Source organism: Mesoplodon mirus, assembly GCF_964341445.2.
Source record: "Mesoplodon mirus genome assembly, chromosome: 8".
Taxonomy (NCBI): domain Eukaryota; kingdom Metazoa; phylum Chordata; class Mammalia; order Artiodactyla; family Ziphiidae; genus Mesoplodon; species Mesoplodon mirus.
Genome location: NC_138984.1, coordinates 83,391,279 through 83,902,337, shown reverse-complemented (window position 1 = coordinate 83,902,337; position 511,059 = coordinate 83,391,279). Strand labels below are relative to the sequence as shown.

The following is a 511,059-nucleotide window of genomic DNA, read 5'->3' as shown; positions in this document are numbered from 1 at the left end:
GCCTTTTACTGTACATATCCCATTAGTATCTCTTCCAGCAAGAAGAATTTCTTCTTTATGATGTTAAGGAAGGGGAAATGCAGCTGGTGATTTAGTGACAGGATTTCTTTTGTTAAGATACTCGAGCAGGAAGTCTGTGAATACTTTCATATGAATAACTTTGCCCTCTAAGATCAGTTACATTATTTCACGTCTCCATGCATCTCCTTTCATAGCGATACAATTCAGATACTAATAGGAATAGGATGTCTTAAAGACTAAAATGTATTACATAAATCTAAAATTGTTTATTAAAGTAGCAAATTACAAAATGGAGTACACTTTAGAATTTACAGCCTTGTTCATTTGCATGTAAGTGAAATTTAATGTACTCTGGCTCTTCTTCCAGTTTTATTGAATGAGATCCTCAGAGTTGCAGAATGTCAGAGCTGGAAGGAACCTTTCATTCTAAGCCCATTTTAAGCCCCTCATTTTAGAAACTGGTCAACTGAATCCACTAACATTAAATGGACTCCCAGCATCCCAGTGGTTAGACGCAGAGACAGGTTAGAACCCAGTCTAAGGACTCCATCACGGGTGCTTGCTACCAAACTCCAAGAAGTCTTTTGTACATCTATCTGTGAATTCTCTAGCACCTGCCCCCTTGAGTTCTGACACCTTTTGGGATCCATATAGGGATGTGCGGCACCGTCTCTTGATTGGCCAGCATGAGCAGGGCACCAATACTCCAATGCTAAAAGGATAAGATACACACAAAAATCTCACGAACTCGGACAGGAACATTTACTTTCCCCTTGTTAAGTCAATGCAGTCTTCAAATAGAAAGACAGCAGGGACTCTACAATTTCTTTCACTCAAAAAAATTATAAAAAGGCGGAGTTTGGAATGATTCTGTAGAAAAAGAGATCTCGAGGATCAGATGCTTTCAATGAAGAATTACTGAGTTTGAGGGCAAGGGTGGCATCTAAGAAAGGCAGTGATGGGTGAACTCAACCCCCACCTTTAGAAAACCCCTTCCATTAATGGCAGTGCATGTGAGCAGGGATGACAGTCTGGCCAGTACTGTTCCCAAGACTGAATTCAAGAAGAAGTCAAGTCTTTGAACAGAAGTTGGGGCGTGATTGGCCCAACTGATATGGAAGGCAGCGGGGAGCTAGAGGAGGAGGAAGCGCTTCATCTTAATCAGCTCTGGGTTACTTTCCCAGGCACATATGTGGCCTGCTCCTTCTGCAGAGTGCCCAGATTGTCCCAGGGCAGCGGTTTCTGCTCTCACTTGGGCCAGCACTGGAAATGGGCCAAGGTGGGTGAGAGCGATCGCTCCTGTTGGCAGCCCCCAGTCTGTGCCACAAATCCCGCTCAGCAGGACCACAGCTGCCACTCTTCTCATTATCTTCCCTGGGTCCCAGCAGCTTCTTCAGAACATAGTGTTTTGGGGGGAAATATCACAGTTTTTGAGCAGAAGATAGATTCAGAAATCACCTGGCAAAATGTTCGAAGAAAAGATTCTAAGAAATTAAAAACCAAATAATTAATCAGCTTTGTGTTAACCTTTATAACCTCAACCTTTGAATTTCTTCCCTCCTTGAGTGCAATCACATCTGTGCTACCAAAAGAAACGAGATGTGATTTCTTCCAAGTCATTACTGTGATCTCCATCAAAGAATAGCAAAGACAGTAATTAGTACTCCACACCAAATCAGCCTCACAGTTGACATAAATTGCATTTGTCCTCTGCAGAGCTAAAAGGAAGTGTTTCTAATGCTTAGAATTTTTTCATGAGTTGCTGTCATTGGGCAGAAGTTTCTGGAGTAATGCTTCTTACAGACCTTTCTTGTTGTTAACTGTTTTTTTTTTTTTTTTTAAGAAGAACAAAATGAAGACAAAAAAATAAACAAGTAGCACCACTTTACCTTCAGTGTGGAATCACCATCAGGAAGCCTGAAAGGTAAGGGGAAGGAAAAATTAGGAACACCACCTTAGTTTCTTGGCAGCGTTGAGGTCCATTCTTCCAGAAGGCTGTTTGCAATTTCCAGAGAGGCTAGGACAGTCAGTCAACAAGGGCCAAATCCTCGGGTGCAACTAGATACCAGCGATCCTTTTTGAATAGATTTTGAATATCTTCAGAAAGTACTGATATCCAGCATATGGGTATGAGAGACCCGGACAAGCAGGAAAACTTGGTCAGAAAGTCATCCAGCCATGTGAATACTGGATAAAGCCCCACTCAGTTTTGTGACCCTTCAAGGGTTTCTGGGGCACAGTGCAGGGAGGGGGAACTCAGACTCCCTGATCTGAGGTGACAGAGCTAAGAGTCCTGGGACACCAAGGCAGTTAGAGCTCACAGGACAGAATAAGACAAGAGAGCTGCACAGAGAGAGACTCCCAGATCTGCAGAGGATTTCTCTCCAAAACCTAGCAGAGTTTACTATTAACTTTTTATGGTCACTTTAATCCTTCGAGCCCTAGAAATGTTTCGTATCAGTTACCACACATGTTAAAATTTCTTTTTAAATGTGTGAAGATCACAATGGGATTTACTTATCACCATGCATGTTTTGAACCTGTTGACAGTAACTATTATTGTTTTCATCTGGAAAGTAACATCCATGGGCTAATCAAAAGATCTCCTGGTTGGAATAAACATACCTTGTTCATGTTCCACCAACAAACCACTGATACCTCAGTTTCTCCATATAGAATAAAGCAGTTAATATCGATTCATGCTGTCTCACAGGAATGTGGTACAGGTGACAACATAAAAAAAATTTTTTTTCAGGGAAAGCACTTTGGGACCTGATCTGTGTTATCAAATTCAGTAGCCACAGACACATATGAATATTTAACTTTAAATTAATTAAAAGTAAATAAAATTTTTAAATGCAATTCCTCAGTTGCGTCAGCTGTGTTTCAGGAGTTTAATAGCCATATGTAGCTGTGGCTACCATACAGATACAGAACATTTCCATCATTGCAGAAAGTTCCATTGAAGTGCTGGAATATACAGTCTTCATATCCTTAAGGAATGACTCACATTTTAAATACCAAATCTTTTGACTTTCTCTTATACTAAGTTTTTTTTGTATGTATATGTACCAGTTTGATCTTGAATTTATTTACAGGGTGTGAATAAATATAAAGCACTTAGAGATATAACCTTGAGTTTAAAGGGCACCTTATAAAAATTTTTTAAATCACCCTTCTGTTGTACTGAAATAGGCATAGAGAAGGCACCAACTTAACCCGCTAAGGCAGATATCCATTCAAAATGTTGTCAAAGGGAAGGGATTCCACACTCTTCTTGTTAATTTGCCTATCTTTTCAAATGTACATTTCTCAAGTCACTTGTCTAGATTTTCTCGTCTTGAAAGCTCATGATATTGACATTTTTCTTCTGAATATGTAGATATGTGGACATTATGAAAATATGGTTATAGTTACAGTTAAGTCAAATAAGCTCAATTCCACTTACTTTTGGCAAATAAATTGGAAGCAGAAGGGTCTTTTCCATCATTATTAAAGGCAGGCATTTTCTCCAAGACTGTGAGAAGCTCTTCTTCTTGCTGCCTAAGCGGTTTCTTTCTTTCTTTTTTTAAATTTATTTTATTATTTATTTATTTATTTATTTATTTTTGGCTGCATTGGGTCTTCGTTGCTGCGTGTGGACTTTCTCTAGTCGCGGCGAGCGGGGGCTGCTCTTCACTGTGGTGCGCATGCTTCTTGTTGCAGTGGCTTCTCTTGTCGCTCAGCACAGGCTCTAGGTACGTGGGCTTCAGTAGTTGTGGCACAGGGGTTCAGTTGTTGTGGCTCGCGGGTTCTAGAGCGCAGGCTCAGTAGTTGTGATGCACGGGCTTTGTTGCTCCATGGCATATGGGATCTTCCCGGACCAGGGATTGAACCCGTGATCCCTGCATTGGCAGGCGGATTCTTAACCAGTGCGCTGCCAGGGAATTCCCTAGTTATCAACTTAAAGTCCAGAATTACTAGGTCCAATGAGGGGAAAAATACTTTACTGAAAAATTTTTAGTATATTAATATTCCATCAATAATAATTTTCTGAAATAAACCTGTGGCTTTTCATCACAGTTCAGTACACACAGAACCCAGCTAATAGATATAAGCATTTCATAGTTTTCCTGGGTTAGAGCATGACCTTGAGAAAGGCACTTGATTTCCCTGGTTTTGAAAGATTAGCTCCTAAAAATAAAGTATAAAGATGTCATAGTGAAGAGATAAACCTTTGGGGGGTAAATAATGTTCTAAGCCGAACATCTTCAGCAGAATTTATTAAAATATTGGAAAGCACTACCATAAAACAGAGACCAGGAGTTAAGCAGAGATTCAAGTCCAGACAGTAACCTGGCCCGTTTCCTTCCCTGTGGATATGTAACCATAACTAGAGCTACTGCTGGCCCCATCAAGACCCTACTTGCATGGTCTAAGTCAAACAGCATATGGTATTTTAATGTCATTTCTGAAAAAATAGCTGATTTACATGGCAAACATCATAGAACTTATGTAAAAGCATTCATTCTTACAGATTTTTACCTCTTGAAGAAACAAAACATAGTGTCATGGAAATACATGTCAGAAGATTGGGTTCTAATTCCTATTCTGACGGTGGTGTGATAACGGTGAGTTCTTTCACCTGAATAAACCTCCATTTCCTTATCTGAACACTGAGGGGATCAGGTCTGATTGCCGTTAAAATGCCCACAGGAGCCAGAAGCAGCCTGACTTTAAGAAGATAAAGTTATCTGATACTCGGGGTCCTGTAGGGTACTGAAAACTGTGATAGCCTGCGAAGAGCATGTCTCCTACTGGGGACAGTCAGCAACAGTGGATTGTCTCCAGGTGGGAATGCAGGCCCTGTGTTACCATATTGTCAGATTTTTTGGGAAAATACAGAAATTCAGGTTTTTGTGTCAAATATCCTTGTTTTAAATGTTGGCAACTAATCTAAAATAGGAAAAAAAAAAAAAAAAAAGACCACCCCGAAGGCGAAACTAATCATACATGTGAATGGATTGGGTCCTATGGCCGCCATTTTGTGACCTCCGAGTGGAAGCTTCCAGTCTCTGCCTGCCCTGTGGTCCTACTGGAGGATGGAGGAGGAGGGTCATCCTGAGGCCACACGGCACTAACCCTCCGCACAACTCTAATTAATCTTTCTTTCACTTGGTTTCATTAACATATGAATACAGTAGGGAATCAGAGCAACCACAGTCAGTGGGATGGACGCACTTTTACAGAAAGACAGCACGTAAAATAAATACTCCATGTGAGTCGGGATCTTGATGAAATGGTAGAGCTGCAGTGTGGTCAACGAGGCCAGGGTGCAGAGCAGCCGGAAGCTCAGCCTATAGCCGTTTTCCCCTCGGCAGCTCCTAAGGAACATCTCCGAGTTGATTGCAAAGCCCAAGCCAAAGAGGACCCCAAGGTTTCTCACGAGTCCAGCAAAAGGCGTGGTGTCAATGTGGATCCAGTCAGGGTTGGCACACCACTTCTTGGCTATGGGCACAGACCACAGCAGGTCAATGTCAAGCAGTCTGAGAAGCAGGTAAAAGCCAAGTGCAAACAGGAAGAGGAAGAGGTTGGTCTTCAAGTATGTGCTCAGGCTGGCCGTTTGGATCCTTGGAGTGTGTTCAAAGGCCTCTGCCACAAGCATACCTGGGGATTGGAAAGAGACACTGAAGATAACTGTCTGCCTTTGAGCCTCTCAGGAATTATTCCTCTCTGCATTAAAGAATTTAGCCATAGTTTTCAATGATAAAGGGCTGTAGAAACCTAGGTTCTATCCATTTTCCAAAGCCTTTTTTTAAGGCAATAACTAAAACCACACTTGCCCCATGGTCTTTTCACCATCCACATTAGTGCAGGGGGATGGGTCAGGAGTCCAGGGCACTGAGTGACAACCACCTCATAGGCAGAGCACTGATCTAGGTGCTTGCAATTAATTTTTCAATTGCCACAGCCAATTAACATAGAGAGCCTTCAAAAGGTACATGGGGCTGAACAGTGTAAACTCAGTCATGGTGAATGCTGCCTTGGAAATACAAAGCAGCTGCTGAATGAAGTCCACAGTCAGGTAATAATCACTGCAGGTGTTTCAGAGAGAATGGCATGGTGTGCAGGTTGGAAGGCCTTATTAAGTCCCCCAAACTGAGACACAAGCACGCTGTCCTAAGTGGTGGTTTGGGACTTGGACTCAGCTCTAGCCACACTTCAGAGAAGCCCATCTCACGAAGAGGTAATGGGTTTATCCTACTGAGTGAGAATGTACCATTGTGTCCATGGAGAATTTGAGAGGTGTGTGAAACCACTTAAGCTCCCAGGGTAGCATTAAGTATCAGTGGCTTGATAGGATTACCTGAGATTGGGGAACATTAGCAGAGAGAGTCAACATAAAACAAATGACACTAAAGCGTTCAATGACACAACTAAAGGTAAGTGATCATATTTACCACCAATTACTCCAAGAATAACTTGATGAGGAAAATGTGTTGCTATGAATACTCTGGAGATGCAGACACTGATTTGAATCAACCAAAAAAGACTCCAAAGAAATGACCAGGTCAGTCTACGATGGAAGAATAGATACAAGCATAAAAGGCAAAGAAATTGTATCATTCATAAAAATGCGGGTGGGGGGTGGGGGGAGGTGACACCAGATGATCTTTCTCAGAGGAATCTTCTAGCTGTGATATAATATCATGATTCTAGAGTTTTTTCTTCCAAAAATTTTTTCTATGTACTCCATAGGATTTGAAAAGCTTTAACAGATGTTTCTACATTTATCAATGCATTAATTTAACCAGTGCTATATCCTGAGATTTTAATAAATGCTATAAAAGGAAGCCAACTTGGCATCCTGATAATTATTTTAATGAAGTAGGGGAAATTCAAGTTTGGGGGAATTATTAATGTCCACAATGATCAAGAATGAAATATATATATTTTTTACTCCTTGTCATATGTGCTTCCTCTTTCCTTTCTCAGCCTCTCTTTGCTTGAAGAAAACTCACAGGAGAGGCACCTGCCATGCTGATGAAAACACATGAGCACTCCATCAAGGGCAAGTTTTCACTGGGTTTAATTTCACAGACTCTCAAGAGTCCTGGCTCCTTGTTTTTTGACATGTAGAAAATAAGGAACAGAAAACTGACCTATGGGTTATATGTCTTGGATTAGAAGCAGCAGTGTGCAGAAAACTTATAAAAATATTTAAATCCAAGCAATGCTCATCATTTTAATTAAAAAAAGAATTAGCAATAATGAGTTCTAGGAATCCTTGAGTGTTCTGAATGATTTGTTCCTGATAATTGGACCAAACTTTGATTACTGAAAAATTAAGGAATAGAGAGAAACAAGACTTTCAAAGAGAAAGTAAGCAGGAGTTATCCATATGGAAGAAGAATCAATAAGGGTGTGCTAATGCTTAGGTAAGGTGTAGGCACTCAGTACATTTTGATGGATGAAGGAAATGTTGCAGTTGTAAGAATCAAAGAGGAGTCAAGAGAATTTCTTTTTAGAAGAAACAAATGATTTTCCAGGTTTGGGAACTGGAGGAGAAAATGAACTACAGAGAAAAGGTGAGGCTTAGCTAGATTCCTACTTTGAAAAACTGTCTACGGATAGAAAATGCTAATTTCTTTAAATTACAACTTTCTATTGTTGTTGTTTGGGATAATGAATACCTTAAGGCATACAGGTCACAGTCTCATTAGGATAAACTTTAAAGATACCCAAATTCCTTTGGTTACTTGTTTTGTATATTACCCAATATTACTCTAAAAAGTAGAATATGAGATGGATCTTGGAAATCTTTTATTATAAAGAACTTATATAATGGTGTACATTTCAGTATTTTTTATGCAATTAACTGACAAATCTTATCTCAGGTAGCCTAATAATTTATGATTAAAGTGGTGCTCAGAATTGTTTTAATGATAAAGTATATCAGGAAAGAAAAGAAGGAAAAAGTCTAATTTCTACAAAAATTTTGAATAATCTTAAAGGTCTAGGCCTTTCGGAATGTTATGAATGTACTAACATTAAATCTACTAACATTCAAATTTAAGTTTGTCTCTAGAATGTTTTTAATTAAAAACGTTGCATAGTCTTTAAAGCTAGAATATATTTTATTGATGTCAAAATCATTGGCTGTTCAAAGAAGAAAGCATAATTATACGAAAGTAACGGATACATTCAAGGGGAATGATGCTTCTCAAAATGTCTAGTTAATCTTAAAGCAAGGGAATGTGCATGCAAAAATACATCATTATATAATTTTAGATGACCTATTTGTGAGCTACCAAAGTGATTATTGTATTATGGAAACCCAAAGGCACATTTAGAAAGTCATTAATCAATTAAACATATCCAACCCTATAATGTAATTGCTGTGAACTAATTAAGGTATTATATTAAAGCAGAATATTAATTTTCTATTCATTTTGCTATTTTGGATATGATAGAATTGAATAAGCACATTTCAATAACTAAAAATACACTAAACTGAATTTTTCAAAAGACATTCTGTGTTTGAAAATGTCATGTTCCAGGGCTACAGGGACTGGAGCAAAGCTGACCTGTGCAGAGTGGTGAATGACTTATCCATCCAACTGGTGGTGTGGCCCAGGGCAGCTGTCACCATGACATACCAGACACATGATGAGCCCATTGCATGGCCAGATGGACTTCCTGCAACAAGAAAGTGGCAATCCATTTGAAAGGTGGTTAATAGAGTATCACTATCAGAAATGGACAATAGAATAGCACATTAGCCATGAATATTACAAATAACTCAGAAAAAAAAAGCCACAGGGCACAGGCTCTATGTAATGTTTAGAAATAGGTAGAAATACAGAAAACTGTGTCAAATTGAGCCTCAAAATACTATTTCAACATTTTTCCCCAGGTTATTCAAGTTCATCAAAGTCCAGAAGTCAAAATGTTCGAGGGTAAGTAAGAACTCAGGCTGTTGCATCAGAAAATCTGCCACATCCTTAGTCATTCTTCGTATATAATTGTTTTTAATTGATGAGAAAACTGAAGTACTTGGATTGGATCTTGAATCAGCTTATTTTCCTTGGGTTGAAAAGTCAAACATCTAAAGGCTATCATTGCTATGTCTGATTTACCAACTGACTACTGGGTACCAACAGCTACTCCCATGCCTATCTTGTGGCTGGCCGCTGCAGAAGGAGTCTTTGTCATTAAAAGGATGAGGGAAGCTATAAAGGGGTATTAATCCTGGCAGAAGAAATCAGCAGACAGGTAGCCTTTCTATTCCCAGAATGTCTTTCCCATGTTGCTTGATCTTTTTTAAAAAATCACTTTACTTTGATGTCCTCCCTGAGTTTTTACCAAGGGGAGATTCATTCAGGTTAAACACCAGTCTCTTTTTGAAAAAAACTATGTTAAATAAAGACTAATCTATTTCTTATAGATGTTTCTTTCAAGTCTATTTCTTAAACAGGAATTTTCAGAGCCTTTTATATGCTTCATGACTTGTGAATCTTCAAGGAATGAATGTAAAATGTAATATTTCTTTTCTTTTCTTTTCTTTTCTTTTTTTTTCAGAAAATGTCTCATAAGACAGAACACATGCTGGGAATTTCTGGGGTAAACCAAAGTAGCATTTCAATTGTCTGAAAGGCTATCTATTCATCCATCCATCCATCCATCCATTCATCCATCCATCCCACACTGCTTTCACAAAGATAAAATACACACCATCCCTGACATGATGGAATGCACAGTCTATTGGAGGAGCCAGATATTGAAGAATTAACTATAATATAGTTTGATAAGTACTATAACAGATGGATGTCTACTCTTATGAGAGCAAAAAATAAAGATATTCAGAAAACTTATTAGGAAATTACACATTGACTGTATTCAGGGTTAGTCTCAGGATGTCAAATGCCAAGAATTTTAGGCTATGTAACAAACTGTGGTGAGGTACAATATAACACAGTCTTAGAAATTAAAACAACGTGTAGTTTACCTTTATATATATATATTTTTAAAACCTTTTTTAAAATCTTAAACTCAACTCCCATAGTAAAGATTTTACACTCATACAAAATCTTACTTATAATAAAAAAGAAAATGGATCAAGAAGTCTACTTATATACTGTATACACAAGAGAAGAAAGAAATTTGAAAGAAATAATTATAAGCTTAGAGAGAATTTCTATAGGCAATAGTAATACCAGGAAGGCCTTATCTTTCTTACGGCAACTGTGTCTATTGTCTCCTCATTCATGTGATTCTCAGAAGATCTATAATAACTTTGAAAATTGCACAGCAGCAGATAAAGCAACATTTCTAGGATTTTAATATAGTTTTGGGGGAATGTGTTCTAGCTAATTGTTTTTTGTTTGTTTCAGTATCAAACCATGACATTTTTCTAAAAAATGCCAACTATAAAATCATTTGGGGCTTCCCTGGTGGCGCACTGGTTGGGAGTCCGCCTGCCGATGCAGGGGACACGGGTTCATGCCCCGGTCCGGGAAGATCCCACATGCCACGGAGCAGCTGGGCCCGTGAGCCATGGCCGCTGAGCCTGCGCATCCGGAGCCTGTGCTCCGCAACGGGAGAGGCCACAACAGTGAGAGGCCCGCATACCGCAAAAAAAAAAAAAAAAATCATTTGGGGGAATATTCTCTTAATTAACCCTTTTACAAATAAAAAAATGAAATTTTCTTACTGATAAAACTTTTGTCCTTTTCATTAGCAATTTTTGTTTATGAACTTTTAGCATCCTCATGCATGACATTTTCTTTAGTATGCTTTATGATATGTACAGTTATTAGTTGATAATCATGCACAATGGCTCTCTATTGGAATATCTTTAGTTAACCTGCGGCTGCTATAATTGCTTACCTGGACCTGTTTCACACGTAGTGGGGAACTGTTCAAGGCATGGACTTGAGTGATTTGGGCAAATCTGAGTTTCTTGGACCCACCAGTAAGGCCGATGACCAAATAATATCCTGTATTTAAAGAAATATAAATATGCATATATATTTAAATATACAACGATTACTTAATTGGAGACTAACGATTCTCTCCTATAAAAATGAGTCAAGCAGAACATTGATGGGAAAAACTCATGATTAAAAGATTTTGAAAGAACTTGCTTTCTGGCCTGTGTCTCAATACAGAGGATGACAGTCATTTGGAGTTTGGGCATCCTAGGTTCCAATAAAAACAGGGACTTTTTTCCTTGCAGGGGACGTCCTTGGGTGCTTTGGATACTTAGACTGGAAATATCAAAGTGGTTCCTGGAATTATCAATCTGTTCATTATGGTGCTGCTCGTTTAACTCACTTCTTGGTTAATCACGTCATATATGTAACAGGCTTTTGGAATTTTCTTCTAAGTCAGATAAAGCATACATTTCTATGCCTTTATGTAAGTTCTATTTAGAAATAGGTGTTTCAAGTTAACTGGTATGTTTGAAAGATTTTCCAAGTAAAACTATACACATCTGAAATGTGATCATTAAGACCAAGCTACAAATTTAAGAATAAGCTTTAGGAAAAATGAAACAAAACAGAAGGCTTACCATTTAAAAATAAGATTGAACCAATCCCCAACGACTGCTACCCATATCATCTTGGTTCCAACTGCCTGATTAAGTTGAAACCAAAGTGGAAAATAAATAGAAAAGATATTCCGGGGATCTCCAACACTGGACATAAAATTTAGAAAACTGTAGTAAGCTCGGTAGTCCTTCTGCAAATGCTGAATAATGAGCACTCCGTTCCTATGAAGGAAATCCATCTTGAAAGAGAGGCAATTCTAAACATAGAGCAAGTGGAGCCGAAGTGCTCTGAGTCCCACCGTTTTTATATGGTACCTTCATGGCGTGTCCAGCCATTACTGCAACATGTGATACTGACCATCTGTGGAGAGGGCATGTCTGCCCTCCTCTACTGAAAAGCTCATCTGCTTATAATTTTAACTGGTGCCAAAGAGGTGAAGCACATGCTGATCTGTGACAAGTAGGGGAGAAATTTGGGTAGAGACACAATGCATTTCTTATGCAATCTCTCTTTTGTGTGAACAGTTGGATCATGTTTGCTTGAAATTTTTTGCACAGTTCATTTCCTTCAAGGGCAGAGACATTAGCAATTCTACGCTTGGCTAGAAGACTATGTAAATAATTACTGCATGTCAAATAGCCCTTAAAGCCATGCATTTTAATTTAAAATAGACTGTGGCTCTTTGACTATTTTATTGGGTCTTTCAGGAAAATGGATGAGTAAATATCTGGGCATGAAAAATTTGTATGACATGACAGATTGTTTTCTGATTGCAGACTTTTAAATAAAAAATATTTTGAGATTTCTTTAGCAAAGAGAATAATATGATGGATATGGAACAGAGAAGGAAATACATGGAATATATGAAATCTGGAAGTAAATGTGTTGCTTTTTGACCACGAAGCCAGAAAGCAGAGCTGGAGATCACTGGGTAGTAGATCTCCTGGCTAGTGGAACCGTTAGGAATGAGGCATATTTTTATTGACTAGAGAATACAATTGAGAGCATGGGAGAGTTGCTCACGTGACAGATTTCAAAGGGTTTTTGACCAATCAGGAAACTGGTTTGCTGAAAACAGAGCGTGCAGTACAAGTACATTGGAAGCATGAAAACAAACATGTAGATTGGGAATAAACAGAAGGGCAGCTCAAAAGGAACTATGAATCCAAGTCAGAAATGAGATGCTGGATTGCAGAGAGCGAAGTTTTGTCTGCGAGGATGCCTGTGAAAGCTATCAAGCCCCACCAGGTGGTGGAGGGTGGAGGTAGGTAACCTGACTTATTTTACCGTTCAGAGTGTTGTCTTTGCTACTCCCAGCCATTTAGGTATCTTCTTCACAGGCTGTTAAGTATCACTCTGAGCTTCTCTTGGAGCCCTGCCCCATCATTTAACGGCACCTTGTTATGGGGATCCAGTGTCTACAGGTACCTCCCCAGGCTCTGTGGCTTCTCCTAGAGGAAATGTCTTGATTGGCCATTAATCAAGGGGTCGATTTGGGGTGCTTCCAAACATCTCACGTCTTTGTCCTACCCCAGATAAATTAAATTTCTGGTGATGGGACCTAGGCATTGGCATTTAAAAAATACTTTCCAGGGCTTCCTTGGTGGCACAGTGGTTGAGAGTCCGCCTGTCGATGCAAGGGACACGGGTTTGTGCCCTGGTCCGGGAAGATCCCACATGCCGCGGAGCGGCTGGGCCCGTGAGCCATGGCTGCTGAGCCTGCGCGTCCAGAGCCTGTGCTCCGCAACGGGAGAGGCCACAGCAGTGAGAGGCCTGCATACCGCAAAAAAAAAAAAAAAAAAAAAAAAAAATCACTGGGATAAAGCAATTCATATATAACCTGTTCTCCTTTTGGTCTTAAGCCCCTCTCTACACCAAAAGTCAACCTGAAAGAAACTTCAGTGACATTTAATATGTCAGCTATTGGGTGTAGCTGGATTTCCTGACAAATTCGATTTTTGCACTAAGTGATTTATCTTGTTATCAAGACTTCAGAGAATCTATCTCTAGAATTTAAAAAAACAAAACAAAAAAACCCCTAATTTCCAGAAGAGGTGAAGCAATGGTGGCAGTTGAAATGCACTCCTCATAAAACAGGACGTAGTGATGGCAACTTTGCTCACTGAGTTTCCTGGGCTGCTCACCTGGAAGGAGCTTAAAATACAGCCTGGTTTCTGTGGATGAGAACTCGGGTCTGATAGTCACTAAGTGGGATGGCAAATGACACCAGGTCATTTTTCAGAAAGTGACTTTACAAGGCTTCCAGGAAATGAATATTAATCTCTGTCCACAGTGAGAGCCTTACCAGTCTCCTTTATCATTCTTATTGCAGTGGGAGGAGAACCAGGAAGTAGTCAGCCATCCCTGGCTCTCCCCACATTTTGCTCTTCCCTCAGGCAGCCCATGAATGACACTCACCCTCCTTCTGCCGGTAGTGTGCTAATCTGAATCCGAAGGATGTAAACGCTGGGATAAAATCAATTGTGCTGAAAACTCAGTTGTGCTTTAGAATGTCTTGCATTTATGCTCTACCAATTATTTACATTTAAAAATAGTCCACCTTTTTTTTTTTTTTTTTTTTTTTTTTTTTTTTTTTTTTGCGGTACGCGGGCATCTCACTGCTGCGGCCTCTTCCGTTGTGGAGCACAGGCTCCGGATGCGCAGGCTCAGCGGCCGTGGCTCACGGGCGCAGCCGCTCCGCGGCATGTGGGATCTTCCCGGACCGGGGCACGAACCCGTGTGCCCTGCATCGGCAGGTGGACTCTCAACCACTGCGCCACCAGGGAAGCCCAGTACTCCATCTTACTATCCAATTTTAACTTCACAGAGGTCTAGTAATCCTCATTTTAGGGATGAGGAAATGAACAAGTAACCTGCCCGAGGTCATTTCTTTAGTGCAGGAGCCCTGTTTGGAGATGAAATTTTGTTTCCAGAGCAATGTTTCTTCTTAGTCTAAGCCTTGGCTGGGTTGCTCAAGGCCAACATTGGTGATATTTTTAAACAGCTGCAAAATGAGTAAAAGCTGATGCTATAACCAGCTTGTTTCAAATGCTTTCAACCACCCAGAACTCCAGTTTACCTGTATCATGACTGGTTGACACTGGAGCACACCTGGCCAGCTGCTTGATCACTAAGAACTTCACAGATACATTCACCACTTGGAATTGTTGGCTGGCTTATCCCATTATTTGACAGCAGGGACACAGTGGGGATTCAGTGGCTATTATTACCTTCCCAGTCACTGACATCTTCCCTGAAGGAAATATCAAGCGGCATGAAGATGGGCACCTCAGGGCTTGAAGGTGGCTCTGATTCCCATCCTCTACTGATGGCCCTGGGACCCAGCACACATTTTCTTCTCTGGGAACCGTCATGTATAGAAATAAATTAAAGCCACCCAAATGAGAGCAAACAGAGGTTATTTACTATTCTGCTCACTATAGCAAGAGTCAGCCACCATCTCATGCATCTGACACAAGCTCAAAAATGGGCAGAGGAGTGGAAACACTTTATAGTGAAAAGAAGGAAGGCCTCAGGTATGTTCTGATAAGAGGTTGTTGGCATGGGCAAGCTAGAGAGGAGTTTACAAGAAGCAGAGCATCTTAGGTGATTGGTTTGGGAAACATATTTTGCTTTCTCTGGTTGGTCCTGAGTTGAAGCCAGGGTCAAAAAATAGGGAAGCTAGCAGTCACTGACCAAGTCCTGACCATTCTTGGCATTTTGCTTCAGAGGCTGTGGTCAAAGTTCTGTTGTCATATTTGGTCCAGCCATTGTCCGTTTGTATATTCAGTCTTTCACAAGACAAATTGAATAAGCTTATGTCAGAAGTAGTTTATGTGGCATCCCACCAAGAAATAAGGGACTCCCATGTCTATCCTGTGATTCTATAATTCTTATTATTCATTGAGTTAAAATGAAGACATACACTTGCTTGCCAAGGACAAATCAATTTATTCAAGTATATCACTACTCTGTGAGGCATTAGCCTTGACTAATCAGAGTCTGTGCTCCTGGCTTTTTTGTTTTTGCATATTCAGGTTCTATAATTTCCATAATCTCTTTAATGCAACATAAGGAAGGACATTGTTTTATTCTTTTTCTAAGAAGAGCTACATATTTCATCATATGCATTTTCTTCAGAAACATCCTTAAATCAAGGTGTGAATGATATCAATACATTGTGTCTTATAATTAAAAATTCAACTTCTTGTTCATTCAGTCCTTCAGAGTCTGTGGACTGTATGGAAGTTGGCTGAACATTAGCGTTTCATCTTAGGTGGATAATTTAGAAAGACTGTCGCCTGAGGACCATCTGGTTCTGTAGACTGTGGGATAATTAACCAAAGAAAAGCACCTTGATTTCTTTTGCCTTTTAACAGGATCTGCAAAATTGGCTTCTTCTCCATAGTTCATCTTTTTTCGTCTTTTCACATCTTAGCTTATATGAACTTTCTCAGAGTTGCCTTCTCTGATCAGCTTCCTCACCATTCCTGTAATAGTGTTTCTCTCCAACACTCTTTTCTTTTAGGGGTTGTATTAGTCTGCCAGGACTAATATATGCAGTACTAGACTGGGTGTTTTGTTTTTGTTTTTGTTTTTAATTAATTTATTTATTTTTGGCTGCATTGGGTCTTCGTTGCTGCACGGAGGCTTTCTCTAGTTGCGGTGAGCGGGGTCTACTCTTCGTGGCGGTGCACGGGCTTCTCATTGCGGTGGCTTCTCTTGTTGCGGAGCACGGGCTCTAGGCACACGGGCTTCAGTAGTTGTGGCTCATGGGCTCAGTAGTTGTGGCTCGCAGGCTTAGTTGCTCTGCGGCATGCAGGATCTTCCCAGACAAGGGGTTGAACCCGTGTCCCCTGTACTGGCAGGCAGATTCTTAACCACTGTGCCACCAGGGAAGTCCAGACTGGGTGGTTTAGATAACAGAAATTAGAGCCTACAAGTCTGAGATCAAGGTGTCAGCAGGGTTGATTTCTTCAGAGGCCTCCGTCCTTGGCTTGCAGGTGGCATCTTCTCCCTGTGTCCTCACGTGGTCTTCCTTCTGTACAAACGTGTCCTAACCTCTTTTTCTAAGGACAACAGTTGTACTGCATTAAGGCCCACCCTAATGACTCCGTTTTAACTTAATTACTTCTTTAAATACCCTAACTCCAAATAGTCACATTCGGTAGTACTGTGGGTTAAGACTTTGACATATGAATTTGGGGGGATGCAATTCAGCGCATAACAGGAATTTAATTATCATTTGTAATTGTATATTTGTCTTGAGCTTATGTGTTTAATCCCTTCCTCCTGCACCACAGTACAAGCTCCACAAAATAAGGGATCATGTTTGCTGTGTATACGAACCACCAGTACAGTCCCTAGCACAAACCCATGCAGGGGCTGATTTCCCATGACGCTGGAGAATCTTGCATGGGACCCTGCCAGGGCAGGTTATTGCTGAGAGCTGCTGCAAGTTGTAATACTAATTTTATAGTCTTTTTCTTAAGGAGAGGACCCAATATTAGAGAAGCTTTAGATCCCACAAGTTCTGGAACTAACCCTAGGCCTGTTATAGTTATTTAGTAAATGTTTCTTGAATGAATGGATTATTGAACAAAACTTGATGTGACTGCTAACTTATAAAGAGGCAGTTAATCTAAACTCGAATGCATTTTTCCACAGAGATGCTGTTATAAGGTGTCCAGATCAAGAAAGCTTCTTTAAGGTAGAGAAAATTATGTAAAATGTTTATCTAAGAAAAGAGTAATATTTGTATGCATCTGCTTATGTTTAAAGATAATAGAAGAATAAACAATTTTAAATGTTTTAAGGTTATCTATAAAGGAAAGAAGGGAATAGAGTATAGGGAATGGGAAAAACTAAATTTCTTCAAATACACTTAGTTTTTAGATTTGAATTTGAAGCCATGTAAATAGTTTACATAATTATAAAATTAAATTAAAATTTAAAAGCAATTCCTAAAAAATTTTAAAATGGAACACATGAAGAAAAGGAAAACAGTGCTTACTTGACCCATTGTACCTGTAAACTATTCACTTCCAGCTCTACAGCACTTATACGTGTTTATGATTTTGTTCCTGTGGGAACCCTCTTTTAAAGCATTTCCTTAGTCCTCCTCAGTTTGCCATCTGCCACCAGTTGCTTGGGGTGGAGGTACTCCCCAGAACTTATCCTATGTGGGTCACAGCAGGAGGGAGATTCAGGAGGTTGGCTCTTTTTGGTACTAATAATCTTCGAGTGGATATTTCCCACCAATAACAGAGCCTGCCTGATAAGCTGGGTCATTTCGAAGTCAAGGTTGGTAGAGTTCAAGGTTTCTCCCAAATTGATTCACCAAGTGATGGAGCAAAGCCATTTCTAAGCTCTGTAGATCAAGATCCAAAAATGGATAGTTTCCTCATTTTTCATTTTGAGGTTGTCTTTCTCAAAGTGTGGTCTATGGACGACCTGCATGCAGATTACCAGGCCCAGTCCAGATCACCTAATCAGACTCTTTGGGAACATGGTCCAGATATGTGCATTTTGGTAAGCTTCCTAAGTGGTTCTTATGCACATTAAATTTTAGAAGCTCCATCTTAATTCACCTCTCCCTTGATACAAGGCATCATACTCTTCCTGTGCATCCTATGTGTAGTTTACCCTTCTTTATAGAACTTTCTCACTTCTACCCTAAGGCATTTTCTCTCAATTACCTTATTTGGGGCCTATACTATCCCACTCTTTCCCATGGATGTAGGCTTAGTGTGTTCTGGCATTCATCCTTTTATAGTCTCCTTTCCTTTCTTTTTTTATCTAAGGCCCATGGTAGACACCCCAAAAATCTTACCTATAATTAACATTAGTTCTTCTTATTTTGCCAAATAATGTGTATAAATGGAGTTGACTTCCAATTGTGAGATTCTTGATCAGAGTAGAGTAGAAGTAGGGCAAAGTGATAAAATTTCAGTCTTCCACTCAATTCTTCTGTTGCTTCTCCTTTGCACTGTGACATCTCTGCCTCTTCCTCCCTCTCTCCCTTTTCTCTCTCCTTCTTCCTCTCTCTCTCTCCTTGCCTCTGTCCCACCCTCACACTAAATACGTATTGAGCTCACTCTTTGAATCGGTCACAAACGTCAACCTTCTCCTATAGCCTGAGAGCAAAGACAACTCAAAGGGAGCAGACCCAGATCCGTACTGTTCACCGTTGTATCAGAATCAAGCCAGGTGGGCTCCACATAATGAGGGGCTTCAGAAAATTGTACAGCCAGCCACCATCCCCTTTAGGATCAATACCTTTTCTTCCTGCTGTGGTAGAACGCTGCATTTAACATGTTCTGTTCATGTTTTGTATGATGACTAGAACTCTGCTGTGCCAGTAACAGCATGTCTGAATAAAAGAAATCTTTAGGAGTGTGTGCTTTGGGGTCTAATATTAGCCAAATCTGGTCACTAGGCTAGGAGTCCCTTACCTGAATTTGATTTATTTAGAGGTCATTGAACTTCTTGAAATCGTATGCAAAATATTAGTGCATGTGCACATTTCTTTGAAGAAAGCCATAGCTTTCACAAGATTCTCAATGGCATCCCTGACTCAGACAAGTTAAGTAGAGCGTAAGTTTCACTGGGATCCCATCCACTCACTGTCCATGGTGCTTATGCCCGGGATCCCCTCATTTTCTCAGTCTCTTCAGAATTATCTTCAGTCCTCCAGTCTCCTCAGCACAATTTGTTTGTCTTGATGCCTTTTTTCCTCTTAATGACTAGATTAAAAAAATCTTTCGTTTGGGGGGCAGAGATAAATTAGGAGCTTGGGATTAACATATACACACTACTATACATAAAATAGGTAAACAACAAGGACCTACTGTATAGCCCAGGGAACTATACTCAATAGCTTGTAATAACCTATAATGGAAAAGAATCTGAAAAAGACTATAGCACTGTGCTGTACACTTGAAACTAACACAACGTTTTAAATAAACTATATTTCAATTTAAAAAAATCTTTTAACCCGATAGCCAGTCTCAAAACCCTGTACTGTTGCCTTATTTTTAGTTAATTCCAGTAGTTGAATGATTCCAGTTCTTCCCAGAACATTCTTATTCTGATTCATTTAGATTTTCCTGAGGTTTTGATTTGCAGTAAATCTTGCCTGTTTTACTTAGATTGCAACCTGTAGGACAGAGGCTAGAATTTCTTCAATATGCTTTGCCATGCCAAATATTATATAATCACAAGATATATTCTTATAACATGAACGATTCCTCTATGAGTTTTAGCACTCACTGCAATTCAACATCATTCAGAGATATTTGATTTTAGCTTGTGTCACTGGTGCAGTGGCAATAAACAAAAATTTCTTTTGGAGGCCTTTAATGTCTCTGTGCATGGTCCTTATCCTTTTACCACAAGCTTATCTGCCTTCTGCAAGATAAATTGTATTTAAGATCTCTCCAGTGTCACCTTGCAATTTAAAATGGATTTATTTCAGACCGAGTTTATACCCTAGTGACTTTCAGAAAATAATTACCTCCACTCTGGCTAGCATCCCAGGAATATTGGCATTCCATAATGACACTATTATAAGTGACCCAGCTACAGCTGTTCCAGGTACCCCCTCCATGAGTCTCATTATGTATTCTTCCCTAGAAATGATCATGAACTATACATGTATAAACTTTTTCCTGGATCACCAAAGGACCCAGTGGAGTTACCCTTGGACAATACTACTCATTTTCTTCACAGTAGAGTTAAGATACTTTATAGCTGGGTTCATATTTTGTAGATGGTCTAAAGAATTCCTACTATGTGTATTCTCAAACTTCAGTGTGCATTAGAATTACCTGGATGACTTGCTAAAGCACTAATTACTGGGACCCACATCCAGAGTTTTCAATTCAGTGGGAATGGAGATCAGTCTGAGAATTTGCATTTCCAACAAATTCCTAGATGAGGGTGATATTGTTGGGTGAGTGCGGAACATCACTTTTTTTTTTTTCTGGTACATGGGCCTCTCACTGTTGTGGCCTCTTCCGTTGTGGAGCACAGGCTCCGGAAGCGCATGCCCAGCGGCCATGGCTCACCACGGGCCCAGCCGCTCCGCGGCATGTGGGATCTTCCCGGACCGGGGCACGAACCCGTGTCCCCTGCATCGGCAGGCGGACTCTCAACCACTGCGCCACCAGGGAGGCCCACGGAACATCACTTTTGAGCAGCACTAGCGTGCAAGACATAATTCTTACATGTACTGGTCAGGACAGGGATAACTCATACCTCAAGGAGCTTGTGGTCTCGTAGGGAAGATATTTATGTAAATAACATGCTGCTGTGTCCTTAGGGGCTAACAGATAGAGTAAGTGGACAAGAGGAAAAGCAGATTTAACTTTCAGCTTATGAGATCAAGGAAGCCTTTGTGGAGGAGGTGGCAAGTGACTAAGCCTTGACTGATGGGTAGAATTTAGAAATGCAAGACAGCAGGATGAAATGGAGAAATACATTCCATTTGAAATATATTGCATTAAAAACTGTAAAAAAAATCCCCATTTTTTTTGATATTTACGAGACAATTCAAAATTTGAAATTGTTAAAATTTTCAATTGTCTCATATGTCAAAATTGTGTTTTTAAAACAGACTTTTAATGCAATATGCTAATCAATTAATGTTAATGTTTTTAGTGTTCTAATGGTGTTGTGGTTATGTCAAAATGAGTCCCTAACTTTTGGAAAGGCATACTGAGATATTTGTGGGTGATATGACGTGTTGTCTGGGAAAGTGGATGGGGTCTGGATAGAGCAGTGTTGGCCAGTGGTTGATGGTAGCTGGGGCCTTGTGACGAGTACATGAGAGATTCATTATACTATTTTATTCACTTTTGTGTATGTTAGAAATTCTTCATAATAAAATTTTTCAAAAACAGGAACTATATGAGCAAAATTAAACTAAAGAAGTTCAGGGCTCACTGTTTATTTCTATCAGAATATAAAGTAAACAATTGAACAATAAGGGTAAAATAGTAACTTGAGACCAAGTCAATCAATGATTTGACTTGAATGCCACTAAGGAGTATGGACTATATTTTTAAGATAATGAAGGAACACTGAAAGTGTTTTGAACAGGGAAATAATATGAAAAAAGTGCACTTTGAGAATATTATTGCGGCAGTGGTAGGCAAAACTGATTGGGAGGGCAAGTGTCTGAAGGTAAGGACCAGGTAGTAAGGGCCTGAATAGAGATCTAGAGAATTGAAAAAAGGGAAGGTGGGGGGTGGGGGTGGAATATAGGTGAATCTGTAGGTGTTGGCAACCAGTTAACTATAAAGAAGTCATGGAAGATACCAAGATTCTGAACTGGAGGACTGGGAGAACTCCAGTGCCATTAAAAGAAAGGGAATATTGGGGGCTTCCCTGGTGGTGCAGTGGTTAAGAATCCACCAGCCAATGCAGGAGACTCGGGTTCGACCCCTGGTCCGGGAAGATCCCACATGCTGCGGAGCAACTAAGCCCATGAGCCACAACTACTGAGCCCGTGTGCCACAGCTACTGAAGCCCTAGTGTCTAGAGGCTGTGCTCCGCAGCAAGAGAAGCCACCGCAATGAGAAGCCCATGCACCACAACCAAGAGTAGCCCCCGCTCGCCGCAACTAGAGAAAGCCCGCACGCAGCAACAAGGCCAAACGCAGCCAAAAATAAAATAAATAATTTTTTTAAAAAGGGCATATTTACCAAGAAAATGATAAAATTTGTTTTTGAAATGTTACTAGTGAGGAATCTTTGTGATATGACCAGAAGATAGCTAGAAATATGTGACTGGAATGCAGAAAAGTGGGCAAAACAAGCTGAATCTGAGAGACAACTATATGAGATGGGATGATATTGCCCTGGGAAATAAGCTGGTAGGAAAAGAGGGTCAAAGACTTTGGGAAGCATCTAAATTTAGGGATTAAGGAAGAGAAGAAGAACCAGAGAAGGGACTCGTAGAGAGGTAGAAGGTATAAAACTTCACATTCATGTAGGCACTTTAGCTTAGTGGCATCAACTATTCTGCCCATAACAATTAGACCAAAATTAAATTACGAGAAATAAAAACTGAATATTCTTTGTACACCCATGTTCATAGCAGCATTATTCTAAATAACCAAAAAGTGGAAACAACCCAAATGTCCATCAATGGATGAATGGAGAAACAAAATATATATGCATATGTATTAGTCAGCGTGCTACAGAGAAACAGAACCAAGAGGATGTGTATACATGTGTAATAAGGAATTTGCTTCTGTGAGGATCTTTTGGATGTTTCTGCCCACTCATACTAGAAGTCAACCTAACAAAAATAGTCCACTAAAGAGGGCAAAAAAATGTCAGGTACAAGATGTTCACCTTAGTCTAAGAGATGTAGTTGCAGCCTGTGTCAGTCTTGATGATCTCAAAGCCTTGCTAATGAGCAGTTTTTCCATTTTGCTCACGGATCAGTCATGCGCATCCAGATTCCATCAAAAATACATTAGAGAGATGCTACAAGCATTATTCTAAGCTGAAGAAACAATTTATTATCTTGAACTAGTAATGGCCTAAAGAAATTGCTGAAAATGTTTTCTGATTATTGTTAAAAATTTAGTATTCATTATGCTGAAACTAAAATTGTATTTGTGAGACACTGGCAAATTATTAAATGGATAATGCTTAATAACCACACCTAACTGATTAATTAATTCAACTTGGATTGGGGTGGAAGGGTTGCATTCTGTATTTATCCAGACATAGCAGAATGCATGTTTCCTTAAAAGAAGAATTGTACAAGTAGTGTGATTGTCTTGTTTTGGGAGCTATATGGATTGCCTTAGCTAAAGCTAGTAATGAATTGCAACAATTTCTCTATTTCTTTGCTAACTTAGATGTTGTTCTATTTAAAGTCTTATTTATATGTGTTTTAATATGACAACCTATTGCATAGGAAGTAAGTAGGGTATAAATCATAAAAACAAGAAGCCATTTTGAGTACTTACCTTATAAGGACCTAGTCCAAGGTATTTGCATTTACTTTCTCTTTTAGTCTTCACATTGGGTATAGGAAGAAGATACTACTCTTACTGTTATTATTATTATTACCCTCACTTTACAGATAAAGAAACTGAGGTTCAAGAGACCAAGTAACTTGCCCACCATCACACTTATCACATGATGGAGCCTGGATGTCAAACTCAGGCAGTCTTACTACAGAGTTGAAGCTGTTACCCACTGTGTAATTAATTGAAGAAGTAAATTGACTACAGGACATTAGCACTTGGTTAATATGTACAACAATATCCTCTGAAACTGAACAGATTAAAATTATAACTCATGATGCTTCTGCCTCTCCACAACACCCCTCCCCCAACACACCAAACCTAATGTGAAGGCAATTTCAATTTTGCCAGCAATATTACCATTGTCTCAAACCTTAAATTACCTCTGACTTACTTCTCTCCTTGCACTTTTATATACAATACAGCCAATCAGAGACAGCAGGTAGCAAGAATCTTAGTTATTAAAAGTTTTTTTTAATCTATTATTTTTTATAGTATTGAACAATACTATATTAGTTTCAGGTATACAATGTAATGATTCAATATTTTTATAGAGTATATTCCATTTAAAGGTATTTATAGGGCTTCCCTGGTGGCTCAGTGGTTAAGAATCCACCTGCCAATACAGGGGACATGGGTTCGAGCTCTGGTCCTGGAAGATCCCACATACTGTGGAGCAACTAAGCCCGTGTGCCACAACTACTGAAGCCCACGCGCCTAGAGCCCGTGTTCTGCAACAAGAGAAGCCACCTCAATGAGAAGCCCGCGCACGGCAACGAAGAGTAGCCCCCGCTCACTGCAACTGGAGAAAGCCCGCGTGCAGCAACGAACACCCAACGCAGCCAAAAATAAATAAATAAAACAAATTTATTTTTAAAAGGTATTATAAAATATTGGCTATATTCCCTGAGCTGTACAACACATCCTTGTTGCATATTTATTTTATACATAGTAGTGTGTACCTCTTAATCCCCTACCCCTATCTTGCCCCTCTCCTGGCTATTAAAAGTTTTGTGTAATTGAATTTCTACTGGGTTAGGGACTACCAGTACTAGGTGCTGCCTTTTAATGTCTCTGCTTTAATTTACAGGTTCAAAAACAGAGAATGAAGAAATTTTGGAATTTGTTATTATAAGAAGCCAGTAAACAGTAATATTTCAGTCACTTCCTAATGGAGAGTTATTAAATCATGAGACAGATTATGCAATGGTATTTTTAGTAGTTTTATTAGTTTTATTTAAGCTACGGGTAGTATCAAAGAAGAGGCTATATACTTGGCAACAGAATACAATTAAAGTCCAATATTTATATTTGTTGCATAAACTTTTATTTGAAATGGATGAATGGTCCGTCAGGCCAGTCCTCCAGGAACTACTGATACTTTTCCCAAGGAGAGCGGAGAGTCCAGCCGCTCTCAGAAAGAACTACCTATCCCAGAATGCCCTTTTCTCCATCTTTCCCGCGAGAATCCCGGAGGGCTAGCTCAACCAATCCCTTCATGAAGAGCCTATACTATCAGCCAATCAGAAAGCGAAAGGGTGCCCAAAGGCGGGAGGCGGAAGGCGCCCTAGGTTTGAAATAGGAAAGTTGGCGCGGCTGCGGCATCCGATTCTGGAGACCCGCTGTTGGTTGGTATCGGTTCGTGTCTTTGTGGGGCAGGTGGTCGGGCTCAGGCCTGCCGGAGAAGGTGGTAATTGAGCTGGACTCCGAAGCCCGCCTGTCGCGATTGGGGAAAGTGGGTTTGGAGGCGGAATGCGTGTTTCGGGGGCGGAGTCTGAAATGCACGTCTTGTTGCTGTTTGGGCGTCTGGGCGTTGCAGGGTGGACAGCGACGAGGCAGAGGCCTTTGGGGTTTCACCAAGACATGTCTGTGACCTTCCTGGAAAGATTTGATGTCACTGGGAAGGTTTTAGCGTTACAGAGAACTGGTGGGTCCTGGAGTCTTACAGGACATCCTTTTACAGAGGAGGACACTGAGGCCCAGAGAGTCGAGGTCAAGTACTAGTCCTGGACTAAGCCCACTAAACTCCCCTCCAGTCTCCGTTTTACTGGTATCTTTCCCGGTCTGGGGGTGGGGGAGGGAGAGGGAGTGTAGATGTGTGGGATCTTATTCTATGATAGGGGGCCCTGTCATTTGGGACCTGACAATCCAGGCTGGAATCAGAAAGGTCAGAGTTGGAAGGGGCCTTAGAAGTCACCAATTTTACTTGTGAAAAAAGGAGGCAGTCATTTTCCCAAGGTCAGAGAGTGTGCAAGTGTTATGTGCGGTCACACTACTAACGAATTCCTGGGAGGTAGAGTGTCCTGATTTCCTGCTGCACCTTGACCGTAGTTAAGTCTAGGAGGCTTGATCTGCCCTGGAATATCTAGAGTTAAAAGTAAGTTGTTATGTAGGGGATTAACAGATGCACATTATCCTATATAAAATAAACAACAGAGGTTTACTGTATAGCACAGGGAATTATATTCAATATGTTGCAATAAACTATAATGGAATAGAATTGAAAAATATAGATATATACATATATATCACTGAATCTCTTTGCTGTACACCCGAAACTAATACGATACTGTAAATCAACTGTACTTCAATAGGAAAAAAAAAAAAAAATAAGTTGCTAACCATTTTCTAGCAAAGATCAAACTGCCAAAATATACTTGATTGGAATATGTGGCTGATATGGTTTCAGTAACTTAAAAAATATAATGTGTGTCCTATTTGTTTTCTAGCATTGTCTTACAAGATGGTAGAGGACGAACTGGCACTATTTGATAAAAGCATAAATGAATTTTGGCATAAATTCAGAAGCACTGTCAATGACACCTCCTGTCAGATGGTGGGCCTAAGAGATACCTACAAGGATTCCATTAAAGCATTTGCAGGTACCTAAGTTTAACTTATAACATGCTGTTTTTGTTTGTTTTTTAGTGTAATTTCAGCTGAATTGAAACTTCAACTCCCAATTTCTCTTTCAGAAAAGCTGTCTGTGAAATTAAAGGAAGAAGAACGAATGGTTGAGATGTTTCTGGAATATCAAAATCGTATGTGACAATCTATAGAAATGGATCACAGAGGGTTTTTTTCTAAATTAAACATTTTCATGAAATCCCTCATACAAGTAAAACAATGTATTTATAGATATACAGTGTATACACATATAAAAATAATGAACATATGTGTACCCATAATGCAGCTTAATAAATGGAACACCCCATGTTATACCTTCCTCTTCTCTCACCTTCTAGAACTAATCTGTCAATATTTTAATTTAGTATTGAGTTTTTGAATGTTATATAAATGGCATCATTTTGTATGTATTCTGTCCCTTTGTTCACTCAGCATTATGCTTGTGAGATTCATCTATACTGATGTGTAAATGCCTGAATTTTTTAAAAATGAGTTTCACAGACTAGGGTTTGAAAAGCTGGAGTTCCCTCAGCTCTTTGGGTGTAGGGTTAATACTCTGACAGTTTTTCTTTCCATATTTTTACCACTGTTCTTCCCTTCTCTTTACTACACCTCTGCAGATTGTCCAGAGTGGATCGGCAGCTTTTACTGAGTTCTCACACACAGATCACAGACATGTAGCCACAGTCCGAAATCCACTGGAGATACTAAATTTAGCTGCACCATTTTTTTTTTTTTTTTCCTGCACCATGTTTTGAACACTATTAAATCAGAGTGCCTTTATGTGGGACACATGTGGTTAATATGCCACAGTCCCTGATTGTTTCTTCTGCTTTGCTTTGAGCACTTACTTTACTCATTATCTGGACCCTGAAGGCATTTGATCTTGGAAACCCTGGTAGGCTGTTATGGTAGACTTCTACCCATGTTTATTTTCTAAGCTGCCCTGAAGCCTCCATGCCCTTTTACTGCTTCTCATTCCCTCTGTAACCAGTAGCTGGAAGGAAAACTCTGTGTGTGTGTGTGTGTGTGTGTGTTTGTAAGAGTGATATTGAGTTTAGGTCCTTTAAACACTCTTGGTTTGTAGAATCCCTGAGGATTAGAAAATTAAGTTTGAAACTATCAATTTTCACTACAATTCATCTCAAAGTGTGCTCTGAATGATTATCTGTAGTGTGAAGATGTGTTCTAAATAGTTTAAAATCTAAAAGCATTATCAATTATTTTTCTTTAAAAAAATCAGTTTATACTTGAACAGAAATATTTACATAAGTTTGATGAATTTGTTGAACATTTAACTGCTATTTGCCAAGCACCAAGGAGGCCACAATTCGTAAGATGTAATCTATACACTGCTCACAATTTAGTGGAAGACATAGGTAGGAAAACTACAATTAAAATACATTGTAATAGTTGCTATAATGATGGGATGGGAATTTAGTGACATAGAATCTGGAGAGCTTGAATTTTCCAGTGAGGATTACAAAATATTTAGCCGCTAACCCTTACCTTATACACCACATGCCAGGCCCTATACTAAGCTCTTTACATATAGTGATTCACTGAATCCTCACAACAACCCTTGGAGGTATATTTATTGTTTTTAATCCTACCTTATGGATGAGGAAATAAGCACAGAGAGGTTAAGTAAGTTGCTCAACGTCAGACAGCTGGTGATCAACAGAAACATGATTTGAATGTGCACAGTCTGTCACACTGCCCTGGAGAAGGTCACATAGAAGAGGGATGGGGAAGTTCATCAGAGTCAGTGCCCCTATTCTAGAGGAGGGAAGAGCATATGGAATGTGGTGGAAACATGAGAGCTTGTTGAGTTGTGGGATGGCTAGAGTACAGTGTGAATGGGGAGTGGCAGAGAAGTGGCTGGTCAGACGATGAAGTACATTATGTGTTGGGCAAAGGAGATTTATTTTGCAGATGAAGAACTTAAAAGCTCACTGAGGTTAGGAAACTTGCCTAAGATCATATATTTTGTAGACAGAGGGTCTAGGATTGCAGCTGAACTGTCTGTGCTCTTTCCAGTGTACCATCTCACCTTTCCACATAGAAGGGAAAGTGTAAGGGCGGGTTCCCATGGTGAGTAGTGAAAGTTTGAAATATTGGCCCTGGCGAATAAAAGAGCTGACTATAAACATATAAAATAATAGTCATGCAATACTGAGGGCCCTTACATTTGTATTGGCACAAATCCACACGATTGTTCAGATGTTAGAATAAAAACACTCACATTTATGGTATTTATGTACCACTTAATAGTTTAAAACTTTTCACATTATCATTGGATACCCTAACCCTGTAGGGTAAGTAAATGGGCAGCCATTATTATTCTCATTTTACAAATGAGGAAGAGAGGCCCCAAAGTTGTGATTTGATCAAGGTCCTTGGGTAACAGCTGAGAAGCCAGATGGGACCTGAGAACTTTTGACTTTAAAACTGTATCTCTTTTGCAGTACAGTTCTACTTAATTATCCTTAAAAAGTAGCATTTTTCTTTCTGGTAATTCTGATAAGATGTTTATTTTTAAATTACACCTGATATAATGTGATCATGTCCTAATTCTTGGAAAATACAGAAAAATAAAAAAATATCTGTAATGTTGAGAACCACACTTAACAGAAGACTTTGTAGGTTTTAGTTTTCATATGCTATCTAGGTTTTTTTAAGATAATTGTGTTCATGGTATCTATATAACTTTGTATCATTTTTTTTTCTTTTATCTACTATGGCAGGATTTTCCCACATTACTGAATTCTTTGAAAATGTATTACACCTTATTGATATACTGTGTTTAATAATTTACTTATTAGTTATATACAATGTTTTCAGTTTTTCAATATTATAAATAACACTGAAAATAATTTTTTGTATATGAATACTTGCACACATCTTGTTTTCTTAGAGGAACTTTGTAAAAATGAAATTACTGGATCAAAGGACATGAATATCCTTAAGACTTTTATTTTGCAATGTCAAAAATATTTTCCAAAAAAAAAATTTTTTTCCACATGGACTCTAGTATTTTTCATTCTTCTCAACACTAGCTATTATTTTTGTAAACATTGTTACAATAAATGAAAATTAGTGTGTTATTGCTTTATTTGCATTTCTATGATTACTGAGGTTAAATCATCTTTTGTATTTGATAACCATCTGCATTCTGTGTTTCCTCTGTTCATTCCTTTGCTGGTCTTTTTCTTAGGAATTTATATTTCTTAGGAATTTATATTATATGTCTTCTTTAGATTAATAATTACCTTTGTTGGGAGAGGATAGTTTAATGGTCAAAAGCATGACCTTTGAAATTAAGACCTGAGTTTGAATCCAGGTCTTACTGTTCATTGCATTCTAGCAGGTAAAGCTGTGAGCAAGTTATTGAACTGCTGAGTCTTTTCCTTCTTCTTCTTCTTTTTTTTTTTTTTTAATAAATTTATTTATTATTTATTTTTTGGCTGTGTTGGGTCTTCATTTCTGTGCGAGGGCCTTCTCCAGTTGCGGCGAGTGGGGGCCACTCTTCATCGCGGTGCGCGGGCCTCTCACTGTCACAGCCTCTCCCGTTGTGGAGCACAGGCTCCAGACTCGCAGGCTCAGTAGTTGTGGCTCATGGGCTTAGTTGCTCCGTGGCATGTGGGATCTTCCCAGACCAGAGCTCGAACCCATGTCCCCTGCATTGGCAGGCAGATTCTTAACCACTGCGCCACCAGGGAAGCCCTTTTTTTTTTTTTTTAATCGAAGTTATAGTTGGTTTACAATGTGTTAGTTTCGGGTGTACAGCAAAGCGATTCAGTTATATATATGTATGTATCTATTCTTTTTCGGATTCTTTTCCCTCATAGGTTATTACAAAATATTGAGTAGAGTTCCCTGTGCTATACAGTAGGTCCTTGTTGGTTATCTATTTTATGTATAGTATTTTCTTTTTCTTTTAAAAAAGAGTAAGATGTACATGATAATTGTATTACTGTGAAAGTTAAGTAAATTTATATAAATATAAGAACACAGTATCTAGTATATAGTAGAGTTTTTATGCTTATTTGAATCAAATATGAGTTTGTCTGCTTGCCTGCCTTTCTCTTTGATTTCTTTTTGCCTTTGAGTAAAACAATCTTTCCCCATATAGTTAATTTTATATTCACAGGTACTGCCTTTTAGGTTTCATAAGATTTCATTTTACATTTAAATATTTAATAAATTTGTTTGGGGAACAATCTACTTCTTGACTTACGATATTTATCATATTAATTTGCTAAGTATACCAACATTTGTTTTCGATTTTTTTTTTGTTTAACTGAGCTGTAGGTCTGTTCTTCCTCCCTACCTCCCTCTCTTCCTCTTTCGTTTCTTCTTTTTGGTATATTCCAGAATTATTTATGTAACATTAAAATTAGCTATTTCTTCAAAGCATCTGCAAAGCCATCTTCTAGAGTTTGGTTGCCTTTGGTGGTAGGTTTTATTCATGTATTTATTTGGAGGGGGGAGCTGCAAAGGTCATGATCTTCTGATTTTGTATTTCGTGGTCTAATTTAGTATTCTCATTTTAATAAGCATTTTTGTCTCTTCATTTTTGTTTTCAAAGACAAACAGGAAAGACTAGATAAGGCTTTTGTTGTTCTTTTATAATTTTTACAATCATTGGGAAATGCTTATCAATTAAAACATTATTAATTTTATGAAAGTATTTTGCTCTTATCTTAGATACATGTTGACAAGCAAAGCATATAGATTCTAGCTAATACTTTGTGCTTCTTACAGAGATCTGCAGGCAGAATAAGCTCATTCAAGAAAAGAAAGAGAATTTGTTGAAGTTGATTGCTGAAGTAAAAGACAAAAAGCAGGAATTGGACGCACTGACTGCAAATATCCAGGATCTTAAGGAAGAATATGCTAGGAAGAGGGAAAGTAAGTTTCCAGTTGTACATGTATTTAAAACAACCTAAATTTCAAAGTGGTGATGGTTCACAGTGTGGACATCTTGCCTTCTCCCCAGCTCACCGCCACAGGTGGCTAACATACACCAGGGTCACAGCCAGCCACTCACCTCTCTCTGCAAGGTGTCTGTGAAGTTTGCTAAGTGCATTTCATTTTCCTTCTTTTGCTTAAACATCCTTTTGATTTCTAATAGAATCAGAGAATAATGAAATTGATATGGGAGTTTAATTAAGCAAAGTGGGAGACAGTTTCACTAAATAAGATTTGCCTGGGAGAAACCATAGTGTAATTTATGCAACAAATTTATTGATCATACATTCTCTGTCAGGAACTACTAAGCATGCTTTTCACACTGCAAAGCCTCTTTGTCTAAGACTTTCACATTTTTTAAAAAGGGTGCTTCTTTTGGATAGGGGCCTTATTTGCCCACAAACGAAATAATCAATTCTAAAATCTCTTGAAAATAGCAAAGTTTGTTTTGTGACTGCTTTTTCTTATAGAGTTTGTGTACCAGTCAACATTATTTTTCTCATCTGCTAAGTATTACGTAGGGAATATTGCACTAAATTAAAAAAAAAAATTCTAAACTAGCGTGAAATAAGGCTGACTTCTTGTGAGAAGTAGTTATGTTTAAAGAATAGAATATTTTTCCAGTGAAGCAATTGATATATCTTTGGCTAACCAGGAAAAGCAAAATAGTGTACAAGAAGTCTTTCTATTTCTGTGCTAGTCATGCAAGCCCTTGGCCTATTTATTCATGCTACTTCATAATAAAATAGAACAAAACTTATTCCTCATACTACCTGTATGTATTTTCTCATGCATTTTTTCCTTCTAACTTGAATGAACAGAAGCCCCTTTTTGCAAATTGGTAGAGATAGAAACTGTAACAAATGTAAATGTAAGCTGATTCATTTGCCTGGTATCATTTTTATAGTTGTTTTTAAGTTTGTTTTCATTAATTAACATTAATTGAATGTTATTTAAAATATTCGATACTCCGTGTCTGTGTTTTTAATCATAGCTATTTCCACTGCTAACAAAGCTAATGAAGAGAGGTTGAAAAGGCTACAGAAATCTGCAGACCTGTATACAGATCGACTTGGACTAGAAATTCGAAAAATTTATGGTAAGTATATTAATGTAAGTAAAACATAGGATATTAGAAGAGTCTGTCTTAAGTAGAAAAGAATTTTAAAAATATTTTCAAGTAAAATAATGGCCACATTATTAACTTTTTAGATAGTAGGGAAAAATTACAAAATTTTTATCACCCTAATGTAATTATTCATCCTTGGTCGTTTATCATCCAGTATTTTAATAAATGTATTTTAGGCATGGTTGCCAACATGCAAATAATTTTTGTTCCTTGTTCTTACTAGCATTGTATGATTAGTATTTCTCTAATTGCTATAGCCTTCATAATGGTAATTTTAAAATGGTGGTGTAATAATTCATTCCATAAGTGTAGCATAGCTTATTCAATCTTTTATCCATTGTTTAACCCATATTACTCTGTTAACATTTGGATTTTACATTTTTCAGTTTTAGAAGTACTATAGTGAACATAGGTAGACTTCTCCATTTTTCTGACACAATTTCCATGGAATTCCCAGAGATGAATTACTGAGTTAAAGCATATGAATATTTTTGTGGCCATTATGTAAATATGTGCCAATTTACAGAAATATTTATTGTGTTGGGAGTTCCCAAGATTACATTCAGTTTTGGCAATTCACTGGAAAGTTTACAGGACTCAGCAGGGCTCAGACTTCTTGCGGTGAAAGGATGCAAAACAAAATCAGCCCAAAGAAAAAAGGCACATGGGGCAAAATCTAGAGAAAACGAGCTTTTCAGACACAAGTTTTTAAGAGTCCTAACCCAGTGGAGTCACACAGGTCGTACTTAATCCCTTCAGCATCGAATTGTGACAGTACATGTGAAGTGTTGTCTACTGGTGAAGCTCATTAGAGACTCTGGAAGCTTGTGCCTGGTTTTCCATGGCCTTCACCCCAGGTATCTTTTCCTGTTGCTGATTTTGCTGTATTGTTTCACTGTAATCATAGCACTGTGTATAACCATATGATGAGCCCTATGAGTCCTCCTAGTGAATTTTCAAACCTGTGGTGGTCTTGGGGATCTCTGACACACCAGGCAAGGACCAACCTTGCAAGCAGGCCTTTTCTGGGGATAGCAGTCTCAGGCCTGCTATGTTAACTCTTCTATGCAATCTGTCTACAACGTAAAGAGTACCCATTGCATTGTATTTGTGCCAGAATTGTAGTTTGTGTTTTTTTTGTTTGTTTTTGGGTTTTTTCGCGGTACGCAGGCCTCTCACTGCTGTGGCCTCTCCCGTTGCGGAGCACAGGCTCCAGACGTGCAGGCTCAGCGGCCATGGCTCACAAGCCTAGCCGCTCCGCGGCACGTGGGATCTTCCCAGACTGGGGCACGAAACCACGTCCCCTGCATCGGCAGGCGGACTCTCAACCACTGCGCCACCAGGGAAGCCCCAGAATTGTAGTTTTCTTTAGTTTTTTGGTTTGTTTATTTTGGTTTTTTAGCAGTTGACTAGATATAATAGAAACTATTTTTTAATGCATTTCTTTAATTATTAATGAAAATGTGACCATTTTTTCCCATTGTTTACTAATTACACTTCTTTCTGAGATTGATTGGGCCCTTTATTCATATATCTATTTGCCTTGGTTTTTGTTTTTCTTCCTATCTGTCGGAATGAGTTTTTAATCAAAATATTAACCTTTGCTTAGAGGAGAACATAAGGTCCAGCTCTGAACTTTTGATCCATTGGTCTCTAAGTTTATATTCACTGTTATCCTGAGGTGCTTTTTTGTGTTTTGTTTCAAAACCAGTTGTAAAGCTTTAAAATTATTTTTATATTTAAAGTAGAAGTTTCTCATAGTCCTCAAAATCAGGAAATAATGTTTTAAAGAAGAGACAGCACAAATTAAACTCTTCATTTTGCCTAACTGAATATCTTATGAAATCTTTTCTTTGGCATGCATACCTCCCATTACTGTTAACAGTTTAAAAAATCTGGTATACTGACATAATTACTTCACTTTGAATTTAAATGCAAGACAGATTTTTTTCAGTGTTTCTGAAGATTTCTTTTTATAATTAAAAGCATTTTTTATGCTGTAGAGTAAAACTGAAATGCATGTGAATTTCTACTTTGTGGCTGCCAGTTGGAATTTCTAGTGAGTATTTACTCCTTAGTAAGCATTTGGACGTCTTTTGAAAAACAGGCTTTAAGTCCAGATAACTGTGTAGAAAAAGTCAAATTAAATTTATTGTCAAATTATTAAACGACAATAAAAATTTTTTATAGCGGTTACATATATATAACAGAATTTGCCATTTTAACTCTATTTTATTGTAAAATTCAGTGGCATTAATTACATTCACAGTGTTGTACAATCATTACCACCATCTGTTTCCAGAATTTTTCATCATCACAAACAGAAACTCTGTACCCATTAAATAATTCCCATTCCTCTCTCCCCTCAGCCCCTAATAACGTCTCATTTACTTTCTGTCTGTACAAATTTGCCTATTCTAGGTATTTCATATAAGTGGAATCATATAATATTTGTCCTTCTGTGTCTGGCTTATTTCACTAAGCATAATGTTTTCAAGGTTCATCTATGTTGTAGCAAGTATCAAAACATCATTCCTTTTTATGAGTGAATAATATCGTGTATATATACACCATATTTTGCCTATGTGTTCATCTGTTGGTGGACACAGGATTACTCTCATCTTTTGGCTGCTGTGAGTAATGCTGCTGTGAACATTGCATGCAGTTATCTGTTTGAGTCTCTATTTTCAGTTCTTTTGAGTATATACCGCAGAATGGAATTGCTGGGTCATGTAATTCTTTGTTTAAATTTTTTGAGGAAATGCCACAGTATTTTCTACAGCACCTGCACCATTTTACATTCCCACCAGCAATGTACAAGGGCTCCAATTTCTCCACATCTTTGCCCACATTGTTATTTATTTATTTTATTATAGTCATCCTGGTAGGTGTGAAATGGTATCTCATTGTAGTTTTGGTTTATATTTTCTCAGTGATTAGTGGTAAGGAGTATCTTTTCATGTGCTTATTGGCCATTTGTATATATTCTATGGAGAAATACCTATTCAAGTCCCTTTGTCCATTTTCGAATTGGGTTTTTCTTTTTGTTGTTCAGTTGTAGGAGTTTTTTCATATATCTGGTGTATTAAACCCATATCAGATCTATGATTTGCAGATATTTTCTCCCATTCCATGGGTTGTATTTTCACTCTCTTGATAGTGTCCTTTAAAGGGCCAAGTTTTTATTTTTTAAATTTTGATGAAGTCCAATTTATCTATTTTTGTTGTCGTTGCTGCTTGTGCTTTTGGTCATATTTAAACTACACTGCATTTCAAAGCTAATTTTTAACTTGTACGTTTGGAGACATTGGTTAAGTGAATATACGTACTTAGCAATGTAGATACTGATCAGAGATGGGGGTAAGAAAGCTCATCTCCATTGAGAGCTTTGGCACAATATAATAATTCTCATACTAAATAATTTAATCCCCCTTTTCAGGTGATAAGTTGCAGTTTATATTCACTAATATTGACCCTAAGCATCCTGAGAGCCCATTTATGTTTTCCCTGAGCCTAAATGAAGCAAGGGACTATGAAGGTATGTACTCCTGTCTCTTAACTGGTACTTAAGATTGGCATCCCAGAATGTTATTTGACTGAGAATATAAAGTAATGTGAAGGCAAGTAATATTCCCACAAGCTGTTGCTTTTTTCCCAGTCTTGCTTCTTGGGATATTGTCTTCTAAAGGCAATGAGTATAGTTTTGTTATAGATATTATCCAGGAGCCTTAATAAGTAACTTTTCTCCAGGATGACACAGTGCCACAGTGACTAAAAGACTTAAAAGACCAAAGATCACTGCATTTCATATGCAAGTATGAATTATCCTCTTAGAGAATTTAAAACAAAGCTAAAGCTATAAAGGTTTTGACTGCCTAAATGTGGATATTGTAAGTTATCTAAGTAGGTGGTTTTAAAATTGAATGTAAAGTCAGAATGTGATCCTTTAACACCTCCGCTCCCCCTAAATTATCCTATCCTAAAAATCCCAAATGTTGATAATTTAGCTTAGTTACTGATTCTGCAGCAGGCCAGAAGGACTTTGATGCATGGGAAATATATATGTTTGGCAATAGTGTGAACAAGAAGAGAATGGAAATATATTTATCTCTTTTTATTATTCTAAGGCCCCGTTTAAAGTAGTCCTTAACTTACTGGAATTCAGAAAAATGGTTCTTAGCTCTTTATACCTATGTTCTCATCCTAAATCATGTATAGCAGACAGAGGCTCAGGTCAACTGCTGAGTTGGCTCCCTCATGTGCCCTAGTGACTCAATTCCTATTCTAATGAAATTTATATTTTAGGAATCTAGTTCAGGTACAAGTGTTTGATTTTTTACTCTATAGGTAAATATCTTCTAATCTGATAATGGGTGCTAAATTTTAAAAAGCAAACCCCCAAACCTCCTACCTAGCTTCTCCGTTTTCACCAACTTGGATAGCCTCTATTGCTAGGTAGTGTCACAGTATTTGATAATGTATTAAAATAGAATCTACAGTATCAATTTTGAACCAAGCCCTCTTTGCTATTCTTTCTCTGCTTTGGTCATGGGCATTGTTTCCTAAGCAGTCTCTACCAAAGAGCTGGAAATCTGATATGGTTGAATTTCTTCTCCTTGGACAAAGGACAAGATTGACGGTAGAGAAAGTTGGATCATTCCTTTCCTTTGACCACCTTTACTGGAGACTTGCTCCCAGTGTGTACCAGCTGGTGCAACTGCATTCGAGGGTCATATTGTTCTTTGTCTTTTGAGTCTCATTTGATTACTAGGCCATGTAAATACCACTTTAGGAATAGCAGCCACATTTTCTAATGACCCCCATTTCACTTGTAAAACTTCAGATATTTCTTTCCACAGCTGTAAGTTATTAAGGGTTGGCATTGAAAGTTGTTCTCTTTTTTTTTTTTTTTTTTTTTTTTGCGGTACGCAGGCCTCTCGCTGTTGTGACCTCTCCCGTTGTGGAGCACAGGCTCCAGACGCGCAGGCTTAGCAGCCATGGCTCATGGGCCCAGCCGCTCCGCGGCATGTGGGGTCTTCCCGGACCGGGGCACAAACCCGTGTCCCCTGCATTGGCAGGCGGACTCTCAACCACTGCGCCACCAGGGAAGCCTGAAAGTTGTTTTTTTGATCCAGTGACCAGAAATTAGAATTGAGGCCAAATTTTGCAGAGAAAACTGACAACAGTTCAAAAAAAAAATTGTTAAAATATTTTAAATAGTTAAAACAAAATGTATGGGAAATGGCATGCTGTTCTGTATCTCTAAGCTCTTCAATCCCTTGGTTACCTTCTGTTTAAACTTAAAGCAAGATTGTGGTACTTAACATTTGAATATTTAGAGATTAAACAAAGGAAAGGCCTGAAAGATAGGATACGAAAATCAAGTGTATCTATCATTCTATGCTGAAAGCGTTTCAATAAAATGCAATTGAAATGACTTGAATCAGATTAGAGCATCTAAGTTAGAAATATTTCTCTTCTATTAAAAAACTCATTCAAATTTCTTTTTTTTCCCCCCTTCTAGTGTCAGATAGTGCTCCTCATCTTGAGTGCCTAGCAGAATTTCAAGAAAATGTAAGGAAGACCAACAATTTTTCGGCTTTTCTTGCCAATGTTCGGAAAGCTTTTACTGCTATTGTTTATAATTAATGTATAAATAGTATATAAAAACCGTTATCCCTATTGTGTTTCTCTTTTTTAAAAAGGTCTCATTATTCGTTGTTTGTCTATAATCCGTTTGTATTTTTGTAACATTTCTGTGTGCTGATTTCTGTAAATTATTTGAATTAAAATCTTAGGAAAGAAGATTTATAAAGTCAAGCTTTTGGAGGTCATGGACCAGTAATAATAAAAAATAAGGGGGTGTGGACCCAACCTAAGGTTCGCAATTTTTAAAATGTACTTCACAAAATAAATATTATTATCCTAATATCATAAAGGAAAGAATATTTTTATCTTAAACCAAGTGGGCTCTACAGTTAAAATAAAGGACAAATCTTTACATCAGAAGAAGATTGGCAGTATTCTAAAATGTCTTTTAGAAAAGGATCTAGTTTTGAAAATCCAAATATAGAAAATTTATAACCAATTTTCATTTTATAATATTTATACTGGTTGTGGTCTGGATATAAATTTGCCATCTTTGGAGTCTATTCAATACAAACTAGAACTCTATCAACTTCTGCTAAGATTTCACCATTCTTTCTTTATAAATTTGGTTGTATTTAGGTCTGCTGGCTTTAGTGGAAGCCACATACTACACCTCTCAGGGTATCTGGGGCACACCTAAAAGCCATGGAGCAGTGGCCTTCGTGCTTCCAGCTAATGCTGTCTTCTCCCTGCAGTTTAGGGGAAAAGTTTAGGCCAGTTGTCTAGTTAGGGTTGGAGGGAGTTTCAGAGCACTCTCCCTCAGTGGCCTGTCATGCCTAGGAAACCCAGGTCTGGAGGTAGATTAACCTCGGAAACTGAGCTAAGAGTAGGGATGTTGTAGTTCTCTAAATGGAAATAGACACTACATGTTTAACAGAAAAAAATAGCAGATGACTACTATAGTGAGTACATATTTACTGCTTGAAATATATTCTCAAGGAACAAACAGAATTTAAGAAAAGATTTTCATTCACTGAAACTAGAGGAATACCATGTCTCATACCACAAATTCTTGATACGTTTTGAACCATACCGCGAGAAGCCACGAGGCATTGATTCTGAAAGATCCTCTTCACCTGCAAGTTAGAGAAATGAAGACGGGGGATGAGAGACTAAATGGGTAGCTCCACACTTTGGTCCATTTCTCCTCAAGGACCACCATTCTTCATTTCTTCTAACTGGGGTGTGGAGGTGGGACAAGACCTTTGAATGAGACCACGTAGCAGGAAAGTCACAAAAGGATAGCATAGGAGCCAGCTTTGCAGCTGGGATCCAAGGTCAGATGTATGAATAAAGTGCACTCTCATACCAAACAAAGGGCCTTAAGCCATGGAAATTTATATCAATTTGTTTTCTCACCTGGAAAGTTGATTAATTCTAAAATTGGAATTGGGAATTGGTTAGGGCTGGCCACCTTAGAATAATAGTTAGTACTTTCTTAACTCTTCTTATGTGCCCAGCACTGTTCTAAGCCCTTTACAGATGTCACCTCTTTTATATTCCCTCAACAACCTGTGAGGTAGGTACTATCCATAACCTAGTTCTACAGATAAGGAGTCCAAGGCACAGAGAGTGTAAGTAACTTCAGATAGCTGGGAAGTGTTAAGAGTTGGGATTCAAACCCAGGTGGCAGTCTGGCACCTAACCCATGAACTTCACCTAGACTCTACCTTATGCCTTTCTATGCTATATTGCAGAGAAAGTATGTGAAAACAGAGTTCTTAACAAAGATTCTATATAAATTTGAATTTTTTTTTGTTTTTTTTTACAAATTTGAATTTTTATAATATAATTTTGCTTTTTTGTTTCTATAGAAGTATAATGATTAAGAAAAAAAAAAGCAGGGGAATATGTTTTGTCTGGATCCTTAGTACCTGGCCCTCAGAACCCAAGTGACTCACTGAGAACCATCTCTAGGTATTCAGACGGCACTTATCACCCCAGGTCTTTATGGAAATGGCGGATGGAGGGCTGTTGACTTGTGCGTAAGTCTTTATCTGTTCAATCAAATATAAACACCCTAATTTTTGAGGATTGCTCTGTGCCAACCTAGGAATATTCTGGAGCCAACATTATTAGTATATTAGCTTAAATTTTAAAGTTTGATACATTATGAAAATTGCGCTTTGAATACATGTGAAAGGTAAACCAAGCTATTCCATTAAGTTTGCTCTATCCATTTTATTTCGGGTGCTATGTTGTAAATAAGAAATAATACTTTTAAGCATTTACAGTCTTCCTGATATGGAAATAAAGCACAAGATACATAGATAAGAGATTTTCTTAAATAGGAAACAAATGCACACAAGTAGTAAAACTGAACTGGAATCCAAATTGGGTGGACTAACCTATTCCACATTTTGTAATAAAATGGAACAAAAAGCCCTCTAAAATTAAACTCAATCACTAATTAAGTTAAAAAAACAATCAGCACAAAATCTGCTAAAATGTAATGCTAGTGGATTTAAAGTTTCGATTTCCCAGCTAATGAGGATTAGAATGTGTTGCTTCTCTTCCACTTCAGAGGATTCTTGTAGAGACAATTAGTTATATTTTAATTTGTGTACCATGACAGTGAAGTGCCTGGTATCACCTTAGCATAGTATCTAACACATAGTAGAAGCTTAGTAAGTATTTGTTAACGTCGAACACATTTCTAGACTTAATATAGGATTATTTAATGGGAAATTAAAATTACATCTTTGAAAAGGAGCTGACTTGTTCAGTAATACCTACAGGCATGTTGCTGAGATGTCCAGAAATTCTTAGAAGGTAAAGATATTTCTACAGGCAATTCTTGACTAAATGACAAAGCTAATTGAGAATAAGACTCTTTCTGAATAAAGACAAGGGTTTCATCTAAGTAGAAAAAGAGTGTCAGTTAAGTAAGTAAACTGGAGAGTATATGAGCTGTTTAAATCAGCTCCTTTCTTGGTATTGTTAAACATATTGTAGTGTGAAGTATGAACAATGTATGGTGAAATATGTGAAGAATGTTTGGAGTTTAGACACATGTTATCGTTTTCCCTTAGCAACCAAGCAAGCTGGAGGTAGCTGCTGAAGCTAAGGTCCAACAAAGGGAAAAACTTCAAGGATGAAGTTATTTTACTCAGTTGGATAGATTTTTACAAAAATCCAGAAAGGGGCAATATTTGAGATCAAATAAATGTGATCTGTATAATGGTAAATCTTGAATACTCTTTTTTTGTGAAAAATTATGCTTTCCGGCCCCAACATTGGTAATGTAGAAAGATTTGAGGATTAAGATATGGTCCAGTCTTTGCACTGCTATTAAAATTGATACATGATGTTAGGCAAGTCATTTAATCTTCTGAGCATCAATTTTCTATCAGGCCAGACTGCACTATGTGTAGTTTCCCAAACTTGCTGTTTTCTTTTTTGTTGACCAGGCCAAGAAAGTTTTCTTCTATTTTCAGTTAACTAAAAGTAATTATCATGAATGTTTGTTGAATTTTATAATGTTTTTCTGTATCTTTATAGATTTTCATCTTGTATCTGCTAATGAGGTGATTTATATTAATAGGCTTAAAAAAGAAGTTGAATTAAACTTGCCTTCCTAGAATAAATCCAACTTAGTCATGGTGTGCAATCTTTTTTGTTTTGTTTTGTTTTGAATAATGTTGGATTCAGTTTGTGAAACTTTTGTTTTAAATTTTTACATCTATAGCCATGAATTAGATTGGCTTTTAATTTTCCTTTGTATAAACTTCATGGGATGTTGGAGTCACAGTTATCCTAGGTCCTAAACCCTTGAAAATAGTTGAGATGTGTTCCTTTTTTTCTATTTCCTGAAAAAGTTTGAATAAGACTTTCTGTTTTTGAACTCACATATAAAACTATGTGGGCCTGTGTCTTCTTTGTAGGAAGATGTTTTTAGAAAAATGCTCGTTAATTTTTTTTATAGTTACTGAATTATTCAGTTATTCTATTTCTTCCTGAGTTTTGATAAGGCATACGTTTTTGAGAAATTTATCTCTTTTGCTGACATTTTTTGCAAATTAATTGGTATAAAGTTGTTGATAATATTTTAGTTTTTGATATCTACTGTATCTGTAGTATGTCTACTTTTTTCTTAGAAGTAATATTTATTTATGCCTTTCTTAATTTTGCTAGAGGTTTGCTCAGTTGATTAATCCTTTCAAAGAACCAATGGATAGCTTTGTTCAACCCCTTATTTTGTTTTATAGTTCATTAATTTCTGATCTTTTCATTTCTTTTATTTGCTTTAGGTTGTTTCTGATGTTTTCATAAATTCATAATTAGGATGCTTAATTCATTAATTTTAGCCTTTCTCCTTTTTCTTATAGTACTTTTTTTAAGCTGCTTTCCTGAAACTACAGGTTTTAATATGTAGTAACTTTCTTATTTTTTATTTCTAACATTTAAAATTTTCCATTAAGATTTATTCTTTGTCCATGTGTTATTTAGAAGTGTGTTTGTGTGCACATGTGCATTTATATGTGTGCAGGGACACATACATATGTGTTCTCCAAACACACAGGGTTTTTTCACTTAACCTTTTCTTAATGATTTCTAACTTACATTGTGGTCACACAGTTTCTAGAGTCTTACTTTTTGGCCTCGTATGTAATCAGTTTTTTACGTGTGTATTTTCCAGGGGTTACGTGCAGCACTTTATCTGCCCACACGTTCAGCTCACCCTTCCCACTTGCCTGACTCCTGCTCAGTTTGGACTTCCCCGACTTCCTTGATCCTAATTAATGCCCCTCCTAAATGTTCTCATAACCTTCTTGCTATACTCCTATTATAGCATTTATCACAGTGTATTGTGTTTACTGGTCTGTTTCCCTTTCAGAAGAGAGACTAAGGGCTCTTTGAGGAAAAGGGCTCATTGTCTTTTTAGTACTGAAGTGACAGAGTGATAGTGCCCCAACCACTCTGTATGGTAACTTCTCTTCACCCTTCAAAATCCCACCTTCTCATGATCCCCTGCCCCCAGGCCCATCTTCCCTGGGTTAGACATTTTTCCTACTAACATTGCCACAGGCAATGGGATGTGTTGTTATTTTGATTCTCCAAATTAGCCTGATTAGCCCCAAGGCCGTCAAGACTTTGGGGGAGGAGAGACTTTTTCTTGGAAGCCGGAACAAAGTTACATTCTGCTCGAATTACTAATCAGTTAAAGCCTTATGATACTGTACAGTGAAATTTATTTTAACCCAAACTGAATATCGTATTACTTTTTGATGAATATTAATTATTATGAGTAATTGAAAATGCAAAAAAAAAGAAATTAATCTTTCCGGTTGACAGGATAATAGATAGTAAGCTTTTACTCTACCTGAAAGAAGACAGAGTAATAATGCTTTTGATATTTTTAGTGAAAATCTGGCTCAGACCTCCCTCTGCTGCCTGTATTTCAGGTTGTTAATGTTGCTAAAAACTTCCTGACATACGAAAACTGCCTAGTGGAGTATAATTATGAAAGCCCAATTAAAAGTTTAAAAGTATTCATATTAAAAATTATTTTATTCTCTGTGGAAGACTTGGGCACATCATTAGTCTTCCCAATATGCACTTAATTTTTACCTAAATCTAAGGAGTATCATCCGTACCTGTCCTGCCAGAAAGTTCTTGCCCTTCTAAAAAGATATCCAAGTCTGTTATCCCCAAAAATATTTGTATTTTTATTTGGTTTAAGACTATAGTATTTCTTTGAAGTTTAAAAACTACATATCACAGATGCAAAAAGGATTTGCAGCAACATTTTAAACCAGGAAAACCATTTATGTCTTTACAAAGTAAAACTGCTTTATGAAGAAAGAGAGGCCCCTTTCTTTGAAAATTACTTCCAGAGAGTTTCAGGGCCCAACCACCATTATCATCACTTTCTCTATACAAATGATCGAGTGTACACTACAGTCAATTGCTATACAATTTTTTATCCATCAAGGCTTAATGGAAAGAAGTCAGATGAAGAGGAAATGTAAATTCAAAGTCTCAGTTCATGGTCTAATGGCCTATTATTCAGCCTACTTTCTACGTGTGGAAAGTCTTCACTAATACACCATTAAGGATGACGTTAAAACTTCTGATCTGTTCTAGGCTGTAAGTTATGTCTCACATAACAAATTTTACTTGAGCTCCTTCGGGTCTGATATCTGTATCTATAAATATCTCTATGTGTTAGTTATATCCTGCTATAGGAGTGTAATGGTGCAGGGTCTAAAAAAATATAGGTACCTTGGTTTGAAAATTTCCTTTGTGAAAATATAAAATTTGACAAGTTAAATAAAAATAAACAGAGGTAGGGGGCAGGAGAGTAATAGAATGGGTTTTAATTACTCCTTTAATGCCAGACTGTCTATTTGGCACAAAAGTAAATCTGCCCAGATGTATTATCAATACCTTGACCTTCCATTCAATGGAGAGTGTGGTCTCCAGACTGACTTAGGTTATTTTCTGAAAGATGCTGCTGTACCACTTCTCTTCATTCTAAAATGTTCCCCTCGGGAAGAGTTTGGGGTCTGCTCTCTCTCATTCTCAACCTTTTCCCGTTACAGGGCATTTGAGGAAGCAGCATAAATCTCTCTAAATTTTCCATTTTGACAGTAAATGCTAGTTTCTAGAACTTTCCATCCAAACTAGAGACTCATTAGCACTTAAAGTGTCTTTCACTAGGAAGTTGCTTAGGGTATTCCTTTCATCATGACCTGGAAGGGAAGTGCAGAATTCCTGGTTTCTGAATTGGCGTATGAAGTTTCCAACTGGGCAAGGAGGCATGAAATTTCTGGCACTGTCTCCTTCCTAACCTTCTCCTATCTGCCTTGCTCTTATCCTCTGATCCCCAGCCATCTCTGGCTCACACTTGACCTCACTCTAAGAGCAGTTCTGGTTGTGGGTAGAGGGTACCTCAGAAGGTCATTGGCTCAGGATGGTACTCCATTCTACCCTGAAATCCTCTGCCTGGTATATGGTCCTCGTCTACCACCCTCTCTTCCGACCACGCCGCCTCTTTGCCTTGGCTCCTGATCCTTTATGCTAACGTCCTTAACCTGGGTCTATTCACTGGTGTCTTGCCTGCCTGTCTCTGCTAAGCTCTTCTTCTTGGACTTGATCTGTGTTCTTCCCCATCTCCCTGACACTGCTTGGCCTCTTGTGGGCCTGCTGTGGCTATTTCCACCCAAGAGCCCAGGAAAAAAGACATCTGTGTCCTAATCTCTGTTGTGCTACCAGAAGACTATCTGACTTCAGGCTGAACTGCCCTGGACTCAGTTTTCTCTCTCTCTGTGAGCAGAGGCTGTATTAGGTTATCTCTAGGGTCTCTTAGAATTAGAAAACTCTAGGAGCCAACAGGCCTCTTTCCCACCTCCCTTTACTCTCAATCTTCTGACTCTGTTTCAAAGAACTAAGTGCAAAGCACTGTGACATGCAGGTAGGACCCCATCACCCAGTTAGAAAGACAGAAGATCACAACATTTGTCTTTATTTGCACCACATTGTATAATTTACAGAGTGTAAGGCGATGCCTTCAGAATCTTGCTTATGCTTGTGAAGATGTGTCCCCGGCATATGAAGGGAGTTCCTCCACATAAGCAGCAGGAAAATGGCCTTTTTTCCCCTTTAAAGAACCAAACCACCATCCTTCATCTTTCTTCTTGTGTATAGTCACAATGTCACCTGTGAAAATGCACATACATATAGTTAGACAAGTGGGTTTCTGCACTTAAGCATGTGCCCGAGTCTGATCAGTAAGACAGTTTTTAAGGAGATCCTGCTTTCAAGGAGTTACTTGGTAGCATCATTTTTCTGCATGTGATTCAGATGAAGCAAAATTTATTGACCACCTCTGCACGAAGCAGGCAGAATGCAGAGAATATTAAAAAGAGTAAGGTAATGGACAAAAAGTTGTGCCATAAAATAGTTTGATTAAAAACAAAATCGCGGGCTTCCCTGGTGGCGCAGTGGTTGAGAGTCCGCCTGCCGATGCAGGGGACACGGGTTCGTGCCCCGGTCCGGGAGGATCCCACATGCCGCAGAGCGGCTGGGCCCGTGAGCCATGGCCGCTGAGCCTATGTGTCCAGAACCTGTGCTCCGCAACGGGAGAGGCCACAACAGTGAGAGGCCCGCGTACCACAAAAAAAAAACGCTTTGGATCCTATGTCCTCGTGCTGCCTGGCTCACTTTGGATAGAGGTGATGGGTCATCCCCAAACTCTTTCTTGGTGTCTGTGCTTTAAGGGTTCCTCATGTTGGTGGCCAAAATAGTTTGCTATGTTGACTACTAAGAGTATGTCTCAGCTTCCAGACTTTTCTTTAGATCGAGGCAGCTTCTCTCCATTATATGAGCCAGCTTCAGAGTCCAAAGTTCCAACTCACAGCTTTGCATGACAATATAACTCCCCATTCAACAATGTAGATAATTTGAATAAAATATCAATTTGAGGACAATACTCCTTTAAAGCAACGATTCAAATAAACAGAATTCCTAGGAAACCCATGGCTCTTCTCTAATTCTCTATTAAAAAGAAAAAAAGCACATTATTCCCTGTCTTGTAAGAGAGAGTCCTTTCTCTCTGGCTGCTTCCTGTACATCAAAGTGGAAATATCCACTTCCTTAAGGATCCAAGAGCTACTTGATCTTTAAGCATCATCATGAGGTCATTTTCAGTCTTTCTTTCTTTCATTCTTCTCCCCAGTAATTTTCTTTCTAAGGCAAAGGAGACCACTGATCCCCCTTCTATCTCTCCTTAGTCACATCACTATTTATTCTTGCAGGAGATCATTCTCAGTCTAAGGTCTCCGTCTAATGAGTTCTCTCAGGTCAGTAGATTGACACAGCCTACTATCGGAATTCAAACGAATAACTTAAAATTTTATCGCCAGCTTCCCTAAGTCTCCAACGAACGTCTCGTTCCATTTAAAGAACCCACAGGATATAATGTGTAAGTAGGCTTTGCAACCAACAGAACTGAAGACAAGATGATCAGTTTGTGTTAACTATGTAACTCAGACTCAGGACCCTGGGTTCTAGGTGGCATCTGGGAAGTGTGTTTTAATTCATATGGAAAGTGGGACTACTGCATTTGATTTACTCACTGGTGTAGGTAGCCTTAGGATGACATGATGAGTAACAAACTGACTTCTATAACACTTAAGACTTTTAAATTAAAGGCAACATTGATTTAAGATGCATGCAGGAGAGAGTCTACTTTCCTTTTTTCTTGTCTTTACTTATGTCTGAGCTACAAGAAAAAGTAACTGCCTGGAGAACTCTGACTGGCAAACTGAAAAGCAAGCACCTATGAACCAATAGCAAATACGTGGTATCCCTGTTGTTTGGCTGCAAAATCCATCTCAACTTTCTGTTGGTTCTGGGTACCATGTCCTGGTCATGGATTATAAATTTTCTCCTATGACACAATTCTTTCTCACTAACCATTTCATTTCCAGATCCCTGCCTTAGCTTAACATCCAAATGTGGCTGCTAATTGGACACACAGAGAAAGTTGAGGCTGGTGACTTTTTCTTGTTTAATAATCTTGGGGTCTACACCATCCATTATATAATAACCTTTCCATGTTAAACAAAAATCTGTGACACAAAGAAGGGGGTCCAATTCCTTTAATTGGTCATAAAACCCTTTTTTGAGAGAGAAGTGGGAGAAATATTAAGCTGGGAGTCCTTTGACCCGGTTTCTAGAACTGGCACTTAGACTAAGCCATGAGAGGAAGTCACTTCACATTCTTGTATGTGTAACTTTCTGAAAAGGAAAAAGGTGGGGCCACTTCTCTGATAACTTTCCATTACTGACATTCTACCCCAATGGAGCACTGTGATTAAGAGCGTGACTCTGAGTTTCTGAGTCCAAATCCTGTGCCACTACTGCTAGTGACTTTAGCCAAAGTACTTAACCTTTCTGTGCCTCAGTCGCCTCAGTCATAAAATGGGCATAAATAATACCAACCTCAAACGGTTTTTAGGAATATTAAATTGGACAATGTGTTTGCAGCAATGTCTGGCACCTAGTAAACACCAAATATATGTTAGCTATTTTTATCATGTGAGCTTTCTTTTTGATGTGCTTTATCTTTATCTTCTAAGAAGGGTTATTATAAACCTGAACTGCTTTGACCTGGTAATAACTTTTTTTTTTCCATAGAAAACAATTTTATGGTTACCGAAGGGGAAGGGGGTGGGATAAATAAGGAATATGGGATTAACATATACACACTACTATATATAAAAGAGATAAACAACAAGGACCTACTGTATAGCACAGGGAATTATATTCAATATCTTGTAATAGCCTATAATGGAAAAGAATCTGAAAAAGAACATGTATGTGTGTGTATATATATAGATGTATACTTATATTCGTGTGTATATATATCTATACATATATACACACATAAATATATACATATATATGTAACTGAACCACCGTGCCATACACCTGAAAATAACACAACCTTGCAAATCAATTATACTTTGATAAAAAATTAATATATATATATATAAGAGATATTCATTTGGTTAAGAGTAATACATATCCTAGTTTTTAAGACAAACTGCAATTATTTATTTATTTATCTTTGTTCTTCAGCAGACATCTAAGAGGGAAGGAGAAACCAAAGAATAAGTAGTCAGTCAAATAATAGATTTGAACTTAGTCTGATAACAGCCAGGCTATGAATGCATGACCTGGTAATAACTATTAAGGCTAAGACAAGAGTTTTATTCAAGTTAAAAATTTCAACATGGAAAGGCAATTCAACTATTTGAGAATGATTCTTACCTTTTTCCAAATTCAATTCATCATCTTGCCTGGCTTGGAAAGAATATAAGGCCTTGCAAAGACCATTGCCGAGCTGGGTCACACCGGAGGCTGAAAGTTGGATCAAGTTATAATGACTAATGCTGGGTCAGTAGGCAAGATGAACATGGTGGGAAGTGGTCTAGTTTTTCAGCCGTGTAGTGCAGAGCTTAAATATATTGAAATCTTCCCAAAAGGAAAGTTTATAATTGTACATAACATTCATTCTTTGATTCAGTAACCATTTCTGATGTACATACTATGTGGATGAACTGTGTATATTACATAATCAAAAGCTCTAACATAGAAAGTAAGTCTGGACAAGAAGTTACTGTAGTAGTAATAATAATGATAATTTTAAATTGTTTCCCATGTGAACTTAATCAACATCAGTTAGCTAAGCTGTGTGGTAACTGTATTCATGTTTTGGAAAACCAGCACCAGTTTTGCCAATCAGGAATAAATAGGAGACACTTGGAGCAAGTGCTTCCTCCATCATCCCCAGGTACTTAGGGAACTGTTTCTCAAACGATGCAACCACGAGTCTTTAACATACCACGTGGACTACAGTGGCCTGGGTTTGATTGAAACTTTTTTGCCAAGTTCTAATGAAGAATCTAGAGAGTCAATGTTATGGTAACTATAGTTGAACAATGATGGATAATGACAGGTGCTTGCATGTATGTGTGTGTGTATGTATGTATGTGTGTGTACATGTATGTGTGTTTCTGTGTGTGTTGAAAGGTAAAAGGCAGTGGGGTGTGGATGGAAAATGACTAAAGTCAGGTGGCTGAACACAGGGGGTGGGTAGGCCTTGGGATTACCGTGTTTCCTGAAAAGGGGTTGGGATTTGCATGGCAGTTTGGAGGAGGCTGTGGAGACAAAGCTGTAGAGTCCTCCCAATGTTTCCAGGCTGAGTGTGTGGGCAGCAAATTGCAGGCTGTCTGAATAACATGGATGCCAGTGACTGGAGGTACCTTCTCATATTAGACAATTCTTTTCCCAACCCTCCAATCTTCTTGAGTCCTTCCCACCTTTTGGATGATATTTGCACAGAAAGCTACACATTTTAACAAATTAGTCAGTCCTAATTGAAACGTAAATTTCTTTGAGCTGATTTATGTCAATGTGGCTCTGAAAATAAAATATAATTTTGGCAATGTTCTTTACTGATAGGACCCAGCCCCAAATTATTCTGGGCATGAGATTACCTGTAGATGAAGAACTTGGAATTCTCTGCCCACCAGACGATGACCTGCTCACAACATTCTCTAATCTCTTTGTCAGAGAAGGCCGAGATATTTTTACAGAACTATGTGTCTGCTGCTGTTTGAATAGTTAAAAAAAAAAAAAGTCATTTTAAACAACATTGTCATCAAAAGTATTTGCGAAAAGTAACTATTCTGCAGCTGTTTTCCTCAGGAATTTGTTTTTCAATTGGGAGGAGGGTATGAAGAAAAACTTCACTACATTCCTAAACCCTACTCTAGCATGTTCTTGTTTCTGAGACCTTAATATTTTCAGAATTAGACAATTACTATATTTTATAGCCTGTATTTGCAATTCTGACCTGTACCCCTAGGCCAAATAGTAACATTTACAGCATTACTTCTACAAATTCAACTTGGTTTTAAAGCAAGTGAAATGATCATGACTCTGTGACCCTTTTAGAGCTTGAGTCTCTTAGAAGGAAAACTGTCCCTTCATCACAAGGTGGTTACAGCTCCCTCGTCTTGTAGGAAATGGAAAACAGCTACCTGTGTATATTCACACACTCATCAATTCCTAGAGTGTAACACTGGGAAAATTCATGTGTGTGAATTTTTTAAATTGTGCACACGCATTATCTATATTATGTACTATGTTAAATGGATGAGAGTACTGCATATCACAAAATCTTACAATTTAGGTCTGTATGAATACTAAGATTTTGATTTAATAGAAATTTTACTATAACAACACGTTCAAAGGATAAAGTGAGAAGTATGAGAAGGAAGAAAGAACCCAAAGTGTTTTTAACTCATTAATTTATATATGAATACAAAGCATGTATTCATTTGTGTTTAGCTCTTGTTACTGTGCTCAAAAAATAATTAAATAAATTTATCTTAAAATTGTGCAACTGGGGATTTGAGCATATGGCATATATAATTCGTAACAGTTTTTTTGGCCTGTTGCTGCTTTAAGCCATTCCACCCAACAAGCCCAGTCAAGAAATTATAGCCAACCTCTTAAATGCTTACCTTTTCTTTCCACTTGAAGATGGAGTTACTACAGACATGGTTGGGTTGAGGTCTTTGCTCAAGTTCTGCTAAGACGGATGACAGTTTATAGGCGTTTGCTTGCAAAAGGTTTAGTTTCAAGTTATTCTGTGGATACATCATTTGACCATATGAGTAAACTTCTAGAAAATTTTGAGGCACAACTGCGTGGGTAAAGGGATATCAGGATAACTTCCAAAATGACAAAGAGGTCCAGAAAAATACACATTCAACTCATTTGCAACTCATATGCAGAAAATGCTGAAGAGAGAAAAACAATGGACACTTTAAGCAGTCTAGAGGAAAGCCTTAGTCGTTGAGTGTGTTGTATTCTAGACCCTTGTAAATAAGGTAAACCAGAAACCTTGATAGGTATATTACTCAGCATTTTGTGGCAATGAATTGCTTTACTCGAATTTCTGCTGAGGAATGGGGTAGAGAATAATAAGTGTTGATTGCAGAAGGTAGGCTTTCGGAAGGCTTTGAAGAAAGGCAATGGTGCCATGGGTACAACATAAAGAACAGAAGTGAACTCTTATCAATAGAATCAAACTAAAATGATGTGAGTCAGGGTTTTGTTGTTGATGTTATTGTTTCCTGAAGAGGTGAGGTCTTATATTACCCAGAAAGTCTGCAGTAACACTTCTGGAAACTAGAAACCATATTCTGGGGTATTTGAATATAAAAACAAAGACTGAGGGCTTCCCTGGTGGCGCAGTGGTTGAGAGTCCGCCTGCCGATGCAGGGGACACGGGTTCGTGCCCTGGTCCGGGAAGATCCACATGCCGCGGAGCGGCTGGGCCCGTGAGCCATGGCCGCTGAGCCTGCGCGTCCGGAGCCTGTGCTCCGCAACGGGAGAGGCCACAACAGTGAGAGGCCCGTGTACCGCAAAACAAACAAACAAACAAAAGACTGAAACTGAAGCTATTCTCCGAGTCTCTCCTGTTCTGATTTGACCTTGAGCTAGAAACTTTATAATGACTTCCCTGTCAAGTTGTAAATCAAATCATAGAATCTAAATATTGGAAGGGGTCTGCTTATCCAATCTTCTCCTCCCCATTGTCTCTCCCTTTTCCACACCTCCAGCCTGGGGGTTCCTAATCCTAACATCCCAGCCAGGGGGTCACAGCCATGGACCAAACACCTCCAGTCGATGGGGAAGGGCTCTAATCCTTGGAACAATCCACTGCATGGTGGGCAGGCTCAGCTAGGATGAAATCAAAAGCTCCCCCATAGCTTCTAGCCTTAGATCTAGTCTGCACTTGAGAGCATCACAGATCAAGTCTCTCTGCTCTGTGGTGCTCCTTCCGGTATCCAAAGACAATATCTGCTCTAAATACCTCCAGTTTCCACAACAATTTCTCAGAGAATATGGCTTGCCAACATTCTTGCTTCAAATATAGCACTTCAAGGACCAAGAGTCAATGAATTAGGAAGAATTTCTGTGAAACAGAGCTTCTCCCTGCAAGAAACCTTCTCTGCATAACACAAGATCAGTCTACCACTATCACGAGTTTCCTTCCATTAGAGGCAGAGGTGCGTGACCGAATTACATGGATATTTGGCATCCACTATTTGAAGGCTCTTATTTGCTCCATCACTAGATCATAAACACCATAAATTCAGGGGTCAGATCATCTCCCATCTTGCATCCTCCACTGTGTGAATCAGGCCAGTTGTGTACCAAGATAATCTTAATAACGTGTTCTATGTCAATGACAAAATTTTATGCAAGAACCCAAAGAAATAAACTTGAATCTTAATGCCATCATAAAATGCTCCATATGACTTTCTTTTGGTAAATATCATTTACATCGAATTAATTAACTAAACATTTTATGCTGTCACGGAAAATGTCTAACAATCTGTTTTATAATTTTATAAAAATTGTAACCATATGTCACTGCAAGGATATTAGACCTCTGTTCCCAAGTGAACAGAATTCAGGCCTGTCAGGTTTATTTCTGCAACACCACCTCCATTAAAGGAAGCCACTGCTAAAAAACAGATAAACTGTACCTGTCTGCATCTGTCTACTTTTACCAAAGAACTATTGAAATTGCTCATTTGGACAGAATTATTAGGTACCTACTTTTACAAGAGAGTTGTTTAGGCTATGTGCAAGGTAAGGAAAGCTGGTTCAGCTTCCTGGATCCTTCAAAACATTGATAAAATTTTGATCTCTTCCTGAATTCTTCTCAGATTAACCGCAGTCAACTTCCTCTCCAATCACAGCAGAAACCCTGTATCTTGTACACATAGGTCATAGTATCTGTTCATTTTTATTCCTGTTTAAAATTCATGGGCCTTTACTAACTGCCCTTATAATGTGGGTTCTTCTGAAGAGGCTGCATTGCCCACCAATCCCAACAAATGTCTCGGGGCTGCCCAGTCCAGCCTTTCAGCAAAAAGGCCCAGAGGCACCTCTCCCTGCCCTCCACTGACAGTATGTCCCCTTCCTTCAAAACAACCTTGGCCTCTGAAGTTTTTTCCTTGTTTCTCTGGAAGCTCTTGCCTCACACCCCAGTCGGCCATCTTCCTTCTGTGCGGCCACATCTCTCCTTTCCCGTTATACTCAGAAGACCCTGATGTTAGCTCAAGGATGAATGGAAAACAGCATCTCAATGATAATTACCAGGATTTCAATTCTCCTCTGTGCCCTGTGCTAGTGTTTTCTAAATAATGCATCATCTTCACAAAACCCCTTAGGTAGCAACATCCCCACTTTAAAGATGAGAAAACAAAATTTGTCCTAGGTCCCTGTAAAAGGCAGAGCTAGATGCAGGCCTCTCTGAATGCAGATCCTGTGTTTTTGGTCACATCTGTTAACTGGAGTAAAGTACACGTGGTCTTCAGACCTTAATTGAATGATTCTATTTGCGGGAATTCTATTTTAGGCACTTTTTCCCCCCCTGGGAGGACACTAAATCAAACATTTCTAAGTAGCTGGATTTTTCCAGATTCCTCAAACCACTTGTCAAGGAGCTGAGCGTACAAGCTCTCTGACTAGACTGTTCTGTGTCATGAGAAAGGAAAGGCAAACAGAGGTCAAATGGTCCAGAAAACAAGCATTCCCAAAATAGCTCCTTCATCATTAAATCTAGGAAACTGCCCTCTGCAAATGTTTACCTCGTCCATTAAGGCTGCTGTGCTTTTTTGGCTCTCTGTGTCTGAGAAGGAGGAGTGGCTGTAGTATGCTTTCAGCATTCGTTCCAGGCCTGAAAGTGAAATAAGGCTGTCAGTCGCTGTTCCTCTGGTCCTAGTGGGACACAACTGGCAGGTGGTTATACTCAGAGGGACCCTGAGCCCAGAAGTGATGCTGGGAGCATTTCCCAAATGGCCGGGGCTGTTTCTGTGTGTACTTGTTACTAAATTTTACTGAATGGGTGACCTGTACCTTCATTTAATGGGATTCGAGAAATGCTGGTGGTTAAGGAGTCTTGATTGTCATTTTCCAAGACGAGATTTTTGCATCCTCCTTGTTGACCCATTCCATGGTGGATTCCTAACATTTACCCCCATGTTAAGCTCTCCTCTGCTGATATTTACATTTCTAAACATTTTGCTCTCTTGGATTTCCTATCAAGTATTACATTGCAACAGGGTTCTCTGGTCCACATAAAATAAGCTCTACATATCAGAATCATAAAAGTGGAGTTGTTTTTATTACCTGTAACACTTTAGAGCTGCTTCACGTTCTCACATACCTAACGTCTAAGTATAGGATTTAATCTGAATGACTTTCACATCATTCAGGAAGTTAGTTTAAAAAGAAACAAACAAGTGGTGATCATTCTGTAATGTATAGAAATACTGAATCATTATGTTGTGCACCTAGAACTAATATAGTGTTGTACGTCAATTATACTTCAATTAAAAAAAAAATGTAGGGCTTCCCTGGTTGCGCAGTGGTTGAGAGTCTGCCTGCCTCTGCAGGGGACACGGGTTTGTGCCCCGGTCCAGGAGGATCCCACATGCCGCGGAGCGGCTGGGCCCATGAGCCATGGCCGCTGAGCCTGTGCGTCCGGAGCCTGCGCTCCGCAACGGGAGAGGCCACAACAGTGAGAGGTCCGTGTACCGCCAAAAAAAAAAAAAAAAGAAAAAAATTTACATACATTTAAAAAATTTAAAAACAACCTATTAGCACCCCCAAATAGAATGAAATAATATGGGGGAAATAAATAAACACGAGAAAATGAAAAGCCTTGTACATAGGAGGTTTACTATGTTTTAAACCAAACGAATTGTCCCTCATATCAGCCAATTTCAGGAACACTGTAAAATGCTACACTTCTGGAAATGGTGGTATAGTACTTGTATAGATCTCACAGACCAGAATGTCATTTTCAATTTTTTTTTGCTCTTTCCTTGGTTTTTCATTTTTCTTTATTCACACAAATTAGGTTTGATATTTGGTCTTTTAAATGAGATGATCTCTGCACCAGTCAGCAAAAGCAGAATCACCCTAATTGTGGATGAAACCTCCGAGTAGAATACTTTCCCTTACCAGGCCAGTCAAAGAGGTAATTACACACCTTCCTGGTCTCGCGAGGCTTTTTCAATATCTTTTTGCAGTCTCAACAGTTTTGATTTTATTGAAGATGCCTGTCGCTCTTTACTCATTGCATTTTTAGGATCTTCTTCCTTTAAGAAAAAAAAAGGAATTTTAACAATTTAAAGGGAAAAAAAGTAAGAGTTGCTACTCCTAGTTGCACTGAGACTTTCACTGACTGTATTCAATTTTAACTTGATGGAAGAAAAAAGTAAAAAAAAATAAAAGCAGGGTAACCTCTGGTTTTCTACAGATTGGTCTACCTTTTCTAGACCTACTGAATAAGAAGACAGCTCCTTGTTTACAACTTGTAAGTGTATAGCTGAGCACTTTCTTTAATAGATAAAAATTATTCTTGGAGGGTGAACGTTACTATAGCTATTTCACAGGAGCATGTGGCTCACCAAGGGAAGGGGCATGAGAGCTTCAAGGAGACTAGCTGACTTAACCAGCACATTTCAGTTGAGGGGAAGGAGGGCAAAGGGTACTCCTTGCAGGAGAAATGACACAAGCAAAGGACAGAGGGAGGGTTGTGTGAAATGTATGGGGAGCAATAAGTAGACCAGTTGCTTGAGCAAATGTAGTGGAAGAAACAATTGTCTAAATAGCTTAGGTCAGATTTTCAGGCTGAAGTAGGGATTTTATCATGTAGGTTATGAGAACCATAAACAATAGCAGAGCTTTCGTATGTTAGGACACAGTTTAAATGCCTAGTAACAAGTCAAAGAGCAAATATCCTACAGTGATATGCAACTTAAAATGATTAAAACCTTTATGTGAAAAAAAAAAAGGATGTTAGGGTCAGGTCGGGAGGTGGCTGAACGTAAGTGCAGTAGATGGACAGAAACCTTGGAGAAAGAGGGAAAACTGATGACTGAAGATGGAAGTGCAGGAGTCAGGACTTATCTGGTAGGAAGGAGAAAAGCGAGGACCCTGAATATTGGTGGAGAGATTAGCTTTAGATAGACTGTCCTGAAGAAAGAGAAGAGAAGATTTAGAGCAAAGAGAATAATAGCCTTTACAAAAATATAATGTAGAGACTAAAATATTTAATCTACATACTGTAGATTACATACTGTATATTATATTATAAAAATTTTCTCTATATCCTTTATTACATGTGACTCTTTGTGATTCTTATAACAACTCGACGAGATTGGTTTTATTTTCCCCATTTTACCTGTGACACTCAGAAATAAATGAAGGCCCAAGACGAAACAGCCAGTAAGTAATTACTGCTGAAACCCAACTCCTGTGACTCCTAATTCTCCACCAGAGTCCACTCCTTCACATGTCTGCCTGAGGCTGAGGCCCAAGCTGACGTTACCTCCGCAGGTGAGCTCCAAGTGAACTGCAAGGATGCTTCAGTCCAACCCTCAGTCCTTCCTTGCTGGAGGAATGCACCTCATAATCTGGCTCTCATGCCAGTCCAAGACTTCATTTGGTTTCTTTGGGGATGCCTATATTGTTCACAAATATATTTCCACGGATAGATCACTACTGGATCAACTTGAGATAGATTAAACTGCCATCCTTAACTTTCTTAAATTTGTCCTTCTCTTCCAAAAATTTGTCAGAAAGAAGATCAATACCAGAGGAGGCATTTAAACTGCAGATACAATCTTTTGAACATGGCCTTTACAGTAACCTTGCAAATATTTTTCACACTAATCACCAGCCCTCCAATATTCACACTCAGATAGTTCTCCTGTCTTACCCTCATCCATGTAAATTTCATAGCACTCTATAAAAGCCAGTCTACACTTACTGCCAATGACTATAATGTCAGATTTTGGAAGTGTTTTGCTTTAAGAATATTAGGACAATCCTATTCACCCATTTGGAGATACAGTCCATTCTCTTAGACAACAGATACATAGTCGTTAGTTCTGGTGCACTGAAATTTCATAGAAACCAAAAATTCCCATGGGCACATCAAATAAGATAAGCCATTGTGGCTACTTCTTTACATTTCAATAGGAGCTTAGTCAAATTTTCAAGGAGAATGACCCTTATTTTATTGACAGGTTAGCTGATAGAGGCATTTTTACAAGAAAGTAATAGATATATTTTATTGGACATTTTCCCATCTCAGGGATCACCTACACGGTTTGGAAGAAAAAAAAAAAAGGTACTTTCCCCATGTAATCAAATCTTCCTTTCCACTTCCATCTCTACCCTTGTTTCTGCTTTAACAGACATTGCTATTGCTAATTTGCTTTGCCTTTGCCAGGGTCGGAAAAAAAGATTCAATTAAAGAAACAGCCGGCCACTTATTGCTGTTTAGATGGTGGGAAGGAGAAAGCCGGTCAGAGTTCATTATTGTGCCGGATCTAACTGCCTTCCCCTCTCCCCTCATCTCTTGTTCCCTGAGTGGGGGTCCTGGGATGTTGGTTTTGGCTATACTTTTACTCTTATAGGAGGACATGATCAGTGGTCCAGTTTTACACAGAGAGGGAGGTGAGCCTCCCAGACTGGACCTTGGAAGTCTGAGTGAAATACAGCAGAGGGACCAGGAAGGAGCAACTAGGATTTTTTCCTGCAGATTTTGGTAATTAATGATCAGCATCTAGAGCACTACAATTAAAACTAACAAGAGGGGAGTGAAGGACAAAATCTTTGAGGCATGACCTGACCCAAGAAGATAAAGAATTTAGCCCAAGAGAGCAAACAGGCAAGATGTCTGGGCTCTGACCAGGGACACTGATCAGTTTTTAGCAAGGAAGGTCATGTGATAGTAGAATCACTCAAATGTCCTCAAAATAAGCCTCTGTAATGGCAATTAATTTATGACAAAGGAGGAAGAATATACAATGAGAAAAATCCTCTTCACAAAATGGTGTTGGGAAAACTGGACAGCTACATGCAAAAGAATCAAACTGGATTACTTTCTCTCACCATATATAAAAATAAACTCAAAATGGCTTAAGGACTTAAACATAAGACATAACACCATAAAACTCCTAGAAGAGAACATAGGCAAAACATTCTCTGACATAAATTGTACCAATGTTTTCTTAGGTCAGTCTCCCAAGGCAATAGAAATAAAACCAAAAATAAACAAATGAGAACTAGTCAAACTTACAAGCTTTTGCAAAACAGCAAAGGAAACCATAAACAAAATGAAGAAACAACCTACAGAATGGGAGAAAATATTTGCAAAAGTTGCGAACAACAAGGGCTTAATTTCCAAAATGTACAAGCAGCTCATACAACTCAACAACAAGCCAACAAACAACCCAATCCAAAAATGGGCAGAAGACCTAAAGAGACATTTCTCCAAAGAAGACATACAGATGGCCAACAGGCACATGAAAAGATGCTCAACATCACTAATTATCAGAGAAACACAAATCAAAACTAAAATGAGGTATCACCTCACATGAGTCAGAATGGCCATCATTAAAAAGTCTACAAATAACAAATGCTGGAGAGGGTGTGGAGAAAAGGGAACTCTCATACACTGTTGGTGGGAATGTAAGTTGGTGCAGCCACTGTGGAAAACAGTATAGAGGCTCCTCAGAAAACTAAAAATAGAATTACCATATAATCCAGCAATCCCACACCTGGGCATATATCCAGACAAAACTGTAATTCAAAAAGATACATGCGCCCCTATGTTCACAGCAGCACTATTCACAATAGCCAAGACATGGAAACAACCTAAATGTCCACTGACAGACAAATGGATAAAGAATACGTGGTATATATATACAATGTAATACTACTCAGCCATTAAAAAGAACAGAAAAATGCCATTTGCAGCAACATGGATGCAACTAGAGACTATCATACTAAGTGAAGTAAGTCAGAAAGAGAAAGACAAATACCATATGATATCACTTATATGTGGAATCTAAAATATGACACAAATAAACCTATCTACAAAACAGAAACAGAATTATGCACATAGAAAACAGACTGGTGGTTGCCAAGGGGAAGGGGGATGGGGAAGGGATGGAGTGGGAGTTTGGGTTAGCAGATGTCAGCTTTTATATATAGACTAGATAAACAACAAGGTCCTACTGTATAGTGCAGAGGACTATATTCAATATCCTATGATAAACCGTAATGGAAAAGAACATAAAGAAGGAATATATATATATATATATATATATATATATATATATATATATATATGTATAACTGAATCACTTTGCTGTGTAGCAGTAATTAATACAACATTATAAATCAACTATACTTCAATAAAAAATAAATAAAATAAAATAAACTCAAAATGGATTAAAAACTTAAATGTAAGACTTGAAACCATAAAACTTCTAGAAGAAAACACAGGCAGAACATTCTTTGACACTGGACTTAACAATATTTTTTTTGAATATGTCTCAGGCAAGGGAAACAAAAGCAAAAATAAACAAATGAGACTACATCAAACTGAAAACTTTTGCACAGTGGAGGAAACGTCAACAAAACACAAATGAAACTTCCAACAAAACGAAAAGGCTACCTACTGAATGGGAGAAGAAATTTGCAAATGATTTATCTGACAAGGGGTTAATATCCAAAATATACAAGGAACTCATACAACTCAACATCAAAAAAACCAAACAACCCAATTAAAAAATGGGCAGAGGACCTGAATAGACATTTTTCCAGAGAAGACATACAGATGGCCAACAGGCACAGGAAAAGATGCTCAATATCACTAATCATCAGGGAAATGCAAATCAGAACCACAGTGAGCTATCACCTCACACCTGTCAGAATGGCCATCATTAAAAAGACAACAAATAATAAGTGTTGGTGAGGATATGGATAAAAGGGAACTGTGGTACATTGTTGGTGGAAACTACCATACAATCCAGCAGTTCTACTCCTGGGTATATACCCAACGAAAGCAAAAACATTAATTTGAAAAGATATATGCACCCCAGTGTTCATTGCAGCATTATTTACAATAGCCAAGATATTGAAGCAACCTAAGTTCCCATCAATAGATGAATGGATAAAGAAGATTTGTTATATATATAATGGAATATTACTCAGCCACAAAAAAGAATGAAATCTTGTATAATCCTCTAATTAGGATAAAGTTTTTCAAAGGCAAGGACCAGAAAGGATGTTGACAATAATTTGCACCTCCTAAGATTCATGCCTCTGTGTGATCCATTCCCCTTGAGTGTGGGCTGTTTATTGACTTGCTTCTAACAAATTGAATCTGATGAGATGCCACTTCTGAGATTAGCTTATAAAAGACTATGCTTCCATCTTGGACACTCTGGCTCTGTCTCTCCTGCATTGCTAGTTCCGAGAGAAGCAGGCTGATATGCTGTGAGCTCTCCATAGATGGAGAGACCCACACGGCAAGGAACTGGTATCTCCAGCTAAAACCGTTCCCGAGGACCAGAGGCTTGCCATCAGCCACGTGAGTGAGCTTAGAAGCGAATCATCTCCCAGTAGAGCATTGAGATGTCTGCGGTCCCGGCTGACACCTTGATTACAGCCCTGTGTGGGACTCGGGCACCCAGCTAACCCACACCTGGATTTCTGACCCACAGAAACTCTGAGATAATAAATGTTTGCTTCAAGCTGTTGAGTTTGGGGGTAAGTTGTTATGCAGCAATAGACAAACCAATGTGATACACAGTGATTATTTATAGAGTGTGAAGATTCAGTCTTGGGGGGAGGGACAGATCAGGAGTCTGGGATTGACATGTACACACTGCTATATTTAAAATAGGTAACCAACAAGGACCTACTGTATAGCACAGGGAACTCCGCTCACTACTCTGTAATAACCTAAATGGGAAAAGAATTTATAAAGGAATAGATACATGTATATGTATAACTGAATCGCTTTGCTGTACACCTGAAACTAACACAACATTGTTAATCAACTATGTTCCAATATAAAATAAAAATTTTTTTAATTAAAAAGGTAAATGAAATAAAATATTTCCTTCAAAAAAAAAAAAAAAAGATTCAGGCTAAAACCCTGTTTGGAGTTCTTCCCTTGCAGAGAAAGCCAAAGACAGGTTTGCATTGCCCAGTCTGTAAACCACAGAGTTTTTAAATTTATACGGACTGTGAAAAAGTCAATATTTTTGTTTCCTAAACAATACGTTTCCTATACAATTGCTCTCAATTCTTTTCAAAATGAATCCCTCAGTATATGACTGACTAAGGTTTCCCATGAATGAAACTTCCTTCCATCCCATACTTACAAAGTAATCTGTTAATAGGAACTCAGATTTATTTTCTGTAGATAAAGCTGCGGTTTCTTCCACGAGAGCCTGGATATCATTTTCGACATCTATCTTGCTGATGGCACAGTGAATCTGCGTGTGGTACTGCAATGCCGAGGAAAGCAGAACAAGGTTGCAGAGGACATGTTTCCTGCCAGCTCTTACCACGCATACCAGAGATGGCGAATTCTTTACTACTCACTGTGGTCAGGGTTTGGCCAAAAACAGAAATATGTTGGGAGTACTGGTTTAAGTTATTGCACAAGAGTTGAATTCTTTCCTTCTCCAGCTCCAGGGTGCTCTGAGAAGGATGAAAAACGAGATTAGATCAGCCCACTGTTATACAAAACTGAAGTCACCCACTAAGCACTAACACAACGAAGAAAGTCTGAGGGAGCCGTCCTGTTTGTGCCTCTTGATTACATTATATCCACATCGTGGAGGGGGGTAGTTTCCCAGGACAGGAATGTGATTTGATGTCTGTCTTATTTTATTCTCCATTAGGATCAATTTAACTCATACACTTTCTCCAGGCTTTTGTGGGCCAAAAAGCACATAGGTGGATGCCACAGGTTACCTGATGTTCACAAAGAAGGGGAAGAAAGGAATCATTTGAAAAGAACCTGTGGGTTCCAACAAAAGAATGAAGCCCAGTAAAACCCATGTCTGTATCTTGGAAATGCAGTCAGACACTAAGTATTTCTAGAATTGTTTGCAGCACATACAAGGCGTTCTGCCGGTTCCGGCAGGGACAATGATGATGAGATGCAAATTCTCTGCTTAAGGAAATTATGTGATGAGAGCAGAAGCTTAAAGTCTGATCCATTCATCATCCTGGCCTAACATGAGGCCTGGGGGTCAGAGACCACTCTTGGAAGGTGGCAACACAGCCTCCCTGTTTTGTGCGGGATGACAAAAATTCCACTTTTAGAGTTTTATGGCTTTTAGCTAGGAAGAGTAAATAAAGTAAGGGAGGTCCACATTTGCCTTGTCAGCCATTAACATTTTAGAAGAAGTTAGTTATTTGACTCTCACCCCTCACTGCTAGCTGAGCTACAGACTGTTTGTTTTGAGGAAATACAGGGACCCTCAGCGACTAGGCATTGTCCAAGAAGGCTGGGTCAAGTGGAAATGCAGGGGGCATTCCTAAGCCTTGTGAGGGCCATAGGAGGCTGCTGGGTATGTGCCCAGAAGCCCGGAGGCTTTGACAGAGGTGGCAAGTGTCCAAAACAACATGCCTCATCCCGTTTCTGTAAGGACAAGGCCTGGGCTTTCCCCCTTTACCCAGAGGCTAGGTTGGTTCCTTTCATACCCGCCATCCCACCCTGCTTCTTTCCACACAGTAAAGAGTACTCATCAATAGTCCTTCCTGAGAAAGAAAGCCTTCTTGGGCAAATTGGTGGGTGGCATTATCGTGGAAGTAAGAAGGGCGGACTGCGTCTCAAGGCCTTTGGGAGGGTGGAGGTGGGGAGACATCACAAAGGCCACTGGCTTCTCCCATCCTGTCTTTCAGCACACCTGCAGGGGCCACTAGCCTGTCCAGCCTGGTGTTCCTTTATACCCTAGTGTGTAGACTGCATTCACATCCTGCTGTTATTTAATCTATGGTATATAATCATTAAATTTTCAAAAAATTTATTTGTGTAATAGTTACATAAAGTTAACCTGTTAACCATTTTTAAGTGTACAGTTCAGTGGCATTAAGTCCGTTCACATTGTTGTGCAACCATCACCACTACCCATATCCAGAACTTTTTTCATCTTGCAAAACTGAAACTCTGTACCCATTAACAATAATTCCCCATTCTCTCTCCCCTCATCTCCCCTGGCAGCCACCATTCCACTTGTTGTCCTCCATGAATTTGACTACCCTGGGTATCTCTTATAAGAGGGAACATACAATATTTGTCCTTTTGTGTCTGGTTTATTTCACTTAGCATAAAGTCTTCAATATTCATGCACATTGTAGCCTGTGTCAGAATTTCCTTCCTTTTTAAGGCTGAATAATGTTCCATTGTCTGTACTTACCACACTTTGTTTACTAGTATATAGTCATTTTAATGCTGTTATTAAATGCAAGTGGTAAAAAGTTGGCAGTAACTGTGAACATCTATGTCAACCACATGCAGATTTCAATTCTGTACCAAGTGTCCCGACATTTGAACCAGGAAGCCTAGAGCTCTGTTCCCTCATGGCTACCTTTTTTGTCTAGTCAGAAGCTGCACAATTTTTGTAAGTCAATGGGAATGAAATACTTTTGTTTCTGCTCTTGGTCTCCTGAGTTTTTCTCCAAAATCTCAAGTACCAGCCATTTGAATGTGCCCTCTGTCCCCCAGGTACAGGATTAAAGACACAGAAGAGCAGCCTAGTAAATGTAATGCTTCATCAAAGGGCACAAATAATATGCCTCCTCTAACAAATATGTAAAATAAATTCTGCTCAGTGTCTTGGACCTCAAGTGGGACAGTCTTCAAAAAGAAAGAGTATTTATACTATGGGAAAAGATCTAGAAAGTTCTAGTTTAGCACCCTGAGCAAAGGACAGGACAGAAAACAGAAGTCAGGTTTGGGGAATACGCTGCATCCCTGCTGGGCAGCTGTTTCTTTACTGTGACAAGTGCTGAGCCACTATCATCAATCTGAGACTAGAATAACCAGTGTCCCTTGGTGGCGATGGCAATATTTAAAAGATTTTAATTTCATTTCAGGGAAATCATTAAGATGATCTATGTCTGCTCGTGAAGAGAGGCTGAGATAAATTCCACTGTGTGAAGGGGAAATCCATATCTCATTTAATGAATTATTGCTTTCTATTATTCCTTTCTAATTGCTTTCTATTACGTTCTTTTTGTATAAAATAGGTCATTGAGAAGCAAGATACTCTGGAGGACTTCAAATTATCCTCCTGTGCTTTCATAATAACACATGAGAGGCAAGTGGGATCAAAGAGTTATCAAGAAGAGTAGATGGAGAGGCTGTCTGGGGCCCAGGCTTCATGATGATTCACACTCTTCATTCATTCTTTTCACTTCCTGCTGTCCTGACCTTCTGGTTTGTACTACCCGGAGAGATTGGAGTGATTTCATTTTCATCTAAATTGTTTTCATAAAACTGATCAAAGAAGTACCTTGCTTTTTCTAGAGCATGAACTCTCAAACTTTAGTACATCTTGAGATCACCTAGACCCCTTCCTAAAATCATTCAGAAGTTCTGACTTACCCCGTCTAGGAAGGCACTCAGGAATCTGAATTTTAACAAGCACCCTATACATTGTCTTGGGGCCATAAAGGGCTACAAGAAAATAAATTTTAAAATCATTTATAATTCTTCCACCTAGAGATGACCACTGTTAACATTTTGATGTATTTTAGTCTGTTGAGGAATGTGTGTATGTATGATTTTATCTTCCTAGTTATCAACCAAATTATTCAAATTGGTATCCTGTTTTTTCACTTAACATTATACATAAGCAGTTTCCAATGTCACTAGTCTCCAAAACACCATTTTAATTAATAGTGCCTTGTGTAGAGTGTATTGATTTATTTAGTCATCCCCTTAATTTTGGCCATTTGTATTGCTTCTTCCCTTTTACTTTTAATGTAGTTTGAACAGAAATCTGTATTTTGTTGTTTCATCTACTTCCTCAAGATGGATTTATGGAAAGGAAATTAGGTTTTTCAACCGAGGTTCTAGGAGAGAATTAAACCCTAATGTCCTAAGGCATCTGTTATCTGCAATGAGTTACCATTTCTTCTCTGCATCTAGAGGGTATTAGTCACTACCATCCTTGGGGAACTGAGAAAACAGTCACTCAGATTATTTTCTGTGTTCCGTGGTTCAGATGAGGAACACTAGTTGATAATGTGACATTTTTAAGACTGTTTGCATTTATTGCAAAAGCCTTTCTAAAATAATTCCTCTAGTAAATACTAACAGTACCAAACATTTGATTTGTGGTCATTTTTGATAGAGTGGCTATTATTATCATTATTATTATTATTTGGCCACACTGAGCAGCTTGCAGGATCTTAGTTCCCCAACTAGGGACTGAACCTGGGCCCATGGCAGTGACAGCATGGGTCCTAATCACTGGGCCACCGGGGAATTCTCGAGTGGTTATTATTTTTCAAAATATATTATAGGTTATTTTTAACAACTGAATTGTTTCTTCTTGGAAGGTAGGAAATGTGGCTTGAACATAGAATAATTATGAAGTATTAAGACTAATTTTGACCTGTGGTTTGTGCAATTGGTTTCATTACTTAATAATTGCACTTGAGACTTTACAGTATCTAGTAAACTACCTTAAGCATAGTTCAATGAATGTTCTCTGAAGAATTTGTGAATCTAATCTGCAGAGTAAGAAGGGGTAAGAGGACACTTCATAAGACATTAAAATACATTCTTATATTCCATTTTTACAGAAGAATGGTGGGAGAATGGAGAAAAATATGAAATGGAACAACCTTGGTTGACCCATCTCCACTTTCCACACTTCTAATAAAATTCCATTTTAATTGAGTTCAGCCCACTTTTGTTATGTGTCTTCATGAATATCACATTTTACTCCTGTTGTTTGCAAACAATAGAGAATAAGGAATACATAGTGTAATATGTGAGTCAATGACTTGTTGGTATAGACTGAGTATGTACAAGCCAACGAAATACTAAGTCAGGGAATCCTTATTGGTTATGGTGAGGCAAGGATTACTCAACAGGAGTATCTCAAGTGGGTCTAGTAGGGTTTGATTTGGCACTCAGGGGGCAGAGGCTAGCTCTAAGCAAGAGGATAAGCTTAGAACTTAAACTTAGAACTCTTATGGGAGTAAGAGGAATTGTGTGAACTCAGAGGAAGAGGGGGCAGAAATACCAGTGGCCTCCAGCATGGTGGTAGCAATAAACCAGGAAACAAAGAGGATGAAAGGAAACCTTTCTTTTTTTATGGAGATTCTTACTTCTAGTAGATTCTCCACTTGATTTGGATTCTAATTAAAAAACCTAGAGTCTTAAATATTTTTAAAGCTCAGTTGAAAGAAGCTCTTTTGAAATGTAAATGATATACACCTTGTCACCATCACGAAGAATTTATAAGCGAAGAAGGTAATTTCTATACCTTCAACATAAAAGTTGGGACTGCTGAAAGCAGGCTGGGGTGGAAGGAGAAGGTGGAGGAGGACCCTAACAGGAGAAAAGGACACAGAGAAAAAGGAAGGAGAGACCTAGTAAGAGCCTCTGATAAGGGTCCTTAGTAACAGCAATACCTAACACATCTTGAAGGCCAGCTAGATGTCCGCTACACCAGGAATCCTGGCAGCCATACCAGTAAGAATCATAATTATCTCCCGTTGTTGTGATATAGATAGAAAAATGAGATGGATGGAGACATCTAGGTTAAGTGTTTTTCTCATAGCCCTTGAAGGGTGGCTAGAAGATAGAATGGGAGCTGTGATTTCTCTCCCACACAAAGCTCTTTGGAAAAAGAAAGGAAAAAAAACGTGAATGCATAACTTACCTGGAAACAGTTTTCCAGTGTGTTCTCCCATTTCAGTCTGATAGAACAGCTGGCCATGTTTTTTTGGTAGTAATTTTCATCTTCTTTTGACAACTTCTCAGTTGATTTTTTCAGTTTACTGAGGAGCTAGGGTAAAACATCAGTGTCACATAGTCATGAACGCATTTATGAAAGCCCTTTGTAATTCTGGAGAAAGAATTATATGCATCCCAATGATGAGTTTCTCATCTCGCAGCTAAAGTCATAAACAGTGACTATAGATGACAAAATCAAAGACCTTTCTCAGAAAACAGGGATGTCAGAACTGAAAGGAAACCCAAGAGCCTTTCAATAGGATTCCTTCCATTTTTCACATGAGGAAATTGAGGTCCTTAAATATGATGTGATATGCCCACTTTCATCAGATGAAGGAAGAGGCCAAATGACAGGTGTGGAGAAGCAAGTACAGATCAGGAACCTCCAACTCAAGACTCTAATCTACCAATGATTCCCGTTCTCTTATTTTGTAAATCCTTCAGGCCTCCGCATTTCTTACCGGGGCAGGTAGAGATTTGCACAATCAGATAATTTCTAAAACTAGCATTAGGCGTGGAGACCATCCTCTCACTTCACTTTCACTATTTAAACTCTGCAGTATAACTCTGGAATCAGACTTCAAGATTAGAGTCCTGGTTCTGACTACAAGCGGGTTACTTAAACTTCACAAGCCACAGTTTTCTCATCTCTGTGATGGGGACAGCGATGCTCCCACTTCACTGTGTTGCTCTGAGGAATCAAGCAGGTGATACAGGTAAGGAACAGGGCACACTGCCTGACAGTTAGTATAGCATTCAAAGACTAGTGAGTGTTACTATTACTAGTGAAGAAAGAGCCTGAGATACATGCCATTGTTCACTGCAAGTTATGGACAGCTTGACAAATGCTTTCCTGTCATCCTGACCCCCAATGATATGCTCCTTCACAAAGCCCCCCTTCTGGCCAGTCACCAAAATTGGCCATCCTGACTGTGAAAATCAAAGTAATACAAAACTCTCTGGACCAGGGTAGTTTGAATTGAATTCTCAAAATGCTCAGACGCATAATTTCACACCTTTGAGAAAGGAAGAAGTTGTATTACATGAACGATTCTCAGACTTTAATATGCCTAGGAATGACCAGAGATTCTTGGAAAATTGCAGATTTTCAGGGTTCCACCAATAGCAATACTGATTCAGTAGCTCGGTAGTGGGATCAGGAAATCTGAATTTTCACTGCCTCCTCAGATGATTCTGATGCAAATGGTCCTCAAGCCACAGTTCAAGGAGCACCAAGGAGTCCTGTGATTTAAGCAGTTTAGGATTTTCAAGGACAGAGATAAAGGTTTTTAAGAATGCTCCTCTTTATGTTTAAGGACATTTTGACTGACGTTTCAGTAACAAAGAACATTCATCCAAAATGCTGAATATTAATACCACTCACTTTATTATTCCAGTTGATATGCTAGCCATTCAACTGTCCTTCAGCTCTGATGTATGACCTACCCAGGGCACAGTTGGTTTTGTATATCAAGTGTAATGAGCCATTTATCTATAGAGATATGAGCTTGTGAATTTTAGCCTGATAATGATACAGAGAATGGGTTGAATGTGTACCATGGTTATACTTGGCTAAGTCATTGTTCTTTGATTCTTATTGAGTGTGCCCAGCAATGAGAACAGAGTCAGTCTGGAGACTGATTGCACAAATCTCTACCTGTTGTGGTAAGAAATGCCAAGGCCTGAAGGATTTACAGAATAAGAGTACAGGAATCATTGATAGATTACAGTCTTGAGTTGGAGGTTCCTGATCTGTACTTGCTTCTCCTCACCACTCACGTTCATCAGCCTACACTCTATAGCTATTGACTAGAAGTTTCTGCTCAGCAAATTTACAGCAAATAACCCCAAACAGATACAGAAGAAGAATAGAGACTCTTATATTCTTATTTAAGGAACTTCTCAGAAACTTTTCCTAAAATTTGTCAAAGATTAAATACTTTTTCTTTCCTCTTTTCTTTCTCTTGGAACAAACATCGATTCATTTATTCATTAATTCATTCATCAAACATTTCTTGACTGCCACACCATGTCATGTACTAGACACTGGGAATAGATAAAGGAACGAGATAGGCTCCCTCTCTAGTCAAGGACACACACAGGCCATTGTTATCCTGTTTGATAGATCCCAAGATGATAAAAGTATTCAGGTGTCACAGAGTGGGTACTCAACAGAAATGATCCCTGTGTGAATAAACCTAAAATGAAAGTAGGAATTGGTGAGGCAAAATAGCATGACATGATACCAAAAAAGATTTTTGGTGAGGTTGGAGCACACAGTTTGAGAGAAATAATAGCAAGTGAATATGCTGAAAAGTTAAGCAAGGGCCAAGTCAGGGAGGGTCTTGAGGGCCACATAAAAGAGTTTGTGCTTTATCCTGAGGTCACCTGGAAACCTTTGAAGGCTTTTTAAAGGAGAATAATATGCTCAGATTCGAGTTCCAGAAAAGTCAGCTTGGCTTGTGTATGGGGAATAGATAAGGAGAGGAAACACTGAAAGCCAAGACACTAAGTTGTCAGTTGGAGTAACCCAAGCAATGATGATGGTGGCCTAGGAGAGAGTAGTGGCAGCGGGGATAAATATAGGTAGATAAATTCAGGAAGTATTTGGTTTAGGACTTAGAATTGGGAGGATATGGTAGATGGTGATATTCAAATATATAATAAACAGAGGAATAAAAAATATTTTTGGTAGAGGGAAGTGATGGTTCCGATTTTGGATATTGAGTTTGAGATGCCACAGAGCATTTCAGAGACTGGTTTGGGCTGGAGATATACATTTGGGTATTGTCAGCAGAGACGTGGTAGCCAAAGCCTTGAGAGTATATTTGTTGAGTATGTGCTATGTATTGAGCCCTTGATATTGAGAGTACTGTGTGGGACACTGGAAATATGATGCCGAATAAAACAGAATGAGGCCCAGGAGAGAAATCATCAGGCACAACAATATAGAAAGTTCAGGCAGAACGAGGGAAGTCCGTAAAGGAGCTTAAGAAAAAATTGACAGAAAGGAAAACCAAAAGCGTAAGATGTCGTTGTAGTTAAAAGAAGAGAATGCTGCTAGAAGGGGAAACTCAATGATGCTTAATGCTTCCAAGAAGTTAAATAAAGTCAGAACTGGAAAGCACCCATTAGCTTTAGCAACAAGGACCACGTATTCAACGGCAAGAACATTTCTAGCGAACTGGTGGGGAAAGCTTGGCCAGTGGTTTGAGGAGTGAACGGGAGATGAGGAAGTGGAGACAGAGCACAGATAACCCTTTCAATAAATCTTATTGTGAAAAGAAAGAGATGATGATATCTGGAGAGGAGCAGAATAGGAATATCAGGGAGACAAAGGGCGTCTCCCTGATCCTTCCTACTCTCCCAAGATAGAGGGAAGTTGAAAAGGCTGGTGGGAAGCAATCCTTAAGATACAGGAGAGAAGGGAATAGTCCAGGGAAGGGCCTCTGAGAGGAGGCTGGGATGGGAATCAGAGCACAGGATGAAGAATTGGCCTGTCGCATTGCACATAGGACTTCAGTAGGCAGGTGGCTCTACTGACTTCTATTTACTCTGTAACGCTGGAGGCAAGATGGTCTGCTGAGGGTGGGTGGTGAGGATGGAGGAACGAGAAGAATGGAGATGTAGATCAGCTTCTGGTGAGAACAAGGATTGCTGAGCAGGAAAACAGGAAGGATTGCTGAGCAGCACCGAACCAGCCCGGCTCAAGTGGGAGATCATGGGCACGTCTTTGTGAGATGCAAAAATGAACGCCGCCTTAGGCGTTTAGCTTTAGGGCTAAAAAAGAGAAAGCTACCAGATAAAGTGATGACGATGGTAGGGGTCTGTGATGTAATGACAGCCAAGGGCTATGGTGGACAGGACCAGGTGGAGGAGGGCAGGGGAGGATCATGAACTTCCGCCTCCCAGGGAAGCTGCTAATGAGGGAAGGAAGCAAAAATTCACCACTTAGCTGCCCATGCTTTTGCCTTTGTCATTCCTCGACATCAATAAAGAATAGCTTCTAATGAGGGCTCCAAGTGCCTACAACGAGGTCCTGGAGCTTAGGTTTTTAACTTACTTTGGTTTTGCCTCCTCTTCGGAAGCTGTCTCATTATTCAGTACCTGTTATGATCATTTCAAACTGTGAAGATTGACACAAGAGCCTTGTAATATCTTGCTAACAATGAATTTAAGTTATTCAACTGATAGTTTCCTCAGATGAAATAATAGAGTTACTTGGCAACAACAATTCTCTTTTTCTTTTAAGAATGTTTTGGGTTGCAGTGGTGCTGTCTGCACTTCCTTAGGGGGACTCCATCTCTGGGAGAAGATATTGACTATTTCCAAGGTTTCCAATCTGGGGCACATACCATAAGGGGTGTCCAAGATATTCTAATACTCCAATATTAGTTGTGTTCATTTTTGCCTAAAAAGAGTGTTCAAGCTTACTCTTATTCAATATATGAATTGATATTGGTGCCTACGTGTGGATAGTTGAGGATTCTGAAGTGTTCTGGAGGGAGAGTGGGCATTTTATAACATGAGAAGCTGATGTGGGTCCCGCAAATGCTGTCACTCTCAACATCCTGGGACACGTGCCCATCGGCAGGAGTCTGGATCATACGGATTTACAGATTTATTATCCACTTTAATTAGGTTAACACACACAAAATGAACACATGCCTTAAAAAAATTTCTGCTACGAAGCTGTAGATTGATGTTAATACAAACAATGCAAGCACAAGAAAGCCACAGGAAAACGCCAGAGCTGATGCTTTCTCCTGCTCCCAATTACAGGTGCATCATCACCAACGTGAAAAGCCAAAAACTGGGCTTCCCTGGTGGTGCAGTGGTTGAGAGTCCGCCTGCTGATGCAGAGGACACGGGTTTGTGCCCCGGTCCGGGAAGATCCCACATGCCGCGGAGCGGCTGGGCCCGTGAGCCAAGGCCACTGAGCCTGCGCTCCACAACGGGAGAGGCCACAACAGTGAGAGGCCCACGTACCGCAAAAAAAAAAAAAAAAAAAAGGCAAAATCTGGCATGATCTAGTGAGAGCTGATGAGAAGTTGACCAAAAAATTGACATTATCAAGAAGACATACTAGAAATACAAATTTATATTTACTATGAGTAAGGCTGAGCCTTGCCCCACATGTATATTTTGTCTGTATATGTCACTTAATGACTATATGAAGACATCATGATTAGCTAATCACTGAAAATATTATTTCATTTTTACCACATCCTTCAAATATTTCTACTTTTTTATGTTGTATAATGTTCATACATTAGTTTAATATAAAAAGTATTCTATATAATATACAAGATAGGTAAAATACATTATATAATACATTATGCTATGTGTATATATTTTTTTACTTATTTGGGGTGTGAGCTGAGAGATGTTTAATCGGGCTCCTTATCAAAAATATTGGACACCACTGGTTTAATTTGTCATCTGTCAATAATACCTTTTAAAAATATATGGGGGGCTTCCCTGGTGGCGCAGTGGTTGAGGGTCCGCCTGCCGATGCAGCGGACGCGGGTTCGTGTCCCGGTCCGGGAGGATCCCACATGCTGCGGAGTGGCTGGGCCCGTGAGCCATGGCCGCTGAGCCTGCGCATCCGGAGCCTGTGCTCCGCAGCGGGAGAGGCCACAACAGCGAGAAGCCCATGTACCTCAAATAAATAAATAAATAAATAAAATAAAAAAATAAAAATATATGGGGACTGGGACTTCCCTGGTGGTCCAGTGGGTAAAAACTCTGAGCTCCCAATACAGGGGGCCCGGGTTCGATCCCTGGTCAGGGAACTAGATCCCGCATACATACAGCAACTAAGAGTTCACATGCCACAACTAAGAGTTCACATGCCGCAACTAAGAGTCTGCATGCCACAACTAAGAAGCCCACATGCCGCAACTACGAGCCCGCATGCCAACAGGAAGATCCTGCGTACCACAACTAAGACCCAGAGCAGCCAAAATAAATAAATATTTTTTAAAAAGATCTTTAAAAAAATATATATATGGGGACCAGGAATAACTTAGGATCCTTCTCATATTCTGCCACACTACAGCCCTGCAGAGACCCCACACAGAGGGGGAATCAGCCAGTTCTCCTGTGTTCATAGCTAAGGGCAGGAAGCCCATCCATCTCTAAGCCATATGCACTCAGCCGGCCATGAGAGTTTACCTTCTGCTTCTCCTTCTCGGTCGTAATTTGCTTGGAGCTTTCTACAAGATGGAAAAGCGCTTCATGCTTCTTGGTACTAACCATCAATTTCTTCTTGGCCTAGAGTCAAAAACATACAAAAAAAAGCGAAAAAGGATCAGAAACTGATATCAAGAGAAAAACTCTTCTGTTCTGGAACAAGTCACGTTCACGTGCTAGCTTGAATGATCGTGTATTTTTAGGTCTTCATTTCTGCCCTCACCTCAAAATCTGCCTAAAATATCACAGTGGCTAACATTTTGCCCTGAGAACCACTGTATATATTTTTCATTACACTGAGTTCATTCAAGAGGGTCATACATTTTGTTAAATCACCGAAGGCTTGCGAGTTTCCAAAACATTGTTCTAGCTAGCATAATGGAAGGAAATGGCTTTACCACCCCCCGTACCCCTGCCAAAAACATCACAACAAACATGGAAGACTGCTGGCATCATTCTTTTAAATCTGCTTGGCCACAATTGAGGTCATTTTAAGATGCTCTCTTAAAACTTAGAGCAAAAGAAAAATTTTGCTCCCTGATGCCTGGGCTTGAGAGCTGGGCATCTGCCTGGCATCTTGTGAACTACCCTGCATTTGTGGTGGGCAGGCGGAGGGAGGGGTCAGGAAGGAAGCAGCATTCAAAGTCCCCTACTCTGTTGATGCCTCCAGCCTTGGCCTGGGTTATGATGTGGGTGATCCGTCATTGCCTATACAGTCCCAGCTTGGCAGAACAGGATGCTCCAGAGATAAAATCAACAGAATTTGGTTTGAGTTGGATTTAGCCTATTCAGGAACTGGGTTGATTGAAAGATGGTATGGTTTTTCACCTCAAGTTGCAATGACTGTAAAACCAGACAATGAAGGGAAAAGTCCAGGTCTCTCTTTCCCTAAGAAGTCAGAGGCAAAGCCTTCTGAAGGTCTCTAAACATATGAAACCTCTACAAAGTGGAATTCAAGGAACAAGAAGCTCAGAGACCCTCCCCTCCACCTTCTGTCGGTCACATGCCTGCTGATAAATGAGAGTAGGAGCCAAGAGCATTTGGTTCTTTAAGGCTCTTCATTTGAGTCTCCAAAACAGACTACACCGGGCTTCCCTGGTGGTGCAGTGGTTGTGGGTCCGCCTGCCAGTGCAGAGGACACGGGTTTGTGCCCCGGTCTGGAAAGATCCCACATGCCGCGGAGCGGCTGGGCCCGTGAGCCATGGCCGCTGAGCCTGCATGTCCGGAGCCTGTGCTCTGCAGCGGGAGAGGCCACAACAGTGAGAGGCCTGCGTACCGCAAAAAAAAAAAAACAAAACAAAAAAAACAGACTACACCTCATTACTGACATGCTGAATCCCTTGAATTGTAACTGGAGAGAAAACTATTATAGTGCAAGCATTTTATGTTCTCTAATTTCTCTGTCAATCTTCATAAAAAATAAAATCATTCTATTTAGAAAAATTACTTGATGGAAACTGGGAAATAAAAAAAGATTTTTTTTTGTTCCTGAAAGCAGTGGCAGTTACTGAGCATAGTTTCTCTTTTGGTCCATTGTATTGCATTTCCTGTGAAAGCTGAATATTTACAGAATTTTTTTTTTTCTTTGCGATATGCGGGCCTCTCACTATTGTGGCCTCTCCCATTGCGGAGCACGGGCTCCGGACATGCAGGCTCAGCGGCCATGGCTCACGGGCCCAGCCGCTCCGCGGCATGTGGGATCTTCCCGGACTGGGGCACGACCCCATGTCCCCTGCATCGGCAGGTGGACTCTCAACCACTGCACCACCAGGGAAGCCCTACAGAATGTATTTTTAAAAACAAATTCTCTTTAAGAAAGCTCATAAAATCAAGAGCAAAACTGAAAACAAACGACTGGACTCTTGTTTATGGGACCTTTAAATATTCACTATAAAAGTGATTCTTGTGAACATCCCTTTACCAGGACTGTTATTGCGGGCATACAAATTCATTTATCTCAAACATTTCTGATTAAAGTCCTTGTCTTATGGGGTCCTTGGTTCCAGCAGGAGCTTCAGAGGCAACACTGAGGGCTGAGATGCGGCCGCCTGTTTCTAAGGGTGTCTCCACTTATTTTGCACTCATGGCCATCTACTTGGGAAAAAAAGTTCTCTTTGGGCACCAACCCTTTGGGGATGAAAAAGAGAATTTCAACTTTGGTAGCACAAGTCCCCTCAAAGGGAATCATTGGGTTTTCCGAGCAGATTCCCTCTCCACTGGCTTCTAGTCCTTCCTACTCGAAATGAATTCCTCCTAACCTGGATTGTTCTAGAATAATCATATATATATAGGCACCATCTGTGATTATCTCTGTTTAAGACCCTGTGATGATATGCTCTAAATTCTCACACCAGATCATAATTCCTCTCCTTAGAAGTCATTCACTCTTTCCTGCACACGTTATCTAGCCAACTAAATTTTAAATTACATGGAAACAAGAACCATATCTTAGTACAGTGTGGTGCACAAGGAGTGGGCCGTACATACTTGTGAAACCAATACAGGCATCCCCCTTTACACATCTTTACCCACCCGTCACTGTGCTCCTCTCACTGGTGAGACAGAGATCACAAATGCCCTTACAAAAGATAAAACCAAAACTCAGTATTCATATCTTGCCCTAAGTTTCAAATTATACAGAGAGGCAGTCAGTGTAGGTAATGCTTAAGGGCAGTTACCTTGGAGCTCAGTGACTTGGAATAATTCTTGGTTCAACCATTAACCAGCTTTGTAACATTAAGCAATTATTAACCTCTGTGTCTCTGCTTCCCCATCCATCTATAAAATGGGACAGCACAAGGTCATATACCACATTGGTTGGCTTTTGTGATGATTCAACACATAAATATATAGCACTTGACATACAATAAACACCACATGTTAGCTATAAATAAAAGTCATTTTTAGAGTTCTGCTCCTCTATTGATTTAGTTGAAAGATATATCTATATAATAACCCAGACGAGGAAACATTTTGCTTTTCAGTTAGCACTTAGAAATACTGACACTAAAACACACGATCACATTTGTACAAAAGCCAAAAGCTTCAATCCTGAAAATTGGGTTTACACAAATGATATTTGTGTATACTTGCCTTAATTTGATGATTCCAGTTGCTAATGACAAGATTTGCTGTCTTTTCAACTTCATTATCAAGCTGTCGAAGGGAAAAAAAGAAAAAAAAATTTTTTTTGCCGTCTTCTTGTTGAGTCACAGTGCTGGCTTATTAATTCTGGTACAATTAGTAGCACAATTAAGTGGAATTTAAAAATCCTATAGAGGACATAGTTCCTGAGAAAAGTAGTCAACTCTCTTTTCCTCAGGTCAAGAATCTCTTCACAAGATTTACCCTGAATGCATTTGGTAAGATAATTATTTTTAATATATAACTCTGTAGACACAATATAAATGGGTACAACCTGTGTGGAGGAGGATCTTGCATAGTTTGGTATCACTTCCAGTCCCATTACTTCCTCTTCAGCATTATTCCATGTGGCCCAAATTTTAATACCGTGAGAGTCAGTATAAGTCCTAGGAGTGCTAATTTTACTGTCTTATTGATTGAATTCTTAATCATAATTAACTTTTTCTCCTACTTTAAAATAGCCAGTGGGGCAGTAAATGATGAAAATGGAACTAGGCAACCTCCTGAGGAGATCAGACTTAAGTTAGTGCAGAATCTTTTCTCCTGAACCATAGACCTTTCTTCAAAACCCACAGATCAGCCATTACTCAACCACTCTGAGATCTAGCAACACTGTACTTTTTTCTTTTTCAGTTCATTAGATTTGGAATATGTGGTTTAGCACAACAAATACAATTAAAATAATTTTATGCACTATGTCACTTTTGACTCTATGTTGCTGAAATATGGAACAAGTTCACTTTAAAAAATTCGACTTTTTTGTGAGAAAATGTGGCAGGGTGATAGGGGTGCAACAGAGAGGGGCAAATGCTGAAAAGAAGATTATAAACTGGACCAGCATTCTCAGGCGACCATGATATTAATTATCTAAAGTACTGATCATAGCACTGTGCCTAATTTAGTAAGTACTAAGGAAATTCTAGTGATTATCATATTATTATGTGTTATGAAAATATTTTGTAATTAATGAAGCATAGACTAGTGTTTGGCTTTTATTAAGTTGGTTTGCAAAGGCAGAAGATTATATTACTTTCTAGTAATTCCTGTAAACTTCCCCCATCACCCTAGCCCTAAGGAGAACATCCATTCTGGTAAAAATACATGGATGCCCACCAAACATCTATTCCATTTCCTGACTCAGTTTCATACGTTTGAATAAAAATTTTTTGGTATCATTTCTCTTCCATCAGGGCTTTCACAAATCCCCTCATCCTATGGACTTAACCACCTTTAAGACCTGCTTTATCTGGCTGTGATCACTTGAAACTCCCCTTAGCCACTGCCCCTGCCCTTCTCAAATACCTCCTATTACTGCTCTGAACTTCTCACCTGTAGCTGTCATTGACACAGATAATGACCATGACCCCATCCCTATCAGAGCTAAGCAGTGTTTATTAAATACCTCTTCATGTTGCCTGAAAATATATTTTAAAGTGCTTTCTGACTGTATTACACGCAAATGAAAACAGAACACAAATGAAATTGTTCTGGAAGGAAAAGTACACAGACAGACCAGAGAATACGCCATGCAAGAGGACCAGGTGCCCTGAAAGAATTGTTTAGTTATTTTTCTTCAATTTTAAGGCTATTTGATGATTATACCTAGTATTTCTTTTACCTAATTCCAAGGTCATAAGTATAGAGAAGCATTTCCTTTTAAAAATTGCGTTTATAATTCTATTTACAAAAGGTGTATCTATTCAGTGTAAAACAATGTAAATACAAAAAGGTACAAACAAATGAAATAAAAATAGCCTCTAATTCCACTATCTAGAGATAATTCTTATCAACATTCTGGGGAGGTGCTTCCAGGTTTTTTTCTATGCATATATTCACACATTTATTTTACAAAATTGCAGTTATATTGTTAGATTTTCTCATCTTGTTTTTTAATTTAGCATTACATCCCCATGTCATTAAATTCTGCTGCAATAAGATTTTTAATGGTTGCATAGTATTCCATTGCTTGAATTCATTGTAATTTATTTTTGGATGATGAAGAAGTTTCCATTTTTTCACTACTATAAACAATGCTTTATTATTTTTTTCTTTTTTTAAGGCCCATTAAAGTAATTTTATTCAGGGTAAGTCTACATTAAATTACAATGTCAACAATCAAGAGATAATGAACGTAAAGTCTAAGAAGTAGAATCTATCTGGTCTCTTATTACCGACCACCTGTTACTGAACTCACAAATGAAAATTTACAAATATAGAAATAAGGCCGATACTTAAAGAGGATTTTCACATGGAAACCCCTAAGATGGCATATTTTAAACACGTATGTTTCAAAAAGGGAGAATCTTTTAATAATTTAGCACAAAAATCAAATTATATAAACTTGGTATATTCCAGAAAATACTGCTTTCAACACTTACACCATGATCAAAATTCCTTTGGTAGCTTTTAATCAAAATGTAGCATGCTATTATGTAAAATATAAAGCACTTTTAAATGTTCTCAGAAAAGTATCTTTGTTTTAGTTACCACACAAACATCATTGTCTGCTGCTCAGCCTCAGCTGTGCGCACACAACATGAAAGCAGGTGCCACCGAGGTCACCCCAGCTCACAATGTCAAGTCTCCTCCGAAACCTTTTCAGCAGTTACAGCAGAGGACAGCCACCCTGCCCAGGCCGTGAAAACAAACCCAAACTTTACTGTCGCAATCATACAAACAACGCAATTAGAAAAAATCAAACAGCAGTTCCCCAATGCAGAGAACGGGGCTGCTAGACTCAATCTTAGAACAGCAAACACACACACACACTGCCCCCCTCTAAACCCTCAAACAGAAAATCCACAAGGGACGCAGTGGAAGTAAAGTGAAGGCGCCCATGGGCTCGCGGCGTCACACACGTCGGACGTGCTGTCCTCCTGGTGCATCAGAGGTCTCGCCAAGGAGCCCCATCCTGAAAGCCACTCCTCAGGGGTTAACACTTGTTGAAAGACTGGGAACAGATGCTACTATCCAGGCTGCATAATCGACCAGCCAGCTTTAAGAATGACTGTTTCTCCCTAACGTTTACCAGTAAGGTTCTTGTTTGGGGTCTAAGAGCTTGTGTCCCTGCAGCTCAGAAGGGCAGCACGGAGGGTCTCACACACACACCCTGAACACCAGCTTCTGCCACGAGAACACCGCTTACAAAGGAGCCTCTTTTAAGAAACCAGCATCTGCTTGTCCGACCTCAGAGTCACTCTGCAGAGCCACGGAACCACCCAAACGCCTAAAACAACAGGAGGAAGAACTGGAGGGAAGGTACACAAGCCATTTGCAAATCCTTGAGCCTGTGAAGGAGGATCCAAGGATCCCCTCTTTCCTGCTAGTCCCAAAGCAGCCATGCTGCTAAGTACCAGAAAGTCCTGGAAACAGCACAGAAGTGTTTCTGCCCTAAAGATACATTCTAGTGTCTCATGGGAGGAGCCGCCGCGAGCCTCAGGCCACGTAGCGGTACTGGTTGGGGCTGTCCTGGTCTCTCTCCATGCAGTCTCTGTCTATGAGAGATTAGATTCTCTTTTTCAAATCTCCAGGCTTGACGGGAAACTTCAGCTGATTATACAATTCGGAAACGAGCAGGCTGTGGCCCAGCGTCTTTCTCATCTTCATTATCCTGACGATGGCGGCGTCGATCTGGTACTGCCGGTCCTGGAACACGCGCTCTGTGGTGCTGACCTGCTCTTCAACGGTTTCCTTCATCTGAATTTGATTGATCTTGATCCGGAACAACTTGTGCTTGAATTCTCCATTGAAGATGAATCTGTCTCCGTCTTCGACCTCCCTTCCTTTGGGACTTTTGATCAGGACGCGCGCTTTCCCGCAGGCCAGGGACTGCAACGTCCTCCGCAGCTCGCTGTCCTCTATCCCAGTGGCCATCTTTATGTCCTCAAAGCTGAATCCGTCCCCTTCATTGAACATGAGAAGCACCAGCGTCTGGAACAGCAACACCTGGAACTCCTTCTTTCCCTTTTTAAACTCTGCTTTCAACACAGTGTGACCCAGTGTAGTTTGCCACTGAAGCTTTCAACCACTGTGCTTTCCAAGATAAAACGTCTTGAATACTTCCTGAAGTTTAATCATCTCTGGAGTTAGATGTACTTCCATGGGGGTGTACGTCGGCCAGTATCCCATCGTAAGTATGTTCACTGTCAGGTCTATAGAGCCCGGGTCACTTTGATTCTGCATATACTGCTTGAAATGAACCATGATGTCCTTAGAGAGCTCCATGTCCTTGAACATGCCTTCCAACTTGCCGGTGAACGCAGCCCCACACTCGTGCTTCAGCTTCGACAGCATAGACTTTTCAGCATCAACGGAGGCACTTTTTCCAACAAGGAGTCTTTTTGCCAAATCTTTCTTATAAAATGCTTCAAAGACATCTTTACCGTGAATGAACCGGAATAGGATCATGATCTTGTCCAGGATCCTCTCCAGCTCCTCGTCCGTTGCTTCCTTATTACCTGCTCTCAATTTTGAATCAACGTGCTTTGCAATCAGCTCTGCAGGTTTGTTTGGCCTCTTGTTGATGAACGATTCGAAGGACTCCTTCATCAGGTTGATGAACTTCTCGTTCCTCTGGAAGCACACTTCTATCACGTGGTCCACTCGGTCCTTGAAATCCAGCAGGTCCTGCACCATATCTTTATCTTTTTCAGGATTGATAACGATCGTTGTCCCAAACGTCTTGATGTACTCGCTCCAGTGCTGCAGCAGTGCCTGCTGGCCGCCCCGCACGCGGCTGAACAGCTGGTACATCTGAGTGAGGTCGGGCACTCTGTTCTCATCCAACAGGTGGTCCAGCCCTTTCTGCAGAATCGCTGTTAAATGTTCTCCTAACAGCTGCTTCTCCACACAGGCAATCAGTGGTTTCTGTGTGCTGTGGTCTAGATACGTGATCACGCGGTCACCCTCCTCCCCCAGGCGCTTACTCACATGGTTCAGGTACTCCGGAACCTCTCTTTCTTGCATTAACCTTTGGCCTTCTGCAGCATATAAACAATTAGTTTCTTCCAAAAATTTCAGTTCAAATGAATCTTTATACACCTGGAGGTCGGACAGCATGCCCAGCAGGCCCCGCAGCAGGCTCCGGCCCACGGCCTCCCCGCTCCGCTCCCGCTTGATCAGAAGCAGGATGCCATCGATGGTCTTTGTCTGAACCATTTTATCGCTAATAATATGGTTTCTAAATAGTTCTAATCCCATATCCCAGATGGAAGGAAGCATGGAATTCTGAAGCACGTAAGTACGATCCAGAAACAGGAAGATACTTCTGATCATGATCATTTGTTTGCAGTGATCCTGCCAGCATGTGTTAATCTTCTTTAAAAATAAACACTATCTAGCGAGTCTTCTCTAAACTGAAGGATTTGTGCTTGGACGTGGCCTTCACAGACCTGGCGCAGCTGCTGGTACAGCACTGGGGAGACTTTGTGAGAACAAAGGTTTTCAACAGCCTGGTAGAGCTCTTCCAGGTTATATCTGATGGAGGTACTACTCTGTATGGCTTTCACTGCTTCATGAGGTTTCTGCCAGGTGTCCTGAGTGTAGTTATCAGGCAATTTAGGTCTGTCTCGGAAATTCTTGATTACGAGTTTCTTGGAGCCGCCGGCGGCCCCGGGCTTGGAGGTGACGGCGGCCGCGGCGAGAGACGTGGGCTTGGTGAGGCCGTTGGTGTGTCCGACAAGCGCCGAGAAGCTGCCCTTCCGAGGGGTCTCGTCGGCCATGGCCGCGGCCGCAGCGCCCCGCCCGCCGCCCGCCGCCCGCCCGGCCTCCGCCTCGGCCTCCGCCTCGGCCTCGGTCTCGCCCTCGGTCTCCGCCGCCCGGCCTCGCCCTCCCTCCGCTGCGCTCCCTCAGCCCCGCCTGGCCCGGCCCAGTCGCCGCCCAACCCGGCCCAACCAGACCCGGGGCCGCAGGCCTCGGGAGCGCGCCAGACCCCGACCCGACCCGACCCAGCCCCGAGCTCGCGGGCGCCGCAGTCCGCGTCCGCCGCGGTCCGTGTGGAACCCGCAACAGTCGAGGGCCCGGCGGGGCGCCGAGGAGGCGGCCTCGTGTGGGGGGCAGGGAGTCGCAGCGCAGCCCCCGACCTTCCTCAGCCCGGGCGCGCCGCCATGCCGGCCCGGGGCTCGCCAACAATGCTTTAACAAACATCCTCGTACATAAATCTTTTGGTTTGTGTTTATTTTTATGGTAAATTCCTGAAACGTAGGAGCACCTTTAGATCACCTTTTATTTCTTGAGCCAAAGACAGAAATCTTGCTTTAACAGGGAGAAAAGAAAGATTTTGACTCACTGATTTTCTCTTCTTTTCATGTGCACTCAGGACTTGATGAGCTGGTTTTACTGCTTCCAACTCAATTGCTTTGCCAAGTTTTCTGGAAATAGAACATGAAAGACACACAAGCCTAGTATTAGGATTTATATCTACTTTCCGAATTATTTTCTGGGGAAGTAAAATGGTGTGTTAGGCATATCTACTCAGTGCAAGTTTGCAGTGGAGTATTTGTAGCATACCCACTTTAAATATTTATGACTTCCTTTAGGGCTGGAGCAAGGCCAGTGTGTGAGTACTCACTGATGCAGGTCCGCTGCCGACTTCATGCCCTCCGAGACCCAGGCCCAGGCACTGACAACACAGCTGGAGGCAAAAACAAGGGAGCACAAGTGTGGGTGTCATTTTCCCAGGAGTCTGAGAAATAAAGCATCATGTCTGAGCCATTGCATTCAGCAATTGCACTCATATCCCTAATCCTATTTCAGTTTCTCCATGGGATTAAATTCTGCCAACATATTTATTTGCACTATTGTCATTACATAAACTGCGTTTTTTTCCCAATCATTTTTCATCCTGGTTTCCATTTTTCATTTCATGTCTGTAGAAAATCAGGGAAATAAAGTAGCCAAGGGTGAGAAGCCACTTAGAACAGGCAGGAGAGAGCATGCCACCCTTAAAGACAATCTTTTCAGGCTCTTCATTTCACAGATGAATAAACGGAGGCTCAGAAAAGTGAAGTTATGGAGAACTCCAGAGCCCTGGTCATGTCCTGCGTGCTGCTCTTGGGGTTGGGGTCTAGGTCCTGTTCCCTGCGGGCCTTTAGGACAAACACTCAGATGTTCTACTGTCTTGTGAGTACTATCTCAATTTAACAAAAGGGTAACTCTGCCCTGACCCTAGCAGCACAAAGGGAGAATTAGGAAATATGACGCTATTTTCCTCCTACATATAGTTGGCCTTCAAACAGGAAGTCCATTGTATCAGTAAACCTCAGGGACAGAGCCAGTGTAGACTTTGATGGAAGGAAAGGGACAGACCAGCACCCATACTGAGAGCAAGATGGTGCAGAGGTTTGCCTCCACATGACTTAGGCTGCACCTGGCAGCCAGAGAATGGGAGAACTAGATCAAAGGATGTCAGATTTTCTGTGTATCCAAAGCCAGGCACAAAGCCAGGCACAAGAGAGTACCCACTGTATGCTTCCAATTATAGGCAAGTCCAGAAAAGACAAAATAATCTAGATTGAAAAAAAGCAGATCAGTGTTTCCTTGGGACTGTGTTGGGGGAAGGATTGTAGACAGGTATGAGGAGTCTTTTGGTGATGAAAATAGGTATATTTTGATTTTGGTGGTGGATATATGGTGTATACATATGTCAAAATCAATCAAACCTTATACTTAAAATGGGTGCGTCTTATTGCATGTAAACTAAATCTCAATAGAGTTGGCTTTTTTTTAAAAGAAACCCAAGCACACTTTCGGGAAGAGAATCTGACATTTGCCCCTGGGAGGAGCTGGGCGGCAGAGCAGGAAGGAGAAGGCGTTGGCCTCAGAGGTTCTGTGTCTGAATCCACAAGCTCCCCTTTGTTTCCTGCATGACCTTGGAAGAATCACTTGATTTCGCTGATCCTCACTTAACTGGTCTTTTAGAAGAGAAATAATTTGAGTTATTATACAAGTACCTAACAGATTTGGGTATAGATAAAAGTTCAGTTAATGCTTATTATTAAATATTGTTGTACTAACCCTGGTTAACCAAGCATTCTGTTCATGCCAACTCCTTGGGAGCACCATGCTGGATTCTAGGGTTGCCACACAATAAGACACACACCCCTACACCTACACCTCTCATCCTTTAGAAGGTAATCAAAACTAAAATCATAATAAACACTTAGGGAGCTTTGGCTCCAGCCAGGTATTAAACACATTTCTTGTATTATTTCATTTACTACTCACAGGAGTTATATGAGATGTGTTTTATTTCCATTTTAAATACACAATGAGAGGTAAAATAAATTGTCCTAATTTACCTACTTGGTAAGAGGTAGAGCCAGAATTTAAACATGGGTAGTCTAAATAAAGTCTATTTACACTCAACCACTGTGCTCTACTGGTTCCTTTGCAGGCTTCTAAAATACCATCCTAAAAATCAAGCTCAAAGTCAGAGCAATTTCAAAGCCATTATTTGCTGTTATGGATGATGCCTAGGGAGCAGGAATGTGGGCTCCAGAAGCCTTCCTTTTTTCTTTCCCTCTTTCTTTTACCATCAGAAGGGGTCTTTGCAATGGCACTGCCATTGGGTGGCATCTGCAAGCATTAGTCAAAAATCTTTGTAAGAAATTATCACTAATGGACCATTTTTAGAATACTAATACCTTTTTTCTCTCCCTGAAGAGAAGTAATTGACTTCATTCTCAACTGAATTGAAAAAAAATGTGAACCAACATTTTTTCAGCATCTGATGTGCCAATATCTTTACATATATTACCTCGTTTAATATGCACCCCCTGATACACACACACACACACACACACACATACACATATACACAATGGAGCACATCTTGTTACTCCATATAACAGAGGAGGAAATCAAGGGAGGCCAGGTTGCTTGTTGAAGGTCATAAATTTGAGATAAAGCAGGATTCACACTTCCTGATCTCAAGAACTTCCGACTTAACAACACTGCTTCCCAAGTTAATAACCTCACCAAGGCCTTTTATGAATATGAGCTTAGGAGTCAAAAAGACACAGGATGAACCCAGCTCTGAAATTCATTATCTGTGTGACCAGGCAAGGTTCTTAAACTCTCCAAGCCTCAAGTCCTTGTTTGTAAATAGAGATCATAAAAAGACTTCTCAGAGATTGTCGTGAGGATTAAATGTAGAGTATCTATGAAAGCATTTAACACAGTGTCTGGCACACAGTAAGAGCCCAAGAACTGGAAGCCATGCTTGATGCTCTGGACTTGCCACATTTATATGAGGAAGCTGGAATTGAACATATGTCGCTTTTTATTACTTTTAAGAGTGATTTTGCCTTATCTCTTCCATATACTTACTTTTTCTTTGTGCTCTGTAATGTTTTGCTCAGTTTGGTGGCCAGTTTCTGAAGTCCTTTGGCATAACTGATCTCCAAATTTGCCCTGTTAGCAAACGGATAGTTAGATAGGATACAATGGCTGGAAATCAAGCAAAACCACACACACACACACACACACACACACACACACACACAGAGAGAGACACACAAATATATGAAGGAGGACTCAGGCTGATAATGCAATGAATAAAGAGATGATTTGTCTACTATAAGGATTCTCCTGTCCTCGGTGTAATCTTTAAGGATATCCAAGAGAATCCTACAAAAGGAGAGAAGTTTTCATTTAACCTTCTTGTACACTAGTGTTATGGGTTGAACTGTATTCCCCCACAAAGGTGCTTAAGTCCTAACCCTACTGTCTGTGAATGTGGCCTTATTTGGAAATAGGGTCTTTGCAAATAATCAAGTTCAGCTGCAGTCACTAGGATTGGCTAGAACTCAGTATGGATGTGTCCTTATGAAAGGGAGAAATTTGGGCACAGTCACACACACACACACACACACGGAGAATGCTGTGTGAAGGTAAAGGGGCAGAGATTGGGATGATGGATTATAAGCTAAGGGATGCCGAAGGTTAATCGTCAGCAGACCACCAGAAACTAGGAGAGAGACACGGAATAGATTCTCCCTCACAGCTCTCTGAAGGAACCAACCTGACCAAACACATTGATCTCAGACTTCCAGCCTCCAGGAATGTGAGACAATATGTTTTTGTGGTTTAAGCTACAGTAAGAGACTGTGTAAGTTAAGTAACCCAGTCGATAGTACCTTGTTACAGCAGTCCTAGCAAACTAATCCAGCTACTTTCCTAGACACCAGCACCATCAGACTAGCTCTAGATTATAATAGCTGGCAATACAATAATACATTATGGTGGAATTAACCAAACAGAAACTTTCTAATGGGCCAGCACGAGATTTAGAAAATGAATTCCCATTACTTTCCATGCAGGACAAGACTCAGTAGGGAATCTGGGCATACCCTCCCAAAGAAAACTTGGTTCTTTGGATGGATTGAGTCACTCTTATCTTAAGCTGATTTTTCCATGTCCTAATTTAGGCCCATCTATAGCTAAAATGAAGACACATTTTTATTCATTTCACTTTTCAATGAAAATAATAAAAATGTAGGATATTAAGTTCAATTTATGCTACTTTTTTCATCTTAATATGGACCAAAGAGTCTTTGTTGCATATTTTTCAGTCTTTTAATTCTACTTTTATTATAAAACATCATTAGAATTATTTGTGACTCCATTTCATTTGGGGAACAATCCCAGGACTCTCCAGTAATTAACTTAATCCTTGGATGTTTTTACATAAATTAGACTCAGTGTTATAGACCAAAAAAGGAAAGACCTCTTTTATGAATGGAACCCAGAGATCATGGGCTATGGATCTATCGCTAAGTTTCGCTTCATTTTTCCTCTTTAGTACAGCTGTGCTCCAAGTTATTTTTAGCACCTTTTAAAAGAAAGAAAACCATTGTAGGCTGCATGTTAAGGCCTAGGTGCAGAAAATACCCATTTGGCATCAGGCCTTGGCCAAGTATAAGAAAAGGTTAGGGCAAATATTTTTAAATAATGAAGATGGTAAAGAAATATCTCATAGTGTTTTAAAAAAGATTTTTCTGCTCTAGGAATATGTGGTGATTGATGGAGAGAGAAAATCCTGGTCAGCAGCAAGCTGGGAGAGACCGCCACCCTTAATGAACTTGGATGCTCTAGAATCCCAAGAGAACGCTACGGCCCAGTAGGGTGGCTTTGGGCAACATTAAAATGAATTAATCAGACTTACCTCAAGGGGGTTTATGATAATTAAAAAATAAATTTAAAAAATTTTTTAAATAAAAAATTAAATTAAAATTTTTAATTAAATTAATAATTAAAATTTAATTTAATTTTAAAAAATTAAAATTAATTTTAAAAATGTGGTAATCACCCAAACCCAACAGGGGCTCAAAGACTGAAATGATTTTTATTGACTCGCACAACCTGAGCCCTGGATCCCTCTCTGATTTCCCCTCCTACTTGTCATCCCCTTGTTCACGGTACTCTTGCATAGTGGCCAAATGTCATCCTGCTTTAGGGCCTTTGCACTTGCTGTGGCCTCTGCCATGTATTCCTTCTGCTACATAACCCCATGTCATTCTTCTTCATGTCAACCCCAACAAGTCTTGTTCAAACATCACCACCTCAGAGGCTACCCTATCGAAAAGAGCATTCTTGTCACTATCTCCCTACAGCTTTATTTATGCCCTAGCATTTATCACTATCTTACATCACATAATTTTTTACTGTGCTTCTATGAATACCCCTAGAGTGTAAGCTCCATAAGAGTAAAGATTTTGTGTTGCTCATTGCTATATCCCGAGGCCTAGAACAGTGCTTGCCATGTTATTGGTGCTCAGCATGTATTTCTTGAATGAATGAATGAATGAATGGACTTCGCATCAGGTCTTGGTTAGAATTTTTAACCAGTCTCCACTACAAGTCTGTTCTCATTTCACCACTTTTGAAAACTTTAAACTGCTGAACTATTTAAATTCAGTCCTACAAGTTTGAGGTGTGCTCAGCTCTGATGTCAGCTTTCTAGCACTTGCAATAGCTAGATTCATTAAACCCTCTCCTAATCCATCTTTAACCAGAGGATTCCTTAGGACTTTCCTTTCCAACATTCCATTCTTGCTTGGAAGCAGCACACAGAACATTAAATATGATGATGCATTTGTCATGCTCAGCTAGTGCTGGGCACCAAAAATTTCTTAATAAATATTAATTTTTCTAATGTTATTATGAGTATGTATCCAAAAGGATCTCTAAACATTCAGAAATATACAGAGATGGGGAGAAGCGGGGGAAAGAATGCACATTTTTCTCATGCATCAGCTCTAGAACAATCCTGAATGGCTTCCCACAGGAAAGGGAATGCTGTCCGGCACAGCCTCTTCCTCAGAATTCAGTTTCACTTTTACCCTGTTCTTGCAGGTCCTACAAAATGGCTCAGAGGCTAAACAGAAATAAAAAGGACAATGATGAGGGGGAAGTGTGGCCTTCCCTTCATCGCTAACTTAATCTGATTCTAGAAAAAAGTTGGGCTTTGGTGTCAAGAAAGGGAGAGGGTCCTGCTCTCTTTGAATTGATGGGCTCTTGTTTTGAAACTGGCTTTATTCTTGAACCCCCGTATTTCTGCTGGCTTTCTCTCAAGTACAGTAGAAAACCAGCCTAAAGAGAGGCAATTACCACACAGCATTTCTTGCTTCAGAGCAGTAAGAGGATGTGTAGTTTTATAGGTTTGTATACAGCTTAAAAATTCTTGTAATCCTGCCCATGAAGTTCATGTCCAAACCGCTCTCTCTCCCAAAAAATGTGTTGCCATCACCTTTGTGACATGTTGCTGACACTTGACCTTGTGTGTTCTGTCTACACACAAACTAGTGACATCCAACATTTATTGTATACAACGTGCCAGACACCATTCTGAGTGTTTTAAGTACATTTCCTCATTTAACCTGCAATACCTCCCAACAGGAAGGCACACTTACTCTACCCATTTCATGGAGGGGAACACCAAGGCACAGAGTTTAGTCAGTAACTTGCCCGAGGTCATTCATGGAGAAGTGACCTCTGGGATTCAAACCCTCGTCTGGCTCAAGAACATGCCTGCCCAGCACTCCACTCTCCTGCCTCTGAAACTGTGGGGAAGCAGCTGGATAAGGAGAATTGCGGGGGAGTCAAAGGCAAGTGCTTTTTAAAATTGACACCGCCTCTCCCTTTGCCTTTAATTGTGGTGTTCTTAATCACCGCAACTCTGGTGGCTTAGCAGCTAGAAACGGGATCCACAGCAGCCTCTGTGTAGACAGAATGAGCTTCCTGGGGCCTCTTCCAAAAGCATCTTTGCAGTTCCTGGACGTGTTGAGGGTCTAGAAAAGTGGGGAAGAGGGGGCTCTGATATCAAACGTCACCAAGGTAGCCCTCTGAGACCAGACACGGCCTCTCTGAGCAGCATGATGTACCCTTCATCTCTGCCTTCAATACTATATTGGTGACCCTAATATACAAATATTATATATATTATATATTATATATTTCATATTTAAAACCAGCTTTAGAATCAACCAAGCAAAACAGGCTGCAATCATTTCCTCTTGCACTTTCAACCCTAATGACCATTTCAGAATCCTCAGCAGATTACCCCACACATCAGAAAGAAATGAAATGAAAAAGTCGGGAGGATGAGTTTGGATACGTGAGGAATGGAACCCGTCACTAGGCTTCTTTTCTGGTGAGTTTGCCTACAACTGAAAAACTCTCTGGCCTCTGACCCTGAATGGCCTTTATCTTAGCACAGGTTAATGGGTAAATTCCTCCCCAGAGGAAATCGCTCTAAGAAGCCATGTTCCAACTGGCAAGCGTGGAGAGAGCTGTCACTTTTGTAAGTTGGAACAAACACTGCCATGTGGCTCATCCGTGCTTAGGGTCTAATGAAGCAGAATATATAGCCTTTCAGAATTCCTGCTAAACAGAAGTGAAAGGATAGAGTTCAAAAGGGACACCTTTTCCCAAGGCAGAGGTGGCAATTTGCACCTCCAAGCACACTGGTTTCTTCTAAGGGAACTGTTTTATCATGGTTTCTGGCCTAAAAAGCACCACATGCAAAAGAAGTGAAGAAAGGCAGAGCTAATCTCAAACTGAGACATGGAATTTTTCCCCCTCATTAAAATAATCAGAAAAGAGTTTATAAGAACATTGAGCTTAATGTTCTAGCCCTGCAGCTACAACATCTAATAGGAGTTGAGATTCTCTCTCCAAGCAATTGTCTTGGCACATGTGAAATTGATGATGTATATTTCTTTGGATGGGTAACTCAATCTCAGAATATTCCGGTGAGTCTTAAAGATCCCTAACCAGGGAAATGGCATGCACTGACTTTTAATCCATTTATATTCCAATTTCCTCCCAGCATGTGGAGGCAGGTCAATAAATTTTCATTAGTAATAATGAAGACCGACCAATAAATCAAGACTAACATTTGTCTTAGATTTGAAAATAAATTATATTTATATTTTTGAAAGAAAGGAGAGATAGAAAATATCAGATTCAATATTTTAGACAGACCACAAATTAAACTGTAAGACTATAAGTGACCAGGTAATAAATTTTAGAGTACCGTGCTCTAAGAAAATTAAGATGATAAAAAGTGATAGAAAACGAACACTGTAGCTGGCCCCTGTGTCTATGAGGAATTAATTAAAATTGAACTAAAAATGGTACTTGCCATTTGAAAACCTGACCTTAAGTTTCCTTAGAGAGAAAAAATTGACTTTCCCATCAAAGTCTGTTTAAACCTTAGCTGTGAGGGTGCAGGGAACCAAACACTTAAATAGTTTCTGGAAATGTGCCTTTGTCTTTTTGAATCTGATCTGTGATTGTGTTGAAATGAACCTGATGACTTTGGCATTAGGCATCTTAGGAGCTGCTGTGTGTTTCTGGCTAAATCTGAGTTACTACCATAAAAAAAGAAACTGGAGAAACTAATTGGATAAAAGAAGCTAAGCAATACCATGAATTGCAGAATTTCCAGGCAAAATGGTGTTTCAATACCAACACTTTTCTATCACCACCAATTAGAACAAATGCAAGAAGGCAGCTGAGATTGGAAATAAAACATTATCTGGCCTCGAATCTTAATGGGGATGCAGTCCCTTGTAGCCACAAGCTAATACAGAAGTGTTAGGAGAACCACATTCCAATGTATTCTTAAGCAAGGTGTCTGGAATTGTTAATATACAACAATAGTAAAGACCCTGTTCTAATAATGTAGATGTAATAATAAGAAAATAAACCCTTAACTATCTTTATTTATTCATTCAATCTACAAGAATTTACTGAATGCATTTTATGTGGCAGGTATCCTTAAGCCCCATATGCCCCCTCACTAAATCTTTCATTATATTGGCCACTGGATTTGCCTTCATGATTTTCTGTCATGAACCTCAGTGGAAATGCCTGCTATATATATTCCAAGAGAACTCTTTTACTTGTATGATGGAGTTTCCATTAGTTGTCTATTGTCTAAGTAATATGATAGTTTCTTTTCAATAGTACTAGCTTTCTAGGCATTTTTCTAATACAAGGGAAAGGTATCATTGATTCATATGTAATAAGCCCATCTATTTAAGAGGAAAATAAGCCCAGTGCTCATACCCAGATAACTGGTGGGAAACAGCTTTTTATCTTTTGTATATCTGGGGAGCTAATTGCTGATTTTGCAGAATAGGGACAGTGAAGGCCAGTGTAATACCAGCTATGTTGTGGCCATTCTTCCTTTTGATATGGTAATTATGTTCTCAAAGCTCAAACACTTCATAGGAAGAGGTAAGTGACATCAGAATCACACCCCATGGGAAAGAAATGACCCAGTCCTGGCAAGGGAGGTGGCCTCAGCAAAGGCCAGCTGACACGTGGGAATACAGCTGGAAAAATCACAGTGTGCCGCATATTCATAGATGATTAGGGAGTTTGTGTCCATCAGAAAACAGTTCTCCCGAAACACCTAACTCTTTTAGTGTGGATGACATCCTTCAGGTAAACTACATGATCAAACAGCTGAGCAAAGGGAGGAGAGCTTCAAGCTCAAGTGTGAGGAGATATTGCCAAATGCACATTTATCAGGAATAAACATAAAGCAACTCACACAAGGCATCTTGGTTAAGAGGAAATGATTTAATTGTAAAAGGTTAGCTTTATACATTGTTCAGGAAAGCATCTATTATATAAACAACCTAATATCCAGCATAATTTTTTTGGTCTAGGTAAACCATTAGATCCCCTTTTTGTATTTATGCTATGCAGTTTTTATCCCAGAGATATGCATGTAATTTTGCTAACCAGTAGTACTCTTTAGATTCTCAAATTCTAAATTCTGCTCTATGAGGAGGTAAAACCATGAAGGGAGATATCTTTAGCTACCCAAGTGTTTCTCCTTCATTGGAGCTTGTTTGCCATTCTGGAATGTGTGGATGGAGAGTTTTGCATGTGAGTAGGTCCAGGGCGGATGGTAACCTAAGGAAGCAACTTCAAGAGAGACACAGGCAAGAAATGAAGGTTCTGACTGTATATAAAGTAGGTATGTCTGTGGCAAGGCGGAGATACAGAGTTACCTAGACAAGGGAAAAACAAGAGGGCCATTTTGGAGAAGTAATTCCCCCAAATTTATTCAGTCATTTGTTGAGTCTGTTTACCGGGCATTATTTATCACCTGCCTTCCATCTTCACAGCTCTCTACCAGGCATTAGTTTTGAACCTGAAGACACCAAATAATCAAGGTCCAGCCTACTGCAACCCAGGTCACTTGTATGGCTACTCTGTGTACAGATTCTTCTTGATCTGCAGGAGGGAGATGCTTTCTAATTTAGGTAATAGGTTGAACTTGTATAATAGTTAACTGGTTTTATTTTAAATAATTTCCTTTTAGATGGGTAAAAATATTTTCTTACAGAAAAAATTCCCTCCCAGATTGGTCCTCCCTCTTCTTTTCATAGAATTAAAACAATTTGGCTATTAAGATAGAAATAACTTATTAAAATATTTTTTCTTTTTGACTCCATTTGACAAACCTGGTTGTTTTCTTTATAAAAGCACATTTGGGGACGAATAATAACCTGCTGTATACCAAAAAAAATTAAATTAAATTAAAAAAATTAAAAAAAAACAAGGGCTTCACTGGTGGCGCAGTGGTCGAGAGTCCGCCTGCCGATGCAGGGGACACGGGTTCATGCCCCGGTACGGGAAGATCCCACATGCTGCGGAGTGGCTGGGCCCGTGAGCCATGGCCGCTGAGCCTGCACGTCCGGAGCCTGTGCTCCGCAACGGGAGAGGCCGCAGCAGTGGGAGGCCCGCGTACCACAAAAAAAAAAAAAAAAAAAAGCACATTTGGGGACTTCCCTGGTGGTCCAGCAGTTAAGACTTGCACTCCCAATACAGGGGGCCCAGGTTCGATCCCTAGTCAGGGAACTAGATCTCACATGCCACAACTAAAGATCCTGCACATGGCAACGAAGATCCCACACTGGGCAATGAAGATCCCGCGTGCCTGCAACTAAGGCCCGGCGCAGATAAATAAATAAATAAATAAACAAATAAATAAATATTAAAACAAAAAACAAAAGGTAATCCAAATTCTTTACAAGCATTCGTTATATAAATATAATTTTTTTTTAAAAAAAGTACATTTGAACTCTCCTGTATCTTTCCTTGGCCTCATTCATCAGTCCTGATAAAGCTAATGTTCTCCCTTGCTCTTGACCTACTAATACAGGATGCAATCAACTCAGGCATCTTTGTTCTTATGGTAAACACGCAATATTTTAAATTTGAAATGGGTTCCCTTGAAAGAATAAACAATCTTTTTTGAAGGTCTCTTTGGAGTTGTTTATTACAGAGCTTTCTGGACATAGGGAAATGGCCTAAGCACCCTTTATGGCCCCATTCAGTCTTCGTGGACTCTAATTTTAAGCAGGAATTTTTGTAACTTTCTTAACTGAGTTCAGTGTGTTCATTTCACCACAGTGAACAGCTTTACACGTGATCATATCTAGTATTAGGAGAAGATGATACTGTTGGGGATACATGTATATCTATAGCTGATTCACTTTGTTATAAAGCAGAAACTAACACACCATTGTAAAGCAATTGTACTCCAATAATGATGTTTAAAAAAAGCAAATAAAAAAAAGAGAGAGAAGATGATACTGAAAAAGGTGACTTTTCATTCATCCACGCATTCATTCAACAGACACTTACTAAAGAAGTCAAAAGGCCAGACTCTAAGAGCTCAGCATACAAAGATGAGTAAGACACAGCCACTACCCTCGCTAGGGAGACAGAAGTGTAAACGAATAATTGCCATCTGTGTGAGGAGCGCACTAATGGTGGTATACATTGGTACAATGGTGGGCCCCAGGAGAGGGTAGTGATCAGAAGGGACTTGGCTGAGCCTTCCCAAGCAGAATTACTTCCTGTTGTTTCCTGATTTTTACGGTGCCCCGATGATAAATGTGCAATAACAGAGAATCACTCTTCAAACCAATTTCTCAAGTACCAAAATATAACGCTGTGTTCTGGAAAGTAGGACAGCTGTAATCACTCCTCCACTTACATTGCTTGCTGCAATGAAAGAGGAAGAAATGCTTCGTGCAAACATGCATTTTGTACCTTTGCTGAAGAATGGATGTGATCTGCTTGCAGAAATCTTCTCCATTTTGAGAAAACTCCTTTAGGTTCTTGTATACTTTATTATACTGAAAGAGATGCACAGAAGGATTATGAGCACTTCCAAAGACTGAACTCCTATCAATTCAGAACGGCGCTGTAATGATGACTGTCATCGTAAATGATCATGCAGCTACAGGATGCACACCTTTTTTTTTTTTTTTTTTTTTTTGCGGTACGTGGGCCTCTCACTGCTGTGGCCTCTCCCGTTGCGGAGCACAGGCTCTGGACGCGCAGGCTCAGCAGGCATGGCTCACGGGCCCAGCCACTCCGCGGCATGTGGGATCTTCCCGGACCGGGGCACGAACCCGTGTCCCCTGAATCGGCAGGCGGACTCTCAACCACTGCGCCACCAGGGAAGCCCACAGAATGCACACCTTTTGGGTGAGTTCTTAAAATAAAGATGAAGTCTCTTCTGCGTGGATGTGAAAGATCCTGGAGAACTTTTCAAAAATAAAGCTGGTCTACCTGTCTCTTCCTAGGCCAAATGCAAACAATTCAACAGTGGGGTGCACTTGGATTCCTGTCACCCCTATTATTCCCAGGAAGGCTAAAAATACATTCTAAAATACACTGCATATTCCCTGAAAATTCCTAAATACTATCCCTGGACCTCATGACAAACCCTGAACCATTAAAGTGAGTACTTCTTGGCTGAGATAGAAAACGTAAGTGAATACTTTAGTAATAAAATTTCTCCTAGGCCCCTCTATGTCTCATTTAACTCTAGTAATAAGAATGTTATAATAGTGAGTTGAACATTTTGGTTGAACCAAACCTTATAAATTTATCTATATATGAATTTAGCCTGTAGACACAAAAATTCCATTCAAAAGATTTTGTCATGTGACTTAGAACGCCACAATGTTATTCTGAAAATTGTATTGGTAAGGCTAGACATTGATGACAATAGATTTTAAGTGCCCAGATGGAGAGGGCAAGTGTCAATTGATTCTGCTGCTTCCCTGACACAGAGTGGATGAGCGAGGTGATCAAGTCTCAAACACACTGTCTCAACGTTTCCATCTGGGAGATGCGATAGTCCATCACATTTTTCAAAATAAGATTGTGCACAAGAGGACGCAACTTCTGTGTAGACTGAGTGCCGTGTGGTGGCTCTTTGTTCATACAGTGAGCCAGCCTCTTCCAGACCTCAAATGTCTCAGGCATGCTGCTGGTCCCTTGTTGAGAAGGGGAAAGGGAAGGAAACTCATACTTCCTGAGCACCTACTATGGGGCAGGCACGTTCCCATTATATGAATCCTCAGAGCTGAGGCAACCTTTCAGCTATAGCACCTGCAGTAAGCAGCTAGCAGAGTAGTAAAAAGGACATAGGGCACAGAGGTAGAAAGACCTAAAGAAATGACCTAAGCCAGGTCCCTACCTTCAGGGGTGGAACCAACCAATAGGTAGGATGTAGAAACATAATCCTATAGATACCAAATCTTTTTCTCTTTATGCAGGAGTTTAACTTTCCCCTGAATTTAACACAGAAATCCATGGCAGGATTTGGTAGCCACACAATAGGAGCAAACAGCTTCATTGAAACTGTCCGGGATACAAAAACAACTGTGAGAGGTCAAAGCTCTTTAGAAGGACATTGTTAACTCCTGAAGCAAGGTTTGCAAAAATTCGGTGCCTATAGGCACCTGGATGAGGGAGGCGCAGGGTGGGGACAGTGAACTGGAGAGACAGCTTCCACAACAACTCTGGACCATGGACCAGCTTTTTTTGTGCAAAAAAGCTGAAATGAGGATTGGTATCTGAAACATAAGTTTTAAAATTTTGCAGCAAACAATTCACAAACTTTTAAACTCTTTGCCAAGCAAGCAAAACATACCTGTAGTGCAATCCAAATGTAGCCTCCGTCATGAAGAAATGATTCTCCTCTGAGGCATGAGAGTAAAATCACTATTGGGCAACCAAGCTTTCTCATTTTTATTTCCACAAACATAAGTTGTCATCTATGAATGATGTGATACTGTCAGGCCTCCTTCCTCCCCTTACAGGTACAATGGAAGAGTTTGGTAAGCATTTTTAAATTGTTTAGCTTTTTTGTTTATTCTTTTGTTACCTAAACACTTTCACTAAGTTGTCCCTTAAGGCTTTTATTTTCTTCCCATAACACCAAATAACATCCAGTAAAACATACCTAGGTATCATGAGAAGAAAATAGAGACACGTTTAGCAGGCATATGCCCCTGGAATAAAGTCATTTCTCAGCCCCTCTCACCCTTAGGTGTAGTAGCCATGTGACTAAATGCTTCCCAAAGAGGTATGGGTGAAAGTTTTGTGTTGGGTTTTAGTGAAAGTTCCTTCCTCCTTTTTCCTGAAACCTGGACTTAAAATGACAGCTGATGCCGTAAGGTGATCTTGAGGATGGATGCCACATGCTAAGATCTTAGATCAGAAAGCGAGAAAGAGCCTGGGTCCCTGATGCCCTGGGGGCCAGCGCAGAAGCCCCCAACTCTCTATTTTTGGACTTATTTTATGTATGAGAGAAATATAACAGTAGGCTTTTTTTTTTTTTTTTTTTTTTTTGCGTTACGCAGGCCTCTCACTGTTGTGGTCTCTCCCGTTGCGGAGCACAGGCTCCGGACGTGCAGGCTCAGCGGCCATGGCTCACGGGCCCAGCCGCTCCGCAGCATGTGGGATCCTCCCGGACCGGGGCACGAACCCGTGTCCCCTGCACCGGCAGGCGGACTCTCAACCACTGTGCCACCAGGGAAGCCCAGTAGGCTTTTTTAAAAGCCACTTTTATTTTGGGTTTTCTAAATATGCAGGTAAACATAGTTCTAACTCATACAAAGTCTTTTAACTTTTTTTTTTAAATTATGAAACATTTTTATGTTTTATAAATAAGAATGATACAAACAATAATTATGATACACATTATATTCTCACTACCTAAGTTACAGAGATGTTGACACTTTGCTTCTGCTCTTTTTAAATAACAATTTTTCCTTTTAATAATTTCTTTGACTATTATTGCACATTTGTTCTTCCGTATCAACATTTATCTAATTACAATTTTTAAAATCCCTGTTGAGATCCTAAGTGGAATCGCATTACATCTATATATCTCAATTTGAGGAAATTAACTTTTTTATGGTATTTAGACTTCCCACCCACGGGCATAGTAAGTCTTTTCATTTGTTCAAATCTTATTTCATGTTCAATAAAATTTTATGGTTTTCTTTATAGGTCCTGTAGCATTCTTATTTACTTAGAAATATCTCACAGTATTACACACTATTAAGCTATCTTTTAAAATAGTGTCTTACCTGTTTCTCTCTCCAGCTTACACCAAAACAGAAACAAAGACCCAACAAAAACATCAGGGGGCCATGTGCAAGACAGAAAGATTTGGATGCATGCTTGCAAAGTGAATTTTTCTGTTAAACACTGTAAGGCTGGGGCTGGGAGAAGACAAAGCAGAGAGTTGGATGGAAGGATGCCTTCCGAGCAGCAGAGAGAAGAAACTCCCATCAGGAAAACTAGGAGGGGAGGTAAGGGACTCTGAGATGAGCTGTCTTAGGACATGCACCCCCATCAGCCCACCATCACCAGAAGAGGCGATTTGTATCCAATAGTCCTGGGGAAAGAATAGGGTGCCTCAGATACCATGTATGAGGATGAGGACAGGTAGGGGAAAACTTGCCCCTAACCAAAGTGGAAATGAGCAGAACCAGTTGAGAATTTTTCCCTGTCCTGGGGCTGCAGGGGCTACTGCATTTCCCAAACTTATCAAGCCATCAAAACTCTCCAAGACACATTTTTAAAATACTATCTCCACAGGACTAGTTCTAGGAAGCCAGAAAGCCTGGAAAGTTTATAAACCAATGATTCAAAACTCGATTGCTTTTAAAGGAGAGTGGGTGAGCTGTGGCAGTATGGAGACCGCCTGTCTTTCCCTAAGGCATTCAGATTCAACTTTTTAAAGCAAGAATCTGCTCAAACCATCTTATGGCATCAGTTGCCCCTGGGGCTCCCAGTTTTGGATTTTGGAAGGATTTTCCTGTCATTTAATAGGCTAGTACTTCCTAACTTCCTAATTTTTTTTCACATCATGGTATACATGGAAAATGATATTTGTACTGGAACAATGTGATAAATGGACAAAGTTGTTCAAGGTAGAGGCAACTGGCCCATGAGCTCAGCCCCCCAGCTACACCCCGCCTGTAACTCATCCCCCAGACCCTTGGGCACTTGTGTGCCCAGGTACACACAAGTCAGGAAGTTCTTCAATACATTATGTTGTTGTTAACTCAATGATCAGATAAGAATGGGACGTTCTGCTTATTACAGCAATGGGGAGAATCTTTATCGTTGACTCTACATATAATATACTGGACACTCCATGACAAACCCTGATCCAGACTGAGACAAAGGTGACATCAATAAATAAAAGAGTGACTAAAAATAGTTCCATTATTTCAGCATAACCCCTTTTTTTTAGATTCAATGATTCTGTGCCTTTCATCTTGTACCATCTACTCAGACTTGAAGACAAAAGCTGTCTTGCAAAAGCAGACTTGCATAAACGTCAAAGCAGACCCCAGAGACCATCTCATCCAGTGCGTGTGTGTGTGTGTGTGTGTGTGTGCAATCAGAAAATCTTAGAACTTATCTGCTTTGAGGGGATGAAGTCTCTTGACGTTGGCTTTGGCTCTCCTTCTCCTCTCCCATCTTTCTTCCCCACCCCACTCTCACCCAGCACAGGGGTCTCTGAAGGGATTCCATGGAGCACAGTTTGGAAACCACTAAAGTCCAATCCTCTTATTTTATAGTTAAGGCCGAAACAGCAAAAGATAACCTCATTAGTTAGAGACAGAACTGTGATTAGAAATGTTAAGTGAGCAAATCAACTAGAGAATCTATTAGAAATAGATATATTTATAAATAGCTAATGAGTATAATCACACTAAGTGTACTCAGAGTGGTATTACCTTTCAGTATTATGAGCAGTGCAGATCGCTCACCAATGTCATCAACCAGCACAGAAGGCTTTGCTCTACTCAGAGTCATGGAAGATGAATTTTTCCTGTTTTTTTTTCCCACCTACTGAGCTTTTGAATACCCCACCCCCTACCAAATATTCATTCCAGGAAAGAACCTACTGTTGATCTTACATCTACTTTTTTTTTTTTTTTTTGCGGTACGCGGGCCTCTCACTGTTGTGGCCTCTCCCGTTGTGGAGCACAGGCTCCGGACACGCAGGCTCAGCGGCCATGGCTCACGGGCCCAGCCACTCCGTGGCATGTGGGATCTTCCCGGACCGGGACACGAACCCGTGTCCCCTGCATTGGCAGGGGGACTCTCAACCACTGTGCCACCAGGGAAGCCCTTACATCTCCATTTGAATTTATATTAACATGCTGCTTTTCCCTAAGGTCATTAAGTACTAGGAAAAAACGACATGGTTTTTTTTCCCCTGATAAAGGGATTGCAGGCTGGTGGAGAAATATGTGGGATCTTTCTGAGCACCTAAAAATCCCTTCAGGTAGATAACTAATGTACACAGACATGTCCCATTCTGCCATTAAGAAAATGCTTCTGCCCAGCACTTATAAGCAAATTCTGTCAGATAAATATTATCGTTATGAAAAAACTTAGTAACCTAGGCAATTGGCACATGAAATGATTAGACAGATGTCTTGTGAACAACAAAAAATTCACTTTATCAACCTTGGTCTAGCTGCTCTTTCTGACTTTCCATGATTTGAATGATTAAGAAGGTTAAATTCAATTACTCTAGAAAAATCCATTTTCATTCTAGGTGCAAGTATGAAAAGTTTGCTTTTTTTTTTTTTTGGTGGGCGGGGAGTAATGATGATCTTCATAGTGTTAAACAAACCATGATATTCTACTTAAAGTTAATCAAATAAGCTTTTGTTGGATGCCTTTCACATGCCAGGCACTGTGCTACTGATTTCCTGTGGTGTACTATGTCTAAGTACTGCTTTTGTAAACTAAGAAATTGTATTTATTAGGCACCTGGGTAATATGTAGAATCTCCATGGCAGGCTGTCATAGATTGTGAGATACATTACATAGTCTACTTCATCCTCTCCTCCTCTTACTTTACAGATGAGGAAACAGAGGCCCACAAAGTGTGAAATGGCACATCACACATCTCACTGATGCACCCTGGGGATGCTGTGGGCCGACATCCACGCCAGACCCAAGCTGCCTCCTTATCTCTGCAGTGTCCCAGAACCCCTCAGGAGCCATGGACCATTGCCCCAGTATCTTTTATATTAGTGTCAGTTAATATCCTCTGACCCAGGCTGAGCCGCTGAAATGGGATGCTCAGGTTGGCGTCTGAACCAGGCTGAAGGAGCAGCCCCACAGTACTGTTTCAACAGCTGACGAAGTTAAGAGAAGAGGCTGACTATGTGGACCCAGGGAAGCCTGCTTTGACAGGTCCCTACCTGGATACTGAAGGAGTGAGTAAAAGCAAAACCTTGGTTATAGTTAATTATTTGCCCTTGATTTCTATGGCGTTGTTTCTTAGGAAGGTGCTATTTTTTTTTTTTCATGATTAGATTATTTCATTTGGAGATAAGCTGATCCTGTCTCCTTGCACATGGATTTGTAAATGATTTCCTTTGGTATATTTTGAGGATTAGAAGCTAAGCTCACAGGCATTAAGGCATCAAGGCCCAGAGCCAATTCTTCTCTTTTTCAAAAAGAGAACTTTAAAAAATCTCCTTCAAATAAGTTCTGACTTTCTCAAGATTAGTTAAAAGTCCTACACAGCATTCAAGCAATCTGTGTGCTACCCTGGTGACTGATAATTTGTGCATAGACACTAACCCAGCTCTTTGAGGTAGAATGGCCCAGCTATCAGCTTATCTTGCTCATTGGAGCATGACCTAAAAGAAGAGGCTTTTAAATTTTTTCTGGAGTCTGGTGAGACCTATTTTATGCAGAAAAATATTTTCAAATGCATAAAACAAAATAACAGGATTATAAAGGAAACTAATTATATTGATATATGTTTTATAAAATATAATTTTAAATCATATTTTATATGCTTTTTAATTAACATACTAAATAATGAGTCTTAAGAATTACCCAAATTTCTAAGTCACACTGAGTGTGAGTAAATAGTATTTCTAGATATCTTTAAACAAATGTAATGTTATATAAAAATATGTGATTTTTATTAGTTACAAAGTCACAGACACTGCAGTTGTACTAGGACTTGCTGCTTATATTCAAAATTGGAGGAAATTCTAAATTGCAGTTAGAAACTAACACAAATAAATAGGTCATGCTTTTCCCATCGAAGGTCACACAAACCACTGTTTCCATATGTGGATCCACTGGGGTAGACCAAGTTAAGAACTGTAGCTAAGCTAAGGCTTTATGAATTAGTTGTGTTCCATGTAACCCTAGGGACTCATGAAATGGAATATTTTGCAGAAAGTTAAAGCTTTGCGTTCTTTTTGGTTTTTTCATGAAACTACTTGTTTCGTGAAGCATTCTTTTGCAGTCCACTCCCTTGTTTTATTCTGTTGCCAAATTGCAGCCTCATCTTCACACAGCCTTGTTGCCCAAGCGCAAACTAGGACTGCACCAGGAAATCAACTTGAACACTTGCTGAAGATGAAACAATTGCAAATAAATAAAGATTCTGTGACTTCAGAGGATTCAGAAACCCTGGCTGAAGGAATAGCCTCCCGCTCTCGACTACGTTTGGTGGTAGTGGGCCCAGAAGGATGACTTTCAAGTTTGGAGACAAGGACAGGAGTCCTTGGGGCAATAGTTCAGCATAGGGAAAAGTACTCCACATGTCAGGAAGGGAGCATTAAGCTGACATAGAGATATGGTGATGGGTTGTCTTGGGAGCTGCTCAAAGGAAATATTTCTCCTAGTTCCAGGTCTGAAGTCAGCCTTAGAAAGGGATATTAGGCTTTTGGTTTTTAGTTTCTGTTTTTGTTTTAACTTATCCTGGCTTCAGTTTTCCTCTCCACTATCTCACTCTTCCCTTGGTCTTGATTTCTTCTTTGGTGACCGTTGGTGCCTAGGTTTTGCTTCCACTTATCCCATCCCCGTCCCACTCACCCACCTTATACAAAAACATTATTGCTAACCTATCAGGAGAAAGGAGAGGAGTCAACATTTTAGTAAGGGAGCAAATGCAAGGAGTGAAAAATAAACAAACAACAAATCCATAAACGAGAAAAGACTTTTTGAAAAGTTATCTGTTAGCTTACCAATAGAGACAAGATTGGGGCAGAAAAAATCAAAGGGAGGAGGTTTCGCCCTTAAAATTTGTATACAACCATATTGTTGGATTTTTTTTTTTTTACCTTAGACACATGTTACTATTGTGTGCTGTTTTTTTTTTTTTTACGATTTTTAAAAATATTTATTTATTTATTTATTTATTTTGGTTGCACCAGGTCTTAGTTGCGGCAGGCAGACTTTTTTTTTTTTTTACAAGACATAAATAAACTGACACCAAGCATTGTAAATGGATGACCACAACAAAAGCAACAATGATTGCAATTACCAAACACGAAACACACTCCCACTGTGTCATAATATTGACATTCAGTCCAGTAATCCCCCACGGTAACAGCTCCTTTACTTTGCAGTGAAAATTGATTTGTATATTTTTTGCCTCTGAGGCTATTGCGTTTTTAAAAAGTAAAAGTAGGCAGAGCCTGCTACTACACTGTCATTATTAATATCACTAGCCACCATGACTTTATCTCATTTAGCTCGTCTGATTCCTGAACTCATTCTGTGGGATGGTGGATACAGTTTCATCTTTGCTAAGCCTGTGCTTTCCACATCCACTGAATAAACACAAACGAAACCAATAATTCTCTGTTGATCTTTTTCTTTATGGTTTTATGGCAGCCCCTGTTTATCTGCTTCTCCACGTTTTTTTGTTTGTTTGTTTTTTAATAAAATACTTGAAGGGTGAATGCAACCCCTTGCTTCTGATGTCACCAGTTTTAGTTTTTTGGCACCATTTCTTGGGATAACACACTGACAATCTTTGATTACTTTATTTCCTCCCGCCTCCACCCTTTCTTTTAATTGCTCCTCATTTCCTAAATTACATCTCTGCTCTTGCAGCTAACACCTCACAACTTGACCAAACTTCTATTTTTGGTACCGCTCCCAGGATTGAAACAAACACATTGGTAAATGTGTCCGAGGACCACCGCAGGGCAGACAGAGTGCGGAGTCTGTACTTCCTCCCTCGGCCCTTGCAGTTCTGGGCTGTAAATGATATGGGAAAATATGCAAAACCCTTGCATCCTGACTTCATTCCCAGAGCCCCAAACTAGCTGCAGACATTCTGAGCATTTGTGTGTCTACAGCACGCACGATATTGGCACCACTGGCATATATTGGAAGAATGTTTCCCAAACAGCCACCATCTGCTGCAAATACAATGCTACATACACTCAAAGTTTTTTCAAGAATATGAGAATAAAAGATGACAGTTACCTGCCCTGTCATTTGCTAGAAGGAGCTCTGTTTTAAATTGAACCAAAGAAAAACCACAGACTTTTGTACCAGTGCCAATATCTAAACATGTTTGGTTTCTGAGCGTCCCAAATTTCTTAAGTTCAAATCCATTACTACATAAATCTACTCCTCAGCCGCCCTCTCACACACAGGCAAACCACACTGAGCTACTCACCGAACAATCTGTCAGTGGGTCCCTCATGGTGAAATGTTTGCTTCAGTCCTTTTAGCTATGCTCCGGCATTCAGGATGCTGCACCAAAGATTGGGTGTGTCCTGGACTTCCGGGATTCAAAGGGCCTAGAGTACGTCAGTCCTTGTCAAACACCCCAAGGAGGAAGTCCCAGCCCTGGACTTTAATCCCGTTTGTTTTCTGAAGAAGCAAAGAATGGCTCCGGGTCAAGAGAGCTGGAGTGAGATGGTGAAAATGACTCCTGTAAATACTTAGGGGTCAGAATACTGTGTCCTGAACTGCGTGGCCTTGAAAGAAAGCCCAGAGGTTATAAAGCGTTCCTGGTAACTCAGTCACTCAGGGCTGAGAGTAGAGGGATTCTCTCAGCTTGCCATATTCACCTTGTTTTTATTTTCTGTATTTTCAGTTGCTGTGACACACTGGGGTCTTTTGGGTTGGGGAGGAGGGACTGCTCCTTCCAGGGTTAGCTAATTCCTAGAGATAGTAGACAACTAACTTATAAGCATGGCTTTGATATGCAATCCAACCATCCAGAGCTCAGACCCCCAATCACTTCCCTTATCTACCTCTCACACACCAAGCCAATAGTCCACCTGCCCCAAATCACCCCAGGGCCAAGGTACCAAACAATTAAGACCACCCCTATATAACCATGACCATAATGGAAAACGTCCAGAAAAGGCTGTCAGGGAGCAGGCATACATTAACTACCTTGAGGGGCCTAACACAACACAACCCTCACTACTATCCCAAGGGGACCAAGAAGCTAAGCTATCAAGTCAAGCAGGATTGTTCTATGTTCAACCTCATTTTAATTTTATTTTTATTTTATTTTATTTTATTTTATTTTTGTGGTACGCGGGCCTCTCACTGCTGTGGCCTCTCCCCTTGCAGAGCACAGGCTCCGGACACGCAGGCTCAGCGGCCATGGCCCACGGGTCCAGCCGCTCCGCGGCATGTGGGATCCTCCCGGACCGGGGCACGAACCCATGTCCCCTGCACCGGCAGGCGGACTCTCAACCACTGCGCCACCAGGGAAGCCCTCAACCTCATTTTAAAAAATCACTCAAAAGGATAAACAAAACCAGAAATCAGCCATCAGCAACTTATTTTTTATTGCTTTCTCTGCACCTGTGGCCCAGGGGTCCATCCTGAGATTTCCAGCTAATGGCCTGTTGCCTTGTGACAGCTGGTCTGTGGGCAGCTTTGCTCTGACTGGCAGATAGATAGGTTCCCAGCCCAGAAGGAGCTCCATCCACACAGCCCAGGGGAACACTCCAGAGCTGCCCAGGTGACTCAGACTCCACCCATTTGCCCTTGATGTGCAAGTTCCATTCACAGTCCCTGGAAATAACACATGAAGAGGGAGAGACAACGAGGGAGGAGGACTTGCCCTATAATCTCAGAGAGGTCCTTAGTTAGGGACCACCATTCACACACTTAACAAGGTTCTCCCCGAGCTTCTGCAAAGGAGCGTTATCACTGTAGGTTACCACATGGAGCCGTAGCTATCGCAGGGCTAGAATTAGACCAGGCACCCGTCATACTGAAAGAGTTTTAAGACAGATTGTAAAGTGAGGTTAGTAATATGTCACTCCAGATATGTCCCACTGGAGGGCTTCCTTGCCTTCAGAGATGGTAGTTAGACTTGGCTGGTGCCTTGGATCCAGGGCCTGGGGCAGCTCCGTGTCTTCCTCCAATTCCTGCTGCGCTTGGTCTCAGATCAGGCCCAACTCAGTTCAGAATGGGGAGACTGGCCTCCCTTGCCAACCCCACAAGAAATGCCATCACACCAAGCTTACCGTGGTCTCTGTGGCCCTCTGGGAGGTTGGTAGGACATGCTCACACCCATACTCCTCATGTGTGTCTCTCCCAGCAGGCTAACTAACTTTCCCTTAGTCCTCTTGGAGAAATTAAAGTATCTCCATCTTACTACAGTATTCCTCCCACAGACTGTTGTACAGGCAGCAGGGTGTCCTGGCTGAATTTATACTGAGAATCAGAGTTTGGCTATTTGTTGAGCTTCTCAGAAGGGTGTTGGAATCTGCAACAAAACCTTGATTTTGGAGGTTAGAAAGAGGGCTGTATCAGTCATCTCTTGTCACAGTAATGCTGTGTAATAAACAGAAAACTCAGTGGCTTCACATGACTTTATTTAGTTCGCAAGTGTGTGGTTTAGTTGGGTGATTCTTTGGGTCTCCCTGGCCCTACTCTTGCAAAAGCAGGTCATCTACAAATGTCTCTTGATCTTGGCAGGGCAGCTCTTCTGGGCCCTGCTTGTTGGGTGGCTGGCTGTGAGCTGAGGCGAGGCTTCCTCAGCCTGAAATCTAAGCCAGGCTGTTCTAGGGCATGTTGAGGAACCAAGAGAGTGAATGGAAGTGCTCAGGCCTCTCGAGGTGCAGGCGTGGAACCGACACACCATCACCTCGGCCCCATTCAACTGACCAAAGCCAGTCACAGGCCAGCCCAAATTCAAGGGGCTGTGGGAGATTCCAGTCCTTAATGGAAGGGGCTGAGTGTTTCATTGCAAAGGGCCCACACACAGAAAGGGGCAGAGAATTGGGATTTGTTTTACATTCAACCCACCACAATGGTCAGTTAATATTTGTTCTTCAGTGACTCGAGAGATAAAGCAGATAGGACACTGGAGGGGGACGGCTGAAGTATGTCAGCCTTTCCCTTTCTTCAATTCAGCCTCAGGGGACCTGTCTGGAACTTCAGCAGAGATTGAGGTCAGGAAGAGAAATGAGGGGAGTTAAGTTCACGACAGACTCTAGACACAGATTTGGAGATAGGGTCATTCTCCCCTCTGACCCCGCATCCCATCTTACACATACTCTGCCACGCACACCTCCCCCAATGTGGAGGGTAGGGGTGGGACGAAGTAGCAGAGCAGGTTCTCCAAGGCGGCTGCAGCACCTGAGGTTGTGGCTGGTGAGGCACCTTGGCAAGGAGGTTTGTCCTTGAGCATATGAGAATCCCCAATCTCTGACCCCCAGAAATGGCCCAGGGAGACTGGGAGGAGGAAGCTGAGTTCCTGTGTGAGCAAAAGGGGGAAGAGCTTATAGTTCTGGAATTGATATTAACATCACCTCGTTTGTATCTACAGGTTGATGAGAACTATATATAATGAAGCATCTCAAAGAACGTACACTACACTTCTTTCAAAAGGTTGGTGCCCAAGGCATCCTTTTGAGTTCTCTCACTTCAGGTTTGTCTCTGGCCATACGTTCCCGGCTTGCACTCATTCTCTGGCTTCTTTCCAGTCCAGGCCTCCAGCGTGACCTACCGTCCGATCACTCGGATCCTCGTCTTCCTGCTTCCTTTCCCTGTGTGCGCTCAGCATTTGCCTGCTGTCATGGCCTCTCTGCAGAAAGAAAACCTGCAGCAGACTGATCTCGAAGACACTCTACTGCATCCGACCCACCCCTTTGTGTGCTTCCGCCAAAGAGGACGTTCCGCCAAAGAGGACACATCTGCTGAGTGTCTGTAAGCGGATGTTGGCGCCAGTAAGTTAGTAAGAAGGACTCCAAATGTAACAGAGGTTAAGGGCAGTTCAAAACTTGCCTTGAAGTTTCTTTAGTAGCCAAAGCATGCAAAGAATTGGAAATGGCGCAAACATCCACCAGTAGGGACCTGCTTAAATAACTTATGGTAATATGGGCTCACATTTAGAGGACTTACCATGTGTCAATATGTAATATTTGTAAAGATATTCTAAGTGCTTTGCAAATATTAACTTTTAAAATCATCATAGCAATCATTTGAGATACATCTGTATAGATCCTTATAATACTCATAGGAAAACTGAGGCACAAGATGGTTAAGTGACTTACCTAAGGTCACATAGTTAGGAGTGAGAGAGCTGGGATTTATCTAACTCCAGTGCTTCCGTGTTTCATAACTATGCTGCACTGCCACTCAACCTGGATGTTGGGAAAAAACAGATCCAAAAAATGAGGATAGAATATAAAATATTTAGTTGTATATACTTAGAAACAGGCTGCAAAAGAATGAGTATGAGTGTAGTTTGGTACCTATATAAGAAAAAATATCCAGGCAGATATACACCAGGCAGACAATAGTATATCTCTGAAGGATGGGACTCTGGAGGACTCTTCCTTTCTGGGTCATACATTTCTATATAATTTTAACATTTGAAACAAACATGTATTGCTTTAAAAAACAAACAAGACAAATAACACTTTTTTAAAAGGATAACAGTTATGCTAACTTTAATCTTTTAAAAAGTTAGAACTAATAAGTGAAATGGTGACGGCAGGCTTTGTTAGTCCATATCTCCAGGACTTTGCATAACGCTCGTTCCTTCTACCTAGAATTCCTTCTACTTTATGTGGCCTTCGTGGGCTTTCATTCATCTCCAAAGTCCACCTTGTGTCATTTTCCCCAGACACAGTACACTCTTGCCTTTGTACTACTGTTATCCATGGCTTGCCCTTCTTTTGATTCATTTACCCCATTGTGTCGCGATTATTCGTTTCATGGTCTGCCTCCCACTCTACTCAGTGAACTCTTTATATAAAGTATGTGGAGCAAAGTAAATGTCCATTAAATAATTGTTTTCACTTAATTGAATTCAACTCTGAGAAAGTGGCCCGGGTAGCTAGTTCCTCTCATCCACAAGACGGAGAATGTTGCTTATGGGTAGGCCTATATCCTCAGCTCTTGGGAAGTAGAGTTCAAAACACTGAGAGCAAAGATAAGTATGACCGGGCAGGAACTCTAAAATGGGAAATGGTCCAAATGCCCTTGGGAGACTCCACTGCTCTGATTAAAAATGGCCTTGACAAGCAGGAAACTGGGAAGGAATCAGAAGAATCCCAAGGGGCCACTTAGAGAGCCTTCTTGGAGAATTGTCGGTTAAAAATATATAAACATAGGAGATAAGAAGAGTCTTGGGACCAAGGATAAAATCAAAGGGTGGCCTAATGCTAAGAATAAATTTAAGAAAGTTGGAGTCCAAAATAAGCCAAGTTCTGCAAAGTGTGCCAAGAACATCTGAGATAATTTTTACCATATCTACAGCAAGAAGAATGTAAAGGGACAGCATCTGGGCTTGGGGCTGCTGGCCTCTGTTTCTGATGACAGAGTAAGCAGGAGTACTTGGTCAGGTTGCTGGGCTCCAGGGGTTAGAGGGTCAGGCAGAGAGGCTGGCCACCAGCGTGCCACATCTTCACTGTGCCTTCACACATCCTGCTTCTGAATCCTGGACGAAGCCCCCGCTCCCTGGACTGTTTGAGCTGACAGAGGACCAGTACCATCACTGCAGCCATTCTAAGCACGTGAGAGCCACGGACAGTGTTTACAAGACATGACATCACTTCCACCAATCACCCCCAGAGGGAACTATAGAAGCAATCTCATTCTGACTAAACAACGTTTTATTTTTAGTCTCTGGTTGCTGCAGTGATTAGTTTCCTTAATTTCCATATCTCTCTAAACCTGGAAGAAACATTTCTAAAGCCTTGCCTTAATGCATACATTAAAAAAAAAAATGTACCTATGTCCAAAGCCTGAGGATGAGAAAAAAAAAAATCTGTCTAATTTAGAAGCACTAATGAGTGTTTTAAACTATAGCAGGAGTGGAGGAAGGGTAGGGGTGCGGGCACCCGGATATCGTTATTGTTAATAGCCAGCCTAATTTGTAGCATCTAATGTAACTGTTTATGCTCAGTTTGTAATAATTGTCTTGTGGTTTTTAAAACTGCACAAAATAGGGGTTTTTTTTTTAACACTTTCTACTTCATAAAAATTACCTAATTTTTAAATTAAAGTCCAAATGGTCACAATTAACTTACTTTCTAAATACAAACCTGTATTCAGTGTGCTAGGGCTGAATTTTCATTGTTGTGCGTGTCCAAGTTTCATATATATTAATTTAAAATCTCCAGGTGCTAATGGAGAATAAAGGTGAAATCAAATAGATGAATTTGCATAAAACAAATTAGTGTAAATTTACTTTTCCCCAATAAGCCCTAGGAAATGAAAACTTAATTAACAATCAAGTCATCCTACAGCCATGATCTGTGGCTTGACTTCCCCCCAAAAAATCCTGAGAAAAATATTTTACAAATGCAGATTAGTCTAAATTACATTATATCTTCATTGGATCACCTATGTTAATATTCATGTGCTATTACTTACATTTTCCTAAACTCATCTAGGACCAAACTTACGAATTCCAATTAAAATGCACTCTGGAATGTCAAGCAGAGGGTTGCTTTTGTCTCCAGGGCACAGTATGAGTTTGGCATTTTTGCTTATGTAAATAAAGTGCCACCCAGGATTTATTTGCCTTTTTCAGCATGGTTATACTTCTACGTTATAAATCATCGATTTATAGTTATTTCCTATAAATCATTGCCAGGTTATGGAGATAGAATCTTAGAAAACAAAAGCACTCCAAATGGTTATTTACCTTGATTCCTTCTGCAACTGGAACTTAGGAGCTGGGGGATGGGTGTGGAGAGGAGGAGGAGCTTTACTATTTCCCTTTTCACATTTAGAATTTTATATGATGTGCTTGCATTACCTAGTCAGAAGTATAAACTAATTTTTTAAAGCCGTTGCTCATCCCTGGAACTGAGGGCACGCAGTATATAAACCGGTTTACTCAGAACTTAGGTTCAGTCAACCAGCCCTCTGCGTACTTGTTTAAAATCTTCCCCTGTTGTCCTCTTACTCAAATTATTTAACCCCTTATTCAGCTTCTCCCGCAATTCTTCTGAAATGGTTCTCCTGAAAATCACCGTTTCTTTCATTTTTGCCTCTCGGAAGCATCTTGTACGATTGATAATTCATTGATGTCTATTCGTTCTTTCAGTCATTCAGTGAGGTCTGATGTAGCCCCCTCTTTGATCCAGGCACTCTGAGGGACACAAAGACAAATAAACTCCAATCCCTTCTTTCAAGGAGCTCAGTGTGATGAAGGAAGGTTATATTACATTGTGATAGGTTATATGAAAGAGATCTTTACAGAAATGTGATGGGAACTCTAAAGACATACCCTGCTCAGCTTGGTTGGGGAAGGGGAGAATGCCAGAAAATGCTGGCAAGAGACGGTCACTCTTGCTGATGCTCCAAGGGCACATACTAATTACCTGTGCATAAGAGAGTGTGTCAGTGCATTCAGTAGAGTTCCTTGAGTAAACAGTTTGCGTGGGACTTTATATTATAGTTGAGGCTGAAGAGATACTCAGCGACGAGGCATGGGAAGCCTTAGGTGCCAAGTTTTAACTTTAACCCAAAGGTAATTGGAGCCACACAGGGGTCTTTTTCCATGTAGGATTTTAAGCATATTTTTGATATTCAGATGCGCATTTCAGACCAATCACTCTGACAGCAGTATGGAGACTCTAGAAAAGGAAGACATAAGGATCAGGAAGACTGGGAACCTGTTGCCAGGAACCAGGAGAAAAATGGCGAGTCCTTAACTTACATGGAGAGGAAAGGGTAGAGTTTTAAAATGGAACCAGGACTACTCAGTGATGAATTGGATTGGGAGTAAACAATGAAGGAATGGTTGGATCTGGAATGAAGCCTAGGCTTCTGATATCTTCCCTAAGATTCCCTTCTCTATGGCCTCCATGGGAGGCACTAGAGGGCAGGAATTAATAGTATAGGCTTTGGAGTGTGAAAAATATGGTTTTAAAAGTTGGCTGTACTATACATTAATATGCTAATTTGGGGGGAAATTTCTTAACCCCTTTAAGCTTCAATTACCTGATAGGTAAAATGGAAGTAATATACCACATAACTCATAGCAAAGTGTACATAATAAATGTTCAATAAACACTAGCTGTTTACTATTACTGTTCATTATTGTTCTAATTTATTTTTGCCAAATAAAGTAAGGCATTATTAAAGATGACTGTATTATACCATAAAACATTGAAAACTACAACTATTATAATTCAAAAATTGCAAAAAACTAACATGACTATTCTACGTAAACAATTTAGAATTCTCAAGAAGTTTTAGCTAATGTATTTTCTTCTTTCTCTAAACTTCCCTTTCAGTGGTTGAGACAGTTTGTATTGCTTTATTGCTCTTGGAACTCAAAGATGACATTCTCATTTTTAAAAAGTGATCTTGCTGCATCTAAATATCTGAAAATTTCACTTGAGACATTGTTAGGGTTTTGAAAACAAATACATTGATTTTAAAAATTATCTCAAATTTACAGACAAATTGCAAGTTCAGTACACAGAATTTTTTCTTTTTTCCATACCTTAATATCTTAGTGTGTATTTCCTACAAACAAGAACATTCTTCAACAAAACCACAATACAACCACCGAAAGCAGGAAATTAACATTTGGTTCATTACTACCATCTACTCCTCGGTTCCACCCATTGTCCTCATTATGTTCTCCATAGCAACAGGATGCAGTTCAGGATCATGCATTGCGTCCAGTTGTCAAGTCTCTTTCGTCTCCTTCACTCTGAAAGAGTTCTTCAGTCTTTGCTTGACTTTCATGCCATTGAGCTGAAGATTACCAGTTAATTATTCTGTAGAACGCCTTTCCATTTGCATTTATCTGATATTTGCTCATGATGAGATTTAGGTTATGCATCTAATCATATACATGATTCCTCTTGGCAGGAATATCAACAGAAGTGACGCTGCTTTCTTATTGCATCCAATCAAGTGACTCAAGATTCCATTTGTACCATTACTGATGGCATTTACTTAATTAAGATGGTGTCTGCCAGGCTTCTTTGCTATAAAATTACAACTTTTGCCTTTGAGGTTAATAAACATGTTGCAGGGATGTACCTTGAAACTATGCAAACACCTCATTCCTCATCAAACTTTCAGTTTATTCATTTACTAATGTATATGAACTCACAGTTTCCCATTTTATTCAATGCATCATAATCAGTTACTATTATTAATTTTGATGCACAAAATGTCCTAACTTTGGCCAGTGAGAGCCCCATCAACGTGGTTCTGTGCCTTGTACCATTTTCCCATCATTCTTTGAGCATTTCCTTGCTTTCTGGCTTGACACAATGTTCCATTCCAGTCTGTGCTTTCCTGCCCAGCTCTGGATTTAGCCACTTCTTCATGGAGCCCTGGTTCCTGTCAGTGGAGAATGGATTTAGGATGGATTTAGACACCAAGACCTGGGGCACTAGTTGTGTCCACTGGGGAGTCACTTGTTCCAGACCCTGAGGTGGACACCTAAGGAATGTAGAATATAAATACACTCACATATACACAGATATATACTTACATTTATTTTTTTATCTATCTATATTTATTTTGATATTTATCTGTTATCTATTTGATATATTCATTATATATTTATATTTATCTTGCTATCTATCTATATATTGAAAACCATGAATTTACATGGGTACTTATAATTTCTTTTTTTTTTTTTTGAGGCTGGAACAACACAAGCTTTATTCAATGGCCAAAGAATGGAGAAGTGGGCATCCAGTTCACAAATCAACTTCTCCATGTATTTATAATTTTAATCCAATACTACTAAGTTCATTCAGTTTTCTCCCCCTCCATATTTGTAATTCCCTTTTCTGACAGTGGCTCCCATTATCCTTAATATATTATATATTTGATCAATTGCCCTGCATGTAACCAGTCTCCCACTGCAGCCACTCCGACTTTCTATGCCAGGCTGCGCCTCGGCGGGGATGCCCTCATCCTCTTGCTCAGGCTCAATGCCTATGTTAGGCCCCACCTAGTATGGGCACCCTCTTCACCCATCCACCTCCAGTTCTCCATGCAGTGCTGTCCTCCCTCTGCAGAAATGTCCATAAGCCCATTTGGCCTCCAGCACCCAACTCTGGGCCATCATGACTCCCTCACCTGGCACAGACATCACCCTGCTCTGTCCCATCTTAGGCGTTAGGACCGAACAGGTCAGGAAGAGAAGGAAAGGAAGGGAGAAGGAGGCAGAAGGGAAGGTCATCATTATCATTAACATCATTGTATTTCTTTCTATCTTGGTTATCAGTGAGCTCTTTGCCGGCTTATCTTCTTCCTTGCATCCGTCTACTCTGGGCATTTCCCAAAGTTCTGCTTCAGTAGGCAACAGGGGAACAACTTGGAGCTTGGACTAAGTTATCTGCATCACTGCTTTCTGGCTCTGAGACCTTGGCAAGGTTCTTATCCTCTTTGTGCATCTGTCTCTCTATCTGAAAAAGTGGAAATAATAATGGTACCTAGTTATAGACCCATCTTTCCAATTTGGGGCACACATTTCCAGATGAATGGGCTCACATCAGCTCAAATTCAAAATGTAAAAATCAGTTCATTTTTCCCTTACAAAGCATCTTCATCTTCCTGAATTTCCTATTTCTGTAAATATATACATTCATTCTACAAGCATTTATTGAGTGCTTACTATGCAGCAAGCGTGGTGGCTAAGGATCCAGATGTAAAAAGCAAAGTTTTTGCCCCCAAGATGCTTACAATCAAGTGAGGAAGGTAGTGTGATAAGCACCCTGATGGAGTTAAATGGTTGCACCTTTTCTTCTCTAGGAAGAGTACAACGTTCCACCTTTCTAGCAGGAGGACCCTACAAGAGTTAGCTGGATGGAGAAGAGGGAAATGGCCTTCTAGGCAGAGTGAGTAGTATGGCCAAAATGCCAGAGATATAACACAACAGAGCACATTCTGAGGCTATGGACTTGAGAACTAGGTCGAGAGAGAGGCCATGGGGAGGGATGAGGATGGAGTGAGAGGTGACAGGCTTCAGGGGGCACTGCTAAGGGCTTACTCACTGGTTCTCCTATACCCTTTAAGGTCTCAAATGCCCTTCCTCTTCCCACTTGACTCATCCAAATCCTATCCATTCTTTTATTTTTTATTTATTTATTTCTTTGCGGTACGTGGGCCTCTCACTGTCGTGGCCTCTCCCGTTGCGGAGCACAGGCTCTGGACGCGCAGGCTCAGTGGCCATGGCTCATGGGCCCAGCCGCTCCGCGGCATGTGGGATCCTCCCGGACCAGGGCACAAACCCGTGTTCCCTGCATCGGCATGCGGGCTCTCAACCACTGCGCCACCAGGGAAGCCCAAATCCTATCCATTCTTGCTGACTTTCTTCTTGAAACCTTTTGTTATCTGATCCTTAAGCAACTTCCCTTTCCTCTGAACTTTTCTGGCAATGACTATACTACACTGTATTTTATATGATGACGATAATACTGTCTTATATATGTAGAGTCATTACAGTTTTCAAAAACATTTTACCTTTATCATAAAGTTTGATCTGCATACTAGAACAAGTGTTATTTCTTTTACAGCCACCTGACCCATTAAAATAACCACTGCTTGTGCCCTGCCCCTCTAAGTAGATTGAGAACTCGTTCAATTCAGCAGTTTTGCCTTTGTCTTATTTATATCTCTCACAATGCCTACCAGAAAGCCTCATAGAGAATTGGTGCTCAAGACATGTATTGTCTTAATATTGATGTGAATTTTAGTGAATTCATTAGCATTGTAGTGGTTTTAGCTAGCATGGCATAAATTGTCTTATATATTCTCAGAAATGACTTGTAAGTGGTATAACTAAGAAATGGCAGCACTGGAAGTATAGTACATCAGGGCTCTGTTCTATGAACCATCTAGTGCCCTCAACTGACAGAAAAACACACTCATTACTTTTTAAAACTTTAGGGACCCTTTTGAACTCATCTTTGGTGATATGGCTCCAAATGGCCTGGCATCTTACACTTTGCTTGCTGGCTGGCTTACTGGGTAGGTACTAGTAGCCTGGGTCAATAAAACTAATAGGAAACAGGAGTTTAATCCTGATAATCTAATTAATTGCTGCAACTCAAAAAAGGAAGGCTGGTAATAGCCTTTTTATTTCCTATAACCTCCTCTCTCTCTAGCTCCATCCCTACTCACCCTTAGGAGTACTTCCCTATGAGATTTTCAGCCGAGTCTTAAAACCTAGATGTCTGAATAACTAGTCCCACTACCTAGATATCATCTATCCTTCTAACCTGCAATGTGTTGAATTATTGAACTGTTCGAGTTGGTTCCTTTTAAACCTGTGTTCTGTGTTATACGTTTGTGTTATATGTTCTGTGTTATATGTTTGCCCTTACAAGCTCCCAGGGTTAGGTTGGGGAAAGATGTATGTGCCTCGTGAACTGGAAAGATGCAGTGAACTTGGAAAACTGAGTTCAATCACTGATGTATTAGGTTTATTGAGAATCTCCCCTAAGAAGGGCCCCGATGTAGCTGAGAGCACTAAACAATATAACATTGAAAAGAGGGAAAACAGGGATGAAAACTACAGGGGTAAAAATTTGAAATCTGTAAGAAAAATTAAAGGTGGTAATAAGAAAAAGCCAATGGACAATTCAAATGCGGTAGAAAGCTGGGCATCCCAAGTCTTCAAAAACAAAGGCAAATATTGGAAGAAGTGTAATGTACTAGGAAGATATAGGTATAAGTTTTGAAATCACTCAGGTCTAGGGTCAAATCTCACCTCTACTGCTCGATAGCTGGGTGACAGAGATCCATGACTTCTCTGAGTCCTAGTTTCTGCATCTATAAATTGTGGGTGATTGTGGCATGCTGGTAAATATTTAACAACTGGATCATACAAACAAACAAACAAACATCTCAATTTTCAGGTTTTGCCCATTGCCATAGAGTAAATACTTCCACCACAGCTGATTTCAAGCTGCCTATTTAATGTCACTGAACATAGGGTCAGGAAGAAATGCATAATAGCACACCATCATATAGTATTCCCATCTTACTTCAAGAGCATAGGCGATATTAAAATGTAGGCAAATAATTACAAAGGGATGTTTTTGAGTATTACCTATACTTTAAAATATAATTTTAAATTGTAAGTTTATATAATTTTTAATAATGGCTGTTTAATAACCAGTTTGCAAAATTCCAGAATATTTCACAATTAGCTCGTACAAGCTTGGTTCAGGCATATGTTTCGGTGCTTTTAGCTGTGAGTTCAGTGTTGATGAATTTACAATATGTATTACATAAAAGTGTCTTTAAACAAAAGCAAGTGTAAAACAAAGTTACGTATTGATCAGCTGATGGAACTGTTGTGAACAGAGGCTCACAGGAACCCAGCCCTGTGTTTCTCATAGGAGCGATGATTCACACTGAGTTTATAGAACATCACTCCAGTGAGTAACAAGAAGCAAGTGTATCTACATTTTCAGGGATGGTTTGATTGAGATAGTTCTGCACTTAGCATGATGCCTGCACACAGTAGGAAAGCCCTAAGAGGTCCCTTCTCTTCCGCATCTCGCCTTCCCTGTCTGGGGAGTGCTGTGCTAAACCAGGCAGGCTAGCTCAGACGCAACCATCAGTTATGAAATATACAAACAGCAAGTATTGTTATCGTTGGATGCTCGGCTCCTTCAGGGAGGTGTTTTGGAACTTGTGATCATCCGTCAATTCGCAGTCCATGAGATGCCTTTGAACTACACAAAGAAATGTGTTAACATTGACAACACAAAAGAACTACATTCAGTCAGGAAGTTTGCCCTCCCCGCCAGGGTTCTCCCTGGCTGATGGTTGCCAATCTGTCATATTTTTTCAAGCTGTTTTCCTTAAAGGAACCTGGAGGCTTTTCCTGTCCCACAGAAAAATCTTCCACCTCTCATTCTCTGTCCAGACTTACTTTGTCGCCTATGGGTTGAATCCTCAGCAATGCTTAGTCCTTTATTTCTTCCAATGGCCATGTGCCCATCACCCTGCCTTGTCATGTGATGCCCACTACACCCCTGCACACACTGATGACTCGCTCGAAGTTGGAGCAGTTTTTCCAGTAATGGTTAGGATGGGCATTACTTAGCCCATGTTCTTTTTCTCATGAAAAATGACAACATGGGGCTTCCCTGGTGGCGCAGTGGTTGAGAGTCCACTTGCCGATGCAGGGGACACGAGTTCGTGCCCCCGGTCCGGGAGGATCCCACATGCCATGGAGCAGCTGGGCCCGTAAGCCATGGCCGCTGAGCCTGCGCGTCCGGAGCCTGTGCTCCGCAACGGGAGAGGCCACGACAGTGAGAGGCCCGCGTCCCGCAAAAAAAAAAAAAAAAAAAGACAACATGTCAGATTATGCTACTTCTTGCTTAAGTCCTTGAAAGGTTTCCCATTACTCTTATCCTAAAACTTGCCCTCCTTACCCTGGAACACAGACCCTGTATGACCCGTCCCTCCCTAACTTTTGAATGTTGTCACCTGCTCTCTCCTTGTTTGTCTTGCTTCATCACATTGGCCTTCTCGGTGCTCCTTGAACTTCCAAGCCTGTTCCCTCAGCGGCTTGGTGTTTCGAGCTCCTGCTGTCTGGTCTGCAGCTGCCCAAGTTTTTCCTCCATCCACTCCTGTCAGTTACATCTTAGCCCAAATCCCCTGTCTGGAAGTTGTCTGTGACCACCCAGTCTGAAGAGCCCTGGCAGACATGCAATCACTTTGTTTCTTTTTTACTTTTGTCCTGTGTCACTATGTGAAATTATCATGCTTCATGGGCTAAGTTGTGTCCGCCCAAATTTGTGTTGAAGTCCTAACCCCTAATACCTCAGGAGATGACTGTATTTTGAGGTGAGGCCTTTAAAAAAGAGGCCTTAAGATACTTTTCACATTTATGCATTCTATGTACATATCCCTAAAAGCTCCAGAAACAGATTATGTGTCTGAATCAGTGTTCATTGCAGAAGATGGAGGATGTTAACTTTTTGCCAAATTATGATACTCTTGAAACTTTGTTTCCCTTTTGTTGGAAAAAGGAGATTAACATAATAAAAATTTCATTGATGGTTAGAAAAAGAGGTGATTAAGGTAAAACGAGGTCCTTAGGGTGGGCCCTAATTCAGTATGACTGCTGTCCTTAAAAGAAGAGATTAGGACACAGATACACAGAGAACTGACCATGTGAAGATACAGTGAGAAGACAGGCCAAGGAAACAATCAACCCTACTGACACCTTGATCTCCGACTTCTAGCCTCTGTAGAGAACGGGGTTGCAGGGGGGATACATTTCTGTTAAGTCACCCAGTCTGTGATATTTTGTTATGGCAGCCCTAGCAAACTAATGCTCCTCGTTTCTGTGTTTTGTTTTTTCCTTTTCTTACTAGATTGGAAGTTCCATGAAAGCAGGAACCATATCTGTGTTATTCACCCTTCTATTCTTAGTGCCTGCAACAATTCCTGGCACCTAATGGGCTCTCTGTAAGTATTTTTAAATGATTGAATGATGCAGCCAGGAACCTGAGACTTTGGTGTTCAAGTTATCTCTGGCTGGGCCAATAGATTCATTATTCATTAATTAAAAAACAAACAAAACTCTTGCCTAAAGAATTGCTTCGAGACTCAAGTCATGAGTCCCAGTGCTTAGACCTTCTCACCCCATATTTTTCACGATTCCATTTGATTAATTCTCCAGCTCTTTAATACCCTCTCTACTCAGTTCTTCTGTTTGTTTCTAGACACTTCTCTAGCCTGCATCTTTCTCCGCTGATGCCCTGCATGCCTGGGTCTGGGAAGCTGGTACTGCAGGTGGCTTCCCTTACCTGAGTCCTGCCACAAAACCCCTCAGCTTTCGTGTCCCCAGCACCAGTGAGAGGAGGTGGCCCCCACATAGGGAAATGCCGAGTGCAGAAAGACTTGGAGACAAAGTGTGATCTCATGCTCACCTTGTTTCCTAAGAGATGGAATGTTATTGTTGATAGCTCAGATCTCACCAGCAGTCTCCTAAGTGGGTTCTTTCATTCTGCTAACATTCTCTGTGCCCTATTACCTGCCAGGCCCTAGGTGAGGCTCCAGGAACACCACCAGCTTTATGCTGGTTATTCTGTTTGCCCTCCAGCCCCCCCCCCCACCGGATCTCTGCTCTACACATGGCAGGTGGATCTCTGCTCTACATGTGGCAGGTGGACCTCTGCTACCCACATCTCCCTGGGTGCCCACTGGCAGCTTTCTGGCTGAGTTCAGCCAATGGTGGCACGAGAAAGCAGGAAGAGAGAGATGTCAGAGATGTTGACTCCCCATCCAAGTTTCCAGCTCCCACAAGGCAGCTTCTCCATCCACCCCCTCCCACTGGCCTCTGGTTACAGCCCAGGGGGCTAACAGCTTCCCATGCTTGCTGGCCTCTGGGTGCCTTACCATCCAGTTTGACCTTATAGTCCTGCCCAGGCCTCTGAAAATAGTCCTTCAGTTGAAGTTTCTTCCACTCAAACGTCTACTAGTGACTTGTTTCCTCCTTGGACTCTGAAACACACTTTACATAATTCTTAAACTACAGCATTTAGGAATGATGTAACTTTTCTCTCCTCATGCTACAGCGGCTTTGGGGATAATCCAGGATGTGGTCCTCAGGCTTGTCACTGAGGTGATTAGTTCTGAGGGACCACCCTGCACCCTAGTAGGTCCTGGTGCGCGACCCCGCTGTTGGGTTGTCCTGCCATCTTTCACCATTGTGGACATTGCTGCCACTGCTCCAGGTGAAGCAAGTACAGGGTTGGTAGAAACAGAATTAGGGGGCAGAAATCACATGTGCCTTGGATGGATGTGGCCCAGCAATAAGGAAGGGGGCCCAAGAGAAGCTGAGTTGCATCGTGGCTATTTGGTAGAGATGCTTGCAGAGTTAGACTCTGCTGTGTTAACAGAACTGGAAGAGTTCTTGGTTTCCCCAAATGGTGCATTTGCTTATAGTCTATCTTTCTGTACCTCAGAGAAATTCTGGTGGTTTGATTTATTACAATAACTCATGCTTGGAATCAGAATGTTGCTGGGGGTGGTTATAATATTTGTAAGATTTTTAGTAGGCTGTCTGCTTTATTTTTTATAATGCTGGTGGTGGTGGGCATGTCTGGTTGAATGCCGGTGCTATTTTTATGGCTCTTGAGATATGAGATGACATAAGCTTAAGGCAGAAGAGCAGCTGGGGAAGACAGAGTTACACAGGAAGGACAAAGAGGGAGAGAAGGTCTAACAAAGTGGGGCACAGACCCCGAGAAGATGATGTCAGCCAAGCTCCTATGAGTGCACATACCCTGAGGGACAATTTTGTGTGTGTTGTGCTTTGTGTTGTTTATCCTAAGTGCCTCTTTTATAGTTTGGAAAAATTAGTACAGTCTGATATATTTGATCTGATATATATATATATTTTGTGTGTGTGTGTGGTACACGGGCCTCTCACTGTTGTGGCTTCTCCCATTGCGGAGCACAGGCTCTGGATGCGCAGGCTCAGTGGCCATGGCTCACGGGCCCAGCCGCTCCACGGCATGTGGGATCTTCCCAGACTGGGGCACGAACCCGTGTCCCCTGCATTGGCAGGTGGACTCCCAACCTCTGAGCCATCAGGGAAGCCCGATCTGATGTCTTTATAAATTATATTTTTCCAGAATGAAGTACTATATAAAACTTAACTTGAAGCTTTTGTATCTTAATTTGCGAAGAGATACTATAACATAGATATATGTTATATGTGTGTGTGTGTGTGTATGTGTATATATATATATATATATATATATATATATATATATATATATATATATGTTTGTTAAATTAACCTTTGTTAAGTGGAGCACAGGGTGTCGGATGGTGAACCGACAACAGAGTTCAACAGACCACAAGAGAACTTGAAATAGAGAGGTTTATTATTCACAGGTCCTGGGGGGAGTATATGGCACACCTGAAGGGGCCACACAGGGAGGTCAAGGCAGGGTACAGACAGAGAGAAAGAAACAGGACCTGGGGCACATGCTTTTATTAGGGTCCACACGTGGAGTGCTTTGAGGTCCCTGGGCTATGGCCAGATCAGTCAATTCAAGCCAAAAGAGGGAGGTTTTGGTAAGCCCCCTGGGGGAGTCTTATCTAAGGGATGCATAAGGCATACAAGCACTGGGAGGCAGGAGACACTGTTGATCACAAGGGCTGAAGTCATATAGCGGGGACTTACATTTGCTTGTGACTCTGGGCTGCTATTCAGGACATGCACCTGTATAAGGGGCTAGTGTCAAGTTACGGTCCCTGCAGGCTGCGTGGCAAACAAAATGGTTGCTGAGGCAGCACCACCATCAAGTAGCTTAGCTAAATTCTCGACAAAATAACATATAAATAGAACATTATATGGAACGTATAAATATTACATCCTTTTTTGTAATCATAGCGACTACTGGGGTTTGAGGAGGCTTACAAGAAACTCATAGGATGATGTGAGGATAAATCTTGTCCTGGAAGATGTGACATATTACCAACACAAGCTCGGTAGTGCTTACAGAAAAGGGCATTTACACTGTACTCTTAATACTTATCTTTATTATGAAAGTGTTTTCAAAGTAAAATGATCCTCATTACAATGATTGCTTCCAGGGATCAAGAATGAATAATTATATTTTCATATAAAAATCAGCAAAACATAATAACAATACATAAAATAATTCTAATTGGCTAACAGTACATCATTCCATTTCTGACAGAGATGCTCAAGCGCTGAATTATCTTAACAAGTAAAGGTTTTGTCACCTATTCTATTTCTCACGGCAAGTTGAAAAAAATCAAATCCCCAAACTAACCACCTTCCCCTTGCATGACACCAAATGGCTATGGAGGTAACTGATCATGTGGGTAAAGAGGTGATGAAAATCATGAGCTTAGAGGCTTTATGAAATTTTGGGAAATCAAACTTGGAGGGTGTTTTCCATGTTTAAATTAATGAAGCTCTAAGTTCCAGAATCACCACATAACTGTTCCTATTACAGAGCTAATTTCTCTTTGGCAACTAATCTATAAAAACCCCTAATTTTTAAGAGCAATTTTACAATGACAGTTTTAAAAAATTACTGTAGATCCAAAAGAAAAAAAGATGTCTTTATAAAATCTAATTTTTCACTTAACATAGAAATCATACCAACAGCTGTTGTTCCCTAGTTTCCAGGCCATGCAACATATATCGAAATAGGAAGCCAAGCTTTCATGGACTTGTGTTAAGGAAAACAGGCTCACATGGGCACAATATTTTTTAGGAAAAATGGAATCAGGCATAGAAGGAAGTATGGTACACAACTGATCTAAAGGCTACTGGGAAATTGACAGCAGATAAGTGACAATATTCTGGCTTCCTTAATTATTAAGAGTCCCAGGAGACTTAAAGGAATGTGAGTGAAAGATAAACAAGACAGATCTTAGGCTAGTGGTCCCCTCCCATTGCTTCCTGGGCAATCTTGAGACTGTCTAGTCTTGTGGAGACACCATATGATGGGCCGTCTGCCTGCAGAGACTTTGACCGGATGGGGTCTCAGCTTGTGGGCATTTGGTAATTGGCTTCTTTCAAAGGCTTCAGGTTGAACTCAAGTTGGAAAGACTAAAGTTCTCCTTTGGGTGTCTACAGATCTTATTAACAGTTACTTATGATGTTTTACGTTCTCTTACACAATTTTCTCCATAAAAACCAGCATCAGGTATGCTCCCTCTGAGCGCATGTTAGAGGTGTTCCAACAGCATAGAGTGGACCAGTGAACAGGCCTCCTCGGCATCTACTGGGCGCCCCCTAGGGGACGGGAGGGGACCATGCATACAAATGCAAACCACAGGGCCTTTTTCTGGCCTATTACTAATGAAGAATTAAAATGTGGCCACAGCGAACCAGTGCTAATTACTATCTGGTAATTTGATAATGGTACAATTTCATTTAACCAAGAGAAACTTATCCCTACTCTGGGGACAACAATAACTTCATTTAAAAAAATATCTTGCTGCATTTTGCGTGAACTGTTTGTGACTGACAGTACTCCTTCCATGGACAGCACACAAGTGCAGACTTTGATCTCATTTGATCTTTTCTTATGTTAACGTTAGGAACATTTCAGGGCTACTAATATTTATCTACAAAGCAGGAATGAGCCAAAGACAATGTAAAAAAAGTAAGCTAATTAGAACCTTAAGATCTCAAATAGCACACGAAATGTAAACATTTAACCTCTTATTTCCAAAGGATTTCTTGAAACCTCTTTGGACATAATGATATCATCACACATACTGATAAAGAGAATTATTTAATACCTTCAGAATTATTCTGTATACTTTTCATACTTCAAATTAAGAAAAAAATACTCAAATATTCAGGCAACTTTGGCATTAACATCTCCAAGAAGGGGACAAAAATAACTACCAATGCAAAAATCATGAATAGATTGGGAACAATCATGGGTGTCCATAAAGTTCTCTTGGAAGAGCTCTTTTGTAAAGACTCAGGTAACTTGGAATGAAATGTGATTTTTTTACTTTGGCCCAGATAAATGAGGTTGAAAAATACAGAGTGGAAGATTCAGGCCCTTTCTACCCAAGGTGCAAGCATTTAGTTTGCTCAAATTCAAACGCTATCCAATACTCAGAATGGAAAGTTTGGTAATAGAACTGGACATTTTGAGGTTTACCCACCATTTTGGCTAAAGGTGACCTGATTTTATCCCACTAAAGAGTTATTTCTCTCATCCAATTGCTTGTTTTCTTTGGAGAGCCTATCTGTTTTTCATAGTTCATTTTTGTTAGATGCCTGTGTCATTATCTGATGGTACCTCAGGATACCATCTGTCTAGCAGCCTAGCAGGAGTTGGATGTTAATAAAATCCTGGGGTGAAGCAGAAATCATGTGCATTTTTTCCAACACTTAGTTTAATAATCCAAAGTAGTTGCTCCCCCATTCTCAACATTCGTATCACTTAGTTTGGAAATGGGAACTACTTAGATGCTGACTTTAGGGCCTCCATGATCTTAGCTCTGAGACAAAGAGGCTGAAGGCATCTACCACTCTCAGCTGTCAGGGGGCCATGAACAGGAAGTGGAGAAGGAGGTGGGAAGTTTCTATTGCACATGGTAGATGGTTTCCATGAAAAGAATATGGATAAGGACCAGTCAGTGATATTTTGGTTTTATCACGTTTTTTTGAGAAACATACAGGTACATACATAGATCACACATTTTTATATCATTTATTGACCCAAGGCCAAATTCTACTTGATTTTCTACTTTTCTCCCTCTAATCAATCTACAAAAGCTATAGAATTGGAGAATAAGATATTACCTTTTCTAGACTCCTTCCTACATATCTCTTTGTACCTTGGGAAGGTTTGAATATGACCAGGACAGGCTAAGTTAATCAATGGGAAACAACACTCTTACTACCTACAGTTTACTTTATAAAATCCACTTCCAAAGCTATGGCTTGGCACAGGTAGAAGATAGGCTATCTCACATATTTTCCTCTCTCAGCCTTATCAGGCCACCATGGGAGAGCAGTAGACAAGATATATTATTCTTCATCTCAAAAGCCCTACAAACACCATTCTGATTAGTCAAAAAGAACTCTTTGCCTTAAAATGTAAAATGAAATAAAAATCCACAGATACATAGAGGACTGTGTTAAGTTACTGCCATTGGTCAGAGAGGCTCTGAGAATTCTCAATCCTTCTAAGTGACTTTTGGGAAAAACAAAAGATTGTTCAGATGTCTTTGCTAAGGACAGACTTAATTTTCTTCATTTCATGCAAATCTTCTAAACCTTTAATTTACAAGCTGATCTTCTGAAATTATTTTTCTGTGCTAAAAGTGTCAGATGATCCAAAGTTGAACACACTGTGGTTCTCTGGTTTATTTCACCCATCAGGGGACTTGCTCTAGACACTAAAGCAAGGCACGAGTCATTCTTCTGTTCCATATTTTAGCAGATAAGAAACTTTCACCTTCTCAAAAATTTTCAGCTATAACACGCATGCTGTTTACTTTTTATATATCTGCATTTTAGCAGATATTCAGATGACTTTAAAAGTATATTTGGTATTTAATGATCGGTCTTACAAACGTGACCATCCACAAATTACACTCCTAGACATATCCCTGTTCTGTGAAATAAAATAATAAGGCTTTACATGAAGAGTTAGTTATACTGTGTCTTCAATAAACAAGCAGACATATTTCCAAGGCTCTTCAATAATTACTATGGACCATACCAAAAACACACTATTTTATAAATAGGTGGGAAAAGAGTTAACATTACAGTGTGAGGTTTTTGTTTGGAAGTATTAACACTCATGTTGCACACTGTGGGCACAAAGCTTTACTTCAATTTTTTAAAAAATTGAATTGAATATGAATGGTTTTGAGCAGGACATGCATCTCCTAGTATTTTGCTGTTCCCTTCACTAGCCCTGACTTGCACATTGATATCACTGCATTGTGGTTTGGGACTCTTTTTTTTAGAAGACGGTCTTTCTGATTTATGAAATAAGTATTTATAATACCTTTTTATTCCCTCTTACTAAAAGTTGGTTTTAAGAAATGAGATAAAATCTTTGGTTTATGTGTATGGTTTTCTTATCTATACATAAATAACACTGCCCTATAGGAGACTATGGAAACTTATTTTTTCAGTAATCTTTCTCATTGCTGAGTAGAATTTTTATTGGTTTTTTTTTTTTCTGGAAATAGCTCCCTTTGAACAAAAATTCCTGGAAACTGAGCAAGTTCTTCAAAGAAGCAAACAAAAGGACTTAGACTATAACACTGCTCAGTTTCTAGTAACAGGAAATTCTGTCATGTTATGGGTTATGTTTAAGGAGAAAAGACAAAGGGTAAAATGGTCTTTCTCCCATTGGCTTTATTTTGCTCAGAAAAATAAAGACATCAAGATCAAATACTAGATAGGGCGCTTTCTTGAAAGCTGGTTGCGGTAAAGTGCTTTGTATTAGAAGTGACTTTTGCCAACTCTTGGAAGTCTCCTTTTTCTGTCCCAAAATATACTTAGCGTCTTTTTTTCATGACATGGCAAAAGACGGTGCTAATTACAGGGGTAGTGGTAAAACCTGGTTGAAATCTGCTGCTCTGTTTGTATTATTCTCAGATCATGGGACAAATTCTCAGTAGGAAGAGTGACTTCTTTGTTTGTAAACATGACCTTAAGTCTTCCTTCAGAGCCAGAGCACTGACCCCGCAATAGAGAATAAAAAAATCTCTGTCACCTCCAAAGTTAATCCCCAGCTAGCTGCCATTCTCACTGAAGAAATCTTGGCTGTGTGAATAAGAAATGACACCTAATCCAAAGCAATTTAATACAAAACAAATTTTTTAAGTCCTCCAATAACCACACCCTTTAATTGCAACAGCTAATTGACCACGAAGAGTGACAATTACAAAACTGAGCTCATCCTGTTTCAACTTTACACTGGGAGAAAGCTCACTGAGACTGTACAGGCCATTTCGAAACAGGCACTGTAACACAAAGAAAGCAAACCTATTTGGAGCTGTACGAGAATCCTGCGCTGGGATTTGCTTGCTCTAAGTGACCAATTAAGCTAATGCTCCTAGTGGACTGGCTTAGGGGAATAGAAAGGGATAGAAGCAGATGGAGTGTCTCCCTCACTGTCATGAACCCAGAGAGTAAAAGGAGTGAGGAAACCCTCTTTTGTCCACAGATTCACAAATACAAAAAAATAAATAATATTCTAAGACAGTACAAATGCAAATACTGTTCCCTTGTGCCAATTACATAAAGCATGCCTACATATACAGAATGGTAATTCTTCCTCATTCACAGACAGGACATATGGCAGTGCACTATTCAAAATGCTTTGATAATCCTAATTTTTGTTTCTGGTGCTGAGAGATTATGAAAGGAACTGCATTTGCAACTTATTAAATACTTCCAGGAACAAACAGTTCACTTTATTTGGGACTTGTAGTTTTGAGTAATTAATCATCCATGGAGCAAGGGCCAGTGAGGAGATACCCGTTGGTACCACTGGTCCCATTGGTGGTGGTCGCAGCATGGGGGTTATTCCCTGGAGGTTCCGAGTCCTCCTCATCTGAGCTAGACTCAATATCGCTTCGATCGTCCTTGGACACCTGTGGAATACGAGAAGGTGAGTGCAGCCAGCTCCGAAGGAACCGTTAAGGTATGGCATACTCAGAAGTATATGCACAATCATACATGAAGAAAAAAGATCTAAATATTTAAAAAATCAAAGAGGATAGGAACATTGCCATAGTAATAAGTTCCCCTTCTTTGGAGATAAACATTTGGGTGACTAAGTCAGTTATCAAGGAATGTAGGTGGATTTAGGCATCACAGGGGGCTAGCTTTGTTGACTTCCTTAAGGTACCTTTGGATGTTGAGAATGTACTAGACCATGAACCCCACTCTTACTGGCAAAGTGGCATATGTTACTACTGGAATGGCTCTGTAGGAATTTGGTACAAATGGATCCATTTATTCTCTGATGATCACATTCTCTTTGAGAATCATTTAAAGCCAGCTCTTAATTAACTACACTAATGGAGATACTCACTAGCTCTGTTCACTAAAACATCATTTTTATTTGGCTTTTTTTTTTTTTTTTTTTTTTTGCAGTACTCGGGCCTCTCACTGTTGCAGCCTCTCCCGTTGCGGAGCACAGGCTCCGGACACACAGGCTCAGTGGCCATGGCTCACGGGCCCAGCCGCTCTGCGGCATGTGGGATCTTCCCGGACCGGGGCATGAACCCGTGTCCCCTGCATCGGCAGGCGGACTCTCAACCACTGCACCACCAGGGAAGCCCTTATTTGGCTTTTTAATGCATTCTTTGATGATTTAATTTTTCTTTTTTGTCTGCTAGAATTAAGTAGAAATTTTGTTTTGCATACCACATAACAACTAACAGCAGCAGGAGGCATCTGGGGCACTTGCTGGGTGAGGTCTAGTTGAAAATATTTCCCAAGAAAAATCTATTGGCTCGATCATTATGAATTGGCTCCCATCATTCCAGGGTTCTTCCCTCCTCCATTCAGACTCTACAAGTCATGAGTAAGGCACCAGGATATAAATCTATACGTTACCATAAAGGATGAAAGAAAATCATACTGCCTCACAAGGAGGTAATGTAGGAAGAAATTACAGAAATACTCTACTGCTTTTAAAATTGAAAGAGTTTGAACCTCCTACTCTATGTCTACCTCATGGTAAATATTTTTACCCCACAGGCCTTAAGACCTTTGAGTAACTGTGTGCTGTTTACTTATTGTCTAAAGGGGGGTGGTGGTGGTAGCAATAGGGACCTGGTGGTTTGCTTGGCTTCATAGAAAGTTTCCCAGTCTAGTCCCTTATGAGGTGGCTTGGGAAGTTGGCAGAATCTCCTGGGAGGCTTTTCAGAATGAACTGGGCTCCACATCTCATCCTCTCTGTCACTGCTACCCCCCAACCGGAGAACCCTGGAATCCACTGCCCTCCCAATTTGAGCAGCCACCATCACTGCAGGAGAACGTCACCTCCGTCAGGTGGGGTGGGGTGAGGTGGGGGCAGGAGAAAGTCCTGAGCTGAGCACTGCTGCTTCAGCCTAAGCAGAGATGACTGAGTAAATATGTAAAAATGGACCTCACTCCAATGGCCCTTAGGATGAGATGAGAATCACAAGGACCATCTCCAAGAAGGTTTAGATACTGAAACACCAAAATGACTAGATTATAAGGATACTTTAACTTAAAAAAAAATGGGTCACAAAGATAGCATTAGAATAAAAGCTCCACTACGTTTAGAAATCCATTAGTCATAAATTAAGTTGCTAATAGGAAAGAAAACTCCAGTTTCAGAGAGCGATTAATTTACATTTGCATGCTTAGTAAGATTATTTTTAATTGCATTTGGAAAAAAAATCTATACTTATGTTACCTCCAAAGGAAGGAACGATTTAGAATATCTCAAAATAACCCACAGGAAAACAGAGTCCATAACTCATGGCCAAGATGAATCTTACTGCCCTAGGTGAACAGCAAAGGCAGTTAAGATATTTTGAAGCCTGAGATCTGGAATAAAATTGACTGTCTCCTAATAAAGTTGAAGAAGTAAACTAGAGAGAAGACAGTGTATCCGGTGGAAATAGCAATACAATAAGGACACAAATCATCTAATCTACAGCCTCCTCGCATCTTCAGTTACCATTATCATATTGACAGTATTGTGCACATTGATTTAATTTGTATCCAAATGAAGACAGGAGCGTTTTTTAAAATAGAAATACATGCTCATTTTAAAGGGTACGAGGTCACAGAGAAAAAATGAACTTTTGCTTTTAAACAATTCATTGCTCAAAATATTTTGTATTTACATAGGAGCTGATGCCGAGAATTGGCTTCATAGTACGTGACTAGATGTCCCGAGCCCAGGAGGAAGGGGCTCACAAAGCGGTCACGTGCTGCCCCGCTGCCCAGGGCAGCCCTGGGAAAGAGCCGATGCTCTGGCCTCCCTTCCGGACCGTGTTGATCCTCTCCCCAACTTAGTTCTGTTTCTCCTACTTCACTTTGGTCTATTTCTGTTTTTTAGCTGACATGTTGAACACCAATGAAAGAAATCCGTCTCCTCCGTTGGATCATGAAAAATTTAGCAGAATGAAAGCTCACACAAAAGGTCACTAACTGAGCTGTCCCTAGCATCCCTCACGGCTGGTGGGAGCCACACCTCGGTTAGAGCCTCCAGGCAGTGCCAACAGATTAGACAGAACAATATGCATGGAAACAAAAGCATCAGAGTGCCCCTCCAACGGGCTAACGTGGGACCCAGGACTGGCGTAGAGAGAGAGGCGTGAGCAACTTACATGTAAAGGGTTCCACTTCCCAGACTTCCAGGTTGGCAGAAGGAAGAGAACGAACAATGAAAGTAAGAAAATGTCACAGAGAACGTTCCAGAAAAGTCACTGCTCTACACAGAGGGCTTGAGGCCTGGGAAGCTTTATTCAAATCAGCTTCATGAGCCCATTTTTAACCAAAGGGATTTAACTAAATTTTTACTGACAAAGTCATAAATGGTCATCCTGCATCAAGCAACCCTTTCTCATAAAATAAAAGAATGATTAAATTTGTTTGGTATAAGTATAATCAGAGGAGGACCAAGGGAGACAGAGAAAGGGAGAGTAGGAACACAACAAATAATACACCTCCATTGAATCTAAAATTATAAATGCAGATCATTCAGCAAAGCGATGCTACATGTAAAAAAATCAACTAAACAGAAGAAAATGAAAGTCTGTATTGTGTTTCAAAGAGGTTATGCTAAACCTTGAAGGAGAAAAAACAGTTCTGATGAAATTCTAAATAATAAATCATGTTCTTGTTGATTAGAAGAACAGAAAACCACAATTTTCTGGGACATATTAGAAAGGGTGAGTTTTATCTTACCTTGCCTTTTGAAATAGCTTTGCAAGCTATTTTTACGATCAAGTAAGACCAGAAGCAGTTCAAGCCTTGTATTACCAACAGCAGTAGGTTAAAAACCCACCAGGAAGGGTAAGGTCCAACAATCTCCCAACTTTCAAATAATGTGGTATTTAACACCCTAAGAAAAAGGAGAAAGTAATCATTGAACACAGCTTTTCACTTTGCCTTCAAAGGAACTCTAGTTACTGCAAAGAAGCACGAAGTTAATGATATCCACGGACTACTCCCTGCAAGGATGGTCTGAAGGCTGACAAGGTACTTAGAAGAGTCATCACCTGAACGATTCCCCTGGTGGCGTAACATTCCTTTGGATTCTAGCTTGAATACTGTACTTACGCTCCCATTCACTTCTGTTGTCATTTCTTCTGTTAATTTTCATTATGTTTTCAATTGATTCTATTTCTCACTACTGGTTCAAAGGCCTGTATCCTCCTTGAAGTTGCTTTTGGCCTTTAAATAAGTGTGAGGAATACCATTTAATAACATCACATTGCAAGAAAAAAAAGAGTAATTAATTCCAGAAACACTAGTTAAGTTTAAACTATATGCTTAGCACAGTGAGTTAGAATATACTTAAGACCTAATCCCTGTCCTCAAGTGGTTTATAGTCTAGTAGGGGAGCCTGTACTGGGACCTGAATTTTGTAAGCCTTCCCCTGGGAAAGAACTGGCAACTGAAAGATATTATATTGAAGTGATGTCTTGAGATGAGTGTTGGAAGGATTTTTTTTTAATTATTAGAATATAATGAATATACTTAGTTTTTTTTTTTTTTTTTTTTTTGGGGGGGGTACGCGGGCCTCTCACTGTTGTGGCCTCTCCCGTTGTGGAGCACAGGCTCTGGATGCGCAGGCTCAGCGGCCATGGCTCACGGGCCCAGCCGCTCTGCGGCATGTGGGATCTTCCCGGACCAGGGCACGAACCCGTGTCCCCTGCATCGGCAGGCGGACTCTCAACCACTGCGCCACCGGGGAAGCCCTATACTTAGTTTTAAGAGTATGTACTTCAGGCAGGCGAAAGTATTTGAAGTAATTGGTTCCCTCTGTTATCCACCAAGAGGACCAGGATGGAGCCGCCACCTGGGGCAGATACAGGACGGCTGGTTTCAGTGCTTGGCTCTCATCCTTGCTGTACCTGCTCCTAAGCCTCTGGACGTTGATTCATACCTTCTGGACTCATACTGCTGCCACGCTGAAGCACGGTAGCCACAAAAGTTTGGAATTACTGCCACTTCCTTGCTTTCCTCCTTAGCTCAGTGATGGGCTGGTTTGGAGACCTAAGTGGACTGGCAAAACTCATCGAAGTATATTTCCACCAACTGTCCCTGCAGTGCTTTGCAGGGACCCTCAGGAGAGGTTAGGTGGACAACACTCAGTGACTAAGGGGGAGGGATGGAAAACTCTTGAATGTACACAGACCACTCATACAAGAACAGAAGGCACATATACAGAAAATTTTAATATAAGAGTGTGATGAATGCTTTGAGAGAGGTTAAGAAAAGTACTTAGTGAATTCACAAAAGAAAAAAAAAACACGTTTGTTTGAGTTGGGATAAGAGGTAAAGAAAAAAAGGAGAATGAATAATAGACATAAACAGGTTCCCCATGCCCAATTTCAGCAACCTGCATTCACAGACCAGAATGAGACAAACAGAGTGTGTCTCTAACCCTGCCATATTAGTTATCTCTCAAGAACAATGCTCAATACACATGGATTTAAAATCCTAAAATCAATAGTATGGAGCTGAATTTGACAATTCATTAAAAGTATATTACTCTATGATATAGTAGTATTCATTCTGGTGGAGGCGGACCAACATTAGGAAATCTATTAATATAATTATCACACATCCATAGGCCAAATTGGTACAAACCTAATTATTCCACCTGCACTGAAAGACATTTGGCAATGTTCAATTCTCCACTGCTGATGTTTAAAACTTGGAACTTAAAGCACTTAATATGATTTTTATCCAGCTCAACTCAGCAGTGGTCATAATATTTAACAAATACCAGAGTTACTGACTTTATAATTAGGACAACCAGCATCACCATTATTATTTAACCCTATTCTGGTAGTTCTGGCTGTTAAGTATGGTAAAATGTCAGAGTTCATTTCAAATAATAGGCATTAAATCTCTGTAACTATTTCAAAGACAGCAAACAATTAAAATCTCCAATAACAGGTAGTGGTTAAAAAACTATGAAGATATTCCAGAAATTATAAAGTCACTCACAATATTAAACATGTTTCAAGAGTTTCTTATGATAGAGAGAAAAATCATAATATCTCAATTCCATAAAATAAATATATATTTGCACATACACACAGAAAAAGTAAGAGAATTATAATTCATTGGAAGGAATTAAAGCCATTATAGACTTTCTTTCTTTGGTCAATTAGGGAATTTTGTATTTTCTTCTTTATATTCTTCTCTTTTCCAAATCCATGACAAATAATTAGGACAAAATACAAGTTATTTATAAAAAGGAATAAGTTAGGATAATGCCTATATTCCTGCCTTGTTTGCCATGTCTTTATACACAGTTTGCAGGCCACGGGACAACAGGTCTAAACAAAGGTGAACTCCACGACAGTGAGGGAGGACTTACATACCTTATGCTTTTCTATCTCCAGCACCTTGCAAAACACTGCGAAGTAATTTGCTCGCTGGACCTGATGGCTGATTGACTGTGTGTTTGTTCAGTAATCAAATAAATAGATATGCACAAGACAACTCGGGAATAATCACAATAATTTTATTTCAGAACCAGCTCTGCTTCTTGACATGTTGCCCTTCAGAGGGAATTTAGTTTCATTTGAACAGAAGGAGGTCCTGTAGAAATGGCAACCATGACCGCGTGATGTTACGCATTATAAATTAGCCTGTGCTGAATTATAAGTTTGAGAACCTTTCTCACCATTACAGTTTGCTTGGCTTATTATGAACAGAGTGTCATGCAGTCGCTGGTGACATGATATTCACATTGATTTCTGAAACACTGCATCAGAATTCACAGGCTTTGCCATGACAATCAGTGGCACCTCTGAAATGCCACTCAAAAGGAATGGGATTTCTTTGAAAATTGACTTGGCTGCCTGCAGAGACAATTGAGAAAAAACAATCAGTGCACCAAAGAGCTATGTCTCTCAGTGAGAAGCTTGGTAAGGAAAACAATATACGAGGAACTGAGATTGAGGAGAGAGACATTATGCCACTTGGATTCTGAAAAACAGCAAACCCAGGAAATGGCGCCTTTGTTTAGCCACAGAATGTTTCTGATGAGAAAACTGTCCCCTTTTGGGCAAACTATTAAAATGGTGATGACAGGATTTTATCCTTTCCCAGAGGTTAGGGTTAGGAGTACATACTTTAATGACGTCATTACACATCTATGGTGACAGGGCTCTGAAGAGTGGTATCTTTGAGGTAGGATTGAGGGGACAGGCAGGAGGGAGGCTGCTGGCATGCTGGGAACATTCTCTATCTTGATTCAGGTGAGTATGCAGATTATACATATGCAAAATTTTACAAATGTAAAAATGTATCATGAAGATTTGTATACGACACTGTGTGCATTATACCTCAATAAACTAAAATGGAAAAAAGTACTCTGGGGCAAACACTGCCAATATGCAACGTCTGGCTTGCATAATTACTATAATATCAGTGTTTCGACCCCACCCCCCCACTAATTTGGGGTCAATATATGGCTTGTAAGAAAATAGATTTTTTTCTTCCCCCAAAATAGCCTACAGCATCAAACTTCCTGCTGCTCCAATCAAGTGGTGGAGAGTTTGGAAGCATAAGGGGCCAGAAAAGACCATTTTCCTTTTCATTAACGTTAGGGTCACTTAACCACTAGATGGCGCATCACGCATGTACAAAGCGCACTCAAGTAGGTCTATTCTGCCAGAACCTTCTGCCAAAGTCTGGGTCCCAGCACAGAAATCACTCCATCTTCAGGTTACACCTTCCTTTCTAAGAATCTTCCCCAACAATGGAATGAAGAGGCTCCCGTCTGTGCTGCTTTCTTCCTGCGTGATTCCCAATAGAAACGATGCCTGCAGGGCAAAGCTCCAAGCAATTCACTGGTGATGTAAAGATGCACCACTTACCACCCCAATAGCTTAGCCCTGATGGGTTATTTTAACGGCTGTTTAATGAATCATAAGAGTTTAATTCGACTTGCCCTATAGTTACTTTTGCTCAGGCTTACCCTTTATGGATTTTTCATCTTAAATTTGATTATCACAGAAATATGTATATACAGGCTATGTGGGGATAGGAGGAGGGGAATGTATACCTTCATGCAGAAAAGTTTAGCCACTTTTTCTTAAGCAAAGAAAAGTCAGAGTAGTCTCGTTTTAATACTACATTTAAGGCTTTACTCATTCATATTCCAAGCATCAATGTGACTTCTGCTTGCCCCTTAAACCTCAGAAGTCCAGAAGTCTTCTACTGTCATAGAGCAGTGAAAAGATCTCCACTGGTGTCTCATTCAGAAAAGCTATAACCGATGCATTTTTTTTCTTTTTTATCGTGACTGCCAACTCAAAAGTTTATCTTTAGTATGCAAAGTTAGATAAATATCCTTACTTTCCGCTCCATATATCTTACTTTTAAAATATTCCAGTGATTTAGAGGCAGGATCACATAATGGTGGTTGAGTTATTAAAGATGACAGAGGCCTAGGTGCTCTCACTGTGTGAATGAAGTCACAGGTGGACCTTTACGATAAGGCCATGGCAAGTAATCATAAGCTTTGCCTGCGCCCCTTCCTTTTCTAACCCCACCAAAGAGCTCCACCTGAGCCTTGGTTGTCTGTTTCTGGAATGATCTATAGAAAAACCACAATAATTAGATCCATGTCAAATATCCAAAGAGAGCCAGGATTGCTTCTCAGGGAGAGTCAGGTGCAGGGCTTCACGCTGAGGATCGCTGCATGATGCCAGTGAGGGTAGATTAAAAAGGAAAACTTGTTTTACAGTCAAAATTAAGGTGTTCTTTACTTCAGAGCTTTTGAATGGTCTTGACTTTGCTTTCCCAGACAGACCGCAGTATATTTCAGGATGTGTGTGCTTCTCTGGCATTTATTTTCATTTGACCTACACAAACCATAAATGAAAAGTAGATTCTACCTAAAGCTTATCCATAATCTACTGGCATGTTTTGCTCATTTTAAAGTAGATGGTAATAGAAAAGCATTTAAAATGTACTCTCAACAGAAACCATGGACACTTAACATCTGAAAAAGAAAAAGTCAGGTAATTAATTCACTGTTATAAGCAATGCTCTTTGTCCTGATTTTTCTAAAGTAATAAAAGCTCCAGACTTAAGAACAATTTGGTCAAGCGTTGGGTAGTCTGCTAGACAGCAGAAAACCTTGCTCACAATGCCTGGATGCCTAATTATCTCGAATAATAGATTCGCAGCCTGTAGCAGACACAGAAGTAAATTCTCTATCCCGGAAAGGAAGCTGAACTTGAACACGGAGGGACCATCTGTCTTTCCTCTAGCAATGGGCATATCAGTTCTGTCATATTCTTATCTGAGTAAGACATAGGGATCAATTCATTTATTTCTACTTTTAGGTCACAGCCTGGCCAGACTTAGACATTGATCCCTTGTATCACAGGAAGTTTGTCACTAGTAACTTCCTGGCTGGGGTGGATGTTTTTCTCAAAATGAGTCATTGCCCTCTTGGTGCCCCATTTGCTGTCTGTCTGCCTGAGTTCCCAACCCCTCCACTGTCTGGTCTGCCTTTCTATGTTCCTCATCTCCCAACCTGAGTCTCCCTAGAGAAGAATATGTCCTTCAGGCTGTATCCTGATTCCAACATACTTACTTTCAACCCTCCTCTTTGTTGCCTACGTGCCCCTAAAACAGACTTGTCTGGTTCTCAATAACTGCTCTTTTTTTAAAGATTTTTTTTGATGTGGACCATTTTTAAAGACTTTATTGAATTTGTTACAATATTGCTTTTGTTTTTATGTTTTGGTTTTTTGGCTGCAAGGCATGTGGGATCTTAGCTCCCCGACCAGGGATCAAACCCATACCCCCTGCATTGGAAGGCGAAGTCTTAACCACTGGACCGCCAGGGAAGTCCCCATAACTGCTCTTTACTGAGTAATTAGTATGTGTTGAGCACTGGCCCAAACACGTTATATACATTGTTTTACTTAATCCTTTCAACACCTCATACAGAAGAATCCCCATATAGTAAAATTCTTACACTAGGCTAATATTTATTGAGTTTTATGTGTCAGGAACTGGGCTCAGGCTTTAATGTGCTAACGCATAATCCTCATGAAATGAACCCTATGTGATAAATTCTGTTTTTTTTCAAAGTAGGTATTATTATGTCTATTTCACAGATGAAGAAACTGAAGCACAGGTTTGTACTGTATGCCCAACACTGTCCCCACTGTTGGGGACACATATTCGTGGGCCTCAAAAGAACTCATAATCTAGTTGGGGAGCTGGGGATGGAATATAAATTGGCATATTGTATTTAGTGGGTAATGTTACCACATGTATCAAAATGTACATACCTACTGTGTCTATGATTCTATTTCCAACCTTTTGTCCTCAGAAAGAATTTCAGGGATTTGGAAGATTTAGCCATAAGGATGTTCATTTAAATATTATTTATAGTAGCATACTACTTGAAACATCCTAGATGATGTTTACAAATAGGGTACTGATGAATAAACAATGACCTTCGCAGAAGATGGAATATTCTGTAACCGATATAATTATGTTATAGAAGAATACTTAATGAAATGGAAAAATGCTTATAGTACAATGCTAAATGAGAAAAACAAAGCTATAAAACAGTATGTGCAGAATGATCGCATTTTGGTAAAGAAAAATATGTAATTTTAAGCATATAAAATGTTAGAAACAAAGACATCAAATTATGAACAGTGGTTATTTCAGAATTATGGGATTGGGATTTCGTTTTCTTCTTTGCGGTGTTTCATATTCCATACAATTTCTGTAATGAATATTTAAGTATAACAGGTATATAATCCCATAAATAAATATCAGTTTAAGTTAAAATTTGAGGAGACCATAGGAGAATGATAATAGATAGCCAAGTGCTAATAGAAGCCTCTAAAGGTCTTAACTAGGGCAAAGAGGGCAACAGATTTTCGCAGAGCTGGATGCATTTCCCAAAAGCTACCTCACTAAGTCTCAGAGCTGCACAGGGGTGGCCTGGCTTGGCCATATGCGGTTTTCCTCAAAGTCCCAACGTCCTGCTCCAGACAAGAAAGCAGTGACTGACGGAACTTGTCTGTGGTCACACCAGTTGGTGCCCTCTGTTCCCTCAGGCTGGCATGTTTTATGTGAGTGGGGGATGGCTGGCTCCTGGGAGGGCCTAGGAGGAGAGCTGCTCGCAGGGCAGAGCAGGGCGTCCCAGTGGCGGCACAGTCCCTGCCTCTCTGGGATAGGTCTGTTCACAGCGCTGCCTCCAAAGACAGATGCTTTTATTCCCTCTGAACAAAGGAAGCAGCTCTCTAGGTTCATTCGTGGTTATGAGTGTGGAGATTCTGAGACGGTAGAGAGGCCAACTTGAACACACATCATAAGCACATTTGATCGCTTTTGTCCCTGGAATGGGGCTTTGTTGGCATGTTTGGAGCTGTTTTTGTCAGAGTCCCCTGTTTTTGTTAGAGCTTAATAACTGGCCTAAGAACCGTGAAACCTGCCTGATCCCTGCACTCTCCTTCTGTTACCTTCTTATTTCATGATTCTGTGGAAGAAGTGTGTTTTGCAAGATATAAGACAGAGCTTCTGGAAACTATGGGGGCAATACCTGCAAATCTTGTCTTGGGGGCAGGAAGAAACGGAAACGAGGAAGGGGAAAGGAAAGAGAGAGAAGGGGAATGGGCGGATGGGAAACGGGCAGACAGAGGGGACGAGGAGACAGGGGACCTGCTTTCCTGAGGCATTGCTCATGTCTGTAACTTGAATCAGGACCAGGCCTTGCACAAACTGTGCGTGACATTTAATACCACACCATTTCTGGGATTACATGTTACACTAATAAAAAGAGAGCCACAAGACGAATAACTGTGCCCTGGAACTTAGGAGGGGGAAATGGCTGTGCAAAGCTCAGGGCCTGAAACTCAAAAGCTTCTTCCACCTGTAACTGCCAGGCTGGGAATCTGCCAGGTGTGATCTATCTGCTGGCAAACTCAGCGCAGGTACATATTCTAACAATTTACTGAGGAAGAAAGAAATACAAACCCTGCCTTGGAGAGAAGGACGGCTGAAATGCAGCAAACCCAGAGGCCTCCCCCTCCACCCCATCTGACTCAGGTGGTCCCAGGACAGTTGTTCAGCAAGGGTGTGCAGACTCAGGAGCTGGATGGCAAAGAGTTCTTTTGCAGAAATCCCAACTGCAAACATATCAAGATAGTGGCCCTCGAGACAGTGGTTTTATTTGGTAAAACTTATCTTCGAATACAGTATACAGTGTCCTAGGGCAGCGGTCCCCAACCTTTTTGGCACCAGGGACCGGTTTCGTGGAAGACAATTTTCCCACGGACAGGGTTGGAGGGGGTGATAGGGTTTGTTCAGGCGGTAATGCGAGCGATGGGGAGCGGCTGTAAATACAGATCAAGCTTCCCTCGCTCGACCACTGCTCACTGCCTGCTGTGCGGCCCGGTTCCTAACAGGCCGTGGACCAGGGGTTGGGGACCCCTGTCCTAGGGGGCTTCATCTAAACGGCAAAAAACCAATTTAACTGCCAGGACAAGACACTCTCTCTGCTCCTACTAGCTATAGTGTGCTTTACAGTGCTTACCCATTCAACCTCAATCACTTCTTTCCATAGTCCCTGGCCATGAATAGAATGTTTACAGTCAATGAGATGAATATAAGCCTTCTCTTCTCACTGACAGAAATAGCAATAGCCAAGGCCATACCTTAAATCACAAGGGAAATTTCTTACACACCATTGGCTATCCGTGTGTACTGGGCCTAGCACCTTGTTAGGAGGTTTGAGCGGTATTTGGGTAGCATTTGATGCAGCTTTCACTCACATGCATCATAGATGTTGATGATGAAAGTGCTACATCATCAATGGAGAAGTAGGCAAAGGAGATGAACAGACAGTTCACAGAACAAATACAAATACAAATGACTTATGAAAACATGGATGAAATGTTCCACTGTGGTTATAATCCAATGAATACAAAATTAAACAAGAGATATGTATGCCATAGTTTTTGGAATGATGTGTCATGACATCTGCAACCCACTTTCAGATGATTTGACAAATGTAAGAGAAATGCATGTGTGTAAAAGAAATGCAATGGGCACTGCAAGGGGTAACAGTTGATGAGGGCAGGTGGGAGTATATGAGTATTCATTATATATTTTTTTCAAATTCTCTGTGGGTTTGAACATGTTCAAACTAACAAATTAAATTAAAAGAGAAAACGTTTAAACTATCAAATCAAAAGGCATAGAGTGGCTGAATGGATAAAAGAATAAGACCCATCTATATGTTGCCTACAAGAGATTCACTTCAGAAGTAAGTACACACAGAGACTGAAGGTGAAGGGACGAAAAAGGATATTCCACGTAAATGGAAATGAAAAGAAAGCTCAAGTAACTATACTCATATCAGACCAAGCAGACTTTAAAACAAAGAATGCAATAAAATCAAAACGAAAAGGCCACCTACTGAGTGGGAGAAGATGTTTGCAAACCATACACTTGACAAGGCTTAATAGCCAAGCTATATAAAGAACTCATACAACTCAACAACAACAAAACAACTCAATTAAAAAATGGGGAGAGGATCTGAATAGACATTTTTCCAAAGAAGGCATACAGATGGCCAACAGGCACATGAAAAGATGTTCATCATCACTAATCCTCAGGGAAATGCAAATCAAAACCGCAGTGAGATATCACCTCACACCTGTCAGAATGGTTATCAGGAAAAAGACAGGAGTAACAAGTGTTGAAGAGGATGTGGAGGAAAGGAAACCCTTGAACACTGCTGATGGGACTATAAACTGGTGCAGTCACTATGGAAAACAGTATGGAGATTCCTCAAAAACTTACGAATAGAACTACCATATGACCCAGCTATTCCACTTCTGGGTATTTACCTGAAGAACATGAAAACACTATTTTGAAAAGATACATGCAAAATGGAAGCAATCTAAGTGTCCATCAATAGATCAATGGGTAAAGAAGATGTGGTGTGTATACACACACACACACACACAGACACACACAATGGAATATCCCTCAACCATGAAAAAGAGTGAAATCCTACTATTTGGGACAACATGGATGGACCTTTTTTTTTTTTGAAGAGTAAACTATTCGTTTTTTATTAAATGAGTAAACATTTATTATTCAAGTCACATATTATTCGATATTTCTTGCAAGCAAATAACTCCTTAGAAATTCTGTGATTGTGAAAATTAGACTGTTATAACTTACTGTATTTAAGATTGTGTTACTTGCCTCTGACTTCTTTGAACTCAGACACCCCTAACTTCATACACTGTTTCCTACTGAGAATAATCTTCAAACTTTATACTGGTTAGAACATGGACGGACCTTGAAGGTGTGATGCTAAGTGAAATAAGTCAGATAGAGAAAGACTAATGCTGTATGATTTCATTCATATGTGGAATCTAAAAAAAACAACAAACAGACAAAACAAAATAAAAACAAACTCCTTGATATAGAGAACAGATTAGTGGTTATCAGAGGGGAAGGGGGTAGGCGAAGTGGATGAAGGGGGTCAACTATATGGTGATGGATGATAACTAGACTTGTGGTGGTGATCATTTTGTAGTGTATACAGATGTTAAACTATAATGCTGTATACCTGAAGCTTACATAATTAAACTATCAAATATATATAAAAAAGAAGATAAACCACTGTGCTGCCAAAAATACAATAAAAGCAATGCTCTTGTAAGTGGCTGGTCAGAGTGTAAATTGGTGAAATCTTTATAGAAAATTTGGCCATACATATAAATATTTTAAAATGATTGTTTATCCTCATAAATTTACTTTTCCAGTTATCTATCTTTATCTTTAAATAAATACATTGTCAACAAATTAAAAAACATACTGTTTTTAATGGCAAAAAAGAAACAAATGGTTAAAATGTGTATCTGTAAGGTAGAATGTTATTCATACATTAAAATCATCTCTCCTATTTAACAACATGGAAGAATCCTCACAATTTAATGAAAAGTGAAAAAATCATATTAAAATCATATGCAGTATGATCTCCAGTTTTCATATGTATGTGTTAATACATGCATATATAAAATGCGATTAAATTGTGATTAAAAGAAAATATTCTAAAATGTTCACATTGGCTACTTCTGATTCTAGGAATTTAAAATAAAAGATTTTCTACATGTATGTAGTATTCTTAGAGAAAATACTTAAGAACTTTTTTCAAGGATGCTGGTCTAAAAAACTTTAACCCTTTCAAGTTAGTTCAAAAATACCTATTTGTGTTCCACTCTCAGCGGGGGAACAGGTGAAGCTGAATCTTCGGTGTCGGGCCTGAACACCTTTAGGAATGCCCAAAGTGTACACACGGAGGGGAACTCGAATCTGAGCCACACCTGTTGGTTTTAGGATTCACATTTCTATGAACGAGTATCCTTAGCATGGCACTCAGATGGTACTAAAGAAACAAATCCAAGAAGAAAAATCCCAGGAAGTCAGATGGACCTTCCCGATTATTCTGCCCAGCTCTTCCTTTGACTGAGATCTCACCTGGAACATGATGGCAAGACATGGCCTTCCACCTGCATCCCTGTCCTGGGATCCCCAGTGTGAGGGTGAAGAGTCTAGGGTGAAGCATATAGCAGGTGCTCCACAAATACCAATTTTTTGGCAAATATTTTAGGTTAACGAGTAAATATACATGTGATTTCTGGAGTCTGTATAAATATATATATATATATATGTATATAACATGTCCATTGACAATGTTCAGAATCAGTTTTTAATCGGAATGGTGTTTTCCAGTTTTAAACTAATTCCCCTTAACCTGTAGAATTTAGAAACCTGGTTTCTCCGAGTCCCATCCTGTGCCATGTGCTTCAATGAGGCTGTTCTGCAGGGCGGCAGTTCCCAGGCCTGCTGCTCACTGGAATTCCCTGGGGAGCATTAACAGTACTGATGCCTATGACGGCCTCCAGAGACTGTAATTCAGACGGTCTGGGGCATAGCTTGTGTGGTGCAATCTTTAAAAGGTCCCCAGATGACTCTAATGTGCAGACAAGTTTGGAAACTGCCTCTTTTGTTCTCTAATTCCCTTTTGTACTTGTTTATTTATTTATATTTTTAAATCTACAAACAATTCTGAATAACTTTTGATGATCCGTTTCTGCCCTCAGTAGATGTGATGGCTGCAGGTCATTTATGATTGTGTGTGGATGAATGACAGTTACCAGACTGTGCATGAAATGTTTACAATGTTGTCCCCTCGCCCACTTTAATGAGAACAATAGCACCCTGGCATCAGAATCCCCAACTCTGAGGTTTCAAACTGCCCCAACTCAGAGATAGTTGAGGACCCCACTCTTCCCAGCCCCTTGCTTACCCTCCTTTGGGCTACACAAAGCTTATGTTTAACGTCCCAGGATTTTGCAGAAATTGTCCTTCGAAGAAAGGGTCTGAAGCATGAGCTTGTAAACTCATTCAGACAATAAGTAAAGCCCGATGCAAAGGAGGGAGAGTGTCCACAGAACCAGACCAAGAAGCCCAAAGCTGGAAAAGAAGATGGCGCCCTCATCCCTGCCCACATATAATTGATATTAAAAATGATTCCAAACCACAAAACAATAAGAAAATCTCTAAAAATCTTTTTCTCTTTTGGCATGGGGAATTAAGTCAATTCTTGTTGAAATGTAAAAATATTTTAAAAAATTCTTATGGCCCACTTTGCTTGTGTCCTAAGCACACACTTAATTGATCTCTTAAAACACCAGAGGAGACTATATAAAAGACTTTCAAGTTCGTTTTTGAAAAGCAACTCTCACACGGCTCCAGCTAGTAACTCACCGTCTCTTCGACCTTACCTCAAGTTGCCCCTTCCATCAGGATGGCAAATATAAATATGGATACAAATATTACCCTACTTCTCTAACTGGGAGGGTTAGGAATGGCCCCAAGTAGTGTGAAGCCCTGGGGCAAACTATCCCTTCCTCACCTAGGATATTGAGACAAGGGAAAATCAGTCTGCCTGGAAAGGCAACCAAAGTCCCAAATAAGCATCCATCCCAAGGAGAAAGGTGTCGAGGGGCAGCGGGGAGCCATCCTACTGCTCTGCAGCAGTGATGCCGAAAGGCCTCAGGAATAATCATAACTGTTTGAATCACTCTCCTGCTTTGAGCCTTCTAATCACAGCCCACTGCAATAAGAATAAAATCCCAAACACATCCCAAGGCCCATAAAAGTTCCTAATCTGGACCTCTCCTACCTCTCCAACCTCAACTCTGGCCATCTCCCTCTTGTTCATCAAGCTTCTTTCTGTTCCAGAAATAGGCCAACACTGTTCCCACCCCAGGGTGCTGGCACTCGCAGTTTCCTATGCCTGGCCTCTTCCTATGACTTGTCCTTTAATGTGTGTCTGTTTCATTTTAGATATTTTCCCATGATTTCACTGCCTCTCGCTTTAAAGCATAAGCTCTAAGAGTGCAATGATTGTGTGCATTTGACCTGCTTTGGATCTGCCAAGGCACTTTACAGAATATTAGGTACTGAGACTGGGGGATGCTTGATCAGTTCCCTTTCCAAGAAACCTGACAGCAGGCGTGGCCCTCACTTCAGCAGTCCCCAGAGTATTCCTGCTGGATACACCGATTTACAAGTACAGATAGAGCAGGGCTGCTTTTCACACTTGCTTTGTGATATTTATACCCATAGGCATAATTATTCAGTGCATTGTGCCATGATAATTGTTTTGGGCTTGTTTACTGCCAAGATGTTCGTTTTAGCAGCAGCATTAGACACGCCACAGGAAAAAAAAAATGAGAACATTAGGCCCCTGAAAATAAAATTATTAGGATGTTAGACAATAAAGGAGATGATATCTCACATTGAGACTAATACAGAGGGGCTTTGGAAGCCTTTTCAAGTGAACCCTATAACAAGCAGAACCGAAGCAAATTGCAATACCAACAAAATGCTAATGTGCATTTTTATCATTATCCACTGTGATTTGTTTCTTTCTCCGCAGAACAAGACAAATGACAGTGAAGTCAAAGCTCAATTTTTTTGTCCTTAAAGCTCTGACTTTTTCCCTTAAAGCCTGGGTCCTCAACAACCTCGGAGCTGCCAAGAATGTACTCATCCTTTGAAACAAATGTTACGCTGAGATTGAAGTTTTGATGCTAACTGTATAACCCGGGGACTTCTATGTTATTTACATGCCCCTTGTACCAAGGAACCAATACTTAGAATGTTACCCCTGCTGCTCTTGAATGAAGCATTCACATTTATGGTCTTTGGATATGAAGAGTGACACACCTTTAAAGTGTGCCTGCCTAAGCTAGAAGCTGTGGTCCTGAAATAACAATTTTCTTGATTTCTCTGTGAACTTTGATCTCACTACCAGCCTGAGCTCATGAAACAAACGAGCACACGATCAAAATCATGCTTGTGATTCTTTTCTTCAGTTTGGTTTTCCAGCCAAGTCTATCTTCTTTTGTTTTGTTTTGAAACACTCCTAGACACACACACACACACACACACACACACACACACACTTGCCTGCATGGCACCTCCTCTTGGATATTTATGAGGCACCTCCAAAACCAAATTTATATTTTCCCCAAGCCTATTCCTATTAAATGTAACACCACTGCCACTCCTATTATTAACCATCATAACTCCAGGGACATACTATTATGTTCATCCCCAAATTCTGCAGAAGAGTTTAGAGTGAGTAGGTAATTCACCCAGAGTCATACAGTCAGAGTGACAGACCCAGGATCTGAACATATAGCAGGTTTATCCAGAGCTCATTCTGTTAACCACCGTCTCCCTACTTCAGTACATGGCTTTAGCCCTCATTGAGTTACTTAAGTCAAAATTGTGGTGTCACCCTTTACCCATCCTCTCTATAACCAATGTGGCTATACACCCTGTCAATCTCCTGAATTCCTCTGGAATCCATTTACTTCTGTCTACACTGCTACTACTCCTCTCTACCACCATCAACTCGTACCTAGGCAGTTACTGTAACAGGATTCTAACTAGATGAGTCCCCAACCTAGATCTTGTTGCAAGGTGATTACAAACAAAAAGACAATGTGAACATGTCAATCCCACACTCCCAATCTATCCCTCCCCCTTGCCCTTGCCCTCTGTATTTAACCAACAAGGGCTTACTGCATAGCACAGGGAACTCTGCTCAATATTCTGTAATAACCTATGTGGGAAAGAATTTGAAAAAGAATACATGTATATGTATAACTGAATCACTTCGCTGTACACCTGAAACTCACACAACATTGTTAATCAACTATGCTCCAATATAAAATAAAAATTTAAACAAAAAACAAACAAAACTACCAATTCCATAAACTTCACAGAAACCCAAGAAATAAAGTAACACTTTAACAACAAAAACAACAAAAAGACAATGCGAGTAATGAAATCGTGGCAGTATTTGGTCAGGAGGGGGTCATTCAGATAATCCAGATTATATATATTTTAAGAATTCAGATTATCACTGTGAACCATTTCAAAACACTTTTCTCAGTTCTTGAGTAGATCCGTGAGCCCTGAGTGCCCAAGCTGACCCAGACTCATTCCTCAGACGGGGGCTTCAAAGTCGTTCCTTAGGGAATCATCCTCTGACCCTCAGAATAGGTCGGATCCTCACAGCAGCCCGAACGTCAGCACAGTACTCACCACTGCAGCTGTCTGACTGGTATCTGCCTCCCTGGATTGAAAGCTTCATAAGGGCAGGGACTGAAATGTCTACCTTTTCACTGCTGGTCTCAAATACCTAGTAGAGTGTTTGGCAAATAGTAGGATTTGAAATATTTGTAGGATAAATGAAATTTTTCCATAATTAGAATGGCTTTAATATTTTCTCATTCTGAAGGTAATATGTACCACCTAGAAATTTCAGGCTATCTAGAAAAAGTTAAGAAAGTAAAGTCAATTCCTTTCCATTTTTTCTTCAAATTGGGCTAATCAACATTTACTTTCATCTGTTGAGAACCACAGTTTTGTGGGAAGTGTCTTTAAATCATGTATATGTGATTGAAAATCCATGGGATTTTGCCCTCTTTAGGCAACATATATGCACAAATTTTGGAAAAGGACACAAGACTAATCTTTCCCTCGCTCTTTTCGCCATATTGAACTTGTCAACATCAGTTTCTAATTTGACCTGGAGAACTTAAGCCACATCCCCCTAAATGCTGGCTCTTCCAACCTCCTCTCTTTCGCACATGGTTTCCCATCCTCTTTATACCTTGCTAGACAGTAGAATCAGTTGTATTATATAATATAAAACTGAGGATCCAGCTATTGTACTTAGCAAGAATAAAATAAAATAAAATAACAGCATAAAATAACCGAGAACAAAAGAAAAATAATTTAAATATGTACTTAAATAACTTAACCCATCTGTCACTTTCTTAACTCGCTGGAGTTAAGGGATATGAATCCTTTGTACACTTGGACACTCTCAGTTCTTACCTTACTTGCCTTTCAAAATGAGACCATTTTGTTACATGCATCATAAATTTAGGAATATACACTCAATTTTTACCATATGACCTAACCTTGGAACCTAGTCCCTGGGTAACATTCTATTGCATTTCATATTGTGTTCTTCCCTCTCTGCTTTCATTCATGGTGTTACCTTAGGATGGCCTGTCCTTCCTCCCATTTACCACCTATTTATCCCTCAAGGCCCAGCTCAAATATCACTTCCTCAGTGAAACCATCCTTGCATCCCTGATCAGAATTAATCAAAGCTTCTACTGTGTCCCTACCACAAAATTTTATACCTCTCTTTACTACTTTTTGCTGCCAGCAGTCTAATGTCAGAACTGGATCAAAAGCTCCTTGAGCAGAGGCATCATATGTATTTTTGTATCCCTGGTGGGTAGCCCAGAGCCTGAGTAAGCTTTTGATAATTTATACTTGGTAAAGAACAGAACCTCATGAAATTTTCTTTGACTTATAACCTCTTAAAACATCTGTGATACAAATTCTAAGTTACAATGTTCAGTTCCGCGCTTGCTTCAAAGTTCATCCCCTCAATGGATTGTTTAATTTAATATATTCAAGTTTTATTCTGAGGAATGAGAGTTAACATTAAGCCAGAGTTTAAAACTTTCTGAAGTTCAGTATAATCTATAAAAATATTCAATCACTATGTTATACATCGAAAACTAATATAATATTGTAAATCTACTTTAATTAAGAAAAAAAAAGAACATTAGGGAGAAGCAGAAAGTAGGACACAAAACTTTCTGAAGTTCTAAACTTCCATACTTAGCAGAGCACACCAATCACGATGTTAAAATACTGATTATATAACCAAGGACAATTTAGACGCATCACCAGAAACTAAAAGTAGCTCTTTTCTGTTTGGTTCCTGATAAACTGCTATTGTTTATTGTTTAATAATTACCACCATCTGTCATTTGAATTTTTCACACCACCTGTCAATAACTACATGGCAGAGCAAAGCTGATTCACACCGCTTCTATTTGGTCAGATGTAACGAGCCCTGCCCAGATAAATGTTAGCAAAGGGCAACACCTGACTTCCATGCCCAACTTCATTTTTCACAGAGGGAAGCTAACCTTAAGGCAACCAATTCATAATATGAGTCTCTCATCCTGTATATAAAATGGAACTAAGTTTCATATTTTGGTTTTTAACTTCTATTATTGAAAATTTCAAATCCATACATGAGGAGAAATACAATAATATAAACACCCGACACCTCAATACACGTTCAGCATGTATTCAATAATGATCAACTCACGATCAATGTGTTTTCATCCCTATCTCCCTCCCCCTGTTTACCTTCAATTATTTGGAAACTAATCCCCAACACCATATTATTTAATCTATAAATATTTCAAACTCTTGGGAAAAAACCTAACCACAATGCTATCGTCACACCTAAAGACATGAACAATAATTCACATTCACCCATTGAGCCCATTTTGGTTCTGCTGCAGTAATGGATCTCATTAAATATTTCCCTGTAAGCAGCTCAAAAGCCCTTTATAAACTGTACACATGGTGATTAATTATACAATGCTACTTGAAGGGCAAAGGAAAACAGCTTGTTCCCTGAATGCTGCTTAATACTAAACTCAGTTTTTGGGAAGGGGTTGCATATTTTATTCCTCATTATTATAAGGTAAAGAAAACAGTCACTGGCGCCCACAGCCATTCTTTCAACCTTGCCTAGGGTCACAAATGCAGATAATTTCATGCTGGGCTTCAATTGTACACCTGAGCAATTGGTTTTAGACACTGCAACCATTCATTTTATAATCTCACATCTCCCCTAATGAATACTGGTATTAAAGAATCTGAAAGAGGTAGATCTTTAAAAAAACAACAACAACAACAAATGCCATATTTTTCAAAAGGTTGCTGCAGAGTTTTTTCCTTACACATTAGAGAAAAAGGACATTCATGCGGTGAAGTGTCTTACTGTGAGCTCAATATTGAATTTTCCATTGTTGGTGCTCAGTCACTCCTGGGAGGCTCTTAACTGAATCAGTCTTGAAAGGTTTTCATTGTGTTTTTCCTCAGACCCTCTTATGAATTACAGACGCATTCAGAGTGAGTACAGCTCTAATGGAAGATGCTGTCATCCCATTACTCAGTCTGGTCTCTGTCACAGTTGCTCATACCTCTTAAATGGCTGGCATACTATCAGGTCAAAAAGAGGTCAAGGAAGACAGACACAGGAAGCAATAGCTCTCCACAGGGGACAGAAAAATAGCGGTGGAGAGAAAGAGATCGTACAACCATCATTTAATCCCCTTAGCACATATTCTAGACTAATTCACCCAAGCATACAGTCAGATCCACACATTTATCCAATGAGGAAGAGAGGCAAGGGAACATAACAGAATTCTTTAATGGTTTCTGAGGGCAAGGCACAGTGAGAGTCAAGGAGCTTGTGGGGTGGGTTAGCGCTAGTGGCATGGCCTTCATGCTGCCTGCCGTGCCAGGGTTGTTTTCACACATGCGTCATCGCAATCTGAAAACTTGGAAGGGAAAGGTTAGCTATCAGGAGAAAATCCCTGTCTCTGTCTAAATGCTGCTGCTGAATTACTTGCAATTTTCCCTGTTCTATATTGAATAGTCAGACTTTTTCTTGACTCAAGCCTTATTTCCTTAAAGAATCCTCCTCTGCCTCAGTACCCCCATCTAAACTCCCCACCTAAAGCCCCCTGTGTCTGATCATGTCCTCATCAACATATATGAGCCATTATTTTCAAATGAGCTAGAAACAGTGCTATCTAGAGCTTTAAACTTAAGACACTTTTACGTGCACTCTCATTGATGCACATGAAAACTCTTTGCCAAAGAATGCTTTATTACACTCACTTCACTCACTTACAGTGGAAGTAGCAAAAGAAGGGAGAAGGCAAGTGATATGATCAGGTTCACTAAAAGTAAACTAGTATCAAAATGAAAACTTGAACAGGATTCTTTTTTTTTTTTTTTTTTTTTTTTTTGTGGTACGCAGGCCTCTCACTGCTGTGGCCTCTCCCGTTGCAGAGCACAGGCTCCGGACGCGCAGGCTCAGCGGCCATGGCTCACGGGCCCAGCCGCTCTGCGGCATGCGGGATCTTCCCGGACTGGGTCACGAACCCGTGTCCCCTGCATCAGCAGGCGGACTCTCAACCACTGCGCCACCAGGGAAGCCCCCGAACAGCATTCTTAATTCCTAGTCCAGTATTGTTTCCACGTTATCTCACTTAAGAGGCAATTTTGAAAAACAATCTGCCCCTCCAGACTATTGGGAAATAGCTTTCTAATATCCTTGGCTGATGCAAGTTCAATGACACATTCTATACATACACACATACACTCATACATTCATATATGTTGCTTTGTCATTATTATTATAGGTCAGCTCAAGTCATCAGCTAAGGTCCTCCAAATGTCTTCTACTTTCCATGGCAAATAACCTTCAGCTTTGGGAGAAAATTTTCTCACTTCTGATTGTGCTGGCATCCACACGGGTTTGCATGGGGGACATGTCTGCAATCCTAGTCTGTATTCTCAACGGTCACCTGGCACGATGCTGGGCCTAGTGCAGGTGGTCCACACATTCTTACTGTGTTCTATGATATACCTACCAGGTGATGGTAAGCTATCAGTGGGAAATGAATTTATTTAGCCTTTCTACACTTCTTTTCTTTCTGTGCTCTGTTAGCCTAGAAAAAATATTTCCTAAGTGGTGCTGGTGACAAGGTCTCACTAGCATTTCATGCTCTGTACTCAGAAACCATTTCAGTCCAAGGATCACACACTTAGAGGCCTAAAGCAGTCTGATAATAAATGTTTCCACATTTAATCTAAACAGAAGAAACAGATTAGGGTGTCACCCTCCACCCCCAACACGCCTCAGGAGCAAACTGTTCTTGTATACATTTTTAGGAAGCAGAAATGACTAAGGAGGGTACAATAATTTGTAGACCTAAATCTACCATAACATCAATTGAATGAGTTCTTGATTTTATATGCTTTTTGGGGGGTTGGGGGAGAGGGAATAGAGGTGAAATTTGTTAGAAGCGTTAGAGGACATTAAGTTACCTTAACACTGATAGCTCTGAATGAGCTAGACACAGAGCTAACTGGTCCCATACTGACTGAATAATCAAAGTGCTATACTGTTCAACGGAGGAAGGGTGACATGTAAAGATCAGTCTTGTCAACTGAAAAGACACACACTCAGTAAAGAACTGGTCTGTTTGAGCAGAATGAAAGTGTTGCAATACTTTGAGATTTGTGGCCAACTGGTTTTTAATTTTTAGCTCACAGGCCTGATTTTTATTTTTTTAAGATTCTTCCACTCTCTATGCTTAAGGAGCTGAAATTCTACAGTGTCCTTTGCCAGGATGCTGATTATACATAAGTGGGAGATTTTTTTTTATCAACAATAAATGTCTTGCACTGTGAAAAGAGCAGCTTGACTCCCACATTCATTTAGCAGCAGGAGGCATGAAATGGATTGGCCCTTTTGAATTATTCCAGAAACGTGCTCCAGATGCATAGAGACAGACCACTAAACATAAACCTCGTTGTTTCTTTCTTTTGTTTTGCTTCACTGCTAAGCAACTTTTTAAACTAAACTGGTATAGGATAAGTTCTTTATCATTACTGTCCTTCAGAATAAAGTTAAGTTTATCAGAAAGCAAAGCAATGTATGTTCCCCAAATACAATCTGATAAACCCTGTTGACTACTGAAATTTGTAACTGATTGGCTGCCAAACGCTGCCATTTTGATGTGTGAGTCTTTTGTCCCTAAAGGATTTGTTCATTTGAACGGCTTAGTATTCGTTTCCTGTTTATCGTGGCATATGTTATACCAACGAGGTGTGCTGCTTACATCTCCTTTCTTCTTGAAGAACTTACCATTCAGCTGTGAGAAGTGCAGTTAGCTGGCAGGCTCCAGCGGCAGGGCCTGCAGAATCTGCCACAGTGTCTGAGATGAGGCCTGGGCAGTGCTTAGCCAACAAGTGAACATGCAGCAGTAATAGGGGCTACCCATTTCTGCCCAAACCAGGACTCCTCTACTGGGCACTCATTGCTCTGTAGTTCTCTGGGGGACTGGCTGAGACCGTCAGATCAACATCACTGTCTGAAGGTCTGCCTGCCCCACTCCTGCTTCATTCACTTATCTTTGGCAAGGATAACCACTTAATAAACCTCTGGCCCTCCTAACTTCATCTCAGGATCTTTTTTCCAGGGGACCCAACTGATAGACAACATATAGATGTTGTTACCAAAATGGGAAGAGTGAAAAATTCTATGCTGCATTTTGAGCCAGTGGCCAGTGAGCTGCAAACACTTCCTGGGGACCTTGACCACCAATGCCAACAGCTCAGTTCATATATTGTGTTGTGATAGCACAAACTGGTGTATCTGCTCTGATTGGGCAGTAGCAAAATCTCCCTGGTGTCCCTGGGGCCTCAAACCAGTAACCGTAACTAACCATCTCTTGGGACCCTGAGGGTTAGTAAGGTCCACAGCTAGTGAGAATCCCAAAAGAGGGTTAGCTTTATTCTCTTTCAAGTGATGTAGAAATTGGTTAGGAAAAGACTCCTCTGAACAGCAGGATGAGCTGCCTTGAAAGATATTAGTTGCCGTTTCCCCGTCAGATCTGGGGAATTAAGCTGATGAAAGGAAAAGCACTCATATGAACGGGAATCCCTGTCAATGCACTAATTTAAACCCATTGGCTCTTTTCCAATTATGTGTTTCCGTTGCTCTGCCTCCATGGACAAGCAAAATGCTCTGCTTCAAAGTATTTACCCACTCGAAGCCCTTCACTGCCTGCTGAGGGAAGAACAGAATGTATGACACCCTTCCCAGTGGGAGGCGGATGGAAGGACCCATGTTTCCTTCTGCCATAAAGAACGTGCAAACAAAGGTAAACTCAGAAAGGAAAACAAACAAAAAAAAAACCATAAAGAAAATAAAAAACCTGGATTCCTTCCTTTTACCTGGTCCATCCTGGGAATCTCTGAACTTCTCCCATGGTTGAATCCCATGGCCAGTCATGTCAACAGAGTCCCTGATAACACACAGGCTCCCCTGACCCCCTTGGTGGGAGGCTGATCATTAACACGGTTAACAATCCTTACCTGCTCAACCCTGACTCATTTGCTTTCCTTGTCCTATTCCCAGGTTACACAGACTGGATTAGAAAGTCAGAGAAACACTATATCCACTTTAAATTCTGAGTATAGGAGGTCATTCTATTCAGAGGAACATTGCCACCAAGAAAAAGCCATTTAAAGTGAATCCACTTAAAACAGAACATAAATTTCATAGAAAAGAGTGAATAAAAGGGTCCATCAAGACTTTGTTTTTTGAGAGATGAAATAAATTTTTAAGCATTTAAAGTGAATCCACTTAAAACAACAGAAATTTCATAGAAAAGAGTGAATAAAAGGGTCCATTAAGACTTTGTTTTTTGAGAAATGAAATAAAATTCATGAAAATGAATTTATTTTATCTTCCATTTAATCAAATTTAGGTTATAATTGCAATTATGCTGTAATTCTTAGAACAAATTAAAAATGAATGAAGCACTGATTAGGAGGGTTACATAATTTTCTTCAAAATGAAATCATAGTAGTATATGACAGTTTTAAAGAAGATGTAAGAATACCCGATGGCTTTAACATTTTATCAAGTGTCTCTCACAATCCTTTGAAATTCACACCTTTCCTTTTTGAAGTACCTATCATGTCACCATCCTTGTTGATTTTCCTTTTTTCAATTATTGAATGGTCTGCCAACTCCTTTGGCCATGGCTTAGGTATGTTTTGAGCAGAGATCTAATATCACTTTCATTGACTTCAAGAAATCTTGCATATTGTGCATCAGATACAATTTCTCACTTTGCAAGTAACTTGCATTCCTTTGACACTCGTCTTTCATCTCACTAGACTGGTGAGGAAGGCATTAATGGCACTGAGAGCAGAATATATGAGAGGGCACTAATCTTTTAAGTGGTTTAATCATCACTAAATCCTTTCTTGTAATAATGAACTTTCTTCCTTCTATAATCCCCTAACTGCTGGGAGCCAGTTAACAAAATCCCAGGTAGCCAGGACCTTGGTACTTAATTTCAGTTAGTCCTTAAAGTTGCTGTACATTCTTTCAGACCTAGGATGTTAAATTGGAATTTTTTTACCAATAAGGAATATGAGGCCTAGAGATACTAAGGTCAGTGGCAGAGCCAAGGATAAGGCCAAAGTTAGCCTCCTCTAGGGTTTTATTCTTCAGACCACACTGTCTTACTGATCCCCTGTGCAGAATGAACTAAAGCAGAGAACACTAGGAAAGGAAACAGAAGGTGTATTTCTATTCTTGACCATGATGAAAACTCACTGTGGCCCTGGGCAAAGTCACTTAACTTTTCTGGGTTTTGATTTTCTCTGAGGTCTTGTGCAACAGGAGATACTTATGGTTACTTGTTTGGGGCCCCAAGGATACCAGGAAGATTTTGCTACTACCCACTGAGAGAGCAGATACACCAATTTGGGTGGTCACAACACAGTATCTGAATTGAACCATTGGTATTAAATGGTCAAGGTCCCCAGGAAGTGACTGCAGTCCACTGACCATTGGCTCAAAGGGCAATGAGTTCATGTCATTGTTCTGTTATCATTCCCGGGACCTCTCACCCCAATCCCAATGCAATTCCCACATCTTGTCAGGTATGAGCATGGTTTTGTTAAAAAGAAACTATAGACCATCAGATATGCCTTTCTACTACATGCACACCCCTTCCAGTCCAGTCTTTCATTCTCTCTTTTTTTTCCTTGTCTCAAGCTTCAGAAGGACAAGTTTCCTACTTTTAGAGGGCTGCCCTTCCACCTGGCTGTTAACCCTCTGGGACTCTGCTTGCTCAGTGTTCTTTCATCATCAGTATCATCGGTCTCTTCCTTTGCACTGACTCAAGGACTCATGGGTGCTTGAGAAGTCATCTAACTGGAACCAGCACTGGATACTTGCCTCCCTTCCTTCAATTCTCTGGAAAGCAGGAGTCTCTTCTTTAATCATGGGTACTTCAGTGACACCTCCAAGTACTCTTTCTCCTCTGTTTTTATAAAGGAAGCACAGATGTCTAGCATTCTATAAAAATCTTTACTTGATACTATATTCAATCTAATGATCATCTTATTTCTTTCCTTCAACACACCACAAACCTTTTAAACAAGGCATCTATGTCCACTCTCTTCTTGCCTACCACCCCCTTGTCCCCTGCTCAGAATCCCTTGCAGGGATCACTCTATAAATAAATTTCTCACTGGAAGGTTACCAAACCTCTTGAAATTGTGAAATCATAAAATCTAAACATTTTAGAAGACATCTTTGACATTTATCCCAAGTCTCCCATTTTACAGATGAAGAAGAGCACATGCACAGTTTCACCAGTGGTCTCATTTGCCTTGATTCCCCAGGCAGCATTTGATACCGCAGATACTTTCCTTTTTCTGAACAATGTATGTTAAATATAAAATCTTGTCAATCTGATTTTTTTTTTTTTCTGATCAGCTCGAAGAGAAGGCCTGAAAATTTCCTGAGGATAAACTACATCAGGCACAAAGACAAGATGACTATTCACATGTGTTTGTTTCAATCCAGATTCTTGGGTGAGGTTCCTATCACCCCCTACCTACCCCTCTACTATAACCAGATTTCAAGTTACTTTCAAGCTGTTTTCATAATCATCAGAGGCTCTTGTTATTGCTGGAAGAATTTAATAGAAATGTACTTAGTCTCCCTCCTGTGGAGTTGGGCTCCTTATTCCTTAGAAAAAAATAACTATATATTGCTCTTCTACTATAAATGAAGATATTCATTTGGTTAAATGATGACTCTAGGAGCTAACATACCTTACTGTCAAACATTTTTCTCCTTTCTTTGAAAGGAAAATGCATCATTTTTCACTGCCAAGAGGTTCTCAGATGTCAGAACAGTAAGGAGGAGAAGCAGGTCATCATTACCCACCAGAACACGGATAGAGTGTTAATTTGAAGACGAAAAACTAACTTCTCTTCCCTCTTTGCTTGGGGGAAAACAGTCTGGATCTGTTCTCAAGTGGTTTGGGAATCTACTGGCTATTTTTCAAGGCTCTCAAGATAGTGATATATCCTGAGGATGGGTAGAAATGATGGTGTGCATGTTTTAGACATATTTGTAACCTCAAGACTCTCCAGGTACAAAAAGTGCCAGCAAGGTACAGTTTTAATGGAACTGTTAGGTTTTCATGTAAATGCAATGGAACTGCCTTATCAGAAATCTCAAAGCCATTATGGCCAATTTATGTGGAAAATATATCATTCAATTTTATTCCCTTTGCAGCAGGCAGCAATCAATAGCCTCCCTGCTTTTTAATTACTAAGAGAAGCCCCATGAACTCATGGAAGCAGCTGGTGTGATATTTATTTGATGTTGATAAGAGTAAGCAAAAGTTTTACTATAGGATATATTTATATAAAATATATAAATATCTATACAATATATATTTACTTAAGATAAATATCTCACATATATTTATATATGATAAATAATATATATTTATGCACAAATATAGTTTTAAAATATATAAAACAAGAAATATATGATAAATATAAAGTATATATATAAAATATCTTTATCAAATATCTATATCTATCAACTATCTGTATTTATTTATCTGTCCATCTCACATATACACAATAGAGCATCACTTTATTTCACCTCTTTTTTTGTTAGAAAAAAGTAGGCCAGAAGATAAAAATAAGCAATGATCTTAGTTGTGCATGCAGTTATTTTCAGAGTAAGGCAATCTTTCATCATCTTCCCCAGACTTTTGGAGGATGGGTAGAAATCAAGTTAAAAAGAAAAAGAGAACAGTCACATCAGTATGTCTGGTGTGGGCCACCCAAAGTCCAATCCCCCTACACTGTATGCCTGAAAGAGGGCCTGTCCCAAACACTAGCTACAAGGGTAGCATGTTGGGTGGATAAATTATGTAGGGGGATTAGTTAAGACATGTGGGCTCAAGAAAGGAGGGAATTTAAGTAAGCATTACTCTGGCATTATGAATAGTTCTCCTTGATTTTGGGAGAAAGAAAATAAAAAGAATGATACTCTATTATATTGAAATAAGTAAACAAACTACCTGGCTGGGGAGAGCACCTTCATGAAAGTGAATTCTGAATTTAGACCTAGAATAAATCAGAGATCTATTGTGAGATAAATCAGCAAACTTAGAGCATACTGAGTATTGCACACAGTACTGAGCATACAAATGGAGAAGGAAACATGGTCCCAGCCCTGTTGGAACTCACTCCCTCGTGGAGAAGGGCGACAAGGAAATGAATACCAACCAGTAGCACCAGAAGAGCACTTCAGGAGAACGCCACGTGATTGCTACTGAGGGCAGGGGACTCAAACATCTAATTAAATTTTTGAGTGGGGTGAGGGGAGCACAATTTGAAATAAATGCAATCCTATGGCTAGAAGAGCAAAGGGGGATCAAGCTCCATGAATAGCTCACTACTGAGAGAGCCAGTCAAGCTGTTTCTTCTGTACTTCGTCACGGCAACTTTAACCTATTTTTTGAAGCACCTGACTTATTTCTGGAAGATACTGTAGACTTAATGTTTAGGAAAGGGTTTTGACCCTTTTGAATAAAGTGCTGACTTTGCAAATTGTGCTCCTCACATAAGGTAGTGTTCTGGAAAGTGAAGTAATTTAAGAGGCTTGTACACAGAGAAAAATTCTTTCAGTACTTCATGTTAGCCCCTGAATTGGCCGAACAGAGTGTGTTCACACTGTACTTCAATAACAACTTATTCACTGCTGTATCAAGGTGTTTGCCCTTCAGTAGCAGACAAAAGACAGAACATCCAAGTGGTACGTTCATGGGATAAGAACAAGGAAGATGTGGTAGACTAAAATTTTGAGTAATAGAAATACTCTAGTTAACTTAATGATAACCAGAAAAATCTCCTTATTTTGTTTTGTTCATTTATTATGGGTCAAAGCGCATAATAAAAAGTCACTGAAAGTATTTTACTAATTTTTGATGGTTCATAACGATGTATTGTTTCAAGTTAACATCCTTACCACTAACTATGATTACAGAGCACAGGTGAGAAGACAGGAGATCCAGGTCACTCCCTGGAGGCTATTTTGGGAAACAATCCCCAATATTTCCTTATTTGATTTTCATACACTACTGGGCAGTAAGATTACAGTTAATAGACTATTCCATTTCAGTAAATACATTTTATTACATTTACATTTCAATTCAAAGCCAACCTAAAAATGTTAAGTAATTAACATAGCACTTCTTTACCTACGAATTTAAAAACATTCAGAATTGTTTCAGTCTGGCTATTCTTATATGCCATTAAAAAGCAGAATGTATTCAGAATAACTTCTTCAAAATGTTTTAATAAGTATTTCAATGAATGCTTCATGCTACATTTCTTCAAATTACTGAATATATAACTCAAAGATGATAATACAATGTATTAGCAACAAACAAATCAAATGAAATATTTATACCCCAATAACTACTGAAAGGCATAGGTTGGGATTGTGTGGGCTACAAAGTAGTCTAAGACACTAGTGAAAATTAGGTCTGTGTTTATATGCTGTCCATTCAAAAAAAAAAAAAAAAAAAAGGAATCAAGACAGCTAAGTTGGGTTAGTGCAAGCTGCTCTGAGAGACGCAGAGTTTGCTACGATTTTGTGGTTGGGCACCTGACATAAGTCCCCAGTGGTGGCTGGGAACAACTGTCCAGGGTGCTAGGACAGAATTAATTACTACATTAGGATGGTGTTCTGTGTGTTCCTGCTTACTTTCTTTGGTGGTCCCATGGATGTAGGAAAGATGCTCTATTTGTTTTGTTTTGTTTTGCTTTGTTTTGTTGCGGTACGCGGGCCTCTCACTGTTGTGGCCTCTCCCGTTGCGGAGCACAGGCTCCGGACGCGCAGGTTCAGCGGCCATGGCTCACGGGCCCAGCCGCTCCGCGGCATGTGGGATCTTCCCGGACTGGGTCACGAATCCGTGTCCCCTGCATCGGCAGGCAGACTCTCAACCACTGTGCCACCAGGGAAGCCCTCTATTTGTTTTTTCTACCTGTTCTTCTCATGGACAACTGCTCCCTTCCTACCCTGCCCTGGAACCTCTGGACAACGTCCTCTCTTCACGCTGCCCTAATGAGGAGCCACGCCCACCACCAGGCTCCTAGTCAGCCTGCAGTTTCAGTATATCTACATGTTTTATGATTTTCCTTATATATCTTGAACTCTTATATTTCCAACTCTTTGACATTTAGCATTCTAAATTAAGCATTTCTGTCTTATTATCTGCTGCGGACAAAGGCAGCAGTTATTAAATGATTGCACAATTCTGTTTCCATAAATTCTGTCTGAGCAAAATGATTCAGTGGCTGGAATGTCCCCCGGCTTTTAAAAGTTACTGAGTCATTCCCAGCTTTGTCTTCTTGGATTGGCCTCTTCTGTCTTATAAGGAAAGATGGTAGGCTGCAGTGTCTCGGTCATGATTGTGCCAAACCACACGGGAAATTCTAAAATTTCAGTTATTCATTTAACAAATATTTATTGATAGTTTTGCAGTGCTGGATGTTCCTGGGCTCATGACCTAATCACTACCTATGTCCCTAACACCCACATTCTGCCTGAGATATAGCAGGCTCCCAGTGAAGTGCATCAAACAGATCTGTAAAGAATAAATGGCTCCTTGTCTAGGAGGAATTTGCAAAGTTTTTACTCCCTGGCCCTAAAGACATAAAAAGTTAAATAATAATACACGGTAAGATATATCCCCCCAAGGAACAGGATGACTCCAGAGATGCTGGTGATACTGTGGTTCTGTAGTTTTGGCTACACTGCCATCCCAGAGGTGACAGGGGCATGGATGAAGTTCTGAAAATGAAAGGACACAGCCAGGGTGGTGTCCACTGACAGTGCTCTAGAGCCCTGCGAACTGGGATTGTGCAGGGAGGGTTTCTGGGAAGCTCAGGTAATGGTCCAGACTGGGAAGTAGGCAGTGAGCAGTCACAAGCTGGTCCAAGGCTGAGCTCAGGACTGTGACAAGGGGCTTAGCATGAACAGAACAGCCAGTTGACAGAGACCCAGGGACCAGAGTCAGGGAGGTGAGGGTAGCTGGAGGAGAGAATTAGCCTGCTACACAACTGCCCTTTATGGTAACATAAGCAAATGGAAACAGAGCTGATGTGGGTCCTTCATTTGTTACTGCATTTTCCATAAAGCATCACTCTCAAATATGTGAGACCCTTGATCAAATTTTCAAATCTCTGGCCTTGGCATTAGACTTTATTACAATACTCAGGTGTTTTTAAACAGATGAAATGGCCATGTTGAATTTTTTCCATAGATGGTATGTAAACACATTTTATAATACTTAGAGCAAACAAGCTTTTTGTTCTTTTCCTCCTTCCCCCAGCAAGATTCTCTGCAGTGACTGGGAGGGAGGGAACACTTAAGATATTAATTCGGTGGAGAGAGTGTTACTAGGACGCCACATTTTTTTGTTGACTCAAATCACAAAAGCAGAAAAGCTTACTTAATTGAGAGCATATTCTGCATATCCCATACCCACATGTACTACTAAGAATATCTTCATGTTTTTCACCTAAGGTAGACAATACTTCTAGAAAACACCCAAAGGTTGAAAACATTTAATATGCCACTCCCCACATTGCTTCATTTTTACTCATCAGACTAATTCTTTTTTTTTCCTATCTCAGACTTTTAAAAATTAATTAATTAATTATTTTGTTTGTTTTATTGGAGTATAATGGCTTTACAATGTTGTGTTAGTGTCTGCTGTAGAACAAGTGAACCAACTACATGTATACATATATCTCCTTCCTCTTGAGCCTTCCTCCCACTCCCCCCCCCTCCATCCTACCCCTCTAGGTCATCACAGAGCACCGAGCTGAGCTCCCTATGCTATAAAACAGCTTCCCACTAGCTATCTGTTTTGCACATGGTAGTGTATATATGTCAGTGCTACTCTCTCAGTTCGTCCCACCCTCCCCTTCCCCACCTGTGTCCACAAGTCATCAGGCTAATTCTTAATGGTCTTGCCTACGAGTTGGCAAACTTGTTCTGTAAAGGACCAGCTAGTAAATATTTTAGGATTAACGGGTCACATACACTCTGTCCCAACCACTCAAGCCAGTGTAGCAGAAAGCACACAAGGGCAATATGTGACAGATGGACAAGGCTGTGTTCCAGTAAAACCTTATTTATAAAAATAGGCGATGGGCTGATTTGTCTTAAAGGCCATAGTTTGTTGATCCCTGGTCTAGCCCTTCAATATTAAAATCATATTAAAATTATTATGTTTACATGAAAAGAACAAAACATCTCAACACACATTATTTCTATCCAACTCTACCTCACTTTATGAAGGTAGTAACTGATACTAGTATATATACATATTATTAAAAACATGCCAAAATACCTAACAGCCAAAAGACTTAGGTTTCATCCTTTATCTTTCAAATATGTTTAATACAGACCAGTATCAAGGAAAATTTCAGAGAAAATCTGTCAAGAAGAGTCTAGAAAAAAAAAATCCAGCTTTCCAAATTTGTGAACTCCAAGACTAATCTTATCAGATATTCAGAAAAGCATACAAGCCACACTACTTTGGTAAAATATATCTTGAAAAATAAATCAGAGAAGAAGGTGATATTCTCATATGCATCCAGATGAATTTCAAATCTTATTATGGAAAATGGTAAAAGAATGATCTAGGCTCCTCTGTAATATTTTTCTTTTTAATTGCAGAGACTTTCAGAGAGTACAAATCAGCAAATGATTCCACTACTTTATAGGACAGAAATCCACAGAAAGTAACATTCTGAGAAGCCACGTGCTTCTGTTTGAATAGCAGCAGACCACTGAAGGTACATATTTGATTCTAAGTTTCCTGTAGCCAAGGGCTTGGCACTTGGTGGGACATGAATGGGGATGTGTAAAGTCATCATTAGGCCATAGGAGGAGGCTCTGGCAATTGTGGTATGCCCATTCGTGGCTGGACAATGACTTGTGAATCTGTCACTTGCAGTAAAGAACTAGCCTATTAAAGAGGACACAAACAGATGGAGAGCTATATCATTGTTCTTGGATTGGAAGAATCAACATTGTGAAAATGACTCTACTACCCAAAGCAATCTACAGATTAAGTGCAATCCCTATCAAACTACAAATGGCATTTTTCACAGCACTAGAACAAAAAAATTCACAATTTGTATGGAAACACAAAAGACCCTGAATAGCCAAAGCAATCTTGAGAAAGAAAAACAGAGCTGGAGGAATCAGGCTCCTGGACTTCACACTATACTACAAAGCTACAGTAATCAAGACAGTATGGCACTGGCACAAAAACAGAAATATAGATCAATGGAACAGGATAGAAAACCCAGAGATAAACCCACGCACATATGGTCACCTTATTTTTGAAAAAAGGAGGCAAGAATATACAATGGAGAAAAGATAGCCTCTTCAATAAGTGGTGCTGGGAAAACTGGACAGGTACATGTAAAAAATGAAATTAGAACACTCCCTAACACCACACACAAAAATAAACTCAAAATGGATTAAAGACCTAAATGTAAGGCCAGACACTATCAAACTCTTAGAGGAAAACATAGGCAGAACACTCTATGACATACATCACAGCAACCCACCTCCTAGAGTAATGGAAATTAAAACAAAATAAACAAATGGGACCTAATGAAACTTCAAAGCTTTTGCACAGCAAAGGAAACCATAAACAAGATGAAAAGACAACCCTCAGAATGGGAGAAAATATTTGCAAATGAAGCAACTGACAAAGGATTAATCTCTAAAATTTACAAGCAGCTCATGCAGCTCAATATATAAAAAAAAACAAAAACCCAATCCAAAAATGGGCAGAAGACCTAAATAGACATTTCTCCAAAGAAGATATACAGATTGCCAACAAACACATGAAAGAATGCTCAACATCACTAATAATTAGAGAAATGCAAATCAAAACTACAATGAGATATCATCTCACACCGGTCAGAATGGCCATCATCAAAATATCTACAAACAGGGCCTCCCTGGTGGCGCAGTGGTTGAGAGTCCGCCTGCCGGTGCGGGGGGTGCGGGTTCGTGCCCCGGTCTGGGAGGATCCCACATGCCGCGGAGCGGCTGGGCCCGTGAGCCATGGCCGCTGAGCCTGCGCGTCCGGAGCCTGTGCTCCGCAACGGGAGAGGCCACAACAGTGGGAGGCCCGCGTACCGCAAAAAAAAAAAAAAATCTACAAACAGTAAATGCTGGAGAGGGTGTGGAGAAAAGGGAACACTCTTGCACTGTTGGTGGGAATGTAAATTGATACAGCCACTATGCAGAACAGTATGGAGGTTCCTTAAAAAACTAAAAATAGAACTACCATATGACTCAGCAATCCCACTACTGGGCATATACCCTGAGAAAACCATAATTCAGAAAGAGACGTGTACCACAATGTTCATTGCAGCACTATTTACAACAGCCAGGTCCATCAGCAGATGAACGTGTCCATCAACAGATGAATGGATAAAGAAGATGTGGCACATATATACAATGGAATATTACTCAGCCATAAAAAGAAACCTAATCGAGTTATTTGTAGTGAGGTGGATGGACCTAGAGACTGTCATACAGAGTGAAGTAAGTCAGAAAGAGAAAAACAAATACTGTATGCTAACACATATGTAATGGAATCTAAAAAAAGGAAAAAAGGTTCTGATGAACCTATGAGCAGGACAGGAATAAAGACGCAGAGGTAGAGAATGGACTTGAAGACACGGGGAGGTGGAAGGGGAAGCTGGGAAGAAGTGAGAGAGTGGCATGGACATATATACACTACCAAATGTAAAATAGATAGCTAGTGGGAAGCAGCCGCATAGCACAGGGAGATCAGCTCGGTGCTTTGTGACCACCTAGAGGGGTGGGATAGGGAGGGTGGGAGGGAGGGAGATGCAAGAGGGAAGAGATATGGGAACATATGTATATGTATAACTGATTCACTTTGTTATAAAGCAGAAACTAACACACCATTGTAAAGCAATTATACTCCAATAAAGATGTTGAAAAAAAGAACTAGCCTAACATATACTTGCATTTTGTGAAATTCTGTGACATTCTGTGAACAATAATGGTTACTTCTGTTGGCTCAGGATAGGAACAGTCACTTAGGATTGGAGGGACCAAGTCAACCCAGCTCATGTCCATTATTACATGCTCTGAGAACAGAAGTGACTAAAACAAGATATTTTGCCTCTCATAATTGGAGAGAGCACTTAAGAATTTTATTTCAAAAGTATGCTTATGGTTCCTTAATCTAGACTACTTGGAGGTTTTAAAATGCAATAAAAATTTCTGACCACTTGGCCATAATGGGAATTTCCATCTCTAACAGTAACATAACACCTTTTCACAAAATGCTTAATAGCTATAAAGTACTTTATAGTTCTAGAACACTGTTACAAACAGTAGTTCATTTGATCCTTAACATTTCCTGGTAAGGTAGATGGAACAATTACTACTATTCTTCTCTGATGAGTTCACAGATGCAGAGAAGCTACACAGCTGGTTTCCTGACATGCAGTGAGGAGAAGAACCGTGACTCAAAGCAAGCAGTCTCTCTACTGACTGCACCGTGCCCCTTCCCTTTCAGGATCTTTGTGGATTTGCCTCTTTCGATACCAGATGCTAATGTATGGCTGAAAAATGATGATGCTTACAATGCAGTGTCTTGGCTGGGACAGTGACTTAAAAATGACTCTTTTTTTATGTAGCAACTACCAGAAATGTGCCTCATCAACAGCTTTATGGCCTAATTCTTAAATAATACAGTACACTGTATTGTAGGAGAACAATTAGGATTTAGTAAGTACCTGTTGAATTGAACTGATGTCAGGAGACCAGAGTCCAGAGAGACTAGGTAAATCATTGACTAAATGAATTGGTTTTCTCTGTATAATAGGGGAAAAACTGCACCTACCTACTTCACAATGAGTTAAGGAGCCCAACTAAGAAAACAGATGTGAGACAATTTAGGATTAAATAGTACCTAATTCACTCAACAAATATTTACTGAGTAGCTATTGGGAGCTAAGCACTGTGATAGATGCTATAATGGGATTAAGCACAAACCACCCTACGCCAATGGAAACCAAAGCTTCATAAAATATGGAAAACTGTTAGGAACTTCAGGGATCACAGACAAACGGAGTTGAGGAAAGACAGATGCAGATCTATGAACACGGTAACAGCTTACAACGATGGATAGGCTTACTCTCAAAAAGGAACAAATCATTCACTGTCCATTTACAACGTAAAGGCTAAAATACATAGACTTTTGAGTAGATGCAGTAACGTGAACCATATACCTGATTTCAAAGATTTAGTATGCAGTAAAAGAACGAAATATCTCAATTTGTAATCCTGATTACATGTTAAAATCATATGATTTTGGATACACCGAGTTAAATAAAACATTATTTAAACAGATGTCACCTTTTTTTTTTTAACTTTTTAATGTGGCTACTAGAAAATTTTAAATTACTAAGAAGCCTGACTTATCATATTTCTTTTGGGTAGTGCTGTTGTAGAAGACATATTACGGCCAGAAGAAAAGTCCGGGCAGTGTATAGTTCTGAAAAGGCTTATCATGGTGTATGATGACTTTGTGAGGCGTGGACCAAAGATACAAGAGAGAATGAGCCAAGTGTCATCAAACCCACAAATCACAAAAATTCTGATGGCTTACGTGGGGACACAACTATAGTCAGGAGGAACCTGCAAGGTATTGCTGGTGATTCCAAAGTAAATGGGTTGAAAACTAAAAGAAGCGAGGGCACAGGAATCATTTTACTTCTCCTTTCAGCTGAAGCACAAATATTTGAGGGAGAAATAAGTCTATGAAATGCTTGTTAGAACTGAAGTCCAATGTACCTCCAGCACTTTCCCTCCAGCAGTCAGTGACTATTTTACACACATATACTCTACCTAGAATAACGCTTTATTCAGCTGACAGAGCTCCTTGGTACGTGCAACCAAACTAGTTAATACTGACAATCCACTTACATTACTTATCTCCAATACATGTTCAGAAAATAATTTATAGTCTCTACGCCCCACACAATTATCAAACAGAATACTGAAGGGACCCGTAGGGATTCAACTGCAAGTGCCCCACGGGAGGCCCATGTCTCATTGAAGTCTCAACACCCAGCCCGGTACTGGTTACAGAGTAAGTGCCCAATAAATATTCATTAGATACATAAAAAGTGGTAGTATATTAGAAGGTAAAAGTCCACACCTAGACAATATGGAAAAGGCAGAAACCAGAAATTTTAGACTGGTAAGCCTACTGCTGCAGATGGATCATCAAACAGATGGGGGTGAGCACTGAGAAATGAAGAGCCAGGAGCCAGAAAAGGCCTCCTAACACCAAGTCACCCAGATGGGCCATTATTCTTTTTTCACTCCGCCTCTACATGTGCAGAGAATGACTTAAGTAACAGAGTAAATCTTCATGTTCACAAGACCTTTGAGAAAATCTCTTATTACACCTTTTAAAAATATGGACAAATAGCAGGCATAATGACACAGCAGTTCTGAGATAGTAATGAGTAGAAAAATCATAAAGACAGACTGGTGGTTGAGAGATTGAGGTCAACTTAAAGAAATAGTGTACCCGGAGTCCCTCTGGGTCAACGCTCTTCTTCAGTGAGTTGGGAGAAGCATGAAAGGCAAGGCATATTTGCAAGTACCATAAAAGTAGCAGGGATAAGTGTAACACTGGATGTGGTTCAGAAGACCCTAATTGGGCTAGAATATCTGAAAACAGCATGATGAAATCTAACAGGAATAAATGTAGGTGGTATGATTAGGTATACAAATGAATCATAATTAGAAATGAAAATGAAATAAATGTAGGATGAGGGCAATTTGGTCTGGCAACAGCTTAGCTATTTATCAGATCGCCACCAGTGCAAGGTGAAAGCTCCTTAGAACGTCAATGCAAAGGCAAGCTGCATCAGAAGAAATGCAGTTCCGAATACAGCTTTTTGTTAGTGCTCTTATATTTTCTATCAGCCAGGCCACATTTGGAACATCGTGCCAAGAAGAATTCTAAGGAACAAAGGGGAACAACAAGCAGGAATAATTGAAGGGATTAGAGATGCTTTCTGAAGAGAAGGTCTACAGATGATATATTAGAAAGCTTCATGTTCTTAGAAAGCTTCACGTTCTTAAGAGATTTCAATCAGAAGTGGTAGGGTACACTTTGTCTGTTTTCCAGAAGGTACTTGTTTGAGGAGGGGAGGGAGTCACAGATCTTTTGAGAATCTGATAGAGCCAAGGGTCCTGCCCTCCAGGAAAAAGATGTACACACATATGTTTTACAAACAGTTTCAGGGGGTTCTAAACCAGATTAAGAACCCCTAGCTTAGAAGTTATAAAGACCCAGGTTTCTGTTTCATATTAAAAACTTATTTCTCCCTTGACCTCTAAAGCAATACTCCTAATCAGGAAATTGAGAGAATTCCTATCCTGGGCAGAGGTATGGGAGAGCAGTTTGGAGCCGGTCACCTATAGGGTCCCTCCCAATTCTAGGATTCCCTAATCTAAAAGGAATTTTTGAATAATTTCATAGGATTAAGGCAAATATTTAAAACACTATTTGTTACTGTCGTTCACCTTACTATTTTAAATACTCTCTATGCCCATTACACTCCAGAAATAGAAACAGGATCAAAACAAACGTCATCCAAGCACTCACATAATTTATGAGACATATCTGACAAGGATTTCATTCACTGGATGCACAACCACAATGGCAGCAGGTATATAGAAATTATTTCTTGTCTCCCAAACAATAAAATATTTCCCTCCACAGGTTGCTTTTTGAAAAACTTGGCTGCGCTAAGGACCGTGGTAGCAGAAGCCCTACAGCATTTGCAATATCAGCTCTTGTTTTGTATTTGGTTACAAGGATTTTTCTAAGCAGCTGGTTTATATCATCATCACAGGGCATACCCGTGAGTTATTCATTAGCAGCATTATGTAATTTCTATATTCTGAGTTTATGTTCTAGGTAACTCATTGCTGTATAAACCTGAAGAGCTTTTGCACATTAGCTAGAAAGGAGGAGAAGAGATACATCTCAACGTTAATTCTATCCTTAAAGGGAAATAAGCAAATGAAAGTACTTGATAGTGATGCTTACTTCTTTAAAATTCAGGTTCTCAGAAATCCTAAGCAGGAAAAGTTTTCTACTATTCTCTTGAGATATTTTTCCTGGATCTTGCTTGACTTCCTTCTATTTAAATTCCTACCACTAGTTCTGCTAATAATCTTGAAAGAGCTCCAATCCTGAAATAATTATAGATGCACTATATTCCAAATTACTTCAATGTTTGCTACCTACAATCATATAAAACTATAATGACATTTTATATATGCCTGTTGCCAATACACAGCACCGCTGCTGGGATACGATTTTCATAATAAGTAAGTGCGAGAAAGAGCTGCCAGCCTCAAGGAGAAGCTGTGTGTGTGTGTGTGTGTGTGTGTGTGTGAGATTAATTTGTTTACGGAACCTCAGTGACAGATGTTACTCGCTTAAAAGCCCCAAGTTTATTTTTGTAATTTTCCTATTGGACTGAAAAGGCAGCCCTTCATTTCTCCACTTTCTCCAATTTCCGTTGCTGTCATTTCCTATTCAGATCAAGTTCTCAAAATGGAAAAAAATCTGCCATCAATGGTAGACTTTAAGTGATATGGAGGGATCATTTTTTTTCCAGAAGTAATAGCCTTCCATAAAAATTAATGACAGTGGACCTATTTTCTATAGAAAGGATTGTCAAATTCCATCCAAATCTGTCATATCTTTTTCTTAGCTAATGACATCCAGGCATTAAGGGGTCAGAGACAAGTTTAAGGGTTACTTTTTTTTTTTTTTTTTTAATTTTTATTCTTTTGCGGTACGCGGGCCTCTCACTGTTGTGGCCTATCCCGTTGCGGAGCACAGGCACCGGACGCGCAGGCTCAGCAGCCATGGCTCACGGGCCCAGCCGCTCCGCGTCATGTGGGATCTTCCCGGAACGGGGCACGAACCCGTGTCCCCTGCATCGGCAGGTGGACTCTCAACCACTGCGCCACCAGGGAAGCCCTTAAGGGTTACTTTTGAGTTATACTTTCCATTTGCTTTAGTTATAAATGCAGCTGATGAGAATTATACAGGACAGTGGTTCTCAAACTTTAATGTGTAGCAGAATCATCAGGAAGGCGTATCAAAGTCCAGATTGCCAGGCCCCATCTCCAGAGTCTGCGATTCAGTAGGTCTGGGGTGGGTGGGGACCAATAGGTTGCATTTCTAACAAGTTCAGAGGTGATAGCTGCTGCTGCTGGGGGTCCAGGGACAACCCTTGGTGAACCCCTGGTACAGGATGATCCCTGATATCTAACTGATTGCAACACCATATTTCCTTTAATAATTCAAACTTTCATGGCTAAGGTTTTTGAATCATACTCTAGATTGGAGCCTCAAATGGCAGACAGCTTCCTGTGGCTTAAGAACCTACATAAGCCACATCCTTCTCTAACGATCCTGTGGAAAATATCCATAAAGAATGCAACCCCCTTCTGGAAGAAGAAATCAAGCTGTTTCTTGAGTCCCTCCCTCGCTTTCTTTAAACTTCTTACTAAGTATCTGGAGTGAAATTCAACAGGAAAATGGTTCATAAAACCTATCTGGATGGGGCGCGTTTATTGGAAAGAAGACTGGCATACTCACCAGAGAGGAAATATACCCAGTCGTGTGGTGATAAAAACCATGGCAAACATAACAAACAGGAGATCACAAATTTTCTGAAACTTGGCATAATTTGCCATTTTGGCAGCCTATGAAAGGAAGAAATGTGACAGATTAATTTAGTTAAATTGATAAATGAAAAGCTTCTTTCAATATGCATGAGTCTCCTTTAAGATATAACTTACTAGAGGCATAAAATTGCCTGGTGCTTTGAAATGTCATGCATCATGCATCATATTTATACATTACCCATAAGTCGAGTGAAATGTGATATTAACCATAAGTAGAACTACTGACTGTCAGAGATTTAATAAAACATTCAGCAACCTGAAAAATTCAATTATATGGTTGATTTCAGGAAAACAGAAAAATATGAAATTCTTGCATTACAGATGATATTAGCAAGCCAAAGACGCCAAAATAGGAATTTGGCATAAGAGGTCAAAATAGAAAGTGCTACATAATCGTTTAAACTTTTAATGAGTCCCAAACACTAAGGTCACGAACTTTATAGAGAATATTGAGCCTTCCTGCATTTTTCCCCCTTTCTACTTAGAATTATACGTTCTCCTTAAACAGGTATAAGGAGTGCTCTGGGGAGACAGTTTCTTGGCCTATCCCCACAAATTTAGAAATGAAGAATGTGTCAAGATCACATTATTTCAGCGAATCCACTTGGGTATAATTTTCAAATTTACATTAATGGGTCATTTTCTAGATGAAAGTCACTAATGTTCAGAATGTCTGTGAGAAGTACACTAATAATTTATGGTAGTGATTTAAGTGACCACTTTTTATATTATAAATTAGTCAAAGGAAGAAATACATCTCTTTCTCTACCAACTACTTTTTAAAAAAAATATTTATTTATTTATTTGGCTGCACCGGGTCTTAGTTATGGCACTCAGGATCTGCCTGCGGGATCTTTAGTTGCGGCATGTGGGATCTAATTCCCTGCCCAGAGATTGAACTTGTGCCCCCTGCATTGGAAGCGCGGAGCCTTAACCGCTGGACCACCAGGGAAGTCCCTGCCATCTACTTTTTATAGATAATTCTAAGTAAGAATAGGTGACACTGAAAACATAATTGTCCTTGATTACTGCTTTTTACATTTTCACATATAATTCACAGTACCCACACACAGGGTTATAAATTGAAGAGGTCTTTTACATTCATAACATTATTTTCTACTTCTTGTAAAGTTAAATTAGCTGAGTCAAACTTGAAAGGATTGTTGACAGTATCCACAGAAGCTATAATTTAATAGCTTTAAGTAAAATACAAAGCTATGAGAGAAATATATTCCTAAGGGGAAATATCTATTAATTGAGTGGAAGCCAGGATTATGAACTTTTAATTTCATGCATACTTTGGATGTGACACCACAACTTATACTAAGAAAGAAAAAAAGCATCTTCTGCCTCCTTCTGGCTACGTAAACCATGTAGCTTTCTTTTACATTCATTCACCAGCATTCAATAAAAAAGCATTAAACATCCATTTTTCTGAAATGTCTAAGCCATAGATTCCACTTTGAAGAGTCAACATATCTCATTATTTGGATATTCTCAAGCATTATTTTATGATGTCAAAGAGAATCCAAGTGATGAACATTTGCTTTTAAGCCACATGACTGGGATTTCTGGATTATTTTTCTTTTCTAGATAAAAGTGGTGGATGATGATTCAACCCACATTTTCTGAATTATGGCTCTGCCAAGCATTATGCCATCCATTTCCCCAGACATTAGAGTTGGCAGATTATACAGGATTGACTTCAAAACTGTATATTGCTATATAAATTTCTACCTCCAAGCATACTTAGGATTTAACCACATGGTAACTGATTTTCAGGAAATTGCCTTTATACTAGTTTTATTTCTCCTTTAAAAAAAATGTGCTGAGGGCTTCCCTGGTGGCGCAGTGGTTGCGAGTCCGCCTGCCGATGCAGGGGACACAGGTTTGTGCCCCAGTCCGGGAAGATCCCACATGCCACGGAGTGGCTAGGCCCGTGAGCCATGGCTGCTGAGCCTGCGCATCCGGAGCCTGTGCTCCACAATGGGAGAGGCCACAACAGTGAGAGGCCCGCGTACCGCAAAAAATAAACAAACAAAAAAAACGTGCTGAATAGAATCTAGCTTGAATCACTTAAAAACCATAGCGCCAAACTATCATCTGACATATCCAGACCATTAGGACTACTTTTCTGTTTCATAACCTTATAGGGACCAGAGTCTTTAATGAAGTGCTGTATACACTTCAAACCTTGACTAATTGCCTTTATAGCAGATTCAATTTTATGGCCTGGAATTTCTGCTTATATTGGAATAAAAAAAGTTACTTGAGGGCACCTCTGTTCTACATTCACAGTGATAGCACATGCTTCAAAGGGGCAGAACTGTGGGCCAACAGGAATAAAAAAGAAGCATACAGATTCTAAGACCCATTTCTACATGGAATTTGTACTCTGGTAAGTTCATTTTTGACCAGTTATATAAATTTCTTAGGACTAAAATGAAAAAACGATAGTTATATAACCTTATTGAGTATGTCTCTTCATGGAGACCATGATTAAGAGTAAATACCGCATCAAAATTTTACTTGGGATTTTATCTTTTGAAATATGCCAGAAGCATTTTTCTTTTTTTTTTTTTGCTACTTTAGTAATTTTAAGTGATAATGGTTTAGAAAGTTAATCAAAGTGCAACCAATATTTCCTCAGATATTCTTAATACTTGCATGCATAGAAAACATAGTTTTTATATAAAATTTGTAATTCATATATACTTTCACTATAAAAATACTAGGATAATATGTATATTGGTAACAAAAACTATGACTACTCATTAATTTCATCAGGATGTACAACTACTATAACTAACTAAACTGAGTTATATACACTTCCCAGATAAATCAGTGTGAAACCTGTAACACTAGAAACAAAACCTATTCAAATAGTAATTTTCCTATTGTAAGACACTCATTTCTTAAGTGTGGAAGGGCTAAGGTTTTTTATTATTCTATTAATAAAGAATGCTAACTTGGTGAATATTTTTTGCACACCACTTTATATACTAAAGTCTCACTTTCACCAATTTAACCTACAAAGAAACACTCTGCAGTTTCAAAGCAGTCATGTACTAACTTCTCCCAGCACCATCTATCAGACCCTAGAAAAACTGATGATCTGGGGGATTTCCTGAATTCCAGATTTTGTATTCTAATAGATGAAAGAAAACGTTTACCTCTAGAAGAGCGTCGGCTGAATCATGGAGACAGAGGACTAGGGTCCCTACTCGGGCCATGTTGTTGACATATGAAAAGGTAATCAAAAAAATAGATACAAGATGATGCAGGAACATAACGCCAAAGTCCTGAGAAGGAGAAGACACAGGCATGTTAGTTAGGACTTCGCAGCAACGCAGCTTTTCCATTCATCTATTCAACCATTCATCCAATAATTTTAAGGCTCTCTATGGGCCCAGCACTGGGAACACTAATGTGAGTAAGAGATAGTTCTACACTTTTGAGAGTTTACTGAGTCCTGGGAGAGAAACACAGGACACCAGTGACTGTGGAAAATGTGATCAACAACAGGACTAAGGCCAAATCATAAAGGGTGTTTTGTACTCAGCCAAGGAATTTGAAGCTATGGGAGAAACTGCCATAGGATTTGGTGAATGAAAAATATTGCCTGCCATATCAGTAAACAAAGGATGTTGCAGCCATCAAGCCATCACATTACAGCCTCTCCTAGAGTGAACCCCGAGGAAACTCAGGATGGAAACAGGATGCCCCGCATCTAGCAGTCAGCTGCTGCAGCCACCCCTGACAGTGCACCCTGAGGAGACTCAGGATGAGAACGCACAGGATACTGGCCCCAGATAGCTGAGGTGCACATCAAAGGAATGATTCCAGGGAGCCCAGACTCTTGCATCTTCCCATACATAGAAAAGAGCTAAATTCCTTAACTTGGGGTATCTGGTTTTCTTTAATTAACAGTAATCTTTTGATGTTCCGACTACCTGGTGTTTGTTGCAAAAAATCCTATATATTCTGGCTCCCCCTTTGTCTCTTTGGAGCAATCTCTCAGACTGATTGGAGATGCTCTGTCCTCAGCTTAGGGACTCAGTTTTGTCCGTCATTTATTTGACGATTTGAGAATTATGTTTTATTATATAATTCTCAACTTTTAGGTTGTGCATTTTGTTTCAATCGACAGATTTTAAGCAAAGAAAGGTATTACTTGGATTTGTACTTTAGGAAAATCTTTTGGGTAGCAGTGCAGGTCCAACTAGACCACTTCTCTGACTATGAGTGGCTGGGGATTTGGCATCCTTCTCCTGGAATATGCCCAATGGGATGTTAAAATAAGCATCATAATATGTTGGCATTTCTGATGGGTCCTACACAAACAAGCTCTCAATTTTAACCATTATCCATCTACAGTCATTAGAAAAAAATAATTGGCAAAAGTAATGGTAAGCTGGCCATCCTCATTTTGGTCAACTTCAAGGAAGCTGCTTCTTGGCCCATGTGAAAAGATCATCTTTCTCTGGTACTGATTTATCTTCTGGCCACCTGGTTTATTGTAACATGGAATTTCTGTTGCTTAGAAATGTTGTCTCTCTTACTGATATTTTTACTCTTATTTACTCTGAATTTCTCCCAGAGTAAACTTGAACTTCTCTGGGGCTTAAATGCCAGGACTAGCCCTAATGATGATCTACTTGAAACCATGGAGAAAGAGGACTACTCTCTTATGGGCCATTCATGTAGAGATAAATTAGCCAAAAGGAGACACATATTTTGCAACTGAGAGAGAGAGAAAAAGAGAGCAAGTGTGTGCACACATACATATTCTGTTGATGTCAAACAGTTTGGGGTCTGAAAGGTCAACTATGATGACTTTTAAATGGTTTTAAAACATTTAAACAATATTTTCTGTTTAGATCCTGAAAGTAACTAATGATAATCTGTAAGTAATGAAATATTCCTCCTATTAGGTCATTTTTCCATTTATTTCATTGTATAGCTCCCATACTGAAAAAATTTCCAATTATTTGATTTTAATTTATATAACTTAAACCTATAGAGCTATGGATTTTTCTAATGTTTAAATTCCTGTACTACATACAGAACTCTTTAAGAATATCATTTTATATTTTATAAAATCAAGCTTTAAATGACAATGATGAAATAAAGTTAAATGGGGATATTTAAAAACACACACACAATGTTTAAATGGTTCTGTATACACTTTGGTGAACGTGTCCAGAAGTTACTTTTCTGCCTTGGAAAGTGCCAGACATTTACTGATAACCATATAGATTTATTGTTAGGATAAACAATGTATTAGTTTCTTAAATAAGGTCAAATAATTTAAAAAATGAAGTACAACTATTTCTCTTATTTTCAATTAACCTAGTCTCCGTGTTGCCATGATGGTGAATACCATTGTTGGCAGAATCATCTGTCTTGCATTAATTCATTCTAAAGGCCACAGTAGAACTACAGTACCAAGTTGTGCAAACTCCTGCCGCCTGTTGACCTACTACTGTACTCCTTCCTCCAATGGTTTCTTTTTTTTTTTTTTGCGGTACGCGGGCCTCTCACTGTTGCGGCCTCTCCCATTTCAGAGCACAGGCTCCGGACGCACAGGCTCAGCGGCCATGGCTCACGGACCCAGCTGCTCCGCGGCATGTGGGATCTTCCTGGACCAGGGCACGAACCCGTGTACCCTGCATCGGCAGGCAGACTCTCAACCACTGCGCCACCAGGGAAGCCCTCTACTCCTTCCTCCAGACCAACATTTGCATCTAGTTCTCAGCTCACTGGCAGAGAGAAATGAAGACCATGCTCTGAGTTTACTTAATCAGTGATTATGGACAGACTCAACTTACCAGTTTTACCTACTTCTCTTGATTTTCTCTGATGTTTTTGTAGTCTCTAGGATTTTCCTAAAGCATTAGAGTTGAACAATACCAAAATGCCTAAGGCATACAAGAAAAATTGCTTTGATAACCTTTCCCACGGGAAGATGAAGTCTCTTCACTACAGGCTGTTATCAGAAATGTATCACCTGGTGTAGAGTGATCTACCAGACAATAGCTACTTCAAAACAATGGATCAATTAAAGTGGAGCTAACCTATCAACTGATATTTTTATACTGTTTCATAAACATAATTAAATAAAAACACAGAGTGCTAATTCAACAGTTCAGTGAATTTACATTCGCCCATGCTGAATACACAGATTTTAAAGTCTAACTAGCTGAGTACCTAACCAGAACAATACTTTCCACATTTCTCATTGTTTAGCCCTAAATGATTGCTCTTGATTCACTGAAAGAGGTTTTCTCGATTTAATTTTAAAATGAATAAACATAAATTGATTAAAACACTTATGGAGGATTAGGGCCATTTTGTAATTAAGTTTCCTAACATGTATCTGATATATATGTCAATAAATAAAACAATGCCCTTGGCAATATAGCAAGGCTGCCCTAAAAACAAAAGCCTTATTTTTCAGACAAAGTTTGCTTTGTGAAGATGATTTCTGCATATAAATCCCTGGTCCTAGAAAAAATTTATTACTGAGGGGCTCAGAGCTATGCTCATTGCAGAAGACCAATTTTCATTATACTGTCATATCTGTATGAATATGAAAAGCATGAATAATGGATTTTGTCTTTTACACTTCTGCTTCAGGAAGCATTATACGCAATGAAATACCTTTAATAAAATCCCTGCAATCATTATTTTTTGTTACTCTCATTCCCTCACCCTGACACATTTTTTTGAATAGGCAGTGAATCTGGTCCAAATAACAGTTTTTAAATGAATTGTCAATTTAGACTTTATCAGTGCATGGTGGGAAATGCCCATCCTCATGTTTGTTACTGCTGAAAGTGACTGGGTACAGGCAAGCTGCAGGAAACTTAGCATTATAGGCTGAGAATATTTTCTTCCATTTTCAGTAGCATCAGTTAGGTAGAGATTGTGATTTCTTGTTGGCCCTCATATTGAAGACGGATTCCAAAGTCCTTAGACAAAATTGACGACTGGCCTGGCTACCTGCGTCAGTGGTCCCCAACCTCCTGTCATTCTGCCATATTGTTTCTGGATACATTCATAGCTCTAGTCAAGGGGTCCTTCTACATTCCCTTCCTGATATTTACCCTGACCCCAGCCCTCATTCCAGTGGCTTCTCCTATGTTAATTATCAGAGACAAGGGAAAAGAATAGATATGGACTTGATGCAAGCACAATTAGAATAAGCCTAAAATGAAAAGATTCAAGGAAAAGCCATTCATTTTAATATCAGAAGTTGGTAAGAAAATGCTGTTTTTTCCTTATTATATTTCTGAATGACATTTAGAGAACCCAGAACAGAGTCTCAGTCTGTTCTGTGTAGCTTCCACAACAGAAACTCATAGGTGCAAGTAAACCTGTGGCTACTTGGGCTCCATCCCCAACTCTTAGAATGAGACTCGGCATCCTAAACTCAGTTCTCCAGGGGAATTCTCTGCACAATAAAATATCGGCATCAAAGGGCCAGAGAGGTCACCCTCTCATTAAGACATAAGTCTTATGTTCTATATGATGCAACTCCATTTGCAATGGTCAGGCTGAAAGAGGCTTTGAAATAATACTCTGTTTTCAGGAAGCACCAGAAATTCACCTTGATATACCTATTTTTATGAGAGCAAAATTAACTCTATTCTCATTTTTAAAAAACTCACTACAAATAAGAAACTTGTTCTCTAACTTCTCATTTGCTGGATAAAGTATTAACAATTTTATGCAGTTTCTTTTGGGAATAATCTTTGTAACAAATAAAGAAAAGCACTGGCGAACCTTCTCAAAAAGGAGTAAGAAGACCAAGATTTTAAGTGATGGCTGATTTAGATGCTCATGTATGGTGAAAAATATGACATACCACTAAAGTGCAAGACAAAGAAAAGACTCTTCTTTCTTGGATGCAAATGACATGTGCCAGCTTTCCCAAATTTAATAAATATCATAAATAAATATCATTAATAAACATACTCTAACTCATGAATAGAAATCAGGTAATACCAGGTTAAGCATTTAACAGATTTTCAAACTCTCTATGAAACAGAGGGACAGAAACATAATTTGAAACTGATTTCAATTTATGGCAACTATAGCAGTAATAGAAATCTCTCATTTCTGTGTGTTTTGTTTTTTTAAAAAAAGTTTTCTTATTTGAGTCTTCAAGGTACAAAGAAATTAGTAGGACTTTTAACAGAGTAACATGCTCTTTTTTTCTAGAGATCAATAACGCTCTCCCTATTTCTTCCCTTGCGATTGTGCAACCTGGGGGTATAACACAGAATGTTGGGAAGCAATGTGGCTGTGCAGGAAGTGTACTTCAAGCCTGTAACTTGGCAACGTACAGGGGAGAGTGCCCACTCAGGTTCCCCCTCCACTCCGGAACGAACACACGCGGAGGTGGGGAGAACTTCAGATAAAACTTACGTGTGACAAGAATAATCGTAGTTAAATACTTTTCCCACTGAGGGAATATGAAAATATAATAGATTTTCAACCTTTGGCTATGGATAGCTAAAGTCCTGATTAAGAGTAGGAACATATATATATATTCCTCTTAAAAAGCAAAGAAACAAAAGACTACAAAACTGTCCAGGTTGTAAAGACAATGACTGCAATGAAAGTATACTCAGAGTGATTTATAAAAATCAGTTGATTCTGATTTGCCCCATATTAGGCAACTTGAAAATTATACCTTTCTCTTACCAGCGCATGACGCAAGGAGTTCACATAATGTATGTAAATGTAAATGTCAACCTTTGGGTACCTGGTTATTATACTTTTAGCTGGCCTTGAGTTTTGGCTCACTCTAAAGAGAACCAGTTATAAATGTGCCATTTAAAGAAAGGTATTTCAAATAACAAGTTCTTCAAAAATCGTAACTAAAGTTCACTCTCATTCTCATGTATAGCCTATGCACTCTGGTGTAAATACTTATGGGAAAATCTGGAAATGGATGAAAAATTGTGATTTATTTGGGAAACGTTTAATTATAAAGTAGAGGGGTCCTGGCAGGAATGATTCAATTATCTCATCTCTAAAAGCAGTCCATGAATAAAACCTCATTCACACAAAATCTAAAGTCAAATTTATTTTTACACTTTTTTTCCCCAATAGACTAGATTTTTCACCTTTGGGCCTAAATATATACAGATTTAGGTCCTTGAGGGAGATAACTGTCTCCTACAAATATAATTCTAAAAATAGTAAGTGCTAAGAAATTAATTGGTTAAAGACTTTAAACTTGCTACTGTTACTATCAAAATGTTTTAAAAATATATACTGATGTGATGTGAATATCTCTACTAGCCATTCTCAAAGCTGACATCCTCACTGTTCACCAAATTTGCGCATACAGGTGACTCAACTTTAGAGCAGAGAAAGACACACTATGGCCCCCAGGCCAAATCTGGCCCTCATTTGTTTTTGTAAATAATGTTTTATTAGAACACAGCCACATCCATTTGTTTAATTATTGTTTATGGCAGTGTTCTTGCTACAGTGGTAGAGTTAAGTGGTTGCAACAGAGACTATACAGCCTCCAAGTTTAAAATATTTACTAGCAGGCCTTTTACAGAAAAGTTTGACGAGCCCTGCCTTAGAGCCACATCAAAAGGCATAACATGGGAAACTCAGTCATGTAATTTGAGATGTGGCAATTGCATAGGCTCAAGGCTGGCTTCATCACATTTTCTTTAGATACAGAATATGTAAGATGTTTAATTTTCATAGTTATTCAGAAGTAACCCATTAAGTATTACTTTCAAAATTCAGATAAGTCATTAAAAAAAAAAGAGTTTTGGCAGGTAACTCCATCAAAATTCTCGTGATAAACTATAACTACAACTTCAAGATCATTTTAAAATTGAGGAGCTTCTTCAGAAAAAGCTTGAGCTTTTGTAAAAACAAGAGCTGCCTGTCTGGATGCAATATATTACTCTCTCTACTGTACCTGTGTCATTACTTCAGAGCTTCTGGGAACATACATAAATGAAATAAAGAACTTCTGTGTAAGCAGTGTTTACCCCATCTTTCTCCTGTGTAACATTGGTGGCACATTTTAAGATCAAGAAGTCATATAATCTCATCTACTATGAATTATTTAGCTGATATTTAATCTTTAATTGATTTTATTACTGTGGAAAAAGATGCAATAAAATTTTATTTGCACAATAGAACACAGTAAGACAGTGCCCCCAATTCCCTCCCACGGTGCCTGGCCAGAGCTCGGAACTTAATTTGCAACTCCCTGGAGTCCTCCTCTCTGCTTTCCTTTCCTCTTCCCATTGAAAGTACACTCTCCAAATGTACTCTGCTTTCAAATGATGTAGCTATTTTCCTTAATTATACACACGTCTTTTTTCTCATTGAATCTTTGTATTGAGATGTTCTCCATAACTACAAGTCTTGCCAAATTACAAGCTCCAGGAGTCGCAGGCCTTTATATACATCATCTGGGCTTATATACATCATCTAGGCTCTGTTTAAACTACTCCTGGGGCTTCTTTGGTGGTGCAGTGGTTCAGAATCCGCATGCCAATGCAGGGGACATGGGTTTGAGCCCTGGTCCGGAAAGATCCCACATGCCGGGGAGCAACTAAGCCCATGCTCCACAACTACTGAGCCTGTGCTCTAGAGCCCGCGAGCCACAACTTCTGAGCCTGCACGCCAAGAGCCTGTGCTCCGCAACAAGAGAAGCCACTGCAACGAGAAGCCCGCGCAACGCAACAAAGAGTAGCCCCCACTCGCCGAAACTAGAGAAAGCCCGTGCGCAGCAACGAAGACCCAATGCAGCCAAAAATAAATAAATATTTTAAATAAATAAATAAATAAATAAACTACTCTTGGCCCAGCCACACTACTTTGTACAGCTTTTAATGCCAGAAGGGTCACTTCTGAGACATTTAAAATATACTCAACATAACAGTCTTAAGTGATACGCAGGTTAACAAACTTTATTCTCCTTTTTTTTCAGGAGGAAAAAGGCAAGGGCAACACTTGATATCAAGTAAACCCATTCAGGTTGAAAACGTCCGGAATGATCAGCAGGGGGCAGACTGTGCTCAACTAAAATCATAACTATCCCAGGACGCAAAAGCCATCATCCTCATATCTACTGTAACGCCCTTGGGGTCCCAAATGACAATACGCCATCAAGGTCTCAACTTGGTGCTTTAGATGGAAGATGGAAAATGTCTCCTTTAGGTCAGCCAGGTTGGGATTATGTTGTAAGTTGTCAGGAGGGGTGACGGGAAACTCTTATTATTGTCATCAGTCTTCTCTTCTCTCTTCTAATCCCTCTTCCTTCAGCTGCTTGAGCTCCCCACCTCCCTTCCCAGACAGAACTCTACGTGCAGAATTCACTGGCCAACTTTCTTGCCCCCATGCAGGCCTCTGGCCCTTCAGGATTTTTTTGGTTTTGTTTCTGTTTTCCTGGATGGAATTCTTGCGTATTCTCTTCTTTTCTCCAAGCCCCACTCCAACTTGATTACCTGGTGAACTTCTATCTACCCTGAGATTTGCCTACTAATTCTCAGGCTTCAAAGATTCTGACACTGAGATTTATTCCCAACAACCTCCACATAAGGTAAGTACTCTTCGAACGCCATTTATAAAGAAACTGAGGCACAGAAAAGTGACGTAATTTTTTGAGAGTTACACAGTAAGGACAGGCTACAGGCAGGTCTGCATCCAGTTCTGTGTGACTCCAGAGCTCAGGCTCCGATCACAGTGGGCTGCTTCTCAGAAACAAGCACAGGAGGAAAGACAACAATAAGGAGTGGGGCAGTGAAAGAGGACACTTTTTTCTTTTTTTTAACATCTTTATTGGAGTATAATTGCTTTACAATGGTGTGTTAGTTTCTGCTTTATAACAAAGTCAATCAGCTATAAATATACATATGTCCCCATATCTCCTCCCTCTTGTGTCTCCCTCCCACCCTCCCTATTCCATCCCACTAGGTGGACACAAAGCACCGAGCTGAGCTCCCTGTGCTATGGGGTTGCTTACCACTAGCTATCTATTTTACATTTGGTAGTGTATATATGTCCATGCCACTCTCTCACTTTCTGACTTACTTCACTCTGAATGACAGACTCTAGGTCCATCCACCTCACTACCAATAACTCAATTTCGTTGCTTTTTATGGCTGAGTAACATTCTATTGTATATATGTGTCACATCTTCTTTATCCATTCATCTGTCGATGGACACTCAGGTTGCTTCCACGTCCTGGCTATTGTAAATAGAGCTGCAATGAACATTGTGGTACATGTCTTTTTCTGAATTATGGTTTTCTTAGGGTATAGGCCGAGTAGTGGGATTGCTGGGTCGTATGGTGGTTCTATTTTTAGTTTTTTAAGGAACCTCCATACTGTTCTCCATAGTGGCTGTATCCATTTACATTCCCACCAACAGTGCAAGAGGGTTCCCTTTTCTCCACACCCTCTCCAGCATTTACTGTTTGTAGATATTTTGATGATAGCCATTCAGACTGGTGTGAGATGATATCTCATTGTAGTTTTGATTTGCATTTCTCTAATGATTACTGATGTTGAGCATCCTTTCATGTGCTTGTTGGCAATCTGTATATCTTCTCTGGAGAAATGTCTATTTAGGTCTTCAGCCCATTTTTGGATTGGGTTGTTTCTTTTTTTTTTCATATTGAGCTGCATAAGCTGCTTATAAATTTTGGAGATTAATCCTTTGCCAGTTGCTTTGTTTGCAAATATTTTCTCCCACTCTGAGGGTTGTCTTTCTGTCTTGTTTATGGTTTCCTTTGCTGTGCAAAAGCTTTTAAGTTTCATTAGGTCCCATTTATTTATTATTGTTTTTATTTCCATTTCTCTAGGAGGTGGGTCAAAAAGGATCTTGCTGTGATTGATGTCATAGAGTGTTCTGCCTATGTTTTCCTCTATGAGATTTATAGTGTCTGGCCTTACATTTAGGGCTTTAATCCATTTTGAGTTTATTTTTGTGTATGGTGTTAGGGAGTGTTCTAATTTCATTCTTTTACATGTAGCTGTCCAGTTTTCCCAGCACCACTTATTGAAGAGGCTGTCTTTTCCCCATTGCATATTCTTGCCTCCTTTATCAAAGATAAGGTGACCATATGTGCGTGGGTTTACCTCTGGGCTTTCTATCCTGTTCCATTGATCTATTTTTCTTTTTTTGTGCCAGTATCATACTGTCTTAATTACTGTAGCTTTGTAGTAAAGTCTGAAGTCCGGGAGCCTGATTCCTCCAGCTCCGTTTTTCTTTCTCAAGATTGCTTTGGCTATTCAGGGTCTTTTGTGTTTCCATACAAATTGTGAAATTTTTTGTTCTAGTTCTGTGAACAATGTCATTGGTAATTTGATAGGGATTGAACTGAATCTGTAAATTGCTTTGGGTAATATAGTCATTTTCACAATGTTGATTCTTCCAATCCCAAAACATGGTATATCTCTCCATCTGTTTGTATCATCTTTAATTTCTTTCATCAGTGTATTATAGCTTTCTGTATACAGCTCTTTTGTCTCCTTAGGTAGGTTTATTCCTAGGTATTTTATCCTTTTTGCTGCAATGGTAAATGGGAGTGTTTCCTTAATTTCTTTTTGATTTTTCATCATTAGTGTATAGGAATGCAAGAGATTTCTGTCAATTAATTTTGTACCTGCTACTTTACCAAATTCATTGATTAGCTCTAGTAGTTTTCTGGTAGCATCTACAGGATTCTCTATGTATACTATCATGTCATCTGCAAACAGTGACAGTTTTACTTCTTCTTTTCTGATGTGGATTCCTTTTATTTCTTCTTCTTCTCTGATTGCCATGGCTAAATCTTCCAAAACTATGTTGAATAATAATGGTGAGAGTGGGCAAACTTGTCTTGTTCCTGATCTTAGTGGAAATGGTTTCAGTTTTTCACTATTGGGAAAGATACAGGCTGTGGGTTTGTCATATATGGTCTTTATTATGTTGAGGTGAGTTCCCTCTATGCCTACTTTCTGGAGTTTCTATCATAAATGGGTGTTGAATTTTGTCGAAAGATTTTTCTGCATCTATTGATCATATGGTTTTTATCCTTCAATTTGTTAATATGGTGTATCACATTGATTGATTTGCATATATTGAAGAATCCCTGCATTCCTGAGATAAACCCCACTTGATCATGGTGTATGATCCTTTTAATGTGCTGTTGGATTCTGTTTGCTAGTATTTTGTTGAGGATTTTTGCATCAGTGTTCATCAGTGATATTGGCCTGTAGTTTTCTTTTTTTGTGACATCTTTGTCTGGTTTTGGTATCAGGGTGATGGTGGCCTTGTAGAATGAGTTTGGGAGTGTTCCTCCCTCTCCTATATTTTGGAAGAGTTTGAGAAGGATACAGGTTAGCTCTTCTCTAAATGTTTGATAGAATTCACCTGTGAAACCATCTGGTTCTGGGCTTTTGTTTGCTGGAAGGTTTTTAATCACAATTTCAATTTCAGTGTTTGTGATTGGTCTGTCTATGTTTTCTATTTCTTCCTGGTTCAGTCTCAGAAGGTTGTGTTTTTCTAAGAATTTGTCCATTACTTCCAGCTTTTCCATTTTATTGGCATATAGTTGCTTGTAGTAATCTCTCATGATCCTTTGTATTTCTGCAGTGTCAGTTGTTACTTCTCCTTTTTCATTGCTAATTCTGTTGATTTGAGTCTTTTCCCTTTGTTTCTTGATGCGTCTGGCTACTGGTTTATCAATTTTGTTTATCTTCTCAGAGAACCAGTTTTTAGTTTATTGACCTTTGCTATTGTTTCCTTCATTTCTTTTTCATTTATTTCTGATATGATCTTTATGATTACTTTCCTTCTGATAACTTTGGGTTTTTTTGGTTCTTCTTTCTCTAATTGCTTGAGGTGTAAGGTTAAGTTGTTTATTTGAGATGTGTCTTGTTTCTTGAGGTAGAATTGTATTGCTATAAACTTCCCTCTTAGACTGCTTTTGCTGCATCTCATAGGTTTTGGGTCGTGTTTTCATTGTCATTTGTTTCTAGGTATTTTGTGATTTCCTCTTTGATTTCTTCAGTGATCTCTTGGTTATTTAGTAGTGTATTCTTTAGCCTCCATGTATTTGTATTCTTTACAGTTTTTTTTTTTCCTGTAATTGATATCTAGTCTTACACTGCTGTGGTCAGAAAAGATACTTGATATGATTTCAATTTTGTTAAATTTACCAAGGCTTGATTTGTGACCCAAGAGATGATCTATCCTGGAGACTGTTCCATGAGCACTTGAGAAGAAAGTGTAATCTGCTGTTTTTGGATGGAATGTCCTATGAATATCAGTTAAGTCCATCTTGTTTAATGTATCATTTAAAGCTTGTGTTTCCTTATTTACTTTCATATTGGATGATCTGTCCACTGGTGAAAAGGGTGTTAAAGTCCCCTACTATGATTCTATTACTGTCGATTTCCCTTATTATGGCTATTAGCATTTGCCTTATGTATTGAGGTGCTCCTCTGCTGGGTGCATAAATATTTACAATTGTTATATCTTCTTGGATTGACCCCTTGATCATTATGTAGTGTCCTACTTTGTCTCCTATAATAGTCTTTATTTTAAAGCCTATTTTGTCTGATGTGAGAATTATTACTCCAGCTTTCCTTTGATTTCCATATACATGGAATATCTCTTTCCATACCCTCACTTTCAGTTTGTATGTGTCCCTAGGTCCTAAGTGGGTCTCTTGTAGACAGCATATATATGGGTCTTGTTTTTGTATCCATTCAGCCAGTCAATGTCTTTTGGTGGGAGCATTTAGTCCATTTACATTTAAGGTAATTATCGATCTGTATGTTCCTATTACCATTTTCTTAATTGTTTTGGGGTTGTTACTGTAGGTCTTCTCCTTCTCTTGTGTTTCCTGCCTAGAGAAGTTCCTTTAGTATTTGTTGTAAAGCTGGTTTGGTGGTGCTGAATTCTCTTAGCCTTTGCTTGTCTGTAAAGGTTTTAATTTCTCCGTCAAATCTAAATGAGATCCTTGCTGGGTAATCTTGGTTGTAGGTTTTTCCCTTTCATCACTATAAATATGTCCTGCCACTCCCTTCCAGCTTGCAGAGTTTCTGCTAAAAGATCAGCTGTCAACCTTATGGGGATTCCCTCGTACGTTATTTGTTGTTTTTCCCTTGCTGCTTTTAATATGTTTTCTTTGTATTTAATTTTTGATAGTTTGATTAATATGTGTCTTGGTGTGTTTCTCCTTGGATTTATCCTGTATCAGACTCTCTGCACTTCCTGGATGTGACTGACTATCTCCTTTTCCATATTAGGGAAGTTTTCAACTAGAATCTCTTCAAATATTTTCTCAGTCCCTTTCCTTTTCTCTTCTTCTTCTGAGACCCCTATAATTTGAATGTTGGTGCGTTTATTATTGTCCCAGAGGTCTCTGAGACTCTCTTCAATTCTTTTCATTCTTTTTTTCTTTATTCTGCTCTGAGGCAGTTATTTCCACTATTTTATCTTCCAGGTCACTTATCCGTGCTTCTCTCTCAGTTATTCTGCTATTGATTCCTTCTAGAGAATTTTTAATTTCATTTATTGTGTTGTTCATCATTGTTTGTTGGCTCTTTAGTCCTTCTAGGTCCTTGTTAAACATTTCTTGTATTTTCGCTATTCTATTTCCAAGATTTCGGATCATCTTTACTATCATTACTCTGAATTCTCTGTCAGGTAGACTGCCTATTTCTCCTTCATTTGTTTGGTCTGGTGGGTTTTTACCTTGCTCCTTCATCTGCTGTGTGTTTCTCTGTCTTCTCATTTTGCTTAACTTACTGTGTTTGGAGTCTCCTTTTTGCAGGCTGCAGGTTCGTAGTTCCCGTTGTTTTTGGTGTCTGCCCCCAGTGGGTAAGGTTGGTTCAGTGGGTTGTGTAGGCTTCCTGGTGGAGGGGATTGGTGCCTGTGTTCTGGTGGATGAGGCTGGATGTTGTCTTTCTGGTGGCAGGACCGTATGCAGTGGTGTGTTTTGGGGTGTCTGTAAACTTATTATGATTTTAGGCAGCCTCTCTGCTAATGGGTGGGGTTGTGTTCCTGTCTTGCTAGTTGTTTGGCATGGTGTGTCCAGCACTGGAGCTTGCTGGTCGTTGAGTGGAGCTGGGTCTTTGTGTTGAGATGGAGATCTCTGGGAGAGCTCTTGCCGATTGATATTACGAGGGGCTGGAAGGTCTCTGGTGGACCAATGTCCTAAACTTGGCTCTCCCACCTCAGAGGCTCAGGCCTGACACCCGGCCAGAGCACCAAGACCCTGTCAGCCACATGGCTCAGAAGGAAAGGGAGAAAAGAAAAAAATGAAAGAAAGAAAAAAATAATAAAATAAAGTTATTAAAATAATAAATAAAAAAATAATTAAAGAAAAGAGAGCAACCAAGCCAATAAACAAATCCACCAATGATAAGAAGCACTAAAAACTATACTAAAAAAAAAAATGGACAGACAGACCCTAGGAAAAATGGTAAAAGCAAACTTATACAGACAAAATCACACAAAAGCATACACACTCACAAAAAGGAAAAAGAAAAAATATATATATATTAAAAAAAGGAAGAGAGCAACCAAATCAATAAATAAATGTATCAATGATAATAAGCTCTAAATACTAAACTAAGATAACCATAAAACTACAAACAAATTAGATGCAGAAAGCAAACACCAAGTCTACAGTTGCTCCCAAAGTCCACCGCCTCAATTTTGGGATGATTTGTTGTCTATTCAGGTATTCCACAGATGCAGGGTACATCAAGTTGACTGTGAGATTTAATCTGCTGCTCCTGAGGCTGCTGGGAGAGATTCCCTTTCTCTTCTTTGTTCGCACAGATCCTGGGTTCAACTTTGGATTTGGCCCCGCCTCTGCGTGTAGGTTGCCTGAGGGCGTCTGTTCTTCGCTCAGACAGGACGGGGTTAAAGGAACAGCTGATTAGGTGGCTCTGGCTCACTCAGGCCGTGGGGAGGGAGGGGTACGGAATGTGGGGTGAGCCTGCGGCGGCAGAGGCTAACATGACGTTGCAACAGCCTGAGACGTGTCACGTGTTTTCCTGGGTAAGGTGTCCGTGGATCTCGGGACTCTGGCAGTGGTGGGCTGCACAGGCTCCCGGGTGGGGAGGTGTGGACAGTGACCTGTGCTTGCACACAGGCTTCTTGGTGGCTGCAGGAGCAGCCTTAGCGTCTCATGCTCATCTCTGGTGTCCACACTGATAGCTGCAGCTCCTACCCGTCTCTGGAGCTCGTTTAGGCAGTGCTCTGAATCCCCTCTCCTCGCGCACCCTGAAACAATGGTCTCTTGCCTCTTAGGCAGGTCCAGACTTTTTCCTGGACTCCCTCCCGGCTAGCTGTGGCGCACTAGCCCCTTCAGGCTGTGTTCATGCAGCCAATCCCAGTCCTGTCTCTGGGGTCTGACCTCTGAAGCCTGAGCCTCAGCTCCCAGCCCCCGCCTGCCCCAGCGGGTGAGCAGAGAAGCCTCTCAGGCTGGTGAGTGCTGGTTGGCACTGATCCTCTGTGCAGGAATCTCTCCACTTTGCCCTCTGCACCCCTGTTGCTGCGCTTTCCTCCGTGGCTCCGATGCGTCCCCCCCACCCCCCATCTCCGCCAGTGAAGGAGCTTCCTAGTGTGTGGAAACCTTTCCTCCTTCACAGCTCCCTCCCAGAGGTGCAGGTTCCGTCCCTATTCTTTTGTCTCTGTTTTTTCTTTTTTCTTTTGCCCTCCCCTGGTACGTGGGGAGTTTCTTGCCTTTTGGTAGGTCTGAGGTCTTCTGCCAGCATTCAGTAGGTGTTCTGTAGGAGTTGTTCCACATGTAGATGTATTTTTGATGTATTTGTGGGGAGGAAGGTGATCTCCACGTCTTACTCCTCCACCATCTTGAAGGTCCTCTCTCAAAGACACTTTTGAAAACACATGTAAGTGAGAGACTACCAGATAGAACAAGGTCATTTCTAGAGGACAGGAAGAAAAGGGGGATCAAGAGCAAAGGTGAGGATTAGCCACGAGTGGAAGAGCTTCCTCCTCTTGGGAGGCTGAAGAGAACGATATGAGATGGGTCTGTTTATATTTAAGGGGATAGAAATGGAGGGAATTCACCAAGTCAGGGAGTTAAGAGCCATAACAAGCCAAAGTAGGTGTTTTCCCAAGACTCCTAGGATGACTTATGGGAAACCCCCCAAAGGAAGCAGAATGACTAAATCTCCCAATGAAAGTGAGACCTTCCAAGCGTCAGTGGCACCTCCTGAGAGAGGGTGGGATCCCTGAGGCTCCAGACTTAAGGACCCAGAGCCCTGGACCAGCAGCATTGTGTGGGCCTGGAGTAGGTCTCTCTGTAATGTGGTGATGATGTGGCCCCTTGCACCACGCTGGAAGAAGAGGTTCCTGCTGTCACCCTTCATGCCCTGGAGAGCAGTATGTGCCACTGCACTGCCCCAGGGCTGTCCAGGGGCTGGTCATCTAACTGTGAGATCTAAAGACACTTAAGAGCCTCTCTCCTGGCCAGGCACCTGGGAGTTTGATTGCTGGAATAAGCTACTAGTTGAGGCAGCCTTTGAATAAAATCTCATAAAATTGCCCCATACCATATTTTTTCTTTTCCAGACAATGCTGTTCCATTGTTGGCTCACCAGCCTGCACACAGCCCTAGGCTGCAATGCTTTCATCACAAATGGTGGCTTACTAAAATGAACTGCCTCTTCTTCCCTTCTTTGATTCTGAAGTTCACTGTAGTGAGAAAGAAACAGGACAGAGGACCCAGAGTCAGGAATATCTGCCTCGGAAGAAGCCTAAGCTTCGAGGGCAGGATATTGCTACTCCAGTCACAAGTGGACACACAGAACACCTTGGTGCCTCTGTGAAAGAGAGGTTAAGTGGGCTGCCTGCCTGTGTCTGCAAGTAGCAGCACTGGGGTTACACAGAGAGAATTCTACATCATCCTCCATCCCTCTCGGGATGTTCAGATGTCATCTGGAGTGATTTTAGCTTTTCAAGCAAAGAAAGGAGACGCTGATACAATCTGAGGCACTACCCGAGAGTCATCTCCTTAGGAGAGACTTAAAAATAATCTAGATGAGCAGTTCTCAAATGTTTTGGTCTCAGGAGTCTTTTATATTCTTAAAAATTATTGAGGACACCAAAAAGTTTTCGTTTATGTGGGTCATATGTATCAGTATTTACCACATTGGATATGGAAACTGAGAAATTTAAAAAAACATGTAAAACACATTTATTCATTTATTTTAAATGAAGTTCATTATATGTTAATTAACATATTTATGAAAAATATTTTCCAAAATTAAAAAAAAATCATGAGAAGAGTAGCCTTGTTTTACATGATTGCAAATCTCTCTGATGTCTGACTCATGTTGGATTCTCATACTGCATATATATTCAATATGTTTCCCTGTTATTTTGGTTAAAGTATATAAAGAAAATCTGGTATCACACAGTTGGAAAAGGGAGAAGTACCTTAATAGTCTTTTCAGATAGTTATGGATATTCTTTCTTGATACTGTACCAAAACTCGACAAGAGGGATATTCTTAAAGGTTAGTTGCAATGTGGAATTGAAAACTACATCAATAAACTTTTCATATCTATTATATAAAATCCTTTGGTCTGTCTTGACCTTCGAGTGGATCTTTCACTCAGGCATAATTTTGGAGCATCATGCATTAGTCACTTGGAAAATATTGGCTCACAGAGTTAATGAAACAGATTGCCATATATTATTTTAAAAATCACATTTACTAACATCACTATCGATCTCATGAGAAAAGTCTTTAAGTATTGAGACGCTATCAAGGTCTTGCTGGTGGACATAAGCTTTTCTAAAAATCTGATTTTTTTCTTGAAAAATTGAGTTGTATCATTGACAACCAATAATGTCAATGGTTTTACTTGAAACAACCTTGACAAGTTCACTTTGTGCATTTTCAAGAATGTGTCTACCAGACATACAAGTTGGAATAAACATAGTTTGTCATTCTTTCAAGTAAAAATGAGATTCTTTGGGGGAAGAAAGCAGCTAGTACGTCCCTCAATGCAAACCACTAACTACACATGATTTTTCCTGAGCACATTGTACAGTGTTCTGCCACAGAAGCTCTTTATGCCTCCTTCCCATTTCATCACACAAAATAATTTTTAAAATGTATACTCAAGAATAGAGATTTAATCAAATTAACACTTTTTACTGCTTCAACAAGAGCATTCTCAAGTGAAACTGACATTTTTCTTTTCTTCCTGCAAGCACGTGGCAGTGAGGAACACAAAACTACTCATACTGTTTGGTGCCACTGCCAGCAGTTTTGCCGTTACTTTTGCACGATTAGTGCAAATTTCAATGCAGTAAGAAAGGCAAATGACATCCTAGTATTATTATGAAGTCAGTTTTAATGCTGCAGATCTCCTGAAAGGGTCTCAGACTTTGAGAACTGCTATATAGACAAATGATTTCCAAAAATTGTTCTAGGAGATGATCATCAGCCAGATTATTAATAATAGCTGCACAGTCAGGATAAGCTAGGTTATGAGGCAAAAACAAAGCCCTTAAAATCTCAGTGGTTTATATCAAAGGCCTGTTTCTTATTTACTACATGTTACCAATTGGCTGGACAAAGGGCACTCTGTTTATCACCATCACTTAGGGACCCAGACTGATGGAGCAGCCTCCATCTCAAATGTTACCAATCGCTGTACTAGAGGGGAAAAGAGACTCTAGTGGGTCTCACACCAGCAATTACATTACATTACCGACTGGAGTCAGTTCTGTTTACAGCCTACCAGTGACATGGCCCCATCCAACCACAAGAAGGGGCCTGGCTGAGTACAATCCTCCATGTGCCTGAGAGTAGAGAGCTGGCAATATTTGGTGAATCGCATTAATGATTACAGTAACAGCTAACATACATGGTGCATTTGTTATGTGCCAGGCACTGTTTCAACAGCATGTGTCACTTATTTATGCCCTCAACACTCCCATGAGGTCAGTTATATGAACTCTATTCTTTGGATCAGGACACAAAGGCACAGAGAGGTAAAGTAACTTGCTGAAGGTCACACCAAATTAGAAGCGGTGCTGGGCAGGTAGATGGACTCCAGAGCCCATGATTTGAACCTCTAAGAAGCCATATTACCCATAATTTTTCCCCAGTCTAGAACAAAATTAGAGAAATAAAAACTTTTTCATAATGATAAATGGAAAGGATTGTCCTTTATTACAAGGTGCCTTTTCTCCTTTAAAATATTAACATGTTCTTTCTTTTATGAATTGATGGTAGCAAGTGGTAGGTACTTTTAAAATTTCCTTACTAGGAAAAGCAAAAGGTTGGCAACCTTAAGTTAGTCCCTTTTCCTAATTAATTTTGTTCACTTTAATTGACCAAAAATACGAAAATTTGTGATCACTAGTTTGGGAGGTTTTTTGATTTGCTTCTGGTCTTAGCACTATGTTTTGATTCAACCAAATTTTGGTCATTATGTGCTAGGTGCTGCTCTGAGCTCTGTCAAGCACTGTACTAGATGGTTTCATGGACATTGTTTTATTTAATTCTATGCCATACTGCTTCCTTATTAAATGATTAAAACATACTTTTTTTTTTTTTTTTTTTTTTTTTTTTTTTTTTACCCTAAAGCTAATTGAAGCAGGAAAGATCTGGAGCATGGCAGGCCCTCAAAAGGCAGCTGAAGCACTCATAGCAGTGAACACCAGTTATTTTCTATGAAAGTTACTAAAGAGCAAACACAAGCCTGTCAATAAGTTTCTTGCTAAACTTATTCATCATCATCTCTCTCTGTTAGGGATCTTTTATGAGATGTAGATTTTCTCTCAGGTTAAAGACCAAAAGAGCAACAAGCTGATTTCACCAGCTGGGCCCTGGAACTCGGCCATAGATGATTTCCTGCAAAGGACCCCGAACACGAGCAAGGTTCACTGGCCAAGGGCCCAGGCCATCAAACCAAACAGCAGCTTAGTTAAAAGGGACACAGGGCTTGGATACAAGCAAGCTGTTCTGAGCTCCATCACGGTCATATTTATTAGCTTCCATTAGAAAATTTAGATGTACAGGAGAAATACTCATTGTAAACATGTGCGAAAAGACAGAATCTTCATAAATATTAAGCTTTGGGAAATAAAAGGTGATTCAAACAATATTGAATACCAAGAATATACCTATTGTTTTTGAATAAGGTACCTTAATGATTTCTTTTTACAAAAGAAGGAAGGAAGAAAGGAAGGGAAGTAAGGAGAGGAATGGACAGAAAAAAGAAGTAAAAAGTAAGTAAGGAAGGAAAAATCTTCAAAGATATATATATATATACCTTGGTGGCACATAATAGAATACTTAAATTTTAAGTCCATTATATTAAATGACTACATATTGGCTAGTCCCTTCCCTCTGTGGAGATTAACAGTATGTATATCATCACTGACCAAATAAGTACCAACCCTGGAAATGATCAAGAGAGACAGTGCATTCTGTCACCACAGGGATGAAAGTTCTCCAATCATTTTTAAACTCCAGATTCTATTTGGAAACAGAGCAATTAAAAAAAAAAAAAAAAGAAAAGACGGCAATACTAGGACTTTTCTAGAGAGGAAGAGTTTGTGAATATAAAAGCCATTTTTAGAAAGACTCATGAACCAATTAAGTCACTAAGTTATTTCTGAACTTCATATTTTAAGGTACTGATTCCAACAGCTGGAGGCGTGCATTTGGATCAAACATTTATGAATTCTGGTGGCTATTTGAAAATGGCTGTTCAAGTTCATTGTCATTTAATAGGGCAACTGTAGAAATATTTTTATAACCTTTCTATTTAACAACCCTACAGATAGCCTTCAGAAGTTGATTTCCATGCTCTGTTGTCAATGGATGTCTTCAAATATCTCTATTCTATAATTAGGAGGCAGGCTGTTTTTAGAGGGTGAGGGTTTAGTTAACAGTTGCAACATAGAAGGTGGGGATGTATTTGGCAGGAGAATATACCATAAATCCTCGCTGATGGCTGGAATGGCACGTCCTCCGGGTGGGAGGGCAGTGAGGAGGGAACCACCAGGGACCCGCGGTGACAGTCAGCAAGATGCGAAAGAGAAAAGCAAGGGCTACAACTCATTAATGAGAGATGGCAACGGAGGAGAAGGCCTTCCTTATTAAAACCTGTGTGGAGTAATAAGCACGTAAGGTAGTAGCCAAATTCCCATTTTGTGCAAGAAACAAGAATAAGCCAGCCGCACCATGAACCTGCAAAGGTACTCGGACCAAGGGAAGAAGGGAGAGGTGCCAGATGGCTACAATAAGCTATTAGCGTTGACCAGGAAAACGTATGTATAATTAATTTATAAACATTGACAATATGTACAAGTCTAAATCAATTCCATGGACCTCACTGCAAAAATGCCCCTTTTTGAAGGCCTGCTTTACACTGATGCAAGATAAGTTAAAACCATAAAGAATTATACACTTCGACCCTTGAAAATAATCCACTTAAAGTAACTATTAAGAAGATGGTCATTTGGCTTAAAATAACAAAGCCTCTATGAGTCCTCTTGGCTCAGTGAAAAGACATGGTAAATGCATGTTAGGAAGCTCAAGCAAGCAGAAGGGGCTTGGTGACTTTTGGTGCAGCAATGGCTCCCTAGGACTAGGCTCTTGGGGGCCAAGTAACAGTTAGTTTTGCTTTCATTAATCTCTTTGACTTGAGATGGCATCCCTAATTCTCACTAAGCAAAAGAGGAACTAATAAAATGGCAAAGAACTGCAGAAGGCCTACTATCTCTAATGTCAGGAGCATGGCCAGGCAACACAATGCAAGAATTGTGGACAATATCTCATCTATGAGTGAATCATGGAACTTTGCTTGGTAAACTTGAGCTCTAATTGATTCCCACATTGCACAACCTTGAAAATTTTACATAAGTTCATCGTACATCAATTTTCCCAACTACAAGACGAGAAGAATAGTCAAACCTCCTTCTTTGTTATACAACTGTTTTCTATGACTACCTGGAAAAAATGCTCCTCAAAAGAAAATACAATCTGTATTCTTCAGCCTTAAAAAGGAAGGAAATTCTGACACATGCTACAACACGATGAATAAGACATTACGCTAAGTGAAATACATCAGTCATAAAAGGACACATACAGTGTGACTCCACTTAAATAAGGTACGCAGAGTTGTCAGATTCATAGAGACAGAAAGTAGAATGGTGGTTGCCAGGAGTAGAGACTGGGTGAGGAGGGAATGGGGATCTGTTGATTAATGGGTAGAGAGTTTCAGTTTTACAAGATGATAGGGGTTCTGGAAACTGGTTGCACAACAGCACGAATGTGCGTAACACTACGAAACTACACACTTAAAAATGGTTAAGATGGTACATTTTATGTTTTGTATTTTTCCCACTATTAAAGATTTCACAAATAAATAAATAAATAAATAAAATGCACAATGGGCCTGGCACAGTGGAGACCATCAGTCTACAAGTATTGACCACAGGAATGAACAAGGCTCCTCATATAAGAGAGACGAGATCTAATTGGCATATCATCACTAAAGGATCTTTAAACGTTTTGAGAAATGGACCCAGAGCATTTGGTGCAATGAGTAAGGGAACCACAAAGTACGTGTGTCAATGAGTTATCTGCTATGCCTAAGCCTTAGCTCTTGCAGGGACCAACCACTTCTGAGAATCAGGTGACATATACCACATTAAGACCATGCTGTCAGGGAAGACAGCCTTTTGCCAACCAAGTAAGCCACTGCCATAGGAGAGTGGCAGGAGCATACCTGGGGGAGGCGATGCAGGTACTAGGGCTGTAGAGTCCTAAATGCTTTTCAGCTGCCACGTGGATATTTTGCAATTTGGCAGATTACCGATCTAACCAAGAAATGGAATGTTATAGTATTGTGCTCTATCACAATGCACAGTCCTGTTTGCAAAGGAGCCGGGAGATATCCATGAGTAAGGGAGAAGACATTCTGATGAGTCCATTTATTCATTCACCCTAAACTTACTGAGCCCCACCATAAGCAGGTGCATTGACAGTCACAAGAGATACAAAGATGAACATATCCTGCTCTTTGCCCTCCAAGTCTGGTGAAGGGAGAGAGGCAGGTCACCATGCCATTAAAAAGTACAATATGGTGGGGCTTCCCTGGTGGCGCAGTGGTTGAGAGTCTGCCTGCCGATGCAGGGGACACGGGTTCATGCCCCGGTCCGGGAGGATCCCACATGCCACAGAGCGGCTGGGCCCATGAGCCATGGCCGCTGAGCCTGCACGTACGGAGCCTGTGCTCCACAACGTACCGCAAAAAAAAGTACAATATGGTAAGTATTGGGCACTGGTAAACTAAATACAGAGGAAGAAGTGGTCAAAAACCATGGGAATGAAGAAGGCTTCAAAGAAGAGACTGCTTTGGGGCTTGGTCTGGTCTAGGAGGAAGGGGAATAGAGTAGATTCTAGCCACAGGCAAGGTCTTGTAAAAAACAAAGCTGTTATGGGAAAAAAATGTGTTTGAACAATGGTGAGAAGATATCTGTAACTAAGACATATGTGTGTGTCCAAAGAGGGAGAGAAGGGTGGGCAATAAAACTAGAGAGGTGGGTTTGAATCATGGTGACAACCCTGAATATTGCTCCAAGTAGTTTGGCTTTGTCTTTAAGGTTTGAGAAACATAACTCTTAGATGGCAGGAAGACAAGAATGACTATTTAGATAGGAGTGCCATTTAAGAGGCCGTTGTAACAGATTAAGCCAAAGTAAAGAGGACTCTAAACGTGTCAGTGATACTAAGGAAGTAGGTACAAGGGGTGGCAAGAGGAGAGCAAAGGAAAACTTCTAGCTTACATGACTGTCCGTGATAAAGATCACTGGAGGAAGAACAAGACTAGGGCAAGATGATGTGTTTGGTCGGGAGCACTTTGTAAGGTTCAGTCTCCTCATTCATAAAAGGAAAATAAATAATAAGTGATCAGTCTGGATCTTCGGGCGTTTGGGAGGATTGAATGATAAAATAACAAGAAGAACACAATACTATCACTTATGATTAGATCTGTGGAAGTGTGGACCCAGAGAGGATTTGGGACAGGAGAGAACCATTTGGGAGTTACTGGTATAGAAGTTATGGCTAACAGTGCTGGAAGGTATGAACCTGGATCACCCAGGGAGATGACGTCCTGTAATCTAGGACCAGACCCTAGTGCACACAAGTATGCAGAGCACGGGGCACTGGGGTGGAGACCAGCAAAGGTGACTTGAAGGAATGATCCAAATATGGGAACCTGGAGAAAATAGCTTCACGGAAAAAAAAAAAAGTGAATAGCCATAAGTGCCAATTCTGCCCAGAAGCTGGTAGGATGAGAACTAGAATGAGTGGGTCTAACACTTAAGAGGTCAAGAGTACCCTCAGCAAAAGCTATTCCAGTGGAGGGGAGGGGTGAAAACCAGATCACAGTTCGCTTAGGAATGCTGTGTTTTCCTAATGTATTTTGACATTAGGTAACTGTTTAATTGGGGAAATCTTCATTCTGTAGGGCTGGAACACTGAGATTTTACTCTCTCCCCAGGAGCTACAGATACAATTTTTCTTCTTTAATTTGGAGAATAAAGGGACTTGTGAATCAGACTGAGAGGAAATTAATGCTGTTAAGATTCACTGTTATATTTTTTCATGGAGAAAAGAACACTAGGTTTGGTGGGGGGAGAGTGAAGAGACAATAGGAATAAAATATAAAACAGCACAAACAAAAGTAGAGAATTTTCTGTAATAATGCCGAAAGTTGTACTAATGCAGTACTGATGGGAGAACAGAAGTGAGTGCCTTTGAGACTCTACATCCATCTGCCTGGGGCCATGAAAGACACCTGTTTACAAGCCCTTTACAACACACCCACTCTTACCTTTCTTTTGATATCAGTGAACTGGGAAAACATTAAAGACCAATAAAACGACAGCTCCAGGATATAATAGTAGTGAAGGTCAGGCGTGAGTGGCTGAGGATCAAAGAGAAAAAGGCAAGATTAATAATTAATAGGAAACCAAATCTGTGTGTCAAACATCTCAAGCTCAGTACTGAAAAGTGACATTGTCTTACACCTCCACAAATTCTGGCCCCATTCTCTCTGTGGATAAGGGAGCTTTGAAGGACGCCTATAATCCACAGCTTGATGTCATTAGCTTTGTTTCATCTCCAACTAAAAAAGTGTCAATCAGTATGAACATTTGGCATTGGTACCCGATTCACCACTCATTTTAACAATTGCATTTATGGTACTTAGACATGAGTCTCTAAAGATTCCCTTAGGCAACCTGCAAAAAAATTCTAACATATACACAGAAAGAGTAACTCTGGACAACTCCTGTGAGATTCCACAGCACAGGGACCAGGGAAGGTGAAAAACATTGGAGTACTATATGGGTCACTGAGACATAGTTTCAAATTCTGCCTTAATTGGAGCTTTCTTGTCTTTAGGAAATGTTCTGTACGTTGTAAATATTAAGAGAAAAAACAAAGATAATTCAAAACATTTATTAAAAGATCAGGGGGACAAGGAAGCTGCTAAGAGATACCAGACTAGGCGCCCAGCCAGGGAATCTGAGTTTGAGTCCCCACTACACAGCTTAAGTAGGGCCTTCATTTACATATTAGAAAATGGAGGTAACACCTGCTCTACCTGCCTCACAGGTCCAGGAATGGGGAGAAGCTCAGGGAAGCAGTGGAAGTCAGTAATATTTATTTTGCACATAAATCCATAAATACAAAACAGAGTTTTAAAAAAACATTTTTGATGAGTTGTTTTTAATTGTTTCATTGGGTTGTAATGAAACAACTTGCTTTCCCAGAATGAATGAAAGACCTTTGAAACTCATTACACGAACACCTCCACACCGCTGCACACAAGGTGTTGAAACTGAAATGCTTTGTAAACCAATAGCAGCATAATAAGTGACTTTTGCAAGAAGTCGGCAATCACTTAACTACCAGCTCTAAGCATGGACATCAAGAAAAACAGTTGTCCCCCTCATTCATCTTTGTCAACAAAACACACGAGGACAGCATCCTCTCCACTCAGTATACCATTACAGGGCACAAAGAGAGGGGTAAATGACAATATTCCAAGTATTTAAGATAGTAAACAGAAGTTGGGCCTGTGAATTACAATTGTGTACAGTAAGTCATTGCTTTCAACGTTGCTTTAGTCTTGATCAGATAGCCCTGGAATGTTCAGCTCTCTCTGACCATGTCATGTTGCTGGTTTAGTCTTTCTTAATTTGAATACACTACACGAAAGAGATGGAAATGCAAACTGGAATCCCCATTTCAACATGTCCCTAGCCTTGAACCTACCCAAGGGGTAGCCAACACCAGACCCTACCCCCTGTTGCAACACTGTGTGTAATGGAGAAGCTGCAGGGCACACCTGCTCCCATTAACTTTGTTACACCAAATGCCTCTAAAAAGACAACCCAAAGAATCCCAAACTCAAAAATCCAAATTGCTTATCACAATGTCCATCTCTTTATTTTATCACTAAAATACCTGGTTGTATTTGTTTCTCTTAAATAATATATCCCAAATGGACTAGAAATTCTAGAAATGTTTCAGCAAGAAATTTCAAGAACAGTCCCGGCTTTGATATTCAAATAGTAACTGAGCTAGGGATCACAACACATGCTAATATTACTGAATTCATGGACAGAGGCAAAGGTATGTCTGTGGGCAGGGATCTGAAATGCTCCCTGTCTGGGATATGATTTTAATCTCATTTTCAATGATGCTATTTTTGTCTACATGTAATGGGACAAGCCCATTTTTCTGAGTTCAAGGAAACAGTGCTTTATTTACATCTTTAGAGGCCGCTCCTAAGCCACAGAGTGAACCAAACTCAGCACGCCAGCTCCAGCTCCTCCCTTGAGCTCTGCCCGCAAGCTGCCGAGACAGGCCAGGGCTGTTATCCGGTCCTCGGTGACCCAAAGCAGACTGGCTGTTAGAAAAGGAATTATCCGGGCTTCCCTGGTGGCCCAGTGGTTGAGAGTCCGCCTGCCGATGCAGGGGACACGGGTTCGTGCCCCGGTCCGGGAAGATCCCACATGCCGCGGAGCGGCTGGGCCCGTGGGCCATGGCCGCTGAGACTGTGCGTCCAGAGCCTGTGCTCCGCAACGGGAGAGGCCACAACAGTGAGAGGCCTGCGTGCCGCAAAAAAAAAAAAAAAAAGAAAAGGAATTATCCACCTACTGAAGTGATTGTATCTTACTCTCCAGCAAACGCACCTTCCACACTTTCTCCATCTGCTCAAGCTTTGATTCTAACACAAACTACCTCTCTCACTAGGCTGTGTCCACCATCAAGCAGCAGGGGGTACGGTGCGGGGCAAGCAAAGTAGCTGCCCAATCTGCTGGACCTGCCTGAAACCATGGCGCTGACCTAAGAAAGGTACTTTACATGCGTAAAAACCCAGACGGTAATGTGTCCTTACCTGATAGGGGTAGTTGTACCAGCAGTGCCTTGTATTCCACAGCCAGGGGGTCTGAAAAACATGACAAAGAAACACATTTCACATGTTTTGGAAAAGAAGCGGGAGAAGGCATGTTTATGACAGGTTCTGGCCCCCCAGTATTTGGCGATTTCAACAATCTACCTGTGTAAGAACTGAAGGACTCAGTATAATTAGGAATAGGAGAGCAAAGCCATGAGGATTCCATCATACATTCTCTCTGGGTAATCTTCTAAACTCAACCGGCAGTATTTCAGGCCACTTCCGGGATAGAGTGCTAGCTGGTGTTTTTTAATATTTTGCTGGTCCTGTAGACACATCCCTGCTAGGTAACCAGCCTCAACAGCAGAGCCCTTCAAGTGTCTCACCAAGACCAGCTGCAAATGATCAATCTATATCAATAAGCAATGCTGACAGTTGGTGCAAATCTCCTTGAAACTCCTCCAACTCAATGTTTACAAAGCAACATTATTAATCAATTGCTTCACGCATTGAGTGGGGGTCAAGAGCAGGCAGGTACTCTTGTTCCAGTAGGACAGCTCTGACTAATTCCAGGCCTGAGGGAATTAACCCTTACAGTACACCCCACGCTCGGACTCATGGTCAAGGTCTTTCGAAGACAAAACAATCTTTCTTAATTTAACGGCAATCAATTGCCTTACCACCTTGAAAAATCAGAGAGAACATCTAAGTATACACACAGATTCCAAACATCTGTAATAAACAGGGAGGGGTTGGTATGGATTTGAATAGAGACCTGAACCATCCCATAATACCAGCACAAACTTTCTCATATTTCTGTATTAGCTTTATCATTCTTTTTGCATTCCTGATCTATAGCTATCAGTACTTGGTGGTATAGATCTATACACATTTGATACACATCAGTATGTTTCTAACTATTAAGAAACATAATCTATCATTAATACAATCTGTGTTTATATATCTCAAAATGATAATACTGTCATTGAGAGTTTAATGTCAGATATATTTGTACTGACCTAACCTCCGTATCTTGTCCCAGGCCCTGTAAGATCAAAAGTGGCTGCCTCTGCAGCAGGATAATGTAGTTATCTCTCTGAAAGCCACAGAGATATCCTTCTACCCACCATGGTCCTCATCAGCCCTACACCGATGCGGATGAGGATGAGGATGAGGAGGATATTAGCTAGTATTTGTTGAGTCCTCCCTATGACCATACACTTTTTTTTGAGGGTTTTCCTTCATGATCTGTTATTTATTTAACCAATTAAAAAGTTGTTTCTCAGGGCTTCCCTGGTGGCGCAGTGGTTAAGAGTCCACCTGCCAATGCAGGGGACACAGGTTCGTGCCCCGGTCTGGGAGGATCCCACGTGCCGCGGAGTGGCTGGGCCCGTGAGCCATGACCGCTGAGCCTGCACGTCCGGAGCCTGTGCTCCGCAACGGGAGAGGCCACAACAGTGAGAGGCCCGTGTACCGCAAAAAAAAAAAAAAAAAAAATTTGTTTCTCTTAAGATTGTCCCATATACTTTTAAAGGATCTCACATGTATGAACTCATTTAATCCTTCCAGTAACTAGTAGTAGTATTTGCCTCATTTTACAGATGGGTAAACTGAGGCCCTGAGTCCGTAATTAACCATCCAGTTTAATTAGTGAGGCAGGGCCAGAGCTGGAAATCAAACTCAGACTGTCTGGTCTCAAAGCCAATCATAGCCACTGTGACCCTAACTTTGAGTCTGATAAAAACTGAACCAGGCCTGTTTAGGGAGCCAGGTTGAAGTAAAAAGCCATGCCATGCCCTAAACCTAATGATGTCCAGGGATCTTTACAGTCCCCTTTCATTCAAGCACTCCTGATTCTCCCTCCATTTTTCCTGCTTTCGCCATTTGCTACCCGTGCTACGCTGTACGTATCACGTAATCTCTCTGCACTTAACTTCCTTGGTGCCTGAGTTGTCTGTCTGTCTGTGTCCTCCATTTCTCATGTCCATGACACTGAGGTTTATGAGTGACCGACCTCCAGGGTGATGGTGAGGATCAAATGAGAGCATGTATAAAAATGCTGCAGAGGCTTCAGAAGCATAATTGGTTATTGACTTATATAAACAAAACATGTCCGTTGAGGAAGATATAGAAAATATTGAAAAGAATGAAAAGAAAAATAATTTGAATTCTCATCACTATTAACATTTTAATGTACAGCCCATTTGGGGCCTTTTTTCTATATAATATAGATATACATGCACATATGGATAGATTGCTTTTTAAACACACACATATATGCATTATTTTTAAATGTGGGCACAACATAGCAAAATCTACCTTAGAGTACAAATGTTAGTTATTACCTTCCTCTCTGATAAAATTGTTTACTATCCCTACAATTAGCTGAAAGTCCCTGAGGAAAACGTATGTCATATTCTTATGTTTATCCCTCCAGGATGAGACACTCAAGTTGACAGTTCAGCTTTCATTACTGAATGCTAATGAGAAGGAATGCAGAATGAAATGCAACACCTATAAAAAGCCTCGTAGTCTTTTTTTCTGAATGCATCAGTCCCAAGCCCACAGGGCATGTGCGTGCTTGCCTCTAAAGACACAGCAGGAATCTCTTCCAATACAGTCATCCTTCCCGTCACAGGCGGGAGAGCAAAGGTACGCCTCCCAGTGACCCAGGAAAATCCATCATTTAGAGCTTCCCTTCCTCTGTGAGCTTCTTGGCTCCTTGGTTTTCTTCTAACACCTAGGCTTATCCCTGGATGCATCAGATGTGCATCACCTAGACATGCTTGTATCATGTGCAGAAACCCGACTGACCTGCAGAAACAGGGGGTGAGTCTTTGTCTCTCAGTGGGTCCCGCCCACTTGAAGCAGGAGCAAAGAACACTGAGAATTTGATGGGGCTACCAAGGCCATAGCTCAGCCTGCAAGCTTGTTTGCCAAACATTTAAGTAAGCACTTTCACATACTTATTTCACAATGCGTGTTCACATATACGTCCTACTTTGACAATACTAGATATTAATATCATCTTCTATGTGCTACATTTTTCTAGGATCTCATGTTATGGCTCCCAAAACTCTTTGAGACAGAACAAACACTATCTTTCCCAATTTACAGATGAAAAGACAAGTCCATGAAATGGTGATTCTCCTAATTTCTAATAGCTCAACACTACCATATGAATCTGGATTGGCTGCTTATATTTAATGCATTAGGTATAGCATCTTTAGTTTCAACTGGTACCATAAACCTATTGTTTTTTAAATCAGTTTTTCCAGATACCTTTTTAAGAATCATTTCCATGTTCATTTGATATCAAAATCTGTATAGGTAGTAACATAATTAAGAACATAAAAAGCTGCAATATTTAGATGTCAAGAAAGAATAATGGTTATGAAAAAATACACTGAAAACCCTCATTTTAGAAGGATGGGCCTAGCATCTTCCTACATAATTAGAGAAAAGCTCTGTACCTAGGACAGTGCAAGGTGATTCAAGTACGTTTTCTGAAAATAGAAATGCCTCTTTTACATGGCATTACAATATCAGGGGACATTATCAACATTGGAAAACCCAAAAACCCAATGATTCTCAAATCTTGGTATTTCAATAATGTAAGATTCACTTTATTCTCCCTCAGATATATACAGTTAAATAATGACATGAAGCACGTTACAGATTTTACAGTATTTTATACATATTATCTCATTTAATTCTCATAGCAACATTGTAAGTGCTCAAGATAACATAGCGTACAGGTACCATAAAAGACAAAGAATATGCTGCTGCGGAGGCTCCTCAAACTATTAAAATGTAGGATCTGATTCAGTAGGTCTGGCTTGGGGCTGAGAGTCTACATTTTTAACAAGCTTCAAGGTGATGCTTGGAACCTGGACCACATTTTGAGTAGTAAGGTGCTAGAGTAAAGTAAGGAGGGTGATCCAACTTGGTATTTACCAGGTATAAGGCACCTTGCTAGGCACTTTGTTATAATATTTCACAATTCATTGTTAGGTGAATAAATTATTTCTAATCTTTACAATAGCCAAATTTGAAGCAGAAATTGTTAGTAAAACACTATTTAGCTGGAGACAATGCTTCTCAACCAACTTCTGTGCTTGCTAGAACCACACATCTAAGCTCTGGTGGAAGAGATGTGAGCAGAATTGACACATGGATGCTGCCTCTAAAAGTAAATGTGAATGAGCTGTTCTCACCTTTTCTCCATTCCCATTGGAGGGAGATAATAAGAGCTGGAGCTGTCATCTTTCACCCTGGGATGGAAGTTTCTGTTGAAGTTGATGTTGGAGGCCTCCTACTAGCTCTGGTCTGCTTACCTCTGGATTATATGTGTGACACAGATAAATTCCTATCATCCTCTCATATCTAAACTACTGTGTTGTCATATATATATATATATATGCTGTTATATATATATATATATATATATATATACACATACACAGTAGTATAGCCTGTATTCTCATTAATAGAGTCATCCCTAGGTATTCTCGGGGGATTGGTTCCAGGACCCCCCGTGGATTCCAAAATCCAAGGATGCTCAAGTCCCTTATATAAAATGGCATGAACAGTCGGCTATCTATATCCATGGGTTCTTGCACCCATAGATACAGAGGGCCGACTGTATATGCATCAAGGTAAGTATGATTATTTTATAGACAAAAAGCAATCTCAAAGAGGTACCATAACTAACTGAAGCCTACCCAGCTGGTAAGTAGAAAAGCTGGGATACAAACTCAGGCCAGCCAGATTCTTCCATTATAACTTCCCAAGGTACTCTGTGTGTACAAAGAATGCATAGTGAAAGAAAATCATGGATATTTGGAATTGATTTATACATAACTGAGAATCAATAATTGAGCTATTACCTAAAAGTATTGAATTTTCAGGTTAGAAAGGATCTCCAAATCCTGCTTAAGCTACAAAAGAAATCACATGTCCCAGATGGCTAGCCATGCCTCTCACTGCTAAAGAGTTCCATGATTATAGGTCATTCACAAGATCCTTCAGATTTACTTCCTACTTTTTTTTCTTTTTTTTTTTTTTTTTTGGTCAACAGAAATTGCACCAAGTTTTTTTGTTGTTTTAGCATCTGCTATGGACTGAATTCACATATTCAAGCCCTAAACCCTCAACGTGACTGTATTTAGAGACAGGGCCTTTAGGAGATAATTAAGGTTAGATGAGGCCATAAGGATAGGGCCCTAAACTGACAGGATTGGTGGCTTTATAGGAAGAGGAAGTGAGAGACTGCTCTCTGTCCTCACATGCTCAGAGGAAAGGCCATGTGAGGACTGCAGTGATCAGGAAGAGAGGCAAGCTAGGAAGAGAGTTCTCACTGAAAACCGAACCTTGCCAGACCTCGATCTGGAACTTCCAACCTCCTGAATGGTGAGAAGTAAGTTTCTGTTGTTTCAGCCACATAGTCTATGGCATTTTGCTTTGGCAGTCCAAGCTGACTAACACCGCATTGTAAGACAACTCTCCATAAATGGTACGTAATAGCTCTTAAGGTACACATCAACTAATTTCAATTTAACAAGACTTACAAAACATCTGAACAAGACTAAGACAGACAGTAACAGAGTGGATACAAAATGACTTCTAACACTCTCGATTTAAATCAGAATGTATAATGGGATTTTTCATTATACAGTATTATGCACATCTGCTCCCAGACACATCACGTGAGACACAACTTGGCCACAAGCACATCCATCAATAACACAGTGTCCCAGGGGAGGCTTCTGAGGCTCTTCTCACCCTGGTCAAACCGAACCCCAGCACCAGGATAGAGGTCAGATGTGCTGCTGGAGGTCACCGAGCAGTCATCATTCGCCTTTGGACCAAACGCATAAGACTTGAGTGCTATGTATTCTGTGATTTTTTTTTTTTAAAGTAGAGAAGTCTTTTATTTTTTTAAGTGTCAGTAAATGTGTGTTTTTTTTTTTTTTTTAATCAGGTTGCTTCTTTTATCAGTTGTTCTGTAGAGGTTTCATAGTGAACAGAACTAGCAAAAATAGATCAGGTCTGATCATTTCACTTTACCATCTGGAATAAGATAGGCTTGCTCTTATTTTATTGTTTTTAAGTTCCATTTGATATACTTCTTAAAATAATAGTTAAAAAACAAACAAACGTACCTTTCAGTTTCCATGCCACCTATCATGATGATGGATCAATCATCTGACATCAAGGAGGCCTTGTCTGAGCCCATAGGATGTACAATACTAAGGGTGAATCCTATGTAGACTATGGACTTTGGGTGATTATGATATGTCAGCGTAGGTTCATCAGTTGTGACAAATGTACCGCTTTGGTGGTGGATTTGATGGTGGGAGAGAATATGCATGTGTGGGGACAGGGGTATATGGGAAATCTCTGTACCTCAATTTTTCTATGAACATAAAACTGCTCAAAAAAAAATGAAGTCTTAAAAATCAAGGCTAACTCAGATCACTGACATTTATCATGTCACTGTGAACTAAAGGAATAAATGAGTTCGAAGCAAAAGACCAGACAAAAGGATGCTCAGTTAACCAGGCAAGTGTTAAATGATTAAACAGAAATATAAATACATATACACACCTTTTTTCCCCCAAGAATCAGTAGGTACTTACAGCTGAACGAATAGTAGTTTCTTTGAATAAATATTTTGATTTAACAAAATAACATGAATCATATAAAGTGTTCAAAGCATTTCGTTGCCTCATCAAAAATGTGAAAAATGTGTGGGTCTTTATCTGAAGTCAGCATCTTAGAAGCAAACTTTCATCTTTCACTATTTCCATCCAAACTCCTACATGGCTTTCATAAAGCCCAGGTGTGACAACTAACAGTGAAGGAATATAGTCTAAGAGACATACTGGCCTCTGAATAGTTTAGGTATGAAATACATAGAGCCTTGGATTATGTTTTTAAATGCCAGAAAGCTAGATCCCTGACCTACTCTGAAACTTCTTTCACTGAAACTACTCTGAAAACACTTTCACTGAGTTATACTTAAATCTTATACCTTTGGCTTATATTGAAGATTTACTGTAAGAAATAAACATGAGAAAAATGTTCCTTGTCTGCAATGAGTTTATACTGGAAAGGGTACCACTAGGTAACCACTAAATTCAAATACATAAATTCAAATGATATTTTTCCTTTTAAATTTAGCCCGGCGGGTGGGGAAATACTGCCCTTCGTGAATGCTTTGTATGTTTCCTGTTACCCCATTATCTTTTTATTCATTTATTTATTTATTTTGAGGTACGCGGGCCTCTCACTGTTGTGGCCTCTCCCGTTGCAGAGCACAGGCTCCGGACGCGCAGGCTCAGCGGCCATGGCTCACGGGCCCAGCCGCTCCACGGCATGTGGGATCCTCCCAGACCGCGGCACGAACCCGCGTCCCCTGCATCGGCAGGCAGACTCTCAACCACTGTGCCACCCAGGAAGCCCCACATTATCTTTTTACCATGGTTTTGGGAAGCTGAGATCTAATTCTGAAGCTCAGTCACTGCAGTTATGATTGTCTCAACATTTTTGCTTATTTTTCCTTTTGTGTGTAACTTTTTGATGGTAATATCTATATTAATAATTTTATTACATAAACATTGCAAATTCTTTTTAGAAATGTTGAACTGTATGATTTCAATGAATATAAATCAAATCCATTCAAAATGATAATCTACAGTTTTCATTTAATACATATTGCTAAGTAACTCATAATGGAAAGAAATATTTTGTGCTTTGTGAGTTTAAAAACTGATCAATAAATTGTATTTGGTGGTACAGATGAACCGGTTTGCATGGCAGAAGTTGAGACACAGATGTAGAGAACAAACGTATGGACACCAAGCGGGGAAAGCCACAGAGGGGTGGGGGTGGTGGTAGGATGAACTGGGCGATTGGGATTGACATGTATACACTGATGTGTGTAAAATTGATGACTAATAAGGACCTGCTGTATAAAAAAAATAAATAAAATTAAATTTAAAAAATTTAAAAAAAACTAATACTAAACTTTCTTTGGGTTATTTGTATGGAAATATGTTAATATAAATGTAAAAAAAAATTGTATTTGGGATGAAAAGAATGAAGCCAGAAGTCTCTGACCAGCCTGAAGACGCGGCTGGTCAGTGATGAGTAGACTAGAACGCTCCCCAGCATGCAAGGGGTACACTTTCCTCCTTTCCTGGTCAGTAGATATGCGACTGTAAATCTACAAAGCAGAGTGGTGACCCCTCCTAGAGGCCCTTGGCATCTGCATTAGCTTTGAAAGCTCCTGTAATGTGCAAATGTAATTTAGACTTGACCCCATGGCATTATATAAAGATAGCAACTTTTCATATTGATCAGACTTTTAAATAGAAGTTAGTCCTCAGGACCTAGTCAAGTATGTGCCTTCAGCACATTCAGCAATCAATTTAGAAAGTAATTTGCAGATCTGCCAAGCATACAAAAATAGAAGAAGTTCCTCGGAGATGGGCTCTAAGCTCAAAGGGTCTCTCTGTAGGCTTCATCATACAGCCAAAGAGAAAAGAAATCTAAGTGGCATTTCCATGCCTTTTAAAACCTTCCAGCCAGTGGTTCTCAACTTTTTCTGCCTTTGCTCAGCTGAGGGGCTCCACCTATACCTCACAGTAACTATGGCTGTGATTCTCAAGAGTCTGGGGAACAGGAAGCTTAAAAAGGCACTTCTCTTACTGATTCAGATGTGTACTCTCCTCCAGGCCAGTGAGAATCACTGCAAAGCAGAATGGACAGATTAATTCCATGTTTAGAATAGAAATTAGGGATAAAGGAACCAGATGACGAAAAGAGAAGATGAAAGAAAATGAGGTGGAAAGACCTATAGAGAAAGGAAAATGGTGAGAATGTCAACACGGGGAGTGGTTTAGGTGGGGGGAGAGACGTGTAGAGAGGGAGGCCAGTGCAGAATGTGGGAATGAAGCCAATTAGAGTGGCTACTGTGAACAAAGAAGAACAAAAGAGTGTTGCTCACCGCCCACTGAATTGCAACCCACTGCAGTCACCCACCGACACAGTACAACCCTGAGAGGAATTCAGGATGAAAACAAGATGAGGCGCTCTGTGCTTTGAGTAAACAGACCCCGTGGATAGTTAGATGGATATCTCAGAAGAATTTCAATGACCCCAGATTCTTGCATCTTCCCATACATAAACACTAAAATAATTAACTTGAGATGTCTATTCTCTGTGATTAGTAATAATCTTTTATGAAGATGTATGCTTGACAGCATGTATTTCTTAGCCAAAAAAATATCATATATAAACTGGGTCCTCCCACCTCTTTGGAGCAGTTCCTCAGAGCTATCTCCCAGGCTATAGTCCTCAGTGAGGCCCTGAATAAAACTTAACCTCAAAACTCTTATGCTGTGTGTTTTTCTTTAAGTCGACACTATTGAGGAGCACAAAATTAGTCAAAAGATCATTTAAGGAAACAATTTATAACATACGACAAAGAACTAAGATCTCTAATATGTAAAGAGCCCACAAACATTGATTTAAATATTTAAACATCCGATCAGAAAAATGGGGAGAAGATACAAACAGGGAACACATCAAACAAAAGAATATGTGACCAAAAACATATGTAAAAATTACAGGTTAAAACGAGACAGAATTTTTAACCTGGTCTGGCAAATATCTGAAGAGGTTAACACCCAGGGGTTAGCAGTGCATAGGGAAACCAACACTCTGCAAATTGGAATAAGCTTTCTAAAAAGTTATTTGATCTTTCAAATCTGCACATCCTTTAATCCAGCATTTATTGTAAAAAAAAAATTAGACTCAGAGTAAAGACATTTGTATGTGGATTTCCATTGCAATTCCTTTTCTAGTAATGAAAAATTGAAATAAATCTAATTGTTCAACAATATTGAACACTGGCATGTTCTTAGTTGGGATTCTGTGAGAGCAGACTCTGAGACTTGGGTGCTGGCTGGCTATTTGAGAGGTGATTCCAGGAAACAGAAATGGAAAAATGGAGAAAGTGAGATGGATGAAGGAGAAAATCCAATATGGTTTTCAGGAATGAGCTGGTTACTGCACCTCAATTCCGCTGAGGACCTCTGCAGAAGTACAGAGCACGTATCTTATAACCGTCCGAACACAGGACGGGGAGCTGGGGCATTTATCCACCAACTCTCATACCCCACTGGTGAGGTTCCAGTATTAACGCCTCCATATGCCTAGGTTGTACCTTCCTGTGTCTAGGTAGCATTTGCAGCTTTGGAGAAAGCAGAGCAAAGATGTGGCACAGCTTATATCTGATGTGGGACACTGTCAGAAGTGCATGGAACTGTCCACTACAGCCATGCGAATATCAGAGGGGCTAAGGGGACGTAACCAGCATATTCATATTTTCAGTTAAAATCAAGTTACAAGTAGAATATACAGTGTGCCTTATGTTTAAAGTAGATATATATTTAGACACATACACATACACACATACACACATACACACACACGCACACACACAAAATATGCCTGGCAGGATATTTACCAAAAGTTAATTAGTGTTTATCTCTCAGTAATGATTATCTCGGATGCTTTTTACTTTTTAAAAACATGTTTATATTTTAATATTAAATTACACAAAGTAATTGTAGCTATAATTTTCTACAATGAACAGGTCTTATTCGAATAATAAAAAGAAGCTAAGTCCATGTACTTTTAATAGGTCTGATTAAAAAAAACACACATTTGCTCTATATTCACAAATAACATTAATGGTATTAATTATTACAATCCTCAAATTATTCAATAATTCTAATTTTTGTGTGTGTGTGTGTGGTACATGGGCCTCTCACTGTTGTGGCCTCTCCTGTTGCAGAGCACAGGCTCCGGATGCGCAGGCTCAGCGGCCATGGCTCACGGACCCAGCTCTGCAGCATGTGGGATCCTCCCGGACCGGGTCACGAACCCGTGTCCCCTGCATCGGCAGGCCGACTCTCAACCACTGCGCCACCAGGGAAGCCCAATAATTCTAATTAATTTTAAACCAAAGCTAGTACGTGAAATAGCTGCCTTCAGAATATTTACATGTTGACAGTGATATTTCAAGTATAAACGAATCATCAGTAATTTAATTCTAAATTCTCCATTAATTAAAAGTGGAAAGGGGAAAATAATTAGATGAAAAAATAATACAGAATAAACTTTGCACTAATTACAGTGATGATCAATCTTTGCCACCCACCCCACCTACTCTCATTCTGAAGACCCTTATCAGCCTCTTTCTCACCACTTCTAAACCAACTTGCCTACATCCTAACATCTTTGTGCTAATATTATTGCACCTTCCTCATTCACTTGCTCTTTCAAGTACTGAGTGGCTACCATAAATCAGACACTCTGCTAGGCATGAAGATACAATGGACAAGTTCTCCAGCCTCCAGGAGCTTACCATCTCCTGGGTGATCAAAATAATGACAAGTTATAGCAGAGGTAAACACAGGACACAGAGGAGTGGATATAAAAAGACACCCAGCCCAGTCTTGCAGGGAGAGGTGGGAGGGGACAGCTCCACTAGTGGTGCCACAGTAGTTGAGGCCACAAGGACAAGCAGAAGATGGTGCATGAGGAGACGGAAGAAGAACTTGAATTCTTTATCTTTCAGGAACCATGTCATATTTCCAGCATCACTTTTTCCTAATCATCCCTTTCCTTGCATTATTCTCTGGAGGATTAAAAAAAAAAAAAACCTTAAACACCTCTCCTCATTTCCAACTCAGAAGGTAAAATGCCTCTGCCTGGCCGTCCATGTTCCTGTTAGGTTGGCTGTCCACCGTGACCAGGTAAGACTAAGTCCACTCTTCCCAATAAGCAGCGCCTGCTCTCTTCAGACCAAGCACCTTGCTGTGTGTGTTCCATTAATTCCCATCTCCATGCCTTAACTACTCCGGCACCTTGTATCGGGCTTGTCATCCCCACCTCACTGCCTCCTGATCAGTCTTCCAGGTGCTATTTTGTTGGCCTCCTGGGGCCACACAACCTCCTAGAGGCTACTAGCACCACCAGGAATAGAGGGCTGGTGATACAAGTGCACCTGTCCTGTATACAAAGGTCTTCTCACTCCTACCTTTAACATTTATTCAGGATGGAGAGAAACAATAATACGAAGGTGGGGAAAACATGAAAAAACAAAACACTGAACTTAGAAGAGTGAAATGTGAATGAAACTTGGCTGTTTATTTTTCTTCACAATGGCTTTTATTCTGAATTGAGTATTTGCAGACACTTTCTCGAAAATGAACAAAGTGAGCCTGTGACTTCAAGAAACTCAAATGATAGTATTTGCTGCCAGTGATAAAATTCAAGCTTTCAAGCAAAAATTAGTATTTTGGAAAATACATATAGGCTACTATATGCCTAATAACTTCCCATTTGTTAAAAACTTTTCAGAGGAGATGAGTGAAAACAATGACAAATATGCTTCTGTGTTTTTGCTTTTGATATTTATAATAACGTGTCAACACTTGTAAGATCTGTATAACTCAGTGAACCAATACTTTAAATGACAAATGCATGATGTTAAATAATCATACATGGACGAAAGGGAAAGAGTAACCAATGGATGTTAATGTAACCAAGTACAAGAAGTTCACTGACATTGAGTTCTGACATCATATCAAAGAAGAAAATCTACAGTTTTCTGGAAAACACTATTAAGATATTTCTACCTTTTACAATTTCATCTCTTTGTGAGGCCAGATATTCACCATATAAATTAACCACACAGACACACACTCACAGACACACACACACACACACACACACCTGTGACAGACTGAATGCAGAAGCAGGAATGAGAACCCAGCTCTCATCTTCTAAATCATAATTAGAGATTATCACAAAAACCTCTAAATTTTGTTTTAGAAAATACAGTTATTTTTCTTAAAATGTTATTTGTTACCATGCAATGATTTCTTGTTATTTTAATTAAATTCATAATGCTTTAAAAATTTACCAGTTTTAATTTCTAATACATCGATAGATGTGACTAACAAAAACAAAGGCTCTTTAAAGTCCTGTATGATTATTACCACCAGCATAAAGCGGTCCCGAAACCAGAAAGTTTGAAAACCACTGCACCAAGGACGGCAGATCAACAAAACGAAAAGAACCAAGTTCTCTGAAGATGGTGGGGAGCAGGGCTGCCCCGGCCACTGATACTGGGCCTGTCACGTGAAGCAGGAATGCACTTTGTTCTTTAAGCCATTGTGCTGCTGACTCTCTTTGCTACATTATTGCTGTAGCTTAGTCTTCATCCTGACCAATTCAAGGCACATGTGGCAACAGATACACACTGGGAAGAGCCCTGGTCCCAGTAAACGAGTTCCTTTAAATCTATTCCCTGACTAAACAACCACAGTACGTGCAATGTCACATCACCTGTATCTGATACTCAACTTGACGCATTTCTTCCTCCACACTACCCAGCCCTTAACACACCAAAATAAGTCCCAAGAATCCAACGCCACCGAGTCAAATCAGGTGAGTGGGATCACGGAAGTGATATGATATTTAATCAGATAATCCATAGAGGTGGGAAGAGAATAAGGGTTAGCCTTTGAGACAATACAGCTGAAGAGACCTTCAGAATTTTCACAAGTCATCAATTTTTTTTTAATGAATTTACCTTGAGCTAAGGTCTATCTACTTACAAATCATCTTCCTGAGAACACTTTAAAGGAATTACATAAGAGTGAAAAGCCACTGCTTGCTCTCTTTTAAAAGTACTGGGCACTTCAAGTTTGATTTTTCTTATGTATGGTTGACTTGCTTTTTAATATGTTATCTTGTCACCATGTCTGTGTATTATATCTGAAAACCCATAATAGGCTATATTCTATGAATCATGAATCCAAACATATTAAGTAGAAACAGTCCTATGTTTCCTGAACTCCTAAACTGCCAGTAATCTTCTGTCTAGATATGGCCATAAATGGCTATAGAAAACACATATTCTACATGAGAAATATGTTAGAAGAAAAAATTGTATCATGCTATCGTTATTTGAGAAAGCTGCAAGAAAACACAAAATTCAGATACTTGCAAAGCAGCCAAATCCCTGTAACATTCAATTATGTTAAGCGAGAACACCACTTTTTGAAAGGCAGGGGAATCTAGAAATAGAGAAATGAACGTTCCTTAATTTCCCAGCCCCTGCAGTCACTGAAAGAACACGTGATGGGCGGCTAGCCCGGAGGGAGTCCGGGGAAAGGGTCTGGAGCTGCCGAAGAGGCAAGAGGCTTTTTCTTCCCTTTTGTTTCCTGGTGCGCGAGGAGAGGGCATTAAGAGGGCTGCTTTGGGAAGCGCCGGAGACGGGCGCGAGCCGCGGCTAAAGGCGCGGACTCCGGAGACGGGCGTGGGACGCTGGGGCTGCTGCTGCTGCCGCCGCCGCGGGGCCTGTGTGCGAGCGCGGGTCACTGTCCGTCCCGCCTTCCGGGGGGCCTGTGCACCCCGCCACTGCCGGGGTCCCGAGACCCGGGGACGGCTTTCCCGGGAAAGCGCACGGAGCGCCTCGTCTGGTGCAACGTCACGCCGGCCTCTGCCGCCGCAGGCCCGCCCCACTCTGCGCGCCCCTCCCTCCCCTCTGCCTGAGTGAGCCAGAGCCCCCACATCAGCGGCTCCTTTAAACCCGTCCTGTCTGAGCGAAGAACGGACGCCCTCCGGCGACCTACGCGCAGAGGCGGGGCCTGTCCAAGGCTGAGACCCGGGAGCTGTGAGAGCAGAGACGAGACAGGGAAATCTCTCTGTGCAGCCTCGGAGGCAGCGGATTAAAGCTCCACGGTCCACTTGATGTGCCCTGCGTCTGTGGAGTGCATGAATAGACAGCGAATCATCCCAAATTGAGGAAGTGGACTTTGAGGACAAGATTTAAGACTTTCCCCCCTTTTCCTCTTTTTACAACGAATTATCCCAAATTAAGGAGGTGGACTTAGCAAGATTTCAGACTTCTCGCCCTTTCCCTCTTTTTACAACGAAGTAACCCAAATTGAGGAGGTGGACTTGGAGAGCAAGATTTTTGATTTTTCCCCCTGCTCTCTTTTTGTGAATGTGTATGTGTATTCTTCTGTGTAAGATTCTCTCTGTATAGCTTTGCTTCCACCATATGTCCCAGGGTTCTATCGGTCGGTTTTTTTTTCAATAATTACTTTTAAATTTTAATAACGCCACTATATTTCATACTTTATTCTATTTTACTTTACCTGCTCTTTCTTTTTTTCCTACCTTCCCTTCCTCCCTCCCTCCCTCCGCCCCTCCTTTCCTTCTTTCTCTTTCTTTCCTTCCTCCCTCCCTCCCTCCCTCCTGTCTTTCTTTCCTTCCTCCCTCCCTCCCACCCCTCTTCCTTTCACTTTCTTTTTCTTTCCTTCCTCCCTCCCTCCTGTCTTTCTTTATTTCCTTCCTCCCTCCCTCCCTCCCTTCTTCCATTCACTCTTCCTTTTTCTTTCATTCCTCCCTCTCTCCCTCCTTTCCTTCTTTCTTTCCATCCTTCCTCCCTCCCTCCTTTCTTCCTTTCTTCCTTCCTTCCTTTCTTTCCTTCTTCCTTTCTTTCTCTCTCTCTTTCTTTCTTCTACTAATTCTTTCTTTCTACTTTTTCTCCCTTTTATTCTGAGCCGGGTAGATGAAAGGCTCTTGGTGCTGCAGCCAGGAGTCAGTACTGTGCCTCTAAAGTGGGAGAGCCAACTTCAGGACACGGGTCCACAAGAGACCTCCCAGCTCCACATAATATCAAGCTGCGAAATCTCCCAGAGATCTCCATCTCAACACCAGCACCCAGCTTCAGTCAACGACCAGCAAACTACAGTGCTGGTCACCCTATGCCAAAACCCCACCCATTAACAGAGAGGCTGCCTAAAAACATAATAAGGCCACAGGCACCCCAAAACACACCACCAGACGTGGACCTGTCCACCAGAAAGACAAGATCGAGCCTCAACCACCAGAACACAGGCTCTAGTCCCCCCCACCAGGAAGCCTACACGACCTACTGAAACAACCTTGGCCACTGGGGAGAGACACCAAAAACAACAGGAACTACGAATCTGCAGCCTGCAAAAAGGAGACCCCAAACACAGTAACATAAGCAAAATGAGAAGACAGAAAAACACACAGCAGGTGAAGGAGCAAGATAAAAACCTACCAGACCTAACAAATGAAGAGGTAATAGGCAGTCTACCTGAAAAAGAATTCAGAATAATGATAGTAAAGATGATCCAAGATTCTATTTCCAAGATCCAAAATCTTGGAAATAGAATAGACAAAATGCAAGAAACAGTTAACAAGGACCTAGAAGAACTAAAGATGAATCAAGCATCGATTAAAAACACAATAAATGAAATGAAAAATACTCTAGATGGGATCCATAGCAGAATAACTGAGGCAGAAGAACGGATAAGTGAGGTGGAAGATAAAATAGTGGAAATAACTGCTGCAGAGCAAAATAAAGAAAAGAGCATGAAAAGAACAGAGGACAGTCTCAGAGACCTCTGGGACAACATTAAACGCACCAACATTCGAATTATAGGGGTTCCAGAAGAAGAAGAGAAAAAGAAAGGGACTGAGAAAATATTTGAAGAGATTATAGTTGAAAACTTCCCCAATATGGGAAAGGAAATAGTTAATCAAGTCCAGGAGGCACAGAGAGTCCCATACAGAATAAATCCAAGGAGAAATACGCCAAGACACATATGAATCAAACTGTCAAAAATTAAACACAAAGAAATCATATTAAAAGCAGCAAGGCAGGGCCTCCCTGGTGGCGCAGTGGTTGAGAGTCCGCCTGCCGATGCAGGGGATACGGGTTCGTGCCCCGGTCTGGGAGGATCCCATATGCCGCGGAGCGGCTGGGCCCGTGAGCCATGGCCGCTAGGCCTGTGCGTCCGGAGCCTGTGCTCCGCAACGGGAGAGGCCACAACAGTGAGAGGCCCGCGTACGGAAAAAAAAAAAAAAAAAAAAGCAGCAAGGCAAAAACAACAAATAACACACAAGGGAATCCCCATCAGGTTAACAGCTGATCTCTCAGCAGAAACTCTACAAGCCAGAAGGGAGTGGCAGGACATAATTAAAGTGATGAAGGAGAAAAACCTGCAACCAAGATTACTCTACCCAGCAAGGATCTCATTCAGATTTGATGGAGAAATTAAAACATTTACAGACAAGCAAAAGCTGAGAGAGTTCAGCACCACCAAACCAGCTTTACAACAAATGCTAAAGGAACTTCTCTAGGCAAGAAACACAACAGAAGGAATATACCTACAATAACGAACCCAAAGCAGTTAAGGAAATGGGAACAGGAACATACATATCAATAATTACCTTAAATGTAAATGGACTAAATGCTCCCACCAAAAGACACAGACCGGCTGAATGGATACCAAAACAAGACCCATATATATGCTATCTACAAGAGACCCACTTCAGACCTAGAGACACATACAGATTGAAAGTAAGGGGATGGAAAAAGATATTCCATGCAAATGGAAATCAAAAGAAAGCTGGAGTAGCAATTCTTATATCAGACAAAATAGACTTTAAAATAAAGACTATTAGAAGAGACAAAGAAGGACACCACATAATGATAAAGGGATCGATCCAAGAAGAAGATATAACAATTGTAAATATTTATGCACCCAACATAGGAGCACCTCAATACATAAGGCAAATACTAACAGCCATAAAAGGGGAAATCGACAGTAACACAATCATAGTAGGGGACTTTAACACCCCACTTTCACGAATGGACAGATCATCCAAAATGAAAATAAATAAGGAAACACAAGCTTTAAATGATACATTAAACAAGATGGACTTAATTGATATTTATAGGACATTGCATCCAAAAACAACAGAATACATATTTTTCTCAAGTGCTCATGGAATATTCTCCAGGATAGATCGTATCTTGGGTCACAAATCAAGCCTTGGTAAATTTAAGAAAATTGAAATTGTATCAAGTATCTTTTCCAACCACAATGCTATGAGACTAGACATCAATTACAGGAAAAGATCTGTAAAAAATACAAACACATGGAGGCTAAACAATACACTACTCAATAACGAAGTGACCACTGAAGAAATCAAAGAGGAAATTAAAAAATACCTAGAAACAAATGACAATGGAGACACGACGACCCAAAACCTATGGGACGCAGCAAAAGCAGTTCTAAGGGGGAAGTTTATAGCAATACAATCCCACCTTAAGAAATAGGAAACATCTCGAGCAAACAACCTGACCCTGCACCTAAAGCAATTAGAGAAAGAAGAACAGAAAACCCCTACAGCTAGCAGAACGAAAGAAATCATAAAGATCAGAACAGAAATCAATGAAAAAGAAATGAAGGAAACGATAGCAAAGATCAATAAAACTAAAAGCTGGTTCTTTGAGAAGATAAACAAAATTGATAAACCATTAGCCAGACTCATCAAGAAAAAAAAGGGAGAAGACTCAAATCAATAGAATTAGAAATGAAAAAGGAGAAGTAACAACTGACACTGCAGAAATACAAAGGGTCATGAGAGATTACTACAAGCAACTCTATGCCAATAAAATGGACAACCTGGAAGAAATGGACAAATTCTTAGAAATGCACAACCTGCCAAGACTGAAGCAGGAAGAAATAGAAAATATGAATAGACCAATCACAAGCACTGAAATTGAAACTGTGATTAAAAATCTTCCAACAAACAAAAGCCCAGGACCAGATGGCTTCACAGGCGAATTCTATCAAACATTTAGAGAAGAGCTAACACCCATCCTTCTCAAACTCTTCCAAACAATTTCAGAGGAAGGAACACTCCCAAACTCATTCTATGAGGCCACCATCACCTTGATACCAAAACCAGGCAAGGATGTCACAAAGAAAGAAAACTACAGGCCAATATCACTGATGAACATAGATGCAAAAATCCTCAACAAAATACTAGCAAACAGAATCCAACAGCACATTAAAACGATCATACACCATGATCAAGTGGGGTTTATTCCAGGAATGCAAGGATTCTTCAATATACGCAAATCAATCAATGTGATACACCATATTAACAAGTTGAAGGAGAAAAACCATATGATCATCTCAATAGATGCAGAGAAAGCTTTCAACAAAATTCAACACCCATTTATGATAAAAACCCTGCAGAAAGTAGGCATAGAGGGAACTTTCCTCAACATAATAAAGGCCATATATGACAAACCCACAGCCAACATTGTCCTCAATGGTGAAAAACTGAAACCATTTCCACTAAGATCAGGAACAAGACAAGGCTGCTCACTCTCACCACTCTTATTCAACTTAGTTTTGGAAGTTTTAGCCACAGCAATCAGAGAAGAAAAGGAAATAAAAGGAATCCAAATTGGAAAAGAAGAAGTAAAGCTGTCACTGTTTGCAGATGACATGATACTATACATAGAGAATCCTAAAGATGCTACCAGAAAACTACTAGAGCTAATCAATGAATTTGGTAAAGTAGCAGGATACAAAATTAATGCACAGAAATCTCTGGCATTCCTGTACACTAATGATGAAAAATCTGAAAATGAAATCAAGAAAACACTCCCATTTACCATTGCAACAAAAAGAATAAAATATCTAGGAATAAACCTACCTAAGGAGACAAAAGACCTGTATGCAGAAAATTATAAGACACTGATGAAAGAAATTAAAGATGATACAAATAGATGGAGAGATATACCATGCTCCTGGATTGGAAGAATCAATATTGTGAAAATGACTCTACTACCCAAAGCAATCTACAGATTCAATGCAATCCTTATCAAACTACCACTGGCATTTTTCACAGAACTAGAACAAAAAATTTCAAAATTTGTTTGGAGAAACAAAAGACCCTGAATAGCCAAAGCAATCTTGAGAACGAAAAATGGAGCTGGAGGAATCAGGCTCCTTGACTTCAGACTATACTACAAAGCTACAGTAATCAAGACAGTGTGGTACTGGCACAAAAACAGAAAGATAGATCAATGGAACAGGATAGAAAGCCCAGAGATAAACCCACACACATATGGTCAACTTATCTTTGATAAAGGAGGCAGGAATGTACAGTGGAGAAAGGACAGCCTCTTCAATAAGTGGCGCTGGGAAAACTGGACAGGGACATGTAAAAGTATGAGGTTAGATCATTCCCTAACACCATACACAAAAATAAGCTCAAAATGGATTAAAGACCTAAATGTAAGGCCAGAAACTATCAAACTCTTAGAGGAAAACATAGGCAGAACACTCTATGACATAAATCACAGCCAGATCCTTTTTGACCCACCGCCTAGAGAAATGGAAATAAAGACAAAAATAAACAAATGGGACCTAATGAAACTTCAAAGTTTTTGCACAGCAAAGGAAACCATAAAGAAGACCAAAAGACAACCCTCAGAATGGGAAAAAATATTTGCAAATGAAGCAACTGACACAGGATTAATCTCCAAAATTTATAAGCAGCTCATGCAGCTCAATAGCAAAAAAACAAACAACCCAATCCAAAAATGGGCAGAAGACTTAAATAGGCATTTCTCCAAAGAAGATATACAGACTGCCAAGAAACACATGAAAGAATGCTCAACATCATTAATCGTTAGAGAAATGCAAATCAAAACTACAATGAGATATCATCTCACACCAGTCAGAATGGCCATCATCAAGAAATCTAGAAACAATAAATGTTGGAGAGGGTGTGGAGAAAAGGGAACACTCTTGCACTGCTGGTGGGAATGTGAATTGGTACAGCCACTATGGAGAACAGTACGGAGGTTCCTTAAAAAACTAAAAATAGGGCTTCCCTGGTGGCGCAGTGGTTGAGAGTCCGCCTGCCGATGCAGGGGACACGGGTTCGTGCCCCGATCCCGGAAGATCCCACATGCCGCGGAGCGGCTGGGCCCGCGAGCCATGGCCGCGGAGCCTGTGTGTCCGGAGCCTGTGCTCCGCAACGGGAGAGGCCACAGCAGTGAGAGGCCCGCGTACAGCAAAAAAAAAAAAAAAAAAAAAAAAACTAAAAATAGAACTACCATATGATCCAGCAATCCCACTACTAGACATATACCCTGAGAGAACCATAATTCAAAAAGAGACATGTAGCAAAATGTTCATTGCAGCTCTATTCACAATAGCCCAGAGCTGGAAACAACCTAAGTGTCCATCATCGGATGAATGATAAAGAAGATGTGGCACATATATACAATGGAATATTACTCAGCCATAAAAAGAAACGAAACTGAGCTATTTGTAATGAGGTGGATAGACCTAGAGTCTGTCATACAGAGTGAAGTAAGTCAGAAAGAGAAAGACAAATACCGTATGCTAACACATATATATGGAATTAAAAAAAAATGTCATGAAGAACCTAGGGGTAAAACGGGAATAAAGACACAGACCTACTTGAGAATGGACCTGAGGATATGGGGAGGGGGAAGGGTAACCTGTGACAAAGCGAAAGAGAGGCATGGACATATATACACTACCAAACGTAAGGTAGATAGATAGTGGGAAGCAGCCGCAGAGCACAGGGAGATCAGCTCGGTGCTTTGTGACCGCCTGGAGGGGTGGGATGGGGAGGGTGGGAGGGAGGGAGATGCATGAGGGAAGGGATGTGGGAACAGATGTATATGTATGACTGATTCACTTTGTTATAAAGCAGAAACTAATAAAAAAAAAAAAGAACACGTGATGGGGAAGAGAGAATCCGAAAGGACATAGGAACACCCCTGTCTGGCCTGTCTGCCGTTAACCAGCTGAGTGACATTGGGTAAGTCGATTCACCCATCTGGTTGCTCATGTGTGAAATTAGGAGTTGGACTGCATAGTTTTTATGATACCTCAAGCGCTAAATTTCACCATCCTCTTTGCCCCCCCCTTTTTTCCCCCAAAAGACAAAATCCTGGTTTGCTGTCTCTGATCTTGTTGCAGACTCGGACACCCCACAAACGGAAACCCAATATCAGAAGAAAACCCCCTTTTTCTTCTTTGTGAAGAAACTCCAGTTACCCACGGCAATTTAGATTTTTTGAATCACTGACAAAACTCGGTCACTCTTACTAAACACAATCAGAGCAGTATTAGTAATCAATATAATAAAAAGCTCATTTTGCCCAATTTGATGATGTGTGAATAAAAGTTGAAAGTTGAGTAATTGCTTTTCAGTGTGTCCTTCATCTGTGAGGCTCAAGCTTTGTATTATGTTTGGTATTGAAGATTAAAATTTTCTAAATTAAACACTGATGAAAATTTGATGATGATATTTTAATTTAGGCAAATAATTACTCCCTTTCCTTACGGCCACTTTTATATATTAAAATTCAGAAGGGAATTCACAATTCAGCTTACCATTACTCATTACTAATAGGACAAATGATCAGACTATACCCTTTAAATGAGTGGTACATCCTTATAGATTATTTATCTTCTAATTATGACAGAGAAATTATCCTCTGAGTTAATTGCAAAGAAGGAATTGATCCTTATGCAGTTAGGTTTCTGATGTTAATCAAGCCTGTTTTCCTGTCTTCCCAGCTTCTGATCTTCCAAAGATGTGCAATTATTTTGGGGGGAGGGGAAGCTGAAAGATATAAGTTGGATAGATTAATGCAACTGAATTATATCAAGGGGCTGAACCAGCAATTTAGAAGTGGTTTGCTGAATATAAGATAAAGTTTTCCCCTAGATGAATAAAGAGAGCTTTTAAAAATCAATGAGGTGAGGCCTTCCCTGGTGGTGCAGTGGTTGAGAGTCCGCCTCCCAATGCAGGGGACACGGGTTCGTGCCCTGGTCTGGGAGGATCCCACATGCCGCGGAGCGGCTGGGTCCGTGAGCCATGGGGGCTGAGCCTGCGTGTCCGGAGCCTGTGCTCCCCAATGGGAGAGGCTGCAACAGTGAGAGGCCCGAGTACCGCAAAAAAAAAAAAAAAATCAATGAGGTGGAAATGCTGGGTGATTAATGAAATTTGCATGATACTGAAAACGTAATCTTAAATTATCTATTTATCTGGAAGCAAAAACAAGATGGCCAAGTAGTCACAGTATATCACTGACCGACCTTTCTATGGAAAGAGAACCAGGTTCCTTTTTACCTTCTGCTGTACACGCATAACTTGGAGATATTGCAGGTTCAGTTCCAGACCACCGGAACAAAGCAAGTCACATGAATTTTTTGGTTTCCCAGTGCATACAAAAGTTATGTTTACACTATACTGTAGTCTACTAAGTGTGCAATAGCATTATGTCTAAAGAAACTATGTATATACCTTAATTTAAAAATACTTTATGCTAAAACAATGCAAACCATCATCTGAGCCTTCAGTGAGTCATAATCCTTTTACTGTGGGAAGGCCTTGCCTCAAGGCTGATGGCTACTGACTGAGCAGGGCACTGTTTGCTGAAGGTTGGGGTGACTGTAGCAATTTCTTAAAGTAAGACAACAGTGAAATTTGTCCCATCGATTGACTTTTCCTTTCACAAACGACTTCTCTGTAGCGTACAGTGCTGTTCTGATAACATTTTACCCACAGAACTTCTTTTAAAATTGGAGTCAATCCTCTCAAGTTCTGCCACTGCTTTATCAACTAAGTTTAGGTGATATTCTAAATCCTTTATTGTCATTTCAACAATCTTCACAGCATCTTCACCAGGAGTAGATTCCGTCACAAGAAACCACTTTCTCTGCTCATCCATAAAAAGCAACTCTTCATCCATTAAAGTTTTATAGTGAAATTGCAGCAATTTAGTCACATTTTCAAGCTCCATATCTAGTTCTCTTGCTGTTTCCACTATATCTGCAGTGACTTCCTCTACAGAAGTCTTGATCCCCTCAAAGTCATCCATGAGGGATGCAATCAACTTCTTCTGAACTCCTGTAAAGATTTATATTTTGAGCTTTTCCTGTGAATCACAAATGCTCTTGATGGCATCTAGAATGGTGAGTCCTTTCTAGAAGGTTTTCAACTGACTTTGTCCAGATCCATCAGAGGAATCACTATCTATGGCAGCTTATAGCCTTATAAATGTACTTCTTAAATAATAACACTCGAAAGTCGACATTACTCCTTGACCTATGGGCTCCAAAATGGATGCTGTGTTAGCAGGCATGAACACAAAATGAATCTCACTGTACTTCTTCAACAGAGCTCTTGGGTGACCAGGTGCATTGTCAGTGAGCAATAATACTTTGAAAGGAATCTTTTTTTCTGAGCAGTAGGTCTCAACAGTGGGCTTCAAATATGCAGGAAACCATGTTGTAAGCTGGTGTGCTGTCATCCAGATTTTGTTGTTCCATTTATAGCATAGGCAGAGAAGATTTAACACAATTCTTAAGGGCTCTAGGATTTTCACAATGGTAAATGAGCACTGGCTTCAATTTAAAGTGACCAACTGTGTTAACCTCTAACAAAAGAGTCAGGCTGTCCTTTGAAACTTTGAAACCAGGCATTGACTTTTCCTCTCTAGCTATGAAAGTCCTAGGTGGAGTCTTCTTGCAAGAGAAGGCTGTTTTGTTTACACTGAAAATCTGTTGCTTAGTGTAGCCACTTTCATTAACTATCTTAGCTGGATCTTCTGGATAACTTGCTGCAATTTCTACATCAGCACTTGCTGGTTCACCCTGCACTTTGATGTTATGAAGATGGTTTCTCTCCTTAAACCTCATGATCCAACCTCTGTGAGCTTCAGACTCTTCTTCTGCAGCTTCCTCACCTCTCTCAGCCTTCACAGAATTGAAGAGAGTCAGGGCCTTGCTCTGGATTAGACTTTGGTCTATGGGAATGTTGTAGCTGGTGTGATCTTCCCTCCAGATCACTAAAACTTTCTCCATGTCAGCAATAAACTGTTTTGCTTTCTTTTTGTGTATTCACTGGGGTAACACTTTTAATTTCCTTTAAGAATTTTTCCTTTGCATTCACAACCTGGCTAACTGTTTGGTGCAAGAGGCCTAGCCTTTGGCCTGTCTCAGTTTTCGACATGCCTTCCTCACTGGGCTTAATCATTTCTAGCTTTTGATTTAAAGTGAAAGACATGGGGCTTCCCTGGTGGCGCAGCGGTTGAGAGTCTGCCTGCCGATGCAGGGGACACGGGTTCGTGCCCCGGTCCGGGAAGATCCCACATGCCGCGGAGCGGCTGGTCCCATGAGCCATGGCCGCTGAGCCTGTGCGTCCGGAGCCTGTGCTCCGCAACGGGAGAGGCCACAGCAGTGAGAGGCCCGCGTACCACACACACACAAAAAAGTGAAAGACATGCAACTCTTCCTTTCACTTGAACATTTAGAGGCCATTGTAGGGTTATTAATTGGCCAAATCTCAATATTGTCATGTCTCAGGGAATAGGGAGGTCCCAGGAAAGGGAGCGAGATGGGACAGCAGCCTGTCAATGGAGCAGTCAGAACACACACATTTACTGATACCAATTAAGTCAGCTGTCTTATGTGGGCACAGTTCGTGGATCCCCAAAACAATTATATAATAGTAACATCGATGATAACTGATCACAGATCACCATGACAAATATAATAATAATGAAAAAGTTTGAAATATTTAGAAGATTACCAATTTGTGACATAAAATTGTTGAATTTGTGACACAGAGGCACAAAGTGAGCAAATGCATTTGGAAAAATGGTACTGATAGACTTGCTCGAAGTAGGGTTGCCACAAACCTTCAATTTGTAAAAAAGAGAATATCTGCACACAGTAAAACAAGGTATGCCTGCATTTTTGAAGTGCTTCTTTGTTTTGTTTACCTCAGCACCTATGAAGTTCTGAGTTCACTGATGTCTACGTTATTAACCCATCAATGTAGTTTGTTCATGCTCTCATGAGGTTATATTTATTACCTGCCAAACACCTGATTCTTCAAGCACATACACTATCAATTACAGAACTCGCCTGTGTAAACGAGTGAAAAACAAGGCCATTTATTGTACTAGAAATTGGCAATGCAGAAAAAGGCTATGAAGTTGAACCAAGCTGGAGCCATCTGTCTCCAGGCTAAGGTATACAAATGACTTCGTGATTTCAGTCCACAGTTCCAGGGACTACAGCACAGAAAACATGCATGAGGTAATCTTTAAATGGGAAACAGCCACAGACAATGACATTCTACTTGCTGCAATACAAGCAACTTTAGTAACTGAGCTGAGAGCACACACTATTCTGTTATCATTGGGCAGTATTACCTAGAAGACTCACATCAAGCTGAAGTGTAATTATCCTTTAATAAATGCATCACGAGTTAAATGACAATGGTATTTTGGCTCTTCAATTAGAGTTTCCAAGATAGTCTAATTGGAGGGGTTCTGCCACTATAAATATATCTTCTACTCTATAGGGTATCTCATTTTGGAGTGCTTAAATATTACTAGGGCCCAGTTCCATAAATACATGTTTTATATATGAACTGAATGAGAATCCATCAATTTACCTTCTGATTCTAGAATATATACCCTGGGAAAATTGCCCCATTTTTTATATACCATTGGTTACAAATAGAAATAATGTACATCTTTTACCTCTATTAATAATACACCTATTATCTCTATAATACAACAGTATTATAAGAGCATTGTATTATATGTAGTTAGTGTTCCACTGAACAAAATGTAATCTAAGATAGAAACTGTAACATCAAACTGTTTTATAATGGGACTGACTGTAATTTTGTCCCTGGAAAAACTAAGAGGACACCCAAGGAGAGGAAAATTACAGTTAGTTCAAACAGGAAGTAATCACAAACTGTCTAAATATAGGGAAAATGGGCATCTGTAACAAGCTCCAATAGTAACAGGAGGGAACTACAAGGAAAGATCAGCTGTACCATGGATTTCCTTAGTTTAGGATTACACTTATCTAAATGATACCACTTTAATAAGTGGTATAAAAAATAAACTGAATGCTGAGACAATTAAATTCCTAATATATTCTTTATCATGCAACAATATTCACTTAGCCAGCACCTGCTCTGTGCCTGGTCATATTCTAGGCACCAGGGATTTAGGAGTGAACAAAAAACCCCAGAAAATCACTGTTCCTGCAGAAGTTATTTTCTGGTGGAGGAGACTGACAATAAACAAGATAAATAAACAAAAATATGTGTGTTATATATGACGAAGGCTAAGGAGAGAAAATCCAGCAGGAAAAAGGATATGAAACATCAGAGGGTGTGATGGGGAGATGACACTGATAGAGTAGCTAGGGAAGGCTTCACTCAAGTGGGGACTTTTGAGTAAAAACTTGAAGGAAATCATTCTGTCACTGTAACTTTCACTTTTCTGTCTTGACTATGTTACCGTTTAGTTTCTACCTTTAGTTATATGTAAATAAAGTAAGCCAGTCTCACAGAGGGGGAGAAAGCATGAATAAGGAGAGAAGAGAGGGACATCTAGCTTTTAACTGGTAATAGCTTTACCACTGCTTTCTAAATCGATCAGTCTGTGTGTCATTTTTGTGAATATTAAGTTGCATCTTTAATTATATGTAAATAAAGTAAGCCAGTTATATGTAAATAAAGTAAGTTATATGTAAATATGTAAGTTATATGTAAATAAAGTAAGCCAGTCACACAGAGGGGGAGAAAGCATGAATAAGGAGAGAAGAGAGGAACATCTAGCTTTTAACTGGTAATAGCTTTACCACTGCTTTCTAAATCTATCAGTCTGTGTGTCATTTTTGTGAATATTAAGTTGCATCCTCACGGGTGGTCCTGGCTAATTCCATTTACGACTTTGCTGAAAAGAGCACTGAAATGGGGGTGATGTGGTGGGGTGGGGGTGATAGTTACTGAGACCCAGATCTTCAACAAGGCTGGCATTCTCTGCCAAGTTAGAGGATGAAAAGGAAAAAAAAAAAAAAAACCACTGCAGATAAATCCACTGTCCTACTGCATGGAACTGCTTCCTCATTTAAATTGACATGTTGTCAGCTGTCAACTAAAAACAGTGCGATTTTCTGTTTCAATTCTCTGCTGTAAAAAATGGCTACGATGATCACTGTACCAGGTTTTATGAAACTGAATATATAGAGAGGCAAGAATTTTAAAAGAAGAAACATCTTAGGAATGGAAGTAACTGATTTTATTTCTTAGGGGACCCACATCACAACATACTGTGATAACAGAAGACAACAACAAAGGGAGGAATATAAAAGTGAATTCATTGGAGACATCAGACTGGGAGTATAATCAGGATTCTGAAACTGTGTTTTTACACTGAAGATACTACATGATGAATACTTAATTCTTCAATACTGTGTGCTTGACCCTTATATCTAATCATTCAGGTCTTTAAAAAAAATCTGCTGTTCCTATACCACACATTCTCCTCGTACAATCACATATGTTGATCCAGACCCTTTATGACAATTTCCCATTTTATGTTTCAGAATAACCCAGGAGCAGATGACTTCATGCAGTGGTTGTTATTCCTGGGAAATACATAGGGGAATAATCTCTGTTAATCAAATGCTGCAAATACATGAGGGCAATGGTCAGAGTCACTTTTATTTTTAACTTATGGATTCTTGGGATCGACTCCAGACTTAATAAGACAGAACCTTTGGGGGGTTAGTGTACAGTTATATGTACTGTTAGCAAGCTCCCTGGGTGGTTCAGATCTAATGCAAGGTTAGAACTACTGCACCGAGGTAAGCTGCTGAAACCTACAAAACCTACAACACATAATGTGCCAAGTGAGGAATTCTATAGAAAAGCAGTTTGTCACCACCTACTTTAGCTGCTCTGCATGTTCCTACCTTTCTGTGAAGAATGGTGTTTGGGTTCTAAGTATCAATACTTCATGTGACTTGAAACGTAGGGGAGCAGAAAGTGAAACTTGGAAGATGATTTTACCCTTTATTTTAATAAAGATACTTTCTAGAATGGCAACCATATAGCATACGTATCTGAGACATGAAAGAAACACCTGATAGGACCAGTGATAATAGGCTTATTCTGCCCATTACAAAGACAGTTTTGTCTATCCTGAGCAGTTGCCCATACCAACGTTATTTTCCCCTTTCTTCCTTAGTGGTAGAACCCCAATTTTAAGTTGAGCACACTGTCTCCTGGAAAAACAAAGAGTCATGGGCTTCCCTGGTGGCGCAGTGGTTGAGAGTCCGTCTGCCGATGCAGGGGGACACGGGTTCGTTCCCCAGTCCGGGAAGACCCCACATGCCACAGAGCAGCTGGGCCCATGAGCCATGGCCACTAAGCCTGCATGTCCGGAGCCTGTGCTCCGCAACGGGAGAGGCCATAACAGTCAGAGGCCCGCGTACCACAAAAAAAAAGAAAAAAAAAAAAAAAAAGGAGACATTTCTAAGCCTTCTTGCAGCTAAGTATATAGCTCTGTGTCTCAGTTCTGGTCTATGAAGTAGAAATGGTGTGTGAGATGTCCATAGAGCCTCCTTAATGAGAGGTGACTCAGCTGGCAAGCAACTTTTTACCTGTTCACCCTTCCTTCTTCGGGGGAACTGTTTCATTGAAATGATGGCTGGCATTCTAGCAGCCATTTTGTACCAGTAAGTAATCTTGAAGATGGAAGCTGTGTACTAGGGTACTGTAGCAGAAAGACAGACTATCCCTTTATCCTTAATGACATGATGGAGCCATCATATCAGACTGTAACTGCCTCCCTCCAGACTTATTTTATATGAGAAATAAACTTTTTTCTTATGTAAGCCACTATTATTATTAGCTATATGATCCAAAGCTAATCTTAACTAATATAATAAAGAGGAACACCAAGGGACTTACAAAGTCAGAGAGCGATTTCAGTGGTGTATAGTACCCATCCTGTGAATTTTTAATACACTGATATTGTTTCTAATATCCTTAAAAGTCAGGTTGCACATGTATAACTCTAAGCTTATAAAAAGATTTAATAGCATTTCAGCCTCGTGTGGAAGCAATATGGTAAAATAATTTACCTAATCTCTGTATACTGAAGAATAATTAGTGTAAGAAAAGATTAGAGTTGAAAGTGGAGAGCAGGAGATGAACTAGAGCGCCAGGTCCTAGGAAGAGTCATTGACACGTGCTGTCTTGTTGACCATGGCATAGGGGATAAAGAGGAAGTGAAGACGACCCCAAGATCTCTGGCTTGGTTGACTGCTGCAGATGGTGACGCCCATAAATAAGATGGGGAACGCCACAGGAGGAATAAAGGGGAAGGGAAGAAAACGAGTTTGGTTTTGACTTTGAAGAGCTTTTGAGATGCTTATGGGATACAAATGCAAAGTCCAGGAGAAAGTTAGACTAACAGTCTAGAAATCCAGGTTCACTTGTTATTCTGCTTTTAAAAAATATTTGATGATTCCACAGCAATTATTCAATGAAGCCCGAGCTCCCTACCATGATTTCAAGGTAATTTACCACCTGGCTTCAACCTACCTTTTCAGATTTATCTTTTAACATCTCTCTTTGCCCACAAGGCCCCACCAAACACAAACGCAAACCTTATGCTCAGGTCACATAAAACTGTTCATGGTTTTGCCCAAACAAGCTTCACAGAAGTTCATGCATATTTCTTCTGTAACATATATCCAACTTCGCTGCAAATATCTCTTTACCTGTCTGCATCCCACATGGGACAGAAGTATTTGAGGGCCTAGCCAACTATCCTGGATAGAGCACGTCGAAGAGATAAGCACTCTAATACTTGGTTAATTAACAGAGGCTCATGCGCCAAGCTTCCATGTTTTTGCTTACTCTGCTTTCCTTATCTGGGACATGGAAAGGAATCAATGATGATCCCGAGTGGTCAGGGCTGCGTAAATAATACAGTGGTGCCTTTTATCTGGAGAGATCAGATCAGAAAAGGATAGAAAAAAATGTCCAACAGCTAGCAGGAGTAGGGGAGTTTTATATAAAGAAAACAAGAAACAAATGCACTCAAGTCTCATGACTTTTACCTCATGCAGCAAAAGACATCCAGAGTGCGGAATGGATAGCTCATGCTCAGTAAAGGAGGGCAGGAGTACAACAAGGGAGAAAGCACCGGGTTTCTTGAGAGGCAGGAGTGGGCTGGATCCAGAAAAGCGTGACAGGAATCCTTCCCAGGCCACCAGAACACGACAGCCACTTCACTTATAAACTAGCTCCATCAGCAGCAAATGGGTGTGTCACTCTCCTCGCTGGTCCTCAGCTGTGCTTCTAAACTTGACAAAGCTCATTGCTAGAGAAGGTCTCAGTTTTTCCTGCCTAAAGGTTTTCTACCTGCCACTAGGTCATCACAAACTCCACCATTTGTTAGACACAGCCAGTCCCAATCCAGATATATAAATTTCTTAGCTTCTCCAATTTGGAATAAAAAGGAAAAATAAAATAATGGCATGCTACAGTGTAGAAAACAGAGGAGCTTTATATGTCAAATGTGAAAGTTTCTGCCAGCTCTCTGTGACACATACTCTTATTTTTGCTGAGAAATTACAAAAATTATTGAACGTGTGTACATTCCTTTTAATTAGTGGGATGCCATACAATGTAAATGCAAGATTATGTCTTATTAGAACTATGAAGTACTGACCACATGAGAGCTGATTTGAGCTCTTGTGAAATAGTGTATTTATACTTTACACACACCTTTCATGTCTTTTATGCATGGCACTGGAATGTGGTTTTAGGAGACACTTAAAAGAGAAGAATCGGAAAAGAGAAACTCACAGCATCACTCATTCCTCACTCAAACTTAACCTGTGTCAGGGTGTTGGTTCTCAATGCAGCCTCATTATAAAGACACAAAATGAATATTATTTGATCCAGCAATCACCCTCCTTGGTATTTACTCAAATGAATTGAAAACTTACATCCACATAAAACCTGTACATGCAAGTTTATAGCAGCTTTATTCATAACTGCCAAAATGTGGAAGCAACCAAGGTATCAATGGTGAATGGATAAACTGTGGTACATCCATACAATGGAGTATCATTCAGTGATAAAAAAGAAATGAGCTATCAAGCCACAAAATGTGTGGGAGGAACCTTAAATGCATATTGCTAGGTGAAAGAAGCCAGTCTGAAAAGGCTACGTACTATAGTTTCCAACTCTAAGACATTCTGGAAAAGGCAAAACTATGGAGACAGTAAAAAGATGAGTGACGGCCAGGATTTGGGTGGTGGGGGGATGACTAGGCAGAGCACAGAGGACTTGTCAGGCAGGGAAACTCTTTGGTGTGACCCTGTAACAGTGAACACATGCCATCACATGGCTGTCAAAACCCACAGAATGCACAGCGCAAAGAGTGAACCCTGAAGTACACTATGGCTCACCGACTGTAACAAAAGTAACACACTAATGTAAAATGTTAAAAGGGGGGAAACTGGGGGGAGGAATAGGGAGTGGGTACAGGGGAACTCTGTACTTCCTGCTCAACTTTTCTCTAAACCTAAAATTCTTCAAAAAATAGGCAATTAGGGCTTCCCTGGTGGCACAGTGGTTGAGATTCTGCCTGCTGATGCAGGGGACACAGGTTCATGCCCGGGTCCGGGAGGATCCCACATGCCGCGGAGCGGCTGGGCCCGTGAGCCATGGCCGCTGAGCCTGCGCGTCTGGAGCCTGTGCTCCGCAATGGGAGAGGCCACAACAGTGAGAGGACCGCATACCGCAAAAAAAATAAAATAAAAAATAGGCAATTAAATTTCTTTGAAAAGAGAACATTACCTTACAACCTTCAAGTCATTTAATAACTAATTCAGAACAGCACTTTGTCAACAGTTAGAGAAAGCAAGCAGCTTAGAAGATAATCTAGCATAATAATTCAGAGTACATATAACTTCTTGAGCAAGTGGCACGCTCTATTTCATTTCAGTGAGAATTTGTTGAGCAAATACTGTATGTCGGTCACTGTGATAGGTATGTGGCATATGGCAGTGAACACACAAAGATATCTGGCCTTGAAGAACGTAAGTTCTACTGTGTAGAGACAGACGATAAAATATAAACCAACAGAGCAAGTGAGAAGGGGGTGAGTGCTAGAGGAAAAAAGAAAAAGGAGAGGGGATGAGGGGCATCAGGGTTACTAAGGTGGGGCTGGGGAGTAATTTCCTCCTCTGCTGAAGGGGATATAATAGTTCCCACCACCCGTGGGTGCTGTGGGTTCCAGGAGATCTCCCACGTAAGGTGCTTCAGTAGTTCTGGGCACACAGAAAGTGCTCAGTCAGCAAACGTGACCTCTTATTACTATGATTATGGCTAGGAAATGGCAGCAGGTTTTTGAATTACTTTTATCATACCCACCATATTTTATTTCCTGATTTTTTTTCTTGAATTGCTAGAGTAGAAGCAATTATCGTGGAAAGTCCAAAATTCAAACACTTCAGGAGAAATAAGCACTTGTTGAATTTGTGGTTGTTTACTAGTAAAAACCATCTTTTTATTAACCTTTCTTCTCACCTCCGCCAAGAAATATTCTATAATCACATGGACAGATCCTAGAAAAGATATTGGTAACTATATTTGTGCAGACTGGCTGTATATAACGGAGTAAGTCAAAGCAACGGGGATGTATAAAAAGGCAGGCGCTCATTTGTTACATAGAAAGTCTGGAGCTAGGCCATCCAGGACTTGTTTCATGGTTCCACAAAGTCATCAGGGACCTGGATTCCTTGTGGTTCACGGCTCTGCCACTCCTAGGGTGTGGGCCTGGTCTCTCCGGTCCAAGAAAGCTTCCAGAGCCATCACATCTATGTGGCAGGAAGCAGGAAGAGATAAGGAAGGTGCTCGAATTTTCCTTCAAAGAGACTTCCCAGAAGACACTTCCCACAGCACTTCTCACGCATGCTATTAACCAACACGTTGTCCTGGCTCCTGGTTGCAAGGGAGGGCAAGGGTTGTTCGGCTGGCAGCATCGCGTCCAGCTAGGATGCGAGGGGAATGGGGTCTGCGAGGTGACAGTGCCTTTTCAGAGGGGTGAAGCATAAGGGGCACACCACTTCTGTGAATGGCTGGATGGAGCTCCCATGACTCCCACACGAAGGGAGAAGGATCCTTTCTTGCTACAGATTGTGCATTGTTGTAGAGAGCAAGTGCAATTTGGTGGTAATTACTTGTTACTGTAAAGTAGACTTCTTTGTGTTGTGTGTGTGTGTGCGTGTGTGTTTGTGTGTGTGTTTGCTTTTTTTTTTTTTTTCTTCGGTATACAGGCCTCTCACTGTTGTGGCCTCTCCCGTTGCGGAGCACAGGCTCCGGATGCGCAGGCTCAGTGGCCATGGCTCACGGGCCCAGCCGCTCCGTGGCATGTGGGATCCTCCCGGACCGGGGCACGAACCCGTGTCCCCTGCATCGGCAGGCAGACTCTCAACCACTGCGCCACCAGGGAAGCCCTGTTTGCTTTTTTTAAACCGACCCCAAATCTATCAAAGACAAAAAGGTTCCAATAAATTTTAGGACTGAAGACAGATTTAGAGATTTTTTAAAGTTAGCATTATATATGATACTACAAGAATACTTAAGCAAATTATGGTAAATCCACACACACAATGGTTTATTATGCAACTGTTGAAATAACATTGTCAAATATTATCTAAAGACATGGGGAAATACTTGTCATGTAATAAGTGAAAAGGCAACATACAAGATAATGTCAACTATGCGACACACGTATATGAATTACAGTAAAGAAATCAACATAAATTAATTTTATACAGTTTCCAAAATCTCTACTTAGAAAATATGTTGAATTTTAAATTAGAGTTGTTTTCAAAAGTCTGTATTGCAGTAGCAGTTCTGAACTGCCAGACTGCCTTTGCATTTTCCTATGATCTTCTGCATTATTTTAAAACTATAATCCTTAATAGTATAGAATTTCAAAAGTCCAAAGGCTATGAATCACCAACGAACTAATAATGTACTTTAATAAGTACTATCTGGGCTTCCCTGGTGGCGCAGCCGTTGAGAGTCTGCCTGCCGATGCAGGGGACACAGGTTCGTGCCCCGGTCCGGGAAGATCCCACATGCTGCGGAGCAGCTGGGCCCGTGAGCCATGGCCGCTGAGCCTGCGTGTCCGGAGCCTGTGCTCCGCAACGGGAGAGGCCACAACAGTGAGAGGCCCACGTACCACAAAAAAAAAAAAAAAAAGTACTATCACTTTTAACTTTGGGAAGAAGGGGGGAAAATACTCCTTAACTGTTCAGCTGGATGATGTGTGAAAGCATTACTACAAATCAGTAGCTCAAAAGCATTGGGTTTTCAAAGAAGAAAACCACCCAGGGCTAAATAAATGTGAAACAATATCAACTTCCTAAAGATTTGAGCTGAAGCGGGTCCCATCTTTACCAGGAAACTCTAGTCTAACAATATGCTCCTTTTTCATCCAATTTCAGGCTTTCATTTATCACTGGGATAACATATATTTTTTTGGTCCCCAGCCTTATTTTGATAATTTTGTCTATGCCTGACCACTCTAGATGGCATATTTCAATCTTCATTTCAATCACTGTTAAGTATCTACTATGTGTCAGCCACACATTTGACAGGAGGCTCCTGAGACTTGACAACATGTTCCCTGCCGCGTGGGAGCCTGGGCGAGGGGAGCCTGGCTCAGAGTCTAGCTTTCTTTCCAGGGTGTTTGCTCTACAGCTGCCCCTTTCAGGGGCTGCCTTGTAGCCAGCCTTTCACAAACTCTGCTCCTCCTTTTACAGCATCTCCTCCCCACCATTTCATTTACTATTTAACTGTACAACTGTACTGGCCAAAAGAAACCATTGAGTGGAATCCAGGAATCATTTAGCATAATATAAAACATAGCAAAATATGTTAAATGTATTGGCTCCAAAATGATTTTTTAAAGTTGTTAAGAAAAAGTATATTTTAATTAGCAAAAACAGAAACAAACAAACCGAAGTCAGGTTTTTAGGAATATGAGAAATTGTATATAATTTTTAAAAAATAGAGCATTGAATGGTACACCGAGACTCAAAGATCTCAGCCAAAAATAATTATTACTGAGAATTTAGTGATTGTAATGGTCTGTCCCGATGCATTGCCAACTGTTTAACTAGAGAACAGAATATTCTTACTTAAAAGAAACATCAATACAACTGTAAGTCAATCAATTTGCATAAATCTTTTGGTAAAAATAATCTAAAAACTACATCCATTGATCCTTAGCAATATAATACAAAAAGATAGAAAAAAAAGAAGCCCAAAGGCACCGCCAATGTAACATTTTCCATGAAGCACAGCTGCATGTAGCATCCTATGCAGATATTTGTACTGCATCCCAGTGGGAAGCCCACAGTATTGATGCTTCTGTATCTTGTTACTTTCTGTATCTGGCTCTCTGTAGGGATTCTGGTTTTCAAAGGTGCTGGTGATTCTTAGCTAAATATCCCTGGTAACTTTACATTGCTGCCCTAAATGCACGCAAGAAAGACAAAATCTAATTCTAAACATGAGGAGTGAAAGTGTCAGGATTAAATTCGCTCCAGAGAAACAATAACCCTCTGAACTACTAATGAATAACTGGAAATACAAGCAGAAGATAAGAACTGTCAAGTGTCTTCCTGAAACCTTAAATGTGGAGAAAGGTTTTGTCAGAGATAAAAAATGGGGACCACTGTGCTCCTTTGCACTCGTTGCCCATAACTTGTAAATTACAGCCTGTCTACAAATCATGTATTTGGTACTTGGGAAATTATTTATAATTAATAGACTTCACAGTTCTCCAGCTGATAGTCTAGCAGGTAATCTTACATGCTTAACTGAAATGATTTCTTAATCTTCATTTCATTTAAAAACCATAATTAAGCACATCAATGATGGAAATTTCAAATAAGCATTTTTCTAGCATGTTCATTGTTTTGATACAACTATACTTGAATTTAATTTAGTTTCTCCTTTTCCCTTGTTTTCTTGAGTCACACCTGCATCCTCTCAGGACACAGATACCCCAGAACTGCTGATGCTAACAAGCAACCCAGATTGTTCTGACCACACAGGATCCTTGACCCCTACCCTCCATTCCAGATAGGAACCCCCTACAGATTTATTTAAACACACCATTCTTTGTTCTGTTACATGAAAATCAGGAGACATTTCTAATTATTATCCCTCTATGATTCAACATCAAATTTCAAGGGATCAAAGCACAGGACAGAGGTGGTCAATTTTGAAATTGCTTCAGGGTCAAATTTTTTTTTCCACCATGCAACAAAATTACCTATTAAAAAAAAGACAGAGATGAATTTTTCTTTCAAAGGGCTTCAGAACCAAACTGAAGCAAAGAGGAAATAATGAAAAAGATAACGTGACAGTGACAGACTATGTGAAATCTTTAGAGAAAATGGACACCCAAAGATAATGATAGCATTGGTACTGTTTTACTCACAGAGGAGACATGCTATTCAAAGACTTCCTTTTTAATTCCTATGAATGTGTTTAAAAAGTCACAGATAGGGGTCAGGATGTATTATGAACAAATCTTTTCTTACCGTATGTTTGTTTTATATTTCTTTCAGAGGTTAGAACATAGTTTAAAAACATTTAGATAAACATTTTTAAATTTGTTTCAATCACACCTCTCAGAAGAAAAAAGAAAAGAAATGCCTTTAACAAGGCATTACTAGTTATAGGTGAAAACATCACCAGAGACCTTATAAAAAGGCAAGATTGCTAGAAAGTAGAGGGGAAAACTCATTAGATGATAGCTGGTCAAACAAGTGGTAACATAAAGAGGAGGGTCTCTCAAACCTCCTTTATTTGGGGTGGGGTAAGGGGAAGGGAGGAAGCGAGGTTCTAGATTCTCTTATCTGTAGAAGTCTTAGGGGCAGAAATCATAACCTGATTACAGTGTCCTCAGAACCCAACCCAGTGCCTCACACATAGAGGCTGTGCAATAGATGAGTTGAATGTTTTGCTGAGTGAATTTCCCAGCCAGCCATGTACATATATACAGACTTTCAGTTCTAGTCCACAGGTTGTCCACGTGCAGGGATAAGGACCTCCATGCCCTCGCCGTTGTACTGGCAACAGAAAGCGTATGCTCACTTCAAGCAGAGCACTTCCACATTCTTATCCCATAATGGACTTTTCTCCTCCATTAAAATAGAACACAATCTGTTTTCTTGACTTTGTGTCACAATGCAAGACTCAAGTTCCATGTTGGCTCTTTTCTAGAATATTCTATACAAAGAAAATGGCATTCATTTCTTCATCTAAATGTTCTCTCATGTGGGTGATTGTCTTAATTATATGTTGAATGCTCACTCTGTGCTAATCACTGTGCCAGGCACCAGGGACATTATAATGAACAGGCCAGAACCCAGGCAAAGAGTTCACAGCTCAGGTAATTTTTAGAAAAACCAGACAATATAGTAAGATAGTATTAGAATAACATTAGGTACCATGAGGAGTGATAACACTGCATACTTTGAAGAGATGGGAAATGGTGGTTGCGGGTTAGTATTAACCTTTCTTTTATTTCCATATCTTATGATAGTTTCTCTAGTTAAAATAAAAATTTTAAAGTAATGTGATCGATGACATATATTAGCTTGATTCTGTGATTTAAAATAATGCACATATATGTTACTTATGCATAAAATATCTTCCATATACACAAGAAGTACTGAAAAAACTAAGGGTAGGAGTTGGTGGGGTAGAGGGAAGGAGATTTTTCATTTTTATGCTCTTCTATACCATATGAATGTTTTCCATACGGCATGTGTAATTTGAAGTTAAAAATGACTTTTAGGGCTTCCCTGGTGGCGCAGAAGTTGAGAGTCCGCCTGCCAATGCAGGGGATACAGGTTCGTGCCCCGGTCCAGGAAGACCCCACATGCCGCGGAGCGGCTGGGCCCGTGAGCCATGGCCGCTGAGCCTGCACGTCCAGAGCCTGTGCTCCGCAACGGGAGAGGCCACAGCAGTGAGAGGCCCGTGTACCGCAAAAAACAAAAACAAAAACAAAAACAAAAAAATGACTTTTAAACGTGAAATGAAATAAAAAGAAAAGATAGTGAGAGATTGAAGGCAAGGGTGACAAAACCATAATGACAAATCACAGGTGGACTACAAACATGATTATTAGCTTTCTAGTGATCAGCCCAAAAAAGGTAAAGTTTATAATGTCCAGGAAATAAAAGCCAGTAATTTGCTCAGGGAGTTTACCTATTCTCATTATTGAGAACTGAGAGAAATTTCTCCTAGCAGTCCTCATGAGGAAGATACCATGTGACACAGAATATACTGATAATATGCTCATAATATTCACAGTGACAGATTTCATAAAACTTCTGCTTATGATGACCCCCAACAGAAGCTGATGACAACGCACCAAATGTAACTCACAAAAGCATTTCTGAAGGGGGCCAGTTCAGTCTAAAGGCTCTGGAACCAGATGGCCTGAGTTCAAATGACGGTCCCAGCACATAATTTTCTATAAGAACTTAGGCAAATTACTTGACTTTTCTGTGCCTCAGTTTCTTTATCTGCCCCATAGGGTTTTGTGAGGAATAAATGAATGAATACATACATAAATTTTAGCAAACAATCCGCACTAGCTATTTACATACACGTCCTTGAATTTTCTCTCACCTAAACCTTTAATAGGGCATTGAGCATGCCCAGTCCTGGGGACTGTGGTCCTTGCTGGCCATGTACAGGCTCCTTTGCCCCAGTAAAGTGTTCCCTCTTCTGCAGAGGGTCAGGAGCCCAGCACGGAGCAGAAGCCAGAGAGGACCACCTACAACCTGACATGAGTAAGGGAGTAATGGGGAACAAGGTCAGGTTATTTCTTAGAAAATATGATGAATATGTTTCAACACACTAAGATGAAGGCAGTAGAGGCCTCAAGGTTCTACTACATGGGACAGCTCAAATCTACTTCCCTGGGATCCCCTCTAGGACCCTAAAAGAGATAACTTGCTGCACAGAGTTGTGTATATTCTGTTTATATTATTAGTATTATTTATATTGAGTATAAACTATGGACTAGGCATTGCTCATTTAATTCTTATAATAAGGCTCTTAGGTAGGTCCAATTAACATCTGATTTTACAGGTAAGGAAACAGGCACAGAGAAAGTAACTTGCAACATGTCACCCATCTAATAAATGGCAGAACCAAGACTACATTCAGTCCAGCAGATTGGCTCAAGCCTACTCTCTTACCTGTGGCACTGTATTACACCACGCACTACACAGATCAAAGTTACAAAACATCCACCACATATAATATACAGCACAAGGAATATGGCCAATAATACTGTAATAACTTTGTATGGGGACAGATGGTTACTAGGCTTATCATGGTGATCATTTCATAATGTATGCCAATGTCAAATCACTATGTAGTATACGTGAAACTAACATAATAGTGTATGTCAACTACATTTCAATTAAAAACAACCCATAATCTAATCTACAACAAAGTCAAGTTTCACACATTTTTAGTTAGTTCTCCAACATAATAACTACCAATTGTTTTAAAATTCGTCCTATCTTTACAAAAAGATAGGACACAAACAATGAAGGTGCTTTTTATTGTGATAATTTATATCATGGTCTTTTGCAGTGTATGAGGAACTCCTAGTGGGGGAAATAGCTATGGCAGCTCGGATTTTTTTTTTTTTTTTTTGCCAAGCCTTGAACACCTCATCAGACAGATGGTTGTCCCAAAGATATCAGCCATTGGATGAGTCACTGCCTGAGACGTACCCCACACAGCTTACTCTTGAAAGAATGGTCCCAGCAATATGCACAGTATTTCCTATGTACTCACTAACCAAGTCAGAAAACCCCACTATTAGGGATCCATTCCTTAATATCATCCATTTAGTTAAAAAAAAAAAAAAAGAAAGAAAGAAAGAAAGAGAGAGGAAAAGCCAATTGCCCTAGGAAGAGTAATACAAACTATAATCAGCCACCGACACTCTGGTGTCAGAGGCTTCCTTAATGACAGTTGAAAGCAAGACCTTTCAGGAATTTTTTTAAAAAAAAGTATTAATAGAAGATTTAGTGAAGAAATGGGTGTCTACTTGCAGAGGCAATGGGTGCCTACTTGCATTTTTGGTCATCAAAAATTCTGCACTAATATTTTAGAAACAATCAAGATGTCTTCAAAATTCCAACACACTAATATACAAACTGTATTTCCCAGAAAGCCTGTTACTCTTAGAAAAAGCATAAATTTTTTCTTGCTGTTAATTCATGTGTCCTGTTTTTGGTTGGAAACATGTTCAGTGTCCTCAGGAGGCTAGGTATGGAGCCAATACCGAGGAAAATAAAGAAATAAGGGTGCAGAAAAGAGCGGCCAGATGACTCTTAAATTGTTTAATTATTTTTCTCCAGTCAGCCCTGTTAAACATTCAGGAAAGCATTCAGAAGGCAATCCTCCTCTTCTCCAATTGTTTTTCCCCTTTGTCCTCTATTTCACATACAGCAATTTGCTCTTTTTGAACACATCAGACAAACCATACCCTTTTGGGACTTCACGTGGGTTACTGAAGTGATAAAATGAGAAAGTATTTACTCATCAAAAATTCCTTCTCCACTAAACATAAACATTGGTTTATGATACAGCTTGCCCACCATGGTGAAGTTCAGAATAGCCATTCTAGGGAAATTAGCAACCTGCCCAAGCCCCTGCCAATGTCCTGACATTTCCATTTGGAAAGTACATTCAATTGCCTTAAGGATGAAGCATAAACTGAGACGTAGTGAAAGTGGTATAATGAGAATAATCCCAAATTCTCCTTCCATTATCTTAACCTATGAAATATAAATAGTATACAGATTTTTCTAAAAGTTCACAATACTATGATAAGCCATACAAGTATGTACAAATAAGTACTGTTACCTGTCCAGCAGCAAGTAAAACAGGTGACAGGTGAACCAGTTAGCACTGTGTGGTCAGAAGAAACTCTTGGAAATCTAGAAGTTTATCTTGGAATTTTGTCCCTTCAGTCTTATTTTCTGAACTTTGACTTTATGTACTCTTGACTTTTCTTTTGATTCTATATTTTATCAATTCTGAAAACTTAATGTTTATCCAGGTTGAGACAGGCTTTTTTTTTTTTAATGTGTAAATAATCATAGGTCTAGGTCTTTCACCTGCTTCAAAACAAGGAAAAACCCAAAGCCAGAGGAGTTCAGGATCTATCATGCAAACACACTATCCAGAATCCCAAACTCCTGAGAATATTCTTTGTTGGCAACTCCCGAATGTGCATTTATTATACATATTTCTTGTTTTGCTCACAAGTCAATTCAGGATGAGTGCTATCATCACCTTTGGGTCAATGACTGCTTTGGAATAAGAGGCTGCTACCATCAAAGCTCTCTTTCTAACCCTTGAGAATCTATTTAGGAGGAAAGCTCTATCAACCTCGAGAAGACTAACACTCAACATGAAGCCCACAAGCACGTTGGTGCTTTTCTCTTGGAGGCCAAAATGCACACTGTCCTTATGATTAAGGATATGTACGTACATGGTTGTGGTCTAGCAGCATGTAACACCCAACTTAGGACAGGCAGGCTTAGGTTAAAACCCTGGTTGTGCCTAGATGCTTGAAGAAGGGACCTTGGTCATATTAATCTCCCTGGCCCTCAGATGCTTCATCTACCACAGAGTTCTTGAGATTATCAATAAGAATAATTCTCTGTGCTTCATAAAAATAAGTGTGTCCTATAAAAGCATGAGCTAAGCATTGGGATCATTACTTATCTTCAAGTAACAGGACTTGAAATGTCATGACATAAAATAGACTTTCACATGAAATTCCACCACTCACTGATGGCCAGAGCATACTCAGAGCTGATTTTGTACTGGTGTGGCCACCATGATTCATCCATGTGCTTCTATATGTCTTGCCTTCTGAGTTACAGCATACATTTTAAAAATGTGTAGCCAAGTCACAGACCTTCAAGACAAACAGCACCTATAACCATGACTTTGACAACACCTTATTCCAGTGACTAAAAACAAAATTCAATTAAATCATTTTATATGATATTTCATATGATATTATTATATCAACTTGTAATTTCTTTCCCTAGGCTCCAGTGTTTTTGATTCCCGAGATGCATGAAGAATCTGAGTTTATGAGTGTAAATGCTTAGTAATTTAAAACCAAAGGTTTACAACTTTAAAATTCATAGGAAGATATGTTGAGACAGATACATTACATAATGGCTAATACTGAGAATCATCTCTTCCCAGTGACTTTTCTTTCCAGCATTAACACAGTGCCAAAAGGGCCATCTGACAACCATTTCCAAGCAGATGACTTTCTAACTATTTATTAAAGAGAAATCTTTTCCAGGTCCCGAGGCCTATTGCTAGGACAGGGGTTTGTAAGTTCCAATGCGTTTATTGGTTCTGGCAGAATTTTACCGTCACAGTTGTTAGCTTTGCTGGCTGTGACAGCGCTTCTCTGTTGTAGGAGTCCACGGAAGAGATGTCCTGGGTTAGTAATAAAAACTGCGGGAACCAAATAACAGTGATGAAGATTTAAACATGTAACAGATAACTGAAAACAATAACTCACAAATATTTAAGATAATTCAACTAGTGTAGCACACCACAAAAGGTCCTCAGGCCATGTAATTTTAGGACAAGGTTTTTCAGTCTTCTCTTCCAAAGGAGAACTATAATCCTTCTTTGTATTGCAGGGAAAAAATTCCATCTGCATATGAACATCCTTGTTTTATAACTAGCCCCCTGATGCGATCTAGATGGCCATTAACTGTATCAGATCCATCCAGTTGAAAAAGGTCCCCCATCAATAAAAGTGGAGCAGCCATTGGAAATGGTGGCTGTGGTGAGACTGCTGGGGTGCAGCCTGGCACTTAAATCTCTCCCCTTCAGGGTTTCATTAGGAAAACAGTCATTTACAAACAGAATATTTAGTATATTCCATTGTTCTCTCAAGAGACTTGCAAACCTTTAAATAATTTTCTTTAAAAACGTTCTTTCACTTGTTTTTGTTTTTTTTTTTTTTTTTTTTTTTTTTTTTTTTTTTTTTTTTTTTTGCGGTATGCGGGCTTCTCACTGTTGTGGCCTCTCCCGCTGCGGAGCACAGGCTCCGGACGTGCAGGCTCAGCAGCCATGGCTCACGGGCCCAGCCGCTCCGTGGCATGTAGAATCCTCGCAGACCGGGGCACGAACCCGTGTCCCCTGCATCGGCAGGTGGACTCTCAACCACTGCGCCACCAGGGAAGCCCCTCACTTGTTTTATTTTAGATTCCACATAGAAGTGAAATCATATGGTATTTGTCTCTCTCTGTCTGACTTGTTTCCTTTAGCATAATTCCCTCTAGGGCCATACGTGTTGTTGAAAATGGAAAGATTTCATTCTTTTTTATGGCTGAGTAATATTCTCCGTGTGTGTGTGGGTGGGTGTGTGTGCGCATGTGTGCACCACATCTTCTTGATCCATTCATCTATCGATGGGCACTTAGGTTGCTTCTATATCTTGGCTATTGTGAAGAATGCTGCAGTGAACATATGGACATAGGTGTGCATATATCTTTTCAAATTAGTGTTTTAGTTCTCTTTGGGAAAATATCCAGAAGTGGAATTGCTGGATTGTATGGTAAGGTAGTTATAGCTTTAGTTTTTTGAGGAACCTCCATACTGCTTTCCACAGTGGCTCCTCCTATGTATACACCCACCAACAGTGTAAAAGGGTTTCCCTTTCTCCACATCCTTGCCAATACTTGTTATTTGTTGTTTTGATGAAAGCCATTTTGACAGGTATGAGGTGATATCTCATTGTGGTTTTGATTTGCATTTCCCTGGTGATTAGTGATGTTGAGCATCTTTTCATGTGTCTGCCATCTGTATGTCTTCCTTGGAAAAATGTCTATGTAGGTCCTCTGCCCTTTTTTTTTTTTTTTTTTTGCGGTACGCGGGCCTCTCACTGTTCTGGCCTCTCTTGTTGCAGAGCACAGGCTCCGGACGCGCAGGCTCAGCGGCCATGGCTCACGGGCCTAGCCGCTCCACGGCATGTGGGATCTTCCTGGACCGGGGCACAAACCCGTGTCCCCTGCATCGGCAGGCGGACTCCCAACCACTGCGCCACCATGGAAGCCTCTCTGCCCATTTATTAATTGGTCTTTTTTTTTTGATGTTGAGTTGTATGGATTTTTTGTATATTTTGGATATTAACCTCGTATCAGATACATCATTTGCAAATCTCTTCTGCCATTTAGTAGGCAGCCTTTTTGTTTTGTTGATAGTTTCCTTATAGAAACAAAGTCATAGATACAGAGAACAAACAGGTGGTTGCCAGAGAGGAGGGGGATGGGAGAATGAGTGAAATAGGTGAGGAAAATAAAGAGGTACAAATTTGCAGTTACAAAATAAATGAGTCACAGGGATGAAATGTACAATGTGGGGAATATAGTCAATAATAATGTAATACCTTTGTATGGTGACAGATGGTAACTAGACTTATAATGGTGACCATTTTGTAATGTACAGAAATACTGAGTCACTATGTTGTGTACCAAGAACACAGTGTTTGTTGTAAGCCAATTAAACAAATAAAGAAACAAACTCACAGAAAAAGAGATCAGATCTATGGTTACCAGAGGTAGGAGGCAGGGGGAGGGGAAACTGGATGAAGGTGGTCAAAAGGTACAAACTTCCAGTTATAAGGTCAATAAGCACTAGGGATGTGATGTACAACATGATTAATATAATTAATACTGCAGTATGTTTTATATGAACGTTGTTAAGAGAGTAAACCCTAAGAGTTCTCATCACAAGGAAGAAAATATTTTCTTCTTCCTGTATTTTGTATCTATATGAGATGGTGGATGTTCACTGACCTGACTGTAGTGATCATTTCATGATGTATGTAAGTCAAATCATTATGTAGTATGCCTTAAACTTATAGGGTGCTGTATGTCACTTACATCTCAATAGAATTGGAAGAAAAAAACGTTCTTTCATATTTACCTTACTTTCAATGACCTGATTACACTACTGCCTAGTTTACCTTTAAAGAAGCCAGACTTTGTGCTCATGTTATTCACTCCATGTATCTAAATACACTACACATATAAAGGCTGAGGGTTGGACACAGATGTCTATGGATATTGTCAATATCAAATGGAAAAAGAGAACACAGGTAACTGGTCACAGAATTAAAACAGGGATCCAAGTTATCTTTCCCACATGATTTTTCATTTACTCTTGCAAGGAATGAAACTGAATGAATGTGAAACAGTGTGTGTCTGTGTGTTGGTGAGACAGATCAAGAGGAAGATTATGATTCCCTCAAGACAGTCTCAGTTGGCTCCCTAAGTGCTTAATGTGAGGGGATGAGGGAAGAGCCAGAGTTCCCAGGATATTTTTGTCATTGCTTATGTAACAATAAATTGGTTTTTAGTTATTTTATTTATTTATTCACTTATTGGTAGCCTCACATTATTTTACCTATTTGTAAATGTCTGATTAAACTTGAATTACAACTAATACAAGGATGGCTTAAAAAACAAAGAGCAATTCATTATTTTTTTTTCCTTTTTTAAACACCCCACCCTGTTTATTTAGCAGATAAGGACTCAGAACTTAGAGACCATTAACGTATTATGCGGTTTACTGAACATGCTTGAGTTTTCTTTGAAAGCAAAGGATCAGAGCTGAGATAACGACCACATGACTTAATCCGTACGCTCAAGCAATAAATTAGTAACTAAATTAACATTTAGCCCTTGATATTAACTAGTTATTCATAAATTTGCTCCTTTTATTAGCGGGTAGTCCATTTTTAGAGGTAACATTTTGATTATCAATGTGAGCAGAGGCAAAAATTCAGAGGTCAACTGGCCTCCGAGAGTGAAAATTTTCAAATTAATGAAGCTTCTGGCCACAGATCTACCAGCAACCCTAATGACTAGTTTCTATGAACCGAGTTCTCTTATCTGATTAGTATCATTCCTGGCTGTCAGCAAATGCAATCGCAATTTACAGTCACTTAACAACCATTTTTTAACAGGTCTCACTCAAGGGCGAATGATATGAGGATTATCATGAAGCTGCAGAAAAACAAAGTGAGATAACTATGAAAAGGGGATTTGTAAACAATATACTGCACAGAACTGATTTACCAGCTAATAAATTATCAGTCGCTATAGTAGCAGGGCCTTGTTTTATGAACTGCCTGATAACTGGGGTAGCAGCCATTCTTTCAAAAGACCCATATTTGGAAACAGGACCAGGGCTTAGATGTGTTAGACCTGCCTCAAATCGAAGTCACTTTAAAAACCCTAATTAAGTGATTTGCTTCCTTCTTCTCTTTAATTCACAGAACTAATTTATCATTGTTCCAAACGTTATGGAGGCTATAGTTAACATGAGCATAAATGATCACTTTGGAAGAGAAACATTGTTTGGCCCTAACACATTATCCCTAAGAGGAGGAAGAGAAAGTGCTACCTTAATAGGACATGAAAACCTAAGTAAAAATAGGGCTGGGACTGCCATACAAAACTGCATCCCTGTAACAGGCATCACTGTAAAACATCACAAGTCCACTTCTCTTTAGTCATCTCAGTACTGCTATATGTAAGTTAGTTACCAAGTCTAATGATTATCATTTAAGAAAAATTACAGCACAGATGAAGCACTTGCTTCCCAAGAAGACCTCTTCATTCCTTTACAAATAGAAACTTTTTCTCCCCAGTATCCCCATTTCCCTTTCTCTCCCCACCCAATCTCCTCAAGCTACTCCTCACTCCTGCCCACTCCCACTCTGCCTAGTCCACAGGATTGCCACAGTCCTAAAAGCAGAAGGAATATTTTTACCTCTGTGTTGTTCAAGAAGATGATACTGATTAAAAATGAGATATGTGGAAATGCGTAACTGTTGGTGCTTTTACAAAGATGCTTTTATTCGATAGCAGGAAGAACAAAAATGCATATTCACAACTGTACAGAAATCCTGTGAAAAAGACAAAATAATTGAAGGGCCACATTAATGCCCATGTAGTGGCCAACGGCAAGTAGAATCCACAAACTGTGGAAGTCAGATAAAGTAGAGAAAAGCAACCAGATACTGCTTCTGGAATGTCATAAATAGATAAAGGGAAAAAAGGTACTTTAAATCGCCCCAGCATCTCTCTGTGAATTAATTTGGTGGTGATTTAAGTGCTTCAGGAGTCAGGCTATTTCATTCAAAGACGGCATTGATATTTGTTGGTAGGGCCAAAGACGTACAAAGAAACTGATGAGCCATTCTCACTGCTCAGAGCAGGAGGGAAGGCTGTAGGAATCAAGTAATAAACTCTGTTAATGATTTGGTGGTGAATGGACATACACGATGACAGGGTGGAGGGCACGCTTCCCCCTGGCTCTCTACTGGGACTACCACACTTCTTGTCATTTGTGGTTCCTGTCCCTCCCCTGCTCACACCAACTCCAATGCCTGCAGGAAAGAAAATGGAAAATCGCGATATACTGTATCCTACCCAAATGGACAGACATTTCTTTGGCTTTTACCATCTATTCCCCTAATGTCTGAATTAAACCTGGAGCAAGTAAACAACCACAGATAAAATATTAGTATGGAGAACAGCAGCTCCTTTTTTAAAAGTTAAAGAATGTTCACAGTCCTATTTCTTTTTTCCCTTCTCTATTTTTGAAATGTCTCATTTCTCAATAACCTTACTTAACATAGCCATCAGTTTAATCTCATTGACCTCACAGACAAATAGCAGATCTGGTTCAACAACTATTTATTGAGACTGTATTTTCAGAAACTGACCTTTGGTGCTTACAATAAGGTTGGGGAAGGACATTGGTAGCCATGTGACAAGTGCAGCAATCAAGCTCTTCCGAGTCCACTTTGGAGGTGCAGGGTGTTATGGGGCAGGGGAGGTAGGGACTTAGGACAGACAGCCCAGAGGGAGGAGAGGGAGAGGAAGGGGAAGGGGAAGGGGAAAGGAAGGGAAGATGGGTGAAGCTTGAGCAAGGCTTATGTAATCTGTAGGAGGTAGCTAGGTCAAGAAGGGGTGATACCATTGATGTCAACCACTGGCAAACAAACAGAGTTGTCAGCAGGGGGCAAAAGCTGATCTTTCCCATTACAAAATGAAATGTTCTACTTTCTAGCACAGTAAGTTAAAAGCTATATAAAAATAGGATTTCTGGAAACCTTATGCTCATATAAATTTTAGTAGAACTTAAACACTTTTAAAACTAAAAATATTCTTGCATTTTATCATTTCTCTCCCATCTTTCCTGCCATAAAGTATCCGCAGTAAGACATAATGTAATATCAGTGAATAAGGTTGTTTTTAAGGATCTGACTGAACATGGAAATGGAGTATTTTTACTGAGAGGCCATTTAACAGTGATGAACGTGGGCAAAGAATCACAGGACCTGGGGCTGAATGCCAGCTCTGCCACTTAAAGTTACTTAGCCATTTTGAGACTGTTTCTTTTCTCTTTTAAATGGGGGTAATAACATACGCAACAGAAGGTCAGGGAGAAGATCAATTAAATACCACAACACAGGACTTAGCACAGGACAGCACATGGCAGGAGACTGAGGAAGCATGTGGCTGCCAGGGCTGAATACCCTTCTTTCTTATTCCTTCAAAGTCAGCTGCCTTCTCTCCCCTAAATATCACAGAACTAAAAGTATATTTTTAAATTATTTGTATTATGGACTAAGTATAACTTTAAAAAAATAAAGAGAAGTTTTTGTCTCTTAAAAAAAAAGTATTCACTATCTTCATTGAAATGTGGATATCCCTTGGTTTTTTTCTCTTCCTGCTAAGTTAGAGACCCTAAATGGAAAAGAAAAAAAGTGCTTTCTACCCCTGTGAAAACAAATCACAACACAAATAGCTACATTTGGGTGGGGGGGCAGGTTATTAGTAGCCATTCTTCTGGAAAAGAAACAGGAGAAATCTTTTTTAAACTTTCAATTGTTTCCCGCTCCCCCGCCCCGACCCCTTTTAGAAGTAACTTTTAAATGCAACTGCGAACATTCTGTCTCCTCTTTTCTCCTTTTAAAAAAGTCAACACTACCTCTTCAGTGCTGGATAAGCCTTTATAACAAGCAGGAAATGCTTCACCTGTCTGAAACTGACAATTTTGGGGGGCGTACCTGACACAAAAATCTACAGCTGAGACACAAGAGCCCATTTCTCCAACACAGGGGCCAATGTCAGGGACAATGGCTGTCGTGACTGTTACAGTGGCCAACACGTCCCCCTGCCTCCAGTTTTGGCCACTTCTAATTCATTCCTCACACTGCAGCCAGGTGGCCTTTCTCTAGTTCAACTGTCACCTCCTTATTCTTTCTTTCCTAACTAAACAGAAGCTAAATTCTTGACCTGGCAAACACAGCCTTTCCCTGTCTGTCCCATTCGCCTCCCAGCATCATCATGCTTGCTGTGCCCCCTTCTCTTTTGCCCCCAGACACACTCCCCAGTCCCCAAGTTACAGCCTTACCACTTTCTATTCTTCCCCACCACTGTTCTTCCCTTCACTTCTTTGCTCATCACCATCATCAGCGGAAGTCTCCATCTTTCATCCTCAACACCACATCCTAGTGCAGTCTTCCCTGAACACCTTGTCAAAAATTCTCATGTGCTACCTGATGTCATATACTTGTGAGCAGGTCATATCTTCCATTAGCCTGTCAACTCTTTAAGGATAAGGATAAGTGCCTCTTCCACAGAGACACTTGAGATTTTGTGCTATCTCAGTTCTTAATAAAAATCAAAATTGTGTTATAAAATTTAATTAAATTCTCTCTTCATGACTTTTTAAGATAATAGAATAACATGAACATTTATTGCAGAGGCAGATGTGTTACCATCTGCAAATCATCTCCACTTTCATATAAGAAGCAATGAATGCAAAATGACTCCAAATTTAAATGTGCCAAATGACATTTCTTTCTGAATAGATTAGTGACTGCCTTCCAAGAGATCAGGAGAGATGAGTAGAAGATTTTCACAGTGTGATAGGCTGCATAATGGCCTCCAAAGATATCCAAGTCCTAACCCCTGAACTTTGTAAATGTTACCTTATATGGCAAAACCAACTTACAGATATGATTAAGATAAGGATCTTGGGATGGGGAAATTACCCTGGTTTATCTGGATGGGTCCTGACTATAATCACAAATATCCTTATAAGAGGAAGATAGAGGGAGATTTGACTACAGAAAAGGAGAAGGCAATATGACGACAGAAGCAGACTGGAGTGATAAGCTTTGAAGAAGAGGAAGGGGCCACAAGCCAAGGAATACAGGCAGCCAATGGGAGCTGAAAAGGCAAGTAAACAAATTCTCCCCTACAGCTTCCCAAAAGAACCAGCTCTGCATGTACCCTGACTTTTGCCCAGTGAAACTGATTTTGGACTTCCAACCACAGGACAGTAAGAGATTAACTTTGTGTCGTTTTAAGCCACTGAGTTTGTGGTAATCTGTTACAGCAGCAATAGAAAACAAATACACCTGGTAAGTGAGTATTTAGCTTTTTCTGGGTACCACACTGTAACACAGCAGTTCTCAAAGTGAGGTCTCTGGACCAGCATTGCCATCATCACCATTTGGGTACTTGTTGGAAATGCAAATCCTCAGGCCTCATCCAAACCTACTGAATCAGAAGCTCTGGGTTAAGCCTAGCCATCTGTGGTTTATCAAGCCCTCCTGGTGATTCTGAGACATATTCAAGTTTGAGAACCACTCCTGGAACATTTTTTCTTTGAACTGGGTAATTAATATAGGGTGTCCTGTTTTTTAACAGGATGAAATAATCTAATAGAATATCACTTCTTTGAAACAAATGTTATAGGAACACAAAGTGAAAAACAGCAAGCACACCCTAAATACACTGTAGCACAAATAACAAAAAAGTCTTAAAATCCGCAACAAGAGAAGCCATCGCAATGAGAAGCCCGCGCACCACAACGGAGAGTAGCCCCCGCTCGCTGCAAGCAGAGAAACCTGCGCGCAGGAACAAAGACCCAACGCAGCCAAAAATAAATCAATAAAAATAAATTTTAAAAAAAGAAAAATAATAACAACATGAGAAGCTATTACCAATCTAAAGTCTATTTTATCTGTGCTTAAAGGTTTGAACCAGCAGCAGTCGATTATGAGTACAATCACTGGAGTTAGCTACTAAATAAAATACTTTTTCTTAGCAAGCAAAATAGATTTAAAATTAATGGAATCACAAATTAGTACTTTTTCTCACAATTTCTCTATCATTCAGAAGCAGTCCATTCTGTACTTCTATCAATTTCTTGGCCTAGAATCGCCACATTCAACACATGAGGATAAAACCTTCAATGTTGTACTAAGTGTGATTTTTTTTTAAAATTCAAATGTATGTCAGGAGGAACTTATAAAAGGAAAAGAATAGCATTTCCAAACTGATACCTAAAAAGAGCCATTAGGTACAACTTTTGCACAATATTACTACATGACACCTATTTTTTAGAAAGCCAGACTTCATACTATTAATACAAGCATCTATTTATTGAATGACTAATTAATGTGTCACATCTTGATAAAAGATGATCACAATAATCAACCAGAATCAAAATCTAAACTCTATTTTTAATTCCTACACTCTCATCTATGGGGCTACAGAAGTTATGTAAGTAATCTGTAGCACTGTTTTTCTTTGTGGTAGTATCTGGCAATCATAATTTTGCCAATCTCTGTTGATCACACTCCGTGCTTATCAGTACTTCTTGCATTACACAGAAATCAAGTAGAGGAGTCCACTGTCTGAGGTTAAAAGACTGGTTAATAAGGAAGGCTAGTGGGAAATCATTTCCCAGCCTTGGACCTTGTAAATTAGGTCAACAGGTCCCAAATCAAATTGCATCCATAGCATTTAGTAATTTCATTTTTACATGGCCCTTTTTTCACAATTCACATGAAATCAAGAAAATTAGCAAAGCACCACTTTTTCTCAATTTCTTTACAGCTTCAACCATTAGTTTAAGAAAAAAAGCTGAGGTGAGGGTGATAGGAGCCATGATTAAGAACAAAGTGAGAAGAGCTATTTCTTGATTCATACTTCATATACCAATGATGCATGCACACACAGGTGCGCGCCCATGCGCACACTTCATATACCAACGATGCTCAGGTGCACGCACACACACACAGAGCATTGCAGTCTAGGTATTACCTCCATTTGTATTGGAATAGCTGGTGCCAAATATAATTTTTTGGCTTATGCTGAATACCATGCACCCTGTTAAGAATCTCTGTTAGGATATTTTATATTTACTTTTAACTCCCTAATCAAGGATCTGCTATGGAGAAGAACACATCCAAAGGAGAAGCTGACAACTCACAAAAGTGCTATTGCCTGGGAAAACAGACTATGTTTACTTATACTGTGGTTACTAAATGTCCCACTAGTGCCCAAGTCACTGTAGAAACAATTGCTAGAATATTACCAATCTACCTTGAGCAAGATGGGCCTGACTGTATTAAAGACAGGAAGGGAAACTGTAATACGAATGGTTACACTCCACTCTGCCATTTCCTAGTATCACGAGGATACTATGTACCATAAAGGAGAGTGGAGAATACCTGATCTTTCAGTTTGGGGACCTGAGAATTAGTTTGATGCACCTGCATACACTGTTCACACACTGTAGTAATGGAATCCCTTAGACTTCCTGGAGCATCCTTCAGTCAGCTCCTAGCAGTGAGACCCTGGGTATCAGTCACCACAGCTTTACTAACTGGATTGTATACACTCACACACACACACACAGGCTCCTTTAGACATAAGACAAAAATACTGGAAATCCCCAACCAACTACTCAAAACTAACACTCTAAGGGTAGATCTGGTTGGATGTACTAAAAACATAAGAGAGAGAGAGTTTGGCCAGAATTCAAACTACCTACCAGTTCAGGGAAAGAAGTTAATTTTATTAAATTTTACTGCCAACCCTCTGTACATTACTAATGGGAAATAGGGTAGTCACAAATAGTGAAAATTCTCAGCTAATCTCCATATTTGATTTCAGTCATGAATTTTAAGTTCTTTTTCCCAAAACTTTTAAATGAAACTGTTATGAAGGGCTTCCCTGGTGGCGCAGTGGTTGAGAGTCCGCCTGCCGATGCAGGGGACGCAGGTTCGTGTCCCGGCCCAGGAAGATCCCACATGCCGCGGAGCGGCTGGGCCCGTGAGCCGTGGCCGCTGAGCCTGCGCATCCGTAGCCTGTGCTCCGCAACGGGAGAGGCCACAACAGTGAGAGGCCCGCGTACAGCAAAGGAAAAAAAAAAAAAAAAGTCAAGTCCTCCCCAAACACATTACCAGTTTTATTTCCCAATTTCTCCATCATGTAGTCTCAAACAGACCCTGTTTTGTTTTGTTTTTTCCAGTTTTCCCACTCTGTTCTCTCCGCCTAAGAATGCTTTCACTAACCCCCCTGTCAATGGCAACCCATTCATTAGGGCTCAAACTAAATCCTATTTCTCTGTAGTTTTCTTCAATTCCCTTAATTGGATCCCTTTCCCATGCTCAGACAGAACTCTGTACTTCTATCATTTATCACAAAGTCTCATATCGTAAGTATTTAAAGAGAACTCTTAACTCTTCTACCATACTATAACTCCTCTACCATACATATAACATCCTGGAAGGCAGGGATTGATTATTCCTTCCCTCTCCTCTTCCACCTGCCACTATGTCTTGGCAGAGTAGATGTTTAATAAATGTTAGCTAAGTTGAATTAAATTCCTATGTTATTGATGATCCCAGAGAAGGGAAGAACAGTAATAATATTGCTCAGGGGCTCAGACTGTCTTGCTGTTTTATCCATGATGCTTAGCATATTCCTTGTCATAGGTAGGTATTCAAGAGATACTGAATGAAAGAATGAACAAATGGACAGAGATCAGTATCTCCCATCAGTAATAGGCAGAAGCTCTTGGAAGAGCCCTTTAAATAACAGCTTTTGATCCTCAAATGCCTTGTGCCCACATGTGCACTCAGCAACATGCAGCGGCTGCTTTATACGGCAGCTACAGGATGACCAGACACCATTATTAAGTTTTCTTGTTGAAGTGTAACTGACATACAGTTGGAGTGCACAAACCTAAGTGTACAGAAACTTGACATATGGCTATACGTGTATACACTTAACATCATCTGTCTACATAGTCAGGACATAGACACCTATGTCACCACCCCCCAGACCAAGATCTAGAAGATTTTTGCCACTCCAGCAGGCTCTCTCCTGCCCACTCCCATACAACTACCTCTGTCATTACAGATTCATTCTGCCTGAAAAAATTATTTTATTCCTTCCACTGTTCACTGCCTTACAGAAGCCTGAATTCCTTGAGGACAAGATGGCCATCTTCCCTGTGCTCTGGAAAAGTCATTCCGAGGTGACTGGTATCAGCAGACTGCTGCTCAAAAATTCCTAAAACAACGACGGCAATGGCATCTAGCAGAGAGGCCTAGTCTCACGCGCATTAATAAAGGAGAAGGCGGCAAACACCAAACAAAACCCTAAGCCATTTGTCCCACCTTACAGAAAACTGTAGCTGAGCCAGTATCCAGGTGCTCCTTGAGCCAGTTTCTCAGAGCCGCACGTGCAGCTATAATCAGAGCGTGAGCCGGTCAGCTCGGAATGCCTGATGCCCTGCTCCATGTCCTTGTCCTAAGTACCCTCACTCCACCTCTCACAGCCAAGACTGGGTCTTCCCCGAAGAGACACAACGCCAGTTGCAGAAGTAGAACATCTCATTACTTCTCCCAGAAAGCTGTTGTTTCTAAGCAAAGAACATCTGGTTTGTTTCATTACGGTTGATGAGGAAAGTGTTTTATGATGATGACCGTTGTATGTGAAAGCCATTAGCTCTCAAATTTTAGTAAAACAAACCTTAAAAAGAAGAATGCTTTCTTTTTTGAATTCAGTAAAGAATTTTCCTTTTCCTGTCAGTTGATGCTTCAGCTAATGCAGAGTGAATGTGCACATACAGATTTTGAAACATGGATCAATATTTCGTACCAAATTACCTGAACTCTTCTGAGAGTGACTACTAGTTTTCTATTACCCATGGGAACAGGAGAGGAACAGCAATGCAATCCAATTCTCAGCCACTGCCCTCAGCCAAAGGAAGCCTGTAGCACCAGCTTTGTTACAGCATATAAATGAGGACCAATGTTTTTCATAGTCAAGTTCAGCTCTAAGCTTTTTGACAAGTTTAAGTCTATGCCTTTAGGGGACTAATAATGAACGTCATATTTAAATCAGGGTTATTGTAGTAGCCTCTGAACTATAAGTTAGTTTTTCCTTTATTTCTAGAGTTTTTAAAAGTTGATATTTTATTGTGGGAGCTGAAAAGATGAGATTCATGGTTTGATCAAGCACCAAGTCTACAAACCCTTGTATAAATAACTACCTAAGAGCAAGTATCACTTAGTAGGGCAGCAGTCGCCACTGGTACTTGGGAATCCACACAGGCACCTCCTCCTCCTCCTCCCACATCAGCTTCATGAACTCCTGCAAGTCCTGAAATCTTCCTACCTCACTGCCTGAAGAAAGCTTTGGGTGTGAAATGACATTCTCTCAAGACAAAGCCTGAACACAAAGCGAAAACGTGGGTAAAAGGCTTCTTGATGCTCTTTATGGAAAGTTTACACAACCAAAATCAAACTATTGCCATCTCACTAAATTAAAAGCTATAAGCTATTTTAAAAAAAGCTATAAGCTATAACCTCAGGGCTGATGAAATGGTTTTATCACCTGAACAAGTTTTAATTTATTCTAGGCAATGAACAATTTCACATTTCCCAAGCTACAGAAAACACTGAGTTGTCCCAACCAGGTTCTTACTATGAATAGTGTATTAACAGTTTGCTAGTCATATTGCAGAAACTAAGCATCATAGAAGGAGAGAATAAATTGTATTGCATAATTACATTATTTGTTTGTATAAAAAGGGACAACTACACCCAGTTGGAAAATTAGTAGACAGTTTCTAATAAGATCCAAAAATACTAAGGATACAGCAAGCCACCAATTCTCAGCTTTGCCGAAGTGAGTTCATTTGGAAGCAGAAAAATGAAGCAAATATGATGCTTAATTTGGACCTTCTGAATGTAATCGCTAAATTTAACTCTGCTCCGAATATGAATACAGTCCAAAGACGGAGCCTTTGCTTTTCCTTGGTCACTGGTTAATCCTCGTCAACCCAGAAGATCTACTCAGTGAGTAATTAAGCCTGGATACAAGTAGACTATATGGCCAAATGTACCTGGATTTAAATCTCAGCCCTGCCACTGACTAGCTATATGACCTTGGACACATTACTGAACCTTTGTTAGTCTTGGTTTCTTCATGCATAAGGATGAGGAGTTACACTGTATAACACATGAGAAATGAATGCTAAGTGATCAACATAATGCCTGGCCCACAGTGAGTGCTCAGCACAGTATAGTTATCATTATTATGATTATGATTATTATCAGTGATGCAAAATTTCATCCTGGCTATGCACTAAACCAGGAGTGTTCTCAAGGCATTACCCCACTCCAAAGGAGGTGGGACTTTCACAGTGAGAGAAGTTTTTTAAAGTACTATATGGAGAAGAATTCCAGGTTATTATCTAATATAGGCCATGTAAATCTGAAAAAGAGCTTAAACCTTACCAGAACCCCACTGGAGACTAAAAAAGCTCCTTAGAAAGTCTATGCTTGGGCCATTCTGGGGCATTCTGGGCAATAAGATCTCAGGGAACCTCCGAGAGAAAATCCAGGGATTTGGGCTGTGAGGACTAGGCAAATGGGAACAGATGGAGTCTTTCTGATGAAACTTCTGTATGTCTTTGCCATTTAAATGGAATTCAACTTAAACAAAAGTTCTCCTTTTTAAAAGTTACAACTGCAAACTCTCTCATAACCCACAATTTCATAAATTATGCATAATCATTTCCACCCTAATTCCTACATCTTAGGGTTAACTTTTTTAATAAAAAAGAAACTAATAAAGATATTTGAAAAAAATTAACCATCCACAGTTCCTCTCTAAAAGGAATCTTAACATTTTTACCTATTACATTCCATTTGCTATATATATATGATTATCACAGCAAAATGTACAAATGAGTTTGTTACTCATTTTCATGTAAAGTTCTACTAAATATTTTACTAGAACTATAAATAATATAGTAATTTTATAGTTATTATTTTTAAGTAGTTGCGTGCTCTTTTGCCACTTTGATAACAATTTAAACAATTCTAATATTAGACATTAAGATTGTTTTACATTCTGTTTTGGATTTGCTATAATTTGCATGCAAATGTATCTGTATATATATATATATATATGCATTTATTTAAGTTGCAATAATAACTTTATACATGTGTATTTTTTGCTTCCATATAATTTGTTCCTCAGGATAATTCATAGGAGTTGAATTGCTGAGTCACAGTATATGAACATACTTAAGATGATTCTTCTATATCACTATTTTGCTTTCTAAACAGGTACCAGCTTGCCATATGATCAGCTATTTCAAAATCTTCACTGAATTATGGGGTAAGAGTTTTAAAAATGTTACATTATATATATATTAAAAAATAATCAAATGAAAAATAATAAAAAAAAGTTACGTAGTCTACATTACTGATTTTAGAGATGCGGCGATTCAGTCCCAGAGAGACTAAGTAACTTGCCTAAGGTTGCAAAACTGATTAATGCCAGGTCTTCTGGCTCCTTCTTCAGTGTCCTCACTGAATCACATTATCCTCAGTTTCTCCCTGGCCTCAGAATGTTCCCTTCAGATAGGATACCAGACAAGTCAACACAGAAGGGCAAAGGAAAGGTATGAGGGAATCAAAAAATATTCAAGAGGATAGATGTAGGTAGAAGGGGGAAAGGCAGATACAGTAAGGAGAAGCCTTGAAGGACAATTTCCGTGGGTCACGCCAGGCAATTTCCATTCCAGGAAGCTCATTTACTTATTTGCCAGCATCAAAGCATGGTCATGACAAAGGATCTCACTGGACTAGGTGGCACCAGCAGCGCAATATTTAAAAGCTTCATGTCAAAGTACTGCAGGAGACTTAGGCATTCACGGTTCTCAACAGAGCCCCCTCTAAATCAGTACTAATTAGTTTTATGCCTTACATTTCCCAAGTACTGTATAGCTTCACAGCACTCCAACACACAAGTCGAGGAAGCCAGGGCAAGCATCATCTTCCCATTTCACAGATGGAAAAAATGAGGTTTCAGGGAGCAAAGGTCCTATTAAGCACAACTGGCAGAACAGAGACTGTAACTTCAATCCTGACCTCTAACTTAATGTTCTCCCATAGTGATATGACTTGTATTTCTTAGTTAGGTAAATTTACTAATAAAAATTTAAAATATTACTTGAACTGCTAGATTTTTGAAACTTGTTTTCTAATTCTTTTTTTTTTTTAACCGACCTAGAAATTTTAAAGACCACAAGCCTGGCTGCGATTTTTGCCTCAAGCAAGTCAATTCATCCTTTGAAAACTGTTTCTTCTTTTCTGAAATGAGAAATTCTAGACAGTTGATCTTTAGGGTCCTTTCCCAACGTCCATCGTATTCTATGTCATGAGACCTTTTTTTTTTTTTTTTTTAAAACAAAACTACCTGATGGGGCCATTTTCTTAGGTAAAACTCTCAGTATCAAGCATCCTTAAACAAGTGATGTGCTCCAAGCAATTTCAAAATTTTAAAATAACACAAAGAATAAAATTTTAAATGGACACATATTCTAATGACTGGACAATTTTTATTTTCACTATCAAAGTAGGCAAAATGATGTCAATGCTGTTTCCATTTCAGAAAGATTCCAAGCGCACCAATCAGGAAAAGGGAACACCTTGAAGCATGACACCAGAGGAACACTCTAGCTTTCCTTGCTGAACCTTGAAAAGCACACCCAAATGAATAATGAAAAGTTATGCCATAATTCAGGTCAGAATCAAAAAGTTTAAGGGAACAGGCAAACTGCTCAGTCGGCAGGGTACTTTTCAACCATGTGTTTTCACCCCTAGTTAGTTATGAAGTCAACATAATAAGTAGCAATTTGCACAGTTTTAAAATGTAATACAATAAATTACAGTAAGTTGTCAGAGTACATCAAAGAATGCAGCACAATGGGAAGTTTGGGCTAGTTATTAAGATATTGTGGATACATCTCAATAGAAGCAGAAAATGCTTTCGACAAAATTCAACACCCATTTATGATAAAAACCCTCCAGAAAGTAGGCATAGAGGAAACTTACCTCAACATAATAAAGGCCATATATGGCAAACCCACAGCCACCATCGGCCTCAAGGGTGAAAAACTGAAACCATTTCCTCTAAGATCAGGAATAAGAAAAGGTTGTCCACTCTCACCACTATTATTCAACATAGTTTTGGAAGTTTTAGCCATAGCAATCAGAGAAGAAAAAGAAATAAAAGGAATCCAAATCAGGAAAGAAGAAGTAACGCTGTCACTGTTTGCAGATGACATGATACTATACATAGAGAATCCTAATGATGCTACCAGAAAAGTACTAGAGCTAATCAATGAATCTGGTAAAGTAGCAGGATACAAAATTAATGCACAGAAATCTCTTGCATTCCTATACACTAATGATGAGAAATTAAGGAAACACTCCCATTTACCATTGAAACAAAAAGAATAAAATACCTAGGAATATACCTACCTAGGGAGACAAAAGGCCTGTATGCAGAAAACTATAAGACACTGATGAAAGAAATTAAAGATGATACAAACAGATGGAGAGATATACCATGTTTCTGGATTGGAAGAATCAACATTGTGATAATGACTCTACTACCCAAAGCAATCTACAGATTCAGTGCAATCCCCATCAAACTACCAATGGCATTTTTCACACATCTAGAACAAAAAAGTTCACAGGGCTTCCCTGGTGGCACAGTGGTTGAGAGTCCGCCTGCCGATACATGGGACATGGGTTCGTGCCCCGGTCCGGGAGGATCCCACATGTCGCAGAGTGGCTGGACTCGTGAGCCATGGCTGCTGAGCCTGTGCGTCCAGAGCCTGTGCTCTGCAATGGGAGAGGCCCGAGTACCGCCAAAAAAAAAAAAGAAAACAAAAACAAAAAAAAAAACAGTTCACAATATGTATGGAAACACAAAAGACCCCGAATAGCCAAAGCCATCTTGAGAAAGAAAAATGGAGCTGGAGGAATAAGGCTCCCAGACTTCAGACTACACTACAAAGCTACAGTAATCAAGACAGTATGGTACTGGCACAAAAACAGAAATATAGATCAATGGAACAGGATAGAAAACCCAGAGATAAATCACACACATATGGTCACCATATTTTTGAAAAAGGAGGCAAGAATATACAATGGAGAAAAGACAGTCTCTTCAATAAGTCGTGCTCGGAAAACTGGACAGCTACATGTAAAAGAATGAAATTAGAACACTCCCTAACACCATACACAAAAATAAACTCAAAATGGATTAAAGACCTAAATTTAAGGCCAGACACTATAAAACTCTCAGAGGAAAACACAGGCAGAACACTCTATGACATAAATCACAGCAATATCCTTTTTGACCCACCTCCTAGGGAAATGGAAATACAAACAAAAATAAACAAATGGGACCTAATGAAACTTAAAAGCTTTTACATAGTAAAGGAAAACATAAACAAGATGAAAAGACAACCCTCAGAATGGGAGAAAATATTTGCAAATGAAGCAACTGACAAAGGATTAATCTCTAAAATTTACAAGCAGCTCATGCAGCTCAATATCAAAAAAAGCAAACAACCCAATCCAAAAATGGGCAGAAGACCTAAACAGACATTTCTCCAAAGAAGATATACAGATTGCCAACAAACACATGAAAGGATGCTCAACATCACTAATCATTAGAGAAATGCAAATCAAAACTGCAATGAGGTATCACCTCACACCAGTCAGAATGGTCATCATCAAAAAATCTACAAACAATAAATGCTGTAGAGGATGTGGAGAAAAGAGACCCCTCTTGCACTGTTGGTGGGAATGTAAATTGATACAGCCACTATGGAGAACACTATGGAGGTTCCTTAAAAAACTAAAAATAGAACTAACATATGACCCAGCAATCCCACTACTGGGCATATACCCTGAGAAAACCATAATTCAAAAAGAGTCATGTACCAAAATGTTCACTGCAGCTCTATTTACAATAGCCAGAACACAGAAGCAACCTAAGTGTCCACTGACAGATGAATGGATAAAGAAGATGTGGCAAATATATATACAATGGAATATTACTCAGCCATAAAAAGGAACGAAATTGAGTTATTTGTGGTGAGGTGGATGGACCTAGAGTCTGTCATACAGAGTGAAGTAAGTCAGAAAGAGAAAAACAAATACCACATGTTAACACATATATATGGAATCTAAAAAAAAAAAAATGGTTCTGAAGAACCTAAGGGCAGGACAGGAATAAAGACGCAGAGGTAGCGAATGGACTTGAGAACACGGGAATGGGGAAGGGTAAGCTGGGACAAAGTGAGAGAGTGGCATGGACATATATACTCTACCAAACATAAAATAGATAGCTAGTGGGAAGCAGCCGCATAGCACAGGGAGATAAGCTCGGTGCTTTGTGACCACCTAGAGGGGTGGGATAGGGAGGGTGGGAGGGAGGGAGATGCAAGAGGGAGGAGATATGGGGATATATGTATACATTTAGCTGATTCACTTTGTTGTACAGCAGAAACTAACACACCATTGTAAAGCAATTATACTCCAATAAAGATGTTAAAAAAAAAAAAAGATATTGTGGAGACACTTGAGTTGGCTCCAAGGAGCTAGTCCCTTGCTGAGTTCTGACTCCAGGAAGGCAATAGAGGGAGGGGGAAGACTGCAAGAGGAAGCTCGAATGTGCTCCTTTCTGTTTTGCTTCCCATTCTTACCACCACTCCCTCAGCCCCACCCCGACTGGGCCCTCCAGCAATGCATCTGCACCCCAGCAGTGACAGTTCATCCCAGTGGTAGCAGCTGGTTGCCCTTTTTCCTCATTCTCAGAACCAGCCTCATTGTGGTTTCTGATACATACCAGCTGGTCAGCGCTTTCTTGTCCAGCTCCATGGCTCCTCCTTGGAGCATCTAGGTTCCAATAGCTCCAGCCTCTTCCTATAAGCCCCCGTCCTCAGAGCCATAGCCTCTTCCTGCCATTACCGCGTCCATGATACCTCAGTGCAGCGCTGATCAAAATGCTGTGGGCAGGGCTTCCCTGGTGGCGCAGTGGTTGAGAGTCTGCCTACCGATGCAGGGGACACGGGTGCGTGACCCGGTCCGGGAAGATCCCACATGCCGTGGAGCGGCTGGGCCCGTGAGCTATGGCCGCTGAGCCTGCATGTCCGGAGCCTGTGCTCCGCAACGGGAGAGGCCACAACATTGAGAGGCCCGCGTACAGCAAAAAAAAAAAAAAAAAAAAAAAAAAAAGTGCTGTGGGCAGATCAGCGCCAGTCCTTGAAGCGTTTGTTACTGTTTCATAAGAATGTCAATTAACTACATCGTGAAAAGCACTGTTCAGTTCAGCTGACTTTTCTTCAGAGGTAGACTCTCCCAAAAAAGAAGCAGTGAGTTGATTTACATTCAAGTCAAGCTCCTTATCTAATGGCAGACAGGTAGCACACAGCAGATCGATTTCTCTGAGTAACATAGTCTTAGTGGTTCCCTCTTGGTGAATGATTCTTCACATTACAGTCACCCAAAGAATCACTCCTGTAGTTTCTGTCTCCTAACGCAGACCCCGACTGATACAGAGCTTAGGTATAGATATATTTTGAGTAACCTTTATTTTAATCATACACACGCATGTGTACAAAACTGTGATATAAAATGCATCATATGGTCAAAAAGTTGGAAATATATTAGCCTAACGTGTAGATTACATGGAAAAAAATGTTTACCTAAGTCCCAATTGCACATATATCTAATGACCTTCTTGTGACACTATAGTTTTAAAAAATAAGTAAAGGAACTCAAAGAAAAGTATTCAAAGAACTCCACTCAATATAAACTTCCATCTACAAATGAGAAAAAAAGGTAACAGTAAATGAGAAAGAACTTACTCTATTTTTAAAGGCTTGACATATGGCTCCTTTCAAGACCTAGAAAAATGTGTTACTCTGTATGAGTACCCTGTGCTCTGGGACTTCAGAGCACCTGAAGTAATTCTGGGTCTTCTTTTATGAAAGTACTTGTCTCTGCTAATCATATTCATGGGGCTAAGGGTCACTTGTGTCAGCAATTACAGGAGCAGACTATTGAGACAGGCTTATGTCTTTCAACTATTTAAATATTTCCTACTAACCCAACAATAACTTTACTTAATAGTTCAGTGACATGTCTGTAAGGTCAATGCCTTCTAGGGTCTACTTCCAGCATCAGAGTTAACTGCTGTCTGTAAAGGGGGCTCGGAGCTGAGAAAGCAAAGACGACATATATGTACACCTGTTAGCCCCTCACCATAAATGAGGCTCATCCTCTTATCTGTCATCATGAAACTACAGAAAACATTTTGTTGATTTCATATAAATGACACACAAACATGCTTTCTTTACAGGGTGTCTGAAAATATGTGGCCAATTATTTCATCCTTTATTACAGAACTATTCATAGGGTGACCACATATCTTATCACCCAAACTGGATCACTACAAGAGGGAGGTAAGTGCCCGGGACCCTGAGACAACTCATGTGTGAAGTCAGCCTGTGTCTTGCTCCAAAGATACATTCACACATCAACCACAGGAATTATGACATAATGGAGGGGAAATCAATGCACAGTAAGTAAAATGATAAAAAGGCAAGGCAGAAATAGAGACAAAGATGTAGAGAACAAATGTATGGACACCAAGGGGGGAAAGCGGTGGCGGGGCGGGGGATGAATTGGGAGATTGGGATTGACATGTATACACTAATATGTATAAAATAGACAACTAATAAGAACCTGCTGTACTAAAAAATAATAAAATAAAATTTAAAAAAAGGACAATAGATAAATATTTCTCTATGCTTCTTGCATATGAAAACCATTTTTATGTGGTGTAAGCTCTTATTCCATGGTGTATCCTTTCTTCAGAAAAGCTGGAATATTTTTAAAATTAAGCACACATGGCAACCATGAGAATGCACCTGTTAGATCTTGTAGTGGTGGGAGTGTGGCTGACTCAGGGCCCCGCTGCTGTGCAGTAAAATCCACAGCAGTATTTGCATGAAGGCCCTGCTGCCCACAGGCTGCTGGCAGCCTATGACTGAGCACAACAGAAATACTACAGCAAGCCCATTTTTGGGAGACACAGGTCTCCTTTGATGATCAACTGTGGCTCCAGGACTGCCCAGTGGCCTGACTGAATTTTTCTTAGAAAGGCACAGCAAGCAGTCTTAGAGGCTCACCCACACTTTCCTTCTTTCCCTCTCTCCCACACACATGGTCAGACACACACTGTGGTCTGAAGGCTCTTCCAGCCTCCCGGCCAACTCCCTCCCCATTTTCTCTTATAGATACTTCCCCTAATCAATTTCTTACACATTTAATCTCTTCTTGGTGTCTGTTTCTCAGAGGGCTCAGACTAAGACAGCACAAGTGTGTACTGACATAAACCTAGTTTATATGTATTTAAAAACTCTCAACTGCCTTATTTCTCAATACAAAGAATATTTTTAAACTGAGTGCACTTAAATTGGTCATATATATACACTGAAAATCTACGATGACTTGGTAAACCCAGGAAAATATATATGTTCTCCCCACAGGATTAAGCCAATTCAAATGGGAAAGGTTAACAGCATTTAATAAAATTTAAGTATTCAGCCTGAATGTATTTGAGTATGGCAGAGAAAACTCAAGCTATTCTTATACTAGAGATTGATACCTCATAGCCTCATCTATAAAATGAGGTATTTAGATGATAGGAATGACAACTTTTACATCTAAAATTCTATGGTTTTCAAAAATTTTTATTAATTAATTTGTTTTTTATTTTTTAAGAGTCTCTATCATGGGTGCATGGTACTTTGCATTTGGTAAATATCTCTTTAACGGGAGCATAGAATTTCAGGGTAGAAAGGGTACTTAAGGTTACTTAATACACCCTAGAAGATGAGACGTATCAGATTCATTTGACCTAAAAGCAGAAGAAAATTGGACAGTGCAAGTTGCCTAGGTATTTTTCTAACAGCACATGTAATGATCCACATTTTGGATGCTGGGAATAAGAAGCAGCTGTGGCCTTTCATATTTTAAAATTGGTCCACTACCCTGCTATTTTATTTTAAAACATTTAGGGTATTGTGAAAATTGGAATTACCTTGTTTTGACTATTTCTGGTGCTGCCTTCATAATAATTTCTTTTCCTTTTGGTTATATGGGCAAATATATTGTCCATTCCAACAAGTTAACAGAAATATATTTTATTTTATTTTATTTATTTTTATTTTTTTGCGGTATGCGGGCCTCTCACTGTTATGGCCTCTCCCGTTGCAGAGCACAGGCTCTGGACGCACAGTCTCAGCGGCCATGGCTCACGGGCCCAGCTGCTCCGCGGCATGTGGGATCCTCCCGGACCGGGGCACGAACCCGTGTCCCCCCATCGGCAGGTGGACTCTCAACCACTGCGCCACCAGGGAAGCCCCAGAAATATATTTTAAATATCTGTTAAAGTAAGTATTTAAAGTTCTAAACAGAAACAACGACTACATTAGGTTAAGTTTGCTAACTTAACTAAAGGAAGTCACAAGGTTAATGTGGGCTGGTAAAGTGGGGAAAGTACTAGAATAAGAGATAGCAGTGTGCGTTTCACTTCAGATTCAGCCCTTTCATAAACTCACTGTATGACCTGTGGAGTGCCATCTACCCTCTCTGGACTTCTGCTTCCTCAGCTGTGAAATGAAAGAGCTGGACAAGATAGCTTATGAAGTCCTTCACAGTTAGCTCATATGGAGCCTATGTACACTTTTCTATCTCACAGTATGACTAAACGCTAAACTGTACAGCTCATCCAAAAGTGAGTGCTTCTTAGAGAGTATCAAAGGAAGAAACCCCAAATACAAATTAATCCAACAAGAAGAACAACATCTATTTCTCCTTTCATTTTTAAGCATTTGTTATACCTAGAGGCAGCTGAAAGGAAACTGTTATAGTTTAAGGAACAGCAATTTCCAGGCAAACATTCTATTGACAAGCCCTTTTACTGCCTTCTACAGAGCCACTGAGGACTAGGGGATGAAAACTACTCTCATTCCATTCAGTCTGTGTAGGGACGGAATGAAACAGAGCTAAGTGTCAAAGCATTTCCCGTTCTGATGACAGATGGCCAGGCTTGCTGAATGAGAACTTTTAAAAGAGACCACATCCTGCAGATCTAGGGGAAAGGGCAAAGAAGTGCTCCTGGCTCTCACCATCTCTCCTTGCTCACCATCAAAGCCCTCCACCAACAGAACCCGACGGGAATTCCAAACTGTGACCTCAGTTAGCAACTCGACATTCCCATGAAGCCCAGCTCTCCCATGTCAGCTGAAATTCCATCCGAAGCTATTTCCTCTTCCAAGGTAGTCAAGTTGGAAGCATAAAAGCTCTACAGCCATTCTTTCTATTTTTTCCCCTAGATACATAAATCTGAAAACGAGAACAGTAGGGCTCCAAAATAAGCACTTTCCACCACATTTATTTACCCCAGTTGAGAATGTCTTCATACTTAGAAATTTTACAGAGTGAAGTTCATTCTTTTAAATCTATTCAAGGGACCTCTGGGCCATGTAGTCTTATTAAGTGAAAAATAAGTGCAGTTACTAAAGGAAAAGACAACAAGTAAAAAGAATTATTTCCTCTAGGAAAATATGATATTGGGAAACAACTATTAGTTACAATAGAATTTGCCACGGGCAGACAATATCTTACAACTCAGACTTGAAAAATGAAAACGTATTTGCAATTTTCATATCAACATTTACATGAGAATTTACTAGTAAGGCGTGCCACTTGGCCCAATGCCCCAGTTTGGAAAATTTGTTTTGCTAAATAAAGATAACACTGATATCACTTTAAAGGGTAATACCATAAAACATTTTAAAAAATAATTTCCCATTTTCTGCCAACTCACTATTGCATGACTGTGAGAACGTCTTCGTGAGACTTGAAGTTAAGCAGCCTAACTTGTTAGTAGTGCCATTAAGCACTGAAATCAAGAAGAAAAAGACTATGACGGCCTCAAAGAACTGCTTTCATAGGTAAAGGTGCCTTTGTTCATGCAGAAGAGCAAAATAGCAGCCAGGGAACACAATCTATAAAAGGAATTGAATTTTCCACTGGCAGTTGGTGTTACCCTGTTGGTAGCTTTGCAAGACACTAAACTCTAATTTCTACTGATAAAGGCTACAGTGATAACACAAAATGCCACAAGTGATTTTTTCAGGTTGTGTGATGTGGAAACTCTAAATTCTTTCCAAGCCTGAGATGGATTTTATGAGGTTCTAATGCCCATAGGTAGCAAATAACCAACTAGAGCGGTCAATGGACTTAGTAACATCTATCACTGGAAAAACAAATTATTTTCAAAAGTTATTTTCAGCAGATGCCTGAAAGTTGTTTACTACAAAGAATAAACGGCCAATATTTTTAAAAATCAAAGAAAAATGTACAAATAATTCTTACAAGTGTGTTAGGATTGTTTAAAATTCTACTACTGCCACAACATAAAAAATAAGACAGAGGCTTACAGTTACGTAAGAATTGCATAAAGAACTTGACAGAGCCTACCTTTTTCAGGAACCGGACTCCATAGGTAAATATATAAAGGCCAAATGAAAATTTCCACCTGTGGAAAGTTTAAAAAAAATTCTATGATATTCAATTTAAATACTTCACAGCACATTCTGAAATACGTGAGTGAAAAAAGTCCATTAAATGACCTCCCCTCTACACACACCTCTGCCCCAACCAGGGATTAAACTTAAGGAGCAATTTCAGTTCTGGCTAAACACATACACTTAAGTGCATGGCATACTGCAAATATTTTAAAAATTAATAATTATATTCATAAATTTTCTTTCACTCAGTTATTGTATTTGCCCATCTTCTCTTCTACCAATATGTGAATTTCCTCTTGTTCATTGCTCATGAACGAATAGATTTTACAAATATGAAGGTATATAAGATAGCTTTGAATTCTTTGCCTGTTTCAGATATTAAGTAAATGACTTAATTTTTGTTCATATTTGTTTTAAAAATAAAAGGTATAATATTTTTAAATCAGGTAACATATTTTTCCTTCATCTTTTAACAAATTTTTATTGCATCTTTCTGGATATTGCTAAGGGAACCCATTTGGAATCCAAATCATTCATCTGATGTGCAACTGTTAACAACAACCTTATACCATCCCAAACTCTATGTCTAGCTGTTAGACATTCACTTTTTTTTTTTTTTTTTTTTTTTGCGGTACGCGGGCCTCTCACTGTTGTGGCCTCTCCCGTTGCGGAGCACAGGCTCCAGATGCGCAGGCTCAGCGGCCATGGCTCACAGGCCCAGCCGCTCCGCGGCATGTGGGATCCTCCCGGACCGGGGCACGAACCCGTGTCCCCTGCATCGGCAGGCAGACTCTCAACCACTGCGCCACCAGGGAAGCCTTCACTTTTTTACTGAGGAGAAAATTTTAAGTTCTCTTTCAATGACAAATGAATTGAATGTTTAAGTCTTTTAAAATACGAGACTTTATATAAAGACTTTATATAACTTATATACATAGTATGTGTATATATATGGTTACTACGAAAAAACTCTTACCCTGGTACTCAATTCCCGATTTTACTTCTTATATTTTCTGAGTGTGAATAGCTATGCCTTTAAAAACTGATTGATTTCACTAAATAGCATTCCTGAGGTCATGCTGTTCATGGTACCTTGGGTTACAAGTTGTAAATGAACACAAAGGAGAAAGTGACTAGTCAACTTTAATTTGTCAGAAGGCAAATTGCTTTTTGTGTTTGCAAGCCATGTAAAAATTTCAAATAAGATTTTCTTATATTCTTTTTTTTTTTTTTTTTGCGGTACGCGGGCCTTTCACTGTTGTGGACACAGGCTCAGCAGCCATGGCTCACGGGCCTAGCCGCTCCACGGCATGTGGGATCTTCCCGGACCGGGGCACGAACCCGTGTCCCTTGCATCGGCAGGCGGACTCTCAACCACTGCGCCACCAGGGAAGCCCTTTCTTATATTCTTTTTCAGATTCTTTTCCCTTATAGGTTATTACAAAATATTGAGTATAGTTCCCTGTGCTATACAGGTTATATTTATATTTATATTTATATTTATTTATTGGTTATCTATTTTATATATAGTAGTGTAAACATGTTAATTCCATACTTCTAATTTATCCTCCCCCCTTCCCCTTTGGTGACCATAACAAATAAGATTTTTTTGAAAAGTTTATTTTAGGAGATGATTCAGGTTACAGACAAAATTTTCTGGCAGAGATGACAGCTCTTTTGAAGTAAGAACTATGGTAGGGGGCCTCAGAGAGCTGAGTAAGATCCAATGGTAGACACAAGTGCCCCTGAGTTTTATTCCTGGACTGACAGACTCTTCAAACATGCTGGAATTCATGTCAGAACTAACACTGAGAGAAGAGCTTTGAACTTCAGGGTTGAAAATCATCAACCAATCATCCATAAAGCCTGAATTCAGGAAGGAACAAAAAGCAACGATTCTAAAACCTCTTACAAAAGCCCTCTTGTAAGGAAGGGCAATTCATATACTGCAGTATCAAAGTCAAGGACTTAATTTTAACCCCATCTCCATTATCAATTTTTGGTGGTTATGGGTGAAAGTATCTGTGTGCTTCCTTCTGTTGGGATGTACAAATTCTAAATCAGAAGTTAAGACCAGGGATGGCTCCAAGGGTATGTAACTTGTGCAGTTACACAGGGTCCCATGCTTGGTTTAATGTTTTGCTGTCACTATCTCGAAATTCTTAATAATTGTTGAACAAGGGGCCCCATATTTTATTTTGCATTGGGCCCTGCAAATTATATAGCTGGTTCTGGATGAGATACATAGATTCTCCTAACTTCGAGCAAATCTACTAATATCCCTTGACCTCAGTTCCATCTCTATAATGGGAGAGTGGGTTTATATTATACTGTTTTTGATATTTACACTGTTTTGATATATTGATGGCCTAAGGATGTGGTGGAACAAGTAATCTCCACTTCTCTCGAGTCCCTCCCACTCCTGATTGTATTAAACCAACCTACTTCACGCATTTGCAAGTCATTTTTCTGGCCCCTGAAGACAACTGAATTTGCAACTCCTAGATTAAATGATTTATAACAGCTGTTTCAGCTCTAAGACACTCAGATCAGGCAGTTTTTATGGATAACAAGAAACTTCATGGAAGTCACTGAAATCCCTACAATCACTCATGTAACTACATTTTCTTTCATATAATAACCCCGCTTTCATAAGACATAGGTTGTATTACAGGAACATGAATGCTTCCATCATTTGAATAACAACCTGTGATGAATATCTATAAGGCGGACTTTATTTCCACAAAATATCTACAGAAGCAAAATTTTCAAGCATTTTGCCACATTCGGAAAGTCCTTTTTTTATTTGTGTAGTTTCATGTAAGTTACAGTTTTAAATGGTGTCTAGCTACCAGCCGCTGATACAGCCTCTCTCAACCTCCCACTAAAATATCTATGAAAAGAAAGGTAAATAAAGGTGCATGCAACCACAAAAAAGGAAGAAATGACCTTCAACCTACTGCAAGAATCAGAGAATTTTACAGCAGAAAAAAAGAATAAAATTAGATTTTAAAAATGTAATTAGAGGCAACAAGAAACAAGCTATGGGTCTTAAAAAAGGAAGTAGGAAAATCTTAGTATATCTTCCTGTCTCCACTTTCTGCCATTTGTACAGAAATGCAAAAATCTGCCAGTCAGAAACCTAGACAGCTCTCTGTCATGAATGATACTTTTTGAGGCAGCAGGAGAATCCCCCCACCCCATCAATTAGTGACTGTTCAAAAGATGAGTGAGAGGGTTTCCCTGGTGGCGCAGTGGTTGAGAGTCCGCCTGCCAATGCAGCGGACACGGGTTCGTTCCCCGGTCTGGGAAGATCCCACATGCTGTGGAGCGGCTAGGCCTGTGAGCCATGGCCGCTGAGCCTGCACGTCCGGAGCCTGTGCTCCACAATGGGAGGGGCCACAACAGTGAGAGACCCACATACCGCAAAATAAATAAATAAATAAATAAATAAAAGAAAAGATGAGTGAGAAAAAAAGGAAGTACTTAGCATCCTGGGAGTTTCAGTTACAGAAAAGATGACTAAGGGGAGAGATGATCCATGGTGGTGTTACATTCTGGAGGTTGGAGTTCTTATAATCCATATAAATGACAGAGAACAAGAAACAGAGATAGCTGCTCTATATGAGATTCTTCTGGTCCACTGAAAGTGGGCCAAGGCCTACAAACATCAACCTGCTACAACGGCAGAGGTCTAAATGCGGAACTTTACCAGCAAAAAAGAGGACAGAGAGTGAGGTCAAGGTCAATCCATACATCTTCTCTATGAGCAGGTCTAGATGGATATTTCCAAATTCAGGAATGAAAAAACATCTAAATGTCAACGCAGGTCTACAAGGAAGTACTGCATAAATACAGAAAGAAAAGAGCATGCTAAAGATCAAAAGAAAGAATCATCTCCTAAAACTAACTCCCTAGAGGAAGGGATGTAATTTTTATGGAAGTATTTGGTGCTGTTAAGGTATGTCCCCTAAAAAAATACGTCCCCTAGAAACAGAAGTAGAAAGCCATAAATTAGTAAAAGACTACTGGGTAAGATAAAAAGAGTTTATAAGTGAAACAAAGAAGCAATACAAGGATTGTAAAAATGAAGTGACAGAATATTATCCACATGAGGGGGAGGGGGAGAACAATGTAGACACATCCTGCTTAAAATTAAAACATTGATGTAGAGGATAAACACCCCCATAGGGCTGCAGAAAAGAACCAATAGATGAAAGAAGACCCAAGATTTGAGGACCAGAAAAACTAAGTCTAATTATAGGTGCTTCTGAGAAAACACAAGTGACAGACTTAAACAGAACTAATAATCAAACACACAACTGAAAAAGAAAAAACTGACTGAAAAGAAGAAATAAGAACCAAATTGTATCCCAAACAATATCAATTCAAAGCCACATTCTGACAAATTTCTTTTTAATTTTCTTAATTTTTTAACATCTTTATTGGAGTATAATTGCTTTACATTGTTGTGTTGGTTTCTGCTTTATAACAAAGTGAATCAGCTATACATATACATATATCCCCTTATCCCCTCCCTCTTGCGTCTCCCTCCCACCCTCCCTATCCCACCCCTCTAGGTGGTCACAAAGCACCCAGCTGATCTCCCTGTGCTATGCAGCTACTTCCCACTAGCTATCTATTTTACATTTGGTAGTATATATATGTCTGACAAATTTTGAATCTTAGGGTTAAAAAGAAATCCTTCAATATCCATGCATGAAAACAAAAACAAGTCAACATACAAATCAAATGAAATATGTCACCATCAAAGGAACAAATGTCCAGTGGTCTTAAATTCTCCTTTGCATCACTAAATTTACAGAAGAGAGAGAAGGTTCCATCAAAGAAAGCTACTGCTAACCAAACTGCCTTTCATTTGTAAAGAAATATGAAAAATATTCTCACATATTCAAAAGCTCTGAAAATACATTACTCCTTAACTATTACTAAAAAATTACTTTGGTCAATTCTAACCCACCGAGATACAAATAAAAATTAAGAATTCAAAAAGTATAATTTTAGAATAAAAGGGCTATTGTTAACAACATAACAAATTGCCCTAAATTTCATTGCCCAATTGAATGCTCTTGTTCTTAAGGGGCAATTTAATACAAAATATTTAACAACAATAATCAAGGGATGAATTCTCAGATTATATTAATGGAAGCAGGGATTGGAGAAGGGAAGCATTAAATTTATCCTTACAGAGAAATTTTAAAAGACACCATTGTCATTAAAGAAGATGTGGTACAGATATGCAGTGGAATATTACTCAGCCATAAAAAGGAACGAAATTGGGTCATTTGTAGAGACATGGATGAATCTAGAGACTGTCATACAGAGTGAAGTAAGTCAGAAAGAGAAAAACAAATATTGTATATTAATGCATATATGTGGAACCTAGAAAAATGGTACAGATGAACCGGTTTGCAGGGCAGAAATAGAGACAATGATGTAGGGAACAAACGTATGGACACCAAGGGGGTAAAGCCCTGCGGGGCTGGGGGTGGTGGTGTGATGAATTGGGAGATTGGGATTGACATGTATACACTGATGTGTGTAAAATGGATAACTAATAAGAACCTGCTGTATAAATAAATAAATAAAATTCAAAAAAAGACACCACTGTCATGCTAAGAGAAATATAGTTAAAGAATGTTTCTTTAAAAACTTAAAGATGGGGCTTCCCTGGTGGCACAGTGGTTGAGAGTCCGCCTGCTGATGCAGGGGACACGGGTTTGTGCCCTGGGTCAGGAGGATCCCACATGCCGCGGAGCGGCTGGGCCTGTGAGCCATGGCCGCTGAGCCTGCGCGTCCGGAGCCCGTGCTCCGCAACGGGAGAGGCCACAACAGTGAGAGGCCGGCGTACCACAAAAAATAAATAAATAAATAAATAACTTAAAGATGATGCCTGGTTAAAGATGGCAATGTGAATGCATGAATTTACCTGTGTGCCTTTATGAATGTAGCACTAAACAGGCAGAAGAGGAATTTTGTTAAGGAAAGCATAAACTCAAAAGTACATAGAAAACAGGAGTGAGGACAACCACCCCATTTTGGAGCCTGGTTGCAGAACCAGGAGCTGGGTCCCAAGCTGTGGGTGGAGAATACTCAGAATCGCCAGGGAGTCCCAGAAAGATTCCAGACGAGGAAGCAACTCTGTTAGGAACCTCTATTGGGAAGAGAGGCCTTAGGGATTAGCTTGCCCAAGTCCACACTGCTGCTAAGTGGCAAAACCAGGACACAAACCTAGTGCAGCACTGACTCGAAAGCCCCCTCTCAAATTCCACAGAATTCGCGTGCATTTCTCTGCCTAGATGTGTCCCACTACATTTATTTGGACATGGAAATCTTTTATATCCATGAAGCCTGAAAATTAGAATGGAAAGCTAGTAAAAACTACCACCCACTGAATCTGGTTTATTGTCCTTACGCAACAAGGCTGAAAGGGCTCTTTGTTAAAATCAAGACTAATAAAATGTGCCATAAAAGCAGGGAATCAGAGCGTTGAGGTCTTGTGTCTTACTGCCAGGTGTCACCCACATGGCACAGGGGTCCTAATCTATAGAGGAGACAGAAACAGAGAAAGACAGCCAGAGCAGCCCCCTGAGCTCAACTCAGCACACCATCCTAGAGAGAGGAAGGTAGCACATGGGCCATTTTCTTTACAACATTTCTGGAGTGCTTGCTCTGTGCTAGCAGCTGTTCTAAGCACTTTACAAGTAGAAAGTCATTTAGTGAAACTATTCCACACAACAAGGTAGGTCCTATTAACATCATCCCTAGTTTTTTTCAGATGAGGAAACAAGCACAGTGCGGTTTAATGACTTGCCCGAAGGTCACACAGCTAGTGAGGGAGAGCATGGGGACTACGAACCAGGCAGCATGGCTTCAACATCCCAGCTCTTAAGCATTAGGCTCTGCTACCTCTTCCTGATTTTATACACCTGAAAACTGAAGACAGTGTATTCAGCTGAAATGGTGTTTCTGACCAAGGGGCCATTCGTGGACACCACATGATGAGAACGCTCTCTGTCCTGATGAATAGAAACTGGCTGCTTGCAAAACTGGAAACAGGGAAGGACTGCATTGGGGATTCTTTTCAATACCAGGGCACTTAAACAATACTGAGCTTGTCCACTAAAGTCACCAGTTATTATCCGGGGGCCCTTCTCCATCTTATCCACTCATCCTGTCCATGTACTGCAACACTATCCCTCCTTTGGGATCTGTGTCAAATGCTAGTTACACCAAAAAGCCACCTTTTCTCAATGTCGCAACACTGAAAGCATTGTAATTCTCTGACGGTGTGTTTCTTACCTCCTTACCTCGTCTTTGATTACAGCCACAAACCTCTGACTTGCTTGTGAGTTCCAAGTGGGTGCGACTGAATCTTACTTATCTTTGTGTTTCTGACAGCAAACAGAGTGTCTGATGAGAAATAGCTCCTAAATTGACATCTGAATTTTTATTAACAGTGTGAGTACTCCCCTTGACTTCTCTACTTTTAGCTTTATTTTAACCAAAATTGTCCTTAATCAAATAATTTTATCAACTATTTCCATAAACTGTGCAAAATATGTATAGGAAAGGGAAAAGACATGCCAAATGCTGCTAACAATTTTTTACATGACCCAAAACAGTAGGAATTTGGAATCAAAGAAAGTCAACTCTGGAATGGTCTAAATAATAATAAAAAAATACTGTATTGAGTGAAAAACTAAGATACCTTGTTAGGACACAAAAAAAACAGCATATAGTTCCTTTGATTCTGATAGAATTTATTAATTTTGAGACATTTCCATTTTAGCTGTTCCATAATCTAAGGTAAGAAAAAAAATCATTGCTTATCAAATACATAAAGAAGAGTAAAGTAGAGCTTATATCTGTTTTTTCATAAAATTTAATATTTAATATAAACATGCCAGTATATCTTGCAAATTATTACAAACAAAGTGAAACTACAGAGTTTGATAAATGAGAATATATTTTGAAATAAATTAGTATAAACTTTGTATATTGATATAGTCGTCCCTCAGTATCCATGGGGCATTGATTCCAAATATCAATATCAAATAACAAAATCCAAGGATGTTAAAACCCCTTATATAAATGGTGTAGTATTTGCATACAACCTATATACACTCTCCTGTATACTTTAAGTCATTTCTAGAATACCTCATACAATGTAAATGCTATGTAAATAGTTGCTAGTACATGGCAAGTTCAAATTTTGCTTTTTGAAACTTTCTGGAGTTGTTTTTTTTGTTTTTGTTTTTGTTTTTGTTTTTTTTTTTTGCGGTACGCGGGCTTCTCACTGTTGTGGCCTCTCCCGTTGCGGCGCACAGGCTCCGGACGCGCAGGCTCAGCGGCCATGGCTCACGGGCGCAGCCGCTCCGCGGCATGTGGGATCCTCCCAGACTGGGGCACGAACCCGTGTCCCCTGCATCGGCAGGCGGACTCTCAACCACTTGCGCCACCAGGGAAGCCCTGGAGTTGTTTTTGTTTTTTTGTTTTGCGGTACGTGGGCCTCTCACTGTTGTGGTCTCTCCCGTTGCGGGGCACAGGCTCCGGACGCGCAGGCTCAGCAGCCATGGCTCACGGGCCCAGCCGCTCCACGGCATGTGGGATCTTCCCGGACTGGAGCATGAACCCGCGTCCCCTGCATCGGCAGGCAGACTCTCAACCACTGCGCCACCAGGGAAGCCCTGTTTTCCCAAATATTTTCAATCCCTGGTTGGTTGAATTTGTGGAAGTAGAACCCACAAATACAGAGGGCCAACAGTACTTTAAAATACATAAATCTATCCTTTTACCTCTAAGTACAAAAAGATTAAATTCCGATTTTTCTACAAAAACTCAAAGCTGATGACCTCCATAAAGTATGAACAAAGAGACAGTATAAACATATTACACTCATATTACACTCGTATTTCATCACTTCTCCAGTCAAGTACAACAGGACTTATGAAAACCCTTCGAAGGGGTTTCTGTATTATATCGGACACATTCACTTCCACAAAGTTTTGAAGTGAAGTATTTGTGGCTTCAAACTTAATAGCAATAGTCATCTTTATGAAGTGAACAGTACTTCTACTTACTAGGCTCTCTTTGAGGATTATCTATGTTTAAGACAGTAATAGCTGGCATTCCTCAAGTACTTATTTTATGCCTGGTACCATCATAAGAGTTTCGTATGTATTAACTTGTTTGCATCTTATGAGAACCCTATGGGGTAGGTGCTACTATCATTCCCATCTTGCAGACACAGAGAAACTATTTAGGTCACTTGCCTAAAAACACAGTTAGCGGGCTTCCCTGGTGGCGCAGTGGTTGAGAGTCCGCCTGCCGATGCAGGGGACACGGGTTCGTGCCCCGGTCCGGGAGGATCCCACGTGTCGCAGAGCGGCTGGGCTCGTGAGCCAGGGCCGCTGAGCCCGTGCGTCCAGAGCCTGTGCTCCACAACGGAAAAGGCCACAACAGTGAGAGGACCGCGTACCGCCAAACAAACAAACACAGTTAGCAAGTAATGAATTTGCGGATTCAAATCCAGGCAATCTGATTCCAGAGACCACGTTCCTTTCTACTAAATATCGCCTCTTTATTTTAACACAGAAGTTAAAATAGAAGGTTCTTTTTTTTTTTTTTTTTTTTTTTTGCCAAGAACATTACTCTATAGCTCTTTCTCCTATCACATTAGGCAAAACCAGTGGAGCTACTCTGACAGCTGCAGCCTCCACTTTCAAGCTCCTTTTCGATACTAAGGCAGGAGGACAAGTAAGACTTTCTCTGTTGTCTTCTCTTCCTTTCTCCACAAATGTAAAGCACATACTCAAGGTGAAATGACTTGGCTACAGTCCTAGTAGAGCTGGTGTCATGAGTGAATGCTGCATATCCTAGTAGGACAATAGCTCACCGAGGGCAAGGATTTGGTCTTATGGGGGTTTTATTGTAACATCAGTATATTTCTGTATATATAAATCAGAGTTATCCATCTCCCATTTTTTATGTGTTTGAACACGAGCTTTTCTTAACAGTCTTGTTCTACCAAACAGCCTTGTTCTTCAGTGATCCCTGGGAGTCCATCCACACCCTTGTTCTACCGATGAAAACATCAGGTTCAAAGAAATGTGTAACTTCTCTACATTCCCAGGTAACTTGGTGAAAGAAAAGAGGTCTCCCCAGTTTTCACACCAGGTCTCCTTTGTTCACATCTTGTGTCCCTATGGCCTTAAAGTCAAGACTAGAAACAGACAACGACACCATAAGTTTTAGAAAATACTCGGCAGACACCTGATACACTGCCAATTCTCTAAGGAGGTAGTGTAATGTCCATTAGGGCACAGACATCACATTTCACAAATTAAGCCAACACCTAAATTTTTTTTTACAAAGCCACAGGTGTCAGACTTCTATTTGTTTGTTTGGATGGTTGGTGGGTTGGTTGGACTCTTGGTTTGTAGAACAAAATAAGGCCCCTCAATTATATTTTGCATTTAATAAGTCTAACAAAGCCATCAGGCATCATTGAATCATGTTAATGATGCAGACACATATTTCTTTCTTGTTCCACAGGCTTTTAGCCAAAATACCTCCCCCAAAAGATGAGTTTTCTTTACATTTAGAACACAGTATTTTGAAATTAAGACAGACCCAAAGACTTAGTTAAATAACTGGTAGGTTTCAACCGAGAACATTTTTTTAAAGAGGTAATGATTTTTAAGTCAGTATTCTCCTTTGCAAGCTGTTACTGGGACACTAATTGTATTACTTGAGCACAATAGAGATGTTCATCAACTAGGGAGAAAGTAAATCGACTTTAGTTTGAAAAACATCCCATATAGCTTAAAGAATGAAACAAAGGTGAGATTAAAGATTCCTTTTTTGGAAACTCTGGTATACAATCTAATTTCCCAGGATAGCCTTCAAACTTTCATTAGTTTAGGAATCCAAAGAAAAACTCTAGCTAGGGGAAAAGATGTGACTCATCCCATGGACTGATTATGCAGACCTGAGTTTTTGCCATAAAGCAAACATTTCCTGAAATTATTTCTATCTCCATCAATAATTAACTCTGTGACTCCAAATAGTTTTCTTCATTTGCTCAGCTGTTTCTCTGTTTGAGAAGCAACAGTCTTATCAATGTAATCACTGAGGTTGGAGGTAAGTCAAACCTATTCACTTCATTTTCAGGGCAAAGGTGAACTTAATTTGAGCAGAACTGTCTTCACTAAATCACTGATTCAAAGAACAGGTTAAGCACTTACGTAAGTTTGGTAATATGCAAAATAACGCTATATCTTTCATGAATATATATACTTATATACATACACACACACACACATATATATAGCATAAAAATAAAGAAGGAAATATAAACACCAAATTCAGGATAGAGACTGCCTCTGGAGGGTAGAGTAGACAGAGAAGGGGTATACAGGGAGCCTCGGCTGCTTCTGTAATATTTTAATCCTTTAAAACAGGATTGGATAGAGCTCAGAGGGTCTTTGTTATATCAGTCTCTGTATTTAAAAATACTTCATTATAAAAAAAAAAGGTAACATGGGGCTTCCCTAGTGGCGCAGTGGTTGAGAGTCCGCCTGCCGATGCAGGGGACACGGGTTCATGCCCCGGTCTGGGAAGATCCCACATGCCGTGGAGCGGCTGGGCCCGTGAGCCATGGCCGCTGAGCCTGCGCGTCCAGAGCCTGTGCTCTGCAACAGGAGAGGCCACAACAGTGAGAGGCCTGGTACCACAAAACAAACAAACAAACAAACAAAAAGTAACATGAATAAGAAATATGTTCAGTAAAAACATATAAAATGACTTTTTCTTTTCTCACACCTAGAAACTATGAAGGGCTTGTTCTTTATGTACCATCAGCCCAAGCATCCTTTTCTAAGCATTATAACTAATTTTACTCTTTTCCTGTCATTATATTCATGCTTTTAGGGCTAAAATTACCATTGGAAATGTTTCAGGTATTGTCTGCATTCATGCTGACTTCTAAATCTACTGTGCTCCATTTCTTAGACTTAACTATGATTTAGATATTGGTGCTTTTTTTTTAACACTTTGTTTATAAGTTCTATTAGCAGTCAAATTTTACTGATTCTCTCTTCAGTTCTCTATTGAGGTCTATTCTTTTATCTCCAGGTTGACTTCCCTTGTCAAGTGCCCAGCAAGGTGGAACTCAGCATCGCTGGCATTTGTCCCTTCCCATGAGTCTTTCCAACAACACCAGTCCCAGGCCTCTACACTCTACTCAAAACACATCTGCCAAAAACCAGTCTCCACAAATTACACTTCTGTTAGGTCACTCTGCCTATAAAATATTTCTCCTTACTCCTATAATTCCCCTGAATATAGACGAAACATAATTGTGAGCTTAAAGTCCATTCATTTTTAATCAAGTTTGAAAGGCCATGATTTGTGGAAATCAGAACAAGATAAATGAGCATTTTCCAGCTAACACTTGTCTAGAATAAGGATAAAGGAAGGAATAAAACCAAGACTGCTCTCCTGTTGCCAAAAATAAAATTAGTCAATATGACTTTGGAACATGCACTTGCAAATGTCACAATTCTTAAGCATGTGGGTGAGGCAAAAGCAGCCAAATATTTATTACCATCTAGCGTCAAACTAATGTCGTGTGCTCCTTGAACATCAAGTGCTTTCATAGTCTCTACGTAATTTTTTTTCTTTTCTGAAAGCAGACTGAAGACAAGGAGTCATTTGTCCAGATGCTGTGATTGCACAGGAAAGAAGCAAATGGGAACTAATGGTACTTCAGTTTGCAAAAGGTACATACTTTTGAATTTAAGAGAGAAATTAATTTGCCCCTCTCTACTGCCCTGTTTGGTGTCAACTTTCTGCCACGGGCTCTCCTGCACATGTCATAACTGAACGAGAGACTAAGCGCAGACAGTTCACAGGGATCGGGGTGGAGACCCGCCTTACCCTTAAATCCTGCCTACAACTCTAGTATAAAATTTCTTTAGTTTCCTCATCTGAAAATGGGGATAAAAATACCTATTTTTTAGGGCTGTTAGAATTTAATGAGAAGTGAATGAAAAAATTAAAATACAGAGAGAGATGCTCAGGAATGGATCCTAGGATGCTAACTAGGCTCATTCTTAATTCACTTGCCCTGACACACCAGTCTCACCATGCAAACATTAAATATCACAAATCATGTCTCACCTCCTGGAGTTTTTTTTTTTCATCTTTTTTCCACCCATACCCACACCTCTCATCCCCCAGCTCCTTCAGCCTGTTTGCCACCACACTCTCCACCTGGACTTTTAAGTTGTCTGTGAAGAATACCCATGTGTACATGTAGATGTTTATGTATATGTATGTACATGCATAGATACATATATTATGTAAATATAGGTATATGTATGTGTATATACACACATATCTATATATGTGTATATGTATATGTATGTACATATAAAAGTTAAATCCAAGAATGTCAAGGATCTTCCAATAGGAAACAAATACAGGTATATAGGCTTCTGACCTAGTAGCCTCTACTTGGGAGGATGATGTTCTTGCTCCTTCCTCTATTAGAGAAAGAAACATAATCAGACAAACAATTTGTAATCACTGAGGTATTTTCCAAAAAAGTCAGTCAACCTGTACTCCCATTTAAGAAAATAAGCCATTTCACAAAACTGAACCTAGTTACAACACACACAATGAAATTCTTGGCTGACTAGTTGATGCCATGTGAGTTGTATGCTGATTGAAAGGGTAATGAGTTGCCCACACACCAGCTATATTCATACTGTGGCACCTCATGTTTTAAATAACCTGAACCCTCCTTTCACTATGAGCATTGGAAGACAGTGGCACTGAGCTGCCCACTTCAAAGTAGCATCATGCTACCAAAAACTGTTAGCATTCATAAATGAATTCAGTAAAGTTGCAGGATATGAAATCAAGGTACAGAAATCTGTGACATTTCTATATACTAATAAACTATGAGCAAGAGAAATTAAGAAAATAATCTCATTTACAATTGCATCAAAAAGAATAAAATACCTAGAAATAAATGTAACCAAGGATGTGAAAGATCTGTACACTGAAAACTGTAAGACACTGATGAAAGGAATTGAAGAAGACACACACAAAAAAGGAAAAACATTCCAGGCTCATCAACTGGAAGAATTAATAGTTAAAATGTCCATACTACCCAAAGCAACCTACGGATTCAATACAATCCCTACCAAAATGCCAAGGGCATATTTCACAAAACTAGAACAAATAAATCTAAAATTTGTATGGAACTACAAAAGATCCTGAATGGCCAAAACAATATTGAGAAAGAATAACAAAGCTGGAGACAACATGCTCCCTGATTTCAAATTATACTACAAAGCTATAGTAATCAAAACAGTATGGTACTGGCACAAAAATAGACACATAAATCAATGGAACAGAATAGACAGCCCAGAAATAAACTCACACATATATGGGCAACTAATCTACAACAAAGGAGCAAAGAACATAGAATGGAGAAAGGACAGGCTCTTCAATAAATGGTGCTGAGAAAACTGGACAGCTACATGTAAAAGAATGGAACTAGACCATGATCTTACACCACAAACAAAATTAACTCAAAATGGATTAAAAACATGAATGCAAGACCTGAAACCATAAAATTCCTAGAAGAAAACATAGGTGGTAAACTCACCGACATTGGTCTTAGAGGTATTTTTGTGGATCTGACTCCAAAGGCAAGGGAAACAAAAGCAAAAATAATCAAGTGAGACTACATCAAACTAAAAAGCTTCTGCACAGCAAATGAAACCATCATCAAAACAAAAAGGCAACACACTGAATGTGAGAAAATATTTGCAAATCAATACTGAATAAGGGGTTAATTTCCAAAATATATAAAGAACTCATATAACTCAACAACAACAAAACAACCTGATTAAAAAATGGGGAGAGGATCTGAAGACATTTTTTCAATGGCTGACATGTACGTGAAAAGATGCTCAAAGTTGTCAGTAATTATCAGGGAAATGCAAATCAAAACCACAATGAGCTATCACCTCCAACCTATTAGAATGGCTATTATCAAAAAGGTAAGGAATAGGGCTTCCCTGGTGGCGCAGTGGTTGGGAGTCCGCGTGCCGATGCGGGGGACACGGGTTTGTGCCCCGGAGGATCCCACATGCCACGGAGGAGCTGGGCCTGTGGGCCATGGCCGCTGGGTCTGCGCGTCCGGAGCCTGTGCTCCACAGCGGGAGAGGTCACAGCCGTGAGGGGCCCGCGTACCGCAAAAAAAAAAAAAAAAAAAAGGTAAGAAATAACAAATGTTGACAAGGATATGGAGAAAAGGGAACTCTCATATACTGTCAGCAGGGATGTAAATTGGTGCAGTCACTATGGAAAACAGTATGGAGATTCCTCAAAAAACTAAGAATACAACTACCATATGACCCAGCTGTTCCACTTCTGGGTATTTATTCAAAGAATAAGAAAACAGTAATTCGAAAAGATATATGCAACCCCATGTTCTTTGTAGCAATACTGACAATAGCCAAGATACAGAATCAACCTAAGTGTCTATCAATGAATGAATGGATAAAGAAAATGTGATACATACACACACACACACACACACACACACACACACACACAGGAATATTATGCAGCCATAGAAAAGAATGAAACTTGTCATTTTTGACAACATGGATGGATCTTGAGGGCATCATGCCAAGTGTAACAGACAGAGAGAGACAAATACCATATGATCTCACTTACATGTGGAATCTGAAAAACAAACAAAAGCAAGCTCACAGATACAGAGAACGGATCAGTGGTTGCCAGAGGCGGGGGGAGAAATGAGTGAAGGGAGTGAAATGGGCAAAGTGAATCAAAAGGTACAACCTTCCAGTTATAAAATTAATAAGTCATGAGAATGTAAAGTACAGCATGACAACTATAGTTAACAACACTGTGTTGCATGTCTGAAAGTTGTTGAGAGGACGTCTTAATAGTTCTCATCGCAAGAAAAAAAAATCCTGTAACTACGTATGGTGACAGATGTTACCTTACTGTGGTGATCATTTCACAATGTACGTATATAAATACAAATCATTATGTCTGTACACCTGAAACGAATATAGTGTTGTATGTCAATTATAGTTCAATAGGAAATAACTAAAAAATAAACTAGCATCATGATCTCTCGTACTAGCTAGCATTATATGGTATGACATACTGACTGTAAACCTATACTTAGAAAATAATAACCAGAATGAAACAAAGGGATAAGCATGAGATTTCCAATCAGGAGACACTGTAATCATCCTCTGATGCTCTCAAAATGACCTTGGGCAAATTCAAGTCTTTTCTGGGGAAGCAATCAGACCTTTAAGGTCTCTTTGAACTCTTATATGTTGAGTCTTAGCCATATTTTGATCCTGCAGTATTTGACAAAACTGGCCATTTTCCTTTGCCTGAAAAGCTGTTGCGTTGCTCTTTTCCTCTTTTGTCCCAACTCTCCAAAGTCAGAATACCCAGGGTTCCATCCTCAGCCTCCTTTTCACTCCATATGCTCCCGCTAGTGAAATCACCCACTCCCCGTATGCTGTGCGATAGCTGCCTCTAACCGGCTTCATAAGGCTGGATACCCAAACACCAGACCTCTCCACCAATACAGGCATCTTGGACTCAAGATTAAACGTTTCTTATCTCTCTCCCAGAAATCCACTCTGTTTCTGACATATCTTTATCAAAGACATTATTATCCACTAAGTTTCCTCTCCTCCTCCTTCAACCCCTATCTCCCATCAGTCATCAAATCTAAAAGTTCTACTTTGGAAATATTCCTTTCATTTACCCTCTTTGCTCTATTCCCTGGTGCAGCACATGTAGTTTTCATCTCTCTTGAAGGGTGGGCTAGCCTTTGCCGAGCTCCACAGACAGACATTTAAGCCAGGATGTCAACTGATTGATTGAATCATGAGAAAAAGAACAGTCGCACAGTCCAGAAAATTTGCTTTGGCACGAATGGGAGTTTCTCTTCCAACAGGCAAACGTACACAGAAATCCAGAGTGTCATCAGATTGATTGCAAAACAGAACAAGAAGAGTTGATGATCTGAAGATGGGCCTAAGGCACTTGCGCCAAAGAGCATGTCGTCCCATTTCAGAAGCCAACACTCCTTTTCCCCGCTGCTTTAATAAGCTCAGCCAACCTGTACCTCAGAACGTCCCATTATAATGTGCCTGCACCCCTGCCCTCTTCTCAGCTGGGTGAAGCTAATCAAATGTTGCCCTAGCCAGGCCTGGAGCCACTTCTTTAAGGGGACTTGACAAAACTCATTTCTAATCCATCATATGTTGATTCCTTTTTTTTTTTTTAACCTTAACCCTAAATTTGGAAATAATGAACACATACTTGTCTCCATGTATTGCTTACAAATATTATCTCTCAGGTATCAGGGATGCTTTCCATCTTCTGAATAGCCCATTCACCTTTATGCCTCAGCATCTTTGCTCATACCTTTCTCTCCTGGGACTTCTTTTCCTCTTTATCCAGCTCAACTTATCATGACCTTTCTGAAATTTTCCCTGGTCTCTACCGCCCAAGGCAGAAGTGTCTGTCCCCATAATGTACTGTTCTAATGTTAATACTTATTATAGTTATCCTTTAACAGACCACCCACCAGTTGGATTTTCAGTTCTGAGTGAAAGATCTGTGCCTTAATACTGCCCAGGACTAACATTAGGGAGGCTATGTTTGCACTGTCTGGGCTAGAATACTGGATCCATCATTTTCAAACAGTCTTTGTGAGCATGGGCGCTCCCTGTGACTCTAACACCCGGTCTATAAAATGAGGAAAGGAACACCTATTCAAAGGGTTTGAGAGAGGATTAAATGAGACAATACTTGTAATGTGCACAGAATAGCATTTCAATGCATGGCACGTGTTCAATAACTTAACTATCTTTACTATTTTTATATAGCATGTATATGACAGATACCCCGTAAATGATTTCTGAATTAAGTTTTATGATTAACTGTATGGGCCAGTGTCAATGGCTAGACACACCACTAAACTACAACATGACTTTAGGACAGACATTTTGTATGAGATTTGAAGATACAAAGGTAGAGGAGGCCTTCATTCTATTAAAGTTGTTAAGCAGTGGGTCATGTAAATGAGACTCTCTGTTGCATCTTTATTGTTTATGTGTCGTAATTTGGCTGACTTCTTATTCTCCCCTTGTTTTCGGTTTTAAAGTTATTGAATATTTAATGCTACAAAACCACTTGAGATTGCTGCTACACTAAATCTGCACATTGTACAGCAGCTCTGAAAATGTTAAGAGTAAAATTTAGTAGAGCTGGGAAGTGAAAAGTACAGCAGTGAATTTCCATGGCAATGTGGTGTTATAAATAAAATATGATACACAGAGTAATCGATCACCGAACATATACAGATGAAGAGAATGAGTTTATGTTTATTCAGGGTTTTTTTTAACTCCTTTGCTTTGAGATATTTTATTGCCACAAAATTATATATCTGAACTTCAAGGTCATCATCTAAAACCTGTAAACCCACAGCCTCTAAACAAGAAGTTGCAAACTTGAATTCTTCGGGGACCAGGCCTGTCAGAAAAACAAGGAGATGGTTAGGCTAAGCTCTTGGTACCGGATGAATGGCCACTGGCACTCAGTTTCCATGTTGGCAATGGGACAGGAGGTGCTCAGGTCTGTAGCACTTTCAATACCCTATTGAAATAAGGGTCAGTCAAATGTCAAGAAAAATCCAAACTCAATTGTGGCCAGATTTTTCCCATTTTTCAGAGAAAGCGGGCAATCTGATATGTTACATATTTTATATGAAATCTGATTTTTTAAATAAATGCCGCCAATTAACTCGATTGAAAAATAAAACACCAAACAGACCAAACAAAATCCATCTTGAAGGCTGGATTCAACTTGGGGTCACCAGTTCACAACAGTTGCTCTAAGCTTTTTACTTTCATATGTGGCAGAAATGGGTGGGATGTTTTATTTCTAACCCTTACTCTCTAAACTACGTGAATAAGCCAGAATGAAACTCTTTGCTTTCCTGAGGCATGGAATTTTTGTGGGTAAAATTTCACCCTCATTCTCTAGTGACCTAATGAACTCTTGCTCGGTTCTCAGAAAGTGTCCAGCAACCAAAACTGGACAGAAGTCAAATCAAAGAAATTCTATTTTTAATTATGCTCACAAACAGATAGCCATTCATTAAGGAGGATAAATTGAGGAATTATGAAATGCCTAGACATATGGGAGTCTACATATGAATAGGTCACAGTCCCTCTCTCAAGGAGCTGACAATCTACTAAGCTGTTTCTTGAGGGGCTACAGCTGCAAATCTAAGGAAGCATTACGTATTTGAGGTCATCATTCACATCCTCTGTCTGCACTCCCAGCTTGGGACAATACCCGGACAGTAATCCTTATTTCAGGATCATCCTGCCTTGGTGTCACTAGGCAAAAATGCCTGGAAAACTCAGTCCTTTCACATCAGATCTGGAAATCTTGTTAAGATGGAGATGGTGTCATACCCTGTCCCTTCTCTCCATGAGCTGAAGAGAGGGACTGGTGAGTAGAGATGCAGTGGGGAACCAGGCAGAAAACCCAAGAAAAAGTTCCACTGGGCCCAGTGTCCAAATCCTCAATGTTTCCCCAATGTCCAGATCCCCTGAAGACTTCTGTAGTAACACAGAGCAGGAGAAATGGTCAGGAGATCAGTGGCTCCAACACAAGGGAAAAGGGGGCTTTCATTAGGCGTCTGGAAGTCCCTGCCCCATGTTAGTGGAATAATGGAGGAAAAGCTCACGGGGATGGGAGATGAGAGTGACAGGGCCTGTTCTGGTCCCTTTCTGAACCTAAAAAGGAGTTGGGGCTAAAGGATTCTTGACATAATCAAACATTTATCGAATGAGCTATTATATTCTTGTATTTCCTTTCCTTTTCAAATAAAAAGGTTTGTAAAGGTATATTAATGTTCACACTTGGAGAAACAACAATAAAAATAATTATTACAAGAATGTTTATCACACTGTCAAAGTTTTGATCATAGACGTTTTTAAGTCTGAAAAGGTATAATGAAAGGAGGAAGGGCAAGGGGAGTGGGCAGGTGGGGAAGCAGGGAGGCAGTCGGTGAGACATTTACAACTAGAGTTATGATAGCAAATCAGTCACTCATAGATGACGACAAATATTAATGGGAAAACAATTCAAGTTATAAAATAAAATGCATTCACAATTTTCCTAGAACATCTATACTATGTAATTCAAGGCAGAGATATGCAATCACACAGACAAATTGATTTTCAAGTGGTTCCTTGTAATCACTTGTACATATTTGGGATGTAATGGCTAATGTAATAAATATACATTCTTTCTCTGCTCCACTGCATGCTTTAGAGTAACATTATTTCCTGGAGCTGTAAAAGCTCTTTCAAGTAGAATCTCAGGTTAACTGGGGTAGCGCTGTCAAGAAAGGAGACAGATGGAGAAGCAAGCAGGTCCTTAGGGAAAGAATGGCATGCACATTTTCTCAGAACTAAGGACTTCTTTCTAAAGGGGTAAATAATTAAACCCCGTAGTATTCCTGGAAGTGGCCTCTCTGCCTGCAAGATGTTGCCTATTTTTAGCCAGACTGAGGTTCCTAAAAGAGCAATTCTGAAGACACTTTTATGACTTGACTCTGGTCTTCAAGGGTTTCAATAATCAAATCCCACCTTTAGACTCCTACCTTGGTCTCCACTAGCCCAATGTATGTGTCTCCTGATATATCAGATCTGGGCCTGATGCTGCCTTGACCCCCTTCATCATCTGTCCAAAACCACTCTCCTCTACATGGCCCCACTTATCACCTCCTCTGCAAGACTTTCCTTCTTTTTCCAACTCTTGCTCCACAGAAGATTACAGGATTCTTTTGCTCTGTTAATCACCCCCCCCTTAGCATCATAGACAAGCAAGCAAACAAACAAAAACAAAAAATATCCTAGTGATGACCTACTATTTTCTGGCCACATGGCAAACATGGCTTGTCTGAGGTCACACAGTAAATACAGGAGCGGGGGACCAAACTCAAAATGTACTTAGGATGTCTGACACAAAACCCCTATGAGTTTTGTACAACAGCACTCTGCCTATCATTGAACAATAACAACAACAATAATAAAAATAATAGCTAACACTTACTGAGTAATTACCAACGGATACACTTCTAAGCATTTTACATGTTCTAATTCATTAATCCTGACAACAAGTAGGTATTACAATGACTCCCATCTTAGATGTGGAAGGAGACACGGAAAGATGGAGCAAACTTGACTGAGTTCGCATGTCTTGTAAGTGGTAGAGTCCAGGCTCTTAGCCCATATACTAAACTGCCCCATCTACTGGCTAATAGTACCATCTAACTGCTTCCTGAGACTTTTATAGCTAGTTCTTATGTTCAACTGTTCTCACTATATTCCCTATCATTCTTTTTATATCAGAAAGGGAAGTCTTGAGAAAAAAACAAAATGTTAAAAGAGATGAGTGCTGGGAGGAGGTAGGAAGAGGAAAGGAGAGACATGGCAAAGGAGCAGTCTTATTCCTTGGTCTGAAAGGATGAAACCCTTAGGCTATCCTCAAGATGAAACTAACCATCAAGTTGAATCTAACCATCTTCTCCTTTACTGATGTCCTTGAAGCCACCTTTGACAGCCACAAACTAAATGGAAAGGATGGAGTAAACAGATATAGGTACCAGGTCAGCCTGCAGGTACCTAGAGCCCTGGCACAGTGTGGGTATCCAAAACCCCCAAAGGTGTGACACGACCACCAACCCAACCCCTCACTGATTCATTGCAGGAGTTCTACAAGCTCTTACAAACCTCAGTTTTGGAATATAATAATTAAAATATTGGACACTACTTCCATGTCACGAATTCACAATTCATGTTTCAAGGGGCACTGCCCTTCAAAAGACACCATTAAGAAAATAAAAGACACAAGTCACAGACTGGGAAAAAATGTTTGCAAGCCATCTATTTGATAAAGGATTTATATCCAGAATATTTAAAGAACTGTTAAAACTCAGAAAGAAGAAGACAAACCCAATTTAAAAATAGGCAAAAGATCTGAACAGACATTTCACTAAACAAAATATATGGATGGCCAATAATCACATGAAAAGATACTCAACATCATTATTCATGAGAGGGATAAAAAAATTAAAACCACAATGAGATACCACTTTACAGCCACTAGGAAGACTATAATCAGAAAGACAATACCAAGTATTTTCCAGAATGTAGAGAAACTGGAACCCTCATACACTGCTGATGGGAATATAAAACGGTGCAGCCACTCTGGAAAACAGTTTGATAGTTTCTTAGAAAGTTAAACCTAAATTTACCATATGGCCCAGCAATCCTCTTTTAGGTATCTACCCCAGAGAAACAACAACATGTCCACACAAAGACCTGCATGTGAATATTCATAGCAGCATTATTCCTAATAGCCAAAAAAAAAAACCCACAAGTAATCCAAATGTCCACCAAATGGTGAATGGATGAACCAAATGAGGTATATTCATCCAAAGTACTGATACATGCCACAAGATATATGAAACTCAGAAACATTATGAGAAATGAAATGGAACAAGCCACAGAAGAACACACACTGGATGATTTCATTTATATGAAATGTCCAGAAAAACGAAAATCTACTGAAACAGAAAATAGATTAGTGGTTGTGAGTGGCTGGAGAGAATGACAGCAAATGCACACGAGTGTTCTTTCTGGAGTGATGGAAATGTTCTAAAATCGGATGGTGATGCTTGTACAACTCCGTAAATTTACTGTAGAATAACTGAGTGGTACCCTTAAAATGGATGAATTTTACAGTATGCAAATTACACCTCACTAAAGCTGTTAACCACATAACAATGCCTCTGCTCCCTGGTTCCCCGCCAGCAGCTCTCACTGAATGCACAACTGGCTGTCCTGCTCTCTGTCATTATTCTGTGCCCTCCACAGGATAATCAGCTCGCAACTGAGGTTCTCTCTCTGATGCACTCAAAAGCCCAGAGCACTGAAGGAAAAAGGTGCCCAAAGTATTTCATGCTAGAAGCAAACACTTAGGGATTGTTCCGCTCAGTGTGAGCCCTACAACCGACTCCTTCATGTAGGAGGGTACTCTAGAATTCTCTTCTCCTTGTACACTTCCAATTGTGAGGAGTACTGGTTGATTTTTTTTAACATGTGGCACCAAACCTTTTGTGCCCCCCTCCCTGACTCCTGAAAAGATTGCAAAAATATGAGACATTTCTATTAGAAGATACTAGTTTTGATAACTTGGAAGAGGAATTTAAAAGAATGGAACAAAGGGGTATGAATACTTCTTATCGTCAAAATTAGGAGAGATGCCTGTGACATCATTCCCTAGACTAGGGGTTGGCAAACGTTTCCTGGAAGGCCAGAAACTAAATATTTTAGAATTTGTTGGCCAAGAGGCAAAATCAAAGATATTAAGTACTTATATAACCATTTAAAATGTAACCACTTAAAAACGGAAAAACCATTGTTATCTCACAGGACATACAAAAACTGGAGGCAGGCCAGACGCGACTGGCCATAGTTTGCCAACCCCTGCCCTAGACACACAGGCGTATCACACCCCACCCATCTTTGCAGACCTCCTGGCAATGTGGAATCAGACCTCTGTGAAGTCGTGTATTTGAAAGCCACAACCTTTTAAGCAGCCCAAACCTATAAGCATAAGCTGCTGATTGTTTTCAAGGTGGAGGGGAAATGAGGTTAAAGGAAAGGACTAAAACCAAAGGCAAATCTTAATTAAGATTAAGAAGGGTTCCAAGTAATGTAAAAAATTTGTATCTTTGTTTGGTCTTCCCTAAGAGACTGAGGATGACTCCCTTTAACACATTTGATTTCTAACAAGTTTTTTTCACTTTCATTTCAAACCCTATCTAACACAGTCCTCCATAATTCCACTGCACAAATAAACCAAACAGGTTTACTGTTTCACTCCTTATCTCAGGGCCTCGGTCAATAGAATGCTGACATTAAGACCTAGAGACAGACTTGGCTGTAGACTATGGACAGGAGAGAACATAACCAACCCACAGACGAAGCTCACCTGCCTAAACTCCATTTTTTTTTTTTTTTTTTGCTGTACGCGGGCCTCTCACTGCTGTGGCCTCCCCCGTTGCGGAGCACAGGCTCCGGACGCACAGGCTCAGCGGCCATGGCTCACGGGCCCAGCCGCTCCGCGGCATATGGGATCCTCCCAGACCGGGGCACGAACCCGTATCCCCTGCATCGGCAGGCGGACTCTCAACCACTGCGCCACCAGGGAGGCCCTAAACTCCATTTTTTACACTTACCTGGCTCTAGGATTAAAGGCCTTCTGAGGAAGCCCCTCACTCTGAGCCTCTATTGCCTTAGTCTCCTAATGACCATGGTTCTTTGCGGATTAGGCCAACAACTGAAGACTGGCTTTGCGTCTGAAGACATCACATCACAGAAGCTATAGATACAATCAGGTCTCTCAGTGACATCTGTGAGAAAATAGGACCCGAAGAAGCCGAGCTACACCTGTGGCCCAGGTCATAGGTGAAAGATGTTAAAAGGGTACTGCATAGCTGCTGGGAGGGCGGCTGCCAGTGCATGGAGAAATGAGCATCAGTGAAATCCAGTACATCCACAAACATTAAAATCTCTTGTAAAATCAAGGCACTATTTAGCTAAATCATTATTTGATTTTATTGTTCAAAATTAATGCCCAGATGCTAATCTACCTAGGTGCCTATTGATAATCATGCCTTGTGTGTATTTTTCATAGATTTTATAAATATACTCATTGGGGTACCCAGTAGCTCTTTCCAATCCCTCCCTTACCAAGATAACACAAGTAGCCATCTAAATGGGTGATTCAATGGGGCTGAGAAAAGGGAAGCGTTCAAATATGGAGGGAAGGTCTATACTCTCCCCACCCTCTATGTGCCTTTGGGCACACTTTCTCTTTCCCCAAACTGATAAGATACTCAGCAAATACATCACAGTATTACAAACATCACCCGGACATTCAAAGGGCAACCCAGTGAGCCGCAGCTAATAAAGAAGTCAGGAACTCTGAGCTTCTGCTTCTCCTTCCATAGGATGGAAGATCATTGTTACAATATCTCACTACATGGGAATGTTGAAGTGGAGTCCCTCTGAACTATATAGAAGTAGATAATCTATACATTTCACAAAATGTAAGTTCATGGAATAAATTCTCTACAACATGTTTCATGCTGACTTGGAGACTATTCAGTGCCCCAAAGAGTTTCCCTTAAATTATAGCATTATAGGGAGATTTATTCTATTCTATTCTATTCTATTCTATTCTATTCTATTCTATTCTATTCTAGAATGCTGACCTGTTCAGATTTGAGAGGCCAGGGCTGGAAGTCAAGTATTGTCTATATCCCAGAGAGTGACTACTAAGGTCAAACCCCAAACTCCATTCCTTGATGCACACACAAATAACTACAACCCTGAACTTCACTAGATCAGATTTTCCCCTGTCCTTGATGTTAACTCATGAGACGAATGAATGCAATTTAAGTTATATCTATTGACTGCATTGCATGTGTAGATATTTATTACTTATTCTTCTCTGCTCCCTGGGAGCAAACAACACATCTGAGTTCTTAGTATAAACTCTCTCTGCATAATTCTGGGAGCTCAAAAATGTTATTTGACTACACAGTCCTCTGTACAAAAAAGTCTATACATGTAGGTAGGTTGATCTGGGTGATTTTTTTATTTATTAAAGCTCTAAAGACTTGGATTAAACTAAAGCTTCTAGCCATGGGCCAACATCATTTTAGCACTTATACATTTAGCGAAGATACTGAAATTATAGGGAATAAAGTACTATAGCAGGCAGATAATTCATGTATCTTTTCTCTAGTTGCACTCAGAGATATATTTCTACAGAAATGTCATATGTAGAATAAATATATAATATTTCTATGTTCCTTAATTTTTGCTAAACTAATTTTTAATATGCCACTTGATCTGAAAATGGTTGTGAAAATCATCTTCTTATACTTTTTAAATTAAAGAAAATAAAAAGAATGAACTGATGCTTATATTAGTAATATTCTTGGTATTTGTGACCACCACCTTCTTTAATTTCACTATTAGCATCAAAATATGTACATAACATACTGACTGCCTCCCAGACTCCTGTCTAAATCAACTTCACTGACTTGGCATTTCATCTAAAGTATGTTATGACTTTGTGGTTTAGAAGGGCAGTAAATTTTACTTTATCTCTGCTTCCTTTTCTGGAAGTCCTTTAAAATATTCTGTTCCTGTGTTTTCCAGCTGAAACTTGCATGCAAATATAAGGCTTGTGAATTAAATTTGTTCTTAAAAGGTACCAAGATAAGGCCAAGAAATGGCGTCTCCCTGAGAAGCTTTAATTTCCTCCCCTATAAATTGAGATGGCTGGACTATGTGAATGCTAGTGCTAGGAGACTGTTTAATCAGAATTGACCACTGGTCTTCTTCGGAAAGCAGAGGTCAAAGCGGAGGTCAACAAGGCACCAGCAAATGAGCATGCAATACTGCCAATAGATACAAAATAACTTAAAATCATGAGTCAACATCAAGGAAAGAAATAGATCAGATGTACTGAGAACTGGAATTGTACTGGGGGCTCCTTGAAAATTGTTTCCCAGATTAGGCCATGACCTTATGTGGGAGACTGTGCCAATATCTTTTATGGAATTCTAGATGGTAAGAGAGAGCCACCTGTTATGTCAGCTGACAATGGATATTTTTATCCACCTTTGTGAAGGGGAGTAGATCTAGCCAATCTGCCTAGTTGAATCATAGGGCGTAGGCTGAAGTATAATAAGTACTGGGTGGTGAGGGGTATGAAGAAACTGATAGAGAAGCCTTGAATTCCATGGTAATAATTCCACATTTGCTCTGGAGAGCAGAAAGAAATCAATCTATGAGGTCTATTTGGGTGTGATGCTTCTACATTCATTGAAGATAGTTTGTAGTATATTGGTAAATAGACGGGGTGGTGAAAAGTAGGAACTGGACTTGAGTACCAGTTATATGTGAGCATTATAAAGGCATCAGATCAATTTCATTCGATCCTCAAATTTAATGAGTGCAAGGCATTGTATTAGAAGCCATAGGAAATGGAAAGATGCCTTTAAGGAATGTACAGTCTAGAACCTCCAGTCAAGAACTCAGGAAGAGTGGGAATGTGAATTGGTACAGCCACTATGGAGAACAGTATGGAGGTTCCTTAAAAAACTACAAATAGAACTACCATATGACCCAGCAATCCCACTACTGGGCATATACCCTGAGAAAACCATAATTCAAAAAGAGTCATGTACCAAAATGTTCACTGCAGCTCTATTTACAATAGCCCGGAGATGGAAACAACCTAAGTGTCCATCATCGGATGAATGGATAAAGAAGATGTGGCACATATATACAATGGAATATTACTCAGCCATAAAAAGAAATGAAATTGAGCTATTTGTAATGAGGTGGATGGACCTAGAGTCTGTCATACAGAGTGAATGAAGTAAGTCAGAAAGAGAAAGACAAATACCATATGCTAACACATATATATGGAATTTAAGGGAAAAAAATGTCATGAAGAACCTAGGGGTAAGACAGGAATAAAGACACAGACCTACTAGAGAATGGACTTGAGGATATGGGGAGCAGGAAGGGTAAGCTGTGACAAAGCGAGAGAGAGGCATGGACATATATACACTACCAAACGTAAGGTAGATAGCTAGTGGGAAGCAGCCACACAGCACAGGGAGATCAGCTTGGTGCTTTGTGACTGCCTAGAGGGGTGGGATAGGGAGGGTGGGAGGGAGGGAGACGCAAGAGGGAAGAGATATGGGAACATATGTATATGTATAACTGATTCACTTTGTTATAAAGCAGAAACTAACACACCATTGTAAAGCAATTATACGCCAATAAAAAAAAAAAGAACTCAGGAAGACACATGAGAAATTCTATCAAGTTGCCTTCGGGTTTCAAAAGCCAAGTGGCTGAGCAGTAGAAACACTTCAAGGCTGAGAAGACATATGAAGAGGGTCTGGAGCAACAACACGGATCTTGAGGGTCTCTTGCTTGAAGAATACGGTCGTTTCCTAACCACAAGGTGAGAAGTTGAGTAAGTGTATCCATGACTAAGCAGACATCACTGTCATTTATAGGTGAGAAGCGAAAAGGAGGAAGGCAAAGCCTTCCACGTGCAAGTTATGAACACTATAACCACCCAATGAGGAAAGCTTTACTGTATCACTAGTCAAGGGGGTCTCGGAAAGGCTCATATGAGGGGAACCCAGACTTCAACCCCAGTGAATCTGACTCCAAAGCCCACTCCACTGCACCAGTATGTTGCCAGTATATGAAAATGCTACTTACTAGAGACAGAAAACCTTGGTGAAGGAATAATTGGCTATAAAAATGCAAATATCCCTGGGTCAAATCACACATGAATGCATTACAAGTATTAATACTCTTGCTAAATTAATATGTAAGGAAGTTGGAAGTGTATCTTTGAAGGCTAATAGAGAATTGGCTGGAGGGAAACAGGGCAACAGCCAGACAGAAGAGATTTTTGTATCCCTCCTGCATACTGAGTCCTTCGTAGCAAGAAGGTTCTGGATAAGAGGAAAGAGGTCAAGATACAATAAAGACTCATCTCTTTGTCAAATCAAGTTTGATGTAGAAGCAACGTAACAGTAGCCAACACAGGTACTAAGTATTTTGTTCACATAGCTAAAATATCTCTAAGTTCAAAACACAGCTAGCTTTCTTCCTTTCCTACCTTCCTTCAAAAATCCTTTAAGGAATTGTCTCCCTAATCCACAAGAAAATCAGAATTCACCTAATGATCACAAAAAACATTCATTACACTCTTTGGAACGTGCCAAGTCCACAATCACCTACTGTGTTTTCTTCTTGACTTTCTGAACTCAGTCCTAGTTTCCCAAATATATGCTAAACTTTCCGGCTTCCATGCCTTCGCTCATGCTGTTTCCTCTAACAGAAACCTCCATCTACCATCTCAAAATACCTCGCTTCCTGTAGAGCCCATCCCAAACTGTGAAGCTCATCCTGATATTTTCAACCTCACGGGCGTGCTCCCTCTGAGCCTTTGAAGGGCTTACTTTATATTTCTCTTTTTGCATTTATTCATTCTCCTTTGCCCTGAAGTCATTTTTATTCTTGTCTTATGCCTACTACCAGTGTGCTAAACCCCCTTTAAGGGAAAGAGCTTATCTCTATATCACCAGCTCCACTTCGTGCCATATTCAGAATTCAATAAATAGTTGTGACATTTAATTAAATCTATCCAAGACTGTCAACCAGGTTACACATGTAAAGTCCAAGACAAGGTTCTCAATAAAGTGGGACTTGATGTTCTAGAAGGGTTCATATGGTTCTCAAGCTCTATCTTAAAACCTCATATATAAAAACCACATGTAAAAGTCTCAAACAGATGACACATATCTCAAATGACTGTCAGCAAATGATCTCCTTCCTGAACTTACTTCCAGAGAACAATGTTGTTTACTCTAAAAGATTTGGGGGGAGGAGGGGCTTAGTGACTGAACTACTTAAATTCAGAAGTCTTTCAGAACGAGATAATAAACCTTGGCAGTTCACAGTTGGATTTACTCTGACAATATTCAGTTAAAAATATATCGATGTCTCCTTTGTTCTTAAGCATACCTGCATTCTCATTATTGACAGAAGCAAGACGCAGGGAGCAAAATATAAAAAGGATAAGAATTTACTGCTCTTCTTTGAAAAAGTAATGACCCATGGGAAGCATTTCTAGCATAATCACGTCTAAAACACATTCATAACTACGTTTTACGTGTCCCTAGAAGGAATGGGAGTGAGAAATAGGATTTGAGGAGAATAGGAAAAAAAAACCACACACACACACACACACAGTGCAACTGTACCAGTATTCTTCCTCCACCCAGAGAAGCAGCCCTGTTCCTGTTTTCCCATCTTCTACAAGGCAATCTGGGTCAATCTGCTTAAACTGTCAGAGCCTCAGTTTCCTTCAATGTAAAAAGAAAACAGGAGAGGTAGAGGAGGGAATCCTTCTATCTCTTTACCTACATCTCTGGGTTGTTGTGATGATGGAATTAAATAACACTCACAGAAGCTCCTTGAAAAGTACAGAGCTACGCAAATGTCAAGTGCTATTATCACAACCTGCCCACTTAGCCTCTTCTGACACGTCTTTTCTCTTGCTAAATAAGAGAGCCGGAAAAAGGTCTCAGGAGAGGAGAATTAGAGTTATGATCATTTCCAGTAAGATTCTTCTCCTGTATATACTTCCTCCCCCCAAACTTACCAGATTATCCCAAGAAAATGCTCAGATTTTGGTATTTACTTTCCTATGTCATCTGACTACAGTACTTGACACCACTTTTGAATGGAATTAAGATAGATCAAAAGATCTATATTGGAGAAGGGAAGATTAATAAAAAAATCTTACAAGCAAAGTCATTAGGTTTGCTTTCTGTAACTGGTTGGGGAATTGAGATCTATTTTTCCACTAATTCTGTAGTTTTATTTTCTATGATGGCACTGTATTTTTGGACTGCCACATACTATTAAGGTTACACAAGCACCATATGATAATCATTAGCCTATTTAAATGTCCTGTTCCAGTAAACCACATCTTTGCAACTATTTTTTTTACCTTTAAAAAACATACATGAATTCAAAAAGAGTCATGTAGCACAATGTTCATTGCAGCTCTATTTACAATAGCCAGGACATGGAAGCAACCTAAGTGTCCATCAACAGATGAGTGGATAAAGAAGATGTGGCACATATATACAATGGAATATTACTCAGCCATAAAAAGAAACGAAATTGAGTTATTTGTAGTGAGGTGGATGGACCTAGAGCCTGTCATACAGAGTGAAGTAAGTCAGAAAGAGAAAAACAAATACCGTATGCTAACACATATATATGGAATCTAAAAAAAGAAAAAGGTTCTGAAGAATCTAGGGGCAGTACAGGAATAAAGATGTGGACGTAGAGAATGGACTTGAGGACACGGGGAGGGGGAAGGGTAAGCTGGGATGAAGTGAGAGAGTGGCACGGACATATATACACTACCAAATGTAAAACAGATAGCTAGTGGGAGGCAGCCACATAGCACGGGGAGATCAGCTCGGTGCTTTGTGACCACCTAGAGGGGTGGGATAGAGAGGATGGGAGGGAGACGCAAGAGGGAGGGGATATGGGATATATGTATATGTATAGCTGATTCACTTTGTTATACAGCAGAAATAACACACCATTGTAAAGCAATTATACTCCAATAAAGATGTTTTACAAAATATATGAATAAATAACAAGAAAATAATCAGTTGTCCAAAAAAAGAAGAAAACCCTTTGATTAATCACTATGCCACATATACTGAGGATTTCTTTTCTTTCCCCGCCAAAGAGAAGGGTGTCATATATTTAAGTCCTTACAGTCTTTTATTTACAGAATAATCTCTCAAGTACTTTATTTGGAACAAAGAAGTATTCTTTGAATGAACATACTCAAATCTGAAACAAACTCAATCAAAGGTCAGCTGATGGAATCATCTATTTTTAGGAAGCAAAGAAATTGAATAAAAGCTTTGTCATGATCTATAGGGTTGTAAGCTCACAATTGTTCATATTATTAGATGTCATTGTAAACAAGCCTTTTAAAGATCACTTTGAAAAACAGTACAGAAAATGGCTACATTTTGGAGCTCTCCAGTATACACCTGAAGACAGGGAACAAAAAAATCTGAAATGTGTGCTAGGGACTGGGATAAACTTTAGAAATAACTTCATACATGTATACCCAAAACATGAAGGTCTATGCAGTTTAGATGGGAGTGAAGAGATGGAATCTGGCACACTGTACTAGGTGACTTCAAAATAGCTCAGTTACATTAAAGACATGATATCAAAGATGCAAATGTAGGCTCTGAATAAATTATTTCCTGAAAGTGAATAGAAAAAAACATTATTTCTATATAAAGATATTAAATAATATGTTATGAATGTATGTCTCATATTATTCCATCTCCAAAAGTTTATATATTCAAGTTGGCCCCAAAGTATTTTTAATCTTATTATTGGGAAGCTGGGGACCTGCCTTATATCTGAGGTTACCCTACCTTCACTCATCTATGGGCATCTATTGAAAAAATCAGAAGCTAATTTCCCAGTCGTGTGAAAGTGAATGAGTGATGAGTCAGAATTCAATGCTCAGCTACTAGATTCAGGAGGTAGCAAAGACACAGGGAACAGAGTATTGTATTTTAAAGACAACAGGGGATACTGTTCATCACTTTTGCCGTGAAGTAAGAATTCTCCCACTCAAACTTTCTATTTGAGCAAAACTCAAATAAACAAAAAGCTGCACTAACACCAAAACTTTTTTTTTTTTTATTTGCGGTACGCGGGCCTCTCACTGCTGTGGCCTCTCCCGTTGCGGAGCACAGGCTCCAGATGCGCAGGCCCGGCGGCCATGGCTCACGGGCCCAGCCGCTCCGTGGCATGTGGGATCCTCCCGGACCGGGGCACGAACCCGTGTTCCCTGCATCGGCAGGCGGAATCTCAACCACTGCGCCACCAGGGAAGCCCCCAAAACATTTTTTGTTAACTAAAAATTTTGTGTACTAACAGGGACACAAAAGTTCAGTGGATCAAGGCAATAAAAAAAAAAGGCATTGAACTGAATTTTGAGTTTTTCCTTTAACCTCACATTTTCCCACTCCCATTGTACTCTGCTGAGGCCACTTTTCTGCATTTCCCTGAACAAAAAATCATTCTAGAGGGAGGCTGAGAAGTCAGGTAAAAACTGGCCCAAGAGCCCAAACTCCCCACCCCCTATGTAATTTATTAAGGTCTCATTTTGCATGATCATACAATCAACAATGAACCGAATGCCCTCAATGAGATCAAAAGCAAAGTCACTCATTTTACATCAAACTACGTTTCTTCCCTTTGTGACTCATGAATAGAATCCAAGTCTATTAGCCAGATGTGTGAAAACTTACCAACAAATATTGAGTTTTGGCAGCTATCATAATAATAATTTTTAAAGTCTTGCTACTTTGGGCACCTTTCCCTTACATCTGGAAGAAAACATGAGGCCCATCTAAGTCTACATACATTAAACAATAAATGCTGCCAAAAATAAAAAACCATAAAATTCTCTTTAATCTCCTCCAGGAAATCTTAAATAACTATGTAAACAGCAGCATACCTGTCTTGCCAATTGTAAGGCAACATTCATACAAGTCAAACGGTAGGAGATGTTACTGAACGTCTGTATGAAGAAAAGGTGAAGCTGATATCAATTCAAACCATTAAAGTTCATTTGCTGTGCTATATCTGAACATATATAATAATGTTAAATGAGAGATTTTTTCATAAGTACCATCAACCTCACATTAAACTTAACATTTAGTGCTACATCACTCAAATCAAAGTTGGTATCATAAATAATCCAATGTAAGGAAATACAGCATTTAAAAAGAAAAAAAGAGTAAAGGGGGAAGTGAATGAATGCAATTATGGCATTTATACTTTGGTCTTTCATTCATTGATTTTTACAGTTCTCAAAGTGCCTCAACCTTTACCCTTGGTCTAAATCTAAGATCTCTCAAGCAGAAACCACATGAAAGGAAAGTGCAGGCTAAAACCTCAGACTAAACAATAATTCCTCTCTTCAGACTGAAAATTGTTCTCCCAAACATCTCACCAGCAGACAGTCAGGAGTTAGGAGTGGAATTATTCCGAAGCGCTGCATGTGAATACATCTGCTCCTTGTCCTCTTGTGTAAACACTTCCGCTGGTGAAAAACTGGATCCAGCAAACCTCCCTAAGGGCAACTAAGAAATAACTTGAAAATACGGGTGCTCACGCCCAGGCAGCCTGCCCTCTCCTAGGCATCTTGATTCCTGGTGTCCACCAGTCCTCAAAAACATCCCCTGCAGGGCAGGGGCAGCATCGATTGTACTGGGTACTGACCCAGACGCCTCATGTGAGATGTTTACTTAGCAGGATACTCTCCTTAGAAAGGCAGGGACTCTCTCTGCAAACCAGAAAGTGTCAACCAAACAGCCCAAGAGGGTCACATCGCAGGGTGCGGGGTGGGGGAGCTCTTGTCTTTGTAACGCTGATGGTTTAAACTCCAATTGAGGGCAATGGTCAGTTCTCTGAACTTGAGAGTTAGCTGCAAGCTGTGGTCCCACATTCTCATAACCCTGAAATAGCAGTAGGCAACTCTCTTCATCTCAAAGGAAGGAAATATATTCCTTAGGCCCGCCCTGAGTCAATCAACAAACCATATATTCATTAAGCATACTTAGCATACATTTCCTCAGTCTAGCTGGGGAGAAAACAAAACAACTAAGAGAGATGGAACAAAAAGGGAATAATTCGAAATAGTAGGTAATGGCCACAACTGGTAATTATTATTATCACAGGGTTCAAAGAAGAATGTCTTCTCGGAGAGATTCATGTGAGAAAGAGCAGTAGAGAGGGTTCATGGTAACAAAAGGACTTGGGCTGAACCTGGAAGGATCAGAGGGACTTACATAGGGGGAGGAAGGGAGAACAGCAGAGCTAAGGAGGGGAAACAGAAATAAGCAGGGATGTGCAACAAAGGGTGAGGGACCTGTTTATCTAGAAGATGAGGGGGTGGGGCTGTGTGAGAAGAGAGAGCACGTAGACCTAGATTCTAGATGGCCATACGGTGTGGAGATGGACAGACAGGTAAGGAGGGGATGAAGAAGAAGACGGGGGATGGGGAAGGATTAAATAGAAAATAATAAATAGAATGTAAGGAAAAGAGATACGTGTGTTTATAACATCTCAACCCCCTCCATTAGAACATGAGCACTGTTACTTCACCATATTCCCAGGATACAGCTTGTCACAAAATGATACAGAAAACCAAAGACTACTGAAAGGTTACTCTGAGCCACACTGTAGCACATGACTTACATATATGTGCTATTAATTGAGAGTTTGTACTGTTTTCTTCATCTGATGAGTGAGGAGACCAAGGATCAGCAATGTGAGCTGCTGCGCCGGAGATCATATTGTTAGGGAACCACTGATCAAAACCTCCCACCTTGGCCTTGGCCAGGCATGAGGATAACCACTTGCCTGAGCTGTCTCACAACAGAGGTCCCGGTAAGGAACACAGTGCTGCCAAAGAAAACTAAAAGGGAGAATTTGGGAGGCGCCAAAAAGAGGGAGGAGACACCAGCCCATGATACTGTCCTGCCAACCTCCCAGAACCCTTTGCGCTGGAATCCATCTTGGCTGAGAGATGCATGTGCCACCAGGAAGGACCCTAAATCAGATCAAATATGGGCCAAGCAAGATCACTGGCCAGAGACAACCTGGAAAGTAACCCCATTACCATAAAACCTGAGACTGCAAGCCACGCGACATGGCAGAGCAGTCCCAGGGCAGGACACCTGTGTTCTGTCCACTGCTGCATCCCCATCAGCTAGAACAATGCCTAGGGTGCACAGCAGACACGCAGTACACATTTCTGAATGAATGAATCTTAACCAGCATTCATCTTGTCTTGCTACATAACAAGTATTCCTATTATGAGTGAGTCACTAAATGAAGCAAGCAAGCACAAAAGTGCTTTTTTACATAAGACACTAACAATAAAGGATTCAGGAAATTTTAAAACACTGCAGTAGAAATAACTCTTGTAAGTATAATAACAATACTCTCACAAAGTATAATTGTTTCTTTATTAAAGGCAAATATTCAGGAAGTTATTTATATATAAAATGAAATAATCATGAACATTAACATAAGCCCAAAGGCACAAGATCTAAAATAATTTGGAGAGATTTAAAATAAAACAAAAATATCAGAGAGTTGGTAAATTTCAAAGTACAACTAAAAGCAACCTTGCAATACCATTCTCAGGGCTTACTGACACACAAAGCAGAGCAATGAGGTGTTTATGGTAACACTTAGGGCTGGTTCATGTTTCCAGGGAACAGGCATTTCTGTACTAAGCAAAGGAGTCTTAGTGTAGAGTCCCATGAACCACTAGAAAGTTCCAGCAGTGGGCTTCCCTGGTGATCTGGTGGTTAAGACTCCGTGCTTCCACTGCAGGGGGCACAGGTTCAATCCCTGGTTGGGGAACTAGGATCCCACATGCCACAAGGTGCAGCCAAATAAATAGGAAGAAAAAAAAAAGAAAGTTTAGGCAAAATTAGAAGATATGTATAAATATAAATTTTTCTGGGGAGAAATTTTTATCAGATTCTGAAAAGGAATTGGGAACTTTGAAAAGTTAGGATGTACTGCAAAGTTTTGTAACATAAAAAACGCAGGAAAAACTTCCTAGTTGTAACAAATTCTTTACAGCCAAAGGTTTTTTATTCTAGTAAAACCATTTTGGACTTCTGAACTCCAGAACTATAAGATAATAAATTTGTGTTGTTTTAAACCACTAAGTTTTTGGTAAACTGTTACAGCTGCAATAGGAAACTAAAATAAGTAATAACACCCCAAGTGGGTCACTTTAGTGAAGCTGTTATTATAGGAATAGGTTTTTTTTTTAACCATCTTTATTGGAGTATAATTGCTTTACAATGGTGTGTTAGTTTCTGCTTTATAACAAAGTGAATCAGTTATACATATACATATGTTCTCATATCTCTTCCCTCTTGCATCTCCCTCCCTCCCACCCTCCCTATCCCACCCCTCTAGGTGGTCACAAAGCACCGAGCTGATCTCCCTGTGCTATGCGGCTGCTTCCCGCTAGCTATCTATTTTACGTTTGGTAGTGTATATATGTCCATGCCACTCTCTCACTTTGTCACAGCTTACCCTTCCCCCTCCCCATATCCTCAAGTCCATTCTCTAGTAGGTCTGTGTCTTTATTCCCATCTTGCCAGCCAACGCAATCTTGAGAAAGAAAAATGGAGCTGGAGGAATCAGGCTCCCTGACTTCAGACTATACTACAAAGCTACAGTAATCAAGACAGTATGGTACTGGCACAAAAACAGATATATAGATCAATGGAACAGGATAGAAAGCCCAGAGGTAAACCCACGGACATATGGTCACCTTATCTTTGATAAAGGAGGCAGGAATATACAATGAAGAAAAGACAGCCTCTTCAATAAGTGGTGCTGGAAAAACTGGACAGGTACATGTAAAAGTATGAAATTAGAACACTCCCTAACACCATACACAAAAATAAACTAAAAATGGATTAAAGATCTAAATGTAAGGCCAGACACTATCAAACTCTTAGAGGAAAACATAGGCAGAACACTCTATGACATAAATCACAGCAAGATCCTTTTTGACCCACCTCCTAGAGAAATGGAAATAAAAACAAAAATAAACAAATGGGACCTAATGAAACTTAAAAGCTTTTGCATAGCAAAGGAAACCATAAACAAGACCAAAAGACAACCCTCAGAATGGGAGAAAATATTTGCAAATGAAGCAACTGACAAAGGAATGGGTATTTTTATCATAACACTGATGGGCTCCCAGGCGCTTCCTCCAGCACAGAGTAGCATAAATGCCGAGGAAAATCTGCTCCCCCACCTCACCGGGAAGGGGTAAAAGCTAGGCTCTGCATCTAAACAGTTACTAGTCATGGACACTAAGCTCCCACCATCCCTGAAATTCCTCATCCCACTGCCCCCAGTCCTCCATTCCCTCAGTAATTCTCCAGGGGATCACAACAAAGGCCTGCCTTCAACCCACACTGCACGTTGCTGTCAGGTTCATCTTTATTTTCCCTCCCATCAAAGTCTCTTCCTGCTCAGAACTTTTAATGGCCACCATTGCTCCCTGGCTAGATTCTGATGCTGGCTTTCAGGACCCTCCCCCCATGAGGCTCCATTGCCTCGCCAGCCTCACCTCCCTTCCCACAGCCTGAGCTCGAGCCAGAGGGCTAGATACAGGCTCTCAGGGCTTTCTTTGGCTAGAGTACTTTTTCTACCCATTCTCTCTTTTTCACCTGGCAAAATTTAATCTATTTTGCTGGCCTATCTGAAACACCACTTCCTCCATCAAGCCACTGTATCCTTAAAAACATTGTTCTCTCACTCCATTTGAAGCCCCATGGCCTCTTGTAAATAAAGTGCCTAGCACAATGCCTGGCATTAATACATTCCTCTCATTTGGGGCGTTTATTTTATTCTCACCTCATCCCTGCTCCTAAATCCAAAGTTTCATTAAAATTGTCTCACTTATATTTGGTGTGATACCCAGTTGACATATGCCAACACAACCGACTTAAGTCTGGATACCAGATGCCATTCTGTATCCAGACTTAGGGGATCCACGGGGAGGACCACTCTATTCCTACAGAAAGTGTGTGTACTTCTCCCTCCAAGGTCCCCTTACCTAAAATCTGAGGAGGTTTAGGAAAGCCTAGGTTATTATTTCTTTTGAATTATGCTTCTCTGAATTCAAGTGTTTCATACTTTAAAAACTTTTTTTGGAACCTGCTTTTATGTGTCTTTATAAACAATAAAATTAAACCAACAAACATTCTTAAAGGGGAAATAAAATATTTAACAAAGGGCAATGCAATAGCCAATAGTTAAAGTGACACAATTTAAGTGACTATGAAAAAATGAAGGTCTACTATGGAAAACAATAAATGTTCCTCAATGAAGGTATTAGAGAATAAATAATGTTGACTTTAGGATGAAGTTAAGGCTAGTAGTTGCATAAGCATTAGTCACAGAGTATTTCAAGGATAAACCACACGTATACTAGGTAACACTGCTAACCCAAGTAATACAGAAGTGAGATATCATTTAAATACCAGTAATCTCAACTTGGGATTCAAATTCTCATGCTGTCGGCCATTTTTCACATCTGCTAGTGAAGAAATTATTTTTCTTCTAGGGACAATGTGAAATTTCATGCCACAGATAGTGAAGTTGTTTGGCTTCTGCTGTCTTCTAGAGACAATGGGAAATAGCACCAACAATATTTTTAAATGACTTATGAATAATTTTAAAATCATCTTTCTCTTTTTAGAATTATAGGTATTTTGATCAAGCAATGAAATTACTTGGACTCTATTCTAAGGATATTCCAAAGTACAGGGGAAAAAAATACACAGAGATGTTCATCATTCACAGAGATAAACCTGACACCTGACCCATTACAAATGGCTCTAAGACACTTACAATAACAAATATATATTAAAAATGTTCCTAGGTAATAGGAGAACAATAAAATAAACCTTGGGACATCCACTAGATGCACTAGATGCTTACTTTAAGTAAGCACTTAAACAGAAAGGGCACTGACGAGGGACTCTGATGCCATGCGAAGCAGCATCATGCAAATCCCACCTGTCCCTCTACAGGTGGAGAACACAGCAAGTGATTTTGATTCATTCTTTGTAATACACCGTCCTGGTTATGGACTTTGGGCAAGCTACTCAGATTCTCTAAGTCTCAACTTCTTTGACTATAAAATGAGCACAAAAAGAGAGCCCACCACAGATGAGCATTGTGAAGATTTAATAATCCCCTAATGAATAGGGGATGCTTAGCCCAACATTGGCCTTTAAGTAATTGTACACTTTCCAGTCCAGTGCTTTAAAATAGCAGGAGATAAAACTGTATATGCAATATGATCCCACAACTATAATAAAAAACATAAAATTATACACTGAACAATGCTTTAACTAATTAAAACATTCCCCCATTTTCACTTTTTTATTTTCCAAAATTCTATAATTTTTATATATTCTTATATAATGGGGATAAAAAGCAATCAATTTTACTTTAAAACTTCATCTCCAAAAGACTTGCATTAAGGACTTCCCTGGTGGTGCAGGGGTTAATAATCCACCTGCCAATGCAGGGTACACAGGTTCGAGCCCTGGTCCGGGAAGATGCCACATGCCGCGAAGCAACTAAGCCCATGTGCTACAACTACTATGCCTGTGCTCTAGAGCTCGCAAGCCACAACTACTGAGCCTGTGTGCCACAACTACTGAAGCCCACACACCTAGAGCCCGTGCTCTGCAACAAGAAAAGCCACCGCAGTGAGAAGCCCGCGCACCGCAACGAAGAGTAGTCCTCGCTCACAGCAAGTACAGAAAGCCCACGCGCAGCAATGAAGACCCAATGCAGACAAAAATAAATAAATAAATATATTTTTTTAAAAAGAGGCTTGCATTAAAATGTCTGTGCATACATACACACACATAATATATACACATACATATACATAATGTATATATATGTTTGCTAGTTAGTTCAAATATTTTTATTTAGTAATTTTTCTCTCATTGACCTTATTTATAGGATAGCATATTTAAACTAGTTACTCAACTTAAGTTAGAAATAGCTAAAAGATCAAATTAAGCCATGCCTTTCCAACAAAAGGATAGGCTTTATTCTTCTATTTCTTTTAACTATGACCATGACCTCTTTCAGCTGCCCAGGTAAAAGAAATTTCACAGCAAGAAAGCTCTTGGTAATTTGGACAAATGCACCAGGTCAGATATTTAGCTGATTTGTTGGACTCCCTGAAGCTGGCCTTGCCCAACTGAGACCTCTCCCAGGCTGGGTTCCAGTCATCTGCTTAGTTCTAGAGTCTCCTCCCGGGGACTGCACTTGTTTAACAAATTTGAGGCAGCCAAGGTCTTTCAGCCAGTGAGGTCTTCTTTCCACTCATGGCCTGGGTGACTCAGCTTTTAATTCTATGACCAAACGTAAAATGTATACACCCTTCAACCCAGAAATTCCAGTTTTAGGAACTTATTCTGCAAAAAGAAACTAACATGAGATACGCACTGAAGAATGTTCTTGAAGCCCACTTTTTAATGCTTATGCCAATAAGGAACTAACTAACAAATTAAGTTTCTGCCAAATGCAGACATTAGTCAGAATGAGGTACATCTGTATGAACTGAACTAGAAAGATGTCTTTACTAAATAAGTAAGTAGGGCAGAAGAAGTACCAGAACAAAGTACAAAGCATGAACCCTTGTAAAACTTATATTCAGATACACAAAAACATGGAAATACACATTAGAGATTAATTCTAAGGCATGCATGGTATTAGAGCTAGGGGAAAGCTGAGTTGTTATCACAAACACTTCTGATATTATTTTATTTGCTGCAATGACTGTATAATGACAGAGGCTGTAATAGCAGGGTACTAGAAGCCAAAGCCCCAGAACCATGGTGCCTGGGCTCAAATCCCAGCTCCACTTCTTACTAGCCAACACTTTGATTCTTCTGTTTCCCCTTCTTTCAAATTCAGATGATGATATGACCTCCCTCTAGGATGCTTATAGATTAAATAAATTATATATTTAAAATAAAGCCCTCAACCTCACATGTATTAAGATGTCTACCACCCAGAAACGGAGAGAAAGGAGGGAAGGAAAATAGCAAATGTTGATGAGAATGTAGAGAAATTAGAAGCCTTGTTCACTGTTGGTGGAAATGTAAAATAGTGCAGCCTCTATGGAAAACAGTATGGTAGTTCCTCCAAAAACTAAAAACAGAACTACCATATGATGCAGCAATTCCACTTCTGGCTATATACCTAAAAGAATTGAAAGCAGAGTCTCAAACAGATATCTGGGGACTTCACTGGTGGTGCAGTAGTTAAGACTATGCGGTCCCAATGCAGGGGGCCCAGGTTCGATCCCTGGTCAAGGAACCAGATCCCACATGCATGACGCAACTAAGAGTTTGCATGCCACAACTAAGGAGACCACCTGCCACAACTAAGACCCAGCACAACCAAATAAATTTTAAAATATATAAATAAATATTAAAACAAACAACAACAACAAAAAAACAGGTATCTGTACGCCATGGACACAGCAGCATTCACAACAGCCAAGAAGCAGAAGCAACGGAAGTGTCCATCAAAGGATGAATAGGTAAACGAAATGTGGTCTGTACATAAAATGGAATATTATTCAGTCTTAAAAAGAAAGGAAACTCTGACACATGCTAAAACATGGGTGAACCTTCAGGACATTATGCTAAGTGAATAAGCCAGGCACAAAACTACAAATACTGTATGATTCTACTTATATGAGGTACCTAGAATAGTGAAATTCATGGAGACGGAAAGTAAAGTGGTGGTTTCCAGGTGCTGCAGGGAGGATGGAATGGGAAGTTACTGTTTAATGGGTATAGAGTTTCACTTTTGAGGATAAAAAGAAATCTGGAAATGGATGGTGGTGATGGCTGTACAACACATGTACTTAATGTCACTGAACTGCACACCTTAAAATGGATAAGCTGGTATATTTTATTTTATGTGTATTTTACCACAAATTTTTAAAACTTTAATAAAATAAAAACTAAAGCCCTTAGAGCAGTATCTTGCCCCAAATAAGTGCTTAATAAAGTTTAACAGTAATAGAGATTGGTTCAAGATAGCAGAGTAGAAGGACGCGCTCTCACTCCCTCTTACAAGAACACCAGAATCACAACTAACTGCTGAACAATCATCGACAGAAAGACACTGCAACTCACCAAAAAAGATACCCCACATCCAAAGACAAAGGAGAAGCCACAATGAGATGGGAAGAGGGGCACAATCACAAAAAAATCAAATCCCATAACTGCTGGGTGGGTGACTCACAAACTGGAGAACACTTACACCACAGAAGTCCACCCACTGGAGTGAAGGTTCTGAGCCCCAGGTCAGGCTTCCCAACCTGGGGGTCCACCAATGGGAGGAGGAATTCCTAGAGAATCAGACTTTGAAGGCTAGTGGGAATTGATTGCAGGACTTCGACAGGACTTGGGGAAACAGAAACTCCACTCTTGAAGGACACACACAAAGTAGTGTGCACAGCAGGACCCAGGGGAAGGAGCAGTGACCCCACAGGAGACTGAACCAGACCTACCTGCTAGGTAGGGTCTCCTGCAGAGGCGGGGGTGGCTGTGTCTCACCATGAGGACAAGGACACTGGCAGCAGAAGTTCTGGGAAGTACTCCTTGGCATGAGCTCTCCCAGAGTCAGCCATTAGCCTCACAAAAGAGCCCTGGTAGGCTCCAGTGTTGGGTCACCTCAGGCCAAAGAAACAACAGGGAGGTAACCCAGCCCCACCCATCAGGAGACAAGTGGATTAAAGTTTTACTGAGCTCTGCCCACCAAAGCAACAGCCAGCTCTAACCACCACCAGTCCCTCCTATCAAGCCTCTTACATAGCCTCATCCACCAGAGGGCAGACAGCAGAAGCAAGAAAAACTACAATCCTGCAGCCTGTGGAACAAAAACCACATTCACAGAAAGATAGACAAGATGAAAAGGCAGAGGGCTAATGTACCAGATAAAGGAGTAAGATAAAACCCTAGAAAAACAACTAAATGAAGTAGAGATAGGCAACCTTCCAGAAAATGAATTCAGAATAATGATAGGGAAGATGATCCAGGACCTCAGAAAAAGAATGGAGACAAAGATCAAGAAGATGCAAGAAATGTTTAACAAAGATCTAGAAGAATTAAAGAAAAAACAAACAGATGAACAACACAATAACTGAAATGAAAACTACACTAGAAGGAATCAATAGCAGAATAACAGAGGCAGAAGAACGGATAAGTGACCTGCAAGACAGAATGGTGGAATTCACTGCTGCAGAACAGAATAAAGAAAAAAGAATAAATAGAAATAAAGACAGCCTAAGAGACCTCTGGGACAACATTAAACACAACAACATTCGCATTATAGAGGTCCCAGAAGGAGAAGAGAGACAGAAAGGACTCAAGAAAATATCTCAAGAGATTATAGTTGAAAACTTCCCTAACATGGGAAAGGAAATAGCCACCCAAGTCCAGGAAGTACAGTGAGTCCCATACGGGACAAACCTAAGGAGAAACATGCCGAGACACACAGTAATCAAATTGGCAAAAATTAAAGACAAAGAAAAATTATTGAAAGCAGCAAGGGAAAAATGACAAACAACATACAAGGAAACGCCCATAAGGTTAATAGCTGATTTCTCAGCAGAAACTCTACAAGCCATGGGGGAGTGGCATGATATACTTAAAGTGATAAAAGGGAAGAACCTACAACTAAAATTACTCTACCCGGCAAGGATCTCATTCAGATTCGATGGAGAAATCAAAAATTTTACAGACAAGCAAAAGCTAATAGAATTCAGCACCACAAAACCAGCTCTACAACAAATGCTAAAGGAACTTCTCTAAGTGGGAAACACAAGAGAAGAAAAGGACCTACATAAACAAACCCAAAACGATTAAGAAAATAGTCATAGGAACATACATATCGATAATTACCTTAAACGTAAATGGATTAAATGCTCCAGCCAAAAGACACAGGCTTGCTGAATGGATACAAAAACAAGATCCATCTGTATGCTGTCTACAAGAGACCCACTTCAGACCTAGGGACACATTCAGACTGAAAGTGAGGGGATGGAAAAAGATATTCCATGCAAATGGAAATCAAAAGAAAGCTGGGGTAGCAACATTTATATCAGATAAAAAAGACTTTAAAATAAAGAATGTTACAAGAGACAAGGAAGGACACTACATAATGATCAAGGGATCAATCCAAGAAGAAGATATAACAATTATAAATATATATGCACCCAACATAGGAGCACCTCAATACATAAGGCAACTGCTAACAGCTCTAAAAGAGGAAATCGACACTGACACAATAATAGTGGGGGACTTTAACACCTCACTTACACCAAAGGACAGATCATCCAAACAGAAAATTTATAAGGAAACAGAAGCTTTAAATGACACAATAGACCAGATAGATTTAATTGATATTTATAGGACATTCCATCCAAAAACAGCAGATTACACTTTCTTCTCAACTGTACATGGAACATTCTCCAGGACAGATCACATCTTGGGTCACAAATCAAGCCTCAGTAAATTTAGGAAAATTGAAATCATATCAAGCATCTTTTATGACCACAATGCTATGAGATTAGAAATCAATTACAGGGAAAAAGATGTAAAAAGCACAAAAACATGGAGGCTAAATAATACGTTACTAAATAACCAAGAGATCATTGAAGAAATCAAACAGGATATCAAAAAATACCTAGAGACAAATGACAATGAAAACACAACGATCAAAAACCTACGGGATGCGGCAAAAGCAGTTCTATGAGGGAAGTTTATAGCAATACAAGCCTACCACGAGAAAACAAGAAAAATCTCAAACAATCTAACCTTACACTTAAAGGAACTAGAGAAGAAGAACAAACAAAACCTAAGGTTAGCAGAAGGAAAGAAATCATAAAGATCATAGCAGAAATAAATGAAATAAAAACAAAGAAAACAATAGCAAAGATCAATAAAACTAAAAACTGGTTCTTTAAGAAGATAAACAAAATTGATAAACCAATAGTCAGACCCATCAAGAAAAAGAGGGAGAGGACTCAAATCAATAAAATTCGAAATGAAAAAGAAGAAATCACAACTGACACTGCAGAAATACAAAGGATTATAAGAGATCACTACAAACAAGTCTATACCAATAAAATGGACAACCTGGAAGAAATGGACAAATTCTTAGAAAGGTATAAACTTCTAAGATGGAACCAGGAAGAAATAGAAAATATGAACAGACCAATCACAAGTAATGAAATTGAAACTGTGATTAAAAATCTTCCAACAAACAAAAGTCCAGGACCAGATGCTTCACAGGTGAATTCTATCAAACATTTAGAGAAGAGCTAACACCCATCCTTCTCAAACTCTTCCAAAAAATTGCAGAGGAAGGAACACTCCCAAACTCATCCTATGAGGCCACCATCACCCTGATACCAAAACCAGACAAAGATACTACAAAAAAAGAAACTTCCAGACCAATATCACTGATGAATATAGATGCAAAAATCCTCAACAAAATACTAGCAAACAGAATCCAACAACGCATTAAAAGGATCATACACCATGATCAAGTGGGATTTATCCCAGGGATGGAAGGATTTTTCAATATATGTAAATCAATCAATATGATACACCATATTAACAAATTGAAGAAGAGAAACCATATGATCATCTGAATAGATGCAGAAGAAGCTTTTGACAAAATTCAACACCCATTTATGATAAAAACTCTCCAGAAAGTAGGCATAGAGGGAACCTACCTCAATGTAATAAAGGCCATATATGACAAACCCATAGCAAACATCATTCTCAATGGTGAAAAACTGAAAGCATTTCCTCTAAGATCAGGAATGAGACAAGGATGTCCACTCTCGCCACTATTATTCAACATAGTTTTGGAAGTCCTAGACACAGCAATCAGAGAAGAAAAAGAAATAACAGGAATACAAATTGGAAAAGAAGAAGTAAAGCTGTCACTGTTTGCAGATGACATGATACTATACACAGAGAATCCTAAAGATGACACCAGAAAACTACTAGAGCTAATCAATGAATTTGGTAAAGTTGCAGGATACAAAATTAATGCACAGATATCTCTTGCATTCCTATACACTAATGATGAAAAATCTGAAAGAGAAATTAAGGAAACACTCCCATTTACCACTGCAACAAAAACAATAAAATACCTAGGAATAAACCTACCTAGGGAGACAAAAGACTTGTATACAGAGAAATGTAAGACACTGTTGAAAGAAATTAAAGATGATACCAACAGATGGAGAGATATTCCATGTTCTTGGATTAGAAGAATCAATATTGTGAAAATGACTATACTACTCAAAGCAATCTATAGATTCAATGCAATCCCTAGCAAATTACCAATGGCATGTTTTACAGAACTAGAACAAACAATCTTAAAATTTATATGCAGACACAAAAGACCCCAAATATCCAAAGCGGTCTTGAGGGAAAAAAACGGAGCTGGAGGAATCAGACTCCCTGACTTCAGACTATACTACAAAGCTACAGTAATCAGTACAATATGGTACTGGCACAAAAAGAGAAATATAGATCAATGGAACAGGATAGAAAGCCCAGGGATAAACCCACGCACCTATGGTCACCTAATCTATGACAAAGGAGGCAAGGATATACAATGGAGAAAAGACAGTCTCTTCAATAAGTGGTGCTGGGAAAACTGGACAGCTACATGTAAAAGAATGAAATTAGAACACTCCCTAACACCACACACAAAAATAAACTCAAAATGGATTACAGACCTAACTGTAAGACCGGACACTATAAAACTCTTAGAGGAAAACATAGGCAGAACACTCTTTGACATAAATCACAGCAAGATCTTTTTTGATCCACCTCCTAGAGTAATGGAAATAAAAACAAAAATAAACTAATGGGACCTAATGAAACTTAAAAGCTTTTGCAAAGCAAAGGAAACTACAAACAAGACAAAAAGATAACCCTCAGAATGAGAAAAAATATTTGCAAATGAATCAATGGACAAAGGATTAATCTCCAAAATATATAAACACCTCATGCACCTCAATATTAAAAAAACAACAATCCAATCAAAAAATGGGCAGAAGACCTAAACAGACATTTCTCCAAAGAGGACAAGAAGCACATGAAAAGCTGCTCAACATCACTAATTATTAGAGAAATGCAAATCAAAAGTACAATGAGGTATCACCTCACACCAGTAAGAATGGCCATCATCAAAAAATCTACAAACAATAAATGTTGGAGAGGGTGTGGAGAAAAGGGAACCCTCTTGCACTGTTGGTGGGAATGTAAATTGATACAGCCACTATGGAGAACAGTATGCAGGTTCCTTAAAAAACTAAAAATAGAATTACCATATGATCCAGTAATCCCACTACTGGGCACATACCCAGAGAAAACCATAATTCAAAAGACACATGCACCACAATGCTCACTGCTGCGCCATTTACAACAGCCAGGTCATGGAAGCAACCTAAGTGTCCATCGATAGATGAATGGATAAAGCAGATGTGGTACATATATGCAATGGAATATTACTCAGCCATAAAAAGGAATGAAATTGGGTCATTTGTAGAGACGTGGATGGATCTAGAGACTGTCATACAGAGTGAAGTAAGTTAGAAAAGAAAAACAAATATCCTATATTAATGCATATATGTGGAACCTAGAAAAATGGTACAGATGAACCAACTTGCAGGGCAGAAATAGAGACACAGATGTAGAGAACAAAGGTATGGACACCAAGGCGGGAAAGCAGCGGGGGGTGGTGGTGGTGGTGGGATGAATTGAGGGGTTGGGATTGACATGTATCCACTGATGTGTATAAAACTGATGACTAATAAGAACCTGCTGTTTCAAAAAAATTTTTTTAACAGTAATAAATAATGTGACACTATCATCATATTCCACTTTTGTATCTTTAAAATGAGATTTTCAACAACGAGACTAAGATGAAAATTCTCACCTACCCACAACTCAAGTTCTTTCAACAATTTTATATTAATCTCACTAACTTGGCATGAATATCAAATGCCTTCAGAGAAGCTTCTTTCTTTAAACTGCTCCCCCTCCAGCAAGGCAAAGGTTTTTCACAGCCAGGAGCTGTCACTTAGCTACTACCTCTGGCCAAAAGAAAACAGAGGAGAAAAAGCATTTGACATCATTCGGCACTGAGGCAGAGGCCAAGAAACCCTATTAAGCACGCACAAGCCTTTGGCAAGGAGAAGCCCCGCTCTGCTCTTGTTTTCAGCTCCATCTCTATCTCCTAAATTGGTGTCTCCCAGCCACCACCAAAATAATATTGTCAAAGTACGCAGCATGCTACCACATTCAGTAGCTACTGTGGGATAGTAGTAAACTTGCCACAACAAAATGTGTCTTTGGCCTGCGAATTATTTTGAGCTAAAAACAATCAAGGCCCAAGACTCAGGAAGAAACTCTGACCTTCCCCCTGAGTGCCTAAAAGAATTCAGACAGACGGCCTGTTCACAGAATAGAGCTATCACCAGACATATCTGCAAAGAATATGGGAAAGGGGTGGTGGGGAAACTCTAGGCAGAGCCTAGAGATCAGAGTCCAGGATGTGTCCCATTATCTCTACAATGTCCAGCAGCCTTGTTTATCAACACTTGCTTTTCCAGCTCCATGTCAATCACCTTCCTTCCCCTTTAAAGTCCACTACCCTCAACCTCGTCTTTTGTCTTTAGTTGACAATGGTATTTAAGATAAAGGCTTCTGCCATTTTGGCGAGTTACTCAGTTTTCCTGAGTCTTTCCCAGGTATACATGCTCTTAAACTTTGGCTTGATTTTCTCCTGTTAACCTTGTCTCTTGTCAATTTAATTCTCAGAGCAGCCAGAAGAACCTAGAAGGAGAGAGGAAAATTTCTTCCTCCTCAGCACTACCATAGAATATGATCTCCCTGGTAATTTTTAACATGATATCATGAGATCCACAGAGAAGGATATCTTGAAATGTAATATGCATCCCAGTACGGATAGACAACAGAATGAGCTGTATGGAGAAATCAGAATTGAAAGACATATTGATTCAGATTCAGCTAACATTTATGAAGCACCCCTAGTATACAGAAATGTACCAAGACATTTGACACATTGTATAATTTAAAGCTTACAACTGCCTTCTGAAGTATGTAACATTATACCCATTTTCTAAGTCAGGAAATGTCTTCTGAATTCCTAACGTTATTTTCTGCTTCTTGGAAAGTTGAATTAGCTGAGTCACACTTGAAAGGATTGTTGAGCCACTTCTGTTTCTCCCTTTGGGTTCCCTGGCACCGGCTCAGCTGTGTGTACCTTGGCAGAAAAAGCAGGGTAAATTACACTGGTGTTTCACTTTCTAACTGCCCAACCTTTGAACATAAAAAAGATCAAATCTAAATAATGCCTGGAAGGGGAAAGAAGTTACAGAGCGAGACAAACAGTCCCACATTTGCCAAGGGTCAGCCTTACCTTCTTCCCTCGTGGGCTGGAACTCTCCGAGCCTCTAGTTCTTTCCTCTGGCATACCTAGCAGCCACGTTCCTCTAATTTATTTCAAACACGTTTCCTTTCACTCAAACCCTGAGGCCAGAACATAATCACAACAATGACCACAACAGCAGCAGAGAGAGTTCACACTCAGAACCACAGGCACTGGGAACAGCCCTTTACCTGCATGATCTGCCTTACACCCAAGTTACAGATGAAGAACAGGAGTCTTACTGAGGCAAAAATGGCTTGGCCAAGGTCATGCATCTAGTAAGTAGAGTCCTTGAATCCAGGTCTGCCTGAATTCATAGCCTGGGCATTTAACCATTAGACCATTAACTTTCAAGGGAGAGACAGTGACAGGCAAAGAATGCAGAACATAAGCTCCTTGGGGGCTGCCACTGCCACTGTGTCCCGTCCATCACGGTCTCTCCTGCACCTATTGTCAGCAAACACTAGGTGCCCGATGAATATTTATTAAATGCATGAAATACCACTGTAACATGGAGAGTGACCAAGAAGCTGGTCTCAACATCACCACCCGGACTCAGGCAGGTGCTGTTTCCTCTGTATCCTGTGAACAAGCATCTCCACTGTTATTAATGCTGGGCCCCAGAGAAGCAGTGAGTCTCGTGCATTTCCTGAAACCGGTCACAGAACATACACCACTCACATGCTCACTACCATTTCAACTAGAAGAATCAACCGCCTCTTATAAGCACAAAAAAAGATGGATTTGACCTTTGCTTCTGTTAAACTCCCAAGACAGGAGTTAAAAATCTTGGTCATTCTTTCTGCAAGTCTCTTCCATTTAGAGTGTTCCAAAGACTGACAATGAATGCAGCCATTAATCTAGAGATATTTACTTACATATTTTCTACTTCCTCCAACCATTTCAAAGGAAAATAATCTAAGCCCTGCTCTTAACCACTTTATTTTATGCTATAAAACAAAAAGCAAATAAAACATGATTTCTTGCAGCTGTTTTTGTTTGTTAATGTCTAGGGTAGAAAAATGGAAAGACCAGCCCCAAATTCTCCATAGCAAATTGCCAGCTGGCACTTCCCAACTTCAGTGAAAAACTGCCTTGAAGTATGTGAATAGATTTTAATTCAAACAGAATTATCTAACCCTAAGTGACAGGTATTCGCACCATTGTCTATTTTGACAGTCACCGGGATAAACTGATGAGCCCCTAGGACCCTAAGTTAGGGGAGAGGTCCCCAGTGAAATGGGAAAATTGTGTAAAAAGAAATGAGGAAAGGTGGCCAAATTTAGTCTCGGTGAGACCCCCCCAGAAGCTGGGCACATGTGCTCCTACAATTTGGTCATAGATTTATTAATATGATATCACTATGTCTGTCTGTCTGTCTGTCTCACACATGCCATACATGCAGACTCCACTGGGAAGTTTTTCTGTGTACCTATTACCAAAAAAACAACTGAAAAGGGTCTAGTATTTTCTATAGACAGATATTACACAAATACCAAAGGGGAGTTGAGAGACCTAAAACACATTTTTCTTTTAAAGCTACAGTTCATTGCAGCTCACTGGGAATACCCATTACGTCTGTGACTCCGCAATAAAAGAAAAATGAGTAATACCCAGGTCTTTAGAGAAAGTCAACACTAAAGGTAGCTTTGATAGAAATTACTCAGGAATTCAACTCCATAAAATTTACTTACAATTAGTTACAATCTCAGTGGTTGTGAGGAGAAAGAAGCATGGGTGTGTTAGGATCAGTCACACACAGATTGACTCTCATTATACATCTCATTTTATACACACACACACAGGCAAATTAATTCACCGTTCTGAACTGAGCTAAAATCATCTACTCAATGGGAGTGTCGTGAGGATTAAATAAGATGACACAGGTAGAAAGCATGGCACATAATAGATATTCAATAAACGTTACATGCTATCATGATGGCAGAGGCCAGGTCATGATGGCAAAAGGCTGTTAAAAATAATTACCAAAGAGAGAATATTCACAGTGCCTAGGAAAAGTCCCAGCACAGAGTCACCATTCATTTTATTGAATGAGAGAATGCATTCCATATCCATGGATGACAAATAATGCTACCTCAGAGTGGGAGAGCAAATAAAATACATGAATAAATTCATCTTACAGCCTTCCAAACTAACTGCACATTCTAGGCAATCCAGTCCTCCGAAGGTCCTGCTTCATGCCCGTTATCCTCTTCCCAAAGTTCAAACAACCCTCACAATATTAAGAGTTGGTATTTCTGAACTGTTCTCTGAAGACCTAATGGCTGGTTTGGTCTTAGGCCCAAGCACGCTACCCAAGAGCTCAGTTCACTGTATCTGGTTAAACTGCAGCCCTTTCCTCAAAGTCAAAAGAGAAAGTAAACACAGAAAGAAACAAGGAAGGTTGAACAGATTGTATGATTGGCTGAAAACTAGCTGCAGTTGGCTTTGCCCACATCCACATAGAATTGGGGCTGTTTCTTTTTCTTTTTTTTTTTTTTTGCGGTACACGGGCCTCTCACTGCTGTGGCTTCTCCCGTGGCGGCGCACAGGCTCCGGACGCGCAGGCTCAGCGGCCATGGCTCACGGGCCCAGCCTCTCTGCAGCATGTGGGATCTTCCCGGACTGGGGCACGAACCCATGTCCCCTACATCAGCAGGCGGACTCTCAACCACTGCACCACCAGGGAAGCCCGGGGCTGTTGCTTGAATGTAAGAAGTAAAGCATTTTCTGCTCTCATACCTTTCTTGGTGATTCATTTCCCAATCACTTTCCTGGTGGAGTCTCTATCCTTGCCAAAATGACATGCTAATCAGTCCTAATACACTGCTTGTTTGTACTTGTCTCTCTTTTCCTCCCTTCTCCACCAATATCCCACAGTGTCACCAATGTATATTTCTAAGGTTCAAAATTTTACTCAAGATTTCCATCCTCTAAGAGAGACTTCGTTTAGCAGTCCTAACTTGATCAATCTGTGCTGAATATAACCAACATTCCCCACACCAGTTCAATTTGATTATATTCACATCTGTCTGTGCATCACTTTATGAGAGTAAGCCTTGCTCCTACATTGTTTTCTGGCACATATTAGCCAAAAATCTCTTTCCCAGGTCGTGCCTAATACACACCAGGGAACAATGTAGGGAAATCTGTATCTTGCATGTCTTTGAAAGGCCATGTCCCTCAAGACCTTTCTAAAACCACAATTGTACACTGTGGTTACTTAGCAAAGATGGCTATTTCACTGCTCATTAGGAAAGTTGTCGTATGCAGTTTTAGGAAATTGCTGCAGTTAAAATTGGGAGTCATATTGGATACAAGGCCAAGCTGACCTTGTGTAACTTCACATCAACATTAAAATGATGTATCACATAAAATAGAAGTGTATCCAAGTTCTACTTTTCAAAGTCCTTTATCTACCACATTCAAAACCTTTGTATGCACAGCACACCTAATGTTTTTTCATTACATGATACTTACCAGATTTAAGATCTTATTAAAACTTCCTTCTCCAGAAATAGCAAGCTAGGCTATTCAGACCAATCCCTTACCACCCTGACCTATTAAAAACAACTAAACTTCTCAATTTAAAAAATTCTAAAAGCAACAGAGTGACAAGATAGTAAGAAGCTATTGGGACAAAAATCTAAGGGAAATTGGGAACGCAAAGACCTAAGTAGAGTACCAAAGTTCTTTCCACCTTGAGGGCATCTGCCATAGTCAGTAAATCTGGGTTTCTGTTTTGGCAGCCTCCTGCAGGGAAGAGGAAAGAATCAAGGTACAAAGTGGGGATATTATAGGAGACATTGTCCATGTTAAGATGGTACCTCAAATGATTACATATATAGGATGAGTGTGAACCATACATAAACGCTACTTCTACACCTAACTGTGGGAAACTATAGGGAGGGTTGCTTTCGCACTAAGAAGGATAGGAGAAAAAAGGAAAGGGAAAACTATTCCATGAGAAGCTGTGATCAAGACCCACAACCATGACTGAAACCTCAGTTCACTATGCCTTCATGGTCCTGGTGATCCTAAGCCATGGACTTGTTTTAAGTGATAGAGTGGTAGTATCTGAAAATATTTGACAGAAGCAAATGCATAAACTCTCTGGAGAAACGCATCTTCTTCCTAGGCCTCACGACTCACCCCAATACTTTTTAAGAACAAAGAGCAGCACAAAACTTAAATACATAAGGAAAAAAGTTACCACAAATCAGAGTCAGTAAGAGACCCACAAATATTGGAACTAACAAATATAGATTTTAGAACAGCTATGCTTACTCTAGGTAAAGAAATAAAAAAAAAGGTAAAATGTACCTGCAGAAAACAGGAAATATTTTATAAAAAATGACCAAGCAGGTTTTTACTTTGCTGTACACCTGAAACGAACACATTATAAATCAACTATATTTCAATAAAAAATTTATATGTAATAAAAATGATCAAGCAGGTTTTTAAAAGGCCAAATAGAACTTTTACAAATAAAAAATACAACCAAATTAAAAACTGGTTGGAAAAGGAAATAATAAATTAGAAAGAGTTAATAAGAGAATTAGTGATTTGGAAGACAGGTCACATGATATTTAACATACAGCTAGAGAAACAAGAAGTGAAAAATACGGAAAAAAGTTTAGGTACATGGAAGATAGAATGAGATGTCTAAAATAGATTTAATTGTAGTTACAAAAGAAGAAAATAGAATAGGGAAGAGGGAATATTTGAAGAGGTTATGGTTGAGAATTCTCCAGAACAGATGAAAGATAGCAATCCATCGATTTAAGAAGCCCAGAGAATCTTAAGAGTAATTTTTAAACTATAGTTATACATAGAATACTGAAAATACAGAAAGATGAAGGCAAAGAGAAAAATCGTGAAGCATACAGAGGGGGAAAAAAAGGCATTACCTTCAAAGTAAAACAGACCTACCATCAACTTCTCTACAATGTGAGTAAGAAGACAGTGCAATGATATCATCAATGTCCTGAAAGAAAATAACTGCTTATCGTATTCTGTACTCAGAGACACAACTTTCAAGAATGAGGGGAAAACACATTCATTTGCAGACAGCAAAAACTAAGGGATTTCATCTGTAGCAAACCTCAAGAATCTTCAGACAAGAACTGAACGACTGCAGATGAAAGGTATAAGGACAAAAAAAGAATGAAGAATAAAGAAAATGGTAAATATGTGTGCAAATCTGAAAGAACATTGACTCTGTGTGGTCATAGGTTAACAATGTCTTAAGATTTAAAAACACAGATAGAATGAAAGGTATGACAAAAAAAACATGAGTCAGGAGTGGGTATATGGAGATAAAAATATTCCAAACACCTCAGATTTTCTGTGAGAAGGGTAAAAACATGGATTAATATTTGATTTTGATAACTTAAGTATATCCATTGTAATTTCTTGGGTAACCACGAAATAACTTAAAAATTGAACTTATAATTTCAAAACCATCAGGGAAAATGGAATCATAAAAATAATAAAGCAAAAGTCAAGAAAGGAGAGATGAAGAAACATAAAACAAACAAAGCAATAGAAACCACAAACTAAGATGAAGATTTAAAAACATTTAAAAGTAATGATATTAAGTGGTTATGGGCTAAGCTCCAGTGGAAAGAAAACAAATATTTTCAGACTGAATTAAAACGAAATCCTACCATACATTATCTAAAGGAAATACATTTAAACACAAAATCACAAAAGGTTTAAATAAAAACTTGGAAAAAATATTATGCAAATAACCATTAAAATAAAACTGATGTGGCTACATTAATGTGAAACAAACTGACTTCAAGGTAAAAAGCACTATTAGAAATGAGAATCACCTCATACTAATAAAACATTCAATTTACCAGAAAGTCATTACAATTTTAAATGTCTATATACCTAATAGCATAGCCTAAAATATTTATAATGCAAAAACTGACAGAATTACAAGGATGAACAGAAAAATTAATAATCATAGTGGGAGATTTTAAACATTTTCCTCAGTAACTGACAGAATAAGCAGGACCCCCCCCATGAAAAATTAGAATACAGGAGATTTGAGGATCATGATTAAAATCTTCAACAAGTGGAAATTATACAACACTATAATCAACAATTACAGAATTCACATTCTTTTAAAGCCTACAAAGAATCTTTGTAAACATTGACCATATACTGGACTTTAAAGCAAGCTCAACAAATTTCTAAAGAGGAAAATCATACAGAGACGATCTTCTATTACAAGCCAGAAATCATTTAAAAATAACTTGAAAATCCCCACATATTTGAAAACAAAAACACATTTCTAAATAATTACTGAATCAAAGAACAAAATATACTAGAAAACAGAAAATTTTACATAAAGTAATAATCAAATGCAAATGTTAAAAATTGTGGGATATAGCTTTTATCCCACAGAAAAATGTCTTAGCTGGAACATTAATTTATGGTTACCCTATCTATACCCAAATTCTCCACCTAGTCATACAGTAGAGAAACTCATGACAGTGTGCCCAAAAATGTATACAACAATATTTATAGGATTATTTTTTGCAGAAGCCCCAAGCTATAAGCAACCCAAATATCCAACAATGGTAGAAGAGATCAATATACTGTGGTACGTTTATACAGTGAAATACCATCCAGCAGTGAAAATGAATGAACTGGTGCCAATTACACATACACAGTCAGCATGGATATACTCAGAAGCACACTGTGGACCAGAAGAAGCCACAAATAAAAGAAAATGTAGTAGCATATTGTTTAGCCTCTATGTGTTGGTATTTTTTACAGTTTTTGTCCTATAATTGATATCTAGTCTCATAGCGTTGTGGTCGGAAAAGATACTTGATACGATTTCAATTTTCTTAAATTTACCAAGGCTTGATCTGTGACCCAAGATATGATCTATCCTGGAGAATGTTCCATGAGCACTTGAGAAGAAAGTGTATTCTGTTGTTTTTGGATGGAATGTCCTATAAATATCAATTAAGTCCATCTTGTTTAATGTGTCATTTAAAGGTTGTGTTTCTTTATTTGTTTTCATTTTGAATGATCTGTCCATTGGTGAAAGTGGGGCGTTAAAGTCCCCTACTATGATTGTGTTACTATCAATTTCCCCTTTTATGGATGTTAGCATTTGCCTTATGTATTGAGGTGCTCCTATATTGGGTGCATAAATATTTATGTGTCATGTTTTCTTCTTGGATTGATCCCTTGATCATTACGTAGTGGCCTTCTTTGTCTCTGGTAATAGTCTTTGTTTTAAAGTCTATTTTGTCTGATATGAGAATTGCTACTCCAGCTTTCTTTTGATTTCCATTTGCATGGAATACCTTTTTCCATCCCCTCACTTTCAGTCTGTATGTGTCCCTAGGTCTGAAGTGGGTCTCTTGTAGACAGCATATGTACAAGTCTTATTTTTGTATCCATTCAGCAAGGCTACGTCTTTTGGTTGGAGCATATAATCCATTTACATTTAAGGTAATTATCAATATCTATGTTCCTACTACCATTTTCTTAATTGTTTGGGGTTTGTTATTATAGGTCTTTTCCTTTTCTTGTGTTTCCTGCCTAGAGAAGTTCCTTTAGCATTTGTTGTAAAGCTGGTTTGGTGGTGCTGAATTCTCTTAGCTTTTGCTTGTCTGTAAAGGTTTTAATTTCTCCATCGAATCTGAATGAGATCCTTGCTGGGTAAAGTAATCTTGGTTGTAGGTTTTTCCGTTTCATCACTTTAAATGTGTACTGCCACTCCCTTCTGGCTTGCAGAATTTCTGCAGAAAGATCAGCTGTTAACCTTATGGGGATTCCCTTGTATGTTATTTGTTGCTTTTCCCTTGCTGCTTTTAATATTTTTTCTCTGTATTTAATTTTTGACAGTTTGATTAATACGTGTCTCGGCATGTTTATCTTTGGGTTTATCCTGTATGGTACTCTCTGTGCTTCCTGGACTTGACTATTTCCCTTCCCATGTTAGGGAACTTTTCAACTATAATCTCTTCAAATATTTTCTCACACCCTTTCTTTTTCTCTTCTTGTTCTGGGACCCCTATAATTCAAATGTTGGTGTGTTTAATGTTGTCCCAGAGGTCTCTGAGACTGTCCTTGGAATAAACTTACCTAAGGAGACAAAAGACCTGTATGCAGAAAACTATAAGACATTGATGAAAGAAACTAAAGGTGGTACAACAGTGGGAGAGATATACTATGCTCTTGGATTGGAAGAATCAACATTCTGAAAATGACTACACTACCCAAAGCAATCTACAGATTCAATGCAATTCTATCAAACTACCAGTGGCATTTTTCACAGAACTAAAACAAAAAATTGCACAGTTTGTATGGAAACACAAAAGACCCCAAATAACCAAAACAATCTTGAGAAATTAAAATGGAGATGGAGGAATCAGGCTCCCGGGCTACAGACTATACTACAAAGCTACAGTACGGTACTGGCACAAAAGTGGCACAAGACAGTATGGTACTGGCCCCAAAACAGAAATATAGATCAATGGAACAGGATAGAAAACCCAGAGATAAACCCATGCACGTATGGTACCTTATTTTTGATAAATAAGGCAAGAATATACAATGTAGAAAAGACAACCTCTTCAATAAGTGGTGCTGGGAAAACTGGACTGCTCCATGTAAAAGAATGAAATTAGAACACTTCCTAACACCATACACAAAAATAAACTCAAAATGGATTAAAGACCTAAATGTAAGGCCAGACACTATCAAACTCTTAGAGGAAAACATAGGCAGAACACTCTATGAAATAAATCACAGCAAGATCCTTTTTGACCCACCTCCTAGAGAAATGGAAATAAAAACAAAAATAAACACATGGGACCTAATGAAACTTCAAAGCTTTTGCACAGCAAAGAAAACCATAAACAAGACGAAAAGACAGCCCTCAGAATGGGAGAAAATATTTGCAAATGAAGCAACTGACAAAGGACTAATCTCCAAAATATACAAGCAGGTCATGCAGCTCAATATCAAAAAAACAAAACAACCCAATCCAAAAATGGGCTGAAGACCTAAATAGACATTTATCCAAAGAAGATATACAGACTGCCAACAAACACATGAAAGGATGCTCAACATCACTAATCATTAGAGAAATGCAAATCAAAACTACAATGAGGTATCACCTCACTCTGGTCAGAATGGCCATCATCAAAAATTCTACAAACAATAAATGCTGGAGAGGGTGTTGAGAAAAGGGAACACTCTTGCACTGTCGGTGGGAATGTAAATTGATATGGCCACTATGGAGAACAGTATAGAGGTTCCTTAAAAAACTAAAAATAGAACTACCATACGACCCAGCAGTCCCACTACTGGGCATATACCCTGAGAAAACCATAATTCAAAAAGAGACATGTACCAAAATGTTCATTGTAGCACTATTTACAATAGCCATTATATGGAAGCAACCTAAGTGTCCATCGACAGATGAGTGGATAAAGAAGATGTGGCACACATATACAATGGAATATTACTCGGCCATAAAAAGGAACGAAATTGAGTTATTTGTAGTGAGGTGGATGGACCTAGAGTCTGTCATACATAGTGAACTAAGTCAGAAAGAGAAAAACAAATACCGTATGCTAACACATATATATGGAATCTAAAAAAAAAAAAAACTGGTTCTGAAGAACCTAGAGGCAGGACAGGAATAAAGACGCAGACGTAGAGAATGGACTTGAGGACACGGGGAGGGGGAAGGGTAAGCTGGGACGAAGTTAGAGAGTAGCATTGGCATATATACACTACCAAATGTAAAACAGATAGCTAGTGGGAAGCAGCTGCATAGCACAGGGAGATCAGATCAGTGCTTTGCGACCACCTAGAGGGGTGGGATAGGGAGGGTGGGAGGGAGATGCAAGAGGGAGGGGATATGGGGATATATGTATATGTATAGCTGATTCACTTTGTCATACAGCAGAAACTAACACAACACTGTAAAGCAATTATACTCCTATAAAGATGTTGAAAGAAAAAGAAGAAAGAAAGAAAGAAAGAAGGAAAGAAGGAAGGAAAGAAAATGTATCGTATGATTCTACTCATATTAAGTTTAAAAATAGGCAAAACTAAACTATGTTGTTTTGCAATACATGTATAAATGGTAAGACTGAAAGTAAAAGTAAGAAAATTATTCCTACAAGAGTGATACAGCTATTTATTTCTTGGGGAGAAAGGCAGTGTTGTGCTGGGGAAGGGGTTCTTGGGGGGCCCCTGGGGAGCAGCACCCTGATAATCAAAGCCATGGGGCAGATCATTCCAGGAAGAGGGAACAGCAAGTGCAAAGGCCCATACATAGGCAGGAAGGAGCTGACACGCAAAGGGCACAGTGATGTCCCTGGAGCCTAGTGGAAGGGAATGAAGTCAGAGAGGCAGACAGCCAAGATCCAGAGATGCAGGGCCCTGCAGGCCAGGGTGTCTGGTTTAGATTTTCCTCCAGGGCAGAGACAGGGAGAGAGGCAGCCTCTTATGTGAGTTCCAGGTGCTTACACCTGTGCCAGGCAAGGGGCAGGGTGATGAGAGGAAGCTTCAAAAAGAGGGAACCTGAGCTGGACTCTGAAGCAATGAGAATGAGTCAAAAGCAGAGTAAAAAGGATGGGGGCAGGGCCTGAGTCAGACTGTGCACACAACTCTGAGCAGTGACTTATGACTGGAGCATAACATGCAAAGAAGGGATTGAGCAGGTACTGCTGAACTCTGTGAACTTGACGCCATGGGGAACCAAGGTTCAGGCCATTTACAAACCTTTGCAGGCCCTAGGTCTCTAATTTGGAGGCTCCACCCTAAAGCATATTAGGCATATTATCTTGTACCCACATCCCATATTAATGTTTTGTCTGTTCAAAAAAGTTTTAATAATTTTTATAACTTTCAGGTTAAGAATTGTTATCATAAAGAGATGGCAGTGTGTACATCGTAGTTAAAGCCGTATGACAGATACAGGTAAATTCATTACACTATTTTCTCTTCTTTTGTGCATATGTTAAAATTCCTATAATAAAAAGTTACAACTGAAAGAATGATTATTTTTGCTACTGAGATTCAAACTTCATTATATTTATAGAAAAACTTTTGATTTGAGTTGAGCCATTAAATCATATCTTGCAGACATTTAATTAAACATTTAATAATTTTATAGGGAAAAAAGGATTGTATTTGAGATAATTATCAGAGGCAGAAGACTACTTTTTAAGTATCAAAAGAGTTATACTCATGGGATTTTATGAAAATGCATCCCTTACCAGTTTTTTTTTTTTTTTTTTTTTTTTGCAGTACGCGGGCCTCTCACTGTTGTGGCCTCTCCCGTTGCGGAGCACAGGCTCCGGACGCGCAGGCTCAGCGGCCACGGCTCACGGGCCCAGCCGCTCCGCGGCATGTGGGATCTTCCCGGACCGGGGCACGAACCCGTGTCCCCTGCATCGGCAGGCGGACTCAACCACTGCGCCACCAGGGAAGCCCCCTTACCAGTTTTTTATTTGCTTGATTGTCTTCTAATGAATTCCTTACTTTTAAAGGGAGAAACTTAGATCGAAATCACTTAATGAGGATACAATGTACAAAGTATAAAGAGAAAAAAACAGGGGGAAAATGCTGCTGCTTGCCGTTTTTCCTTTTTTCTCTTTTATTTATATGCAAATTTAGAAAACTGGCTGGCTGGCTATGGGCATATCTGGATGTGTTTCTCAAAAGTAGAAGCCTAAATGAAATAAAAATATCTAATGCATCAAATCATCCAAAGCTCAAGAGGAATCCACATGGCAGCTTAAGAATCTTCAGCGTGTGGTACAGAATTTCTTAGGATAGAAGGGAGTCCTCCAATTTAACAAGAATTTAGTACCTCAGCAGCTCACAGGACAATGAACTAAAAGATATAAGAGTGCTTTATTAAGATGGGAACATTTTCCTTAAAGGTAACCATACGCAAAATAGGCTCTGTGGGTCAGTTCTGTCCCCTCAGTATCTCCAAAGTTACAGACTGACTGAAGGACATAAGTGACTTGCCCTCCCTCTTCTAAACAGTAAATGTAGGAAGGATAATTAGTAAACGCTTATTGGTTGTCTTAGTCAACGCTGCTGCTATAAAACACCATAGACCGCGTGGCTTACACAATAGACATTTATTTCTCACAGTTCTGGAGACTGGGAAGTCCAAGATCAAACTGGCAGCAGATTCGGTTTTTGTTCAGGGCTCTCTCCCTGGCTTGCAGATGGCCACCATCTAGCTGTGTGCTCACGTGACCTCTTTGTGTGAGCAGAGAGAGCGAGCTCTGGTGCCTCTTCCTCCTCTTATAAGGGCACTGATCCTACCATGCAGGTACCTCCCCCAGAACCGTTTCTAACCTTAAGGCCCTCACCTCCAGGCACCATCATATTAGGGGTTAGGGCTTCAACATATAAATTTTGGAGGGACACACACATTCGGTCCTTAACACTGGTTAATACCAGTTCCACAGTCTGGTCTGATAAAACGCCTGCAGTGAAGCTGCACCACCAGATGCCTGAGCCAGGCAGGGCTCTAAACCTCTGCTTTCTACCTAGCTGCCCACTTAAGTAGCCATTCACTGCACGGTGAAGGCGTGTCCCAACCCAGCAGCTTTAGGCACTGACGAGCGACCTCACTCTACTGACACTTCTTTCCTAGAAGAGGCAATCTATAATGCCCCACGCCCTCCCTGCCTGCCACCCCACACACAGATAAACATACTCCATCCAAAGAAATGAATCAATACACTTCCAGACAATTATTTCACACTTTCTCCTCTCTCTTCTCAAAATTCCAATACATTGTCCTCCCTCTTTACTGTCTGCTGATTACCCCGTTTCCTATTTCACTAAGATGGTAGAAGTGATCTCTTGACTTCTCCCAATGGCTCAACAGGACTCTACCTGCCTGCATCCTGGCTCAGGTTCTCTGGCTTCCCTCCTGGCCACGCTCCTACTGAAGGCAACTGGTACGTGGGCAGCACCTCATTCCTGCTCCCCCTGACTAGGCAGGGATACAGCTCTCATCACCTCTCCCCTCTCCCACATCATCCATTTCTCCCCCTCTGCTGGATCAGTCCCACTGGCACACAAAATATGCCGTAATTTTTCCCTCCTTAAAAAAAGTCTTATTGTAAATCCACTGTACTTCAATTTACAAATCAATAAAAATTTAAAAAGAAAACAAGTTTTAATCCCACATCCCTCCTTGAGTTACCACCCTCTTTCCCGGAACCACTCTTTTACAACAAACTCCTTGAAAGTTCCCCATATTCCATTTTCTCTCCTCCCATTTTCCCTTGAGCCTTCTTAGACTGAGGTTTCACCCCCGCCACTCCATCCAAACTCCTCTTGTCAAAGATACCAACGACCTTCATGACACCCATGACCGAATAAAATGGTCTCTTCTCCGTCCTCAACTTACGTGACCCATCAGCCGGGTCTGACGTGGTTGGTCGCTAGCACCTGCTTCTTCCGGCTTTCTCCTGCTGACTCTCCCTCCCCTTCACCATCTCCTCTATTAGCTCCTTCCTAACGCCACTGTCTCTAACAGGAGCACACCTCCAGGGCTCAGGCCTCAGTCGCTCTCTCCTCTTATCCTCATTCTCCTTCTGACCTCACAGTCTCTGGGCTGTAAATACCATCTGTTATAATTCACTGACAGTTACCATATTTATACCTGCAGACGTGTCCCTAACCTCCCTATTCATATACCCAGCGGCCTAGGACACCCCTCCAGCATGCACAAACTTGACACAACCAAAACTGAGACCCCAGCTTGTTCCTAGACCTGCTCCTCTCTCACTTTCCTCAACTCAGCAAATGGCAACTCCTGCCTTCGACCTGCTCGGGCCAAATCCTGCGGGGCAACGTTGAATTGCTCACTTGCCCTCACATAACACAACCAATCTCTCGGCAAATTCTGTTTGGCCTCAAAATAAATCCAGATCTGAAACTTACATAGAAACAATACTAAAGCAACTAGGGCATAACATTAACAACTGTTGGATCTGGATAAAGTTTATACAGAATTTCTTAGACTCGTCTTAAAACTTTACTGTAAATTTAAAATTGTTACAAAATAGAAAAGTTAAAATGAAAGAGAAAGATTTAAGAGACATAACAATTAAAGATAATGAATGAATATTGATTAGTTTCTATCTAGAAAGAAATACAGATATAAAAGGCATCTCCGGGATGACAACTATGGAAATCTGAATATGAACTATCTATTAGTTTGTTATGATAATGGCACTCTGTTTCTGTAGGAGAACATCCTTCTTTCCCGGAGATTCATGCTGAAGCACAAAGTCTCGTGACATCTGTAACTTACTTTGAAATGGTTTACCAAAAATGGCATAAGTAAAGCAAATAAGTCAAAAATGTTGATGAATATATGGGTGTTGGCTAAATTTTCCCTTTTTTATGTTTGAAATTCTTCAAAATTAAAACTTTTTAAAAATTCCTAAACTCTTCTTACGACTTCCACTACTACTACATTGGTTCAAAGCCACGGAGAACTCTCCCTGGATGACTGCAGTAGCTTCTTCTACCTGGTCTCCCCTCCCATGCCCCTCTTACCTCTCCACAATCCATTCTGAACACATCAGCCAGTGTGATTAACATTAGAATGCTAATCAGACCACATCCCCACCATGAGTTCAAAACCCTCCAATGGGTGCTTTCATAGAGTAAACGCTACAGTCTTTCCAGGGATCTCAGGGCTCTGTACCATCTGGCCACCCCCTTACCTCACCTCCTACTTCTCTCTCCACCACACGCCCTCAGCCCCATACACCCCTGACCTCATGTCGGCCAGGCATGCTCCTCCTCAGGGTACTTGCACCTGCACCCCCTCCACTCAAGAGGTCTCCTCACCTCCTAGGTCTTGGTCCAAATGCCACCTTCTCAACTGTGACTCCCTGACAACCCCTAAACGCTCATACCCACACACACTCCTGATCTTTCTTTCAGCTTAATTTTCCTCCAGAGTGCTCCAAACCAACTGATATCCTATAGATTTTATTTACTTGTCCATTGTTTCGTCTCCCAGTGAAATGTAAACTATGTCCCAAGCACTTCAGGACTGCTGGCATACAGTAGGCACTCAAAATATATTTGGGCAATGCATGAAACAAAGACTTAGCAAATAATCCCTAGAAGGCTGTTAGCGCTAAAAATGTGTTCACTCATGCTAAAAACATTTATTGGGCACCTTCTATGTGCAAGCACAGTCCACGCGCTGGGTATTCAAACAGGGGTAAGATGGATCTTTGCCCTAGAGGAGTTTATAGGTTAGCTGATAAAAACAGAAGTAAGAGCAATGGACGGTTATTGGTATTATTAAGGGGGTACACAAAAGTGGGAACTGTCGGGGCTACTAGGGGAAAAAGAGAATGGGAGTAGGATGCCCGCTTCGTGGAGGAGGTAAGGCCACACAGCTTAGAACGATTTGCTTCCAGATCTGCTCTCGCTAGACACTAAGCACAGTGCCTGCCATAAATTCCTCACTCACTAAATGCCCAGATTTGCTCAGTGAGGGTAAGTAAACAGAGTCTTGATGGATGAGCAGATATTTGTCAGGACAAGGAAAGGGAAAGGGCATCCTGTGTGTGTGTGGCGGGGGGTGGGGTGGGGGTGGGGGGGTAACAGTATGAGCAAAGGCCAAGGGGCAGGAACAGGCACGGCACGTCTACCTAGCAGTACAATCCAAAGAGGGATGGATTTTTATAAATCCTCATGAAATTCTTAAGAAAAGCCAAAACTTGTTCAAGAAATGAGTCCACACAGAGGACTTCCTTCTTTGCTTCAAGTGCTGCTACTAATCATCATTAGTATGATAACAGCTAACGTTTATTTAAGTGCTTGCAAATGTGAGTGCTTTATATGTCCAGAAAAACTCTAGGGCCTCATTTTAAATTTGAAGTACTATTTTGACCCATGTTAAGTTTCAAGACACTGAAGGCAGGGTGAGTCAGTAAGTAATAGAGACAGGCAGGTAGAACGGGCACCCTAGACCCTGATGCCTGCTGGGCCCTGTGTGCCCTGGCTTCTTCGCCAAAATATAAGCCTCCTGATCCCACCACAAGGGCCTTATCCTGCTGTTCTGGAAAAGTGAAGGACTTTGGTGCCAAATTTCATTTCACTTCAAAAGTCAGAAAGCCAGAAAACCATGTTCTCTCTCCAATCTCCAAGAAACTTTTCTTAAAAGCGAAGAAGTTTTTAATTATTATTATATATTACTATATATAATTTAAATTATTATAAAATAGAAATAAAGCCTAGATAAAACGCATATGGGACACTAAGGTATTACGCACACTTGGAGTAGTATTATTTGACTAGGTAAGGGAATTCAATTCATTTTTGCCCGCCTTTAACACAGAGAAATTCGGATTTATCAAAAGTAATTACTTTTCTTGAACTCTTACTATGTGTTAGGCATAGAAACATAGAAATTATTTTAGATACTAGGTACTTCATAGAAATTATTTAATCATTATGACAAGTCTACCAAGTTTTTAAGATTATTAGCCTTTTTACAGATAGGGAAACTGAGGTTTAGATAGTGAAGTAAAGAAACACTGTCATTTATCCATCAAGGAAAGAGGTCCTAATTTTCCAACTAACATCTGACACAGAACCCAGCATGTAGTAAAATGCTCAAAAATGTTTACTGAACCACATAAGTATTGGGAAGAAACAGAAATAAGAATTTTAAACTCGTGAGGCAACAGAAGTTTTTAGACTTTAGTACATCAGAGGTTTGGCCAGGATTCATTTAAACCCTTCATAATTCAAGATAAAAACATATTTTATTTTGAATTGATCAACTTTAAATGATACACACAGGTTCCAGTCCTACTTCAGAATTAGAATCAACAAGGATGGAAATCAGCTCAAATTGGACACATTTTCACAACTAAAATTAATAATGGGAGAGAAAATGACAGATGAGAACTACCATCTGAATGAATAACAGAAGAAAAAGAAGAGCATCCTTTGAAAAGGACACGTAAAGAACAACTTTGGAGGAAATTCTGCATCTGGCAACTTCTTGAGGTCTGTATGGACATATCAACTAGTGTTACAGGTACAAATTTAAGACTCTCACACCTTATCTCACAAAATAGGGCATGTACCACTGAGAATTTCTTACTTGGTTTCCATTTTCCTGGAAACGGTATCCCAATCTTCAGGTCATTGGGTTGGACCTGAGAAAAGCCAGAAAGCACTTCTACAATGCCTGCCCCCTCCAGCCGGTCATCTATGCCTGTCCCCACCCTCCCACCCAGAGAGAAGAAAGGGACACCTAAAAGAAAGGTCAGTGATGGCTGTGGATGAAAGCTGGTTTCCATTGATAGGGGCACCAAATAAGATCCAGCATAAGTAATGAATCTGCACACGTAATGACTCTCCCAGCATCCAGAACAATAAATACCACAGTGAGGCTTAGTGGTACACACTCCATTGTAGGAAGGTCTGGAAGGATCCCATTACAAGATGGTCACTTGTTATTCCATGGGTATCACTAGACAAATATTGTTCCTCGGTATCCAAAGATTTAAATTCCATAAAGAAAATTCAATATTTTATATACTTCAATATTAATTCTGTCGCTCAAATCCATCATAAAATGCATTCGCAAGATACTCTCTACACGGACCAATTCTTAGATTTGTTTATCTGAAATCTGGTTTGCTAACCCAAAGTACCCATTATAACATGATGACTCAGCCCTGTCCCCAGGGAGTGCTACATACGCATGTAGCCCTTTGCTAAATTGTTGTGTCTTTTTCCCCTCTAACGCTCTGAGTACAAGAGAACAGCAATTTTGTCCTCTTTACTTGTAAATCCCCCAGCACCTAGCCCCTGCCACATAAGGACCCTTTGTAACCATTTGGGAAATTGAAGTGAAATAAGTCCTGTGGGTATATGATTTTTTTCTGGATTTTCTGGGACAATCTAGGTTTCAAATATTCCCAAAAGCATACACTGTCCCCCAAAGCATACAAGCATGCTCACGCTTTCCTGACTGCATGTCCTGGTTTGTTTTGTTTTTTTTAATGTTGGACCCCGACTACAGACTGCTGAGTTTATGACACATAGCCAGTTATCATGGGTCCCATACCCTGATATTTTTCTGTAAAATATGACACAGTTGGTATAGCCAATAGTGAGGTGATAATTTAACTTGGTTTTCTTTCTTTTTCCCTTAGATGTTTAAATTTTGCATGTTTGTGGCAGGAGCGGGGTTGGGGGGAGGAAAGGTCATCATGTCAATTCTATGCACTATATTATCCTCTTCAGAGGACCAGACAAAGGTTGGAAGGCAGACCACACAAGGAACACAGGAAGGTGCCTGCTCAAAATCATCTCTATTACGTATTTACCCATGAGAGATTTATGTTCAATGAGCAAGTTTTTTTTTTCCCAACAAAAAGATAAACAAAAGGGTTCAGTCTTAGTCATACATTGGTATGAGGCACTGCTAATAAAAGCCAATTCCATTCTTAAATGAGCCAAGTACTTAGCAAACATGGGATTTTTGTGAAGGAAGGTAAAGTGAGGACATTTTAGAAAAAGGTCAGATGGCCCTAGATATGTAGAGAAGAAAGGGTGGGAAGAAATGCCCAGGGCCTCGGCTTGGCAATAGGGCTGCAGTTACCTCTTGGCTCTTCCTCTCTTCTTCACCCTTCATGCTAAAGTTCCCCAAACCCACCAGACTCCTCAGGCGTTTTCCACTTCCTGAAGCAGGCTTTGGCACCCTCACTCTTGCTCTACCTGGCCAAAGTAATCACCCTTAAAAATTCAGCAGTGTCACCTCCTCCAGGAAGCCTTTCCTGCCCCATCTCAATCTTCCCTAGGACTACAGGTACACCTTGGAGATATAGTGGGTTCTGTTCCAGACAGACCACTGCAAAAAAGCAAATATCACAATAAAGTGATTCAAATGAATTTTTGGCTTCCTAGTGCATATAAGTTATGTTTATGCTATACTATAGTCTATTAAGTGTGCAATAACATTATATCTTTAAAAATGTACATATCTTAGTTTACAAATACTATATTGCTAAAAAGAGCCAAAACACACTAGTAACATCAAAGATCACTGTTCACCATAACAAATATAATAATAATGAAAAGTTTGAAATTTTGTGAGAATTACCAAAATGTGACACATACATACAAAATGTGACAGGAAGTGAGCAAATGCTGTTGGAAAAATGATCCCAATAGACTAGCTCGACGTAGGGTTGCCACAAATCTTCAGTTTGTAAAAAATACAGTATCTACGAAGTGCAATAATGCAAAGCCCAATAAAGCAAGGTATGCCTATAGTGTATTTGAAAGACAATAAACTTGAGCTGCTTCTAATTAAACTTAGTCCTCTAGTCTCTAGAGGTTCAATCCAGTCACTGATCCAAATAATTCATTCAGTAGACATTTACTGGGTTCTCACAATACACCAGGCATGTGCTGAGCTGTGGGAATGAAAAGATGAAGAAGACAGTCCCAGAAGTCATGGTCTTGGTCAGTTTAGTAACAAAGAAAGATGCAAATAGTGAAAATAACAAGTCTCCAAGTGCACTAGTACAGAATTACTAACAGTGCCAAGAGAAAGCAATGAAGTCTGGTCCCAGGCTTTCATAAACTGGAGGTGAAGAGGAAAAAGAAAAGAGGCTATGATATGCAAATAAAACACCACAGTGCCCCCTTTCCGTATTTGCTCTGGATGCGGTAACATATAATGTTCCTGAGCTTTCTCTAACATTGTGCAGTTGAAATAACACAAGCTCCTGGATTTAGGCAACGCTGGGTACAAATCCCAGCTCTGTGGCTTACTAACTGGGTGAGTTCTATAGGTACTTTCGCTGGACGTATCTTTGCCTTAAACATTTTTGCTGCGTAACTAATTGGCCGTACGTAAGGCAAGGCAATTTGCTGTAAAAGATAAAATAACCGGTTGACAGTTGGTCTCATTTCTCCATGGATGCAGTACTCCCATTTTTATATTACATAAATCTTAGCCCTCATAATGGTCTACACAGTGGCACAGAGTTGAACCCGCATTTCCCATAGAACTCTGCAACAGCTATTGACAGACAGGTGACAATATGTCAAGAATTAAAACGATCCTGTTTTTCTTTCTTCTTAATGAAGGAAGAAATTTTAGCAAAAAAGAAAAAGTTCAATGCTGAACGAGGAGACGAATCAATAAGGAAAAAACATTTATACTATGAACAAAAAACTTCAAAGATAAGTGCTTAGGTACAACCCACAAAATAAAATTAGTTATCTGCACAGCATTGCCATGAATCTACACACATTTTTTAATGTATTCAAATATTCTGTATTTTGTAATAAAGTCTTTTTATTTTTGTTATTCATTTAATTTTTTTATTCACTTTCACTATTACATCTTTGAAGGCAAAATTGCCTTATGGCTAATTAGTTACGTGGCAAAAATGCTTGTGGCAAAGATGTTTACAGCAAAGATGCTTATGGTGGAAATACCAGACATGAGCTGTATGGTGCTGAGTCGGTTACTCCACCCTTCTTTGCTTTGGTTTCTACATGGGTAAGAAAGGCTTTTAAGACCTAACTATGACAGATGGTGGTTGTGAGGGTTAAGTGTAAAGGCCCCATTACAGAATCCGGAATATAACATAACCTCGGTAAACAACTCTTGCCCCTCCCTGCTGGGGGTCTGGTTCTCCTACCAGCATTAGGTGTTCACTGTATCTGCAAGAAAACCTATCGTGATATAATCAGATATAAGATGAAAATATGCAATTTCATTACATCTGTGGCTAAATACATGGAGTACAGGCATTATCAGAATGCTGCAGAATTAATCGACATGGCCAAGACTTGTATACTAACCTGTAATGCCAACTCTGCTGCTAACCTTGGCCTGGGTGTCGGTGCACCATGTGTGTGGCACGGCACAAATGGCCTCACTCACAGTATATTGCCTGCACAACAGTGTCATTAACCTTCTACACAGTTGAGCCCTAGGCACAGTATATAGCCTCCCATCAGTTGGCAATTGCTCTGAGACAGTATATAGGAAACATTTTAAAAACTGGCCAAATTTAAAGTGATTTTTCTGAAATACTTTAAGTCGCTCAAATCATGCCAGCCCTACAGACACAGACAGCGGCTCAACTTGCATTCAGAATGAAAATCATTGGCTTTCATCACTTTTATTTAGCTAAATTTTCCAATCTTATGGACAGCTCATTATGAATTTAGATTTGGGGAGGCCTGCAAATAAACCGTAAAGACTTGCTTCCCCGATAGTCACTTAGAATCTGTTCAAATCTTCCCAAAAGGGACATGGCTGGACCTCCTGTTGCTCTGTTCCAAGTGCCCACCGTTCCCACCACCACCACCTGACATACAACACATTCACCCCTTACATTACTAGGTGCTATACTCAAACATCAGGAGTCATATGCCATGTCCCAACTTTTAAGACAATTACAGCCAAATTAGGAATGACAGAGGATTCTTTTAAACCTCCTGTCTGCCCCTGGCTAAGGAATGTGGCCACCATGAGCTAATCACAGAAGGGCGAAGAGCCAGGAGGAAACAGAAGGCAAGTGCCCCGGTAACAGCAGGAGGGGGGAGGTGAGTGCAAGGGATGGGGTGGGGTGGAAAGACGAAAGAGAACGAGAGAGAAAGAGAGGGCAAAGCAGACTGGATTCCCAAGAGGAAACCACAAAGCGCTTGCTTCTCAACAGTCTCAACTACGGTTCTCCTGATGGCAAACTGAGATACAAGACCCAGAAGACCCCACGGCCAGGGCCATAAGGAAGAGGCCCTAGAAAGGAGTCACATCACTTAAGTATTACAGCTTATGGCTCCCTACCTAAGGTAATGAACAACTTAACTAATAACAGAATCAACTGCCCCAAACAGCCCACTTGAAAGGGAACCAGGCACTGAGAGACACTCTAGTTTAATCCCCAGAATGACCCCATAAATAGGAGTCATTTCCCCTTTACAGAAGAGGCATCTGGGAAAGTTAAATTATTCGCTAAGGGTAACAGAGCTTGAGCCAGGACATGAACCAGGTACATCTGATTTCCATCCTCAAATATGTTCAAGATCCATTGCCCCCTTACCCCTTCGCCTGCACTTAGGAAGTAACCAACAAATATTATGTTTAACAGCAAACTCCTGTCCCCAGAAGCCACGCTGACCTCCTAAGGCTGCTCAGACTGTCCTGCCCCAGCAGAGAGGGCTTTACCAAAGCCAGCACTGAGGGAATCCAGCCTATTCCTCCCTCCCTCTTGGCAGAAACAAGCTGTGTCCTCCTCAGAATCACCTGGGCAAATTTTAAATCTCTGTGGTTCAAAGATATTCACTGTGTGTTCTGACATCTCTCATGTGGTGCTTCAAAAGCCTGGGCTTCCAGAGGCACAGCAGGCCTGGCTCCCTGCTGAAGTAGGACACTATTTCTCATCCACTTCTGTCACATCGCTACTCAGCAGCCAGCCAAAGGCTCCGATGCTCTGAACTCAGATAGGTTTGGCATCTTTTTTGTATGTTGACATCCCTGTGAGCCCACATGGATCCTGCCCCCTTGGGGTTCCACAGGATGAAAGAGTTTTGCTCTAAATTGAAAAGCTGCTCTCCTGGCATCTCCTTGGATTTCTCCTCTCAAACACCAGAGCCACCTCTGCTAGGGAAAGTGCCACGGCCAGTGCATGGTTGTGACAGGCTACAGTCCTCCCTTGGTCACCGTGGAGGATTGGTTCCAGGACCCCCACGGGTACCAAAATCCTCAGATGTTCAAGTCCCTTTTACAAAATGGCACAGTACAGTCAGCCCTCTGTATTTGCGGGTTCCACATCCATGGGTTCCATATTCTCGGGTGTCACAGCCACAGATACAGAGGGACAACTGTACTATTTGTTGCTTCTCCTGTTACACCAACTTGACTAACAGACAATTCAATGATGTTGAAGGTAGCTAACATTCACCACCCCCTTACTATGTGCAAGACACCTCTCTAAACACTTTATATATGTTAACTCATTTAGTCTTCACAATGGCCCCATGAGGCAGGCATTATTCATATGCCCATTCTACAAATAAAGAAGCTGAAGCGTAGGGTGGTCAAACAACTCTCGCAAACATCCCACATATATCTTTATGATAGAGAGGAGACTCCAACTCATACTACCTGGCTCCTAGAGCTCACTACACCATAATGCTGCTGTAAACCATATGCTGAAACCATAAGTGTCTCCCAATATTATGTGAGCATAACATGAGCTTCATATTTGCTTACGTGCGACTTAATCTGCCAGAAACACTAGATGAATGCAGAAAACTGTAATGAGTTGACCTAAGCAGTGCAGGAATACACAAAACACACACATACCACACACACACACACCCCTCAATATCTCCAAGCTACTTCAATTCACACATGTTGTGAGACACATCCACCTATGCTACCACTGTCCCTCCCATTTCAGATCACCCTCCTTCCAGCCCCTCACAGCAACTTATGAGCTATAACCCTTCCAACACTGTTTTGGACTGAACTGTATTCCCACTAAATTCATAGATTGAAGCCCTAACCCCTAATGTGACTGTATTTGGAAATAAGCCTTTAAGGAAGTAACTAAGGTTAAATGAGGTCATAAGAGTGGCATCTTATTCCAGTATGACTGGTGTCCTTATAAGAAGAGGAAGGGACACCAAGGATGAATGTGCAAGAGGAAAGACCATGTTACGACACAGGGAGAAGGGGACCACATGCAAGCCAAGGAGAGAGGCCTCTGGAGAAATCAACTCTGTAACATTTTTATGATCTTCGACTTCCAGCCTCCAGAACTGTAAGAAATACATTTCTGTTGTGTAAGCCACCCAGTCTGTGGTATTTAGTTACGCAGTCCTAGCAAACTAATATACCAACACCAAATTACAAGCAGACTTCAGGTCCTCTTCGAGGTAAAGTGTCATATTTATTGCAGTCTTTATGTATTTCTTAACCATTTAACATGTGTAGAACTGTGCTACTGTTTTTATCAGGTTCCTATCTTTATTTATTTATTATTTATTTATTTTGCGGTACGCGGGCCTCTCACTGTTGTGGCCTCTCCCGTTGCGGAGCACAGGCTCCGGACGCGCAGGCTCAGCGGCCATGGCTCACGGGCCCAGCCGCTCCGCGGCATGTGGGATCTTCCCGGACCGGGGCACGAACCCGTGTCCCCTGCATCGGCAGGCGGACTCTCAACCACTGTGCCACCAGGGAAGCCCCATACAGCTGTTTTATTTTTTTTTTATTTTTTATTTTTTGTGGTACGCGGGCCTCTCACTGTTGCGGCCTCTCCCGTTGCGGAGCACAGGCTCCGGACGCGCAGGCTCAGCGGCCATGGCTCACGGGCGCAGCCACTCCGCGGCATGTGGGATCTTCCCAGACCGGGGCGCGAACCCGCGTCCCCTGCATCGGCAGGCGGACTCTCAACCACTGCGCCACCAGGGAAGCCTGCCTCTCTTTATTTGAACTGTGTCACTGATGATGTTTCCAGTGCTGTGCCTCGACTCATGTTTCTCCTAAGCCCTGTATTGTGCTGTTATGTGTTTTGGTGCAATTTTGCATAGTGTGGCAGTTTTTGGGAATGCATATGTCATGTTATAGCCCAAGTGGCTGGACTGCCACTCAGAGGTAAATGATTTATAGATCCTGAAGATAAAGCATAAAACATCATGTTTCTATAGCCTTCTTCAGGCACCCTGAGGAGGCAGGTTCTATGAAAAAAAATCTCAAGAAGGGCAGGCACCAAGCTCAGATACATAGCATGTATGTGTATTTGTGTGGGTACATCTATAGAATACAATGCCATATGAGTAAAAAAAGTTAAAGTATTTATATCTGGGTGGTAGGCTTTGGAGTGTTTTTTCCCCCAATTTTTTAATAAACATTATTTTTACATTTAAAAATTCTCTATAATCAAAGTTGATTGTAATGATTTTCATGATCCTGTTCCAAATCAGAAATAAATATCTTTTAACATAGACTAAACAACAATAAGAAATGGCCTATAAGTTCAAAAACTGGCAGACAAGAATTAAATAAGAACAGTAGGCCTTAATAAATTGTTATTCCTCCATATACTCTGTCCTTTTCATCACTAGCCATGTTGAATAAAATTACTGGAAAAATTACAGAGCCTTGAGAAATATAGGATTTAAAGAAAACTGACCAGCAGTACCTCAGATACAGACAGCTTGGCCAAAGCATGGCCTCTCTGATATTTTTAGCAAAAATCTGTTCTCCTTAATTAGCCAGTACACATGAATTATAGAGGCCTAGCCATATGCCATCAAGGAATGTGAGAGGCTTGATCTAAATGGAAAACCTGAGTTCACTCTTCACAGATGGTAGGTGTGGAACAGAAAGAGGGGGAAAGGTTTCAAAAGCTTACTCAAGGCAAAAGAGTAACGGGTCTATAGTTCAATTCATCAATCTTCAAAATTTCTATAGTGAAAGTGATATTGTCTTAATAATACTAACAACTTCAAAGAGGGCCTGATTGAGCTAATGAAACAGCACAGCATCAAGGCACTGTGTCCCAGAAGTATTACAGATGGGCATGCAGAACTGTGCTAATATTTCTGTTATATAGTGACACTCTGAGCAATGGTGACTGTGCCTGGTGCTATAAGACCATATTCTTTTTCTTGAAACTCTGACAGAACTGCTAATAGTATTGTAATCCTCAAGCAGGATTTAGCAAACTATGGCTGGCTGGCCACATCCAGCCTGCCATCTGTTTTCATATAGCCCATAAGTTAAAAACAGTTTTTAAATTTTTAAACGGTTGAAAAAAAATTTTTTAAGAATAATGCTTCAGGACACATGAAAATGATAAGTTCAGACTTCAACATCCATAATTAAAGTTTTATTGGAGCCCAGCCACATACGTTTGCTTTGTCTCTGGCTGTTTTTGTTGAGACAATAGCTGAGTTGTAATTGTGACAAGGTTCATGTGGCTGAAAATATTTCTTTTCTGGCCATTTACAGGAAAAGTTTGCTGCTCCCTGCTCCAAAGTTAAAACTGACCTCGATAGAAGCCATAGATTTAAAACCATTTAAAATAGTCAAGAATAGTCTTGAACACCAAGACATTCACGGGCTCGACCAAATTTGAACAATAACTCGATGTATAACTACATACCTTAAAAGTTGTTCATCAGTCCAAGGACTGTTGTGTATTAATGGGAAATAATCACCATCACAACAGCAACAAAAGAACTCAATCCTGTACTTTTCAAGAACTAAGAGGTTGTCCTTCAATTTTATGATTCATTTTTTCCAGACTCATGATCAGCATCAATGAGTTGCTTATCATATATCCCAGTACTAAAAAAATGAAGGTGCCATTTCTCTAGAAGATAAGATAATACTTTCTTATTCTCCCCTTCAAAAACTACATCGATCTTCAGGAGAACTTTGGTGGTAAGCTTTGTACATGATGTCATGATGAATGGAAAAAATCATCAAAGCTGAATTTTCTCTTTGGCAAAATTTCACCCATCATCAGACTGTAGAATACATGGAAGATTCTAAAACAGTTTACAATAATTCAGTTGGGTTTTTTTTTGCAAACAGGTGGCTGGGTTATAAAAACTTGTTGAATATATTCACCACACAATTTCCTGAGATCAAAGACCTAAAGAGCCCTATTTCCTCTCCCCACCCCCATCAATTATTAGGCTCCACTTTCTTACTGAGGTCACAAGACAGTATGGCTGACTTGTCCAAGTAAAACGGCTACCAAATAAAAATAGTGACTGAGTTGGTGGCATGAGGGTAACTAGTTAAGCCACTCTTTCCTCTTTGCTGAGTTATCCTTACTTCAGTGGAATCACAAATTAAGAAGATCACCGAGGGGCTCCTTTGCAGAAATAAAGTCGCAGTTCCAAAAGGGTCCCAGATTTCGGTCAATCTGCCTGCCACTGAACGGAAGCATCCAACTATGGCAGCATGTGGGGTAGTTTTAATCAGCATCAACTCTAAAATGGAATTCCTAAAGAAAAGACGATCTTGGGCCCTAATCTTACAATAAGAGTCCACACGGAGCAAACTGCAACCCAAATAAATTACAGGTCACCCTTGAACGACATGGGTTTGAACTGCGCAGGTCCACTTATATGCAGATTCTTTTTCAACAGCAAATACTAAAGTACTACCCTATCCAAGGTCGGGTGTATCTGCAAATGCAGAACCATGGATGCAGAAGAACCACAGATATAGAGGATGAAAAGGAAAATCACACAAGGACTTTCAACTGTTTGGAGGGTTGGCCCCTGACCCCTGCTGCTGTTCAGAGGTCGACTGTAGTACCAATCTGTGGAGTGTGAATACTCCTTGTCCTATACTTTCAGGTTAACATATGAGAGATTTATCTGTCCAGTCAATTGGAGACTAATCAAATGAAAGACATATATAATATGTACTCCTGATGCGTGCTATTAAATGTACTGCACAATATTCAAAAATGATGAGCACAGGTGCCCTCAATGAGAGAGAAGCCACTTATTCTGAAAACTTTATTTTTTATTGAAAATATTTATTTTTATATTATCTTTATGCAATTGTTGGAGGAGTAAAACCAAGCTTCAGTAGCGTCAAACTGTGATCCCCCAGCTAAATGGCTCCCACTTAGAACCAATGTCTCACATGCTATCTCATTTTTACAAATCCTTCTCTCCCTCTTGAAAATCTCTATTTCAGTTGCCAATAAGGATTTAAATGCTTCTGGAAGAAACATCCATCAAGACTAACACAGCCGTTGATGACTGACATCAAGCATAAAAGAAAAAAAAAAACACATCCATGTTTCAACACACTACTTGCTGAACAATTTCTACTTGGTCCATCTGTATTAAATGGGTGTGCCAAAAATTGGACATGCCAGCAGATGGCTACCAGCACTGTTTTGGCATGCCTACTGGTGCTGTTCTATACTGCCAAAAGACCAACTACGATTCCCCTGAAGGGATTCTATAGCTTCTAAAACAGTAACTTATGTAACAGAAAAACTATAGAATCTTTTCATTTGGGCCCTAGATCTACAAGCCCCAGATTTGTGCTGTCCTGCTTTCTAATTTGATTTTTAGTACTTCTGAACAGCAGTCATCTCCTTTCAGAGATTAGTGGTTCTTTTTTTTTTTTTTTTGGAATCGGTTTATTTAAATTTTACAGAAACCTGATTAGAGTTAAGTATGTAATTATAAGTCCAGTAACAATTCTATAAAACTGCACATACAATGCCAGAATTTCTTAAAAGTAACTAGTATCATATTCTTGTTTTGCATTAAACATGTAAGACATGTCATGTCTTCCTTATGACAGATTAGTGCTTCTTAACCAGGCATGTGTTATCATATGTACTGAGGGTATTCCTTCCAAGGTAGATATGTCCAGACCCCACTTGGGTCATCACACTGAATCAGACATCCTGGAGTGGAGCTTAGGCATGTGTATTTTGAAAAGCACACCAGATGGTTATAAAGGGCATCCCTGGTTAAAAACAACTTTTCCAGATCGTTTTTTGTTTTCGTTTTTGTTTTTTTTTGAGGTACGCGGGCCCCTCACTGTTGTTACCTCTCCCGTTGCAGAGCACAGGCTATGGACGCGCAGGCTCAGCGGCCATGGCTCACGGACCCAGCCGCTCCACGGCATATGGGATTTTCCTGGACCGGGGCACGAACCCATGTCCCCTGCATCGGCAGGCGGACTCTCAACCACTGCGCCACCAGGGAAGCCCTCCAGATCGTTTTTTATACTGACAAGCAAATAACTATGACATACACATGTGTACACATAGACCAATATAATTCTGCTTAATTCCTCAGGGTGTTGTCTGAATGTTCTCCTTTGCCACCCCAATCTTTCCTCTGAATTCTTGCCTTTGAAATTGTCCCACTGTTTGGTCATTTTCCCAGACAAATTTTAGGCCAAATGGTGTGTATATTAGGCACTCTTCATTTTGGGAGGCAGGATGCCAACTTAGATCAGCAGACCATTCCTAAACAATGCCTTCGTAACGTACAGTCAATTAACAAATACTTACTCAGCAGAGTCTACATGCTGTGGTAAGGCTGAGAAGAATGTAAGAAAAACAAGATGCAGTTCTTGTGTCCTCAAGGAGCACATGTGAAACAAGTAGGGTGAAAATATACAGACAAGCTAAGAAAAGCTAAATGATCACATAAAGAAAGCATGTTGATTCAGTATTAAATGACTAGGACTTACAATAAAAACTCTGAGAATTCAGAAGAACTACTGCTTACTCCAGACCCAACTGTCATGGCACATTACTGAGAAGGCCTGCAGTTTGAAGAATGGGCAGGGGATAAACAGTAGGGGCAGAGGGATGCAGGTGTTCCATGCCAGGAACACAGCACAAACCAGGGCAGGAATGAGAAATGTATGGACAGTGAAAATACAGCCCTCTGGAAGGAAGGGGGTCATTCGGGTGACTGATACCAAACAGATGGAAGCCACGTTCTAGCTTTCAGACTAAGGAGCCTAATATTTATCTTAGGGTTGTAGAAAAATCATTAAGTTTTTTTTTTTTGGCCGCGTTGGGTCTTTGTTGCTGGGCGCGGGCTTTCTCTAGTTGCGTGGAGCGGGGGCTACTCTTTGTTGCGGTGCACAGGCTTCTCCCTGTGGTGGCTTCTCTTGTTGAGGAGCACAGGCTCTAGGTGCACGGGCTTCAGTAGTTGTGGCACGCAGGCTCAGTAGTTGTGGCTTACGGGCTCTAGAGCGCAGGCTCAGTAGTTGTGGTGCACTAGTTGTGGGCTTAGCCGCTCCACGGCATGTGGGATCTTCCCGGACCAGGGAACGAACCTGTGCCCCCTGCACTGGCAGGCGGATTCTTAACCACTGCGTAACCAGGGAAACCCCAAATCATTAAGTTTTAAAGTAACAGATCATGGAGATAGTAGTAGTATTATTTTAGGAAAATTATTTTTTTTGTAGCAAATAAAATATCTATGAGGATGAGATAACGAAGAGACCTGGGAGAACAATTAGGATCGGGGCCATAGCAGTTGGCTTTACAAAGAACTAATGGAAGTCAGTGGCAAATTGGGTTGAGTTTCCAGCTGTAACATAAGAGAGGCATAAAAATGGGAGAAAAAGGGAAGTCAGGAGCAGAAGCAAATCAGAGTTGCCTGTGGGAGACAGCAGAACAATGGCTCAAAAGAAACCTCTGCACTGGACACATGGCTTTGGAAGTAGTTGGTGAGAGGGTGGAAGATAGGATCAGGAAAACAAAGGGCTAAGCTGGAGACGTAGCCCATTAAAGACCCAGGGAAAATGTAGAATAAACAATGCAAACAAAGGTCCCCGGAAAGGCAAGAGTAAAACCTAGTGGCAACTCAGAAGCCAAGGAGGAAAAGAGTTTCAAGACAAAGTTCGTGGGGCTTCCCCGGTGGCACAGTGGTTAAGAATCCGCCTGCCAATGCAGGGGACACGGGTTCGAGCCCTGGTGTCAACTCAGTACAGTATGCAAAGGAAGAGCACTGAGTTACCAAAGAAGTTAGTTGGAGGAGGGGAAGATGGAACATGAGTTTCAGCGCCCGGGCATGTGTTTAGATGCTACTTCATCTGCTCAGACCTACAGCTCAGCATTGGAGCCCAGGCCCTTTGCATATGTGGCACAACCAGGCCAGGAAACAATTCCAGCTTTTGATCAGGAACCCAGATGCATAAATCCCTCTTCTATTAACTGCCACTAAGTTCATTATAGGAAGGGCTTATGCAGATTCTATCTGCTAGGTTGTTTTTCCAGGCTTTATAAATATTCTGACCTCCTGAAGACCCTGTTTATGCTCCCCATATTTATCCAACCCTAGGATTTATGATATTATTCTGCCTCTCATTCGTTCCTCCCATAAAATTAGGTTCCCCTCTAGGCTTTAGATTGCAATTGCTAAAATACTTTTTCAGAATAATTGAAAGCTAAACCTGAAAATGCAACTTTAACCCCAAATGGAAAGAGCTACACTGACAGCATTGTTGTTTAAGTGACCAGGTGTCAGGGGAAAGCTCCCAAAGGAAAGAACCATTAGACAAAGGCACAGTCATATCTCAAAGGATCAAGACCAAATGGAGCAACAAGTCTCAAAGCAGAATCTTCCCTTCGTTGGGGATGCGCTCGATGCTTCAACATTTCTTTCTCTAACTTTCCTATAGATATATACATACAGAGCGTCACTATTTCAAAATATCTCTGTGCTCCAAGAGTTCTCTGTGGGTCTTTTATTATTTATAACAGCTTTATTGACTTATAATTTACACACCATGAAGTTCACATTTCAGAAATGGAAGAGACTTTCATTCCATCCCCCACTTCAAGCAATGATTCATTAAACTCACCCAGGAATATAATACAGCCATTTCTTAAAACTCCAGGAAGACAGGCCATCATCATGACCCTCTGACAATATATCCTAGTAGCTCAGCTTTTATCAGTGGAAAGAACATCTTGACTAATCCCCCTCTATTACAATGCAAACTATAAAAGTAGTGGCATGTGTTAAAGCTGGCTGATTGAAAATACCACTGTAGGCCCTTGTAATCTGACTGCTGTGTTGAAACTCCATTAGGAAGCAAACCTCATTTACTGCATCCAAAGTGGAAATCACAAATTCCAACAAACTACTACCCCCTAGTTTTTCATGGACTACTTTCTTCCACCAGATGGCATGCTTTTGGGGGGCTGCTGGAGCTTGCTCTGAGCTGTTATTTTTCACCTCAGGGATGGTATGAGTAAGTTAGGCAGGTTTTTCTTTCAAAAAGAAAAACAGCAACTCACATGCTCTCACAGAACCTCTTCAGTGTGCTTGGCTTCTCCTGGTTGCGTCTTTGTCGGAACCAGCGTTGAATGCTGCGAACATCCCAGTCCAGCTGCTTGGAGAGGCCCTCCAATCTCTTTTCATCAGGATGCTATGAAACAAGGTACCAGGAAAATCATTTTCATCTTCACCATGAACAGATCTGCCCCTGTCTATATTGGAGATATTTGTTTTTCCTGTATTTTCTATCTGCTACTGAGATTTCTATATTGACCACTGAGGACCGAGGCCTTCCATCAGCAGCATGAATGTAAACAACCACTTAGGACAAGAGAAGTTACTCATTATGAAACAACACTGAAAAATATGAATCTCACTCTAATGCCGGTACTTCTTACAGCAACAAAGGTTCAATGGAACAGCCAGCTGGCTCCACCAGCCTTCAAGGAAAGGAGTTAGGTGAAGGTGAATTTGCAAAAAGACATCAGTCCAATATTGCACTTTCTAATGAAAATATGCTGTACCCGTTATCACATATCAGGATAACGCAGGACAGAAGAAAAGCATGGAATAATCCCCAAATACCTCACCTTAGACTAAGGTACCAATTCCACTTACAAAACATGTTTTCTCTTCAGTCTCCCCTCTCCTTGGTTCTTCACACATTCCTCTTCTATTCCTTTCTTGGTCATCCTTTTGACCAGAACTCCATCAAACTTTTTACAATGACTACGCATTACTTGAAGATGCAAACTTGGTAAAGTAGAAAGAGAAACTACCAATATTTATGCTTGCCATAAGATGACATTACTCTGTTTCTTGCTCTCATTTCTATAACATTAGGAGATGACAGACGTAGGTTCAACTCGTTCCAATGAATTCTCTGAGCCTCAGTTTCCTTACCTGTTCAAAAGAAGGTTATATATCCACCTAAACGGTGGAATGTAAAAATGTATGCAAATCTCAGTACATGTTAGTTCTGTGTCTCCTCTCTCTTCGGGGTCTTAGAGAGCATCCTGCCAACAATTACGTGAGGGCGACCTGCCGTACAACAAAACTAAACGGACTTAGTTCTACTCCTTTATTTATTCTACCTTTGCTTTACAATTAAGGAGATGTTAATAATCAGAGGACAGAAACAAAAATGGGGTAGGGAAGGCAGGCCAACCAGCTGTCAAGTTATAAGGGCGGAATGTACATGTGACTCCTTTTTAAAGCCTCTCAAGAAATTCAGAGTGTCAGACACACAGGAAACACAGCAAATGGCCTTAATGTTATGACCGAGGTTATAAAATGTGCTGAGCTTATTTGCGAACTTTCAGTGTGGCGTGTACTTTGAGGTGTTTTTCTTAGAAGTCAGGACACCGTCTACACTCTCCTTCTGTGTCTCTCAATTAGAAAATACGGGAGAGAGAAAATGCACGGCCTACAATATACCTTGGCTATACCATTTTCTTAAAGGAATTCATTTTTAATTTTCATTCATTTCCTAAGTCTATTCAATAGGTAAAGCGTCCACATGGTTCACAAAATACAAATTATCTCCAATTTCACCTTCCATTTTGTTCCTGTTCTCTCAGTTCCTACCCTCCCCTTCCTACCAGGTAACAGGCTATTCAATCTATTTCTTTCCAAAGTTATCTCACCAAATATAAACAAATTTGAATATGCGTTCTTATGTCTCCCCACCACCACCTTCACACAAATGGTTCTGTTATTCTGGACTTTGGGTTTTTCACTTTACAATGTATCTTGGAACATTTCCACATCAAAATGTTGGGAACGTCCTCCTTCTTTCGTAGAACCGTTAAGGACATGCCATAATTTACTGATCCACTCCACTATTAATGCGCACTTAGGTAGCTTCCGAACTTCTACTACTACAAACAATGCTGCAGTAAATAACCTTGTCATGGGTTATTTTATACACATATATAGAGAGAGAAATTCCTGTAAGTGAACGTTGGAGATGAAAGGGTCCATGCATTTGCAATATTTTTAGATATTGAAAAATTACTGTCACCAATGATTTTACCAATTCATACTCTCACAAGCAAGAGTACCCATTTCCCAAAGCCTCATCAACAGAGTATGTTATTGTATTTTTCAATTTTTTTCCAGCCTGATATATAAAAAGTAGTATCTCAGTATATCTTTAATTTGATTTCCTCTTTTTATGAAAGAAGGATATTTTCTTGTGTTTTAAAACCATCTGTATTTCCTCTTTAGAACAGTCTTTTCATATCTACTGCCCATATTTTTCTTGATCTACTAATTTGTTTATTGATTTGCAGAAGTTCTTCAGTTATTAGAGTGATCAAGCCTATATCTGTACCCTAAACTGCACAGTATGTACTGATGTGTCACTTGAGTTTTAGTATTAGCTTATGGTGCATTTTGCTTGTGTTTTTTACTTGCAGAAGTTTTTTAAATCATGTTTGAATTTATCAACCTTTTCTGTTATAGCTTCTGTATTTGGGGTCATAAGTAGAAAAGCATTCCCTACTCTGAAAGTCCAAGAAATTCTCCTACATTTACAGCTTTGATTCTAATACATTTACAGTTTTGATTCTTACATTCAATCTTTAGTACATTTGGAATATATCCTGGTATACAGTGGGAGGTATGAATCTAATTTTAATTCTTTCCAAATGGCTACCCAGATAGACCAGTACCAGCATTCATGTTTTCTCCACGAGAAATCAAATCTATTCTCCCACCATTCTATTACTCATGTGCCAGTACATATGGTCAGGTTACTCAGAAATCCTTATTTATTTTTCTATATGAACTTTAGAATTAGCTTGTCTAGTTTCAAAATAAACGGGAAAACAAGAAAACCTGTCAGTATTTATAATGAGATTATACCAAGTTCTTATACTAGCATAGGGTGACTTGATATCTTTAACTGAATTTGTCTTTTGTGTCCTTCACAATGTTTGAAAATTTTCCTCACATACCTTGCACATCCTTGTTACATTGATTCCTAGGGATATCATCTTTTTTGGTTTCTATTATAATTAAGAAATTTTCTTATATCTTCTAATTGCTTTTTGTGTGTGTGCGTGTGTGTGTGTATGGTAACTAATCTTGTGCTAACATTTTGTAATGTTTATGGTAGCTTTTCACTTAATTCCCTTAATTTTCCAGGTATACACTCATGTAATAGGATATTACTAGAATGTAAGCTCTGTAAACAAAGGAAATTTTTTGTATCTTTTTTCACCAGTACCTAGAATATAGTTGGGACTTAATTAATACCTCTTGAATGCATGAATAAATTGTCACATAGCAATAGCTTTACCTCCTCCTTTCTAATTTTTATGCCTTTATTTTCCTTCTTTTATCTATTTGCTAATGAAATGTAAAACTTAGCACAATGTATAACAGTGTTTATAAGCATCCTTATCTGTTCCAGACTTTAGTAGGAATATCACAATGTTCTCATTAAGAGGCCAGATTTGGAGCTGATATACAAGTGTATTTATCATGTAAATGAAACCAACTATCCCTAGTTAGATTGTTTTATTTTATTATTTATTTATTTGTGATACGCGGGCCTCTCACTGCTGTGGCCTCTCCCGTTTCGGAGCACAGGCTTCGGATGCGCAGGCTCAGTGGCCATGGCTCACGGGCCCAGCTGCTCCGCGGCATGTGGGATCTTCCCGGACCAGCGCACGAACCCGTGTCCCCTGAATCGGCAGGCAGACTCTCAACCACTGCGTCACCAGGGAAGCCCAGATTGTTTTACTTTAATCAAAATGATGTTAGATTTCAGAATCCATGGAGGTGATCATCTACTTTTTTTCTTTATGTCAATTAACATGATGAATTACAAAAATAGATTTTTTTAATATTGAATACAGGGAAGGCCTTGCATTCCTAGAATAAGTCATACTTGGTGGTGATGAATAATTCTTTTAATATGCTGCAGAGTTCAGTTTGTGATTTTTTTATTTCAGACTTTTCATCAATATTAATAATCACAACTGGTCTCTAGTCTTATTTTTTAGTGAGATACTTATCAGACTTTGAGATTATATAAAAATAGAATCTGGATGATTTTCTTAATTTTCTATACTTCAGTATAGTTTAAAATAGCATTGGGATTATCTGCTCTTTAAGAGTGTTAGAATTTTCTTGTGATAACACACATATGTAGTTGGTAAATTATATTTCATTGAATAATTTTCATTTTATCCAAGTGTTTATATTTTATTTGCCATGTTAATAGTAATATATCCTTTTTATTTTCCTCAATTTATGTGATTGTTGATTATGTTGTTAATTGCTATGTTGTTAACTTGTGCTTTGTTTTTTCTTGATTGGGTTAGCTGACTTTCTGTTAAAAAAAAAAAGTAAACAGTTACCTCTGGATTAATTTTCAATACTACAGTTTTACTAACTCAATTTCTATGTTTATCTTTATTAATCTCTTCCTTCTGTTTGCCTTCATTTATTTTGTTGTTGTTTTTCCAATGTTTAAGTAAGTGGTTAAATATATATATATTTATATAAGTGGTTAAACTTATATAAATAAGTTTTCATCTGAGCACTACCTTGGCACAGTACCATAGCATAGTAATGCTTTCATCACTGTTTTCTAAATATTCTGAAATTTTAGTTTTACACAAAAGTTGATTAAGAAAGCAAGAGTCTGTCTGTTTTCTGATTTCTCATATTAGTAAACTGTGCCTATTCTTAAAATGTATTACCATTTTTTATATAAGAAAAGCTCAATTTTAAAAATATTTAACAGGCACTTGAAAAGAAAGTATAGTCTCTATATTCAGAATACAGGGTTCTAAATGTACCTGTCAGGAGCTTCCCTGGTGGTGCAGTGGTGAAGAATCTGCCTGCCAATGCAGGGGACATGGGTTGGAGCCCTGGTCCGGGAAGATCCTACATGCCACGGAGCAACTAAGCCCGTGCACCACACTGAGCCTGCGCTCTAGAGCCCACAAGCCACAACTACTGAGCCTGCGTGCCTCAACTACTGAAGCCCGTGCGCCTAGAGCCTGTGCTCTGCAACAAGAGAAGCCACTGCAGTAAGAAGCCTGCACACCACAACGAAGAGTAGCCCCCGCTCACCGCAACTAGATAAAGCCCGCACGCAACACAGCCAAAAATAAATAAAATAAATTTATTAAAAAAAATTTTTTTAATTAAAAAAAAATAAATGTACCTGTCAGATCTTCCTCATTAATTATGCTTCTTAGAATTAACTGCTATATTGTTTTATATTTTATATATTCTGTTTTATATTTTGACCTGTCATGACTGAGAGGTAAATTAAAATTTCTTACTATTAAATAATTTCTTCTTTCATTCTTTTTTATAAGTATATGGATATGCTGGTATTCAATGCATATATATTCATAACCATTTTATCTTCATTGTGAAGTGTATCCTTAGGCAATAAAAAGCCAATTCTTCATTTCACTTAATCCTTTTGGTCTACTTTCTTTATTATTTATATTTGCCTGTATACCTTTACTCATACTCTTATTTTTAATATCTGTAATTACTTTATCTGAAGGGGTCTCTTATAAGCTATGTGACCCAAATCTGAATTATTTTTTATTAGATGAGTTAAACCCATTTACGTGCATTGATATAATTTATAAATTTGTTTATACTTACCTCACTTCAATTATGTTTTCTGTTTTCATAATTTAATGTTTTTTAATTTAAACATACCAAATATAGCTGATATTCCTTTGTTTTTTGTGGGTAATTTTTATTCTAGTGGTTATCCATACAATCATAATACTCTTCTATTCGTTTTCAGTCAATAAAAATTCCAAATGAGCAATATTTAAAACTAGCATTTTTCCTCTTCCTTTCCCACCTACTATTAGTCAATAATTTTATCTCTCTTAGAGTTTACTCTTGTACTATTAAATATGCTCCTACCTCTATTAGTCAGTTTGGCTGCTTAAACTGATAAGCTTTGACTCCCAGCTACTAGAGCTTATGCAATTAGTGAATTTATTCTACCTCCCACCTTCCTTCCCTTTTCCTGCTCAGTTATTGTTACCTGTATCATTTCTACATTGTGAGAGCATATAATGCTTACATTCTATTCTGTCATCCTAATCATCACATTTCTTTCTATCTTAGTTCTACAGTTTAAATGTATTCAAAACTTGCCAACATTCCCAGTAATCTCTTGGTCAGCTAAAATTAATGATTATAATAGTTTCTTCAAAAAAGGACTCATGGGAACAATTCCTCCAAATTTTTGCAAGTTCTAATCTTTTTGTCTTTAGCCTTTACACTACAAAAACAATTTACCTAAATATAAAATTCTTAGTTCCCATTTTCCTTGAAAATATTGGAAATGTTGTCCTATAGAATATTGCTACAGAGAAGACTAAAGCCATGCTGATATTTTCCTAGATAAATGATTTAATTTTTTGCTTGACTGCTCAAAGAATTATTTCCTTTATATTTCAAGTCTATTTAAAAAAAAATTTTTTTTTTAACCCACATTTGTTTATTTATTTATTTTTGGCTATGTTGGTTCTTCACTTCTGTGCGAGGGCTTTCTCTAGTTGTGGCAAGCGGGGGGTCACTCTTCATCGCGGTGCGCGGGCCTCTCCCTATCGAGGCCTCTTTTGTTGCTGGAGCACAGGCTCCAGATGCGCAGGCTCAGTAGCTGTGGCTCACGGGCCCAGTCGTTCTGCGGCATGTGGGATCCTCCCAGACCAAGGCTCGAACCCGTGTCCCCTGCACTAGCAGGCAGACTCCCAACCACTGCGCCACCAGGGAAGCCCTTCAAGTCTATTTTTAATAATATAAGTCTTGGCAGGAACCTTCTTGGGTCAACTTTTACTACATTTTTATTAACATATTAATATAAATCTCCATTTATTTTAGGAAATTTTTCTTGACATCTCAATACTTACTCTACTTTGCTTTTCCTTAAGAGATTCCAATTATACATATGCTAGCTCTGCTTGGTCTATATATCTAATTATTTTTAGCTCTTTTTCATTTCATTTATTTCAGCTTTATTATTTCTATCTCCCATGTTCCCCACTGAGATTTCTGCAGTGTCTAGTGTTTCCTGTGTTCTTTCCAAATTTGTCTTCATTTCTGTGATAGCTTTAGTACTTTTTTCCTGAACCAACCAGCTAACATTGCATCTCTTCCTGTTGACCAACTGCTTTTTTCTGTAGGTCTTGTATTTCTTTTTTTGTGATCCTTCTTACAGAGTTATTGTTTTTTTTTTAATTTATGGTAAAATATTTGATCTCAACTTTCAGTTGCCCTGAGGCCTCATTTTTCCAGTGATAATTTTTGTTAGTAAGCGATGCTCAAATTCTTTTTCTTGTCTTTGATGCTGTGTGTTTCTTCTTTATTACCCATCATTGAGTGAGTTGGATTGTCTCGACCAGCTCCAAGGAGGGTGCTTTTGTAGTTTAGCTGCCTCTGAGGTACATTGCCTCTGGAAAATGTGCCATCCACAAGGTTTTCTGTGTACTTCTTCCACTTCCCTGAATTAAACTGAGTCGGGGAGAGCATCTGCCAGCCTTGCTCACCAGTTCCTGTACCTAGTGTTGCAAACAGTGATACAGCTTTGGTCTCACCATTAGGAGGTGTCATTTTTGCTGGCTTTCCTGAAATCTACCCCCACAGGGCCCTCCATCCACACTTCATGTTCATCACTTCCTCCTACTTGGCTTCCGTCCAACCTCAACTGTTTTTGTTTAGCTTTTATATATATTTTGAAATCTAGAGATATATATCTCTTAGTTTGCTAAAATTAAAGTTTGTGAGATTTTCCTTCTTTTTTTGTGTGTGTATATTTTTACTGTTGTGTTTTATAATTTTTCTCCATAGTTTTTTCATTTCTTAAGATTTCCAAGGGAAAAAGTGAGTAATTCTGACTTACATAGACATTTTTATACCAGAAATACCTAGGTTAATTTTAATAAACATAACCCATACAAGGATGGAAAAGAAAAATAAAAAGCAATAGGCATAAGAGGAGAATGAGGAAAAACAAATTATAGGAAATCTGCATATAATTTTTAAAATACAGTATAATATACCAAATGCAGATTATGATGTGATAATCTCATAATTCTCTAGATCATGAAACCTAGTTTCATAGCTGACATATATTTTTTTCCCTTAATGGCTCAAGAACTGATTTGATTGATTAGAAAATGAGGCTGTTGGGATTATAGAAATAATATGTGCCAAAAGATAGATAGATAAATCAATAGATAAACTGATTGATTCATTGATTTATATCTATCTCATTCCGATAACTCTGGATATAGCCAGTTAAGAAACGTGAGCTCAAAAATATTCACTCTAGGGCTTCCCTGGTGGCGCAGTGGTTGAGAGTTCGCCTGCCGATGCAGGGGACACGGGTTCATGCCCTGGTCCGGGAAGATCCCACATGCCGCAGAGCAGCTAGGCCCGTGAGCCATGGCCGCTGAGCCTGCGCGTCCGGAGCCTGTGCTCTGCAACGGGAGAGGCCACAACACTGAGAGACCCGCGTACCGCAAAAAAAAAAAAAAAAAATTCACTCTAAAGAGAAACAGTCATTCCATTCATTTAAGTAAGTCTGACAACTCATAATCTCCGGTTCGTGGGGCCATCACAAGTCTACTGAATCAGGATCTCTAGAAATAGGATGCAGCAATCTACATTTACCTCTCAGGCACTCCTAATGTAAATTAAAGAATGGGAGCACCTGGCCCAAATAAATGCTCCCTCATTAACTAATCGACTTACAGCCCAAGGCCACAACACTAGGAAGCAGCAGAGACAATGTTCCAGTATACCAGGGGTCTGCAACCCCTGGGCCATGGACCAGTACCAGTCCATGGCCTGCTAGGAACTGGGCCACACAGCAGGAGGTGAGCGGCAGGCGCGAGTGAAGCTTCATCTGTATTTACAGCCACTCCCCGTCACTCGCATTACCGCCTGAGTTCCTCCTCCTGTCAGATCAGCGGTAGCATTGGAGTCTCATAGGAGCGCGAACCCACTGTGAACTGCGCATGCGAGGGACCTAGGTTGCATGCTCCTTATGAGAATCTAATGCCTGATGATCTGAGGTCGAGCTGAGGCGGTGATGCGAGCGCTGGGGCGTGGCTGCAAATACAGATTATCATTAGCAGAGAGGTTTGACTGCACAGAGACCATAGTAAATCAACTGCTTGCAGACTCATATCAAAACCCTATCAGTGAGTGGCAAGTGAAAATAAGCTCAGGGCTCCCACTGATTCTGCATTATGGTGAGTTGTATAATTACTTCATCATATATTACAATGTAATAATAATAGAAATAAAGTGTACAATAAATGTAATGTGCTTGAATCATCCCAAAACCATCCCCCCAACTCCCAGTCTTCCATGAAACCGGTCCCTAGTGCCAAAAAAGTTGGGGATCACTGCAATATACTGCTCAGGTCTGACTCAAAAACCAATGCTTTCAACTATTTTGCAATAGAGGTAAGTTATCTGAAATATTTATAAAATTTTAGATTTACAGAGGGAAAAAAAAGAGTGAGAAAGACAAGCAGATGTTACCTCAAAAGGAAAGACTGCTGGAGAATATGAAGGAGTTCAAATTTATCAGCTAATTTCATAGATGAGAACTGCTCAGTCAGGGCACATGACCAGTGAACTCACACAGGGATCCGGATTCAGAAGGGCTCGCATGTGGGGTTTAAAGTTCTCTGGTTGCCATCTTGAAATTCTTGATAATTCTGTTATGGGAATGGTGTTTTGCTTATGAAGTCCAATGGGATAGGGGAGCATGTGTCAGGGGCTCAGAGACTTGGCTCACACACAGTCCCAGCACTGCCCCCATATGAGTCTGGGTAACTTACTTCCCTGTCCCCGGCTCCCCAGGGACCCCAGCTTTCCCCTTCCCACTCCTGCCTAGTGACTACTACTGCCCTGGGTGCAAACATGGAAAGGGATGGGATTAGATATGCACACCCCACGGTGTCACAGTGTGGGGTATAGGGATGCCACCTGCACCCTGGGTTGGCAGTGTCCCAGTGCATTTGGTGGATGACTCAGTGGCGACTAGCCTCTTGCTTACCCCAACCCAGGTACCTAGTGTGTCTTGGAGCAGAGACTACAATACACTGGGAGGTCCCCTGTCCACCATGGGTTGGGACAGTGGGCCCATGGAAAGGGGAGAGGCCTGTCTCAACTTCTCCCCCAGCCAGAGAAGGGCAGGCATGTTAGCCCAGGAGCTGACAACTAGCTGCTGGCGACTACCAGCAGCTAGTCACCTGTGTGTGCACTAAATCACAGGGTGGGGTTCCTGGGTACCTCTCAGGATCTGCCCTTGCTTCTTGAGTATGCCTAAGGGGGCATGGCATTAAATACCAAATTAAAAAAAAATCTTGACAGGTCAAGAGAGAAAAAGACTATAAGAAAGGAAAAAGCTTTCTATTTTTATGCCTTTAATGGCACCTTTTTGTGCTTTCTGAACAAGGGGCCCTGCATTTTAGTTCTGCACTGGCCTCCAAAAATTATGCAGCCAGTCCTGTAAGGAGTAGATTTTAATGGTTTTCACACTTGAAAGATGATAACCACACCCTTCTCCAAGGTGACCTGGAACCATGGTCAAGGCCAGAATGCTGGAGGAGCACTGTTCAAACTCTCCAAATCCTGCTACTTGTATTCTAGTCAACTGATCTGTTACTTTTTCATCTCACAACTAACACTGGAGAACTACAAAGAATTCAAGGAAAAATAGTTCCAACTTTGGCTGCATTTATGTTCAAAACCTGAGGCTTCTCCTTTAATCATGTAGAAACTTCCAAAAGAATCACCTTGAAAACCAGGAGAATATGATCATTAAAATTAGCTAGGGGCTTCCCTGGTGGCGCAGTGGTTGAGAGTCCGCCTGCCGATGCAGGGGACACAGGTTTGTGCCCCGGTCCGGGAAGATCCCACATGCCGCGGAGCGGCTGGGCCCATGAGCCATGGCCTCTGATCCTGCGTGTCCGGAGCCTGTGCTCCGCAACGGGAGAGGCCACAACAGTGAGAGGTCCGCGTACCGCAAAAAAAAAAAAAAAAAAAATTAGCTAGAAGCAAATATCCTCCAGAGCAGTCAACCTGCCTGCAAAATCCTTTCATTACCTTTATAAAGAAAATTTCCCCAGTAACCATAATAAACATAAAGCAAGGGAAATAAAATGTCCACTGCAGGATTTCTAAAGGGAGGTACACATTTGGGTAGAAAATTCATTTTTCATGCATTTAGAGTAGTTCACAAGGTAAATACAAATATGTTGTCATCACATTAAAAAAAATGAACCTTGTAACTCCCTACACATCTGCTTTTTCAGAGGGGAAAAAAGGTGTTTGCTGCAGTAAACTGATATATTAAATAAAAATGCAAGTTTCTTCCTAACATTTTCTTCCTTTAAACACTATAGAACATGAGCCCCTTCAGGGTAGAAACTGGCAATCTAAAATCATCCCACATCTAGGAATAAACCTACCTAAGGAGACAAAAGACCTGTATGCAGAAAATTATAAGACACTTATGAAAGAAATTAAAGATGATACAAACAGATGGAGAGATATACCATGTTCTTGGATTGGAAGAATCAACACTGTGAAAATGACTCTACTATCCAAAGCAATCTACAGATTCAATGCAATCCTTATCAAACTACCAATGGCATTTTTCACAGAACTAGAACAAAAAATTTCACAATTTGTATGGAAACACAAAAGACCCCGAATAGCCAAAGCAATCTTGAGAATGAAAAATGGAGCTGGAGGAATCAGGCTCCCTGACTTCAGACTATACTACAAAGCTACAGTAATCAAGACAGTATGGTACTGGCACAAAAACAGAAAGATAGATCAATGGAACAGGATAGAAAACGCAGAGATAAACCCACGCACATATGGTCACCTTATCTTTGATAAAGGAGGCAAGAATATACAGTGGAGAAAAGACAGCCTCTTCAGTAAGTGGTGCTGGAAAAACTGGACAGGTACATATAAAAGTATGAAATTAGAACACTCCCTAACACCATACACAAAAATAAACTCAAAATGGATTAAAGACCTAAATGTAAGGCCAGACACTATCAAACTCTTAGAGGAAAACATAGGCAGAACACTCTATGACATAAATCACAGCAATATCCTTTTTGACCCACCTCCTAGAAAAATGGAAATAAAAACAAAAATAAACAAATGGGACCTAATGAAACTTCAAAGCTTTTGCACAGCAAAGGAAACCATAAACAAGATGAAAAGACAACCCTCAGAATGGGAGACAATATTTGCAAATATAGCAACTGACAAAGGATTCATCTCCAAAATTTACAAGCAGGTCATGCAGCTCAATATCAAAAAAACAAACAACCCAATCCAAAAATGGGCTGAAGACCTAAATAGACATTTCTCCAAAGAAGATATACAGACTGCCAACAAACACATGAAAGGATGCTCAACATCATTAATCATTAAAGAAATGCAAATCAAAACTACAATGAGATATCATCTCACACCAGTCAGAATGGCCATCATCAAAAAATCTACAAACAATAAATGCTGGCGAGGGTGTGGAGAAAAGGGAACCCTCTTACACTGTTGGTGGGAATGTAAATGGATACAGCCACTATGGAGAACAGTATGGAGGTTCCTTAAAAAAACTAAAAATAGAACTACCATACGACCCAGCAATCCCACTGCTGGGCATATACCCTGAGAAAACCATAATTCAAAAAGAGTCATGTACCAAAATGTTCATTGCAGCTCTATTTACAATAGCCAGGACATGGAAGCAACCTAAGTGTCCATCGACAGATGAATGGATAAAGAAGATGTGGCACATATATACAATGGACTATTACTCCGCCATAAAAAGAAACAAAATTGAGTTATTTGTAGTGAGGTGGATGGACCTAGAGTCTGTCATACAGAGTGAAGTAAGTCAGAAAGAGAAAAACAAATACCGTATGCTAACACATATATATGGAATCTAAGAAAAAAAGGTCATGAAGAACCTAGGAGCAAGACGGAAATAAAGACACAGACATACTAGAGAATGGACTTGAGGATATGGGGAGGGGGAAGGGTAAGCTGGGACGAAGTGAGAGAGTGGCATGGACATATATACACTACCAAACGTAAAATAGATAGCTAGTGGGAAGCAGCCGCATAGCACAGGGAGATCAGCTAGGTGCTTTGTGACCACCTAGAGGGGTGGGATAGGGAGGGTGGGAGGGAGGGAGACTCAAGAGGGAAGAGATATGGGAACATATGTATATGTATAACTGATTCACTTTGTTATAAAGTAGAAACTAACACGCCATTGTAAGGCAATTATACTCCAATAAAGATATTTTAAAAAAAGATGTTATAACCCCCCCAAAAAATAAAATTTAAAATAAATAAAATCATCCCACAAAACTAAAATTCCATTTTTCTACTCTTTTTCCTAAAATTCCATTTATTATACTCTTCTTCCTATTAGAGATGTTAAGAACAACAGGTGCTTTCTTCCACTTTTCCAGGAAAAATACCATTTTTAAAAGAACAGACGGGGAAACTCTAGAGAATCCTGGCAGAAGTGAAGACCATAAAATAAACAAACATGTTTGAATATTTGAATTAATAGTTTTAAGACAAGAGAGAAGCAATACAAATGTTAGCAATACAAATACCAAAAACGAAATAAAATTTGCTTAACATGGCCAAAATGTTAGCAATACAAATACCAAAAATGGAATAAAATTTGCTTAACATGGCCAAATCACATCTTAGAAGCCTGAGTAATTCTCCCAGAAAAATGAAAGTGGGAAAAGGAACTATTTCATATACAAACACACGATACTTCTCATAGACTGTTATGCTCCTTTTCTTCCTTCTTCTTCACGAAAGAGTAAGACAAGAGAGAGATATGAGTAAGAATCAGCTTTTTGGATGCTGTGATTTGCTTAATTTTTTATGGCCTTAGCTTGAGTGTTTCTGACTTCTGTCTTCCTCCCCCTTTTGTTCTTAAGGAAATACCAGCTGGCAGTGGATGGCAATCTTTCCCTCAATCTTCTCCCTGCCTCCTCTTCCCACTCCTGGTTTGGACTTTAACTCTCACCAGAGCGATCATCTCCCCTCCCGTTTTCTTTACAATGAATCTGTACTTTATAATTCTCCTGACCCTTGCTCCTCATGTCTTCATATTGAAGCTCTTCTCTCCTTCCATTATTCCCTTTTGTTCACCTGCCTGTATATCACAACTGCTAGAACATATGGACTATGTTATAAGCAAACAGGCGCTTTTTCTCACAATACATTAATTATATTCCTCAGCTCTCCCCAAAGTCCCATCCAACTGTTATTCATACATACTGCTTCATGTCCTGTGAGATTAAGAGGCACAGAATTAGACCAACCACCATCTAATCTAGACTGTGCTTCACAGACAAGCTTCTCACATCACCTTGGGAGTCAACAATCAGGTCTCAAACACACCCACGTGTATTTTGGCTTCTATGCTTTTTGGTCTAGTCACAATGCCTGTGTGCTTTCCAAGAGGACACTTTCACATACGAGGCTAGTCAAATGTTAGTTCTCAAACCCAAGAGAGAAGGAACTGAATGATTTCAGATTGAGAACAGTGGTCATGACAATTCATATCCCAGAAAAGGACAATCATACCTTTGTAATTGCAGTAAAAACCTTTTCCAGAATGGCATTTGGCTGGGCAATTTGTGGTCCATTGGCCTGAATGTTGAGGGCTATGGCACATGGTTTGGCTACAAATCTAAAAAAAAAAAAAAAAAAAAAAGAAAAGAAAAGACACAAGTTATTCTCTCTATAGATGTTCTTAATGTCATCAGTTAAACATTACTCAACTGTCCCAATAAAGTGTTGATAGGATTTTATGGGTAGACATTGTCAACATTCATATGTCAGTACCTTTAAAGCAGATTTAACTTTTTTTTTCCTCCTTTAATCTCCCAGCAGTAACAGTAAAAAAAGAAATCCTTTTAAAATATTGAAACCTCCTGATACTCAAGTTCTGAGACTGAACAGATAGAAAGACTATCAAATGACAAATATAAATCTGCGTGAGATACATAAACCAAAAAACCATGATTTTGAAATGACAATTTATATTCTTCTTACTAACAAGTCATGTTATATTTTTTCTATGAGAAAGTGTTTACTAACCATCTGATTATACATACAGAAAGTATGCTTTTGATCAACCCTAGTCCAAAAATTCGCCATTTTTGTTTCTATGATCAAAGTGTGCTATGTTCAGCCCCAATTCCTTAGGACGTCTTAAAATTCTCTATGCTTACTTGCTTCTTTCTCATAAACAATCATAAAAGGTGTCAAACAGCATGATGTCCCAGCCAAGCTGAAAAGTCTGAAATGATTATAAGCATCAGCTACACCGTTTTTATTGTAAGCTAATGATTATGTCAAGAACAACAGGAAGACTCAGCTGCATTTCTGGCCGTGTTTGATGTATGAACGAGGCATGGGAGGAATGCAGGCAGAGGGCATGGGGCCCCAAAAGTATGAGGATGTTTCTAAAACTTTTTTAAAAAGAAAAGCGTTAGAGTTGTTTTAGACTAAATGGTCCAGAAATAAGGTGCGATACATGTTCCTTTCTAGTAGTGACATTTAACTTTTTCTATAAATACAAATAATATAATAACCTATGAAAGTATGATCCAAATTAATTTAATGTTGGCCAAAAGCAACTGATAAATATACAAAACAGGGGCTTCCCCAGTGGTGCAGTGGTTAAGAATCCGCCTGCCAATGCAGGGGACACGGGTTCGAGCTCTGGTCCGGGAAGATCCCACATGCCATGGAGCAACTAAGCACGTGCGCCACATCTACTGAAGCCCGCGCACCTAGAGCCCATGGTCCGCAACAAGAGAAGCCACTGCAATGAGAAGCCCACACACCACAACGAAGAGTAGCCCCCGCTCGCCGCAACTAGAGAAAGCCCACGCATAGCAACAAAGGCCCAACGCAGCCAAAAATAAATAAATAAAAACAAATATATTAAAAATACATATATACAAAACAGATCATGAGTAAATCTTAGATGAAGCTTCTTTAATAATAATGAACGAGTTAAAGAACAGTAGACAAGGGAGGAGTTTTTTTTAAGGTGGACTAATGATGTTTACATACATGGTAACACATAATATCCCACTGGGTCCTATTTCAAGTAAAAGACAAAAAAAAAAAAAAATGTATTCCAGGGCTTCCCTGGTGGCGCAGTGGTTGGGAGTCCGCCTGCCGATGCAGGGGACACGGGTTCGTGCCCCGGTCCAGGAAGATCCCACATGCCGCAGAGCGGCTGGGCCCATGAGCCATGGCTGCTGAGCCTGCGCGTCCAGAACCTGCGTGTCCGGAGCCTGTGCTCCGCAGTGGGAGAGGCCACAACAGTGAGAGGCCCGCATAAAAAAATAAAAAAATAAAAAGACAAAAATAAAAAAATGTATTCCAACAGGAGAATGGAGTACTATACGTGCAAGCCTAAACCAGGAAAGATACACACAAAAATGCAATATAAATCCTGTTTCCCTGGGCTCTCTGGGACGAAGTTAGGAAGAATAACCACCCTTTCCTAGTATGTAAATCTAGAAACTGGAATTTTCCTAAACTTTTGCATTCTCCGTTCTTTGTAACATAAAATTTTCTAAAACATGTTACCTATGCCCCTACCTTCTTAAAGAGAAGTGTAGTATTTTTTTAAATAACTTTGGGTCTTCACTATGAACAGTAATCGTGGAGCTATGGACGTAGCTAGTGGAAAGAAATAAAGTTTGATGGGCAATGACCAGAAGACTGTCCAGAACTTGTTCCCTTGACAAAGTTTCCTGCTTCATGGTTATCTGCCTCTTCATCATAAGGTATAATGTGGGGTGTGAAAAGACAGGAGATCAGCAAAAGTTTTTTTAAAAGGGTAAAATAGCAAAATTAGCTTGGTATAAAAGCCAAAATCAACACCTGCAATGGTTGCCTTCTACTTTTCCCTGTTGGATTTCTCCCCAGCCCTCCCTCATCTTCCCAATTCCCGTAACTTCTGAAACACTGTATTCAAATTCCCTTTTGGAATTTGGCATCATCATCCTTGTAACAACCTCCTGTTCTAGTACATGGCCTGCTTTCTTCTTCTAAAGAGCGAAGAGTCTAAATGCAAAGGCTGATCACATCATCTCCGAATATGCCATGACAATGCCAGGCATACGCAGGGCAGGGTCAAGAAATCTGATCAACTGGCTGTCTTCTGTAAATGTGTTTTCACCGTTGCTGTCATTGTTGTGAGTACTGTTGACAAGTTAACAGACCATCTCTCTGTGTCCCACAACAATGCACGGGCAGACGCTAGGAGAGTCAAGAAATTCACTCAACAGAATCTCTTCAAAACAACTTCCTCACCTTTGCTATCATCTCCCAGTAACATACAAAAGCATTCAAAAAGGTTCTTTTAGTATGTTATACAATATAAGGTTTTACACCTCACTCCTCCTCTTTTAAACTTCAAACCACTTTTTTGAAACTCTTCTCTAAATTTCCAGCAATAATAACAACAGCATCTTGAAGAAGGCATGCCCCTTGGTCATCAAGCTTATGAAGTTTTGATAATCAAAATGATCAAATATATATGATGCTCTGTAAACATATTTTTTAAGCAGTGTCTAAAGGATAGGTGGGAATTATCTCTGCTACTGTCTGGCTACAGAGCCTTAGCTTCAGAAATTAATCTCTCTGTGTCCAATGCCCTCATGTAAAAAATTATAATAATTACATAGGTACATAAGTTGTGTGTATATACAAACACATGTATATGTTAAAACACCATGTTACATGGTCTCTTTGTCTAAAATCTTTGATGGGAGCCATGTGTATGGTTTCACACCACGGCATTTACACACCGTGACTCTCTGGGTCCAGCAACACACTAAGCTTCAGCTATGTTGTGTCAAGCCATGCACCTTCAACAAGCTCTGAAAGTACCAAGCGAAAAAGAAGAGACCAGAAACCAAGACAGGAAACTGAAAAACACAAGGGTCATCAGGTAGAGTAACCACTTACCTCAGTTTACCCTCACAGCCTGCTTGTCCCAGCATCATTATTAATGGTACCACCTTTACTGACAAAAGCATCCCTGCTTGCTATTCTGCCACAATAATTTAAGTGTGCCCCATTTGGGCAATAAATTGTAGCAAGCCCCATCATCAAGCCTCAGACCTGGCATAAGTCCACACTGAGTCCACACCAGCAATGCCTTCAGGTTCTGAGTCCATCCACACCTGGCCTTCTCTCAGGACCCAAACCTCCCCAGCTCTCCCATCAATCTCCATGACCCTATAGGGTGGTGTGCCCACACTTATCACAGGAAGAGTTGCTATGTATATGTGTGTCCCTCTTCCCTGTGTGTGTGGTCTCTTTCATGGAGGCTGGAATGACCTTAATGACACTTCCCATCTCCAGGGGACCCTAACACACAAACCCATTTACTCTCCCTCAACCAGATGAGGCAGGATTATCACCACCCGCACTTTGCAGAGAGGGTCAGAGAGGCAAGTATCCTCTGCCTCCAGGGCAAGGGAAGCAGGGGACAGGATACTTCTTTCCCAGGAAGGTCAATGTTATCATCAGCTCCCCATCTGAATGTACTGGCCAAGCTAAGTCCCCACTTCTGAGGATTTGAGGAGTGGGGTGGTGTGTGAGGAATGACAGACAAATTTAACAGAATTTAACTCAATGTACAGGTTGAAGATTTCTATAGTTTAAATGGTCCATGATGGGTATGTACAATAAATCAAACCACTTCAATCCTTTGAAAGAAGTTACTATGCCACAGAATATTTTTATGAAATGCCTGGCATACTGTGGGCACTCAATGAATATTTAATGAATGAATGAACAAATCAGCTAAAATACAATGGCAGGTACCCATCCTCTTCTTTCTCATAGGGGTTGTGCATTTTAACACCCTTAAATACCCACATCTACTCAGGGTCCTCATTTGGGACTCAGAGGGTAGGAGACTGACCACTCAAACTCAGGAAGCTGTTTCTATAATTTCCATTGTCCCTATAATGTCATAGCAGCCCTACCAACCTCTCACTAGGCATTCTCTTTTCAACCTATCTAGCACAGACAGCCAAATACTTAATTTCCAAGATTTAAAAAACTTCATACTGTACAACACAGGGTAGAATCTACCTAATGCACTGTGGTAACCTAAATGGGAGGGAAGTACAAAAGGGAAGGGATATCTGTGTGAGGATGGCTGATTCATTCTGTTGTACAGTGGAGGCTAACATGGCATTGCAAAGCAACCATACTCCAATACAAATTAATAAAAAAATATTTCACAAGAGAGGCAGAAAACATTAATTTCAAATCCCAAATGAGAGAAGAAAGAAGATATAATTTTTATCTTCCTAAAAGTATTATATGATATATATACATAATATATGATATATATCTTATATAAGATTATATGAAAATAAAAATTTTATTTGTTTATTCTCCAAAGAATTTGTGTATCACTGCTGGCATTTTTTTTTTTAAAGAGAGCATATTAGACGCCAAATAAAACTCATGACCAAACTACTGTAATTTTAACACCTACTGTCATAGTCCATTAGAGAAATGCTGGATTTTTTTTTTTCTCCAGTGCTAGCTCTAACAGAAGTAAGGTCACAAAAACTGTCTTTCACAAGGGCTGTCGTAGGAGAGAGAGAAACAGAATGAGATAGACAGAGGGTGGGGTAGAGTACCTACAAATATAATAGTTGAAAGGGAATATGTACTTTTGAACTTTGATGATTGCCTCTACCAGGAAATGTTCACCTAATTACTTTTTAATCAAAGGCAGCAACACGTTCTTCAAAAGATCAAACATCTATGAAGTACTTTCATGTAGTATAACATATTTGAAAGTAAATATAATAAGGATGTAAGCTTTGAAAAATACTAGTCTCAATGTAAAAGCAGAGAAAACACCTAAGACATTCCTACTTTTTAGTTCTATTTAACAACATGTATTTGTATTATAAACATGAATTGAATGTCTCTACACAGAGCACCAAGGTAAGCTCTGGGCTGTGGTGTGCTTAAAGGTATACACAAAACACGAAATGATTCTTGCACTCAAACACCTTTACACTATGGAAAAAGAGAGTAATCAAAAAAAAATTTGTTTACAGGGTACACGTCAGTTCTAATCACTTAATACTATGTAATCATCTTCAGTGGGGAGCATGGCCAGAGACTTAGTCCTTCCTGACTCTAGCATTTCCTACACTTGTCAAAGTAGTTGGATGGCTGTGGTGGTGGACACACAGACCTACACATGTGATAAAAACTGTACAGAATTAAATCACACACACACAATGTACAACTGGGGAAATCTGTGTAAGCTTAACAGGTTGTATCAATGTCAATATCCTGCTAGTGATGTCATACTATAGTTTTACAAAAGGTTACCATTGGGGGAAAGTAGGGAAGGGAGCATGAGCTCTCAGTGTATTCTTTCTTACAACTGCATGTGAATCTACCGCTATCTCAGGAAAGATTTTGATTAAAAAATACTTAAAAGAAGCATTCTGTTTTTGACATAGAGAAGTGAGCTCCCAATACATCGATTTTTCATCCTTAAAAACTCTGCAAAACAGGCCAAGCCCCTAAAAACAAAACCAAACTACTTGAGGGCTCTGGAGATGGAATAAAAGCAAGTAGACTTTGGAGGGGAGTAAAAAGCTGGAGCAGGAAACCAGCAGAAAACAAGCTCCCGTTTACTTATTTATATATTTAGTTTGCAGCTCGGCTCTGAGATCAATCACAGCAGCAGATAAAGTTTGACAGGAAAACACACTCTCTTGTCTAGCTGCAGGGACCAGGAAAGGAGCCTGGGGAAATCAGAGAGTGGCTAGAGAACCACAAAAGAAAAAAGCCAACCTCTAATTCTGCATATAAATGAAGTTCTGGCTGACCCCAAACCACATATGTACAAGGTAAACTGAAAGCAGGTAGGAGCTGAGGTTTAAAGAACTGAATGGAGATTGAAGCCATGGTCCACTGCAGGCCTGACAGGCTACAATTTGAATCTAACTGAGTAAATTGCTTGTTAACACAAGACATCTCAACACTCTTCAGAGCAATGTAAAAAAATCCAGAATCTCTACAACATAACTCTCACAATGTCCAGGATACAATCTAGTATGTTGACAGAGAGCAAGGAAAATATGGCCCAATTTTAGGGGTAAAGACATGCAAAGACATTCAGTGAATCTGAAGATAGGGCAATGGAAATAATGCAATCTGAGACAGAGAAAGAAAAAAATGACAAAATAAAGAAACACACACTGCGGAACAATTTCAAAAAGGCTAACATATGGGTAATTGGAGTTCCAGGAAAAAAGGAGGCAGACTGGGGAAGAAGAAGAAAATATTAGTAATAGAAAGAAATAACAGTCTATAACTTCCCAAGTCTGATAAAAGATATAAATATACAGATTTAAGAAGCTCAAGAATCCCCAAAATAGATAAGTTCCAAAAAAAGGAAAATCTAGACAAAATCACAGTCAAACTGATGAAAACCAAAGATAAAATATTTAAATTCACCAGACAAAATGGCACATTATACACAGGGAACAATAATTTGAAAAACAAAGGACTTCTTATCAGACATCACAGAGGTTCAATGACAGTGAAACAACACCTTTAAAGTGCTGGTAGCAAAATCAAAACCAAAAAAATTGTCACCCCAAAATTCTATGTCCAGCAAAATTTTTCTTCAAAGAATGAAGGTGACAGGAAAACAAAGGGAATTTGTCTGCCACCAGACCCCCACTTCAATAATACTAGAGAGAGTTCTTTAGGCTGAAAGGAAGCAAAATCAGAGGGAAGCTTAGATCTCAGGAAAAAATGAAGAACATCAGAAATGGCAAATATATTGATAAATACAAAAGTACTTAGAAGGTCTCTGAAATTAATCACAACCAATTAACAACAGATTAAATACTTAAACCCAATTATGAGAAATAACATATGTCCCACCCCAGACTGTGCTGGAAAGAAACCTAAGTATGAACAAGTGAACGTCCAAGAAAAAAGAAATGAACAGGGGTTGACTGATTCAATTCATTGCTTGACCACCAGCACCTCCACAGGCTCCAACATTCACCAGTTATGGGTGTGCCCATGGCTACAGTCACAGAAAGTATTACAAACTTTAAACTTATGAGAACAGTATAGATTGGATATTGAAAGCTACGTGGGTGCATGTTTAGATACACATGGCTGCATGTGCCTGGGAAAGTAGGTGTATGCGTGGGACTGTGTATTCTACAATTCTAAGATAAAGCTGCTTCCACATTTAGTGGAAAGACGGCCAGGATGGAGACAGGAGACTGATATTTATTGATAGTTGTTAAGTGTCAAGTGCTTTGCAATGTTTTATTTATTTATTTTTTTTAGTCCAACAACAACTCTTCGAAGTAAATTTTAGTCCCATTTTACAGAAATATAAACTAAATCTCAAAGAAGCTAAAGGATCTCAAGATGTTAACACTTAAATAGTTTAGACAAGATTTAGACCTGGTCAATCCTAACATAATCTATTAATAAAAACAACATTTTCTCCTTTCCCTAAAATAATAAAACTTGATTTAAAAGGCACTGTTAAAATAATGTGATATAGTCATACACCTTCACTCAGAAATCTCACTTTCAGGTATTTATCTCGGGAAATCTGTCAAAGAAAAAAAGCCATAAATGGAAAGATTTTCACTCACCATCATTTTATAATAGAGAAAATGGTAAACAGTTTAATGATTCACTAACAAATGACTCACTGAGTACCTATGATGAGTCAGCCCTGCTGTTGGGGATGCAGCAGTGAACAAAATTCCCTGCTTTTATGGAATTTACATTCCAGTGGGGAAGAAGGGAGATGAAAAATAAAGTGATGCATGTGATGCAAGACAGTGAAAAGTACTATAGAGAAAAATAAAGCCTGCTAAGAAGGATGAGGTGGGGTTGCAATTTTCAATGGACTGGTCAGGGAAGGCTCCTGAGAAAGTGAGCAGATTCCTAAGAAGGTAAGGAAATCAAGTAGAAAGAGAAGTGGAGGAAGAACATTCTGGAAGGAACAGCAGCTAAGAGCAAAGGGCCTGAGAAAGGAGTACGCCTGAGATGTTGAAGACACAACCAGAGGGCCAATGAGGCTAGAGCAGAGTTAGGAAGAGCGAGAAGAGAAAGGTAGGGTCGGAGAAGCAAGGCAGCCACATCATCGTACCTTGTGCACTAAATGAAGGACTTCGGTTTTTACCATGAGTGAGGCAGGAAGCCACTGCAGGACTTTGAGAAGAAAACCTAAATGAGTGATTTATATTTAAACAGAATCACTGGTTCCTCTCTTGAGAACTGACTAAAGGGGAGCAAGAATGGGAGCAGCCAGGCCAACTGGGGGGTTGCTCCAGTTATCCTGGCAAGAGATGACAGTGGCCCAAAGGGAGTGGTGGCAAAAGAGGTGGTGAGCTGTGGTCAAGTCCTCAAACTATCTTGAACACTGGGCTCACAGCATGCACTGGATTGAACGTGGGATGAGATGGGAAGAGAGGAATAAAGGATACCGACAAGTCTTTGCCCTGAGCCCTTGGAAGGACAGAGTTAGTCTGGGGCTAGTAAGTGTGAGGTTAAGCTTATAAGCTATTAGGCTTATACGTGGAGATGCTAAGTAGGCAGTTGGATAGAGTAGTCTGGGGTTCAGGAGAGGTTTGGGCTAGAGATACAAATTTGGTGTCATCAACCTACAGATGCCACATAAAACCATAAGACTAATGAAATCATCTGGGCAGTGAGAATAAGTATTTCATACCCTTCAGGCTGATCATGTGACATACAGCCGAGGATTTGGAGAACAAGAATGCCAGAGAGAAAAGGATGACGGAAGCAGGGGTCAGAGAGGAGAGAGGCTGGAAGATACTATGCTGCTGGTTTTGAAGGTGGAGGAAAGGCTGTGAGCCAAGGAATGCAGGTGGCTTCCAGATGTTGGAAAAGCCATGTTAATTTTAAAAAGTGATAAGTAAAAAAAACACTGATATCAAAACACTGTACCATTATCACTGTACCATTTGCCAAAAATTTTTAAATTTTGATAAATTCCAATACTGGCAAGAGTAAGAAGAAACAGGTACTCTGGTAAACTCTTGGTGGGTGTCTAAACTGGTGCAATCTTTGAAAGGCAATTTACCAGTATTTAGCAAATTGTTAAACTGCCTAAGCCCTTGTGAGCATTACTAGTTATATTTCTCCTAGAAATTTAGCCTCCAGATATATTGGCATTTTTTAAAATAAAGTTGATTGCCGTACTGCTTAAAGTAACAAAAAAGACAGGAAACAAATATTTATTAGAAGGAGCCATATGAAATATGGCACATCCATACAATGGAATTCCATAAGACAAAATGAGGTAGATCTGTTATGCTTCAAGACGTAATAGTCAATGCAGAAGGCAACATACAGCACAAGTATAATATCTCATTTGTGTACTTAAAAAAAACACTTTTTTCAGGAAGAGCAGTGAGAAATCGTTAACAGTGATAATTTTGGGGGGTTAGGAAGCTTAATTTGCATTTTACATTTTTCTGTATTATTTAAGTTTGGGCATATGTATGCTTTATATTTATTTTAAAGGTAAACAACCTTTACATGTGTTCACTGAATATTTAATAACATGGAAAAAAGCTCAGAAACAAGAGGTACAATAATGTTTATATGCTGACTACTTATCTATACATATAAATCTCTAACACATAAAAGAAGTTGAAGATACGCTATTGCCAGATAATAGGATTGTGGCTTACTTTAACATTCTTTTTTATGCTTTCTTATGGTTTTCAACATCCTAAAATGAGGATGCAAACTTTTAACACCAAAAATAAAAAATAAATAGCTTTAAAAATAGAGATGAACTGAATGGTCTCTATGCCAGGTAAGACTCAAAACGTCAGTGACACCAAAATTGAACATGGAAAGCCCTATGACAGCTTCAATTCAGCTAATTCCATGGACCTCTTGAAGCAAAGGACTCTGCTGTGACTGAGACAAGGGAGAGAACAGTACGTAGAATAAAAATAAAATGCCACTTCAGGACCTTGTCAAGTAGAGAAAAGGATGAAGTTCAAGTCAATGGCACACAAGAAGATATGAAATGGCATGAAATCACTTCAAGAAAAATGTTACCACCATTAATTAAATACTCCAAGAGAGTTTTGAGATGCCTCCAGAAAATAATTGCTTCTGCCTGTGCCTGGAAATGCCACAGAACTTCTCTATTCCTTCATCTATATAATGAAAATCATAATTACACTCTGTTCATGTCGGGAAATATTTCTAAATCATTGGCATCTTTAGACTAACTGGAAAGGGATAGAGATAGGGGAAGACGGCATGCAGAGCAGCAGGCAGGCAGAAGACAATTCTCTCCTTAGGAAAAAAAATATGAATTTGTTTCTAGGTAGAGTAGAAAGGAAAATTCCTTTAGAGCAAACCCATATCCGAAGTGAATCTGCTCTGAGCTTGGAATGTTGGAAAGCTCTTTAACATTTCTGAACCCTAGTTACCACATTTTAAAAATGGAGACAATAAAACCTACTTTGCAGAATGCGTGTGAAGACTGACAGCATTCAACATTTGGAAAATATTCAATAAGTGCTGGCTAGTCTTAAATTCTCACTACAAGGAGCATACATTTCCCACATTAGGAGGACCTCTTGTCTGTGCTGCTCAGTAAGCTGTAGTGGGAAACTTATGGGAAGAACACAAGGATGGCAAAAATTCATGAAAGAGCCAGAAAATTTAAGAGCTTACTATGTCACCTGGTCCAGCCTCCTTTTTCCAAGCTAAACTTTCTCTCTAGAGAGATCACTCAAAAACTTCCTTCAAGCATGAAACCTCCCTGTACATTTCTTTGCAATTTCCTGTGAATCTATAATTATTTCAAAATAAAAAGTAGAAAAAAAAATCTTCCCTTGGTATCCTAGTTTAGTTTTTCATCACGATTGACTCAAAATGTTCTTCCCGCATCATTCTTTCGAGCTGAAATATAAACCCATTTCCTCTTTTCTCAGCCCTCTGGAGAAATGGTACAGTCAATAACCTCCTCAAATATTTGAAAACACTGATGAAGTCATCCTGCATTCTTCTCTCCCCAAGAATAAACAGTGCAGATCCCACAAACCCTTCCTCATCCATCTTTTTCTGTCCTCACTTTAAATTTTTATTTTTTAGTATTTTAAGGGTTCTTTTCTGAATCTAACTGTATTCTTTTCTCTAAGGGTGTAGAAGAGACCCTTAGACAATGGCTGTTTTTATTAATAAATAATCATGGGAGAGACTTTGCTGTTGTTGTTGCTATTGTTAAAAAAATTCACAAGAGCCTTTCCAAAAATTACAGCTAAATCAGGAACAGCTGTAGTAAAAGGAACCTGTCAGTCTAGCCTACTCCAATCTCATCAGAGGTGCAGATCAGAGACTAGAAAGGCTGAGTGTCATCAGCTGAGAGCTGATTTTTTTTTAACATCTTTATTGGGTATAATTGTTTTACAATGGCGTGTTCGCTTCTGCTGTATAACAAAGTAAATCAGCTTTGTTATACAGTACATATACATATATCCCCATATCTCCTCCCTCTTGCCTCTCCTGCCCACCCTCCCTATCCCGCCCCAAGAGGTGAGATTCTTGGAAAGCCCAAGTTGACTTGAGAAATGTCAAAATTGTCTCCGCTTGCTATACATTTCCAGGATTCTGAAAAAATAAACAAACAAAAACTCTTGACTTCGGATATTTCACCATGAGTTCAACTATTCAAGAAACATACAATCTAGCCATTAAAGGTGAAGTTCATAAAATTCAAAGAAATCGTGTCTTTCTCTTAAACAAAGAAAAATATGCCCCTGCATTTTGCATAAAATAAGATGCAAAAGGCATTTAAGATATTTATTAGAAGAAAAACTATACAGCATATATTTATATACGAAAATACCTTTGTAGTCAGGAAAGGCTTTAAGACATTATCACAGCATTACGATGCTTATAAAATTACCATAATCGTTAGTGAATTGTTGGGGAATACTGTACATGTATGAGGAAGGTTTTATTTTCAATCTGCTTTCCTTTGCACACTGAGAATGATACCATCCGGACCTCTCATTGAGGGATACAGCGGTGCCCCATAGCATTTGTCACTGTCGGCTATGCCTCTTTAACTTACCGAGTGCGATTTCGGCAACTCCATCTCTTACTGCTGCTTCCAGCACATTCTGTCAGCTTCTGACACAGAACAAATCAAGAGCTCTGCCAGAGTGCTTCAGAATTCCCTCTGACTGTACCCCTCAGCACTGTTACCGACCCCTTCCTTGTCACTGTCCTCATCCCCGCTCTGTGACGGGGTCTAGGCATCCCTTATCACTCATCTTCCCCAGATGACCAGCCGAGGAGAGCACAGGTGCAGGAAGCAAGTCTTCAAGGTCTGTTGACAGATTGTCTTACAGGACCTTGTTACTGGTAGATTTGTCTCGAAATTGGCCCTAAAGCTAAACATTAGGTCTGGGAGAGTTGCAAGCCTTCCTGTAACGCATTAATCCTTTAATTCCTTTTGCCAGGTGCCTTGCAATTCACCAAGCGCTTTCACACCTCCCTCTCAGTCAATCTTCAAAATATCTCCGAGGGATATGCAAGCAGATTTTCTTATCACTGTTTTACAAAAGAGGAGTTCAGTGTTTCAGTGACTTGAACTAAAAATTAAGGGGTAAAGGTGCATGCAGTATAGACCCCTCTCACTCTACTCCAAGAGCTGCACTCTCTACTATTTCTGTCTTTAGTTGGTTACACATGCTCACTGGTCTGTGAACATTTCCTTTGGCCCAGATATCAGAACACAAGGACTGTCCACTGGTGCCTCCAAACCACAAGATTTGATCACCAATGAACCATGCCTGGTTTTATTTTACCCCCGGTCTAAGACCGCTGAAGACTTCTGGGTGTGTGTGGAGGTAACGATGACAATGCCCTTGAGCCTAATGGTGAATTACCAGTAACACAATGACTTTCAAAACAGAATTTCAAAACAGAGTGAGCAGTTCAGGAAGGAGAGTTTCATAAAGGTTTTCATTTGAGGTCATGATCTACCAATACGCCAGAATTCCCCCCAGAAGAATTCGACAGCCTAACACCAATTTTAACACCAACTACCTATCGTGTGCCTGTTTCACCAGCAAAGAAGACTGTAAAAAACAGACTGGATGCCACCCGTCACACACTGACAGGAAGGGAGAAAGCTGACTTGACATCAGCAAAATCAGTTTTGTCTAAAAAATGGTAGAAGTTGAATGATAATATACTTAGTGCATTGATCACAGTGCCAGGTCAGAGCAGGTCCTCTGTGACTGGTCATCAGCCCCCAAAAGCCCCCACCCCAATGTCACTCAAAGACTCCTATGGCCTCAGCAAACTCCTTCCCATAGAGATCAAGCCTAATGACAGCACTGCAGTATTTACTTGATCATCATGATAATTTTTTTTTTTTTTTTTTTTTTTTTTTTTTTTTTTTTTGTGGTATGCGGGCCTCTCACTGTTGTGGCCTCTCCCGTTGCGGAGCACAGGCTCCGGATGCGCAGGCTCAGCGGCCATGGCTCACGGGCCCAGCCGCTCCGCGGCGTGTGGGATCTTCCCAGACTGGGGCACGAATCCGTATCCCCTGCATCGGCAGGCGGACTCTCAACCACTGCGCCACCAGGGAGGCCCCATCATGATAATTTACTTTCATCCAAGGTCTCATATTTCTCATTAGTATTCTTACTCTCCTAACTTCACTTGACTCTGTAATTAGCATTACTGAAGATTTATAGGTGAGGGGCTTCCCTGGTGCGGCAGTGGTTAACAATCCGCCTGCCAATGAGGGGGACACAGGTTCAAGCCCTCGTCTGGGAAGATCCCACATGCTGCGGAGCAACTAAGCCCGTGCACCGCAACTACTGAGCCTGCGCTCTAAAGCCCACGAGCCACAACTACTGAGCCTGCGTGCCACAACTATTGAAGCCCGCGTGTCTAGAGCCCATGCTCCATAACAAGAGGAGCCACCGTGATGAGAAGCTCGTGCAACGCAACGAAGAGTAGCCCCCCTTCACCACAACTACAGAAAGCCCGCGCGCAGGAACAAAGACCCACTGCAGCCAAAAATAAATAAATTAAATTTATTTTAAAGAAAAGATTTATAGGTGAGGAAACAGAGGCCCAGAAACAATGTCATCCCCAAACCTAGAGGCAAATCGGACTCTAGGATAGACAGCTTCTCTCAGTCGGCTGCCTTTTCCTATTCCTTTCTCATATTTAACATGCTGTCCCAGGATGGAATTGTGTGGGAGGAATGTGAACCTAACAAATTTGTCTGCAAATCCCTCAAGTTCTGCTAGGACTTCTGCCCGACGCCCCCGTGTCAGCAGTGGGCAGTGTGTGTTCACACCACGCTTCAGCACAGCTTAGGAGTTCTCTCTGAAAGAGTGTGCGTCCACGAGGATCTAGTCAAGAAAACAGAAACTGAAAGTTATTTTGACAGAGAGAATTTAATGTAAGGAATGAGTTAAATTGGTATAGGAGAACTGAAAGACACAAAGGCGACCCTGAGAGGTCACAGAGGAAGCAAGAGCAGCCAACAGCTCTGGGGAAAGAGGGGAGAGTGGAGATGAGGGAGGGACCCCCAAAAAGCTGGATCCAGAGCCCTAAGGAGGGGGCAGTCCCCAACTGGGGATGATGCCTCTGAGGGGGATGTAACACAGCTGCTTCTAGACGGGGGCCGAGGGTGAGGGTGGGTAAATAAGAAACCGGAATCAACTGCTGAAAATAAACCACCTCTCCTGGGTGAAGAACCGCTGCTGAGGTGACACTTTCAAGAAAGTAAGTTAAGAGGATAAGTAGGTCTAGTCTCCCTCCTCCAACCTCTCTCCTCCAGCTGTGCAGGCCCCTCTAATGCCCCATATTGGCAGAAACTACAGGGAAAGAGCTAGCAAAGGAGAAATGTGGTTTTTAGAGCCTCAGTCCCAAGGCCACAGACAAAATTAGAAGGGTGGGTTTACAGCTGAGAGATGGTGGTTCAATAATCAACACAGAGTGTTCTCACTTGTTCAAAATCTTTAACCTGAGGATGCTCCTGCCAACTGGTCATCTACCGCCATTTGATTTTTGTAGCACAGCTGATATGAGTTTGTGAGTGGCCGCTGGATAAGAAACTAAAGAGATTCTGACTGGCCAGGACACTTATTTTCTCCCTCTCCCACTCAGAGCCCTCTACTGTCATGCCACTGTACACGATGTGGGAACATCTGCATTCCAAAGAATCTGCTGTTTATATTAGGAAGCCTCATCATATAAAAAGAAACTAAGTGGCTTTAAAGATAGGCCATCCTAGGTTCAAATCCTGGTTGACCACTTACTAGCTGTGGGATATTAGCTTCATCATTTTACCACCCTGAGCCAGTTTCCCAATGATGTGACTATACCACCTGGGCCGTAACAATTAAATGAAACGTGGATGTAAAGTGCCTGGCACATAAAGCAGGCAGATGCTGGTTTACTTCCCTTTGTATGAGAAAAACAACATATCAAAAGGTTAAAAGAACTATTAATAATAAGCTTTTCTCCAACGTTATAAAGTATATACTCAATGAGTTTTAAAACACAACGTTGGGGCTTCCCTGGTGGCGCAGTGGTTGAGAGTCCACCTGCCCATGCAGGGGACACGGGTTCATGCCCCAGTCCGGGAAGATCCCACACGTCGCGGAGCGGCTGGGCCCGTGAGCCATGGCCGCTGAGCCTGCGCTCCGCAATGGGAGAGGCCACAACAGTGAGAGGCCCGCGTACCGCAAAAAACAAACAAACAAACAAAAAAAAAACAACCCTGATATTTGAGTAATCACTTATTTCATGAAAGAGGGAAGACAGAAAAACCAAAAAATGATACAACTCTGAAGATCACATAAAAATGTTTTCTGATTATTAACATTCGTCTTTAATTTAGAATCTAGATGACACAGTCCTGCGTTTCATAGTGTTTGTAAATATTCTAAATGAAAGAAATGTTTAGAATTGTATTTGAATAAAATATTGTTTATATAAAAAAAAATCAGCTTTTCTTTTTTGAGGTCTTCATCTTGTACCTCCAGTTGGTCTAAGAACTGCTTGTGATTCTATGAGAATATGCCCTTACTGCCAAAAAACCTAAACCTTAAAAGTGATGTAAACTCCCAAGATTAGAATCAAAGCTCACATAAGAGGTGGAGAGACAACTTTGAAGGCAGCAAAGGCAAAACACAGCTTACTCATACAGAGTAAATAGGAGAAAACAGCATAAAATATACACTTGGTTCTTGATTGGGAAACATACCTTTCCCCATGAGAGACATTTCATTTTCTTAATGCAACCTTGCTTATCCAAACAATGGATATAGATCCATGTCATTTTTTTTAAAGGATTAGTAATCTCTTGATTCACTGTAATCCTTCCATGGCCACAATGAGTGGACATAATGGTATTAAACCCTCAAAATTCTTCGATGGGACCATTTATGAGAAATAACCAAATCTGCAAGTAAACATCAGAGCTCAATTGAATAAAAGAACATGAAGGTCATTTCCATTTAAAGCGCAGTGGTGGATTCAATCAATGAGGCATTTTCCTGAGGGGCAAAAGCTTAGAGTTAAATGAGTTCTTATTTAAAGACCTGAAGAGAAGGGTCATAAAATGTTAGTAATTATGGTGTGATAATTGTAACAAAAGTGTATTTTACCATGAAAAAAAAAAACATTTTTAAACAAAAGTCAACTTTTTCTATGTCCCCTTCGGGGATTTTCAAAATAAAATTATTTCGCAAAAGCTCAGAGTTATCTCCTCTGGTCTAACCGCCCACTGGATGTTTAAATTTCCTCAAGCCTCATCATCCCTGATGGGTTCTTTAGCCCTGCTACTCAAGCACCATGGACCAGGAACACTGACATCACCTGGGAAAGGTTAAAAATGCAGAATCTCAGGCCCAGTCCCAAACCAACTGATTCAGATTCTGTTTTTTAACAAAAGTCCCCAAATGATTCCTAATTTGATAAGTATGTTTTAGCCCAGTGCCTCCCAAATTGTGGTCCCCAGATGAGCAGCATCAGCATCACCTGAGAAGTTGTTAGAAATGAAAATCCCGCCCCCCACCCCACCCCAACCCTACTAAATCAATAACTCTGAGGGTGGCGGTCTAGCAATCTGGGTTTGAACGTGCCCTCCAGGTATTTCAATGCATGCTGAAGCCGGAGAACCACTCCATCAGCCTAGATTTAAACAGACTGGTCTTAAGGAATGCAGGAATTCCCTTGTGACCTAAAGCAGCCCATTGCACCTATGAGAAGCGCTCTGAGGAAATTCTTCCTTAGAAATGAGCCCAAATGTCTCCCTGTAACTCTACCAGTTGGGTCTTTCCTACCAAGAGGAACAAAGACGACAAAATTCAAACTCTCTTCCACACAACAATCCTACAACATTCAAGAACAGCTATGAAGTTCTGAATCTTCTTTTCTACAGGTAAAATGTCTACATAGAGACAAAGGCACAGATACACACATAGATACAGTCTGGTTATATACTATACATATAAATATGATAAAATATGTTACTATTATATAAAAACATTACAATTAATTTTGTTGGGTATGATAAGAGCACTGTAACTATGTTAAAATAAGTCCTTTAGGGCTTCCCTGGTGGCGCAGTGGTTGGGAGTCTGCCTGCCGATGCAGGGGATGCGGGTTCGTGCCCCGGTCTGGGAAGATCCCACATGCCGCGGAGCGGCTGGGCCCGTGGGCCATGGCCGTTGAGCCTGCGCGTCCGGAGCCTGTGCTCCGCAACGGGAGAGGCCACAACAGTAAGAGGCCCGCGTACCGCAAAAAAATTTAAAAAATAAAATAAGTCCTTTATACAGAGAAATTCATTACATATATTTATATATTTTAGATAAATTATATATATATTTATTTTTATATACATTACACACTATACCTAAAATCTCATACTAACTCAGAGAAGAGTAAAATTATCATCTTTCTCATTCTAGAATCAAACGTAAACAATCAAGAGTTAACACTAAGTTTTGGGCTGCCCCCTCATTCACCAGGCTTATGGTCAATCCAATCCCCTGAGTGCTGTATTATTTTAATATTTTTAAAATCTTTTTATTCCATGGGATTTTTTCCTTCTGCAAATGCCGTTCTTTGAAAGATCACTTGGGTCTCTCAGTTCTCTCCACTGAGTCCCCAGTCTTGCTTCAGTCTGACCACACTAAGGAGCAGTGCTGGGCAATCTGCACGGAAACATTAAAGAAGACTATTTCTTTCACAAACACCATTTCTTTTCGTTCATTTCTTTCCATCCAGAAAAACTAGCTCAATGACTGTGCTAACTGTACCAAAAATAACTTAGTATAGTTTATTAAACATCATGAAACTAACGTAAATCGCCAGCATTATAAGCCTACCACAGTTCATTAAACTGCATGATATTATCACATCACATTAAGAAAGCTGGACCTGTGGCTTGAGGTCCTCTGGGACTTCCTTAAAAAAATACTACCTGCAGGGCTTCCCTGGTGGCGCAGTGGTTGAGAATCTTCCTGCCGATGCAGGGGACACGGTTCGAGCCCTGGTCTGGGAAGATCCCACATGCCGCGGAGCAACTGGGCCCGTGAGCCACAACTACTGAGCCTGCGCGTCTGGAGCCCGTGTTCCGCAACAAGAGAGGCCACGATAGTGAGAGGCCCGCGCACCGCGGTGAAGAGTGGCCCTTGCTTGCCGCAACTAGAGAAAGCCCTCACACAGAAATGAAGACCCAACACAGCCAAAAATAAATAAATAAATTTAAAAATACTACCTGCAATATTTTGTAATAACCTATAAGGGAAAAGAATCTGAAAAAGAACATATATATGTATAACTGAATCACTTTGTTGTACATCTGAAACTAACACAACATTGTAAATCAACGATACTTCAATTTAAAAATTAAGTAAAAAAAAATACTGCCTGAACCCACAGATTATAAACAACAGACCTCAGAAACACACATGAGAAAGAGTGGATATATGTATAACTGATTCACTTTGCTGTACACCTGAAACTAACACAACATTGTAAATCAACGATACTCCAATAGAATTTTTTTTAAAAAGAAGGAAACGCACATGAGTTTAAAGTTCAATTTTAAATGCAGTCTAGGGTGGCCCTTGAATGAGTGGAACACACCGGGGAGAGACATGAACACGTCTACCAAGGAAGGTAAGTCTATTTGGAAAAAACACCAGCACTGTACCTGGCACATAACAACGCCGCCTTTCAGAATACATTAAGTTGCACTTTCATTCATCTGCTGCTAATACAATGCAGCAACCACCATGACATGTTTGGGCTTCAAATGCTCTCCACGATTACCAGTGATTATTCCTCTGGGATACCTGCTATATGACCCAAGGCCATTTGGCTGCCCATCTACACCTGTTGAAAACTTCAGTGCTCATTTCAAGTGCTATCTTCCCCAAGTTTTTCTTGAATCTATACACCTCTCTCCCAATCCTCCTACAATGGTATTGTATTCACACCTCTTTGACACTGTTCTCATTCTACAGATCGCTGCAGACATTTGACCAGTTGTCCTCTCCCTACCATCAGGTAGTGAGATCCTCGATGACCAGGGCTTGCTCCCTCTCTTCTCTGAAAGCCTGGCACACGCTACCATGGTGCGCAGCGTTGGTCTCCCATCCAACAATCACCCCTCTTTTCTTGCAAACAAAAGCTCTTTTATTTGGAAAGCCTACTTATGAATTATGATTGATCTCAGACAATCATGAAAATCAGAATCTTGTCCTCCAAATGTCCTCTGCTTTCTCTGTTTCCCTAACAGCTACTGGAGGTGTGGAAAAGACACAGAAAATTTTTCTCCCATATTAAAAGAACTATTTATTTTTCCACTCAGACTCTTTCTTCCTCTTCCTTCCTATTGTAAAAGGTCATGTTTGGAGCAGTGGCAGCCATAATGGGATCAAGAGGTGACAAGCTTAAAGACAAATACCAAACATTAAGAATGGCAGAGCAGAAAGGCAGAAAGAGCCCAGGTCTCTACTGGCTTTGTAAAGCCATTGCATCCCAACTAGAACCACCAATCTATATTATGGAAGATAAATAGCTTTTTCATTTAGCTAATATCAGTAGGTATTGTTACTTAGCCAAAAGCAACACTAACACAGTCACTATTATTCTTGGCATATAATACTTGAATATTTATTAAGATGTATTTTAATTGAGTTTGATTCATTCATTCAAGTAGTTAGAAAACACACAAAAGCTTTGGCATCTCACTACTACCATTTTCTCCCACTTGATTCAAAATTTCACCTACATTACAGAGGAAAACCACTTCCTAACTGCCACTGAATGCTAACACTTTCAGCATACTAATAAAATTATTTTTAAAAAAATAACAGGGAAATGTTGCCAAGAAAAGATTAGATTTGCAGTAACAAGGGAGCAAAAAAAAGTTCTGACACCTGCTTTAAAGGATACTTTATAAATTTCAAAATAGTCAACACTTTGCCCTAAATGAAGTAGCTGGGTTACCTTAGAAACCCACAAAAACTCATGCACTTAGCTCTCTGCTGCCTGTGCCCATTACACAGATCTCAAAATCTGGGATTATAATTGCCATAGATTTGTGGCTCCTTTTCAGTACTCAAGACCAATGCTACACAACTATGTTAGAACATATAGTTGCAAAATTTTGAGCTTGATGACAAGAATCCAAACCAGGGAAGTCAACAAAAAAAGAATTCTCACAGTAAATTCTCCAACTGTGTTCTCAAATCAATCACTGCCCAGCACAGGAAATTTAGAGATAACACACTTAGCAAAACTGGCTTTTGTTGAAGGAGCTAGAAAGGCAGGAATAACTTCTACATGCCTCATTTTTTACTTTAGAAAAATTGCTTCTAAGAAATTATAAAGTTCTATTTCCACTCAAAGAAAATTTTGCTCTGTGAAGCCCCTTAGCGCCTGAAGACTATTCCTTTTTTTTAAATTAGGGCAACCATTCTCTTTAATTATTTTATGCAATTTTTCAAACACATACAAAATGCAGAGAATAATAAGCCACATACATCCATTATGTATATTAAATAATTATTGTCCCATTGGCTTAATCTATTTTCCTCTTCTCTTGAAGTATTCTCCTCTAATCTGTTTCACCCATTGATGATGTTTGACTGAATCAAATATTTCACTAGGGGTTGCAAAATGATGATTTAAAAATTATTATATTTCCTCATACATTAGCTTGGTGTTTTTTTGAAAAGAAAGATGTTTCCTTATCAAATAAAGGAATTTGGTTATCCTGAAATTAAGATAAGTGATGAATCCATACAGGATGGGAATAAAGATGCAGACCTACAACTCCATTTTTAATTTAGATCTTTCCATTGCTCCTGTCAGAGACGAGTGATCTCTTGACTCCCAGACCTTGGAAACCTTCCGCGGGGAAGCTCCCAAGCTGCAGGCAGAATTCCTTTCAACTTCTGGCCTTAATAATGTCATTTATTAGTTTAACATGACAGCATCTCATCCTTCACCTCTAATTCAGTGAGAAGAACCCAAGACATGTTGTCTGGAAGTGCCTCATTTCAAATGCACCCGAAAAGTCCCTTTAGTAATTTGCTGGAACTGTCCCTCAAAGTTCTATTACTATCATCATCTCGGTCCCCTCCTTCCCCCCTTTCCCCCCTCCCTCTTTTCCTCCTCTCCCCCTCCTCCCCTCCCCCTTCCCCCTTTACCTCCTCCTCCCCTTCCTCTTCCCCCTCCCCATCCTCCCCCTCCCCCTTCCTCCCCTCCCCCATTCCACACTTGCCAGTTCTTCATAGCCACTACTACACTCCTTATCTCGCAGGGTCCTGGTGACAAATCTATCAGGCTTATGGGGTGGGCATTATCTCTCTCTGTTAGAGAAAAACATGGCCCAGTTTTGAACCAAATCAATGGGGAAAAAAATAAAGGCTTCAGTTTCCCTACTGCCCCTCACTGACTGTTAAGACTGGAACATTTTGCTCATAAATCACCACTCTAATACGCTGGATTAGCAGCTAGGCTGGTCCCTGATCCCAGCTTTGGAAACTATGTGGATCTCCTCTGCTGCTTCCCAATGTTATGACTGTACAGCCTTGTCACTCTTAAATTTTGTCTACCAGATCAGATTTATTTCCCTGAAGAGTTAAGCTTGAACCAGTTCTGTCAAACTTGACTTAGTAATCAATAGAAAATAGAAATCTAGATATCTATAGGAAATAGTCAACAGTATTTTAGTGCTTTCATAAACATTGTCAAAGAAATTGTATTCATGGAGCAGGGAGGAAAAGATTTTGGAAGTCATTCCAAAATATATCTATAATATGTAACTGAAAGCATATCATAATTTATTTCTTCTTTTGAAAAGCTTAAGACAATATCCCTTTGAAGAGAAATCTGCCCCTCACCTCCCGATACATTTTTCTCTGTGTGGCAGCGTACTGCCAAGACTCTGTGGTTTATGATGTACGGTTACTAAGACTATTTGAAAAATGCTACCAAGGCCAGCATTCTAGTGAATATCAACCAGCACCAAAACATTAACCCGTATTTATGATGTACATAAAATTACTATTTAATCAGTTAACAAGTATTTTTTGAACTTCTACTGCAGTGGTACCAACACCGCTTCACACTACAATCTCCCAGAGCATTTTAAAACATGCTGACGACTCAGCTGGCCTGGGACTGGGGCATCAGCTTTGTCAAATGCTCCCAGGGAATTCTAATGTGCAGCCAGAATTAGGACTGGATTGTGCACAATCCACTGGGGGATTGGGGCTGGGGGAAGGGGTATAAGGAACAGTGGCATGTGGGAGAGAAGGCAGTCTGAAAAGAGACTTAGTGGGAAGACCCACTCCCTTCTGCTGACCAAAACAAAGAAACTTAGAAAGACATCAGTTCTGCAGGGAGAGAAATTGATCACTTTTCTACAGTGCTTACTGACAGCTGGGACGGAGGGGCTGAAAAGAGAAACTAAATGGTCAAAGGCCCACGCGATGCGGCTGTAGGGACATTAGGCAGAGGGGTGTTGGTTGAAACCTCCGGATTACAGCATACAGCTTGGAGAGCTCTGGTATGGGTCCCCAGATAGGAGCCCTGGGAGATGATGGTTATAAAAGGGCAGGAGAGCATAGCGAGCAGGAGGGCAGGGGAGGCTAGAGGCAGGAAGAAAAAGAGACAAATCCATACATAAAGGTTTCCAACAAAGTATGTACTAAGTCATTGAAGCATTCACTATAAAATGTTCAGAAAGCCCAGTTGCAAGAATCATTTCTCACAAATGGGCAGAGCTATTTTTATATTCTTGGAGGAAGTGCTTTAATGATGATCTTACCATGTAATTCGTTCAACCACCACTTCAGAAGACACTGGATCCTCGGCTATTGTTAAGAAGGGGAACCAAAGTAAGTACTCCCCACCCTCCAGGAATTTATTGTATGGCAGGTCCAGACAACCCAAGATGAGACATTTAGATTATGTGATACAGACAGCAGGTCTGCTTTATAGTGCAGAGAAGGAAAATTAAAGCTGAATTTTCAGATTTGCACTTTCAACTAGATTCTCAATGCAGAGTAAATGAAAGATGACAACAGGGACAACGACTGAATTATGACACATCCTTTAATGTCCTTTAAAGTGGGTACGTGGGGTTTTTTTATAGATCTTTATTGGAGTATAATTGCTTCACAATACTGTGTTAGTTTCTGTTGCACAACAAAGTGAATCAGCCATATGCGTACATATATCCCCATATCCCCTCCCTCTTCAGCCTCCCTCGCACCCTCCCTATCCCACCCCTCTAGGTCGTTGCACCGAGCAGATAAGTCATTCACTGCAGAATTATTCATAAGAAGAATCTCTCTGCTACATTACTGTTGTATGCTAACATGCTACTTCAATGCCTTAAGGACCCGCATCTTAATTTTTTCTTTAGCCTGAAAAAAATGTATGACTACATTAACTATTTGATATATCCCTGCCAAATAAAAAGTGGGAAGAACACTTTCACTCCAAAATTTTAGAGGTTATCTTCCAACAGATAATCAGGAAGGGAGTAATCTCTTACACTCCCACAATCTCTGTGGTTTGTTAGTATGGGTTTTTGAAATTAATCCCAGTTTCAGGAAAAAAAAAAATTTTTTTTTTGGACTGCTTTTGATTCTTCATTGCTGTGTGTGCGGGCTTTCTCAAGTTGTGGCGAGCAGGGGCTACTCTTCCTTGCGGTGCGCGGGCTTCTCATTGCAGTGGTTTCTCTTGTTGCGGAGCACAGGCTCTAGGCGTGTGGGCTTCAGTAGTTGTGGCACGCGGACTCAGTATTTGTGGTGCACAGGCTTAGTTGCTCCGCTCTGGGATCTTCCCAGACCAGGGCTCAAATCCGTGTCCTGTGCATTGGCAGGCGGATCCTTATCCACTGTGCCACTGGAAGCCCCCAAGAAAAATTTTTACAGGATCTTTAACAGCACACACACACACACAAGACATCTATGTATCTTCCTTTTCGTGGAAGTTGAGGCTATTTTTGCCCCAAAAGTGAAAAAACAAGAGGTATCAAAGGCCCTGACATCCTCCCTAAAACCATAGCTAAAGCTTTACCTCCACAACCTCCACAACCTCCACTCCCATCCACTGTATCTATAAGCACACAACTTCAGCAAGCATCCTCCTGAGCTTGACCTTTACCAGGAAAAGAAAGTGACTCAACAAGAGACCCACTTCTGGTTAATTTGGGCTATATGAGAACATCCAAACAAGGTATTCCTCCCTTTTCTCCAAATCATGAGATTTCCAGAGTCTGAACAACAGCCATCAAACAAGTTCACTAGTTAACAGTAATGAGGGGCAGAAAAAGCCCAAGTTTGCCCTTCTTCTCTTCCTCATGTTTTAGGACAAAGTACTAAACCTTGATAAACCTGAGATCAAGAGTGCAAAGCTAAAAGCAGCCCAAATTCATTTGACTATAAAATGGGACTTCCACAAGAATTGCTCAGAAGTGGAATGGGCTGCCATATCATGAGTGAAGCAGGACGTTTAAAGGTGAAGAGCAGGTCTGAGCTTCATAGGTGGGCAGACGTGGCTTTCAGTTCTCAGGTCCTTCCATCTAAGGTCACATATCAAATAACAACTTAAATCTCATGTTCTTCATTTCTAAAATGGGAACAGTTAGCACAACGACTCTGGGCCAGGCATTCTTCTAAGCTCCTTACACATGTAATCCTCGTGGAATCCTCAAAACACCCCTAAAAGATAGGTACTATTATATTCCTTTTACCAATGAGGAAACTGAGGCACAAAACGATTAAACAACTTGCCCAAGGTCAAATGGCAAACAAATAGGGAGCTGAGATTCTGTCAGACAATCTTGCTCCAGAATCTGTGCCTTTAATTGCTATACCATTGCTATAAGGCTATTAAAAGATTAAATGAAATAATGTACACAGCACATGAACCAACAGTCATTCAAAAAAAAATCATAGCTACCATCGCAGTTAATTATCACTGACATAAAAATAATAACAATATTTTTATTATGTATATTATACAGTCTATATAATTATATTATTGTTCTTAAGCTGAACGTGTTAGACACGTTCAAACAGAAGCTGGATGTCTCTACAGAATGATCTCTAGGATTCTTTTCTATTCTATGACATTATTGCATGGTAGGTATGTCTGGTTCTTTGAACTTTATGATATCTTAGATCTATATTCTTCCCTGGGCCAGGTCCCACAATCCCATTACCACCTGACAAAACTCCAGCCAAAGAAAATGTAGGTGGCTTTGAATATTCTGGAAACCACATCCTCAAGAAGGAGACTAAACTATTAAAAATGGAAGACTTGGGCCATTGTTTAAATTTTCAAGATGCAGCTTAAGCTGTAAATACAAGCATGTGCTGAATTCTTAAGTTCCAGCTCCATCTGGAGACTGCCCAACAGAAAGGATTTGAGTTCTCTATTTCTTTTCTTTTATTGTGTAAGGCAAGAGACAGACATCTCTATGAGCTGGTGCCTCTCCAAACAAGTCACCAGGGATAGGATCTCTGAAACCCAGAGAGTAATGTCAGCAATGGTACAGTTTCTCCAACAAAACTGCCTCATTATAGATTCCCTTCTTGGCACGATTTGTGTTTTTAAAAATAGTAGCCCAATTTCACAAGCAAGTTGGAACCTACAGATCCTGACTTCTAAAATACTTCATTCCTTCTGTTGTTAGTAATGCTCAAAGTATGTCTCTTAAAATTACTTGTCAAGCTGTCCTTTAAACAGGGCCAATGACTTTCCTCCTGAGACAAAAGCATGAGAACCAGAAGCCCTGGAGAATGAGAGAATCATTATTTTACTGACATGTTTAGCAATGAACTTAGAGTGGTTCCCACTTTACCCATCAATGCCCCTCCCACTGGTGATTAGAATGCTTATGCTTCAAAAGATGTTAGAGCTGGACCATCTTTAAATTTAAAAGAATTTTCATATTATAAAGTTTTCCGCACAGTGACCACATGGTTCAATTATGAAAAATTACTTTTAAGAAGAAAATCAGGGCCTCCCTGGTGGCGCAGTGGTTGAGAGTCCGCCTGCCGATGCAGGGGATACGGGTTCGTGCCCCGGTCTGGGAGGATCCCATATGCCGCGGAGCGGCTGGGCCCGTGAGCCATGGCCGCTGAGCCTGTGCGTCCGGAGCCTGTGCTTCGCAACGGGAGAGGCCACAACAGTGAGAGGCCCGCGTACAGCAAAAAAAAAAAAAAGAAGAAAATCAAAAGTTACATTACTAATTTATATCCTAGGCTTGGACAGACATTGCTAATTTAAGCAATAAAATTATGGTTTTTTGTGCTTAAAATATAAATATCAAAATATATATGACTGTCACTTCTCAATGATTAAATTGTGAAACTATGCTTTCCTGCAATGCTTAAATATAGGCAACTGAACTATTCAGTAAAAGAATTAAATTAGTGTCCATAATTTTAAAGGTTTTTCAAGGAAAAATTCTAAAACATTTAATTTTCATTTTATTCCTATTATCCAGCTTCCAATGTCAGAAATCAAGCATAAAGAAGTTTAAATTATTTTTCCATCACACATGCACGTGTGGGCAGACATGCACACATGACTGAAGTCCACTTATGGTGCGGGCGTGAGTCAGAACTGAGACTCAGGTGTGCTGGGGTCTGGTTCTGATGATGCTGCGAAATCAGTCTTGACCCTTTGATCAACCCATTCGCCTCACTGTGACTCAACTTCTTCAACTGTAAAACTAAGGGACTGGATGATCTCACAGGTCCCTTCTAGTTCTATAACCTTTCTAGAAGGTTCTCATTCTTCCCTTCTCATCCTTCTCATTAATGAAAGAAATAAATTTCTACTAGAAAAGGATTCATTTTCACTTTCCACTAGCCATTATTTCTCTTTAACTGAAGAGTTAGTTCCTAAAAAAAAAAAAAATAAGGAGTATGACTAACCCAAGAGGCAGATTCTTCTATTCTGTAACACCTGTTTCAGTGGCTTTGACAAGCTCATTTGGCAAGCAATCAACTCTTGCCTAATAAATAAAGAAAAAAAAGGTAACCAGAGGCAGGCAATAGGAAACAAAACAAAGGAAGATAAAGAAGAGAAGGAAGGAGGACTAACAGAGAAAGTATGTTGCTAAGAAAGAAAGATGACTTGTGGATGAGTTACCATAGTTACTAGGCGAGGTCATCCTCACTCATTATGCCACACAAGCTTCTCAACACCATCGGAAGGTATGTATATCTATCTCCGTTTCACAGATTGGAAAACTGCAGCTCAGAGAGGTTAAAAACCTTGGAGAAAGCCCTACAGCATGTAGCTAGCTCAGGTCGGATCTCATCCACATCATGTCTGAAGTCAGAGCCCATCCTTTCCAGGGGAAGGGAAGGGAAGTAATGCCTACAGAGTGGAACTACAGTACTTACTGCAGGTCATACATTATATAAGACCCTTCACATCCATCATCTTTACAACAGTCATGTAGTAAGAAATTAAGTACTATTAACCTCATTTTCCAAATGAGAAAACGTGGGCCCAGAGAGGCTAACTTGCTCAAGATGATAACAACTGGGGGGTGCGGCAGAGCCAAGATTTAAACTCAGAGCCTCCCAACTCCAAAGCGAGTTTCATGCTCTGTTTCTTATGGAAAAGATCACAAAATTACAGCTTAGAAAGCTTCTGCCTACACAGGATAGGCATAAAAGTGTTGCCTTTGAGTCCAGCCTGCAGTTGTTTCTTCCTTCTGTTCCTCTGGAGAGGGCTGGGGCAGCAGCTACATTTCTTCAGGAGCTGCCACCAGTACTCAAGGCAAAAACTACACAAAGTGACTTCTGCACAGAATGCTATCAGGATTCTGCTCTCATCAAAGTCTTCTGGGCAACAGGCCCTTTAAGTAACAATGGTCTGATCAGCTCCTCAAGGAGCCCACATTTCAAGGAAATGTCTCAACCTGACACATTTCCAAGTAACAGGCATCCTTAATTACTGAGCCAGGAAAAAATAACTACAGCAACATGGAAGAAATACACTGTCTCACTAGTAAGGCTGGAAACAAATTCTTACCTGATCTAAGGTAAAGAAGTTTCAGGAGGAATGGCTATATTATGGCTTAGTAACATTACTCTTTGGGTGAGACTATTAAACCCAGGGCTCTTTTTGCCAATGCAGGAATAGGAAGCAAAGTCTGTCCAGAGAGCTATAAAAATTTTGCATGCTGCACACAATGAATATTTCCACCCTTAGAAACATAGTTTTCACCTTTTGCTACGAATTTGGGGGCTTTTAAAATTTCTTTCTATCAATATGAGGGCATACTCTGAAGTCTCTGGTCTTTTAATTATAGAAGTAGAAAAGCACATTAATTTTAAGTGACTCTAAAAACCCAAAATAATTTTTTCCAGACATCAATAAGAGATGCAACAATAAGAGATGCTGTTCCAGGGAAGCAATATCTATAAAATGAAAACCTTCACTCAGAGGTTATAGAAAGAAGACGGATGGATGGATTCAAGTTTTTACTCAACATTTCAGAAATCATCAGTTTATCATCAGTTTAAAAGTTTATAACTGGGGAAAAACAAAGCCAGGAATGCACAGACATGTTTAAATTCCACTATTTCCCAGTGGTATCCTAGTCATTTCTTCCCAAAGGAAAGAAGAAAATTGGAAAACCACCATCTAAGGAAGGAAATAACGACAAATGTTGCAGATGCTTTTGAGAATACCATGTACTCAGCCACCTAAGAAAGGGCAGAGGTGACCTCAAGCTAGGTAAGTGCGAAAAGCAGAGATGCAAGTACCTCCAGTGATATACTCTGCCCAACAGCAGCGGAAGAAACAACAGCCAGGACCATGGAGACTGGTCCAGAGACAGCGAGCCAACTGAGCTGGGCACCTCACTAGGGACTCGCTCTTGTTGACCCAGTGTTCCAGTGACTCAGATTCCTGCAGCCCCTTTCTGCTGGCCCTCTGTCAATCTGGGAATCCCCACAGCAGCAGAATTTACCTTCTCTAAGAATAACCAAACCCAGCAATTGCCTCTAGCAGCCTCTGGTCCAGCTTTGGCCCCAAACCACATGACTCACCACAGACCTCTATCCCAAACGCTTCCCAGTGCCATCCCAGTTGGGTAAATGGGTTGCTGCCATTTGCCCCTTGGATGGCCCTGCCATGGGATTCCCTCTTGTCCCGTCTTGAGCATGGTGATCTGGCTAAAACACTGGAGCCCATACCACAAAGGGCAGCTAGGAAGTTCAGAAGCCATAGGTGGGGCTGACTCTCTACTCTTCAATGATTATGGGATCTGAAATCACAGAATGCACTGTATAGCACCGTATACTGAAACTTCCTACTGATTCCTGAAGGCACCATGAGGAATCATAAGAAAACTATATATTTTTGTGATATTTAATCATACAGTGTATACTAAATTAATTTTCATGGTTGTATAGTATTCCATTGTATAAATAACCCCCAAAATACTAGGCATTCTACTATTAATTGAAAAAAAGTTTTAAGGCAGTAATGAGCACACATGACTGTGTGTACACAAGTGTGCAAATGCGATGAACACATGCACAAATACATGTGCCTATTATTGATTAAATGCAAGTGGATTTCAAATGCTCCAGTGTAACAAAGGTCATAAATTTCTTGATTATGAACCTTCCTAGCCCATGTTGTTCCTTAATAATACTTTAGAGCATTGCAACTTTTCCTTCTTTTGCACAGTGACTGGATGGTCTAGTGTGTTATCTGCTCTTCCTCGTATTCAGAGTGTCCAGAGCTGGAACACCGTAGGCTCACAATAGTGATGTGTTCAATGGAAGGAATGAAGGGAAAAGGGAGGGAGGGAAAACACTGATCAATACAAACTAGAGTCTTCCAAAATATCTCATGAAATAGAAAGGGCTTATACAGGACCTTAAGGAGGAAAAAAAAGCATGGAAGAAAGGTGAAAAGACAGTAGTTAAAGCAGCGTTTTAAAGGAATGGAAGCTGCCTTAAGTATTCTTAGCAGGGAAAGGGGTTTGGTGAGGGAGGAAGCTGGGAGACCTGGCAGCTAGAAGCAGTCTCTGGAGTCCTCACACCGCACCCCAGCTGTTCATACATTAACCTTTTATTGAGAGCCTGGCATCTCTATCTGCTACTTTCTTGGGCTAGAATGCCTGGAACTAAACCCCTGCCACTTAGCTGTGTGTGCTTAAGGGGAATGACACCCTCTCAGCTCCTCAGTTTCTTCTACTGCAAGGTGAGGATAATGTAATACTCACCTCACAGAGTCACCGTCACCATTAAATGAGTCAATATACATAAAATTCTTAGAATGGTATTGGCACACAACGCTCAATAACTGTTGTATGCTAGTAATATTTTTATTGTTATTATTAATATCGTCATTATCTTTGAAAACTGGCTAAGAGTGTCACTTCTCTCTGAAACTTTTTTTTTTTTTTTTGCGTTACGCGGGCCTCTCACTGTTGTGGCCTCTCCCGTTGCGGAGCACAGGCTCCGGATGCGCAGGCGCAGCGGCCATGGCTTACAGGCCCAGCCGCTCCGCGGCATGTGGGATCTTCCCGGACCGGGGCACGAACCCGTGTCCCCTGCCTTGGCAGGTGGACTCTCAACCACTGCGCCACCAGGGAGGCCCTCTCTGAAACTTTTAACTCCTGCTGCCTTGTGACACTGCCCCCTTCCCATGTGTCCCACTTTACTGATCACAGCACTTACATCCCACTTTAATGCACTTCATTTCATACTTGACTTCAGTTGTTTAAGGGCAAGGGCTATACTTTACCTGTATTTGAATCCCCAGTGCTATCATTTAAGGAATCAATGGTATCACCAAGGCCATTCTTTTGAAGTTTATGTGTCATTTGGGAGAGAGGGAGAAGAGGATGGTTGAATTGAAGGAAAAAGGAAGTTCCTAGATAAAATTACACATATTTGTTCCCTTTGGGCCTAGACCCAGTAAGGATTTGTGTGTATGTGTGTGAAGAAATAGGCTTCTAGGGAAGAATAGTGAGTAATTTAACAGCAAAGGCTTCTGCAGCACAGGAGGCCTAATTTACCTTATAACCTCCATCAGGTATTGATGCTCCTATGAGAAGCAGATGTCATCTCACCTAAACACCTTGAGCTCCTCAGGAGGTAGTGAATTTCCCATGGTAGTGGGTGGATTAAAGAGGCCACAAATTCTCTGATTCTCCTCCTTTCAAGAGATGGGGGTTTATGTTCCCTCTACTTGGATCTGGGAGGCTCTGAGACTGCTTTGGTCAATGGGATACATCAGAAGCAATATTGTGCCAGTTTCTGGGCCCAAGACTTAATAGACTGTCTATTAAGTACCCTGGGAGAAGCCAACTACCAGGTGAGAAACCTAGCTATCATGAGACTCCCAGGCTGTGAGAATGCCCTAGCTAGCCATTTGGAGGCCACACAGAGAGCTGCCCCAGTTTTCCCAGCCCAGGGATCAGATGTGTAATGAGAAGGAGCCTTTGGGTATCTCCAGCCTTGGCCTCATTCGGACGCCAAGTACATGCAGGCCCGCAACCAAGAACCACCCAGCGGAGCCTATCAAGCTCAGGACCATGAAAAATAATGATAAACTGTTGTTTTAAACCACTACATTTTGAAGTGGTTCATTATACAGCAATAAATAACCAGAACACTCATCCCTGGAAGTGTTCAACCAAAATTTATCTGGTCACAGGCATTACAGTGAGATTTAAACACAAGATTAAGGCAGGGACTACACCACCTGTGAGTTCCAGTACAGAGGTGTCCAACACTACTCTCAACATTCCTCGATTTTACGTATCAGTGCCCAGCAGTAAGTGGCAGATCTGGGTCTAGAGATCAGACTCCCTGACTCCCATGGAAGTTGTAAATAGGGTGTTCCATCTCTAGCTTAATTTAGCTATTGAGCCCTACTTTCACAAATGAGAACACTCTGAAGCATAATACATTGATAGAGTACCACTATATGCATGCCTTTATATACCCCACATGCTGAAAATAAAATACATTCTTCCAAAAGTTAAAATTTAAAATTTTTAATTGGAATTTTTTTACAATGTTGTGTTTCTGCTGTATAACAAAGTGAATCAGCTATACGTACACATATATCCCCATATCCCCTCCCTCTTGTGTCTCCCTCCCACCCTCCCTAACCCACCCTCCCTATCCCACCCCTCTAGGTGGTCACAGAGCACCAAGCTGATCTCCCTGTGCTATGTGGCTGCTTCCCACAACACTGTAAAGCAATTACACTCCAATAAAGATGTTAAAAAAAAAAAGGAAGGAAGAAAGAAAATTATTATTTGCAGAAAATGATTGCCCAAATAAAAATAATCCAAAGTGAAAAAAAGTTGTTTTAATTGGAATTTTTAAAATAAGCTTCCTCTCCAATGTTACAAAACTCATTTTTTTTTTTTTTTTTTTTTTTTTTTTTTTTTTTTTCTGTACGTGGGCCTCTCACTGTTGTGGCCTCTCCCGTTGCGGAGCACAGGCTCCGGACGCACAGGCCCAGCGGCCATGGCCCACGGGCCCAGCCGCCCCGCGGCACATGGGATCCTCCCAGACCGGGGCACGAACCCGCATCCCCCGCATCGGCAGGCGGACCCCCAACCACTGCGCCACCAGGGAGGCCCAAAACTCATTTTGAGAATGCCCACCCAAGGCTTATGTTCAGAATCAGTGAGTTATAACATAAGCAGAGAGCAATGATTATTTATTTACATAAAAGAACATGTGAAAGGGAGAAAATTCAGAAATATAAATATATGTACACTATATATTGCTGAAGGACAGGCATGTGGCTCAAGTAAAAATTTTTCTGACTTAAATTAATCATGCAATGTGGTATCCTAGACTAGACCCTGGATTACGTAAAGAACACTGGTAGAAACAATGGTGAATTCCAAATATAGTCTGAAAATTAGTTAAGAGTATTGTAGCAACATTAATTTCTTAGTTTTGACAACTGCACTATGAATATGTAAAATGTTAACACTGGGGATGGTACATGAAAGGCACACTATTATTTAAAATTTTCGGTATATATATAAAATTATCCAAAATAAATACTTTTAAAAAGTACAAAAAAAATCTTATTCTGTATGGGTCATACAAGACTAAACAGTAGATGTTTTCATATCCCACCAGTAATCATTTAACTTCATTCTTCTCTCTTTTTTCCTGTAATCTATGTCAGTCAAGACTTAGAAAACCCTTCCTCAATGCAATTATTTCATTCAGCCTTATTTGTCACCTTCTGAAACTCTTTCCAAAGTTTTCTTTGTCTTGACAACATACAACTTTTCAGACAATTGAGAACCAACAACATAGACCAGACTAGTTCCAATTTCCATAAAACTTTCTACATTATTTCTTCTCATTTCAATCTAGAGGATCAAAATGATATTTTTATACCACTGGCAGGAAGCCATTATAATGTTATATTTTATAATTTTATTACCCCTAGAACAAATTACAAATATTAATAAACAATGAACGGTAGTAATTTACCACCTCATGTTTTAAAAGCACAACTTTAAAAAAAGACTTTCTATTCCAAATGGTGGGTTGATCTCTTTCACGTCTTCTGACATCCATGATTAAAATGATAGGAAGGGAATGAAAATGGCGCATACATAATCAACAACAACAACAACAAAATAACTGGATTAGAGGAGGAGGATCTATACGTGGAAGTTTTCAACAAAAATTTCTAGAAGACAGATTTAAGACAGCTACTCGGAAGCAAGCAAAGGAAACCACAGCCTGGAGTACTCCAAAGAAGATGGCTGTGGGGTAGACAGGAGTTAATCAGCCTCACAGATGCTCATTCTGAGGATTTAGCCAAGGCAGGTGCAGCAGAGAGGGGCATAGATGTGGGGCAGTGCTTGAAGCCCTGTATATAGAACAACCTTCCAACCTTCTAAGTAGACTGCCCAGAAAATGATCAAAACTTGGTATCTCCCTCCAGAAAAAAAACTGAAGTACTGTACCCTCTAAGAAGAAGTTGTAGTACTTTGGGAATCAAATGTCAATAGATCCTGCCCATTCCTTAAGGGTGGGCTAAGCTTAGTGACTTCTTTCCAAAGAGTACACTATGGAAATGAGGACTAACTTTACAGCAGGGATACCTGGCAGACACTACTTCAGCCAGGGGATAAAGGTTAACATCAACAGTGGTGTAAACTCTTGTATGACAGGATGAGTGTGCACTTTCCCTCTGTGGTCTTCCTCCCTGAACCCATAACCATAGTCTAATGATGAGTAAAACATCAGAACCCTAATTGAGGCACATTCTACAAAATACCTGACAAATACACTACTCATAACTGTCAAGGCCATCAAAACCAAGAAAAATCTGAGAAACCGTCACAGCCAAGAGGAGATTAAGGAGACATAAAAGCTAAATGTAACATGACATTTTGAAAGAGTCATGGACCACAATGTTCATTGCAGCTCTATTGACAACAGCCAGGACATGGAAGCAACCTAAGTGTCCATCAACAGATGAATGGATAGAGAAGATGTGGCACATGTATACAATGGAATACTACTTAGCCATAAAAAGAAATGAAATTGAGTTATCTGCAGTGAGGTGGATGGACCTAGAGTCTGTCATACAGAGTTAAGTAAGTCAGAAAGAGAAAAACAAATACCGTATGCTAACACATTTGTATGGAATCTAAAAAAAAAAAAAAGGTTCTGATGAACCTAGGGGCAGGACAGGAATAAAGACACAGATGTAGAGAATGGACTTGAGGACACAGGGAAGGGGAAGCAGAAGCTGGGAAGAAGTGAGAGAGTGGCATGGACATATATACACTACCAAATGTAAAATAGATAGCTAGTGGGAAGTAGCTGCATCGCATGGGGAGATCAGCTCGGTGCTTTGTGTCCACCTAGAGGGGTGGGATAGTGAGGGTGGGAGGGAGGCACAAGAGGGAGGGGATATGGGGATATATGTATACATATAGCTGATTCACTTTGCTATACAGCAGAAACTAACACAACATTGTAAAGCAAATAACATCTATTAAAGACGTTAAAAAATAAAATAAAATAAAATAAATGTAATATGACATTTTGAATGGGATCCAGGGAAAGAAAAATGACATTAGATAAAAACCTAAGGAGTTCTGAAAAAAGCATGGACTTTAGTTACTAAAATGTATCAATATCAGTTCATTAATTATAACAAATATACCACACTAATGTTAACAGTAGGGGAAACAGTCAGTGGGATACACGGGAACTCTCTGAACTACCTTTGCAATTTTTCTGTATTCTAAAATAAAATTTATTTTTGAAAGATTTAACAGACCTCATTCTTGTACACATAGCTGCCAACTAACTTTTTACTGTGCCAATCCCAAATATGTGGGACAACCAAGGAGAACTAAACATTTGAGGAAAAACTGCAAAATAAAAGTGAGAGAAAAATATAAACCAACATTAACAAAATGACCTCCCAGAAGAAGCAGAAGAAAATTAAGAGAACTGTAAAAAAAAATTTAAGTAGTATTCTCATAGAAATTCAAGAATATACTGCACTCATGATATACAAGCAAGGTTCTTTGAAAAAGGAACAATCAGAAAATGTGAAAGTACTTTGAAATTTAAAATATGATTATAACTGCTGAAATTTTACAAGAAACCAATAGGTTTGAAAAAAAAGTCATAGAAATATTACAGAATGTAGACCAAAAGGAGGAAGTGATTTTAAAAATATGAAAGAGAAAGAATTGGGTGGGGGGCGAGGTGTGATGAGACTGACACTGTCCTGTCTTTTTTTGTTTTAATTTTGGTAAAATAACACATAACAAAAATTTTACCATTTTAACCATTTTTAAGTATACAGACCTGTGGCATTAACTCTACTCACATCGTTAAGCAACCATCGCCACCATCCATCTCCAGAATTATTTTCATCTTGCAAAACTGAAACTCTGTACCCACTCAATGATAATTCTCCATTCTCGCCTCCTCCCTGGTAACCACCATTCTACCTTCTATCTCTACGAATCTGACTACCCTAGATACCTCATATAAATGGAATCATACAGTATTTGTCCTTTTGTGACTGGCTTATTTCACTTAGCAAAATGTCCTTAAGTTTCATCCATGCTATAGCATATGTTAGAATTTCCTTCCTTTTTAAGGCTGAATAATATTCCATTGTTATGATATAGATAGATGGATGGATGGATAGATAGCTGGATGGATGGATAGATAGATGTACCATGTTAAGCATGTCATATGATATATATATATCACACATCATATATGTTTATTCATCCATCAAGGAATACATGGGTTGTTTCCACCTTTTGGTTAACGTGGACCTTATATCTCAACTGGGATATTGGTTACATTACTGAATACATTTGTCAAACCTTATGGAACTGTACAGTAAAAGAAGTGACTTTTACTGCATGTAACTTAAACTCCAAAAAAAAAAAAACTTTAAATATGAAAGAAAAAACAAGAAAAACTGAGAATTAATTGAAAAGCTCCAACAAACTAGAAAGAGTTTTATTTCCAGAACAAAGAACAAAGACTATCAAGGGAAACATTTTCAAAGAAACAACGGCATAAGGTGCCCAGAGGTAAAGTTTCTAAGTCCTCAGACTGACAAGGCCCACAAATACTCAGCACAATGGAAAACAAAACCACTCTTGTCCAACACTGTGAAACTTCAGAATAGCAATAAGACATACAAAGAAAAGAGAATCAGAATGGCAGAAGACACCTCATGAGCCACAACAGAAACAAACAGACAACAGAGCAATGCCTTCAAAATTTCAAAGAAAAAGATTTTCGGCCCAGAGTCTTTCAATTAGCCAAACTATCAGTTTAATCAGAGATGATAAGTAAAGCAAATAAACAGAAGAAACACAAGGACCCAGGACATTTACTTCTTAAACATCCTTTTGTAGGAAGTTATTTACTGATGTGCTCCAGCAAAATGCAGAAGTAAACCATGCAAGAGGAAGCTCCAGATCAAGGAAAGAGTGGATCCAACCAGAAGAGAAACGAAGGCTCAACAATTAAGACCTAAAAAAATATCTAAAGAAGACAGCTGTGTAGCAGACCTATAAAATCAATTAGTCTAACTGAAACAGGAGGATGGAGGGAGGTAGGAAAAATAAAGATTTGAGAAATTTAGCACATCAATCTGTGGAGGAAAAGAACAGCAAAGTGATCAAGAGCATGGCCTCTATATCCCAGTGGCTTATGTTCAAATCCCAGATCCACCACTTTACATTTGTATCACCTTGAACAATGTACATAGCTTATCTCTATTATTGTCTCCTCATCTGTGATAATTCCCATATCATAGGCTGTCGTGAGGATTAAATTAGTCAAAGCAATATAAAGCATAGAAATTACTTGGCACTTTAAGTCCTTAATAAAGGTTGGCCATGCTGATGGTAGAAAAAGCATGCAATATAGTGCATTTAAAAATCACAAACTACAGGAACAAGGAAAAAACCTAAACAAGAAAGGAAATGTAATCATAGTTCTTGGTTTTATAGAAAAATACTTACATATTGATGATAATATAAACACTGATTACTGATTTAACTACAAATAAAACCACATAGGTAGGATGGAGGAAGATAAAAACCACATAGGTAGGACAGGGGAAGGGAGTATTGAAAAATCATTTAAAAAGGTAAATCCTCAGCTATCAGAGCAGAATGTCAATATATTAGGTATCAATTGTTTATTTAAGAAGTACCTCTATAAGCTTATTATTTAGTGATTTGGAGGTCACTGGCAGAAGAAACAGCTGAAAGAATTTCAAGTGGTTGCTTCTATAACAACCAAAAGCATTGTGGGGATTTGATGAGGTTTTTTTTTTGAGGGAGGGGAGACAATTTGGGAAACTTTAATATGGACTGGTTATTAGATGATATTATAGCATTATAATTTTGTATGTGATCTGATATTGTGATTATGGAGAAAAATGTTTTTTATTGTTAGGAGATACATGTAAAAGTATTTAGAGGTGAAATACCACAATATTTGCAAGTTATTTTCAAGATAAACTTAAAGATTCAAGAAAAACATATACAGCATATATATGTGCATGCACACAGGTTTTTTATATACATAATACAGAGAAGGGGAGAGAGAGAGAGAGCAAATGTAACAAAACATTAATTAGATATTAACTGCTAAATATATGTGAAGGGAATAGGTGTTTCTTATACTATTCTTTCAATTTTTCTATATGTTTAAAATTTAATAAAAACTGGAAAATATTGCTTTTTATTATATGTAAGCTCTTCTGTACTATAATTTTTTAGCCACACACATGATTTACTTTGGAAAAATAAACAGAATAATTTAAAGAAATAAGATCTATTATTCCCCCAAAAGTCTCATGCTAGCTAAGAAACATATTATTTATCATTCATTTCTATTTTTTTAAAATTCACATAATAGCTTAAGTTTCAATTTTTGCATTTTCTTCATGTTGTTTTATCAGCAAGTTATCCTCTAACTAGCCTATGTTTTCTGTTAATTAAAATAGATGGCACTAGGGCTTCCCTGGTGGCACAGTGGTTGAGAGTCCGCCTGGCAACGCAGGGGATGTGGGTTCGAGCCCTGGTCTGGGAAGATCCCACATGCCACGGAGTGGCTGGGCCTGCGCTCTGGAGCCTGCGCGCTGCAACTGCGGAGGTCCGCAGGCCTAGAGCCCGTGCTCCTCAACAACCCCGCTCGCTGCAATTGGAGAGGGCCCGCACACAGCAAGGAAGACCCAATGCAGCCAAAAATAAATAAATAAAATAAATAAATATCTCTAAAAATATATGGCACTAAAACTGCTGTCTAAACCATTTAAGAATTCATAAGAAGGACTAAAAAGAATGCTTGTTTGAATACACAGTATCGGACCCCAGGCTTTGTCTTCAGTAAGTCCACTGTGCAGCAATCCTATACATTTTGATAGAAGAAAATCCTCTATCAGCATTTGATAAACATTAAATTAAGAGGAAATGTTAACCTAAATTACTTGAATCTGCTGAGGGGTAAGTGTGCTGATGAAACAAATGTGTTTAACTTTTCTACCCACCAGTATGCAAAAAACATATAAATCATGTCTTAAACTTTTTTCTTACAGAAATAATTGCTATTTCTACCAATAATCATAAAATATGAAGTGCTGAGCTTAAATTATTAAATATGACATCTTTTTCTTAATTTTTCATGCAATTACATTTTGGAGGCATGTTGCTATTGTTACCCTCTTTTTATACATGAGGAAATAAACAGCTAAACAGTATGGAAACTTCAACAACACAAATCTACCCACAGCTCTCCTCTCAAGAAAAGCCTTTGGTCTGGCCTCAAAACAATCTCTACATTAAACTCTACCGCTACACCCAAGTACTCTTATGGAGATTCATCATCTGTTACCAGTCTCCTCTACTATTTAGAATATAATTAGACCACAAAGGCTAGACATTAGATGTTACTTAATCCAACATTCTCATTCGTAGGTGAAGACCCTGAGGCCCAGAGCTACTTAACGATAGAAGCAGGACCGAAACACAGGTCTTATCATCAGTGTTCCCTCTAAATGTTACCTGGTTCCCAGACCCCTTTATTTTCCAAATGGAGACTGGAATAAATGTGTAAAAACAGAAGTGGAAAATAATGCTGGAAATACACGAATGTGTTCAAAAATGAAACTCACTGTCTCAATGGGATGGAATTAAAGGTGATTTTTCGCTTAGGTGATTTTACAATAAAAAGAGAGAAGATGGTTCCTGCTCTCCACAGTTTTGTTGTTGCTATATAAAAAGTAATTTAAGAAATTGCATCCGTGGTGAAACTGTTCAAAAATGTTTGAATTTGTGTTCAATAAAAGAAACCATTTGGCCAAACCCCACAGGATTATTTATAAGCCAACTGAGGGTATAGAATCAGTCTTTAAAGAAGAACGGCTCTACCAAAACTGAGTCAGTCTGAACTCTTTTGTAGCCAATATGTCCGCACAGCAATGATGGCAATAAAGAAAGTGGGATTACCATTTAAATTACCATCTAAAGAGTAAACTCCAAAATCAACTCAAGATAGATAAGACACATATAAAGTCACCTAAGGAACCAAAATGGTTCCTAAATCTAAAAACAGTTGACAGTGACTTGATTTGAGACAGTAAGGTATCTAAAGAAAGGGTACATGGATGGTGCTTAAGGCAGGATAGAAGGGGGAAGGGAGAAGTGGGAAGGGGAAGTGGGGCTGGGAGGCAGCGTTAGAAGTGTCCACACAAGCCTTGTCCAGGGAGAAAGCGGATTTGACTTGAGAGAAGTGCTGGCCTGAGAAAGTAAGAAACCCTATTATCTTTTTATATAACTTCTGTCAATTTTAATTTAGCATAATCCAACTGTTTCAATCTAGGAGGCTTTGCTATTGTTCCCAGATTTTGCTGATTCCCCCTCAGATAACATACTATGTGCCCTAAAGTTATAAATTTATTCTAACACTGATGTCACAACCCTATTTTAAATCAATGTTTTCCAAACTATGGCCATCAGTTAATGAGAAAAGTTTCATCAGCCCTGTGCTTTCCCCGGCACAAGGCATTTCCTTTTCTACCACACACTTGCAACACAATATAGGTCAATCATAGAAGATGGATGAGAGCAAATAAGAAAACCAAGAACTAAGTGCCTTCAGGCTCAGTAATACAATGTTACAGAGCAACTGTCTAAGAAGAGATGGCATGACCTCTATGTCAGCCCATGTGTTACATATGTGTTAAGTTTACCTAGTACCTGTTCTCTGCAGTGCTTAAGGCACAATAACTAGAACGTCAAATGGTTATGAATCTGAAAGAACTCTCCTAAGGAAGGAAGGCAGGATGGATGGAAGGAACGAAGGAAAGAAGAATAGGGGATGAGGAAGAGAAAGGTCTTTCTTAGAGCAAAATGCTAGATAATAAATGTAGACAGAAGATGGAAACAGGAAGCACCACCATGTGGCAAAAGTCATTGAGGTGGGCTGAGTTAGGCAGGAATTGCCAGTGGATGTTAGTGGGTATAGATTTGATGAGGAACAAGATGCAAAATTTGGAGACACTGTCCCACAAAATACTAATCAGTTACAAAGAGGAAAACAGTAAATTTAATATGAATAAACCAACATGACCAGGTGGTTACAGTTAACATCTTGTGACTCCGACTCCAACGTTGTGCCCTGGGAGGAACACAGCATCATTTTGTGGGCTTCCACCCAGAATGCAGTAACTGAACCTAGTCAGGAGGATATATCAGAAAGATCCTATCTCCCACGTGATTAAAGGTGTGTACTCTTAAACACTATCAAGAACAGAAAAGATAAAGACTGAGAAATTTTTCCAGATTGAAGGAATCTAAAGAGACATGAGAATTAAACACAATACCTACTCCTGGACAAGATCTTGGACCAGACAGGAAAAAGAGCCACTTTTGAGTTTATACTGCTAACACTGTGAACCGAATGGTAGTGTTGTACCAAAGCTTGCTTCTTCATTTGGAGGGTTGTTTACTGATTATGTAGAAGAACATCCCTGTCTGGAGGAAGCACAACCCGAAGTAGGTAGAGGACATGGGACATCACGTCAGCAGCCTGCTCTCCTAAGGTTAAGAAAAAGACTGATGATCACACACACATATGCACATACACACACACACACACCACACACATACTCAGAGTGCACACACAATGGAGCAAATACAGTAAAACATTAACAGAGGAGAAATCTGGGGGTAGAGTTCTTTGTTCCATTTGGCAACTTTTCTATAAATTTGAAATCATTTCAAAATTAATTATTTAAAAATTAAGCCATTGGAGAAAATATATATTATTATAACCTAGGTCATATATTTAATTGAAGAGAAGGATGTCAATAATGAAAATGAGCCTAAGTTTCCAGCCACTAAAACTTTCCAATAGGGAACGTTAGCATTCTAATTGGCTCAACTCGACTTTAAATGGAACAATGCTTTATCCCTTGTGAAAGTGACTACTTTTTTGGCCTACAAATCAGATCTTTTTTGAGGAGTCTGAACTAAGACAAAAGAGTCAGCTGGTTAATAGCATCAGAAGCAGCAAAAGTGGGAGCAGATGACCCTGGAGTCCTATAAAGTCTATTCCATGGATCCAGCAAGTCTGCCTCATTGACTGGATTCAGAGCCTTTCAAAGGCAGCAACTGGACCTTGGGCTCCTGCTGTATCCCTCCGTGCCTGGAACAGGTGCTCCCTGCCTCTTATACTGTGATGTGTACCACTCAGTCATGAGGTACTCTGTAAATAATGTGAGGTACTCCATAAATAACAGCCAGTTGCCAAAGGGACCTATTCTTTATAGAGAGGCCTTACTACATATTCAAAGAGATATACAAAAACATTCATTCATCAACAAGTAAATGGATAAATGAAACACTACAGTCAGAGAACAGAGTTCTTCTTACCTTATAGCAGTGAAATAACTTAGATCCATATCAAAGGATGCCTCAGAAAAGCAGGTTATACAATAATGACTCTATCACTTATGTAAATATTCTTTGGACCCAAACTCAAGACTAGAATTTACACGATCAGCTCTCCCAGTCTCCAGCTTGCCAACTGCACATCTTGGCACTTCACAGCCTCCACAATCATGTGAGCCAATTCCTTATAATAAATCCTCATAATAAATATAAATATGTAAAGAGATTGGAACAAAACCTATTGGTTCTACTTCTTTGGAGATAACTATAATAACAGGTAAATGTTTTAAATTAATTAATTTATTTATTTATTTATTTATTTATTTTTGGCTGCATTGAGTCTTTCTTGCTGCACGCGGGCTTTCTCTAGTTGGGGCGAGCGGGGGCTACTCTTTGTTGCAATGTGCGGGTTTCTCATTGCGGTGGCTTCTCTTGGTGCGGAGCATGGGCTCTAGGCACGAGGGCTTCGTTAGTTGTGGCACGCGGGCTCAGCAGTTGTGGCTCACGGGCTCTAGAGCGCAGGCTCAGTAGTTGTGGTGCACAGGCTTAGTTGCTCCGCGGCATGTGGGATCTTCCCGGACCAGGGCTCAAACCCATGTCTCCTGCATTGGCAGGCGGATTCTTAACCACTGTGCCACCAGGGAAGCCCTAGGTAAATGTTTTAAATGCTAATAAAATAATAGTTTTTAGTTCATGAATACATACCTAAATATGCAAAACTATAAGAAACAGACTTGAAGGAGAGGCACTAAATTATGATGTTGATTGACGGGAGGGTGGGAGATGGGAATGAGATAAAGGACAAAGTGAAATTTATCTGGATGTTCTATTTCCTTTATGAAAAAAGATCACCAACCTAAAGCAGCAAAATGGGGATTTTTTTATTCTTGGTGGTGGCTGTAAGATGCTTGTTATATAATTACGTTGACACAGAAGGGGTTACTCATGATAACAACCCACTGAATCATTTACAGGCCATAAAATGTAACACAAAATATTGGCATATACCTAGGGTCTAAAATTAGTCCTGACTGTATGGTTGGAAAGCTAGCAGAAAACTCAAACTGAGTAGAATTTAGTTCCTGCAGTGTTTGATGTGAGACTTTTAAATGAATGTACTTGTCTTAAATGCTTTAAAACTTTGCAAAATGTTAATTTCTTTAAGTAACTCATAAAATTAAAATGAAGAATTCTTAATCCACAGCTTTTCTCTGAAACTCTAATAATTGGATAAGTGCTTAATTGGCATGCTTCAGTTTCCATGATAGTGAGCTAATTTTTTTTTTAAAAAGGTACAGCAAATATAAAGATAGTCCTGTAGATTTCAGCTTTAAAAATGCTAATTTAGATACTCTAGTGAATCAGGCATATTGGCACCTACTTAATTTTATCACTTATATAAATTACCAAAATATACTCACCAAAAAGTATAGAATCAACCTACCCAAAAGCACTTGTACAAGCGCTATGTGGCCACCCCAGCTTACCCTTTTTTGGAGAGAGGAGGGTTTAACTATATAAATGATCATCGCTCATTACTGTCCTATTACTACAGGAGACCTAGAGCTCTCTAATAAATGACCCTTGACCTAGTCTCTTATTACCTAATTGGAGAGATGAAAACATAAAACAAAAATAATTTCGTGCTAAATGACAACAGTGACTACAAGGGCAACCAGTAAGTGAGTGAGGAAAAGCTCACAGTGGAAATGCGGATGAGATGGAGCTGGCGGAGAAAAGAGTGAGGGATTTCCACACAGAAGGAAGCACATGAGCTGTACAGAGGCAGCAAGGAACAGAACTGGTAGGAGACAAAAGTTAAGTCCAAGTGTACACATGAGCAAGTCTATGGGATGCCACAGTATTATAGTTGGACAGGTGGAATTACAGAAATTTGGACTGAATGCTAAGCATTTGGGAAGTTTTACTGATTTTTAAGATGGGGTTTGACCTGATGATAGTACAATTTAGGAAAGATTAATATGATATAATCTTCTGAGGGCTCTCTACATCACTGCAAGTAAAATCGAAGTCCTTACAGTGGCCTACAAGGCTGAATATCATTTGGACAACTGTTCACTCTCTGACCTCATTTTCTGCTTCTGCCATCTTCCCTCACTTTCAGTTACAATGGCCTCCTTACCCAGCCTAACACGTGGCAGCCAAGCTCCACCTTCGGGGCCCTTGCACGTGGACTCACCTCGAACCAAAATATTCTCCCCCAGACATCACTCCCTCACCTCCTTGGTCTTCCTTCAACTTACCATCTTGGGCATGTAAAATGGTACAGCCATCGTGGAGGATAATATAGCAGTTGCTCAAGAAATTAAAAATAAAATTACCGTATGATCCAGCAATCCCGCTTCTAGGGACATACCACAAAAGAACTGAAAACACAGTCTGGAACAGATATTTGTACACACATGCTCAGAGAAGCATTATTCACAGGAGCCAAAAGGTGGAACCAAGCCAAATGTCCATCAACAGATGAATGAATAAACAAAATGTGGATACACACACAGTGGAGTATTACTTAGCCTTAAAAAATACTGAAATTCTGGCACATGCTATAGCATGAATAAATCTTGAAGACATTATGCTTAGTGAAATAAGGCAGACGTCAAAGGACCAGTATTGTATGATTCCACTTATACGAGGTTCCTAAAATAGTCAGTTCTATACAGAAGAGAGAAGAAGGGTGGCTTCCAGGTGCTGGGGGGAGGGGTGAATGGAGAGTTATCATTTAATGGTAGTTTTAGCTTGAAATGGCAGCAAAGTGCTGAAGATGGAGAGTGGTGATAGTTGTACAACTATGTGAATATACCTAACTCCACTGAATTGTCCACTCAAAAATGGTTAAAATGGTAAAATTTTATGTTAAACATACTTTATGTCAATAAAAAAATGTTTTTAAGTCACCTTCTCTGTAAACCCTTCCTGACCACCTCATTTCTAACCGCAAACCTCTTCCCCATCTGGCACTCTTATCCCCACCGCTCTCTCCTGCCTTTTTTTCTCTCCTCTCAGCACCGACACCACCAAGCATACAAAGTTTCTGTGCTTATTGGGTTCACAGCCTGCTCCTTACTCCAGAATGTAAGCTCGTGAGGGCAGGACTACTGCTTATTTTATATCGCCGGTGCCTACAACAGTGCCTGGCATTCAATAAGCAGTCAGGGGCTTCCCTGGTTGCACAGTAGTTGAGAGTCTGCCTGCCGATGCAGGGGACACGGGTTTGTGTCCCGGTCCGGGAAGATCCCACATGCCGCGGAGCGGCTGGGCCCGTGAGCCATGGCCGCTGAGCCTGCACGTCCAGAGCCTGTGCTCCGCAACGGGAGAGGCCACAACAGTGAGAGGCCCGGGTACCGCAAAAAAAAAAAAAAAAAAAGCAGTAAGTAAAGATTTGTTGAATGAATTATCACTGTTACACCGAAAGGACTACAGTGGAGGGAGGCTGGAAGCAGAATTAGCCACACAGGCTGTGGCTGGGCTCCAAGAAGAAGACAGTAAGGCTGGGGCTGTCAGGTGTCTGTTTTGAGAGAAGAAAGTACAAACCTGAAAGATGCTCCCCAAAAAAGGATCTATAAGATTTGGAAACAGATTGGAAAAGAAAAGGAGCAGAAAAATGTGTTAGGACGGGCTCTGTTTTGAGACAAGAAGAATGGAAGCACCAACAAGAGAACTGGGGACAGAAGCTGGTTTTAATACGACATAGAGCAACACAGAGCTGCCATGCCAGAGCCGGAGCTGGGGAGCTGTGACCCCTGCCCAAGGATGGATTAAACTAAAGGTGCAGTGAATACACCAAGAGACCACTTATAAAAAAGAAGAGGAAAGGCTGGAGGACCTGGCTTTGGTGGACACACACAGGAAAAAAAAAGAAGAAAGATGGCATTCGGATGACATAAAAAGCTCCAGAATCATGGAAGCCAGAAGGGGAGTTCTGAGAAGTGGAGGGGCATTAGAAAGGGAAAGAGGCCACTCCGTTCGACAAGCAGGTTATTGGCAACCTTAGAAAATGGTTTCAAACACTGGCAAATCTTTTAGCCATATGACTATTTTCAGAATTGTGATGTTTATAAAACTGAACCCTGTAAATAAAATTTTAATGTTTTAATTTTGAGGTTTCCTCCGCCTGGGAAGGAATGGAGATGTGTAGACTCCACTAGAAGATCAGCCCACTGGGAAGTGCTCAGGTGCAGCCTGGGATGGGAAGTGTGCCGGTGGCAGAGGTGAGGCACCAGAAGCCTTCCATTAAGATCAGGTGCAGTTTTCCATCGTTATTCTTAAGGGCCTCCCTAACTGATCTTCCCCACTTACCCAAGCATCCTTAGATCCTGATGACTTCAAAGCCACAAGGATCCCCAAGACCCTACACAGTCTGCCCTGACGCCACATACACCTCCTGCTCGCCAGGTGGCTCACCCATCCCCACCCTTGTCATGGATCAGGTCATTCAGGTACTGCCTGGGGTCACTGTACTTGATTTTGGCTCCCCTCAGCCTTCAGGTCTCTGCTCAAAGATCACCTTGTTAGAGAGTTCTTCCCTGACCACCTACATAAAAGCTCACCTGCAGGACCCCCATCCCTCTGTACTTATGTCTTTCTTCCTTTATTTTATTTCTTTCCCTCTTTCCTTCATTCTTTCTTTCTTTACGTCCTTCCTTAGTTATTTATTTTTATGGTACTTACCCGCACCTGACATGTTTTACTTGTTCACGGTGTACTGCCTTAGGGCACATAAAAGGTATTTGTTAATTGCTCAATCCAAGTTAATGACTTCTACTATGACTAGACAAAACTGTCTAACACAACTCATTCACCATCTTCATACTTAGAATATCCTATCTACCATAGTTTTCTCTAAAAATGTATTCTAACTGCCTCAATTCAGAGTAAGCCTTCTGAGGCTACCCATGCACCTTTCAGACTGTGATTCACAGTGGTTTACTTACACTTCAGACACGATTATGAAACATCCACGTCCAATTTCTTTAACTACACTGGGTTAGAAACAGCTGATTGGATAGAAGACCTTTAGAAGCTGGTGTTTTGATGGCATGAATTAATATCTCTCAGCCTGAGAGGCGATAAGAAAACCACAAGTAGCAGGAATAAGATCAAAACACACACATGCACACAAACTTGTACGTTTGAAGATTCTTAGAGTAGGAAAAGCCTAGTAGTGTAAAAACCTCACTATTTAAAGCATATTAATCAATGTTGATAATGATGGTCAGAAAATGGTTAGGCTGGGTCCAAACTCCACTTAGTAACCATGAAGCTGAAAATAAAGTTTTCTTTTAAGAAATTAAATGGAAACCTCAAACTAATCTAGAAAACTCCTACATGCAATATATGTTTTCTGATCATGCTGGATTCCTCTAAAATTTAGGGCTGTTACTAGAAACAAATAATGTAAGAAATATAACTAAGTACTATACAAATAACAATATCTTATATGCAGTACTTTCAAGTTCACAAAAAAAAATTTCTTTTAATTTCATGAGACAGGTAAACCTGAAAGCAGAAAAGCAGATTGCATTTTTGAACTCTAACCAGCCTTTCTGACCCCTGTTGAGTTAATAAGCACTTGAACATTAAAAACCCAGGTGATGAGAAAACCATAATTCAAAAAGAGACATGTAGGGCTTCCCTGGTGGCACAATGGTTGAGAGTCCACCTGCCGATGCAGGGGACACGGGTTCATGCCCCGGTCCGGGAAGATCCCACATGTCGCGGAGCAACTAAGCCCGTGAGCCATGGCCGCTGAGCCTGTGCATCCGGAGCCTGTGCTCCACAGCGGGAGAGGCCACAACAGTGAGAGGCCCGCATACCGCAAAAAAAAAAAAAGAGAGAGAGACATGTACCACAATGTTCATGGCAGCTCTATTTACAACAGCCCGGAGATGGAAACAACCTAAGTGTCCATCAACAGATGAAAGGATAAAGCAGATGTGGCACATATATAGAATGGAATATTACTCAGCCATAAAAAGAAACGAAATTGAGTTATTTGTAGTGAGGTGGATGGACCTCGAGTCTGTCATACAGAGTTAAGTAAGTCAGAAAAAGAAAGACAAATACTGTATGCTAACACATATATATGGAATCTAAAAAAAAAATGGTTCTGAAGAACCTAGGGGCAGGACAGGAATAAAGACACAGACATAGAGAATGGACTTGAGGACACAGGGAGGTGGAAGGGTAAGCTGGGACGAAGTGAGAGAGTGGCATGGACATATATACACTACCAAATGTAAAATAGATAGCTAGTGGGAAGCAGCTGCATAGCACAGGGAGATCAGCTTGGTGCTCTGTGACCACCTAGAGGGGTGGGATAGGGAGGGTGGGAGGGAGGGAGGGAGGGAGACGCAAGAGGGAAGAGATATGGGGATATATGTATATGTATAGCTGATTCACTTTGTTATAAAGCAGAAACCAACACACCATTGTAAAGCAATTATACTCCAATACAGATGTTAAAAAAAATAAATTAAAAAAATAAAGTCATACAAGCTGGAAAAAAAAAAAAACCCAGGTGATTTGTTATTGTTCTGTCTTGAAATTAAACACTCTGAACGTTCCACAGCTTCAGGACAGAGGGGTAGAGTAAAAGGAGTTAATTTTTACTGCTCTACAGTAAAATACTATTATTGGCTTTGACTAAATATAATTCAGAAATCTGAGAGTCAGACTACAGCAAGTATAAGGCTATGTTTCTTGCATAATTTGTTCCAGATGAGGACATTTTACTCATGAGAGTTCAGTCATCCCACGTGCCACTGTGTGTGCCACAGCAGTGACTGAATCCAAGCCAAGGATGACAACATTCCAGGGGAACACAGCATCTGCAAACACACCTTCCACCCAGCTCACCAGAGATGACTGATAAAAAGACCCATGCATTCTTTCATTTAACAGATATTGAGCAACTGCTGTTATATATCTTGTTTAACACACATGCATATGCATTTATGACATGTCAGACACATGTCCTAATTTAAGTATTAATTTACTTGATCCTCATAATAACCCAAAGAGAGAAACACCATTTTTGTCATCATTTCACAGATGAGAAAATCCAGGCACAGAGAGGTTAAGCAACTAGCCCAGGGTCAGAGCTAACAAATGTGGGAGCTAAGGCAGTCTGAGTCCAGAGCTAGGCTCTTAACCACTGAGCTCAACAAAAGGCACAAAGCTAAGCAGTGGGAATCTACTGGGAAACAAGATCAGTGGGTCTCTGCCCTCTTGGGGGCTTACCTTCTAGCCAGGAGGGACTGGGAAAGAGCAAACAATACATAACAATTTAATTACAATGACCGGAGTGCCACAATGGAGAAGTGACAGGATATCTCAACATAGAAGGGTAAAGGATGATGGAAAACATTCACGGAGCTCTCACTGATTCCTCACAAAACCCTGAAAAATAACCGATAATATTCTTATTGTAGAGATGAGGCAGTTCCGGCTGGGAGAGGAGAGGTGAAGGCCAGAGGCAGGATTTGCCCCTAGTTTAAGCAGTCCCAACACCGGTCTGGTTGTTAGGAACAAAGTACATGACTTTCTTCTAGATCCTTTCCACAAATTGTATCCTTTTTGCATTAGAGTTGATCCTCAGCATCCGCAGGGGATTGGGTCCAGGACCCCGCAGATACCAAAATCTGCAGACGCTCAAGTCCATTATATAAAATGGCAGAGTGTTTGTATATAACCTGTGCATATCCTCCCGTATACTTTAAGACATCTCTAGATAACTTATAATACCTAATGTTAATGCTACATAAATAGTTATAAATACAAAGTAAATGCGCGTAAATAGTTGTTGGGCACACAGCAAATTCGTTTGCTTTTTGGAACTTTCTGGAATTTTTTTCCAGCTATTCTCAATCTGCGGTTATTTGAATCCATGGATACAGACAGCCAACTCTATAATAATTTAATCTCTTCTGCATGTGGCACTATGAGAGGTTTAAGCATTTATCCTGGGTGTCTTGTCAAACCCAGGAGAGTTAGCACTCTGACAATAGTCATTTAATACCAAGCACTCTGCTCACATAACACTGTAATGCATGTTGGTTAGTGGCACTCACCTGAAATTAATTCCTCTCATTGTTAACCTGAGGCTGCTCTATCCTGATAGCTGAGGAGTTACAGAGTTAAGGAGACAGGAGTCAGAAGAAGAATAAACAAGTATCTAATGACTTCACTCCATGGGCCAGGCTAGGTGTTTTCACAGGTTATCTTATTCAAATGGTGAGAAGAGATCAGATGTTTCAGATAAGATGGATGTGAGAGGCTGCCAGGGCTGACTTAAAAACAAGCTATTCTGTCATTTTAAAAGTACTATAAGGAAATTAAATACAATCAAGAGAATAGAAAATCTGCAGTCATTAAAAATTATGCTTGCGAGGAGTGTTCAACAAATGAAGGAACAGTCATGTTCTAATAATATTTACATAGTCAGAAAAAGAACAAAAATGGATAAGGTATAAGACCCTTTATAGGCTAATACATATATTTTTATACATAACACATTTCTGGAAATACACAAAAAGGAACAGTATGACTAACGGCTCCCACAGGGAGATGGATAGAGGAAATTTTAACATTTACTTTATACCTTTCAATTGTTTCCTATACATAATTTTTTTAATTAAAACAAAATTAGATTTAGGAAGAATTTTTAAATAATGTGTAAAAATGGTGACAATGCTTAGACTACAAAGTTACCTGAAGTGGAAGGACAAAAGTTTTTTAATAGGCAATACTTTCAACTATATCCCCCTCCCAATACAAGGAACTAGAAAATTCCTGAAACTGAAACCCTGAGGGGTCAGTTTTCACTTTTTTACTTTGTAGGCTTTATTGTTGTTTGAAATATTTACACTAAGTTTTTATCACTTTCACAATAAAAAAAAAATCCAAGTATTACATAAGAAATAGAATATAGGAAATGTACTCATATAAGTGATAAAATTATAGTAGTTGCTTTTGCCACATTCTCAAGTCAAATATAAAGAAGCCAAGATCACCACTCTAAAATTAATAATTCAAAGTAAACACTAAAAGATCAAGTTGCTTAAATACAGCCAAATGTGGGCTTAAAGTCCTATTTCAAGGAAGACAGAATCACACCTTAATTTTAAATACTTTTGACCTAATCTTCTTTTCTCCTAATCTCCTTTGCTATGGTGTTAACCCTGCCTTCTTTCAAACAGCCATCTGAGAAGAGAAGATGATAGCGACAATTAGCTGGAGTCAGGTCACAGACTCCAACCTCAGGGTGACCGGCAACTACCAGCGGACTAGAAGCCTCTTCCCTCACCTCTTAGGCACTGTTGGTTTCAATAGCTCGCGATTCCTCCTGGACTTTAGTTTTCTCTAAAACGTTACCTGCCTCCACAAAGTATTAACATAACCTGCAACTTACAAAACAGTGAAAGGAAGGAAATTAATTACTGCTTTAAGTTACCCTGATGCTGAAGTGTCATTTATTAGTAAAATATGGATCCTCTTTGCAAGCTCTTTTGGAAAATGTATAGGCATCATGTTTACTATCATCATGCATTGTCCCCTTTGAGGTACAAGATCCTTTATGAGCAGGGAGTTCCAGTTCCTCTCTGCTGGGGTAAGCACACTACAGTCTCTCTCTCACACTTCTTACAACCAAAAGCTCAGGGCACAACACAAAAAGGGTGAATTGTGGAGGAGAGTCAAAACTTAAGAGAAGCGACCTAAAGGGGTGAATTTCCCAGGTTGTTTTATTTCCTTTTATTCTGGACCTCTGTCACACCCTGACACCATCACAGAGTTCCACACAGAGCAACCGAGCAGTCAGCACAGCAGCATGAACAGCTAAATCTTCAAATGAAACCCTGTCTTTTGGGCTGGAGGGACCTGGAAAAGGACCCTTGAAGGCCAGAGTATGAGGGGAATCATAGGGAGAAAGATGATGGAGAAGGGAATCTCCCAAGTCTATACATAAGCCGGCACAATTCCCAGCCTCCCCTGGAGCTGTGCATTCATGGGACAGACCACAACAAAGGCTTTGAAAACTGAACTGAGATTAGAACTACCACCCACAGAAGGTGACATGGAAATTCAGTCTGAATCTAGCCAGGTTCATTGCCTGTAAAAACAAATTTAGAAAAGACATTGTTCAGAGGAATACAATAGGACCCAGAATCTACGTAGCATAATATACACAATGTCCAGGATACAATCCAAAACCAATTCATATACAAAGAACTGGAAAAATATGACCAGTTCTCAAGAGAAAATACAATCAGATTCCAACCCTAAGATGACCCAGAGGATAAATATTATAATATCCTCCATGAGGATATGAAATGAATGGAAAGACAGAAGTTCTCAGCAGAGAAACAGAAACTATCAATAGAAAAATAACCAAGTGAAAATTATAGAAATAAAAAAATATATCTGAAATTAAAAATTCACTGGATGGCTCAACAGAAGAACAGAGACCACAGAGGAAAGAGTGAGTGAGCCTGAAGAGTGAGTGAAACTATCTAATCTGAAGAACAAAGAGAACAAAATTCAGAAAAATAAGCAGAGCCTCAGGGACCTGTAGGAGAAGATTAAAACTTCTAGTATTTTTGTCACTGGAATTCTAGAAAAAGAGGAGTAAAAGACAGGCGGCAAAGTTATTTAAAGAAGTAATAGCCAAAAACTTCCCAATTATTAAAATACATAAATTTATAAATGCAAAAAGCTCATAAACTCTAAATAGAATAAGCTCAAAGATAACCACCCTTAGACACATCCAAATCAACTCCTTAAAAGCAAAGATAAAGGAAAAATCTTCATAGCAGCTACAGAGCAATTACACATTATATATAGGGAAACAATTATTCAAATGACTGAAGATTTTTCATCAGAAACAAGAAAGGCCAGAAGACAGTGAAAAAACATCTTTAAAGTACAGAAAGAAAAAAACAGCCGACCTAGAATTCTATATCCCTTGATAATATCCCTCAGGAAAGAAAGCTAAATAATGACAGTTTTAGACAAAGGAAAACTAAGAGAATTCATTTTTGGCAGAGCTACTCTAAAAGAAATGTTAAAGGAAGTGGTTCAGGCTGAAGGGAAATGACACCAGAAACTTGGATATTCACAAAGAGCAAGAACAGAAATGGTAAATATCTGGGTAAATATAAAAGGCTATTTTCCCCAGTTCTTTAAAATGTATATAATTGCTGAAATCAAAAATTATACCATCACTTAGTAGGGTTTTCAATGTACAGATGTAATTTATGTCATAAAGGTAAGTGGGGAGGATAAAGGAACCTATACGGTCATAAGGTTTCTACATTTTACTTTATGTTGTACGATGTTAACCCTAAGCAGACTGTGAAAGTTTAGATAGGTACATTGGAACTCTCAAACATGCACAGAAATTTTTTTTCAGAGAAATAGCACCAAAAATCCAATAGAGAAATGGAATACTACAAAGACAGATTCAAATCATCCAAGAGAAGACAGGAAAGGAGATAAAGAGGAACAAGTAGCAGAGGGACATTGAGAAAACAAATAATAAAATGAGAAATGTAAATCCAATCATATCAATAATTATATTAAATGTAAGTGATCTAAAAATACCCATGTAAAGATAGATTGTCAGAATTTTTCAAAATAACAAGAACCAACTATAAGCTGCCTACAAGAAACCCATTTTAAATACAATGACTTAGAGAGATTAAAAGCAATAAATGAAAAAAGCATATCATGTGTATAATAATCAAAAGAAAACCAGAATGGCTATATTAATTTCAGCCAATCTTGTATTCTTGCTTCTCTTAATCTTTAATCCCTCTATATTAATACATTTACTTACAGAGGCTTTTCCCTCATTATTCGTAAAACCATTTCCAGGGTCTTAACCTGTGTTTGGCAATGTTTTACAAAATATATCAGCATACCCCTGCCCTTTATGAACTTACCATCTGAGACAACATTAATGCAACAGTTTATTAATATATATTTATTTATATTGATATATATCAAAAAGATCTAAAGTACATATTTGGGAAAGGTGTTAAGTTCCCTATATACACAGAAGATTTCACAGGCTTTAAGAATGGCATGGAATTCTCACTAAACTTACAGTTTAGGTCGTTTAAAAAATAATGCTGGGGAAGACAGAATTCATACCAGAAGCTTGAGAAAAAATATATGTATTTTCAGAAGCAACTTAATGTACGTTTTGATTCAGCATGCCTAAAGCAAACATAGGTTATATAGTACACAGAAAGATAAACCTCTTAAAATTTTATTAGACTTATAAAGATTAGCAACAGTATTAGTTGGATCATGCTTATCACTGCATCTTATATTACAATGATAAAATAATGCTTTGGGGCTTACACCTGATAGATGTCTTTCCAGTCAATATTTTGTATCTAAACATTCTCACTATGAAATGACAGCCTTACAGGCACCCCACCTCCTCTCCACCAGTTGTTTTCTTTTAAAGTGACAGAGAGAAGAGGGAGACAGAAAGGGAGGGAGGGAAAAAGAAGGAGGGGGGGTGATTATGCAAGGGTGTGGACACTTCTGCAATGGAAATTCACCAATTGTCTAAAACATACGGATCAGGGTCTTCAATGCAAAGTTTTCAGTTATAATTAAAACTAGGGGAACAGACTGATTGTTTTAGGAGGAAGTATAAAATGAAGATAGGGAAAAGTGAAGAACTGAACCCTGTAGTACATGTGGACCATCACTGCACTCCCCCACCTCATGTGTTTTCACATATATTTTGTGATATGATAAAAAAAATTCTGCTCTAAGAGGAATATTATTTCTATTTTACAAATGAGGCAACAGACAGACAAAAAGTACTTAATAGTATAGGCATCCATCACTTTTATGATACAGTTCATTCCTGGAAACCACACTGAAAAAATCATTAAGTGGTCTGTGTGGAATTTATTAAAATTATTTACTAGAATAGGTTTGAATTTAGCAATGAAAGCTAGTGACAAATAAGTGGATAAAGACATGGAGAGGTGAAATACTGATCCTTTATTTTGCTATATCACAAGGAATGTTTGGAGGAGTAAAATGCTAACTACAAAGACAAGCAGGGACCGTCAGCAGTCACAGGTATAAATACTGACCTATACTCTAAGGAAGATCAACAGGAGGAGAGACCCAAAGCAACTGCTACAAATTTGCAGTTAAAAGGCAAAGAGTAGAGAGCCCAGAAATAGACCCATACAAATACAGTCAACTGATCTTGGACAAAAGAGCAAAGGCAATACACCGGAGAAAAGATAGCCTTTTTAAGAAATGGTTCTCGAACAACTAGATATATACACGCAAGGAAAAAAAATGAATCTAGACATAGACCTTATACCTTTAACAAAAAATTAACTCAAAATGGATCACAGACCTAAATTTAAAATTCAAAAACTATAAAAATTCTAGAAGATAACACAGGAGAAAACCTAGGTGACCTTTAGTTCAGTGGTGACTTTCTAGATACAAGATCAAAAGCACAATCCATGAAAGAAAAAATTGATAAGATAGACTTCATTAAAATTAAAAACCTCTGCTCTGCAAAAGATACTGTTAAGAGAATGAAATGACAAGCCATAAACAGAGAGAAAATCTCTGCAAAACACATGTCTGATAAAGGGCTAGTATCCAAGATATACAACCACCTCTTAAAACTCAACAATAAGAAAACAACCAAATTATAGAATGGACAAAAGATCTAAACAGACACCTCATGAAAAAAGATATACAGATGGCAAGTAAGCATATGAAAACATGTTCAACATCATTCGTCATCAAGGAAATGAAAATTAAAACAATGAGGTAACATTACACACCTATTAGAAAGGCTAAAATCCAAACGCTCACACTGGTGCTTCAGGTGCTGGTAAGGATGTGGAACAGAAACTCTCAGTGGTTGCCGGTGGGAATACAGAATGGTACAGCCACTTGGGAAGACAGTTCAGCAGTTTCTCATAAAACCAAACACAATCTTATAACCCAGCAACTGTGCTCCTTGTTTATTTACCCAAAGGAGTTGAAAACTTACATCTACACCAACACACCTACACACAAATGTTTACAGCAGCTTTGTGCACAATGGTCAAAACTTGGAAGTGACCAAGAAGTCCTTTGGTTGATGAATGAATACACAAACTGTGGTACATCCAGACAATGGAACATTTTTCAAAGATAAAAAGAAATGAACTATCAAGCCACAAAAAAGCCAGGAAGAGGATGTGTTAACTAACCTTATGGCAGTGATCATTTCACACACTGTGAAATGTTATATGTCAATTATATCTCAAAAAAGCTGGAAGAAATAAATTAAATAAATAAAATCAGTACATCATCCAAGACTGCATACTGTACAAGAGAAAAAAAATGTTATGGACATGAAGGACAGTGTGGAGTCAATTTATGGCTGAAATCCAGACAGTTGGCTGGATACAGATGAGGGTTTGGGGTGGTTTTTTTTAAAATAACTGTACTCTGTGTAGGAGAGTATCCTTATTCTTGGGAGGTGACTGGGTTAGAAAAAATATGAATAATATGGATGCATGTGAAGAAAGAGAAAGCAAGCAAGCAAATGGAACAAAGTGTAGGTGCACCTGGGTGAGGGGCATACAGGTGTTCATTGAGCTGTTCTCACAACTTACCTTGAAATTATTTCCAAATAAAAACTTTTTTTACGTATATCCCCCAAAAAGGCAGGGAGAAACCTTAACTGCATATTGCTAAGTGAAAGAAGGCTACGTACTGTTTGAGTCCAGCTACATGACATTCTGAATAAGGCAAAACTATGAAGACAGAAAAAAGATCAGTGGTTCCAGGGAGGTGGGAGGAGATGAACACGTGGAGCACAGGGGATTTTTACAGCAGTGAAACTATTCTGTATGACACTGTAATGATGGATACGTGTCATACATTTGTCAAAATGCACAGAATGTACGAAACAGTGAACCCTACTGTAGACTACGGACATTGGTTAAAAACAATGTATCAGTGTTGACTCATCAACTAAAACAAAGGTACCACACCACTATAAGATGTTAATAATAAGGAAAATTGCAGTGGAGGTGGGAGGTGGGAAGGGGAGATGGGTCAGACGTATGAGGGAATATATGGGAACTGTTTCTATACTCTCCATTCATTCTTCTGTAAAATGTAAAACTGTTCAAAAAATAAAATCTAAAAAAAAATTAAAAATAGATAAAATAAAATCTTTTAATTTTTTTAAAGCAAGGCAGTGTGTCACTTTTTGTGTTCTTGTTTGATGCTTATGGATCAAGATTTTTAAATGGCACCAAAAGATATTTTAATGTCCTTCAATTTCATATGCTAGAACCTTATTGAGGCAAATAGCTGAAATAGAAAACCACCTAATGAAAGCCTGCTTATCATTTTCTATGTTTACTTTTTTCATTAACTTCCAAAATGCCTAGTTGTTCATTTGTTTACTTTCATAAAGAAAATGCATTCTATTCCATTGTGAACGATCATGAAGCATTATTTCAGTCCACAAGGATGTATCTGTGGAAAATAGCCCTCTCTTCACATCTCCTTAAATCTGGAGCCAGGACAGCTTCAAATGACTCTCCTCAGGGCTAGAGATACTAACAGTGAGAACTTAAATGTTCAATACCTCAAAAGAAAGAAATTTTGGGTAAAAAGACACTAAAGACCCTGTTCTTAACTGAAGGAGACACACACACACTCACTTACTTTGAAAAATAGCTAAGTATAAACTCTCCCCACAAACACCATCAACAAGCAGTTAAGCATTTCAGCTGCTCAGGAGGAATGCTCAGTTCGGAAAGATTCATGATGATGTGTCTGCAAAGGAACCTATCACCTTACTGGTGCAGTTAAAATGGAGAGATGTTTTCTGCTCTGCTTCTGAAGATGTGTAAAAAGCCTGGTACTAAAAACACAGTACTTCTGTTGTGTTAAATGACACGTAGAATTTTCTCCTGGTTGTGCTTTTAATAAGCAGGGCCTAACTTTTAGCTTTGAATATGGTGGTACACTATTTTGAACACGTAGATATTCCTGACCTGTAGTTCTCAAAGTGTGGTCACTGGACCAGCAGCATTGGCATTACCAGGGAACTTACACAGAAACGCAGTTCTAATACAGATCTACTGAATCAGAAATTCCAAGGGTGGGACCCAGCCATCTGTCCTCACAAGCCCTCCAGATGACTACGATGCCCAGTGAAGTTGGAAAGCCATGGTTCTAGACTTCCTAAACATGGAAACTGTCTTACCTTCCTTTCTCTACGTTGACTGGAACCAATTATTGAGTTAAGCCTGGCTCAGGCTCTCACATTCATAACACTAGTATAGCTGGTTAAGAATCTCATCTTCTGGGCTTCCCTTCTGGCTCAGTGGTTAAGAATCCACCTGCCAATGCAGGGGACACGGGTTCAAGCCCTGGTCCAGGAAGATCCCACATGCCGCGGAGCAACTAAGCTCGTGCGCCACAACTACTGAGCCTGCGCTCTAGGGCCCATGAGCCACAGCTACTGAGCCTGCGAGCCACAAGTACTGAAGCCCGTGCACCTACAGCCCGTGTTCCACAACAAGAGAAGTCACCGCAATGCGAAGCCCGTGCACCCCAATGAAGGGTAGCCCCAGCTCGCTGCAACTAGAGAAAGCTCACATGCAGCAACGAAGACCCAATGCAGCCAAAAATAATTTAAAAAAAGAATCTCATCTTTTGATCCCTACTTTCCACCATGCTAGAACATTCACGTACTCCCCTAAGGCAGGAAGAAGACTCACATCCAGTGCCAACTCTTAACCGACATATGAAGAACTCTGTTTTCAAAGTAAAAAAAAAAAAAAGTCTCTCTCTCCAAAGGGTTTGGCCTTTCTTGATAACCACAATACTTCCATCTTATACTGGATAACGATTGTCAGTTTACAAAGCACCTCCAGATACACTATGCAATTCAGCTGTCACAATAACCCTGTGATGCAGATTTTCCACTCCCCCTAACGTTTCACAGAGGAGGAAGCTGAAGCTCAGAGAACTCTGAGTAACCAGTCACTAGTCCAAGACCAGCCAAGCAGGAAGCGTACAGAGCCTCCACGGCTCAGGCCAAGCACGATGCTGTACGCAGTCTTCATCAAAGGAACATCAGCTATGTGATCTTGGATGAAGCATTAAAGCTCCATAAGCCTCATCCCCACATCCATAACAGAGAAGTAAAAGTAGTACCCACTTCACAGAGTTTATGTGAGGATTAAAGGAGATAATCCATGGAAGGTTCTAAGAACAGTGCCTGGCAATAGCATGTCAGCAATAACGTTAGCCGTAATTACTGATCTGGACAACACCACCACTCCAGCTGTTACAACACTGCACTCACTACTGCTCCAGTAAGTGGGCATTTTTTAACCTATTACTGTTTTCCTTTACTCCTGCCTTCAGACTTCTTATACTGTCCAGACCACCACACGTTGAGTGCTTATGCAGTAGACGTGATCCCGTCATCTACTGGGCTACAGTGGAGTTTACAATAGATTAAACCATCAAAAACCTTCATAATAGACAGATATTTTGTTAGCAGCTATTCCAACCACCTGATACTTTTATTTTTATTTCAATTTAAAGATTAGCTTTTACAAAGATAAACCAGATGATTATGTCAAATGTACACAGCCTTCACCCCGGAGAGCTTCTTGAGATTTAAGGAAAACAAAAACCTTAACTAAGTCTGGCAAATTGAAAAGCTGGCTCCGGCTCCTTGCCACTAAATTGATCAAAGATAGTCTGAGTCTCCAGTGGTATAAATGAAAAACAGAAACTCTTCTCTGAGCAAATCCTTCCAGATATATGCCTGATTGCAACCCTTTGAAGTTGACACAGCTGAAATCAGATTTTTTGCATGAATTATGCACTACGGCAGAACAGAAGGAAGACCACTCAGACTATGACTCATCGTACAAGAAAAAGCTGAAGACACAACTTGTACTATGCATCTGGGAAGCCCATATTCCTGAACTAGGTGAGAGGCTCAGGGCGGGGGGTAACTTCAGCTATGGAGGTGCAGCAGCAAAGCCCACGGAGGTAATGACTTCAACAACTGCACAGACTAACTCATGTGTCTCTTTGTGGCTTCTGTCCCACTGACTTCAAAGTCCATTCATCTAATCCACCATAACTAATTATTTAAATCCTCTGAGCGAGTGAGAAATTAACATTCATTTTAATTCATTTCAATTAAGTCAACATAAACCCAACAAAATATTCTCCAAGTCTAACTGTAAAACTTCATTTAATTTTTTCCCTAAATCACGATTCGAGTTTAAATGCCATAATTTATTTTAGCATTTATATGCTCCAACTACGAATTCTACAAACAAAGATTGTTCGTACTTACTGAATTTCTGAGGCCTCCATAACAATGTTTGAGTACCTTTGAAAAATGTTTTTAATGATTCTTCTAAACTTATCAAAAATTCAACTAAAGCTTAAATTGTTGTTTTCTAAAAGTAAATAACTTCTAAACTGAAACTACTTCTAAATCAAATGCATTCATGCTGGTACTATTGCAAATTCATCAAGACCCAAGATAATAGATGTTCATAGTTACATATGAATGGCTTATTAGCTCAATAAGTAAACCATATTTGAGGAAAACAACTGCTCTGTCAGCTTGCCCATGATTCCAATATTATTCCTACTTAACTTATATAACAGATTAAGCATTTATTTCTCAACACTGAAGTCAAAAGCAAAATCAGTTTGTCAGATTATGAAGCAAAGCTATTGGAGTTAGAGAGTTGCATATTTTAAAGGCCAGCTTCGGACCTAGAGCTAATGATGGGTCAGGAATTACTTTATTCACTCCATTCAATATTTATACCTAGAAACCCCAATCAGCTACAGTTGACCCCACCTGATCAGGAAATTAAAAAAAACTTCTGAGCAAAGGCAAAATAGGCGGTCACTTACAAAGCTGGCTCACTGTTGATGGCTTGTAACTGTCCCTCTTTCAAACCACAAACTCCGCAGGACAGGATCCCCACTGCACCACCTCTCGGAATGGGGCTCAGGTTGGCGCTCAGCATTTGTTGAAGTGATGTTTCATTCCTACATCCTTTTTGCTACATTACCACTGAACCTGGCCTTCTAACCACTTGCTTTTGCCCATGATATGTGTGTGGTCCTATTCTTGCCTGTCTTGTTGATGTGGAATTCACAACCTACCCAAGACTTCTATACAGGCACTTATGTCCCCAACCAACTGTGGCTTATCTGAGGGCTCCCACTTTCCCTTTTATTCTTAGATGTATACCTACTTTGTTAAGAATGACCTTCCCGGGGCTTCCCTGGTGGCGCAGTGGTTGAGAGTCCGCCTGCCGATGCAGGGGACACGGGTTTGTGCCCCGGTCTGGGAAGATCCCACATGCCGCGGAGCGGCTGGGCCCGTGAGCCATGGCCGCTGAGCCTGTGCGTCCGGAGCCTGTGCTCCTCAACGGGAGAGGCCACAACAGTGAGAGGCCCACGTAAAGCAAAAAAAAAAAAGAATGACCTTCCCCAGTGCTAACTTCTCACCCTAAATCTACTGGCCCACACCCGAATATCACACAGTTGAAGCTGTGGTTATGAGTCAGAGGAGGGTATCTGGCTCTGAACTGAGAGAGAGAGAGAGAGAGAGAGAGAGAGAGAGAGAGAAAGAGCAAAGGCTCAAAAGTGTTTCTGTTTCTCCAAGTTCATGGGTCCTTTATCTCACATTTGGCCGAGGTCCCAGACATCAGTTCTCAGGCACATGTGTGGCTTTGGATATGTACCTAAGCAAATATAATCTTCAAGAATAAATAAAAAACACGGAACTGGGAGTTAACATATCTGTTTTCTGATCCTAATGCCACTAAGATCACACCACTGTATGATCTTGGGTGAGTCACTGTCTCTCTAGGTCTGTTTTCTCGTTTGTAAAATTAAAGGACGGTAATCTCAAAGTTTTCTTCTAGCTATGAAATTCTGTTATTATATTCTGCAAAAGCAATTGTCCAGTAAATTCCCAGCCATGTTGAAAGGCTTAAGATATTATCTACTGTTATTTACTCACGTCACTTCTCCCCTCCATGAGTATGGACAATTGAAACTTGATCATGTACTCTAAAGCAAAGATATTGGGAAAAATTCCCATATCAACTTTTATTCTACCAGCACATCTGAGTGAGCAATTCAATGCTCCTGTTGATAAAAGCACTCTGAAAGACCATCCATATCAACTTCTCTCACAAATCTAAAAAAGCAGAACCCACTGGCTGAGTACCTACTATGGCCCAGGGATTTAGTTAAGCACTTTCCTGTATTTACCTCCAATCCTAGCATCTGAAAGGTTAATAGGATCTCCATTTCACAAGATCAGAGAGATTCCTTAACGTATCCAGAGTCATAGCTCCGATAAGCTGGTGGTGTGCTTTGGGCTGGCCCACTGGAAGGAGCTGAACGAACCTTTAATATCTCAGTCTTGGATGGAGGTAATCACAACACACTGTCTGTTATACCATATTCACGCAGTAAAGCTTTCTATCGCATTTAACAGTGTTTACACTGTACCCTTCTCAAAAGATGGGCAGAAACAGGTTTTCTTAGGAATGGCTTCAAATTTGTCATATGTGAAAAAAGTCTGTAAGAAAAAAAATCATACATATGTACATAAGACAAAGCATCTCTACTTCATATATTTTAAAAACCTAGTTAGAAATAAAAACATGTTGATGACCCTATCACTTTGAATAAGTAAACATAAAAATGGGATGAATAAAAATAAAGATGAAAATAAATGGGAAATATAAAAATCATTTATTTTGACTCAGTTTTTAAACTGTCTTCTAAAAACGGAGAGGTATTAGTACTGCCAGAGAGTAAAAAATAATATAAAGTTACGATAATTAAAGTAGCCAAGGGACTTGCCTAGTCGTCCAATGGTAAAGAATCTGCCTTCCAATGCAGGGGACACAGGTTCAATCCCTGGTCGGGGAACTAAGATCCCACATGCTGCAAGACAACTAAGCCCATGCACCACAACTACTGAGCTCACGCACCTCAACAAGAGAGCCCGCGTGCCGCAGGCTACAGAGCCTGCGTGCCCTGGAGCCCACGCACCACAACTAGAGAGAAAGCCCGCGCACCACAACAAAAGTTCCCACATGCCACAAGGAAGATCCCATATGCTGCAACTAAGACCTGACGCAGTCAAAAAATAATAATAATTATAATAATAAAAGTAGCCAAAATGCAATGGAAATTTAGTATATGATAGGGATAGCATTTCAAGTAAGAGAGGAAAATAGGGATTATTTAATAAATCATGTCAGGACAACTGGCTAGCCAATTGGGAGTGGGGAGGACTAAATCTGGAGTCCTCCTTCTGACACCAAAATTAATTCAAGATGAATCAAAGATTTAAACATAAAAAAAACCATAACATACTAGAAGAGAGAATTTTCATTAAACATAGTAAATAAAGTAAGTGTTTTATCTCTAAGCCTTCTTGAAACCCCCAAAAAATCACTATAAAGAATAAACAAGGGAAGCTTCCAAAAGGACAAAAGACCATAATAACAGATAAAAGATATCACCAAAAGTTTTGGAAAACAGAAAATAGAAGAGTGAGTGGCAATATACAAATCAATTTTCACTGCAAAGTAAAGGAGCTGTTACCGTGGAGGATTACTGGACTGAACGTCAATATTATGACACAGTGGGAGTGTGTTTCGTGTTTGGTAATTGCAATCATTGTTGCTTTTGTTGTGGCCATCCACTTACAATGCTTGGTGTCAGTTTATTTATCTCTTGTAAAAATAAAATAGAGTGTGTGTGTGTGAAAAAAAAACTGTCACTGAAAGCTACAAAACAAGGCTCAAATGAAGGGAGAGACATATGTTCTAGCTAAAATTTTTGACTAATATTCCAATAGTGTTATGGAAACCCTTGACAATTTAATTCTATATCTCACATGGTAGAATACTTGTTATAAATTAGCTAATTAAATTTTAGGGGGCATTTACTATGTTGAATATGAAATTGTACTCTCAAACTACAATGACTAAAATGTGATAGTATCTAGCATGGAAATAGACTAATTTAGATCTGGATATAGATTGTGTATATATATGAATGTCTGATATTACAAAGCTTATATTACAAAGCTGTAGAAATATACAATTATTCAATAGCTTTAAAACTGGTATTATATGGGGCTTCCCTGGTGGCGCAGTGGTTGAGAGTCCGCCTGCCAATGCAGGGGACACGGGTTCGTGCCCCGATCCGGGAGGGTCCCACATGCCGCGGAGCGGCTGGGCCAGTGAGTCATGGCCGCTGGGCCTGTGCGTCCAGAGCCTGTGCTCCACAGCAGGAGAGGCCACAACAGTGAGAGGCCCGCGTACCGCAAAAAAAAAAAAACAAAACTAGAATTATATGGAAAATACAATAAAATATTCATACATTTAAAAAAAAGTGAGTGGCGACTGATCCAGCCAAGTGGAGAGAGCTGACGCCCACATGCTTGCCAATGATGGAAGTCAAATAAAGACACCCCACTCTTATGTGACAAGAACCACCTGGTGATCCCAAGAGCATATAGATCCTGATTCAGTAAGCCTGGCAGGAGGCCTGAAGTGCTGCATTGCTAACAAGCTCCATGGCGATGTGGATAGAGGCGGCTGCTCTGGGGTCCACGCTTTGAGTAGTGAGGCTTTAGCACAGAGGATGCCAGAAACGTTTGAGACCCACTGGCATCAGAAACCTCTGGAGGTTGGGGCAGCAGAAGAACTGGTCCTAAGTCTGTAGAAGGAAGAGGGAGGACCAGATTTGGTCCTCAAAGCCAGATGACTGCTCTCTCTAGCCCCAGCAGAGGAGGAGGGATGGTTTACTCCTGGACAGAGGGAGTTACAGAGGACCTGGTCACTGCGACACTGAGCACAGTGACCAAATCAGGGGACTAAGTGAAAATGTGTAAACCATATAGGACCTGCAGCTCCATTTCATTGCACAGCTCTCAGGATGCAGGCAGCAGGCTCATAAGCCCTCAGGCAGGGAAGAAGAGGGTTGTTCTCTAGGGAAACTGACTAACTTAAGAGGAAGTACAGTGGACCCTTGAACAACACAGGTTTGAACTGCAGGGGTCCACTTACAGGCAGATTTTCTTACAATAGTAAACAGTACAGTACACAATCCACTAGGGGTTGAATCCTCGGATACAGAGGAACCATGGTTACACAGGGCCCACTGTAAGTTGTACGTGGATTTTCAACTGCACAGAGGGTCGGCGCCCCTAAGCCCAGTGTTGTTCAAGGGTCAGCTGTACTGTGAAGGGAAAACAGTGATTACTCAAACCACATAAAAATTAAAATCTTCAGTCCTGAAAAAAAATCATAATTAAAGTCAAAAGACAAAAAACATAAGATGTTTATAATACACATGAAAAGTAGCTGATTCATTTTTGCATAGAGAGCTTTTATAAATCCACAAACACTCCCCACAGTGACAAAAACATCAAATAATTCACAGAAATTTTTTAAGTGGCTTTAAAACATATGAAAATGGGCTGAATTTCACTTAAAAATAAAGGTAAATTAAAATGAGACCATTTTTCACATAGCCGATTGGCAAACATTTGAAAGTTCTGTTACATGTCACATTACAAACCTTCCTTAGTGGGACTATAAACAGGTATAATCCCCTAGGAGAATAGTTTGATGATACCTATCAAAATTCAAAATGACCCAGCCGCTTCACACTAATAGGACTTTATCTTAAACATTCACACGTAAGCAAAGATATATGCACAAAAATAGCCATTGTGGGGCTTCCCTGGTGGCGCAGTGGTTGGGAATCTGCCTGCCAATACAGGGGACACAGGTTCAAGCTCTGGTCTGGGAGGATCCCACATGCCGCGGAGCAACTGGGCCCGTGAGCCACAACTACTGAGCCTGCGCGTCTGGAGCCTGTGCTCCGCAACAAGAGAGGCCACAATAGTGAGAGGCCCGCGCACCGCGATGAAGAGTGGCCCCCGCTTGCCACAACTGGAGAAAGCCCTCACATAGAAACAAAGACCCAACACAGCCATAAATAAATAATTTTTTAAAAAAATAGCCATTGTGGCATTGCTTTTAATAGCATCTGACTAAAAATGAACTAAAGATACACTGATAGGGGATTGGCTACGTAAATTATGATAAATATATTGTTGTGTATTACATATGTAAAATATATATTTTATGTGTTAAAATTCTACACAACCATTTAAGTGAAAAACTACAAAAGAGCAGATGTAACATTTATAGAGAGACATATATGTTTGGATATGCATAGAAAAATTTCCAGAAAACAACTGCAAATGCTCATCTCTGAGAAGGGAGTTTTAATTTGCATTAAATACAGCATTTTACCATTTGACAGTTTTTCCACAATAAGCCTGTATTGATTTTTTCTTAATCAGTTTCCTTCCCAAGAATTACACCAGCAAGTTGATGATAATAGGATGATAAGATAAAGAGGATTCTAGAGAGAAGCACAGTTAATGTGGTGCCTGGAAGCTGAGACTCCTTTTTCTGTCCGAGAATTGGTTTGGGGGAGACGTTAACTTCTTTTGCTACTCTTTCTTTCTGTACCTGAGAAATGGGAATAATAATAATAAAACACAAGTTTATTTTAGTGTATAATTTTAGGCCTGCAACAGCGACAGCAACTATTTATTTAACAAACTTATATCTCATTTACTTATTTCAAACCCTGTCCAACTCATTGCCTTAGGCTTACTTAGCCAACAGAAATGGTGAGTCTGGACTTGCATTCTGAGAAGGTAACTGTACTCCAAATCTGCTTTGGAGCCTTGAGCTCACCATGCTACAAGATCAAACATGACCCACAGAAGTGTAAACACTACCACATCAGGGGCAGGAGTCAGCAATCTTGAGAAATGTTTGCCTGATGGAAATGAGTCTAACAACTTGATTTACGAGCCAATGTACTTCATATTGATTTTCAAATGCCGTGAATTATTATTAATGAATAACTACTTAGCTACTTTTTGTAAACTTTTGGCTTTCCAGCTCAAAATCTTGGACACAACTCCCATGAAATAGCAAGCAAGATATTACATATAATCGTCCATGTATTTTTCATTAAAGTATCACCTCAAGCCTTATTTTTATACCACCATTAAATTTAGTCACTGAATCTAAATTTATCGTTTTCCTTTACCTTATGATTTCACCAAATCCAGAATCCATACAGCTTTGAACCTAAACATTTCAAAAATTTTTTTAAAAATAATAAATTCCACAGTGTAAAATTCTTTTTCAAAGAGCTACTTTTTAAAAGCCATCCTAGAATGTCTTTATTCTTGCACAACAGATGCATGTTCAAGTATTTAAGTAGGATGTGTCATAGTATCTGAAATTTACTTTGCACGGTACAGAAGAAAAAAAATAGAGCAAAAAAATGTTAATCATTGAATTCCAGTGATGAGAAAGTTAAGTATTCATGTCATTTTTTTAGCTTTTCTGTATATTTGAACATTTTTATAAAAGTCAACAAATTTTAATATACGCTATTCTACAGGTATAAGAACATTACTTTTCCCTAAACAGAAAAGCATGAGGAGATAATACGATGCCTGGGAGGTAGGATGGGGTGGGCAGACAGCTGTACTGAAGAATAACCTAGTTCTAGATTTTAAAATTTCTCTTGAGTTCTAGATTCTTAGTTACTTGTTGAATCTTGGTTACTTGCTACTTGGTGACTCGTTGAGTAAAAATTTTTCTACCCTCAGAATAGCTTAATCGTAAGGTGACTACTCAAATAACAGATTATTAGAAAACCTCATACAAGGAAAGATTTCCCTCATTCATGATTTCTTATACAAGGTGATAACATTTAATATATCTATAAATGACTTTTATTTGTTATGAAAGAATATAACAAAATACTCACTATTGCCTTGGGCTTACTTAACAGGAATAGTGAGTGTTTTGTTGTATTCTTTTATATAACAAATGCTGAAAAGGGTATAAACATATGAGATATAAGTTTGTTAAATAAATGATTGCAGTAGATGTCAAAAAGTTCAATATTATAAACTTGAATGAATTTCTTTTTGTGTTTTATGGATTATTATTCCTATTTCTCAGGTAAAAAGAAAGAGCCGCAAAATGCCTTTTCACGGCAGATATTATTAAATTTCCTTCCTACCCAGAGCCCCAATCTGTTTTTCTTTGTTAAACAGCATGTTAAAACAGCTGTTTTCTTTATAGATTAGGATAGTGTGTCAACATTACATCAAATTTGCAGCAGATTAAGTCAGAGTGGGGCGGTTTCTCATACAGTTGGAAGAGGGGGGTAAGTGGGTTTGATTTTTCTTGAAAGACTTCGGCAGCATTTATTAAAATTTTAACTTTGTACATCCTCTGACCCAGTAATTCTACTTCTATAAGTTAGGTTAGAGTAATACACCTGAGTACAAAGAAGCCTGTATAGGAATGATCTTATAGCATTGTTTCTAACAGCATTCGTAAACAAATAATCCCAAACAATGGGATCTTATTATATTATTATCACATTAGAAAGAATAAAGTAGGTTCTACATTCACCAACACTGGAAAATCTTCAAGGCATAATGTTAAGTGAAAAGAAAAATAGGGTTTCCCTGGTGGCACAGTGGTTGGGAGTCTGCCTGCTAATGCAAGGGACACGGGTTCGAGCCCTGGTCTGGGAGGATCCCACATGCCGCGGAGCAACTGGGCCCATGAGCCACAACTACTGAGCCTGCGCGTCTGGAGCCTGTGCTCCGCAACAAGAGAGGCCGCGATAGTGAGAGGCCCGCGCATTGCGATGAAGAGTGGCCCCCGCTTGCCACAACTAGAGAAAGCCCTCGCACAGAAACGAAGACCCAACACAGCAAAAATAAATTAATTAATAAAAAGAAAAAATATATATAAAAAAAAAGAAAAAGAAGTTTCAGAATAGCACTTAGAGTACATCCTTCATGTTTTAAACAAAATTTACATTTCCGTGTGTGTGCACGTGTGTGTGTGTGTGTGTGTGTGTGTGTGTGTGACTGTGTAGGTAAATGCATTGAAAAAGTGCTGGAAGAACACATATATCAACTGTTCATTCTGATCACATCTAAGGAAGAAAGTTGGATGGAGAAAACAGAGAGAAAATGTAAAGTTGTTGTTTTTTTTTCTGCATTGAGAGTTTCCCAGTGAGATTACAGACATATAACACCAGGTAATATTTTTAATGATTTTAAAAATGGAAGAGGTTTTATAATTTTAAACACTCAAAATGTTTCAAATACTGTTTGTTTTGTAGAATTATTAATCATTTTAGATACCAAAACATTTAAAAATCCACAAATGAATATCAATACATTAGAAATTAACAAATAGTTACTGCTGAGACAATACTACACCAAGAGTTCACAGTATATTGTGTTATTACAGTTCCAAGAAAACTGGGGGGAAAATTCAGAAGCTCCATTTAAAACTAGTGTGAAAACCCCATTATCTTTAGAATGCATAATTTGGAAGAATATTTTTCTACCACAGTCCCGATAGCTCTCAGAAAAGCTCTGAAAACTTTGTCCCTCAACTGCAGTGTCATGGTCATTTGAACATTTAAGATTATGAAATGGTAGTCACAGAACACTGAAGATTTTATCAATGAAATATATTATTTTTAAAGAAAACCATTCTATTACTCTGTGAGTCCAAAAACAATAGACTTTAACCAAGCTGATTTTAAGATATCCTCTTTACAGAAATAAGCAGAAAGTGATCCAATATTTTCTGAGTTTTTGGACTAAAACATATGGATATAAACTAGTTGAATCTATGTACAAAAATCACAAAATAATAAGAACCAGAAAGCAAATGAAAAAGAATTACCCACAGGAACATAGGAATGCTTCAAACAAAAATTTTAAAGAAATTGCAGGCTACACGATTGCTTGTCAAAAAAGAGAAACCAGGATTCAGAAAGTGATTATAAAATTTTTTAAAAGTTGTAAAAAGACAGAGCAGTAGAACAGAGGGAAAAGATTTTTTAAAAAATTAAAGCAACGTTAAGAGCAAGAGGATAAACAGAATAAACATGAGTGAAAGGGACACCTGGCTGGTAGGTTTGACAGAAATTAATAAAACCACATGCAATAAAGTATATTAAAATATTGTACAGAAAAGGATATGAAAGGTAGACCAAAGAAATCTGACATATGTATAATTGGTATTCCTGAAGAAGAAAATAAATGGAATAGAAGATATATCCAAATATGGAACAGAAAAAACTTACTATTTAGAAACATTTAGATTAAAATATACATGTTTTTAAGGTAAGTATAATTTTAAAAACTCAAAACACAGCAAGTCTTAAAGATATTATTTTCAAAACAAACAGTATTTCTATATCACAAACACTTAGTGTTCAAAATACATGGCTTATTCAAATACAAGGTCTGAGTCCCTTGTCTCAAACTACAAATCCTCTCAGACCTTCTACATTCAAGGAACAGTACATAGAAGCTTTCCAAACATACACACATATCCCCTGTTTAACATCATTAATTTGTTTTCTTTTTAAAGTAAATACATTGTATTTTGTCCCTTCATTAATCCTTATAAAACATTCTCACTAATTAAATAAGGTGGGAAAGAAAATGAATGTTTTGACTCCAGTTCTTTCTCTCACTCACTTTCCCCACATCCTCTTCCTCTTCCTTTCTAAACAATTTCTTTAACGTATTAAATTTTATAGCCAAATACTAATCAAATGTGGTATATAAACACACACACACCTTTATCCAAGCATGTGTACAAACTTAACCCAAAGAGAAGAAATATGGTTCCATGCGTGAGGGCAAGTACCAGAGCAGAGCTTATGTTTTTCTCTATAAGGAACCAATGACTTTAAGTGGAAGAATGGGTATTGCTGCATGGATTAGGAATTAAAGTTGCCTTTCATCTTCACACTGCAAATAATTTTTCCTTAATTTATAAAATGGGTAAAAACTAATAAGGAGGAAGCTTCTACAGTGCTAGTAACATTCTATTTCTAGGTCCGCATTCTGATTAGTGAACGCATGGGTGTGTTTACTTTGTTGTGATAATTCAATGAGCTGTACGTTTTACGTGTACTTTTGCGCATGTTTCTGTATGTATGCTATACACACAGAATAAAAAGTTCACGTTAGAAAAATAAAGCACTTTTCGAACAACACCATATAAATATTTGTTAAGCAAGTGATGATTGTACATTTGAATGTTGGGTTTACAGCAAATACCTATTAGGGAATTAGCTGAACTGGGGTTCCACCAAGGTGGAATTTTAAGCCGACGTCAGGGTTCTATGCTCCCTTTTGTTGTACACATATGGCAGAGAGAGAGTCACTCCCTCCCTCCCTCTCTCGCTCTAGCTCCCTCTCTCTCTACCTCTAACTCTCAATCTTAGTCTCTCCACAAATCTAAACACTCCTCAGGACCAAAAAGACTGTTTAGTTTCACCTGCAAAGATAAGTATAATCTGTGTCAACTTCCAAAATGTATCCTCATACACTATCTACTTTAGCAGTTCCCATTCAGAGCAGCCTCCTGACTCTTTAAAGTTGGCTTTTAAAAAATAGGGCAGTAAGAAGTTTCTAGCAGCTAAGTGCATCTAATTCAGAAAAGCTTTAGACAATTTGAAAGGACTGAAATTCCTTAGATTTGACCCGAGTAAAGAATTAGGTATTGGCTGGGAAAATGGAATGGAGAGAAAGGCTAACCACGTTTGCTTCTCCTTTTAATGCAACATTTTTATCTCATCTTCAGTTCTGCAAAAGGGGGAAAACTGCTTGCCAGACAATAACCTGTTGTTTTATAATTGTGGGACTTAATAAACAATTCTATTTCTTTTTTTTTTCAATCAGAAAAAAAGAATCTGAAACTATGAACTTATTCTTGAAAACAGAAAGAACATTTATTCCATATTGTTTATTACTTATTTTTTAAATACACCAAAAAACTGAAGTTATCGGAAAACATACTTGATACGATTTCAATTTTCTTAAATTTACCAAGGCTTGATTTGTGACTCAAGATATGATCTATCCTGGAGAATGTTCCAAGAAAACCATAATTCAAAAAGAGTCATGTTGCAAATGAAGCAACTGACAAAGGATTAATCTCCAAAATTTATAAGCAGCTCATGCAGCTCAATAACAAAAAAACAAACAACCCAATCCAAAAATGGGCAGAAGACCTAAATAGACATTTCTCCACAGAAGATATACAGACTGCCAACAAACACATGAAAGGATGCTCAACATCTTTACTCATTAGAGAAATGCAAATCAAAACTACAATGAGATATCATCTCACACCAGTCAGAATGGCCATCATCAAAAAATCTAGAAACAATAAATGCTGGAGAGGGTGTGGAAAAAAGGGAACACTCTTGCACTGCTGGTGGGAATGTGAATTGGTACAGCCGCTATGGAGAACGGTATGGAGGTTCCTTAAAAAACTACAAATAGAACTACCATATGACCCAGCAATCCCACTACTGGGCATATACCCTGAGAAAACCATAATTCAAAAAGAGACATGTACCAAAATGTTCATAGCAGCCCTATTTACAATAGCCCGGAGATGGAAACAACCTAAGTGTCCATCATCGGATGAATGGATAAAGAAGATGTGGCACATATATACAATGGAATATTACTCAGCCATAAAAAGAAATGAAATTGAGCTATTTGTAATGAGGTGGATAGACTTAGAGTCTGTCATACAGAGTGAAGTAAGTCAGAAAGAGAAAGACAAATACTGTATGCTAACACATATATATGGAATTTAAGAAAAAAAAATGTCATGAAGAAGATAGGGGTAAGACAGGAATAAAGACACAGACCTACTAGAGAATGGACTTGAGGATATGGGGAGGGGGAAGGGTAAGCTGTGACAAAGTGAAAGAGCGGCATGGACATATATACACTACCAAACGTGAGGTAGATAGCTAGTGGGAAGCAGCCGCATAGCACAGGGAGATCAGCTCGGTACTTTGTGACCGCCTGGAGGGGTGGGATAGGGAGGGTGGGAGGGAGACGCAAAAGGGAGGGGATATGGAAACATATGTATATGTATAACTGATTAAATTTGTTATAAAGCAAAAAAATAAAATAAATTAAAAAAAAAAAAAAAAGAAAAGAAAAAAAAAAAAAAAAAGAGTCATGTACCAAAATGTTCATTGCAGCTCTATTTACAATAGCCAGGAGATGGAAGCAACCTAAGTGTCCATCATCAGATGAATGGATAAAGAAGATGTGGCACATATATACAAGGGAATATTACTCAGCCATAAAAAGAAACGAAATTGAGTTATTTGTAGTGAGGTGGATGGACCTAGAGTCTGTCATACAGAATGAAGTAAGTCAGAAAGAGAAAAATAAATACCGTATGCTAATACATATATATGGAATCTAAAAAAGAAAAAAAAGTCATGAAGAACCTAGGGGTAAGACGGGAATAAAGACACAGACCTACTAGAGAATGGACTTGAGGATATGGGGAGGGGGAAGGGTGAGCTGTGACAAAGTGAGAGAGTGGCATGGACATATATACACTACCAAACGTAAAATAGATAGCTAGTGGGAAGCAGCCGCATAGCACAGGGAGATCAGCTTGGTGCTTTGTGACCACCTAGAGGGGTGGGATAAGGGAGGGTGGGAGGGAGGGAGACGCAAGAGGGAAGAGATATGGGAACATATGTATATGTATAGCTGATTCACTTTGTTATAAAGCAGAAACTAACACACCACTGTAAAGCAGTTACATTCCAATAAAGATGTTAAAAAAAAAAAAACTGAAGTTAGGACAATGGGAGGTGATAGCTCTTATTAGTAACCATCCTTCTGAGTGGATTTTGCTCAAACTCACTATTCCCCTGGGAAATGTGAGTAATGACAGAACAGCTAGTAACAGGGCTCAAGACCAAAAAACCAGGGGGTCAACGAATCAGGAGATTCAGTTTACCCAGGTTACCTTCAATTCGAAGCAGAGGAGGATCTACGCGGTAAACAGAAGATGTGGAATCTTCACTAAGTGAAAAGAAGCCAGCAGTTACAAGAAGTGATAAGCCCTGGTCTTGAGTTGGTGACTAGTTGCCCTCTACCCGATCGTCGATGGCTTGACCCTACGCTGAGGTGTGGGCCGGCTGAGGGCAGGGGCACAGCACGAGTACTGAGTGTGACAAAAGCCTTCTGCTTGCGTAGAGCCCCAAGGCGAAAGCCTGCCTCTGAGGGAGGCTAGGTCAGAGCACTGGAATCTCCTAACACTTCCTTCGTTCAACTCTAAGATACAGTTCACTGCAATGTTTATTTCAGGAGCCCAGTTCTTTCCAATAAACCACAGGTACCTACCACTAGCAAAAGAAAGCTGTATACTTTATAAAACTCAACAAAACCGTGAATAAAAAATACACACACAGAAAACCACTTGATCGCCTGAACACTCCTTAGAAATAACTGCCGAGTTTATGACAGCCACCTGTATATCTATTTTTGTTCTCTTCTCCAGTCCCTTTGCAATTCTGCAAGAAGCCATTTAAGTGTGGGTGCTTAACCCGCGCTGGGCTGAAAGCGGGAGGAAAATAAAACTGGGTGCATGGTCTCAGTAACACAGGACAAACATGCTGGGGAGCAATCACCACGCTAAGAATTGCTCCTGGGTATCTGCAGAATGAGTTCTGCTCTCAGGAGCTCCAACCCACATTTAACGGGGAGCCCTCCAATCACATGTTTTTTAGAAAGCCATGAAATGTACATTGACAGTGGGGCAGGCAACACATCTCAATCACCCGGGATGCTCCTCCCCACAGCCAGCCTCATTTACCCGTAGGGAGAGGAAGAGTAGCCATTTTTATTGTAGAAATACTCCTGGCTGGTGACCAGACCAACTTGGGTGTTACAGAGAAAACAGTTAGGTGGGGTGACCAACTGTTCCAGTTTTTCCTGGGCTGAGGCATTTCCTGGGATAGTTCCAGATATACTGGGATCAGGTGGTCACCCTACAATGGCACTGCGAGCATCCCATAGCAGCCATGCTCTCCCAGGACCTGGACCTGGGTGGGTGGCACAGAGCAAGTTACTTCATTTATCTCTATAGGCTTTGTTGTCCTGATACAGAAAATGGGAAGTAGAGATGCCTAGCTCTGCCAGTATTTCTCAAAGTGTGGTTTTCAGAACATCTGTGCCCTGAAATAGCATCTGGCAGAGGTGCTCCAAGAGGTGGGGGGATAGGGGTGGTAGGAACAGTGTGCTCTGGTTGGGGGAGGGGTATTTTTTCACTCTATCAATTCTGTGTTTAGAATTTGCTTCACATGGTGCTAATAAGAAGCAGACCAACTTTTAGTCAATTTTATTGTTTTCTTTTAAATCTATTGGTAGGTAACACAGCCCCTTACTGCCTGCACCCAGGGCAGACCTCTCCCACCACTACCAGCCCTCCCCCCCTACTTCGGTACAACACTGGTGTGTAACACATGATAGACTCAAATATTTTTTAATGAACGAGTTTTCAATTTCCTTTCTAAGCAGAAAATCTATGACTCTGTTAAACTATTACTGAATTAAAATAGAGGCAGTTTTGGGTAATTTGTCACTCCACAGCACTGTAGTTTCATCTTTGCCTTACTTCCTCATTTAAAAGACAACCTACCAAAAATGTCATATTTGATCATCCTAAGATGCCCTCTATCAGTGCCTAAAGAAATTAGCAGGCTTGTTAATCTATTTACACGGCAAATCGAGTGCTTAAGAATGATATGCTTAAGCTGTGCAGAGCTGGAAAAGTGCCTTTAGTAGAAATCAGGTACAACCCCCTTCTGAACTAATTTTGTCAGGCTAGGTTAGCCGTATTCATACCAAAGGAAGTTCCAGTTTGGGGGTGTAGATTTGTTTCTCTTAAGGAAAAAAAATACACATATTCATTATTTTCAGCTAATTTTGAATGTCTGCATCTTCACAAGTATGATCCCAAGGACACTAGACTGAATTTCTTTCTTCTTAAGCATAAAATTAAGACAATCCACGAGGGTTAAAATTCTGAAAGAAATCAATAAACGTCAGTCTCAAGCCGTTCCTTTCTCTGGGAGGCTCTTATGAGAAAAAAGAAATGTCTGAGCTGTCTAAATAGTAACATACAATCTCAGCAAAGTGCATTACATGCCTATGAGATACATAAGGCCCAGCTCTTCACTAACCTGCTGGGATTGTTTTCTGCTGACTACAGTTGGAAGAATCAGAATGTTCCTTGGAGGGGAAAAAAAAAGGGAGAGAGAGAGAGACAGAAGAGGAGAAATAGGGAAAGTAAAACTCAAATGACTATGCCAACAACCCCAGCTAGTGAAAGCAGGAATGGAGCCTGACATACACATTCATGACATAAAGGTAATGCTAGTAAAGGGTTTCAGAAATCTCATGGTAAAGTCTCATTTCTATACCTTCAATAAACTTGAAGAACAAGTAATTACCACCTCCATGAACTAGGCATTGCCCTAAAGGCAATGCATGTTGTATCTCATTTAATCTTCACAACAACCCTAAGAGTTTCAAATGGAAACTGAGCATGAAGAGATTAAGTAATTTGCTCCTAGATCTGTGTCTAGTAGGTGGCATGGCCAGAATTCAGTCTAGGTCTTAAATCAATATAAATGGTGAATTTGATGTTTGCCATTACCAGTGGTTGAATACCCAATCAGTTTTCCCTGGAGACTACGTGCAATTAAAAAAAACGACCATCAGGGCCAGATGGGGCAATGGGAGATAGACTGGGATATTTGCATAAGGCACCCCTCCACTGAAAGGCAGTTTCCAGAGAAAACTCCATCTAGTGGAAGACCATCTTCCTGGGCTCTCTCTAAAGGCTGAGCCCCCTGAGAAAGCTTCAGGCTCTAAGTGGTACATAGCTGCCCATCACTTGTCTAAAATCCTACCATTAGAAATCCTACCATAGTTTTCTGCCACCAAATACAAGGAAGTCTCTGACCTACAATACACTATTAACTGTTGAGAAGAAAAGGCTAAGAAGCATTCTCCTCCCTAAATAGGCATAGCGCTGAAGGGACTGGGGCTTCAATGCCTCTTTAAAACTCTAAATATTTACTCGTCAACAGAACAAGTAAATCCTCCAGCTCCAGGATCAAATACATAAACAGATTCTACTGCCTCTATAAGCCATACCCTCTCCCGACCCACCCCTGCCCCAGAAAACACATACCCGACACATGAAATCACATTACAGAATATTATTTCTCAGTCATACTAAATACTGTAGTGTACCATGTTAGCAATTATTTTTTACACAATGTATATTTTTAGGAAGCAGTTGAGTCTCTTTCAACTACATTTTTGCAGATAGTCTTCTAATATCACAAAGTAGCCACATTCCCCATTTTATAAGTGAGAATACCAAATTTCAGAGTATTCTGTTCACTACTGAATAGCTGAGCAAAGGCAGTGTTTGGATTTAAACCCAAGTTTTCAGTCTTTCTGATACCCCCTCCATTTTCCTTTTAATTCTAGTTAGGAATATACATTTCTTTTTTTTTTTCTGAAACCAAACACAAATACTTTTTTTTTATGGGGTATCATTTTACATCAATTCCATTAAAACCTAAAACCAATTTGCTGTACTCAAGTTAGGTGGCATACAGTATTTTAAGGAATACACATTTCTAATTAAGTCCTATAAAAGTACACAACGGTAACATAATTTAAATGCACTGTCACCCTCCACTGTATCCACACACTCAAAGATATCCACGCTCCCACTGACACACAATGCCCTTATATTCTCTTAATCTCCAGCATGCCTAAGTGACTGATTCTAAATTTTCCTTCACTCAAGCTATTGTGTCCAAAACTGCCACTCTGCTTAGAGCACCAAGTCACTTTATTCTGCTTTGAAATGGTGATCTACAGAGCCACTTAGACTCGCTGGCAGCTTTTACTCTGATACTTGCCAAACTGTGTCCCTGGACAAGATTTTTGATGGTTTTCTTTGCCTCCCTCCCCCACTCTTAACTCTGTGCTGTTCCTCTGCTCTGTAAACTAAACCTCCCTGTGTTTCTAAAGGATCTGTAACAATGAGAAGCAGAAGGAACGAAGGTGGAGAGGGAGAGAGAGAGAGAAAAGAAGAAAGAGAGGAGAAGTAAGGGAGGGAAAAAAGAAGGAAAGGAAAGGAAAGGAGAGGAAAGGAAAGAGGGAGGAAGGAAAAAAGAATCACAGTTACAGCTTCAGGATAGCAACAATAGCTTTGTAACCTGAAAACCTCAGAGATAAGATGTGGCATTTATATAGACACTGGCAAGTCACAAACAAATGTTATTCCTAGGTCACTGTGTGAAAAAGGCCACCTAGTAAAGGAATGTATCTTCCCTGCAATGAAAAACCATTTGGGTGTAAAATAGATAGCTAGTGGGAAGCAGCTGCATAGCACAGGGAGGTCAGCTCGGTGCTTTGTGACCACCTAGAGGGGTGGGATAGGGAGGGTGGGAGGGAGGGAGCCGCAAGAGGGAGGAGATATGGGGATATATATATATGCATAGCTGATCCACTTTGTTATACAGCAGAAACTAACACACCATTGTAAAGCAGTTATACTCCAATAAAGATGTTAAAAAAAATTAAAATTAACACAGGTACACCTTAAAAAAAAAAAAAAAAACATCTGGGTGTCTCCAGCTCCACCCCTGCCAAAAACAACTGCCACAAGCAAACTGTGAGGAAATAAAAGCAAAAGTAGGAATAGGAAGCAGGAGTGGTCTGAAAGACGTCACTTTGAAGACCAGTAGTGAGGAAAAGAAAGTCCTCCTTAAAAAAACCAAAAACAAAAACCTGCCCAAAATATTCTCATAAGTGAATCATAGAAAGCTGTGTTTTGTACAACGCAACTTTGCAAACTACTTTTCAATAATATATTTGCCACTGCTTACAATCGATTGCCTTATAGCGTACAGCGTTTAAGGAAAAACCATGTTCAAATTTTCAGGTGTTTAAATCATTTGCTTACAAAAATGGTTGTGCAATTCAATCGAAAAATAGAGAGGAAGGTCAGATCTGCTCTTCTTCCATGGCAAAAGCTTCCATTGGAAGTATCTCTGGCCTAGGTCACTTGCCTTACTAGAATTTTATCCTATCTTCCTGGTTTGCTTTAAATGGATTGTGAACTCACCAGGATGCCTTTACTTTAGTCCGAGGGATCCTCTGAAACTATACAGTGTGCTTTTCCAAAGACACTTTGCTCTCCTTTTCTGGACATGCCAATTATTAAATTGTTATATCGATAAATAGATTGAAGGAGGTTGTTTGGTTGAAGTGCTTTTCAAAAAAGGCCCAGGGGGGCTTCCCTGGTGGTGCAGTGGTTGAGAGTCCGCCTGCCGATGCAGGGGACACGGGTTCGTGCCCTGGTCCGGGAACATCCCACATGCCGCGGAGCGGCTGGGCCCGTGGGCCATGGCCACAGGATCTGCAGCCTGTGCCCCGCAATGGGAGAGGCCACAACAGTGAGAGGCCCGCGTACCGCAAAAACAAACAAACAAACAAACAAACAAAAAACACAAAAAAGGCCCAGGGTACTTGAGTGCTCTCTGGCCTTCAACCTTTCCTCCATCACCCTTCACGGAAGTGATACTTATTAATAACTAGAAAACTGTCAAGTCCAGAAAATGAAATCAGGTATTTCTAGTAAATGACTTTTTCTTTAGTCAGTGAATTTTCTTTTTTTCTATTATTATTATTTTTAATTGTGGTAAAATACACATAAAATTTACCATCTTCAACATTTTTAGTGTACAGTTCAGTGGCATTAAGTACATTCACATTGTGCAACCATTACCACCACTGATCTCCAGAACTCTTTCATCTTGCAAAACTGATGAAAGTACATGAGAATACTCATGAAACAATAACTCCCCATTTCCCTCTCCCTCCAGCCCCTGGCAACCACCATTCTACTTTCTGTCTTTATGCATTTGACTATTCAAGCTACCTCACATAAGTGAAATCTTACAGTGTTTGTCTTTTTGTGGCTGGCTTATTTCACTTAGTATAATGTCTTTAAGGTTTATCCATGTTGTAACATGTGTCAGAATTTCCTTCCTTTCTGAGGCTAAATCATATCCTATTGCATGTATATACCACATTTTGTTTATCCATTCACCTGTCGGTCACTTAGGTGGCTTCTACCTTTTAGCTATTGTGAGTAATATTGCTATGATCATGGGTATACAAATATCTCTGAGACCCGCATTTCAATTCTTTTGGGCATATACCAGAAGTGCAACTGCTGGATCATATAGTAATTCTATTTTTAATTTTTTGAGGAAACTCCATATTGTTCTCCACAGTGGCTGTATCATTTTACATTCCCACCAACATGGCAAAGGGTTCCAATTTCTCCACATCATGACCAACACTTGTTATTTTCTTTTCTTTTTCTTTTTTTTTATAGTAGCCATCCTAACACTTGTGGGGTGATTTGCATTTCCCTAATGTTTAGTCTAATAAGTCGCTTTTATCCAAATGTTCAGAGAAACAATATAAAGGTGTTTAGGCTCTATCTCTGAGTTTTCCTTCAAAAAACCCATTCATTTTTTTTTTTTAAGTTTTGTTTTTATTTATTTATTTATTTTTTGGTCTGCATTGGGTCTTTGTTGCTGTGCGCAGGCTTTCTCTAGTTGTGGCGAGCAGGGGCTACTCTTCGTTGCGGTGTGCAGGCTTCTCATTGCGGTGGCTTCTCTCGTCGCGGAGCATGGGCTCTAGGCACACAGGCTTCAGTAGTTGCAGCATGCAGGCTCAATAGTTGCGGCGCGTGGGCTCAGTAGTTGCAGTGCGCAGGTTCTAGGGCGCATGGGCTTCAGTAGCTGTGGTGCGTGGGCTCAGTAGTTGTGGCTTGCAGGCTCTAGAGTGCAAGGTCAGTAGTTGTGGCGCTCAGGCTTAGTTGCTCCGCGGCACGTGGGATCTTCTTGGACCAGGGATCGAACCCATATCTCCTGCATTGGCAGGCAGATTCTTAACCACTGCGCCCCCAGGGAAGTCCCAAAACCCACTCATTCTTAATCCCTGAAACTTATTCCAAGCCCTTTCTCTCTGCCTCATCTTCCATAATAAAGTCAGGATATTATCTACCTCATCCTCTTGCATGTATCCTTTCCAGTATGTATTAATAGAATCTGAGAAGCTTCCTTCCTGATGATGAGGACTTAGGTTGTGGAGGAGAGGCAAGAGGCAGAAAGAAGTGAGTACAAACACATGACTAGAGAAACAGACAATACAAAACCATCCTGATTAAAAAAAAAAAATCAAAGGCCACCATTTCCTACCCAAAAAGTTGAGAAGCTCATCCCAGTAGGATAATACACATGAATTCACAGAAAGTGAAATACAAGTGATTAATAATAAATATTTGAAATAAGTTCATAATGAGTAACATAAAACACACATTACAAGAGTAACATTTTTTTCAACTTTCAAAGAAAAAGATTTCCTCAAATAATAATAATCTGCATGCTAATAAGGAAATACAAATGAATATAATCTTTCCCTAAACCAATTTGGTGATTTGTATCTATAAAGAACACTAAAATATTTATCTTTGGGCTTAGAAATGCCACTTCTGGGGAACATTCCTTAGGAAGTCATCAGTAATTGGAAGATTTATATACACAAACTGGAAACAGCTTAAGTATCCAACAATAATAGGGGGACTAGTGAAATGAATTATGCCATATCCAAAGCGTAGAATAATGTGCAGCCACTGAAAACACTTTTGAATAAGTTTAATTACATGGAAAATGTTCAGATTATATCATTACATAGCAAAAGGCTGCATATAAAACCATATATATATATATATATATATATATATACACATATACACACAGTATGAGCTCATGATACTTGCTTTAAAATAGGAGATCAAAGAAATTATTAGGAGATCAAGAAACCTGGTTCTAAATGCCTACCTTATTATTTATGCCTACCTTATTATTTTATTTGTAAAGTTAGGTGCATTTCCTAAATTTTCTATCCTTAGTATCATCTGTAAAATATTGGGAAAATTAATATCTACCACACAGGGCTTGTAAGAGGATTATACGATGTAAACCAGGTAAAGTAATAAACTCATACTAGGAAATAAATATTAGTTGTTATTTTTTTAATTAAAATTAAAAACTGTAGTCACTTGCAGTAGTCCAACATAAAACAAAACAAATGGTGAGCTCCAAGTTACAACTTCAGACCACATGCCCTGGGCACGCCATCATCCATAGCAGTACCCCAAAAAAGGCATTGTGAGAATCACCATTTTGTATTCAATCAGGCCATAGCACAGGCATTTGGAGAAGTCAATAGAAACTATGGTGGCAGGAAAAAGTGATGACAAAAGAGCTAATGAAACCATTTTTTTGAAAGAGGGTATGTGGGAATGAAGGGACCAAAGAATAACTTTAGGTATAAAGAGTTTCAGGGCATCACTAATACAGAAGGATCCTTGTGATACGAGTGGCAATCTTGCTAACCTCTTATTTTTACAAATAAAAAGAAGAAAAAATGCCCCCCTAACAACATTAAGTGGCACACTAGTTACTAGCAAACAAAATTTGGAAACTTTGGTAACCTGACTCAAAAGTGCTTAAGAAATAAATTGATCAAATGAAGATGGGAGGGGAAAAAAACAATATAATTTTGAGGGTCATGGCTTTGTAAGAAATAGATGACCAATAGCTTTAGAAAATCTGGTTTGCTTGGTGATGGAGGAAGGAATGTTAAGTGCATGTAATAAACATTTAAAATCTTCTATGTACAACATGGACCGAGATTCTAGCTCACCAACGAAGTACTATCAGGTGAGTAAAACAGGTAAAGAAAGCCTGAGGCGGCTGCAGTGATCTCCTATAAAGCCATGGGACTGGTCCGATGATGGAAGAAAGTCATCTGAAACTCCATTATCTTGCCAAGGCCACCTGCCCTTCCCCATCACAGAAGACAAAACACTTCTGAAATACCTTTGGGACTGGAATTGAGGAAAAAATCTAACCCTGTCCATGGAGAATTCAAATACTTTCAACAGAAAAGTCATTAAGTGAACTCAGGGTGTTAATTTCATCAGGCCTTGATGACATTAAATCATTTGTGATAATTTAAAGCTATCTCACCTGCCTTCCCCACTATGCTAAGGTGCTGCCCGTTAAGAGTAATGTCATGTCTTTTATCCACAAATCAACCTATTACAAATAGCTACACTATTGCACCCTATAAATATAAACCTCTTATTTTGCAAGATAAGAAGGCTGTACCAAAGTTCTGCAGAGAATACCACCCCTTGGATTTGAGGTTGTTTTCCAATGAAACATCCATTGTAATCCAATTTTTCTAACCCAGTCAGAAACTGTAGGCGTCAACCTGTTTGTGTCTGACCCAAACTCTTGCCTCTTACACCAGTCTGGCAAAGCAGGTATCTGTAGTTTTAATCTGAATCACACGATCATTTAACAAGCAAAAAAGGTACATTTATGGAGTTAAACATGCAGGATGGATTGCATGAAAAAACCATGTTTGTATGCAAGTTGTTCTCAAGTACTCTATCTTGGGCCATTCTGGCTGCTATAACAAAATATTGTAGGCTGGGAGGCTTATAAATAACAGAACTTTCTCTCTCATAGTTCTGGAGACTGGGAAGTCCAAGATCAGGGCACCAGCAGATTTGGTGTATGGGGAAGGCAAACTTCCTGCTTCACAGACAGCCATCCTTTTACTGTGTCCTCATGATGGAAGGGGTGAGGGAGCTCCCTGGGGTCTTTTTTAAAAAGGCAGTAATCCCATATATGAGACACCACCCTCATGACCTATTCACTTCCCAAAGTCCCCACTTCCTACTATCATAACCTTGGCATTTGCAACTTATGAATAAGGATTGCCACTTATGGATTTTGAGGGCACATGAACATTCAGTCCATTGCACACTCCACTCTTCTAAAATATATCTGACAATATCAGCCTCCATTACAGGCTACATTATAGGAACATCCTTCAGTTATGAAACACCTGACACCCCACTTTTTCCTGGCAGTCATTCACTCACACCTCCCCTCTCTCCTCTAACCATCAGAGATACATTCTCACTCGTTTTCTCTCTGTCCTCTCCTCTCCTCTCCTCAATGGCCTCACCCAAGACTGCTGCTAAGGCAAAGATATTAAGTAAACCCATGATAAAAATTGACCCACTGGCCAGACATTCCCTCTGATACAACCGAGACACTGTTTTTCTCTGAGGATTTGGTGGCAGGAGGTCATTATTTGGCTGAATGAGCCAGGCAAGACTGGTGTCAGCCTCTGAAGAATGACAGCTCTCACGTAGCTTGGCACTTGAAGAACCAACCTGACAGGAATGAGCTGCTCATTTCTTACCCAGACATCACAAGAGATGCAGATCTACTCTGGGATCCATCTAAAAAAGGTCTGAGGAAAGAGAGCAATTGCTTTCTCTGGAGAATCTTCTTTGTTGGTTATTCTGAAAGAGTGTCGCTATTTGGATCACAAATGATAATAGCCCAAATAATTCTTTTAAAACTCAAATCATAATTGAAAAATACAAGAAACAAAACCATTAGCTAGGATATTTGTATGAAAAAAATCTCTTTATTCTTAGATGACTTATTTCTACCTGCAAAAAAATAACATTTAGCCTGCTTCCAAGTTTCATGAGATAACAATTAGTAAGCTTCAAATATATAGCATCCCTACAGGAATCAGATAACTGGGAAAGTGCAAGTAGCCTTGGATTACAAAGGCCATCTGCTTCACTGCATAAATGAGAAAATAAGGCAGAGAGAAATTAGGTGGCTGCCCCAGTGTGAGGTAAGATTGACTAGAATGCGAATGTTCCGATTCTCAGTCAGTACTTTCTGCATCTCTCTCCTAAACCCACAAGGAAGAAAATGCATTAATGTTATCTTTTGTAACAATAACTCAAAAAATTTTTATTCCCAAATAGAAATTCAGCAGAACTTTAATCCCACATTTATGAATACCATAGCAACACACATTTTTTAATGAATTTAGAAGAAGCATTTAGTATAACTCCAGAGAATGGCTCACTGAGCCTAAACAAGCATTAAATCAAGAAAATTCATCAAAGACATGATAATGCTACATTATTAAATAATATTTTACTCCTTGTCAACAAGCCAACAACATAACGGTATACACTACAATTTTCATTCTAGGAGAAACCATCCAATTATTTTTTTAAAAAACAGATATTTTACTCAGTCAATCAGGTAATATCTATGGTGGCCCTTCTGGTCCCTTCCCAGAGCTAACTGTAGTTTAAAGACTAATGTAAAAACCACCAGACTTTGGGCTGTTCACAGAATCAGCAAAAAGTCACTGAATTTAGGCTGCTCCATTTGTAACCAATCATTCTGGACATTCATATTGCTGTCCATATGGTACTATAACATGGCATTGTTCTGGCCACCAGTGCCTTCACTGCCAACATCCAAACAGTGGGGGTGAAAACGAGAAGGTAGGACTGCCCAAATGGGCAAAGCCTGATTCAATTAATTCTTTAGTGCTTCTCTTTACAGAGAGAAATACATAAGACTGAGGAGAATGAATTCAAATTCACAATTTTTGCCTCAACAAGGGCATTAAAGACCCCCATTTAATAGAAATCAAGGTCTTGGATAATCAGCTATTTCATAGATATGTTCTCAGCCCTGAAATAAATGACAATAGGAGCATAAAAGGAATAGAATCCTGGGGGAATGATTTCCTATTACAAATCATTTCATTTTTCAAAGAGATTTACAACCAGCTTTTTAAAATCATGTTATATGTTACAGAATACTGCAAAAGAAAAACATTTATGCACAACATGTTAGAAGGGTACCGAAAGTGAGTCATACCACTGCCAACAATATCGCTTGGTTCAGTTATATTGATTCAGGTCCTTGATGGGTGCTGAAATGAAGGCCAAAGGTTGGATACCAGAATGTGTCATTTAGGTTTGAGAAGAGGAGAAACATGCAGAACTTGTAATTCTGGATACAACTATACCCTTGGATTTTCAGAGAAGTGAGAGAGTCCCCAATGGTTAAAGACACAGCTGTCACTATTACAGAAAGAAAGAGACACCCTTCCAAAAGTCAGTAGCATCCTGTGGTATATGGGCCATATTGGATTATTATGCTGACATTAATCATAAACTTTCACTTTCCACACACGCTATTAAATCACTTCAATTTGGATCAATGGCCTGAAAGAAACCCACCAAACTCTCTACGTATCAATATGAGGACATTTGCTGTGACTGATGGTTGAAGGCAGCTGACCGCTTTGTGTAAATTCTAAGTCATGGGATTGTGCAAACGAAGAAAAAGATGTTCAGGAAGAGGAAAAATGAACTTCCAGTTTGCAACCATGAAATTAGCTTTTTTTTTTTTTTAAAGCAGAGAAAGTCAAAGTACAAAGCTATCTCCATTCTCTAACATGCATTTTTTCCAACCAAATGAACAGCCTGGAATCAGCTTTCTGCCCACAGGTCAATAGCTGACGTGGTTTTGTTTTCCAAAACATAGGACTACACATCTCTTTCAAAATGCATTAGCCAGCTAAAAGTGAGCCCAGCCAGAAATGATCAGCCAGAATTGATCAGATGTCATTCGGCAACTGTGTGGAACCCCTACTATGAGTCGCCACAGAGGACCCGGCGTTCCCAAGAGGCTCTTTTTGGACAGATTGCAAGGTCAGATATGAGTTCCCATTTTCTGTAAGTAAACATCTGCTCTACAAAGCAACTCTAACCCTGCAAACACAACACACCCACTTTCTCACAGTTAAGTCTCAGCGCTGGAGAGGATCAATGACGTATCTGTGCTAGATTCCAATCATTTTAAAATAGGTCTTTAAATCTGTTCTTCTGTGCACGTCAATCTCTGCATGTGAACAGCTGACTGAGTTCTCAAGCAACAATACTGCCCATTGAAAAATACACCTTCCTTAAACAAAAGATACCTTTTGTTCCCATGAAGCATTGTCTGTTGCCATTTCCAGCAACAAATGACACAAAAGACAAATTCTACCATCCTCAAGAGTGGTTTTGGACAAACAGAAACACCAAAAAACAGAGCAAAAGCTTAAGAAACAAGACCAAGGTGAGTTGGGGGTAGAGGAGAGGTGGAGTGGAAGTGAGAAGTGGAATCTATACTCTGTGATCTAAGAAGTTCAGCCTCTACTGATGAATGGGAGACGGGGGAGGGGAGAGGAATGGGAGGTTGAGGTTTTCAGTTGAGAAAATGAAGTGTGTTGCTGTCCCGGTTTTGTTTCAATAGCACCCGGAGAGTGCGTGGCAGGCACAATCTAGTTTGGTGACTAAGACCGATTCAGTGAGTAACACAAGTTTGTTTATGACACAAAGGAGCTACCCAACCAAATCCGGCAATTACACAAACAATAATATGTTAATTCTTTAAAATTGTTTGTGTTTTGGTACCAAATTAAAGTTTGTGTTTATGAAATTTCACAGGAAACATCTATCAATTTAATATCACCATTTTGCAGGCTGCGCACCCGTCCTGGAAAGAAATCGCTAATGGCCCGGAGTCCTGGAAACCTACAAACTACTGTCACCTATTTCCCAGCACTGTGGTCCTGATACTCAGTGTCACTGATGGAAACCAAACACCGGCCATAAACCAAGGAGTCCCTGGTGAATTTCTCCAAAGCACAGTCCGAGCAATCCGTGCGCCCGGGTGAAAGCATTTGGAAGTGTGCGCGGTTTCTCTGCCCTCCGGGCCGTGCGTCCGGAACGTTCCTGGCTGTCAGGTGGGTGGCGACAAGGCTCGGCAGGGAAGCGCTGCCTGGCAGCGCAGCGTGCCCGCGGGGCGGAGAGGGACCAGCCCGGCGGAGTGTGGCGCGTCCCAAGGCCGGCCGTCGCTCACCTTTGTTCGCCTGCCCTCTCCGCGAGGAGGAGAGCGCGGGCCAAGGAGGAGTGCGGGGGGCTACCCCAGTGCTCCGCGGGCCCTCCCCTGCGCCCCGGAGGAAATCCAGAGGCAAGCCAGACCCGCTCCTGCTCCCAGAACCGCAGCCAGGCTGAGGGGTCAGCAACCCCTTCCCGAACACAAAGGTTGGGAGGCGTAAGCACGAGCGCTGGGGGCGCGGGTGCGTGAGCCACAGAGCACGCGAGTGTGCGTGTGCGCGCGAGGGTGTGCGTGTGTGTGTGTGTGTGTGTAGGGGGAGGGGAGGAGCGCTCGCGAGGGTGTGCGCGCGAGGGTGTGCGTGTGTGTGTTTGTGTTTGGGGGGGGAGGGGAGGAGCGCTCCAGCCCGTCTTACCTCTCGAAGATGAGCCGTACCATTAACATGCAGAAGGCCAAGGGGAAGGCGAGATAGAGATCCTCAGCCTGCGGGAAGGTGGCTTCCTCCGTGTTCTTCAGGTCCGCCCAGGTGACATTGTGAGGGAGCCAAAACCTCTCGTTCCAGAACCAGGCTAAGATTCCTGCCATCTTGCTTTGTCCAGTCCCGTCCTGGGCTCCCGCGGCCCGCCGAGATCTCCGCCGCGCAGGGCGCCCGGGGATGCGCGCGCGGCTGGCTCGAGCCTCTGCCGCCGCCGCCGCCGCCACCGCCGCCTCCTCAGCGGCCGCTGCTCTCGAAGGCTCGCGGCGAGCCCCGGTTCTCTCCTCCCTCTGGCCGCGTTGGGGAAAGGAGCCGCCTCGCCCGTCACATGGCAGCCAGGGCCGCTGGCCCTGATTGGCTCGTCCTCGCGTCAAGCAGCCAGGCACACGCGGCCGGCTAGCCCACGCCCGGAGGGCAGGGCGCAGCCGCTGCGCTCAGGGCGCCAGGGCACCGCTCTAGGGAGTGCCGCCCGGCCCCGCGCTCACAGTGCTCTCGAGCGGCGCTTAGGGCAGCGACCTGGGTTCAGCCGCCCGAATCCTTTCCGGCCCCCGGGCTTGCTCGCACATGCTCAGAACGCCGGCTTCTGCCGCGCTGGAGTTTCAGGGGTTTCGGTCGGCTTCCCGTGCGCGTACAGGCGCTGGGGAGGCAGGTAGGGGTCGGGGCGATCTTCAGATCCACCCTTGCGCCGAGACAGAACAGCAGAAGGAGAAGTAGGGGGCGCAAAGAGCAAAGGAGGAAGAAATAGCAGGTAAAGAGTCATGCACTCCAGCGCTTGGAGAAGGAGGGGGAAAATCGGGTTCTGGGGCAGGATGGTTTGGCAAGAGGCGTCTGCCTCCACCCCGCGCCCGTCTTTCCCCATCTCTGACCTTCCAGCCTGGTTTTACTCCGTTCGTCACCACAGTCCGCGCCCCCAGGGAAAAAGGCCCTCTATTTTAATTTATGAGGTGGTAAGAGAAATTAGGCACTTAACTGCTGTTTGATGATAACGATGAGATGATGTTGATGATGACAACAACCGCAGCCTTCTGTAAAACTGCCCCTCTAAATGAGCCTCTCAGAAGATGGCTCCCGACCACATTTGGGCTTGGCCCATGGGTAGTGAACCTGCACTCTGCTGCCTGACAGGCTCGTTGTTAACGCCTTTTGCATCGGAAACCTTTAAGGTGTTAAGTCTTTGAGGCCTAACCCAGGCACCTTGACGCCCACGATACATTTCCTCATTGATACGGGAACCATGTGTGGATCAGTTAGGTGGTACATGCAGAACCTGGTTCCAGGGAATACTTTGCTGATTTTTCTCACAAACGTTCATTTCCTGCCTGGTTCTGCTAGTAAGTTCTACTGGACCCTTCCAAGAGGAAAATAAACAGGCTCTTAATACTTCTTTACCCTCCCTCCCCCTCCAGCTACCACCCTCTTTTCACTCCTTGCCTTTAAAGCGTAACTCTAAAGAACTGCCTATATCTGTTGCTTCCGCTCTCTCCCCTCCATTCGCTTTCGAACTTCCGTTTGAGCATTTGCCCCTCTCTGCTGCACTGAATTGCTCAAGGTCACCAATGATCTCCATGCTGCTAAACCCAAAGGTCAGTTCTCAACACCTTTTATCAGTACCAAGTTCATCAGTAGCTGCCTTTTGAAACACTTTCTTGTCTTGATTTCCAGAAACCACATTCTTTCTGGTTTTCCCCCTACCTCATGACCGCTTTTGCTGAATCTCCTTTCTGGTTACTCCTCACTCCTTAAAGTTGGTGTGGCCTAGGAGTCAGTCTTTTGTCCTCCTCACTTTTCTATCTGTGTTCATTCACTTGGTGATCTTATCCAGTCCCATAGCTTTCAATGCCATCTGTGTGGCTTTCAGTGTCATAGTGATTGTTCCCAAATTTTTATCTCTAGCCATGAACTTTTCCTCGAACTTCAGCCTAAGTCCACTATCAAGTCAACTACTCCACTTGGATGTCTAAAAGCCATTTCCTGTCCAAACTGCTAAACTTCCCCCTAATTTTTCCCCCTCCTGTCTTCTTGACTCAGGCCCAAAACCTGGAGTCACCTTTTTTCCTTTTCTCTCTCATATCTCCTTTATAATCCATCACGTATCCTGTCACTTCCATCTTTAAACCGGAATGACACCATCTCTCACCACTTCTTCTGCAGCCATCTTGGTCCAAACCACCAACATTTCTCTTCCGAGTTACCCTAGTAGCCTCCTAACTCCCAATTTCAACACTTGTCCCTCTACAGTCTATTCTCAGCCCATGTGATCCGGTTGAAATGTAGTGAAATCACTTCTGTGCTTAAAACCATACTGCTTCCCCATTCCTCCTCAGTTGGAAGCCAAAGTCATTTCAGTGTCCAATGATGTGGCTCCGTGTTACCTCTCTACCTCATCTACTCTCCTCTCTCATTTCCCTGTCCCTTACTCAGTGTGCTTTCATCACACTGGCCTCCCTGCCCTGCCTGCAAAACACTCAGCATGCCTTCGGGCCTTTGTACTTGCTTCACTCTGCTCTGGAACTTTTCCCCCAAGTATCCATGTCCACTCTTTCTATAATGCCACTCACTCGGTAAAGCCTTCCCTCGACACCCTAGTTAATCTATAATTGTCATTCCCCACCCCTACTCTTCCTAATCAACTTTCTTGCTTTGTTTCCCTCCAAAGCATTTATCACCATCTAACACAATTTATTTTTTACTTTTTTTTCAGTTGGTCTCCCCACACGCACTCAAATGTAAGCTTCTGAAAGTTAAAGATTTGTGTCTATTGCCGATTTATCCCTAGCACTTAAAATAGTGCCCAGCACATAGTAGGTACTCAATAAACTATCGAATTAATGAATCAGCACTACTCTAACCTCACAAAAATCTTCTCTAGGACAGGAAAAAATCTGAATAAATAATAGTGTTAAATGTTTATAAACTCATGTGAAGAATAGTGTGGGCATAAAGAAGGGCTTCATCAGTTCTAAGGTGGGGTAGGGGTGGTGTCCTTTAAGTGGGTTCATCAGGGAGTAGTTCATCACCATCCTCATTTGAGACCATGCACCCAACTGCTCATTGTTACTGGTGACTTTCCAGGAAAATGTCTTGACACCTAATGCATTGTTGTAGGCCACAGAGAGGAGTTCTATTAAGGTCTCTTGCCACCTTTGTGGCAAAAGGTCATGTCATGGTGGACCCTGGCCTTCTGGACCAGGCAGACCCCCTCCATGGCTGCCACTGGTCCCTCATGTCACTCTCATGTATGACCTGACAGGACCTTGCCTTCTCTGCTTTCCCGAAAGACCCACTGTGTCCCCATACATATATATATACACACACAGACACACACACACACATATATAAATATATGAGGAAGTGTTGGTGACTTAATGCCCTGGGACCTGAACTTTGATCCTGGGCAATGGAAGCCAGTGGTACATTTTCGTTCTTTTCCCTCCCCTGCCCCGGGACACACAGAGTAGCTTCAAACAGCCTCTCTGAAAATGTCCTGTGATACACAGCACTCAGCTTATTTCAAAACTGTGGCCAGCTCAGGAATTGCCTTGGATTTCCTCTCTTTCTCTGTCTCACTCTCCATTTCTTTCATTCCTGCTTCCCTGAAATTACACCTCCCTGGAAACGCTGTTATTTTCTAGAGAAGCCAAACTAAGATCATGTTGCTCTCCTATTCATCAACTCTGAGAAGGTGGTGAGATTTCAGGAACACTTTGAAAGATAGCTTTTGTTGGACCCTGGAAAGAGAACTCACTGCTTATCTGTGAATCTTGCACAAATCACTTAGTTTCTAAGAGCATGTTAACACCCTCCTGCGTAAGTTGCAAGTACCTGTCTTGCCTATGTCACCTGACTGTCCTGAGGCTCACATGAGATAATATATGGGAAAGGGCTCGTAAACTCTTAATAACCTCTATACACATGCACAGTGCATGTTTTGTTTTGCTTTTTTATGAAAAACAATGGATGAGCAAGTCAAGCACATCTGTTGGCCAGATTTACAATCTTCAATTACTTCCTTGTTTTCACACCTAAGGAACTGTATTCATTTAGAAGGCCATATTTTTAAAGGAATACTATTTTAAAATGGAATTTATGCAGAAAACAACAGGCAAGATGGTGAAGGATATGGAAATCTTGAGGAGACATTTAGTATACATGTTAAGTGCACTAACTTTGGAGTTTTACAAAATGTAGGTTTAAATGCTAGCTTTGCCTATTCTTCCTTAGAAAAAGTTCTTCATTACTTAACCTTTTGAAATCTCAGTTTCTTCACATGTACAAAAGGAATAATACTAGTTACCACATGGGGTTAAGGTAGGATTTAAGTGAGATCATGTAAAGTGTTTAACAATTATATGGAGGCGGTTACCATTATTATTATGTACTATAGCAATGTGGTGAAAATTCCTTTGTTTCAGGGAAAGAAGGATCAGACTCTGCTGGGGTAATTTACCTTCAAGGCAGGCTGAGCCTTTCACATCTGAGGATGAGCAGGCCTTTACCTCTGAGATTAGTAGAATTAGCTTTCCCTCAGCAGAGGAAGTGAGGATGACGTCAGGAAGGGGGAGAGACAGGGGAGTGGAGGGAGATTTCAGAAGCCCGTGCACCCTGCGTGAGATTCCTCCTGATGTTTTTGCTGCTAAGCTGCCATAACATATTAGACACAAACTGCTGAAAACCAGTGATGTTTGGTAGAAACTTGTAAAGACACCAAGTTTTGATATAAGCGGCTTGTACAAACATGAAAGCCGGAGGATGTAAGCCGAAAAGAATTTGAAAAATTGTGGAGATGTATTTCAAATCTCAAGAGGTCAAGGAACTGGAATTTGAGTCAGGTGTTAAGCAGCCGGTGTAGTCCACAAGGATAGCTGTATCCAGTCACTCTGTGAACCATGGCAGAAACTAGAGGAAAAATGATTGTTGGGAGGCCTGATATGTATGTTCCAAGATTGGAAGGGCTGTCAGGTAGGGGCAGTTTGACTTGATCTGTGCGGATCTAGAGGGCAGAACTCGGGACAATTGGCTTAAATATCTGCAAGGCTAATTTTATCTCTGTAGAAGAAATATGCAAAGCTGGCCAAAAATGAATCAGCAGTCTCATCAAGCAGGGAACTTCCTATCATGGGAAGTGTTCAGGCAGAAGTCTACCTGTTAGATAGGTTGGGAAAGCATGCCTGTCTGAAACTGACTTGGAAATTGATGCCTTCTAAGCTCCCTTTAGTACTTTGGAGCTAACAGAAAACACTATTTGGAGAAGAATCTGCCTTGCCTTATGAATTTTTGCAGTTGGAAGAAGACATGAGGCAATGCCCTAATACTTTAGAACCTCTTCCGGACTAAATTTCTACTCTCTTAGAGGGGAGAGGGAGGAGGGAAGGAGTGAAGGAAAAGGAAAGGAAAAAACAGAAGGTAATTACCGTGGGACTGAAGTACATTCAAAAGTTAGAAAGAGAAATTTAAAAGTCCAAAGAAATAGATCACTTGTTGCTAAAATGTTCTGATAAAGCCTAAAAGGGCTTTGTCAGAGTATGTTGCTAGCTGCCTGCAGGATCCCAACTGAAAACAAAATCAGAGGACTTAGGCCACATGGTTATATTGGCAGAGTCTGTTAGTTACCGGCTTCCATCCCTAGCACTCTGAACATTTTTCTGTGCTGTTTTTAGTAGTGGGAAATTAGACATCAGAAATTACTCTGTTGTATGTTATTTGAGAACTGATACTACCTCAGATGATGGTGTTCTTCCTTTCCTTCATTAGTTGTTAGAGTTTAAGTTCATTCTCGTGTGGATCTAAGAAGGGGGGTAGAATTTCAAAGATAACTTTTCCTTGCAATCCTTTAGTTTGGCCTTCAGAACTGCATCTAAGGCAAATGTTCATATCCATGTCTAAAATAAACATTACCAGGAAATCTCAGTATATATTAAATTAACATCTACATGCTCATATTTGGAAAGTACACATAGTTTTAAAAGTTTTTCCCTTTGAATTAAAAAATATGTAAATCTACATAATAACCAAACAGATCAGCCCTCTTTCACTGTTAAATTAAGTGCAGAGTAGATACCAAGATAGGAGAATCATATCGTAAATATTCCAAGGAATTAATTGATCTCATTTAATTGAATTTGAGACCAATAAATTGTAATACCTTCTGCTGCCCTAATTACATGTGACCTTGTAAGCAATCAACTCCCTGTGATGGATGTGTCTAGGCTGCGATGTTTCTATTTGTCTCACATTTTTATGATCCCTAAATTCACTTAAACTTTAAAATGCAATTAAAATACAGCATAATAGGGCTTCCCTGGTGGCGCAGTGGTTGAGAATCTGCCTGCTAATGCAGGGGACATGGGTTCGAGCCCTGGTCTGGGAGGATCCCACATGCCGTGGAGCAACTAGGCCTGTGAGCCACAACTACTGAGCCTGCGCGTCTGGAGCCTGTGCTCCGCAACAAGAGAGGCCGCGATAGTGAGAGGCTCGCGCACCGTGCTGAAGAGTGGCCCCCACTTGCCACAACTAGAGAAAGCCCTCGCACAGAAACGAAGACCCAACGCAGCAAAAATAAATTAATTAATAAACTCCTACCCCCAACATCTTCTTTAAAAAAAATAATAATACAGCATAATCAAGATTGAGAAAAAACAAGCTTTCAGAAGTCTACACAGATATGAGTTATGAGAAGATTTAGGTACTGTGATTTCACCAGCCATATATTTTTCAGAAAGCCTCCCCAGTGGTTGCCACAGAATTATTAACAAAATCCAGACACCCTGGAGCTTCCTAATGCTTGTGAATAATTTGGTTTAAAGGTTTTTGCAGTCCTCATTTGCATTGTAAAACGGACTTCAACTCTAAGTTTAAGGAGAAGTTTTAGAAGCTTTGACATGGCAAAGTGCCATGAGAATATTTTCCCTGTTGGGAAACGAAACTCAAATGTGCTAATTAAGGGTACTTAATATCCCTCAAAATTAATTCTTTGTTACCTGCAGTGGTTTAATTATTCCCTTATGGAAAGCTCAGAAATGCCCTGAATCTTTAAATAGCAATGGGCTGCTTGATTCTGAGTCAACATCCACTTTGAAGGTATTTCTTCTACTCATTGGCTACAGCAGTGGCCAAAGAGAGGAAGATTTTTCGATGTCACAATAAAACAGTAAGAGAAATTTTCCCTGGTGGTTTGTGAAATCAGCTTCGTTAATATCATCAGCCCTCACATAAGAGGACCTTCCAGAAAAAAAATGTATAGCAATAAAAATGAAAAGAGGGAAAGAGCTACAGTTAAACATCAGGCAATTCTAAGCTCTGACCACCAGAAGCAGTCAGCCAGCCCTGACACTTTCCCCACTAGCAGCCTGCCCTTTCCAGAAAAGCAAAAATCAGATGTCCTCAGAAGATTTTGGTTGAACTGAGAGAGAACTAACCATATACAAGGCTGTTTGTCTTAAGAAATAAACTTGATTGTTATCCAGGTAACTGTTGTTTCTCCTGGAATTCTCCTTGAATCAGGTAGCTCCATGTAGCTATGGGAGGTACATGTAAATGTACCTCTAAATGTAGGTACGTCTTGCGTTCAAATGTCACATCCTCTGGTAGCCAACTCTGACCACCCAATCTAAAGCTGCTGCCCAGTCACTCTGTCACATCCCCCACTTACAGTCTTCCCATCACTCACAGCCATCTGATATCTTCTTGTGGGTTTACTTATCTACCAGTTTGTTCCTGTCATCCCACCTCAAACATGTGCATTCTGGGAGAGCAGGGCCCTGGCCATCCTTGTCACTGCTCTACCCCAAGCTTTGAGCAGCCCTTGGCTCGTGATGGCTGTTCAGTAAATCATTGTTAAAGGAGGGGAGTGTAGATTTTTTGTTTTTAATGTCAAACTTCTCTAACAATCAAAAAAAGATTTATTGGGCTTCCCTGGTGGCGTAGTGGTTGAGAGTCCGCTTGCCGATGCAGGGGACACGGGTTCGTGCCCCAGTCCGGGAGGATCCCGCATGCTGTGGAGTGGCTGGGCCCGTGAGCCTGTGCATCCGGGAGCCTGTACTCCGCAATGGGAGAGGCCACGCCAGTGAGAGGCCGGCATACCACAAAAAAAAAAAAAAAAAAAAAAAAGATTTATTCTGGAGCCTGAGCTAGGAAAGGAGCTGGATATCCTGTGGCAGCAACCTGGAATCCGTGAATTTAATCAGGATAATCGTGCGAGGATACACAGTCCCCGCACACATCCAAACGTCTGCACTGAAGCTGTCCGCTCAGGCGAGTTTGACCAGAATCAGTCAATCAATTGATCACTTGGCAGAACTTGCAGGGTTATGCATTCTCTTGGGCTGGAATGTTATCAGCTTAACCCTCATCTATCTCCTCCCTCTGGAGCTGTCAGTGAATCTCTGGAACTCTCGGTCTAACCCCATTTTGACCTACATTTGATAAGGTCAAGTGTGAGGCATTTCCTAAATGTAGGAAAACTAGGCCAAATGCCCTGCACAGACCCTGGGCCTACCTGTGTCCTAATGTACACCTGTACTTCTGCTACTTCTCTCTTCTTAATTTTGTTTGGGCCACAGAACCAAGGAGTTCATTCCACTGGGCTGGTGAACAGTTTACATAGGAGTGCATGTATGTATTATCTCCTCAATTAATCTTAACTTACCCAAACATATAGATATGGTTTTCTGTGCCTTCACTACCCCCTTAATTTAGTCTCTAACCAATAACTTTTTTTTTTTTTTTTTTTTGGCGGTACGCGGGCCTCTCACTTACTGTGGCCTCTCCCGCTGCGGAGCACAGGCTCCGGACGCGCAGGCCCAGCGGCCATGGCCCACGGGCCCAGCCGCTCCGTGGCATGTGGGATCCTCCCGGACTGGGGCACGAACCCATGTCCCCCGCATCAGCAGGCAGATTCCCAACCACTGCACCACCAGGGAAGCCCCTCTAACCAATAACTTTTGAGGGGTTAACTAACGTTCAAGCTGCAGGCCAGAGCTACACCGCACCTGCGGGGAAACATAGTAGCTTGTGTGGAATTAGACCATTTGTAAATTGTAGTCAGTTTGAAAAAAGAAAATTTCATTGAGTCAAAAAGCCTGCTTTAATCTCCTCTCAAGAATTGATCTCACCTTCTCTATTCGAGCAGGAGGCACAGATAGAGTCGTTTGCTCAGGCCTTCCAAGGTTACCCAAGGTAAAGAGACAATACGGTCAGTGCAGACATCGATTTTCTGGATTTCAGACCATCCTCAGAAATACTAGTTGACACAACTCTTCATAGATCTCAATGAAGAAGACCTCTTCTCAGTATCAAAAAGGAATAACAAATCATTTGGAAAAACTTCATGTCTTAAGCTTCAAGTAATGGGAATTTGTTTCAATTCTTGCAGGCTAAAAATATGAACAAACACCACTGAAAAGGCCTAGAAAAAAGGCCCCAATGGTGAAGTAACACTTTTCCCATCTTGCTGTCTTTTCCCAGGTCACCTTCAGACAAGGGGCGGATTTCCTCCCACATGCATTCTTCCCCCTTGCAAAACTTTGCCCTCTCCAGGAATGACTGCCCATGGTCAATATTTGGCCTCTGCTTGAGAATTTAAGGACAAATCTCAGCCTTCCTTTTCCTGCACCATTAGAAAATGTCTAAGTAACATGAGAGCCATCCAAAAGACATAGCCACAAATATCCAACTCAAGGAAACAAAATAAAACCTGAAGGTTTTGGCAAGGTGTCCATGGATTTCTGCCCAATGCATCTGGCCTTCCCTTTGGTCTGCCCCAACCAGCTGGGCAGTAAAACAGGCGGATCCGGAAGACTCATCCATTAGAGGGAATACAGGGCCTGCCTGGTATCTGAAACACCTACGTAATCTGCCACTGCTCTGTGCAAGAGCCTCTGCCTGGCTCTCCTTGTCTACAGGACAAATCCAGACTCCTTCATAGGTAAGCAGGGCCCACAACAGTTGACTTTCCATCTCTCTTTCCTAATCCAACAGTTCACTTTCCATCCCTTTTTCCTAATCCAAATCGTTGAACTTTGTACCCATCCTGACAACTCAACCTTCCTCTCTCACAAGTGTACTTAAACAAGCTTTTTTTTCTTCTTCATATTATTTCCTCCTGTTTAGAATGCCTTTCCCTTTCTTCTCTACCCATCAAAATTGTATTTGTAAGCTAACTTCCGTCTCAAAAACCACCTTCTGAAATTTAGATCACATCAGAATTAGAACGAATCCCTCCCTACCTGGGGTAAACATTGGGCATTCCACCAAGCAGGTTGTCTTTTCTCTTGAACCACTGGCCCCTTTAGGGCAGAACTAGTTCTTATTTCATCTCTATTGCCCCAGGGCCTAGCGGGGATTTTTTGCACATAGCAGGTATTTAATAAAGCTTGGTCTAACTGGATTTCTTAGGAGAACAGCAGCTAACAGCTAATTTAGGGTGGGAGACAGTTGATATGAATTGTTAAGCGTTCAGGAGTAAGAATGAAGTTCACGTATAAATCCCAGCTTCACTTCTTACAAGCTCTATGGCCTTGGAACTAACTAAATCTTTAAGCCTGAGTTTCCTCATCTGAAAAAAATGGAGTATATTTACATCTCTAATACATAAAAGTATTTACCTCATCTAGCTATTGGAAGAACTAGATAAACACGTCTAGCATGATGCCTAGCACTTGGTAAGAATTCAATACGTGTTCCTCCTCCCCTCGTCCCCTCGTCCCCTCGTCCCCTCGTCCCCTCGTCCCCTCGTCCCCTCGTCCCCTCGTCCCCTCCTCCCCTCCTCCCCTCCTCCCCTCCTCCCCTCCTCCCCTCCTCCTCCCCTGTTCTCCTCCTTTGCTTCATTACTACTCCTCTTGCTATCTTAATAGCATAAGGGGAAGGCCAGCTGTGGACTATAAACCTGGTTACCTCTCCCACAGCTGGGCTCCGTCTCTAGGCTATGTCTTAGGAAGACTTTTCCTTCTTGCAAAGAATACTGTAACTGTCAGCGAAACGTGGCCTTGTTATCTTGGAGTGGAGAGAATTTGTCTTTGGGTTAACCCCTCTTTTGTTTGGGAAAACTACCTCACTGCTCTTTGAGACATACAAATGAAAAGTAAATGTCTACCCATTGTTTGGCTAGAAACCGTGAGGTCACCAATAATTGGAAGACCCATGTTTAGCACTCAGAGTTGATGTTTGATGTGTAAGTCCTTGTATTATTGAAATGAGCTTCTTCCTGTAGACTTTGTTGCAATGTGTCTGTGTGTGTGTGTGTGTAAAGGAAAAAAATATTTCTAAGCCTTGCAGGAGTGAGTTTGGAGAGCCAGGCTGAATTATTGCTTGTGCTAGCCAGCACTGGGCTTGGGAGCCAGGTGATGTGAGTTGTTTTGCTTTGTTTTATCAGCATCAATGGCAGGAAAATGAGACTGATGTTGGGGTGAAGTTGAAGGGCGGCCTTTCATAGAACCTTGTCGCCCTCTGGGTAGGGCAGTGCTGCTCCTCTGCCCAGGTGACAAGACAGAGTTGAAACAAAGTCATTTTTCCCACCTCTTTGCAAAACCAGCTCCTCTCTGCCTCCCCCAGCAGCTACTGGAGCAAAGAAGACCCACCTCTGTTGTCACTGTTGTTCTCAGAAGTCCAACCACTGGCAGAGAAAACAAAGAACGCAGTAGCTGTTATGTAGTGGCCTGAAGCACAGATGGGTTGGTGGGCATCTTTAGGAACTATAGAAATAGTAGGGAAGAAAGGGAAACATTTCTGGGAAGAGTGAGGTCAAGGACGTGACTTATTGAACTCTTGTAACTTGGATGTTAAAGTTATTGTGACCTCATGTTACCATCCCCAGTTCCAGGTTTATAAAATCTGTGGCATGCTATTTGAATAAATAAATATTTGGTTTTAAAATGGATTATTATTTGGGATTCCCTGGTGGCGCAGTGGTTGAGAGTCCGCCTGCCGATGCAGGGGACACGGGTTCATGTCACGGTACGGGAAGATCCCACATGCTGCGGAGCAGCTGGGCCCGTGAGCCATGGCCGCTGAGCCTGCACGTCTGGAGCCTGTGCTCCGCAACGGGAGAGGCCACAACAGTGAGAGGCCCGCGTACCGCAAAAAAAAAAAAAAAAAAAAAGGATTATTATTTTTAATTTATTTTTTTTAATTTAAAGCCAGAAAGAATTTGGGGTGGGAGATAGCATAGTATTGTGGGGTTTTTGTTTGTTTGTTTTTGATAGGTAAGAAGTGGATTTATTTAGAAACACACTCCACAGACAGAGTGTGGCCCATCTCAGAAGGTGAGAAAGGCCCATAGTGTTTTTTTTAAGAGAATGGATTCTGGAAATCAGCATATTTCTATCTTGGCTTTTCTTTTTACTAGTGTAATCACAAGTAATTTATTCACCCACTTTAAGCCTCTGTTTTTTATCTGTAAAATATAGATGTGTGGCAGACTATTTTCCAAAAACAGCTGCACCGGTATATATTTCATCTCACATGCTGTTCTCATGAAGTGACTTTGACCTTCTTTCATTAAGAGATGGGACCAGTACCGCCTGCCGATGCAGGGGACACGGGTTCATGCCCCGGTCCGGGAAGATCCCACATGCCGTGGAGTGGCTGGGCCCGTGAGCCATGGCCGCTGAGCCTGCGTGTCCAGAGCCTGTGCTCCGCAACGGGAGAGGCCACAACAGTGAGAGGCCCACGTACCGCAAAAAAAAAAAAAAAAAAAAAGAGGGGACCAGTAATCCCTTCCCTTGAATCTGGGCTGAACTTTGAAACTGCCTCAACCAAAAGAATGTGGCAGAAGTGATGTGATTTCCAGCTAAGTTATAACAGGCAGTAGGCTTCCACGCCTGGCTCTCTCTGTCTGTCTCTCAGCCTCTAGACCCCAATCGCCATGTTGTGAGGAAGCCCAGGCCACATGGAGAGGTCATGTGTGGGTGTCCCAGTTGACATCCCCACCAGACCCTCAGCTGACAGCCAGCACTAACTTCTCGACATGGGAGTGATCGATTCTTCAGATGATTCCAGAGCCCAGTCTTCAAATCCTCCAGCTGAGATCCCAGACCTCATGGAGCAGAGATAAATCAAATTTATCATATTCTTTCTGAATTCTTGACCCACAGAAACCATAAGAGATAATAAATGATTATAGTTGTTGTAAGCCCCTAAATTTTGTGGTGATTTGTTATGCAACAATAGGTAACTAAAATGAGAGATAATGGTATGTAATCCATGGTGGTGTTATGAGACTTAAAAGAAATAGTACAAAGCTTAGCACAGCAGTGACTGCTCAAAAATGTTAGATGCTTTTATGATAACAAAAAAAGGCAATTCCTAAGCAAAAATTTGAGGCAAATGAGGGCTCTCAAGAGACCTTCTTTTCTGGGTGTCTTAACAGATAACCAGGGGAAAGAGAAGTTGAAATTGATGAGGAACCCATGCAAGAAGCAGAGATCTGTGGAGCTGGTGCGTGAATAAAATCATGTGAAGATTTGGTTTCCCCTGTCTGGAAGAAGTCCTCTTAAGATTCCTGGAGCCAGAACCTCAGGATGGGAGAGAGAAATTCCTGGGGCCACTGTCATATCTGCACCCTCACAGTGGTTGGCCCACCATCCTGTCGTGAGCACCAGTCTTTAAGGGAAGCTGGCTTCTGTATGTAATTACAATGACCTCTCCAGTCAGTTACTCTCCAAGTAAACTGTACCTGTACGTGCAGGTCTAATATTAGTTTCTTGGCATATTTCAGAAAGGTATCAGCCTGTCGTAAAGCCCTTCTGTAAGGACTGCTTCAGCGGGAACTTGGAGCTATGCCAAGCTTGTCCTGTATCACTAAGGTAACAAGAACTCCATCATCCTCAAAATTTGCTCTAGTTTCAAGAGTCATCCATAATTTTGTTGAAGATAGATGTGGACCACTGAATATTCTCCTAGTGTTTCCAATGACCAAGGATATCAACAGGAAAAGGAAAGACAATGGCCAGTTTATACTTCTAATCTTTTTCTCCCCATACACACACAAAAAGTTATAAAGTATTATAAAGTCAGTAACAGAATAAGGACACTGAAAATTAACAGGAAAATATATCTTTTTCCCCCTCTGTTCCTGAAGGTGTGTTGTATAAAATTTGGGATTATTTCAGATTTATAAACAATTATTTTAAGCAATGATTTGAAAAGAGAGGCAAGACTTTAATGGTGGTGTCTCTGGTATAGTAGCTGGGGAAATGGTTTTTAGGTTAAATGTCATTTTAACATCCTTTAAATCATCCTTTAACCCACATGATGTTGCACATGTTAGTAAATTTAGATACCATCCACTGAGTGCTTTTTCTTGTTCTAAGCACTATACTAATTTCTTTGTATGCATTACCTCATTATAATCCCCATCATGATCAATCTTATGAGATAGGCATCACAAACCCCAATTTTTTCTTGTGGAAATTGAGAGTTACAGAAGTCAAACAGCTTCTAAGAAGAGGAGCTGAGATGGGATCCAAAGACCATGCCTTGCCCATTACTAACTTTAGCTGAGGTTGCTTCTCCACTCTGCATGTGCAAAGGCTGCTTCAAGACTCAGCTCAAGTGTCACCTCTTCTTGCATGGTTTTCTGTTCACACACACACACACACACACACACACACGACATACTCTCCCACTCACTCCTCTCTATTCTGTAGCATTGCTGGCCAAATGAAATAATGTGAGCCACGTGTGTCATTTTAAATTTTCTAGGAACCATGTAAAAACGTGAAAAGGAACAGGTGAAATTAATTATATACTTTAACCCAATGTATCCAAAATACTATGGTGTCCCATGTAATCAATATAAATATTATTAATGAGATGCTTTGCATTTTTTACACTGAATCTTTGAAATCTGGTGTGTATTTTATACCTACAGTACATCTCAGTTCGAACTAGCCACATTTCAAATGCCCAATAATCAGTAAGTAGTGGCTATTCTATTGGACTGTGCAGTTCTATAGCATTTAGCCCATGTCATTTCCTTTTTATTCAGTGTAAAAAAGTAAGTCTCTTGAGGTCAAGAAATGAGACAAACTCATCTTTGTATTTCCCAACATCCTCAAATATCACATAATAAATGTTTGAGTCAACATTTGAGTCAAGAAAACAAGTACTGGCACCTTACTGGATTCCTAGAAGGGAAGTATCTGCACCACATCAAGGCATGGGTAGTTCTCACAAAGTCATCTTCCCACCGTACAGTCTTAGGAGCTGCAAGATGCTCAGAGAGCTGAAAAACAGCCTTGAGGTTGAAGTTGTGAAACTGACAGGAGGAAAAAGAGAGAATGCTACGGGGGTTATGAAAACAAAAGACAGACAAAGCCCCAGATCACTTTCTGGTGAGCATTCAAAAAAAGAAAACGAGACAAACACACGGTGATGAGAGGTTACCAAGTGACTCAACCATCTGAAAATAATAGAGCAGTAATTGATACTTAGTGTGAAAGGATTCTTTAAATCTCTCCGGTGTGGCTTACACACTTAAAACACATCTTGAGCATATAAAAGTGGTATATTTGGAAAAAACAACCTTTTTCTGGCCACTCAGGTTATATCTGACTCAAAATCCAACAGGTAATATCCATTAAAAAATCAGTTGTCAATTAGTGTCTTAAGTATTGACCAGTTTTTTCTTTTTTCAGTGAGTAGCTGTTACTATATGGGAATATTGCTTCACAGTGTATTTACTGTATTGTTTGTGAATTTGTACTCAATTATTTCCCTAGTTGGCTGTGACAGTTAGTGACACATCCTAAAATACTCTTCATTTATGTAGGACTTTAGAGTTCACTTTTGTATATATTACCTCCCCTTGATGAAAGTCTTTGGGACATTTTGTGTCACTCCCCAGGAACCTTCTGTCGAGGATTTCTGGAGTCACACAATCAAAGTCTCAGGCTGTTGATTTTGGAAATCATGTCAATTCATAGTTTACAAGTGGTTAAAATGCAGTCTTCTTTAAAATCAGAGCTTGCCTTTAAAGTACATACGGGTCTTCCAGGACATACAGGTGGATTGAATGCAGAAAATCCTCAGATGCTGCCTCTGCCTGTGAAGTAATAAGGTTTGGAAAAGGCATTTTACTGATGTCCTTTGGTTTCCAGCAAAAACATGTAGGACTAAGACCATCACCAGCTGAGAGGCCACTCATAAAATATGATGAGGCCCAGAAGTTTGGGGATCTTTAGTGTCAAGAAACATTCTCCCTGGAATATCAGCCTCACAGTTATTATCATTTCAAGAGGAGGCCCGAAACAGGTAAGCAAACCTCTGGACACTGTTGGCTGAAGCAGGGCTTCATCTGAAATCTGCACTCAGAGCTGACTGAGGACACCTTGTCCTGAGGTGTCTCTCTGTGGTCTCACCATGAGGTGATTGCCAAGTAGCTCAGTCTGCTCAAAGTTTCACTAATGGAGTTTGCTGGTTGGTAGCAGAAAAATAAGATATAATGCAACTTCTTTTCTTCTTTTTCAAATCTCGTGCTAATTTATATTCAAATTCTTTTAAGCATCCAGGGTGGAAGGGAAAGTTTTTTCCCTCACAGGGTGGTTAAGAGTAGGGTGTGGGGGCTTCCCTGGTGGCGCAGTGGTTGAGAGTCCGCCTGCCGATGCAGGGGACATGGGTTTGTGCCCCGGTCCGGGAAGATCCCACATGCCGCGGAGCAGCTGGGCCTGTGAGCCGTGGCCGCTGAGCCTGCGCGTCCGGAGCCTGTGCTCCGCAACGGGAGAGGCCAGCGTACTGCAAAAAGAAACAAACAAACAAACAAAAAAACAGTGTAGGGTGTGGGTAGGGTTTCCATATGCCCTTTACACCCAATTAATTTTCTACAGAATTGAGCTCTCAGGAGGCTGCTAGTTTTAAAGCCTATCCCACCCCCTTTTATCAGCAGTTGAAATGGGCCATTAGATCTTCAATCGTTATCAACCCAGGATCTTATGGTTGTAGCTTAGCAAGAATAAAGCCATTTTCTAAAGGTGTTTGTGTATAAAACAGGAAGAAAAATATGTTATCTAAAAAAATTGAACAGCATTCTAAATTCTACACTAATGGATCTTTCCTAGCAGTGGAAGGGTGTGGGGAAGAGTAGGCTAGAAGATTGTGGGAAAATAAGAGAGGGCTTTAGGGCCATGGTTTGCCACCCTTTTTTTTTTTTTTTTTTTTTTTGCGGCACGCGGGCCTCTCACTGCTGTGGCCTCTCCCATCGCGGAGCACAGGCTCCGGACGCGCAGGCCCAGCGGCCATGGCTCACGGGCCCAGCCGCTCCGCAGCATGTGGGATCCTCCCGGACCGGGGCACAAACCCGCGTCCCCTGCATCAGCAGGCGGACTCTCAGCCACTGCGCCACCAGGGAAGCCCTGCCACCCTTTTTGATCAAACATCCCATTTTTATAGTAAGTAATTAAGACTGCCACCTTGACTACCCTGAAATGAAATTCAAATAATCTTTTCTAAAAATCCAATGTACTTCCCTAACTGTAGTATAAAGGAGAAATAAAAAGGAAGCAATTTATGAAATACATAAAAATATGTATTCAATATGCAAATGTTTGGCTAAGAGGACACTAGAAAGTCCATAATGGAATCAGATGCCTGTGCTGATCCTAGAAAACAACAAACACAGTGGTGACAACTGCACCCTGAACCGTTGTGTGTTGCACTGAGCAGTGTTGCCATCCTGATGCGATGTCCTGAAATGGTGAGTAACTCTTGGGGAAGTTCCAAACCAAATGCAATCATCCACTCAAAAAGTCAAAAATATGTTGTTTTTATATATAACTCAGAGTCAGGTTCTAGGTTCAGGTAACAGGATTTATTTTTACCTACATGACCGTCCAGGGGAACTTTGAAAGTGGCAGGAGATGCCAGAGAATTCTTCATTATGTGAGACTATCTTAGCACCTCTGCCACCCTCCCAAATGTCAGCATTACCCCCTAAACATTGCAACATCCAAAAATGTTGCCGCAAATCCCTCTGTGGCAGAGACCTAAGGAGAAAGAAGGCCTGTGAATATGGCTGAAGGCAAGAGTCTAAGGAGAAAGACGAGCAGTGAGCAATTCCCAGAGAGACCTTGAACGCCATTTTAAGCCATTTCCTGTTTTATACTATGCTGAAGTCTCCTATTCTTAGGCCCAGACCTCTCGCAAAGCTGGTGAATCAGGCTTGGAGAGCATCAGCCATGAACAGTGCCCCAAATCATGCCATGGAGCTAGTTTGGTGAAGACCCTGCCACTGCCACCACAGGGCACAGACAAGCCAGTGTGGGCAGCTGCCACCACTGACCTGGGAAGAGAACACAGCTGTCTCCCAGGTGTCACCCTGTACTGCTTGAGGACCACATGGTGACTGCTTCTTCACGCCACTGGCTTCGCCTTTGAAGTGTGGTGAGTGAATCTGATTGGCTCAGCCTCTGTCACTTGTCCTTGTCTTAATTGAAAGGGAGGCTGGGAAAGCGTACAAACGTCTTGACCTTCTAGAGTGGGAGGCAGGCTCTGCATCCTCCAAAACAAGAAAAGGGTTCAGAGGCTGGACAGCCTACCAGAATGACCAATGCCCACTCTAGCTGGCCAAATGAGTTCTGCAGAAGTCCCATGGGGTTTTAGAACAGAGAGTGGTCTCTGAGGAGTTATGGGCAAGGAAGGCTTTATACAGGAGGTGAGGTTTGATCTAGACTTGAAGGATGAGGAAATTAATATGCTTGTGTGTAGGGAAGGGAGAAGGAATTCTCCAGAGATGGAATGCAGAACTGGGAAAACAAGTGCGGGCTAAGGAGTCCAATTTCACTGGAGCTGAGTTCCTCGGGGAGTCATTAGTGAAAGGAGAGAAGAAGGGATAGGAATGGCATGGAGAAGTTTGGCGAGTTTGTTTAACAGCGTTTTGATGTAATCAAAGTGGTGTTTGATGAGAGTCTTTGCATATTTTCTGTATTGATTTTTACTGATTTATCAAAAACTAATGTCCTTGTCAATTTGAATCTCATTCCTAGTCTTTAGGGGAACAGACCTGTTTTTATGAATTGCTAGGAGCCTGAAGGTTTTTTGGTTAGTTGTTTGTTATTTTTGTCACTGTTGCTTTTTTTTTCTGATAAAGGGGCTAACTCCTTTATACTTTTAATTTGTATTACATTGTATCCACTGAGGAATTTCACAAGTATCTTTTAGCTGATTCTAAGAGTGACCCCCACCTGCAACTTTTAATCAAACTAGGTGTCATAATCCATTTTTCCAACACTCGCTGCACACCTAACGTGTACCAGGGTCACTATTTAATGCTTCCATCTACATGTTTAATGTAATTTTCAAATTACTCTTTTATTTATGAAGACATAGGATCTGAGAGAATAAATAATTTGCCCAATGACGCACCATTTAGAAGTGGTGGGATAAGGGTTTTGACTCATGTCTGTCTATCTAATTCCCACATGATCCAGTGGCTTCTCTCATCAGAGTGCAATCCGAAATTATTGGCTGTGCTATCTAGAAGTTCTGTGATATTTTGGTTCTAGCCATTCTGAAGCCAAGAGACTCTGAGACTCAGTTTTAAAGAACTCAAAGGAAGAAGATCTTTTATTATTACTTTTTTAATTGAAGTATAGTTGATTTACAATGTCATGTTAGTTTCTGATATACAGCAAAGTGATTCAGATATATATAGATATATACATATATTCTTTTTAAGATTCTTTCCCCTTATAGGTTATTACAAAATATTGAGTGTAAGTTAGTTCCCTGTGCTATATAGTAGGTCCTTGCTCTTTATCTATTTTATATATAGTAGTATATATCTGTTAATCCCAAACTCCTAATTTATTCCTCTCCCTGTTCCCATTTGGTAACCATAAATTTGTTTTCTATGTCTATAAGTCTGTTTCTGTTTTGTAAATAAGTTCATTTGTATCATTTTTTAGAGTCCACATATAAGTGATATCATATGATGTTTGTCTTTGTCTGACTTACTTCACTTAGTATGATGATTTCTAGGTCCATCCATGTTGCTGCAAATGGCAATATTTCATTCTTTTTTATGGCTGAGTAATATTCCATTGTACATATATACCACATCTTCTTTATCCATTCATCTGTCCATGGACACTTAGGTTGCTTCCATGTCTTGGCTGTTGTATAGTGCTACAATGAACATTGGGGTGCATGTATCTTTTCAAATTAGAGTTTTCATTTTTTCTGAATATATGCCTAGGAATGGGATTGCTGGATCATATGGTAACTCTCTTTTCAGCTTTTATAAGGAGACTCCATTCTGTTCTCCATAGTGGCTGCACAAATTTACATTCTCAAAAGAGGCAGATCTTGTTGGACATCTCACTCAGGATCACCTGGCTTAAATCAACAAATCTTTCATCTTGCCAAGGACGCCCTTTGCAGTAGTGGAAGTTAACTATGCCACTATAGTCTTTACGCCATTTTTGTTTGGCTGTTGGACAACTCGGCCTTGAGGTGATGTAATCTGCCTTCCTTGGTACTTCCTTGGCAGTACCTGGTACATCCTTGTGTGATAAAGTTACCCCTGAGAGGATGTGCTACACTCTTGTCTCATCCTCTGAAACAGAGGCTCCAAGTCCTAGAGAGTGGTAATACAAACCAACATCCAAGATCTAGGTATCGTCATGGAGAAGAATGGACAACAGAGTCCAATGGTGATCTAACAACCCATTTGTGTCCCCAGTACATTCTCCCCCCTCACCAAAGCTTGAGCAGAAATTTCAAGGTATGGCCATCCAGTACGACCTGTAACATTTGGTTTCCAATTTCCATTTTCTTTCTTTGTTCACGCTTTGAGAGAGAGACCAACAAGCATTAAAATGTCAGAAAAAAAGGCAATGAGAGGAAAATGGAAAAAATAAGTAATCTTTGGTTTCAAGTTTGGCTGGACCTCTCCCCTGCTCTGCTGCCCTTAAGGAATAGACCTTGCAGCAGGTGTCAGAGGCATTCACCACCCACCTCAAGTCCTCACTCTCTAGATCCCTCGATCTGAAGGTCATTTTGTCTCATATTTCACTGAGAAATAGAGGCCAACGGTTTGAAAATCTTTCCTTTCCCCTCACCCTGCAAACTTCCCTCTATTTAGAAAACTATGCCTGCTACTTTTCAAAGTTAAGCTCTCCTCCCATGCTCCTAAAACCAGTCCCACCTACCTTCTTCTGTAACTCGCTCCATCAACTACCCTTATTTTTGTCTCCTATGTCTCTCAGGTTACAAATATGTTCGAGGACACCATATCTTAAAGGCAAACCAACACATGAAAAGGCTTTTCTACCCCTAACCCACGCGCTGCCAGTTCACTTTTTTTCCCTTTGCACATATTTGTTGAAAGGGTAAGGCTTCGTGTACTGTCTGTACTTTCTCACCTCCCATTCACTCCCTGATGCAATATGGTGTCTTTGCTGAAACTACTTCCCCCAGACCAATGTATTGGACATCTGGGTTTTTGTTGTTGTTGTTTGCTTATTTGTTTGTTCTGACCAGCATTCCTGACCAGAGTTCCCCTGGTGGTCACAGTTAGAGGGGACATACACAGAAGCCATTGTAGACCTGTTGAGTTTCCTTCTTTGGAATCTGGCACCTGAGCAGAGACACACTGAAGAAGATGTGCATGCTGAGCATCAGTTGGCATCACAGTGAAGAAAAGTCCACCCGTTTTTTTCTGCTCAGCATCCCAGGGCTCCTATATTTCCTGCCCTTCCTGAGACCTGGTATCTCAGCTCTTCATGAGACTGTGAGCTATACTGTATCCTGATAGCTCCCCTTTTCCTTTTTAAGTTAGTGAAGGGGAAATGGGGAGTAAAGGCTAATAAGAATAGAGTTTCTTTCTTTCATGAGATATCTTTCTCACCCATGTCCTAAGATTATGGGAATACAAGGGATAAATCCCTGACATCAAAACTCCCTAAAAGCCCGATATTATAGAGCAAGTCATTAGCATGAATCCACCAGACACCACTTCCCCTGAGCTGTCTTACACAGATTTTCCCTGCTAAAAGGGGCATTCAAAGGTGGAGTGATGATGGTTGAGAAAAACAAAAGAAGTGCAGCAGGGATGCTTATTAATTAGTTAGAAGAATAAAGAATCAGGTTGGCTTATCCTCAGTTCTAGGAGGCCTGGAGAGGAGCACACATAAAATCAGGTGGACATAGATTCATGTTCTGGAAGATCCAGCTTTAAATCCCAGCTCCATTGCTTAATCTGGTTTTAGGCTCCTTAACTTCTCTAAGCCTCAGTTTCTTTACCTAGAAAATGCAGGTAATAAAGGTATCTACTGTGTAAAGTTCTTATGAAGATGAAATGAGCTATAAGAAATTTTAAATGGTTAGCAGAGTGTCTGTTAACCAGTGAGTGATCAATAAATGTAACTTGCTATGACTATGATTTTTTTTCTAAATTCATGTATAATCTCACTGGCTTGCCATGATGAGTTAGGCCACAGTGGATGGTCATAAAGAAATATATTTTAACTGCTTTCTAAAATTATTTTAAAATCATCCTTAAGTTGCCCATAAGGAAAAAAGAATTGGCTTGGATCCTTCAAGAAGAAAACATAGATCTGAGCATTCAGTGTTGATAGGTGAGCTTCCTAAGGAACGTAGCAACTTGGTTACTAGGGAATTTTTCTTTTAACTGAGGAAGAAATGATTATGTGTTAACATATTTTAGATGTGTGTCATGTTTAGGGATCCTTACTGTTCAAGGAAGTAAAGTAAGGAGGGAGGCAGTTTCTCATTGCACAAAATGAGACAAAAAGAAAGTACAATGGACCCTTGAATAATGAAAGGGTTAGGCATACCAATTCTCCCTGCAGTGGAAAATCCCTGGGTAATTTAGTCAGCCTTCCTTATACGCGGTTCCTCCGTATCTGCGATTCCGTATTCTTGGATTTAACCGACCTCAGATGGTGTAGTACTGCAGTATTTACTGTTGGAAAAAATCGAGGGTTTTTTTCCCTTGGGAAAAGTGGCCCCACGCAATTCAAATCCATGTTGTTCACTGGTCCACTGTATTGAACTGAGAGAGAAACTGAAGGTTACAATGGCAATTGACACTTCATCTAAAACTGCAAAGTAGACAGGTGAGTGCTATGTGGCTCAGTGCTAAACCCAGAATATAACTTCAACAGTTTCCTAAAAGCAATAAGGAGTATAATTGAGTAGAGATTTATAATACTGGGACTTTAGTTCAATGATTTACAGGACCTGTACCTAATGTTGTTCTCTGTTCATGTCCTTACAGCACAGCATTAAACAGGTTGCTTGGAAATTAAATAAGAGAACTAGGCCTTAGTACCTCTGTGACCTTGGTTATATAAAGTGTGGCCATCTGTAAAGTTTAGCAAATAAAAACACCTGCCAAACTGACTTCGAAGAACTATTGGAAACATCAAAAGGAATAATTAACGTGAACACACTTTGCAAATGAAAAGGCAGGATACAAATGACTATCCTTGTGATTTTGCGAAATCAAGTGGTTAGTAAATGGTTAAGCACTTTACATTTTATTTTAAAGGTACATTTTTATAGTGAAAACAGAATTGACTTCACCATAAATTGTTTTTTTAATTGATTAATTAATTTATTTTTTGCTGCATTGGGTCTTCATTGCTGCGCACGGGCTTTTCTCTAGTTGTGGTGAACGGGGGCTACTCTTCGATGCGGTGCGCGGTCTTCTCATTGCGGTGGCTTCTCTTGTTGTGGAACATGGGCTCTAGGCGCGTGGGCTTCAGTAGTTGTGGCATGTGGGCTCAGTAGTTGTGGCTCACAGGCTCTAGAGCACAGGCTCAGTGGTTGTGGTGCACGGGCTTAGTTGCTCCATGGCGTGTGGGAATCTTCCTGGACCAGGGCTCGAACCCGTGTCCCCTGCATTGGCAGGTGGGTTCTTAATCACTGCACCACCAGGGAAGTCCCTGTAAATTCTTTTTAAGTTAACAAAATATTTAAACTATGGGCTACAGTGTTAAACACCACCTGGTGGCAGTTATGAGTAATGCAAGTACATTGCTCAGCTGCGGCACAAATGTCACAGAAAAATGTTAGGTGGAATGGATACCGAGAAGTTCAAAGAAGGGCTTAGACTAAAATGAGCTGAAATGAGACTTGGCATGCTCAGGATTGAAGCTAGAAAATAGCTCTAGGGTTCGTGTGCTACAACCTGCAGCAGTGAAGCCACTGCTTGCCTCAGCTGTAACTAAATTAGGGGAAGAAAGTCAAGCCTCTTTATCCTCGTCTTCCCACTGACCAGCACAATAGTGCTCAAAAAGTTTATTAAATGAAAAAAGAAAAAGGAAATAATAAGGGAAGGGAAAGAGAAAGGGAGATAGAGAGGGAGGGAAAATCTTAAAAGAAACTCTGTAAATGAGCCCATTCTGTGTGTTTTTATTTTGTTAGCTTTTTTTTCCCCTTCTTGTTGCCATCTGGTTTCTTTTGAAAAATTCCAACTCTGTGTCAACTGAACTAAGTTAAAATATGCTAAGTTGGGATGGATGAAAAGCAATAGTATATCTTTTTGGAAATTTTATTTTATTGAAGTATAGTTGATTTACAATGTTGTGTTAATTTCTACTGTACAACAAAGTGATTCATTTATACATATATATATATATATACACATTCTTTTCCATTGTAGTTTATCACAGGATATTGAATATAGTTCCCTGTGTTATACAGTAGGACCTTGTTGTTTATCCATCCTATATATAATAGTTTGCATCTGCTAATGCCAAACTCCCAATCCATCCCTCCCACACCTCCTCTCCCACTTGGCAACCAGAAGTCTAGGAACAGTATATCTTTTTTTTTTTTTGGCTGCGTTGGGTCTTCATTGCTGCATGCAGGCTTTCTCTAGTTGCAGTGAGTGGGGGCTACTCTTCGTTGTGGTGCACAGGCTTCTCACTGAGGTGGCTTCTCTCCTTATGGAGCACAGGCTCTAGGCGCTCAGGCTTCAGTAGTTGCAGCACGTGGGCCCAGTAGTTGTGGCACACGGACCCTAGAGCACACAGGCTTCAGTAGTTGCAGTGCATGGGCTCAGTAGTTGTGGGGTGTGGGCTCTAGGGCATGTGGGCTTCAGTAGTTGTGGCGCACTGGCTTAGTTGCTCCGCGGCATGTGGGATCTTCCCAGACCAGGGCTCAAACCCATGTCCCCTGAATTGGCAGGCAGATTCTTAACCACGGTGCCACCAGGGAAGTCCCAGTATATCTTTATAGGCTCTTTGTGATGGAGCAAATCTGCCCTGACCCAGAATGCTAGGAAGAGTCCATGAAGTAGGGCAAATACGACCAAACATTGAGATAGTTTGTTGGAGTCAGCTAAGGTCACAGCTCAGCAGTTCCTTCTTGCCTAGATGATCTTCACAGCACCAGACCCCAAATCCAAGAGTAACTGCCCCAGTCTCGGTTGGTTGCTACCTGCCTTTTGGTGCTGGTATTCCCTAGCAGAAACAGGGAAATGTCTCCCTTTAAAGCCATAGTCTTCATGCTCTGGCCTTCCTCCATTTTCTCTTCTCTAGGTCTCTGCCATGCTCCCAGCAACAGAGCATACTCAGAACGTGACTTGTCCATGATTACTTTTCCCTGCAATGTGAAAAAATTTACAAACAGACCACTGGCTACATCAGCCTCACAGACAGTCAAGAACTTGGGCTTCAGTTACAGACTGAGCTGATAGAAATCTTCCAACCAGCTAGTTAACCCCAATCTTCCACATAGAATTCATTGAATTTATATAATACTGTGAAGTAGGTACTATTATGACCCTCACTTTGTAGCCTATGAAAATAGGGACTCTTCCTTGATGAAGACTCTGAAGATATGTATTACTCCAAGGGTGATGTAATACAGAAACTAGAAAAAAAATCATAAAACATTTATTAAAGTCCTAATAGGATGGTCAAAGTCATTGCTATTATGACGAGGGAACAGAAATTCATAAAGGAAAGAAAAAGCTGCAAAATAGGATAGCTGACTTTTTTTTCTTTTGGTTAATGAATGCTAGGTTTTGAAAAAGAATATATTTAAATCTTCTGATATATATTGTCAAATTGTATCTCAAAGCACAGTAATAATCTATAGTCCTACACAAAAGTCCTGAGAATGGCTATTTTATTTCATTAGGCATTGTGCATTTAAGAGTCTTTGCTACTTTAATACATAAGAAAATAATATTTAAGTAATTTTGTGTCTTTGAACATTTTCTTTTTTTTAGATTTTTATTGGAGTATAGTTGATTTCAATATTGTGTTAGTTTCAAGTGTTAAGCAAAGTGAATCAGTTATATATATATATATATATATATATATATACATATATATATATATATATATATATATATATACATATATATATATATATATATATGTATATATATCTCCATTCTTTTTCACATTCATTTCCCATATAGGTTGTTATAGAATACTGAGTAGAGTTCCCTGTGCTATACATAGGTCCTTATTAGTTATCTATTTTATATATAGTAGTGTGTATATGTTAATCCCAATCTCCTAATATATCACTTCCTCCCATGTTTCCCCTTTGGTAATGATAAGTTTGATTTTAAGATCTGTGAGTCTGTTTCTGTTTTGTAAATGAATTCATTTGTATCATATTGTTTAGATTCCACATATAAGTGATATATGATATTTGACTTTCTCTGACTTACCTCACTTAATATGATAATCTCTAGGTCTATCCATGTTGCTGCAAATGGCATTGTTTTGTTCTTTTTTATGACTGAGTAATATTCCACTGTATATATATACCACATCTTCTTTATCCATTCCTCTGTTGATAGACATTTAGGTTGCTTCCATGTCTTGGCTATTATAAATAGTGCTGCAATGAACATTGGGGTGCATGTATCTTTTCCAATTATCATTTTCTCCAGATATTTGCCCAGGAGTGGGATTTCTGGATCATATGGTAGTTCTATTTTTAGTTAAGGAACCTCCATACTGTTCTCCATATTAGTTGTACCAATTTACATTCCCAACAACAGTGTAGGAGGGTTTCCTTTTCTCCACATTCTCTCCAGCATTTACTGTTTGTAGATTTTTTGATGATGGCTGTTCTGACCCATGTGAGGTGATACCTCAATGTAGTCAAAACTACATTTCTCTAATTAGTGATGTTGAGCATCTTTTTGGCCATCTGTATGTCTTCTTTGGAGAAATGTCTGTTTAGATCTTCCTCCCATTTGTTGATTGGGTTGTTTGTTTTTTTGATATTGAGCTACATGAGCTGTTTGTATATTTTGGAGATTAATCCCTTGTCAGTTGCTTCGTTTGCAAATATTTTCTTCCATTCTGTGGGTTGTCTTTTTGTTTTGTTTATTGTTTGCTGTACAAAAGCTTTTAAGTTTAATTAGGTCCTATTTGTTTATTTTTGTTTTTATTTTCATTACTCTAGGAGGTGGATCAAAAAGGATACTGATATGATTTATGTCAGAGAGTGTTCTGCCTATGTTTTCCTCTAAGAGTTTTACAGTATCCGGCCTTATGAACATTTTCTTATATGTGGCTTCTTCTGTGTATTATCTATCGTGTCTATTTATATTTATTAAGTTTTAATATTTAAATTATTTTATAATAAACATAGTAACCTTTAAAAAGAAAACAAACATAATAAAACGAATGCACGTTGTTATTAATTACATTGTGCTTTAGAAGCAATAAGTATTATAGCACTTGAAACCATGAAATAGAAGCAAATCTTGAAAAGCCCTGTAGGAGTTCATACAAAAAGATAAAGAGATGAGAGATGTTGAACCCAAACAGGATAGAGAATGAAAATCAATCCTAAGAAGTATAGGTCTTCCTATGGCTGGATTTGGCAATGGTTATAGGATGGGAGGAGTGGATGAGAAGACTTGATATAAAGGAAATAACTAAAGACGTATTTTAAGAAATCTGAGTTGGAATAAAAGTCTGGAATAATATTAAATAGGTGATTCTATTGTGCAACTAAATTTGAAACCCACTGATCTAATTAATTTGTGCAGCTTCTTCCACCTGGAGCCCTCTTTGAATTTAAATTCCAGCAATGTATTTATATTTCATCACATCCTCTGCCTTTCTGTCCACACTCAATTTGGAGGGAGAACGGAGAAGAGTTTCTACAGAATTTTTGTAATTTAGTGATTTCAAAATAACATATGATCTCAATGGCTTCATAGAAAAAAAAAGTGTGACTTGATAAAAGGTCAGGTGAATTTATGAATTTTTTTACACAAAGCTCTTTGAGGAATGTTTCCTATTAAAAGAAGCCATCATCTTAGAAAAACATTTTTTAACCTTTTACTATTCTTGGAATATACTTGTTTTAATTTTTTGTTTATGAGGGTGTTTTAAATTATGTAAAGGAATAAAGTAATGGACAGAAATAGCCCCAAATCCTCTCATGCTGATTAATATGAATGGGGTTGGGGGCAGAAGAAAGCAACTCAGAATGACACAGAGGGAGAAACTTTAGACTTTCAGGGGATTTTTCTGTTAAAATCTGACTAGGAACTGACTCTTTAAAGACTCTACAGCAACTTCCCCTGAAAACATAACCTTCCTTTTTAGGTTGCCTGTTTTTCAGAGGACTTTTTAGCCAAAGGTCAAGAGAGAATTTCTTCTTAATGAGGGTCCAAATTAATTAAAATAGTTTGCTTTTATCTCTTGTTTTGATCAAAGTTGCTTACTCTCTTTTTAACATTACATTAAATTATAATCAGATAGAATTCACATTGTTTCCCCTTTTACAGGTGAAATTTCTCTCTCCTGAGTCCCTAGAGACTCTTCCTCCTAGTCTCTCTCTCCCACTTTTCCTCCTGTCCCATCTCCCCAAGTTAGGAGAGACTGATGAAAAAGGTTCACCAATTTGAAACGTTGGTGACATAGCTTGGTCCCTCTTCTCTTCTTTGATGTTACTGGCCTCCCGACACACTGATGGCATTCAGGTACGACTTTCCTTTCTCATTTGGGGACACTGGAAGAAGAATGTTCTCTACTTTCTAACAACGAAGTAGCAAGCATGCAACAATTTCTCTTCACCTCGCAAAAGACCAAGACTGAAGAACATCTTATGCTTTCATTCTCTTTCTCTTTGTTATAACTTATATAAATTATCTCTTGGGAATGGAGTGCCCTAGGCCTTTCTCTTCCATTCTCTCTTAATAATAGTGTACCATTCTGAGTTTCCAGATGAAGAAAATATTATCAAATGACAAATGGCCGTGAAGGCCCTTTGGCCAGATTGTCTAACGGTCCACTCATACACAGTCCCTGTAGGCTCTGACCTTTTAGAGTTTCCATTGTACTTTTAATAACACTTTTTATTTTTCTTACTGGACCACCTTTGATAGGCCTGATGATGTATTATATTTTCTCTTTGGATGAGTTCCTAAGAGATGTGTCCATTATGGGAATTACATGTTTCCTCCACTTGCACTTTAGGCCCATCACATTCAGGACCACCTCTGACTTGAACTGGAGGGATAAAGGGAAACCTTGCTCAGTGTCAAACTCCACCCTCAGCTGCTGGTACCCTCTGCCTAGATCTTCACTGCATAGTTCACAGACTTGGGCTTGGGATTTTGTTTCTGTTTGTCCAGAACTCCCAATTCTTCCACTCGTCCTTCTTTCTAGGCCCTCCTCTGATAATCTAAGTACCCCATCCTTGCCACTGCCTTCCCCAGACTTGGTCAGAAGAGTAGTTGGATGGAGGTGTGCATTTTCAGGGGTGGAAGAGTCACGAGGGAAGCCACCAGTGTCTTTGAGCACATTCCCCAAAAGTGGCACATTTTCAACAATTTCTCCAAGTAAATACGAACATGACTATTGTTAAGACTGAGAATAAAGCCTGTAGAGAAGTGAATATAAAGATAAAACATGGTGATCAGACCATGAGTTGCATAGAGAAGGTGGTTTAAAGTTCAGCCCGCCCATCCATTTTGCACCCTACCATCATTCCACGAACCACTAGGCTCTATGCAGTGGCAGTTAGACCAGGCACAAGTCTCTGCTCTAAGCATCTTGCCTGCCTAGACTTACGGCATCTTCCTGCCTCTCCCTGATTTATGTCATCCTTTCTGAACTCAAACTTTCCATCCAGTTGACTTGTAGTATGTGCCATTTCTCCACTGGTCTTGCCAAAGTCCTGCTGTTGTTCCCCTTGACTTAGAAGACACAGTCATTCTGGAACCTCAAGTGCTTACCCATGAGCAGAACTTAAAAGAAAGGGAGAGGGGAGGGAGATGGCAAAAAAAAATCCATTTGGGCCTGATCCCTTATTCACAAAGGGGCTCAATTGTAGATTTTTAGCCTTATGTTCTACTGAGGTATTACATGCAGAGATACTAACGGGGTTAAGAGACAAAGACATTTGTTGTAGAACTTTACATTTCTGTCCCTTCATTGGAACAGACTTCCACAGTGCTGTATGAATTGATATTTTTTCATGATTTGTGGTTGTGATGAATAGCATAGTTGCATTTATGATAATTTGTGTTAAAAGCACTATTGTTAATTATAAACTTATTATATGTTTATGTGCAATTATTCTAAGTCTATCTTGTATTTTGTCATTTTTTCAATATGCTGGAGCCTCAGAAAAATAGAAGTGACCCAAACCTCTCTTGGCCTCTGAGAGGCTCTACAATCCTATTAATATAATGACATGTGATGGATACTTGGTTGAATACTCTACTACTGTTGTTCAGAGTTTGAAGTTATTGTGCACTGGTGTAGCTTAAGAAGACTTTCTGGAGCGATGGACTCCATTCTTTCCTTCTTCCGCCATTGTTCTGCCTTACCAGAGCTTTTCACCTTATTGGCATCTTACTCGGAAGGTGTGTAAATGTTCCTTAACAATGATGTCTTACCTAAGCCTCAAGGGACTTATGTGTCCTGCTTCGTTTGTTATTTGTTATGCCTGTGCTCTGCCAGATGGAGTTGTTTGCCAGGGTATAGGGAGAAGTCTCTGCGGATAACCTTTCTCCCACCTCTCTCTTTCCCTTCTAACGCCCCCTCCTACCCCGACCATGGGAATCAGGTCCTTCTGAAAGAATTCAGGGAATTCTTGCAATGAACTTGGCTTTTGGACTTTCTCTTCTATTTTCTTTTCCATACCGAACCAGAAAGATGACCCAATTCATTTCCTCAGAAGCCTTTAGAAAAGAAAATTCCAAAGACACTTTGGGCATTTGATCTGCATGTTTGCATTATGTAAGAAGGAATTTATAAGTACATCTTTAAAATTGCGCTTAATTTTGAGAGAGTAAAAGGAGAAAAAATTACAAAGAGTAACATACCAGATATCTTATTCAGTCATTCTGAATTAAACATTGTCAATATTTTGTCTCATTGACTCTCAGTTTTTTGTTTATTGGTTAGTTAAGGAATAATACACTACAGATCTAGGTCAGCCTCCTTTAAACTATATCCCCATCATATTCCCTCCCATTCCCCACACCCCTCTCTTCTGGTGTGTTTGAAGTGCTGTCTATTGTCTTCCAGCCTGTCCTCAAATAGGTTTACATATAGTTTCACATATCTCTACATATAGAAATATACACATATAATATGCCTATGCTTTTAAATGCTATGTGTATGTAAAAGAGAAGTATAAAAATACATGTAAGATTATTTTCTTTTGTATATGTATATGGTTAATACACACAAATAGCATCATACTATATGTATCAACCTCCATCTTGCTTTTCTTTTTCAGCATCACTTTTGATATCTATATTTATAGATTTAGAGATCTTTTAGCTGTCATTGAATATTGGATTGCATGGATATAATACATTTCATTCATCCATTTCCTTATGGATGAGCATTAAGGTTTTTCCACTTATTTACTAATATCAACAGTGCTTCCGTGAACATCCTTGATGTTTCCCCTTTGTGTACATATATGTGTTTTTTGAGAGTGTATACTGAGACATAGAAGTAGTGAATTATAGATGATGTGTATTTTCAATTTTATTAGATGCTGCCATATAATACCAGTTTATATTCCCAACAGCAAAGTATATTTTTCTCCAAATCCTGATCAGTAATGATATTTTCAGACTTTGAAATTTTGCTGCTTCGATGGTTTAAAGTAGTATCTCAGTGTTGTTTTAATTTATGTTCTCCTAACATAAATGAGGAGGAGTATGATTTCATGAACGTATTAGACATGTAGATTGCTTCATTTGTTAATTGCCTATTTATATCCTTTGTCTTTTTCTATTGCATTGACTTTTTTCTATCAATTTGTAAGAGTTCTATATATAATACAAATATTAGTCCTTTTCTAATTGTTATTACTGAAAAGACTTTTCCCAATCAATTGCTTCTCTTTTAACTTTGCTCAGTGTTTTTAACTATATAGACCTTTTAACATAGTCATTTTTTTTCCTTTTGGTTGCTCCTTTTGCCTTTTTTAAAGAAATGTGTAACCACTATATTTCCTATTCAAAAATTGCCTTAGCTATTCATGTATTTTGACTTACATGAACTTTGGATTCAGGTTATCAAATTTGCTGAAGAAATCATTTTGTAATTTTATTGGAACTTATTAAATATGTAGCTTAACGTAAGGAGATATTTTTATTAAAATGTGCCCTTTCTTCCTTGAAAATAATCTTTATTTATTCAGATTTTCTTATTATGCCCTTCACAAAATTTCAGAATTTCTCTATAAAAATCTAACATTGAAAAAGTTAATTTCTTGACATTTTATAATATTTGCGGGCTTCCCTGGTGGCGCAGTGGTTGAGAGTCCGCCTGCTGATGCAGGGGACGCGGGTTCATGCCCCGGTCCAGGAAGATCCCACATGCCGTGGAGCGTCTGGGCCCATGAGCCATGGCCACTGAGCCTGCGCATCAGGAGCCTGTGCTCCGCAGCGGGAGAGGCCACAACAGTGAGAGGCCCATGTACCGCAAAAAAAAAAAAAAAAGTATTTATAATATTTGCTGCTCTTGAGAATGACTTGGTATAAAAAAATTGGTAAAAGAAATACTTTTGAGTTGTTATGCTGACTTTTTATCTTACCGGAAATTTCTGCTGAATTATCTTATTCATAGTTTTTCCATTCCTTGCCTTGATTTTGATAAGATTATCATATCATTTGCAAATAATGACAAACTTTCTCTTCCTTTCAGAAGTGGACAATGTGGTTAACTTTTTAAATTTCCAAACCACAACAGATTGACTGATGTGCAGTCTGTCTGACACATTCTCTAATTCTTACACTGCTTATTCTTTTCTTATTCTATTGACTAGGACTTATAGAACAATGTGCAATAGTTGTGGTCTCCAAACTTTAACTTTAAAGTTTTATCATTAAATATATTTGCTAAAGGATCTTTAAAAATATCCTTCTCTCGTTAGGTTAAGGAATTTCCTTATTTTACTAATTTACTAAGCAGTTTTTTTTCATAGATGCCTTTTCTATAGCCATTGAAATCACCATTAAAACATGTATTAATGTGATAACATTAACAGTACCTAGATTTTTTTGCTACTCATCATGACTTTATTTCTGGAATATGTACTACTTTATCATTATTAACAAATTTTGCGTTCAATTTACTTATAATTTATTTAGAAAGTTGGCATCTATTTTATGTGTGTGTATATGTATGTATGTAATTAAAAGTGGTGCCTAACTCTGTTCATTTAAACACTTCCATTTAATTTTACCACTTTTGTTTATTAAGTACCTGAGAAGTAAACTATCATTTCTTCATGGGGAACCTCTCTGAACTCCAGCCTAAATTAGAGCCCTTTGTTAGCCCTCTCACTGTACCCTGTATTATAACTATGTAGTTATCTATGAAGTGGATTATTGACCGAGTCACCCACTAGGCTTTAAGTTCCATAAGGTCAGGGGATTTTATCTGTTTAACTCACTGCTGTAATCCTGGGGCCTAACTTGCAATTAGTACATAGTAGACACTTTAAAAATTATCTGTGGAATGAACACATGATTAAATAAATAGTAGTTTGAAAGCTGATGATGTTCCAGGGTCTGTCTCTGTTTAAAACTTGCCTGATGTTGATATAACAACTCAATGTTCGTTACTAGGCTGCTTTTTCCAGTATCTTCCCCTGCTTGGACTGATATGCCAAAGTATTTCTTTGAAGTCCCTGAGACTGGATAAATCCCAGTGAATCCCCTTTCTCCTCACTCAGTACACTGCACATCATGACAAATCAGGGTAGTTTTCTAAACTTAGCAACTAAATATTACTGAAACAAACACACCACCTAGTAGGTATTTTTTTCAGTTTTCATCTATGGGAAATTGTACGTTCACATGCTTCAACGCATCCTACAAACCAAAGCACAATTAAGCAATGATTGTTACTCAAGAGTTGGTAAACATTGACTTTTCAAGGCCAAAGATAAATGTGCCAAAAGACAGCTCTGGATGGGGCCTCCAGATCCTTGGAGATTAGTCTAATAGAGAGAGGCCGTCAGCCTTTCACACCACAGTTCCTTGGAAGGTACCAGGAATTCTGTGGACAGTATCTGTTTCTCTGATTCCCTTTCTCACCAAAGGTTCCTAATTTTCAACACAATTGATGACATTTAGGCTAGTTCCAAACAGAGTGTTTAACAGTTGACTAAAGGTAATCTCATTTTTGCCCTTAATTGCACCTTTGAGGAGGTTCTGGGGAATTGTCAAAATATTTTTTTTTCTGATTTCTTAGTAGTAAACATGTCATCATTAAGAAAAGGAATAGCCACCTTTTGCCAGCAGTGACATTTTAAAATTAATTAATTTTACTTTACTATATTTATATCCCAAAATAATTGGAGGCAGTTGCAAATTTCCACCAATTATTAGGCTACCAATAGTGGTTAAAATTATTAAATGCATTGCTAAAATCACATGGTATTCAAAGTTTGTCAGTTTTACAATTCCAGTTTACAATTAAATCCTGGATAAGTTTTAATTCAAAGGATGCTTTTTTTAAATGAGCAAATTCATTTTTTTCATTGACAAAAGTAGAATTTGTTCATTTAAAAGATGCATCCTTTGAATGACAACTTATTCAAGACATCGTGAGTTGAAAACTGTACTAGGTGCTGGGCACAAAGTATGTTCCCTACCATCATGGAACTTATAGGCGCATAAGGGAATGGGTAGTTTTGTACTGTATCAACTTAGCTTCCCCTTTTGTGTATAGTTCTTGTTTAATGTTGGCCACAAGAAACATCATGAAGTTTCATCACCGTGAAATTCGGAAGGGGAGGGGAAGGGGAAGTAGGTGTAAGGCACCAGGCACTGCTGCCCTCATACACGTTGTCACTGCTCTGCTGGCTCACCTTGTTGGCATCGAGCAGCAGCCAGCCGGCAGCTCCTGCTGCTCCTGCCCCATTGACCCCCTCCGCTTTTCTGAGTCCTGGGCCAGATATTTGTGTATTTCCATGGAGAAGGGTACCAGCTTCTTCCACACATTTCCCACATCATGAAGGTAAGAGGTTGCTCTAGACTGAATGGTTGTGTCCTTTCAAAATTCATATGTTGAAATCTAATCTCCAACTTGATGGTTTTTGGAGAGGAAGCCTTTGAGAGATGATGAGTATAAAAGAGATCCCAGAGAGTTTCCCCATTCTTCCACCGGGTGTGGTTACAGAGAGAAGATGGGAATCTATGAAACAGGAAGTGGGCTCTCACCAGACACTGAATCTGCTGGCATCTTGATCTTGGACTTCCCAAAGTCCAGAACTGTGAGAAATAAATTTCTATTGTTTATAAACCACCCAGTCTATGGCATTTTGCTATAGTAGCCTGAGTACACTAAGACAGAGGTGGTGTGAGATGAACACGGGTTCTGGTTGTCTTCATGGGTTATTGTTTGTCCTTACTCTCCCCATTTCATGCCTAGCATTTCTTCCTAACTGCTGATCCTGCTGATCCTGGAGACTTCAGGCCCACCACCAGAGGCAAGGCAACAGCCTTCCATAGACTTCACCAGCATCGACAATTGCATAAGGACTTATCCCTATACTACTTCTTGCTTTTGATATTACTCAGGGTGGTTCTATTTCTCTGATCAAATCTGAGTGATACAGGGAGACAGACATTGCTCAAAGAATCGTGCAATATACTCTACAATTACCACTTGTGTTAAGGGATTTCAAGGAGGAGTACGAGCTACAATGAGATCATACAAATACAGGGCCTTAATTTAGATTGGGGAAGGAGGTATCAGGGAAAGCCCCTTTGAAAAAGTAATATGTTAGCTGAGATCTGGAGTTTGAGTAGACACTAGCCAGGTCAAGAGTTAGACAAGAGGAATAGCAGTGGGCAAGAGCTCTGAGGTCTGCCCCACTGGAGGAACTGAAAGAAGACGAGAGTGGCCAGGACAGAGGGAAGGAGGCACTGAGTGGTAGAAGGGCCAGGTCATCAGGGCCCTGTACCCAGTTCAAGGTCTTGAGGCTTTACTGAACGGGGATATAACAGGAGCAGTTTTCTGTTTTTAAAAGATTTCTCTGGATGCTATGTAAACAAAGTGATTATATATTTGCAAATGATCATCTGTTTGTTGACAATTAAGCATTTTCTATAATGGAATTCAAAATTCAGCACTTGGCTGTCTCTTGAAATAAAAATTACCTGTCAAAAACTCAAGATTGTGGAAAAATAAAGACTTGGCCCCATAGCAGTCAAAGCCTGACCATCACATATATGGAAGGCGGCTTAATTGTTATTCTGGATGAATCACATTGTAACATTTAGGTCTTTAATCCATTTTGAGTTTATTTTTGTGTGTGGTGTTAGGGAGTTTTCTAATTTCATTCTTTTACATGTAGCTGTCCAGATTTCCCAGTACCACTTATCGAGGAGACTGTCTTTTCTCCATCATATATCCTTGCCTCCTTTTCATAGACTAGTTGACCATAGGTTTGTGGGTTTATCTCTGGGCTTTCTATCCTGTTCTATTGATCTATATTTCTGTTTTTGTGCCAGTACCATACTGTCTTGATTACTGTAGCTTTGTACTATAGTCTGAAGTCAGGGAGTCGGATTCCTCCAGCTCCACTATTTTCCCTCAGGACTGCTTTGGCTCTTCAGGGTCTTCTGTGTCTCCATACAAATTTTAAGATTTTTTGTGCCAGTTCTGTGAAACATGCCATTGGTAATTTGATAGGGATTGCATTGAATCTGTAGATTGCTTTGGGTAGTGTAGTCATTTTAACAATACTGATTCTTCCAATCCAAGAACATGGTATATCTCTCTATCTGTTTGTATCATCTTTAATTTCTTTCATCAGTAGCTTATAGTTCTCTGCATACAGGTCTTTTGTCTCCCTAGGTAGGTTTATTCCTAGGTATTTTATTCTTTTTGTTGCAGTGGTAAATGGGAGTGTTTCCTTAATTTCTCTTTCAGATATTTCATCATTAGTATATAGGAATGCAAGAGATTTCTGTGCATTAATTTTCTATCCTGCAACATTGCCAAATTCACTGATTAGCTCTAGTAGTTTTCTGGTGGCATCTTTAGGATCCTGTATGTATAGTATCATGTCATCTGCAAACAGTGACAGTTTTACTTCTTCTTTTCCAATTTCTATTCCTTTTAGTTCTTTTTCTTCTCTGATTGCCATGGCTAGGACTTGCAAAACTATGTTGAATAATAGTGGTGAGAGCAGACATCCTTGTCTTGTTCTTGATCTTAGAGAAAATGCTTTCAGTTTTTCACCATTGAGAATGATGTTGGCTGTGGGTTTGTCGTATATGGCCTTTATTATGTTAAGGTAGGTTCCCTCTACGCCCACTTTCTGGAGAGTTTTTATCATAAATGGGTGTTGAATTTTGTCAAAAGCTTTTTCTGCATCTATTGAGATGATCATATGGTTTTTCTTCTTCAGTTTGTTAATATGGTGTATCACATTGATTGATTTGCATATACTGAAGAATCCTTGCAGCCCTGGGATAAATCCACCTGATGATGGTGTATGATCCTTTTTTTTTGTTTTTTTTTTTTTTGTGGTACGTGGGCCTCTCACTGTTGTGGCCCCTCCCGTTGCGGAGCGCAGGCTCCGGACGCACAGGCTCAGCGGCCATGGCTCACGGGCCCAGCCGCTCCGCGGCATGTGGGATCCTCCCAGACCGGGGCACGAACCCGCGTCCCCTGCATCGGCAGGCGGATTCTCAACCACTGCGCCACCAGGGAAGCCCCTATGATCCTTTTAATGTGTTCTTGGATTCTGTTTGCTAGTATTCTGTTGAGGATTTTTGCATCTATATTCATCAGTGATATTCGTCTGGAATTTTCTTTTTTTGTAGTATCTTTGTCTGGTTTTGGTATCAGGGTGATGGTGGCGTCATAGAATGAGTTTGGGAATGTTCCTTCCTCTGCAATTTTTTGGAAGAGTTTGAGAAAGATGGGTGTTAGCTCTTCTCTAAATGATTAATAGAATTCACCTGTGAAGCCATCTGGTCCTGGACTTTGGTTGTTGGAAGATTTTTAATCACAGTTTCAATTTTATTACTTGTGATTGGTCTGTTCATATTTTCTATTTCTTCCTGGTTCAGTCTTGGAAGGTTATACCTTTCTAAGAATTTGTCCATTTCTTCCAGGTTGTCCATTTTATTGGCATAGAATTCCTTGTAGTAGTCTCTTAGGATGCTTTGTATTTCTGCAGTGTCTGTTGTAGCTTCTCCTTTTTCATTTCTATGTTTATTGATTTATGTCCTCTCCCTCTTTTTCTTGATGAGTCTGGCTAATGGATTATCAATTTTGTTTATCTTCTCAAAGAACCAGCTTTTAGTTTTATTGATCTTTGCTGTTGTTTTCTTTGTTTCTATTTCATTTATTTCTGCTCTGATCTTTATGATTTCTTTCCTTCTGCTAACCTTGGGTTTTGTTTGTTCTTCTTTCTCTAGTACATTTAGGTGTAAGGTTAGATTGTTTATTTGAGATTTTTCTTATTTCTTGAGGTAGGCTTGTATTGCTATAAACTTCCCTGTTAGAACTGCTTTTGCCATATCCCATAGGTTTTTTGTTTGTTTGTTTTGTTTTTGTTTTTTTTGTGGTATGCGGGCCTCGCACTGTTGTGGCCTCTCCCGTTGCGGAGCACAGGCTCCGGACGCACAGGCTCAGCGGCCATGGCTTATGGGCCCAGCCGCTCCGCGGCATGTGGGATCTTTCCCGGACTGGTGCACGAACCCGTATCCCCTGCATCGGCAGGCGGACTCTCAACCACTGCGCCACCAGGGAAGCCCCCCATAGGTTTTTGATCATCGTGTTTTCATTGTCTTTTGTCTCTAGGTATTTTTTTGATTTCCTCTTTGATTTCCTCAGTGATCTCTTGGTTATTTAGTAACGTATTGTTTAGCCTCCATGTGTTTGTGTTTTTGACATTTCTTTCCCTGTAATTGATTTCTAATCTCATAGCAGTGTGGTCAGAAGATATGCTTGATATGATTTCAATTTTCTTAACTTTACTGAGGCTTGATTTGTGACCCAAGATGCGATCTATCCTGGAGAATGTTCGGTGCGCACTTGAGAAGAAAGTGTAATCTGCGGTTTTTGGTTGGAATTTCCTGTAAATATCAATTAAATCTATCTGGTCTATTGTGTCATTTAAAGCTTGTGTTTCCTTATAAATTTTCTGTTTGGATGATCTGTCCATTGTTGTAAGTGAGGTGTTAAAGTCCCCCACCATTATTGTGTTACTGTTGATTTCCTCTTTTACAGCTGTTAGCAGTTGCCTTATGTATTGAGGTGCTCCTATGTTGGGTGCATATATATTTATACTTGTTATATATTCTTCTTGGATTGATCCCTTGATCATCACACAGTGTCCTTCCTTGTCTCTTGTAACATTTTTTATTTTAAAGTCTATTTTATCTGATATGAGTATTGCTACTCCAGCTTCCTTTTGATTTCCATTTGCATGGAATATCTTTCTCCATCCCCTCACTTTCAGTCTGAATGTGTCCCTAGTTCTGAAGTGGGTCTCTTGTAGACAGCATATATATGGGTCTTGTTTTTGTTTCCACTAAGCAAGCCTGTGTCTTTTGTTTGGAGCATTTAATCCATTTACGTTTAAGGTAATTATCGATATGTATGCTCCTTTTACAATTTTCTTTTCTTTCTTTTTTTTTTTTTGCGGTACGCGGGCCTCTCACTATTGTGGCCTCTCCTGTTGCGGAGTACAGGCTCCGGATGCACAGACTCAGCGGCCATGGCTCACGGGCCCAGCCGCTCCGCGGCATGTGGGATCGTCCCGGACCAGGGCACGAACCCATGTCCCCTGCATCGGCAGGTGGACTCTCAACTACTACGCCACCAGGGAAGCCCCCTTTTACCATTTCTTAATCGTTTTGGGTTTGTTTTTGTAGGTCCTTTTCTTCTCTTGTGTTTCCCACTTAGAGAAGTTCCTTTAGCATTTGTTGTAGAGCTGGTTTTCTGGTGCTGAATTCTTTTAGCTTTTGCTTGTCTGTAAGGCTTTTGATTTATCCATCAAATCTAAATGAGATCCTTGCCGGGTAGAGTAATCTTGGTTGTAGGTTCTTCCCTTTCATCACCTAATGTATATCATGCCACTACCCTTTGGCTTGTAGAGTTTCTTCTGTGAAATCAGCTGTTAATCCCATGGGACTTCCCTTGTATATTATTTGTCATTTTTCCCTTGCTGCTTTCAATAATTTTTCTTTGTCTTTAATTTTTGCCAGTTTGATTACTATGTGTCTCGGCATGTTTCTCCTTGGGTTTATCCTGTATGGGACTCTCTGCACTTCCTGGACTTGGGTGGCTCTTTCCTTTCCCATGTTAGGGAAGTTTTTGACTGAAATCTCTTCAAATATTTTCTCTGGTCCTTTCTCTCTTCTCCTTCTGGGACCCCTGTAATGCGAATGTTGTTGCATTTAATGTTGTTCCAGAGGTCTCTTAGGCTGTCTTCATTTCTTTTCATTCTTTTTTCTTTATTCTGTTCCGCAGCAGTGAATTCCACCATTCTGTCTTCCAGGTCACTTATCCGTTCTTCTGCCTCAGTTGTTCTGCCATTGATTCCTTCTAGTGTAGTTTTCATTTCTGTTATTGTATTGTTCATCTCTGTTTGTTTGTTCTTTAATTCTTCTAGATCTTTGTTAAACATTTTTTGCATCTTCTCGATCTTTGCCTCTATTCTTTTTCTGAGGTCCTGTATCATCTTCACTATCATTATTCTGAATCTTTTTTCTGGAACGTTGCCTATCTCCACTTCATTTAGTTGTTTTTCTGGGGTTTTATCTTGTTGCTTCATCTGGTACATAACCCTCTGCCTTTTTATCTTGTCTGTCTTTCCGTGAATGTGGTTTTTGTTCCACGGGCTGCAGGATTTTAGTTCTTCTTGCTTCTGCTGTCTGCCCTCTGGTGGATGAGTCTATCTAAGATGCTTGTGCAACTGTCCTAATGGGAGGGACTGGTGGTGGGTAGAGCTTGCTGTTGCTCTGGTGGGCAGAGCTCAGTAAAACTTTAATCCGCTTGACTGCTGATGGATGGGTCTGGGTTCCCTCCCTGTTGGTTGTTTGGCTTGAGGCGACCCAACACTGGAGCCTACCTGGCCTCTTTGATGGGGCTAATGGCGGACTCTGGGAGGGCTCATACCAAGGATTACTTCCCAGAATTTCCTCTGCCAGTGTCCTTGTCCTCACGGTGAGACAGAGCCACCCCCCACCTTTGCAGGAGACCCTCCAACACTAGCAGGTTGGTCTGTTTCAATCTCCCCTGGGGTCACTGCTCCTTCCCCTCGGTCCCAATGTGCACACTACTTTGTGTGTGCCCTTCAAGAGTGGAGTCTCTGTTTCCCCCAGTCCTGTTGGAATCCTGCAATCAAATCCCGCTAGCCTTAAACGTCTGATTCTCTGGGAATTCCTCCTCCCGTTGCCGGAATCCCAGGTTCGGAAGCCTGACATGGGGCTCAGAACCTTCACTCCAGTGGGTGGACTTATGTGGTATAAGTGTTCTCCAGTTTGTGAGTCACCCACCCAGCAGTTATGGGATTTGATTTTATTGTGATTGTGCCCCTCCTACCATCTCATTGCGACTTCTCCTTTGTCTTTGGATGTGGGGTATCTTTTTTGGTGAGTTCCAGTGTCTTCCTGTCGATGATTGTTCAGCTAATTGTGATTCTGGTGTTCTCGCAAGAGGGAGTGAGAGCACATCCTTCTACTCCGCCATCTTGAACCAATATCCTGTATATGTATATCTGATTCACTTTGTTATAAAGCAGAAACTAACACACCATTGTAAAGTAATTATATTTCAATAAAGATGTTAAAAAAAAAAGGAAGAAGCTCTTTAAATGGAAAGGCTTAAGGAAAATACAATTATGGGATGGGTTGTTTTTCCCAGAGAAAGAAAACTCTAATAATGAAGACTGATAAATACTAAAAAGTAAAGAGATAAGAAACAGGAGGTTATTATAATGGGTCTGATGAATGAAAAGGCTGTGGCAGTGGGAACAAATAGGAGCACAGATGCACAAATCTTTTAAGAAGTAAAGGCAACAAGACCTGGAGTTTTCTGGAATTTTAATGGGATAGGAGACATGGTGACTCAGTAATTATATTACGTTTGAAACTGAGAGTTCTGAAGAATGGTAGAGATTTTTTTTATTTAAAAAATTTTTGAGATTGAGTAGTGCTAATGAAGAATATGGGAACTCTGGGCCTGCTCTTTAGGTTAAGCAGAAGAACTGAGGCTCCTTTTAAACTATCACATCATTTCCATTTTCTTCAGGTATTCAAATTCAATCAAACTCCTTCATTCTAGAGACTCTTGAGACCTCAAATATTTGAGAATGGAAAGCTTTATGTTTTCGGAATAGCACAACATATGGACATGGTCTCTCAAGCCAGAATTGGTATGGCCTTTAATGGCCTTAGGTCTTCCCCTTTTTTGTTAAGTTTGTAGCCTTGGTGAATTAATGCAGAGGGAAAGTATTTCAGAATAAAATTGTCATGATAATGACATAATTGGTATTTTGATTCTTTGTATTCACCTGAACTACCTGTAGTTACAGCTACGACAAATATTATTATAAGAATATCACCATGCACTTGGATATTCTCCTACTCAGATTACAGGCTGCCCTTGGTATTCACTGGAACTAGGTTTTCCCCAAAGGCACATGTTCTGGGGAAAAAAGAGTGTGCAAGCTGTTTGTATATTTTGGAGATTAATCCTTTGTCAGTTGCTTCGTTTTGCAAATATTTTCTCTCAATCTGAGGGTTGTCTTTTTGTTTTGTTTATGGTTTCCTTTGCTGTGCAAAAGCTTTTAAGTTTCATTAGGTCCCATTTGTTTATTTTTGCTTTTATTTTCATTACTCTAGGAGGTGGATCAAAAAGGATCTTGCTGTGATTTATGTCATAGAGTGTTCTGCCTATGTTTTCCTCTAAGAGTTTCATAGTGTCTGGCCTTACATTTAGGTCTTTAATCCATTTTGAGTTTATTTTTGTATATGGTGTTAGGGAACAATTCTAATTTTATTCTTTTACATGTAGCTGTCCAGGTTTTCCAGCACAACTTACTGAAGAGACTGCCTTTTCTCCATTGTATATTCTTGCCTCCTTTGTCATAGATTAGGTGACCACACGTGCAAGGGTTTATCTCTGGGCTTTCTATCCTGTTCCATTGATCTATATTTCTGTTTTTGTGCCAGTACCATACTCTCTTGATTACTGTAGCTTTGTAGTATAGTATGAAGTCAGGGAGCCTGATTGTCCATCAACAGAGGAATGGATAAAGAAGATGTGATACATATATATAATGGAATATTACTAAGCCATGAAGAGGAATGAAACAGTGTCATTTGCAGAGACATGGATAGACCTAGAGATGGTCATATAGAGTGAAGTAAGTCAGAAAGAGAAAAACAAATATCGTATAATATTGCTTATGTGTGGAATCTAGAAAAATGGTACAAATGAACTTATTTGCAAAGCAGAAACAGACACAGATGTAGAGAACAAACTTGTGGATACCACGGGGGGGAAGTGTTGGTGGGATGAACTGGGAGATTGGGGTTGACATATATACACTACTATGTATAAAATAGATAACTAATGAGAACCTATTGTATAGCACAAGGAACTCTACTCAGTGCTCTGTGGTGACCTAAATGGGAAGGGAACCTAAAAAAGAGGGGATATATGTTTATGTATAGCCAATTCACTTTGCTGTGCAGCAGAAACTAACACAACATTGTAAAGCAACTATACTCCAATAAAAATAAAAATAAAACAATGTGTGAGGAGGAGATGGTATTTGGTGCCAACCACCACCTACCTCCACCCATCCCCTCCTCTAACTAGTACACCAGTTCCAGTTTGAGTGATCTTTTCTCTTGCACCTTGTGGAATTCTCACTTACCTTTTCCCTATCTGGGCCTTTCTCTGATCCTAGACTCTGTAAGTAGGAGAACAGATTCCATTATTTACACGGTTGGCAAGAGAAAAATAGCAATTCTTATCTATGGCGAAAAGCTCCTCAGATGGGGGAGTTGTGAACATTCCATTAGTTCACTCAGAGCAGTAAAAAAGGTTGGGAATCTGGAGTATGAATTATGTTTTTAAACTGCAAAGTGTATTCTGCTGTAGTTTCTTTGGTTTCAGTTACTGAGGGCTGGTGGCTCCAGCTCTAGGGCCCTAAGAGGGAGCTGGTAGAGTTTGTTGTGCAGCACATGCCCTGATTCTAGAAAGCTTCTGGAAAGAGACTTCATTGGCACTTCCCAGTGCTAGGCGTTTGGAGTCCTTTCCTTTTTTCTTTTTTTTCAACATAAAAATGGTATCAGTTTCAGCCTTCATTCTCTTTTAAGGCTACCATGGATGTTCAAAATCTTCAAACTTTTTCCTGCCCGCTTTCTCCCTTCCACTGACGTGCACAAATCACTAAGTTGCTTTAAAAACTTTTTATCTTTGGAAAGACTAGAGCTCCAGAAAATCTGAGCAATTCTTAATCAAGACTAACCCAAGAGGTATTGTTTAATGGGTACAAAGTTTCAGTTTGGGATGATGAAAAATCTCTGGAAATGTATAGTGGTGATGGTTGCACAACAATGTGAATATACTTAATGCCACTGAATTGAATGCTTAAAAATGGTTAAAATGATAAATTTTATGTTATGGGTATTTTACCACAATTTTTTAAAAAGTCAGGTTGGTGGTTACCTCAAGAAGGAGCTACGGATGGGAGTATTTTGGAAGGGCCTGGCATTTTCTATTTTTCCTCTAGTGATTACATGTCTGTTTAGTAATTATTATATTTACCTTTGCTTTGTATTCCAGCATAAAATTATGTTATATTTCTTAGTAAAAAGAAATATAAAATTGTCTGAGTTGAAGCAGTATCTTCTCTTAGCTCTCTGTCTGAGACATGTCTGGCTCCTTTTCATCCTCTGTAGCCATCAGAATAGCACAGTGGTTGGGCACAGCTTCCGAGGTCAGAGAGCTTGGGGTTTGCATCCTGGTTCTGGTTCTTGCAGCTGTGCGACACTGAAGGAGTTCTTAAGGTTCTAGGATTCACCTCCTCATCCGTAAAATCGTGATAACAATAGTAACTTCATCATCAGGCCGATGTGAGGATTTTTAAGTAAATGATGTATTTTAAGTGTTAGCTATGGTTGCTGGGACACAGTAAACTGTCTAAAAATGGTTGGCAATTGTTATTGCCCCATTGTAATTGCATCTCATCCCTTTCCATCCCCCTTCCTCTACCTAATCCAAATTCCTTTAAAATGGATGTGTTTTCTCTATATTTCTTGTGCTTTGGATTCTAGGGTTAGAAAGTTGGGGTTCTCTTGGCAGTGAAAGAGGGTACCTATCTACCTGGCTTGTCTTAATTCTCTTGCCATAGAAAAGCAACCACCATCTTTGCTTAGTAATCAGTTCAGAAGCTCAATAAATGCAAAGAATAGTTTCTGTAAAATGGTAGCCAACCAGAGGAATGAATAAGGCATGGTCACTTACAGGATGAATAGCTTCTTGCTCAATTTCTGATGCAAACTAAACATGAGTTGCCAACTTGAAGACAAATTAAGTCCCCAAAAGCCAATGGACTAGGAAAAGAGAATGGAGTAGGATTTTACTTTGATGATAGCATTATTTGACAAAATTGGTTACTCCATTAACAGCACCTTTTTATGTTTCAGGCTTTGTTTTGAATACAAAGCATACATCAATAAAAATGATCAGATAAAAATCCTGCCCTTTTGGACTTACATCCTGGTAAGGAAAAAATAGATAGATAGGTAGATAGATAGATAGATAGATAGGTAAACTTTACAGCACTAGAAGGTGAAACCTGCTTCAGAGAAAAATATAGAGTAGGATAAAAAGGATCAGAATGAGAAAAGAGAATGGAATGTTGTTTGCATTTTTAGATAGGTTGGTCAGAAGACATTTGAACAAAATTGTGAAGGATCTGAGAGAGTGAACCACAGGGACATTTGGAGGAAAAAAATTACAAGTCGAGGGAACACACTGTACAAATGCCTCCAAAGCAGAAGTATATCTGGCTTGAGCAAGGAACAATAAGGAAGCCAGTGTAGAGGCCAGAAATAATAATAATGATAGGAATAAAGTAGCTACTTTCTGCTGAGCTCTCAACTCTGAGCAGTCTTCTAAGCATTATTATATATAATCTTCAAAACCTTCTCACAAGGTAGGCAGAGTTATTCCTTCCATTTTATAGATATATAAACCAAGATCGTTAAGATGTTGAATAATTTGCACAAGATTACACAGCTAGCAACCACTGGAGCTGGATGTCTCCAATTCCAAAGCTCACGTTCTTAGCCACAACACTTTTTGCACTACATCTTTGTCTTGGAGGTCAAGACTGGATTAGCTCTACTCTGTTCCCCACTTGTCAAAACTGCGCAGTTCTTTGTTCTGACCTCTTTTACTGGTTAACTTGTCCTTTAGATGTATTTTATTTTACTTTATAAATCTATTTAATTTATTTTTATTTTTGGCGGTGTTGGGTTTTCATTGCTGTGCATGGGCTTTTCTCTAGTTGAGATGAGCGGGGGCTACTCTTAGTTGCCGTGCATAGGCTTCTCATTGTGGTGGCTTCTCTTGTTGCAGAGCACGGGCTGTAGACACACAGGCTTAGTAGTTGTGGTGCACAGGCTTAGTTGGTCCGCGGCATGTGGGATCTTCCCGGACTAGGGCTCGAACCCGTGTTCCCTGCACTGGCAGGAGGATTCTTAACCCCTGTGCCACCAGGGAAGCCCTAGATGCATTTTAATTCAAATACAGAGTATAACGTGTTAGCAGGGGTTTTCCATGGCCCCTTTACCATCTTGTGACATTTTCAAATTCTTTCCTCTTCTTTCCCATTCTGATCCTCCATAATTTTACCAGCTCTTCCTTTGTATACAAACCAGTTCAGCCTCAAGCAGAAATCTATACACCAGAGGGTAACCACATCCTCTTTGGGCTTCTTCCTCCAAAGATGTCTGGTGGAGCCTCTTCGGATTAAGTTTTACTTCATGAATATAGGATTGTGAGCACTCACACGCAGAGACATTGCTTTTGCATGTTATTTTGGTAAATCCTTTTTCCTTACTTCTTTTATTTTTTATTTATTGTATTTTTGGCTGCGTTGGGTCTTTGTTGCCATGTGGGGGCTTCTCATTGCAGTGGCTTGTTGAGCACGGGCTCCAGGCGTGTGGGCTTCAGTAGTTGTGGCATGTGGGCTTCAGTAGTTGTGGCTCATGGGCTCAGTAGTTGTGGCGCATGGGCTTAGTTGCTCCGCAGCGTGTGGGATCTTCCCGGACCTGGGCTCGAACTCATGTCCCCTGCTTTGGCAGGCAGATTCTTAACCACCACACCACCAGGGAAGTCCCTAATTATTTATTTTTATATACAGTTTTAAAGATTCACCTCAGTCTTTGATAGCATTACTTTAAAATTTTCTGAATTCTCAACCCTATCTACCACCTTCTTAATCAAATGCAAAGTAGATTAAAAATAAAGCCAGGAAATAGTACTGAATTTTTAAAAGTCTGTTCACTTCTCTGTCCATTGATGAATGTTTCTTGTCAGAATTCCTATGAGCGTTATCCCTGTCCAAATTAAGTCATCTTCTCTCTTCTAAGAAAACACAAGAGGACTGAACTAGTTTTCCTTCTTCAATATGTATAAAATATTTTCTCCTGGTAAAAGTGTTTGTCAAATTTCAAACCAGAATCAGAAGGACAGAATGTTGATTCCTCTATTAGGTTATAAAATCCTTGAGCTAGAAAGACAATGATCTTGACGAGGAAGAAATTCATCTTTTTGCATTAGTAACTGAACTGAAATGGAAAAAAAGAGAGTGGAAAATTTGGATATTTTCCCCATGAAGAACAGGTAAAATTACAATTGCTTGGCTATTGGTATAATTGGAATGGGTATTGAAATAGATATGGGTGAAGGAAACCATGAGTTTTGTGAATAATGCTTTTTAAAGGAAGTTCTAGTTTTTAAAAAATGGAAAGACTAGTATGTTGACCAAATTTTTGAGACTGATGGCATTAACTTGAATGGCAGAAAGCCAATCTACGGTAATTGCTTTCTTCAGAAGCTAAAGATACATTTACTTTTTAAATCATATTGAAAAATCAGGCATAGGGAATAACCGAGCACAAGTTATCATATTCCAAGTGGAAGCCAAATGGTTCTTAGAGTGTGACATATACAGTAGTACCCATGGAAATGGTCTGACTCAACTCTTCCCTCGAAAACCACTCCAGGTTTCTTTGCCTTCCTAGAATGACTGAAACTGATATATCCCTAAATAAACATGACTTTACACACTTTCTTCTTTATTCTTTCATGGAAATTTTCAAATAGATACAAAATTAGAGAGATCATTTTAATGAATCCTCAGCTCTTATCACACAGCTTCAACCACTATCAACACATGGTCATCTTATTTCATCTATACATCATCCTCTTAACACCCTTCCATACAATTTTGAAGCATGTCTAAGACAACATATCATTTCATTTGTAAATGTACAGTTTCTTCTCAAGTTTAAAGAGTTGTAGTCTGAAACAGGCAGTAAATCAATGTTAAAGAAAAGTGCTGAAGTCACTCCCATCTTAAATGTGCTTCCTGATTCCATTGGCTCACCATAGCTTCTCATTTTAGCCCAAGAAAGATAAGAGCACAGTTTTAACCAAGACTAGTAGTCAATCTATTGGGAAAAAAAAGTCAAGAAGGTGAAGATTCACTGTCATATATAGTAGATGCACATAATTATTTTTGTCTGCCTAGCATCTGAATACCATTTTCTGTCTTTGGAGACTTCTACACATTGAAGCGTCATAGAAGAAAAATCTATTTCCCACTGTAGGAGATGAAAATGCAGAAGCTCACTTTTCCAACTCTATTGTATCTAGAGCCATGGCCATAATGGAGGCTTAGCCATGAGACACACCTGCCGCAGATTGTAAAAAGGAGTTGGTGACCCAAAGAAGAACGGACACAGAGAGCCTGCTGTGGATGCAGTGGCTCTGGCAGCCATGTCCATTTTTTGGGTAGGGAGGGGAGAGGAGGAATACAGTGGGAGACAGTGACAGTGGTGCCAGTATCTGAGTTCAGCTTCAGTGTATAGAGCCTATTGATGTATGCTCAGCCATGAAGTCAATGTGGGACCAGGTTGTAAATATGATTATGGCTAGGGTGCTAGCTGAATAGTTTCCAAGCTGGTTTTTCAGCTCTGCTGGCCATTCTTTGAGCTACCAATATTTTTTGACTAAATATAATCAATGTTTCTGTTTTTGCTATCAAGAAACCTGACTGATGCACCCGGAGTTTATGCAAAACTTTAAAGAAGCACCTCAAAGGGACTCTAAAATATAAGATGGATTAAGGAAGAAATAGAGAGGAGGCCAAAAATTATTCAAAGATCACCAACAAAAGGCTGGTAGAAACATATAGCAGTAGCAGTTTGAATAATTGTAGAGCAGTTCTGTTGGTGTGGTAGTTGAAGTTTTTTTCACTGCATTCCATTTGAACTTCTTGGTTCAAGGCATTGTCGATATATAACAGCGCTCATCAAACATTGCCTGTAAGAGTAAAACATGTGGGAAGAAAAGTCACCTTAAATATCCACCAGTTGGATTGGCCACATTAAGACAAACTCTGCTACAACACTTGTCTCTTCCACTGCCCATCCCACCCCCTCTTCTGCCAAAAGTTAATGGTTTTGGAAAAATGTCAGTGACACAATTTTAAGGTAAAAAAAAAAAAAAGCATGAAAACCCAACATCAAGCTAGATAGAAGAGCAGTCCCAAGTATAGCCCCATTCCTGAAAGGTTCGTGTTTGTGAATATATACAGTATGTAAATATAAACACAGCAGAACTTCATGATGACCCTCAGTGGGAGACAGGAATAAAGAGATAATTTTTATTTGTTTTTTGTCCATAAGCTTTATGTATTAGTTTCTATTGCTGCTATAACAAATTACCACAAATTTAGTGGCTTAAAACAACACAAATTTATTATCCTACAATTCTGGAGGTCAGAAGTCTGAAATGAGGGACTTCACTGGTGGCACGGTGGTTAAGAATCTTCCTGCCAATGCAGGGGACACGGGTTCGAGCCCTGGTCCGGGAAGATCCCACATGCCACAGAGCAACCAGGCCTGTGTGCCACAACTACTGAGCCTGTGCTCTAGAGCCCAGCCCGCGAGCCACAACTATTGAGCCCACATGCCACAACTACTGAAGCCTGCGTGCCTAGAACCCATGCTCCACAGAGAAGAGCCGCCGCAATGAGAAGCCCGTGCACCTCAACGAAGAGTAGCCCCTGCTCACCGCAGCTAGAGAAAGCCCACAGGCATCAACGAAGACCCAACACAGCCAAAAATAGATAAATAAATAAATATATTTTTTAAAAAGAGTCTGAAATGAGCCTTATTGGGCTTAAGAGGTCAGCAGGGCTGTTTTCCTTCTGGGGCTGTAGGAGAGAATCTGTTTTCTTTACCTTTTCCATCTTCTAGATGCTACCCACAATCCTTGGAGTGTGACCTCTTCCTTCATCTTCCAAGTACATCACTCCAACCTCTGGTCCCCTCATCACATCTCCTTTTCTGACTTTATCCTCTTGCTCCCTCTTTCACAGGCCCTTGTGATTACATCAAGCTCACTTGGATAATCCAAGAAAATCTTCCTGTCTCATGACCCTTAACTTAATTATATCTGCAAAGTCCCTTTTGCCATGAAAGTTAACATATTCATAGGTTCCAGAGATTAGGACTTTAGGAGGCCATTTTTCCTATCACACATTCTAAAGACAATCTAATGTTATTGAGAATTTATTTTTTCCCTTGAAGCCCTGTTCTCAATAGTTTAATAGTTTTATAGTGTAATTGTAAAATTCCTACAAAGCCTCAACTAGAGTGCAGTATTTAAGCCAAATAGATTAAATGATTAGTTTTTATTTTTGTCACTTTTTTTTTACAAAAATAATATGTTTTTTTCAAACCCAAGATGATGCTAGAAATGAAAGAATTTATAGTTCCCCATATTTTCTTTCTTTTCACTCTCTGTGGCTTTTTATATATCACAGTTACATTTTTTCATTTGACAAAATGTCTTGAAAGTATTGTTCAGTATAGTTATGGTTGACAGTGAATCCATTTTCTCACGTCTTAAAGATAGATATTGTGCTAAATGTCAATGATATATACCAACAAATGCCATTAACAATAATATAAATAGCAAAGATATTAACTTTTTTTTACCATTTTTTTTGTCAAATTTTTTTCAGATTTTTTTTCATGTGGACCATTTTTAAAGTCTTTATTGAATTTTTTACAATATTGCTTCTGTTTTATGTTTTGGGTTTTTGACCACAAAGCATGTGGGATCTTAGCTCCCTGACCAGGGATTGAACCCACACCCCCTGCATTGGAAGGCGAAGCGTTAACCACTGGACTGCCAGGGAAGTCCCTTTTTAACCATTTGTATCCTTCCTTTCATTTATTTTTTAAATTAATTTTTATTGGAGTATAATTGCTTTACAGTGTTGTGTTAGTTTCTACTGTTTTAAATAATAATTCATCAATGGATAAAGAAAATGTGGTATATATACACAGTACAATACTACTCAGCTATTAAAAGGAATGAAATAATGCCATTTGCAGCAACATGGATGGACCTAGAGATTATCATATTAAGTGAAGTTAAGTCAGAAAGAGAAAGACAAATACCATATGATACCACTTATATGTGGAATCCAAAATATGACACAAATGAACTTATTTACAAAACAGAAACAGCTCACAGATGTAGAAAAACTTATGATTACCAAAATGGAAAAGGGGTGGGGGAGGGATAAATTAGGAGTTTGGGATTAGCAGATACAAAGTACTATATATAAAATAGATAAACAATAAGGTCCTACTGTATAGCAGAGGGAACTAAATTCAATATCCTGTAATAAACCATAATGGAAAAGAATATGAAAAAGAATATATGTGTGTGTGTGTATAACTGATTCACTTTGCTGTACACCAGAAACTAACACAACATTGTAAATCAACTATACTTCAATAAATAAATAAACCATCAAATGCTAATATTTACATTAAAGATATATGGCTTTTGATGCCTTTAAAATTTGGCCCAAATGGTAGATAATAATAGAATAATTTCTAGTTCAAGTGTGCTCTATGCTTGAAAACAGAAATTCATGATTAATGTATTTTTGTTTAACTACCTATAATTATTAATGGTTGGGAAAGAAATATTTCTTCCAATGTAAAAGGATTCCCAGTTTCTGTTGTTATTATATAAAATAATATCAAATCTCCATCTCCTGATTTATAGAATATCTGATGGAAAAATACTCACTAATAACAGTCTGTACAGTTAGGGATGCTCTCTCCAAGGATAAATGTGATTAACGGGCCTGGTAAATAACTCAGCTAGAAAAAAAAAAAATAGACAACATAGCTTTCATTTGTCAACCCGCCTTAAAAGCAAATGACAGGAGCAATTTCTCTTAT

At 39.9% G+C, this 511,059-nt stretch overlaps 6 protein-coding genes across 15 annotated transcripts; 1 reads left to right on the top strand and 5 right to left on the bottom strand.

Annotated features, from left to right (window-relative positions):
* Window positions 1–5,155: 5,155 nt before the first annotated feature.
* On the bottom strand, window positions 5,156–11,808 carry G6PC2 (glucose-6-phosphatase catalytic subunit 2; the record flags this gene model as incomplete). Its single annotated transcript, XM_082630523.1, has 5 exons — window positions 11,576–11,808; window positions 10,891–11,000; window positions 8,589–8,700; window positions 6,462–6,577; window positions 5,156–5,667 (listed from the first exon to the last, which is right to left on the bottom strand). The coding sequence occupies exons 1-5, from the start codon at window positions 11,791–11,793 to the stop codon at window positions 5,156–5,158; spliced, it is 1,068 nt and encodes a 355-aa protein (XP_082486649.1). The 5' UTR covers window positions 11,794–11,808.
* Window positions 11,809–25,143: 13,335 nt separating this feature from the next.
* Window positions 25,144–41,843, top strand: SPC25 (SPC25 component of NDC80 kinetochore complex). Of its 5 annotated transcripts, none has more exons than XM_082630055.1 (7): window positions 25,144–25,229; window positions 26,331–26,483; window positions 26,577–26,642; window positions 31,276–31,422; window positions 32,477–32,581; window positions 36,051–36,149; window positions 38,136–41,843. In XM_082630055.1, the coding sequence occupies exons 2-7, from the start codon at window positions 26,345–26,347 to the stop codon at window positions 38,258–38,260; spliced, it is 681 nt and encodes a 226-aa protein (XP_082486181.1). In that variant the 5' UTR covers window positions 25,144–25,229; window positions 26,331–26,344; the 3' UTR covers window positions 38,261–41,843. The 5 variants fall into 5 exon arrangements, with proteins under 5 accessions (XP_082486181.1, XP_082486182.1, XP_082486183.1 ...); XM_082630056.1 differs by having other exon boundaries at window positions 25,153–25,239; XM_082630057.1 differs by lacking the exon at window positions 25,144–25,229 and adding an exon at window positions 25,269–25,288.
* A 3,869-nt stretch (window positions 41,844–45,712) lies between these two features.
* NOSTRIN (nitric oxide synthase trafficking) lies at window positions 45,713–105,409 on the bottom strand. Of its 4 annotated transcripts, none has more exons than XM_082630366.1 (17): window positions 105,313–105,391; window positions 97,480–97,641; window positions 95,583–95,668; window positions 86,328–86,411; window positions 83,569–83,631; window positions 83,287–83,368; window positions 76,950–77,012; window positions 73,839–73,937; window positions 67,588–67,713; window positions 62,279–62,377; window positions 62,056–62,181; window positions 55,854–55,962; window positions 54,448–54,536; window positions 51,301–51,426; window positions 50,269–50,383; window positions 49,040–49,129; window positions 45,713–45,922 (listed from the first exon to the last, which is right to left on the bottom strand). In XM_082630366.1, the coding sequence occupies exons 2-17, from the start codon at window positions 97,591–97,593 to the stop codon at window positions 45,786–45,788; spliced, it is 1,608 nt and encodes a 535-aa protein (XP_082486492.1). In that variant the 5' UTR covers window positions 97,594–97,641; window positions 105,313–105,391; the 3' UTR covers window positions 45,713–45,785. The 4 variants fall into 4 exon arrangements, with proteins under 4 accessions (XP_082486492.1, XP_082486493.1, XP_082486494.1 ...); XM_082630367.1 differs by having other exon boundaries at window positions 50,269–50,380; XM_082630368.1 differs by lacking the exon at window positions 97,480–97,641 and having other exon boundaries at window positions 105,313–105,409.
* Window positions 80,505–80,915, bottom strand: LOC309809305 (cullin-4A-like; the record flags this gene model as incomplete). The annotated part of the gene is made up of 1 exon (XM_082630365.1): window positions 80,505–80,915. The coding sequence occupies one exon, from the start codon at window positions 80,913–80,915 to the stop codon at window positions 80,505–80,507; it is 411 nt and encodes a 136-aa protein (XP_082486491.1).
* Window positions 81,021–82,748, bottom strand: LOC309809304 (cullin-4A-like; the record flags this gene model as incomplete). The annotated part of the gene is given in 2 exon segments (XM_082630364.1): window positions 81,021–82,330; window positions 82,333–82,748. Coding segments are annotated over 2 exon segments (1,698 nt in total). The 5' UTR covers window positions 82,721–82,748.
* Window positions 105,410–123,612: 18,203 nt separating the features above from the next.
* On the bottom strand, window positions 123,613–458,370 carry CERS6 (ceramide synthase 6). Of its 3 annotated transcripts, XM_082631372.1 has the most exons (10): window positions 458,028–458,370; window positions 368,062–368,167; window positions 353,418–353,548; window positions 271,491–271,548; window positions 202,739–202,789; window positions 200,162–200,254; window positions 175,441–175,569; window positions 172,179–172,285; window positions 132,511–132,667; window positions 128,972–129,209 (listed from the first exon to the last, which is right to left on the bottom strand). In XM_082631372.1, the coding sequence occupies exons 1-10, from the start codon at window positions 458,195–458,197 to the stop codon at window positions 129,057–129,059; spliced, it is 1,155 nt and encodes a 384-aa protein (XP_082487498.1). In that variant the 5' UTR covers window positions 458,198–458,370; the 3' UTR covers window positions 128,972–129,056. The 3 variants fall into 3 exon arrangements, with proteins under 3 accessions (XP_082487499.1, XP_082487498.1, XP_082487500.1); XM_082631373.1 differs by lacking the exon at window positions 132,511–132,667 and having other exon boundaries at window positions 123,613–129,209; XM_082631374.1 differs by lacking the exons at window positions 128,972–129,209; window positions 132,511–132,667 and adding an exon at window positions 134,948–137,657.
* Between the last annotated feature and the right edge of the window lie 52,689 nt (window positions 458,371–511,059).

Coding starts and splice junctions, on each gene's coding strand:
- NOSTRIN (XM_082630366.1), bottom strand. CDS start 97,593: ATGTTTGTGGAAATAAAAATGAGAAAGCTTGGTTGCCCAATAGTGATT. Junction 51,427..54,447: donor CAGCAGCCTTAATGGACGAG/GTAAACATTTGC, acceptor ATGTATCCACAG/AATAACTTGAAACTAAACCT. Junction 50,384..51,300: donor TCTTCAAGTGGAAAGAAAAG/GTAAGCATTTAA, acceptor CTATTCAAACAG/CAGCAGACACATAGTTCTGT.
- SPC25 (XM_082630054.1), top strand. CDS start 25,465: ATGTCTGTGACCTTCCTGGAAAGATTTGATGTCACTGGGAAGGTTTTA. Junction 26,484..26,576: donor TTCCATTAAAGCATTTGCAG/GTACCTAAGTTT, acceptor TTTCTCTTTCAG/AAAAGCTGTCTGTGAAATTA. Junction 32,582..36,050: donor AGAAATTCGAAAAATTTATG/GTAAGTATATTA, acceptor CCCCCTTTTCAG/GTGATAAGTTGCAGTTTATA.
- CERS6 (XM_082631372.1), bottom strand. CDS start 458,197: ATGGCAGGAATCTTAGCCTGGTTCTGGAACGAGAGGTTTTGGCTCCCT. Junction 271,549..353,417: donor AAGAGGTTCTGTGAGAGCAT/GTGAGTTGCTGT, acceptor AACTTTCCACAG/GTGGAAATTTTCATTTGGCC. Junction 129,210..132,510: donor AAGCTATTTCAAAAGGCAAG/GTAAGATAAAAC, acceptor CGTATTCCACAG/GTGTCCAAGGACGATCGAAG.